This window comes from Homo sapiens, chromosome 2 (assembly GCF_000001405.40).
Source record: "Homo sapiens chromosome 2, GRCh38.p14 Primary Assembly".
Taxonomy (NCBI): domain Eukaryota; kingdom Metazoa; phylum Chordata; class Mammalia; order Primates; family Hominidae; genus Homo; species Homo sapiens.
The window spans coordinates 196,935,529-197,489,618 of NC_000002.12; the positions used below are offsets into that span (position 1 = coordinate 196,935,529).

General features: G+C 40.8%; 4 protein-coding genes, 4 long non-coding RNA genes, 2 other non-coding genes and 5 pseudogenes across 43 annotated transcripts in view, besides 37 other annotated features; 7 read left to right on the forward strand and 8 right to left on the reverse strand.

The window, feature by feature from the left end:
- Window positions 26,497-26,606: a silencer, noted in NCBI's record as "silent region_12207". NCBI's record gives its function as "represses an Ori minimal core promoter by ATAC-STARR-seq in GM12878 lymphoblastoid cells {active_cell/tissue: GM12878}" and the evidence as "EXISTENCE:reporter gene assay evidence [ECO:0000049][PMID:35858748]".
- On the reverse strand, window positions 31,486-375,252 carry ANKRD44 (ankyrin repeat domain 44). 20 transcript variants are annotated; one of them, NR_160034.1, is made up of 29 exons: window positions 375,050-375,252; window positions 251,495-251,578; window positions 211,499-211,577; window positions 201,064-201,134; window positions 190,309-190,509; window positions 189,853-189,940; window positions 187,122-187,264; window positions 185,804-186,016; window positions 175,238-175,316; window positions 164,288-164,402; window positions 154,422-154,504; window positions 153,183-153,246; window positions 151,152-151,220; window positions 147,841-147,981; window positions 146,117-146,197; window positions 143,175-143,286; window positions 134,302-134,437; window positions 89,668-89,739; window positions 77,983-78,184; window positions 73,416-73,503; window positions 72,278-72,395; window positions 70,166-70,382; window positions 66,225-66,312; window positions 64,891-64,974; window positions 63,379-63,524; window positions 62,809-62,891; window positions 59,851-59,933; window positions 58,055-58,146; window positions 51,134-54,121 (listed from the first exon to the last, which is right to left on the reverse strand). NR_160034.1 is itself a non-coding variant. In XM_047446285.1 (29 exons), the coding sequence occupies exons 1-29, from the start codon at window positions 375,074-375,076 to the stop codon at window positions 54,063-54,065; spliced, it is 3,018 nt and encodes a 1,005-aa protein (XP_047302241.1). In that variant the 5' UTR covers window positions 375,077-375,252; the 3' UTR covers window positions 51,134-54,062. The 20 variants fall into 20 exon arrangements, 18 of the variants coding, with proteins under 18 accessions (XP_047302243.1, XP_005247005.1, XP_047302241.1 ...); XM_047446285.1 differs by lacking the exon at window positions 134,302-134,437 and adding an exon at window positions 57,245-57,280; XM_047446284.1 differs by lacking the exon at window positions 134,302-134,437 and adding an exon at window positions 57,245-57,280 and having other exon boundaries at window positions 153,183-153,300.
- On the forward strand, window positions 79,446-80,505 carry HNRNPA3P15 (heterogeneous nuclear ribonucleoprotein A3 pseudogene 15; annotated as a pseudogene).
- RPL4P7 (ribosomal protein L4 pseudogene 7) lies at window positions 93,729-94,615 on the reverse strand (annotated as a pseudogene).
- Window positions 201,890-202,473: an enhancer, noted in NCBI's record as "NANOG hESC enhancer chr2:198002142-198002725 (GRCh37/hg19 assembly coordinates)". NCBI's record gives its function as "activates a minimal SCP1, AML or CMV promoter by ChIP-STARR-seq in naive H9 embryonic stem cells {active_cell/tissue: H9 hESC(naive)}" and the evidence as "EXISTENCE:reporter gene assay evidence [ECO:0000049][PMID:30033119]".
- Window positions 210,080-210,239: an enhancer, noted in NCBI's record as "active region_16916". NCBI's record gives its function as "activates an Ori minimal core promoter by ATAC-STARR-seq in GM12878 lymphoblastoid cells {active_cell/tissue: GM12878}" and the evidence as "EXISTENCE:reporter gene assay evidence [ECO:0000049][PMID:35858748]".
- Window positions 217,133-217,242: an enhancer, noted in NCBI's record as "active region_16917". NCBI's record gives its function as "activates an Ori minimal core promoter by ATAC-STARR-seq in GM12878 lymphoblastoid cells {active_cell/tissue: GM12878}" and the evidence as "EXISTENCE:reporter gene assay evidence [ECO:0000049][PMID:35858748]".
- Window positions 251,012-252,211: an enhancer, noted in NCBI's record as "CDK7 strongly-dependent group 2 enhancer chr2:198051264-198052463 (GRCh37/hg19 assembly coordinates)". NCBI's record gives its function as "activates an origin of replication core promoter dependent on BRD2, BRD4, P300/CBP, MED14 and CDK7 cofactors, with strong dependence on CDK7, by STARR-seq in HCT116 cells {active_cell/tissue: HCT116}" and the evidence as "EXISTENCE:reporter gene assay evidence [ECO:0000049][PMID:35650434]".
- ANKRD44-AS1 (ANKRD44 antisense RNA 1) lies at window positions 262,463-263,745 on the forward strand. The gene is made up of 2 exons (NR_135584.1): window positions 262,463-262,561; window positions 263,390-263,745. It is a non-coding gene; the product is annotated as an ANKRD44 antisense RNA 1 (long non-coding RNA).
- Window positions 263,509-263,578: an enhancer, noted in NCBI's record as "active region_16918". NCBI's record gives its function as "activates an Ori minimal core promoter by ATAC-STARR-seq in GM12878 lymphoblastoid cells {active_cell/tissue: GM12878}" and the evidence as "EXISTENCE:reporter gene assay evidence [ECO:0000049][PMID:35858748]".
- Window positions 270,211-270,400: an enhancer, noted in NCBI's record as "active region_16919". NCBI's record gives its function as "activates an Ori minimal core promoter by ATAC-STARR-seq in GM12878 lymphoblastoid cells {active_cell/tissue: GM12878}" and the evidence as "EXISTENCE:reporter gene assay evidence [ECO:0000049][PMID:35858748]".
- Window positions 277,264-277,503: an enhancer, noted in NCBI's record as "active region_16920". NCBI's record gives its function as "activates an Ori minimal core promoter by ATAC-STARR-seq in GM12878 lymphoblastoid cells {active_cell/tissue: GM12878}" and the evidence as "EXISTENCE:reporter gene assay evidence [ECO:0000049][PMID:35858748]".
- Window positions 280,475-280,524: a silencer, noted in NCBI's record as "silent region_12208". NCBI's record gives its function as "represses an Ori minimal core promoter by ATAC-STARR-seq in GM12878 lymphoblastoid cells {active_cell/tissue: GM12878}" and the evidence as "EXISTENCE:reporter gene assay evidence [ECO:0000049][PMID:35858748]".
- Window positions 304,132-304,181: an enhancer, noted in NCBI's record as "active region_16921". NCBI's record gives its function as "activates an Ori minimal core promoter by ATAC-STARR-seq in GM12878 lymphoblastoid cells {active_cell/tissue: GM12878}" and the evidence as "EXISTENCE:reporter gene assay evidence [ECO:0000049][PMID:35858748]".
- ANKRD44-IT1 (ANKRD44 intronic transcript 1) lies at window positions 315,330-366,991 on the reverse strand. Its single transcript, NR_046837.1, has 6 exons — window positions 366,705-366,991; window positions 365,435-365,885; window positions 363,954-364,007; window positions 360,998-361,044; window positions 360,777-360,871; window positions 315,330-315,464 (listed from the first exon to the last, which is right to left on the reverse strand). It is a non-coding gene; the product is annotated as an ANKRD44 intronic transcript 1 (long non-coding RNA).
- Window positions 320,411-321,067: an enhancer, noted in NCBI's record as "OCT4-NANOG-H3K4me1 hESC enhancer chr2:198120663-198121319 (GRCh37/hg19 assembly coordinates)". NCBI's record gives its function as "activates a minimal SCP1, AML or CMV promoter by ChIP-STARR-seq in naive H9 embryonic stem cells {active_cell/tissue: H9 hESC(naive)}" and the evidence as "EXISTENCE:reporter gene assay evidence [ECO:0000049][PMID:30033119]".
- Window positions 321,184-321,483: an enhancer, noted in NCBI's record as "active region_16922". NCBI's record gives its function as "activates an Ori minimal core promoter by ATAC-STARR-seq in GM12878 lymphoblastoid cells {active_cell/tissue: GM12878}" and the evidence as "EXISTENCE:reporter gene assay evidence [ECO:0000049][PMID:35858748]".
- On the forward strand, window positions 327,529-328,151 carry ATP5MC2P3 (ATP5MC2 pseudogene 3; annotated as a pseudogene).
- Window positions 338,879-339,018: an enhancer, noted in NCBI's record as "active region_16923". NCBI's record gives its function as "activates an Ori minimal core promoter by ATAC-STARR-seq in GM12878 lymphoblastoid cells {active_cell/tissue: GM12878}" and the evidence as "EXISTENCE:reporter gene assay evidence [ECO:0000049][PMID:35858748]".
- Window positions 361,892-361,941: an enhancer, noted in NCBI's record as "active region_16924". NCBI's record gives its function as "activates an Ori minimal core promoter by ATAC-STARR-seq in GM12878 lymphoblastoid cells {active_cell/tissue: GM12878}" and the evidence as "EXISTENCE:reporter gene assay evidence [ECO:0000049][PMID:35858748]".
- Window positions 362,252-362,311: an enhancer, noted in NCBI's record as "active region_16925". NCBI's record gives its function as "activates an Ori minimal core promoter by ATAC-STARR-seq in GM12878 lymphoblastoid cells {active_cell/tissue: GM12878}" and the evidence as "EXISTENCE:reporter gene assay evidence [ECO:0000049][PMID:35858748]".
- Window positions 363,202-363,251: a silencer, noted in NCBI's record as "silent region_12209". NCBI's record gives its function as "represses an Ori minimal core promoter by ATAC-STARR-seq in GM12878 lymphoblastoid cells {active_cell/tissue: GM12878}" and the evidence as "EXISTENCE:reporter gene assay evidence [ECO:0000049][PMID:35858748]".
- Window positions 366,399-366,688: an enhancer, noted in NCBI's record as "active region_16926". NCBI's record gives its function as "activates an Ori minimal core promoter by ATAC-STARR-seq in GM12878 lymphoblastoid cells {active_cell/tissue: GM12878}" and the evidence as "EXISTENCE:reporter gene assay evidence [ECO:0000049][PMID:35858748]".
- Window positions 369,267-369,396: an enhancer, noted in NCBI's record as "active region_16927". NCBI's record gives its function as "activates an Ori minimal core promoter by ATAC-STARR-seq in GM12878 lymphoblastoid cells {active_cell/tissue: GM12878}" and the evidence as "EXISTENCE:reporter gene assay evidence [ECO:0000049][PMID:35858748]".
- Window positions 371,862-371,911: an enhancer, noted in NCBI's record as "active region_16928". NCBI's record gives its function as "activates an Ori minimal core promoter by ATAC-STARR-seq in GM12878 lymphoblastoid cells {active_cell/tissue: GM12878}" and the evidence as "EXISTENCE:reporter gene assay evidence [ECO:0000049][PMID:35858748]".
- Window positions 371,952-372,031: an enhancer, noted in NCBI's record as "active region_16929". NCBI's record gives its function as "activates an Ori minimal core promoter by ATAC-STARR-seq in GM12878 lymphoblastoid cells {active_cell/tissue: GM12878}" and the evidence as "EXISTENCE:reporter gene assay evidence [ECO:0000049][PMID:35858748]".
- Window positions 372,612-372,661: an enhancer, noted in NCBI's record as "active region_16930". NCBI's record gives its function as "activates an Ori minimal core promoter by ATAC-STARR-seq in GM12878 lymphoblastoid cells {active_cell/tissue: GM12878}" and the evidence as "EXISTENCE:reporter gene assay evidence [ECO:0000049][PMID:35858748]".
- Window positions 373,592-373,651: an enhancer, noted in NCBI's record as "active region_16931". NCBI's record gives its function as "activates an Ori minimal core promoter by ATAC-STARR-seq in GM12878 lymphoblastoid cells {active_cell/tissue: GM12878}" and the evidence as "EXISTENCE:reporter gene assay evidence [ECO:0000049][PMID:35858748]".
- Window positions 374,103-374,604: an enhancer, noted in NCBI's record as "H3K4me1 hESC enhancer chr2:198174355-198174856 (GRCh37/hg19 assembly coordinates)". NCBI's record gives its function as "activates a minimal SCP1, AML or CMV promoter by ChIP-STARR-seq in primed H9 embryonic stem cells {active_cell/tissue: H9 hESC(primed)}" and the evidence as "EXISTENCE:reporter gene assay evidence [ECO:0000049][PMID:30033119]".
- Window positions 374,728-375,107: a silencer, noted in NCBI's record as "silent region_12210". NCBI's record gives its function as "represses an Ori minimal core promoter by ATAC-STARR-seq in GM12878 lymphoblastoid cells {active_cell/tissue: GM12878}" and the evidence as "EXISTENCE:reporter gene assay evidence [ECO:0000049][PMID:35858748]".
- Window positions 375,158-375,477: a silencer, noted in NCBI's record as "silent region_12211". NCBI's record gives its function as "represses an Ori minimal core promoter by ATAC-STARR-seq in GM12878 lymphoblastoid cells {active_cell/tissue: GM12878}" and the evidence as "EXISTENCE:reporter gene assay evidence [ECO:0000049][PMID:35858748]".
- Window positions 375,488-375,567: a silencer, noted in NCBI's record as "silent region_12212". NCBI's record gives its function as "represses an Ori minimal core promoter by ATAC-STARR-seq in GM12878 lymphoblastoid cells {active_cell/tissue: GM12878}" and the evidence as "EXISTENCE:reporter gene assay evidence [ECO:0000049][PMID:35858748]".
- Window positions 375,538-383,352, forward strand: ANKRD44-DT (ANKRD44 divergent transcript). 5 transcript variants are annotated; one of them, XR_923750.3, is made up of 4 exons: window positions 375,538-377,170; window positions 378,661-378,789; window positions 378,941-378,956; window positions 383,109-383,352. It is a non-coding gene; the product is annotated as an ANKRD44 divergent transcript (long non-coding RNA). The 5 variants fall into 5 exon arrangements; XR_001739847.2 differs by lacking the exon at window positions 383,109-383,352 and having other exon boundaries at window positions 375,538-376,079; window positions 376,976-377,170; window positions 378,941-379,135; XR_923749.3 differs by lacking the exon at window positions 378,941-378,956.
- NPM1P46 (nucleophosmin 1 pseudogene 46) lies at window positions 443,857-445,380 on the reverse strand (annotated as a pseudogene).
- Window positions 454,256-499,565, reverse strand: SF3B1 (splicing factor 3b subunit 1). 7 transcript variants are annotated; one of them, NM_012433.4, is made up of 25 exons: window positions 499,444-499,500; window positions 488,280-488,446; window positions 485,501-485,605; window positions 484,900-485,014; window positions 482,981-483,060; window positions 481,213-481,383; window positions 474,242-474,479; window positions 472,841-473,053; window positions 472,470-472,591; window positions 469,747-469,944; window positions 469,548-469,649; window positions 468,057-468,236; window positions 467,421-467,507; window positions 467,028-467,298; window positions 466,457-466,602; window positions 466,214-466,360; window positions 465,872-465,997; window positions 465,187-465,408; window positions 464,724-464,906; window positions 464,527-464,638; window positions 462,933-463,053; window positions 462,457-462,588; window positions 460,528-460,800; window positions 457,444-457,660; window positions 454,256-456,933 (listed from the first exon to the last, which is right to left on the reverse strand). In NM_012433.4, the coding sequence occupies exons 1-25, from the start codon at window positions 499,469-499,471 to the stop codon at window positions 456,775-456,777; spliced, it is 3,915 nt and encodes a 1,304-aa protein (NP_036565.2). In that variant the 5' UTR covers window positions 499,472-499,500; the 3' UTR covers window positions 454,256-456,774. The 7 variants fall into 7 exon arrangements, with proteins under 7 accessions (NP_036565.2, XP_047299794.1, XP_047299795.1 ...); XM_047443838.1 differs by lacking the exons at window positions 485,501-485,605; window positions 488,280-488,446; window positions 499,444-499,500 and having other exon boundaries at window positions 482,981-484,703; window positions 484,900-484,965; XM_047443839.1 differs by lacking the exons at window positions 484,900-485,014; window positions 485,501-485,605; window positions 488,280-488,446; window positions 499,444-499,500 and adding an exon at window positions 483,368-484,792.
- On the forward strand, window positions 469,190-469,326 carry LOC124900524 (small nucleolar RNA SNORA4). Its single transcript, XR_007088716.1, has one exon. It is a non-coding gene; the product is annotated as a small nucleolar RNA SNORA4 (small nucleolar RNA).
- Window positions 498,837-499,383: an enhancer, noted in NCBI's record as "NANOG-H3K27ac-H3K4me1 hESC enhancer chr2:198299089-198299635 (GRCh37/hg19 assembly coordinates)". NCBI's record gives its function as "activates a minimal SCP1, AML or CMV promoter by ChIP-STARR-seq in naive H9 embryonic stem cells {active_cell/tissue: H9 hESC(naive)}" and the evidence as "EXISTENCE:reporter gene assay evidence [ECO:0000049][PMID:30033119]".
- Window positions 498,837-500,327: a biological region, named in NCBI's record as "BRD4-independent group 4 enhancer GRCh37_chr2:198299380-198300579".
- Window positions 499,128-500,327: an enhancer, noted in NCBI's record as "BRD4-independent group 4 enhancer chr2:198299380-198300579 (GRCh37/hg19 assembly coordinates)". NCBI's record gives its function as "activates an origin of replication core promoter dependent on BRD2, P300/CBP, MED14 and CDK7 cofactors, and independent of BRD4, by STARR-seq in HCT116 cells {active_cell/tissue: HCT116}" and the evidence as "EXISTENCE:reporter gene assay evidence [ECO:0000049][PMID:35650434]".
- Window positions 499,569-499,878: an enhancer, noted in NCBI's record as "active region_16932". NCBI's record gives its function as "activates an Ori minimal core promoter by ATAC-STARR-seq in GM12878 lymphoblastoid cells {active_cell/tissue: GM12878}" and the evidence as "EXISTENCE:reporter gene assay evidence [ECO:0000049][PMID:35858748]".
- Window positions 499,899-499,948: an enhancer, noted in NCBI's record as "active region_16933". NCBI's record gives its function as "activates an Ori minimal core promoter by ATAC-STARR-seq in GM12878 lymphoblastoid cells {active_cell/tissue: GM12878}" and the evidence as "EXISTENCE:reporter gene assay evidence [ECO:0000049][PMID:35858748]".
- On the forward strand, window positions 512,217-512,323 carry RNU6-1029P (RNA, U6 small nuclear 1029, pseudogene; annotated as a pseudogene).
- Window positions 517,427-517,476: an enhancer, noted in NCBI's record as "active region_16934". NCBI's record gives its function as "activates an Ori minimal core promoter by ATAC-STARR-seq in GM12878 lymphoblastoid cells {active_cell/tissue: GM12878}" and the evidence as "EXISTENCE:reporter gene assay evidence [ECO:0000049][PMID:35858748]".
- Window positions 517,557-517,626: an enhancer, noted in NCBI's record as "active region_16935". NCBI's record gives its function as "activates an Ori minimal core promoter by ATAC-STARR-seq in GM12878 lymphoblastoid cells {active_cell/tissue: GM12878}" and the evidence as "EXISTENCE:reporter gene assay evidence [ECO:0000049][PMID:35858748]".
- Window positions 517,686-518,302: an enhancer, noted in NCBI's record as "H3K27ac hESC enhancer chr2:198317938-198318554 (GRCh37/hg19 assembly coordinates)". NCBI's record gives its function as "activates a minimal SCP1, AML or CMV promoter by ChIP-STARR-seq in naive H9 embryonic stem cells {active_cell/tissue: H9 hESC(naive)}" and the evidence as "EXISTENCE:reporter gene assay evidence [ECO:0000049][PMID:30033119]".
- Window positions 517,747-518,226: an enhancer, noted in NCBI's record as "active region_16936". NCBI's record gives its function as "activates an Ori minimal core promoter by ATAC-STARR-seq in GM12878 lymphoblastoid cells {active_cell/tissue: GM12878}" and the evidence as "EXISTENCE:reporter gene assay evidence [ECO:0000049][PMID:35858748]".
- On the forward strand, window positions 518,024-539,782 carry COQ10B (coenzyme Q10B). Of its 4 annotated transcripts, none has more exons than NM_025147.5 (5): window positions 518,024-518,136; window positions 524,404-524,553; window positions 527,011-527,203; window positions 534,542-534,643; window positions 538,229-539,782. In NM_025147.5, exons 1-5 carry the CDS (start codon window positions 518,033-518,035, stop codon window positions 538,394-538,396), a joined length of 717 nt encoding a protein of 238 aa, NP_079423.1. In that variant the 5' UTR covers window positions 518,024-518,032; the 3' UTR covers window positions 538,397-539,782. The 4 variants fall into 4 exon arrangements, with proteins under 4 accessions (NP_079423.1, NP_001307747.1, NP_001307749.1 ...); NM_001320820.2 differs by lacking the exon at window positions 518,024-518,136 and adding an exon at window positions 518,477-518,718; NM_001320819.2 differs by lacking the exon at window positions 518,024-518,136 and adding an exon at window positions 518,477-518,521.
- Window positions 518,247-518,296: an enhancer, noted in NCBI's record as "active region_16937". NCBI's record gives its function as "activates an Ori minimal core promoter by ATAC-STARR-seq in GM12878 lymphoblastoid cells {active_cell/tissue: GM12878}" and the evidence as "EXISTENCE:reporter gene assay evidence [ECO:0000049][PMID:35858748]".
- Window positions 518,497-518,546: an enhancer, noted in NCBI's record as "active region_16938". NCBI's record gives its function as "activates an Ori minimal core promoter by ATAC-STARR-seq in GM12878 lymphoblastoid cells {active_cell/tissue: GM12878}" and the evidence as "EXISTENCE:reporter gene assay evidence [ECO:0000049][PMID:35858748]".
- LOC124907951 (uncharacterized) lies at window positions 528,786-537,513 on the reverse strand. The gene is made up of 2 exons (XR_007087903.1): window positions 537,313-537,513; window positions 528,786-528,914 (listed from the first exon to the last, which is right to left on the reverse strand). It is a non-coding gene; the product is annotated as an uncharacterized LOC124907951 (long non-coding RNA).
- The window catches only part of HSPD1 (heat shock protein family D (Hsp60) member 1), a 13,691-nt gene continuing 10,656 nt past the window's right edge, over window positions 551,056-554,090 (reverse strand). For both annotated transcript variants that reach the window (NM_199440.2, NM_002156.5), the window contains exons 9-12: window positions 553,474-553,719; window positions 552,789-552,963; window positions 552,330-552,508; window positions 551,056-551,670 (exon numbers count right to left, since the gene is read on the reverse strand). In NM_199440.2, coding sequence (NP_955472.1) covers window positions 551,518-551,670; window positions 552,330-552,508; window positions 552,789-552,963; window positions 553,474-553,719 — 753 coding nt within the window. In that variant the 3' untranslated portion in view covers window positions 551,056-551,517. The remainder of the gene's footprint in view (window positions 551,671-552,329; window positions 552,509-552,788; window positions 552,964-553,473; window positions 553,720-554,090) is intronic.
- SNORA105B (small nucleolar RNA, H/ACA box 105B) lies at window positions 551,260-551,375 on the reverse strand. The gene has a single exon (NR_132788.1). It is a non-coding gene; the product is annotated as a small nucleolar RNA, H/ACA box 105B (small nucleolar RNA).

Genomic DNA, 554,090 nt, shown 5'->3' on the forward strand with positions numbered 1-554,090 from the left:
ATACAGAGTTCAATAATAAAACCTCACCTTTCCTTTGATGCTTCAAAGCTTAAAAAGAAAATAAGAAAATATAATGCTAGCAACTCTGTGGCTGCCAGCCCTGTTTCCAAGGAAACAGAGAGTAGATCATCAAAAACAAAATAAGAATTTTCGACCTGATTACCCTTTTTTCACCAGTTCAGTCTCCATTGCTATATAATGAAAGGCAATATAACGTCAGCCTTGCAATTCAGATTTTTAATTCTGTTTATGCTGTCTCCCACTGTTAAAACCAGCCAAAAAAATTAATCTCTTGGGTTGAATGCATGTTTGCTTGCAGAGAGCTAAACTCCTTCACAAGGATGAAGACTACCTTGTCAATATAAAGCACTATGTATATGTACTGAATAATCTAATATGTATTCATCTCTAAACTGTCAAATGTTTACATTATGGAATCTCAGATTTTATATTTCTTGGGAATAATATAAGAAAGCAGTGGGAATTTATAAGTAAAGGATAAAGACTTCTAAAATGAGGCCAAGCGCAGTGGCTCACACTTGTAATCCCAGCACTTTGGGAGGCCAAGGTGGGCAGATCACCTGAGGTCAGGAGTTTGAGACCAGCTTGGCCAACATGGTAAAACCCTGTCTCTACTAAAAATAAAAAAATTACCTGAGCATGGTGGCAGGTACCTGTAATCCCAGCTACATGGGAGGTTGAGGCAGGAGAATCACTTGAACCCAGGAGGCGAAGGTTGCAGCAGTGAGCCAAGATTGTGCCCTTGCACTCCAGCCTGGGTGACAAGAGCAAGACTCTGTCTCAAAAAAAAAAAAAGACTTCTAAAATGAAATATTTTTTTAAAGAGATAAAAAAAGGGTGGGGGACAGAATGCAAAAAGGATAGGAAAGAGCCAAGCAGAAATAATTGGATTTTCATTCAAAAGAGAAAAATACCACTATAACTTTGTTCTTTGTTCCACATATTTATACCTACTGTGTATAAAATTATGATCCTGAAAAACAACAGCTGCAGATAACAAAATCTTGACTTAGCATTATTATATTACCTAGTAATGTTATATGTTTCATAAGGGCAATATTCCTTTACTGGAAATTTTTAGTTAAAGCCAAAGGATTTTCTTTGGGGTGAAATGCTCAATCAAAATTTATTTTAATGGAAATACAGTTTAATAGGCTTTAGATGACATAATTTTATATAATGAATACAGAAATTCAGGTAATAGCTTTAAGGGGAAAGAATGATTAATTCTTCGGAATTAATTATTTGGAATTCTTTCTTACGTCTATTTTCTGTTTATATATCTATTTGCCCCCAAAGAATTCAAACTTTTCTTTTTTTTTTTTTTTTTTTTTTTGTGACGGAGTCTCGCTCTGTCCCCCAGGCTGGAGTGCAGTGGCGCAACCTCGGCTCACTGCAAGCTTTACCTCCCGGGTTCATGCCATTCTCCTGCCTCAGCCTCCCGAGTAGCTGGGACTACAGGCGCCCACCACCACACCGGCTAATTTTTGTATTTTTAGTAGAGACGGGGTTTCACCGTGTTAGCCAGGATGCTCTCGATTTCCTGACCTCGTGATCCGCCCGCCTCAGCCTCTCAAAGTACTGGGATTACAGGCATGAGCCACCACGCCCGGCCCGAATTCAAACTTTTCAAAGGCATAAGCTGTGCAAGGGTCTTGGTCACTTTTTATACCTAAACTCGGTGGAGGACCTTGTAATTGGAGGTACTTCATAATTATTTTTGAATCCTTTTTTAATAAAGGTTTTAGCTACATTTGGGCCTCTTGCTATGAAATACAAAATCTGTGATATTCAAATATATTTTAATTGTAAATACTAATAGCCAAGGTAGATTATTTACTTTAAACAACTCTTAATACATAAAGTTTTTGAAAAAGACTAGCAGAATAAAATATTACTGTGGAAAATTAGCTTAGCTAATGAAAAGGACCTAATGTTATAAGAGAATACCAATAATGCGGTTATGTTAAAAGCGGATACCAACAACATGTGGAAAAAGCATGTACTTGTCTTGAGAATGGTAAGGAAAAGATAGTGGGTTTGGGTTAAAGCACATATTCATATATTTAAGCAAAGAGTGGAACTTGATGAGACCTATGGAAATATTAGTGAAGCATCTGGAAATGTGTTTTTATCTATAGATAAGGAGGTTGGACTAAATCAAGAGTCAGCAAACTTTCTGTAAAGGGCCAGATAATAAATATTTTTGGCCTTGGGAGCCATAAGGTTTCTGTTGCAGCTAATCAACTCTGCCATTGAGGCATGAAAGGAGCTATAGACAATAGGTAAATGAATGATTATACCTGCAATTCTAATAAAATTTTATTTACAAAAACATGCTGTAGGCCAGATTTGGCCTGTTGGCGATGCTTCGTTGACCCTTGAAGTAAATGATATCTAATTCTGTATTCTACATTCAATAGTCTACATCTGTGAATGTTAGCATTACTCAACGTGGATTTTCTGATTTTCCAAACTCATTAGACATTGGTCAAGAAATGTGACTAATGGTGAAATTAGGAGACAAATTTAAGCATTAAATATAATTCAAATTTTAGTTAAATGTGTGTCAATTTAACTAGAGTTCTGTCTATTTAGTATCACTGTGCATATGTGAAATACGGTGACATTGCTTGATGTAGTGTTATGACTAATTTTATTAATAGATCCATTCTAAATAACTACCTAATATATTTTATGAAGCATACTCAAACACATATGGATATAGAAAATCTCTCTATGGAACTTTAAGGCAATATAAATGCTATTAATTTTTAAGAATCTTAGATTTCCTCTTACAGGGATGCGAACCAAAGTTATAGTCACTGAAATGTTAGCATGTTTATAGAACAGTATCAGAAAACTAAACTTGCACAAAATTCTACTTTTGCCATTCTTACCATATGAGTATATCATCTACAAAATTCTTAGTGTATTTCTTCCCTGGTCCTAAGGCTAGGCCACTGAGGAAAAAGATATGATTTTTTAGAACCTTTCTGTTAAAAACATGGTTAGTCAAGGGTTTCTATAATACTTGAGGGATGAATGCCTTTTTAAGACACAATCTCAGTAAAAATGGGATAATGATGGAAGCAAATTGACACTTGTAAGAAGGATGGTTGTGGGTATCTTGTTTTCATTGATTAGTTAGCTTTTTAATGCCAAATTACTTTTGACTTAGTAAGAAGCAGAGGGAGTTTTCAAGGAATTCAAACTCCAGAATAAACTCCTTCTAACTGATAGCATAACGTAAGGAAGACTGGTTCAGTTTTTACCTCTGACCCACTATTTTTATTATTTGGGAAGTTATTTAATTTTTCTGAGCCTCAGTTTTCTTATCTGCAAGATGGGAAGAATAATTCTATCCTAGGGGTTGTTGAAAAGATTACAGATATCTCTGTGAAGTGCCTGATATGTAATAAGCACTTAAAAAGCTACTATTACTATGAGCTTTATAGCACTTGCCTATTTATAGAAAAGCTAATACTTGCCCCAGTAAAGACTTTCCTGCTACCAAAACAGAAAGAAAAAGGAAAAACTAACAGTTCATTGAACACATGGACTGCTATCTTTCTGTTAAAGAGGCTAGCATGGTGCATTGCCCAAAGTTGACGTTCAGATATATTGACTTAATGAAAGAACGTAGAAAATCTTTAAGGGGAGATGAGTACATGTTATATACAGACAACTGAAAGATAGTGAAAGTTTCTCTTAGGGGTTAGGGAATCCCTCCAAGGAAAACACATTTCAATGAAGGGACAGAGTTTCTGTGGACAGTTGATTGTGAACCTGTTATACCTATGCCCTAAGGCAGCTGTCCGACACATTTCAGTTTGGCGGCTCTTCCTGAACTGTATGACTTTTTTCTCTCTGCTACTGCAAGGCCTGCTGCAAAACCTACTGCTGCTGTTGTACACTTCAGAGCTTCTTTTCTGGGCAGTTGGCTGCTGCTAAAGCTTTGCTTCAAAGCCCCTGAGAAATGAAACACATGGGAAGATTCCAGGCTTACATTGCCAGGTGCTACAGAGACTACATTCTGATGTGGGTACACAGAAGGGTTCCTAGCTCTGCTGTTCTCAAGCCCTCAAGTCAATGAGTCATATTATATAGGCTCCAAGAACTCCCCTTTGGCAGATTTTGCATGACTAATAACCATTTAGATCTTTAAGGAGACACAGAGCCAGAAGAAGTCTATCTGGGAAGAATTAGCCTGATTTTCAATGTATTTTTTCTCCTGTGTCTTGTGGGTGGGTTACATGGACATGGCCTTAGGCAGACAGGTATGTGCAGACACCCACGTCTGCTCAGTCTAGCCCAGCATTCCCTATCCTGGTGCTTCTGACTTGCCCTGATGTTTACCTAGATGGAGTGACCTTCCTTAGCTCCTTCTTTCTCATACTGATGCTGAGATGGGTTCCTTCAAGCAGTTAATGAAAATAATCCAAAAAATATAGGTCAGAAAAGGGTCAGATTCTGCGGACCTCACAGGATGCCAAAGTTTAGTTAGCAACGGCAGAGTGAAGAACAGAAAAAAGTCAGGAACCAAGTCAATAATCAGAGACACCAATTCTGAACAGAAGAGTAGGAGAGATCTAGAGTCTGAGAAACAAAATGAAGATGTTTGCTGGTAGGTTATGCCAGAGAGACAAGAGCAAAAGAACTGAAAATGTGCTTGTAATGAAGTTGGCTATAGGGCATTCCACAGAGGTCAGTTGCCAGCATCTCTTAAGGCTCCAGGTATGATCCTGTGGCCCTGCCTGTTACCCATTCTCATCCATATCTAACTCATCGTCCTAAAAATAGGGAGTCCCCAGGAGTCAATAGTGCTAATATGTTGTATAAAAGTGGGTGACAGCCAGCCGGGTGCGGTGGCTCATGCCTGTAATCCCAGCACTTTGGGAGGCCGAGACGGGCGGATCACGAGGTCAGGAGATCGCGACCATCCTGGCTAACATGGTGAAACCCTGTCTCTACTAAAAAAATACAAAAAATTAGCCGGGCGTGGTGGCAGGCACCTGTAGTCCCAGCTACTGGGGAGGCTGAGGCAGGAGAATGGCTTGAACCCGAGAGGTGGAGCTTGCAGTGAGCCGAGATCATGCCGCTGCACTCCAGCCTGGGCGACAGAGCGAGACTCTGTCTTGAAAAAAAAAAAAAAAGTGGGTGACAGCCCTCAAACAGATATATGTACATCTATGTTCATAGCAGCATTATTCACACTAACCAAAGGTAGAAGTAACCCAAGTGTCCATGGATAGATGAATGGATAAACAAAATGTGTTTTTTTTAGGGGTTAGGGAATCCCTCCAAGGGAAGTATGCATACACACATACATAACCCTCCCAACAAACTCACACACACACACACACACAATGCAATATTATTCAGCCTTACAAAAGAAAGAAATTCGGACACATGCTACAGCATGGATGAACCTTGAGGACATTATACTAAGTGAAAAAAGCCATCATGAGAAGACAAATACTGCATAATTCCACTCATATGAGGTACCTAGAGTAGTCATATTCATAGAGACAGTAAGTAGAATAGTGGTTGCCAAGGGTAGGGGTGGTGGGGGGAGAGTTATTGTTTAATGGATACAGAGTTTCAGCTTTGCAAAATGAAAATATTTGTGCAGATGGATGGTGGTGACAGTTGTACAACAATGAATATGTCACTGAACTGTACAACAAAAAATGGTTAAGATGGTAAATTTTATGTTGTGTATTTTACTACAATATTTTAAGTGGATGGTGGTCTTGGAAGATGATCACTTTTCATAGCAGTGGGTAACGTGTTAATTATACATGAATCCCATCCTCAAAGCATTTTCAGTTTAGTGAGAAATTCGGTGATACTTTCTCTCCAGAAACAGAAAGTATAAAAGATATTTTCATGAATTTTTAGGAATTGCTCTCAAGTGGAAGTGCCTTCTTTTTGACACTACCAAGAAGTCAATGCTTTTTTGCCAAACTGAGCGTTTTCTGAAGAGTAATTGGTAGCCCATCTTACTATGAGAGAGAGCAGGACAGGAAAAGGGAGTAGATTAAGACAGTGTGTCATACAGAGCACAGTGTGTTCAGGAAAAATCCAGAAATAGAAAGAGAAAAAAAGGAGGAAATGGAGAGAGCAAGGAATGAAAAGCAGAAAGCAATATAAAATCAGAGGCAAAAGAAGAAAATGTAGCAATAGCTCTTTGCTGATCTCTGTGAGCCCCCAGCAGCAAGTAGGGCTGTGAAACTTTAAGGTACAGTAATCTGTCAGCAGAAGAGCTCAACGGAGAAGGCATTATGGAACAAAACAGGACTAAAAAGAAACACTGAGGCATGATCCTCAGCCACTTCTGACCTGTGAGCTGTTATACCCCTCTGTAGGAGAAAGAAGGCCTAAACAACAACCACATACTCTGTCTAGAATCGCACTCCCTAAATTTTCGCATGCATCAGAATCACCTAGAGGGCTTGTTAACATAGAGATTAGTGTGCTCATACCTACAGAGTCTTCTTTAGTAGGCCTTGGGTGGATGGGAACTGAACATTTGCATTTCTAGGAAGTTTCCAGTTGATGCTGATGCTAGTGGTTTGGGGACCACACTATGAGAACCATAGCTCTAGACTTACAGAGATATAGGATTTAGTGATTGGATGTTTAAGTTTTCTGTTTTTTCCCCAAACGCCTAAAAAGGAGGCCCAAATCTAAGAACTGAAGTAAGGGACTATATTGAAAATATTTAAATATTTAAATCCAGGTGGACTTTGTCTACCAGTTGTCTCTTAATGCAGTGATTAAGGGTATGAACTCTAGAGTCAGACAGAACTGGGCAACATCACTTTGTAGCAGTATGCCTTTGGGCAAGTTATTTAACCTTTCCCCACCCTATTTTCTTCACATATAAAAATAGAATAATATAATACCAACCCAGTGGGGTAGTTGGGAAGAATAAATGATTGATGCATGTACAAGAAGTAGTACCATGGCACATGGTATATGTAACAGGCATTTCTTTTTGGCAACCCAGCATCCATCTCTACTACTTTTGTACCAGCCCTAATTAACTGTACTATTTTGTACAGCCTTTTGAAATTTGAATCTTAGGAACAAAGCCAAGATAATAACCTGCCATTCTGATCCTCCCAATTTACCATGGAAACCACTTCATCCTGTGACAGGTGATTTATAAGCAAAAGTAAAGGGATATATATTGCCTTTATGGAAATGTTTAATCCTTGAGTATTCCTTCCAGTGGTTACTAGAGAGGTAGAAAGATAACTCCAGGGGTTTCCTGAGTGAATTAATTAGCTTGCAATTGTAATATTATTCAATATCTTGTTTTCATAGCATTGCATAAGAAGTGTTACAAAGGAAGCAAAGAGTTTCTCTCCTTTAATTTGTGATAAAAAGCTGAGGCTAGCTGATAAGATGCAATGCACATTTTTTATTATTTGAAAACTGAATAAAGATAATTTGGGAGAAGAATAATATTCATTTCAATAAAACTGAAATACATGACCAGTTTCAGTTCTCTTCTGTCAAAGGATGTACCTATACTCGTTAAGAAATGATTGAGTTAATCATTTCCCCTAAATAGATCCAAAGGGAATGCTCTGGATCATGTCCTCAAGGCTAATCTGTATGGTGTAACCTCTTAGGAGAATGCAAACCTTGGCCCTCTGTACACCCTGCACACGTCCCTTAACCTCTAAGAAGACAAGCTCTGACATAGTTCCATTACAGAAGTGCACCCCCCAGGGACCCAAAGACACACAAATGGGCTCTGCACCCTTAAGGTTGGAGTTTTTGTTTTTTAAATGATTCCTTTTTTTGGTTGTGCTTTTTAAGTAGCTGCATGTAGCAGACACTTTTAGATGCTACCCATCATCCTCTCCTTTCCTTGTGAACTGAACTTTCTCATCCACATAGTGATGTGCTTTGTAAGAAGCTAGTCCCAGTTTCAGCTCTGTGAATGGAGGGTGGGGGTATTTCATGTCTTCGATTGGCATGTGACAAGGGCTTATGACACAATTCTGGCCATGATTGAAAAGAGGGGAAGTCTAATGGGGACATTTGGGAAACCTTTCCTCACTCTTACAAGGGGCACATAAGAAGGAGGTGGCCTCTTTTTCTGTTGGGTGTGTTTATGTCTGAATGTCAACTAGTTGCATGTCTCTTATAAGGTACAGCTATCTTACAACTAGGAAGGGAACTGAAGGACATTTATTTAGGTTATAAAAATCCTAAGACCTCGATGGTGTCATTGAGCTGCTGAATTCAGTGACCCTAGCTAGAAGCGTCTTCTCTCAGGATTCTGTTAAGTGAGATAACAAAATTTCCCTATTGTATGACTTATTTTAAGTTAAATTTTCCATTACTTGCAGACAACATTATCCTAACAGTCATATCGTATTATACCAATCCTTTGATTAGATGAAGTATTCAGAATTACAAAGAGATATGATAAATCTTTTGAGGGTGATAAATAACTTTATTATCTTGATTGTGGTGATGGTATCATGGGTGTTTAAATATGCTATGACTTATCAAATTATACACTTCATGTGTAGTTTGTTGTCTATCAACTATACAGTATGTCAAAGATGACTTTCTCTAACTACAATGAAATTAAATTAGAAATTAATAATAAAAACTAGGAAAATTCCATTTGGAAATTTAAAAACACTTCTAGAAATTCATGAGTGAAATTAAAAAATGATAAGTTTAGCAATTCTTTAGAATTGAACAATGAAAACCGTGTATAACAAAGGTTATTTGTGCTGCTAAAGTATTACTGAGAAGTAAACTTATTGTCTTATATGCTAAGACAAGAAAATGAGAGCTTGATATTATTAATCCAGGTTAGAAAAACAGAATTAATAATGAGGAAATGGAATGAAATAAAGAAATTATGAAATTGAAAACATACATTTAATAGGAAAGATCAACAAGCAAAAGCTGATTCCTTGAAATGACTAATTAGACAAACCTGAAATAACCAAATAAATAAATAAATAAAACAATTTTCAAGACACTGGACATCAGGGGACAAAGGGCATTAATCCCTATGAGATCTGTGAGATGGAAGACAAATGAAGAGAGCCCCAGTATTGCCCCAACTCATTATCTTCAGAGTTTCCAGGCGGTAGTGCAGGGAGGAGGTAGAGCCCAGCAGTTTCCCTGAGTTGCTAAGAAGTTGCTTTCCCCTGTGAATACAGAACTGAGAGTTCAGTGAGACCAAAGCAGCTAGAGTTTGCATGACAGAATACAGAACGAGAGGGCTGCACAGAGAACCTAAGACATCTGCACGTGAGTGTGAGGAAACTGCCTGAGGCCAGAGACGGGAACATCTGAAGGCATTAAGGGAAACAGCACCTGGGGTTCACAGAGGGCCAAGAATAGTGCCTGCTCCCACCAGCCAGTGTGGAAAACTCTTATAATTCATTAAGTTGAGTATGCTGAAGGGATTGCAGAGGAACATGAAAAAACTTTTGGGGGTGATGGATATGTTCAGTATCTTGATCAAATTGTATACTTTAAATATGTGCAATTTGTTGTTTGCCAACTATATCTTAATAAAGCTGTTGGCTGGGCATGGTGGCTCACACCTGTAATCCCAGCACTTTGGGAGGCTGAGGCGGGCGGATCACGAGGTCAGGTGTTTGAGACCAGCCTGACCAACATGGTGAAACCCTGTCTCTACTAAAAATATAAAAATTAGGCAGGCGTGGTGGCACGTGCCTGTAATCCCAGCTACTCAGGAGGCTGAGGCAGGAGAATCGGTTGAACCCGTGAGGTGGAGGTTGCAGTGAACCAAGATCACACCACTGCACTCCAGCCCGGGCGACACAGCGAGACTCCATCTCAAAAAAATAATAAATAAATAAATAAAAAATAAAGGTGTTAATTTTTTTTATTATTATACTTCAAGTTCTGGGGTACATGTGCACAACGTGCAGGTTTGTTACATAGGTATACATGTGCCATGTTGGTTTGCTGCACCCATCAACTCGTCATTTAACATTAGGTATTTTTCCTAATGCTATTCCTCCCCCCAGCCCCCCATCCCACTACAGGCCCTGGTGTGTGATGTTCCCCGCCCTGTGTCCAAGTGTTCTCATTGTTCAACTCCCCCAGTGTTCTCATTGTTCAACTCCCACCTATGAGGGAGAACACGTGGTGTTTGGTTTTCTGTCCTTGTGATAGTTTGCTGAGAATGATGGTTTCCAGCTTCATCCATGTCCCTGAAAAGGACATGAACTCATCCTTTTTTATGGCTGCATAGTATTACATGGTGTGTATGTGCCACATTTTCTTAATCCAGTCTATCATTGATGGACATTTGGGCTGGTTCCAAGTCTTTGCTATTGTGAATAGTGCCGCAATAAACATACATGTGTATGTGTCTTTACAGTAGCATGATTTATAATCCTCTGGGTATATACCCAGTAATGGGATCGCTGGGTCAAATGGTATTTCTAGTTCTAGATCCTTGAGGAATCACCACACTGTGTCCCACAATGGTTGAACTAATTTACACTCCTACCAAAGCATTCCTATTTTTAAAGCAGTTAAAACTAAAAACAAAACAAAACAAAAAAAATTTAAAAAGAAAAATAGCCTCTAGAACACAAATTTACAGTGCATAATATTCCTTCAAATATTTATTAGTTTATATGAACAACTTTATACAATAAATTTGAAAACCTGTGAAATAGATTAATTCCTAGAAAATTTTAATTTACAAAATTGACCTAAGAAGAATGGGGCAGGCCGAATTGTCCTATATCTAATAAAGAAATTAAAGCAGAATTTAAAAACCATTCTAAAAGAAAAACACTGTGCCCTAAAAACTTTTCAGGCACATTTTAGCAAATATTCAAGTGGAATAAATTTTAAAATGCTATATAAAAAGCTAGGAATAAATTCACATTACAATACTCACTATAAACATAAAACACACTAAACTCAGCAATTAAGAGAAAAAAAAGACAACCATAGTGGAAGAGTAACACAATTATCTCCATTGATAGATAAAGCAGACAGAATATCAATAAAGATAAAGATGACTTAAACAGCCTAATTTCAATTCTTACACAAATATTCCCAGAGAAGGGGAAAAAAAGGCTCCTTGGTTCATTTTATGAGGTTAAAATACCTTGATACAAAATTTAGTACAAAACAGGAAAACGTACAGATCAATCTCAATCATAAATATAGAAGCAAAAATCCTAAACAACAATAACAAGCCTATCAATGTATAAAAAAATACTTTATGACTGGTTAGGTTTTTTTCCCAGAACTATAAGATCGATTTAACATTAAAAATGTAAAAATGTTTTTAAGATGTTAAGAAGTATTTAAAAACATAGTACATTAACAGATTAGAAGGAAAAACTATGTGATTATCTCAACAGATGCAGAAATTTTTAAATAAAACTTAACATCCTATTCAGAAAAACTCTCAGCAAACTGTGACTATAAGGAACTTGCTTCATCTGATAAAACTTCTACAAAAAAAAAAACACAGGAGATTGTACATTTAATGGCAAAATGTTGAAAGTATCCCTTTTAAAATGAGGGATAAAATAAGGATGTTCACTACCATGACTTTTTATATTCTCTATTTTATGACAAGGACATTCACTCTCAAGACTATCCAACATTAAACTGGAGATCCTAGCCAGTGTATTAAGATAAGAAAAAGAACTAAAAGGCGTATGAATCCAAAAGGAAAAAAACAAAACTGTCATTTACAGATAATACAATTTCCTATGTGGAAAACCTCAAGAGATCTCCAGATAAACTGTTGGACTTAATGAATTTTATAAGGTTGCTGGATTCAAAAATCAATATATAAAAAATGAATTGCATTTTTAAATAACAAAAACATATTAGAAAAAAAAAATTTTAAGTATTATTTGTAATAGCAACAAGGCAGAGTACCTAGGAATAAATCTGGAAAACAAATGCGTAAGTCCTTATAGGAAAATTTTAAATTTTTATTGAAAGACCTTAAAGAAAATCTAAATAAAAATTGGATGATAATCTATGATGCTCGTGGATAAAAAGACTTAATGTCACAGAAGTGAAAACACAAATGGAATACAAATATATTTTAAACTACTCAATGTTTTTAGTAGTCAGAGAAATGTAACATAAAATCACAATGAAACACCATTAAACCTCTACCATATTAACAGAAATTAAGAACTCAGACAATACCAAATGTTGGAAAAGATGTGTAACAATGGAAACTGTCATGTAGTTCCAGTGGGAATGTAAATTGGTACAGCGGTTTGGTAGTACATGAAAAAGTTGAACATGCACAGACCATAACCCAGTATTTCTACTCCATATAATGGAAGCTCTTGTACATGTACTCAGGAGACACTGTACAAGGATGTTCATAGTAACATTGTTTGTAACTACAAAAAAAAAAAAAAAACAGAAAAAACCTAAATGTTCATCAACAGTAGAATGGCTACATAAAGAATAGTATATTTATACACGGTACCATGGTGAAAATGAATGAATTACTCTTAAATGTATCACCATAGAGAAATCTGAAAAACAACCTTGAGAAAGAAAAGAGAAAGCAAGTTAAATAAGAATATAAATAATTTATGTAAAATATAAAAAACAGGCAAAACTAAATGACATATTGTTTAGTGATACATACATATGCTAATACTATGATAAAAAATAAGGGAACAAGGAACACAAAATTCTGGTTGGGGTTACACCTGTGAGGGCGGAAGGGGTGTGGGCATATAAGGGGTTTCTAAGGCACTGGCTATGCTTTATTTTATAAGCTGAATGGTTGTTCATTTTATTCTTTTTTTTTTTTTTTTTTTTTTTGACACAGGGTCCTGCTCTGTTGCCCAGGTGGTACAATCACAGCTCACTGCAGCCTTGACCTCCTAGGCTCAAGCAATCCTTCCACCTTAGCCTCCAAGTAGCTGGGACTACAGGCACATGCCACCACATCCAGCTAATTTTTGAAATTTTTTGTAGAGGCGGGGTCTCATTATGTTACCCAGGCTGGTCTTAAACTCTTGGGCTCAAGCAATCCACCAGCCTCAGACTCCTAAAGTCCTGGGATTACAGGCATGAGCCACCACACCTGGCCTTGTTTTATCCTTTACACTACTCATTTACACTGTATTTTCTCTTCTGTAGATATGAAATATTTCACAACAAAATATCTTTTGAAAGCAAAAAAACAACAGAGATTGTTAATTATTGAGATACTTTAGCTGATATGATTGAGATAAGAGCTCAGTTCTATAAAAGAATTCACTCCCCAATGAACTGGGTGGCCCCAGTGCTCTTTATTTCTGAATAATTAAAATCTTTGGATTTTTTGAACCTGTGATGAGGGCTTGGGTGCAGGTAGTGAACTTCTGGGCTGATCACAGGGAGCAGGATTGTGAGACAGTAAAGCAGACTGATATAGGGAAGGAGAAAAGTCGATAACTTATGTATTATTTAGGTCATTTCTGTAGACAGTAGGGGCTCAATTCCACCAAAACCTCGGAGAAGCACAAAGAATGTCTCCTGAATTCATGTTGAAGAACAGGAGACTGTGCACTGACTGACTTTAGCCCCGACTGGTCGAGAGTTGCTCCCAGGGGTATTAACTCACTGACACTTCTGGGCTGCGCTTGCACTTGGACTAGGTACAAGGCTTCCAAAGAAACCTAGAGGCAGAAAAGGCATTATGCATACAATGGTACAGGAAATAGATCCTACCAGCATACATGGAACTGTCCACCACAGCTGCAGCTGCAGCTGCAACCAGAGGTAGGCCAAGGGTGCACCAAAGGATCTGCGACAACCAGCATGACAGAGCCAGGCATCACATTTGAAAAGCATACTCACAACGCACAGGTTGCTTGCTTTCCATCTCAAAATTGCTAAGAGAGTAAATTTCAAATGTCTCACCACAAAAAAAAAGTTAAATATTTGAGGTGATGGATATGTTAACTACCTTGATTTAATTATTTCACATTGTATTAATAAATCATAACATCACTTTGGACCTCATAAGTTCATACAATTATAAATTGTCAATTTACAATAAAAAAATTTTAAAAATCATTTGTGCAAATTCACCCCCTTGGAGATAAAAGTGGCAATGAAAAAATGTTTAATTATTCATCAGAACTATCAGAACTTATTTTTCCCACTCTTTTTTTTTTTTTTTTTTTTTTTTTGAGACAGAGTTTCGCTCTTGTCTCCCAGGCTGGAGTGAAATGGCACAATCTTGCCTCACTGCAACCTCTGCCTCCCAGGTTCAAGCAATTCTCCTGCCTCAGCCTCCCCAGTAGCTGGAATTACAGGTGCATGTCACCATGCCCGGCTAATTTTTGTATTTTTAGTACAGTTGGGGTTTCACCATGTTGGCCAGGCTGGTCTCGAACTCCTGACCCCAGATGATCTGCCCACCTTGGCCTCCAAAAGTGCTGGGATTACAGGCATGAGCCACCATGCCCGGCCTCCCACTCATCTTTTAAGATGCTGCTCAGGTTCTACATCTTCCAGAAACCTTCTCTGGCTCCCCCTGGCTAGATTAGATGTCGCATTTCAATGCCTCCATAACTCTTTGTGCACTTCTTTGCCACTGTACTTATCTGATTGCATTTTAACTAGCAATATATTTATCTATCTCTTCCACCAGACTGTTTTAGTCGTCTTGGAATGCTATGTTCTCATTTGGCACATAGGAGTTAACTAAATGTTTGTTAAATGGATGAATGAAGGAGTAGTGAGTGAACAACTGATTAAGGAAATAAGAATGTAACGCAAGCCAGGAAATAGTAGGAGGAGACAAAAATAGGGAGAAATGAAGGAATAAAGCACAGGAAATTCAGTCTGAAATTAGATTTTCCTCATTTTAATATATTTTTCTGAATTACCAATATGCTTTCAATGCATCTTACTTGAATATTTTTTTTCCTGTTTTTTTTTTCAGAGCACCACTGAAGAAAGGCATAGCAGGTGATATCCACTGGGACAAATACATACTACCTCCATTTTTCCTTGAGGTTTGAAGAGATAGGCTTGGGGTAAGACAGGTGGAGATCAACATATCATTTTGATTACTTGTAAAGCAGCTATTGGAAAATGCCACTTATGTCTGGGAAAAATACTACATCCCAGAATTAGACTGACATTCCCACTCAGGTGTGGACCACTGCTGGCGATCTGTGTGAGGTCTGGTCCTATAACACTGGCTTAGAGACAAGGGTGCTTCCTGTGGGTAACTGGTCCCAAGAGGAGGAGAGGAGGAAGCATGGGGCTCCCAAATTCAGCAGGTAGGTCACTCCCTTCCCTAGGGTAGAGTGTGTGGATGCAGAGGGTCAGGAGAGTTATACTAACTGATGTCCCTTCACACAGAAGAAAACCCCAGAAGTAGGGAATAAATATTACTGTGAAAGATACTCATTTTATGATTAAGACAAAACAAGTTACTCCCACCAGGATGTACTTATTTTTACAGAAAGGGGAAGCCAGCATGTAGAGTAATTTTTACAGTAAGCAGGTTCAAGTTCAACAGCAGGAGAAAGAGACCAGAAGTTAAAGAAACAATATATGTTCACTTTCACACTAGAGAAACGATCTAAATCTATAATTTAACACTTTTAACATTTTTTAAATAAAATAAACTTTTTTGGAGGAATAATTATCACATGGTACAAATTTCGAAAGGTAAAAAGTGTGAACAGTGAAAAGTCTCTCTTCTATCCTGACAACTACTTTCAGAAGTTATTTTTCTAATTATATGTCATCAGAGATATGTTTTATTTCATTTGCCTTTTCCTCTTGATTTGAAGAGTTCAAGGTCCTCAATTTACAAATGAATTTTTAGAGTATAATCTGCTTGCAAGTCATTTGGAATTCAGATTGCATCGCAAATTTCTGTTTCGGGTTTCTTAAGGTAGTTCACTAACAGTACCCCTAGGCATTGGAGGACACAGCACTCATGGGTCCTACAGCTCTAGCTTTGTTCTGAACTACTAGATTAGAGGGGGCAATGACTATTGTGCACATAAGTATCTTTAACTTATAGAGACAATCTATTAAAAAGTTGAAAATCTGTTTAATTACATACAATGGTACCTTCTCTCCTCTTGGTTGCAAATGATACAACTTGAAAAGGAAATATTTTTCACAGTCATTTTTTACTTCAAAGAAGTATGAATATTTCTTTTATAGTATGTTTCAAAACTAATTCACCATCATGATATGTGACAAATATTTTGACTGGGAAAACCAGAGTAGGGATATTTGAAAGATTCTTATCCCAGAAATTGAGACAGCCACCCATCAAGTAATTAAGCCAAATATTTTCTTTTCTCACTCACTCAATTTACTGACCAGATACATTAGGGCAAGGAGTATGCTTGGAGAGGAGTCAGACAGTCTTGAGGGATGAAGCAGATGTGGAAATGAGCAAGGTTCATGGAGTGATACAAAGAAGGAAGTAGTAAATTCTACCCGGAGCTGGGGATGAGGGTTGGAGAGAGGAGGGCACTCAAGAGGCCTCAGTGAGTGTGACCCTTGAAAGGAGACCTCCTTCTGTAGTTCCTACAAAAAGCATAGGCACAGAGCAATGAAACAACCTGCTGTGCCAGGGAACTGCAACTAGGCGGGGCTTTTCTGGCATAAGGAATATGGGGTGGAGTGTGGGAAGAGGTGAAGGTCTGGAGGCTTCTGACCTTCCAGGATTCATGTGGATGCCTTACATCTTAGCCCATCCATCACAATCCTCTGGAAAACTAAAATAAATTATTATTCTTTCTTCTATTACTAATTAGTTTTGTTTTAAGCATATCAACTTATTGTTAATCATTCATACAGGAGGTTACAAAAGGAAAAGTCAAAGCTGTTTTTGCCACTTCTATATCTAACCACCTAGTCCTACTCAGCTGTAGAATATGTTACAAAAACTCTCAGAAGTGCTTATAGGTATCAAGCATTATTTCTTCTGTCTGCTTATTATGTATTTATATAAGACTATTGACTTATTTATATTAATTTTGTATGCTACCTGTTTACCAAATTCTCTTATTATTTATATTAATTTCTCCATTTACTTTTGTTTTCTTTTTTCTCTCTTTTGAGACAAGGTCTTGCTCTATCACCCAGGCTGGAGTGCTGTGATGCAATCACTGCTCACTGCAGCCTCAACCTCCAGAGCTCAAGTAATCCTCCCACCTCAGCCTCCTGAGTAGCTCAGACAACAGGCAAGCTAATTTTTAAATTTTTTTGTAGAAACAGGGTCTCCCTATATTGATCTGGCTGGTCTTGAACTCCTGGGCTCAAGTGATCCCACCTCATCTCCCAAAGTGCTAGGATTACAAGAAATGTGGGCCACTGAGCCAGGCCTATTTTTTGTTTCCTAGATATGTAATCACATCATCTGGAAAGAGATAGTTTTTTATTTTCCTTCTGATTCTTGTGTAATTAAATGCTTTCTCCCAGCCAGGGCAACATGGCAAAACCTCATCTACAACAACAACAACAACAAAAATAGTCAGGCTTGATGGTACAACTGATGTCCCAGCTACGTGGGAGGCTGACGTGGGAGGATCACCTGAGCCAGGGCAGTGAGCCATGATTGCACCACTGCTCTCCAGCTTGGGTGACAAAGCAAGAGCTTGTCTCAAAAAAAAAAAAAAAAAAAAAAACTTTCTCATATAATTGTATTGGCTAATCCCTGTTTCCAAGGCTTAATAGTAATGGACATGGTGGTCATCTTTGTCTTCTTACTACTTTTAATAATGTTTTTCCAGCCAGGTGCAGTGGCTCATGCCTGTAATGCCAGCACTTTGGGAGGCCAAGGCAGGTGGATCACCTGAGGTCAGGAGTTTGAGATTAGCCTGGCCAACGTGGCAAAACCCCATCTCTACTAAAAACACAAAAATTAGCTGGGCGTGATGGTGCGTGCCTGTAATCCCAGCTACTCAGGAGGCTGAGACAGGAGAATCACTTGAACCCGGGAGGCAGAGGTTGCAGTGAGCCAAGATCGTTCCCAGCCTGGGCAACAGAGCAAGACTCCATCTCAGAAAAAAAAAAAAAAAAAAAAAAATTTTCCATTAGGTGGGAAGCTGGCTTTGGCTGAAATAGCCATCAATTTCTATTAATTGAGTATTTTTAACATAAATGCATGTTGAATTTTGTTTGCCAAATACCTTTTTGGCATTTATGGCAGCAGCAATCTGATTTTTTTCCTTAGCTTTATTAATATGATTAATTGTATTAATTGATGCTCTACTAAGGAACCACTCTTGTATTCTCGGAATACATTTTATAATAATACTTATATATTATTATTAAATACTGAAGAAGTGTCATTTTCTGGGGTAAATACCTGAGGTTCATTATCTCATGCCAAGGGAATTGAGGACGTGAACACACAAGAAGTGAGTTTAAGAGCAGAATTTTAATAGGCAAAAGAAAGAGAAAAGAGACTAGATCTCTCTCTTGCAGACCCCTAACTGGATCTTCCAGTTTCGTGGTGAAATGCATGAGGTTTCACAGAGGAGCTTGAGGATGTGGTGTCTGATTTACACAGGGCCCGAGAGAGATTGGTTGGACTAGGTGTGACGTTTGCATAGCACATGAGAAAGCTGGCCATACCACCCTAATCTTTTATTATGCAGATGGACTCTCCACATGGCTGGCGCCATGTTGTCTGTTCCTTACTGTACATATCGTTGACAAAGAAAGGGGAAGATGGAGCCTCCATATTGAACATGCTTGGCCCCCAGGTAGCCTTTTTCTTCTATTGGCACAGCTGCTGGTATTTACCTATGCAAGCTTTTAGCTTGCTTATCTATGCTTGCAGCTTGATTTTTCAGGCTGCTTTTTGTTAGGAAAAGAAAGGATTTGGGGGCTGCTTTTTATAAAAAAGAAAACCTTACCGAGGACTTTCTTACTTCACTATCTGCCTAAATAGATTCTTTTTAACTCCTATGTCAATATGCCATTGGTCCTCTTTGCTAATTTTTAAGATTTTTTATGCCTCATAAGTGAGATTAGTTTATGGTTTTCTTAAAAGATTTTTAGAAGTTTTCTTACTTTTCCAGTACTCTCAACTGGATAAAATAGCATTCCAATGATCTCATCTTTTATGGTTTGATAGAATTCCCCTGTGAATCTATCTTTTTAAAATAATGATTTCTCAGTTCTACCCCAGTTCTACAGAATGTGGAGGCCCAGAAATAAAAATATTTTAAAAGTCTTCGCCTGCCACCCCCATCTCAAACCCATCCCTCATCCATAGGGTCTGCATTTTAGAAACACCATAGGATACGGAAATCTATTTGGTGTTTTTAAGCGACTACAAAGTACACTAAAACTGTAGTGTTCAGGATGGATTAGGGAAGGAGACAAGATTGGGCGAGGAAAGAACATATAGAAAGCTGTTTGGAGTAATACAAAGTGAGAAATGGTGATATCACAAAACTAAGCTATAGCAGTAGTGATGGACAGGAGAGACATATGAGAAAGACATTACAATGACAGAAGCAATAGGTATGCCTACCGATTATATGTTGAAGAATAGAGGAAAATAAAGGACAAAGATGACTCTAGTATATGCACAAAGAGGAAACAATCCAAATGTCCATCAACTAGTAAGTAAATAAATGTGGTATAGACATACAATGGAACATTGTGCAGTAACTAAAAGGAAGTACTGATACATGCTACAACATGAATAAATCTTGAATACATTATGCTAAGTGAAAGAACCCAGTCACAAAAGATCACATGTTGTACGATTCCATTCATATAAAATTTTCAGACTAGGCACTCCATAGCTACAGAAAATAGATTTGTGATTGCCTAGGATTGAGGTAGAGGAGTAAAAAACGGGGAGTGACTGCTGATGGATATGGAGTCTCTTTTTGGGTTATGAAAGAAAATAAATCACTCAGCCAAAGGGAAAAGTCAAGCTGAGACTGCATCAGGCAAACCTGCTCCTGTTTTATTCCTAAATTAGATAGCTACAAAGATAAAAAAGCTATTAGGTTGGTGCGAAAGCAGTTGTGGTTTTTCCTATGTTTAAATGGCAAAAACCACAATTACTTTTGCACCAACATAATACATACCTCCCTCACACTTTGCCCACAAGAAAATTCCTTGTGAGACTCAAGATTTTTACCCTAAAACAGTTATGCTGTATTTTACCTTGGCAACGTAAATTGGTAGCTAATCTTCACAGGTGCTGGATAAAGGACTGATGTCACAGTCATTCCCCTGCTCACCTGAGACAAATGCATATCTGATTGCTTCCTCTGCCTTATTGTTTATGTACAAATCACTGAGCCAGACTAAGGCATAAGTGACTATTCTTCTACCCACCTCTCACGTGTAAATTGTGTATTCAGTGAAAGGCTAATCAGAGACTCAAAAGAATGCAACTCTTTGTCTCTTATTTACCTCTGATCCCTCCTGCCTTTCTGGAGTGAACCAATGTACATCTTACACATATTGATTGATCTCTTATATCTCCCTAACGTGTATAAAACCAAGCTGTGCCCTGACCCCCTTGGGCACATGTCATTGTAACTGCCCAGTGGGTTCACCTTGCCTGCTGCCTGGCCAGAGCCGATTTATCAAGACAGGGGAATTGCAATAGAGAAAGGGTAATTCATGCAGAGCCAGCTGTGCAGGGGATCGGAGCTTTATTATTACTCAAATCAGTCTCCCCGGTTAGGTGTCTTTCACTGTCTCAGTCATAATTTTCCAACGGCAGTGTCATCATCAGGACCTCCAGAGGCTTTATCATGGGCACGTCCTTAAACCTGGCAAAATAAACTTTCTAAATTGATTGAGACCTGTCTCAGATACTTTCTGGGTTCACAGGAGTGGTGAAAATGTTCTAAAATTAGATTGTGGTGATAGTTGCCAGTCCTGTGAATATACTAAAAACCACTGAATTGTAAACTTTAAAACAAAGGTGAACGGTATGGTATGTGAATAGTAATGTTACGTGAATTGTGCCTTATTAAAGCTGTTTGAGACAGAGTTTTGCTCTGTCGCCCAGGCTGTAGTACAATGGCGCGATCTCGGCTCCCTGCAACCTCTGCCTCCTGGGTTCAAGCGATTCTCCTGCCTCAGCCTCCTGAGTAGCTGGGATTACAGGTATGTGCCACCATGCCCAGCTAATTTTTGTATTTTTAGTAGAGATGGGGTTTCACCATGTTGGACAGGCTGCTCTTGTACTCCTGACCTCAGGTGATCCACCTGCCTCGGCCTCCCAAAGTGTTGGGATTAAAGGTGTGAGCCACCTCACCTGACCACTTTTTTTTTTTTTTTTTAAAGTAAAGAAAGAAGTTGGAAGGAAAGCTACTGAACTCAGCTTTAGAAAGGCTATAAATAGTAATTGGAACTATGGAAGGGGATAAAGTTACAAAAGATGAAGACAAGCATGGAAAGTTATAGAATCATGGGTACATTCACACTCTAGCACATTATCCTGAAATTCTATATTGAAATAAACTGAGCTCTTAAGTTTTTTAATACAAGCTGAAATTTCCCTTTGCTTTTCACTTTCTTGTTAAAAAGATACTTGATTTCTTTATCACAACCGATATTCAATGGATTGTTAATTTTAACAACTTAATTGTCATTCTCACATAGTAAAAGAATAACAAACTTTGTATATATATATAAATGCAACCCATTGTCTCTTATCTACCTGTGATCTCTCCTACCTTTCTGGAGTGAACCAATGTACATCTTACACATATTTGTCTCTAAATATATATATATATTTATATATAAATATATATATTGATTGACCTCTCATGTCTTTATATATTATATAATATATATTTATATATAAAGACATGAGAGGTCAATCAATATATTTATATATAAAAAATATATATATATTTAGAGACTCTATATATATGTATTTAGAGACAGAGTCTCATTGTTACCCGGGCTGGAGTGATCACAGCTCACTGTAACCTCAAACTCCTGGACTTAAGTGATCTTCCTGCCTCAGCCTGCCAAGTAGCTAGGACTACAGGCGTGCGCCACCATGCTGGCTAATTGTTTAATTTTTTTGTAGAGACCAGCCCAGGCTGGTGTCAAATTCCTTGCCTTGAACAATCCTCTCGCCTTGGCCTCCCAAAGCCCTGGGATTACAGGCCTGAGCCACCCTGCCTGGCCGTATTTTTAAAACCTTTATCTGGAAATGATGTTAAAAGAGTTACTTTCAAACACCAGTGAGAGGAAAACACTTCTCCTCTATGACTGGCTTCTCTCTGAAGGTTTATGAAAGTTTGACCTATTTGTAGGACATGGGGGTAATTGAATAGGGTGTACATTAAGATGAATGAGTTTAAAATTGTGAGGTTAACCCCAGCCTCACAATGAGTCAAACAATGGAGAATAGCTTGTTTCATGGAGCTGAAGCTTTTGTTATTTTTGTTGGTTAAAGATTCAAATTGATTACATGGAGGCTGCAAGCAGATTCTCTAGCAAATTGGCATCCTGGGGAGAGCCAGGTACTTTGAAAATTTCTAATTAGGAGAAGTTAAAGGTTATATAAGCCCAGCTGCCAAACTGACTGCCTGACCTTAAAATCCAAACAGAATCTACCTTCCTTTCCTTCCTTCTTCTCCTTAGCCAAGACCTTACCTAGAAATGAATTTTAAAATGCAAACAGGAACTTCTGTGATAAACCAAGTCTAAGAACTAGAAGGAAGCTTATTAGTTACAGTTGAACAGACTCTAATGGCTATTCAAAGTCTTTAAGCATTCACAGCCTTAAGTAGTCACACATTTGGCTTCAGTTTCAACTAATCCAGCTAGAGGACAAAAACATTCAGTAAATTATACCGTATCCATAGAATTTTTGTTCCTTAAGCATATTTACTGCATGTATTAGTCTGTTCTCACACTGCTATAAAGAACTACCTGAGACTGGGTAATTTATGAAGAAAAGAGGTTTAATTGACTCACAGTTCTGCAGGCTTAACAGGAAGCATGACTAGGAGGCCTCAGGAAACTTACAATCATGTTGGAAGGTAAAGGAGAAGCAAGCATCTTCCTCACATGGTGGCAGGAGAGAGAAGGAGCAAAGGGGGAAGTGCCACACACTTTTAAACCATCAGATCTCGTGAGAACTCACTATCATGAGACCAGCATGGGGGAAATCCACCCCCATGATCCAATCACTTCCCACCAAGTCCCTCTCGTAACACTGGGGATTACAACTCAACATGAGATTTGGGTGTGGACACAGAGCCAAACTTATCACTACATTTTTAGAAACAGGATAATTTAGGTATGGAGTTATAGATCCTATGGAAAAATCTAGTCAAGACCACGATGAATATGACTTAATTTTATAAATGATGTTTATACTCCTGCCAAAAAAAAAAAAGCCAAGTAGATCATTGATTTCTTACAAGTTATTTTACCAATTGTGGTTTAGAAAATATTTCTAATCCAATTGTCACCTATCTTTACCTGTAGAAACAAATGTGGTCACACACTTTACCTGTAGAAACAAATTTAGGTCACACATTGTATAAATTATAATGGGATTCAAATTTTATTTTCTTTAAACAGTAGCTATTTTTCTTCAAAATGGTCCTGGTTATTTCTGGGAGTCCCTGAACATATGCTTTCCTCATATTCACAAACCAATCTATCAGCTTTAATCACTACTAGAATCATCCACCCACTTAATTAATAGGTACTGAGTGCATACTATGTGAGAGGATACAACAGAGTCCTACAGAAATCTCTGTCCTGGCCCTCTTGGAGCATCCCTAGTATTTTTTCTTGTCTGCTCCAGTTCTCATCTGTCAACATGAAGTCCTGGCAAGCAGCTGGAAGAAATTTTTATCACTGCCTTCACTGAGGAAGTCCACTGCGAAACACTTGACCAAGAATGTGCTGAGAATACTGTCTCCCAATGTCTCCAAAGTCCCCATCACATGTGCCAGAACAATACTGGATTCCACAGGGAGGTGGGAAAAAATGGCCCTCTCCAACTCTGTGTCACTCTTTGACATCTGGGCCCCAAAGCAAGTCCTGTTCATGAAAAAAAATATTCTGTAGTTCTAGGGGCTCACAATCCACCCAATGGCCTCAGTGTCATGTTATCGTCTCCATTATCCTCATCACCCCTCTTCCCTGCCCCAAGCTATTACCAAACAAAAGCACCCAGCAATGTCAATGAGAGAAAATGTACAGTGGGTGCTGGTGGTTGTTTTTATACTAGGAGTGTCTGGACGCCAGCTGAAATGGCCTGTGACATTGTGTAGCATAATTCAAAAGTTTGGCCAGCAATCCTGCATACAAAATGCAACCACTTGAAGGTTTTGCCCAGAGCTATGGCAATAAAGTGCATAGCAGCAGTTCAGTGAACTTTCTCCATTCTTCAGCCTGCGCAAAGCACTGGCTGATGTAGCCAGATATTGTTGTCCATGGCTTTAATTATTTAGAAGTAGATATGAATAATAGGGAGCTTGAAGTTGTCTAGAGCTTGGTGTGGTGCTGGCTCAAAATAGCAACTAATTCCTATGTAAGTTTAAAAGAGCTTGGTATGGGTAACCTCTAGAAGATCCCAAGCCAAGTAGAAAATGTGGTCAGGAAAAGGATTCAGCCCTTGAATATTGAGAAATCATGTTGTCACAGAGAACACGTGACAACTTCCATGTGCAAACAAAACATAACAGATAACAGGCCATTCAGAAACTGTTACTGAGGGACTTGCTCTTGGAAGGCTGAGGATAAATTAAAATAAATCCAACCAACACCAAGTCTGACTTGACACGTAGGTGAGGCAGAAAGCTGAAAAAAAAAAAAAAAAAACTTCCAGAATTGGAGTCTTGGATAATTTTAAATGGTCTCATTCAAAAGTTCCTATTCTATAGTAAAAAAGAGTTCAACATAGGGCTATGATATTTCTAAAACAGGACTTGAATGTGGATCAGATGGCTGAAATTTTGATATTTCTAGTATTTTGCTCAGTTTTGTTCTTCCCATCATTTAAATGACCTCAAAGGAAATGTTTACGATCACTAAAGATTTCTAATGCCCAAGAATAGGTCAATTCTCAGCCCAGGGCTTGACAAATTAGCAATTAATTATTGTTTTTATTTTTAAAATATTTATTTAAAAGGCAATGCATATTTGTTTTAGATAATTTTTTTAAATACAGAAGTAAATACATAAGATCAAAAAGGTCTCTTCCAGCCATGTGTGGTGGCTCACGCCTGTAACTCCAGCATTTTGGGAGGCCGAGGTGGGTGGATCACCTAAAGTCAGGAATTCGAGGCCAGCCTGGCCAACATGGCGAAATCCCATCTCTACTAAAAATACAAACATTAGCCAGGCATGGTGGCAGGCACCTAAAATCCCAGTTGCTAGGGAGGCTGAGGTAGGAGAATCACTTGATCCCTGGAGGCGGAGGTTGCAGTGAGCCAAGATTGTGCCATTGCACTCCAGCATAGGTGACAGAATGAGACTTGATCTCAAAAAAAAAAAAAAAAAGTCTCTTCTACTCCTACCCCAATCCCTACTCCCCACAGGTAGCCACCACTACATTTGCAATATATCCTTCTTGTCTTACATCCTGATGCATTTACATCTTCTTTCTAGAATGTGGGTTCATGTTATGTGCAATTTAGCTTTTATCACTAAATAATTTAAATTGGATAGATCCCACTATATTGATTAACATTATTTATCCAATCCCCTTTTGATGGGCATCTGGATTATTTTCAAATTTTGATTATTAGAGATGGTGCTGCAACTAACATCCTTATACATTCATATTTATGCATTATGGAAGCATTCTGGGACATAAACCCCCAGGGGTTGAATTGCTTGGCCAGATGGTATATGCATTTAGAATTTTGATAAATACTCCCAAAATTACCTCCAAAATGTTGGCACCAATTTACACTCCCACCAATGATGACTAAGAGAGCCTGTTTCCCTACACGCTCCTCACACTTTGTATCAAGGCACTGACTAGTTAAATAAAGGAATGTGTCTCTCACTTCAGAAAGACATGGTGATAAAGATCTTGCCTCATTCTCTTATTTTCCTTTATTTTCTCTTTCCTTTTCATAAGTGCCACTTAATCCTAAGGGAAGAAAAAAGAAATACTTGTTTGGTTTTCAGAATGTTCCTCAAAGGTACATGAATTCTGCAAGTTATGAACACCAATCTTATAAACACCCATACCTTACAAATAAACTGCTCATTTATATGTAAAAATTAACTATCCTGAAAGTGGGAAGACAGTCCCTTTTAGATGCTGGAGATGGAAAAATATACTCCTCATATCTCCCTTTGACTAGTCATTGATTCATGCATTCACATATGTATGAGTCCACACATTAGTTCATGCTTGCATCCATGTATACACTTATCTAAGTCAGATAAGTTCTGGGTACCATGCTGATCATTATGGTTGTGGAAGTGAAATACAGTCTCTGCCTTCAAGAAGATCACAGTGTAACTTAGTGGAAAGACAGAACAGGAAACCAACAGTTATAGAGTGAGAAAGTGCTACTTTCAGGTTCATGCAGAGCTCCTGAAGAGCAACAGGGTAGGATTGGCACATATGTGAGAGTGGGCTGCAGACAATGCCAGAAATCTGGTTCTGGGAGGGACCAGGCAACTATCACATCTAACCCAGTTGGGGAGGAGGTGAGTAAAAGACCTCAGGACTGGGAACCCTGAAGGGTACTCTTTGGCTAGAAGTTATATGCAGCAGAAAGTTCCATTTTGTAAGTATTGTTTTGTTTTACTCTTAGTTTTTTAATGAAAATTCCTAAGTGAAGAAAATCTCAACCTTGTCTTTGGATAGGATTTTTATCCCATCTATTAAAACTGCCAGAGATTCAGTGCCTCTGTACCTGTGGGTTGGCAGCTGAACTATTTTACCTTGTTGACATAGAGGAGCCCCATGGAGATGAGGCAATCATGGAAGCTATAAGAAGCCAAGAGGGTGAGAAAAGAGTCAGCTCTAGAATTAACAGTCATCTCATTTCTTGGTATTTATCGTAAGTATGAAATTTATCCTGAGTCAGAGCGGTGGACAAATATTTGTCCTCAAAGATGTTTACTGAAAATGTACATGGGTCAAACTTGGAAACAATCTGAATGTCTGCCCAAAGGAGATAAATACATTATGGTAAGTCCATGAAATGGAATGATATACAGCCATGAAATGGAATAGTCCATGAAATGAAATAATATACAGCCATTAAAATCATATTTTCAAAAATTGGTAAGATAGGAAAATTTTTGTAGTGAAATATTAAGTCAAAAAAGAATGATAGAGTATGAACCTACCTTCATACCGATGATGAATTTTATATATGTGTATCTCTGTATACACATACATATATACATACAGTTTCATTTACATACAAATACTCACAAATATCTATGTATATTTTCTGTCAGGGTAAGGTAATTATGCTACATTAAAAACCTGATAATCTCTGCTGCTTACAACAACAAGGCTTATTTCTCCTTTATACTGCCTGTCCATCTTGAGTCATCAGGGTTGCTGTAATCTTCATAGATACTCAGGAATACATAAAGATGACAGACGCTTCATCTCAAGACAAGCTTCCATGATTGCAGAAATGAAGAACAGAGAACATGGAGACCCACGAGCAGGTTCTTAAAGCTTTGGCCCAGAAGTGACACTCATCAATCCTCCTCATGATTCATTGTTCACAGGAAGTCACATGGCCTCATCTGTGTTCAACAGGACAGGGAAGGGCACCAAGTATTTGTGAGCAATATTACAGTCTACAACATCTATATATCTAAATATTAAGGAGAGGGAGGTAGGGATGAGAAAGAAACTCACTAAAAGAAGTTATTATCACAGGGTGGTGAGCATACAAATAATTTAAATTTTTTCATATACTTCTCAATATTTCTGATTTTTATAAACAAACATGTATTACTTTTACTGCTTGTTTTCTTTATTTCTCTGAGCGATATGTTAATATAGTCTGTAAATAACTGAAACACTCTAGAAGTAAGTATAATGTAAAACAAAATACCCCCTTCGTATCATATCACCCGACTCTAATCCCAACCCCCCAATTCCCACCCCTAGAAGTAATCACTGACTATAGCCTGGTGTATATACTTCCAGATTGTCTTTGTATATGCATTCACAAACATGAATATGAATATACATGAATTTCTCTTAGGAGAGAAAAAATTAAAAACAGCATGAAAATTAATCAATATGCATGCTACTTTAAAAAACTATTTTCTTATAAAGAATGCGTAATTCATCCATACCAGTTCAGTGTTCTTAACAGCTCCCGCCCAACTCATGAACTCATCTGCAAGCAACCCATGCTGTCCACTTCTCTGTGCATTTCCTTTCCTTCTGGGAGTTTTTTCAGCTTTCTGCATCTGTCTTACCTGTTCTCCATTGCTGACTTTTCACTTCGGAGTCTCACTTCACATTGTTACCACCTTGGCTCCCTGACCCTGGCTGGGGGCCATGTTTTCCTGTGGCCCAATAACTTCTAGCCAGCACTGCCTGCTCACAGCCCTGGTGCCAATGTCACCAGCCCAGCTGCTCACCTACCTGGGAAAGGTGTGTGTGATGGGGGTTGTTGGCCTTACATGATAAGACTAGGAGCTATTTGGCACCTAAGCTTACTACACTTAAGGGAAGCTTGAAATAATGACTCATGTGGTGGGGTGTTGGAGTGCATGTGGTTTGAACAAACATATCCAGTATTATGATTTTCATTTGGAAAATAATAAATAAGCCTTCATTTTTGTAAAATTAAAGCTTGGAGACAAATTATAGCAATATCGTTAACAATAGGGGAAACTGGGTATGGGGTAATGGGAATTATCTGTGACTCTTACAATTTTTCTTTGTCTAAAACTATTCTAAAGTTAAAAGTTTATTACTAAAAATCTCTAAAGCTTGCAAAATCTTATTGACTGGTGGGGATACTCAGAAGTCACAGGGATTCCCAATCAGGGGTACAGCCTTTGACACTGTGTGTAGAAAACCCAAATATATAACTTTGTTGGCAACCATTACATGGACTAAAAATTCAGAAATAATCAGAAAAGTAATGTGAACTGGAATATACACTGCATAGAGGGAAATCCTCAGTGTGAACTAGCAAAGGAATGAAATTTAGATTTAGATGATAGGTTTCTATACTTTATTATTTATACCCATTTACTTTCAAAAGAGGTATGAAAATTGCTTACAACAAAACTTCATATTCAATGGAATAGTTAATAATATTGGGAAAAGGCAGAATAGCATTTTTCAACGTATGTTTCATAAAATAGAGATGTTACACGAAAAATAAAGTCTATGTTCAAATAAACTTGAGAAATGTTTAAACCAAATGAAAACAGTATTTCCTCCTTTCAGAATTTTGCTTCCAATGAACATGGTGAATAAACCAGAGAAGGAGGTGTATGCAATCCTCCCTGACTGCAGCATCCTTTCTGCAATGATGAAAATGTTGTATAAGCTGTTAGCCACATTTAGCTATTGAACATTTAAATCGTAGCTAGCGCAACTGCACAACTGATTATTAAATTTTAATGTAAATTTAAATAACCCCAGTGACTACAGTCAACAATAATTTATAGTACATTTTAAAATAACTAAAAGAGTATAATTGGAATGTTTGTAACACAAAGAGATGATAAACGCTCGAGGCGATGGATACTTCATTTACCCTGATGTAATTATTACACATTCAATTGTATGCCTGTATCAAGATATCTCATGTACCCCATAAGTATATACACCTACTATGTACCCATCAAAATTAAAAATTAAAAATAAACAAATACATAACCACATGTGGCTAGTTTAAATTACCCAATATGTTTGGATAGCACAGAAGGAGAGCACCCCAAGGGCCAGACTTTCAAAGAACACACTCTGGGAAGCATTTATATAGAGCAGCTGTTCTCAAACTTTTTGTTCCCAGGATTCTTTGACGCTCTTAAAAAATAACTGAGGATCCCAAAGAGCTTTTGTTCATGTAGGTTATATTTATTAATATTTATGATATTAGAAATTAAAACTGAGACATTTTTAAAAAATCATTAATTCATTTAAAAATACCGTGAGCTGTTTTCCTTGAAGTGACAGGCTCGCTTCATTTATTTTCAGGAAAATACCTGCCAGATACCCTAGTCTGAGTAACCATCCTTCATCTTATCTTTGTGTTTCAAGTGAAAAGGTGTTCCGTGAAAAAGCAGCCAATTCAGCTAGCAGCTCCAGCACTCCAGCAATCACACGGTGCTGGAACCATTGTACTTCAGTATGCAGCACAGGGCTTTGTGTGTGCTTTCATTTCTTCAAGGACTGAGGTTTAATAAAATTGATCATTTTTACTCCATCTTTTTTTTCCCTGCAAGTATGTGACAGTGTAGAATACAATGATAGCCAGTACAGTTCCAGTACACTGACATTTGTGCCAAGGCACCAGCAGATTTATCCACTATAAAACTTGCTTTGGCACCATCAGTGAAAAAGGCAATTCCTCTTAGAATTATAATGAAAATAGATTCTAACTTGTGGACCCTTTCAAAGGGTCTCTAGGACACAAAGGAAGGTGTGCAGACTACCTTTTGAGAAAAGCTAATATAGAAAGAGTGTGGGGGCTGGGGGAGGGGATAAGGACAAGAAGGCAATAAATTCCAGGAACCTGGGCCTTTAATGAGTTTGATAAGAAAACTGGTGAGAGTTCAAACTGTTTATTACACACACTTACCTTAGGAAGACATGGAAACGTTTAAATAGAATCGATCTTTGGAAGTGAGTAGTTGTAGCAAACAAAATGGGGGTACCAGTCTTATCCCCTGAAACGTGGCTAATTATAATAGTTACCCATTTAAGTACAACTTAATAGTATAAATTAATATAAATTGGCTAATATGGTTCCCAGGGCTAATTCTTTACAGATGAAATAAACTGGAAAATGAAATGAGAGAGAATGTCATTTTCCACAGTATTGGTCTATAAAGTGTGGTACTTTAATTTTCTATGGCTCAGAAGCCATTTCAAAATATGATCAAATTCCTTTCCACATTCATTCTTGAGTTTCCACTTCCTGACTTTCTTCCTGTCTTATAATTCAGGAGTTATAACTCCAGGATTTATTTTCCCTCCCACATTAGTGGACTTCAAATCCATTAGGCACCTCTCTTTGTCTCCACAACACACCTGGTTTCTCCTCTTCCTTTCAATGTGATCTTAGAGGCTCACATTTTGAATGATTTTCCTACCCTTATGTCCATCTTATCTCCTTTCGATTTTGTCCAGCAGAAAGTATACTATAATATGTAATGGGAAGTGGCAAGCAAAGGTAATTTAATCAGAGGCTGGTTTTGCCTATCTTTGACTCCCCCTTCACTACACGGCAAAGTTCTCTTGCTACTTAGTTACACAGTTACTTGTTATAGCATCCAGAGATTTTTAATTAAAAAGGCTTTACTTGGGGCGTTACCAATGATAGGAACACAATTTAACAATGAAAGAAATCATTTGTGTTCGTATAACACTTATCCTGAAAGAATTTCAAAGTGCTCTAGAAATATTACCCAGTTCTAATTTCCACAGCCAACACCCTTGCCTTCTGTTTTCTAAGGGAAAGAGGAATTTCCAGTATCTTGTTCCCAGTTGGAAAATAAAGGGTGCGTGCTTCCCAATCACAGACAGGCAAGGCGAATCCGGTTACTCCCTTTCCCTTCCCCAACCGCAGCTCCTGCAGAGTGTAACCCTTTGCGTTCTGTGGCTGGGATAAAGTGCATTCTGATTCATAATTGGTCCCTCAGGGTGCCTGTTTTGCAGCCAACCGATGTTCTTGGATCTTGAATGGTTAACAGCCTGAGTTGCCATTTAAAAAAAGAAAAGAAAAGAAAAAGTGTGCAATTATGTTAATTGTTGCATTTTTCGGTAAAAAAGAAAGTGCAATTATGTTAATTTTCTCAAAATGGGGGATGGGGAATGCTCAAGTAAGGAAAATATTTGCAGAAATATGATACCAATGCAAACCGGTACAAACTAGTTCTTTAAAAAACTAACTATACAAATAATCGTATGCAATAAACAATGTAGGACTCAATTTCATACAATGGCAACAAAAGCTGATCCTACATTAGGAAAGAAACTCAACTGATAGAAATGCTGTCATTAAGAATCTGAAAAACAATTCTCACAGGTTTATGCTATCTTCTCGATATAGTTTGGATATTTGTCCTTGCCCAAATCTCATGCTGAATTGTAATCCCCAATGCTGGAGGTGGGGTGGGAGGTGTCTGGGTCATTGGGGTGGATCCCTCATGGCTTGGCACTCTCTCTCTCTCTCTCTCTCTCTCTCTCACTTGCTCTTGCTCTGGCCATGTGACATGCCTGCTCTCCTTTTGCCTTCCACCATAACTGTAAGCTTCCTGAGGCTTCCCTAGAAGCTGAGCAGAGGCCAGCACCACACTTCCGGTAAAGCCTGCAGAACCATGAGCCAAATAAACCTCTTTTCTTTGTAAATTACCCAGCCTCAGATATTTCTTTATAGCAATGCAAGAACGGCCTAATACACTTCTATATCAAGTCCATAGCAACTTAAAAGATTTATTCCAAGAGGAAAATTAACTGTGAATTATCAGAAGAGACCAAATGTGGAAATGGAATTGGTTGACGGAAAATATTAGATTTCCTCAAGGATGTTACTGAAATTGGCTCCAGGAATGGTTCCACAAAGGGCCATTGGCAGGGAGAGTGTACCAAGGAGTTTATGTCTTACTTCACAGATAAATTTCACAGCATCATCATCATCTTTATTTATTTATTTAACCACAAGTTTGTGACAGTGTATAATACAGTGACTACCAGTATTGTTCCAGGATACTGACATGATTTGTGCCAGTTTTGCCCATTATAATACTTGCCTTGAACAGTCTGGACTGCCCTGCCTAGTGGGAGGAGGAGGATCAGAAAGGAGGATGATGCACAGCCTGACCCAGTGTTTTTAAACAGCTAAACATGCCCCAGTAGAAGACACATTCTGAAGAATTTCCTCTTCTCAGCTCTCTGAACATACCTCATTTATCTGGGACTTGTACATGGACATCATCCTTTGGACTCTCCTGGTCACTGATCTCACAGCTTGTTCTACTCTTAAGCCTTTGCCTTGTCTTTCTCTTGGCTGTCACATTAATAGCTATCATCTTAACTATTGCCACAATTGCATCACTTTTACTATTGTCTTTCCATTTTGAGCTTTCACGCAGGCCCCCCTGTCTATATTCAACCTGTAGGCAGTCCTCTCATCTGCTGGCCTGGCTTCAAGGACCATTAGTGCTTAAATATTCAGCAAAGTGACATCACCTGGAAATGTTGGTTAATACTGATTTTGAAACCTGGGAATTTTCTCAGAAGGAACCAGATACAACTTATTTATACATATGTGCCACTCATACATTCACTTATTGAATCATTCAGGCACTGTGTTAGGTACTGAAGAAATATGTGTGGAGTAGAAAGGGAGGCAACAGATACATGTAACCTAAATAAAACCTAGGACCCACATGGCTTAGTCTCTTTGTGGGAAACCCAGTTTAGTTTCCAAATGCTAATTTAAAATATACTTCAATATTTATTTAGCTTCTCAAAGAATATGAAAGGAGTCTCAATTCAATTTGTCATATTTAGAGACTTTGATTACCGAGAGGTTCTCATGTGCTAATCTTCCCAAACTCTTTCCCACCCTGGTGGCAAGACCCTTTCTCTGAGTTCTCCATTTGTTCATAGATTTGGCTGCTTTCACCAGACCCTTGCATTTTTCTTCTTCATTTTCATTCCTGTTTTTATACCACTTTTTATTCTTCCACTCCAGAAAAAAAAAATCCAGAATTTGACAAACAAACTGTCGTTTGGTATGTGGCAGGAAGGAGGTAGGGGATGAGGAGCATTGGCACAGAACATTTTATCTCTATCACACAGATGTAATCACATAATTACAACAGAAAGTGATATACCAGCTACATTGCTAGTGGCATCTACATTGCTAGTGATATACCATCTACATGGCTAATGGTAGATTTAATCAAATGACAGAATCATGGGCAATTTTAGTTCTGAATTTATGTTGGTTGTTTTTGCAATAAATATTTATTTTAAGACATTGGAATGCATAAATAAGGATTGGGAGGTAAATCAATCATTCTATTTAATGCTACGTTAATAGTGTTCAGAACCAGCTCTAAGCTCCGCAGCTAAGGAGTAATGAAGAAAATCTGGAGGTGCTCCAATAAGAACCATCAAAATATTAAGAATTTAAGAATATATCCTTTTAGGAACAATAAAAGGAACTGAACTTAGCTTAAAGGTTTCTTCAACTGTAAAACATGGAGATTTGACTCAGTAATTTTAAGATCCCCCTAATAGGGACTTCAAAATTTTAAAGTGGAGATAGGGGGACTTTAAAATCAGTCTTGTGTTAACTCTACATTTACTACATTTTTTCAGATAACTTTCCATGATCCTAAATTTGTCATGCTGCGGTTAAAGCCCGTTTACTCTCTTGCTCAGAGGAGAATGGGCACATCTCCTTAACCTCTTCTGTCTGGAAGAAATTCTTCTTATGATGGAAGGACTAAGATGCAGTCAGCCTTCAACCATGGTTATTCCTCAGCATCTTCATATGCTGAGTTCACTGTTTCAGATGCTGTGGGTAGTTGGCAGTTTCTCTGTTGACTAACGGATCTAGTCTCAGAACAAAAAAAATGTTAGAGCTGGAAGGATATGAGAAATTACTGAGTCAAATCTCCGTGTTTTACAGTTGAAGGAAGCTTTAAGCTGTTTGAGTTCAGTTCCTTTTACTCTTCCTAAAACTGTGTATTCTTAAATTCTTAATATTTTGATGGCTCTTATTGGAGCATCTCCAAGTTTTCTTCATTACTCTTTAGCTATGGAGCTTAGAACTGGTTCTACTGAACAGTATTAACATAGCATTAAGTAGAATGATTGACTTACCCACCCCCCCAATCCTTATTTATGCATTCCAGTCTCTTAAAAAAATCTTTATTGCAAAAACAACCAGCATAAATTCAGAACAAAAATTGCCTGAGATTCTGTCACTTGATTAAATCAATATTTCTTTTTGAGACATGGTCTCACTCTGTTGCCCAGGCTGGAGTGCAGTGGTGTGATCAGGGCTCACTGCAGCCTCTACCTCCTGGTCTCAAGTGGTCCTCTCACCTCAGCCTCCTGGGTAGCTGGGACTACAGGCATATGCCACCACACCTGGCTAATTTTTTGTATTCTTTGTAGAGACGGGGTTTTGCCATGTTGCTCACACTTGTCTCAAATGCCTGGGCTCAAGTGATCCTCCCGCCTCGGCCTCCCAAAGTCCTAGGATTACAGGCATAAGCCACCACGACTGGCCAATATTTTAATTTTTTCTATGTTATCTTATAGCCCTTGTCCATAGGCATATTCAATGTTTGCATATTTTTTTTGCATATAAACCAATTTTAATTCTACATTTTATATTTTCACTTAACATTATGTCATGCACATCTTCCCTTTAACTACAACTTTACCATTCCTTATACTTTCTTCCTATAACATTATAGAGTAGGTCCTGACATAACTTTGCTTGTGATCATACAAAATGACACCTATAAACAATATGTGAATTTTTCATTGATATCATTTGAGATTACAACCATAAACATTTAACTGCAACTTGCTTTTTCAAACCATACTTGATATTTCTTAACCACATTTATTATTATTTTTATTATTATTATTTGTTTGAGACGAGTCTCAGTCTCTCACCCAGGCTGGAGTGCAGTGGTGCGATCTCGGCTCACTGCAACCTTCCCCTCCTGGGTTCAAGTGATTCTCGTGCCTTAGTCTCCTGAGTAGCTGGGAGTACCGGCATGTGCCACCATGCCCCACATTAATTATTTTTAACAGCTGCATTTTTTTTCATAGTAGGGATATACTAGAATTACATTAAGATTTTCTTGAGTTTTTTCTACTACCAAAAAATGCAATAAACATTTTGGCATGCGTGTCTCTACTTTTCTAAAGGAGTAATATTTAACTCATACATACCAGAAGAGGATACTGGCTAGCAGTAAAACTCTTAGACCTGGGCCCCCTGCTAGTAAAACTCTTAGACCTGGGCCCCCTGCTAGAAGACAATTGCCCTGGCCCTCCTCCAGTTCAGGCTCTCCCCATGGGGCAAGGAGTCTGTGAGCCAAAGGGGATGCATCCAATTGTAGTCTGTGACCCCCTTTTTGACTAGTTTTATACCCAAGATGATGAAATAGCCTACTCAGAGGTCCTGAGCCCACTTACAGGCTTGCATGGATCTCTATCCCAGCTCTGTCCTCTTGAGGGAAGCCTGCGCCACCACTGCAAACACCTCTAGGCCTCAAGTGTAGCCAAGGAGTGTTTGAGGGTACAGACAGAGCTTGGTCATGCAGGCTGGGGGTTTGTATGACTACATGCAAGACTCCTCTCAGTGAGGGAGGAGGATAGGAGTAGGAAGACAATGAGGGTGAGTCATGAGCCACAGGTTGAAGATGGGAGGCTACCTTCCCAGTGCTACCATGGTCAGAGAAGGGCAATAATTTTATTTTATATTATTTTTTGAGACAGGATCTCGCTTTGTTACCCAGGCTGGAGTATGGTAGTGCAATCTCAGCTCACTGCAACCTCCACCTCCCAGGTTCAAGCAATTCGCATGCCTCAGCCACCTGAGCAGCTGGGACTACAAGCGTGTGCCACCACGCCCGGTTAATTTTTGTATTTTTAGTAGAGAGGATTTCCTTATGTTGGCCAGGCTGGTCTCGAACTCCTGGCCTCATGTGACCCACCCACCTTGTCCTCCCGAAGTGCTGGGATTATAGGTGTTAGCCACCATGCCTGGCCAGGGCAATAATTTTAAATTTGAATAGTTCTTGCAGGTTGTCATGAAGGGATGTTTGTCAAAATATGGTGATAGAACATATTTGATTTAACAGATTTTTAGCTTGAATTTACAGCAAAGTTTAAGTATATAATAGCTGATATGCAAGTCTATATTTGTAGCCTGCCCAGGACTTGAGAATGTTAGGGGCAGGCCTACTAGTCGGTGTCTCTTTTGATTAGGATTTTTTTCTGATTGGTAGGTATCTGCATCATACTAGTTGTTAAATATCTTAAATATCACCTTGCTTATTTCTCTTTCTCCAGCATAGATTCCCTAAAGTATGAGTGCTTGTTGAAAGGGTATGTATAATTCTAATGTTAATGGATATTGAAATCTTACCAGATTTTATCATTCACATTTAGCATCCCTGAAATTGGGATGCATCTTATAATTAAAGAGCAGAAAGCATTGTGTCATAGTTTAATTGGCAGTGTTTTTCTTCCTTAGATAAAATAAAGGTGCATCCTTCAATTGCTATCTTAGATTTGATGAAATAAAGTATTACCCCCATTGGAGCAATTCCTATACCCACTACCACTGTAGGAGAGTTCCTGTTTTTCAGCCAGCACCATTTATTATCACTGTTTTCAATATTTTGGGTGAAAAATAGTATGCCATTATCTTTGATTTGGATTTCCCTGACTATCATTGATGTTGAGATTATAAAATATACTTTTTGAATATTTAGATTTCTTTTTCTGTAAAGTATTAATTTATATCCTTTTCCTATTTTTAAAATTGTGTTTTCTGTGTTTTTCCTATCACTTTATACAATCTCTTAATATATTATAGATATTAAACTTTAAACTATCATTTTTATTAAAAATATTTCCCTTTCTATCATTTGACTTTAACTTTGCTTATGATGATATTACCATCCAAAATTTCACATTTTTATATAATCAAATATATCAATCTTTTAATTTATTACTTCTGCTTACAGTATCTCCCCACGCAAAGGATGCACATGAACCGGAGATTTAAAAAAATCTTTGAACAACATCAAAGGATATTCAGTGAAAATAAGTCTCCTTTTCATCCCTAACCCTGGTTTTCCCAGTTCTTCTCACTAGAGGAAACACTGGTAACAGTTTCCTTATTGCCTATAAGGGAATATTCTCTCTATATGTGTATCCCCCTCTCATGCTTGTTTATATTCACAAATGGCAGCAAACTATACTCACTGTCTATTCTTATTTGTTTACTTAATAACATATCTTTATATACAGACCATATCATTCCTTTTAAAACTTCCATGATTTCCTATTGCATTCTATTGCCATAATTTATTAAACTAGTCTCCACTGAGTTTCATGACGTTAAACATACATCTCTACACTGAGACCCACCATGGTTATTAGACTTTTATGTTATCTGTGAAGCCCTTTCTTAAGTTGACATTGAAATAAGCCTTGATAAACTTTAAAGTATTGAAATCATACAAAGTATATTCTCTTGCCATATGGAATGAAAGTAGAAATCAGTACGAGATGGAAATTTGGGAATTTCACAAATATGTGGAAATTAAACAACATACTCTCATACTCTTTTTTTTTTTTGAGACAGCCTCTTGCTCTGTTGCCCAGGCTAGAGTGCAGTGGCATGATCATGGCTCACTGCAGCCTCTATCTCCGAGGCTTAAGCAATCCTCCCTGCTCAGCCTCCTGAGTAGCTGGGACTACAGGGGTGCACCACCATGCCTGACTAATTTCTGTGTTTTTTGTAGAGACGGGGTTTTGCCATGTTGCCTAGGTTGGTCTTGAACTCCTGAGCTCAAGTGATCTGCCTGCCTCAGCCTCCCAAAGTGCTGGGATTACAGGTATGAGCCACTGAGCCTGGCCAAAACAACATATTCCTTAATGACCAGTGAGTCAAAGAAGAAGTTACAAAGGAAATTGGAAAATATTTTGAGAACAATGAAAATGAAAATGCAATATACCAAAACATCTGGGATGTAACTAAAGCAATGCTAGGAGGAAAATTTATAGCTGTAAACACCTATATTTAAAAAGAATATTTTATATTAAGATTCAATAACCTAACAACCTTAAGAAAATAAAAAAGGAGGACAGGTGCCGTGGCTCATGCCTGTAATCCCAGCACTTTGGTAGGCCAAGGCAGGCAGATCACCTGAGGTCAGGAGTTTGAGAGCAGCCTGGCCAACATGTTGAAACCCTGTCTCTACTAACAATACAAAAATTAGCTGGGCATGGTGACACACACTTGTAAGCCCAGCTACTTGGGAGGCTGAGGCAGGAGAATCTCTTAAATCCAGGAGGCAGAGGTTGCAGTGAGCTGAGGTCATGCCACTGCAATCCAGCCTAGGTGACAGAGTGAGACTCCATCTCAAAAAAAAAAAGAAAAAGAAAACGAAGAGTAAACTATACCCAAAGTAAGCAGAAGAAATAAAATAATAAAGATTAATTACAAATAACAAAAATAAATGAAATAGAGAACAGAAAAACAATAGAGAAAATTAACACAAGTTGGTTCTTTGAAAAATCAGCAAAAGTGACAAACTTCTACCACGACTAAAGAAGAAAAGGAGAAAAGACTCAAATTAGTCAAATCAGAAATGAAAGAGGGGACATTACTACTAACCTTACAGCAACATAAAGGATTAGGGAATACTATGAAAAATTGTATAGTACAACAAATTAGATCATCTGTGTGAATAGACAAATTCTTAGAAAGACACAAATTGCTGAAACTGACTCAAGAAGAAATAGATAATAGATCTCTAACAAGTAAAGAAATTGAGTTAGCAATAAAAACAAACAAAAAAACCCACAAAGAAAATCCCAACACCAGATGACTTCACTGGTAAATTCTATCAACTTTCAAACAGAATCAGAATGATAAAAATCTTTTTCAAAATAGAAGAGGAAGGAACATTTCTGAACTTATTCTTTGAGGCCAGCGTTACCATCACACCAAAACAAGAAAAATACGTCAAAAGGGGCTGGGTGCGGTGGCTCACGCCTGTGATCCCAGCACTTCGGGAGGCCGAGGTAGGTGGATCACGTGAGGCCAGGAGTTCAAAACCAGCCTAGCCAGCACGGTGTCACACTGTTTTTTTTTTTTAAAAAAAATACAAAAATTAGCCAGGTGTGGTGGCACACACCTGTAATCCCAGCTACTCAGGAGGCTAAGACATGACTGCTTGAACCTGGGAGCTGGAGGTTGCAGGGAGCCGAGATTGTGCAACTGCACTCCAGCCTGGGTGACAGAGCTAGTCTCTGTCTCAAAAAAAAAAAAGAAAAAGAAAAAAGAAAGAAAGAAAGAAAGAAAGAAAGAAAGAAGGAAAGAAGGAAAGAAAGAAAAGAGAAAGAAAGACACATCAAGAAAAGAAATTGATATCCCTTATGAATATAGTTACAAAAGTCCTCAACAAAATATTAGCATATAGAATCCAACAACATATAAAAATTATTATACACCATGATCAAGTAGGATTTATCCTATGTATACCAGCTGACTGAACATATAATTGAACCCCTTTTCTTAATAAAAACACTCGAGAAACTAGAAATAGAAAAAATTTCTTCAAACTGATCAGGGACATTTGTGAAAAACCCATGGTAAACAAAATATATTATATATATATTGAGATGGAGTCTCGCTCTGTCGCCCAGGTTGGAGTGCAGTGCAGTGGCGCAATCTTGGCTTACTGTAACCTCCGCCTCCCAGGTTCAAGCAATTCTCCTGCCTCAGCCTCCCGAGTAGCTGGGACTACAGGCACCAGCCACCACGCCTGGCTAATTTTTTGTATTTTTAGTAGAGACTGGGTTTTGCCAAAATTATATTTAATAGTGGGAGACTGGATTCTTTCCCCCTAAGATCAGGAACAGGGTAAGAATGTCACTCACACCACATCTATTCAACATTATAGTGGAGGTTCTAGCCAGGGAAATTAGTCAAAAAAAGTAATAAAAGCTATAAAAGTAATCATCCTATACAGATTGGAAAAGAAGTAAAACTATCCCTATTTGCAGATGACATGTAGAAAATTTTTCTTACATGTAGAAAATTTTAAGGAATCCAGCTGGGTGCAGTGGCTCATGCCTGTAATCCCAGCACTTTGGGAGGCCAAGACAGGTGGATTGCTTGAGCCCAGGAGTTAAGATCAGCCTGCACAACATGACAAAACCCTATCGCCACAAAAAAATACAAAAATTAGCAGGGCGTGGTGGTGCACGCCTGTAGTCCCAGCTACTTGGGTGGCTGAAGCCAGAAGGATCACCTGAGCCCAGGAAGTCGAGGCTAAAGTGAGCCATGATCATGCCACTGCACTCCAGCCTGGACAGCAGAGTGAGATCTTGTCTCAAAAGAAGGAAGGAAGGAAGGAAGGCAGGAAAGAAGAGAGGGAGGGAGGGAGGGCTCTAAGGAATAGTTTTTCCACTGAAAAACTATTAGTGTTCACAAGCTCAGCAAGGTTGCAGGATAAACGATCAATTTTTAAAAAACAATTGTACTTCTATATACTGGCAATGAACAATCTGAAAATAAAATTAAGAAAACAATTCCCTTAACAACAACATCAAACAGAATAAAATATTTAGGAATGAATTTAACAAAATAAGTGCAAAACTTGTATACTGAAAACTAGAAAGCACTGTTGAAAGAAAGACTTAAAATAAATGGAGAGACATCCCATGTTCATGGACCAGAAAACCTAATACTGTTAAAATGGCAATACTTCCCAAATTGATCTACAGATTCTAAGTATAAGAGCTAAATCTATAAAATTCTTAAAAGAAAACATAGGAGTAAATCTTCATGACTTTGAAGTAGACAGTGGTTTTCTAGATATGACACCAAAAATATGACTTCTGTGCCTCAAAGGATACTGTCGAGAAAAGGAAAAAACGACCCATGGAATGGGAGAAAATATTTGCAAATCCTGTATCTGATAAGGGACTTGTATTCAGAATATATAAATAATGCTTATAATTCACCAATAAAAACACAACGTGATTTAAAAATGGGCAAAGGATTTGAACATACATTTGTCCAAAGAAAATATACAAATGTCCAATAAGCACACAGAAAGGTGCTTGACATCATTAGTCAGCAGGAAAGTGCAAGTGAAAACCACAATGAGATATCACTTCACATCTACTAGGATGGCCATAATAAAAATAAATGAGGAATAAGAAGTACTGGCAAGGAGGTAGAGAAATTGGAACTCTTATACATTGCTGATGGGAATGTTTGGCAGCCTCTGCGGAACAGTTTGGCAGGTCCTCAAAATGATAAACATAGAGTTACCATTTCCACTCCTAGATATATACACAATTCCACTCCTAGGTATATACACAAGAAATCAAAACATATGTCCATAAAAAAGTCTGTACACAAATGTTTATAGCAGAGTTATTCATGATCGCTCAAAAGTAAAAAAACAAAAACAAAACCCAAATGTCCACCAACTGATGAATGAATAAACAAAATGTGGTATATCCATATAATTAAATATTATTTGACTATAAAAGGAAATGAAGCACCTCTATATGCTGATACAGTTTGGATGTTTGTTCCCTCCAAATCTCATGTTGCAATATTACTATAATCCCCAATGTTAGAGGGGGGCCTGGTGGGAGGTGTTTGGGTCATGGAGGCAGATCCCTCATAAATGGCTTGGTGCTGTCCTTAAAATAATGAGTGTGTTCTTGCTCTGAGTTCACAGGAGACCTGCTTGTTTAAAAGAGTGTGGCACCTCTCCCCTCTCTCTCCTGCTCCCCCTTCACCTTCCACCATGATTGGAAGCTTCCTGAGGCCCTCACCAGAAGCAGCTGCCAGCACCATGCTTCCTGTACAGCCTGCAGAATCATGAGCCAAAATAAACCACTTTTCTTTATAAATTACCCAATCTCAGGTATTCCTTTATAGCAATGCAAGAAGAGACTAACACATATATTAAGACATGTATGAACCCTGAAAACATTCTGCTTAGAAGCCAGTCACAAAGAGCCACATAGTGTATTATTTCATTTACATGAAATGTCTAGAATTGGCAAATTCATAGAAACAGAAAGTAATTATTGGTTGCCAGGGGATGGGGAGAGAGAGAGAATAGAGAATGACTGTTAATGGGGACAGTTTTTCTTTCTGGGGTGATGAATATATTCTGAAATTAGATAGTAGTGATGGTTACATAACTTTTTAAAATCACTAAAAACCATCAACGTGTATCCTTTAAAAGAGCGAATTTTATGTTATGTCAATTATATCTCAATGGAGCTTTTTTTTTTCTTTTTTAATGGCTGCTGATTTTGAACCATGGGCCATAGTTTACCAACTCTCTGTTGTAACCAATATTTACAGACCCTGAAGAAAGGCCATCCGATATTGTTTTAAAAAAAAAAAAGGCGACAAAAAAGAAAATAATAGTAACATCAAGCATTTTGTTTTCTTTCCAAAATAGATATAGCATAGTCGTAAAGATTATTAATTCTGGAGCCACTTGACTAGATTTGAATCCTAGATCTGGCACTAATTAGCCATGAGTTCTTGAGATAATAATAATATCTACCTTCTAGAGTAGATGTAAGAATGAATAGCATCTGCAGGCGCCAGGCACGGTGGCTCACGCCTGTAATCCCAGCACTTTGGGAGGCCGAGGCGGGCGGATCACGAGGTCAGGAGATTGAGACCATCCTGGCTAACACGGTGAAACCCCGTCTCTACTAAAAATATTTTAAAAAATTAGCCACCTGTAGTCCCAGCTACTCGGGAGGCTGAGGCAGGAGAATGGCGTGAACCCGGGAGGCGGAGCTTGCAGTGAGCCAAGATCGCGCCACTGCACTCCAGCCTAGGCGACAGAGCGAGACTCCGTCTCAAAAAAAAAAAAAAAAAAAAAAAAGAATGAATAGCATCTACTTTCTAGGGTTGTTTTAAGGATGTAAAGCACTCAGAACAGTGCTTGGCACATTGTAAGCACTCAGTGAGCATCAGCTATTTTTACTATTCACCCCAATTAAAAAGCAGCCTGAGTAATTTAATAAGATGACTTTTTTTTTTTTTTTTTTTTTTTTTTAAGACAGAGTTTGGCTCTTGTTGCCCAGGCTGGAGTGCAGTGATGCAATCTCGGCTCACCACAAACTCTGCCTCCCAATTCAAGTGATTCTCCTGCCTCAGCCTCCCGAGTAGCTGGGATTACAGGCATGTGCCACCACACCCGGCTAATTTTGTATTTTTAGTAGAGACAGGGTTTCTCCATGTTGGTCAGGCTGGTCTCGAACTCCCAACCTCAGGTGATCTGCCCACCTAGGCCTCCCAAAGTGCTGGGATTACAGGCATGAGCCACCGTGCCCGGCCAATAAGGTGATTTTTATTTGCAGTTTAAAGGTTTTTAAAGGTTTTTGTCACAACCAGCATCTTAGCAACACTGTCCCCTGCTCCACACCATCCAGGACACTCTCAGATCACCAGGCTGGCGGCAAGGAAAATGATCATTAATATACACTAGAAAATATGTTCTTATCTCTAGGAACTATTGTTAGCACTCTGAAAGGCTTTTCTTTTTCAATATCTGAATGACATTGCAGTAAATTAATTGGTTTTCTCAATCTAATTTCTAGTGTTAGCTGTAACATCACAATGCAAGCACCCAGATGGCACCAACCGAGCCCTTTATCATCATTTTTAGCACTGATGCCAAAAGGAAATGGGCTCAGCAGCCTAATCAAAATTTACATGCTAATGGGTAGACCCTTGTGAATGAAGTTAAGCAGAAAATCAATAAATTACCAGGTAACATTCTCCTAACAAAATTTTTTACAAGTTTTAAGTAATAATAAAACAGTAAGGAGTAAATTTCAGGCCTGAAGAAGAATGTGAAATAAAACATGGAATGGATAAATCATTTCTGAAAAAAAGAAATTCAAAAGGGAATTAGAAACCCGTTAGCTTTCTATTTATTTAGTTTAAAATTGAGATTTTTCAGGAAAAGTTAATGTTTTAAAGCAAATTTAATTTTCACCTAAACAGCAATATAGAATTCCAATAATTTCAGTCTTTTGTCCTCTGCAGAAGGCCCGCTGGGAAGTATTCAATTTTTCATTGTTATCACTAAGACGTTGTCTGAACCACACTCTCCTTTTGTTCATTCTGCAGCTCTTTGCCATCTGTCATGTTTTCTGGAGAGCCTCATAAACACATTTAGGTTAAACCATATGGTCATAAAACCTGTCATTCTGTCATAGCCAAGGTTTGGTTAGTTTTTTAATAGAAATGCACTTGACCATTTTTACTTTGTTAAAAGCTTCATCCTAATCCTGGAACCGAATTTCAGCCTGACAGTAAATCAGCTCTTAGTATCCATCTACTTAAAGTAAAATACCTGAATAATAGATGTTTTGAAGTAGTTAAATGTTCTCATTTATTTTGCTTCAATTCTATGATAAATAGCTTTTCCTATTTGTCATGTTGGCCTCCTCAGATTTTTACTTCTTCACATCCAATGCTTTTTTTTCTTCAGTCATTCTCAACCACCCACTCCCATGGTTATATCCTTTGCTTTGTCATCCTCAAAACTATACCACCTGTGAAATCTTTACTTTGGGCACTCCACATCAAGATCACCAACTCTGGGGCTACAATTCAATAATTCTGTCTTATCCTGACCCCCATTGACTACCACTTTTTCAGTATCCATCACCTCCCTCATGTTTTCACTTTCTTCCTTACCCAGTTTAGAATCCATGATCTACATAATCACATCCATTAAAAGCACCACAGTTCCATAACCCTCTCTCCCTTTGGACTTACCTAGCAAAGCTCTATACCAGGTTAAATTCCACTGTCTTCTTACTCTATGCCTACACCCAAACATCTGATGAAAAAATCCACCAGGATGACTGGTATCATTTTAGATTTATGATTATAAATCTTGAGTGTACTAAATCCTACTCAGTAACCCTCCTCTGTTACTCTAAAATGTTCTCTCCAGGCTGGGCGTGGTGGCCCACACCTATAATCCCAGCAGTGTGGGAGGCTGAGGCAGGTGGATCACCTGAGGTTGGGAGTTCGAGACCAGCCTGGCTAACATGGCAAAACCCCATCTCTACTAAAAATTTTTTTAAAAATCCGCCAAGTGTGGTGGTGTGTGCCTGTAGTCCCAGCTACTTGAGAGGCTGAGGCAGGAGAATCGCTTGACCCTGGAGGTGGAGGTTGCAGTGAGCTGAGATCGCACCATTGTACTCCAGCCTGGGCAACAAGAGTGAAACTCCATCTCAAAATAATAATAATAATAAAATAAATACATAAATGAACTCTATCTTGCCAAATCCATTGGTCAACTTCTCTGCATTTGACTTCCCAGAAGCAATTGAGACAATAGAAATCACTGACACTCCTTCTTCTATGACCCTTTATTTCCCAGGTTTCAGGGACATCTTGGTCTCTTGGTTTTCCTCCTGCCTCTGACCATTATGTCTTGTCTTCGCTGCTAGATCCTCCTCCTCCCCTTCCTAACCTCTAAATGCTGGAGTGTGCACAGTTCAGGGCTCTTCTATCATTTATTCCTGAGGGAATCTCTTCTCATTTGTCAATACTAAAAAAAATTATATATATATATATATATATGCAGAGACAAATCTCTAAGCAAGAGGATTTTATTTGAGAGTAATATACAGAAAGTAGGCTTGCAATAAGGACATGCACACAGAGACCAGGGCAGTTTCCAGTGTGTCCAAAGAACAAAGGAAAGGGCTGGAGTTTTATTGGGAAAGGAGAAAGAAGATGTAAGTTGTTTTCAAAGAAAGTTAATTGGCGATAGCAGAGTGGGCGCTGGTGAGCTCTGATTGGCAGGTGGCAGCAACTGCTAGGTAAAGTTCGCCTTGAAGTCATAGCAGGCTGTTTCCTTGGAGTAAACTTGCGAGACAGTTTTTGGAAGACGTTTGTGACCAGAGTGCTCTTTCCCAACAAAGGCTCCTTGACTCCATTTTCATTGGGTAGGACAGGAATGACTCCAAATCAACTTTCACATGTCTACAATTTCATATGATCCCAGCCCTGGCTTCTTCCCCAAACTCTACTGTTTACTTGACTCAAGCCATCAGCAAATTCAGTCAACTCTACCTTCAAGACATATCCAAAATGTGTCACAGTCTCTTCATTTCCCTTGTTGCCAGACAATCCAAGCCACTATATTTACTTGTCTAGGCTATTGCAGTGGCTACCTAATTGGTCACTAGGGTTTCTCTCTCTTGTCTCTCAACAGCAGCCAGAGTGATCTTTTAAAAATGAAATCACTGGATAAAGAAAATGTGGCACATATACACCATAGAATACTATGCAGCCATAAAAAAGAATGAGTTCATGTCATTTACAGGGACATGGATGAAGCTAGAAGCCATCATTCTCAGCAAACTAACACAGGAACAGAAAATCAAACACCACATGTTCTCACTCATAAGTGGGAGTTGAACAATGGGAACACATGGACACAGGGAGGGGTATATCACACACCAGGGCCTGTTGGTGGGTTGGGGTAAGGGGAGGGAGAGCATTAGGACAAATACCTAATGCATGCGGGGCCTAAAACCTAGATGACGGGTTGATAGGTGCAGCATACCACCATGGCACATGTATACCTATGTAACAATTCTGTATGTTCTGCACATGTACCCCAGAACTTAAAATAAAAATAAAAAATAAAAAATAAAAATGACAGAAAAAAAAAATCAGACCACAGCCATTTTTCTGCTTACATTTCTCCAGTGGCTTTTGTCACATTCAGAAAAATATAGAAACTCCTCCCAGCTCACAAAATTTTATGTCTGGGCTGAGATCGCTGTTAATCTTCTGCCACCCTCCCTTTCCCTTGAGTCTCCAGCCACACTGGCCCCATTTCTGTTCCTAGAACATAACAAACTCATTCCTGCCTTTGGGTATTGGCACTAGCCTTTTCCTCTCCCTAGAATGTTCTCTCCTCTGATCTTTGCATAGCTGGTAATTTCTTGTGGTTAGGATCTGAGTTTAAATGTTAGTAATTCTTAGGAACCCCAACTATAAAAAATATAAATAAAGTTCACGAATTTGCTGGGTACTTTCAACTCAATGCAAACACAGGTAAGCTTTTTGTGCTCTAAAAGTACTGCTTCAGTATTTTTACTTTTGAAAATTATAAAATTCTTCCAGAATGTAATACACAGTACTTCATTAAATTGACATTTAAAAGCAGAAAATAGTATCCTAGAAATTGTGTCCACCAGTGCCTAGAGAACCCTGTGAGGCTGAAGTACTGTGTTGTCAGAGCTTGCCATGTGACGGTGGGCCAAGTGCCCCACCTTTGTGAGCAGGAGTTCCCCCCACTGGGAAAGTAGATACAATCACCTCTTGCTTAAGACAAGAAATATACATGTGTATGGCCACATTTTGGTTTGATAACAAAGGAATTAAAGATGCCTTGATCTGTGCAAATCTTCTCCCCTGGAAAAATACATAACCAGGGCACATGTGCTCAGCATTGCCTTCCAAAGTTCTTTCTCAACCTTGTAAGTTCTCGTTCTGAGGGCATATAAAGTATGTTTATGCAATCCCTTGTGAAAATAGATGAGGCAATATGGCTAGTGTCATAAGCAATACATTGATGAAGAAATGATTCAGAAACAAGAGAAAGGCAAATAGGTGAGCAGTGGGGTAGAGGAGCATTGACATTCTAAGTGGCGCAGTTATTCCCTGGGTTGAGTGGCACATTTGGTCTCCCTGGCGCTTGGAACTATAAATACTCTAGTAGCAGCCCTGCCCACCCCCCAGCCATTGTGCCAACTACAAATGCCCACACATTTCCAATCACTCCCTAGAGTGCCTGAGAATTAATGAATGGCACAGCCATTATCTTGGTGCTTTATATTTTACAGCAAATGTACCTTCAGGATGAAATTTGCTAAAGAGACAATTCATATAGTACTTTTACCCACAATGTTTTTATGTTAATAGCCTTTTAGCTTAATGCTTTTGTGCTTTGCAAACTAATTCTGGAACACATTAAGTGTGTTAAGTGAGGGATACTTATACAGGGATCTAAACCTACCAAATGGAATTAGCGTGAAGGAACCTTTGACAAGCAGTTTGAAGACAAAGTGCCACATCAATGTTCAAAAATATAATTACCACAGTGGAGGCCATTATCACATTTCTCTGCTTATGAGAACACAATTAAAATTAGGGATCTCTACATTTTCCTTGAAAGGGTGAGTTCAGTCAGTCAAGCAAGCAATTTCCTTAGCAATGACTGGGAAGAAGGTGTATTAGTATGATGTTACAGCCTCAAAGGACACCGTGATAGACCAGGGTGGCGAGTAGCTTCCAAAAATGGCTCCTAGTAATTGCTGTTCCTGCTGTTCACACCCTTGGGGAATCCCTTGCCCTTGAGTATAGATTGGACTTAGTAACTTGCTTCTCATGAATAGAATATGAGAAAAATGATGAAATATCACTTCTGAAATTCAGTTGCAAAAATCTGTGACTCTGTCTTGCTCTTTGTCTCCCTGGCTTTTCTCAGCCTGCTCGCCCGCAAGGCAAGCTGCCATGTTGTGAGCTTCCCTATGGGAAGGCCCATCTGGCAAGGAACGGACGGCAGCCAACAGCCATCAAGGAACTGAGGCCCTCAGTGTAACAACCCATGAGAAGAATCCTGCCAACAACCATATGAGTGAACTTAGAAATGGATCGTTCCCAGGCCAACACCATGATTACAGGCTGTGAGAGACCCTGGAACAGAAGACCCAGCTAAACTAGGGCTGACTCATAGAAACTGTGGGTTAGGAAACATTTGTTGTTTTAAGCCACTAAGTTTTGGGGTAATTTGTTACACAGCAATAGATAACTAATATACCCAGTCTACTCTAAACAACAGGAAGCACTCACTTGTGGTGTGACTCCTGTTTTACATTCTTTAAGATTGAAAAGCACCCAGATTTGTATATTTGAATAAGAAGGGAGGCAGGGCTGAGTACAAAACCTCCCTTAACATTTCTGGCAGAAAAAAACAAAACATTATATGGCAAGATGGCATCGAAGAGAGAACATCTAGAGGCAGATGTGGTATCATCAGATCACTATCTTCAAAAATTCAAGTTGTATAACTTCTCTAGGATTCAGTTTCTTCCTGAAAGAGCTGGTGATGTGACTGGGCTGGACTGTAATAACTGCTAACATTCTATACTACTTGATTTGGGGAACTCAGGCAGGCACCACCCCCAAGTCTCTTCGTCAATAGCTGGAAACTCCATCATTAGGAATTTGTTCCTTAGTGCTTCCAGAGACTGTCCCTGAAGTTACTACTCAAGATGAAAAATTTTGGATGGTGAGATAGATGGGGAAGGAAATTCTATGGATACCTTTAAGGATAGTGCAGAGATGGAGGTTCTTGTGTTGTTATAAAGTCCCTGAAGGGTAATGGTGACAATACCAAAGTTAGGCATGGTTGATTTCACAATTTTGAGGACCTAATAAGCTTCCTCTTTTTTGATGTGGACTATATAACTGATCACATTTCTCCTCTTACCTTGGCTGCAAGGAAGCTGAGAGCAAACACAAGTTCAGTCACAGATACTGTTTTAAATTTTATGGTTCCTTTATCTGTTTGTATTCTTTTTCTCTGTTCTCATTTTTCTATTTCTAGTTTATCACGTCTTTTGTCATAACCCAGCTCAAATCCTTTATGGGCCAGCCTGGGCAATATAGTGAGACCCCATCTCTACAAAAAAACAAAATTAGCTAGGCATAGTGGTGCACATCTGTAGTCCCAGCTACTCGGGAGGCTGAGGTAGGAAGATTACTTCAGCCCAGGAGGTCGAGGCTGCAGTGAGCCGAGATCTCACAACTGCCCATCAGCCTGGACAACAGAGCAGAAAAAAACAAAACAAAACAAAACAAAACAAAACCCTTTATGGAAAAAAGTTGGAAGCATAAATACATATAATAAACACAAGCATATATGTTTGAATTTTTTCTCTAATTGTGATAACACAAACATAAATCGTGAATCTGGAGATACACTTTTATCTTGATTATTTTCTAAATTTAAAGTTAATTTGGCTTGAGGGGGTGCAAAGATTTAAATTAGCATAATTTAGAAAAAGCATAAATTGGAAAAATTAAAACACAAATTCCAACAATATTTGTACCGTTTTTATTTGTAAAAATAACCATCTGAATGCATTTCCATAGTATATTACAGTTAAGTACTTCATTACGTTATTAGAGCATTCAGTAGTTGCAAAAGTATTAAACTGTGCTTGAGAAGATTCAGATTGTTTCAAAGTCATTCACTGAACTAAAAGTCATTTTCCCCATTTTTACAGTCATGACATTTACCAGAGTCATTCAACTCCAATTTACATAAGAAAACATTATAGACAAAATCCCACTGAAATCATCAAACAATATTTTATGCTGTTACAAATATGTTATGCAAAATATAACACTGGCACCAGATTTGTATCATCGTGCTTTACAAAGATATATTGCACATGCTAGAGCATAAAATATGTAGACAAAACTACCAAATAAAAGATATTTGCATTGAATTTTTAGATCACATAAGAAACGCATAGAATTACATTTTATACAAACACTCAGATTGTCACTATCTTAAAATGCTTTTCCCCTATAATACTGACCTATGGTTTATAGTTTCGTAAGACGAAAGCATTTTAGCACTGCAAAATCAAACAATTCCTATAGAAAACTTAAGCATTTTCATATTCATTTCAATGCAAGTACAAGGGGAAATAGGAAAAAAGACACTTTATACATTCAAAGAAAAGTTGAAATGAAAACTCACTGGTATCATATTGCTCTGATAACACTCAAATGAAAAAATACAAAACATTCCACAGAACATTTTCAGAATATACAAATATAAAAAGGCACTCTAACTTCATATTACAAGACAATAAAACGGATGAGTTCTTCAACCAACACAACATATAAGCACACCAAGTTGCTCAACAGTACAAAGAATAACTAGTGCAGCAAATCCATTTGATGTTCTTGTTCTAATTTAATAACAAAATGATAAACCAAGCAGTGTTTACTGCCTAAAGTACCAAAACATACTATGGTGCCCTTTTAGTAGTGATAAATAGAAATACCCTGAGCTATTTACTGTAGAATCATAGCAGATTTTAGGCAATTTGGAGATAGTAATGTATTTAGCAAAGACAGGCAGACACTGGCAAATAAGTAAGTGCAATGAAACATGATCCTTGTAGTTGTGGTTAAAATACAGTCTAAAAATAACACAAATAAAAGCACTAAGCAACTAAGACTCAGTTAAAAACACATTTTTTTTTCTTAGAAAGCTATGGTGCAAACATAATTTTATTTCTAAGAGATGTAATTAAAATACAGAAATGATAGTTTTTAAAGTCATTTCTTTAAAAAAATTTTGCCTTGGGGTATGGGAGAAAGAGAAAGAGAGGAAGAGAGAGAGAGAGAGATCAGTTGATGTAATGAACAGTTCATTGTGAGCATGATTTCATTTCGTTCCTTTGTCCTCCTTCTATGAGTAAGAGAGTGGGAAAAGTCAAAACGCAGCTCCATGGAGATAACGTCTCATGGTGAGTCACTGCTTTGCTGAAATGATTCTTGTACTCTCTGCTACACGACAGGAAAAATGTTAACGCTGCTTTGCCATTAAAGCAAGCATTTCATTTCCTGCTTGAAATGCCAACTGAGCAAGATTTCCATTCACTTCTAGAAAAAGACACCGCAGCATATTGTGCTTCTTCAACACTGAACCTCTCTTAATTTTCAGTGTTTTGGTAAAGATAAGGTCATTATTGCTCATTAGCAATTTATCTGCTTTTTAAAAATTCATCTTCTCTAAACAAACGAAAAGGACAGAAGGTGGGAAGCACAACACCAAGAATTCAAAAAAACAATGGTGGTGGTGTGGAAAATTTTCAGTGAAATCAATACCAGTTCAATAAATCCTTTGAACAAGTTCTCATTTGTGAAGAACCCAACAGGAGTTTTAATTAAATCCAGGATATTAAGAGTAAGATTAAAGTTTTATAGCTAGATGAAAAATATAATACAGTTATCTGTCTTTGATCCAGATATGATAGAACATTATTTTTGAAATATCTCACATACACTATAAAATAGCAATTTCCAGGGTGGAAATGGAACTCATTATAAAACGTCAGAGAGTACTGCTCTAATTCGACACATTTCTTTTCTGTCTCTTCCTCAAGTAGAAAATAGCACTTGAGCTGGTGATTTTTATTTCTCCTTTTGGCACATGTGCCCACACACTGCCATCATTTCTCATCAGGTTACTGAGACTATGTGAGCTTTTCAGTGTACTTAGGGTAATTTCTAGATATTTCTTTGTGCTGCCTTTGTGTATATGATCCACTACACATCTGAGTTTTCATCTCGCAGAAGGGCATCCAGACTGCAATGTCTTCTAAGCTCTAAGCTGGCTACAGACTGTGGCTGAGCAGTAGAAGATGCGTAGCCCTCTCTAACCAACGCGGAAGAACCTGAGGGTCATCTGGAAACCTTAGCAGTGGAAATGCTAGGTTTGGCCCTTGGGCTTTTGGCTAGCCCAGGGTCAAGTGTTTTTTTTTTCACTTTTTTTTTGTTATTCTAAATAAGATACATAGCAATTAAAATAGAGAACAAATAATGGATGTTTCCTCACCATTTGTTTCATTTCAAATAAATATAAACACATTTACAGCAAAAGTATATGGACATTTTCTCTAGTTTGGCAAAAAAAAAAAAAAAGGTCAGCACATCATCAGTTACAAATGTTAAGTGGTCAACTAGAAATCTGTGTCCTAAGAAATATAAAATACAACAAAGACTGGTACACAGAAAGATTACATTTAACTCCATAAAAAAGCTACTTCAGTTCTCACTTGCATTTTGAAGGAAAAAAATGTGTATCTTCCATTTTAGACTGAAGCATTTTGGTCCTCATGTGTAGCTGGCTGATGAACTACACACACACACACATATATATATATATACACACGCACACATATATGTGTGCATGTGTATGTGCATAATTTTTAAAGAGTCTCATTCTTCTTTTTGTACAGCGGTTCCAGGTGTGGAACGGGGTCCATTTGACCTAGAAGCTTTGGCAGAGGGAGCAGACACAGTATTCACTATGTTGATTTCATCATCAAGCAACTGGCAATCGGTTTTACATGCTAAATCACCCATTTCTACTTTCTGCTTTCACTTTTTTTGTTCCTTTTTGCAGTCACACTTTTCACTGACTTGGTATGACCTTGACTGAGAAGCTCATTTTACTACTGATGAACAATGCTGATGATTCTGATGTTTTTTAAAAGTTAGTATTTTGATTTAAGAATAAATTAACAAAGGGTAGTTTCATACTATTTTTGCATATTGTGTCAAAGTTTTGGTGCAATATAATTTTCACCTGAAATGTTATTAGATAAATTTGGGTTCAATCACTTAAGTGAAAATTAGTCACAGGCTTGTTATAGGGAACACTGTGTTAAACAAAAAAAGCAAGTTCAATTTTTCAATTCATCTGGCAACTTTAACAGAGATCCTCAGAAAGAAGTTCTGGATATTCAAATGCTTACTATAGAGAGGATATAAATAGTTGGACTCTCTAAAAAGATTATTACAGGCATTATTTCTGAAGATGGACACCTTTACCTTTGGCTTCTAGTGAGGAAGTAAACATCAAAGTGAGAAGAAGTTTGAGGCATTTCCTATCTGCCTCTTCCCTTCCCTCCCAGGGGACATGAATGTCACACTGATATACTTCTGAGAACTCACTGCTAAATACATGAAAAGAAAAATTATTCATAGCGAACAGCTGCCTCTCTGCTGCATTATCCCCAAAGAACAGGAATTAAATACATCTTTTATTCTTTATTTAAAATGAGAGGTAGACTTTCACAGAAGTATCTTAGATTTAAAGAAAATGTGAAACAAAACAAAACTGGGGCCATCTGTGTGACTGTTCCACCCAACAGCCTCACTGCCCTCCCTCGATTAATTCCTTCTCTACTAGCTTCTGGAAGCCCAGGCCCCAAATAATACTTGAATACAACATAAACCTGGAATTCAAGCTTCTTTCCTTTCCTCCAACACAGGTGATCAAAGAAAAGCTTCTACAGTCCAAAGTCAAAACGTTTCCGAATCAGAATCATTTTCATTGTACCCATCCTCCGAGCCTACGTTGTTACTGCACAGGCTAACCATGCTACCCAGATTGGAGAGGGTCGTCCTGCTCAAATTGTCTTTTTTTAAACAAACGAAGTTGACAGCCATCATTGTACTGGAAGGAGAAAAAGGCATCATGGTAGCCAAAATGAGGGCCAGGCAGTCAGCCACGTCTTTGTTAGGAGCGCAAGCCAGGGCCGGGGTATGACCTGGGCGTAAATGCAGACAAGGCAGTGGTTAGTCCTGGGGAGCCTAGAGGAGGCACGAGCATTCCACAGTACATCTCGGATGATCTCACAGGCGGAGATGTATGTTGAGTTAGAAATCATGCCAGGTAAAACGAGGAGTTACTTCTCACAAGTCATGCTAGGGGTGAGGCTAGAGGGGGAGGGAGGGGGAGACATTTTATGGAGGGCTTTTTATTTTTGTTTTCAGCTCATATGACTATGACAAGCACAATATCATCCAAAGTTAGGCAGGATTCCAGCCTTCATTTAGTGAACACAAACACAAGGGGGTGGGTGTGGGACACAATTCCACAATAAACAGCAACAGGACAATCAGGAGGATGTTTCCGCCTGAGAGCACACACACACCATGAGCCTCAGGCCTGGGCCTGAGAAGGACTCTCATTCTGAGAACAATGACTTTCCATTGTTAGGTAATTGTGTGTCCAATTAGAAAAGATATTGAAAATTAGATGACTGCAAAAGTGAGTAATGAAGTTTTGTCACTTTATATATGCTTCATAGAAAATAGACACCAATAACTGGTTTTAGAAAAATGGAATCATTTCAGTAGATCAGAGACAGGAAAGCACAGGTTGTTTGTGATTAAAAATGTACAATCATTTAGGAGAAATTTAACAAATTTTTTTTTTGACAGAGTTTCACTCTGTCACCCAGGCTGGATTGTAGTGGCATGGGGCCTTGATTTTACTACAGCCTTGTCTTCCGGGCTCAAGCAATCCTCCCACCTCAGCCTCCCGAGTAGCTGGGACTATAGGTGTGTGCCACTACTACCGGCTGATTTTTTCTTTTTTTGGTTTTTTTTTTTTGAGTCAAGGTCTTGCTATGTTTCCCAGGCTGTTCTCAAACTCCTGGGCTCAAGCGATCCTCCCACCTTGGCTTCCCAAAGTCCTGGGATTAAAGGCGTGAGCCATCACACCTGGCCTAACAGAATATTTAAAAATGGCCACTCACCAATCAAAGTCTCAAATCTAAAATGTAATGGATGTGAGAAAATTACTATGCTTGTCATAATTAGAACCATGTTATTCTCATTTAGACTCAATGGATCCAATCCAGATAAGAAAACTGTCTTAACTCATAATATAGGTTCCTTGGGGAGGTAGATTAAGTCTTTGACTTGATTATTTCCTTATCCAACCTTTATCCTACTGGCCTGAAAAGGGTTAGCTGCCTTCTCAGCTGGCCAAAGTTTCCACTACACAGTGAGTAGGGCACTTGCTCAGTAATTCAGAGGAATGGCTCAATGAAACTTAACGTTTTGTTGTTTTGTTTATCATCACTCGACCTGCTCTCCCCACCCTGCCCTTTAGGACATCATTCCTTTTTCTGGTATGAAAACAAATAAGAATGAACAGGTAGTTTAACATTCCATTTCACGAAAGTCAGTGATGAGTAAAGGAATTATGGTTGTACTGCTATATAAAATTGCCCCAAACGTTCCCAGGCCTTTGGGATGCAGGTGCGCACCAACCCAGGGCTCTTGTTCCTAAGGTCACTATCAGCTGAACAAACCTTCAATGCAGCAGATTTACACCAGGAAAAGCAAAACTAATTTATTCTATTCTCTTTGACCATTTTGGAGAAAAACTGTGGGCCTCTGCAGGCCAACCCTAAGTCTACAGTAGTGTTAAGAGGGTGAGGGAAGGTGAGGCGGGAAAACCAAGGAAATGGAGTAATAGGGAACTTTCTGCACTTCCTAGATGAGTCAGGTGGGGGACACAGCAGGGTACATGCTAGGATACATGGGGCTGCAAAATCAAAACTAATAAGAGTTAGCTAATGATAATCAGTATGGCTGCTTACTTCTGAGAAATAGGCATGAGCTGCTAATTCCAATACCTGTAATAAGCAGTTAATTGAGTTACATTAATACATTATAATACTTTAATTAAATGCCACATTTTAAAAATTACATAATTCATAAACATCCAGAAGTTCCTTTTTTGCTCCCCAAGGTTAATAGGCATTGTGCTTAAAATGGCAGTTTAGTACAATTCTAGTAGCCATTCCTTTCAAAATTTCTTAGGAAGCAGAGTAGAAAGCTTCTGTTAAGAATTAGTTCATTAGGAAAGGAACATTAATACAGATCAGGGGAAGCTTCAAGCCTAGACGTTAATTAAGAAATTTTACTCTTGTTCCTCACATTTCCATACTGGGAATATGAGTTCTGATCTGTACTTAAAGAAAAAAAAAGTTTGATCTCAGAATGAACTTAAATACAATCAAAGATCCAGGTTTTTATTTGAGCCCTTGAGCATGCATTAATGACATGTGTAGTCCCTAACTCTTCAGCATTTGCAGTTAAAATTTTGAGTGTCAACTTGAAACTCTTAGTGTGTCTAAGATATTTTAACCACTGTGCTGAGGAGTTAGAGACCAGCTGCTGGCATTACATGCAAAATGGACAGCACTGGGTGGCCTACAGGTAGACTATGTGATTTACAAAAAGACAGACAGGACAAGTTATCCTTGCTTGATTTCTCACACACAGGACTTCCAAGGGGGACAGAATTCTTAAGTGCCTTTTATACTAGCTCCTATCTTTCTCATTTCCTCTGGCTTCAACTAGCTTATGGAAGGTACCTGCAGTCGCTGTTGACTTTTTCCACTTACCATTTTCATCTACAGCAAGTACACAGGCCCCTTTGGCCAGCAACTCCTCAACTACCACCTTTAAGCCATTGCGCGCAGCGACGTGGAGGGGTCTAAAAAACACAAGACCGAGCATCAGTTGTGATACATATTTGGGTGAGAATGTGGAATTTTTGTTAGCCCATGTCACTAAAAGGAAGAAGTACTTAGACTCTACAAATAGTACATGGATGTTTTTACTTAAGAAAAAAAAATGCTGACCAGATCTTTTCCAGGTGCTAATGGTCCAACTGTTGTTGTATGTTTGGCCCAGATCTTGCTGCAGATATTACAAATATTCTGCATCTCAAACAATCTCAATGACAGTAAATACGAAGACAGAGGAAGAACTCAAGCTTTGTTGTGTTTTGCAGAAGGCCCTTTACTGCTTGATTTCTAACACAGCATTTGAATCACTGTTTCACACAGTTCAACAATATGACTGGCATTAATATCAGTCATATATATGTATAATTTCAAACTTCCTTGTTACTACTAAATGCACACAGATGTTTTACTGAATTTATAATACCTTAAAGAATTATGTCAAACTCAGTATATTGTGCTATATACTGCTTAAGAATCTTTTTCTTTTTTTTTGAGACAGGGTCTCACTCTGTCACCCAGGCTGGAGTGCAGTGGCACGATCACAGCTCACTGCAGCCTTGACCTTCTGCTGGGCTCAAGTGATTCTCCTGCCTCAGTCTCCTGTGTAGCTGGGACTACAGGTGCAAACCACTGTGGCTGGCTAATTTTTTTATTTTTTGTAGAGAAGGGGTTTCATCATGTTGGCCAGGCTGGTCTCAAACTCCCGGGCTCAAGTGATCTACTTGCCTCAGCCTCCCAAAGTGCCGGGATTATAGGCATGAGCCACGACACCCAGCCAACAGTCTTCTTCTTCTTCTTCTTCTTTTCTTTTTTTTTTGTGGGGGGACAGTCTCGCTCTTGTTGCCCAGGCTGGAGTGGTGCAGTGGCACGATCTCAGCTCACAGCAACCTCCACCTCCCAGGTTCAAGTGATTCTCCTGCCTCAGCCTCCCAAGTAGCTGAGGTTACAGGCACCCACCATCATGCCCAGCTAATTTTGTTGTTGTTGTATTTTTAGTAGAGACGGGGTTTCACCATGTTGGCCAGGCGGGTCATGAACTCCTGGCCTCAAGTAATCCAACTGCCTCGGCCTCCCAAAGTGCTGGGATTAAAGGCATGAGCCACCACGCCCGGCTTAAGAATCTTAAATGAAAAAAATTCCTTTGCCTTTAAAACAAATGCATAAATAATTTCCTAAAGCGGAAAATGAAACAGCTTTTAGATCTTTCACACCAAGGGTTACACTGAATTATATTAAAATATAATCAAGACAAATAGCTTAGAAACTCTTCAAATGTATTCTGGGAAACTGATTTGCAAAACTGTCATTTTCCAGTCAGAATACATAATGCTAATACATAATACAAATAGTTTCCCCAAATATGTCAGTCCATAAAATTTTTCTAACAGCCCACTAAATTTATAATATTACCCCAGAAATATCAGCAAAGAAAAAGAGAGACTTCACAAAATTAAATGAAGACATATCAAAAGAAGGATTCTAACTAAAACTGCCCAGCTTGGTCAGCACTTGTAGGTATGTGACTGTCACCTTCATGCAGGGGAAGCCAGGACTGCATCTTTCACCACTGTGCTCCCCAGAGCTAGTCTGGCACACAGCAGGCTCTTAATACTTATTGAATAAATGACTATGACCCTGGGTTCAAGTCCAACTTTAGTAGTTACACTTACGTCTGCAGTGCATTATTTTTTTCATTAATAAGGCTCTCGTCTTGTATCTTGTCAAGTATTAACAAGGCACATTTTTCATGACCCTAATAAAGAAAAAGAATGATAAGAAATGCAAGATAGAGACACAGAAAAGTTACTGAGAAATTTCTTCATTATGATTTAAATTGAAAATGAATGTCGTCTGCCTAAGAACATTCTATAGGGCTATTTTCTGAGTAATTTTTTTTCTTCTCAACAACAAATGGGCTCCAGACACTCTAAGAGTCCTAATAAGGTCTATTAGAACTTGGTTAACATAAGTCTGATCTAAAATATTAATACTGCTAAGATAAATTTTAAAATTAATCCCCAGAGAGGTAAAGCAGATGCTAGTTCAGCTAGGTCAGCTGGTAACTAGGGAATAGAAATAGGAATACTGTCTGAATCCTATAACATTTAGCATACATCAAAAGTCCCACCTCCTATTTCAAGACGTCAGTTACTACTTCAATTATCCATTTATCCTTGGAATTCCCATTACATCTATTATCTATATCATTCATCATCATTAATTGCCTTATATTGTGAAGAAACCCTATTTCAGGAAAACTCATTGTTTTCTTCTTCAATCAGTGGAAGATATCTCTGTACCTTATGAAGATAGATGGTTAATAATTTTTGAAAATCAACTGATGAGTCAGAGACTCTTACAATTTCAGGCCTGGTACCCTTTTAAGGGGTTATGGCTTCCTAAGCCCTTGCTAATCAACATGTGGCGTGCAGACCAGTCACATTAGTATTACTGGGAGTTAGAACTGCTGAATCTCAAGCTCTGCCCCAGACCTAATATATCAGAATCTGTTTTTTTCACAGAACTCCCAGGTGATTCGTTTGCATGATAAAGTTTGAAAAGCATTGCACTTATATTCACCAAAATACTATACCTTGAAATAAACTTCATAAGGCTGAGCACTTTTTGTGGTTCCCATGGGCTTCCCAGAGCATGAAGTGAGAAAATGTAAGCAATGAAAGGAATGGCTGAGACTACTGGTACCATATAGGTAACACTGATAATATTTTAACTACATTGAAATAAATCACCGCCATGGGTGCCAACTGGCTTCATACTATAATGCCTTGTATGGGAGACCCTTAAATATAATTTTAGAAATGTCCATGGAGGTTTCATTCTGAGGCACTGCTGTTGGAAGGTAAACTGTTGTGACCTCGTAAGAGGGCAAGTTGGTCTAAAAATATTTATATCTGGCTGGGTGCAGTGGCTCATGCCTGTAATCCTAGCACTTTGGGATGCCAAGGCGGGCGGATCACGAGGTCAGGAGTTCGAGACCAGCCTAGCCAGCATGGTGAAACTCCATCTCTCCTAAAAAATACAAAAATTAGCCGGGCATGGTGGCGCATGCCTGTAGTCCCAGCTACTCGGGTGGCTGAGGCAGGAGAATCACTTGAACTTGGGAGGCGGAGGTTGCAGTGGGCCAAGATTGCGCCACTGCACTCCAGCCTGGGCAACAAGTAAGACTCTGCCTCAAAAAAAAAAAAAAAAAAAAAAATTATATCCTTAGACTCAATAATTCCACACTTAGGAATTTATCTTAAAGTAATGAGTAAGGATGTTTATAAAAGATTCCTCTGCAATAAGCATTATTTATACAGGTTGAGCATCCCAAATTCGAAAATCTGAAATAAAAAATGCTACAAAATCCAAAACTTTTTGAATATTGACATAACACTCAGATTTTTGGATTTGGGATAATCAACATGTATAATACAAATATTCCAAAATCCAAAAAATCCTAAATCTGAAACACTTCTAGTTCCAGGAATTTCAGGTAAGAGATACTGAACTTGTACTAACATATAACTGAAAACAAGTTATTTGTCTAATAATAGGAGATGGGTTGAATAAAAGATGGCCCATTCCTAAGCTGAAATACTACATATCTTCTAAAATACCATAAAACATGATGTTTAAAAGATATTAATATTATACGATTCAGCAACATAACGAAGTTTTGTAAAATCATATATATGATATAAAAGATAAATTATATATATATATAATTTTATATAATTTATCTTTTTTTTTTTTTTGAGATGGAGTTTCACTCTTGTTGTCCAGGCTGGAGTGCAATGGAGTGATCTCAGCTCACTGCAACCTCTGCCTCCCGGGTTCAAACGATTCTCCTGGCTCAGCCTCCTGAATAGCTGGGATTACAGGCATGCGCCACCATGCCCGGGTAATTTTGTATTTTTAGTAGAGACAGGGTTTCTCCATTATGGTCAGGCTGGTCTCGAACTCCCGACCTCAGGTAATCCACCTGCCTCGGCCTCCCAAAGTGTTGGGATTATAGGTATGAGCCACTGCTCCCGGCCTAAAATTTATCTTTTATGGAAGAAGGAATCTTGAGCAACATGTGAACACACCACTATTTGAAAAAAAAAATCACATTTTTTGCATTGAACTGTACACCAGAAAAAAGGGGGAAGGGTAGAAATACACATATATCTATTTATTTGCTTCACAGTAGAGTATTTTTTGGCTGTGTTACTACAATGTCTTCAAATGGAACAAAATGAAAACAAGTAAAACTGCTTATACTTTACAAGCCACATAACTAAGGTCCTCACTTTTATGTGGTACCAAAATGTGGTACAACAACCAGAGAGACAGATACGATGGCAGCATCAAGACAGACAGACTACAGCAAGAATGCAAGTGGCAAATGCCATGAAAAGCATGTCCTCAGTATTTGTGTTGATGAAGATATGCTTCTTCAACACGAATGCATTGTTGGGTCTGTCCTTTCCTTCTCATCCTTCCACTTTCAGTTGACAAGACCCTGGGAAAATGTACATCTTAATTAAGAGCCATGCTACACAGTTCCGAGGTAGAATTTCAGTGTTATTATTACTGTTATTATTATAACGTGAAGTAATAATATTTTAAATTCATTTACATACTTTACTACAAGCCAAATGTAAGGGTGTATTCAAGTCCTTATCCTTTACAGTCAGATCAGCCTGGGCACTGTTCACCAAAATATCTGTAGAAAAAGCCCAAAAGAGGGTTACTTAGATGAGATGCTAATTACATGCATTTTGAAGAAGTTACTACAAACACAATAACATATTTAAATTAGTACAGTTCACATAATCATATTTAATGTATTTAAAGAAAAAAGGGAGTAATTTATTCTCATATCTGTGCTATCCAAATCCAAGGTTAATAGGCACTAATTTTAACTGCTTTTACAGTTCATTATTCCCAGTTAAAATGATTCTGTTGTTACACTTGGTTTCTAAATGTTGATAATTTCATTGCAGAAGGGTTAGCTCTTTGACAAGGTCCACCAAGAATCAAAAAACAGGGAACTGAAAGACGCTTGAGCAGGTAGAATCAGGTGACTTAAGTAAAACTGCTAATGGCCCTTTTCCACGTGTATATACTATGAGAACAACTGATTTCTTGATTTGACATTATTTTGGTTTTTGCATGGGCATAAGGGCAAAGTCCATACAACAAGCACATACCCACAGCGCCTGCCTGCCCATTCTCAGCAGCCATCATCAGTGCTGTTTTCCCTGAATTATCTACTGCGTTCACTGGAGCACTGTGTCTCAGAAGAAGCTGCAAGCACTCCACATGATCAGCAAATGCTGCCGCATGAAGGGGTGTCCTAAAGATTTAAAACAAGTATCACTTTAGTTTCCTTTAAACTTTATTCTCGCTAGTTACTGCCCAAGAAACATGCACAAGGTGTTGTCTTAAGGATTTAAAACTTCTCAGTTTATAGACATAGTGATCAGGTCCCCTCCCTCTAAAGGTCATCCAGGATAGACACTGAAATATCACCTATGGGACTGGAACCCCCTAGATTTGGGAGGGGGGTGTGTGTTGGCCCTGATAATGAAATTAGTGTCTTTACTGACTCTTTAATCTTAAGTTCCAGTGAGTCTACTTTTATCTTTGAGATAGATACTTTAAAAATTAATGCTTAAGTCTGTAGATAATTGGCAGATTAAATAAAAATTTTAAAAACCCGTCACATCATCTATTTTGGTTGCTTAATTTCTTTTAGAGGATAATTTGGCATTATTTATCAAAATTTAAAAATATCAACCCTTTAACCAAGAAATCCACTTCTAGGTATTTATCTCTCAGATACACTTGGTCATGTGTACAGACACTTATTTATTTATTTATTTATTTATTTATTTATTTATTTATTTATTTTTGAGATAGAGTCTCACTCTGTTGCCCAGGCTGGAGTGCAGTGGCACAATCTCGGCTCACTGCAACCTCTGCCTCATGGGTTCACGCCATTCTCCTGCCTCAGCCTCCTGAGTAGCTGGGACTACAGGCGCCTGCCACCACACCCGGCTAATTTTTTATATTTTTAGTAGAGATGGGGTTTCACCATGTTAGCTAGGACGGTCTCTATCTCCTGGCCTCATGATCCACCCGCCTCGGCCTCCCAAAGTGCTGGGATTACAGGCGTGAGCCACTGTACCCTGCCCAGACACACATATGAGAATGTTCACCACACCACACTTTGAAACAGCAAAATATTGGAAACAATCTAAATGTTCTTCAATAGAGGGCAGGATGAGCAAATTATAGCATATCCATTCAATGAAATAATATGTAGCTTCAAAAAGAATATGGTAAATCTGTATGTTTTGGTATGGAAGGATCTCCAAGATATACTAAAAGCAGAGCATTGTTACAGAATGCTACCATGTGCAAAAAAGAATATATGGATATATACATATATGTGTATATATGTTTGTAGATATGCATAAAAATATTTAGGAGAAAATAAAATTTGTAAATAACAGTGTATAGTAGCTTTCTCTGTGGAAGAGGCTAGGGATTCTAGGCTTAGAGGGAAATTTATTTTAATTATACACCCTCTGTAATATTAAAAACCATGCTTATCCATTATTCTTTCAATTAAAAACATAGATGTTTGGCTACTCTGCAACTGCAAAGCAGAGGGTAAGATTCATCAAGAAAAAAGCATGCTGTTTTAGATTACTTACCTGCCTTTGTCATCTCTACAACTGACGATACTGGAATCTATGGCCCCAAGCAGCAATGATGCACAATTCCCATGATCATTGATTCTAAAATGAAAATGGGTTTTAATGTAACAATCTCACTCTTTTAAATTATATCACCTCCTAACCCATCTTCCTATGTACTGTATATTTGACAATCTGAAGCATTTAAAAAATCGAACGTAAATATTTGTGGTATATGTTTCAATGGCATACATTTTGTAACCCCTAGCATTACTTCAGAACCTCTATATCCAGGTAGAAGTTTATTGCACTTATGCAAGGCACCATGTTAGGCGTTTTGGAGACATCAAAGTGGAATAGACATGCTTCCTTCAGATTTAAAATCTTTCTGACCTTTGGGAGGCTGAGGCAGGTGGATCATGAGGTCAGGAGTTCAAGACCAGCCTGGCCAATATGGTGAAACCCAGTCCCTACTAAAACTACAAAAATTAGCCAGGCGTGGTGGCGCGCACCTGTAGTCCCAGCTGCTTGGGAAGCTGAGGCAGGAGAATTGCTTGAACCCGGGAGCCAGAGGTTGCAGTGAGCCGAGATTGTGCCACTGCTCTCCAGCCTAGGCGACAGAGCGAGACTCCGTCTCAAAAAACAAAATATAAACAAAATAAAATCTTTCTGACTCTTTTTTACTTATACTTTCTTTATTGATCTACTTTATGCCTCCAATATCTTTCCAATCAAATGACTCAGTTTCATATAAAGGCCAGAGACAATGTAAAGACAAAGAATCCTCAGGTCTTGGGCCCCCAGGCTAACTATGGAAGCCCAGTTGAAAACAGACTCCCAGGCTGACTATGGAAGTCTGACTTAAAGTCACTGTATCCTCTGAACTATGATTCACTATTGAGACTGGAGCAAAAATTAAATTTATCAGACAAGAGCTTACAACATATGAAAGATGAAGAATTTCAATATATGAAAAGTTGTCCCAGTGTGAAATGCCTTTCTAACCATCTGTAGGCATACTGTTGTCAACGCTGACTTATTTTTAGAATTTGGCAGACAAATGTGAGTTATACCTGAAGAGTTCTTCACATGGGTAATGCACCTCTCACTCTACCCCTTCACGAGATTTCCCGAGGGTGGCATCTTTGCCACTTTGGAACTGTGGCACTCCACAAAAATCTCCGGGAAAATCATTAATATTTTGCTATCAGATCTACTTGTCTTTAGCAGCAAAAATGGAATATTTCAGTCTTATCTGTAATCTAAAAGACTTTTTTCCCTACAAAGCAACTTTTCTATGTGTAGTTAAAATCATTAAAGCAACATCATTAACTCTCAGCGTTTCTACTTACATTGCACAGTGCAGTGGAGTAAAGGGATTACCGATAAATTTGCGAAAACATTTTTGCTCCAAAAGTACCTCTATACAGTTTTCATTACCTGCAAGAAATAAAAATAATTTAGGGAGTTTCCAAGAAAGAAATTTTGTTCAACCCAATCTGCTTTTTCATTAAGTATTGAGTTTTTGGTTTATGAATTTTCCTGAATTGGCTGAACATTCATTCTCCATGAAATAATATTAACAAAATGCCAAAATGTTATTAACATGTTCACAGGTGTTCTGAGACTTAATGAACAAATAAAACAATGAAGGTCATATGGTCTGGTGAAGAGAGACAGAGAAGATGACTCATTTGCAAGCAGAATATATTCTGTTTTATTCTCAGCTCTTGAAAGATAGATGCCTCACACAGGCATGCTTCAATTTGTCCACATTTATAAGAGGAAATGTACCTTTCACCCATACAAATACTTCCACTTACATTATGCATTCTAGTGGAGAGGCGAAACTGTGATTAGGAGAAAACAGTATTTGAGATAATGCATGTGAAAATTGACTATAAAATACTATATGTGTTTTAACTGCCCCCAAGAACAGTTCTTGGCACATCATGGGCATTCAGTAAGCACTATTCAAATAAGTAGATGAATGAATATGTGAAATTATTTTCAACAAAATGGTAGGTAGTTTCCAAATCAACTGAATTCAAGTTAAGTAAGGTCCTAGCTGTCAGCTTACTTGTTATGTGATCTGAGGCAATTTACTTGGGATCTCTGAGCCTCAGTTTCTCACATATTCAAAACTGGACTAGGAATACCTGCCCTACCTATGTCACAGGATGGTGAGAACTTTACTCAATAAAGGGCCTCAGTGTGGTTTGTGACGTTCTATACAATTGTAAGACAGATCTTGCTGCCTGGTATTGTCTCCCAGGAAGAAGGGTGATGGTTCCCCAGCCTGACTAAGCATTCCCTCATTACAGACCTGGTTAAAACAAAAAACAAAAAACAACGACAAAGTCTCTGTGGTTCTCAATTCTAATGTGGGAAGGCATTGCCATTTTGCTTTGCAACACAGATTGTCCTGAAACCTCTTCTTGGTTGAACTCAGTGCTAAGTTAGTGAAAGTTCCCTTATGATCTACCTCAGAATGATGTAGATGGGACAATTTGAAATATTAAAATACAAATCAAACTTTTCTTATATCTAAAAAGAGAATAGGCAATATTGCTTTTAGACAGATTAAAAAGCTTATGAAGTAATAAATATAAAAAACTGGCAGTGGCTGGGCATGGTGGCTCATGCCTGTAATCCCAGCATTTTGGGAGGTCGAGGCGGGCGAATTACTTGAGGTCAGGAGTTCAAGACCAGCCTGGCCAACATGGCGAAACCCCATCTCTCCTAAAAATACCAAAAAAAAAAAAAGATGTGTGGTGGTGCCTGTCTGTAGTTCCAGCTACTCGGGAGGCTGAGGCAGGAGAATCGCTTGAACCCAGGAGGCAAAGGTTGTGGTGAGCCGAAATCACGCCACAAGCCTGGGTGACAGAGTAAGACTCCATACACCCCTAGAAAAAAAAAAGCCAGCAGCTCTAGGAAAGTTGTATGATTTAGCCTTCCAACTAACTACATGGAACCGTCATTGAAATAGTCCCAGACACCTCAAGTCTTCCAAAGGATCTAGCTTAGGGTAGCATCCACACATAGCATTCCTTAAGTGGGGACTATATGAATCCCAATTTAAGAGTCTGTACAGGTAGGACTGGAGATGACTGAGCTCCTTTCAATATTTCAAAGTGCCTAGTAAAAAGGAGTCTGGGAAGATGGGAGCTTGAAACTCAGTCCTGGACAAAGGCTGCACTGAAAGGGTGAACGGCTTAGGAGGAGACTGCTCCTCCTCCCCTGCCTGTACCTGGAGAGGCTAGGAACACAGACACCTCTCACCCTGAGCCCTGAAGAGAGGATCTGGTCTGTGTCAGGTTTGCGGCCCGCCATTATAATCAGCACTCTCACTGCATCCTTCTCCTCTTGTAGGTTCTCCAGTGCCAGAGAGCTCCCACAGCTTGACCCAGATGGGGGTCACCCATTAGTAGGTTAAAAAAAAAAATCACAATCCTCCAATGGCAGGAAGGGAACAAAACCAAGTTGAGGAAATAGAAAATTTGGCTCTTACTGAGCAGAATGAATGAAAAAAGAGGACCGTAGTGAAAACACAGTAAGAGGTCTTAAATTGATATAATTAGAACACACACACACACACACAAACGCCTTTTGTGGAACTATTAATGGTTTCTAAATTAAAATTTTAATTGACTAATTGAAAATGTAAAAAGAAAATTATAGAAGCAAAGTAAAAAATACATGGGAAAATATCCATATAATCTTAGGGGTAGGAGACCTTTTGAAGAGAGACTGGAAACCTGGAAACCATACAAAATCTGATAGGATCTTGGTTTTGTTCATTGACATATTTCAAGTATCTAAACAGTAGCTGCCATTGTAGTTATTCAATACATATTTGTTGAAAATATAATAGAAATGTATCTCTGTAACTGATTCAAGTACATAAAAGCTCAAAATCTCTAAGTGGAAAAAAACATCCTAAACAAGGAACAAAAATATTCATATTTCTAAGACATTCATATCATTAAACATTCATTCATATCACATTCTTATCACCAAGACAAGGTGCTCCCACAAGCATACGAGAAAAGATAAATAGCTCAATAGGAAAAAAGTGAACAGTGGATGGAAAAAGTAATTTCTAGAAGAAGAAATACAAATAGCCAGGGTACTATTAGATAGGGAAATGCAAATTGAAACAAGAAGATACCTTTTGCCTCTCAAATCGACAAAAATTTAAAAAGGTGTTATTCTGGGTTGGCAAGCATGAGGAAAAACACTAACTTTTATACAAATGTTTGGTGAAATAATAAATTTTGATATCCTTTTTGCAAAATAATATGGTATAATTTATTAAAATTAAAAAATACACAAACCCCCTTACTCAATAATTTTATTTCTGGAAACTTATCTGAGAGAATTTATGGTACCATAATATGGACATGCACATTGCTGCATTGCTTGTAATAGGAAAAAAGAAATCTGAATGTCAATCCACAGAAACCTGGTTGAATAAATAATAAGTTCTGGTATACATATTGCTATGAAATAATATACAACCATTATAAGATCAATCCATATTGATACATATTGACTTGTAAGAATATCTGCAATACAATTTAAACACCAACAAAAAATTATAGAATGGCTGCTATTTGTTCTATAATTCCAGTTTCAAAAAATATACACATTAATTTATAATTATTTATATTTTCAAAGGAAAAATTATGAAAGATGCACACAAAATTACATTAGAAAGTAGGTTTAGAAATGGAAACAATTTTACTTCAGATATTTCTGTACTTTGGAATTGGTATAATTAGGATGCATTTTTAAATTAAGTGAAATACAAATTTAAAAATCTCCCAAATAATAAGTACAACAAAATAAATAAGGAATATGAAACACAACAAACACCAAAAGATGAACCATGCATCTACTAGTAATCAATTGTGACAGGTTATTAAATTATATACATATATTTGGTATTAGTTTTATTATTTTAATCCCTTGTGGGATCCTGGTTATATTATATAGATCAGAAACCCTGAATAAAATTGGTCATTTAAGCTTATCGGTTCTGATTACGGTTAAGTGTTAATGATTAACTAAAAGGGGAAAGTGAACTTTTACTCAGTTAAGGCATCACAGCAGCTGTGGAGGGGTGAGAACTATTAAAAAAACAAACAAAATACACAAAAAAGATATCTTGGATGCAGAAAGATTAGAAACCATGGTTTGCAGAATTACATAAGGCTCTCACCTCCACTGAGCTCACAGTGGTCCTGGGGTAGGAAGTCTAGTGGAATCAGTCAAATGATAAGCAACTCACCATTGTAACAAGCCCAGTGCAGCGGCGTGTAGCCTTGGTTATCTTTGAAACAACAGTCCTCCTCAGAAAGAGCCATTTGGAGCAGCTCGCTCAGCCACGTGGCGTGGCCACGAGCAGCTGCATAGTGCAAGGGCGTCCTCCCTCTGGAATCTTTACAGAGAATTGACACTTCTTGTTCCAGCAGCATTTGCACACATTCCTCGTGTCCTGTCATAATCTGATGCATTGTAATTAAAAACACAAAACAAACCTCAGAAGACTAAGGAAGCAAAGCAGTTGGCTAAGTGAGGCTGGGCTTAGAGCAAGTGGACATATGCCTGGGTCTTTAAGGAAGGCAGACTCTGTCCTATTTCAAGGGCAGAAGGCAGGACAACCTCAGCAAAATTCATAACAGAAAAATCTGTGAACATCAGCATTTTCGAAATATCTCTTGCCTCTCCTGACAACTGTGAAAGATATCATGATGCGGCCGGGCGTGGTGGCTCACGCCTGTAATCCCAGCACTTTGGGAGGCCGAGGCAGGAGGATCACTAGGTCAGGAGATCGAGACCATCCTGGCTAACATGGTGAAACCCCATCTCTACTAAAAAAAATACGAAAAATTAGCCTGGCATGGTCGTGGGTCCCTGTAGTCCCAGCTACTTGGGAGGCTGAGGCAGGAGAATGGCGTGAACCTGGGAGGCAGAGCTTGCAGTGAGCCCACATTGCGCCACTGCACTACGGCCTGGGCGACAGAGCAAGACTCCATCTCAAAAAGAAAGAAAGAAAGATATCATGATGCAGCAGTAAACATGAGTTTTAGAATCAGGAAGATCTAAGTGAAATCTTGGCACCCCTGTGACAGGTCAGTTCGCCTCTCCATCCCTCACTCTATTCACCTATATATAAGAATAGTAATAACAACTTCAGAGGACGTTGTGAGGACTGAGATAACAGATGCAAAGGCTCTCAGCTTGTTGTACAGCACACAGGAAGCAACTGAGAAATAAAAACTATGACTGTGACAATGATCACATAGCGTTCCTCTTCTCTTCATTTATCAGTGTACTTGGTACCAGCCCAAAATAGCAATTTTATGATTTCTGCTTGTGTTTACTTAGTTTATTTGGCATGCTTTAAAAAACAGTTCAGAGGGTGCAAGTGGCTAATGCCTGTAATCCCAGCACTTTGTGAGGTGGAGGCAGGAGGATCACTTGAGCCCAGCAGTTTGAGACCTGCCTGGGCAACATGGCAAAACCCCATCTCAACAGAAAATACAAAAATTAGCTGGGCATGCTGGCATGCACCTGTGGTCCCAGTTACTGGGGGGAGTTGAGGTGGGAGGATCATTGAGCCTGGGAGGTGGAGGTTGCAGTGAGCTGAGATTGTGCCACTACACTCCAGCCTGGGTGATAAGAGTGAGATTAAAAAAAAAAAACCAAACACTTCAACAGATGTGTGCAAATAATTGCCCACAGGATACATATTTTGGCATTATTTGTAAGGACAAACAATTAGAAATTGCATAACTACTGAAAACCAGGTAATCATTGAAATAAACTATGACACTTGAACACAATGAGGCATTAAAAATCATGATGCAGAAAAAAATGAAATGAAAAAAGATCCTTGATATACTAAGAGAAAAAAGCAGAATCCAAATGATATCTTCAGTATTCTCTTTTTAAAATCTAAAACAAATCTATATATAGAAAAAAGATTGGAGATAATATACATCAAATAGTGGTTATCTCCAGGAGGTATGATTACTGGTGATTGTGATTTTCTTCTCTGGGCTTTAAAAAAAAATATTCTGCAAATTTTCTATGATATACTTGTATTTTGTAGTCAGAAAGCAGAACCAATTTCACCAGCAGTAGGTGTTCATGCATCTATTATCACAATCTAACATGAAATCTTAAGAGCAAAACCTTCCATTATTTTGCCTTTGCCAAGGATTTTGTAATTTCTTTTGGACTGAATAAGGTTAATTGGTTGTATTAGGAAACAATTTTTGCTAAACATTTTTTGCTAAAAATCCAATCAAAGTAGGCCCTTTGTAATTGTTTGCTAAAAAAGAAAACAAGCTCATTAAAAAAATTGCTTGACTAGAGCTGAGAAAGATGTACATACCCCTCTGTGTAAAGCTGTGCATCCTAGGATGTCAACAGTGTCTACGTTGGCTTCCTTTTCAAGTAACAATGAAACAGCGTCAATATGTCCATATGCTACTGCAAGCATCAGTGGTGTTCTAGGCAGAGAGATAAAGCAGGCTTTTAAAAAGGAGATTTAAAAAAATATTCATCACTACCAGTAGGAAGACATTCTCTTTCTCCCATTCTCTTCCCCTCTCCTTTTGACAATTTCTTAATATTTTCTAAGTGTCCCCAGTTTGCTATACAATATGCAGAACAAGCTATCTGCCTCTGCTCTAATGGCCACATGGAATGTTGTTAGTGGAATGATCCCTAGGGATGAGGCAGGGGAAGCTTCCTTTTCAAAATATTCATGTTAATCCCATCATTTTCAGATCCATGTAGCATTTACTAGATATCAAGGGCGGGGAGTATGTGTATGCAGAAGCCCCTCTTGCTTCCATCAGAGCAGCTCTACTTTGTAGTATTCTATGTTGGACTTCTGCTAAAGATTTCATTTACACAAAGCTTCTTTCCCTAAAGAAAAGTCTGTCAAGTCTCCGGGAAAGAATGAAGTGTTGTGATGCAAGAGGGAGGTGAGATTCTGACTATCACACTGATTCACATGCCTGGGGCTAGTCACTGCTGACTTTTGCTCTGCATTTCCTATTTGTAAGAGAAGATTAGGTGGGGAATATGCCAACAGAAGGAAATTACTTTGAAAAAGCAAAGTTGAGGAAGAAAAGGCATCTGAAGGATTTTAATAATAGAGATAACCTCATGAGGTCTGTCCTATTTATTAATTAGAAAATGGCAATGGTGTAGCAGCTTCAGAAGAAGGTAAAAATGGGCGGAAAGAGGGAACAAAGGAGAGAATATAAATAAGAGCCGGGAAACATGGCCACAGCCCTTAAAAAGGTGATCCTTTCATCAAGACATGTGCACACCCACTCCTTCATGCTTTTCTTGGATATACGCACTGTGACTTAAAGCCACCTCATTGTGTATTGGTCCTGGTCCAAATATATTCCTCCAATTTCTCGGTTCCGCAGTCAGCCTTGTAATGATTTAAGAAACCAACCAGGTAGCTGCTGTGATTGAAATGTCAACCCAAGGCCACGTGTGAGCGCACTTACTGTCCTTTGGCATCTTTCACATCGACCGCCTCCGGGTTGTCTGCAATTTCTAGCAACAGCCGTAAACACAGTGTGTGACCATTAATTACTGAAAAAGAAAACAGTGGACAGTCTTTTAACAGAACAACACTACACATATCTCTTCCAAATGACTTTTTCTTTTTTTTGAGATGGAGTCTTGCTCTGTCGCCAGGCTGGAGTGCAGTGGGGCGATGTCATCTCATTGCAATCTCCACCTCCCAGGTTCAAGCTATTCTCCTGCCTCAGCCTCCTGAGTAGCTGGGATTACAGGCATGCACCACCATGCCTGGCTAATTTTTGCATTTTTAGTAGAGACAGGGTCTCACCATCTTGGCCAGGCTGGTCTCGAATTCCTAGCCCCAGGTGATCCGCCAGCCTCGGCCTCCCAAAGTGCTGGGATTACAGGCATGAGCCACCAAGTGACCTTCTGAGACAGAATCTCACTCTGTCGTCCAGGCTGGAGTGCAATGATATGATCTTGGCTCACTGCAACCTCCGCCTCCCGAGTTCAAGTGATTATTCTGCCTCCCGAGTAGCTGGGATTATAGGCATGCACCACCACACCCGCTAATTTTTGCATTTTTAGTAGAGATGGGGTTTCACCATGTTGCCTAGGCTGGTCTTGAACTTCTGGGCTCAAGCAATCTGACTGCCTTGGCCTCCCAAAGTGCTGGGATTACAGGCATGAGCCACCGTGCCTGGCCCCAAGTGACATTTATTTGGACTTCAAATCAGTGGTTTTCCATTGTTGCCGCTGGATCCCCCTCGGCTTCCAGCTCAAGGTAGTTTCCAGGCAGAGTGCCTCTGTGTTAATCTGTCTTCCCCCTTCTTCCTAGCAGGGTGCATTGATCCCCACCTTCCTTTTCTAGTTCCTGTGTTGAGGGTTTTTTCTTACACTTGGGGTCCTTTCTTATCTCCTGTCATGGGACTAATAATCTCTCCCCACTAGTCAGCTCCCCTTTTTGTTCCTCTGAGTCACCCAATTCCATATAATCATACTGTATCTACCCTGCCTCCAACCCCTTTAAAAAGAAGGAAGAAGGGAGAGAAGGGAGTGGAAGTGTGAGGGGAGCAGGAGCAGGATGGAGGAGGAGGAGGAAGGCGAGGAAGGAAGGAGAGAAGTGGAGGGGAGAGGGGAGACGGTCAGAAGGGAAGGGAGTAGGGACCTGGGGCCGCCTCTTCTCCCAGGTCGTTTTACATTCTGAGGTAGATATTCAGAAGAGGTATTCCTGCAATAGCTCTGACTGATGGGTGGTGGCAGAAAACAAAACCTCACGCCGGCTGGGTGTGCACGCTCCATCCGCTCACTGTTGAGTGACGGTCCCTCAGCCCCACGGTCACCGAGCCACAGGCGGCGCTTTCTCTGACTTCCCAGGCATCCTCGTGCCTGGCCGAGGTGTGACTGGGCTCCCTGGGAGCCCTTTCCTAGGCCAGACTGGGCCTCCCCCTGCCCCTCCTCGCCCAGCGGACCGAGTGGGGGCCAATGTGGGCAGGAAATGCGGCCCCCATGCGGGGCAGGCCTGGACCGGCTGGGGCGGGAGCACTGGATGCACTCCTGTGCACACCAATTCCAGGCAGCTTTAGAAGGCTGTAGTGGTCCCACAGGGGCTGGGAAGCAAACCTGTGATGATAACCTCAGGGTAAGCTGCTTTCTGCCAGGCTATTGAACGCAAACCAAAGCCTTATGATAGGCATGACTTCCCACTCAGGGAGTAAGATGAGAGCAACCGTGGTTAAAATTCCAAATGTGACCTTCTCTCCTCTCTAACAATGAGAAGGCCACAAAGTACATTGTATTTGCCACATTATGGATGTGGAGAGAGAAGGGAATAGACGCCGCTATGTGAGGTTGATAAAGGCTCTCCTAAGAGCTGCATTTTACAGACCTTTTATTTGCTTGCCAGCCACGAGAGAATGCTAATTTAACAATGACACATTTTTTCAGGGACAATACATACATACTGGAATTAGCTTGCATTCATCAACAGCACTCAAATGAACTACAGGAATAATGTGCACATTTTGTAGACCATTGCATTCAGCTAATTCTCAGCAACATTCCATTTATGTATCTCGGGAGGAAATTCTGTGGATTGGAGTACAGGTAATATGTCGTTGCTGCTGCTGTTATGTTTTTTGTTCTTACAATTACACTAAATCTGCTACCATTGGTGAAGTAGGCAAGAAGTTTAATGTATGGCTAAAAGGAAATGACTGGCAAAGGACTGACAGCTGAATACTGCAGATGGCAGGTTCATGAACATGGAAAAACAGCATATTTTGACTGGTTCCTCTTTCTGTAGCAACTTAATACTCTAAATAGTCATAATCATAATAGTTCAAGTGACATTTGATATTTGGCTAAACATAAGAAGAAAAAAATTATCTAACTTCATATAACTCACCCAATGTGTTAGATAGCAAAACAGTTTCTACAGTTGTGCTTTTGTTTTGTTTTGTTTTGTTTTTTGGTACAGTAGCTTTTTGAACTTAGCTAATAGCCCTCAGGTATTTTTTTTTTTTTTTGAGGTAGAGTCTAGCTCTGTTGCCCAGGCTGGAGTGCAGTGGCGTGAACTCGGCTCACTGCAACCTCTGCCTCCTGGGTTCAAGCGATTCTCCTGCTTCAGCCTCCCGAGTAGCTGGGACTACAGATGCACACTACCATGCCCAGCTAAGTTTTGTATTTTTAGAAGAGATGGGGTTTCACCTTGTTGGCCAGGCTGGTCTCGAACTCCTGACCTCAGGTGATCTGCCCTCCTCGGCCTTCCAAAGTGCTGGGATTACAGGCATGAACCACTGCGCCCAGCCCCTCAGGTAAATCTAAGTTCCCCTGAAGTTGGTAGCCAAACTTAAATTCTCTTTGGCTTCCTACACACTACATTTCTTTTTCCCCAAATTGCCTTCTAGCAAAAAGATGCTAACATCTTTAGCTCTGCTGCCAAGTTCAGCTTTGTCTCAGACCAGCTCAGCCTCTTCCTATGAGTGACAACCATTTTTCACACGACTCAAAGACTACAAACTGTCACTCCAACTATCTGTGCCAAAACCTCTCATACTCGTCCTGGCTCTTGCTCCTCATAGTGCTCTGAGGATTTGAAACTCAAAATATTGGCCTCTCAAAAAAGTTGAAAAAGATTTTGGGTAAGCAGATCCTCAAAGCACACGCTAAAGCTTCTGCACAGTAGACATTTTGTGAACAGTCCAGTGACAGTGTCTTTTTAGTGAATGACAGGAGGAAAATCCAAGCTGACTGAGTCTTCTTGACCACTAGGGGGCTTCACTGGACCACAACCCATATCACACTGGCAAATGAGTGAAAATGATTGTTCTTCATTGTTTACCTGTTTATAAGGGCGATTTTCCACAATCAAAGTAGGCCCTTTGTAATTGTCAGGAATTATATAATAACAAAAATAGGATGCTTCTCTTAAAAATAGCAACTAATCTTTTAAAAAGGAGGACAAAATTTGAATTTTATAATAATAACAAGAATGGCTGGGGAGAAAAAAGACTAAATGTGATGAGAAATGAGAATTTATAATTCAACCACACCAACTATTACTAACCTTATGGCTAACGTTTTTTTTTTTTCCAGCAACAATCATTTCCAAGTAAGTAGGCAACAATTAGGTTTTTTCAACCTCTGTATTGTTTTTCTTCAGTGGCTTGGAAATTCAGGGACATAGATGGAAATAGTTTTTTACAAGGTCTATCATTCTGGGAAAATTTTCCCAAGTAACAAGAATCATAAAGTCTTTTGAAAAAGTATCTTCACTTATTTGCTTCCTCAATACACCCATTTCACCAAGTAAGACAGTTATTTATCGTTACAAAATGTTATCTACTACCCTAATCAAAGGCTGATATCACTGGATTTCCTGAGCCAAAGATATCTATGCCTTAGCTGAGCTAGAGACTCTTCCATATTACCCTTATGTCTGTGTATATATCTAGAAGTGTCTTGACACAGGTTTTCATGGGCATGGAAGAAAAATCCCAGAAAAGGCAAATGACTTTCTTTTTGATATATACATGTACTTTTAAAGCGTCTTGATTTTTACATCGATGTGTAAAAAAGCTAAGAAACATCATTTAGGCTGGCAGAATGATGTACTGATTGCTGCCTTATGATTCCTTATGCGAAATAGCCCTGAATACATTAATATGAATATGAAATAGCCATAAAACCTGCTATTGGTTTTATGCTTTCAAATACTGTTTGATTTTGATGTATTTTGTTCTATGTAACTTGTTCTGAAGATTGCATTACACCTTGCCCTTTGTTCAGAATGTTTTGTGGTAGCTTTTAGCCAAAAGTTCTGAACTCTCTTTTGAGTTAACAAGGCCAGAGCACCTGGCCAGAGAACACCAATCACCTCCAAGAGGATAGCAGGCCAAAAGCATTTTGGAAGTGTGGAAGTGCATCTGATGTGGAAAGAAAATTGATATTTAAAAAACTGGGATGAAAGAAGATGCTGCTTTCCTTCTATTAAAACTTACGAACAAGCCACAAAACTAGGGTAATCAGGCCCTTGACAAGACCTACCTGAGGCATGAAGTGGGGTTCTTTTGGTTACATTGTCTTTCACAAAGATGGATGCGCCCTGATTGATAAGCGCTTCCACACATTCTGTGTGTCCTTTAAAGGCAGCCAGATCCAGAGCAGTGCGGCCTTTCTCATCCCTGATGTCCAGGTCCACCAACGACTGCAGAAGGACTTCCAAGGCTTGATGGTGCCCATTGTAGGCCTGCAAAGAAGAAACCAATGGCTCCCATGCTTGCTCGCTCACCTCAAATCCCGCCACAGTCCACAGGAGGGGCTGGGCTTCCTGGGCCATGGATAGAGACCACTCCCAAGAGCACGTCAGAAAAACACTTGGAATATTTATTAAAACTCAGGCAAGCTGGAGAGTTAGACTGAAACACTACAATGCACAAACCTCACAGTTCCATATGAGTTTCGTGTTCTTTCTCTTTTGTCACATAATTTGCTCCAAAGACACTGAATGTATTAATGTATTCTTATATTTATATCTACTGATCTAATCATCTAATATAAACTAACAGCTGAATGAATTACCATATTCTTTTATCTGTCAGTTCAGTCCTAAACATATTGGCATAATCAGAATTTTTTTCCAGGAGTCTTTTCTGATAACAAACCTGGGGGAAAAATTACTAAAAACATTGTGGACTTTGAGATACAACAGAGGCATGTAGATGTTCTGTTATAGGCCAATTCTATACTAATTTCTAACTGTGTGACCTTAGGTGAGTTTCTTAATTTCACTTAGAGTTTGTTTCTTCATGTATAAGATGAGAGCAATCAAAGCTGCCTCCTAGGGTTGCTGTGAAGATGAAATTGCATAGGCTTTGCAAAATATCTTGCATGTAGCTAGTGCCTCTTTTCTCCTTTATTTCTTCCCCTGATTACAATGAAAAACATTTCATTATAGAAACAATTATGGAAATACACTCCATGTAGCAGCACTAAGTTCAGACCTTTTATGAGGTCCTAAGCTATGTTAAGATTAAGAGGCTTGTCAGACACGGTGGCTCACACCTATAATCCCAGCACTTTGGGAGGCCGAGACGGGTGGATCACTTGAGGTCAGGCATTCGAGACCAGTCTGGCCAAAATAGTGAAACCTCGTCCCTACTAAAAATACAAAAATTAGCAGGCATGGTGGCGGTGCCTGTAATCCCAGCTACTCGGGAGGCTGAGGCAGGAGAATTGCTTGAACCCAAGGCGGAGGTTGCAGTGAGCTATTATCACGACTCTGCACTCCAGCTTGAGTGACAGAGCAAGACTCTGTCTCCAAAAAAAAAAACAACAAAAAATGATGCTTTGTACCATCAAAAAACAAAACTAAAAGTCTGAAAGATAATTTTTATTGAGTCTATAAGTTAAAAAATGTATTAGCTGCCCCCCACCCCACCTCTCCACACACAGGCAAAGGACACTGAAAATAAGAGAAGGGAGCTCAGGTTATATGGGGTGAAATGGGTATGGGGGACATGGTCAAGAGCAGTTGAGAAAATTGTTTATTGGTGGCCTGACTCTGAAACTACAGATGATACTTTAAGAGAACATTTTGAGAAATGGGGCACATTCACAGGTTGTGTGGTAATAAAAGACCCCCGAACAAAATGTTCCAGGGGCTTTGGTTTTGTGACCTACTCTTGTGTTGAAGAGGTAGATGCTTGACCACATAGCATTGATGAGCATGTAGAGGAACCAGAGAGCTGTTTCTAGGGAAGATTCTGCAAAGCCTGCTGCCCATCTAACAGCGAAGAAAATATTTGTTGGTGGTATTAAAGAAGATATAGAGGAATAGAATTTGAGAGACCATTTTAAAAGGTATGGCAAGATTACAACCACAGAAGTTATGGAAGACAGGCAGATTGGAAAAAAAGAGAGGATTTGCTTTTGTAACTTTTGATGATCATGCTACAGTTGATAAAACTGTCATTCAGAAACACCACAATATTAATAGGCATAACTTGGAAGTGAAAGAGACCCATTCTATACAAGAGATGCAGTCTGCTGGATTGCAGAGAGGTCGTGGAGGTGGATCTGGCAATTTTATGGGTGGTAGAGGAAACTTTGGAGATGGAGGAAGTAATTTTGGCTGTGGTAGAAACTTTGGTGGAAGAAGAGGCTATGGTGGTGAAGGTGGTGGCAGCAGAGGTAGTTATGGAGGAGGTGATGGTGGGTGTAATGGATTTGGAGGTGATGGTGGCACCTATGATGGTGGTCCTGGTTCTAGTGGTAGAGGGGGCTATGGTGGTGGTGGACCAGGATATAGAAACCAAGGGGGTAGATATGGTGGTGGGGGATATGGTGGTTACAATGAAGGAGGAAACTTTGGTGGTGGTACCTGTGGTGGTGGTGGGAACAATAATGATTCTGGAAATTATAGTGGGCGACAGCAATCAAATTTTGGATCCATGAAAGGGGGTAGTTTTGGTGGAAGAAGCTCAGACAGTCCCTATGGTGGTGGTTGGGTCTGGTGGTGGAAGTGGTGGATATGGTAGCAGAAGTTTCTAAAAACAGCAGAAAAGGGCTAGAGTTCTTAGCAGGAGAGAGCGATGAGTTGTCAGGAGAGCTGCAGGTTACTTTGAGACAATTGTCCCAAATGCATTAGAGGAATGGTAAAAATCTGCCACAGGAATGATCATCCATAGTCAGAAAAGTTACCGCAGCTTAAGCAGGAAATCCTTCTTGTGCAGGACTGTCACAGCCACCGTTTGCAAAACGTCCAGCTATTAATTAATGCAATGTAATGCCATTTAGATGTACATTCCTGAGGTATTTTATCTGTCGTAGCTTTATCTTTTTCTTTTTCTTTTCATTACGTCAGGTATATTGTCTTGTAAATTGGGGTAGTGGTATGAGGATTAAAAAATTAAGGCATTTTTAACTTTCAATATTTGTGTAATTCCATTTTTCTACATTTTAATACAGAAACTAACAAAATGCAGTTTTGAAGGTGTTTCCTTGTGAGTTAACAATAAAGAAGATCACTATTAATTACTATTTTGTATGAATTTTATTAAAGTTAACTGTAAAGAAACAACTGCTGACTTACAGTTTAAAGGGAATCTATTCTCCCCATTTCCAAACCATGATCTGAATGGGCACTGACAAGTGGAGAGAATGGATATCTGTATGTTTGCAATGTGTGTTTTAGATAAATAGGACTGGAAATTAGCATATTTGTGAATTTAATAGCATTAAGATTACCTTCAAATGAAAAACAAAAACTCAGAATTCACAAAAAAAAGAAAAGAAAAGCCTGATTCCAGTGTCTTCAGCAACCAAGTCTCCTCTTATGTCACTCGCACTTTTTATTTTTTTACTGCAGCTATTACTCAAGATACAATTTGTTTGAAAAAAGGCTCAGCACAGACAAAAGACTAATTTCCTTAATATATAAAGAACTCTTGGAAACCATTTTAAAAACTAGGAAAATACGCAAAAGGCATGAAAAGGCAACTCACAGAAAAAGAAATAAAAAAGGTCAATAAATATGAGAATATGTGAAGAAATAAGTAAAATTTTAAAGTATGATTTTTCACCTACCAGATTGGCAATGATTAAAGTTTGGTCATGCCCAGTATTAGATAAGACACTGAAAAAAGCAATCATACACTCTGTTGGTGAGAGTATAGATTGGTGTGACATTTGTCGAGGGTGGTTTAACAAAATCTATCAAACTTTTTAAAAAGAGAAAAGAAGTTGCAAACAGTACTTAAAGCATGATCTCATTTATATACAAAGCAAATATATCTCATATATATAGGCTTCTATATTCATAGAAGATTTGTAGAAAGATACAAAAGAAGCTATCAATGGTACTTACTCTAGAACTAGGAAGTAGAGTAATAAATGCATGGACTTATTTTACCTTATCTTTTAAAATATGGTTTGAATGTTTCTTCCTGAGTGTGTGTTAACAATGACAATAACAAAAACTACATTGAAAAGGAGACAGAGGAATTAAGAGTACAGATACATTAAATATTTTTTTCTCATTACATTATGTTTGTGAATGATTTTGATTATGTTACATATTAAACCTATATATCATTTATAATAGGTAGTATAACAACTCATGCTGATGAATCCCAAAAGTATATCCCAGTCCCACTTCTCCCTTGACTTCTCAACTTGTATGTCCAGCTGCCTATTGATGTTCCCACTTGAATGTGTAATAGGCATCTCAAACTGAAATCTCCCTCCCAAAACTTGCTCCATCTGCAGCCTTTACCATCTCAGTAAATGGCAACTTTATTCTTCTAGTTGTTCAGGCCCCAAACCTTACAGTTGTCTTTGTCTTCCCTCCTGTTAAACCCAGGGCTATTGCCCTGAACAAGGAAGGGCTCTGGATAATAGAGCCAGTGGGTGTTGAAAAATAGCCCTTCCCCTCCTTGCTGCCCTAGTACAGGGAAGTGTCTGCTGAAAGCAAGGGACACATTTGCTAACTCACATGGAGATGTCATTAGGGTCTCAGGTATCTGGCAGGAATCTGGCCTAATTCTCACAAAGTGCTGTATCAATGCCACTTTCAGGGCTCATCATTTCTATTCTTTCTTTAAAATACGTCCAGAATCTGTCTTCTTCTCACCGCATCACCAACCTGTTTTGCCAGGATTACAGCAAAAGCTTCCCTTCCTATCCTTGTCCCACTGCAATCTGTTATTAATGCAACCATTGGGTGAAATCTTTTAAACTCGAGTTGGGTCACATCATTCCTTGCTTAAAACTAGCCTATGACGTCTTCCCTCACTGATACCAATATCCAAAACTTTCCATGACCAATCAGGCCCCCAGAATCTGGCCTTCCTCTACCCTCAGTTTCAGCATGTCCCCTCACTCACTCTGTTCCAGCTGCACCAGCCTCCCTCTATAGTTAAATAGCTGCATGTCCCCCTCTGGGCCACTGCATCTGTACTTTCTGCTCCCTCTGTCTGGAAAGCTCTCCCAGTAATTCTGCTCAAATATCACCTTATCAGGGGGGCTTCCCAGAGCAGCCCATGTAACATATAAAATAGGCTCTGCCCTCCACCTCACACATACTCCCAGATACTCTCCACCCCACTAATCCTGCTTTCTTCTGCTTCATAGCACAAAACTGATATCAATGGATATCTGTTATGTATCTATTGATTTGCTTATTGTTTGTGATTGAAGGGACTTAATGTGGGTTGTTCCTGCTGTATTCTAGAATCATGCCTGGCACACAGTAGACACTCAATACTTACTTGATGAATAAATGAATGAATATAATGACTACTATATTTATTACTATTTTTGGTAGAAATATGTTTTTTAAACAGCAATTATTTTTTGAGGGTTTTTTATGTGCTGGGCACTATTTCAAACATTTTAGCATAAATCCCAAACATCTTTTCTTATAGATGAAAAAACCAAAACAAGCAATGTTAATTAACTTGTCCAAGATCACTTAGTTAGTAAGTGACAAAATCAGGATTCTGAACCCAGAATCTGTCACTACTAAATCTCACGCTTTTAGGTGCCATCTTACAATTTTCCCCAGTAATTCCATTTAGTTGACTTCCAGACAAAATTCTCTTGTCTCTATGTGGAATAGAGACAAAATAATGGTGACAGAATTGAATAACAAATATTGAATCAGAAACCTAAACCCTTTCTATAGAAGACTCAACACAGAAATGCAGTGGCTTGAGCGGAGCTATGAAGCGAGAAGGTACACTTCTGGGACTAACCTTTAGACTCTTGCTCTTCTACTACACACAATGCCTGGCTTGAGACAGGAGAATGCATTTCTAAAATAAATTGCTAATAGATATGTCTAACTTTCTGATCTGTGCTTGTTATGCAAACCATAGCTGCACAGGATAGTAAGTCTCTATTCTAACCTAAACTCTGAAGCAATAGCTAACTTTTATGGAGCACTTGCTGTATGTCAGGCAGTATTGGGCATGCATTGCCTCACTGAATTCTCACAACAACCTATGCTCTGCTCCTGTTATTCCCATTTTGCCCAGGATGACACAGAAGGGCAGAGATGATAACCAGCTCTCCCATGGTTACACAGCCTAATGTGGAGGAGCTGGGTTTCAAAGGTGGACCAGGCTGACTCCCAGAGCCCAAGCTGTGAGGCTTTTCACTAGTGAATATGGAAAGGGCGCAACATGACCATAAGTTATATGTTCCCGTAACCTTTTATTATAGGAAATTCCAAACATAAACAAATAATAGAGGATGGTATAATGAATTGCCGTATACCTTTCACGCAGTTTGAGTCATGAACAGCTCAGGGAATAGGCGATTTCTTTTTTTTTCTTTCTTTTTTTTTTTTGAGCTGGAGTCTCATTCCGTCGCCCAGGCTGGAGTGCAGTGGTGCCATCTTGGCTCACTGCAGCCTCCACCTCCCGGGTTCAAGTAATTCTCCTGCCTCAGCCTCCCCAGTAGATGAGATTACAGGTGCACGCCACCATGCCCAGCTAATTTTTGTATTTTTATTTTTATTTTGTATTTTTAGTAGAGATGGGGTTTCACCATGTTGGCCAGGCTGGTCTCAAACTCCTGGACTCAAGTGATCCACCTGCCTTGCCCTCCCAAAGTGCTGAGATTACAGGCGTGAGCCACCACATCCGGCCACACAAGTGATTTTAAGCCAACTCAGGAGCACTTCATGTAAAACTTGAGATAAAAGGAGTGCCTACATCAGTGTGTACATCAGGCTATGACACTTGACTCCAGGCTTAGTCTGTCGCTTAAACTTGGACTTAACTTGCTTAAGTTAAAGAGACCTAATACTAAAATCAAATGGAGTGAACCATGCTGGCAATTAGGAAAGCTTTAAAATTTCAACCCATACTTTCTTCTATACCAGGCACTTGAAAACCCTCTTAAAGACAGAATGGTTGAGAGGCCAGATTTATCTATAGCAGGGGTGTCCAATCTTTTGGCTTCCCTGGGCCACGTTGGAAGAATTGTTTTGGGCAACACATAAAATACACTAACACTAATGATAGCCGATGAGCTTAAATAAAAAAAATTGCAAAAGGAATCTCATCATGTTTTAAGAAAGTTTACAAATTTATGTTGGGCCACAATCAAAGCCATCCTGGGCACATGCAACCCTTCAGCCAGGGGTTGGACAAGCATAATCTATAAAATTCGCTTTGTTTCTTTATCTAGTTTGTAGCTCCTGAATTTTACTATGCATAAAGTAAAGCCTTCACTAGAAGTATTAAACATTTTAAATTGTTTTAAGCAACACCTTTAAAAAGCCTTATTAGGTAACAATTATTTCTTTTTTTTTATAATTATATATGGAGTTTTTTATTATTATTATACTTTAAGTTCTAGGGTACATGTGCACAATGTGCAGGTTTGTTACATATGTAAATATGTGCCATGTTGGTGTGCTGCACCCATTAACTCTTCATTTACATTAGGTATTTCTCTCAATGTTATCCCTCCTCCCTCCCCCCATCCCACGACAGGCCCAGTGTGTGATGTTCCCTGCCCTGTGTCCAAGTGTTTTCATTGTTCAGTTTTCACCTATGAGTGAGAACATGCAGTGTTTGGTTTTCTGTCCTTGTGATAGTTTGCTCAGAATGATGGTTTTCATCTTCATCCATGTCACTACAAAGGACATGAACTCATCCTTTTTTATGGCTGCATAGTAGTCCACGGTGTATATGTGCCACATTTGCTTAATCCAGCCTATCATTGATGGACATTTGGGTTGGTTCCAAGTCTTTGCTATTGTAAATAGTGCCACAATAAACATACATGTGCATGTGTCTTTCTAGTAGCATGATTTATAATCCTTTGGGATTTACAATCCCAGTAATGGGATGGCTGGGTCAAATGGTATTTCTAGTTCTAGATCCTTGAGGAATTGCCACAGTGCCTTCCACAATGGTTGAACTAGTTTACACTCCCACCAGCAGTGTAAAAGCGTTCCTATTTCTCCACATCCTCTCCAGCACCTGCTGTTTCCTGACTTTTTAATGATCGCCATTCTAACTGGTGTGAGATGGTATCTCATTGCGGTTTTGATTTGCATTTCTCTGATGACCAGGGATGATGAGCATTTTTCATGTGTCTATTGGGTACATAAATGTCTTCTTTTGAAAAGTGTCTGTTCATATCCTTTGCCCACTTTTAGATGGGGTTTTTTGATTTTTAAACTAATTTCTCTCAGGAACTGACCAAACAACCAAACCAAATGTTAAGTAAGTTTACAGAATATGTGAGCTGCACAATGAGAAAAATTTCTCTAACTGCCGTATAAAACACTATGTCTAGCAACTACGAAAGACAACTTTTTATAAACAATTATCTCTTAAACGTGATTAATTTCTCCAGACCTTTTAAGATAGGAACTAAGGACAATGAGGGGAAAGAATTGGGATCTCAACAGAATCCATGAGAACAATGGATCTGTCTGGAAATCTTGACAGCTAGAGCCTTTCATTTGCATAACATTGTTTCTTAATTTAATCTTTTCAAGAGGATGAAATGCTTATGAAATTCACTGGGCCAATAACCCTGGAGATTTGAATCATTCAGCCAGGAAATAGTAACTCAAGGCAGGTCAGGTTTCTTGTAGCAGTCAAGGTTTGGGGGCATCTGGTTCCATTACACTGCTAGATGGCTTCCACCTAAGAAATTATGTGCCTTGGGTTTTATCAAGTTAATTGCTACTGAGGCCCCTAGAGAGGGTGATGGGCATACCTTTTGGGTCCTTAAAGCAAATAATTTGTATTTAGAGAGAAAGAATAAAATGACTTTAGAAGGAATCCACCGTAATCACCCTGGTCAAAGTCATGGTCATCATCTCTTGCCTGGTTTGCTTTGCTTCTGCTTTCGTTCCCTTGCAATTTTGACTCAACATAGAAACTAAAGTGATCCTTTTAAAACAAAAGTCACATCATATCAATCTGTTTCCTCAAGACCCTCCTAATAGTTTCCTATTTTGTTCAGAGTAAAAGTCCCCATGAGATCTGTGGTGGCCCCCCAAACTCCTGGCTCCCTCCACAACATGTGAGGCATTGCCCCCAGCTACTCTCCTCACCACTCTGCTCCAGCCACAGTGGCCCCTTTCCTGTTCTGTGGACAGTTCATGAGTTCCCCCAGGGACTTTGCACTTCTGCCCAAAACACTCCTTCATCAGATGTCAACATGCATAGCTCTTAAGGTCTCTGTACAAATATGAGATTCTATGCTACGTAAAATAGCACCCTGGCCAGGTGCAGCAGCTCATGCCTGCAATTACAGCTACTCAGGAGGTTAAGACAGGAGGATCACTTGAGCCCGGGAGTTTGAGACCAGCCTGGGCAACACAGTGAGACCCCACCTCTTAAATAAATAAATAAGCACCCTGTCTGCCATCTCAATACTTTCTATCTCCCTGATCCCATTTCATTTTCTCTGTAGCACCTGCAGCACTTATTGCCATCTGTCATTTGAGATATTTCCTCGCCTGTTTGTCTCCCCTAGACTGGATACTCTGCAAGGGCAGAGGTGGGGTTTTGTTCACTGCAATATCTCCAGCTACTCAAACAGTGCTTGGCACTATTCACAGTCAGTGTATGTTGGATGAAAGGATGATGTTAATAATGATGTTATATGATGTTAGTAATGATGACGATGAAGCTAGCTCATGGCACATATGTGTGCCAGGCACTGTTCTAATTGTGTTACATCCATTAACTCATGCCATCTCCACAATGGCCCTACGTTGAGGTACTGCTATTCTCATATCATGGGTAGGGACACTGAGACATAAGAGGTGAGGTATTTGGGTTAATATCACACAATAAACAATTCAATAAATTAACAAGTTGGAAAGGGTCTTTGAGATGCTTAACTAACAGATTCCCTTTAACTTACAGGTGGGGAAACCATGCACAGGTGAGTTGCTAATGAAAAGAATGGCAGCTAGGACCTCCACTTGATGTACCTTTCCTGGGTCTCTGTCAGCTGCAGAACTACCAAAGCCCACCTCTTTTAAATGATATCACCACCCTATCTTTACGCAGCCAGCAACCCATAGAGTTTAGCAGAGTACACAATAAGCATTCAACAAATACACTGTGGAAAAAAAAAAGAAGAACGAGAGATGATCAAGTCTTTGGAAGCCAAGAAACTCTTCTCAGATTAGTAGCAGGCTTGGCAATGCAGTCAAACCCACTTTCTTGGGGCCTGAGAATTGTATCTGAGATAACCCTCCACATAAGACTCTCTAGGGGCAGTTAGTGCTATGTTTGTGAGTGCTCAGCTTTGGGGTAACTTCCCCAGGCACAGCAGATGGTTGGGCAGGGATTCTAGCAAGCAACCTGTACTAAGGGCCAACTGGCATGAAGATTTATATGTATAAATATCCCACTATTCATCCACATTTTCCACAGTAAGTCCATCTCCGGGAACACAGACTGATGCACACTTTACCCTGATTTCACTGGACTCAAAATGCATGTGTGTATGAGCGTGTAGTGGGTGTGTTGGTGGGTGTCAGAGGACGTGTGAGTGGGTGTCAGCAGGTGTGCTGTGAGTATGTGGGGAGACAGGCAGTGAAAGGAAAGCTCCACACATATGGTCAGTTCTGGATACTCCCAATCCTTGTGTGATGGCCTTGTCTCCGCTCTCTTGCCTGAACACCTCTGCATGTCAATTAATAAAACACTCCTCTCTTCTCTCCAAAATTTCCAGGTCAATTTTTCATCAGAATGACACTGAAGGAGTGCTTATGTACACATAGTATTAAGTGAAAAGTCATAAACACAGTTAAACAAAGAAACCCAGCCCCTTCCCATTCTTCCTGGTGTCCTGCCCCTGGGTTTTACTAAGCAAAGAAGCATCCAAACACCATCTTTGTGGCCTTGAACCAAGTGCTCACAATTCAGCAGCACCAAGGGCACGTGAGTGCCTCGGGAAGGTGAGCTGGCTGTTGCTGGGTGTGGCTGCCAGTCAGCAGGGTTCCTAGGGAGCAGCTGCTGATGGCCAACTCTTAGCAACTCACAATCTGAGACAGAGTGGTGGGTGCACTTCCCACCTTGGTCACTCCCATGAAGAGTTTGGGGATCATCACTCTGAGCTGTTGCATTTGCCTTCAATTACTGGGATGTGGAGAGGAAGCGTTACTGGTGATAAAATAACTCTTCTTCCCTCACCTCCCAGATCTCACCCAGTACAAGAATCAGAGCCTCAGACTTCGTTGAAGACCCTGATTTCAAGTCCAGGCAGAAGGTCGCAGCTGCAGCTCTGCATGTGCTCATCTTGCTCTCATCAGTTTGTGCTGAAACATCCTGCCAGTTTTTAACTGTGGTATTCAATTAGCCATAGGTTTTCCACTTGTATATTGTTATCGCTAATCAAATCTCTTAAACTGAAATGTATCCTTTGAATTTTAAAGACGGTTAAACTCTACAAGAATAAAGGTTAAGGGCTTTGGGTGCATTATCTCTTTTCATTTGCCCTCATTTCGCAGATGGGGAAACTGAGGCTCAAGACAGGGTAAGTCATGTGTCTAAGATCACCAGCAGATGAAGCTGGGAATGAAGGCGAGGCAGTCTGTCTCCACAGCCTGTGCCTTTTACCACGGACTACTTTCACTACCACTCATCACTGTGTTACTACATTTACATTTTAAGAGCAATCTAGTTTTAGGAATGCTTAGGTTGTTTTTGTAACAGGTGAAGCTGCTCATGGCATCTCACTTACAGCTAAGTGGAGTGGACTCTTAGTAGCACCAGAATCTGATTCTTCAAATCCACTGTTTGTTCTTTCCAAAAGCTGTGGAGACAAAAAGCAAACAATAGTACGTGAGTCCAAATTTTGCAAAATGTTGGTGTAAATGAGAAAAGAGGTTTCAGAAACTTGAGAAGTTATGCAATTTATCAGTAATATAAAAATATGATATAACATATCTAAAACAAATATGCTAACAGAATATTTAAACTTCTAGATCACCTCAGCACTTGAATCCAGAAAAATAATTCATCTTACATCCATTTTCACCTGGCAAACAGATAATAACGAAAAAAATAAGACCCAGTATTGATTCTACTATCAAACACACATTTACTGCAGATAGTGTGGATAGTGTTGAAAAAGACAAGACTCCTGCTCTCATGAAGCTTACATTTTGGAAAAACGAAGCATAGATAAATAAATATAAAAATAAGAAAACATTTGGAAATGATCTGTGCTGTAATGAGAATAAAATACGGGGATGTGATATGGAGTGACTGACAGGCTGCTTTACAGCAGATGGCCAGGCAAGGCCTTCTCCAAGGAAGTGACATTTCAAGTGAATCCTAAATAAGAAGAATTAAACCAGATAAAGGTGTGGCAGGAGAGTATTCAGGAAGAGGAAATAGTCAATGATATGCATCAAGAGAGGACAAACATGGTAAGATCAAGGAATGGAAAGACCAATGTGACTAGGGCATCGTGTTAGTGAGGGTGGCAGGAAAATGACATTCTCGTAGACCCTTGGTGGAAGAACAAATTGTTAAAACCTTTCTGGTTCCCTAGCAAGTAGACTCAGAGAAGGGGGAGATAAAAAGAAACAAAAAAAAAAAAAACACCTTTCTGGGCAATTTGTGCATATCTTTTGAATCTAGGGATTCAATCCTAATAAATAGATGAGTGCACAATAGTGCATATTGTAAGGAAATGCATTCATACAATAAATACTCAGTGAATGATTACCATGTGCCCTGACACTGTTCCCTGCACTGATAATTCCATAATAGACCAAGTATCAAAAATCTGTTTTCCTATTGCAGAGGTGGACCTACTATAAAAGAAAGAAGTTTCATAGTTTATTAGAAAGTGCAAGGTGCTATGGTAGAGAAGGAAGGTTCAAAGAACTCGAGGGGAGATTAGTTTGTAACTTTATGTAGGGTGATTAGGGAAAGCCTCACTGAGCAGGTGATGGCCCAGTAAAGTCTCCAGGGAGATGAGGGAGCCTTGTGAATATCTTGGAGAAGAGCATTCTAAGCAGAGGGGCCAACAGCTGCCAAGACCCTTACAGACAGGTGTGCTTAATAACATCAGGAGGCTGGAGCCAAGTGAGCGAGGGTGAGAATGGCAGGACAGAAATCAGAGAGATGGTGGCTGTGGGGGTGGGCATGTCAAAGAAAGCCGTGTAGGCTGTTGTCAGAATTTTGACTTTTATCCCAAGTGAGGTGGAAATTCAGTGGAGTGTTTTGAGCAGAGGAGTTACATGATCTGTTAGGCTCTAAGGAGACAAAGGTGGGAGCACAGAGACAATTTAGGAGCTGGGGCAATAGTCCAAGAGAAAAATAACAGTGGCTTGGACCAGCAAGAAGCAGTGGAGATGAGAGAAACAGTTGGATTGTGGATATTTTTGGAGGTAAAATCAACAGGATATGCTGATGGGCTGAATATGAATGTAAGAGAAAGAGAGAGGCCAAGGATGACGCCCAGTTTTTGTCCTAAGCAAACGGAAACATGAAGGTACCATGACCTGAGATGAAGAAGGCTGTGAGTGGGATATATATAGTGGAAACAAGCAGAAGTTCAGTTTTGGACATGTGAAATTTGAGATGTTTATAAAGCATCTAAAAGTACATCTGGGCCAGGTGCGGTGGCTCATGTCTGTAATCCCAGCACTTTGGGAGACCGAAGTGGGAAGATCACTTGAGCTCAGGAGTTCAAGACCAGGCTGGGCAAGATGGCGAAACCCCATCTTTACCAAAAAATACAAAAATTAACCAAGTGTGGTGGTGCACACCTGTAGTCCCAGATACTTAGGAGGCTGAGGTGGGAGGACGGCTTTAGCCCGGGAGGTGGAGGTGGCCGTGAGCTGAGATTGTACCACTGCATTCCAGCCTGGGCAACAGAGCCAGACTCTGTCTCAAGAAAAAAAGACATATTATCCAGGAAGTTGCTGGATACATGGTTTTGGAGCTCAGGGTATTTAAAGCCATAAGATTGGATGAGATGAACAGAGTACACAAAGAAGAGACGGGGTCCCAGGACTGATGCCTGGGGCACCCACCACTAAAAGCTGGAGAGATGAGGAGGAACCAGCAGGAAGACTCAGACTGAGCAGGTGAGCTAGAAGGAAAACAAGGAGAACATGAGGTTCTGGAACCAAGTGAAGAAGGAGTTTTATGAAGAGAATGAGCAGTCATGTCAAGTGTCATGACAGATCAAGGAAAATAATGCCTGAGAATTTTTTTTTTTTTTTTTTTTTTAAGAGACAGGGTCTCACTCTGTCACCCAGGCTGGAGTGCAGTGATGTGATTTCAGCCTACAGCAGCCTCAACCTCCCAGGCTTAACGGATTCTCCCACTCTTCCCAAGTAACTGGGACTACAGGCACGTGCCACCATGCCTGGCTAACTTTTAAAAAAAATTTTTTTGGTAGAGACAGGATCTCACTACGTTTCCCAGGCTGGTCTCAAACTCTTGGGCTCAAGCAATACTGCCAGCTTGGCCTCCCAAACCGCTGAGATTACACAGGCATGAGCCACCGTGCCCAGCCAGGTCTGAGAATTGATCACTGAGTTTAGCAACATGAGGCCTGAGAACTGACCACTGTGTTTAGCAAAATGGAGGAAGCTATTAGTGACTCTGATAAAAGCCATTTATTAAGACATTGTTTATGTGAAAAAATAGAAAAAATAATAACTAGCAATAGTATAGGTTAAATATAGTGGTATATATTACACTTTCAGATAAATTGTTCCCCTTTATCTTACTTTGAAGCTCTTTATTTTTATTTTTTAAAATAGAGACAGGGTCTCACTCTGCCACCCTGACTGAAGTGTGGTGGTGTGAACATAGCTCACTGCAGCCTTGAACTCCTGGGCTCAAGTGATCCTCCCACCTCAGCCTCCAGAGTAGCTGGGACTACAGGCACAAGTCACCACGCCTGGCTCTTGAAGCTTTTCTTTGTATAGTGACACATCCAAAAGGAATGCAAATCCTGTATCCAAAGCCTCGATATGTGCTATGATGGTCGTCAACATCCAACTCCAGCTTCCTGATTGGTGGGCTTGGGCTGCCCTACATTACAGAGGCTGGACAACTAAACACCACATTTCCTAGACTCCCTTGAGCTACAGCTCCAGAGGTGATTTCAGCTCTTCCAGTTAGACGCATGAACTTTTCTTTTTCTTCACTGCCTCTTTGATAAGGTCTTTATTAAAAATAAGGTGTCCAAAATGATTTGATCTTTATGGAATAAACTCATTTAAAAGCTTATGCAGCAGGATTATTTTCCTCTGTGGTAGCTTTCTTTTCTGCTGGTTTCTTTTAAGCTGCTGTTTTCTCGGTAGTGCTGCCTTTTTTCCCACCAGAGGTTTCCTCTGCTTCTTAACACCAACTGTCATTTTTTTCCTCTCTTTCCTACCACAGGCGTCTTCCTACAACCCCTTCTCATGTGATTTAGTCTCTAGTGCTAGTGCTGCTGCTGCTACCTTATCCCCCAGAGTTTGTGATTATTTTTCTTTTTTTTTTTAGGATATTTTTATTATTATTATTATCATACTTTAAGTTCTAGGGTACATGTGCACAACGTGCAGGTTTCTTACATATGTATACATGTGCCATGTTGGTGTGCTGCACCCATTAACTCGTCATTTACATTAGGTATATCTCCTAATGCTATCCCTACCCCTTCCCCCCACCCCACAACAGGCCCTGGTGTGTGATGTTCCCCTTCCCATGTCCAAGTGTTCTCATTGTTCAATTCCCACCTATGAGTGGGAACATGCGGCATTTGGTTTTCTGTCCTTCTGACAGTTTGAGCTTGTGATTCTTGGCCTGGCAAAGAATGGTGTCCTGACACATGGTGTTTGCATATGGGTTTAGCTTCAACATGAGTTTCAGATTTTTCATGGCTTCTTTGGGACTCTGCAATGAATCTGCTTGCCTGCTGCTTGAAGGGCTCTTTGGAGCTCTAGGCTTTTCAAGATTTTGCTAAGGTCTGTGTTGCTTATCTTATGCATGGGAAGATTTTCTAGAGGGAAGCAGCTTTATGCCTAGTGCCATATAATTCATCTAACTTCCAGAAAGCACTTTCAGTCCAATGCAGAAACATCCCACATGCCCACCAAGAGCAAGTTTCAAACTGTTCAGTTTTCTTACATTAAATGCAGAGTCACTCCAGGGATGTTTCTGAAGGCCTTCATGGTACCATTATCCTCATTACAGGCAATGCAGGGTATCCTGTGTCAGATACGATGATGGTTTCTCATTTTGTCCTTGCCAGTTCTTATTTGCTGAGAGGCATAGATCTTTTTGATATCACTCCAGGTTTTAAGTTTCTTATGCAGCAAAACAGCCTCCTGGGTCTTCTTGTAGCCTTCAACTTTACCTTCAACCACCGAAGGAAGTTCAGGAACTTCCTCAATACAATGACCTTTAGACATGACCAGCATTGGTAAGGCTGAGGCAGCTGGGGCAGAGCAAGTGGCATATCATTTTTGGGTTGTGTTCATTCTACAGTGCCAATGGCACCAGGTTTTTGTTGGTGCAAACAAGCAGTCTTCACCACCCATATTTCCAAAGGCATCCTAGCCAGAACGATGAGTCCCATCACCTCAGACTCTGGGTATTGGAGCCACAGCTCAACCAGTACCCTAAAACTTCTCATCCTACCATGGCATGTGTTCATCCACTGATTGCAGTAGACTCCAAAAAGGGAGAGTTATCTGGCAAAAACGTCATTTTGCCTGCTGTGTTCAAGCCTGCCTTTCAACTAGATATTGTGAACTTTGTTCACACCAACTTGTATAAAAAAACAAAGAGCCCTATGCTGCCTGTGAATTAGCAGGTCATGAGAACAGTGCCTTTAGAAGACGGAAGTGAGGCAGAGAAAATCTGTGATTTCCAATGGTGAGCACAGTCATGAAGACTGTCTTTTAGCTTCCAGTGTAGAGGCCATGAGTTTAGTGAGGATAGAGAAGCAAGACACAGGGATGCAGGACATTCATTTTTTTGGCCGTGTGGATCAAGCCAAAAAGTGGTGTGACTCTTGAGGCAATATTAGTGGGGGTGACAAGACTGTCCCCGAACATCAGCTAGGGTGATGCGTCTATGGAATCAGTCATTCCAGTGGCTGCTTTCTGATTCCTTATCTTCCTGATCATGGGGCAGAGGCAGCCCCCTGACAGTCCAGTTCATCAGTTCAGGCTTATTTCTGGAGGCCCACCTAAAGGCCACTCTTTTAGATCTTCCAATAATCTTGTAAACACTGATTTTTAAAAATAAAACTTTTTTTTTTTGCTTAAAAGAGCTAGAGTGGTTTCTGAATCCTGCAAATGAAGCCTGACTGATTCAAAGAGCAATACAAGTGCTTTTGTTGTTGGTGGTGGTGTTGTTTTTTACTTATTATTTTTATTTTTGTAGAGATGCGGTCTCACTATGTTGCCCAGGCTGGTCTCAAACTCTAGGCTCAAGCAGTCCTCCTACCTCAACCTCCCAAAGTGCTAGGACTACAAGTGTGAGCCACCATACCTAGCCCATAATATTAATACAAGTTTGTATAGATGTTTTCCTAATGGGGATGGAGAAGAGGAAATTATAGTACCCACAACACTGGAAAGCAAAACTTTCTAAAAATCTACTTTACCTCTTTTTCTCCCTGTAAATCCAAAGCTTGTCAAGCGGAAAACACATTTTAAAACCATAAGTGTTGAATGACACTATTTTCTTTTTTTTTTTTTATAAAGCAGTATTGACATGACTATATATACAGGAAAACAAAAAGCCTAGACATAGAAATACATACCTTACAAAGTTTAACACAATAACCTAAAAGTGATGTTATAGAAGATTTTTATTTTCTTCTTTATATTTCCAGTGAATGTGTATTGTTTTGTTTGTGTGTGTGTTTTGTCTTAAGAGACAGGGTCTTGCTACATTACCTAGGCTGGAGTGCAGAGCACAGGTACAATGATAGCACAGTAGAGCCCCAAACTTCTGGGCTAAAGCAATCCTCTTGCCTCACCCTCCTGAGTAGCTGAGACTATGGGGCATACCACCATGCCCAGCTATGTATTGTTTTGTAATCAGAAAAACACTAAAGCGATTTCTATTTGGAAAAAAGCTATAACCTTTCATCTAATTTAATAATGTCCACAGACTCTCAGATAGATTCAGAACTCCTTTCTAGTCAATACATGTGGAACAAAATGCTATGATGTTAGGATTTTTTGGTAAATCAAATAATGGTGTAAAAATTACCACCTAAAAGCATGTAATTTCAAATTTGCAAATAATACAATACTATAATTATATTGGTAGTATGAGACACTTTGTGTTTGTTTCTTATTAGTGTGAAAACAGAATCTGGAACTTAAATAATCTAGTATCTGTTAGAAAAATGAGAGTAAATGTAATTTTAACTTCAAAGCAAATAACTTCAAAACCAATCTCTGTTACATACTTGAAATAAAAGTAGCCCTAACTGCTTGATAAGGCTAGAAAACAGCTGTTCTTTGCTTTGTTTTGCAACATTATCACCTGCAAGACTTCCTGGAATTGACAGTGTGTACCAACCCCAAATCCTGTCCTAGAATAAACTTTTAGTCAAAGGAACACAGAATCATTTCCCCCACTATCACAGATATGACAAACAGGGACTAGAAGACAATATACTATTACATTTTTGAGAGTGTTCCAGGACAATAGTTATAAACCAGGTCATTATCAGAAGAGACATGATCATGATCAGATTCTTGAGTTTTATAAAATCCACTCTGGCTGCCGTGTGGAAAATGAACTACAATGGTGCTGGGGGTGGGCACTGCTACCCTAGAAGCAGGAGGCATATTAGGATATTTCAACTGCGGGATTTCTAAACTGTGAATTAATAAGTCAGTGAGAACTCATAGTGGCCTGAACTACAGAAGAGGTTATAGAAATGGAAGTGTCACTTTTTTTTTTTTTTTTGAGATGAAGTCTCGCTCTGTTGCCCAGGCTGGAGTGCAGTGGTGCAATCTCAGCTCACTGCAACTTCCGCCTCCCGGGTTCATGTGATTCTCCTGCCTCAGCCTCCTGAGTAGCTGGGACTACAGGCACCCGCCACCACGCCTGGCTAGTTTTTTGTATTTTTAGTAGAGATGGGGTTTCACCATGTTAGCCAGGATAGTCTCGATCTCCTGACCTTCTGATCCACCCACCTTGGCATCCCAAAATGTTGGGATTACAGGCGTGAGCCATGGCACCCAGCTGGAAGTGTCACTCTTTTATTCATTAATTTCAATAATTATTCATTGATCCCCATGCCAGGCACTGAGATTACAACTCTAATATGGCCCCTAAATAGAGCTTAGAGACACAGAGCTTATAGTTTAGAAGGTGGAATGAACACAGATCATTAACTGAACATTGGAGGTGGGGAAAGAGGAGAGTCAAGGATGACTCTGAATTGTCTAGCTTTAGTAATGGAGTGAATGGTGATGCCTTCTTCATAAGAAACAAAGAGAAGAAGCAAGATCAAAGTAGAGAGAGATGCGTTGAGTCTCAGTTTTAATGCTGCTGGGACATTCAAGGGGAGGTGTCTAGTGGACGGCTGGATATAAGGTGGTAGGCTTTAGAAGAGAGATCTGGGATAGAGTTATGGATTTGGGAATCATCATCAATAGCTGATGCATGAAGCCCCCACAGTGAATGAGGCCACTGAGAGTGAATGTCTAATGGGAGATGGGAAAAGGCCTAAGATATAAACCTCAGGAACCTCAATTTTAAGGGTTTGGAAGAGGAAAAGAGTCTGCAGAGAGGATTAAAGAGTAGACAGAGAGGCTGAAGGAAAACTAGGAGAGTGAAATGGTGATGATGATGATGGTGGTGGTGGTGATGGTAATGATTACCATGATGATGAAGGTGATGGTGGTGGTGATAAATAATGATGAAGATTTTCACTGATAAAAGCCGAAAGTTAGTAAGCATTTGCTACGAGTCAAGCACTCTCCTAGGGGCCTTACATGAATCATCTCAATAAATCCTTGAGTAATCCATTAAGTAACTTGCTCAGATTCACACAGCCAGTAAAGGACAGACTAGGGAATTGAACCTATATCTAACCTAAAACCCATGTTCTTTACACAGCAATGCCTTCCAATCAACTGATAAGCTGAACTTTCCCCTGATATTTCACAAACAGCACAGGGATGGGGGCAGGAAACAAAGAGAATTATGTGTTGTTGTTGCTTTTTTTTTTTTTAAGTATTTGGGTCTGTTTATGTCTCTAACAATTTTCTTTAATCTTTGAGATTTTCTTCTTTGTTTTCTAAGGAGTGGTTAGTACTCATCTTAGTTATGCAGCAATCACTGGAGATGTTGACTGGAATCTAGCTGCTCTAAGTAGTCCCCTTCCTTTAGTGATTCTTCTTTGTTAATTAAGAAGACAATGTAAAAAAGTGGAGAGAAAAGCAATTTGCAAGTCATTTAAAACTGGCATTTACAATTTGAATTAACTTTTCTCTCTAATTTAAGATTTGGTCCTAAACATTGAATCCAAGGGATGATGCAGATATTCAGCATGGCTCAGATACTCTAGTCTCATAAATGTCTCAGGGGAGGCATATGAGGGCTAGAGAGAGAGAGAGAGAGAGAGAGAGAGAGAGAGAGCTCATACTATGCCTTGCTATACAAACTCGTAATTCAGCTTGTGGTCTGTATTATTGGAAAACAACATTGCTCTACAGAGATCAACCTCAACCTATCTTGTCAAAATCCAGAAACAGAATGGCTCTTTTAAAACACAGTTATAGCTAAGAATACATGGCCAAAGAACCAGCATTATAAAAAGCAATGAGTTCTGCACATAGAGCTTGTAGTTATACATCAGAGAGTACAATTTTATGCCCAATATAACAAAACTAGTCATAACTTTCTTGTAAGAATACTCCCATTTAATACATCTTCATGGTTACCGACATTTACACAATCCATGCATTCACATGCTAGTTCTCATGCTCAACTACATTCATAAATCCAACGTGCATATCTAGTATGTCACCATGGACTTCTATTGGCACAATAAACTTTGCACTCATTCCAAGGACTGACTTGGTCCTCTGCCTAAAAAAAAAAAAATCTATTAAAATGTCTGCCTTAATAATAAGGCCTTCATCCGGACTACCTAATCTTATTTTTTAAGCCCAAATTACTTCTTTTCTCAACTGATTAATCATTCACGAAGGTTCTACGTAGAGTCCAGCACTGCTTGACCCCACTTCTTCTCCATAGCCTCCACCAACCACCATGTGTTTGCCAGGATTCTGTTTGGGTGAAAAATAATCAGATTTGAGGTTGAAATATCAACCTCAAACTCCTACTGAGAAGTGAAGATAGGTGCCTGAAGAGAATATGGAGAGAAAGAAGGCAGTACAACAGTGCAAGCCAACTTTTCAGCTGCCTTATTTGTAAGTCATGAACTCTCTGGTTCACTTGGGGGAATGGCTGAGATGCACAATGGAGTTTTTGGTCCAAGAATATTATTGTATTTGAAATTACAATAATTCATAGGACAGTTTCTCAATCTGGAGGCATTTCCACAGGATTGGAGGACTCACATGAACAGCATTTCAATGCTTTGGATTTAAAAGCAGCAAAGGCAATAGAAGGTTAAATTTAAGCCTCTTCTACAAAGTGAATCTGTGATAAGAAAATCAAGAACAAACAGGAGCTCAATGGTAAGCCAACTGGCTGCTGAGTTAACAAAACAGTAATCTTATCATCCAAATTTGTGAGGGAACACATAAATATAACACTTGAGCTGGGAAGCCAAGCTTTATAAATAGTATAGATTATGACAGACTACATGAAAACATGGCAGGGAAAAATCCAGGGGCCCCGAGAGACCTCAAGCTAATCTACACCAGTTTTAAAATTTAAGAAAATAGAAAGTGAGTATGACTCAGGCTGCCAAAAGAGAAAAGTATAGCTGGTGTGTCTGAGGTAAGCCTCTTTCATGTTGCTTCTAAACTACACACTGGTTTACACAAATTAGAAGGGATGGGAGAAGCTAGAAAACCAATCAGAAAATATCCCTGGGGATCACATCAAGGAGGTTCTCTGAGAAGAGGTTAAAAATGGATTTCTTTATCTTTTAGCAGTGAAGACTGAGAGGACATTTATGGATCTTCAAGTCTATGAAGGGGTGGAAGCAGGCCAGGGCCCCTGGAAAGTTGGTGCCTGTGTCACAAAGTCTCTCTCCCATTCTGCTTGTCTATGCTGAAGAATGAAAAGCTATTCAGGCAACCTCAGGGCCACTTCTGTGTCAACTGTGCAGCCAGTACTCGTCAAGCTATGACCTGGCCTCGGCTCAGCCCAGAACGGGGGGCTGAGTCTGCAGAAGTTCCAGACCACCCAGGCCGTGTCAATCTCCTCCCTTCAGAGGATCCCAGGGGACTGGTTTGAGGTTGGGAGATCCCATAGGCCTTTTGGTCTCAGAACTGATATGATGTGCCAAACCACGCTGGACCCCAGTGGACCCCCAGTCTTTCTGCATATCCACAAAGAACCTCAGGCTCAGCCCCAAATCAACTCTCATTCCAAGGTGGCATATCTGTAGCAGCAGTGACCATCTCTTTCTCATGATTCCACTCACATCCTTCACAGCTATTAGAAGAATCTGTGTTCCCAGAAATTGTTATTAACAACAATTACCAGAAACTCGGTAGTTTGTATGAATGTATGTATGAATCAAACCTAATTTAGTTTCTGTCTCCCCCGACTCCAATTCCATAAGCAAGGAGACATTACCTTTCTATAGTTGCGTAAGTCAAGGTCTATGCAACTTTATTTATTTATTTAGAGACAGAGTCTCACTCTGTCACCCAGACTGGAGTGCAGTGGCATGATCTCAGCTCACTGCAACCTCCACCTCCCAGGTTCAAGTGATTCTCCTGCCTCACCCTCCCGAGTAGCTGAGATTACAAGCGCCCACCATCATGCCCAGCTAATTTTTGTATTTTTAGTAGAGATGGGATTTTACCATGTTGGCCAGGCTGGTCTCGAACTCCTGACCTCAAATGATCCACCTCAGCCTCCCAAAGTGCTGGGATTATAGGCGGTCTATGCAACTTTTAAAGGCAATAACACAAATTAAGGAGGGTGCTACTGAAAGCTTAGCTACATTAAGTTTCCGTTTCTTCTTGGGAGCAGATTTTGATGACTCTGATTATCTCCACCCTCCAGTGTGTATTCAGTTCCTGATGATTTCCTTGCCAATTAAAAGGCAGAAGAGCCTGTAGTATGTGTAAGGAAAGGCTAATGAAATCCACTGTGAAAATAGATCCGAATGCAACATGCAAAATGCATGGTATTTCAAACTACCTTGCAAGAGCCCTAAAAATGTTCATATACTTTTGACCTAGTAAACCTACTTCAGAGACTCTATCCTGATAAAGTTTTAAGCCCAAAGCCATTTAATAGTGAAACATTATGAACAACCTAAATTGTAGAAGAGCTAAGTTATGGTTGAGCTAATAATTGAATATTATTTAGTGATTAAAAATGTTTATCAAGAGTTTTTAATGACATTGGGAAAGGATTATGTCATGATATGTTATGAAAAAAATCAGCATACAGAATTACACCTTCAATGTTACTTAACAGATGTAAAAAATAAAATATATGGATAAGGAAACCTGAAGGAAATACACCAAAACGTTCATATGAGCGGAGGTAGTGAAACTACGGGTGTTTTGATTTCTTGTTTCTACTTTTTTGCATATTCTAAACTTCCTACAACAAATAAACATTACTAGAGAATAAGATAAATTTCTATTGAAAAGTGAAATGGTTGAATCAGATGATTTCCAAGGTCCCTTTAGCTATATTCTGCACCATATCCAATAATAATGTAAGGGGTTGATGTTTTTATGACTAGTATAGCTTTATTAAAACAATAACACATTCTGGCCAGTATTACTGTTGGTTGAGTATATTACTTCATGGCCATTAAACTGCAAATTCCTTAGGGGCAGGGACTACCCATACTATGTAGTAGGCATTCAATAAATGTTTATAGAACTGAATTTAAATCTGGTAAGTGAATGAGACAGCATTAGTGGAATTAATTATTGGATGATAACACATTTGCTTGCTTGCTTTGACACTGCAGAATTACCAAAATCATTGCTGGTTATTTTATATTTTGGATAGATTTTCCCTTTATAAAAACAATCTGAAGCTGGATGCAGTGGCTTATGCCTGTAATCTCAGCACTTTGAGAGGCCAACGTGGGAGGATCACTTGAGCCCACGAGTTTGAGACCAGCCTTGGCAACATAGTGAGAACCTGTCTCTACAAACAATGACAAAAAACAATTAGCCAAATATAGTGGTCGTGCCTATAGTCCCAGCTACTCAGGAGGCTGAGGTGGGAGGGTCGCTTGAGCCCAGGAGGTTGAGGCTGTAGTGGGCCATGATCACACCACTGTACTCCAGCCTGGGCAACAGGGTAAGACCTTGTCTTAAAAAAAAATGGAAAGAATAGTCATTGCTACATTTTAAAAACCAGGGGTTGGAGGTTGGGAGGAGGGATGAGTAGGCAGAGCACAGAAGACAGAGCAGTGAACACACTCTGAATGACAGTATGATGATGAACAAATACCTGGCATTATACATTTTTCCAAACCCACAGAATGTATAACACCAAGAGTGGACCTTGAGGTAAACTCTGGGACTTTGGGTGATTTTGATGTGTCACTGTAGGTCCATCACTTGTAACAAATGTACCCTCTGGTGGAGGATGATGATAATGGAGGAGGCTGTGCATGGGGCGGGAGGGGAGCAAGGAGTATATGGGAAATTTCTGAGCCTTCTTCTATCCAATTTGCTGTAAATCTAAAACTGCGCTTAGAAAAATAAAAGTCTTATAATAACAAAAACACCAACCAACCAATCAATCAGCAAAACAAGCAAACAAATAAACAAACCTGACCTTTCATAGAACATAGTCTTATAACTGAAAAATGGTCTAGGGTTAGTATGACTTTCTAAACCACAGTGTCAGTTTACTGCTACAAGGTGATGAAATCACTTATCATGAGGTGACCCTTGGGTTGTCTACATTTCAGGGGTCATAAGGAAGTAAAGAAGATTCATCAAAATTAAGTTTTTATATTTAATTGATGGACCAATACTATAAAAAGGTGAGACACCAGTAAAAGAATTCCAAACATGTTTTCTGGTTGTAGAATACCTAAACCAGTCCAGAAAATGCCAGATCATGTGTTTTTGAAATAATAAGACAGTGTGATTCCTTTCATCTTGCTGTAGGTGTTCCAGATGAGAAATAGTGTTAAGATTAACTCATACAAAATAAAGCCACTATTATTAGGGATAAGGCATCGTGGTTGCTAAAAACATAAGGAGTCATCCAAGGCTGAAAGAAACCAAAAGTGATTGCAGAAGCGAAAAGGGTTTTAACTTACTTGAAAGTAATGCAAAGAATTGCTGCAGAAGCCATTCCAAATGTGAAAAAAAAATAATCAAAGTGTTCCCATATTATTTTGGAGGTCCCACAGCAGCTTTGGGTTAAAATGATTTAAGTAGTGGGAGAATTCCCAAATTCAATTTTTCCCAAGCAAAATAAAAATATAAAATTACTCTATCTGGGTTAAGCAGAATCATACTTCACCTTAATAAAGAAATATTCTATCTGGTGCCAATACTTTCCTATAACTGAATTTAGTTTCATTCTTTTGTGTGGGTAGTGAACCAAAAGAGGGGAGGAATGTTTACATCTTGGAGACAGGATAGAGAAGAGAGATAGCTGGAAAAGGTGCCAGAGAAAATCTCTGAGGGAACAGCCACCAGCAAATTCCAGAAGCACCAACTTCAGATACAAAGTGAATGCCCTGGCTGCTGATGCCAGCAAAATATGCCTTGGATGCATTCTTAATATCTCTCCTTGGGATATGATTATGAGTGCTGCAAGTTCATTTGGATCTGGCAGTAATCGTTGCAAGGAAATGTCAGTACAATGAGATACTTCGGCTACTCCCTTGATATTCATATTAAGGGAATGGCCTAGACCATACCTATTTAACTTCTAATTTTGCAGAGTATTTCAAAGGTTAAGTCACCCTTCTATATTAGCAGTAAGTTGGATATATTGTGTTCTATCAGTGGAAGAGGCATCTGATTTTCTTTCATGCTCTTTTTGGATTCCTGCATTACATGTGTGTGGTGGTGATTGTGTGTGTGTGCGTGTGTGTGTGTGTGTGTGTGTGTGTGTGTGTGTGTGTGTGTGTGAAGGGGCAGGGGAGAGGAGGACAAAAATGAAAGGTCTATGTTAATCAGCCCTTATCATATCACTCATGGGTAGCATAAGTTTAGGATGCAAGAGAGTAAGAAGGGTAAATAGGTTATTGATAGATTCCCTATTGTTAAGATAAATGATCCTAAACTTGTAAAAATAGGCAAAGAGGATAATTTCATGTCCTTTCAAAAGCATCATTTAACAGGCCCACCCAGGCCAGGCGCAGTGGCTCATGCCTATAATCCCAGCACTTTGGGAGGCCGAGGCGGGCAGATCACGAAGTCAGGAGTTTGAGGCCAGCCTGGCCAATATGGTGAAACCCCATCTCTACTAAAAATACAACTAAAAATACAGAAATTAGCCAGGTGTGGTGGTGTGCACCTATAGTCTCAGCTACTCAGGAGGCTGAGGCAGGAGAATCACTTGAACCCAGGAGGTAGAGGTTGCATTGAGCTGAGATCACGTCACTGACTCCAGCCTGGGCAACAGAGCGAGGCGAGACACCATCTCAACAAAAAAACAAAACAAAACAAAAAAACAGGCCCACCCAAAAATTAATTTTTTTAGTATAATGTTAATTAAGGGCAATTTCTCTGTGAAAATTACACGTTAACTTTCAGATTTGTTTCCAGTGGAGGTAAGCCTTTTTTTTTTTTTTTTTTGAGACAGACTGTCACTCTGTCACCCAGGCTGGAGTGCAGTGGCGCCATCTCAGCTCACTGCAACTTCCGCTTCCCGGGCTCAAGTGATTATCCTGCCTCAGCCTCCCGAGCAGCTGGGACTACAGGCATGCACCACCACACCTGGATAATTTTTGTATTTTTAGTAGAGATGGGGTTTCACCATGTTGGCCAAGCTGGTCTCGAACTCCTGACCTCAAGTGATCTGCCCTCCTTGGCCTCCCAAGGTGCTGGAATTATAGGCATGAGCCACTGTGCCCGGCCTGTTTCCAGCAGGGATAAAAGTTTTGCTGTCTGGTAGGAAAAAATAAAATAAAATAAAATAAAAGCCTCCAGAGGTCATAGCTTATTGCCCTGTAGGACATGAACCAGTTTTGTATCTAAACTAGTAATCTCATTCTACTATTACTATATTAAAGTGCCTACACATGCTCTGTTCCTCAGATGCTCCTTGGAAAGCTTTAGCATCTTACTGGTTCCCTCATTACTTAATGAGATTTTTCAAAAATTGTTTAACACATTTCACTCTTCTCTTATTATGACAGTCATGTTTTTAATTTTTTGAAAAGTAAACTTTGACACCACTCATCAGCTTTAATGCTAACAGAAGCCTTCAAAAGTCTTACTATCCTTTGGAAATGCCTATAAAAGTCTCCTCCCCTCAGTACTGTTCCACAACTAACTCTTTTCATAAAAACATTGAGAGAATTTAAGAAGGTGCCTTTCCCTTCTTCCAAAGGCACTTGTTGGACAAGAGACAGAGTAGACAGAGCTATGATGTCCCAAGAGCAGAAAATCCATCCCACTGGATTTCCAATGAACTCTTCTTAGGCTCCGAGACTGAGAAATCATAGGCTCCTCTCACCTCTTCAAGGGTCTACTTTATCCAAAAGGTCATGGTAACGGCCAAGGATTTTCATATGGGCTACCCTCTCCTGGTTCCCATTGGTTTGTCCCTGCAGTAGCCAGTAACACAGGCTCCCGCTTCCTGGGCATCTGTCTCTCTCTCTCTCTGGGCATACCCTATAGGCCTTGGCTCAAGCATCAACTATGGTCTTCAAGCCACCTCAAGACTGTATGGCCAGCACTTGCTCATTTTTCTCACTGGAACCAACAGGAGTTGCCTAATGCCAGCAATTGCCTCTCTTCTCTCCCCATTCTAAGAGAAAAGGTCAGCCTTTAGAGTGTTGAATTCATTCAGCACACTTCAGTAGGAATTCACAATGCATCTTCCTGTCTCTTTTTCTGGCCTCCTTCCTGCTTAGAATTTTTAGCAGAACTACAGGGAACCTCACTCCAGCAGGATACCTATAGATCTCAGATCTCAGATCACCTGCAGCCCAACAGGCAGACCCCTCTCTCCTTCTCCATCTTACCTCTCTTCAAAAATAAATCTCACCACAGAAGAAAATGAAATACACAATAAAGAACAGATTATTTACAACAGAAAGCAAGAGCACATGAATCTAATCTAAGCTAAACATGATAATTCAAAGAATTGTTTTCTCCAAAGTTCATACAATTTCATTTCATTAAATCAGGTTTTCATTTAGGTAAGATATCTATTGTACCACAGCTATTTAATGGGTACATTAATGAAAAAAAAACATAAGAAAAATATGTTTTAGATTTTAAGAAGACAAAAGCCTATATAAAAATCATAATATAACTTTATCTTCTTTTAATGTAATAAAACTATGATACCCCCAAGCCTGATTTTGTGTGTGTGTCAATTTAAAAAATGGTTCCTACTTTGAGTCTTTCCACTGCGGGGTCCACCTTAGCCACACACTATCCTCCTGATAATTATGCCTCTTTTTATTTGAAGGGGTTCCTGGTAGCCAGCTTGCAGGCCTGCATTTGGCAAATCTAGCCTTCTTGGATTCACTTTCTGTGAGCTTTTAGACCATATCCCAGTCCTACTCCTGTTACCTTGTCCTTTGGCTATTATTGAATAGGAAATATCTACCATTTCCTTCACAAGTGGCCAACATTGTTAGGAGAAAAGGAAGAATACTGTCCATAAGACTCAATTCCTATTGCTTCCAATTGTATCTTCTCATTCCACATCTGCCCCCTCCACTACTAAAAAAAAAAAAAAAAAAAATCCAAATTTCTTTCCTCCAGGCCTCCATATTTAAAGAACTACCTGTCTCTCGGGGAAGACAGGCATTCTGCTTCCTACCCTCTCTCCCCCAATGTCAAATATAAATCACTGTCACAAATCCAGAAAGCCCAGGAATAACATATGAATTTTAAGAAGTCTTAAAATCAGGTCCTAAACTGTTTATTTTTATTTATTTATTTTTTAGTTTTACAACCTCAGCTGAGAACTGACTAAACCTTTTCAGGCATCCAGCAATTCTGAAAGTGAATCATGTTCAGCCAGTGAGGCATTTTCAGTAAATGCAAGGCATTTTCAGTAAAGGCAAGAATGAGGCATTTTCGGTAAACAGTGTCCATCATATAAAACTCACTGCAGTTTATGAATTTGGGCCACCAGGATGCAAATGCAGCCGTTTCACTCCCTGGATTCAGAGGCTTTTGCACCAATGTGGGTGTGTCTATGGCTCCTTTTCCATCTGTTGTTTGTGTTTTGTTTCTAGCTGTTAATTAGCTTGTTGAACAGCAGGTGTGAGAGAAAGGGATATTTAATTTAGTAATATGTACCACAAACGTCCTCACGATTCTCACCCTAACCAGTTTCACTGTTTGCTGATAGCTTCAATAAACGGGTTTAAGAAGAGAGGTGAAACTGTTGACTAAAATTAAGTTTTTGTAGTACCTGGACTTATCCTACTACCTCAATCCCTAGTAATGAAAGAAAACCTAAAATGTAGTGTAATTCTATATCATTCAGAAGAGCAATTTAATATAATAGAAATCTATACTTGTAAAGTTCCTTTCTTATTGTTCCCCATTATCTATTAGAATGACTTTGCTCTAGTTTTGACAAGGCTTTTTAAAAATTTTTTGTAGAGATGGGGGTCTCACTATGTTGCCCAGGATGGTCTCAAACTCCTGCCCTAAAGTGATCCTCCCACCTCAGCCTCCCAAAGCACTGAGATGACAAGCATGAGCCACCCTGACGAGGCTTTATTTTGAAAGTCATGTTAAAAAATACTTTCTTACACCCTAAAAATTATGGAAAATTAAATATTGACAAAGTTTTGTTTTTAATTTTTAAAAATGTGGGGCATCAAATATGTTAAGCATGCAGATGAAAGGCAGGTGAAAAAAAATTCAGTGTTCCATTTAAAAAACAGGTAGTGATGCTATTAGCTTGACACGGGGGAGACTAAACTACCTTTATTTGCTGGACAACAGCATGGTTGTCAAAACTGGACCCTGGTTTTTTTTTTCCCTTTCAGGACACATACTGTATCATGGGTTCTTTAATTTAGTGTATGGATTAGGTAGGGACATATTTGAAAGCACTAATTCACTCTTGATTGCCAAATTCATAAAGTGAACTGCTTAAGGTTAGATAAGAATGATCTATTTATAAAATCTAGTGCCAAAAATTAAAGTAATTATACTAGAAGTGTGATTTTTATTTCTGATCTTTTTAAAGTCAAGGGATCAGTGATCAAACAATTAAAATGAAGAGTCCATATCTTAAAATAACAAATTCAATTTGTAGGATATTTTCTTTTTTGTTTACTTACTGTATTTCTTGGAATTTTATTTATTAAGCAATAAAAATGGAAGTGAACACAACTGCATAAAAATTTTGGAATACTTCTCTGTATGTTATCATAGTCAAAAGATGTTTTTCAGAATTTGTCTTATGATGCCAAATTATTCCAAAATTTCCTAAATGGTTGATAAACAGAGTAAGAACTGGATTATACATCAGCTCCTGCAGTTTCCAACTGCACATTCCAGTTTTAAAGTATAACCATAATGTATGCTTTCCTCAGAAGGGTGCCTGGCATTTATTTATGATGGTCAATTTTTTTTGTTGTTGTTGAGATGGAGTCTCATTCTGTTGCCCAGGCTGGAGTACAGCGGCGCGATCTCGGCTCACTGCAACCTCTGCTTCCTGGGTTCAAGCAATTCCTGCCTCAGCCTCCTGAGCTGGGATTACAGGTGCCTACCACACATACAGCTAATTTTTGTATCTTTAGTAGAGACAGGGTTTCACCATGTTGGCCAGGCTGGTCTCAAACTCCTGACCTCAGGTGATGCCCGCCTCGGCCTTCCAAAATGCTGGGATTACAGGTGTGAGCCACCGCACCCAGACTATGATGGTCAGTTTTTAAGTATATGCCTGAAAAGTGACATGATCTCGATGAATGCCCTTTTAATTCTAACAACACACCAAGCACAAACTGAGATCTCACTTGGTCCTAAAATAATAAAGCAAGCCCTCTATTTGTAAATAGTTTATACACACAAATTCCTAGCAATTCCATAAAAGAGCTATAAAAAGGAAGTTTTATGCCTAAGCAAAAAAAAAAATTAGTAGAGCTTAATTTCCGCATTTATTCATTGTAACAGCTTTGAAAAAAGTTTCCAAGTTTGTGCTCAGAGAGGGTGCTGAATTTGGAAAGAATAACTAGAATTATTAAAATTAAATATTAACGGTGGATTTTATTAAAATGCCAAAGAATTATCAAAGGTTCTGGTGGTTTCTATAATTGCACAGTTTAAACCATAAGCTGGATTTCTTTCTTCTTTTTTTTTTTTCCTTTTCTATTTTGGTAAGAGGGAAGCAGTTGGGCTATACAAGCTTGTCCTATGATACTTTCATGGCTGTCTTGTCTTTGCTGAACAGACAGGAGCTCTTCTTTTTATCCTTTCTACCTGAGCTGATAATTCTGTCTCCATTTTACTTCCCTTCCTCAACTGCAATAAGGAAGTTGTATTGTTACAACTTCCCTACAATAATGAGGTCAGGTTGCCATGGTCTCAACTGCTCTGAAGGCATTTTATTTTTAACAGGACCAACCACTAACAGTAGAGACTTAAAGTCCTCTGCCTTAACTCTGAGATACAATCCCACCTGTAGTGTCATTTTATTTCCACCTGTGTTATTCATTCATAGCCTAAAAGCTCCTAAATTTCCACCCCTGTTATTCATTCATAGCCTAAAAGCTCCTAAATTTCCACCCCTGTTATTCACTCATAGCCTAAAAGCTCCTAAATTACCAGGAAGAAAGCAAGAGAGTCTGAAAGCTCAGGTCCCTGTTACTCCTCCTCTGTCTAAAGACAGGCTTGGAATCTCACTCTTCTAAACACCACTGGTCACTCTGATAAGCTTAACTTTCCTTTAAAATGAACTTTTAAGTGCTGACAAATGTTTTCTTTTCCATTGACTTTTTATATAACTTCTAAATAACATGTACTCAAGAAGGCATGCATTATTTAACAAGGTACCTGACTCTAGACCAGTATCTGACCCAGAGAAGATACTCAATAAATTTGTTTTGATGCATAAATTTGAAAAAAAATGAAAGAATTGTAAACTGTCTTTAAAATACAGACAAGAAAAGAAAAAGGAAATAACATGGCCCATAACCCATAATGGCAGCAGCCAGAGATAACCAACCGACATTTCAGTATGTACTCTACTAGTCATATAACATCCTAGAAACATACGTAAATCATGATGCATGCATTATTTTTGTGTGTGCTTAATATGTAGTGAATATTTTTCCCATCTACTAAATATTCTTTTGCAATGTCATTTTATGGCCACATAGCATTCCAATAAATCAGTGCAATAGTGTGCTGGTAATTTAACTTTCTTCCCTATTCTTGACCTTTTAGGTTGTCCCCTTTTTGGTATTATTATTATTATTGGTACTGTCAGCTATAAACATTTGTGTGGCTGAATCTTTATGAATATTCACGATGATTTCCTGATGCTAAATTCCAAGAAGCAGAATATTAAGGCTTTTGATTCGTAATCGGCAAAATCTTTCTAGTAATTTAAATCAAATATTAATCTTTCTAGTAATTTAAATCAAATTTTAGGGTAGCTTTAGGTGTGGTGCACGCAGAAATGCTTTACTGGGTCTTAGTTTGTCATTTCCAGTATTATTCACTCCTATCTCTGAATTTACACCTTTGAGGCTCATTGAAGCAGTCATTCTCCCAGGAGCCTGTTGTTACAGAACCCTCAGAGAGCAAGAAACTCTTTCATTAAAAAGAGCTCCATAAGCTTGCAGTGAGATGAGATCGTGCCACTGCACTCCAGCCTGGGCGACAGAGCGAGACTGGCAAAAAAAAAAAAAGCTCCATAGTTATTTGCACCTGTTCTTTCATGACCAGCTGGAGTAGTATACATGTCTCTCAATTCTTTTTCTAATAGCAAGCATATTTTAAAAAGTAAATCTTGTTTTCTTAAGACTTTGTAAATCTTTACTGTACTCATCCTTAATAGGTAAAGTAAAATATGAGTTGAGCCATGTTTACACCACAACAAACAGACACAACCTGGGTTTTCCCATGAATAGAAATTAATTTCAACTTGTGAGAAAGAAACGAATAAAAAGTTAGCCTTAAAAAGCATTTATAGCTATCTATGAATAACTGTCTTTAGAAGACTATTAAATTTTTCTTTAAACGTTTATCACCATTTGGTAAATAAGGTAACAGAATTACTTTTTTTTTTTGAGATGGAGTTTTGCTCTTGTCACACACGCTAGAGTGCAATGGCGCAATCTCGGCTCACTACAAGCTCCGCCTCCTGGGTTCAAGCGATTCTCCTGCCTCAGCCTACCAAGTAGATGGGATTACAAGCACACACCACAATGCCCAGCTAATTTTTTATATTTTCAGTAGAGACGAGGTTTCTCAATGTTGGCCAGACTGGTCTCTAACTCCTGACCTCAAGTGATCCACCCGCCTCGGCCTCCCAAAGTGCTGAGATGACAGGCGTGAGCCACTGCATCCAGCCCAGAATTACTATTTTAAGATGACTAACGAAATGCAATCCTCTACAAATGTAAGTGGACACGAAATACCATGGCTTCTAATTATTCTTGGAAAATATACACATTGGGTTTAAAATGATCACTTGAGTAATGAAACGGTTTGTCCATTTCACTAATAACCACTATAAATTAATGAAGAAAGAATTTATCATCTTGAAGGACTAGTGCCACAATGTCTTACTAATAAGAGATACTCAATATGCTTTATAGGAACTTAGAGAAAGATTTGCAGCATTTTCCAAAACAGAGAGGGGGAATTTAAGAGTGTTGGTGGGCTGGGTGCGGTGGCTCACGCCTGTAATCCCAACACTTTGGGAGGCCGAGGCAGGTGGATCACGAACTCAGGAGATCAAGACCATCCTGGCCAACATGTTGAAACCCCATCTCTACTAAAAATACAAAAATTAGCTGGGCATGGTGGTGTGTGCCTGTACTCCCAGCTACTCAGGAGGCTGAGGCAGGAGAATTGCTTGAACTCAGGAGGCGGAGGTTGCAGTGAGCCAAGATTGTGCCATTGCACTCTAGCCTGGGCAACACAGTGAGACTCCGCAAAAAGAAAAAAAAAAAAAAGTGTTGGTGGATTTTTTGAATACCTATAACAAATGCCCTCTGGAACTAAAAGTATCTGATTCTAAGAGAAAAACAAAGACAAAAACCCACCATACATCTACAATTTCTTTGTTGAAATAGTTTTTGAGACTCCTTTAATAACTTACATCTTAACCCTTATTTTTAACTATATGAATAAATATTTTATGTGAAATTTTGGCAAATTATGAAAAAATTTATTTTTACATTGTGTTTTTCTAAATAGACCTATTTTTAATGTATTCATTGTATTTTTTTATTATACTTTAAGTTCTAGGGTACATGTGCACCACGTGCAGGTTTGATACATAGCTATACATATGCCATGTTGGTTTGCTGCAACCATCAACTCGTCATTTACATTAGGTATTTCTCCTAATGCTATCCCTCCCCCTGCCCCCCACTCCCTGACAGGCCCCAGTGTGTGATGTTCCCTGCCCTGTGTCCAAGTGTTCTCATTGTTCAATTCCCACCTATGAGTGAGAACATGCGGTGTTTGGTTTTCTGTCCTTGCAATAGTTTGCTGAGAATGACGGTTTCCAGCTTCATCCATGTCCCTGCAAAGGACATGAACTCATCCTTTTTTATGGCTGCATAGTATTCCATGGTGTATATGTGCCACATTTTCTTAATCCAGCCTATCATTGATGGGCATTTGGGTTGGTTCCAAGTCTTTGCTATTGTGAATAGTGCCGCAATAAACATACACGTGCATGTGTCTTTATGACAGCATGATTTATAATCCTTTGGCTATATACTCAGTAATGGGATTGCTGGGTCAAATGGTATTTCTAGTTCTAGATCCTTGAGGAATGCCACACTGTCTTCCACATGGTTGAACTAATTTACACTCCCAACAGTGTAAAAGCGTTCCTATTTCTCCACATCCTCTCCAGCATCTGTTCTTTCCTGACTTTTTAATGATTGCCATTCTAACTGGAGTGGGATGGTATCTCATTGTGGTTTTGATTTGCATTTCTCTGATGACCAGTGATGATGAGCATTTTTTAATGTGTCTGTTGGCTGCATAAATGTCTTCTTTGGAGAAGTGTCTGTTCATATCCTTTAGCCACTTTTTGATGGGGTTTTTTTTTCTTGCAAATCTGTTGATGTTCTTTGTAGATTCTGGATATTAGCCCTTTGTCAGATGGGTAGATTGCAAAAATTTTCTCCCATTCTGTAGGTTGCCTGTTCACTCTGATGGTAGTTTCTTTTGCCGTGCAGAAGCTCTTTAGTTTAATTAGACCCCATTTGTCTATTTTGGCTTTTCTTGCCATGCTTGTGGTGTTTTAGACATGAAGTCCTTGTTCATGCCTATGTCCTGAATGGTATTGCCTAGGTTTTCTTCTAGGGTTTTTATGGTTTTAGGAATAGACCTATTTTCATATAAACTTTCATTAAAAATTTGCCATCTTCTAATAATTTGTGTGCAAAGGATTTTTCCATAACATTTACAAGTTCCCAGGATACCACAATGGAGGGTAACTGGAGACTTCTGAATATATACACGGTAGCAAGAAATCCTTGTTTTACCCTCCAATAACACCTACACAATCAGACACTAATATTTAAGATCTATACTGTGGAGGAAACACATTCTCATTACTCAACTTTCACATTTTCACAGCAAATATGCCTCATATTTTCATGTTTTGTATATTATTTAGGATAACCAGATGGTTTTCTGAATCTCTACTGTATGATTTTTTTTTTTAATTTTAGAAACAGGGTCTTGATATATTGCCCAGGCTGGACTTGAACTCCTGGACTGAAGTGACCCTCCAGTCTCAGCCTCCTGAGAATCTAGGATTTACAGGCATGAATCACCATGCCCAGCTCTACCTTAAGAATTTGACCTTATCAGTGATTTTAATTAAAGGAAGAAAGAAGATTCCTGGGGTACCTTTTCAGTTTTAACACATATTACTCTTCCTTCTAAGCTAATCCAATGATCTCTCTTTTTAATCTTGGCCAAGACACCCCTTGGCCACTGTATTAGTCCATTCTCACACTGCTATCAAGAAATACCTAAGACTGGGTAATTTATAAAGAAAATGGCTTTAACTGGCTCGAAGTTCCACAGGCTGTACAAGAAGCATGAGGCTGGCATCTGCTCAGCTTCTGGGGTGGCTTCAGGAACTTACAATCATGGCAGAAGGAAAAGGGGGCACCAGAACTTCATACGGCTGGAGCAGGAGAAAGAGAGAAGGGGGATAGGCTACACACCTTTAAATGACCAGCTCTCATAAGAACACCCTCACTATCACAATGACAACACCAAGGGGGATAGTGCTAAACCATTCATGAGAAACTGCTCTCATGATCCAATCGCCTCCCACCAGGCCCCACCTCCAACACTGACCATTACAATTGAACACGAGATTTGAGTGGGGACACATATCCAAATCACATCAACCATCAATAACGAAGCATTCTACTTCTTCCCTATTTCAAATTCACAATATCATTGTTTTTTGTTTTTGCTTTTTTTTTTTTGAGGCAGAGTCTCATTCTGCCACCCAGGCTGGAGTGCAGGGGTGTGATCTCGGCTCACTGCAGCCTCCACCTCCTGGGTTCAAGCAATTCTCCTGCCTCAGCCTCCTGAGTAGCCAGGATTACAGGTGCCCACTATCACGCTCAGCTAATTCTTGTATTTTCAGTGGAGACAGGGTTTCATCATATTGTCCAGGCTGGTCTTGAACTCCTGACCTCAAGTGATCCACCCACCTTGGCCTCCCAAAGCGCTGGCATTACAGGTGTGAGCCATCACGCCTGGCCTAAAATTCACAATATCTTTTATTGCAATCAAAACTTTCCCCCTCAGAAAATTAGTTATTGGGCTAATTAAATTATATTACTGTTACCTTCTGTTGGTAAGCCGTCAGGTTATTTTTTGAAAGTTTTACTTACAGAGCATATAAATTACCCTTGGTTATTCTCAGCTGTGATTGAGTTCTGTGAAAGCATAGTACCCTAGTACCCTGGGATATCTCTACATGTGAAATTATTCAAATGTCTCCCTTACTTTTTTTTTTTTTTTTTGAGACAGGCTCTGTTGCCCATGCTGCAGTGCAGTGGCACAATTATGGCTCATTTCAGCCTTGACCTCCTGGGCTCAAGTGATCCTCCCACCTCAGCCTCCCAGGTAGCTGGGACTACAGGCACACACCACCATGTCCAGCTAATTTTTGTATTTTTTAGAGACGGGGTTTCGCCGTGTTGCCCAGGCTGGTCTCGAACTCCATGGCTCAAGGGATCTGCCTGCCTTGGCCTCCCAAAATGCTGGAATTACAGGCATGAGCCACCATGCCTGGCTATCCTTTCTTATCACTTTTAAGGTGCTGATGACTCACACACAATAGAGCCCAACCTTCTCAAAACTGTAATTCTCTACCAAATACAGTCACTAGGAGGTACCAGCTTGGTTAAATCAGAATACATCTTCATTTACTCATTCATTTATTTTAGAGAGAGGGTCTTGTTCTGTCACCCAGGCTGGAGTGCAGTGGCACAATCATAGCTCACTGCACTCTCAAACTCCTGGGCTCAAACAATCCTCCTGCTTCAGCCTCCTGAGTAGCTAGGACTATAGGTGTTACAGGTGCACAACACACACCCAGCTTATTTTTTAATTTTTATTTTTTGCTCTCCACATGTGCCTTCTGAATCACTTAATAGTAACTTTGTTGAAGAGATAAATTAACAGTACTAGCTTAGAGTCCCAGCTGTATCTCACTTATAAATAAGGGTCTGCTTTATCTTATTGTCACCACTGAGATGCTAATACTATTCTCTAGGGCAGAGATTCTCAACCAGGGCATTGTAACCCCTAGGGGACATTTGGCAGTGTCTGGAGTAAAAACGTTAAGTGGGGTGCTGGTTGTTAGTAGCACCTAGTGGGTAGAGGCCAGCATGTTATTAAGCCTCCTATAATGCCAAGATAGCCCCCCACAACAAAGAATTATCCTGTTCAAGATGTTAATAGTACCAAGGTTGAGAAATCCTGCTTTAAGGAAATAAAAGTAGATTGAAAAATTATTCCCGTTTAAACTTCGGGGTTACCATCCGGGCAGTGCAGAGCTCTGACTTTGAGCTTCATAATAGGAAGATAAGTTGCCAAGCAGAAGCCCTGTGATGGGAGTACCCCAATATATTCTCATAAAGGAATTTAGTCAACATGGACCCACTGGTGTGTAGACCAGGTTCCAGGGAATAGTGTAACCATCAACTTGATAGTGTTCATAGCTAGTGAGAAACCCATCCTTCACGTTTAATTTGACTGCATAGAAAATTTGTGAGTTGAATGGAGAATAAAATAGACAACAGATGTTAACCAAACCATCTAAATAACTTTACGAATAGCCTTTCTTGATCGATTTTTAAAATCTCTTCTTGTTGGGGAAGTGTTGGGCTTGGAGGATGAAGTGCAATAAATACCTTCCGTGTTGTGACATATAAGAAAACCTCTAGCCATTTTTAGATTTTAATCATCTTACCCACATTACAGATGTAGGCTGTTTGGCAGAGGCTCAGAGGAAAGAGTGTTATCAGTCCTCAGCCATCTAATTACTTACCTTAGAGAAAATTAGGCAATGTTCCAAGTCTACAGAAGACTCATGTTCTGTTGGGAGTTACTAATTACAAGCAGACCTAAGAAGCATTAATTTGTTTTGGTAATCATGCCAGGGTGTATATAGCTCTGCCAAATAATACGGGAAGTAAAGACTGGGGAGAAGGTGAGCTGCTCGCCTCAGCTGGTAAAAGAGGGATTAAAACCAGATGGCCTCAATTCGTCTCTTTTAGCCAAGCTCTAAACAAAATATTCCTTGTGCTGAAGTTTAAATTAAATTGATGCCTGACTGCCCCACTCCTAATAATCTAAAATAATTCTGTCTTTTAAAAATAATTTCCTGTTTTGCTGTTTTTTTTAAGAACTTGAGATAGGCTGGGTGTGGTGGCTCATGCCTCTAATCCCAGCACTTTGGGAGGCCAAGGTGGGCAGATCACCTGAGGTCAGGAGTTTGAGACCAGCCTGGCCAAAACAGTGAAACCCCCACCTCTACTAAAAATACAAAAATTAGCCAGGCATAGTGGTGCGTGCCTGTAGTTCCAGCTACTCAGGAGGCTGAGGCAGGAGAATTGCTTGAACCCAGGAGGTGGAGGCTGTGGTGAGCCGAGATCGCACCACTGCACTCCAGCCTTGGCAACAGAGCGAGATTCTGTCTCAAAAAACAAAACAAAAAAAGAACTTGAGATAGTTAAAAGTTACTCTGACACACACCCACACCCACATCCATTTGCGTACACAAGAAAAAAGACTGTGAGAAAATAAACCAGAATGGAAACAGTAGTTATGTCTGGATGGTGGGATCATAGGGGATTTCTATTTTCTTTTTATATTTCTATGATGTTTCCACAATTTTTACAATTAAGCACAGATAATTTTTATAATCAGAAAACAACCTGAAATAGGGCAGTTATTTATACCCATTCTGTCTTTCTATCCCATTCTCTAATTATAATTCACTTCTACCTACACTGATATCCTTCTAAAAAAAAATGGACTTTTGCTCTTGTTGCCCAGGTTGGAGTGCAATGGTATGATCTCGGCTCTTTGTAACCTCTGTCTCCTGGGTTCAAGTGATTCTCCTGCCTCAGCCTCCCGAGTAGCTGGGATTACAGGTGCCCACCACCATGCCCATCTAATTTTGTATTTTTAGTAGAAACAGGGTTTCACCATGTTGGCCAGGCTGGTCATGAACTCCTCACCTCAGGTGATCCACCCTCCTTGGCCTCCCAAAGTGCTGGGATTACAGGCCGGAGCCACTGTGCCTGGCCCACTGATCTCCTTTAAATATTGATATGGCTATTTATGCTGGAAAAGGTAAATAACCAGCCATAATACTAATCAAATCAAAATCTCACCCATTATTACCTACTTATATAATTGGCTGTGTTGCATGTTGCTAATGGGTAACATGTTAACCTTTTATTCAAGAACTAATTTATCAAAGGACTTCTCACATTGTATCTCTAAGGATAAGTACACATATTCTTATATTCTGGCAAGGTACAGTTCAAAGAAAAAGACAAAGGAGGAGAATAGATATCAGGTCACAACCTGGCCGGTTATAGGACATATTGAAGATACAAGGCTCAAACCTTGAAAAATATCTGAAATATAATTACATTTATGCTCAATGTCTAAACTTATATGTAATGTAAACACTTAATGAAATTCTTAGGTTGGTAATATAGAATACTTGATGTTGGCCCATGTGAAGCACAAATATTTCTATAGTATGTGAAATAACATAAGCTTACCTAAATTTATGATCAACAAAGAACTGAGAGAAACGGTTTGTTTTGCTATAATACTAAGAAAACTCAAGCAACTGAACTTATGCATATGAAAGCAGGAGTTGATAACTCAACTTCCAAGAAAAAAAAAATCATCAACTATTTTAGGTTCAAAGGCAGAGCCATACCATACATTTACAGATGTCACAATTGAAAGGAAACATGTCCCCTTAAAATTAAAGTCTATATAGTTAAACAAAAGACAATAAAGTGCCTGTAGAAGCACAAAATAAAGAAATTCCCTGTACATACCACTCAGCTAGTGAGGCTGTCTTGATATTAGCCAGTAAGTGAGAAATAACTTATGCTCACAGTGATCCTGGTAGCAGGTAAGTGATCTCGTCCACTAGCTATTTCCAGTTCCAACTTGTTAACCACTGGGGAATTCCTGTTTGATTTATGACACTTTTCTGATGAGTATAAGGCCATGAGAATATTTGCAGGGTTCTTTTAGAATAATAATCCTAGTAACTCTTTGGCTAAAGCACCATTTGCAGACTAGTTTCTGTATGGATGCCATGGTAGTGAATGTTTAGAGGCCATAGAATATGGGAGAGATATGGTCCCAGGTGGCATTAGCCCAAGGTAAATTGAGGAAAAGAGGCAGTTATTTGGACCAATAGGCTCTCATCCATTCCATGCTCTTACACTGGCCTGTAGCTGCTCAAATCTCCCTCACAGAGCAAAACTTACCTGTTCTATTTCTCATTCTCTAAAGCCCTTTGCTCTCCCTGAGCTGAGACCTGTGATGGATTTCTAACCTATAACACTGTAAGATAATGAATTTGTGTTCTTTTAACCTGCTCAATTTATGGCAATTTATTATGGCAGCAATGGAACACTAACACACACATTGTAGTTCTAATTTGCATTTCCTTGATGACTATTAAAGCTGAATACTTTTTTCACATGTTTATAAATACTTGGACATCCTCTTGTGAAGTGCCTGTTCAAGTTTTTTGCCCATTTTTCTATTGGGTTATCTATTTTTTTCTTATTGGCTTTTAAGGTTTCTTTATATGTTCTGTAGGAGTTCTTCATATATTCTGGATACAAGACCTTTTTCATATATATGTATTGCACTCTGAAGCTTGCCTTTGTTCTCTCTTAATGGTGCCTTTTAATGGACAAAGCTTTTAACGTTAATAGAGTCCAATATATCCAGTTATTCCTTTTGGTTCATTAATTTTGCATCTTATTAAAAAATCTTTTTCTGTGAGTCATGAAGATGTTCTCTTACGCTTACTTCTAAAAACATTATTGTTGTACCTTTCACGTATAGATCTGCAATCCATCTTGAATTCAGTTTTGTATATGGTAAAAGAATATTCATTTTCCTCCATATACATATTTATTAACCTAGCACTATTTGGTGAAAAGATAATTTTCTCTACTGAACTACTATGCACCTTTATCATTAATCAGGATACCACATATGTGTGGATCCATTTTTCAACTCCCTATTCTGTTCTTTTGATTAGTTCATCTATGTTTGCCCTAATACCATACTGTTTTTCTCAACTCTTTATTCTGTTCTTTTGATGAGTTCATCTATCTTTGCTCTAATACCATACTGTTTTCATTACTATAGCTTTTTTGTTGTTGGGACAGGGTCTTGCTATGTCACCAGGCTGGAGTACAGGAGTGCTATCATAGCTCACTGTAACCTCTAACTCCTGGGCTCAAGTGATCCTCTCACCTCAGCTCCAGAGTAAGTAGGACTACAGATGTGCCACCATGCCTGGCTAATTTTAAATTCTTTTCTAGAGACAGGGTCTCACTGTATTGCCCAGGCTGGCCTCAATTGATACTCCTGCCTCAGCCTCCCAAAGTGCTGGGACATTACTATAGTTTTGTAACAGATTTTTTATATCTGGAAGTCTAAGTCCCCAGGTTGTTCTTTTTCAAGATTGCCTCATATATTCTTTACCCTTTGCATGTCTGTATAAAATTTAAAATCAGCTTTTCAATTTACACACAAAAAAAAAACCCTGCTGGGATTTTGATGAATCTGTAAATGAGTTTCAGAAGAGTTGTTATTTTCACAATCTTTCAATTTATAGAAATAATTATGTTTTTCTACGTATTGAAACAGAGTTACTTTTTCTCCATAATGTATTATAGTTTTATGGTAAGGGCATTTAATACTTTTTATGCTGTTGAAAATTGTAATTTTTTGTAAGTGATATCTTTTTAAAATTTCATTTTCTATTTGATGTTGCTGGGATGTAGAAAATTGATTTTTAGAATATTAACCTTGTATATGCAAAGGGCAAAGTCATTTATTTAGGACATCTTTAATTTTTCTCAATAATGTTTTATAGTTTTAATGGAAATAACATTTTATATAATATTTTAGATGCTAGTAAAAATGATAATATTTTGTAAATGGTATTTTAAAAATTTTTAGTTAAATTTGTTTTTCTTGCTGGTATATAAAATATAGTTGCCTTTTGTATAATGACCTTATACCCTTATCAATCCATCTTGAATTGAGTTTTGTGTAAGATATGAAGTAGAAGGAAAGATTTATTTCTCCTATATGCATATTAAATTAACCTACCACCTATCTTAACATCTGTAACTTAATTACATCTGCAAAATCTCTTCTGCCATGTAAGGTAACATATTCACAGGTTCTAGAGTGTGGACATTATTGGCGGGCCATTCTGTCCACCACACTTTTATTTTTGTCTTCCTCTATTGCACCAGCTAGGACTCTCAGTCCAATACTGAAGAGAAAGGAAGATGGCAGGCATATTTGTCTTGTTCCTACTATAAGGAAAAAAAGCTTTTAATATTTTACCATTTAGTATAATGTTTGCCACAGATATTTTGCAGATGTTCTTTATCAGATTAATGATGTTCCTTTCTACTCCTAGTTAGCTAAGAATTTATCACAAATAGGTATTGAGCTTTACTAAATACTTGCATTGATTGAAATGTTTATCTGATCTTTTTCTATTAATATGGTAAAATACCTTAATTTTCTAATACTGAGCTACCCTTGCATTCCCACTTAGCTGTTACGTATTATCTTTTTGAAGATATATTGTTGCACTTAATTTGCCAATATTTGGTTTAGAATTGTCAGTACTTTTTCATGGAAGTTTTCAGTCTAAAATACATACTTTTTTTTGCTTCTACCTTGGGGAATATAAGCACTGTTTTTGAATTTTTTTTTAAATTAAGAGATCTTTATTCTCCAGAACGTTATAATCTTCTGAAACTTGTCCATATTGATCCAACCATATAACAGCTCTTTTTGCTTCTACCTAAAATTTTCTGACCAGGTATGGTGGCTCTTATCTGTAATCTCAGCACTTTGGGAAGCCAAGGCCAGGAGTTTGAGACAAGCCTGGGCAATACAGCAAGATCCTGTCACTACACAAAATTTTTAAAAGTTAGCCAGGCATGGCGGCACATGCCTGTAATCCCAGATACTCTGGAGGCTGAGGTGGGAGGATCGCTTGAATCCAGGGTTCAAAGGCTGCAGTGAGCTATGATTGCTCTACTGCACTCTAGCCTGGGTGATAGAGTCAGACTCTGTCTCAAAAATCATAAAAAATAAAAATTAAGAAATTAAAAATAAAATAATTTTTTGATGATTTCTTTGTCTGAATAATGGAAATATGTCTAGGGGTTGGCAGTCTTATAGAACACACACATTTCCAACAGAATAATCCATTTTCATTTATTTCCTGCATTTCTGCCAGCTCACAGTATATGCTAAATCTGTCAAGATAGGGCTGGATCTATTTTATAGTAAGCAATACCCGGTATACTGTATGTTCTTAATAAATACACAATAACATTAAAAATGAAACCACCAGATGGTGCCACTGTAGGTAATAGTCAGCTTGTTAATTCCAACAGTAAAGAATGTTTTCTTTTAAGCACTATGTGAAAAAAATTTATTGAGATTGCCATTACTGCACATACTAATAATCATCTACTGCTTCACTCCATGCCTGACACCGCAGGTCCCCAAAGTCACCAAATGTTCAAATCAATATTGCTTGAAGTTAGAAAAGCACTGGAGTTGAATTGGAGGATTCACAGAGGTGTTCTCCCCGCATTTAGGCTGTGAATCTTTTTTTTTTTTTTTTAGCAGTGACTTGTTACTGCTCTGTGTTCCACGAATTAAAGCCTTTTTAAATAGAGAAGGGACGTTATACAAGATGAGGAAAAAATAATAGATAAGTTTAAGAAGATCAGAAACTTATAGTTGATGTCAGCTGTCCTAATTTTTCACCTTCCAGAGCATTATGAGTTCACTGAAACAATGTGAATGGTATCTATAAGAGCTTTGACTATTAGAGTCTTGATATAAGTCTGAGGCCTAATCACTACTACAAGTCTGTATCCAAGATAAAAAGGAAGCAGGTCTCCTGCATTTCATTCTATTTAAAATGCATTTAGTCTCCTGCCCATTATCCACATTTGTTAATAACAGTTCTCATCTGAGGGCTAACTCAGTTGAAGTCCTGCACTGCAAAATACTTGACTGCATTATGTGACAGGCACATTGGAATGGTGACAAGCAGCCAACCCTATAAAATACTCCAGAATGATGGGTGTTACATCTGATCAATTCCACTTGCTAAGCATATACAGTTCTTGCACATTATCAGGAAAAACTATAATACTGGCCTCACGTTTCCATGGTGACTTGTGAGAGCTATTCTTAAATTTAAGAGTTACCTCTTTTAATCAACAATAATTTTCATCTAGATGATATTCCCAGGCTACCCTGAATTATATTATCATGGTGGTAATTTACTTTCTGTCTCAGCTCAAGGTAAAATTTATTTGCCTAGGGCCAGAGAGAGTAGAGGGGTAGGGGTGGGTTGGAAGGGCATGTAGCAGCTGAGGGACATGGGAATGATAAAAATTGCTTAAAAAGGAAACAAAGCAGGTAACAGATTTGAATACAAAAAAGTATTAACTTTTCAATAATTTTAAAAAATTTGCAATGGAAAAAGTACATTTTTCTTACCTGCTCTTTGTCCTCACAAAAGCTGTACAAATCAACATAAATATGCTTTGGGACAGCATTTTTAATGTTAAATTACAGCATAAATTTCTCACTTTAAGCATCAATTAACATTTTAGTGATTCTAGCCCAGTCAATAAAATATATAACTTTAAAGAAAATTCCTTCTGATCCAATGACAGCTAATCTTGTTGGGATTCTGAAACACTAGCTAAAGACCACAAAGACTACTTCTGGCTAGTGGACATTAAAAGAAGCAGCACAGATTCAAGTAAGTAGGTAAAGAAAGCTGTTATTATTTTAAGCAAAATTAAAACAGATGGGAGAGACAGACACACATGTATTCAGATATGCGCCTGCCTCACATTTAATCTTTTATGAATGGCTGCTCCCAGATGGTGATGTGATTCAGCAATGCAATTTTAGATACACCATCTATTTTCCTTACTTCAATGTACTGTGTCAATTACAACTTTTCCACTTAGTGGCTGATGCAACTATCATCAAAAGAAAAATAAACCATCATGAAAACAGGTTCTCTGATATTTTGAAAACAAGGTGATATTCAACTTGTCAAACCAAGTCCAGACATTTCTCTACACTCTCCATCCTTCAATTCGTTACAGGTTTGGTACTTCTATTCCACATTCACACAAATGGTGAGGTAATGAAACAAGAGACCAACATAACAAACACATTATGCTGATGAGTGTTTGTGAATCTCTCACTAACTGACCCCAGAATGGGACATGCTGTCCCCTAAAGTCTCACAGCGTGTCACCTGTACCTCTTCTAGGACATCATGTTTTATCTTGGATAATGATAAGAATAATAGAAATACAGAATTCTAACAGAGCAACTACTGTATCTTGTCATAGTTATTAACATGCCAACTCCCACTGAGATAGTAAGCTCCCAGATATAGCAGCTTCTTCATCTTTTTAGATCTGGCACATAGCAGTATCCAGCAGATAGAGAAATCAATTAAGATACATTAAATGAATACATAATAACAGTTGCCACTTGTACCTATCATATGCCAGGCACTGTGCTAGATACTTTACTTACATTCCTTTCCTTCCCAGTTTTATTGAGGAGTAACTGACAAGAAAAAATTGCATGTATTTAAGGTGTACAATGTGAGGCTTTGATATATGTGTACATTGTGAAATGATTACCACAAACAAACTAATTAATATCCTAATATCCGTCACCTCAGATAGTTACCTTGTGTGTGTGCGGTGAGAACACTTTCTACTCTCAGCAAATTTCAAGAATACAATGCAGTATTATTAACTATAGTCCTCATGCTGTACGTTAGATCTTCAGAACTTATTCATTCTGCAAACGGAAACTTCATATTCTTTGACCAACATCTCCCCATTTCCCCCTAGACCTCAGCTCCTGGCAACCCCCATTCTACTCTCTGTTTTTATGAGTTCAACTTTTTTAGATTCCACAGGTAAAGTCAGTTCATGCAGTATTTGTCTGACTGGCTTATTTCACTTAGTGTAACGTCTTCCAGGTCGTACATGTTGTTATAAATGGCAGGATTCCCTTCTGTTTTAAAGCTGAATGACTTCCCAGTCTCTGTGTGTCTCTGTGTGTGTACCGCAGTATCCATCTATCAATGAACACTTAGGTTGCTTCTACAGCTTGGCTATTGTGAATAGTGCTGCAGTGAACATGAGAGTGTAGATACGTCTTTGAGATACTGATTTCATTTCCTTTAGATATATATCTGGAAGATATGTATCTGGACTATATGGTAGTCCTATTTTTAATTTTTTAGGATTTACTTACATTCTTCCACTAATGCTATAAACAACCTAACCCCCGTTTGACAGATTAGACAAGCTATGAAGGCTCATGGAAGTGAAGTAAAATGCTTACAGATCTTGTAGCTAGGTAATTGTGGGGCTGGCATTCCAAACCAGACCTGTATAATGTGGAAGTCTTTGAGCTTTCAAGCATATCACACAGCCCCTCCTCTGGCCGAACTCCCATAAGCTCAGGTCTGAGTTGTCGGGTGGGGACTGCAGGAGGTGGTAGAGTGCAGACCCCATACCCGGGCAGTGACACTGGCAGCCCCTGCACTGTCATGAGTGGGCAGCGATTGGAGCAGTGTCTTTACTGGACACCTGTGACCAAACAGCCTTTGGGGTGTAAACAGTAATGGAAGATACCACTACAGAAAGTAAAAACAGGAGAAGAAGAAAATAGTGGGTGTCCTGTGTTCACCATGAGAAGTGCGTAGAGCTCATGGGAAACATGCTGAAAGCCCTTCCGAAGGAATTGGAGCAGAGCCAGAGCTCCTGCAGAATATGGGGGCAGGGCCAAAGAAATAACTGGGGAGTAGTTATTATAATCCTGTTATTGCCCTATGGAGAACTAGGAAATGTGGGTGATAAGTCAATATTAATGTGGCATATTTTTTACCTCCCAAACTAGGTTATAATCTCCTTGAAAGTAATATCCATGCCTTTTTTTTTTTTTCTGAGGCAGAGTCTCACTCTATTGTCCAGGCTGGAGTGCAATGGTACAATCTTGGCTCACTGCAACCTCTGCCTTCCAGATTCAAGCAATTCTCCTGCCTCAGCTTCCCAAGTAGCTGGGATTACAGGCATGCGCCACCACTCCCAGCTAATTTTTGTATTTTTAGTAGAGATGGGGTTTCACCATGTTGGTCAGGCTGGTCTTGAACACCTGACCTCGGGTGATCCACCCGCCTCGGCCTCCCAAAGTGCTTGGATTATAGGCGTGAGCCACCACACCCTCCCATGCCTAATATTATTTCTGTGTCAGCCATGGTTCCTAGCACATTTCCCTATAATCCACTCTGTAACTTCAGAAAGCAGCCATCCTAAATTAGGTAGCTAATGTAAGAGAAGCCACACCTTGGAAGTTGTCCTAATGGTCTGCCAGGTCAGTTTTAATGGAGCCTAGGAAAAACAGCACCAGTGGTTAGGGTTTCTCTAGCCCTATCCAGAGGACAGGACTCCTGGATGGGTCACCAAAGGTATTCTGATTGGTATGGCACTGGGTATTGAATAAGAGAGGATACATGAGGTTATCAGAGCTTAAGCGCATTGATTTTTACTCAATTTCTTTGATTTTAATTCTATACTCAGGAAGACAACATCCGATCTTTATTCAGTTTATAAAATTGGATACCCTACTTAGAAGGGACAGTGGGTGCAGCCCACAGAGCATGAGCCCAAGCAGGGCGAGGCATCGCCTCACCCGGGAAGCGCAAGGGGTCAGGGAATTCCCTTTCCTACCCAAGGGAAGCACCTGGAAAATCGGGTCACTCCCACCCTAATACTGCACTTTTCCAACAGTCTTAGCAAATGGCACACCAGGAGATTATATCCTGCACCTGGCTCAGAAGACCCCATGCCCACAAAGCCTCACTCATTGCTAGCATAGCAGTCTAAGATTGAACTGCAAGGTGGCAGCAAGGCTGGGGGAGGGGCGCCTGCCATTACTGAGGCTTGAGTAGGTAAACAAAACAGCCAGGAAGCTCGAACTGGGTGGAGCCCACCACAGCTCAAGGAGGCCTGCCTGCCTCTGTAGACTCCACCTCTGGGGGCAGGGCAAAGCCAAACAAAAGGCAGCAGAAACCTCTGCAGACTTAAATGTCCCTGTCTGACAGCTTTGAAGAGAGTAGTGGTTCTCCCAGCACACAGCTGGAGATCTGAGAATGGACAGACTGCCTCCTCAAGTGGGTCCCTGACCCCCGAGTAGCCTAACTGGGAGGCACCCTCCAGTAGGGGCCGACTGACACCTCATGCGCCTGGGTATCCCTCTGAGACGAAGCTTCCAGAGGAACAATCAGGCAGCAACATTTGCTGTTCAGCAATATTCACTGTTCTGCAGCCCAGGCAAACAGGGGCTGGAGTGGACCTCCAGCAAACTCCAACAGACCTGCAGCTGAAGGTCCTGACTGTTAGAAGGAAAACTAACAAACAGAAAGGACATCCACACCAAAACCCCATCTGTACGTCACCATCATCAAAGACTAAAGGTAGATAAAACCACAAAGATGGGGAAAAAACAGAGCAGAAAAGCTGAAAATTCTAAAAATCAGAGCGTCTCTCCCCCTCCAAAGGAACGCAGCTCCTCGCCAGCAACAGAACAAAGCTGGACGGAGAACGACTTTGACGAGTTGAGAGAAGAAGGCTTCAGATGATCAAACTTCTCCCAGCTAAAGGAGGAAGTTCGAACCCATCGCAAAGAAGCTAAAAACCTTGAAAAAAGATTAGACGAACGGCTAACTGGAAAAACCAGTGTAGAGAAGTCTTTAAATGACCTGATGGAGCTGAAAACCATGGCACAAGAACTACGTGATGAATGCACAAGCTTCAGTAGCCGATTCGATCAACTGGAAGAAACAGTATCAGCGATTGAAGATCAAATGAATGAAATGAAACAAGAAGAGAAGTTTAGAGAAAAAAGAGTAAAAAGAAACGAACAAAGCCTCCAAGAAATATGGGACTATGTGAAAAGACCAAATCTACGTCTGATTGGTGTACCTGAAAGTGACAGGGAGAATGGAACCAAGTTGGAAAACACTGCAGGATATTATCCAGGAGAACTTCCCCAATCTAGCAAGGCAGGCCAACATTCAAATTCAGGAAATACAGAGAACGCCACAAAGATACTCCTCGAGAAGAGCAACTCCAAGACACATAATTGTCAGATTCACCAAAGATGAAATGAAGGAAAAAATGTTAAGGGCAGTCAGAGAGAAACGTCGGGTTACCCTCAAAGGGAAGCCCATCAGACTAACAGCTGATCTCTTGGCAGAAACTCTACAAGCCAGAAGAAAGTGGGGACCAATATTCAACATTCTTAAAGAAAAGAATCTTCAACCCAGAACTTCATATCCAGCCAAACTAAGCTTCATAAGTGAAGGAGAAATAAAATCCTTTACAGACAAGCAAATGCTGAGAGATTTTGTCACCACCAGGCCTGCCCTACAAGAGCTCCTGAAGGAAGCACTAAACATGGAAAGGAACAACCGGTACCAGCCACTGCAAAAACATGACAAATTGTAAAGACCATCAATGCTAGGAAGAAACTGCATCGACTAACGAGCAAAATAACCAGCTAACATCATAATGACAGGATCAAATTCACACATAACAATATTAAGCTTAAACGTAAATGGGCTAAATGCTCCAATTAAAAGACAGAGACTGGCAAATTGGATAAAGAGTCAAGATCCATCAGGGTGCTGTATTCAGGAGACTCATCTCATGTGCAGAGACACACACAGGCTCAAAATAAAGGGATGGAGGAAGATCTACCAAGAAAATGGAAAACAAAAAAAAGGCAGGGGTTGCAATCCTAGTCTTGGATAAAACAGACTTTAAACCAACAAAGATCAAAAGAGACAAAGAAGGCCATTACATAATGGTAAAGGGATCAATTCAACAAGAAGAGCTAACTATCCTAAATATATATGCACCCAATACAGGAGCACCCAGATTCACAAAGCAAGTCCTTAGAGATCTGCAAAGAGACTTAGACTCCCACACAACAATAATGGGAGACTTTAACACCCCACTGTTAACATTAGACAGATCAACGAGACAGAAAGTTAAAAAGGATATCCAGGAATTGAACTCAGCTCTGCACCAAGCAGACCTAATAGACATCTACAGAACTCTCCACCCCAAATCAACAGAATATACATTTTTCTCAGCACCACATCGCACTTATTCCAAAATTGACCACATAGTTGGAAGTAAAGCACTCCTCAGCAAATGTAAAAGAACAGAAATTCCATCAAACTGTCTCTCAGACCATAATGCAATCAAACTAGGACTCAGGATTAAGAAACCCACTCAAAACCACTCAACTACATGGAAACTGAACAACCTGCTCCTGAATGACTACTGGGTACATAACGAAATGAAGGCAGAAATAAAGATGTTCTTTGAAACCAATGAGAACAAAGACACAACATACCAGAATCTCTGGGACACATTTAAAGCAGTGTGTAGAGGGAAATTTATAGCACTAAATACCCACAAGAGAAAGCAGGAAAGATCTAAAATTGACTAACATCACAGTTAAAAGAACTAGAGAAGCAAGAGCAAACACATTCAAAAGCTAGCAGAAGGCAAGAAATAACTAAGATCAGAGCAGAACTGAAGGAGATAGAGACATAAAAAATCCCTTCAAAAAATCAATGAATCCAGGAGCTGGTTTTTTGAAAAGATAACACAATTGATAGACCGCTAGCAAGACTAATAAAGAAGAAAAGAGAGAAGAATCAAATAGATGAAATAAAAAATGATAAAGGGGATATCACCACCAATCCCACAGAAATACAAACTATCATCAGAGAACACTATAAACACCTCTACGCAAATAAACTAGAAAATCTAGAAGAAATGGATAAATTCCTGGACATATACACCCTCCCAAGACTAAACCAGGAAGAAGTTGAATCCATGACTGAACTCTGAAATCAAGGCAACAATTAATAGCCTACCAACCAAAAAAAGTCCAGGACCAGATGGATTCACAGCTGAATTCTACCAGAGGTACAAGGAGGAGCTGGTACCATTCCTTCTGAAACTGTTCCAATCAACAGAAAAAGAAGGAATCCTCCCTAACTCATTTTACGAGGCCAGCATCATCCTGATACCAAAGCCTGGCAGAGACACAACAAAAAAAGAGAATTTTAGACCAATATCCCTGACAAACATCAATGTAAAAATCCTCAATAAAACACTGGCAAACCGAATCCAGCAGCACATCAAAAAGCTTATTCACGATGATCAAGTGGGCTTCATCCCTGGGATGCAAGGCTGGTTCAGTATACACAAATCAATAAACATAATCCAGCATATAAACAGAACTAAAGACAAAAACCACATGATTATCTCAATAGATGCAGAAATGGCCTTTGACAAAATTCAACAGACCTTCATGCTAAAAACTCTCAATAAATTAGGTATTGATGGGACATATCTCAAAATATTAAGAGCTATTTATGACAAACCCACAGCCAATATCATACTGAATGGGCAAAAACTGGAAGTATTCCCTTTGAAAACTGGCACAAGACAGGGATGCCCTCTCTCACCACTCCTATTCAACACAGTGTTGGAAGTTCTGGCCAGGGCAATCAGGCAGGAGAAAGAAATAAAGGGTATTCAATTAGGAAAACAGGAAGTCAAATTGTCTCTGTTTGCAGATAACATGATTGTATATTTAGAAAACCCCATCGTCTCAGCCCAAACTCTCCTTAAGCTGATAAGCAACTTCAGCAAAGTCTCAGGATACAACATCAATGTGCAAAAATCACAAGCATTCTTATACACCAATAACAGACAAACAGAGAGCCAAATCATGACTGAACTCCCATTCACAATTGGAGAATAAAACACCTAGGAATCCAACTTACAAGGGATGTGAAGGACCTCTTCAAGCAGAACTACAAACCACTGCTCAATGAAATAAAAAAGGACACAAACAAATGGAAGAACATTCCATGCTCATGGGTAGGAAGAATCAATATCGTGAAAATGGCCATAATGCCCAAGGTAATTTATAGATTCAATGCCATCCCCATCAAGCTACCAATGACTTTCTTCACAGAATTGGTAAAAACTACTTTAAAGTTCACATGGAACCAAAAAAGAGCCCGCGTTGCCAAGACAATCCTAAGCCAAAAGAACAAAGCTGGAGGCATCATGCTACCTGACTTCAAACTATACTACAAGGCTACAGTAACCAAAACAGCATGGTACTGGTACCAAAACAGAGATACAGACCAATGGAACAGAACAGAGCCCTCAGAAATAATACCACACATCTACAACTATCTGATCTTTGACAAACCTGACAAAAACAAGCAATGGGGAAAGGATTCCCTATTTAATAAATGGTGCTGGGAAAACTGGCTAGCCATATGTAGAAAGCTGAAACTGGATCCCTTCCTTACATCTTATACAAAAATTAATTCAAGATGGATTAAAGACTTAAATGTTAGACCTAACACCTAAAAACCCTAGAAGAAAACCTAGGCAATGCCATTCAGGACATAGGCCTGGGCAAGGACTTCATGTCTAAAACACCAAAAGCACCATCAGAGTGAACAGGCAACCTACAACATGGGAGAAAATTTTCGCAACCTACTCATCTGACAAAGGGCTAATATCCAGAATCTACAATGAACTCAAACAAATTTACAAGAAAAAAACAAACAACCCCATCAAAAAGTGGGCGAAGGACATGAACAGACACTTCTCAAAAGAAGACATTTATGCAGCCAAAAAACACATGAAGAAATGCTCATCATCACTGGCCATCAGAGAAATGCAAATCAAAACCACTATGAGATATCATCTCACACCAGTTAGAATGGCAATCATTAAAAAGTCAGGAAACAACAGGTGCTGGAGAGGATGTGGAGAAATAGGAACACTTTTACACTGTTGGTGGGACTGTAAACTAGTTCAACCATTGTGGAAGTCAGTGTGGCGATTCCTCAGGGATCTAGAACTAGAAATACCATTTGACCCAGCCATCCCATTACTGGGTATATACCCAAAGGACTATAAATCATGCTGCTATAAAGACACATGCACACGTATGTTTATTGTGGCACTATTCACAACAGCAAAGACTTGGAACCAACCCAAATGTCCGACAATGATAGACTGGATTAAGAAAATGTGGCACATATACACCATGGAATACTATGCAGCCATAAAAAATGATGAGTTCATATCCTTTGTAGGGACATGGATGAAATTGGAAACCATCATTCTCAGTAAACTATCGCAAGAACAAAAAACCAAACACCGCATATTCTCACTCATAGGTGGGAATTGAACAATGAGATCACATGGACACAGGAAGGGGAATATCACACTCTGGGGACTGTGGTGGGGTCGGGGGAGGGGGGAGGGATAGCATTGGGAGATATACCTAATGCTAGATGACACATTAGTGGGTGCAGCGCACCAGCATGGCACATGTATACATATGTAACTAACCTGCACAATGTGCACATGTACCCTAAAACTTAGAGTATAATAAAAAAAATAAAAAAAAGAAAAAAATAAAAAAAAAATAAAAATAAAATAAAAAAAAATAAAACACCAAAAGCAATGGCAACAAAAGCCAAAATTGACAAATGGGATCTAATTAAACTAAAGAGCTTCTGCACAGCAAAAGAAACTACCATCAGAGTGAACAGGCAACCTACAGAATGGGAGAAAAATTTTGCAATCTATTCATCTAAGGGCTAATATCCAGAATCTACAAAGAACTTAAACAAATTTACAAGAAAAAAACAAACAACCCCATCAAAAAGTGGGCAAAGGATATGAACAGACAGAAAACATTTATGCAGCCAACAGACATGTGAAAAAATGCTCATCATCACTGGCCATCAGAGAAATGCAAATCAAAACCACAATGAGATACCATCTCACACCAGTTAGAATGGCAGTCATTAAAGTCAGGAAACAACAGGTGCTGGAGAGGATGTGGAGAAATAAGAACACTTTTACACTGTTGGTGGGACTGTAAACTAGTTCAACCATTGTGGAAGACAGTGTGGCGATTCCTCGAGGATCTAGAACTAAAAATACCATTTGACCCAGCCATCCCATTACTGGGTATATACCCAAAGGATTATAAATCATGCTGCTATAAAGACACATGCACACATATGTTTATTGTGGCACTATGCACAACAGCAAAGACTTGGAACCAATCCAAATGTCCATCAATGATAGACTGGATTCAGAAAATGTGGCACACATACACCATGGAATACTATGCAGCCATAAAAAAGGATGAGTTCATGTCCTTTGTAGGGACATGGATGAAGCTGGAAACCATCATTCTCCACAAACTATCACAAGGAGAAAAAAACCAAACACTGCATGTTCTCACTCATAGGTGGGAATTGAACAATGAGAAAACTTGGACACAGGAAGGGGAACATCACACACCGGGGCCTGTTGTGGGGTGGGGGGAGTGGGGAGGGATAGCATTAGGAGATATACCTAATGTAAATGATGAGTTAATGGGTACAGCATACCAACTTGGCACATGTATACATATGTAACAAACCTGCACGTTGTGCACATGTACCCTAGAACTTAAAGTATAATAAAAAAAAATTGACCTTCTCTTTGCTGAATTGCTTTTCCACCTTTGTTAAAAATCAGTTGGGCATATTTTTGTGGGTATATGTCTAAGCTGTCTATTCTGTTCCATTGTGCCTATCACTCTGCCAATACTTCAGTCTTGATTACTGGGTAAGATATTAACAAGATTGTCAGGTATTGACACAGTAGTATAAAATATATATTATATATTCAAGCTATATAATAATTCTTGAAATTAGGTAGACTGATTTTTCCCACATTGTTCTTTTTCAGAATTGTGTTAGCTTTCTAGTTCTTTTGCTATTCCATATAAATTTTAGAAAAATCTTTCATTCGTCTATGAAAACCTTGCTAGAATTTTGATAAGAATTGTGTTAAACCTACAGATTAATTTGGCATCTTCATTATGTTGAGTCTTCTAATCCACGCATACAGAATGTCTCTCCTTTTTTTTTTTTTAGATCTCTGATTTCTTTCATCAGCATTTTGTGGTTTCAACACACGTCTTTTGGATCTAGGACTAAGCACAGAGTTATTGACAGCAATTTTTTGGGGCAGTTGAAAATAATATTGTACTTTTAATTTTGGTATCTACATATTCATTCCTAGTACACAGAAATGCAATTGATTTTTATACGTTTATCTCATATCTTGTGACCTTGATGAACTCACTTATGACTTCTAGGATTTTTTGGTTGATTACTGGGGATTTTCTATGTAGACAATGATGTCATCTGCAAATAGGAACAGTTTTGTTTATTCCTTTCTGATCTGTACACTTTTTATTTCCTTTTCTTCCCTAATTGTTCTGGCTAGAACTTTCAGCACAATGTTGAATAGGAGTGGTATAAGAAGACATCCTTGACTTAGTCTTTTACCGTTAAGTAAATTAGCTGTTCTTTATCAAGTTGTTACATGCTCTTTATCAAGTTGAGGAAGTTCCCCTCTATCTAATATTTCTAGGAGAGTTTTTTGTTGTTGTTGTTGTTGCTTGCTTGTTTTATTGTCTTGAAGTGCTCAATGTTATCAAAAGTGTTTTCTGCATTGGTTGATATAAATCTGATTTTTCTTCTTTAGCCTGTTAATACAGTGAATTACACTGACTGATTTTCAAATATTGAAACAGGCTTGCATCCCTGTAATAAATTCCATTAGTCATGGTATATAATTCTCTGCATGTATCACTGAATTCTATTTGGTAATTTGTAAAGATTTTTGCATTCATGTTCATGAAAGACATTGTGCTCGCTCTCGCTCTCTGTGTGTGTGTGTGTGTCTTTGGTACTTAATATCAAGGTATTACCTTCATAAATGAATTGGAAAGTATTCTCTTGTATTCTATTTTCCAGAAAAGACTGTGTAGAATTATGTTAATTCTTTAAGTATTTGGTAGAATTCTCCAGTGAAATCATCCATGCCTGGAAATTTCTTTAGGGGAAGTTTTAAAATTTAATTTTCTGAATAGTTAAAGGGCTATTCAAATGATCTACTTCATACTGGGTAAATGGTGGTAGTTTGTGTTTTTCAATGAATGAGTCTATTTTATCAAGTTGTCAATGTATGCAGAGTTATTCATAATATTCCTTTATCCTTTTAATATCTGTAAGGTATATGGGGATATCCCCTATTTCATTCCTGATATTGTTAATTTATGTTTCCTCTCTCTTTTTCTTAGCTACACGTTTGTCAATGTTACTGATTTTTCAAAGAACCAGATTTTTGTTTCATTGAATTTCTTCACTGGTTTTCAATTTCATTTATTTCTGCCTCCATCTTTATATCAATTTTCTGCTTATTTTGAGTTTAATTTGCTCTCTCCAGATTCTTGAGGTAGAAGCTTAGATTACTGACTTGAGACTTTCCTCTTTTCTGATGTAACCATTTTGTGCTAAAAATTTCTTTCTCAGCATAATTTAGCTGAGTCCCCAAATTTCACTTTGTTGTACTTTCATTTTCATTCAGTCCAAGATATTTTTTGAATTTCTCTTGAGGCTTTCCTTTTAACTCATGAATTATTTACAAGTCTGGTTTTAATTTCCTAGTGTTGGAGATTTTCCTGGTATCTTTCTGTTATTGATTTCTAGTTTTATCCCATTATGGCTAGAAAACACGCTCTATATGATTTCAATTCTTTTATGTTTTTTGAATTTTGTTTTATGGTTCAAGATATTGCTTATCTTTGTGAATGTTCATGGGCACTTGAACTAAATATGTATTCTCATGTTGCTGGGTAGAGTGTTCTTATTGTTGATCAGATCCTCTTGGTTGATTATGTTATTGAGTTTTTCTATATACTTGACAATTTTCAGTCTCATTGTTCTACCAATTGTTGAGAGAGAGGTGCTAAAGTCTCCCACTATAATTGTGTATTTCTGTTTATCTTTTCAATTCTAACAGTTTTTGCTTCACATATATTGTAGCTCTGTTGTTTGGGGCATACATATTTAGGACACTCTCCTTGAGTGGGGTTCCAACCCTTACTAGGCTGCCTTCCTGACTTCCCTCCTGCGGCCTCAGTGCCAACTGGGCTGCCTTCCTGCTCTGCTCAGGCTTCCCTAGTGGGTTTGTGACTGAGAGGGAGGGAGGGATGGAGGGAGGAAAGAAGGAAGGAAGGAAGGAAGGAAGGAAGGAAGGAAGGAAGGAAGGAAGGAAGGAAAAGGAAGAAAGGAGGAGGGAGGGTAGGGGGAGGAAAGGAGGGTGGGCCAGATTAACTTATTTTTTTGGTTGACTTGTAAACTGCCTTCTCTTTAAAACAAAAAATCTTCCTTTTTCTGACATCACTGAGTCCTTAGAAGTTTCCACATCAGAAGCAATAATTCCTATTCCTTGAACCTCTTAGTGCTCCCTATCCATCTGGAAGAAATTACAGAGAAATGTGTGCACATATGTGTATGTGTGTGTATGTGATGTCTTTATACCAGTTTGACATGTTAGTATAGGTTTTTATTGAAGAAGAAAACATGGAGGACCAGTTGCAATAAAATGAGCTGGTATTGGAAAGTAATCAAATCTAAAGAAAAGTCCAGGCCACAGAAAGGCAAATTTTCATTTCTTTTCTCACCTGCCATCTTCTATGAAATACCTTCCTAACAAACAGGACAGTTGCTATATACTTAAAAATTAGCATTGATGTTTTATCACTAAATAAAGCTTAGTCACTCACAGTGTATTTCACTTGTTCAACAACTTTTGGCACCTGATAAGTGCCTGACAGTATTAGAACCTAATGCCTTATAAGTTGATATTTAAATCCGCAAATGTTTAAAGGATAATAGTTTATTTTTCCTTAGAGCTCAGCATTAATTTTTTCCTGAAACAATGACTAAGTGTTTAGCTATTTACTGAACCAGCGAGTCATGGATATAATCAAATAATACATTTATTCTCTTTTTCCCTATACTAGGTCCGATCTCCTTTATGAGGTTACTTCTTTTCCTGCCACTTCATGCAAAATCTCCAACAAATAATAAAGAGTTCTCTAGGCACTTTAGTTTAAAACATAACTTCATGTCAGCAATCAATACATCTGTTCCAGTATGACAATCACAGACTCCTAACATTGTTAAACTTATTAAAACTCCTTCCCGCCTTCCCCTAAAGACTGAGTGGGTAACGAGACATGGCTGACTTCTCTGTTCCCCAACCTAGGGCTTCTCCTCCTCCTCATCTGCCTCTGCCTCCTCCAGTTCTAAAGGGGATAGGCAAAGGAAGACACATTAGGAGCAGGGACAATGGTCTGACTGGCACCCTTCTGGCAGTGATGTCTTCTGACCAGGCCAGATGTTTACAATTGTCCCTCTCTTAGATGCTGAATTAGGTTCTCCACCATCACTGGGGTGTCTCACCTGCAGTGCCTCTGCCTGGGTGAATGGACCTTCCTGCTGGTAACTTATATTCCCCTCTCCACACTAGGAATCCTGGGTCTCCTGACTCTTCCACGCAGCCTTCCCGAGTGGGATCAAGGAGAACCCCAGGCTAGCTCTGGCCCTTGGCTCACATTTGGACATTGGGAAATATATACTTTGACCCATCATTTCTGAGAGTGGAGTGATTTCCCAAACACAGCCTTCTTCTTATTTAGCTGCCTGGCCAGCAAGTTCTGGTCAGAGCCATTTAGTCTTCAGATTTATCATATACCAGTCTGGCATGCTCCCTAAATTGTGTGGGACACAAATAAGATATCTAAGCAATCTCCCTGAAGCTTCCCTCCCTTAAGGTTGGGGTCAAGAGAAGGCATTCTATCTCCTCCACTATGAGGGGTGGTAGAATTCACAGCAGAGCTAGCTCCAAAGAAGCCTTCTCTCTAATCTCTAACTTCTTGTTCTTTCCAACTGTGACTTTAGAAATGGGGAAGGGGGCCATGAGTTGAAGCACCAGTATCTCACTTTGAAATGTGGAGGCAATGCCCCAGTGTCCTAGGCCCTCAACTGAAGGCAAAACTGAAATGTTCTATTTTAACACATCCTGTTGAATTGTTCTTTCATCAGCTGCCAAATTCATTCATGGTAAAGCCCCCAAAATTTTTTCTGCCACATTACAAAAAAAATGGAACATCTTATCATAAAAAATTGTCTATTCCACTGTTTTGGATATAGATTTACATCCAAATTCTAACTCAAAATTTGTGAACTTATATTCACATCTGAGAGGATGCCAGTGGTATCAAAATATCCATGCTCACCCCCACCCTCGCCCTTAATGAGAGTTCCTCATAGGATTTTATGTTTCTCTCCAACTGAATTAAATAGAAGAAAACACAAGACCAGCATTGTTGAGGTTTCCAGAGAACACTGCCCCTTGGCAGGCTGCCTGCTGGGAGGTCAGGCACAACCCAAGTCCTTCTCTTAGCAGGACCTCTGAGGAGAGAAAACAATCATCAGAGACTTGTTTGGAGCTGGGGTTCAAATTTACTGATTTTTCATTTTCTTGTCCTTAGATGACCACCCAGTAGTTTTCCTTTTTTAAATGCTTTTCTCTACCTGCTTTCTTAGTCTTGAGAGGCGTAATGACACATTGCCAATGTAAGTCCATATTATTTTTCTAAGAGATGGGGTCTTGTTCTGTCACCCAGGCTGTACTGCAGTGGTGCAATCATAGGTCACTGAAACCTCAAACTCCTGGGCTCAAGCAATCTTCATGCCTCCGCCTCCTGAGTAGCTAGGACTACAGGTGCACATCACATCACCATACCTGGCTAATTTTAAAAATACTTTTGTAGAGACAAGGTCTTGCTATGTTGCCCAGGTTGGTCTTGAATTCCTGGACTCAAGCAATCCTCCCACCTCAGCCTCCCAAAGTGATGGGATTATAAGCTGTGAGCCACTGCACCTGGCCATAAGTCTGTCTTATACAGACACATATAGTTATTCAGAGCCGGGTGGTAATGGTTTTCTAAAGTCCGGTGATAAACACAAGAAACAACCTAAAACATTGAGTCGTTTATTTGAAAGCAGCATAATTTTAGTGTTGAGTTGCCCAAGACACAGTTGCTTTCAGTCTTTCTTCAGAGAATCCCAGAAGCTCCTAGAATATGTAAGTAGGGGCATTTGTCACCCCTACTTATTCTCACAGTTGAAGTTCAAGTTCATTCCTATCATTGAACAGGGGAGAAGATTCAGAGAAGCAGCCAAATTCCAAGTGATTTGGCATGAAAAAATCTCAGCCTGAAAGTAATCAGAGGCCTAGAGTTTTCAATCTCTCTAAGTTTTGTAGACAATTTACATAATTACATTGGCACACACATTTTTCCATTTCAATAAAAAAGCCTCAAAGATCTTTATGTTCATGGACAAATCTTTAATATTGTAAAAAATATAAAATAAACCAATATAAACTCAAAAATTCCAAATAGGGGCATGATTCCTTGATTTTTCTTTTCAGAGCCAGTAAGAATACATTTCAGATAGAGGAAAAGGGAGGTCTGGAACTTTCCTTTGCCAATACCCTTCCTCCACTCAAACATACACAAGAAGCTTTATTAGCCAAGTCTCCCCCACTTTGCTTTGATATTTTGAGCCCAATTGAATATGACTGATCACAGCTCTCAGTACATGTTTGTGGGCAGATTTTTGCTTGCACACATAGTACGAACGTCTTTGATCAAGACCAGCTGAGAATACTGGCCTAAATAGGTAGACTTGGCAGAATTCTCAACCTTGGCTATTTCTATCAAGGCTAAGGGGTTCATACTACCTTTTAGAAGTCTTTTTTCCTCATGGAACTAATTAAATATAAGTCTGTATAATAGAAGTAAAGTTAAAACAACTATAATAATTTCTGTTTATTTTTGATTACAGCAAAACGGACTGAACACAAAGTGGTTTATAAATTCCATGCTTACGATCACAGACAGGAGCCACAAACCATGAATGCCAAAGTAAACGCAGACCAAGCTGAGTGTCAGAGTCAAAGAAAATATACATCAAATTTAATGATACATATTTAATGATATGTATAATCACTGTAATTGCTTGAGTAGACAGGAGGAGGCGCCAAAGACACATTTCATCAGCCTCACAAATCAGCTGGTCCAGATGGCCCCCCATCTTCTTCAATCCTACTCCAGCGCCCAGAGGACAAAGTCCCTGGACCGGTAGTGAAGGCCAGAGGACCACACATACTCATTTACTCTCTCCATTCCCTCCACAGGCCAGAAGCATAGGCTGGGATGGTGGAGTCAAAAATGATCTCCTTGCACAATTCCTGCTCAGAAGCTCAAATAACCTATGAAGAGCTACCAGATGTGTGTCTCTTTGTCAACATAACTCTAGCACAAAGCACAGAGTCAGGGACAATTTGTTAAAAGGATGACCCCTGCGAAGACGGCTATTTGTGTTGGGAGATGAGGAAGAAGATTGGCATGGCAATGTGAAAGTCTTAGAAATTCACCTCCTAGTGCATGTAAGTTAATTGGTTTGCTTTCCTAACATCTAATACCCAAGGAAATTGGAGTTTTAAAGACTGTTAAGATATTGGGTTCCTACAGAAAGAGGGAAAATATATGAGAAAAAGCATCCCCCTCAAAACCCCACTTCTTCATTTAATACTTGTTTTGGGGTTTTTAAAAAAACTTTTAGGTTCAGGGGTACATGTGCAGGTTTGCTATATAGGTAAATTTGTGTCATGGGGGTTTGCTGTACAGATCATTTTGCCACCCAGGTACTAAGCCTTTTACCAAATAGTTATTTTTTCTTATTTTCTCCCTCCTCCCACCCTCCACCCTTAAGTAGGCCCCAGTGTCTGTAGTTCCCCTCTTTGTGTCCATGTGTTCTCATCATTTAGCTCCCCCTTATAAGTGAGAACATGCAGTATTTGGTTTCTTGCTCCTGTGTTTGTTTGCTAAAGATTATGTCCTCCAGCTGTATCCATGTTCCTACAAAGGACATGATCTAGTTCTTTTTTATGGCTGCATAGTATTCCATGGTATCTATGTACCATACTGTCTTTATCCAGTCTACTGTTGATGGGAATTTAGGTTGATTCCATGTCTTTGCTATTGTAAATAACGCTGCAATGAACATACATATGCATGTATCTTTATGGTTAGAATGATTTATATTCCTTTGGGTATACACCCAGTGGTGGGATTGCTGGGTTGAATGATAGTTTTGCTTTTAGGTCTTTGAGGAATTGCCACAGTGCCTTCCACAATGGTTAAACTAATTTACACTCCCACCAACAATGTATAAACATTCCCTCTTCTCCACAACCTGGCCAGCATCTGTTATTTTTTGACTTTTTATTAATAGCCATTCTGACTGGTATGAGATGGTACCTCATTATGGTTTTGATTTGCATTTCTCTAATGATCAGTGATGCTGAGCTTTTTTTCATACGCTTATGGCCACACATATGTTTTCTTTTGAAATTCACTTAACACTTGTATCAAAGACAGGCCCTATTCCCTTTTCCCTCCTTTCAGAACCCTTTCCTCCTGTCTTATCTCCTGTTCTAATCCATCCACAGTTAGGTGAGCCAGCAGTGGGGATAAGATACCTGCAAAGGCCTGATTTGTGGTTCCACTCCTAGGGGAAAGTCCAGGATTGTTTTCAGGGTTGTGTTTTGTTTTGATTGGGAGGGGTTGGGGCATAAGAATGTTTTTAGCCTACTTAGGATCTTTGCTTTGTACGAACTACACCCCAGAGGAATTTTGGGATGCATTCCAAAATAGGAATACATAAAACTTTCTGTCCCACTAAAACCATTCAGGAAAGTGAGAGGAGAACTTTCATCCTGTGTTACAAACGGCTGACTGAGGTTTCTTTCCTGAAAGCAAACAACAGTAACACTTCTACCAATTATATTGATAATCCGGTCTGTTCGACTGACAGTGTAAATTAAGATCAATTAACACCTCCTCCTAACCGTTTTTGAATGTTTTATAATTGTCACAAATAGTCATCTCTTTGTAAATTACACAGGGCAAATGTTGATCTAATCAAAGGGGGGTAATTTCATTTTCAGACAAAATTTGTGAAACCTTCTTATGGACAGGAAAAACTCTTACTTGAATAACAGAAATAATGGTACCAAAATGGTCTTCCTGAAAAAATGAAGATATTGCATGCGATATGTTATTTCTATACAAAGAAGGTGTTAGGATAATTATCCTGAGTTTCTAGACTATGAAGGATTAAAGATAACTCACAAAAGTACTATAGAACAGCACACATTATTAAGACTATAATAACAAACTGTATAATAAAAGTTTGTTTTATCATGACAATTATGACATGGTTTTCATAGAGAAAACCAATTAAAGACAGCTGTGTCTTAAGTATATTTTGGAAGGCAGGCTCATAATATGTAGTGACAGTAGAAAGCCTTCACTCTGCCACTGATTACCACACACACACACACACACACACACACACACACACACGCATACACATTTTGTGAGGAGCATTTCTTATATGGGATCTAAACACAAAGCCATATTTGCTAATAGGTCTATACCAACTTCCATGGCAATGCTGGTGTTAGGAGGCAGAAATGGTACTGCCTTATATCGATGACTACCATGCTTTTGTGCTGTGCTTAAAAGCCTTGGGTGGTGGTGGGGCTCTAACCTGCAATGGAAGGCAGCATGGTGCAGTAGAAAAAACACTTTTTGAAATCAGAATTCATGAAATCCTGATTCATGGACCCACTTTTTACACAAGCCAGAGCTACAACTCTGGAAAAAAACAGTTAATGCCTCTGTGATTTGGGGTATGTGTGTGTGTGTGTGTTAGAGAAAACAAAACAAAACAACTCACCAATTCCAGACACTGCCTGTGCCCATAGGCGGCAGCATAATGTATGCTATTGTAACCTTCCTTGTCCCGGATAGATGGATTTGCATCATTTTGAAGCAGAAACTCTAGACATCTGTAAGTATAAAGATGAAGTGTTATTTTAGAAAACATCTCTGGACTGAAAAAGATAATTTATGTAAATCCTCCTATTACGAACGTTCCATGAAGTACTTTATGAGTTTGTTTCTTTAAAAATCCTACAGCAATGAAGTTTTATGTGTTGAAAATTGTGTGTGTGTGTGTGTGTGTGTGTGTGTATGTTTTCTGTAGCTATCTTTATTTGAGCTTAATATAGCCATTCTAGAATTCAGGAAAAGCTTTAGGAAAAAGAGGGTAATTACGATTTTTTTCTCCTCATCTTCAGGTAAGAACATCTGTTATCAAGATTACTGAATAGCAAGTTTTGGAGCTCCATGTTCAACAAAGTCTCAATAAAGAAGTGGTCAGTATCAGGGCAAGTAACAGGGCAACCTCAATAGGGAGGGGTTTACTCTTAACCTCACCATAAAATCAAAGGTTAGAAAATGAAAGTTAAAAAGAGTAAGAAAAAAAAATAAGAATAGCCTAAACAATAAAAAGATTAAAGGAATGGGTAAGCATTTTTAAAGAATGAAGAATTAACTTCATAACCACATATGAATAAAGAGGCTTAAATTTCACCATTAGGAATATAGACCTGAAAAATCAATGTTTAAAGCCTTTTCAGGCAGAGTTGTAATTTTTCTGAAAAAGCCACAGTCTTTGGAATGCTTAGAGGAAGGAGCACGGCTCCACCTTCACTGAAGAGCCCAAAACTCTGGTTCACAAGTACCCAGGAATGTAATAAGTTCTGCTCAGGGCCTACTGCAAACGGTCCAGTCCTGCTGGGAAAGAGGGAGTCACTAGTCAGGAAGCGCTGCTTCATAGCATCAGCATTATCCCTGTGGCAGTGGGACAAACATGTCTTTTACAAGACCAAGCTGATTCAATTTCATACTCAAATCAAAATGTTAAGATTCTAAATATCAACCCATACATTAAATAAGACCTTCCAATAGAAAATTTCTATAGTTTACCCAAAAACTATAAATAGCATTTACCTATCTTTTGGTATAAGGCAAAACGAAAAAAGTCAATTACACATAGGGACAATTAAAACAGACACTTCAATTTCTAGAAAAACTGATGAAAGCCATACATTTTAAAAAAACCAAATACCCACATGTCAATAATAAATCAAACTATTCTTAGAGTCTTGCTATTATTCTCTCTTCGGTCATTTGCACCTTATAAGGAAGGAAGTTCTTTTTTATTTTGGTAATTAAATGCCCATGGAAAGGATCCCAGGTATGACTCACTGTAAATTGAATTTGACTCTTTAAATGAAATCACTCAATAGGAATAACATGCTAGTGGACACACAATTCCCAATTTCTGAATGGATTATATCCTAAAAATCAGTTAATAAATTGAATTTGTAATATAGCCAAACTATATATACTAACAACAGTATTATTATAATAAAAGTAATGTAGAATTTGCATATTCTCCACATTGCTTGTAAGGAAAACATGCATTCCGTGTTTTCACTGGGAATGCCTAGTTTTTTTCTCTTCCCAGAGCCTAGTAATTTTGGCAATTAAGATGCAAAGCCAACAGATGCACATGACGTCAGAGGCGTATCTGGATACAGGGAGTGGCCTCCCTTTGCATAGAAGAACTCTCAGGCAGCTGGTTCCCCCTGCCCCCCTACCTTTCTTGTCCCCTCCCTCTCTATCAGCTTGTCTGGCTCAGGGCAAGCTTGCAGTTCACTGTAAAAGGAAGCGTTTGCTGCAGTGGCTTAAGATGCTAGTCTTTTAATATTGTTATTTTAAATTTGGGGGTATTAAAGCAAAACTCTGGTCATTCTATTTTATTCACTGCTGCATTTCCTGTCCTCATCCCAATTACCATCGAAGTTAGGTCCCACAACCTGCATTGGAGCCACACTCTCTAACTTCCTTTCCACAACAGTCTGGGCATGGGAGGAGCACAGTGGAAAACCCTGGAGTAGACACAGGCATTCGGGCCACAGAAAAACTGGCTCCTCTAACAATGGAAGAATAAATAAGTTAACAACGATGTGCCTGCAGACTCATAGAGCACCATATCCACTGGATTCCACAGGGGTGAGGCACAAGGAGTGGGTACCAATTCGTTTGTTTGTTCATTTACTCAACAGTTATTGAATATTGACTATGTGCTAGGCACTGCACTGAGCACTGTAAGCTTCTCACTGTGACCTGTGGTGCAGAAAAGACTCAGAGGACGAAGCTGTAGAGGTTCCCGTGCATCTACAGCCCTGAGTGATGGCAGGCACTCCCACCCCTGCCACAGCAAAGAGCTACGTCTCTGTTAGAAGCCAGGGAGAGGCAGGTGGGATGAGGGGCCCAGGAGCATCCTTTTGCAGGAGCAGGAGGCTCTTCCTAAATTGATGTGCATGTGGGCTGGGGGTGAGGGGAAAGCACAAATGGTTATTTCACACCGAAGTATTAAGACCTTTTAAAATAGAATCTGCTAAATAGATGTCCCCAGGTCATAAGAGCAGAACCTAAGCCTCTGAGAGGAGTCTTTGTTTGTCTTCCTTGGTACATGATGCATCGCAGTTAGAATGATATTTAGGACACCAGGTCCTAAAAACTGCTGACCAATCACAGTGGTGGCTGAAGCAAAGCGTACAATTTTAGAAAGTTCCCTGTGTGAAAATAGCAGAATTGAAGGCTGTATTAAAAGAATAGTTTCTTCCCCATTAAAGGCAAGCCCATATCACTTCCTCAAGATCCCAAGTGAAACCCCAAAATAGTAAGGCAGGCAACGTGGCAACTCAGAAAAGCAGAAGAAGCGTCAGAAATGGCACCTTGTTCTTAAGCTGAGAAGAAACTTACAGTGTGGCTTCCTTTTCCTTCAGCTCCCTGGCTCTTTCAAGTTCTTCTGAATTATCATGGGCATTTCCTAAGATAGTCTTACTTCTCAGCATAAAGGATAGAAAAAAAAATTGCAATTAATTTTTTAAATGGCAAAGCTGTTAATGGTTTTGGTGCAATTTATATCTCAATGATTTTTACCCCAACCCAAAAGAAGTAAGCACCACTGATTTTCATTGAAGATATACATGGTTCTCTCCAAAGCCATCCAGTAAATCTATTCTCTCCCAAGGATCCAACTGGAATATGATTTCTTAAAACTTCCACTTAAGTATCAGCAATTAAGGTAACAATCAAGTTGCCCACCCTTCTATAAACATCCTAAACTTCCCAAGTAAAGAAGTGAGTTAGCTAAAACTTCTCTGACTCCTACCACATTCCCCACTGCCTCCTTGCCAGCTCAGCATCTCATTTGTCCAGAAATGGGGTCCTATTCACCCTTCGTCTGCCAGAACAATTCTTCATCATCCAGAATTCCTTTTCCAGCTCTTGACAGATGAAGTATATTGTTTCCCCATCCTTTTCACCACCCCCAATCTATTCCAATGAATTGCCTGGAGCTTGGCACATAGTAGATGCTCAATAAATGTTTGTTAAGCAATGTCTGTTTATAACCTGCATGCCTAAGGGATCAGAATGCTACATCTGATATTATTATTTTGATTTATTATATAACTATGAAGAGGAAACAAGCAGTATTTTTCAAACTATGGATCATAAGCCATTACTGAATTGTGAAATCGACTTAATGGGTTGTAGTCAGCAAGATTTTTTATCTAATGAAACAGAGAAAATGTCAGAATGCATCACACATGGTAAAAGTAAATATGATTTTATGAAAACTTTATTTCCATTTTACATACTATATGAACTATATATATGTGAATGTGCATATGGGGTCATGACTGTAAGATGTTACTTCTCACTGTGGGTCACCATCTAAAAGCCATTGCTCTACAAGAGAAGCAATTACCACTGACCCAGAATCAATTCCACAGCACAAGGCAGCAAATAATTCAATAGTTCTTCAAACAAGGTCATCAAAAAGTATTCCTATGAAGGAAGCCCTTCCTTAAGCTTCTAAGAACAATTTCATCAACTGTGGGCATCTCTCCAACCTTTTTCCCTTTAACTAGTTCACTTATTTCTGTTTTCTATTCCTACGCACCTAGAATCCAAACATGCCCTGAGCAACCAACTTCCTCTCCTCTAGCTCCTGAAAGGGCATTCATACCCAGGTTTGGAGCAATGGTGCCTAGTTTACATGTACTAATGCTGAATTTAAAGGCTGTTGGGATTATGCATGGGTGGATGTTTTTGACATATGACATATATATTAGCAAATGTAAGTTTTATAGCAAATGAAGCATTTAAGTGGTGACGATGAAAACTACGGTATATGTCAAAATAAATTAAAACAGATTTTGAATGAACCATAAACCTGAGCTTGACAGCTCCACTTGGGATTCAACCCAAAGAACAGAGAAGTTATTGTGCAGTGACATGTAATAATCAAACATAAATTGACCAGAACAGGAAAGCCCAGGTTTGGAATTAAGCAAATCTAACTCTTTTGGGTTAGTCTAACTCTTTTTCCATGAGGCGGTATGAAGAAAACTTAGCAATCCTTCCCCACCACTCCCCAACCCTGTTCCCAGAGGAAGCATGAGCAAGGCTGTTTTTACTTTCTATCCATGTCTGATGCAGCGGCGTAATGCAAAGCTGTGCGTCCCCAGTCATCTGTTTCATTAACGTTGGCCCCTGTGGTCACTAATGTCTCAATACAGTGGAAATGACAATTCGCAGCTGCATAGTGCAAAGGGGTCCTGAAAAACAAACAGCAATTTATTACTCCATTCAGTCTAGAAAACAGGCCTGTTGTTGGCACTAGCACTGGCAGCAGTATGCCTAGGGCATGGAAAGCTCTTGGACTCTCAGAGTGTGTGGAGGCCAAAGTCATGCCTTCCTTCAACTATACAAGTTAGGTATCCCTTATCTGAAATGCTTGGAACTAGAAGTGTTCTGGATGGTTGAGCATCTTTTATTCAAAAATCCAAAATTCAAAATGTTCCAATGTGCATTTCCTTCGAACATTTTGTCAGTGTCCCAAACGTTGCAGATTTTGGAGCATTTCAGAGTTTGGATTTTCAGATGAGGGGTGCTTAACCTGTATAAACTGGAAGTGAGGCTACAAAGACAGTGGCTTCAAACAAGGCCATCTACCATGGATCTGTCCTTTCTTTTCCTTCCTAGAGCCTACCCTAGTTCAGGTCTATGTTATTGCTTTTTTGGATCATTGCAAGCCCATCCTATTGGCTTCCTTAGCGCTAATCAAGTGTCCATAATTTCTAGTTAATGTAAATGAAGAATTTTTTTTAAGGTGCAATACCCACATATAACAATCATGTTCTAAAACCTTTGGTTCTCTCTACTAACCAATACTTGATTCCTCAGCCTAGAATTGAAGACTTTCCAAAACTGGTCCCAATCTCCTTTGATGGGGTATCTCTCTCCCCTAGATGTACCCAATAGGATAACCAAACTGGATGACTTGAGGCTTTCTGGATCATGTCCCTACATCCCCCCTACCTTTGTCCAGGTTGGTTTAGCCCCAGGAGTGCCCATTCACGAATCACTTCCACCCATCAAAACCCCACTCATCGTCTTGTCCCAGGGGCTAGTTCTCTTTAGTTTGTCTAAGATGGCTTATCTACTCTCTGGGTCTGTCTTGAGTTCTCATCACATATTGCCTTGATTTTAGCACTGGTGTATTGTCTCATCCTCCCCACTGAACTGCAAGCTCCTTGAGGGTAGGGATGTTGGTTAATGGGAAGAACAATGCAGAATCCGAATCCAAATCCAAATCAGAAGCCCTGGGTTCTGGCATTGGCAGATGTGCAAGCTGGCCTAAATCACATCCCCTCTCTGGGTCTTGACTTCTTCACCCTTATTTCAACAAGAACTTTTAAGCTACTGTGCCCTACCTAAGGTCCTTCTAGGTCTAAAATTCTGTGTATATGTGTAAATCATTTAGTTTCTCTCTCATTAGTTGACTTTTCTCCTCTTTAGTTAAAAAAAAAGAAATTTTAAATATTTTACCTATTGGATTGCATATGTTTTAATTAGACTGAAAATTATCAGGTAACAACCTCATGACAGAGCCCAAAGATAAAGGCTGTAAGGTCCTTCTAGGTCTAAAATTCTGTGTACATGTATAAATCATTTAGTTTCTTTGGACTCAGCTTTCTCATCTATTAAAAGGGGTAACAGCATCCCCACATACCTCATAGTGTTAGTATCAGAAAACACAAGCACCTCGTAAAGGGCAAGACTACAGAAATATAAAGTAATTTGCTGTACATTACTTATTTTTAGCTCTCGATTGTTCAGCAGTTTTTCTGGTATGACCAGCTGATAGTCAAAGAATAATAAACAAATGATCAGTTTTCAAGTATAATTATTTCATATTTTATAGTCAACTTATGGGCTCTCTCACTAGTTGATTTTTCTCCTCTTTGGTTCAAAAGAAATTTTAAATACTTTACATATTAGATTGCATATGTTTTAATTAGACTGAAAATTACTAGGTAAGAACCTCACGACGGGGCCCAAAGATAGGGAGAAAATGATACCCAGTTCTTGTCCTGAGGAGGCTCACAGTCAGGTGGGGATGTCAGAGACATGTGAACCAGAGCAACTCCATCTTGAATAAGGGCTGGGTAAAATGAGGCTGAGACCTACTGGGCTGCATTCCCAGATGCTTAGGCATTCTAAGTCATAACATAAGACAGGAGGTCGGCACAAGATACCGGTCATGAAGACCTTGCTGATGAAACAGGTCACAGTAAAGAAGCCGGTCAAAACCCACCAAAACCAAGAAGGCAACAGGAATGACCTCTGGTCATCCTCACTGCTACACTCCCACCAGCCCCATGACAGTTTACAAATGCCATGGCAACATCAGGAAGTTACCCTATATGGTCTAAAAAGGGGAGGAATGAATAATCCACCCCTTGTTTAGCATATAATCAAGAAATAACCGTAAAAATGGGCCACCAGCAGCCCTTGGAGCTACTCTGTCTATGGAGTAGCCATTCTTTTACTTCTTTACTTTCTCAATAAACTTGCTTTCACTTTACTCTATGGACTCGCCCTGAATTGTTTCTTGCGCAAGATACAAGAACCCTCTCTTGGGGTCTGGATGGGGACCCCTTTCCCATAACAGGGAGAGACACAAGGAGTGAGAGTCCATAAGAATAGTGTGAGGTACTCTGCAGTCATGAAGGATTAGGGTGCTAGGGGAGCAGAGAAGAGGGGCATGCCATCGGTGCACAAGGAGGTGTCACTGACATGAATCTGAAAGGGCGGGTAGGAGTTGCCTTAGACAAGTTGGTAAGAAGAGAAATTTGTGGCAACCCCAGAGAAGGAGGGTACATGTAGAAAGGAAGGGTAAAGAGATGCAATGGGAAAAAAAATTATATATATACATGAAAAATATATATCCATGTACCAGCTAGCATCATGGCATCATTTACTTACATAAAGGACCATTAAGGTAAGAAGAGTTCTATGACCCATTGGTGGTGTGTGTGCACTTAATGTTTTAAACATGTCTGAAAATTCATCCCAAGATGAAATGTTCAATACATATAATAAAATATTCTAGATCTTAAGACTAGGATTTATGTGTTCCACTCTGCTAGAAACAGAATTTTCCAAACTATATCCATGTAGGAGTTTTGTTTTGTCTTTTAACTGAAAAAAAAAAGGGAGACAATTGGCACATCTAAACAGCAGCTGTGAGTGGAGATGCTTTCTTTGTGACTTGTTATTTGCTTTGTTGGCAACCTCTATGAGAAGGGACTTCCTTCCGAGGAGGATGGAATCCCCCCAGCTAACTTCCCGGTTTACCATTTCAACCTAACTTGATTACTACATAGACCACTCCCAGTTCCTCTTATTTAAGCACTTGAAGCACAACTCTCTGATTACATACCTCCCACACTTGTCCTTTTTATGGAAATCTGCTCCGCTGCTCTGCAAGAGTTTTATACATTCCACATTACTAGAAAGACAGGGAAAACATCATTAAGATGGAAGAGATCAATTACTGGCCTATCTTCAGCAAGAGCTATTTTCTGCAGAGTACAGGACCAGATGAAAAGATAGCTCCTGGTCTAAATTCCGCTAATAAAAACCTGAACATACTAGAGTAATGACATATTGTAAGGATCTAAAGTTCCTATGATTCCTTTTTCAAAGCTAATAAATCAATAGATTAAAGAGCTTGGTGGAATATTTTTAATTCCATGACTAAGAAATTTAATGATTATTACATGATTAAACCCTCCAGTGATGGTTTCATCATTTATCCTAAAATTCTTTTTCCAAAACCGTCAAGAGTTTATGAAACAACCACTTAAACCTATAATAATTTCATGTCACCTTTAAACAATGAGCCAGAGTGGATGGGCGTTACCTTCTATCACAGCAGAATGAATTCACCATGATAACCACTTTCAACCCAGATACTCCTTAATAGAAAATAAAACAACTGTATTTCCCTGTCTTTGTAATTTATGCAAATAAATGTGCAGAACCAAGGCTGAAAATGATGTCATGGAGCACAGTGATCTTCCATAGCTTCTTTATCATTTGCAGAAGCAATAAATCATATTTAGTAGAGAGAAAAGGACCCATCAAAGTGATTTTTCCTATTAAAGGGCATGTAGCTAAATAGTAATTCTAATAGGAATTTCAGACATGAATCTGGAATTGTATGTTGTCACTTTCTGTACAGGTCTGATATTTTTTAAATGTGAGCATACAAAAGAGACAATTGTCCATCATTGTTCTAAACTTAGGATGCTAGAAGTGGCCTGGAATTATTACTATAACTTAAATAAGAAAAATGATCTCAATGATAAACCTGAGCAGGGCTCTCCTCACCCCACACCCACCCTTTATAGCCACCTTCTCAGAGAAATAGCTCTTTCAATCATAACATGTAAGAACTTTTTAAAATAAGTATGTGTTGGTGTAGCATGCCAGCTGATATAAAGCACCTGTCTCTTACTGAATGATGCCAAAGGATCAAGGGTAGTGGCAGATCCAACTTGTGTGGCTCATGAAGCTCATACAATTTGGGGGCTGAGGTAGGGGGAAGGGGTCTTTTTTAAAAATAATACAAAATTATGAATACAAATTTAGTTATAAGAATTCAGAAGGGACTCATGTAAATAAGGAGCCCTAAAGTGTCACCATTTATCCACCTCTGATAAATAGGTAATGCCTTTGGTAATATACAAATGACAAATGGAGAAGCATTACTGTTCCTTAAGGACCAGGAAACTGATTAAGAACCAACATCTTCCCCAAACAAGGTCATCCAAGAGATGCCATGTTTAGTCAATGTGTGGTCACATATATCAATGACATTGATCAGAGCTTCAATCTTACCACTGGTAAGTGAAAAGAAAGTAGCTGATGAAAAATTCTCTTTACAACTTTAAAAAAAGGTAAGGATTAAATCACTTCTTGCCTGTCTTTTGGGTTTTCTTGACCTATGTTCACATTTAATCATTAAAAGACTAAAAATTAGATTTGAAACAAGGACAAAAATGTCTGTAAATGAACATAAATTAATTCAATCTTTGATTCTCTTGATTATCACCCACATAACAGCAACAAAAGAGGAAAAACCTAGGAACAAATTTCAAATTATTGTCTTTTGGTGTATGGGGTAACTGATATGTATTCTATAGCCTGAAAATCTATAATTTAAAAAAAGAAAAGAGAAAGAAGAAAACAAAAGAAGAACTATTTGCTATTTGAAATGGGCTAATAATTTTTCTTTGGTGAAACAAAATGCTTGTGATGTGGAAATATAACATAGTGATATTTGATAATTAGTAGAAATGATTCTTATTTTACTAAGGAAATTGCCTTTGATTCACAGACAACTTAAGTCAAGTCAATAAAGATGAATTAGTAACTCATAAATTAACTAGAATTGGTAACTACTCACCCTCCTGCAGCAGCAGCATGAAGGCACGTTCTTCCAAATTTATCTGGGGTGTCTATTTCAAAGCCTGCAGACAGCACGTGCTCATTACTAAACAAGGATACTATGCTATACTTTTGTCCTAGTTAAACCACAAGAAACATTGCAGAGACAGAAAAATCAGTTAGTAGAAAAACCAGAATGCAAGCAATTGTAGTCAGAAAGAGGTTGTCATGGAAACGAATGGGAACTGCTCAAGCTTGGCAATTTTATAGGAAGAACCGTGAAGTCAAGAAGGATTTATTTTCACATTCAGCCCTGGGTGAACCACAGTCCCATTTTTTAATCCCAGGATAGAAATTTATGAAACCAATTTGAGATAAGTAGGGCAATCGACAGGCAGATAGAACTCATGGACAAAACATAGAAGCAAAGGAATAATCTTAGCATGCTGGAACAGATTTTTTTCTGAAGTGTATTTCAACCTTTCAGTTGGTTTAAGAGTTGGGAAACATGCTTGCATGCAGGGATTATTTTTTAAACATGCCAACAGCAGTGAAAGCAGAATCAGCCATAGGTAAAGTACTTAAAGGAAAAAAAAATGCCTCTGGGATATCTCATGAATTAATTCATAAACAATCTTTGCCTTGCAGACCTCTACCATTTTTGAAAGCCCAGGAATTTCTTAATATATGACAGTTGGCAGAGGTAGTGATAAGAAAGATTAGCAAAGCTCCAAACCAGAAACAATCTCTTGGCTCCAAATAGTCTCATATTTTAAAAATTGAAATTAAACCTAGTTGGAGGAAATCAGCCATAGTGATTTTTCAGTGCCCAGGGAGTGGGAAAGTAACATGACATTCTCTACCACCAGATGTAGGGTATTTGGCCTTTTTCCTTTGTTGAAAAATATTAAATGCTAAACCATCATTTTAAACCTCAAAGACTTTTCCTTCTTCTGTGATGTAACCTTTCTGTAAACTCTGGCCATCCCTGCCATGTTTCACCCTGGAACACCCAAGCTTTTACTTGAAAAACAGGCAAGACTCTCATTCTGGGGCAGGAATAATGACATTCAAACAGCTTTAACACCAAGGATTGTTGGGAGCTGTCACATGCAGTTAGCTGAGAAATACAACTCATCCTGACGAGTCAGGTAATGACATGAAGCACAGGCAGCCACTCACTCTGACCAGACACCTGAAGCCATTGACTCATGTACAGGACACATTAAGCCTCATCTCTGCTAACAGATTTACTTACCCGATGATAACAACTTTCTGCAGCAGTCAGAGTGAGCATTTAGGGCAGCTAAATGTAAAGGGAACATGCTATGGATTCCACACCTGAGGAGTAAGAAAACAGAGCAACTCACGGCAACAGATCTCAAGATACATGCGGAAGGACAATTACCTTTCTAGATTCTCTGATGAAAATTAACAACACCTTGTGTAGGGAGTCTTGGCTGAAATAATTTGGTAATTCTTCCATTCAATAAATAATTATGCAATCAGTTTCTACCTTAAAATAATAAATGCCTGAATCAAAACCATAATTAAAAGCCCATTACCATAGGAATGTATATTTTTAAGAAAATCTGTTTCACATAAAGCATGACTCCTTAAATGTAAAATTAATTTCCCTGTCATTTTCTTTCAGCTTGGTGATTGTATGTCTCATTCTCTCATTCATCTATTCAACACTTTCTAAGCATCATAGACTATGCTAAGGGCTGGATATAACAATACTGAGCAAGACAAACTCAAGTTTGAAAAGCAACCTGTTTCCTTTCTTTTTTTTCTTTTCACTTTTTTTTTTTTTTTTGAGACAGAGTCTCACCTGTCACCCAGGCTGGAGTGCAGTGGTGCTGATACAATGATAGAGGCAGGGGGCAGAGAAATTCTAGGCAGAAAAGGGCAGGTTCTGAGCAAAACCCCACTCTCAAGCTGAAAAGCCTGAAACTGTGCCCCAAAGTGAGAACTTATATCCCTGTTTTCCCACTCAAATGTTGCCTTTTCCTAAACTACCCATGGCCCTCCCCCACCAAATCCTGTGCCTATAAAAATCCCAGACTCAGCTAGTAGACAGGACTATGGCTGAACGTCAGAGAGAAGCAGCTTGATTTGAGAGAGACAGTTTGATGGCATAACTTCAGAGGAGAATCTGGCCAGAGACAGCTGGACTTCAGGGGAAGATTATCTACCCATCCCATCCCCTTTTCAGCTCCCCTTCCTGCTGAGAGCCACTTTCATTGGCAATAAAATCCCCTGTGTTTACCATCCTTCAATTTGTTCATGAGACCTCATTTTTCCTGGATGCCAAGCAAGAGCTCAGGAACCACAAGTGCAGATATAAAAGGCTGTCACGCTGGCCCTTTGCCCTCGCTGGCGGAGGGCAGCTGCCTTATGCAAAAAGGCAAAGGGCCCACTGAGCTGTTAACATTTAAGCCAACCGTGGACGGCAGACATCAAAGCGCACTGTAACATGCCCTCAGGGGGCTTTGGGAGTTGCAGGCACCCCCGCCTGGATGCTGCTGCAGAGCCTGCACAGAGTTCACTCCTGCCCGTGCCAAAGCAGCCAGCTGGTTCCAGCACTCACTCACCCCAGTTCCCATGCTCATTTGCTCAGGCGTTCCTTCCAGCAAGGAGTTGAGAGTGGCAGGCTGAGTAAACAAGGTACCCCTGTCTCAAGTCCCACAAAGGGGTCAGGGAAATATCCTGCTTCAGTGTAATCACAGTACACTGCAGCTTTGACCTCCTTGGGCTCAGGTGATCCTCCCACTTCAGCCTCCTGAGTAGCTCGGACCACCACAGGCGCACATCACTATACCCAGCTAATTTTTTGGTGTATTTTGTAGAGACAGGGTTTTGCCATGTTGTCCAGGCTGGTCTCAAACTCCTGGGCTCAAGCAATCCACCTACCTTGGCCTCCCAAAGTGCTATGATTACAAGCATGAGCCACCACGCTCAGTCCTTGTTTTATTTCTTGATTTGATAAACAAATATTATTGTGGTATTATGTCCCAAGCACTTTGCTAGGAGTTAATAATGGCTATATTGTTGAAAATAAAGTTTTGGATAAGAATAAAAACTAATGTTTGCCTTTTGCTGATCAAACTTCATCTTCCTAATAGATTTTTACATTGCACATTAACCCACATCACAATACCAGTCACAAAAACACAATTGGAGGTAATAAACATTACTTTGCATATATTTCATAAATCTAGTAGTATTTAAGAGAAAATCTAGAAAAGGACTTTATAGACCGACCCCCACTAAGACACAGTCACCAGGATGACCCCTTAAGGGACAGACGTCTTCTGTCGGCAGCACTTTTTGCCTTCGGGATTAAATGCTCCTCCTCTTCCCTACTACATCTTCTTCAGCAAGGACCCAAAGCCATGTGCTGAATTGTGGCTCATAATAAACAGCATCACCAGGTGGCTCCTGTGTACTTGTAAGCATCTATAATGTTAGTGACCACTTCTCATAACATCTTATTTTAATCAAATAATACATTTCAGCCTTTTAAAATCTTCTGCATAATACAAGCAAGTATGGGACTATATCTGTTTACACCCTACAGCATTAATTACCTAAGTCTCCTCTCTGGCACAAAGTGGCCCGTTTTCAGACTCCATGCTTCATAAAGAAACACATATGATTTGAATTTGTTAAGCTTTGGGTACATACATTTTATTTACCATCTCAAAAGTTATTATGATGATGTGTGTGTGACTGTGAAAAAGGATATACACATTCACAGACATTTCATGGTATTCAGGGTTTTGCAAAATTCAATTCTGACAGCAATTAACCACTGTTTTCTCTTTCCATAATAGCTTCTTCCTATTTAACGGTGGTTTTATTCGGTCTTCCCTCTGTTTGTTTTCCTTTCCCTATATGGAGATTCCAGCCCAGTGTGTATAACAGCTGGCATCCATCAAGTGATGCAATTTGCTCATCTTCCAGGCAGCATCATGTGGAGGAGAACTGCTTGTAATTGCCTCGCTCATCATTTACCAAAAAAAAATTCTGAAATGCAATTGCATCAGTGATGACCTTGATGCTCTTGAACGGGCAGAGGGAGTTGGGGGATAGGAGAGAAGCTTTTCTGCTTATGCTATTATTTATATTGTTCCCTCTTGATTCAAGAGAAACATTCTTTTTTTTCAATGCATAACATGTTTTAAAACCTCCTTATAAAATGGCACTTAAAGCTAATGTGATTTTACCTAATCATTTTATTTGTTTTGGGAATTTAAGGCAAAACTATGTGATTAAATATATCTGGACATTTAGAAGAGGAAAATGGATAGAATATTTTCATTCCTGAAAGAATATGCCTGGAATCAAGGACTGGATTTCTCAAGATTTCTTTGAGCCTCCCTCATTCTTTAAATACATACAAACACACACACACACACACACACACATATGTTCATATACACGCATAAATAAAAATATATATACACATAATATATATACAATATAGTTTATAAAGTTCCATATGTATCTTTATGTAAAATAATACAAGCAAATGAATTTGAGGAAATAGCATCAAACTCTATAAGAAACCAATTGGGAAAAACAAAAAGTATAAGTGGTAGTATAACAGCAACAATATGATATATTCCATAAACCTCATTATCAATATTTCCAATCAATCTTGCCACTTAAAACCCATCTTTGTATAATTCATCAAACTCTACATTCGCTGATTTTTTTTCACTGCTCCTTACAAACCTGAGAAGATGAAAGAGATAGAACTACTCTGATTTAAAAGGTCTAGTAAAATTTGTTTGATATATATTTTTTACTCCACAGTGAATAAAAAGTTACTACTTCAGTGCAGGATTTGAAAACAGATTCGCATAGACTCAAATACTATTGGCATTTGCGCTTGCATATGAAACTATGGTTCAAATAGTAAAACTAAGTTTCAAGTCAAGATTGGAAATAAAAGAAAAGCAGAATTCAGTGTCTCTGAATCAATTCAGGAATGATTTATGTATTTCAAAATAAAATTACTACCTTATTTTATAAAATAAGACTGCTCACAAAGGAAGGATTATAAAACCTTTAGCAGGAAAATTAGGACTTGGCTGTCTTAGCCAATTAAGAAGCATCACTCTTACTTCATCAGGTATACATCAAGGAAGATCAATAATGAAGGTGCCAAATCACACTAAACTTAACAATGCATAAGTTACAGGAAAGAGGAGACCAATTTCGTTAAATTGCCACATTTATTTGACCAGTCATTGAATTAATGGAACACATTTATATTAGCTAGTTCTAATTTAGCTGTTAGTTGGCATCTCCTACCCAGTTATTTCAGAATAAATGAGGTCTGCAGGCCTGTCTTGCAGAGAGCTATTAGAAATGAAGAAAGAGCCTTCACACGATTAGAATTTGGGGTCTTTGAAGCTTTCCCCTTGGCATCAGAGAGATGTGGCTGCCCTCCCTACATCCAGTCTTTTCTGAGCCTTCTCTTTAGGCCATGTGGGTAAAGAATACATGATTAAAGTGACAGAGTCAGAAACTTGGGGTTTAAGTCCTCATTTTGCCACTTGCTATCTACTTCACCTTTGGCAAGTGCATAACGGTTCCCTCCTCAGGAAAATAAGACAATTACAGTGACTCTATCATGGAGCAACTGTAAGGACCCATTGAGATAATGTTCATGTAGTGCTAAAATGGAGCATCACGCACATGGAAATCCTTTACCATACATGTTAGTATGATTGTTGCCCTTGCAATTCATATAAGGTTAATTGGTAATCAGCAGTACATGAGTTTTGAAGTTGTAATCAGGTTGTACTTCCTTAAAATCAGTTGTATGATTCCTTAAAAGCCAAGAATGAATCATGATCGGTTAACATTTCTGTTATCTTTCTGTGTGTCTAAATTCTTTATAATATTTACCTCACAAGTGTCCCAGCAAAGTGGGATTGGTTTAGCTTTGCTCACTGAGAGGATGAGACAAAAACATTTCTTAAATTTAGAATAGGATGATTTTATGATGTTTTACCCAAATGATCAATCCAAGTAAACAAACCAATTTCTTATGAATTTTATCTATGCAATTCCAAGTATTTATTATGCACCCTTAAGTGACAGCCATGAGACCTGGTCCTTGTTATTTGCAACGAACAGATGTTTTCAGTGGTTCCTTTTGAATCAAGTTTAAACACGCTAAAGTGGTTCAAGAGGCCCCTTCTCGATCTGGCTGTTGTCTAATCTGAATATTCTAGAATCTCAATAAACTTGTTTCCATTCCTCTAAGTGCCAGGCTCTGTCCTGCCCCCAGGCCTTTGCACATACCAGTCCCTCCACCTGAAACTCTCTTATCTTTCTCTCCTGTTTCTCCCATTATTTCTCCAACTAATCAGTGCATCTCCGAAGTACTGGAAATATCTTTGGGATCTCAAGAGTTCTCTGTGAGAATTTTTAACCTGTCTTTTCCTTTCTATGATAATCTAAAACAACTGGCATAAAAGCATTTTTTTTGACTCATCGGAGTGGCCCTTTATCACCACATACCTCTGCCTAATTTCAGTGTCCATGTTTGTACTGAGGATCACATTGGTGTTTGTGTAGTACTGGCATGGGCCAGTGAGAAAAGAATAAAGATGGGCTCAATGGACAAGTGATAAGGCTGAACCTAGGGAGGGCCAATGATAATCCAGTACCTGAGCCTTCCATATAAACAAAATTTGGCAGTAGCTTGAAGAAGGGGCTCTGTGCTGCATGCCAAGTCCACTGTTCCACCACTTTAAGCCACTGCAAAACCTCCATTCTTGCAGTGTATATTGAACTCTAAAGAGCCTGCACCTCAGCCACCAGGACCATAATCCTACACAAATGGTGACTTCACTTTGGCAAAATGTGAACCATCACATCATCTGCTATGTAGAGGCAGCAAGCCACTTGCTCAGGAGCTGAGGGTCCAGATCCAGTAGACTGAAGATGAGTCCCATTTCTATCCCTTACTGGCTTTGTGACTTTGAGCAGGTAACTGAACCTCTCCGTGCCTCACTTACTTCACCTGCAAGATGGGAATAATCATAGCACTTACCTCATGAGGTTATGGTGAAAGTTAAATGTAACCCCTCAGAGCAGTGCCCAGAGGGAAGCACTCATAATGTTTGCTACTACTAAATTGTGCAGTTAACATGAATGGTGTTGGTTTCTGTTTGCATGTATTTTGTAATTTTTTAAAATATTAATTTGCTAGCGTCAAAAGCCTAAGGAGTTCATCTAGTTTATGTTTATACATATTCATGTATCATTATGATAAAAATAAGTATATACTGAGGATCTAAAAGACTCTTGCTACCATGAGCTAACTGCTAGTCATCCTTCAGTCTTGGTTAAACCTTTACATCTTGCTTCTCTAGTCTTGTGAGACTGGGTTCCACATCTTAGATATTTTTCACACATCCCAGTGGCACCCAGCAATCGCTCTGGCATCACACTTAGCATGCATGATTGTATTGCTTGTTTAAATCTTGCTCCCAGGGGATCATAAATTCCTCAAGGGCAGGGACCTCTATAATCCCAGAACCTGGCATCATAGGTACCACTTAGGCCCTCAACCAATATTTAATGAATGAATGAATGTCAGAGCCAGTTATTCATAAACTATAATACCCCTAATTCTGCTGTTGAGGCAGAAAAAGAATGCATAATTGGTAAGGAAATAGGCAAATTAAAATCCTCGAGACAATCCGCAAACTAACAAAATTAAAGAAGATAAACCAAAGGGCTTTGACATCACGTAAAGTTGCATGAGCACTGAATCAAACCGTAGGAAGCTGCTCTGACTTAAAGTTCAGAGAAGCAAAAAGAATAACAAAGAACATTCTAATCAAGGGCTGACATTTATTTCAGATTCAAATAAATTCGTAAGAAAGTAATAATGATAAAACTTGTCATATAGAGTTAATTTAAATACATTTGGCTATATTGCTTATGAATGAAAATGGGTTCTTTTCACAAATGCTATTTGTTTTTTCACTTATCTATGAAAGGCCTATTTTTCTCCTCTTTAATAATCCTATAAGGAACCCAGATAACAGTGATTTTCTGAGAGGCTTTTGGCAAATTTAATCTTCTCCAATTACTCTTCCCTTCACTTTGATATTTTGCCCTAGGGTCGTTTCCATTCTCCCACACACACAAACACACAAAGGCACTTACACACACACATACAATCACTGCCCTAAGGAACCATTGTCACTGAAGGTAGCATGTCGCATCCCCAGATAGTTGTGACAAAGAAAGCAGACATGGCTCTTTCAGGCTGAGACAATGTTTCCCTCATCTGTGTCCCTAAGACATAGCAGAGACAATGGAAGAAAATGCTACTTGAACAACAATGCTATTTTTAAGGCACTTTTGCTACATGGTCTGTGTTTCCATAAATTGAAAGCAAAATAATTACATGGAAATAAATTTCCATCATATTGAATTAAATGGTTTTTAGGGAAAAATTTTAAGTAACCATTGGGTCCAGCTTATTTTTATTCCTAAAATGGATTCAAGTCTGGAAGAAAATCAGAAATTCATGATTGTTTGGCTAAAATTTCCCAAGTAACCCAAAGCTGAAAAAAAATACCACTGAAAATATTAACACATTACAGGTAAAGTCAGTTGGTGCCTAAATATTTATTTTTCTGCTTAATTAACACTGAGCATTTATTATCTCTATCTTTGGGCATCTACGATCTGGTTCAGAACTCCAGAACCTGGTAAGAGCGTACTGAATCTTAGTGTAGAGCTCTTTCCACAAAACTGAGAGGCTTATTTTAACTTACGACATCCCAATTAAAAAGTTCTTTTGGCTCACAGCAGATTCCCCTCTCTTCTGTAAAAAGACATCCCACTGCTAATACTATTTGTCAGCATTCTCCTCTTCTGTCATCCCTCAGCCTCATCTTTAGCCCAAGACCTCATCTTTTCTTCCCTGGACATTTGCAAGAGGCTGCCAAGTGTTTGTAGCCTGGACTGCCTCCAGTACGTCTGGACCGCCTGCAGTATGTCTGGACTGCTATCAGAGCGAACTTTCTTACACACAAATGGGATCATTAGACACAACCTGTTCTACGCCCACTTAGAATTCTTTAACAGCTTCCGAATGACTCAGAGTGGAATGTAATTCTTTAGCAGGACTTGCGAAGCCCTTTGAGATGTGGCTCTTCCAGCCTTTCCTCCTCATTTCTTTCCACTCCACCCACCAAACATCCAATGACCCAGCTTTAGAAATGTGCTTTTAACAGGTTCACATGTTTATGTCTTTATAACGACTGTTCCCTCTTCTTGGGATATCCTTCCTTTCTCCCATTTCTCTTTCTACCCCATAATTATGTCCATCTAGCAAACTCCTATATATCCTTCCTTTTGTTACAATGTCATCTTTTCTGGGGGATCCAGAAAATTAGTATCTCTCTCACTCTGTTCCCACAGCCTGGTCCAAACATCCATCTTAACAAATTTCACAATACTCAGTAATTTGTGCTTGTTCTTATCTCTACCACTAGACTGGGAGGTGTTTGGAACCCAGTTCAACTTAAGATGTTGGACAGATGAAGATAAACCATTATATCCTACCAATCTACCAGAGTGCTTCACAAAATTCATTTTAAGTCCAGAACACCTGCCCTCTGTGAATCTGATTTCATGATCCCACTGCGTCTTCCCCAGGCCATTTCAATTTTAGCTCATTCTCATACAAGACTTTCAATGATGTTGCAGAAAATTAACAAATAAAATTCCTAAGATACACTGCTTTCATAAGGTTTTTCTTCTAAAAATTTAGTTATTGTTACAGACTCTGATCAAGGCTAAACTCTTTATTCAGGCATTGAAGGCCCTCTTTAATTTAGTTCTACTACCTATTATTAAATAATAAAATAATAGTTAACATATATTGATAGCTCACTACGTGCCAGGCACTGTTCAAAGAGCTTTTAACATGCGTTATCTTTTTAATAACCTTAGGAGGTGTATTTATAGAACTCATATAGATCTTACCAGATACCAAAGAGCTTTACTAGTAATTAAGTCACTTAATCCTCATAACAAACCTACAGATAAGTACTAGTATTACTAGTATTACTACAATATTTCCAATTAGGCAAGGGGCTCAAAGTCACATAGCTCACAAGGGAAGCAGCTTGGATTGGCATCAAGGGAGCACCCACCAAAGCCTGGGCTCCCAACCACCCTGGGTCCTGCCCCTCGGTGGTGCACAGCATCATCACATTCTCTACTCTGTCAGGCCAAGCTCTTCCCTGGTGTGGAGTCTTTGCCTCTTTTGTTCCCGCTTTCCTCCCTGCTTGGGATGGTTGCCACCCTCTGCTGTACTCAGATAATTCTCAGCCCCTAAAGCCTAGCTAAAATTCATCTTCTCCTTGAAGCCTTTTCAGAAAACACTGGCCACCTTTGAGCTCTCTCCTCCCTGTCTATATTCTGTGACACAGATTGTCTACACCAAACATTTGCCACTTAAGTCTGTTTCATTTAGAACTTTATGATATATGATCTTGCATGGTTCTTTGACTTAAGTGGGTCTTGGGCCCTGAACAAAATTATGAGCGCCTTGAAACTAGGTAACTTACATCTTCTGAAATCTCCCATAGCACCCAGCATAGATGCTTTATGTATTTTTGTGGAATTGAAGTTCAAAATGAAGTCAGGTTCCCCCTTCCCTACATAGCAGATTGACTCAATTGTACTCTATAACCATATCATTAAAGCTGAGCAAGCAATCTGAATACATTCTAAATTGGCTCAGTTAGGTTTTATTTTTCCTGTTTAATATGAAGCATTGGGAAGGACAGAAGAATATTAGAAAGAAAAGTTACGAATAAAGTTCAAGTTTCCTTAATTAAAACCACTGAAATAGACCTCATTTGGATGAAGCTAAAAAATAAAATTGGTTCTTCTTTGCCTCTGTCATTAAAAGGCACTTAATTTATTTAAAATTTAATTTGTATTTAGTATAATGGTATAGATCCACCTTAACCTGGATAAATGGGAACTATCTACTGCACGGAAGAATCTTTTTGGCAGTATTCCCACTTGAGGCAATTATTCCACCGTATTTTTGCGGTAACCTACTTGGCTGTGTCAGCTCCGCTGGTTATTAAGGTGTTAATCAAAAGCTCATGACCGTATCTTGCAGCCACATGGAGAGGAGTGTTGCCGTCCTTATCCACACAGTCAATTTCACCTCCTGAAAGAGATATTTTAATACAGGATAACGCAAGGATTCAGGTTGATTCAGGTCCTATGTTCTCTGCTAGTCTCTCGTATCAACCAAATGTTGATTTCTTTCCTATTCCAGTTGTGCATCTTTGCTCCGAAATACAAGAATGCTTTTAAAGGGGACAAGTCACCATCTGAAGCAGTAGTAGTAGTATATCTGCGTAGACAGAAGTCTATTAGAGATGCTTTTGAGGCCGGGCGTGGTGGCTAACGCCTGTAATCCCAGCACTTTGGGAGGCTGAGGCGGGCAGATCACGAGGTCAGGAGTTTCAGACCAGCCTGACCAACATGGTGAAACCTCATCTCTACCAAAAATAAAAAAATTAGCTGGGTGTGGTGGTGCATGCCTGTAATCCCAGCTACTCAGGAGGCTGAGGCAGGAGAATCGCTTGGACCTGGGAGGCAGAGATTGCAGTGAGCCAAGATCGCACCACTGCACTCCAGCCTGGGCGACAGAGCGAGACTCCGTCTCAAAAAAAAAGAAAAAGAAAAAGAAAAAGAAAAATGCTTTTGAGAAATCTTTCCATATTGTCTTAGTTAAGAATCCAAAATCTCACAACTAAATGCCTGCTCTGAATGAAGAATGTATTCAAATCCCATAAAGTGTAATTCTGAAGACATGTTCAATTTTAATTTTCCCTGCTGAATTAAAAACCTATGTAAACCTTGTGCTAAAACATAAGAACCAAAGGGGATGGACAGTTCAGGAAATGATTTCATGTAATTTGATGATCTAGCTTATAGTATTTTAATATTATGACTAAAATGAGTAAAAGCATAGACAATAAACTGAAAATGCCTATATTTATAAAAACTATGACAATAATCATCCATACTTCTTTTAATAATATAGTATTGTCATTATGTTTTATTTTGCCTTCTCTTCCCCCAGTTTTTATTTCACTAAATTTCTTTTTTTCTCTCCCTTTTTCGTGTGTGTGTATATATACAATTGGTCTATTCATTCATTTATCTGAGGAACCATTTAAAAAGTTAGCTATCATAACATTTTACCGCTAAGTATGTTTTTCCTAAGAACAAAGACATTTTCGCACATAACCACAATTCCATCATTTTACCCAAGAAATTTAACATTCATAAAATAATTTTATGTAATATTAGTGCATATTCCAATTTCTCAGACTGTCCCCAAACTGTGCTTTATAATAGTTATCTTGTTGTTTTAATCCAGGATCCAATCAAATATCCTGATAGCACTTGGTTGTCATGTCTCTTTAGTTTCTGTTAATCCAAAACAATCCTCCTGGCTTTTTTTTTTTAAGTTTCTCATGTCGTTGATATTATTGGAGCCCAAATCACGAGTTGTGTTGGACGCTCTACATTCTGGAGTTGTCTTTTGGTTTCTTCATTATTAGATTCAGGCTAAACATTTTGGCAACAATTCCCAGAGCAGATGCGTGCTTCCCGCTCCATTTTCTTAGCGCACACAGTTATTCCATTACCAGGTGATGCAAAGTTTGACTACTTGCAATGGGTACCAACTTTCAGTTTGGGAAAAGAAACAGCCCTGAAAATGGATGGCAGTGATGGTTGTACAACAGTAGGAATGCACTGGATGCCACTGAACTGTACACTTAAAAATGGCTAAAACGGTAAATTTTATGTTATGTATATTTTACCACAATAAAAAAAAAGGCTTGATTATGTGGTTAAGGTGGTGTCTGTCAGTACACTTACTGCAAAAATATCTTCTCCTCTTTGTAATTAACAGGCAATCTGTGCGGTGATACAGGCAATCAGAGTGTACAGATATCTGATTTCCCAACAGACTTTTTCCACAATAATTTTTAGCATATGTGGGGAGTACTTTGTTCAAAATTTACCTGAATTTTTTACTGTGTGCTTATATTATCTATATAAGTTAGGTTCATTTGATTCTGTTTGCTTTCAAATATTTTTACTGGGTTTTATTTTATTTTAATAATATGTAAAATACATGTTTCAAAAGTCAAAAGTCATATTTTTGAAAAGGCTTACTCATTCTTATCCCTTCCTCTTCATCCTCATACACAACCTACAGCAAGCATTTTCATTAGTTTTAGTTTATGCTTCTGTGTTTCGCTTTGCAAAAAAAAACAAAAAACAAAAACAAAAACAAAAAAAAATCCCCCTACTTAACAGTATTTCCTAGAACTCACTTCTAAAGATGACTTCTTGGAGATCTTCCTGATTTTTGTACAGTTTTATTGTTTTCCATTGCACAGTTGTACTAGTTTAGTACACTCGTCTCCTATGGGTAAGCATTTAGGTTGTAAATAACATTTTGCTATTATCTGGAATGCCACAGTGAATAATCTCATATGTATGTTGCTTCATATTTGTTAGATGTATCTTCAAGGTAAATTTTCAGAAGGGAGATATCTAGGTCAAAGGGAAAATTAATATGTGGTTTTGTCAGATTTTGCCAGATTTCTCTCTGTAGGCACGGTGCAATTTTACACTCTAACCAGCACAGTATGAGAGGCACTTTTCCTTATAGCCTTGTCAAGCTTTTGAATATCTGCTATCTGATGGGTGAGAGCTGGTATCTCTCTGCAGCTTTCATTTGCATTTCTCTTATTATGAGGGAAGTTGAACATCTTTTCATATGTTATAGAAGGACCATTTGTTTATCTTTTTCTGTAAACTATTTTTCATGACTTTTGCTCATTTTTCTAAGTTTGTGTGTATGTCCTTAAACATATACACAATACTGATATCTAAACCATATACACATATGTATATATGCTAGTATAAGTAATATAAAACCCCAAGAAATAGAAATATGTGAATGGCTTAAATGTCCTCAAACATACAAACAAACTTAGAAAAATGAGCAAAAGTGATTTTCAATAACTTTTAAAATGAGTAAGCTCTATTTGGGAGATTACTCATTTATCAGCAATACATGTTACAATTATTTTTCTCCCAGGTTTTGTTTTTAATTTTTGATGTTTTTTTCCCTGTCAAAAAAATTTGGGGGGTGGCGGGGCGTGGTGGCTCATGCCTGTAATCCCAGCACTCTGGGAGGCCAAGGTGGGCAGATCACAAGGTCAGGAGATCAAGACCATCCTGGCAAACACGGTGAAACCCCATCTCTACCAAAAACACAAAAAATTAGCCGGCATGGTGGCAGACACCTGTAGTTCCAGTTACTTGGGAGGCTGAGGCAGGAGAATGGTGTGAACCCGGGAGGCAGAGCTTGCAGTGAGCCAAGATTACGCCACTGCGCTCCAGCCTGGGCGACAGAGTGAGACTCCATCTCAAAAAAAAAAAAAAAAAAAATTGGGGGAGGAATGTATTAGTCTTTTATCATGTTTGGGTTTGTTGTTAGGGAGTCTTTCCCTATACCCTGGTAACAAAGAAATTGACACATGTTTTCTATACGTGAAAGGTTTTCTTTTTCAGATATAGATATCTGATCCTTTTGGAGTTTATCTTGGTGGTGTGTTTGTTGACTGACTAAATAAATGTTCCCTGAATGCCTAAAAGACTGAAAATTCAAGAAAACAGCCTGAACAAATTCACAGAGGCAGAAACTAGATTAGTGGTTGCCAGGGGCTGGGGACAAATGGGGAGTGATGACTAACGGGTATGAGGTTTCTTTTTGTACTGATGTCTAAACCATATACATACCTATATATGCTAGGATAAGTAATATAAATATGAATGACTTCAATCTAGAAAGGTGTGATACATTTCTTTTAAGTACCTTATTTCTGATTGAGAAAGTATTTTCTTATTGTAGAAAATTTAGAAGATGTAGTAAAATAGAAATACAAAGAAGAAAACAGAAGTCATCTATAAATTCACTGACTATCCAAGATAGTCAGTACTAGTATTTTGGAATATTTCCTCCCAGTTGTATGTATGTGTGCATGCGTGTGTAGAATTTTCCCATGGTTGAGTTCCCGGTGTAGAAAAAGTTTTTTAGTCCTACGTTCTCCTTTAATGTTACATTACAATCCTTCCCATGTCATTAATCTTTTTCATTAATATAATTGTAAATGACTATATAATATCAGTATCTAGAGAATTTACTTAGCAAGTCCCCAATTAATAGGCATTGAGGGCATACCCAAATCTTTGCTATTAAGAAAAACACAGGAATGAACATATTTACAAATAGTCTTTACATTTCAGATGATTTCCTTTAGTAACTTTTTTCTTTTTCCTGAGACAAAGTCTTGCTTTGTCACCCAGGCTGGAGTGCAGTGACACAGTCTCGGCTCACTGCAACCTCCCCTTCTCAGATTCAAACAATTCTCCTGCCTCAGCCTCCCAAGGAGCTGGGATTACAGGTGCTTGCCACCATGCCTGGCTAATTTTTGTATTTTTAGTACAGATGTGGTTTTGCCATGTTGGCCAGGCTGGTCTCGAACTCCTGACCTCAAGTGATCTACTTGTCTCGGCCTCCCAAAGTGCTGGAATTATAGGGGTGACCCACCACACCCAGGCAGCAACATTTTTAAAAGTAGGACTATTGGACTAAAAGTATGGAGACCCTTGATACACACCAGCAAAAAACTTTTGAGAAAGGCTCTGCCCATTAGCATTCCCATTAGCAGTATACTTGAGCATTATACCAAAAAGAAGCCATTGAGAGTCTTCTCAGCTCTGGGGAAAGGGCATTATCTTCCAGGCCAGGACACTGTCCCTTGTAATAAGATCGTCCATAAGGTCCTCATCAGATCTATATGTCCTTCATTCCAATGAATCCTACTATTGGCCATTATAACTAACAACTCCCCAACATTTATTTTCAGCAAACAACGCTTTTTCTAGCCAAGTGTACTGGCAAAACGCAGGGCTAGAGTATAAAAATATTTGCTACAAAGTGAAATGATTAACAAAAATGTGTGCACTTTGTGAAGGGGACAATTGTTTCAAAAACTCCAATTAGCACACACAGGATTTTGGATGCTTCCCTCTACTCTCAAGACTTCTGTGTGTAGAATTTTGTTTGAAAATCAACTTGCTGCCAGTAAGTTTACCCATTTGGGGGTCTGCAACTTAATAGCTGTTTACGAAAAGGGAATCCCTTTTTAACTGACTGGGACAGAGAAATGTAAATGGGAACTTGAATAGAAATACTGATCTTTCTTCAAATCTTTGTTTCTGTGTTACAGTGGGGTTCTTTTGTTGTTGTTATTTTGGGGTTTTTTTTTGAGATGGACTCTCGCTTTTGTTGCCCAGGCTGGAGTTCAGTGGTGTAATCTCGGCTCACTGCAACCTCTGCCTCCCGGGTTCAAGTGATTCTCCTGTCTCATCCTCCCGAGTAGCTGGGATTATAAGCACATGCCATCATGCTCAGCTAATTTTTGTATTTTTAGTGGAGATGAGGTTTTGCCATGTTGGCCAGGCTAGTCTCTAATGCTGACCTCAAGCAATCCACCTGCCTCAGCCTCCCAAAGTGCTGGGATTACAAGCGTGAGCCACTGTATCTGGCTTTATTTTTAAAATGAATTGTCCAGATAATAGAGTATGATCACTTCTGTAAAGTAATAATTAAATATCTTTACATATATTCTTAAATACATAGAAAAATCCAGAAGTGTCACCAAACTGCCAATAAAAATTATTGGGATAGGGCTGAGGAGACACATTGGTGGAGATCACGGAATCTCTTTCATGACTTAATTTTAGTTTACGGTGAGCATGTACTAATTTTATAATCAGGAAAAATAATAAAGTTAGTTATTGTGATCGTCTAGGGACTCAACAGACAGTTAACTATGATCTGAATTTAGAAGTGTCCAATTGAGATCAATTCATTTTATGACTTGATGGTAGCTTTGGAGACAGGCAGCCACCTCGTCCCCACAGATACCTCAGAGCAATCCAGTGTGCACGTATCCATATCAGAGCTGCCCACGGTGGTCTGCCTGAAAGCCCCAGCTGTCGAGCTGATCCAGGGAGATGTGGGACAGAGATCCCCAGACTGCAGAGAAGTCTGCCCTGGACAAACACTCCATCAATCCACATCCTTCCCAGCCAAGAGTCACCAAATCATTCTTAAAAAGTGTTAGAGCCTCCAGGTTTACCAGTCTCAAATATGCCAAAAATTGGGTAGAGAAAGGGAAGAGTGAAAACTATCAGGAAGGATGGAGTAGGGGTCTGAGCTGATAAAAGTTTTTTCTTGTAGTTGTTGCTTTCATTTTACAAGTCAGCTTAAAACTGTAAAAATATAGATAACTGGCCAGGCACGGTGACTCACGCCTGTAATCCCAGCACTTTGCAAGGCCAAGGTGGGCAGATCACCTGAGGCCAGGAGTTCAAGAACAGCCTGGCCAATATGGCGAAACCCCATCTCTACTAAAAATACAAAAATTAGCCAGGTGTGGTGGCAAGCTACCTGAGTAGTCCTAGCTACTTGAGAGGCTGAGGCAGGGGAATTTCTTCAACCCGGGAGGCAGAGATAGCAGTGAGCCGAGATCGCACCACTGCAGTCCAGCCTGGGCTACACAGCGAGATTTCATCCCAAAAAAAGAAAGATAATTATTGTCCATATGTGCTTTTGTTATCATTTAAAATATATTTCAGGAGGCCAGTCGCAGTGGCTCACGCCTGTAATCCCAGCACTTTGGGAGGCCGAGGCAGGCAGATCACGAGGTCAGGAGATTGAGACCATCCTGGCTAACATGGTGAAAGCCCATCTCTATTAAAAAACACAAAAAATTAGCTGGGCGTGGTGGCAGGCGCATGTAGTCCCAGCTACTCGGGAGGCTGAGGCAGGAGAATGGAGTGAACCCGGGAGGCAAAGCTTGCAGTGAGCTGAGATGGTGCCACTGCACTCCAGCCTGGGTGACAGAGCAAGACTCCGTCTCAAATATATATATATATATTTTTTTTTTTTTTTCAGGAAAACATAACTTAGTGGAAAAATAAAAGACAGACTCTCTATTTGTTATCTGAAAACATGTTTTCTATATAAACAGCACCTCTAGATAAGTGCATTTCTATCTTACAATTACTCCACAAACCTTGCCATTTTCATTTGAAAATTTTTAAAACTTGCTTGGAATGCAAATGAAATCTCTTTACCGTTTGTCATTTGAAGGTTGCAAGTTAAATATTGGAGATTGATCATTGACAACCAGTGAGGAAAATAAACATTTGCCAGTTTAGAAGTATGCAGAGCATGTCAGAAAGGATAATTAATTAGTATCCTCTAAGCATTCATCTGAAATTAGTTTTTCATTGCACAAACAAGAATGATCAGCTTATTAAGTTGCCTTGGAAGGATTGTGAGCCAAAGGGTCAAAAATCTCACATTGACTCATCCTAACCTACAACTTGACTCTTCCTTTTCAAACTCTATTTATTTTTAAAGCTTCTGTGAAGAAAACATCATTTTTGAACTTGTGTAACCTGCTGGACGGCATCTGAGGGGGGTGCCTAGGGCCAATGGTGAGGTCAAATGCCTTCAGACACCAGATGCTGTCTTTGGTCAGTTGCTTTCCCTCTATTGCTGTGACAACACAGCTTCAGACAACAAACAATGTGATTGGATAGCAGAGGTAGTCTTTGCTTACTAACTAAAAAAGAGTGGGGTTTTTTTTTTCATTATTGTCTTACTAAAGCTGGATGATTCTGGAAAAACAAAGTTATGAAAACTAGTAATCCTGACTGGAGAGCAGTCAGAGAAGCAGAGAAAACTATTCAAAGTCCAAACACCAATGCAATTTAACAAAACAAATAAATACAAAGAACATTCCTCAGTAGCATGTTTAGTTGCTTCAGGGAGCCAAATGCTGTGCCCATGTGGTCCTGGAGGACAGAGGGGCTCCTGCTAGGTGATGTCCCACTCTGGGGGGACTGACACCAGGCCCTAGGGGCATGAGCTTCTGGAGAGGGAGTGTCCCAGCAACAGCCCAAGATTCTTCCCAGAAGGAAGCCAACAAACAGGAGGTAAAAAAAGAACTTCCTTTTCTTCTCCCCAAGGGCATTTTAAAAAATGTCAAATGGAAGAATTCACAGTTCTCACATGTGTTATGAATGCAAAAAAATTGTCAGTTGAGATAAGAGAATACCAAAGCATCCTTTTACAGGGAAAACTCTATTTCAAATATAAGTGACTCTCAGAGTAAACAGAATTCAATTTTAAAAGGAATTTTTTTAAAACACCATTGGTTTCTGGAGGTCATGTTTATAAGCGTGGTGGTTGAGAGTTCAGTCTCTGATGTCAGACTTCCTGTGTTCAGATCCCTATTCCTCAACATACTGGCCATTTATCCAGACACAAGTGACAACCTCTCTGCCTCAGCTTCCTCATCTTTGAAATGGAGATAATCATAGTACCTTTTTCTCATAGGGTGGTTGAAAGGCTTTATAAGTGGTGTTTAGCCAAGTGCCTGGCACACTATGAACACTTGGCTTTATCATTATCACTTAGCTTTATCATTATATATAATAGGCTACATATTATAGCCACTATATCCTTATCAATTCAGGCCCCTGGACCCCACCCAATCCATAAGCAAGATGCCAGGACAACCAAGAATGAGAGAGGTTCTGAAACAAAGATCCCCTGACCACAGAGGATAAGAGACAGGGTCTCTTTTAGGTCTCCCCCAACTCAAAAGTCTAGCAACAGCAGGGCACGGTGGCTCACACCTGTTAGCCCAGCATTTTGGGAGGCCAAGGTGGACAGATCATTTGAGGCCAGGAGTTGAGACCAGCCTGGTCAACACATGGCAAAACCCCATCTCTAGTAAAAATACAAAAATTAGCTGGGCATGGTGGCACACCTGTAGTCCCAGCTACTTGGGAGGCTGAGGCACAAGAATCGCTTGAACCCGAGAGGCAGATGTTGCAGTGAGCTGAGATCACCCCATTTCACTCCAGCCTGAGCAACAGAGTGAGAAAGTGTCTTAAAAAACAACAACAACAACAACAACAACAACAACAAAAACACAAATAAACAAAAAAAGTCTAGCAAGAATATCCAGGCAGGACATGGAATTCTTCCAGCCCACATGGCTCTTGCAGAGGCCAAAGCTGCCAGCAGTCCCCTGGGACTGTTGTAAGCATGCCAGCAGGACAGAGAGGAGATGCGTCATAGAGATGACCAGCATGGCCTGACGCACAGGGATGAACCTGCGGGGAAGGCAGTGCTTAGAAGGAGAAAAGTTGTTTTCCCTCCAACCTTGTCTCTGGAGCTTGAAGTTGCTCTAAAAGGGAACCAAGCTGTTTAAGTTTTGTTTGTTTCTAAAAGTTTTGTTTGTTTTTAAAGGGGGGTGGACATTATTTCTGAAAAACAGTTGAGAAATACAGTGGCATAAGAGACGTGCTCGAAAGAGACTAGGGTCACTCCCCCCGACCCCCTTTATTTACATTCAGCAAAATAAAACACGGTGGCCTTTTCAATAAAATGAATGTCAAAGGCATAGCACATATTTCAAATTAGAAATAATGGGTATTGCACGGTTAATTTCTGTTTTACCTTCCTTGGCTCACTGGAAACTTGTTAGGATTTCTTTTCCCTATAGCTTCACTGGAATGCATATAAATTTCCTTTGCTTTGCTGCAGATATTTTGCTTGCTAAGCATAATTCCACTGGCTGGTCTTCCATCCAAATGTCAAATGACTTCTTTGTTTTATGTCTTAAGTGACTAAGACATAACTCAGTGCCACTAATAATTCAAGTGTATGTGGTCCGAAATTCTTATAGATGAGAAAAATACAGGTCCAAGGAAACTGACTAATATCAGAATTTTGAGAAGTAGAAGTATGGGTCAACTAAAAATAGGAACTGCCAGATTGACCTGGAATATCAGCTTAAAATCTGAACTAAACCTGGTTTTTGTCTTTTTTAAATACTCTCTAAGATTTACTAATAGAAGTGATGCTGCTGGCCATGACCCCCTATTAGTAACATGAACCAGGATGTAAAATGATACTCCCTAGTACTTTGACTTCAGTGACAACCTGATGGTTCAAGCATACCTTTGTCGTAAGCCCAGAAAGTTACTATATTACTGTGACTTTCCCAGGTCTTCTCTGTCAAGCCTGTGAATTTTTTTTTTTTTAAGACAAAGTCTCGCTCTGTCACCCAGGCTAGAGTGCAATGGCACAATCTTGGCTCAGTGCAACTTCCTCCTCCCGAGTTCAAGCGATTCTCCTGCCTCAGCCTCCTGAGTAGCTGGGATTATAGGCACCTGCCACCACTCCTGGCTAATTTTTGTATTTTTAGTAAAGACAGAGTTTCACCATGTTGGCCAGGCTGGTCTCGAACTCCTGACCTCAGGTGATCTGCCCACCTCGGCCTCCCAAAGTGCCTGGGATTACAGACGTGAGCCACCACGCCCACCTAAGCCTGTGATTTTATGATCCTTTATATCACATCCTTACCTGCTTTTCCTCTAAGTCATCTCATTTTTCCTAATTTTGCCCAACTAGCTTAATAAGTTTTAACTTAGGAAATTATAGTGAACTCTAAAATTTAAAAATAATTCAGATTTGTTGCTGGAAAATGAATGCTACTTACCTTTATTAGTTTCAGAGTGAGATGCACAGGATCTTGAGCCTACATAAATACATCATTTCCAATTTCAAAGCTCATGCTCTGTGCCTGACTCCAAATTGACTGTGAAACTGTGGCTTTATGTTTTTACTATTAAGGTGGATGTTGATGACATGTCTGATGAACAGTTTTTAGCAAAGTACATCAAAGAATTATGTAATTGCATGCTTACTAAAACTCCAAAACAGGGCATCGACTTTCATATGCAGGTGACTGACAGCCAAATTCACAACAAGAAACTATCGAAATAATGACACTACTGAAGCATCTCTCTTACCATTCTGAATGAGGGTCTGTGACCGTGTGAACCTTCCATGGACAGCTGTCATGTGCAGTGGACTTTTGCCATCTTTACTCTAAAAAAAAGAGAGGGAGAGAAAAACAATGGAGGTGCTCATGAGCCAGTGACACCCATCTGAAATACCCCTATGGACACTCCTAATAATGCCCTGAAAACATTCATTTATTTATTTATTTTTTAAGTATGATCAACATGAGGCTGCAGTGAGCTAGGATTTTACCACTGTACTCCAGCCTGGGTGACAGAATGACATTCTTCTAAATAAAATAAAATAAAAGTATGATCAACAATTACAAGAGGCAAAGATAATTTTGAAAGGAAAAGATAAAATGTACCTGACCTCTCAAGTTATTGCATAACATCACATGTTTTAAAAGCTTAGAGAAACAGTTATCTGAAACCTTTATTCCTCTCCTGTGATCTACTGGAGAAGGAAGTTTCCTTCAAGGTGTTTTTTTCAACCTTTGTCTATAGTACACAAAAAAGACAAATGTGTTACCTTGCATGGTATTCTTTAAGCTGAAGCTGACCAAATGGCTCTGAATCACTGCAACTCTTAAAACTGACCTGAGGCCGGTCGTGGTGGCTCACACCTGTAATCCCAGCACTTTGGGAGGCCAAGGCAGGTGGATCGTTTGAGATAGTTCAAGAACAGCCCGGCCAACATGGTGAAACCCCATCTCTACCAAAAATACAAAAATTAGCCAGGCATGGTGGCGCATGCCTGTAATCCCAGCTACTGGGGATGCTAAGGTGGGAGAATTGCTTGAATCCAGGAGGCGGAGGTTGCAGTGAGCCAAGATCGTGCCACTGCACTCCAGCCTGGGTGACAGAGTGAGACTCTGTCTCAAAAAAAAAAAAGAAAAGAAAACTGATCTGGAACCCTCTACTATTCCCTCCATTATAATTCCATTTAAAAAAAAAATCACTTTTAAAATAAAATAAAACAAAAAAGAAAAAATTTAAACAAAAGAATAAAGAAAAAGAAAAAAACAGAAAAAAACAAAACCATAATTTTTTATTGTTCCAAAAGAGAATCTCTTACTTTACTTAACTCATTAGAAGTCACAGGACTAAGGCATGCAACTGTTTAGGAAACTGCCTTTTGAATGACCAGCTGGGAATGTGTGCTGAATTCATATATTTGTTACTATTCATGATCGAAATTATGAAATTTCCTGACACAGATTAAGCCAAAACACAGAAAATGTACAACAGCTATATACCAATCATCATTATACTAAATACCAAGATACCATATGTAACTAAGAAATAGTAATTTACAGAATTTCTTCTGAAAATAGGCCCAAAAGAAAATATTACTGTTATTTTAGAATAAAAGTATCCCCAATAGAGAGAATGTATTTTCATCCAAGTATTGTTATCAAAAAAATCTATGTAACACTTATTTTTATAAGTCTCAGAGGAAAAATTTCTCTAAGTCTGAGATTAAAATACGAGGTTTTAAAAATGCATGTTCATTTTGTGATGAAATCCAAATGCCTGTATTTTAAAATGACTGTTTTAAAAACTCCATCTTGGAAAACAAATAATAATTTAGGTAAGTATTTCTTAGAGTGGACCAAGGACTGCCCACGTCTGAATCACCCAGGATTCTTGTTAGAAATATGAATTCTGGGCCAGGCGCAGTGGCTCACGCCTGTAATCCCAGCACTTTGGGAGGCCGAGGCGGGAGGATCAAGAGGTCAGGAGATAGAGCCCATCTTGGCTAGCACGGTGAAACCCCGTCTCTACTAAAAATACAAAAAATTAGCCAGGTGTGGTGGCGGGGCCTGTAGTCCTAGCTGCTTGGGAGGCTGAGGCAGGAGAATGGCGTGAACCCGGGAGGCGGAGTTTGCAGTGAGCCGAAATCGTGCCACTGCACTCCAGCCTGGGCGACAGAGCGAGACTCCGTCTCAAAAAAAAAAAAAAAGAAAAAAAGAAAAGAAAAAAAAAGAAAGAAAGAAAAAGAAATATGAATTCTGTACCTTAACCCTGAACTACAGAATTGGGGTAAGAGGGTCCCATTTTTAACCCCTGCTTTGGACTGTGGGCTAAAATAGGTTATAAAACCAAGGTTTTAACACAAGCATTTTATTATATTCTATAAGTCTATTCCTTAGAAATAAAAAAGGAATTACACATAGTCTGTGCCAAGAAAAAAAAGTTAATTAGAACGGTAAGTTCATCTTAATTGAAAAAAAAAAACATGTATCATTATAATTCAATATTCTCAGGTAGATGTGGGAAGAAAAGAAATAATAGGATCTTTTCTCCATCTTCTATGAGTATAATCTGAATCAGAACAGACTGAGAAAGGAGAGCTGAAGCTTGATAATACTTTTAGAGGAAAAACTGGAGCAATCAAGAGAATGAGATACAAAACCATCGCTGACCATGAGACATACTGGGAAGGAGAGCTCCTAAAAGTTATCTGATTCCAGAGCTAGGCCTTAGTTGTCGGGACTGCACACAGTTCCAAGGACTGAAACACCTGGGAACTACTTTGGAATAAGGATTTAAAACACCCCCTTCCAATTAAAAAGTGATGACACTTCAAAATAACTAAGGCGAGAGAAGGCAGAAATTGTGGAGTTGGCATTAACTTGTCCCTAGGTGGTGCTATTTCTTTAAATTTTGCTCCAGTGTTTTCTCTTAATATGAAACCATAAGTAATTATTAATTAAATATATCTAAAGCTATAAATACTTCAGCATTTAGAAAATATCTTCACAATATTCAGCTAAGCAATTTTCCATGTCTATAAAAGAGCTTAAAGGCCTTACCAAGGAGTAACCACCAACTTGGTGGTAGCTATCTAAGTTGCAGGCAGAGAGACAAAGCAGAAGTGATCTCTGAAGTGTGTGGTGGGCAAAGCCAGGCCCATTTCAGGGATAGCAAACACCACAACCTTCTTTTCTCTGAGAGTGCTTGTGCACTTGTAAAGGGACAAGTAAATGGAGATGACCAAAGTTAGGTAAAATGCAAAGAACAGCCATATGATCAGTGGTGACAATTGCTTTGCATCCATCTTTGCAGATCTTTGCCTGGGTTCATCTATAGCCTGAGTCCAGGCTATAGCTGATATTTTTTTCTTCACATAGGGAAACAGGTAGATAAGGTGGGGAAATTGGGACAGAAAGCATTAAGAGTATCATGGCAGCCATTTTGGGACAACTTTGTTCACATGGTATGGGTGTAAAGGGAGCTCATTATTTCAAAAAGCTATAGAAAACCAATGAAACTCAAAAGGATAATACTTTTTATATAATTCTTAAAAGTTAGAACTCAGAACATTAAAGTTGAGACTAGGGAACCCTACTGAGTTTCATGATCTGAGAAATTGAAATTTATCATGCAGGGGTACTGGCTGTTGCTACTATTCCTAGAATTGCACAAAAAGATAAAACATTCCTTGCGTTCTCAAAAGAGAGAATATGTGCAATTCTTCCATCTATTCAAAGCTTTTATGAAAATTTTTTTCTTAATTTCTAGTCTCCCTCCAATTTTCTAGCTACATTTTCCCATAGAATTTAGGGCTTTGAAATTATTGTTATTTTGATAATCCATTTAATTAAGCAAGAAGCACTTCTATTGAGTTAGGCATAATCAAGCCCTAAGTCATAAAGGAAAAATACTGAGGATTAAAATATTTACAACAAATATTAGTACTCTTTCAGGGCAGAACTCAGCATTGCCTAAGGAAGATTAATCTTTGAACTAAAAGCAGTGTTTATATTTTCTTGACCACCAGTCTCCTCAGAAATCCATTCACTTTTTCTTTTATTCCTAATGCCTTCTTTCCTCATCTTCCAATATCCCATATACGTTCCCTAAATTTACAGACATTGTTGTTCCCCAGGGTCTTGAAAGCATAATGTTCTCTGTGGCATGGTACACCCCTGGGGTCACAGAGCTCAGTGGCCCTACTACAGAGCAATAAAAGCTCTATGGGATAACATTAAGTCCAACCTGCGGTTAGGGGTGGGGTCAAATAAGGTGAGAAACCCAATAAGTCTTCCTAATTCAATGCAAGAGCCTCCTAAAATACTGGTGTGAAAAAGCCACACATTGTCCAATTTATTTTGTTTTGTTTTGTATGGTTCTAAGGGCAAGAGAGATGGAACGTGGTTGGCTCACTCATTCCTCTCCTTTCCCTTACTTCTCCAACGTTCTAAGTACCGTCCCTATCACTGCCTACTCTTGCCCATTCCAGTTTCCACCTTCAACTTCTCCAACACAACCTATTCCATAATTTGGTCCTGGTACATATAGAGAAGGGAACTGGTCCACTTCAAGCAGACATGTTTCAACTCCCATCTCTTAGAGCTAAATGATCTAAGAGCCTGCAGACAGAAAAGAATTGAGACCATGCACAGGCTAAATGTCAGTGAACAGGAGGTAGACAACCTGGCAATGGCAATTTCTGAGTCTGTCTTTCTAAGTTGTATCCAGCACAGCTCTATGTCTAGTGCCTTCTTTAACGCTTACTTTGAATGCTTGCTAAAAGAGCCTTGAGATGCTACAGAAATTACAATGTAGTCTCTAATGGAAAAGAAAAAATATTTTATACTTTCTCATGTTCTACCTATTTACAAATTATAAGTAAACCATCAATTGATTATTGTATCAGTAAAGTATATCTTTATTTTATCACAATTAAACTCATATCATGAAGTCAAAAAACAGGACCAGAGTCAATCAATGTAAGCAAAATGAGGAACTGTGAAATGCAGGCTGAACACACATCCCTCCTCCTCTTCCCATCCATCTTTTAGTTGCTCATGAAGACATCACTTTTACTATTTTGTGAGAATAGAGGAAAACAAAGTGAACATGTGGATAGGTAATGGCTGCATTTCAATATGCTACTTCCCTCAACTTTTGGAAAATCTAAACAAATACAAATTGTCTTGCAATCTACAAACACTTTCAAAATCCAAGGAGCAATGTGGTACAGAGAGATAACAACTTTAATTAGACAGCTACCTCCAGAGTCAGACAGGATGGCTCTATGGAAATGTTAGATGATCCGTGCATCCAGAGTGAATCTGGAATAACTAAGGAGGATTCAAAGAGATTTAGGAAATCGGAGGATACAGACAGAATAGATGAAGGGAGACTGAGAATGAAGGCTAGATTTGATTCAAAATCCTATTTACACAGAGTCAATCATAATAAACTCAAATCTCAGAGTTTTAAAATGGCATTTCTTATATTCTAGTTATGATCAGCAGTCCACAGGAAAAAAATAAATATTAAAATTAAGGAATTATGCTTTTCAGCTCCATTTGTGGAAGGGAAGAAGGGGCTGCAAAAACCAATGTATCACAGAAGCTGAAGTCCCTTATCCAATCTGAACTGACCACTGGTCAGTTAACTGGGAGCAGTAGGCCGGTGTGCCAGAGAGTAGCCTTCTAGCCTCTGGTATGGGGCACACTGAGAGCATTGGTGGCATGTTTTACAGATAAAATGAAGTGCATCAGACAACTCTGTGAATTAATTAAGTGGAGGTTGGTAAAGAGAGCGCCTTTATTAAATTCCAATAATTTCCCTTCCTTTGAAGGATTCACAGGATGTCCTTCAGATACCAGGATGGCAAGACAGATGTCTACAGTTTTGGGAACGCTGGCAGTTTGACCACCCACGTGCTTCCTGCCCCCTCAACACCACGCTCTGCGACTTCAGCCTCACGCAAAGATTCCTTACCAACCTCAGACGACAGTTCCTTGGTCTCTTTGATGCCCCCATTCTTTTTTGTCTGCTTTCCATCTTCATGAAAACACGACACTCCTTCCTGTCTCCTCTAACTCCTTTTATCATCCCTTTCTCTGGCTCTTTCTCCTCCTCCTGTTCCTAAGAGTAAAGGGCTGTTTCACTTTCTGTACTCATGCTATTACATACTCTCTCCTTGGGCGGTCTCGTCCCTTTCTCCTGGTTTCAACAATCACCTTTACATGAATGAAGCAATCTACATTTTTTCTTCTGTTCTCTACCAGTCTGCCATGCTAGAACACCACATTTGACACTATTGGGCTTCTCAGACTGGCTATACCAAAACCTAAAAATCAGCTTGTCAAAAACTAAATATATTGGTTTAACTCCCTAAGCCTACTCTTCCTCCTGACGTCTTTCTTAATGAACATCAATAATAACATCTATTTTTCTAGTGCTTATCATGTGGCAGATATTATTCTACATGATTTATGTATGATAAAGCTGTTTAATATTCACAGCAGTTCCATGGAGAAGACACTATTGTTTCCCTAATTTTACAGATAAACTGAGACACACAAAGAGCTTGTTTATGATTATATAGATACTAAAAGTCAAGGCTAGGATTGGAATTTAGGCGGTCTGGCCCCAGAACGGAACACTTAACTACTCTGCTGCACCACCTTTCTTTGCCGGATTTCTTTCTTCCTTCCTACCTTCCTTCCTTCCTTTATTATTTATTTATTTATTTTTTTGACAGAGTCTTGCTCTGTTGCCCAGGCTGGAGTGCAGTGGTGGGATCTCAACTCACTGCAACCTACGCCTCTCAGATTCAAGCAATTCTCCTGCCTCAGCCTCCTGTGTCGCTGGGATTACAGGCATGCGCCACCACACCCAGCTAATTTTTGTATTTTTAGTGGAGACTGGCTTTTACCATGTTGGTCAGGCTGGTCTCGAATTCCTCACCTCGTGATCTGCCTGCCTTGGCCTCCCAAAGTGCTCGGATTACAGGCGTGAGCCACCGCGCCTGGCCAATTTTTGTATCTTTGGAGACAGGGTTTCACCATATTGGTCAGACTGGTCTTGAACTCCTGACCTCAGGTGATCCACCCACCTCGGCCTCCCAAAGTGCTGGATTACAGGCATGAGCCACCACGCCTGGCCTCTTTGCCACATTTCAATCCTTACATTAGTCTTCAACTCCTCCAGTTCATGTCCCACCAAGTCTTGCTGATTTTCTTTCTGCAAAGCCTCTCCCTTCAGTCCCGTTCCCCTGTTCTCTTATTACCTCTTACCAATGCCAGTTTTATTGATTTCTAGTTATCCACTAATCAGCTCTTCTCTAGGTCCACTATACCTGGGTTTTCTTTTTTTCAAAAGTGAAAATAGCTTTTTTGGTTTTCTGGATATAAAAATAACATGCTCTGCCAGGTGCAGTGGCTCATGCCTGTAATCCCAGCACTTTGGGAGGCTAAGGCAGGCAGATCACTTGAGCTCGGGAGTTGGAGGCCAGCCTGGGCAACATGGCAAAACCCCGTCTCTACAAAAAAATACAAAAATTAGCAGGGCGTGGTGGCGTACACCTGTAATCCCAGCTACTCGGGAGGCTGAGGCCAGAGGATGGCTTGAGCCTGGGAGGCAGAGGTTGCAGTGAGCCAAGATCCCACCACTGCACTCCAACCTAGGCAGCAGAGCCAGATCCTGTCTCAATAAAAAAATAATAATAATAAAAATAATTTTTTAAAATTCTCATTGTATCACAATCAGAAGACTAAAGCAAATACACAAAAAAGAAACTAAAGTCTGGGCGTGGTGGCTCACACCTGTAATCCCAGCACTTTGGGAGGCTGAGGTGGGTGGATTGCTTGAGCTCAGGAGTTAAGAGACCAGCCTGGCCAACATGGCAAAAACCCCTCTCTACAAAAAAATACAAAAATTAGCTGGGCATGGTGGCAGGTGCCTGTAATCCCAGCTTCTCGGGAGGCTGAGGCAGGAGAATCACTTGAACTCAGGAGGCAGAAGTTGCAGTGAGCCAAGATCCTGCCATTGCACTCTAGCCTGAATGACAAGAGCAACATTCTATCTCAAAAACAAAAGAAAGAGAGAAAGAAAGAGAGAGAGAGAGAGAGAGAGAGAAAGAAAGAAAGAAAGAAAGAAAGAAAGAAAGAAAGAAAAACCTAAATCATAATTTTGTCTCTCTGCAGTGATAATTGTTGCTAGCATATTGGTACATACTCCAGAGAATTTTCTCTGTTTTTGCATCATCTACACACATAACCATAACATTTTAGCATTAAAAAAGAGATCATATTTCTTTATTGCATTTCAATGTTTTCATTGATAATACTAGGTGTTATTAGCCATTTTGATATTTGCCGTTCTTTAACACAAATGTACGTTTTTGTATTAGTTTGTATTTTTCTAATTACCAGTAATACTAGTTTTTCACAGGCTTAATGTATTTTTTATTCTCTCTTGTGATCTGACTTTTGCTCCATGTTTTCTAGTAATGATCACTTTTTCTTATTGATTTGTATGAGCTCTTTTTATATCAAGCATATTAACTATTTGCTTATCATGTATATTGAAGAAAATTTTCCCTAAGTTGCTCTTATTTTAATTTCATGTTAGAGGTTTTATTGTTGTTGTTTTGTTTTATAAATGTTTAAGACTTTTTTGTAGTCATATATATGATTATTTTCCTTTTTTTTTCCTGCCTTTGGTGTTCTGTGACCGGATTACTGTTTTTAATGCTCAGGTCTGATCATATGACCCCTAGAATGATTCGTGGCCTGCAGAGCCTGGAGAGGCCCAAGCTCCTTGGGCTCAAAATCATCCAGTAGATGAGTCCTCTTCCTTGGTCAAATCACATTTCAGCTCATTTCTGGCTCCTTTCTGTCATACAATTAAAAATAAAAAAGCTTTTTACAGACAGGATCTCACTAGGTTGCTCAGGCTGATCTTAAACTCCTGGGCTCAAGGAATCCTACACCTCAGGCTCCCAAGGAGCTGGGATTACAGGCCGAGCCACCACACTTGGCATGTTCATAAAATTATACTCTATTTGATACAATCAATTGCTATTCTGAAAATTTGTCACATCTTTCACCACTATTAGAAATTGTGAAAAAATATAAGATTTTAATAGTGAATAGAGAAGGTTATTAAAATAGACTGATGTGATATTCTTGAAATTACACCTTAGAAATCATTTTTCAAAACCAGAGACAGAATACACTGGGACCTTGCTTCAGGATCCCTGTGTGCTGGGAAGAAGGGAAGCCTGGGTTGAATAAAAGGTCTCCTAGCACAGCTAAGGATATTCTGCTACAATCTAAATGCATTCAAGTGATGTCGCCCAAATTATGAATGCTGCGTGATAAGCTCCCCTTGGTTAGCTGTCACATGGCAAGCTGACAAGTTACCTAGAGGTTTTCCTATCCAGAATTCCCACCCCTCTTTGCTCATGCTGTTCTATCTGGAACACTCTCTCTCAAATTATCTCTATCCCTCCTCAACTCAACTACATTAATCTTCCAAGTCTCCCCTCAAAATCGATCTCCATTTTTTATTCCCAAGCAAAAAACAAGTCAACAATTGCTTCTTAGAGTTTGCAATGCTTTATGACTCTTCTCATCATATCTTCTCTTGCTCATGATTACCTGAGTGCATGCTACCTCCCTACTACACTGTAAGTTCCTTAAAGGCAGAGACTGAATCTCATCTTAGAGCACTCTTTCAGTACCAAACAGAGGGCACTGGGTAGTCCTTAGTAAATTTGCTGAATAAAGGAATGATTGTGATGACCAGCTCAGTGCTACATCACTGAAGCCACTATCTGGGGTTTGCTTTAAGAAGGTATTGGCTGGGCACAGTGGCTCACACCTGTAATCCCAGCACTTTGGGAGGCTGAGGCAGGTGGATCACTTGAGGCCAAGAGTTTGAGACCAGCCTGGCCAACATGGTGAAACACCATCTCTACTAATAATACAAAAAATTAGCTGGGCATGGTGGTGCATGTCTGTAATCCCAGCTACTGGGGAGGCTGAGGCAGGAGAATCGCTTGAACCTGGGAGGCAGAGGTTGCAGTAAGCTGAGATCACGCCATTGCATTCCAGCCTGGGTGACAAGAGCAAAACTCCATCTCAAAAAAAAAAAGAAAGAAAAGAAAGAAGGTATCTGAGAAGCTCTAAACCCACACTGGAGTTGGAAACAGGCCTACAATCATTATTAGGCCTTCCTTTGAATTCTTAGCAACACTGCCCTATCAGCTCAACATTCACCTCAGTATTAGCTTCTGGGCAAGTCAATATCCTAGAGATCCAGTATTTGTCCTGACACATTCACTAAGCTAACAAGAACACACGGCTGGAGCCTTGGTACCTTTCAGCTGATACCACCACTCCTGAAGAAAAATAACACAACTTTTTTTTTTTTGTTTTTGAGACGGAGTCTTGCTCTGTTGCCCAGGTTAGAGTGCAGTTGCACAATCTCAGCTCACTGCAACCTCTGTCTCCCGGGTTTAAGCAATTCTCTGCCTCAGCCTCCCGAGTAGCTGAGATTGCAGGCACCCGCCACCACGCCTGGCTAATTTTTGCATTTTTAGTAGAGATGGTGTTTCACCATCTTCGTCAGGCTGGTCTTGAACTCCTAACCTCATGATCTACCTGCCTCAGCCTCCAGACAACTTTTCTTATAGCCTCCAAATCCAGGACAAGGCTGTGAGGTTCCAACTCACTAAAACATGGCATAATTTGCAGCAGTTGATTTTGCTCAAACAGAAGCTCAATGCAAAGGCATTCAACACAGAGACTAAGAGTGTCATACCTGAATGTTAACATCTGCCCCGTTGTTTACTAACAATTCAAGACACAAAGCACCATGAGTGGAGGCAGCAGCAAAATGCAAAGGGGTGAACCCATTATTGTTTGGCTGGTTCACGTTAGCACCGTAGTCAATCAACTCGTTAACCACAGCATCCTGTCCATTGTAGCAGGCGATGTGAAGCGCTGTATTTCCATAGACATTGATTTCATCAATCTGCAAAAGAGTCCAACACAGGGTGATTAAAGTCATTAGAGCCAGTTTACTCCATTTTCCACAAAAAGCATAACGGCTGTGGCTAGAGAAAGGAAATAGCCATCCGCCAATATAATTGTTCAGAGCTTACTCTTGCCCCAGTGTGGTCATCTTGGGAATGCTTGTCACCCCATGGTAAAGATCAGCAAAAAGTCAATGTGGCAAAAAATGAACTGGAGACAGAGAAGTTTCATCCTGGGGAGAGGTATTTTTCAGCTAACAAAGGAATAAAAGGTGAAGGGCAAAGCTGCTTTCAAAACACCAAAAGAGAAGTAAATCAGAGGAGAATGAAAAGAGTCCCACACTCTAGGATTGGGGCACAGAAAACCTCAAGAAATGGTGGGGGATGGCAGAGGAAGTGGCTGCGGAGATGGCAGGGGAGGTGGCTGTGGAGTCTAAACATGGAAGGCGGGTCAGAATCCACTCTCTGTTTTGCTCTGGAGTCCGACACCTCACCAGGTTGCATTTTAGTAGCAGAGCAGTGGTGCCGTCAGGAGGTGTGTTTCGTCCACGGCTCCCTATTGCTTTCTGAGACCTGCCCTGGATGCCTGGTTTCCTCATTATGGTTTTCCATAATGATGCAACTTGGTTTTCCTTTCTTGGGGGACAGGATGTTCCAGCCTCACCACTGCTCCTGTTCTACCAGCAGAAAGAGAAGGCAGCAGTCTGCCTTTTCCAGCTCAAGAGTAGACATTGCTGCTGTTTGTCTCTGCCATTTATTCATTCATTTCTGCTGTAAGTCATGACTTAGAAGGCTACATTTGGAAGGTGGGATGCAGAACCTTGGCCAGTCTTTAAGAACAACTGGTTAATATATATTACATAGAATCTTTATGTCTATATATTTATCTATGTTGATATAGAAAGTTATTCAGTTTCCAGTTTTCCTCTGCTTAGTGTATGCCCCCACTGCCCTTCATCAGTTGCCCACAAAAACTCAAAAAGACAGGATGCTAGAAAACAATTCCCCTGCCCTTGAATTAAAGTGCAAACAGGATTTAACTTTAGAATAACAGAAATCTTACAAATACACTGGCCATGCATTGATGCATTCATCATAGCTCACCTCCACCCCCAGGTTCAGGAGATGCTTGACAACATTAATCTGTCCATTGGAGGCTGCAGCATGCAGAGGGGTATAACCCTTCTTATCCTTACAGGTCACTTCTGCGCCATGGTTAATGAGCAATGCTACAACATCCAAGTGGCCTTTACAAACAAAGCAGCAGAAAACATCGTTAACCTTTATAGGACAATTTGCTGATTCATTTCACCTAAATTATCAACTATTAGCTTTCATCGCCACCAGTATTTTGCTGAGTTATTTGTAAAAAGCTGGTTCATGGCAACTATTCAACAAATATTTATTGAGTACCTCCTATAGTCAGGCATAATGTAAAAGCTGTGGGGAGAAAAAAGATGATTCATATGTGAGCCTTCTCTTCAAGGAGATCTAGGTGATGCTTGTTACCACACTAATGAATAATGGTGAGGTTTTGCCAAGATATTAGTAGAGAGCCTTTAAAAATGTTGTATTAAAATGAAAGCAATGCTTTTGAAAACAATTGCCATTCCTCACTGAAAAGTTTAACAATGACAATTCAGTTAGGAAAAACTGATAAAAGAAAAAAAAACAATTAATGAGAATGACCCCAGATTATTGTTTAATCATATAAAATTACTGCTGCTCAACTGTATTTGGACCCACAAAAATGGCAATTACATATGCCTCAACTTAAAAGTATCCTCATGAATTAGAGGCCAAACAGAAAACCCTTCTAGTTTTAGCTCCTGTTAGCATTTTTTTCTACAATATTTTACTCTGTTCCATAATTCACTATATATAGAATAAGCCTGTACAACATGGTGAAACCCCATCTCTACTAAAAATACAAAACTTAGTTGGGCATGGTGGCACATGCCTGTAGTCCCAGCTGCTCAGGAGGCTGAGGCATGAGAATCACTTGAACCTGGGAGGCAGAGGCTGCAGTGAGCCGACATCACACCACTGCACTCCTGCCTGGGCAACAGAGCGAGACCTTGTCTCAAAAAATAAATAAATAAATAAACAAAGAAACAAGCATATTTGACCTTTATTTCGGGACTGAAGATTGTTCAATGCTTCAGGATCATTGCTCTAAATATGGCTGAAAATTGAAGGGTAGAAGACAAGTACTGACTCCAGGACTTTGTGTGTGTGTTGGGGTGGGGGGAAAGTATTGGCTTGTTTTATTAAAATTTGACTCTTTTCTCTCCAAGACTTTATATAGAAAAAATTTTTTTCGATTATTAGTGCTGCTATCTTAAGCTATTTGCCCTGGTTTTGCCTATTATTCCTATTTGTATCCTGACAGCACACAAAACAATGATTTGATTTCTTTAGAGTCATTTATCCAAATGCTTTAACTGTATATACATCAGCAGAGAGCAATCGTGAAACTTTGCATTCTTTGAGTCCTATCCACACTAGCTTAGTGTGTGTTCGGCCTACACAGCTGTCTCCCACAGTCACTGGCTCCAGTCCTGCAGGTGCCACGCAGTCATTTCATATGCTTCAGCCAACTCAAAAATCCATGTCAACTTTTTTTTTTAAATGCTAATGCTTGTAAAAGTTTAAGATTCTGTTTTTTTAAGCCCAAGGATTCACTCAGACCCACCTTTAGCCACATAATTTATTTCATCCCTGCCCCAACCTACTCTTTCTCCCTACAATTAATGTTAATTTTTAAAGTGATGATAAAAGGCACATATGCTTGTTAAAAAGGATTCAGAAAGGCAAAAAGGTATTAAAAGAAAACCAAAATCATCCACAATCATAAATCCCCAAAGACAATCAATTAAAATTTTAGCATATAATATTTTCCAAGTTTGTTATTGTACAGATTTTTCAATGAAAATGAGAATTATATTATTTATACTGTTTTATAATATGCTTTCATTTAACATATCACAGACTCTGTGTTAATAAACACTCATGGACTCATCACTGTAGTTACTGCAAAGTGTCCCCTTGTGTGGATCTTCCAGAATTTACCAAAACAATCTCCTGTGGATGGGCATTCAGGTTGTTTACAACTTGGTGCTGATAGAATCCTGTCTATTTTTCTAATGGCAGGATGTTCTCCAATTAGAAACACAAAGGGAATATCTTAGTTCTTCATTTCCCACAAGTCTACACTTAGAATAAACTCTGTGAGATCTCTCATTTGTCAGTGGGATTTGCCAACAAAAGTGAAAAGGAAAAACGTAGAAATGTGAACTCTCCCAAGCGGGTAGAAATGAGGGCTGCAGGCTTCAGTTTTGTCGTCAGTGGACTATCAGGATAATCACCAGCGCCTCTGGTGCCCTCCATCTATAAAATAGCCAGAGGTTTGTCTTTTCTTCCTTTCTTTTTGTTTCTTTCAAAAATATTTATAAATTTAAAAAGACGAATGGAATTTGTGTCCTTGCTTTCCGAGCCAGTGCTCTTTCTTTTTAAAACACCTTATTTTACTGCCATGACAAGTTAAAATAAGCACAATCTGTGCAGCTTTCCAATCCAGACTGAAGCACATTCAAAGAGGCCCAAGCCATGATTCATTCCTCCTCTTCTTTGTAGGATAAATAAATATCTGACAAAGCAACTGCCCGACTGGAGTGCACTATGCATGCCAGTAAAACCAACCAAATCTTCATTCAATTGCAACCCAAGCTTGAAAAGAAGTCAGACTGGAGAAAACCTACATGGTCAATGAGAGACCCATGGCTTATTTAGTTAAGGTTATCTGTACTTTGCTTTCCATGCATGGAATCCTTACCCATGTATGCTGCCCAGTGCAGAGCACGCCGGTCCTTCTTGTCAAATGCATTGATATTTGCCCCTTTGGCCAAGAGTAAATTGACCATCTGAAAGATAACCAACAATGAAATCAAGCATACATTCTGTAATGGTGAGGCCTCCTCACTGCCTGCAGATGATCTGAGCCAAATTAACATGAAATCTAAAGGCAGGTCAGAGATCTGGAGTTCTGACAAAGTAGAAATATGATGTCAGAGCAGGACATGTGTCATGTGTGTCAGAGGAAAAGACTGAAGTGACAGCCTACTTTTTCAATTCATTGTGGCTCTAAAGTTGAGAATGATATAGATGCTGAAGGTTTGGTGTACAAATATTTTCATCACATTCTTTAAAATCTCAGCAAGAAGATCAGTTTCCACTTGTGGCTGAAAGTCCTGGAGGGAGCGTTCCAATTCTGAATGATAAAAATACCCACCTCCACGTGGCCGTTCAGAGCCGCATGGTGCAAGGCTGTGCGCCCCCCTCGGTCGGAGACATTGACACTGCTCAGCAGGGGAATGATCACTTCTGCACATTTGACAGCCTTGTTGGCTGCTGCCACATGAAGAGGGGTCTGCCAGTTCTTGTCCCTTGCATTGACATCAGCTGAGTGCTTAATCAAAACCTGTACTGCTTCCTACAACAAAAGCAGAGTTTGCAGAGGTCACTGACAGACGTTCAATCAATACTTACTGGTGTAAGATGCTTCACCAAACCCTGGAACTATGGAGAGAAAGGCTCCCCAACCCTACAGGCTGGCTCCAGACAAGCCAGGTAATATTTGGTAAAGATCAAAAGAGTGGCAAAGATAAAGACAGAATCACTTTACCTTTCTTTGTCAAGCCAAGAGCCCCGGCACATCTCTAAAATCAAATAAACCTTCTAAGTATATGATGATGTCCTTACAATGTAGAAGGCACTCTTAGGCCAAATGAGAACACCCATGTGCAAGTGTGCATACCAGGGTAAAATAACCATAGACAAAAAGACCTCAGACATTCTTGGATCAGTTTATAAATCTTTGGTTCTCTCTGCCAACATCTTAACCCTCAGCATCGTGTGATCAATAAGTGGTCAAGACGGGAAGTAACATCTCTGTTACCATCTCAACTTAAAGCTATGAGTTGTTTCCATCTTTTCCATGTTATAATGGGTCACTTCTTTTGCCATTGTTGAGTTCCTTCACCTTCATTGGGCCTCCCACATTTTTTCTTCTATTGGCCCAGTCAGCTCCCTAACCTCTTGATCTATGACTTTCAACCCTGGCTATGCAATGGAGTCATCCATGCAGCTCTTAAAAGCACAGAAGCCAAGCATGGGCAACATAACAAAACCCCATCTCTAACGAAGAAAAAAAAAATCGACAAACATATATACAGGTGCAAAAGTAATTGCATTGCTTTTAATGGCAAAAACCGCAATTACTTTTGCACCAACCGGGAGTGGTGTTGTGGACCTCTCTAAATCCTAGCTACTCAGGCGGCTGAAGTGGGAGCATCACTTGAGCTCAGGAGTTTGACGTGATCACAATGAGCTGTGATCATGACACTGCACTCCGGCCTGGGCAACAGAGCAAGACCCTGTCTCAAAAAAAAAAATACAGTAGTTTAAAATGATTATGGAATTAAATTCACAGACATATGGAATATTAGAAATGGAGAAAGCCCTAAGGTTCATCTGAGCTGACCCCTTCATTTCATAGGCAGCTTTATTTTATAGGCAAGATGACAGAAGTCCAGGGCAATGACCTGTCAGCCTGGCTGACTTATGGGCTCTTGCATTTTCTAACAGGCCATTTTCTACTAGGCTTACTCAGTGAGTAGTCTCAGTCAAGCATCCTGACATAAATAGATTCAACAGTTAATTCTCCTTAGTTATTTACATTTTTAAATCCTAAAGTTTTAGTCTGCTACACTGGCTTAATACATATAATAGAAATTTAATATAATATTTTGGCAAAAACAAAGCTTTGATTAAAAACAGATAACTACCTTTTTAAAAACTGCATTTCTCTTTTAAAAGTTTTAAGCTTGGAAGCTCTTTAACTTGGTTTTACAAGGGAGTAATTTGATGGCTATTTAGGGAATTAATTTTTTTTTAATTAAAGAAGTCTGCCTTCTCCTGTATCACATATTGGCTAAAAATTAATACCCAGGAGCTTGCTCTGGCAGAAATATACAAGGTAAAAAAGAAACTAATGTGGGGGAAGGGAAGCTGAACACTTCCTGAATCAAGAAAAGATTATTTTTCTTCTGTTAAATTTTTTTTAATCAACTTTTATTTTAAGTTCCAGGGTACATGTGCAGAATGTACAGGTTATATAGGTAAATGCATGTATGGTGGTTTGCTGCACAGATCAACCCATTGCCTAGGTATTAAGTCCAGCATCTGTTAGCTATTCTTCCTGGTGCTCTCCCTCCCTTCTCCCCACTGACAGGCCCCAGTGTGTGTCGTTCCTTCTCACATGTCCCTCTGTTCTCATCGTTCAGCTCCCACTTGTAAGTGAGGACGTGCGGTGTTTGGTTTTCTGTTTCTGAGTTAGTTTGCTAAGGACAACAGCTTCCAGCTCCATTCGTGTTCCTGGAAAGGACATGATATTGTTCCTTTTTATGGCTGCATAGTATTCCATGGTGTATAGGTACCACATTTTCTTTATCCAGTCTATCATTGATGGACATGTGGGTTGATTCTGTCTTTGCTATTGTGAATAGTGCTGCAATGAACATAAACATGCATGTATCTTTCTAATAGAATGATTTATAATTGGATTGCTGGGTCAAATGGTATTTCTGCTTCTAGATCTTTAAGAAGTCACCACACTGTCTTCCACAATGGTTGAACTAATTTATTCCCACCAACAGTGCAAAAGCTTTCCTTTTTCTCTGCAACCTCACCAGCATCTCTTGTTTCTTGACATTCTAATAACTGCCATTCTGACTGGTGTGAGATGGTATCTCATTGTGGTTTTGATTTGCATTTCTCTACTGATCAGTGATATCGAGCTTTTTTTCATGTTTGTTGGCTGCATGAATGTCTTCTTTTGAGAACTGCCTGTTCATGTACTTTGCCCACTTTTTAAAGGGGTTTTTTATTTCTTGATAAATTTGTGTAAGTTCCTTGTAGACTCTGGATATTAGACCTTTGTCTGATGGATAGACTGTAAAAATATTCTCCCATTCTGTAGGTTGCCTGTTCACTCTGATGATAGTTTCTTTTGCTGTCCAGAAGCTCTTTAGTTTAATTAGATCTCATTTGTCAATTTTTGCTTTTGCTGCAATTGCTTTTGGTGTTTTCATCATGAAATCTTTGCCCATGCCTGTGTCCTGAATGGCACTGCCTAGATTTTATTCTACAGTTTTTATAGTTTTGAGTTTTACATTTAAGTCTTTAATCCATCAAGAAAAGTTTCTTTAACAGTGTTTTTCAAACTGTCTGTGGTAAAGAACCAGTTTTCTAAAAATAGTTATTATTTCAAATCCATCACTTTTGAGCCAATACTTTTGTAAAATACAATAAAAAGTAATCAGTAGAATAATAAAATGAAATAAAAATGAGATAAAAACTATAAATGTAATTATTTTATTATTAAAGTTAATGGGCATGAAATTATCAAATTGCCCTAAAAGTTTCTGACCACCTACTCTTTTCACAACAGATAAGATAAAAGCTCACAGTCCAGCCCCAGTGCTCAGGCATGCTGTGAATCATGCTCCTTCAAAGCCTTTGTTTGTTTCTTTTTCTTTTTTTTTTTTTTGAGATAGAGTCTTGCTCTTTCGCCCAGCCTGGAGTGCAGTGGTACCAACCCGGCTCACTGCAACCTGTGCCTCAGTTCAAGCGATTCTCCTGCCTCAGCCTCCTGAGTAGCTGGGATTATAGGCATGCGCCACCACGTCCAGCTAATTTTTTTGTATTTTTAGTAGAGACAAGGTTTCACCATGTTGGCCAGGCTGATCTTGAACTCCTGACCTCAGTGATCCGCCTGCCTCAGCCTCCCAAAGTGCTGGGGTTACAGGCATGAGCCACCGCGCCTGGACCTTTGTTTCTTTCTTAATGAACGAACACCTGTGAGGATTCTGGTATTTCCCCCAAATGGAGGCATCAGCCCAGTTAACGTTCTGTTTTAGGATTGTAGGCCTTGTTGGATGACACCCTGTAGCAGGCTGTCCTATATAAGATGCAGAAATAATAGAAAGGAGGAGCTGTCATGGGATGTCATATGGGAGGTAACTGGACATGCCATTTGCGAGTCAGTCAATTTCTACTTTTTACAACTCTTTTTATTTAACAAAAGGCCACTTCAACCTTGAAATAAGAAGTAGAAACATACACTGTGGCACATGGAAAAGATGAGAATAGGAGGCATGTGTCTTAGAAACTATCATCCTTAATATTTGTTTCTTTACTCTCAAATGTGCATTGCATTTCAGTGGTCATAAATTACTCATGGAAAAGTAACTGTTTATGACTACACATAGTCCCTGCAGCCATAAGCAATGTCAAGTTTTATAAATTACAAGTTGCTTTAGATAGGGGTCAAAATGTTATACAACTGTCTGTACTCTCCACAAAGCCTGGCAGTTGCTTTGCACATAGTGTATATTCAATAAATTTGGGTAGAATAAATACATTGCTGTAATCATCAGCAAAGTCTGTAAGTAATAATCTGTAAGTGTTAATTTTACATTACTCTGGGCTGATGTCCCTGAGGCTGCTCTTAAGTCCTGCAGGCTTATGCTATATTACTGTAATCATAGCAATTTCATATTTTGTAAGAATTGTATAAATTGATGTCCAACCAATTTGCTCAATTAATGGGATTGTTCCTCTAAAAGTACCAAAGTACCAAGCACCAAAAAAACTCACCCATTATTTTAATTATTATTACAGCACAATTATTCTAAGAACTAGGAGTGCAAAGGCAGTTCACTGGAGACTTTGGGATATGAAAGAATTCTAAGCGAACTATTTAAGAAGTGCTGACTTTAACCATTAGGAACGGCAGACACTAAAGTATGACCAGTGTTTAATCTCAGTTCTCGAAGTGTGGCATGTAGACGACATGTATCAGAATCTTCTTTTGAAAAGGCAAATTTCTGGGCCTAACCACAGGCTTCATTCAGAATCACTAGGGGTGAGGTTTTAGAACAGGAAGTTTCAACAAACACCCCAGAGAGTTTAAATGCACTAAAGCTGGGTACCGCTTGTCTACATTCTAATAGATTATAAAATGCTTACTTTCTTCCTATTCCAGATATGACCTATATTCTACACATGAACAACTTTTTATAATCACGAAGATAATTTAAAGAAAACAATAACATTCTACTCTTCCATATAATGTTTCCAATTCTCCTGTCTACTAGCATTAAGCCCACAATAATGATCATGTTTTTTAGAGGAAAGGGTAGAACATAAGTTTTTAAAATTTCAACTGTAAAATAAAATGCTTATCCTGCTCAGCTCTGGGAAAGATCTGTATACCAGTTGGGTCTTCTGTCTGCACAGAAGCCAAAAATAGATGTGCTTTATTGGCTAGAACAGGCTCCATAAGGGTGCTAATGGGAATTGAAGAAAGCAGCACAGAATGGTGGTTAAGCAGGCAGCTTCTCTAGTCACACTTTCCTCCACTTTCTGGCTGTGACATCAACTTCGTTGGCTCCCTACTAACTTTCTGAGATTACATTTCCTAAACTAGTATTGCCAATAGCATCCGTCTCGAAGGGTGGATCAGAGGTTAAAAGAGAATAATATACAGAAAGTCCTTAGCATACTGCCTAGCAGATAGTAAGTACTTTTTTTTTTTTTTTTTGAGACGGAGTCTCGCTCTGTCGCCCAGGCTGGAGTGCAGTGGCGCGATCTCGGCTCACTGCAAGCTCCGCCTCCCGGGTTCACGCCATTCTCCTGCCTCAGCCTCCCGAGTAGCTGGGACTACAGGCGCCCGCTACCACGCCCGGCTAATTTTTTGTATTTTTAGTAGAGACGGGGTTTCACCATGTTAGCCAGGATGGTCTCGATCTCCTGACCTCGTGATCCGCCCGCCTCGGCCTCCCAAAGTGCTGGGATTACAGGCGTGAGCCACCGCGCCCGGCGATAGTAAGTACTTAATAAACACTCGTAACTACAACACCTACATGGACACAGTGTCCTCACTCCTACACTCTAAAGATAAGATACAACCATTTTTAACTTTTCTAACCAAAAGACAGTCTCTAGAATGGAGAAGTGAAAAGTTCAGCAATTCTCCTCTGATGCTCCTCTCAACTGGTTATAGCAGAAAGGGCACCTGGGACGGGCCAGCCACGTCTGCACATAGGCCACAGCAGCCTGCATGCCTGGTTATCTCCCCAAATACTGTATACTAAAACTAAAAGCCACACTTTGTACACACTTTAGGCCTCCTGTAGCACACTTAACAATGCCTTCTACCAAGTGGGCTTCCATAAACGTGCGTTAGACTTTCTGGGTTTGTGTACATTTCGTTCCTTTCCCCTACAGTTGCTCTTTTCCAAGAAAGAAAAGCAAAAAAAGCAAGAACAAGCTGAACACAGGAAATAATATGAAATAGGCTTCACATGAACACTTCAGAATATTCCCACTGGCAGCCCCAATTCTTGCTTATCTATGTTAGCTGGCACTATAAAAGATGTTTCTCTAATATTTTAGTAAGAGCCTCTCTTCATTTCTTCACAGCCTAGGGAGTACACAGAAAAAAAAAGGAGAATGAGTTCAGAGAAGCCCTTAGGGAGCCAAAAAGGAGACAGTGCTGTTGGGCTCCAAGCTGTTTCCAACCTGGGAATCCCAGATGTGCCAGATGTGGGGAGCAGGTTGGGGGTAGGAAAGGGTCGTGGAATTGTGTCTAGAAGGGAAAACACAAGACAGCCTGGTCAGCATCACATAAGTCTTCAAGACTTATCTCTAGAGCTCAGTTATATTTTAGGAGATTTTCAAGAGGTGTGATTATGTCTTGATCTACTTTCTTGTCTATGGAGGACATAATGTCAGGCATGGATTCATATTTAATCAATATTATGATCTGACACCCTTATTGCTTAACATACTCAGGAAATGAACTTAGCAATGCACCTTATTTTTCCAGACACAGAAATCTGAACATAAATCTTGCCTGGATGAAAACAAGGCTCCAAAATTTTGACTTAGACTGATATCTGTGTTATATGCAATTGCAAAACCAGCCTTGATTTTGCAGGTTTCAGTGGCTTAGTTGGCTTTTAGTGTACACATTCCCATAAACATGCTTCAACTCTGTTCACCCTGCATGCATAAAAGATTATTACCATCAACATTCTGATATGGTGTATACCAGTTCTATCTTACCAGTTGTACACAGAAAATTATTATAGCTTAAATTGAAAACCCAGTCTTTAATGAATAACTCAAAAAAAAAACAATTCTTTTCTAACTAGGCAAGATGCTAGAAATACAACGGCAAGCAATAGGCATGGCATACATTTCAAGGAGCTTACTGTCTAGAAGATCTTTTTAATTCAAATAGAACAACAATTTCTATGGTAGTTTTGTATTGTGCCAAGTTGGCTGAGTTGAACTAAATTTCCCAGAATTCCTTTCCCTGTAGTACTCCCTTTAGGGTTGGCCACAAGAGATATCTGATGAGTTTTGGAAGGCATAAGTGAAACTACAGCCTAACTGGTATGCTGTTGGGCACCAGGTAGTGTTGCAGCTTCACATGATGACACTAATCGGCTGGATCACCACGTTGGCAAGGGGCAGTGCCTGGCTTGATGCTTCTTCAGATCCTGCTGCATCTCCTTCAGTTTCTCCAATTCTTGGGCCAGGTGCATGCACAACTCCTTCTGCAAGTCACCCATGTCCATGATGTTGGAGGCAGTGTTAGACAGACCTCAGTTCCAGTTTGTCCTTGATCTCCCCCATTTTACATCCAGCTTTTCCACTGTAGACTCTGCTGACCTACAGTGACTTCAGGGCCTCACAGAATCCAAGGTGATAGCCTCACACAGACCACAGCAGCCCTACACACTTGTGTAAGATCTAATTCCTATAATAAATATCTTGCTCTGTATCTCTCATGGTGGTTCTGCTTCCCTGGTTGAACCTCAAACCCTGAGAGATCAATTATCTACATTTTATAAGCAAATAGGCTTTGAGGACAGACAGTATAGAGTTTATAAACTTTTCAATGAAGAAATGGTTTCAAACACATGAACATGTAATATCAGTGCTTACCAATCTAAAGAACAGACCTGTGCCAGCTCTCAGCTGAAACCATATATCCATCTTGACAAGTGCTAACAGTTAAATTCCAAAATACCAGTCCAAACCTTCTCTTTTCTTCCCCTCAAATCTACTTTCTTTTCCCCAACTATTAGTTAGGAGAGGCATAAAATAATGGCAATAAGACTAAATTCCAAAGAAGAAGGAAATCTGAATTTAGGACTTCCACAGGACAGCAATGTGCTTGGAGTTAAGATGTCTTCTCCACCGTCAGCTCTCACAATGGTTACAGAGACTCCAATTTTCTTTTCCTTTCTTTTCTTTTCTTTTTCTTTCTTTTTTTTTTTTTTTTTTTTTTTGAGATGGAGTTTCACTCTTTTTGCCTAGGCTGGAGTGCAATGGCGTGATCTTGGCTCACCGCAACCTCTGCCTCCCAGGTTCAAGTGATTCTCCTGTCTCAGCCTCCCGAGTAGCTGGGGTTACAGGCATGCGCCACCATGCCCAGCTAATTTTGTATTTTTAGCAGAGACGGGGTTTCTCCATGTTGGTCAGGCTGGTCTCGAACTCCTGACCTCATGATCCACCCACCTTGTCCTCCCAAAGTGCTGGGATTACAGGCATGAGCCACTGCGCCCAGCCGAGACTCCAATTTTCATAAGAAACTGTCCAACTTGCTGTGACAGATACTAATATGAAGACATCATGAGCTCATATGTGACCCAATTATTTACAGTTCAGGGTTTGTTTGCATTTAATTCCTATCTGGCTAGTGATTCTTTTTTCCTCCCTGCAAACCTACAGAGGGAGCTGGTTACTTGGAGAAGCAACAAAAGCCTTTCTCAGATTGGAAGGTCAGTCCATCATTAGGCTGACTGGATTCAAACACACTAAAGATACTTACAGAATGCAGACTGGTTGTTGATGGAAAATGGATGTTTTGAGGATTGAAGTCTTTGAAGCTAGTTGAGCTAACAAAGATAGAGATCACTTGGGAAAGGTCACAGAGTAATGAAATCATCTTTTTTGTGTCTTTCTTTTCCACTAGACTACACACTTCCTAAGGGCAGAGACCATCGGTCTTAGTTTTTTTTTGTAGCTCCATGAGCTACAAAGAAAAGGTGCCTGGCATATGGGAGGTACATATTGAATTATTTTCCCAACTAAAAAGACCTGGTTCTTGTTGAAGAGGAAACAAATCCATACATATTTTTAAAGAGACACTTAAATTTACTAAAGACCAAGTGGTCTTAAAAGGCCAGGAAATACTCCTCTATGAAGGGGTTGGTCTCATGAAGCTGGTAATACCCACTCAGTCAGCTCACTGCCCTCGTTTTCCCAGACAAAATGGAAATAAAATGTGGGACCATGAGAAGATTCTGAATTCTCCAGGGTCTGAGCCAGGCAATTTAGGATTATTGACCTCTCTCATTCCATGCGGGATATTTGGAAGGAGAACACAACCAACCCCTTTTAAAACCTACTAAAATCACAAAGCGCAGCAAGAAAAACCATGACTACTAAGCTGTCACCTAGCAAGTATATATTAAAATTTCCAGATAGTTGCCAAAGAGGAAAAGCTGACACCAATAACGGCCAAAGACACCTGCAACTTCTGTATATTAATTCTCAGCAAGACCTTTTGCTCCTAGGTGTACCTGGAGAACATCACCTTCTCCAGTAGCAGAGGAGAAGCTGCATTTGGTAAATTCAGCTATGGAGGTCAGTCATCCAGCACCAAGTGCATGCAAGGTTTGAACCTCTTGTATCCCTGGATAATGGGCATCTCCTCTGACCAGGCTTCAAGGCTGACATTCACCAGGGTTCCCTGCCACCCCTGCCTTCACATTGATCTTCTCATCCTTTATACTTCCCCTGAGCTACCTGATGCATTTACCATGGTTTGATGATCATCCTCCCTGTCCCTGAGTGCTAGACTTGTATAAATAATTATAGATAATCTATCAGTCATCTTCACCCGAATTTCCAGCATTCAACAACAAATTATTTCTTGGATGCCTAGACTGTACCAGGCTTGGGATACATCCAGGAACAAAGTACAGATCCCTGTCCTCATGGAGCTCCCACTCCAACGACATGTTTGCTGAACTCAGCGTTAGCAAACAGGACCCACCAGCCTCCCGGCCCCTGCTCCCCTGCTCTGTGCCTCTTCTGTTAACAGCATCGCCATTTACCTACCAGCTTCTTTCCCACCTCACCCCTACTAGGTACTAAATCCTGCCAGGTTTACCTCTAATGAGCTCTCAAATCATGGACTCAGCTTTATGCCCTCATCCCAGCTGCTTCAGGCCTCTTTTGGTCTCTTACTGGCGCTCCTCCCTGAGACCTCTCCCCCTCAGCCCATTCACATGCTGCCACCACAAAGGTTCTCTGAAACACAGATCTGAGCATACCACTCCCCTGCTGTGACCATTCTCCATTGCTCAGAGGATTCCAAGCCCTCTGCCATCTGGCCCAACCTCCACTATCAGATTTACCTTCTACTATAGCCTGAGTTCCAGTTATACCTCACTGAGGCCCCCATTCACTCACTTCCTTGCCTCAGTCCTCCCTCCTTCTCCTGGCCTGCTAAGTCCTTACTCAACCTTTAAGGACCAGATCAACTGACATCTCTTCTTGGAAGATTTCCTCTATTCAAGCAGGCAGTTAGTTGCTTTCTCCCGCAAGTCAATGATGATATTGTAATGATATGCTTTCTGCTTTGCCTCCTCCCCAGGCTGAGAACTCATTGAAATTCAGGATCATGCTGTCCATGTTGAACTACCCCAGATACTCCCCAGCCCCACTCAGCACTATGTCTGGCACACAGGAGATACTCAAATAAAAGCTGTTCATTTTGGGTAACCCTCTTACATTAGAGGTAAAAGCCTTCTGCTTACCAGTAAGGATTCTTAATTCGCTAGCAAGACTTTTTCTTTTTCTAGGCACAGTAGGTATTAGATTAAATATGGTAATCACTCACTTCACTTCTGGAAGCAACAGCCCGGTGCAGTGGAGTCAGCCACATGTTGTCCTTGGCATTTACACGAGCTCCTGGAATCAAACAGCACAAGTTAGAGGCATAATGGGGTCAAGGGAAGCCCTGCCGACGTTAAATCAAATGCTGTATCTTGCTCCCATTTGCCTGACATAACCACCACCTCTTCTTTTCTTTGTATTAGTCATGTGCTGACAAGATTTGATCAAGGCTGAGGGGACCAGAAGAAATCTGCTTTACCTAAAAATCTGGGACTAGCCAGATATTTTGGTAAAAAGAAGTCAGTTTCCATGAGGCTTTTGGATAGATAGGACATCAGGCCTATAAATTGCTCACTACTTTCTCAAACTATGGGGTAGGCAGATAGGCTCAAGCATGAGCCAAAACCAGCTCACACTCAGAAGAGTGCCCATGCTCAGCTCTATGAAGCCATGCCATCATCATGGAACAGAAGCTCCCTGCAAATGAATTCACAGGAAGCAGAGTTCACCCGCCTTCCATGACACCCTCGCCATTCTCCATGATCACCAGCCCACCAAGTCCATGTCTGAACAGCTAAGACATCTGATATAAGCTTCCTTTTAGGGGGTTCAGGGTTTTGATTAGTCTTCTGGTCAGAGATGGGATGTTTTATAAAAGGGCTACGAAAGGAGAGGAGGAGAAAATATGTGTATCTTTGTAGAAGCAGCAAGAGAAGTCAATTCTAGCCTTAGGATGATGAGGAAGGGAGCTCATGAGGACAGAGAGTGGAGAAACAAATCAAAGAAACTAGAAAGTAAGGCAGAGAAAAGGAAACACAGAGGTGGCGCCTCAGGACAAGGGCTGAGAAAGTGAGTCAAGGGGAAGCAGGAGCTGACTAATCTCCAAGAGGCTAAGGCCAGCTGATAGCTGGAAAATAGAAACTTTTTTAAAAGGCAGTGGACTTCCATGCGTAAACGTGAACTAGAGGTTTAGTTTAAGGCACTGGCTAAAAGTAAATAACAAATCATAGAGCTTACACTATTCTTTTCTTTAACTGAAGAAGAACAAATGCCATCAACAGCATTAATCACAGAAAACAAGAACATAATCCCTAAAACAAAGACAGCTGGAATGCCTCCCATCCAACCTCCACTTTGATTTCATTGGTTTCAGATGGAGTCAGGTACAAGGGTTATCATACTATGCTGTCAAAGTTGAGAGCCACTGATGAATTGTTGCTTAATTTATCCAGGTTAAAATTATTTAAATCCTAATTCCACTAACACCAGCTTGCCTGAAGGAGTTCAAGCTCCTTACGTCAGTAAGGACCACAGTAAAATCAGTTTGGGTGTGCAAAAATCAATAGGCATCTCTGGCCTCAGTAACAGGAAGCTGTGGGCTAAATGCTGTGGCATGAAATGAATGCGGTTTTGGAAGGACAGTGGGATTCATGGTCAGAAGATGTAGATTTGAGTTCTGATTTCAGCACCTGCTGGCCCAATGACCAAGAGCCACTAATCTGCACAGCGAGGCTAACAACAACAGTAATAATACTTCTCTACCCATTTCACCAGGTGCTAAGGAGAATTAAGTGAATAGGAAAGTGCTTTGTAAATTGCAAGGCACTAGAAAAACATTAGCAGTTCTTATTTCCAAATCACCTCCAATGTCTCATTCACCTCTAAATCTATGACTCAGATTTCCAAAGGAAGTGAAAGGCATGATCTTTGCCCTACAAAGGAAGAAGTCAAATAGGAACTTTAAGAACACAAAGAACCATCACCTAGAGACTGTAGAAATACATATCTTTTTAAGAGCAAGAGAGACTCAAGTGCTAGAGAATGCTAGGGAGAAGAAAATCCAGATGTGATTAAGAACAGCAAAATTGGTTAATTTTAAAATAAAATTACCACTACCAAAACCAAACTTCAGATTTCTTCTTCTAAATATTAGTTCCAACACAGTGTCAGGTGATGGTCACAAAGTCTACCTTTCTGGTTTAGCAACACAGCATTTATCCCTTCAGATCTTCCAACACTCTGGATTCAAACCTTTTAAAATTACCCGCCTTTACGTCAGGACTTTTCTTGCATCATAAATAAATATATGTATGACCACATTGTGTGGTAGATTTGACCACACTGTGTTTCTGTCTAGTAAGCCGAGTGCACATGTATTTCTTATTTTGGGGCTGTTTCTTTGGCACCCATGTCACAAACATCACTCAGACCATATGCAGTCCTAGAGAGCTGGAATTATTTTTATTATAGTCTTTGGCAGAGTAAATTTTGTGCTTTAAATTTTTTGTAAATTCAAAAAATGAATGCAAGTAGAAACCCAAATGTCAAGACACATATGGAAAGGTACTTCTCAAAATTCGTCAGGGAGAAGCAAATGAAAGCAGCATTTACATACCATTTCACATCCATCAAATAGGTAAAAATGATAAAGTGTGACGAGGCCAAGATTTGGCAAGGGTATGGAGCAACAGGAAAACTTAACATACAGCTGGCAAGAGTGTGAATTGGTACAACCTCCTTTGGGAAACAATGTGGCATTATCTAGTAAAATTGATGACATGCATGCCCAACCACCTAGCAATTCCACCCCAATCATATACCCTAGAGAAACTCTCACACATGTACATGAAGGTGCACCGCAACATGTTTATGTCAACAAGAAACTGGAATCCTAAATGTCAATCAAGAGGAAAATGGATAACGACGTTGTGGTATACCCGTACAATGGAATTCTACACTGTCATGGAAAGGAACAGACTGAAGTTCTGTATATATAAACAGATGTACTTTTAAAATCATAACACCAAATGAACAAATCAAGCTGCAGAATTATACCTATGGCATAATACCAGCTGTATTTCTATATGTTGTTTATGGATGCATAGATATAAAATAAAAGTTTAAAATATGGCTAAGGAGTATAAATACTAATTCTGGATAGTGACTGCGTCTAGGGAAAGAGGAATGTGAAAAGGAATGAAGTAAGAGTACCCATACAGCTGCAACTGTATTTTCAATGTTTTATTTCCTTAAAAATATATAGATATAGATATAGATATAGATATATATATAGCAAATATGGCAAAATATTAAGAGTTCCTAAAACTTAGTGGAAGGTATATGGATATTCACTATATTATTCTCCATAGTTTTCTGTATGTTTGAAATATTTTCTAACAAAATATTTTCAAGAAAGCTAGTGCATTTGAAGTTTTATGTTTCTTAATGAAAATAATGGGGGAGGGGGGACTAAGCTGCTTTTGTGTGTGTGTGTGTGTGTGTGTGTGTGTGTGTGTGTGTGTGTGTGTGTGAAACGGAGTCTTGCTCTGTCACCCAGGCTGGAGTGCAGTGGTGCGATCTCGGCTCACTGCAACATCTGCCTCCCCAGTTCAAGCGATTCTCCCGCCTCAGCCTCCCAAGTAGCTGGGATTACAGGTACCTGCCATCATGCCCACCTAATTTTTTTTATTTTTTAGTAGAGACAAGGTTTTGCCATTTTGGCCAGGGTGGTCTTGAACTCCTGACCTCAGGTGATCTACCTGCCTCAGGTGCAAGTATTTGTCTAGGATAAATAATTTAAAATGGACTTTATGTGTCATAGATAATACACACTTTCAGTTTCAAAAGGTCCTGTAAAGCCTCTAAAGTGTGCCGGTTCACACCCTCAGAATGTATAAGATTGCTTAGTTTCCCCACATCCTCATCAACACTTGATGTTATCAGGCATTAAAATATATTGTTTAAATTTTTTAGAGACAGGGTCTCACTCTGTCACTCAGGCTGGAGTGTAGTGGCATTATAGCTCACTGCAGCCTCAGACTCCTGGGCTCAAGCAATCCTCCTGCCTCAGCCTCCAGAGTAGCTAGGACTGCCAGCACATGCCACCATGCCCAGCTAATTTTTAAAAATTTTTTGTAGAGATGGGGTCTTGCTATGTTTCTCACGCTGGTCTCAAACTTCTGCCCTCAAGTGATCCTCCTATTTCAGCCTTCTAATGTTCTGGGATTACAGATGTGAGCCACCATGCCCAGCTAGACATTTTAAATATTGCAAATCTGAGTCAATAATACTGTATTATGCACTTAAACATTTGTTAAGAGGGTAGATCTCATGTTAAGTGTTCTCACCACACACACATCCCAAAAAACCCCAAAATAACAAGAACAAAGGGACACGAGGAAACTTTTGGAGGTGACAGAGATAGACATCTCTGTCTATTACCTTGATTGTGGTGATAATTTCATGGGTGTTTGTATATGTCCAAACTCATCAGGTTGTAGACATTAAATATATGCAGCTTATTGTATATCAATTATACTTCAATAAAGCTGCTTTAAAAATCAATAGGCCGAGCGCGGTGGCTCATGCCTGTAATCCCAGCACTTTTGGGAGGTCGAGGTGGGCAGAACACCTGAGGTCAGGAGTTCGAGGCCAACCTGGCCAACATGGTGAAACCCCGTCTCCACTAAAGATACAAAAATTAGCTGGGCATGATGGCAGGCGCCTGTAATCCCAGCTACTCAAAAGGCTGAGGCAGGAGAATCGCTTGAACCTGGGAGGTGGAGGTTGCAGTGAGCCGAGATCATGCCACTGCCCTCCAGCCTGGGCGACAGAGCAAGACTCTATCTCAAATACATACATACATACATACAAATCTGATTGAAAAAAAGAGCATCTCTTTGTTTTAGTTTCTGGTCTAACAATAAGGTTAGACATCTTCTAATATGTTTGATTACTAGCCATTTGTAATTCATTTTCTGAGAATTACTTGTTCATATTCTTTACATATTTCTCCCATTTTTCTGTTGTTTTTTCTTATTTATATTTACACACTTTTATCATTATTATTATTATACCGCATTCTGAAAATTTTTAGTTTTATGCAGATCCAAATTTGGCTTTCAATATTAAAACTCTTTCAAGGAGAAAAATGATCCCACGCATGCTGAACCTCATACAGTGACCCACACCCGGGGTGTAACGACACCAGCATTGTTCGCGTGTAGCTTCAGAGTCCCTTGAGAAATTTCAAGGTGATTAGAAATGTAGGCAATGGCTTCTTTCAGTCAGTGTTTAAGTCCTCCATTCCTCCATTTCTCTTTTTCATGGAGGTTGAATAGGCAGCTGCCAGGAAAACCTCCTCTCCCCCATAACAAAAATTATTATAACAAAACCAGAGTTATCTGAATGGAGACGCAAGAAGCATTTCATCAGTGTCATCTCTTGCTGCCAGCTTCCTCATCCTCTTCCTCTGAACACTTTCAAGAGTCTTGTTTACATGTCAGAGGGAGATGTCAGATGGTTTTGGCTATGAATTGAATATTTATAGCTGATTTTTTCTAAAGGAAGCTTCACATTATTTACCTGCCTGTCAGGCACCATTGTGCACTGAAGGACACAGTCTGCATGTCTAATGATTTAAAGGCAAATGCTTTTGTACCCAAGGACATGTTAAAGCTTAAACATGAAAATAAGCACTAGGGTATATTGATTCTTCAGAAACAAAGGCCCAATCCATCAGACATGATCTGTAATTACAAACTAAGGATGTTCTTCATCTTATCCCTGTTACCTCTTAATTTTATTTTCATAGAGATCAGGGGTGAAGTGAACTCTGGGCATCTTTTCCAGAGGCAATATTTCTGTTCTGTAAGCCATGTCATCTAGAAAGAAGTAGAATAAAGAAAACGGAAGTGGTGTGATAAGGGTGGACTGAGTGTGACTGAAAAATCTCACAAGCCAAAGAGAATAATTTCTTCCCAAGCTTAACTTATCTAAAGTTTGGCTTTTAATTGTTGAAGTAAACATGAAAAGTCATAAAAATATGATTATAATATAACAAAATCAGCTTGCTATTGATTTTTTTAACAAACCAAATCATACAGCACAGGAGCGCTTCAAAACAATTACCATAGAAGAGGGTATGATAATTCCATGAACGTGACAATTGCTCAAAACATTTAACAAACTCTCCTTGGAGTTGCCTTTATGGCCAATTTACACACCCACCAGAAAATGGCTTATTACTTTATAATTGCACCACATTTGTAGGCCAAAATCAGCATTGCCTGGTTTAATCACCCCTCTTTCACCAGATAAAAAATATCAAATTCATCCTCAAAGGACGAATATTTGTTATGCATAAGGAATCAAAAGAATGATGTGCCCCCAGCTCTGGAAATAATTTGCATTGAGAGTAAGAAGCACATTTTGAAAATTTTTGGGAATAATTTTGCAGGACTACCACTTGTTGGGTTGCATAAATTCTATGGCCAGATGTGGTGGCTCATGCCTGTAATCCCAGCACTTCAAGAGGCCAAGATGGGAGGATCACTTGAGGCCAGAAGTTCGAGACCAGCCTGATCAACCTAGCAAGACCCCATCTTAAAAAAGAAAAAAAAAAAAGTAAATTAAATTAAAATTTAAAAAATAAATTCTAATAAATTTTACTTAGTAGTTATGCCTCACAAACACTCCCGCATTAGAGAGTACTTCCAGTTTTCTTCTTTCAACCCAGAACCCTATAATCCTTACTTGTCCTCAGAGTTTTCTCTGTAGGATCTTTTTTTTTTTTTTGAGATGGAGTCTTTTTTTTATTTTTTATTTATTTTTTTATTTTATTATTATTATACTTTAAGTTTTAGGGTACATGTGCACAATGTGCAGGTTAGTTACATATGTATACATGTGCCATGCTGGTGTGCGACACCCATTAACTCGTCATTTAGCATTAGATATATCTCCTAATGCTATCCCTCCCCCCTCCCCCCACCCCACAACAGTCCCCAGAGTGTGATGTTCCCCTTCCTGTGTCCATGTGTTCTCACTGTTCAATTCCCACCTATGAGTCAGAACATGCGGTGTTTGGTTTTTTGTTCTTGCAATAGTTTACTGAGAATGATGATTTCCAATTTCATCCATGTCCCTACAAAGGACATGAACACGTCATTTTTTATGGCTGCATAGTATTCCATGGTGTATATGTGCCACATTTTCTTAATCCAGTCTATCATTGTTGGACATTTGGGTTGGTTCCAAGTCTTTGCTATTGTGAATAGTGGAGATGGAGTCTTACTCTGTCACCCAGGCTGGAGTACAGTGGTGCGATCTCAGCTCACTGCAACCTCTGCCTCCCAGGCTCAAGTGATTCTCCTGCCTCAGCCTCCTGAGTAGCTGGGATTACAGGCACCCACCACCACATTCAGCTAATTTTTGTAATTTTAGTAGAGATGGGTTTCATCATGTTGGCCAGGCTGGTCTTGAACTCCTGACCTCAAGTGATCCTCCCACCTCAGCCTCCCAAAGTGTTGGGATTATAGGCTTAAGCCACCACACCTAGCCTTTGTAAGATATTTCTACTGTGGTCCTTTTTCTGTGCACTCTGCTTTCTATATCTCAACCCCAGTATCTTAACTCTTAGCCACTGATTGGTTCTCACTGATCTCTCTGACTTAATCCAGATTCGACCAGTTCCCAAACAGAAGCTAGAGTCAGGAGGGAAATAAAGCCAGACCCTGGACTGGCAGTTGTAAGAAAGTGAAATTTCCAAGGGCTGAATTCTTCGCCAAGACCTTGTCTTCCCTGTCTGCTCAGAGGCATTCAGGGTTCTATCCACCTGGCTAACAGGAGATAATGCCAGCAGGAATTTAGCAAGCTTGGGTTACACCATGCTCTGTAGGTTAATACAACAATGGAGAACACAGCTATAATGGGCTGTTCTGGCAAGGCCGAATTATTTGTCCAACATGGTAATCATTAGCACCTCATTCATTATTAAATTAGGAAACAGTTTGGTTGGATTCCCTAAAGGCTCAGCTGCCAGACACAAGCTCAGAGATAAAATCATCATGCTCTTGCAATATTATGAACTTAATATATAAATTGAGTAAAGGACTTTTTGGGAAAATAAAAGTCAAGTGAATTCCAAGAGTTTGCCTCAGCTTCCACAGGTAAATAAAATTGCTAAAAAAGAAAACTTTCCCAATGCTCCCCATGCCCTAAGTCTTCTTAATTTGATGAGAGGGAGGAGGAAATTTTCCATAGCACATTGAACCAAAATTATGCTAAAGAGATTAAGAGCTCAGAAATTCCAAGACCAAACAAGTGAATAGATTAAAATATATGCAACAGCTTCTCCCAGCTCTACTAAATCAGCCAGAGTTGAAGAGAGGCTGGTGGATTCTATGCCCTTGTGAAGGTGATGTGAAACCATGTTTGTCAAACAATCACTGGCCCCAGATACAAGAAAAAAAAGAGACTGGTTGACTTCATGCTGCAGAATTAAAATCTCCCCTTTCAGATGTAGAAACAACAACAACAACACAAAGTTGGCATATAAGACAAAGTTCTGAATTTGTACATTCATGAAACATTCCTCTGAGACTCTGAGAGGTCTATTAATACAACATTTAAGAGGTGGGTGGGCTGGGCACGGTGGCTCACACCTGTAATCCCAGCACTTTGGGAGGCCAAGGCAGGCGGATCACAAGGTCAGGAGATCGAGACTATCCTGGCTAACATGGTGAAACCCCATCTCTACTAAAAATACAAAAAATTAGCCAGGCGTGGTGGCACGCGCCTGTGGTCCCAGCTACTCGGAAGGCTGAGGCAGAAGAATCGCTTGAACCCAAGAGGCAGAGGTTGCAGTGAGCTGAGATCACGCCACTGCACTCCAGCCTGGGCTACAGAGCAAGACTCCGTCTCAAAAATAAATAAATAAATAAATAAAATAAAATACAAAATAAAAAAGAGGCGGGTATAGCTGATGGGGACCAATAGATGTCATACCACAAAGTTCTTTATTTTATACCTCCACTGATTCTGCCTACAATTTTCCACGGGCCAAATTGCAATTGCCAGGGCAACCAGCCAGGTGTGCATTGGCCCTTAGTCTGTGCCAACACCAAACAATACACATTTGTTTGGAACATGGCCCTGGGACATCTTTAGATTTGTTGGAAGAAAGGCCTATTCTCAAAAGCACAAGAAATGCCATGTGAAATCTAACCTAAGCTCCATGTGACCATCAGGAGCGTGGGGCACACGTGTTTTGAGGCACAGAACACTTGTTTCCTGGGGAAACCCACCTCAAGAACATGAACACAACAAAATAAGGGCCGTGTTGCTTATGCATCACAGCACAATTCTTGTTTCTTGTCCACAGTGTTCACCACATCTGCTTGAATGCATGTCTCAGCTCCTACCTCTGCAGAGCTTACTTTAAGATGCTACAGTTCCCCTTTCCTTACTGCAAACAAAGGCGAAAACTTACTATAGGCCTTTTGACTAGTCTGTAGGCAGTGGCACTTCCTCTAGATGTTAATCTCCCAAACATAAAAGAGGAAGAAGAAAGACAGCTTGTCTGTGAATAATCTACAGTGAGACATCTGCACATGCTCAATTCATTCCAGGATTTGTCTAGTAAACACTCAAGGGAGAAAGCATATAATGGTTTTGGAAACCTGTTTGGTGAGATATACTGAGCATACAGGTTTCCAAAAATTAAACCACTGGCATTTTTAAATCTGATGAAATATTTAAAATACATTGAAAAATAAAGACAATAGCATCACAAAGACCAGTATAAACACAAATCAGATTTAAATGTTTGCTATACTCCCTTCTAAATTTTTAAACATAAAATATTTTACAGAGAGTTGTAGTAGTTCTTTTATAGCCTTCCCTGAAGACATTTTTTACTTAACCTGCCTACTTAGAGGTAACCACTAACCAGAAATCAATATGGTTCCTTGCCTTCCATGTTTTTATGCTTTCATCACATAGTCACAGTCATGTATCCATAAGTATAACAGTATTGTTTTGCAGCCCAACTTAAATATATATAAATATACAAACACATTTAGTTGGCATATAAATCTAGGGTGTGCATATATATATGGCATATATACAGTGTGCATATATAATAGCATATATAGTGTATACATGCTATACATAGTGTTTATATAGCATGTATATATAGAGAGAGAGTATATAGTGTATACATGCTATACATAGTGTTTATGTAGCATGTTTATGTAGTGTGTATATATACTCACTATACATAGTGTGTATATATACTCACTATACATAGTGTGTATAGGTGTATGTTCATGTAGACTTTAAACTAGTTTTATTTCCTTTTGTATAATAAAAAAATCAAAATATATCCAAATGTACTGAATTCATCTACAATGCTGGGCCTGACTAGACAGCCAGGAATCAGACTTTCAAAGCAAGATAAAAATGTTACTGGAGAAGTCATTTTTCAATAAGAACAACTTCTTGCATTTTTCTTTGTGTAATGATAAAATCGCCTATCACATAAACTTCCATGAACATAACAAAGGAATTTTGCTTGGGTTCACTGTAGTAGTCAATCTAGTAAATTGGTTATTTAAATTTTTATTTGCAATTGACTTTTGAGTATAGCAGTTATTTACCTGACAAAATCAGGAGTTCAATGATCTCTGCATCTCCCAGAAATGCGGCCACATGAAGAGGGGTTCGTTTCTCAGAATCCTGAAATACACAACGTCAAAGACATACAACAGGTCAGTGGCAGCTGGAGGTCCCTTTTGTAGACATAGTAAGACGTGTCACTCACTCTGTGGTTAATGCATGTGGAAGAGTGTGAACACCAAACATTCGAGTAACTTCTGGTTATGCATTTTCTCTCAACATACCCTATAGTTACACATAACAAAGCATTCCATTTTCTGTGTCTGTGCTTGGTATTTGCCCACTTGCTGCTTTTACTGAAGCCCAGCTGAGGTCATAGATGGATCATTATGCCCTGGATGATGAATTTCAACTTACAGTATTTCCAAACCTTCAGGATGGTTAAAAAAAAAAAAAAAAAATCTAACCTACCATAGCAATATAGTTCAAAGCTTTCAATGACTTATTTTCTTTCTAAGGAAACATAGTGGAATGGTTCACAAGGACATTAAACATTAAACATAACTGTGGTCATTTTCTCCTTTCTATGCTTGTTAATTGTTGTTTGGACCACTGCCCATTCATGAAATACTTACTGAATGCTTACTCTATGCCAGAAACCATATTCTGGGGACAGAGGGATGACTACAACAGGCCTGGTCCCTGCCCTCATGAAACTCACATTCAAGTGGGAAGGCTGACAATAGTATACTAGACAATAGTATACTAGATACACATGAGATTATTTCAGATAAAACACCGTATGGGATTAAGTGATTCAGGAGATGGGAATAAGAGTGGTCAGTGAGGCCTTTCTGAGAATGTTGACATTAAGGCTGAGAGCTAAGGTTGATATTATCTCTGTTTTATAGATAAGAAGACTGTAGCTCAAATTTTAAAATTTCCTCAAGATTCCACAGGTATATAGCACAGTCAAGATCTGACCTTCACCCAGCAGACTTCAGTCTGTATCTTTGGCAAGGCATTGAACAGATTGTGCTGAAAGGCAGCATGGTAACATGCAAGGGAAAAAAGCGTTGCTTCCTCATCTGTAAATTGGCGATAATAAAATCTACCTTAGAGGACTGATAAGAGGACTAAAGATCATATAAGTAAATAAAGCCCTAGGCAAGCAGGAGATAAGTGCACAGCAGTGCTCCATACGAAGCCCATTATTGTCATTGGCATAGAGAGTTGTGTGATATCTTTCCTCCAAAGACTGAAAACTTCCTGGAGTAAAGAACCGGCCTCACTCTTCTTTATCCCCATAGTAGCAGCATACTTGGTGCTCAGCATAAATTGGCTGAACTAACTAGTCTACACGTATGGTTTCTTCCACTAACTTCTATTGACTCCTCCATAGCAATGGTAACCAAAGCCCATCTGCTATGTCTTTAAGGTTTCTCCTAAAACTAGCATGTATGTTAGTTTCAAGTTTCTTGGATTCGCTGTTGATTTTAATCATTATTCCTTTCATAATTTGATTATATAATACATCTAACAACCCTTGATTAGCCCAAGGATATTATTCCATTTTCTGACAGTCCAGACCCTCTGCTCTTCCTCTGTCTCTCACAGATTATTGCTTTTAGACATTTCATGACTCACTAATATCTAAAACAGATGGCAGGCAGGGGACACAACAAGAATTGATCTTCAAACCAGTCTATTTTTTAGAAAGTCTGGTAAGTAGGTTTTATAAAGAATGCACTACCATTAAGTAGACAAAAAGGAGTTTGGATTCACTGGAAACTCATGTTGTCTATGTATGGCTGCAGGCAATTACTATGGAAAAGTGAAAATAGGGCAGTCATGCAACTATAAAATAATGGCATGCATTGGAAAATTCAGTACGATATATGACTACAATCAACCTTGTTATAGATATATCACCCTATCTTTGAAAATAAAGATTCAGTATTTGAAATCATGTTAGCTTATTTGAGAATCAAGTGTATTAATTTGTGCAATGAACTATATAAGCTGAGAACAGATTTTCACAAATGTTTTCTATTTCTATTGATAACCCTAGATGCATTTTCCATTTTAGCCTCATGTTCCCTTTGAATCCTCGCTATATCTACTTAAAATTTTCTACTGGGATTTTTGGATAAAAGCTATGTAATTACATGTTCTTTTGTGAACTGAATTGGTTTCAGGGTTTGGTTCAACAAATTAAACCCTGCCTAAGTGATTTAAACAGGGACTATTCCAACCCAAATTATGACTTCATTTGACCTGAAGCAAAGGCAACTCTATTTGAGATCTTGGCCTCAAATAAAAAGCTAAGAAAACTCCAACATCCCTCCCTACCTTGCAAATCTGGTTGGCCTGTCATGATATGACTGGTTTTGCTGATTCTGTGGCCCCTTTTATGGCACAGCTTGTTCAAACCAAAGTTTCTATAACATAAAAAGGGTGTGTTGCATGAATACTGTAAAAATTCTTGATGATGAATCCCAGTGTTCCTGTTAATATGTGCTTAAAGGTTTCTGGTAGTTTCCAGAATAACTATGCGAATTGATACTCTCCTTTAGTGACATGGCACAGACAGGTAACTGCAGAGAAGACTTGTATTCAGGCAGTACTCCTTTAGTTCTCCAAAGCAGCAGAACCACAGAAACAATCACAAGTGCTATTAAGACCTTAACCAACATAATAGTGCATTTCCACTATTGACCAAGGGTTGCTAACGTCTTCTCTTCTAACAAGGAACACCTGATCATGAGTCAAAGCGTGAATGACCGAGCCACAGTAATCACCATGCTGGATAGAGAGAAATCAGCCAGGAGGTAGCACTATGTCCTCTGCCTAGGTAGAAGGCCACTCTACTTTGCCATAAGCTAAACTAATGGAATAGGAGATGGAATAGAAGGAGGGCGAAGGTTCTGGAGAAAAGAGAATAGTAGTAATAATACTGGTTAAAATGGGTTCTAGCCCAATGACATCCTTAGGGTGTCTAGAAGAAGAAACAAATCTAGCTGGTTATTATGAAGTGCTTTTATTTTTATTTTTTCCAAATATCTGCTCAACTATTCTACTACTCCATCTCAAAACATTCCTATCAGAGGAGTCACACCTTTTACAACTGTGTTCTTCAGTCTTATTATCACCATTTAAAAGATAAAGAATCTGAGCCTAGGACAGTTTGTATGACTTAACCCAACGCAGCAAACTGATGCCAAAGAATTAGGTGTCCTGGCTCCCAACCTGAAACTTTTTTCTTTATAAAAATGAAAGTGGGCTGGGCACGGTGGCTCACACCTGTAATCCCAGCACTTTGGGAGGCTGAGGTGGGCGGATCACAAGTTCAGGAGATTGAGACCATCCTGGCTAACACGGTGAAACCCCATTTCTACAAAAAAATACAAAAAATTAGCCGGGCATGGTGGAGGGCGCCTGTAGTCCCAGCTACTTGGGAGGCTGAGGCAGGAGAATGGCATGAACCCGGGAGGCGGAGCTTGCAGTGAGCCAAGATCGCGCCACTGCACTCTAGCCTGGGTGACAGAGCGAGACTCCATCTCAAAAAAAAGAAAAAAAATGAAAGCAAGAGCATCTTAGAAGTTCATGTGATAGTCTAAAAACCCTTCTACTATGATCCCTAAGAAATCAGGAGGAAAATGTGACGAACATACGGTAAACATCATTTTAAATGAACTGAGAAGAAATTAAATAGAAAGGGGTCAGAAATGGAGGGTAAATAGAGAACCAAAGCCGCAGGCACATGAACTTAGAGTGCAGGGATAGGTCAATACACCAGGGGCTTGGGGCTTAACACTTGCAGGCAGTGAGAGATAAGGCAGAGAACTAGAACTGCGACCTCCAAGCAAAGAAAGACCCTTGAAGTGGCCTTGAAGAAAGACTCCTGAGGTGAAATAGTGGACTTGGAAAAAAACAATGACAAACACTCACGTAGGCAGATGGCAAAGAGATGCCTTGTCCCGGGTTCTTGGTAGGGGAATAAAAATGTTTCCACTGAGCATTCACATCCCCAGAGTCTGCCCTCATGTGGTTTAGAGCTTTGAATTCACATTGCCTGTATAGTCTGGGAATTTACTTTTTTTTTTTTAATCCAGGAACTTTCAAGTTGAAAATATGCAAAAAAAAAAAAAAAAATGGGTTTTAGACCAATGATACCCCTAAGGTCCCTAGAAGAAGAAACAAAACCTAGCTGGATAGATATGCCCTCAATCCAGTCAACCTGGGACACCCACAGATTAAATCTCCATTGAAAATGAACTCACAAGCCTAAGCCATAAGACTCACGTGGAAACGTTCACCATAAGCAAGAGTCAGCAGACTGAAGAACCAGCAAGAATTTGAGATCACAGAAGAATGAGATGGAGAACAGGGATGACATTTAAAATAACTTAAGACACAAAGGACAAAGCATAAGGGGGAACACCCCCACTATTTTTGAAAAACAAACAAAATTTGGAGGAAGAGATAATGAAGCAAGTATTATGGAAAGCAGTACCAAAACATGATGCTAGACAGCATCTAAAATTTTGGTCTAAGAGGGATCAAACTCAAAGAATAAAAAAAGAAAGGGGAGGAGAAAGGAAAAATAAGCACAGGAACTTTGGGCTACGTTTTACAATCATTTATTCAGCCATATTATCTAGACATAGATATTTATTTAGAATCTATTATATGCCAGACATTGTGGTACACATTAGGGATACAAAATTTAAAATATCTAGCCCTCTAACCCTAAAGAAACTTGCAGTCCACTGATCAGTTTCTAAATGTAGGATATTAGAATAAAAACAATAGCAGGGAAGTGGCAAATAGTGATATCCATGATGTTAAATGATTTGTGAACGTATCAAATGCAATAAGACAAAAATATCTTGGTGAATACTTCCCCCAAACCCATCCATATCCGAACTGGCCTGTGCAGTAAGTCTCAACTGCCAAGAAAAAAAAAAATCTCTTCTGAATTGGGAATTAAACACATCTTGCCCAGGACTCCCTAAAGGTCCTATTGGCTCCAGCTTATCTGGGAATCTTGGAAGCCCTCAAGGGCCAGCCTTCTGGGTCAGTTAGTGAGCCTAGCCTCTATCTTACAGGCTGGCTCAGGGGTAGTTCCTGGATCAAAATTGGAATCCAGTACCAGGACAGGACCAGAGCAGCATTAACCTATAGTGGCCGAGCTAAGTGCATTATTTGCATTCATTTCCATCTTTTGCCCAAGTGGACTCTCTGTGATGACCAATAGTTGAATAGTTACATAGGCTTTTATAACACCCATGAATATAAGTGGGGAAAATAACCCAAAAGCAGGTGCAGCAAGATTAACACACACTGAAATGGCTCATCAGCATAGTTTTTAAAGATTGTCCAAACATCACAAAAAGGAAGGTCTTTTTTCATCACCCAGTAGCTCTAATTCCACATAGTCCTTTGCAGACAGATTCAGATGCATGAGAAATGAGAAGACCCAGGTTCCTCCAGAAGGAAGGATGGTAAACCCTCCCATTCTACGAATAGCCAAAGATACACACAGCCAGCAGGGGTCTGAGCTAAATTTGCAGTATGTCTCAGAGAGATCAGGCAGAGGAAGTTGAGCTGTCTGTTTACCAAAGAAGAAGCAGATAAAAGAAAATAGGGAACTTGAAGTAGGTACATGCAAAGTGAGTTTGACATGGGCAGAGAGGCCATTCTGGTAGCTAAAAATACTGTGTAGACAGGCAGACTGAGGGGCACCCTACGCCTGTTTTGAAGATTAAGAATTGTTACATGCTTTGGAAATTCTCAGCTAGAAGTACATGATCTAATCTGCATTCTAAGTAACTGTCATACACCAAAACAAACATTCCACCCTGTATATGAATATCTTACATACCAAGACAGAAAGATGGAGCAATATTAAGAAAACAAGCCTATGAAATACAGAAGTTAAGTTTGGGCCGGACGTGGTGGCTCATGCATGCAATCCCTGCACTTCGGGAGGCTGAGGCAGATGGATGGCTTAAGCCCAGGAAATTGAGACCAGGAGACCTCGTCTCTATTAAAAGTAATTTTTTTAAATCAGCTGGGCGTGGTAGCATGTGCCTGTGGTCCCAGATACTTGGGAGGCTGAGGTGGGAGGATTGCTTGAGCCCAGAAGGTCAAGAGGTCAAGGCTGCAGTGAACTGTGATCACACCATTGCACTCCACTGCACCATCTTGCTCTGGGTGACAGAGCAAGACCCTGCCAAAAAAAAAAAAAAAAAAAAAAGAAGAAACAAGAAGAAGAGGAAGAAGAGGAAGAGGAAGAAGGAGGAGGAGGAGGAGGGTTCCAATTATCAATCCAAACTTCCAAATTCCCACTAAAATTAAAGAAGCTGGGAGATAACTGACAACCTAGGCCCAACTACCTTAATGTGATATTGAACAGAGATCACTAGAGGCAAGAAGATGTCTAAAGAAACTCTGAACACATACACACAACAGGTACCTCGGAAGTATTTCAAATTACATGAGGACAGGAGCCAAACGACACAAAATGGGAAGAATGCTTGGCCTTAAGGTGGGGAATTAAAAGAAGGTTAAAGAAGAAAGGAAAGAGAAAGACAGAAAACAAATGCCATGCTTCTTTTGAAATTTTTCATGTTTACTTTCAATTTTTAACATCTCATAAATACACAGAAATACAGAAAGTAATAGTCCCATATGTGCCCACCAGCAAAAACAAACATGTTAACATTTTTCTATGTCTCCTTCAGAACTCTAGTTTAAAAAAATACTTTTAGGGATAAAAGTGCCATCTTCAGAAATGCAAATGGTTCTGAAAATAATTTGAAGTATGTGTTTGCATGTGTGTGTTTGTGTGTATAAGAGAGAAAGGTGGGGAAGGGAGAGAGAGAGAGAAAGTGGGAAGGAGGAAAGGGATTAGGTTGTTTTTAATTCTTCAAACCACTATTAAAAATGGTGTTGCAGTGTACACCTTTGTACATGTCTGTCTGTGCATACATGTGAGAATTTCTCTGAAGTAGATACCCAAAAAAGGAAGCACTGGATTAGGGTACACACACACATTCAATTGTATTAGGTATCCCTAAATAACTTCCAAAGTATTAATAGTTTTACTAATTTACACTCCCACCAGTTACATTTTAGTTCCTTTTCCTAACATCCTCGCCAATATCTGATGCTATCGGCTTTCTTTTTTTTTTTTTTTTTTTTTTTGAGACGGAGTCTCGCTCTGTCGCCCAGGCTGGAGTGCAGTGGCGCGATCTCGGCTCACTGCAAGCTCCGCCTCCCGGGTTCACGCCATTCTCCTGCCTCAGCCTCCCAAGTAGCTGGGACTACAGGCGCCCGCTACCACGCCCGGCTAATTTTTTGTATTTTTAGTAGAGACGGGGTTTCACCATGTTAGCCAGGATGGTCTCGATCTCCTGACCTCGTGATCCGCCCGCCTCGGCCTCCCAAAGTGCTGGGATTACAGGCGTGAGCCACCGCGCCCGGCCACTATCGGCTTTCTTACTCCTTGCCAGTATGTTATGCCTGACATGGTACATTCTGGTTTTTTCAACTGCGAACTGCCTATATGTATCTTTACCTATTGTTAAATTTGGTTATTAGTCTTTTCCTTGTGTGTGGAGTTTTTTATATTGTTTAATTCAACTTTCAATGAAAATTCAAGTTATGTATTCACCTAGACACAACAGAAATGAATCAATGTTTTCCCCAAGTTACCATAAGAGAAAAATTTAGATTTACAGTCCTTATTCATCCCTAATGCATGCATTGTCTCATAAAGCTGAATTTTCCTTGTGTGGAGCCTCCCATGCCTCAAAGGTGACAGCAAATCTCTGTCCCAACATGCTCCCACCACCACACAATTGTATTCAACCATCACACTCTGCTGGTATTGTAACCCATTCATTTGAATGTAACATGGATATATATTTCTCATATAGAAAATATAGATATATTTTCTATCTCTAAACATGTTCAAATTATGTTATACTCTCAATATGATATCTAACTCCTGAAACGAAGAATCACGCACAAGAATTAAAATGATGATAAAATAAGAAAAATAAGAATGCCAAAGACATTTTTATTTTATCTCCCTTACATAACTAGACACTGGATATTTTATTGCACTAATTTCTAAAAATCAAATAATGTATATTGAGCAAAACTTGTATCAGAGAGTTTATATTTTCAAATTTGATCCTTAAAACAATACTGTGAAGTAAATATGAGCATCCCCATTTCACTGTTGAGGAACCTGAGATTTTGAGGTGATGAGTAACTTGTCCAGAGTCACAAAGCTAGTAAGTGGTAAAACCAAGATTCAAAACCAGATCTGATTCCATTGTTCACGCTCTTGCTGGCTTTTGGATGGTTACAAGCCTTGGTAAATACAATGAAAGTTATTCTCCATTATAATTAGCATGCTTGCCCTAAATACTCTAGACCCAAGGGCAAAAGGCTTGTATGTAAAAAAGTACAAGCAGGCAAGAAGAATAAAATTGGAGAACTAACATTACCTGATTTCAGAGCTTATTATAAAGTTACAGTAATCAAAACAATATGGTATTGGTGCAAAGAAAACTCTGGTGAAAGAATAGCCTTGTCAACAAATGGTCCTAGAACAATGAGATATTAAACTTTGGGCCATACCTTGAACCCTAAACAAAAATTAAATCAAAATGGATCACAGAACTAAATGTAAAACTTAAAATTATAAAATATCTAAAGGAAACATAGGCAAGATCTTTTCACCTTGGGTTAAGCAAAGATTTCTTAGATATGACATCAGAGCAAAACCCATAAAAGGATAAATTGGTAAATGGAATTTTATCAAAATGAATAATGTCCACTCTTTGAAACACACTGGTAAGAGAATGAAGATAAGCCACAGACTGGGGGAACATATTTGTAAAGCATATATTGGATAAAGGACTTCTATCTAGAACCTACAAAACAACTCTCAATAACTATGAAAGCAAACAATCCAATTAAAAAGTAGGCAAAAGATTTGAACAGATATTTCACCAAAGATATACAGATAGCAAATAAGCATATAAAACAATGCTCACCGGGCCGGGCGTGGTGGCTCACACCTGTAATCCCATCACTTTGGGAGGCCAAGGCGGGCGGATCACGAGGTCAGGAGATCAAGATCATCCTGGCTAACATGGTGAAACCCCGTCTCTACCAAAAATACAAAAAATTAGCCGGGCGTGGTGTCAGGCACCTGTAGTCCCAGCTACTCAGGAGGCTGAGGCAGGAGAATGGAGTGAACCCGGGAGGCGGAGCTTGCAGCGAGTGGAGATTGCACCACTGCACTCCATCCTGGGCGACAGAGCGAGACTCCGTCTCAAAAAAAAAAAAACAGTGCCCACCGTCATTAGTCATTAGAGAAAGGCAAATTAAAGCCATATTACATACTTATTAAAATTGCTAAAATTAAAAGGACTAATGATACCAAGTGTTGGTGAAGATGTGGAGGAACTATAACATTCAGGCACTGCTAGTAGGAGTGGGAAATGATATAGTCACTTTGAAAAACAGTTTGGCAATTTCTTAAAAACTTAAACATACAACTACCATATAAGCTAGGTATCGTACCCTTGGGTATTTACTGGAAAGAAATGAAAGCATATGTCCATACAGAGACTTGCACATGAGTATTCCTAACAGCTTTATTTGTAATACCAAAAACTAGAAGTAATCCAAGTTTCCATCAAAAGATGAATGGACAAACTTATTTCCACATAATGGAACACTACTCAGCAATTAAAAGGAATGAACTATGGATATATGTCACAACATGGATGAATCAAAATAATTGTGTGAGTGAAACAAGTCGGGCAAAAAAAAAGTACATATTGTATAAATCCACGTACATAAAATTCTAGAAAATGCAAACTAATACACAGTGACAGAAAGCAGATCAGCAGTTGCCTGACGGGCCTAAGGGAGAGACTGGGAGGGGTAGCAGGGAGGGATTTGAAAGGGGAACAAGGAAGCTTTTGGAGCACTGTATATGTTCATTATCTCAATCATGGTAATGGTTTCATATGTCAAAACTTCGCAAACTGTACACTTTAAATATGGGTAGTTTATTGTATGTCAATTATATTTCAATTAAGCGGTTTCATAAATACATAAGCAGGCAAATAAAACACATTCTCACTCTTACGTAAAGTAAAAAAAGGCATATTTAAAAGTTAAAAATACCCCTAAGCAACAAAATTTATTCAGTTAATAGAAGAAAAGAAATAGCAAAATCGAATTAACCAATAGTGGGTTAATTTAGAGGCAGCTCATGTTATGCCCTGGTTATGTGTGGATGTAAAAGTGAAGTTCTTACAAAAGAATGGCCTGTTGGCTTAAAATCTACAGGCTTTAAAAATAGGCACAACCAGCCAGGCGCAGTGGCTCACGCCTGTAATCCCAGCATTTTGGGAGGCCAAGGTAGGTGGATCACCTGAGGTCAGGAGTTCGAGACCAGCCTGGCCAACATGGTGAAACTCCCTCTCTACTAAAAATACAAAAAAAACTAGCCTGGCGTGGTGGCACACACCTGTAATCCCAGCTACTCAGGAGGCTGAGGCAGGAGAATTGCTTGAGCCCAAGAGGCAGAGGTTGCAGTGAGCTGAGATCGTGCCACTGCACTCCAGCCTGGCCGACAGAGTGAGACTCTGTCAAAAAAAAAAAAAAAAAAAAAAGGTACAACCAAGATTCCTCTTCAAAATCTCTTAGGTTATTTTGTTTCCTAAATGAAACCTTTGACAAATGTGTACTGAGTAAGGATGTAGAAAATAAATCTAGAAAATTAAGTACAAGTGGGAAGGTAAATGGTTTATGCCTAACCTTTGAATACACTGCAACATGGCAGCACTGGATTGACATAGAACCCTTGGGATCTTACCACTGTGCCCAGACATTCCCAAGTGACAGAAGCCCTTTTAAAGGGTCTCTGCTGGGGAAAGTTGATAAAGTACCAACTATTTGTAAGGCCCTGATATCACTTGGCCAGGAATATTTCTTGAGAGCCAGTGGAAACAGAACATGGGAAAGGGTTCTGGTCCTTAAGTCCCACAGAATGAAAAACTGGCCAAGACGCTGTGCTTTGGTGCCAGCGAAACAGGAATATACAACCACCCACTGCCAAGATAATCATCAGGAGCTTCTGATGAAAACCGAAGCAGGTCTTCGGAGTACCACCTTCCCCGACAGCCTAAAAGCTAATAAAGTTCACAATTGTTCTATGCATGACCCCAAGCATATTAAGAAGGAGTGTCTTTAAACTTAACGCATTTGTTGAAAAGTTTTCCATTCCGTTCTTGAACACATGGTGGGAATGTTTTACTGCTAAGTGTATTTAAGGAAACCCACAGATTGGAACTGCTCTAACCAGTGAGGCGAGAAGTCTAGTTTCAGTTACGGCCCCACCACAGGCTCACTGTCTCTTTTAATTAATTCATTAACCAATTTATTAAACAAACATAGATTAATGAGAGGCAGATAACTAAAAGAATAACATAATCATCTGGGAAACTATCTCCTATTGATGAAAGGGTAAAAAGAAGGCAGCTGCTAGTTTTTCACCACTGTAAGGGGCTAGCAATGGTGAAAGTTTGTCATCAGATAAATGAACACACAGTGTCAGGATCAAAATCACAGGAGAGGAAGCTAGAATTACAAAATATTTAAACTTAACCTGGAAGGGCATCAGAGACATCCGGAGAGTTTAATCGATTGGCTGAAGGTCACACAGCTCTTGATGGCAATGGTGGAATCTTTCATTCATACAATAGACAAAAACATTTACTGGGGATCCACCATACGCCAAGCACCGTGCTCAGACCTGAAGATGCAGCAGCCTTCAAGGGACAGGGTCCCTGCCTTTATGACGCCTGAAAGAATCTTGCTTTCTTGACTCCAGGCAGGGGACATTCTATTACAGTAGACTAATGCTAGATTAAACACACCCATCAGCAAAGAGCAAACAAACACACACACACACACACACACATACACACACATACACACGGTATTAGAAAAAGTTAAACAGAAAGAAACTGTGCAATGAAAGGAGATGCTCAAAGGCATCTGCTCTGGATATAACAATAACTCCTAGCTATGGGGTTCCCCCTTCTTCCTTTCCACTCCCTGGAATTAAAAGCAAAAGCTTATATATAGAACAGTTTCTGTGGTCCACAGAAAACCATTTTAACAGAAATGATTAGTAGTTCTTTCCAAGTTTTTTTCAACCTCCAGGTGGATATTTTAGAAACAGAGCTTATGTGTAATACTCACAATAAAAATCAACAATGCAGTTTTCTGGCCGAAGATATCAGATCAGCACAAGACACTAAGATGTTAACACTAATTATCTCTGGGTGAATAATTTTATGGGCATTCCTCACTTTCTACTTTGTTTGACTGTGTTTCAAGACTTGCAGTTTACAAACAAGAAAATAAAATTCCTCTTGTAAATAATAAAAGACTTTCCTATTAAAAAAATACAGGTCTGCTCTAGCAAAAGCTTTTCTTAAGTAATCACAAATAGTAAAGCACTGGACATTATTTCCTGTCCAAAGACTTCAATACCTTGTAGTAGGTTCTGAATAATTGATATGTGAGTGTGTTTCTTTGAAAACGACAAAACATTACATTTATGATTAAACATGGCAAAATTGTAATTTGTCTAATGATTCATAAAGTTGCCAAGTACTGTTCTATACAGTGCATCAGCTGATTCTTAAGAAAATCCAGACAGACTGATCAAGTATGTATTATTGTCCTCATTTTACAGGACAGGAATTAAGGTTGACTCAGAGTTAAGTGACTCACCCAAAGTCACACACCAATATTTGGTGACCCTGGATTTCCTGACTCCACATCCGCTGCTCTCTCAACACCACTAGGTAAGGCATTAACTAACCATTAAGAATTCCTCTCTAAGAAAGAACCTGCTTCATCCTCCTCACAGCATTTTGGAGGCCTTTGGTTCTACCCAAATCTTCCTTTCTTATCTAATCTTTCTTATCAGGTGGCCTATATGATAGACACACACACACACATACACACATGCACACGCACACACATACGCATGCACTTTCATTATAAAAAAACAAACTCTGGAGTCAGAATGACCCAACTTTGAATCCCTCCTCTGCCACGTATGAGCTGTGTGACTTTGAGTAAATAAATCAACCTGATTACTCATTTTTCTTTTTCATTCTAAAATGAAAAATAGGATTACCTACATGCAGGCACAGATTAGATGTCCAATAAATATTAGCTCCTCTTACTACTATTATCAATGACATCTCTGTGGCTTATCCCAATTTTTTTAGTTCTCCTTGATGACTATAGAGGAAAATAAGGAGATGCAGACAGATCCTGGGGGGAACAAGTTTACTGGCAAGAAGTTATATTTGTTTACAAGTAGAAGCATTTACTCTGCCCACAGCCAGCCAATAGCAGTGCTTGCCTGCCTCCTCTCCCCTCCATGAAGTAGTCAACCATTGCATCTTGTATCCTGGCCATTGTAGCCTGTCCTATCCCAACCCAAAGGTAACTGAAGCCTCTCTCATACTCTAGAGTCGGGCCTTCCATTCTTTATCCTTAATCTCATAGGACCTGCAGCAGTCTCTTCCCCTGGTAGAATCCCCTAAAACACCTATATATCAGCGACTCTCACTCCCTGCTCAGAATATATCCCTGCTGCCCTGAAGGCCTCCTTTCCCATCCAGTCTCAATATCTGAGCAGAGTCAGATCTGGTTAAAACTGGACAGATGGGAGCTTCCCTGGGGGTTTGGATGTTGTACCCTTTCTCTCCTCACCCAAAGCTGAAAACCTTCAAATAAGTCAACCCCAAGCCAGAACATCCTCACCAAATCTTTCTGACACTTGTCAGGAAAATTCTGCAGGCCAAGACTCCTATGTTATCAATAGAAGCCCCTTCTTAGTAACTTAATTAGAAGTAAATCCACCACAGACTCATTACAGGTCCTCAGGCAGATAACCAGGGGGTCGCTTTCTGTATCAACAAAAAAAAGGAAGTATTCTTCTATGCCCTTTCTAAATTGAGCCAGTGGGACAGAAAACCGAACACACTACAAAGATTCCTAATGGAGTATTCTGCTTAGTGAGGCTAGACCTCAAAATGGCAGGCTTCGAAGCCCCTTCATTACAGATTGACACGAGTGCTCCCAGAATTGGGAGATGGCTACGTAACAGCACTTTTCGAAGATAAGGCATATGGGAGATGCATCTCTACCTCCAGGGCAATGTCAAATAAACCTACACATACTTGAGCACACCCAGCAAAAAAACGGTCACTAGGGATGCATTTAGCCTTCATAAACTTGGGCTGTAGGGGGTGTTTTTCCCTTTTAAAGGGAAAAATTTAAAGTTTAAAGCAACTTTAAATTGCTTTGTATTTCAGGACTAACTAGTATTTTTTCACATGGGCTAAGAGGCCCTAGAATCCACACTTGAAAAACCTTGCCTCTGAGAGAATCAAGAATGCAAGAATAGAGTCTTCTCCTACAAAAATCTCAAATACTCATATACTCAACACCAGAGAGGACACAGGGATATTGCATTCCATGGATGGATTAAACACTAATATATATTTGGATGGTTTGCTTGCTTGCAATTACTATCTTTTCTCTGTTGTGTTTATGTGTTCATGGAAGTGAATAATTTTTAATTTAAATGTATCTTGCTTACCATATGTATTTCTGAAAGTGGTCTACATATCAAATTGTGAAAAACTGATTATTTTTTCCATTGAATTATAAAATAATGACTAGAGGACACGGGGTTCAATCAGCTGAGGATCCTGGGGCATCACCTCATGTCTACTCTAGATTGGAAATCTTTGTGTCTCTCTCTGGGCAATCTGACCTCAAGATGGAACAGATCCAGGCATATCTCTCTAGCACATCAGACTTCCACTTCCTCTAGATAGGGAAAGTTAGCTCACACCATGCTACGGTCTCGTGACTTGGAGGGTCTGCTCCTCTATCACCTACCTTCTTTCCACCAGCCCCTAGTCACTGGCGTGCTTCATACTCAGTCTTGAAATCCCCAGAAGACCCCATTACTATTCGTGATCCATCTGGCTAAATGCCTTAGCCCACAGTGTGTTCTGGTATGTGGCATTTTCCTCTCTATAGTCCTCAAGTCAATGCTAATCTTAGATCACTCCCCAACTTCACCCCCAAGATGATATGCTTATGTTTTAAGCACAGCTGTTCCAACATGATTTTCTCTTCCCACCCTAAATGTGACAAGACATTGAGGCTTCATTCCCTGAATGCCACTGAACAAAGCCAACAGAGCTCTATGACCTTTGGTCTACCTCTTATGAACCGTTTTATTTCTAAGAATTGGTATTTCCTCCTCTATGAACCTGATGAGCTCCTTCTACCTTCTTCCCACCAAAGCCAAGACTGCTGGCAGTGGTGCATTCCTGTCCAAAAGGCGAGTCTCAGACGGAAATGTAGAAGTGTGATGCTTTGAAATACGGCACAAAACAACTCCCTCTTGAGAACCAAGGACATTAGACATAAGGACAATGTTTTATTTTAAAGCCACAAAACAGGGAGCCTCTAATTTAAGATTTTTGGGTCACTCGAAAGTCTTTTCACACTGAGCTCAAGTGTCCTTTCCTCTGAAACCTCTTCTGGTTCTCCACCCTGCATCCCCTCCTCCATGCTATAGGCTTCTGGACAGTACCATCACATCTAACTGCCTGCTTTCCTTTTTCTGCCTGCCCCTAACTGGGCTATGGGTACAGGGCAGAAACAGTCTTATTCATCTCTGTATCAACCTAACAACACATCTGGCATACAGTCAGTGCTCAATATATGTCTTGCAGGAATAGAAAGAAGTCTTAATGCATCTTAAACTTTTTATCAAAGCCTATGCCACAATAAGAAAAGGGTCTGCCTATATGAGGGCGGCCTGCAGGTTTCTGTGGTGAGACAGAGAACCGGTTGTCTACTAGGGTCTGGATGGAATCAATGGCTTGGTTTTTTTTGTGGTTCTCATCTATCCCTAACCTTGAGTGAAGATAGCAACCACCTCAGTCCATCACAGGCAGGGCTTGGCCTTGTTTCAAAGCTGTTTGACCATCTCAGAACCCTCAGCCCTTCAGGCTTCCTATCAATTCTGTTGTTCTAAATTAGAGCCATGACTTGAACCTGACTTACCCAGTGGGTGAGAAAAACAGGCTTGCTAAGGTGGTACCTAGAAGCTATGAGGCTGGGTTAGCATTCCACAGCAACGATGCTCACCTGTGTCCCCTCCTATGAGGGCTGCCTGCTGTGCAGTTCTGGTTTCTGTGAGACCTCAACCTGCAATAATCCTTAGAGAGTGACACTATGTCCACAACCAGTCCCACAGTGCCAGTTCCTGGGAGGCCAAGTGGCTTGTTGAATAGGAAACCAGCACTGAGTTTTTTAAAGATGTGGGACATTTACTTAGTAGTCTCTGGCTAGCCCCAACATGCGCATGAAAAAATTAGAGGCTCCCATTAGAATGAAACTACTGGTGTGGAACATTTCCAGGCGTAGGAAATCTAGATGTTGGAACAGTCATGGAAAGTGGAAGAAGTGGGCTGGTGATCTTTAACAGGCCAGGGCAGGCCCAGTGCTGGGAGGGAGGACTGGGGAGCAGAAGGTTAACACCAGGCTGGAGTGCAGTGGCTCACTGCAACCTCCACCTCCTGGGTTCAAGCGATTCTCCTACCTCAGGCTCCCGAGTAGCTGGGACTACAAGCGCACGACACCACGTCCAGCTAATTTTTGTATATTCAGTACAGACGGGTTTTCACCATGCTGGGCAGGCTAGCCTGGAACTCCTGACTTCAGGTAATCCGCCCGCCTCGGCCCTCCAAAGTGCTAGAATTACAGGCATGAAGCTCCGCGCCCGGCCACCACTATTTCTTAAAAGGTGAGGGTTTAAGAGATTACAGTGGGGGAGTGGATCCATCCGAGTGCTTCAGAAAGTACAAAAAGAAAAGGAAGCCGGGTCACGTGGAGTCCTTACTCTTCTCAATCCCTCAAGAATTTCCCAGAAGGATGGACTTTCCTAAGAGGCTGCGGTGTGCTGCAGGCCCAGTCCTGGTCCAGCCCTGTCGCTGGGCTAGAACCAGAGTTGGTGGGGAAGTTCCATTCCCGGGGAGCGAGGCTCCTTTATTCCCACCTGGCTGAGTGGGGGCTTTCTACATTCCTCGGGTCCCGGGAGGCCTGGCCTCTGACACCGCCGGCTGCGTCTGGGTAGCAAGACCCCTTGGTGCCTGCGGTTCTTGACCCCTCTCTGGCAGCACAAGGTCAAAGGTGTGGGGAGGGGCGGGAGGCGCAGCTGCGGGGTCCCTGGAGTTCCCTGGCGGGGCCTGGTAGCGGAAGACCTTTCCCTCTGAGGCGCCCCTCTGTTCTCTGGGGGCGGCCACACTGTGGGGTCGGGCAGGTCGCACCCTTCCCCCAGCTGAAGAGCAGCGCTCAGAAGAGCCCTTCCCCCACCGCAGCGGCTCCTGGGTGGGAAAGAAACAAAGGCCGGCTTCGCGGCCGCTCGGAGCCGGGAGCATGCGCGGTGAGCCCCCTCCCCTGCTGCTGCGGGGTTCCCGCGCCCCAACCCCTGCCCCGGACCTCAGGTCGCTGGCCCCTCCTGCCCCGGACGTCCGCTTTCTCGCCACCAGGCCTCCGCTCATTTGGGCCTGCCGCCTCCTCATCTTCTGCAGCCCAACCCTCAGCCTCCTCCATGCATTCCCAGCAATGCCTCTCAGAAGTAGTTGTCCCTTCCTCTGTGTTCCCTGGGTTTTGAGGGTTTTTTTTTTCCATTTAGTTTATTCTACCTTGGTTTTTAGCCATCTCTGAGGATGGCAGTACATCCTAGTGGGCCCTGGAGGCGGAAGAACTGGGTTCAAACCCTGCCCCCTGCCACTTGGAGCCATATAACCTTAGGCAAGTTACTAGATCCTCCTCTAAACTACTGTTTATTTGTCTGTAAAATGGGGCTAATAGAATCATTCTCCCTACCTCCTGAAGATGTGTGAGATGGAATGAAATGATGCTTAGAAAGCATTTGGCACAGTTCCTATCACATGGTTAGCACTCAGCAAATGTTGCCGGTTAGGATTTAACCCATGTTTTCACCCTTTCCTCAACACGCCCCTTCTGGCTGGCTGGCTGAATTCGAAAGACTGAGCAAATTCCAGAGTAAACAAGATGGCACCATCGGAACAAGAGGAAGGAGAATATGTCCAAGGGCCAGGTAAACATGCTCTCTAACAGGTCCCATGACTGGAGATGCTCAGGATCAGAGGAACAAAATGGAACGTGCCAGACTCCGTGGGAGGTGTCACCTGACAGAGGAGCTGACCGGACAAGCCTTCATCTTTAGTGAACAAAATCTAATCCTTGGCACAGCCACTTGTAATTTCTGGGGTGACAGAAAGGTCGAGTGAGCACGACCACAGTGAGTGGGTCACAAGAAGTGTCTCTGATCTCAGGTTACCTGTGATCAAGTACCTGTAAGCAGCTAGGAATAGTGATTGGGAACCAGAAGGCCAAATGTAAGAGGCACTCAGCACTAGAGATGCTCAGAAAATGCTGTTCCATGTCTAGAAGATGATGGATAAGTTAGTCAACTGCTGGAGTTTTCCTGGGAGCAAACACCATAAAATACAATTTGTGGAAGCATTACTGATGAGATATGATGCTGGCATATATAGCATCAGGAACCATTTACCCTAAGACCTAAGCAATGAAAGAAATGTTTAATAGTAACTATGAGCATCTATTGGTACGTGATAGCTTTTAAACTTGGACTTCTTTTAGTTCAAAATCATTTATATAGTGATAATGTAAATGATTTGACTCATTTTATGACATGAACAGAAGGATTTTCTAATAATTTTTACAATGAACATAGAGATTCCAGGCAAGTTTAGACAAAAAGACATGACACTGTTCTTGCCTTAAGTTCATACTTTAGTAGAGGGAACAAACATAACTTTGTAAGTTCCAATATCCTGTTTTAATCTATACCAAAGCTTAAAAGTTGAACCCTAAATCTGCCTGCAGATTTTGCTTGACTGTTACAGAGGTTTGTAAAATCTAAAGTGGAATATCTTTATTGGGGTATGAATGGTCCAGTTCAGTACAACCCCCACCACTCCCTAACACCTTCTTTACACAATGGCACTGCCTCCTGGATTCTGAAAGCTTTTGAGTTGGCAAGCAGGATCTGTACTTTTCTTTCTAAGTATGCTTATGCCTTTGGCCAAAAGCAACACAATTTGGACCCAATAAACTGCAATCCAAAGACGTGCTCTGAAGGACATGTAATGCCATAAACTGTTATGGGCAGCTTTTGAGAGCCAAGCATTGTGATAGGTTCTAGGGATACAAAGATGAATGAGTAAGGATCCCTGTTCTATAAGCACTTAAGATACTTAAATGACAAAGGCACCAAATGAAAGCGAGGAATATTGAAAAGAGGATGTTATGTGATAAGGATATGGCTACAGAATTTAAAGTTTGCTGATTCTAGACAAAAAGTAAATTCTTTAGAAAGAAATATTCCTAGAACAGAGAAGAAGAATCACTGACAATGATTGTTTTAAACATATGCCAGAACCTGCTATAAGCATTTTTCATGGATTATGCTCAGAATGGGATATCCCCATTTTACAGATGAGGAAATAGAGGCACGGAGAGATTAATTACCTAACCCAAGGTCATATAACAGCTGGTAGACAGCAGAGCCACACTTGGAACCAGGCACTCTGGCCACCAATGCTCACACTCTTAGCCACTATTCTATGCTGTATCCTAGAATAACCTATCGCTAGGCTATATTGACTTCTTGCAAATACCATTTAGGAACCAAATATTTTCTTTTCAAGATAAATCAAGTCAATTCTTATGTGATATATAGTGTCCTGAGAGAAATTACTTTGTCCAAGAATAAAAGCATAACATCATAAGTGACAGGTCTAGTTTTTAAGCTAATAGAAATTAATATATGTGGTATTTTTGTTTATAAATCAGTCTGAGTTTATACTGTGTGAATCATTTTCCCAAATTCCAGTCACTCTTGCACTGTGCTGAGAAAAATCAAGCCTCCTCAGGTGATGTGTATGCACATCAAAGTTTGAAAAGCATTAGCTATAAGGTAGAAATAAGACATTTGCCTTTCAGCAGCGCCTGCCACCAATCAGCCAAAAGAAAAAAAAAAAGTCTTTTTGAACACATACATTTTTATTCTTTCATAAACTTCATATACATGCCACTATATTATCATATTTAATATGCAATAAGATACACATAAAATATACATTTTAATTTTTTAAAAACAGATTGAAGTAGATATTTCATTGCCCCCAGTGGATCATCTGGCACACTTCCTAAGATGCCTATATTCCCCTTTTTGGAATCTACATACCTTACATCAAGGATCTTATCTAAGAGCTAGACCATCTATCTTAGATGGGTATCTTCCAATCATCGAAGACTTCCCAGAACCCAAATCAAGAATAATTTCTACAGTTAAAGAAAATACTGTGTATTGTTACTTTGTCAATGAAGCCCACCAGAATGCATCTAAGAGCAGGGGTTTTGGGAAATCTACATCCAGGTGATGTTTTTAAATAGTTCAAGACCATTCTTCTATGTCTTAATTTACAAACATTCTCTAATAAGCATGAACTATACTTGGTTGCTTCACCTCCCGTGGCTGGGCATGTGGAAGAAACTGAAAAAATACTTGTTAACTGCATGACTGTCTTCCAGCCAAAGTGATGATCTTTGTCATCTGGTTTCATGCAAAACATGCAGATTTTCCCCTTTACCATACTCTTCTTCCCTAAGAGTGAGACTATCCCAGAGGCAGCATGTTGAGCAGAGCCATCTCTTTTTATCTAGCATTCTATTGGGCAGAACATGAATTTAGCTACCTGTAACATATAATTCAGAGATTCAAGAGTTTTGCAAAAATGACTTGTCTTTGGAGCCTTGAGCCGCCCTGTCACAAGTTCAACAACCTTGTGGCTGCCTTGCTGAACTGAAGCCCTGGCCACATGGAAAGGCCACATAGAAGTGTTCAGGCTGACAGCCAGCATCAGCCACCGGACATGTGAGTGAAGTCACCTCTAGATGATTCCAGCCCCCATCTGTCAAGTCACCCCAGCTGACAAGTCTTTCCACAGAACAGAGAAAAGCTATCCCACTGTGCCTGTTGGAATTCTTAACCCACAAAATCCATGAGCATCATCAATTGGCTGTTTTATGCCACTAAACTTTGGGGTGGTTTTTATACTGCAATAGTAAAAGTCTCTGTGAGATTCTGAAGTGCTCTCTGAATTATTATAGAAAGACAACATTATGTTTAGTGTTAAATGGCCTTATTTATTTTCAAACTCAGGGTAACCAGGCAGTCATTGATTATTAAAATATACAGGGGACTCTAACAACAAGATTTATTAAACCCCATCATCATTTCCTTTGTGTACCAGCAAACAGCCAATTACTACATGTGCAGAATAATGGTGGCAATTGTCACTTTGCTGTCCCCTGCGAAGCAACTCTTTAGTTCTGTCTCCTCTCTCAGAAATGAATTGCTCCTTCTCCTCCTCTAGCTCTTCCCCTTCTTCTCCCTATTGCTCAGGCTGGGAACTCAGGACTCATTTTTAGATGCTCTCTCTTCCTTGCCCCTCACATTGAATCCATCATCAAATCCTGAGTGGTCTACCTTCATGACACACTTGGAAGCAATCTGCAGCTCTCCCCATGTAGAGGTTAGAAGTACCGTAATCCATGTGAGTGGCGCCCCCTAGAGCTCATGAGTACATGGCGTCATGGCCACTGCAAACACCCTACTTCAGGCACATCATTTCTGCCCTGACCCCAACTATGGTCTTCCTGCTGCTCTCACAGCTTCTACTCTCCCTGTCACAATCTGTAATTCACACAACACCCAGAGTGACTTTCCAAAATATTCTCCAGAACATTGTGCACCTAAGTGGAATCCAAACTCCTCGCTCAGCTCTGATGACCGGCCCCTTTCTTGTCTCCTCTCCAACTTCCTTTTCTACCACCTTCCCCCTCCTTCACTCTCCTTCAGCCACACTGGCCTTAATTTTCTTCTGGGAAGTTGCACTCTCTCCCCTAACCCTCCTTGGGGCCTTTGCTCCTGTCTTTATCCAGCCTGAAACATTCCCCCCAATCTTCTCATGGCCCCCAATTTCTCATGGCCAGTCTCAGCTTAAATGTCACTGCCACCTCAAGAGACCTTTCCTAACTACCTTTTGTTAGTATCATAGCACACTTGGCTTTCTTCATAGCAGTCTTCTCAGTTTATAAGTACCTATTCATTCATTTCCTTTACCTGTTTACTTCCTTTCTCTCCAATACACTGTAAACTCCTGATGCAAGGACCAGGCCTGTGTCCACCACTAATACAACCCCAGCACCTGTCATGGTGCCTGACACATAGCAGATTCTGTCAGTATATGTTGAGTGAATAAATTTACTTGCATACTATGTAGCAGTGGATTGTGATACCCTACTCCACTCCCACCTCCAGAACATCTGTTTTCCTCCCAGTTGACCACGGACCAATGGTTCTCAAAGTGCAGTCCCCAACCAGCAGCATCAGCATCACCGGAACTTACTAGAAATGCAGATTCTCAGGCCCCACCCTGGACCTCCCAAATCAGAAGCTCTGAGGGTAAAGCCCATCAATCTGTATTTTAACAAGCCTTCCAGGATTCTGATACACACTCAAGTTAGAGAACCACTGCCACAGACTATTCCAGAGACTCTAATTCTAGAGCAGTATGTCTCGAGGTATATTCCACTGGCTCTGAGGGATCATCCCAGCTGTTAAAAATTTTTTAAAAAAAAGAGGGAGGAGGCCAGGTACGTGGTTCATGCCTGTAATCCAAGCACTTTGGCAGGCCATGGCTGATGGATCTCTTGAGTCCAGGAGTTCAAGACTAGCCTGGGCAACATGGCAAAACCCCATCTCTACAAAAAATACAAAAATTAGCTGGGCATGGTGGTGTGTGCCTGTAGTCCCAGCTACCTGGGGGGCTGAGGTGAGAGGTTTGTAGGAACCGAGGAAGTTGAGGCTGCAGTGAGCCATGATTATTCCACTGCACTCCAGCCTGGGCGATAGAACAAGACCCTGTTTCCAAAAAAAAAAAAAAAAAAAAAAAACTGGGAGGCATTCAAAGCCAAATGACATTGAGAAACACGGTGTTCAAGAAAGTTAAACAGATTCCCTTATGGCAGGAATTCTCAGAACCTTTAATATGACAGTTACCTTGTAAATCACTAAAATACAAGGAAATTTGTGGTAGAAGTGCTTCCCAAGTTTACTTGGCCACAAAACTCCCTTTCTTTCCCTCCTAAACACTTGTCAGACTTGTTCTGGACTCTGAGAAACACACTTTGGAAAATGCTGTCATAATGTAGTCTTCCCTAGAGAAAATCTTTCTAACACCATTCCAATTCATTGTGCCTAGAGCAATATTAATAATGACTGAGTCACTGGCAGCAACTTCTTTAAGCTTTGTGCATCTTTATCTTTCTTAGACTTGAAAATAAATGCTTAATGCTAAACACATTTTCATATGTCTTTTTAATATCAGTAAAAAGATCAGATTTTTGTTAAAGTCTGAAATGTTCATGAAGGCAAATATGGAAGGGTAGAAACTGGTGGCAATTTCAAGTTGAATTAAAATGAGATGCAGAGTTTAGAGTCTCTTTCCTGTATTAGAGTAGGCAGCAGTGAGATTCTCTATTTAAATTGTGAAAGTTTCTTTAATGAGCATCAGAGAAGCGGCTTCATGTTTGGGGCACTGGAAGAGCCTTAGTTTTCTCCCCTAGTTGATGGGGCCGGGGGTGGTGGAGATTCCCTGATGATGGAGTGGCAAACTGTGCAGGTAAATTATTGGTCCCAGCTGACAATCAGTACTTGAGAAGGCTGAGGCAGCTTAGAAATAGGAAGTTAAAATATTCATGCCAAGCATCCAGCGTTTGTTTAATCAGGGCTAATGATTAGTTTCTTAATGAAATTTTACAAGCTCAGTTGAACACAGAAAACATTTGCTTCTCTAAAAGCAAACAGGTCTGTTTCTATTATAATCAGACATCTGAACCACAGAAGACCCCCAGCCCTTAGGAGTACAGAGGTGAATCTGTTCAGGAACTTCCGAGTTTTCTTTGAAGATGATAGTGGCCAAAGAGTGATGGGAGAAGGAAGCTGGCGATCAACAAGATTTGAAACTGCAGGATCTAATGCCACAGACCCTGACATAAACTTTGGGCAGTTGTGCTAAACACAGCAGCTCTCAAGTAGAGGGACAGATGATCAAAGGAGCTAATATAGTCAGTGGTTATGCTAGAATGTCTGTTTGGGAGGGCTTTGGAGTGACAGTCTAACTGGAACTACTTTTACATTTCTGGCAGGCTGTTCTTACTTAGGTTATATGAGAAAATTAAATAAAATGAAATTTAAAATTCAGTGAAACAGGAGAAGGAAGGATGATTAGGGAGAACAAAAGGGATTTTTAGATCAGTGAAACTATTCTGTATGATATTATAATGGTGGATGTAAGATATGCACTTGTCAAAACCCACAGACTGTACAACACCAAGACAGAATTCTCATGTAAACTATGGACTTTGGGTGATCGTCAAGTGTCGGTTTGTCATGATGATGTTCATCGATTGTAACAAATGTGCCACTCTTGGGTGGGATGTTAATAGCGGGAGGAAGCCAACCATGTGTAGGGGCAGGTGGTATAGGGGAAGTCTCTTAACTCTGCTTAATTTTGCTGTGAACCTAAAACTGCTATAAAAACTTTAAGCCTTCTTTTAGAAATTCAATTAAAAGGTTTCAAAAGATGTTTTAAGTCATATTTAGTATAAGATGGAGAAAACAATTGCCTAAGTCAAAAATTACTCCCATTATTATTACCATGTCCGTTATTTTTCTTCTTTTTTTTTTTTTTTTTTGAGATAATGTCTCACTCTTGTCTCCCAGGCTGGAGTGCAGTGGCATGATCTTGGCTCACTGCAACCTCCACCTCCCAGCGTCAAGTAATTCTCCTGCCTCAGCCTTCCAAATAGCTGGGATTACAGGTGCCCACCACCACACTCGACTAACTTTTGCATTTTTAGTAGAGAGGGGGGCTTCACCATATTGGCCAGGCTGGTCTAGAACTCCTGACCTCAAGTGATCCACCCAACTTGGCCTCCCAAAGTGTTGGGATTACAGGTGTGAGCCACCACGCCCGGCCCCATTATTATTCTTAATAGCTTGAAGAAAGTGGTTGATAAAGGTGGTAGGTAAGCTGAAAAGCTCTCCCGCCACCACCAAATCCCCCTACCCATGTACTTCCTGACACTGTTGAGTGTAGGAGTCTAGTGCTGTAAGAGCCCTGGCTACACCAGGAACGTGCAGTGATGGAACATTTCTACCTCTATTGCAGTACTGACGTTTCCTCTGTGATCTTGGCTTACATGTCTGTCTCACTCACCTGATTGTATGATCCAGCAGGGCAGGAACCCTGTCCTATTCATCTTATTTTGTTTGTTTGAGACAGAATCTCACTCTGTCGCCCAGGCTGGGGTGCAGTCACAACCTCCATCTCCCAAGGTCAAGCAATTCTTATGCCTCAGCCTCCCAAGTAACTGGGGTTACAGGTGCCCACGACCACACCCAGCTAATTTTTTGTATTTTTAGTAGAGACAGGGTTTCACCATGTTGCTTAGGCTGGTTTCACACTCCTCAGCTCAAGTGATCCGCCCACCTTGGCCTCCCAAACTGTTGGGATTACAGGCTTGAGCCACCACACCTGACCAACTGTCCTATTCATCTTATAGTCCCAACCCCTAGCACAGCACCAGGAACACGGTAGATGCTCAATAACTGTCTGCTGATTGAATAGAAGTGAAACAGCCAAGGTTAAATAGATAATTTAGCTGTCTGCCCTATATGTTTTAAAATTGTTTTTCCATACTCAAGTTTAATAAAGTTTGAGGAAATATGCTAACCAAATTTATTAGTTTGCATTAAAAAGACCTGTTTTGAAATTGTTAAATGGCTAAAGTCTGACTGTATCTTTAGAAACAAGATATTCATAGTACAGCCCCAACAATTTCTATAAGCAAAATGCAAAACAGGATCAATCATGTGATCTTTCTAGAAAAGTTTCACACTGAGCCCTAGACTACTAAGTCATTATTCAAAATTATGGGTGGTAAAATCTTCCTTAACTTTTTCAGTGACACCTACAATTATATCACAAAATATTCAAAACCCTTTCTAAATAAAACTTTGTCCTCTAGCAAGTATTCTTTTAATAGGAAGCTCACAAAGAGGATATTTAAATGTGTCCTAAAGAAAACCCAGGCACTGCAGTAATTCTGTACCTATATTTGAAGTCGAGTTGTCATGTTATAGCAAAAACAGACTTCCCTGACATTTAGAATCTTGTCAAAAGCCAAGTTCTGAATATTACTTTAGGGCACCTTGACACATTTGTTCTCTAGTTTCCCTGCTTGAGAGAAAAACTATCAAGGTTTTCTAATATGGGAGACCTATATATTGAAATGTATCATTTCTGAGGGAAATCTATTTTTAAGGTACCGAGAACAAAGTCAAAAGTCCTTGAAAAAGAGATTTTTATAATTAAATGGATTCAATGGTGCCAAGTAAAATTCATTCCCTAAAAATACAACTTACAGCCCGGGTGTGGTGGCTCACACCTGTAATCCAAACACTTTGGGAAGCCGAGGTGGGTGGATCACCTGAGGTCAGGAGTTCAAGACCAGCCTGGCCAACATGGTGAAACCCCATCTCTACTAACAATACAAAAATTAGCCGGGCATGGTAGCACATGTCTGTAATCTCAGCTACTCGGGAGGCTGAGGCAGGAGAATCACTTGAACTCAGGAGGCAGAGGTTGCAGTGAGCTGAGATTGCGCTACTGCACTCCAGCCTGGGTGACAGAGTGAGACTTAGTCTCAAAAATAAATAAATAAATAAACAAACAAACAACTTACAATGGTGTTATTTTTACAAACAGTACAGTCCTTATGAAAATTCTTACATGGTTCTCTTGCTATCCCATTTTTCTAAGGTATATGACTTAATAAGTTTTTAAATTTTTTTAATGGTGGTAAAATACACATAACATAAAATTTACCATCTTAATCATTTTTTCTAACTCATGTTTATTATTTGTACAATCGTTAGCACAGGTCAGAATCAGAGAGCCTAGGACAAAAGGAGGTTGATAGAGCCATGATTAAAAAGCTGTAACTAAGAATGGATCCACTGTGATAAAAGCCTACAAGGAATATCATAGGAATATGAAATATATGAAGTAAATGCTCATGTATCCACATAGATGAATCTGGAACATATAATGTTGAGTGAGAAAAAGCAAGTTACAGACCATACAAACTGTTCACATATGTAACGTTTTTAAAGATACACAACACTGTTTATTGTTCTAGCATTTATGTATATATGTGCACATAAAGGTATTGATAAAATTAGAGTATATAAAGACAAGGATAAAACTTCAGGACAGTGGTTCCCCCTGGGGAGAGAGGCGGGGAGGGAGGTGATGTGTCAGGGAGATTAAAAGAGGCTTCAGCTCTGTTCATGCGTTCCTAGCCAGTGCTGGCACCACTGTAGGTGCAGGTGACTCAACCATAAGCAAAGCCATGATGAGCTCATGGAGCTGAACAGTTAGTGGAGAAAGACAGAAGACAAACAAATAAATTCACTACATATGTCAGGTGGTGAGAAGTGCTAGGAAGGAGAAGTTAGAGGTTGATTAAGGGTTGCTATTTTACATGGGAAGATCAGGGGAGGTGTCCCAGATAAGGAGGCATTCATGCAAAAACATGAATGACACAAGGGTGTGAGTCTATGTTTACATATGGAACAAACCTTTAAGTCTATAAAATTTTATGATGGTTCTTTTAAAGTAAATATGGCAAAGTGTTAACATTTATTCTTAGTGGTGGGCTCTTGTTGTTTTTTGAAAGTTTGAAAATTTTCATAATAAAAAAAGATTTTTTTAAACGCACTGTCTATTACTGAAAGATGAGGAGGCAGGATGTCAGACATCTCTGGATCTTTTCCAAATGAAATATCTTGAGCCTGTGACTGGAGGTCCTATTTCTTTAAGTGTTCTTACATATTGGGACTTCCTGAGAAAAGCCGGTAATGGGCAATACTTCCCAACCATTAGGTTATGCATGCTTGTTTGCCTATCTGTCCATCTTTGCTTCCCAAATAAAACGCATGCCTGCTCAAACATGGAGTGTCCCCTGCTTGAAAGAGACAAGGTCAGAAGATGAAGAGTCAATCCTGCATGTGTGTTTTCAGTAGGAGAAAAGGCATATATGAAAAGCAAGTGAGGATGCAAGGTATAAATCAACATGAAGCACTGATGACAAAAGACAGATGCTGGAGGGAAAAACACACAGTGTCGGTACCACTGAGCTGAAGAGCCACCATTTAGTATGTACTAGTGTCACCCTTCTCCCTCCCTCCCCCAAAGAAAGGGACATGGTATCATGTTCTGTTCCCAGGTGCTCAAAGCAGAAAAAAGTTGCAGCAATGTGATTCCTTCAATGCTTTTTGGAGTTAACATAAATTGACCAAGAAAGTACACAATGAAGTATTCAGGGTGTCAGCTCTAGTGCTACATCTGTAAGAAGTATTTTAAAAATATTTGGTGAATGAATGAATGTAACTGAGGTTATTCATGACAGTATTACATAAATGATACATATTTCTGTACTCAGAGCATTTCCTAGGTCACAAAAGGCTATTACATACCATGGCAGAGACTGCTGTTTTACCCCAACATCTCTCTTGCTTTCATAATAGGAACCCTGATTTTTAGGTTCCTAAAAGTACATCACCACCTAATGCAGTTCCGGACAATATATAAGCAATTGTGTCCTTAGTGGAAGTGTCCTTAAAGAGGGAGGGCATACCCTTCTTCTGCCTTCTTCCTTCCCACTAGTTGGAATTTGGATGTGATGGCTGGGGCTCAAGTGGCCATTTTGAGCAAGGAGATAGAAGCCATCTACCAAGGATGGCAGCACAAAAGGAAACAAAGATTGGACTGTGACACCATGGAGTGTCATGCTAGTCCTGGACAGCCTATCTCTGGACTTGCACATGGGAAATAAATAAACTTCTATCTTATTCAAAACTTCGAAATTTTAGTAAACTACATGTCTACTTTACTGAAAACTACGGTTTTGCTGTTTTTGTTGTTTCTCTGTTGAATGCAGCCAAATCTTACCCTAACTGATATACATACATCATCTCATCTCCCTAACCACACCTTATAAAGTTTATTATGATGCCCACATTATAGAACTGAGGCCAGAGGAGGTTAATTGGCTTGCTCAAGGACCCATAGAACCCAAGACTTCTATCTTCAAGCCAAGCCCAGTGCTCTCTATACTCATAGTTGTATTTTGGTGTGACTGATATGGATTATTTACCAATAAATGAAATATATTAAGTGAGGACATAGCAGCTTGGCTGTAAAGGAATTATATCAGCAACTCTGGACATGAGCTTGTAGGAGTAGGGAAAACCAGAAAGAGGTTTAGAAAGGGGAACTGAGAGATTAGGAAAAGACAGCCTGTGTTACATGCAGAAAGACTTTAGAAAGTACAAAGTGAGAAACCCATTTATACTATCCTACACTGCCAGAAATAGCCTTCTGAGCAGACAGTTGGCAAGTGACCCGGGTATAACCAGCTATGCAACCTCCTGGTAAAAAATCTTACCTACCTCTCCAACCCCCTAGGCTTCTTACCCTAACTGAATACCATATACACATTTCAGGTCTTTTAAAGTCAGTGTTTCAAGGGTATAATAATAATAATAATAATACATCTACAAACTTACAGTTGGAAGGCCCTCTGGCTGTCATAATCATATAGTTATTTAACATTTGAAACCTAAAGCAATAGGTCCTTGGTAAAAATCAGGGCCGGCACAATTAGTTGATCTAAAATATACTTTATATCCTTTTCATTTAAACATGTCTTTTAAGAATAATCTGGGTATGTGGTTACCTCTGCCCATTCACTTTTGAAACGTAAGAGTTATTACTTTTCCAAAAAGCTTCTTAAAATTTTTCTGATTACGTTTTTTCATTGTAAAAGAAATTGGAAAGTAAAAGGTATCTGAAAAGTTTTAATTGATTTTTAGCTTGAGCAAAACTAATAATCCATTTTCCATAATTTATTATATAAAATGTGATGATGGTAGAAGAAAGAAAAGAATTCTACTAAGATGGCAACAGGTCCCACCAACACCACTTCCTCAGGGTCCAGCTAATCCCATGAGAAGAGCCCTTGCAATATGTAAAAGATGGGAGCGCCATTATGCTTGTCACCGTGAGTAGTAAGTACCACGCCACTGAAATGTGCTCTACACTTATTCAAACTGACAAATACAATGAACACATTTTAAAAGTCAAATCTTTATAGTAAAGCAATTTGGGAAGCTAGTTTGCTTTCTCGTGAGTTTGTGTGTGTGTTTGTGTGTGTGTGTGTATATATTTATATAAATTTTTTACCATTTCTAAATATAATACATGGTCAGTGTAAAAAAACTTTAATAATACATAAAGAAATAAAGAAAAAGGCAAAAATCCCACCACCAAGATTCAGCTATAATTAATGTTTTGGAGAATATTCTTCTAGATTTCTTCTTCTATACCCACAAATACACATGATATCTGCTGTTTAACAACTGTTTCACTCAAAAATATATCTTGAAGAGCTTACCTTTCAATATGTAATAAATACATATGCAGATAAATACAAAGCACACTTTTTAAAGATAACATGATACAACCTCATGTGGATGTTCTGCAATAAATTTAAGAAATAACCTATTGGTTGTTTGCAATTTCTGGTTATTATAAACCAGATAGCAACAAACATCTTTTTGTATATATAGTTAACCAATTATTTCTCTTAGGGTGAATCCCCCACAGTTAGAATGTTGATGCATACTGCCAAACTGCCCTCCAAAGGGTAGTACAAATTACTCTCCCCAAAAAGGCATCAGAGTGGTTGGGATTTGATTTTCATCTTTGCCAACTGGAGGGTCAAGAATGACACCACGCTGAGCACAGTGGCTCACACCTATAATTCCAGCACTTTCTTTGGGAGGCCAAAACAGGAGGATAACTTGAGGCCAGAAGTTTGAGACGAGCCTGGGCAACACAGCGAGAACTTGTCTCTACAAAAAGTTAAAAAATTAGCAGGGCATGGTGGCACACTCCTGTAGTCCCAGCTACTTGGGAAGCTGAGGCAGGAGGACTGCTTGAGACCAGGAGTTCAAGGCTGCAGTGAGCTATGGTCATGCCACTGCACTCCAGCCTGGGAAACAGAGTGAAACCCTGTCTCTAAAAAAAAAAAATTTTAACTAAAAAAAAAGAATGACAGTATATCATTGTTTTATTTGAATCCTTAGATGCCATGTGAGGTTGAGAAAAAGATAAATAACCAAATAAAGAAATGGGCAAAGGACATGCAGAGGCCACTCACCAAAGAAAAAATGCAAATAGCCAAAAAATATATTAGATGTTTACTTGATTGACAAAGGTAACCACCTTTTCCATTATTTTTATCTTTTCTATTATGCTTAGAAAGTCCTTCCCCATACCAAGATTGCAGAAATATTTTCCCCTTTTTGTATTCCGCTGTTTTCATCTTTTTATTTTCTACATCTTGAATTTACCTTGGTATAAGAAATTAGGTAAGGATTCAGCTTTACATATTTACATCTATCTAGCAGTTGTCTCAATGCCATTTATTAAATAATCCATTCCAGCCCCAGTGATTTAAAATGCTTCCTTTGGCTGAGTGCAGTGGCTCACGCCTGTAATCCCAAAACTTTGGGAGGCTGAGGCAGGAGGATCACTTGAGCCCAGGAGTTTGAGGCTGCAGTGAGCTATAACCACACCACCGCACTCCAATCTGAGTGACAGAGAGAGACCCTGACTCTTAAAAAAAAAATGCATCCTTTATCCTATACCAAATGTCCATATATAGTTGCTTCTAATCCTGGACTTTCTAGTCTGTTCTACTACTTTGTCTATTCCTGTGCCATTAACATACTGTTTTGATTGCTATCGTTTTGTAATTTGTTTTAATATATTTTATGAAACCCTCCCCTCATCAGTTTTCTTTTTCAAGAGTTTCCTAGCTAGTCTCACATGTTTATTCTTCTAGATAAAGTTTAGAATTATTTTGTCAAGTTTCCCCACTCAACTCCTACCACCAAATCGCCCTGAATTTATACATTAATTTCAAACAATTACCATCTTAAGTATTGTCTTCTTTCTACCTAATAATGTGCCTTATTTATTCACAATTACATCCTCTGTCCAAATGCGTATCTAATATGAAGAAAGGGCCATATCCTTTATGTTTACATGCTCAAACTACTTACAAAGTACATTTTTAATTCTTATATTTTTCTTTGTACTACAAAAATGTCCAGTAATTGCAAAATAATACTAATGCCATACACTTGAAATGTTTCTCCATAGCTCCAAAACATCCATCTCTAGTATGTGAGGGTACAAATCATATACCATTATAAGATTTGTCTCTCTTTTGGAGGCTGGGTGTCTGGCCTCCATGTCCAGTGCTGGAGAGCTCAGGCCTCAAGCTGCTGAGCATCCTCCATAGGATAATTAGTGATGATGCAAACCAGACCTGCCTTTGCACATTTTAAATGGCCGTGAAGCCACATCTTTGAAGCCTGCTCAGTGCTGCCTGGAGTTCATAAATCATTCTTTACAGGGTATAGGTCAGGGCTTCCAAACTACAGCCCCACATCCTGGGCAGGGGTCCAACAAGGGGGGCGTGGATGAGAGTGGATGGGGAGTGTGACAATATTGTCAGGCATGTGCTGAGAGATGGGCACCTACCCTCAAGACAAAAAGCACCATTCTCAGATCTGTGAAAAAACCATCAGCTTTCCTCCACCTCCCCCACCCCGGCCCCTAATCAGCGAGCCAGAAACAGTGTCAACGTTTAAAGTGCAGGCCACTGCTCTTCCCAGAACACTGGGGCCCTTGGCTTCGCAACCATGGCATTTACTTTCCAGATGCATGTGGCCAGAGAAACCTTCATCACTGAATATTTGCTGATCTCATCCACAGTTAGCAAAACGGTGACCTGCAGGCCGGATTTGGCCCACGGATGTGTTTTCTTTGGCCTGCACATTGTTAGGTCATCTTTTGGAACCGACATTTAACAATTTAGAGATTTCCTGTATTTTCTCTTAAAAGTCTGAAAAGCCTGGGCCACACTGCACCTGCATTCCTGCAGGGTGCTTGATGAGAGCTGAGCCATTCATCACTCGTGATCACTGTGCACTTCTATCATTTATGGGACCTGAGTGTGCCACCGCCATTCCCTGCAGCCTCCTTACTCCCAGTGGTTTCTGATTCAGGTCTTGTTTAGAAGGTGCCCAAGTCTCTAAGCCGGCAAAACATCTCAGTCCTTCATCTTCATATCAAATTATTTATTAAAAAGAAAAAAAATCAAGTAGGATATATGTAGGTGAGAAAAATACATAAAAATCTAGAAGTTTAAAAAGCTGGGCTACATAGTTTGTATTTCTAATGTTTAAGAGTCTTAGACATAATATAATCAAGCAGAGAAAAACTTAGAGAAAAACTTAAAGAAGATATTAAATTGATCATCCCAAGTTCTTTGAGTGGAGCCATATTGAGTCCTTCTGGGTGGATTTTTAAAATATACTCTATTTTAAAAGAAATAGTGCAACACTTCAACATACACATACACATGCATACATATTACAAGCTTGCTATTGTAAATGTGCCTTATTTCTTTGAAAAGTCCCCTCATCATATAGTGTCTATTTTTTTTCTCACTTGGCTCTTGAGATTCAATAATTAATCCATCTGAATTAATTCCTGTAGTCAAGAATGGCAGCTGTAATAGGTTTCTCTCTTGTTTACTATACATTCCTTAGCAACATAAGCTTAGCTTGCACCTCCAGATTTATTCCATTGTATTCACAAAGCATCCCATTTTGGAACTGGAGAGAGTAAGCAAAATACACCAATCTACTTGGGTCAAATCCTATTAGAGCAAATAATAAGTGTTAACAGCTTTACAAAAAAAATTTTTTATAAAGTAGATGGATTAAAATGATCAACTTGGGGACAATTCAACTGAAAAAAGGATATTTTTGAAACTACTGAAAACAAAATAAAATGGAGGATGCACTGGATATTAAATGATATTGAGGCATCGTTGTTAATTCTATTTGGTATGATAATGTGTGTTTCTATTAATGATACTTTAAAAAACGAAATAAACATCATGGATTTGCTATCATGTGAGACTCACAACCCTTGGGACTATAATCTTTCACAGTTGTAAGAGACTTTAAACATTACCTCGTCCAGGCATGGAGAGGAAGTTTCAATTTACGTGCACTTCAATTTCATAGTACTATCCTGAGAAGAAATTTTAGTCTCTAAGACTCAAAGGAAAAAAAGTGCCATGAACCATTAGCAATGTTGGCCAGGGTCACAAGATAGGAGAATGGGGCCATATGTGCTACCATATTAGTCACCTTTCAAACTTCCAGTCTAGCGGTCTTTCAGGGAGCTTACTTCTTGCCAATTCGACTCATTGCTTCTCTAGACAGCTCTGTCTATTAAGTTAATTCTTATCTTTTGAGCTAACATCTTATTTTCTATAGCTTACAACCACATGACATAATGACAAGCCTAGTCTAGTTCCGTTTTAATTTGACAGTGTTAACTTAAACTATTTGGGGCCATTCTCTTGTCCTCTCCAAGTGTGAAACATCACCAGTTTCTTCAACCACTCTTCACATAGCATGGTTCCCTCCCCATCATCATCATTCACCACTGACAGGCGTCACTTTGTCTCTGTCCCTGTTCCAGTAGGACACAGTAAAAGTGTCCTCTTGACATCACATTGTCATAACATAATCCTCAAAATGCCTTTATTGAATTCAAATTTTGGTTTATAAAATCTCTGCCTTCCAAATTTTGAAATCAGATGCTATTCTCCATCTTGAGCTCAGTTTGGTTAGTCAGGTGGAGGCTTCTAAAATCTTTCTAGCTATCTGCCAAATCTGCGTCGATTTAAATAGATTTCTCAGAGTGTACAATGATCATCCCATATTTCCAGGCCCTGGTATGCCATTAACCACAGAAACCATAAAAAGACTCAGTGTGCCCCTCCTGACCCTTCAGTGGCTCCTCAATTCAATCTACAGATTTTCAATCTTACAAGGAGAATTTCCAGTCTTACAAATGATACCTGAGGGAAACTAACTAAGCTGGATGCTTCCTCTATTCAACAATTTATCCTCATTGGGAGAAATGAACTATAAGCTACCAAAAACTGGCTCAGCATAAGCAATAAAGTAGGGTTGAGTCATTCAGTCAAATGTGCTGCAAGGACTGGACTAGGCGATTGAGCAGATGACAGTGAATAAGATAGTGACCATGTCATCAAGCATATACAGTTTTCCCTCAGTATATGTGGGACATTGGTTCCAGGACCCCCACATACACTACAATCTGCACATATTCAAGTCCCTGAGTTGGGCCTGCAGATCCCAAATATATGAAAAGTCAGCCCTCCCTGTATGCAGGTTTCAGATCCCACGAATGTTGTATTTTCATCCTGCCTTTGGTTGGAAAAAAATCTGCATATAAGTGACCTGCCAAGTTCAAAGCTGTGTTGTTCAAGGGTCAGCTACAGTTTTAAGCAGTAGTCAACAGTGATTAATGCAGTACAAAGAGCTGTGGGAGTTGAGGGTAGAAGTAGGTTTCTTTGGCTGGGTTGAGAAGGTGGTAGAGAAGAGAGCAGAAAGGAAGTGAGAAGTAGGACAACTTAATGGAGGAAGTAGTAGGTATGGAAGGACACATGGAATTGGAAGGGTGGAGAAGTGAGAAAAGGGTGAGAGAATAGAATAAATCTCAATGAGTCAAGTCATGTGGTTAGTGGGGCACAGAGTTTATAAATACTATTGGGGGAAATAAAGTCTGGAAAAACACAGAGGCCAAGCTGAATAAGATGGCTTTCTATATCAGGATCAGTTAATGAATGGGTGATTTACACCAGAGAACATGTGACCCATCAAAAAGCGTGGAGAGGTGAGGGCAGGGAAAGGTGAAAAACTCAGAACCTAGGACAGAAAAGCATAATTAAGTGAATAAATGAGGGGAAAGAAAGAAAAGCAAGGGGTAAGAAGACAAATATGGCCTTCCAAGTTAGTGAGTAGTGGCTCCTGCACTATTTATTTTCCTTCCTTGACATTTAAATACATGGTTATCAGCCCCTTTTCCCCTTTGAAATGCACCTCCAGGCTTAGCTCTCCAATCCTTATGTGTCCTCCATCTGTCTATGCCTTTTCTTAACAACCACTTCTCTTAAACTACCTAATCCACCCCCAGCAAAAATAGTCACTATGACTCATCCCCAAGGGCATTGGCAAAAGAAAACCATGACAAGAGGACATGCTGGATAAGTGTGGGGTCAAATGATCTTTGTACACACCTGAAGGAGCAGAAAGGGGGAGTTAAAGGGAGAGTCTAAAGAGGGGTGAGTAGAACAAAAGGGCCTGTGGATCCCAAAAAGTGGTAACATCAACCTAAGAACTCAGGCCCTCCTTGTGTTCTTTATCCATTCATTCATTCATTCATTCAACCACTCTTGTGTTCATTTCTCTCCCTCCCTCCATCCCCTGCTTATCTGTTGCCACACACCCAACAGCCCACAAAGGCAAAGCAAATTCCTATATATCTCTCAAGCCTCAGGTTACACATCACTTTATCAGGTCCTCATGATTAACCTTCTCCCTACATAGCATCCCGGATTTTTTCTTTCAAAACTGCATCACAGTGTAATTTCTCATTTGTTGACTTCTCTGCTATGTTGTAAGCTCTATCATGGAAAGGGTGCCATCTCACTGCTGTGTCCCTAGCACTGAGCACACAGTCTCAACTCAATACATAACTATGGATGAATAAGACATCTCCCAGACAAATAAGTGGCATCACTAGAATTCTCTAAGACCAAAAATTGGTGTGGCCAAGATTGCTAACTACTCACTAAAATCCATGCCGTCTCTTTGGGGGCACACAGATACACTAATTCCTTACTCTCCCTCGTAGCTAGGTATGGCCATGGCTAAATTCTGGTCCATGGAATATAAGTGGAAGTGATGTATGCTAATTCCAAGCTGACCCATAAAAATCCTTCCATGGTGGCCGGGCGCAGTAGCTCACGCCTGTAATCTCAGCACTTTGGGAGGCCGAGGCAGGCAGATCACCTGAGGTGAGGAGTTCAAGACCAGCCTGGCCAACATGGTGAAACCCTGTCTCTACTAAAATATAAAAATTAGCTGGGCATGATGGCGGGTGCCTGTAATCCCAGCTACTTGGGAGGCTGAGACAGGAGAATCGCTTGACCCGGGAGATGGTGGTTGCAGTGAGCCGAGATCACGCCACTGCACTCCAGCCTGGGCAGCTGAGCGAGACTCCATCTCAAAAAAAAAAAAAAAAAAAAAAATCCTTCCATGCTTTTCCTCCATGCTCTTTTTCCCTTTGGGGTGGCAGGACTGCACACAACCCCTGTGGTGATCTTAGAGGCCACATGTTGCTACCTGGGATCCTGTTTGGAAAAGGACCACCCCTCTAATATGTTCATAAAGAGACCTAAACTTCATACATCATACATCCATCATACATTTAGGGGTCTATGTGTAACAGTAGTTAACCTATCTAATTCAGTGATAAGTTACAACTGAAGTTAGGCTCCCCTAACCTTTACCAGCTAGCAACTGTTTTGTCACTTTCCCAAAAAGAAATGAAGGCCATTCAGGGGCCAGTACAAACTTTTTTGGTATGTATGACAGAACAAAAGTTCCATTTGCTCATGATCATTAGGAAAATATAGTAACCATGGCTTGGGCTTCCCTGGGCTTGGGCCACAGCCACAAAACAGGCTGGGTGGATTCCCGTGATGTCAGAACACTGGAAAGGGAGCTTGCTGGCCTGGCCTTGGCTCAGAAGCACAGGTCGCAACCCGCAGGCCCTGGACAAATGCCCAACTGCCTTCTGGAGTAGCCTGTCCCTGGCCTCATCTGTGCTTACCTTGCAAAAATGTCACAAACCATTGTCCTGTTGTGCTTAGTGCCAGCTGGGGAGAAGCTGCCAAAAGCTTTTGCAAAAGCCACACCAACCTGCACTGCCATGGAACAATGGCTACACCAAATGACTCGCCTTCTGAATAAAGCATTCAGCCGACCAGACAGACGTAATCCACCTCCCTGTGGCAAAGCTCCTCTTACACTGAAGATGTAGTTGACAACTTCTGTTTCTACTTAACACTAGAGACTTTAAAGAGAACTCCTCTCCCTGGTGGACTTCAGTATTTCACAATTGAATTACATTAAGAGAATTAGTAGCATGTACTGTACATAATTGCTTGTTCAACTCAAATCTAGGAAACTACTAAAAGGGTAAATCATTGACTAAATCATTTTACCTTTCTTTATTGAAGGTTTGTTTTTTTGTGTCAGGACCTTCCAGATACAGTGATTCTTAATCTTTTGGGAGTCAGATACCTTTTTAAGAACTTGATGAAATAGTTTGATTCATTTCACACAAAATATGTATATAGTGCACATATCTACTGCCTGTGACTTCAGAGGGCACACAGGATGCCTAGTTCACCCACTGATCCCAGACCCAGAGTCATGAACCTTTTAGGGCAAGGGTCAGCAAACTTTCCCTAAAAAAACAGATAGTAAATATCTTTGGCTTTGTGAGCCACTTATAGTCTGTTTCACAACTACCCAATTCTGCTGTTGCAGTGCAAAAGTAGCCACAGATAATACATAAATGAATGAGTATGGCCGTGTTCCAACAAAACTGTATTTATGAACACCAAATTTGAATTTCAGGTCATTTTCATGTGTCACAAAATATTATTCTTCTCTTGATTTTTTTCTCAACACTTGAAAAATAAAAACCATTTTTAGCAGGAGGCCTGCAGAAAAAAATGTATGATGTACCATAGGTTGCCAACCACTGCTGCAGGGCATGGGTTCCAGGGGTTCATCACCTTGGAAAAAAAATTGCACCTCTATTATCACTGACTTCTGATTGGAATTTAGCATTTCCTTCCACTATGAATGTAGGCCATAAACCACAGTAGCAACATCAGTAACTGTAATGCTGTCACCAGCAGAAATCACAGGTATGTTCATATAACATTAGAGTTGTTGCACACAACTCAAAATACTGATTATGCTCATCACTATATTTAAATTATGCTCACTCTTAGATCTTCTGCTGTATCTGGTTATTTAACCAGATTTTTTTTTTGAGGTAGGGTCTTACTCTGTCAACCAGGCTAGAGTGCAGTGGCGTGATCAAAGTTCACTGCAGCCTCGAACTCCTGGGCTCAGGCAATCCTCCCACCTGTGCCTCCATCACTATGCCCGGCTAATTTTTCTTTTTTTTTTTTTTTTTTTTTTTTTTTTTTTTTTTAGAGACAGAGTTTCACCATGTTGCCCAGGTCTCAAACTCCTGGGCTCAAGTGATCTGCCCAACTCAGCCTCCCAAAATTCTGGGATTATAGGCATGAACCACTGCGCCCAGCCTAAATGTGTTATTTTTTTTAAAAGCACATATATTACCATATTACAAAGTATATTTTTAATATTTGGGTAACTGTATCTCAATAACTGATTTCCATTGTAACCCTAGATATTTTATTTCTTATATAGGGTTTAAGAACAGTGTCCTGAGAAACAGTCTGGAGCTTTCACCAGATATCAAGAGTCCATGGTATATAAAAGGTTAAGAGTCCTTTCCTGCTCCAGGCTAACAGGGCCTGAGTAGCAAAACCACAGTATCTCTTACCAGAGTATTCACATCTTCAGTTTTATGGATGAGCATCCGGATCTCCTCTGGATCACCGCTGAAGATTGCCTGAACCAATGGTGGCTGCAAACACAAGAGAATGGGAATCAGAACTAAAATTAATACATCTGATCACATACAGATGCAGATGGTGAGAAGATTTGTTCCTTAAAAGTTTATTGAACCATTATCAGTTGGCAGACAAAGATGAATAAGACTCAGACCAACCCTTACAAGAAGTCCAGTGGGGGAGATATTTACATAAAGAAATAACTATTATACAATCTGAAAGCCAGGCCAGATAGTCTCTAACCTGAACTATGAACTACAGTGAATGTACCATGAACACCACCCATCACTGAAACTTTGATAGGCCCTTAAATCCCTGACAAGGAAACTACTAAATCTGTGGTTTTGTGCATACAATCCCTGTTATGAATTGAATTGTATCCCCACCAACATTGATATGTTGCAAGCCCTAACCCCCAAAGCGACTGTATTTGGAGACAGGGCCTTTAAGGAGATAATTCAGATTAAAAGAGGTCGTAAGGGTGTGGCCCTGATCCAATAGGACCGGTGTCTTCATAAGAAGAGGAAGAGACACCAGAGCTCACGTTCTCATTCTCTCTCTCTCTCTCTCTCTCTCTCTCTCTCTCCCTCTTCTTCTCCCTCTCTCTCTTTCTTCTCTCTCACACAGGAGGAAAGGCCATGTGAAGACACAGTGAAAACGTGGCCGTTGGTAAGCCAGGAAGAGAGGCCTCACCAGAAACTAACCCTGATTTTGGACTTCCAACCTCCAGAACTGGGAGAACAAAAATTTCTGTTGCTTAAGCCATCCAGTCTATAGTATTTTGTTATGGCAGCCTGAGCAAACTAAGACAGTTCCCTATGATTCCTCTACTTCTTGTTAGACAATGTTCCTTGTTATCCTCAAATAATTCCATTCCTAGAGGATGCTAATGGCCATGTTTCTGGCCACCGGAACACTTTTGTGTCGGTATTTGGAAAACCCTTGAAATCATTCCCAAATGCCTCCCATAGCTTTAGCCAACAAGTACTGTCTTAAACATGATTACATCTACTGCTTATTAAAAGTAAGTGGCACGATGGCAGTTTAGGGAAGAAGAGGGGGGTGTTACCAAGCTCTTATTATTGAACTCATCTACATTAAACAAGACCCCAGCATGCAGTAGAAGGATCTATATAGTGTGATGGAAACACAACCAAAAGAACAGCTAGCTCCACTTGGGTAGGAGGCTGGGTGAAGACAAGGGTGTATCCAAAAAAGCTTAAGGAAGGCACCTTAATGAATAAATATGATTTGCTGACAGGGAAGGAAGACAGAGGAGGTACAGGTGTGCAAAGGTGTGGATGTGCAAAGAACCTGATATGTTACTGACCAGAGTGTGGGGTAAAAGAGGAACAGTGGCAGGCTTTAGGGTTGATGTTGGGCTTGCCTGCATGGCAAAAAATGCTATTCAAAGCCAGTCTCACACTTGCTAGCCACATGCAAAGCCCATTTCTACATGCAACTTGGGGGTGAGCATGATCATCGCTGCCTAACCTCCTCATGGGATTGTTATTAGGATCAAATGAGGTAGTACATGAGAAAATGTCCTCTAACCAGACAACCCTACATAGATGTTTTCATTAAGAAATGTTTCACGATGACAAGATGGAGTAGTTGATAATTTTCTTTTAACCTTAAGATCCTTGGTAATTATGCACACACACACATTCACCCAAAATTCTAGAAATATCTTAGTCCTAGTAGTCGATTAGATGACAGCAGTTTCCCCAATGTGTCTGACCATAAGAATCACCGGAGATGCCTATTAAAAAAAATAGTCCCAGATCCCTTTCCTAAGGATATAATACATTCAGGGTGGGGACCTGCAAATCTAGATTTTAACAAGTACCTATCAATTCTTAGGAACTGGTGGCAAGCACTGGCCTCAGGTGAAATCACTAGTGTCACATACCTTGACCTCACCCTGTGATCTGCTGTTGGGAATGTGAGTTGTCATTTTCCCTATAAACCCTCTTTTCTCTTTTTATCCTCCTGTTGGCTTTCTTACAGGTTATGTTGCTGTTTATTGCTAGTTTGGGGGACCAATATAAGTACTATCAGTAAGACAGAGTAAGATTCCTTGAGGAAACACTATGTAAAAATGTCAAGGTGCAGAATGGATATTTCAATATGCCAGGAATTTGTCCATGGGTTTCTCCTCTGCCATAAAAATTCCCAGCAAATGAACATATATCTCTTTTTCTTTCTCGAAAACACCCTCTCAATTCTGCTTCTTGACAAGGTGTATGGATAGTTTCTGAAATTGCCAACAATTAAGTAGCAGGAAAGAAGTCTTGAAAAGAATACAAGTTTACTGCTAGTTCAGTCTTAGCTACTTACTCTGCTTAAAGACAGGCAGATCCTTCCACACTCCCCCTAACTACCTGCTAACCAAGTCTCCGTTCGGGTTACATCTGCCCCGTGGCAAGGACCACATTTCACACAAGACACAGAGCCAGACACAAATTCAGGGTTTCGACAAAAAAAAATATTGAATCTTGTTTATCTGCTCCATAATTCTCCATCTGCTGTGCTCATGGCCAAATGCTCATGTGTGCATTTCTGCCTTTTTGGACCTTAAAAGAAAACAAGCAACAAACCTCCACAACCAGAGAACGATAAGTAGAGGCAGTGTCTGACAAGATTTTCATGTTAAATCAGGAGTAGTCAATCAACAGCTGAACAGTTAAGATTCCGGGGAACAAACCCAACACAGTAGTTAATGCACCACTACTTAGTCACTTTAAGGGAACATAATGAGGTGAGCAGAGTCTCCCAGTTGCGAGTGTACGGAATACATACATTCTGTTGCATTCACTCCGTCCTCACACTTCTGAAGAAAGGCAAGCATTCCAAGCTATGGCTGGAATGTTACCAAGGAGAGGCATCCCAAAAAAGCTTCCAGAGAAGGGCGCCAGCACAGTCCTCAGCAGGGAGTGGTGCCTCTGGGACTAATGCTGCTAAAAGCTACTTTATAGAGAATTGTCAAGGCACAGAATCCCCAGGAGCCATTAGGAAGAAGAGGCTGAGCTATCATTATAACTCTTCCAATACTGAAGTCACATATATGCATACATATGCACCTAGGTACATATGCATACCTATCTACACTCAGGCATGCATGCATAGAGACACATGTTGAGTCATACACAAACCCCTTCTACTTCCCGTGGAATAAAAAAGCAGCTGTTCTCCACATCCCAAAGCCTTGCTATATGGACATCTCTAGCTCAACTGTGCCATGTGGCTACTGAGACATCGCCTTCACAATTATGAATTTAAGCATCATGGGATTTCAAACTAGAACTTCACAGATAACGTGCTTTGCTTCAACTGAAGCTGTGTGTTTGTATGGATATAATTACTGAATGGAATGCATAATGATTCTTGAGCAAGTAATATTTATTTTTTAAATATTATGACTGCTTCTTCTTTTTTTCTCTCCACACTCCCAAAAACATTCCCAGAGAGCACTTTGGCACTCCTTTTTGTTGGAATTTTAATGAGATCCTGCTGTTTTATTTTTCCCCAGGTAAACACTTAACCTAAGAAAAAATATTGGGGAAAAGATATATCTAAATACTATATTATATGATGTTTAAGGCAAAGAATATTCTAATTACAATATTCTTGCTCATAAGTATTAAGGACATATATTCTGTTGTTCATTAATTTGGCAACCATCATAACTTTTGCAGCTTTTGTCTTAACTTAAATAAGGCTTAGAAGCAAAGTCCTACCTGCACAAGAGCAGAGTCCCAAGCCTTGGCATATACAGATATTTCTTTTTAAAGTTTCACACATTTTAGCACTAGCATATATAACACGAGTGCTTTGTGTACAGTAGGGTACAGAGTTGAATAAATACAAAATTGTAACAAGGGTCAAAATTGAGAAAAACAAATAGTGGTAGGAAAAAAGGAGATTCAGATACCATGAAATCATTGATCATCATCCCCTAAAGAAATTTAAATTCCTAAGAGAGGTATGCAGTCTTTTTAGCTTCAATTGCTAGAATTTTCTTAGCATGCTTAGCAGCTGCAAAATGATTGTCAGTGCTGCAGATATTGGTGCAGTGCCTCTGGTAGATTCAGAAGACAGAAGGACACTTCCTGGGCCAAATTTACCAAAAGCACAAGTGGGATTTGTTGTTCAGATGGGACCTGTCCTTGCCTTCAAAATCACCAACAACTAGCCCCCTACTACCTTTCCAGGAGTGTTGACGGCTGCCTTCTAGAGGTGAATGTCTGCCAAGCTGATGACACTTGACCCCTCTAAGATAGAAATGGGGAACAGAAAGACCCCTTGATCTTATAAATTTTGTAGCTGAACTTGCTAACCCTTGGAACTGAAATCTAATCAGCCGAAAGCCACTTTCTCTACCCACATCCCCTATCGGCACATCCAATAAAATATTCTGTTTTTATTCTCACCCTGAAAACAAACTGGGAAAATACCAGACTTCCAAAAATAAAATGCTAAATCAAATATGTACTAGGGATAGTTATTCTCAAACTTTGAAGTAGAGTCAAAATTCCACTAGGGGGAGCAAGATGGTAATTTGTTACCTGGGAGGTAAAAGCAAAGGTTCAGGATGTGTAATTAAGGAAGTAAGGTAATTGAAAAATCCACTTCATTAAAAACATAAAAGAACTCAAGCTTCTGAAAGAGTTCTTAGTCATAAGTAAACATGCACACCATGCACATACTAAAACAAACAAACAAAAAAACACCAAACACAAAAAATTCCTATTGATCCCTGAGGATCCAGGTTTTAGAAATAAGAATAAAACTATCTAAAACCTACGTGCTAAGGTATCATTTTCATCATCTGTGAAATCCAATTCAATTATTATGTCAATTCCATGAAAAAAATATGCTACTGATGTCATCAGACACACCCTCCATTTAAGAATGAAGCCCATCATGGGTTCTACAAAGAGAGCCAAGCTAGTTTAGAGTATCCACTCCATCCGGCTATGAAGTCATCAATGCCCTCCCACATCCCGCAAAATCCCCTAATGAAACCACCATTTTGATTTTTGCTAAAACCACTGTATAGTATATTTCACTTTCCCTTTGCCAGAGTTGCATGCTCTGTACTAATGAATTGGCTTTGGAAGATAGGCAGAGTGACAGAGGCTGTCATTGAGCATTGGTAACTACAGTCAATGGTAATAAGCCCAAGCAGCATCCAGGGATGCTCCAGCATTTCATTCTAGATCCTGGTGTGTTGCTTGTGTTTTTCTGATTAGATCGGGAAAATAAAGACTCCAAGTCTAAAAGAAAAACATTTTGCATTCCAATCAGAAATGGGTGTTGGGAATCAATCAATAGCCAAGAAGGAAAATTTGATATTCCTAAACATCTGTCCCTCCTTGAGCATTCTGAGTACATATGTCATTAAAGTAAGATGGGAGTGTGTTATCAGTAGCTGATAGCTGATACAGCAATAATCTAGCCATATGAAGCCATCAACTTATATGAACAAGCTGAAACACTTCGTTAGGTAACAACTGTTTTTTGTAGGAGCCAGTGCTTGCACTTTTGTGAAAGGATAATAAAAATTTGTTCAAGTCACTAGATTTAATGAACAAAACCTGCTAACTGAATTCATGTGAGTTCTGCTGTATGATCTCCTGCAAGGATTTCATTGAGTTCTTCCTGAATATAGATCACCCTTTACTTGAGAAGTTCACTCCATCCCAGAAAGATAATGATTATCATAAAATCAAAATCTGTTCCTCTTAAGTACCATAAGGACAATACAAAAATATACTGAGTCCTTATAAATACATTTTTTAAAAAATCAGGGAGTGAGGCAGGACTGCATGTCTGAAAATGTCTCCTACAGGCTATGCTGCAGAGTAAATATATATAATATTTTCCATTACTATTAAAAACAGAAAAAACATAAAATTCCATGTTATAGTCATGCCCTCCAAGTAGCATATTTGTTAACTCTATATTTAACATTATGAAAAAAGAATTACATCTAATTAGAAAATGGAGAAAATTAATTTATTACCTAATCTTTTCCCAATGAAAATAACACATGGGTACTGACTATGAAATAGTTACTCAAGGACCAACTACCCCAATTACCCAATTTTTGGAACATTTAATCCTTTGTTGCTCCTTCCTTTCCTGAGATTCTCTTTGGGTGTTTCTCTGCTCTTTAATACCACTAGTTATCACCCTCACCCGATGGCCAACCCAAAGTAAAACAAAATTCAACTTTGTTACCAGTTACAGACAAAAAGTTGGGCCAAAGGAAGTGATGGAATAACAGTATCAGTTAAATTGAAATCTGGAGGCAATGTTAATTTTTATTGATTAAAATGTTAATTTTTATTGACCTCCTTTTTTTCCATAGTAGAAAGATTAATGCTATGGTATCAGACTGACCAATTATTAAATCCAATCCATTTCCGTTTCAGTTTTCTCATCTCTAAGATGGGGTTACAATAGCCATTTTATAGATGTGTTTAAAAAATAACGTAACGGCCAGGCGCGGTGGCTCACACCTGTAATCCCAGCACTTTGGGAGGCCGAGGAGGGTGGATCACGAGGTCAGGAGATCGAGACCATCCTGGCTAACACGGTGAAACCCCGTCTCTACTAAAAATACAAAAAAAACTTAGCCGGGCCTGGTGGCGGTCGCCCGTAGTCCCAGCTGCTCAGGAGGCTGAGGCAGGAGAATGGCGTGAACCCGGGAGGCAGAGCTTGCAGTGAGCCGAGATCGCGCCACTGCACTCCAGCCTGGGCAACAGAGAGGGACTCCATCTCAAAAAATAAATAAATACATAAATAAATAATAAAAAATAACACAACATATGCAACACCCCCAGCACGGGGCCAGATGCCTGGTGTGCACGCAATAAAAACAGGGATGATTGTTTACCTTAACAAGCTCAAAAACCTTCATAGACAAGTACCTTTATGTGCATCCTAAAAAAGGAAAAATAAGAGATCTTGAAAGATTTCCTAAAATACTACAGAGTAAATAAATTGAGTTAGGATTATAACCCACTCAACACCACCTCTAAAGCAGAGGGGCCCATCATATTGGGAGAGAAGCTTTTACAGGCCTGGGAGCAAAAATCAAACTGAGCATGACTTGGCCTTTGTTACACTCAGCAACCTCGAAATTGTCACACAGTCCCTCTGTACTCAGAAGTCTAATCTATAAAGCCAATAACTCACTGAACTAATACATCATTTCTTCTTGACTAATCAAAAGGTAACTGCATATATTCATGCCAGCTTAATGGGACCTGAGATTGTAATTTTACTACTTAAGGTTGTCATAAATACATGTAGTTACACCTTTCTTTTGTGATCTCCTGATAGACACAAAGGAAATGAATTCCCTGTTTGGAGCTGTGACGAAGTCTAATGATTTGCCTGTTAGTGACAAAGTTGAGACTAGAACTTAGTTTTCCTGATTCTCGCAGCTTGGTACTTTCTCTCACATGTAATATAATATATATATAATTCATGATCAGAATTCAGCTTCAGTTTCAACATACCTCCTATGGAGAAATATTATACACTAAGGAAAAAGCTGCCATATATGAGATACATTCTCTCTATACGTATGCATATATATTTACACAAATAGTGGCCAAATGCATATACATAGATAGATAGATAGATATAGATATAATTCCTTGCAACAAAATGGCTAACAATAAAATAATCTTACCAAAAGACAGAAAACAAAGGGCTACAGTCTTTCAAAGTTGAGGGGGCTCCGCATGGGTCTGAGTTATAAAGATGAAGAAGGTAGGCACTAAGCAGAATTTTGAAGGATGAGACTGGGGACTGGAGAGTAAATCTTTCATGTTGGAAAATAATAGAAGATGAAGTTAGAAAAATGAATAACTGGGTGGGGGGAGCATCACATCAGCATAAGAAGCTTTAACCTAATCTTTTTGGTGCAATCATATAGCTCATTACCACCTCAAACTCTTGGGCTCAAGCGATGCTCCCACCTCAGCCTCCCAAGTAATTCAGACTATGGGCACAGGCCACTGTTAAACCTGGTGAATTTTTAATATTTTTTTGTGGAGACAGGGTCTCGCTATGTTGCCCAGGCTGCTCTTGAACCCCTGGCCTCAAGCAATTCTTCTGCCTCAGCCTCCCAAAGAGCTGGGATTACAGTCATGAGCACTGTACCCAGCCTTTACCTAATCTTATGGACAAACAGGAATGGGGGTCATGAGCAGGAGAAAGGAATAGAGTTTTCCCAAGAATTTAATCTGGCCAAAGTGTACACTGAGTACTGGAGAAGGAGAGATTGGAGTTAGAGGCCCAGTTAGAAGGCTGTTGCTACAATCCAAGCCATCACAGGAAAGAACTTTCCCATCTTTTTTTTAATCACAGTCTCCCCAGGTGCTACTTACAGGGATACGGTGAAAACAACAGATATAGTTTTTGGTTCTTTAATGTCTGCTCTATTCCTGGATGCAATTTTGGCCCAGCATCTTGGCCACTTTCCTTCACTCTTTATATATAGCCCAAATCCCTTGCCTCCGAAACACTAATGTTTCCAGGTGAAACTGAGGTTACTTCCTTTAGTTCTGGAACATTTCCATTTTTTCCCCCACAGAACCTCTGCGGATGTAAGCTCTGTTTTGTCAGACTTGTCACTTGATCGCTGAATTTAAATCATAACATTTCAAAAATAGGCCACATCCATAAAGAGAAAGGCAAATCAAAACAAGGCAGACAGCCTTTGCCAAGTGCCATATTTCTATCAGGATCTGCTGCCAACTACCCACAGATTTTTTCACTCTGTCTAGTTTCAAATGGCTTGAGATCAAACCTAAACTTTAGCTAAGATAATTAAATTGTGTTGGGGAGTTAACTTTTAAAGAAAGCTAATTTGGGCAAAAAGGACAATGGATCCAGGAGGTTAGTTCATACAGAACATTTAAATCCATGTAATTTTAGTGAAACAAAAAGAACAACTATATATACTTCTGCAACAGTTTCCTGTTTTGAAAAATTGGTATAGAGGTTTTATTTCTCATCTTGGCTTGGGTTACATTCTTTGTATAACTGTATCTTACTGCATATTGAATTCATGTAGTTGCAAACATGAGAGGTGGATTTAATAATGTTAATCAATATAAACCACTTTAGTGATCTTTGTGGGGAAAAAAGAAAAATGGCCAGAAGATGATTTTCAGGGTTGTAGGTATATTCAGTATAATTTATTTGTCTGTTCAAATAGAGACAGCAGTTCAGTTTTAGGGTGCACTGGAAAACATGACTTTTTATTACTACCTGGTATGTGCATCACTTATAAAAAAGACAACAATAAAAAAGTATTCCTTATAAAAAATAGCAGAAAATGATCCATAACTACAGAAGTATCTTCTTGTGGTCATGAGTAATTTTAATTTTTGAGAATCTCACAAATTGGAAGCTAAATAAAGCAATTCAAGTGTCCTTTAAAAACAACAACAAAATCAGCATGTAGAAATGAAAGGTACTCTCAGAAAGGTGGCAATCTCCTGCTACATTTGAGGAGGCTGGAACTACTGTATACAAGATATATGGATTAACTCAGTCACATTAAATCATTCATGATTTAGGCAACTCCAGATTGGGTTTGTCTAAAATCTGTTAGCACCTGGGTTCTTTCCAAACACCAGCAAGCAATTTTTACACAATCAGGTCTTTCCAAAGCCCATGACAATTTTCCTTTAAACCCTCTCCTTCCCTTCTACTGTTCTTTTCTTTGAATTCCACGTGCATTCTTGGAAAGACAGCAAGCAGTTAAACTCTCACCACCTCTCCACAGGTGAGGGACTAGGGACATGTGTAAAACGGAGTCACCTTCCTGTTCTGGCCATTGTCAATTTTTTTTTTCCTAAGGCATCTTGTTATAGCAACCATTCTAAAATTGTTATAGCAACCATTCTAAAATTTAAGGCAGTGGGTTGATCAGGACCTGAATTAGTTTCTGCCTGAGATGACTGGAAGGTCCCCTACTCCCTCCCCAGCCAGAAAAAGTCACATGGAATGAAAATCTATTAGAGAATCCCCTCAGTGTAGTCTTTCAGGAAGCATCTTCTCATTTCCCCATCCAAAATCATGGTAAGGACATCCAGTGACAGATGTCAAAGGGAAAGGATAAGGCAGCAGGAAGAGAGAGGAGCCTAAGAGACTGGAAAACATTCGATAATATAAAATGGGAAAATGGGAAATTCTGCAAAAAAAAAGAAGTCATATCATATTTCCTTTCACAGACACCAACCCAGTGCGTAGCTCCTTTATTTCTTTACACACTACCCCCTCCAACAGGGGATAAAAGATATGTTTTCTAAAACTTAATTTGGTACATTTCAGATAACCACATTCAATTCAACAAAGATGTATTAAGCATAAGACATTTACTGAGCATAAGAAATTCAGACACTGGAGGCCGGGCGCAGTAGCTCATGCTTGTAATCCCAACACTTTGGGAGACCAAGGCAGGCGGATCACTTGAATCCAGGAGTTCCAGACCAGCCTAGACACATGGTGAAACCACATCTCCACTAAAAATGCAAAAATTAGCTGGGCACGGTGGCGCACACCTGTAGTCCCAGCGACTCGGGAGGCTGAGGTGGGAGAACCAACTGAGCCCAGGAAATTGAGGCTGCAGTGAGCCATGCTCACACCATTGCACTCCAGCCTGGGTGACAGAGTGAAATCCTGTCTCAAAAAAAAAAAAAAAAAAAAAGAAAGAAAGAAACACAGAAAAAGAAAAAGAAAGAAAGAAATTCAGACACTGGAATGTCAGAGTCAGTCTCTCCCTTGATGAGGTTACCAAGGTGTAACAGGAAGTATACAAATACGCACAGCTAGAATGTAAGGCACAGGCCGCAGGAGAAGTGCATGGAGAAGGGAGAGAAATTGTACCTGGCCTCCTGAAAGACGCAGCCTCTGAAATGAATATTGAAGACTGGGGAGGATTTAAACAGGTAGAGACGGATGGAATGGTAAGGGACTTTCCCTTCTTCATATTCAGAAGGCTGTGAGCAGAAGCTAGGGAGCCTGAACATACACAGGGAACAGTTTCATTTGGCTGGAGGAGGGGAGAAGTGAGGTAAGCTGAGTAGTAGACAGGGATCCTATCATGGAAGGTCTTGAATACCAAGCTAAGAAATTTGAGCTCTCTTCTGTGGAACTGGGGGAGCAGTGGGTGGTTTTTGAGCAGGGGAGTGACCTAAGATTTGTGCTTTAGAACAATCACTCTAAAAATGGATTGTATGATGACCTGGAGGAAAAGGCTGGAGTGTCATAACAAGTTAGGAAACTGCAATAATAGTCTGCACAAAGGGCTCTGGGGATGGAGTACCGCTCAGTTGTCAGAGGAAGCATTCTTCTGGTGGTAATATGTGAATCTAAAAGGTAAATTTGACCGGGCATGGTGGCTCACGTCTGTAATCCCAGCACTTTGGGAGGCCGAGGCAGGTGGATCACCTGAGGCCAGGAGTTTGAGACCAGCCTGGCCAACATGGTGAAACCCCGTCTCTACTAAAAATACAAAAAATTAGCCAGGCATGGTGGCGTGCCCCTGTAATCCCAGCTACTCGGGAGGCTGAAGCAGGTGAATCGCTTGAGCCCGGGAGGTGGAGGTTGCAGTGAGCTGAAATCGTGCTACTGCACTCCAGCCTGGGCGACAGCAAGACTCCATCTCGAAAAATAAAAAATAAAATAAAATAAAATAAAATGTAAATCTAGCTCCACCTTTAATGTAGCAAGGGCTAGCCTCCTCAGGAGTGGCTGCCTACATTCAAAACGATTCTCACCAACTTCTTCCACAGGACACAGGGCTCGGGAGCAGCGCCAGCCCGACATCGGCGGAGGAGCACCGGAAGTTCTGCAGCACTGGCTTTCTTTGCTCTTCCACCTATGCAAGCTCCTTCTCTCTTGTGGCTTGCCGAGCCTGGTTAGCTCTGAGACCGGAAGTTCTGAAGTCAGCTGGCATCCTACATCTGTGCAACCTACTTCTCTCCCCATCCCACCACAGAAACCAGAGCCTCGAGGCTTTTGGCTTGGGTGCTGCCTTCACAGTTTAGGTTTTGGTAAGAAGAAAGCTTATCTTCATGTCATGAGAAAGAAAAAAAAATGTATCTTTACGTAACGAGCTGAAAGAACAAAACAAGTATACCTAAGCCAAGTACATGCTATCTTTATTTCTTTATTTCCACACTGAAATTTAGTCAGGGATAAAACTTACTTTTTTAATCACACGAAGTTTGAAAAATAGGAAGTACTATGGGAAACACCTAATGCATCAAAACCCCTGTGCATTTTATCTTTGTCTTATGTTTGCTGGATTTTAATCTTAGTAGGTTTCCTGTTGCAACAATACAAAAACAGATAAAGAAAAAACTTAATAACCTTTCCTACCACAAATGTGAACAGCCCGTGTTCTTGTTGGTAGGTACAGATACAGATATATGAGATTATCGTTATTTATTATCAGAAAATGGGATTTTACTATTTCCCACACACACACTTTTTTTGAGATGGGGGTCTTGCTATATTGTCCAGGGTGGTCTCAAATTCTTGGGTTCAAGCGATCCTCCCACCCAAGTATCTGTAATCCAAGTAGTCTGGATTACAGATGCATACCACCATGCCTGGCTTATTTCCCTCTCTTACAATTTGCAAAAATAATGATGTACTGAGGACATCCCCCAGGTCGATAGCTACAGGATTAAATCATTTCTCTTAATAACTATATATAATACTATTCCATTGTATGGATATGCCATAACATATTCAATTATTCCCCTTCGAATGGGCATTTGGGTTGTTTCTAGTTTGTACCACAACAAACAAGCCTCTATCAGTGCTTATCCACATTGCACAGAGAAGTGCTACCAGAGCCAAAAGCATTTTCTGAGTACCTACAATATGCTATTTTTATGAAATATACAAAAGAAATGTGTGACATAGTCCTTTCCTAAAAGACTGCCAAATATAGTTGGGGAAATAAGCCTAACCCACACAAAACACTTAAACTGTGTAAGACAGTACTGAACCATGTTCTACAGACCTCATGCAAATGGATGCCAAGTTGTCCTTCTGCACAATGACAGATTGGAGAGGTAATCTGGAGGTGCCTTTAGCCATAATATTCTAGGAGCCTTCTTGATTCAGAAAAGGGGAAGCATGAAAGGCTAAGAAGCCAGAGTGGTGTCTCTGGAGGAGGCAGGACTTGAACAAGGCCTGAACATGGTTTAGATGGAGGAAGGAAAAAAATGTATTTTGGAATGACAAATGAGGCAGGGCACAGCACTGACTTTAGACATGTATATGCTCAGGAGAATGTCCTGAGTTACAGCATTTCTAAACACCCTCTTCTCATACTCCTCCCACCACCACCACTCGCCAGACTCTGCTTAAAGATATAAAAAATTCCCAAGCTTGGCTGCTGCAGAACATCACACTAACACTAATTTAAAATGCACTACTTCCAGACAGCACGAGCTTGAAATTACCTCCAAATCTCTTCCTTCCCTGTCCTTCTCATGCCCTATGCTACCCCCTGCCAAAACACATACAACGCTTGCTGTGCCCTTCAAACAACAGTAGTCATTTAAGCTGCTCCTGCCCATCTGGAAAATAATATGAATAACATGAAAGAAAGCAATAATGAAGTGACTGGAATTTAGCAACCAAAAAGACCTCAGTTCTTTTGATAATCAAAAACTTTGTTAAAATGTTTACATCGACAGTCACTACAGTGTTGGTCTTTCACTCTATGTTGCAATAGTATGTTTGCAACTTCTCCAAATCCATTTAAATGAAAATATTTAATAACAAGTTTTAAATTTTATCAATTGTTAAATATGATTTGAAAGTTTAGTGTATGTCCTGATATATAGTATGCCTTGAGACTGAATATAAGTAGCTCTATGGGAAAATTCTGAAAATGAATTAGGAATAAGTAGATTAATGTGCTTTTAGTCTCAAAGACTAGAGATTAAAAAGGCATGGGTAATTTTTAACTGAGAGGTGGTGCCACAGAGAAGTCTATGATTCTCTCTTTTTCATTACCCATCCCAGTTTAAAATTAGCTTGCAGCATGTTTTTTAAACATTAGGAAAACAAGATGCACTCCCAGAATGTTCATGTGAAGGGCACGTGTGAAGACATAATCTTGACAGTCATATTACAGAAAATAAGGGAGTGAGTTACTGAGTTTTTAACAAGGAGAGTAAGTTACTGAGTTTAAATAAAACCTAATTTGCTGTGTGTTTTTATTTAGCAGAATTTTGAATGCCCGTTGCCTCCGTGGCACTAGGCAACCACAAAGGCAACTGAGGTCTGAGACAAGGCATCAGGGAGATAGGATCCTTTGGCCTCCTCTGGCCCAACTGACATAACTGAGGTTGGTTCCTTTCCTGGTATCCACACTCCCCTCTCCTCACCAACAATCCCCCTGACGTTGGCTCTGAATGATGTGGAGACCCTGTTAGTGTCGTCGCATGTTAAATCTAGATTTGGGAATCTGCACTGCACACCTTATGTCAAAACTCAGAGCTGTTGTTTTTATATTTTGTTTTTGTGTTTTGTGTTTTTATTTCAGATGCAGGGGATACATGTGCAGGTTTGTTACACAGGTATACTGTGTGATGCTAAGGTTTGGGCTTCTAATGATCCCATCGCCCAAGTAGTGAACATAGTGCCCCATAGGTAGTTTTTAATCTCTTGCCCTCCTCCCATCCTGCCCCCTTTTGGGATTCACAGTGTTTACTATTCCCATCTTTGTGTCCTTGTGTACCCAATGCTCAGCTCCCACTTGTAAGAACATTCATAGCCACTGTTACCTCATCACCATGTAACATTCCAAGGGTTTAAAATGCACAATACAATCATAGTTCTTTTGAGATCATGGTTGACTGTCCTGACAAAGGAGAACTTTTAGCTGCCCCTCCTCCACCCAGGGATAGAAGTGGACTTGGTGAAAGGCAGGTGGCCTGTGACAGCAGTGGCCTGCCCAGGCACGCAGAGGCTTGCTCTCACTTTTAGAGTACTTGGTACATTTGGCACTGTGCAGCAACTTTTTGCTTCTTGAATTGTGACCAATCAAAAATGATGAAACAAGGCCATTGAAGGGAGTGGAAAGAAATTAACTGATGCGCCAGGAGTCCTGGTCTACCCTTGATCAGTAGGTGTTACATAACGGAGGGCAAGTCACAGAGCAGGCAGAAACCTCTGTTTTCTTACCAGAAAAGATAGGTCCAAAATGATCGACTCCTCCAAGAACAATAAGGGAAAAGATGAGATTTCAGATGGAAAAAAAAAAAACCCAATAAGGGGTGGTCTAGGTGACTATAATCTCACTCTGCCAGAAGAGCTAGACGACCAAGCTTGATGCACACAGCAGGGGAAGTAGCAGGACCAAGCTGCTCAGAACTGGTCAGAGTAGTGGACAATTTCGTGCAGATCTTACAGGCCTCTTTTTTGTTTTTTGTTTGTTTTAAGATAGGGTCTTGCTCTGTCCCCCAGGCTGGAGTGCAGTGGCATAACCACAGTTCACTGCAAGCTCGACCTCCCTGGGGTCAGGTGAGCCTCCCCCATCAGCCTCCCAAATAGCTGGGACTACAGGTGTGCACCACCACACCCAGCTAATTTTTCTAAAAAATTTTTGTAGAGAGGGGGTCTCGTCATGTTGGACAGGCTGGTCTTGAACTCCTGGGCTCAAGTGATCCACCCGCCTTAGCCTCCTAAAGTGCTGGGATTACAGGTGTGAGCCACCACGCCTGGCCTTTTTTTTTTTTAAGACCTAAATGGATGCAGAAGAAATTTGGCTGATGTTTTTTGGCTGGATTGCATATCAAAATCCCCTGGGAAACTAGGTCCCACCCCAATAAGCCTGAGGTAGTGTTAGGGATGCAAATCCTAGCACAAGCGCTTGCAAAGGCTCTCCAGGTGACTCATACAGCTTCAACATACATGCAGCACTGAATCTGATTCTTCATCTCAATACCTTCGAAATCCTACTCCTTTGACCCCACAGTCCCTCTTCAGGGAGGCTGTCCTATAGAAATAATGAGATATACAGACAATTTTTGTATAAAGATGTTCATAACAACACTATTTATGACAGGAAAAATTAAAAGGGAACCAATGTCAAAGCTAGGGAAATTATTGAGCAAGTTATAATATATAAACCAAAAAAGATATACAAATGGCCAAAAAGCACATGAAAAGATGCTTAACATCAGTCTTTAGAGAATATAAATCTCTAAGAACTACTTCACCATTTCTGGTGTGTGTGAGATACCATTTCACACACACTAGATGGCTAAAACAAAACAAACAAACGAAACCCAGAAAACAGTGTTGGGAAGAATGTGAAGAAATTGGAACATTGCTGATTGGAATGTATAATAGTGCAGCTGCTGTGGAATTTTATTTAGCTATTTAGCTTGGTAGTTCCTCAATAAGTTAAACATGGAATTACCATATAATTCAGAAATTCCACTGCTATGTGTATATCCCAAAGAACTGAAAATAGGTGTTGAAGCAAAAACGTGTACCTAAATGTCCACAGCAGTACTATTCACAACAGTCAAAAGGTAGAAACAACCCAAGTGTCCACCAACCGGCATCAACTGATGAATGGATAAACCAAATGTGGTACAGCCGTAGAGTAAAATATTACTCAGCCATGAAAAGGAACAGCGTATAATGATAGATGCTACAACATGGATGAACCTTGGAAACATTATGCTAAGTGCAAGAAGCCAGACACAAAAGGCCACAGGCTGTATGATTCCATTTATATGAAATAGCCACACATAGAAACAGAAAGCTGATTAGCAGTTACCAGGGATCGGGAGGGAACGGGAAGTGACTGCTTCATGGATACAGAGTTTCATTTGGGGTGGTGAAAATGTTCTGGAATTAGTAATAATGGCTGCACAACACTGTGAATGTACCTTTTAAAATGGTTAAAATGGTAAATATCATGTTAGGTGTATTTTGCCACAATAAAAAAAATTATGATACATAAAACAGAATATTTTACTTATTAAAATTGGCCTTTTGAGGGAGTTTAATGAGATGAGGAAAATGTGGAAAAAAAGCAGTCTATGAAACTATATACAGTTTGATCTCAGCTTCATAGCATATAAATATGCACAGAAAAACAAGGACTAGAAGAAAATTTATAAAAATGCTAAACAGGGTTATTGGCAGATACACTTTCTTTTTTTGTAATTTCCAAATTTTCTATAATATTATGTTTATTATTATTGTTAACTATCATTTTTGTAAACATAAAAAGAAAAATTTTCTTTAAAGATGGGACCACTGACACTTTGCATCACAGCTAGGAAAAGAAAATGAGAATAACGAAGGGTCTGGAAACATGTGACATAATGATTCAGGTAGGGGGCTAGACAAGAGCATAGAGTGGTGAAGGCTGCAACAATCTGGAGAATTTATGTCCTGTCCAAAGATAAAATTGTGGCTCCAGATCTTTTGAGTTTTCAAGAGATGCCAGAGCTCCAGACGTTTCAGTGAAATGCCCTGATTTTTAAATGTTGGCAACTTATTCAATATTTTTCAAACACCACAGGCCAAACAAAACACATCTGTGGACCGGATGTAGCCCGCAGGCTCCAGTTAGCAAATTCTAGTTTATAAGAACAGGAATGTTTAGGCTGGAAAAGAAAAACCTTTGAAGGGATATAGTACTAGTAACATCAAGTATCTGAAAAATGACTATGTGGAAGATGGTGTAGGTTAATTCATGTGTCTCTAGAAGGCAGAACCCGATCTAAAGGCTGGGTGTTATCAGAGAAGCAGAATGGGGCACAGTCTATAAGGGAGAGGTCTCTATTAGAGCAGCTGTCCAGCAAGAAACAGCTTCAAAATGCAGCGAGCTGCCCATCCCTGATGTGCTCCAGCAAAGGCTACATAACCAGGATTCCTGCTTTGGGTCAGAAGTTGGACTAGGTCAAAAGCTCCCAATTGTGGCTGCACATTAGAAACTTGAAACAAAGCATACAGACTCCTGGACCCTGTCCCAGAACCACAGAGTAAGGTCCAGGAGTGTGTATTTTTAAAAAGCATCCCCTTTGGGTATATACCCAGTAATAGTATTGCTGGGTCAAATGTTATTTCTGGTTCTAGATGATTTAGAACCACTTAATCTTTGACTGTAACACTGGAATTCTAGTATTCTGATCCATGGTTTTACCCACCTGGCCAGTAAGGAAGGGAAGGAGGGATTGAGGAAAGGAAGAACAATGTACCAGAGCTCATTATGGAGCAGGCCCTGTGCTGCTTTCCTTATGTCATCTCACTGTATTTTTCAGAACAACCTGGTGAGTTGCGAAGTGATGTCCTCCACCCCATTTCCCTGAGAAAGAAACTGGGGCTTGGGGAGTTTGGGGATGGCCCAAGGTGACTGCCAGTCACTGGGAAGATCTTTCCAGCTCCAGATCCCATGCTAGTTCAACTATGCCATATTGCCCTCTTCTTGCCCACTCAACAATCATTTCTCCAAGTGCCGATGGTGGGCCAGGCAATGCATTAGGTGGCAAGGATTCTGCAATGATCAAGATACAGTCCCAGGCTCAAGAAGCTTCGAATCTAGAGAGGAGGAAGAAAAGTAAACAGTGACATCACGGTGGAAGCAACAGGGTCATATGGGAGGGACACCCAACCCAGCCTTGTGTCATCAGGGAAGGCTTCAGAGAGGAGGTGACAGCTAAGCTGGGGAAAAGAGATTCCTAGGTGAAGGTGTAACATCTACAGAGACCCAAAGATCAGAGGGAGCCTAAGCCTACCAGGTGTGGGGAAATGTGACTAGTTCAGAGGCTGGAGTGTGGGATGCAAGGAGTGAAATTGTAAGGTGGGGCTGGCCACGCTGAGACTTTGTCACTAACCTCAGAGAAACAGGAAGCAAGTAAGACTGAACAGAAGGGGGTGACATATGCAGATGCACATTTTAGTAGCTCAGACTGGCTGCGGAGAGGAGAATGGATTGGCGGAGAGAACACAAGGGAGGCTGTGGCAGTCATTCAGCTAAGAGGGGATGACAAGCCACACAAAAGTGGTGGCACGACAGAAGATGTGCAGCATAGAGATGATGTTTTTTCACTCATTCTTTCAGTAAATAATATTACAGAGCCCTTCTTATGTGCTGGCCATTCTGCCTAGGCTGGACATACAAGCATGGGTGAAAACAAACATAGTCTCTGCTGCCGTGAAGTTCACACTGTTAGCGCTCTGCTAGGGAAAAGATGTTTAGGGAAGTAATTTCAAAAGTATTAAATAAGGCAAGGCGTAGTGGCTCGTGCCTGTAATCCCAGCACTTTGGGAGGTAGAGGTGGGCGGATCACCTGAGGTCAGGAGTTTGAGACCAGCCTGGCCAATATGGCAAAACCCATCTCTACTAAAAATACAAAAATCGGCCAGGCATGGTGGCACACGCCTGTAATCCCAGCTACTCGGGAGGCTGAGGTAGGAGAATGGCTTGAACCTGGGAGGCAGAGGTAGGAGAATGGCTTGAACCTGGGAGGCAGAGATTGCAGTGAGCCGACATGGCGCCACTACACTCCAGCCTGAGCGACAGAGCGAGACTCCTCCGTCTCAAAACAAACAAACAAAAAGCATTTTGGTTGATTATGTTATCAATAATAACATAGTAGGGAAAGGATGTACAGGACTGGCTCCTCCATCATCAATTGTCAAAGAGTCATTAAGCATAGGAGTCACATAAGATAAATCTAAAGAGTTATTGCAAGGCCAGTACTCTTTAGAATTACGTCCCTCATGTTCATACATAACAGTGTCAATCAGACTGTCTGCTCTCAGTGTATTTCATTCAAGGAAAGTAAGAAAAATTTACCTACATTTTAATTCATCATTCTTTGAAGAGAAGTGATGGATTTAAAAATCGTGATAAGATTTTAAGCTAATAAATTAGGAACATTCTCAAAAACTTACTAAATGTGGCCGTGCACTAAATTAAATTAAAACTCTTCTTGTGGCATTTGAGATTGTTGCTAGGTGCTGAAGAAGCAAGTTTGGATCTACCCCAAAATTGGCCACAGAGCAAGCAACTGGAAAATCATGGCATGGAGGGAAGGGGGCAGGTGTCTGAAAACTGTGCTATCAATTTATTCAATAACTCCATTCAGGTTGCAGTCCTAGTTCACCAATGAGGCCAGGACGTTCTTACCAGAGTCCTCATTGTTTAAATCACAGCCACAACATTCTTTTAATTCTTTTAGTCTATCCCAGTGTAATAATCACCCATGATTAAACAGCTGTGCCTGCGGATGGCACATTAAGCTGCTTCTCTTTTAGAGGTGATTTTTATTTTTTGCCACCTCTCAGATGACCCCTCTGATTTTTATCATTCTGGCATCTCAAAGGCCAGCAGAGAAAAACATATATTAGAAAATGAAAATGTTCCCTTCCCTTTCTGTTTTTCTCTTGAAACACTACTCTTAACACCAGCTCACCACTGATCTCAAATCACTGAGAAAGATCCTCTTCTCGTTTCTTCCTTTGCCATGGTGCTCTTTCATGAGATTATGATAGACCTTTCCCCAGTCCACCAGGAAAAGGGAGCACACACCCCAGATTGGTAGCACTGAGTCAAAATCTGCTTGCCCAGAAATGTTATAGAAAAAAGGAAATCATGCCCCATATGGGTTGAATAATCCCAACCTTAACATTTGGCAACTCAAAGAAAAACAGAAATGAGGAAGACACATACGAGTTCTTACAAGCCAGCCTCTAACACAACCAGCTTTTTAAAAATGTACTGGATTCCTAAAAGTAAAATTCTAAAGTCTTCCTCCCCCTTCTATAAATTGTACAGCCAGGAAAGAAGAGGCGACACCAAATGGTGACAGGGAGTTTTGTTGCTATTATTGGGCTGTTGGTTTTATCGTAGTATTACATAGTATTGATGAACTTTTAAAAAATCACTTTCCTCGAACTTTCTAAATATGTTACTGTCAATGCTCAAAGAGAGGTCTGAGATTTGTTACGTATTTTAGACATCTTCTAAGTAACTCCACAGAAGACTCTCAAAACAAAAGCGTGACCTCAACCTGCCTATAGGTGCCCTAGTGGAGAATGCTTGATACCAGGTGACAACCCCCACGCGCCCCAATAGTGCAAGAACAAAGTGGAGGCCAGAGAAGGGGCTGGTAGTTTCTTCTTAGTTCTCAGAAGGCTTATATGATGATCCACTCACCTCTCCTTCCACCTTAAGGGAAGAATGGAAGATAATAAGCAAAACTTCTAGAAAGAGCAATTAGCCCTTCAACTTCTAATATCCAGGTGGTTCAGTTCCCAGTGAGAGAGGTAAGTGGGCAATGGTAAGCTGTGCCACACACCAGGTATCTTATTTTTCAAGAATAGCTTTCTTGGCCAGAAGCAGTGTGGCTCACACCTGTAATCCCAATCCCAGCACTTTGGGAGGCCGAGGAGGGCAGATCACGAGGTCAGGAGATTGAGACCATTCTGGCTAACATGGTGAAACCCCGTCTCTACTAAAAATACAAAAAATTAGCCGAGCGTGGTGGTGGGCGCCTATAGTCCCAGCTACTCGGGAGGCTGAGGCAGGAGAATGGTGTGAACCTGGGAGGCAGAGCTTGCAGTGAGCCGAGATTGTACCACTGCACTGCAGGCTGGGCGACAGAGCGAGACTCTGTCTCAAAAAAATAAAAAATAAAAAATAAAAAAAAGAATAGCTTTCTCTTTAATGCTTTCACATGGGTTCTAATGGTAAGCTTGGAGAAGAATAACCTGAAATCCCATGTAAGTGCCCCATTTTCTCCAGGCTATTTGTCTGCCTCTCTCAGAACATAGTGTGATTCATCCATTAGGCTATCTGGAAAATAGGCATTTAGAATAAAGGCAAAGGGGATATAACAGGCAAGACTATTAGAGGTAGCTCTAAGCTTTGCTTTGTGCCGCTCAAGTGATTCATGAATGCAATTCATTTCCTTGCCTACAGTTCACATTCTCATGGCTGTTCAGAGATGAAAAGACAAGACGTTCTGAGTAGTTTCTTCGAATAGACCAAATCCTGATGCTGTTTATGAGCCTTGAGATAAAAAAACTCTGACTTCATAGCAACTCTTAATTATGTGAATGTACACCAAGAATAGGATAAATATAAAATCTATAGATAATCATGAAAAACAAGTTTTAGTTGGCATCCTGCTTCAGCCCTGCTAAATCATTTACCAGAGTAAACCTGGCTTGAAAACACTTTCAATTCCCCAACTGCTCTCAAGTGGGAGTGCAAATGAACAGAGAAATGGTGGGATGGGAGTCGGAGAAAGGCCTGACAAATATGTAGTCAGAGCTGCCACATCCATTCCTGTGCCTTTAGCAGACATCACTAATCAAGCATGATACTCTTTTCCATCTTGAATAAGCACAACCTTAGACTCTTCCTCAGCACTCAAGCAGTCCAGGCAATCATTACCAGTCAATAACAGCTGGCCCATTTGCCGTTCCAGTTTAGGAGAAATCTGGATGATCCACCAGTTATGTCATCAGTTAACTTTTAATTTCATCAAGAATTAAACATTGGTTGATTGGTCTTTCATTTAACTACTTCATTTTCCTCTAAGAACTAGGATAGTTTATGGAAATTGTCATGAAAAGCTAAAGCACATTGCTTCTAAGTTCTCTAAGATGGACAGATAAGCATGCTGTATCAGCACACAGCACAAGATTGTCTTGTGAGTCAGGGGAGCAAAGAATCAGATGAGGGTTTAGCCTAACAGGGAGTGAAGATATGACTGCGGCTAGAAGTTGAGGGCTGCTGGGGACTGGGTACTTGGAGACCTCACTTGGGGGAATATGGGCAAAGCCAGGAACCGCACAGAGACCACAGGAATCCACTCCTACTACCTAAGAGACGTCTTACAGAAATTCCTTTGAGTTAAAGTTTCCCCTGTTGAAATCACCTCTGAGTGAGTGAGGAGACTATCTTTCAGTCACACCTTAGTGGAGAATGTTTACTTAGGTTGTTTTTTCTTGACTCCTAAAAAAAGAACAGCAGCAAGAGGAAGTTGGGTGTTTCGAATGGAGACAAAGAAAGAAAACAAATGTGATTTGAGGCCTCCTAAGAAGGACTGTCTTGAATCCAATGCTGGGCTTGAGATGTGTTGAGAAGCACTTATTGAGCTACTACTGTATGGCAAGCACTTTTCATACATTATATTGCTTCCTCTTCACCCCTAACAGTGAGTTACGATTAACATCTTCCGTTTACAGATGAGAAAACCAAGGCTCAGTAATGTAAGTAACCTGACTGATGTTATAAAGCTAGTGAGGGGCTGAGGTCCCATCCAGACCAAGATTTCTCTGACGCCAAAGCTTGTTCTGTTCCCATTACACTGAGCTGGTTCCTCTGGGAAAGCATCAAAGACACACTTGGTACACTCAGAAATAAATGTTCCTTAAGGCCAATGCCTATCTGACTCTAACACCTTCTTCCAGAGATTAGGAAGGAAGCAAATTGTCCTCATGCAAGGCAGGCCTTAAGAGAGAAGGATCACCCCCACCTGTTGGAACATCTTGTCTTGGAGAGATTAGGGGGCCACGGGTTGTGGACTGGAATGGCATGTGTCATCCTCCTTCGGCTCAGATATCATTCCTCCCTTATGGAGAGAGGCAGCTTCAAAGGGGGTCAGAAACAGAAACTGAGCACAGTGAATGAGAGGCTGGAGAGGCAAATGTCCTCCTGCCACCTTTGATGGGGCAGAGGCATCCATGTGGGGCAGGATGTGCTCTGTTTGGTGGTATTGGAGAGGGGGTGTCTAGAAGCTAGTCCTGTCCTGCTCCATCAGTGGGGTTTACCTGGGGATCACACACTCCCTCATAGTATGTAGACGCCACTGTGCACCTGCATGCCGAGAAAAGGCAGCGGGCCAGGAGGACCCCCTGCCTCTTCTCTAATCATATCCCACCCACCCCTATGCCATGACCTAGGCTGCAGCTGCTCTCTAAGGACTCCTTGGTCCTGCACCCTCAATATTCTGGGAGATCACAGGAGTTGCCCTTTGGGCAGATCCAAGGACACCCAGGAGCAGCATCACCAGCACACGTGGGCAGGGAAGGCATAGTTCCTGCCACAGAAGCAGTGACACAGGGAGCAGGATACCTCCAGGGTGAGAGACAACCCAGGGATGTTGTGGGGAAATGGGGAGCAGGAAGAGATGGCAAGTAACACACACTCAGTGTTTTCTGCATATCCCAGTGAATCCTCCAACTATCCCCATTCTGCAGAAAATTTCAATAACTTAGCCAAGGAGCCAGGATCAACCAGGTACTTCCACCAAAGTACCTGTAACAGAAGACAAGAGTGAACGTCTTTCCCTACATGTCTGCCTGAAAAATACGTTTTTAACTTAACATTCACATGAATTTTACAGTCTAGTGCTGCCTTAAGATATCCATGTTCATTTCAATGGAAAAATAATGTCTTTAGTTAACTAACTTAAAAAAATTAACCATCTGTGAAATCACGCTAATCCCATGAGTACATTTCTCAGGGGTACCACCTCGAGGGGCACAAGAATCTTGGGCCAAGTCAGGGCCACACCATCCTGCTGCCCCAGGCACCATGAGATGCTCCTTCTTTTCCCAACTTGGAGGTTCCAGGTGTTCATTAGGAGATGCAGCAGGTTATAAACCATAACTCAGAGAAGAGGAATAGTGGGGGGCAGCAAGCAGGAGACGACGCAGCACAAAGAAGCCCCAAGAAAGGTGATCGACAGATCCAGACCAACAGAGCCAAAGGAACACAAGCACCTCGGGACTCCAATCACTTTGCCCTCCTCAGGTTTGTGACCAACACTCCGGTGATGAAGGGCTAGTAATCAACAGTAAGCTCATGCACGGGAATTCCCTTCACTGAGCCTCTCTCTCTCTCTCAGTCTCTCTCTCTCTCACACACACACACACACACACACCCCACAGCACCACTTTGGGGGAAGGAGAGGAGATATTGCAGAGCTAGAGTTTTGGAACTGGAACAAGGAGGGACTTTCTGGTGGATCAAAGTATGCTAGAGATCAGGCAGTACTAGAGCCAAGAGTTTGCAACCAGGCAGATAGGGATCCAGTGGGAGCACACTGGCACCAAACACGAAAGTCATCTGGCCTCTGAAACTGGCTTTTATGAGCCAGTAAGTGTGTGAGCTTAGATCATGGATAATTTTCAAAGAAACCACTTGTATCACACAGTCCCTATTCGAGAACCCAAAATGCTTCTGCACTAAATATTTGAACCCCTATGTATTTAATGGTTATCTAGTCAGTCCATTGTTGCCTAGACAAAGGCAAATTCTCAGGAATCTACCAAGACCATAAGTTTTAGAAGGGCAGGGATTCGGTCACTGTGGTCACCACTATATCCCTAACTGCTAGCACATAGTAGGCCCTCAATAAATCTCTGCTCATGATTCATTCACATTCATTCAAAATAACACATTTGTTCACCCTGCCTCTTCCACTCTCCTTTTATAGGGAGTATTAACCAAAAAGGTTATTGCAGGCTCTCACAGAAGAACTTCTACATGAGTAAAAATTCTGCATCACAGCAACTGCAGTGGTGTCATGTCAGACATGTTTTTGCTCAAAAGAATTCAGTTAACACCCACAAGGAAGGGAGGTGGACACGTACACACACAAACACACACTTCAATCAGGAACTCGGTGATCACATGCCCACGGTGAGAGAGAAAAAAGGAAACACGACCCCACAGCTTCCTCTGCATCTCATTCCAGAAAGCTTTTCACAGTGTGAACATCTCACAGAGCTGACTGGGATTCTAGTGTTTAAAGAAACATATTTTTCATACAAGTTGGCCCCTAAATGCAAGCCAACTTCTTATCTGGTGCTCAAAGAAACAGCAATGCGGCTCCAACTCTGCAGGCCAAAGTGGCTGTGTTGGCCTCCACAAGGGATAGTATACAGGCCTCCATGGTGGCACCTTCCAAAGAGATTTTCAAGAGTAATTTTGACTCTACAAGACTTCTACCTCACACATATAGGGGCTTAGCCACCCAGCGAGCTATGACCCCTCTAACACAGTCTGGTATATCACCCAAACAAGGTTAGCCTGAAGGAAGGAGAAGTTCTCAAAGGAGAGCATTATACATCTTGTTACACAAGCGGTCTATAAAGTAAGTCTGTTTAATGTAGACAATGTTATTTTTGGCATATCATCTTCCAACCAGTTTTCTGGTTTTCAAAATAATATCTACGAGGTGATTACTCCAGAGAGCCCACTTGGAATTTTTCTGATTTTTTTTCTAATTTATTTCAGCACATGTTATTTCAAGATCTCTATGAAACATATTAAACACATTTAACCTTACCTAAAATAAAACCAACTCATTAGATGATATAAAAAACATCTCATTAGCAAAGCACTGATAAATATTTTCTCTCTTCCAGCTAAGCATTGCTCATTATACACTTGAGCACTGTGCAGTCTTATCATGCCACAATTATCAGCCTCATACGCTGAGCCTAAGCATAAAACTATTATTGAGCAAATAATGGAATTGGACCTGTACACTGCTAAGCTCCTGTAGACTGGCTCATACAATCTGGCCGATTTATATAGCCAGTTTGAACCAACTGCACGTTTTCATAAACAGGCAATTCTCACACTTTTAATGATCTGATTTATTAGACCTTCTAAGTAAACAAGCTTAGAACTCTTTCTCTTTTTAAAAAGGTACATACAGCAACTTTAAGATATTATATGTGTATGTATCTTGGCAATACTACAGCACCTTTAAGAGGGTATATGTATCTTTGGGAAGATAGACTGTTTTCTAAAGCATAGTCTAGGTTTCTCTAATGCTATGTGAATTTTAGAATCACTTTAAGGCAATCAAGTCACTTTGGAGACAAAGAAAGAATAAGATGAAGGTAGCAACTGAAAAGCAACCTCAGATAAGCTATAGCTATTTTCATATTCTTTACCCCCATAATTTTTGTGGGAAATTACTATAAGGAAATGATCAGAGATGAGCACAAAGATTTATGTTCAGGGTGTATATTAGGGTGTTGGTTATTATAGAAAAAAAACCAAAAGCTTCTTAATTGTCCAATCTCAGGGACATAATAAAATATGGCACATCAAAATGATGGGATATTATGCAGCTATTAAAAATGTCATTTCAAATAATTTTTAAAGACTTGGAGAAATATTTATCATATAGCATTAAGTGACAATTTAAAAAAAACAGTAAACAAAACTATATCCAAGGCCTAGCCTAGTGTCTGGCACCTGGCAAACATGCAAAAAGAATTTTGTTGCATTAAGTAACATATACAATGAGATAGCAAGTCTATATTTTAAGTAAATATGTACATACATACATAAAGAGGAAGAGTAAGAGAAAAAAGACCAAGTCAGTAGTATTTATGTCTTAGTGATTAGATTACAAGTTATTTTCTCCTTTTTTCTTTTGCTCATCTGTATATACCACATCTTACAGTTAATACCTATCACTGATATAGTTGGGAAAGAAAAGAAATGCTATAAAAACTAAATGTGAAAACACACATTTACATGAAATTGCATTTTAAATGGAATTTTAAAAGAGTAATTAGAACACAGAAGCCTGCCAATCCCAGCAGCAACAACAGAAGCAAAGTCTTGAATTGGAAGGTCACATATGCCTGTTCCCAAATAGATGCTCCAAGGCAGGCCAAACTGGAATTCTGGGACTAGAAGAACAGCTGGATTTTTTTGTTTTTGTTTTGTTTTTTTTGAGACAGAGTCTCACTCTGTCACCCAGGCTAGAATGCAGTGGCACAATTTCCACTCACTACAACCTCTGCCTCCAGGGTTCAAGTGATTCTCATGCCTCAGCCTCCCGAGTAGCTGGGATTATACGCACACCACCATACCTGGCTAGTATTTGTATTTTTAGTAGAGACAGGGTTTTGCCATGTTGGCCAGGCTGGTCTCGAACTCCTGGCCTCACATGATCCTCCCGGCTCAGCCTCCCAAAGTGCTGGGATTACAGGAGTCAGCCACCATGCCAGGCCAGAACAGCTGTATTTTTAAAGCAAGTATATGCTTCATTTTTCACTTTGCATCAGAATCTTCTGTGTTGAGATGATGTATAAAATCTAAGCCAAATTGAACTAGTTTTAATTCATACTGTTTACTGAACAACATTAGCCCAATTTTTCAACTGAAGATTTTTCTTGCTTTTGGTAGAGAAAAGGCTATTTTGCATGTCATTGGCTAGGCTTCAGAAACCAAAGGTTTTGGCCGCATGAGGTTCTCTCAGTGCAGGGGGTTAGAAGGTACCAATGCCTCAGTGTAACATTTGAAGTGGGAGAGTGTGAGGTAGTAAATCCATGTGTTTCCAATTTTCCCATCCCTGAAACCACAGATTAGAGAAAATCTCCGCAAATAATTTTTGATGACCTCAAATGGCTTCAATTAAATGAAATCAAATCAAATATTTCTAGTTGAATACTATGTATTGTTAATAAGGATGAAATGTGTTCTTGATCGACCGAGTATCTGAAAAAAAACTATCTGGCTCTTTAAATGATATATATTTAAGCCCTGTCACTAAGTAGCCATTTAATTAAAGTAAATGTCTCAGCATAAATCCTGCTGGCACAGGGTCATGTAGGTTTAAAAATCAACCTGCAATTAGGACTTTCGGCCTAATTATGTGGCAACAAACTTAGCTAGGAGCAGTGACATATTGAGGGTCTTTAAAAGCTTTACACTTTTGTGCCAAAATTTATGATGCTGTTTCCTCCTCCTTTCCTTCTCAATTTGTATGCAACTTCACAACCTTGATTAACAGCAGCATCTGGCAGTTCTCTTCCAAGCAGCTGTGATGTAGAGGAAAGAACACAAAATTTAAAGTCAAACCAATCGGGGTTCAAGGACTTGCTCTGCCCCTTGCTGGCTCCAACTATGCCCTGGATGCCTGTCTTAGTAAAACCAAGAAGACATCACCTACCTCTTCTGGAGGCTTGTGAGGATCAAAAGAGTAACTCATGTGAAGATACTGGGTACAAAGTCGTCATTCAAAATGCAGTCTGGTATAGTTTTCAAATATTAGTGTCCTAATGTGGAAGTAATATGTAAGAATGGTGCTTCCATTCAACAGAGGAAATGAGTCATTTCACCCTAAAGGTCTCTCACTTAGGAAGAGCAGCAATATTTCCTCCATAATTCATGCTATCCAGTAATCCACAAATTTCTTTGGAGTTTCTTCTGTGAACTAATTAATACCCACCAAAGGATCAATGTCATTGCAGGGAAAATCTGTGGCTTCTTAGTCTGTCCTACCTCCCTCCATTTTAGGAGCTGTCCCTCCTAAATCCTTGTGATCCAGATGAAACTGTTCATCGAGACATTTCCCTCCGCTGTTCTCATCAGCAGGGCTGGGTGCATTATCCAGGCTGACCAGAGTGCTTTTTCAGAAATTGATTTGGATTGTGGGAGGAGAGCAAGGGTGGCCCGTTTCTAAGATACTGAGTTCAAAGTGCATGTCATCATTTCTCACTTCCCCTTCTATAACTGGAAGACAGTAGACTTTCCATTTTGCACTAACATCAGCCCACACATAACTACCTTTTCTGGACTTTTTCCAGCAGAAAAACATTTCCAACCTCACAAGCATCAGCGTCCAGGAAGCACTACTTTATGCCATGAAATCTAAGGCAGCCAGAAGGCAGGGTCTGGCTTTGTCAGCAAGCACATTGGTTAAACACACACACACACACACACACACACACACACTCCAAAAACAAAAACACACAGAAAATCACTCCTCTGGGGGAAAAGAAAAAAAAAGGACTCAGTGACCATCAAAAACGAAAAGGCAGAGCTGGCTGATCTGCAAAAGCTCCCAGACAAAATCACCAGCACTCTAAGAGGACTCTGAAGATGAAAAAGGTTTGACTATTTTCTCATCACTGTTTGCCAACTGAGTCTGGTTTTGCTGATGAAAACAGATAATTTCATTTACTTTCCACTTTTTTTTCATGGTCCAATGATCTCTCACATTACTAGGTTATCTAAATAATCACAATTGTCTCCTATTTACTGATGCATTGTGTTTTTCAATCCATCAAAACCAGTAAAGAAGCAAATAAATATCCAGGGTGTCAAATATAACATAAATGCTACCAGGATGTCATTCAAAATAGAGCCATCTTTTAAGGCTCAAAAACCATCCAGTGATTTGGATTTTCACTAAGGTTGGATAGCTCCCAAAATGGATTTTGATGGGGGAACATATCCATATTCTTTAATATGGAAAATGTTGGGATCCTCATAGCCCACCAAAATTCAAGTGATTGAACTAGAGAAAGAGCAGTATTTGCTTGAATGACATAATAGACTCTCCTGCAGAGGCAGCAAAAATAGCACATTCAATTGGGTATCTGAAAAACACTTGAAATTGTTGTATAAAACAACTGAGAAATTAAACAACAGGAAAATGTCTGGGCAACAAGTCCAGAAGAGGTGACTTTCCCCCTTTTGTGCAGAGCTATAACGGTTCTGAGCCACTCATCTGCTCTTTCTCAAGGAACACCCTTGAGATTTTTATCCTTTGAGGTAATAAAAGTATGAGAGCCTCATTTAACAACTGTGGGATCCAGGTTTTCTCATCCGTTAAATGAATGAGTTGGAAGGTATGTATTTTTGTAGGTTCTTTCCAGATCTAAAAAGTCTGTGGTTCAGCACAGAATACACAACTCTCACAGAGTTTCCAAAAACATTGGAGCAATTGGCCCCCAAGGAAAGAACATTCAGCCACAAAGCCCTTCACTCCTGTACTGAAACATTTGTTCCCTCTGCTTCCTATTGATGGATAGAATAAGATGGGCAATAGTGCTAGTATTTACATAAGAGTTTTTACTAATGAAAATCAAGATGAAAATACTAGAATAAAATAAAAGAAAAGAATAATGGTCAAGATCAGGACACCAAAACAGATGGATTCTCATTTGCCTGGGATACTTTAAGAGAGGTCTTCCTCTCCTAAAATGTCAGAGAGATGGGAAGACTATCCTGTACCTGAAAGGATAAAAAAGATATTCCAATAGAAGGAATGAAAGATGTCTACTGAGATTATTCTTCTCCAACATTTTTCCCCTTCCAAATTCCCAGGAGCAGGTGTCTCTGCCTTCTTTAAGACAGCAACTACTGATCCTCACCTACACCCCTCCATTCTCCAGGGATGTCTGAAATACCAGTGGGACTTCCTGCTATTCCCTGCTACCTTTCTGGATCTTAGCTGTACCACTCCCCTTCACCCAGTGAACATGGCATTCTGCAGCCAAAGTGAACCATTTACCTGGGTTTTCCCAGCTTCACATCTTGGCTCAAGCTCTTCTTTTAATTGCTCCCAAACCAATAACTACAGTTGAAGGGCCACTTTCTCCATAAAGCCACCCATGACACATCCTACAGCCCACTTTGTACCTCCCGCATATTTCTGCCATGGACTGATGAAAACCTGTACTTTTGGAGTTTAAGAAAGGGATGGTGAGAAATTAAATATTGACTGCCCAAGGGATAGAGAAAAAAACACAGTTGCCTGATGCCACTTTAGACTTCCTGGTATGGGAGGGTAAAGTCCCTTTTTTTTTTTTTTTTTTTTTTTTTTGAGATGGAGTCTTGCTCTGTCACCCAGGCTGGAGTACAGTGACACAATCTTGGCCCACTACAATCTCCGCCTCCTGGGTTCAAGCAATTCTCCTGCCTCAGCCTCCCAAGTAGCTGGTATTACAGGCACCCACCACCACGCCCAGCTAATTTTTGTATTTTTAGTAGAGACAGGGTTTCTCCATGTTGGCCAGGCTGATCTTGAATTCCTGACATCAGTGACCCACCTGCCTTAGCCTCCCAAAGTGCTGGGTGGGATTACAAGTGTGAGCCACCATGCCTGGCTAAAGTTCCTTTTTTTTTTTTTTTTTTGAGATGGAGTCTTGCTCTGTCGCCAGGCTGGAGTGCAGTGGTGCGATCTCAGCTCGCTGCAACCTCTGCCTCCCAGGTTCAAGCGATTCTTCTGCCTCAGCCTCCCGAGTATCTGGGACTACAGGCATATGCCACCACATCCCGCTAATTTTTGTATTTTTAGTAGAGATGGGGTTTCACCATGTTGGCCAGGATGGTCTTGATCTCCTGACCTCGTGATCTGCCCACCTCAGCCTCCTAAAGTGCTGGGATTACAGACATGAGCCACTGCGCCTGGCCCTAAAGTCACTTTTTTAAAACCATTTTCAAGTGGATAGTTCTGTGGCATTAGGCACACTAACATTGTTATATGACATCACTATTGACCACTTCCAGAACATAAAGTCGCTTTTGCTTAAACTAGTTTGGTGGGATTTCTGTTACTTGCGTCCAAAAAAAAATTCCTGACTAATAAATGCATCATATACATTAGTAAAGGTAAGAAATTCAGAAGGGCTTTGAGAGCTGTTTTAAAAATGATAAATAAAGCAAAATTTTCTGGCACCATGAAAGCAGACGGGACCCCAATGAAAGGTTCCCGAGGACAATCATGGTCTGCAAAGTGCAGGAAAAATAATTCACCAGATGGATCATGTGGTGTAAATCACTGATTTTTTTTTTAATTTTTATATTTGTAATAGGAGAACGCACCAGGATGCAAAGGAAGCTCAAATCTCACCTCCCAAGGGAAAAAGACATTCTACAGAGAAAATTAGAATTGTGCCAAGAGGGCAAATCTCCAAAGGCAGGGAGAGGCCTTAGAGAATACGAAGGAAGTAACAAGAGTGAGTGAATGCCTTCTAACAAAAATTTCCCTTTATTTTAACAAGCTATAGAAGGCTGTTCTTCATATTAACCTTACATATAAAAATAATTTATTAAAAGTTTAATTGAAGAATAATCAAGATCAATTTTTTCATGTCAGCAGAAAACTCTATGCAAATTACTTTGAAAGTAATCTAAAAAACTTACACAAGAATGAAAGTGTACAATATTTTTAAATGTAGAAACAAAGATAGCAGTCATATCCTAATCCTTTCTTTGTGGCAGGCCTTAATTCCCTCACAGCTTTTATTTCTTCTTTACCATGTATTTAAATTTGAATAACATTATATCCAATTTTCTCCAGGAAAGAAATTCCTGTCATTAATATGGATAAATATTTTATTATAAATTCTACAGTGTTATGATCCAATAAGGAGTTAGACTAGCCACTATGATGTTCTTGGTATCATAGTTGTTAGCCTAGAAAATGGGTTCTCCATATAACGGAAAGGTTTTTCTTATTTCTCTGCTTTTTTCTCCACTTATCAAAGTATTGTCATTGTGTATTTCAAGATGAGAAATATGATGTAAAGAAGGAAATGCAACAGAGAGTTGTCATAGGTAGACATTGGTCATTTGCTTGGTAGCCAGACTCAATCACAAATACTCTTTACCTTTGTGGGGAGGCTCCACAGCTAGACAATGAATGCTTCAATTAATTCCTATGTCTGGCTGATTATATTTCTGGGGGAAAAAAAATGGGTTATAAGCACACTCTCAGCTAAAGCATTTAGTTTGCCCACAGCAATCAGTCTCAGAAGGACTTTAAAATTTTAAAATGCTGACTTTAAATCAGCATTAAAACCTCTGAGACATTTAACAGCCTTTATTAAAGGGGCATTCAGGAATCTACTTTATGTTGACTCACAGGTAGGCTTAGAACTGATAATTTGCTATCCCAGTGGGTTTTTAAGATCATGTTATATAATGTCAAAGTCATTTTTACAAAAACAACTTGGAGAACATACTCTCCTAAGTTAACATTATTTGAATTATTGTAAAAATAGCTGCTAGAGGTCGGGCACAGTGGCTCACGCCTGTAATCCCAGCACTTTGGGAGGCCAAGACGGGCAGATCACCTGAGGTCAGGAGTTCGAGGTCAGCCTGGCCAATGTGGTGAAACCCCGTCTCTACTAAAAAATACAAAAACTAGCCAAGTGTGGTGGTGCACACCTGTAATCTCAGCTACTTGGGAAGCTGAGGCAGGAGAATCACTGGAACCTGGGAGGTGGAGGTTGCAGTGAGCCGAGATCATGGCACTGCACTCCAGCCTGGGTGACAAAGTGAGACTCCATCTCAAAAAAAAAAAAAATAGCTGCTAGATAAGGTAATTTTTTTTTTCAGAGACAGAGTCTTACTCTGTTGCCCAGGCTTGAGTGCAGTGGAGTGATCATAGCTAACTGTAGCCTCAAACTCCTGGACACAAGTGATCCTCCCACCTCAGCCTCCTGAGTAGCTGAGACTACAGGCACATACCACCATGCCCAGCTAATTTTTTATTTTTTTGAAGAAATGTCATCTCACTATGTTGCTTAGGCTGGAAATCTTTTTTAATGTAATATTTTAGTTACTCTTTGACTAGTAAGCCTGACCGCAGACTTCTGTCACAGCCTCTACAACACGGAATAAAGTCCTTCCTAAAGCATAACTTAGATTGCCTCAACTTTTCATCTCTTCCAGGGAAAATTCCCTAAGAATATGAATGCATTATCTTCACCACCCTCGGCCATCTTTCACTCATCCAGAAGGTCGTTGGTAATGGGACAGCATATGTTATACTGTGTCTCTTTTCACTGGAGATAACCTAAAGAAGCCCCAGAGTGTAAAGTGATAGACAGGGGAAGAAATTACATTCGATCAGCCAAAGCTGAGGACTAGAAAGCACAAAAAGTCAGAGAGGCAACCTGGAGTCACAGAAAGCACCCAGTGTTAAGGGTGGGAAGGCTGGGCTCTGGGCTCTTCCCCCTCTTGGGTCAGGCTACTTTAACATCAGAATCTCACTTCTGCCATCTATAAAATGTTCTACTGCACTCCATGGCTAAGATCTCATCCTACACCAAAATCCTAACATTAAAATGCTTCAATGACTCAAATACTCTCTTCTGTGATTCTGCTATAGCTAAGAACAGCACCTGGAGGAAAAGGAGAAATAAATAAAGGTTCAACCAAGAGACTGGTGTCCTAAGGCAGATAATGTGAGACTGTGATAACTGCCCTGTGTCCTGGGGTTGCCCACTAGGATCTGCTTTGTACTTTTATTTTTCTTTATCCCCCATGGTACCTGCTGGTGCCTTGTAAGCAGACTCAAGAAGAGGAGGAGGAGGGTAGGGAAGGAGGCTTCTAAACTTCTTGAGCCATAGCTGAAAACACAAAGGCAGGAGACAAAACAAAACTACCAAGAATAGTGTGTAATGGGAACTAAATATTCTCTTTAAAGATCAAAAACTTCAAAGAAGATGGAAGTTTTATTTAAGCCTTCAGATCCCCATCACTTGTGGATCACGCAGCTTTAAAAAACATTCTCTGCCCTCATTCTTCTGGAAGATTGAGACCTTCCTCTCGCCCAAGGACACATCCTCTCTTCTCTGTTTTCCCCTTGTTGGTTTTTCAGTGGGTGTGACAGTCACAAAATAAGGGTTCTGGAGAAGTTTGGGAGAAAGGGCATCATCCTCATCACCTAGGGCTGTGCTCATTCTGTTGGAGTTTGCTTTCAACAGGTTTCTTTAGGCAATCCGATCACTTCATGTTCCTCCATCAGATTTCCTTCTCTTAATCCTAATTTTTTGTTTGCTGCTATTATTTTGATAAAACTACAACAGAGTTTCAAGGTAGTTGATTTATTTATTTTATTTATTTTTTATTTATTTATTTTTTTTTTGAGACGGATTCTCACTCTGTCGCCCAGGCTGAAGTACAGTGGCATGATCTTGGCTCCCTGCAACCTCCACCTCTCAGGTTCAAGTGATTCTCCTGCCTCAGCCTCCCAAGTAGCTGGGATTATAGGTGTGTGCCACCATGCCTGGCTACTTTTTGTATTTTCAGTTGAGATAGGGTTTCACCATGTTGGCCAGGCTGGTCTCGAACTCCTGACCTCAAGTAATCTACCCACCTCGGCCTCCCAAAGTGCTGGGATTAAAGGTGTGAGCCACCAGACCCAGCTGATTTCTTTTTTATTATTAAACTATGAAATAGTTGAAGCATACAAAACAGTTTAGATAATAATGTTACAGGCACCCATATACCTACTGCTCAGATCAAGAAATGAAACATTAAAGATCCAAGCAAAGCCCTGGCCCCATTACCTACCCTTCCACTTCACAGTAAACCACTATCCTGACATCAGTAGTTATCAATCCCATGTAGGTTTTTAAATATTTTCTGGATGGGCTTATGACCATAAATAATGTAGTTTTTTAAAGGTTTACATAAATGGATTTAGAGGGCATATATATCCTTCTGAAACTCACCTTTTCCATTCAACATTATTATGTTTTGGGGATTTATTCATGTTGATACACGCATTGCTAGTTCATTCATTTTCACCCTCATATAGTATTCCATTGCACGCAAAATACTACAAGTTATTTCTCCATGTCAGTATGTGTGTTTCCTTTTTGTTTGTTTCCATGACAAACAATGTTATGATGAGCACTCTTGCATTAATTTCCTTTTACACAGATGCAAAGTTTTTCCCAGGGGATAAAACCAGAAGGGAAATCACAACCTAGAATTGTGGGGTGTGCACAGCTTCAACCTATCTCCAAATAACTGCAAATAGTTATAACAACTTACACTCCCAGGAGCACTGTATGAGGGATCCTGTTTAACTATATCTTCACTACATTTGTCACTTTCAGATTTTAATGTTTGTAATTTGATGGCTATATCTATTTGTTGTGTGCTTTCACCTATCACTTACATAATGGAAAAGTTTTTACAAGACAAAACAACTTTTAAGATATTTACTGGATGTGAATAATAAAAAGACGATTCCACGAAGGTATAAACAAACCCCGAAAAGTAGTAGATACATGTCCGTATGTGTTATAGAATGCATTTTTAAAAAGAAATTTCCATCTGTATTTATGAAATGTTGGTTTCTGAGGGGCTGGTTACATCTATGGAAAGGATCTTGGTCCCTTAAACTGTTCCCTGAAGACATTCTGCATTCTGGAAGGTAAATCGAGTCCTGGACTTCATCAGGCAGTGTGCAAGAAGCACCACCACCACATGGCACTGATGGAAGTGGCCCTCCATGGCTCAAATTGTGACCATAGTTTGAAGACACTCAGATTAAAAAAGTTAAATGGAAGAAAGAGCAGAAACAGGGAAATCAGCTTTGATCAACTGTATCCACAATTGGCTTTTTCCTCCCTGTAAATATAATAATTTTAATGATACAGCATTTAAAATTATGTAATCTTTTAGGGATCATTATTAAGACCAAATACAGCTTTTCTGAGCTTATCCCAATGGGTAAGCCTGAATAAGGGGTAGAAGGAGATGGTCTTAAGAGATGCTCTTCAAAAATCTAAGATTGTCCTTGTGTATTTTCATAGCAATCTCTCCATTAAAAGCAGATATCTAGAGAATTGTCTTTTTTCCCCTTTTTGTATATTTAAATTTCTAATGCTTACATGATTATCTGGGTGATGAATTTAAGGTCATTTTTGTTTTATTCATTATGCTTTTTGGTTTGTTGCGCTTTTCTATACAGCATAACTAACACCCAATATATCTATTTTTTAAGCCCCATAGGATTTAAAATACAAATGACTCAATTTTCTTTCCTTTTCTAGGAAAAAAGGTGAAGGGTTGGTAATGATGATAAACATTGGTTGTTTCTAAAGCACCTCTTTTCTAATTATATCTGTGTATACCTGACACAGCATGAGATCATTTATTATCCACATTTCCTAGTTGAATTATAGAATTGTTATAGATCATAGGCTCTAAAAATCAAAACACATTTGAAGTTCCTCATGGATACAGATGGTGACTTCCTGTTAGGAAGAACACAACAGTTCAGAATCTTGTCTAGATTCTTCTGACACAAAAGAGGATTATATTGCCAAAGCTTTTAATGTGTGTGATGGGGAGGGAGAAAAGGGAAGAGGAGGGAGATGACCTTGAGCTTTGGATTTACTATGACCCACTTCTAGGTGGATGACAACTGCCTTTGTGGATCTGAGAGACCAAAGATTTGAAAAGAAAGGACTTATGTGGAAAGCTTTGGTACCAGATTTATGCCACATATCCCAGTTTTCTTTTGCTATTCGAGCGTAAACCAAAAAATAATTTAGCCTAATTCCTGTAGGTTTAATAATTTGAAACTAAGTAAATAAGAACATTAAATTAATCTTATGTTTCTACATTGCATGACTTTTTCTTTTTGTTGTTGTTGTTGTTGAGACTGAGTCTCGCTCTGTCACCCAGGCTGGAGTGCAGTGGCGCAATCTCAGCTTACTGCAACCTCCACCTCCCAGGTTCAAGGGATTCTCCTGCCTCAGCCTTCTAAGTAGCTGGGATTACAGGTTCCAACCACCACACCCAGCTAATTTTTGTATTTTTAGTAGAGAAAGGGTTTCACCATGATGGCCAGGCTGGTTTTGAACTCCTGACCTCAAGTGATCTACCCGCCTCAGCCTGCCAAAGTGCTGGGATTATAGGCGTGAGCCACCACGCCTGGCCAATCTGCACTGCATTACATTTAAACATAAATCAGGTTTTGGGAAATCTGATTCCCAAGGAAGAATAATTTACTTTTAGAAGGACTGGAATTTTAACCCAGAAACAGACCTAATAATTTGGCATTCAACAAAATATAACTTTTTCCCATTGGACTTAAAAGGTGATATGGGGTGGAAATTGCTGTTTACCTTAAAAATAGTTTGCAAGCCAAACGTTCTCTTCTAGGCCTATGAACAAATTCTCCTAGCATAAACTTCTGAGAGAAAACACTTCCAATTATCTAAAAACAAATAATTCCTCTTTTCTGGCTATATTAAACTCTCTATGCATCTTTCTCCCAAACTTCAATGTCTCACTAAAAACAGGCTTTTATGGCTTTCCCTGGAGAATTATCTTACAAATCAATGGCATAGCTTCAATAACTCTTTAATAACTTTCCTGTCTTCCAAGACAAAAATGATCAGTGCTCTTCATTACAGTAAACCCATTTACAAGCTGCTGTGTCATCTATAAATCCCTTGGTTAGAGACCAACTATATATATTTTAAAATAGAATGTTAGAACTGAGTGTGTCTTAGAGTTGATCCTACTCAGGCTGCATAATCAAATCCCCTGGACAGGCTTTGGGAATACTGATGCCAGGGTGTATCCACACCAATTAACTCAGAGCCAATTAATCACCAATTACATTCATTTAAATCAGATAGGGCCCAGTCACCAATATTTCTTAAGAGTTTCCCGACCAGGCACGGTGGCTCACGCCTGTAATCCTAGTACTTTGAGAGACTGAGGCGGGTGGATCATGAGGTCAGGAGATTGAGATCATCCTGGCCAACACAGTAAAACCCCATCTCTACCAAAATACAAAAAATTAGCCAGGTGTGGTGGTGCACGCCTGTAGTCCCAGCTACTCGGGAGGCTGAGGCAGATGAATCACTTGAACCAGGGAGGCAGAGGTTGCAGTGAGCTCAGATCGACCACTGCACTCCAGCCTGGCGACAAGAGCAGACTCCGTCTCAAAAAAAAAAGTTTCCCTGGTGATTCTGATGTATAGTGAGGGTCAGGTACCACTAATCCAGTCCAACCACCTCATTCCACAGGTAAGGAAGCTGAGGCCCAGAGGTATTAAGTGACATTCCTGAAGTCACATAGGTAATTAGGCATGTTGCCAGGATTAGAACCCACATCTTCAGATTCTTTCTTCTCTATTACATTACCTTCTTTCATAACTCTATTTCTCCTTCTGAGATTACATCTCAGAATTTGATTCCAAAAAGGGACCACAATATGGACCCAATTCCCTGGGAGCTCCCAGAGACCTGCTATCTAACAGCCAGTCTGACTGCTGCTTTTACCCTAGGAGTTCACTGCTGTCAGGACAACCATATCACCCTGTGGGCTGGAACACACCTCCCTCCTGCCATCCTCAGCAGAAAACAGCATCTTAATTCTCAATCTATATTAATGGTTTTCTTTATTGCTTCTACCAACCCCTGTCCTCTGATACCTCTCTTTAAAGGAAATAATAACAACCTCTTCTAAAAAACTTCATTCGGTGGTAAACTGAATTTCCAGTGTAGTGATGAACTAAAAGCCTTCATATAAAGAAATGGCTTCAGGGCAACTTCTTGAGGAAGGAATAATTTGCTGACAGGTGGTCTGAAGCTTTGCTTTCAGCAATAGCTGGACCGAGGACTGCAGAATTAGAGCAGGGACCTGGAAGCAGGTGAGGCTCCTAAGTATTGGGTGTCCCATTGCATCGCTGGCCCCTTCCCAGATTCTGGAAAGAATAAACATAATTGACAAACTAGGGTTTAGTGAACACCTCCTGGTAAACACGACTGAAGGTGTGAAAACTCCTCAAGGGCCATCTCCTTTGCATATTCTGCCCTATCCTATGTGCACATCCCAATTCTACTAAACTATTTTAAAATAACCCAAAAAGTGTTTGTTTTACCAAAAAAAACAAAAATCCTTTGGGGGCAAGAAGAAAAAGACAGCTGACTTGTGAGAATAAGGCATCAGAACAACGGGAGAGTTGAATGATCACTGGACCAGGAATCTGAAGACATCCATTCCAGCCTTGCTGTTGCCACTCATGGCTGTGTGTGTTGGGAAAAGTCCATGTCTCTGGGCTTCATTTTCCTCATAGGTAAAGCTCAGATAATACCTAACCTGACTGCCCCATGGGCTGGGTTATGAAGATCAAATAAAGAGACAATTAAATGTAGAGATAATTTATATAAAAGCATATTTATAATAAGCTGCACATTAAGAAAGAACAAAGAAGATGAAGTCTGTATCACCAGATAAATTAAAACATTCAGCACTAAATTCCAAAACAAAAGAGCTGATTATAGAATGATTCAGCAATATAATAGCATGCTTAACATCCCAACTGTAAGTCAGACAGACCCGGAATCAAATCTTAGCTGTGTCAGTTTCCCTCTCTGAGCCTCAGTCTTCTCATCTGTACAATGGAAATTATGGTGGGATTTACCTTGGATATTTGACAAGGTTGACATTAGATAATTACATAAAGAGCTTAGCTTAGTGGCTGGCATATAGTAAGTGCTCAGCAAATGTTAGCTGCTGGTTATTGCTATCATCATAGCTGTTATTGTCATTACTTCCCCTACCTCACAGGGTGGTGGTGAACAGTTAGGAACAGATTTTTAAAGCAGTGACAAATAGAAATCATTCAAGAGATGGTCATCATTACTCTACCTGAGTCACGAGCTCTCCCTCCTGACAGAGGCAGAAATATTACTAAAGGCACATTTTCAAACTCTTCGCTTTCTCACCAAGAGATTTCCTTTTGACCTGGTCCAATTCTTTATTGACTTTGAGTAAGATCAGGTAGACTGTGAGAGTTCTAGTTAACCACCCTCACATTTCTGTCACAGGCACAGCAATCATCCATCTCTAGGGGCCCCAGATGCTAAGTGTATTTCTCAAGGCAGAAGCAGGAGTTGGTCCCCTTGGTATTAGCTCTGTGTCCTACAACTAAATTAGGGTGGCCGGCAGGGATCCAGCTGATTAGCAGAATTATCAGACACCACAGGCAAAGGAAAGAAACAAAGGATCGAAGTTATCTGAAGAGCAGTTACAGCCTGGCGCGGAGGCTCACGCCTGTAATCCCAGCACTTTGGGAGGCCGAGGCAAGTGGATCACCTGAGGTCAGGAGTTTGAGATCAGCTTGACCAACATGGTGAAACCCTGTCTCTACTAAAAATACAAAATTAGCTAGGCATGGTGGTGCATGCCTGTAATCCCAGCTACTTGGGAGGCTGAGGCAGCAGAATCACTTGAACCTGGGAGGCAAAGGTTACAGTGAGCAGAGATTGTGCCATTGCACTCCAGCCTGGGCAACAAGAGTAAAAATCTATCACACACACACAAAAAGAGCTGTTACCTGAAATGTGGAGTTATGTGCTGTGTCTGTGCATGACAAATCACTGATCCTACTGATGTGTTCACTTGAACAGAGAAAACACAGGAGGAAAGAATCACAAAAAGTTAAGGCATAAAACACTTGATGTGAAGTTTCACACAAAACACATGCAAATATAATATGAATAATATTCTCTGAAAGTGCTAGAAATGTTAGTTGAGTTCTTTGCTCTGTTAAAGTTCTATAAGTAATGTGTATAGAGACTTATTAAATCCAAATGAGGAAAAAATGAAAATGAATTAAGATCATTCATAATCAAACCTCCCAGAGATGATGCTGTTAACATTTTGATATACTTTCATACATGTTCCTATCTGTGTATGTGTAAAAATAGAAATTTTCCCCAAAAGGAGTTATAATAACTCTAGTTAATTAAGTCCTTTAAAAGCACAGGGGAAGATAGAAGACTTAATGAATTAAATAACAATAACTAGTTTCTCATTTTGATTATCATGTAAGTAAAATATATGAAAACATAGTGTTTGTCCTTTAGCAATATTGACAGATAATATTTATAAGCACTTATATTGTGCCAGGCACTTCCCTAAAGTCTATATACAAATTAACTCCTTTGGTTTTCACAACTGCTCTAGGAAGTAGGTACTGTTCTTGTTCCTGAAGACAAGGCACAGTAAGATTAAGTAACTTTCCCCAAAGTCACACAGTAGATACAATGCTAAACTAGGGCTAGAGCCCATGCAGTAGGGCTCCAGTGTCCATGTGCTTAACCACCTTCCTATGATGCTTCTTGACAGAGGTCCAACATCGATGCAGAATTGGAAAGGAGTAACTCCCTTGTGCTTATCCATATCTTGGGAGTGAATAATATAGAGTGATTGCTGAGCTAACCATAAAACTGTCAAACATGTTGAAAATCACAACGCACCCAGATCATCTAGGAAATAAATACTGATTAAAATAAACAGAACTTGCATTTCACAAGCAAAGACGGAATGATGGTTGTCTTGGAAGGTGGGATAGAGGTGTGCAATGCAGCCAACACGAGCTTTTTTCAGGGATGCACTGTCTGTGTTTAGGTTTATGACTTAAAGGTTAGACTGCCAAGAATTTTTTTAAAGGTTGACACATCTGTGGCTGCATTTCCCCAGAGCACCATAAACCACAGTCTTGCCAAAATTAAATAAAAGGATTGACTGTTCTTCTTCCTCTGCCTTAAGAATGTCACCATTTGAACTGTGTGGGGAATACAGCTACTATGAACTCAACATTCAGGAATCATTTTCTGCTTGGGTTGTAACCAGAACTCCTTATTCTGTGACTGTGGTCCTACTAGTCCCAAAGGGCCAGATGAAAGGAGATTCAAACACTCATCCCTTCCAATAAAGATTTGGAAAAGACAAACCATGTGGAGCTAGGAAGGCACATAATTCTATCACAGGAACTGCCTATGATGGGGTCTACCTAAGGTTATGCCATGTGTAGGTCACCAGAGTGACCAAAGAAAAGTAAAATTAAAAAGTATTTTTATGGCATGTTATCAGTACCCAATGGGAAAAGGGAGCAGGAGAGAGTATCTTAATCAGGAAAGCTAACAACTACACCAAATTTCCCCTTCATCTCCGTAGTATCCCACAGTAACAGTTTCTTTCTTTCTCATGTTACAGTGGGAAGCAAACTGGCACTGGTGGAGGGCTGTGCTCCACGTAGTCATTCGGGGCCTCGGGTCTCTTCTTCCAGTGGCTCTACCATCTCCCGGGACCCCAGGATCCTCTGCTAGATCCGGTGGACAAACCAGCAGAGGCAGAGGAAAGAATCACATGAGAGATTTCATGAAGGCAAGGCCAGAAAATGGCTGCATCACCCCTGCCTATATTCCATTGGCCAGAACTCAGTCTTCTGGCTCTACCCACCTGAAAGAATGGCTGAAAAATGGGCCCAGAAGAAAAGAATACAGGAAAGACAGCATTATTTCTGCCAAGAGGAGGGGAATGAAATCAATCCAAATTTTGACAAAACAAACAGATGAGCCTTTACCTAAGTCACTGGCAGATGCGGTGCTTCTTACGGATAAATCAATCTGAGGGCTGGGCGTGATGGCTTATGTCTATAATCCTAGCACTTTGAGAGGCTGAAGCAGGAGGATCGCTTAAGCCTAGGAGTTTCAGACCAGCCTGGGCAACATAGCAAGACCCCGTCTCTAAAAAAATTAAAAATTTAAAAAGTTAGCCAAGTGTGGTGGTGTGTATCTATAGTGCCAGCTAATTAAGAGGCTGAGGTAAGAAGTTCATTGAGCCCAAGAATTCAAGGCTGCAGTGAGCTATGATCGTGCCACTGTACTCCAGCCTGAGCAACAGAGTGAGTCCTTAACTCTTTAAAAAAAAAAATTGAGCTAAGGCTGAATTATCAATCAATTAAGAATGTCCTACCCTGCATATCTTTCCATGGCTCTGCCCAACATGATATGATGGTCCTATGTTCCTCTAGGCCAGTGCTTCTCGACAGGGCAGTTTGCCTTGGCAAGGGACACTTAGCAATGTCTAAAGATATCTTTGATTGTTAGCTTAAGGGAGGGGTGCAACAGCCATCTAGTAGGCAGAGGCCCGGGATGCTGCTAAGCATCCTATGATGCACAGGGCAGCCCCCACAGCAAAGAATTATCTGGCCCATAATGTCAGCAGTGCCAAGGCTAGGAAACTCTGCTCAAAGTCTTGAATGTAGGGCCTTGTTCATGCATCTGTCATGACACTTCCATTCATGGGCCATTTTTGAGTACCTGCTATGTGCCAGGTGCTTCACTTATCACATGGTCATTGAATAGTTATTTTCATATTTCTTCTTCCCCTCCCCCACAAGACTGCAAGGGACAGGGTAAGAACAGGATTGGTCTTAGCACATAATACATGTCGAATAAGTGGATGGATGGATGGAAGGATGACTTTGTCTCCTGAACCACTGCATCCCATGCTCTGACCCTTTGAGTATATGAAGGAATTTGGTTATCAAGACTTGCTATTCTGAATGCCTAACAGAACAAGAAGGTGATAATCTAGTTTGTTCTTAAGAAACCCAATGTTCAAAGGAGCACATGACCTAAGAGGCTGGTAATGAAGCACAAAGCTTCACCTTAGTAAGTGAGCTGATCACAAAACTTCACGCAGACCCAAAGATATAGGAAGTTGTATGTACCTATGTGGCAGTGGCTTGGTGAACTCCATTTGATCCGAGCCCTGTATAAGCATCTACTATTCCAGCTCCAATAACATGGCACCTGAGGATAGGCACAATCCCAAAAGTGCTTGTCATTTGAGGTCTGTCCATTCAAGAGAAGAAGAGCCCCTTAATGTCATGTCTAAAATAGAAATGTTCTATCTATTTGGAAATTTTATAATATAACTTCAGTTTCAACTCAGCAATGCCAGGTAGAAATGGGAGAAATAAGCACCACATATTTACAAGGATGTTGAGGAAAATCAATCTCTGAAAAGGACTATGTGTCAAGGATCTGTGACCATAATTAACAATTGTTTTTGAAAATCTCTTTTTAATCACTTGTGCAAGTGCTGGTTTTGTGGGAGATGACTGTCAGCTACCCCAGCTCTGGCCTGGGGCTACCTTTCAGCCCATCCCTCCTAGAAAAAAGGTTCTCTTAATGGCAGGGAGTCCATTTGATCAAAATGTAAGTTCACGAGGCTCCTTGCCTGGCTTTGTCCCCTTCTCGCCTCATTTATTCCACTGCATCTGTTTTCCCACATAAGAGAGCAGAACTCTCACGCACTTCTCACAAGCATACCAAGAAGAGATGGAAGGCATTGATACATGCATGATAATCAAAACACAACCTCATATTTGTAAAATATTTTGCAAGACAGTTCTATTATATTTGTTATTTTATTTGATCCTCATCTTTAGGCCTATAGTTCTCTCATTACACCTTTCAATGATTTGAGGCTTTATTGGAATAAAACTGGTAACTGTACAAAATATGGTCCCAATACATTCTACTCCGGGGAAGCTCTGCTACGTTGCACACCCTCGTGCTGGGTAGGAAGAGAACTAAATTTGAAATTGGAGAGCCTGGCTCCATCCAATTCTGACCCTGTCACTTAATAGTTCTATAACTCTATTTATGTCATTAATTTTCTCTAGGACTGCTTACTCCTGTGTTGAGCAGCAATTATGCTGCCTGTCTTACTTCCCCATCACTCTTAAAAGGATTCAATGGAATAAAATATGCAAGAGCGTTTGGTAGTGTGGTGCCACAATTTCTTCCCAGAAATGATCAATGTGCCTCTCAGATACTGAATGTCTCTAACCCGGGTAGACCTGCTAGAAAATACTACAAATAAATTTAATTATATAAATAATATTATTAAGCAAATTAAATGCTGCATTTTTCTTCAGCCAATATCTGAAGATTTCAAAATTAACAAAGGGACAAAGGAGAATGAATAGAAACTGCTATATTCTATTTCATATCATGGCTTTTTTAAGAGACTGTGGTCTCACTATGTTGTGTCCAGGCTCATATCAAACTCCTGGGCTCAAGCAATACTTCCACTTTGGCCTCACAAGTAGCTGGGACTACAGGCATGTAACAGCACACTGGTCACAGCTTCTTGTTGTTCAGCAATAGCTCAAGTTTAACCTCAGTCACCTTTTGCCAAGAAAAAACAATGCAAGTAAGCATTTTAAAACTACACACTTCAACTGTTCTAGCAGTTTTCTCTCACAAGACACCACAAAGCTGGGATGATGGAGGGATATCTATGGACCATTTGCTGTATTTTTCCTCTTTTTCAAATAGCCAAATAATACCTAAATATATTTTCAATCTATAGGCATAAGGTTTCAGTTACACAAGATGAATAGGCTCTAGAGCTCTGCTGTGCAGCATTTTGCCTATAGTTAACAATACTGCATTGCACACTTAAAAATATGGGTGTATATCTCGTTAACTGTTCTTAACAAAAAACTTAAATAAATTTTTTAAAGTTTCAAATAATTCAAAATTATACAGAGTAAACCAGAAAGCCTCCATAGCCCCACCCATCTTTCCTTCCCCAAAGTAACCCACTGTTTATATCCTGCCAGACTTCTTTCTGCAGATTAACTGTATGTGCAGTCATAAGTCATAGATTTTTTTTTTTTTTTTGAGACAGGGACTTACTTAGTCGCCCAGGCTGGGCAGTGGCGTGATCTCAGCTCACACTGCCTCCTCAACCTCCTGTGCTCAATTGATCCTCCCACCTCAGCCTCCATAGTAGCCGGGATCACAGGCACATGCCGCCATGCCTGGCTAATTTTTGTATTTTTTGTAGAGATGAGGTTTTGCCATGTTGCCCAGGCTGGTCTTGAACTCCTGGGCTCAAGCAATCCACCCATCTCGGCCTCACACAGTGCTGGGATTACAGGCGTGAGCCACCACGCCCAGCCCAGCCACAGGCATCTCTTATTTTGTTTTGTTAAATAATTGGGATCATGCTTTACGAATTGTTCTACAATTTGTTTTTTAAAATTTTCTAGATTTTTCCATGTTGTACATGCCCATCCACCTCATTCTTTTTAATAACAAGGTTTTCTGTTAGGTAAACACCCCCAATTTTACTTATCCCTATTGATAACAATTTGGTGGTTCCCAATTTCCACGATCACAGAGCTTTGCTAAACTTTTAAAGTTAGGTTGCTAATAGACTCCACTTTATTACCTTTCTCGGGATTCTACCTGATAACAACTTGAGCAAAGTTCTTTCCAGTATCCCCTTCCTGCCCCAGTTGCCTAATGGATAAGGCACTGGCCTCTTAATATTCCCTTCCCCACTAGTGATAAGCATGAAAACAGGGCGAACTCAATGGAGCCTTTTAAGAAGAGGCTGAAGAGAGGGTTAACAGGCTAGACTCAATGCTAAGTCTTTCAAACTACACCCTTATTCAGTGTTAACAGCAGGTGTTCAATCAGCCCTATGTTTCACTCACAGAGAGAACGGGCCTTTACCTACAGACTTTCCATGTTAAACTAAGCTTCAACACTTCTCACTCCCCTCTCTCAGACAGTGGTAAGACCAAAGGAAGAAGACAAGCATGTGAAAATCCTGGTGTGCCATAAGGAATCATCTACACATTTAAGCTAGGTCTTGGGTTCTATAAAAGAACTAAATAGATTGATATTGCTAGAGTCTTCTAAAAGAGCAAAACTATTTTCACTTGAAATTTCCGAATTCAAACATTTGTTGATTATCTACTGTGTGCTGAGAGGGGCTCAAAAGTAGTGTAAGATCCAGCCAGGCACGGTGGCTCACGCCTGTAATACCAGCACTGTGGGAGGCTGAGGGGGCAGATCACTTGAGGCCAGGAGTTTGAGACCAGCCTGGCCAACATGGCAAAACCCCATCTCTACTAAAAATACAAAAATTAGTTGGGCATGGTGGCGGGCGCCTGTAATCCCAGCTACTTGGGAGGCTGAGGCAGGAGGATTGCTTGAATCCAGGAGGCAGAGGTTGCAGTGAGCCGAGATTGTTGCACTGCACTCCAGCCTGGGTGATAGAGTGAGACTCTGTCTAAAAAAAAAAAAAAAAAAAGTAGTGTAAGATCCAACCTCTGCCTTCTAGAAACTATAAAAACAGCTGGGGAGATATATAAATAATACAATACAAATATTATACAATACAAATAATACAATACAAATATTATATACAAAGATATATAAATAATACAATAAACTAACAATGCAAAGTAGTCCATGATTAGGTACAAAAATGAATGGTGCAGACAATAAGTGCTCTAGAAGGAATTCTCAGTAGCAGTAAATTAAGGGAAGTAATAGCAAACAAGTCATTGTGATTAGGGCCCTCAGCATTGCGGTGAGGGCTTGAAGTGCAGAATTAGTTGATGAGTGCTATTTGTTATATAGTCATAAAACAGTAAATTCTGACTTTAAGAGACACCTGGACAAATGAATCTAAGCATAACTGCACACTTGATGGGAACAGGACCAGAGGAAATCGTGCTCCAAGAGATGAAAACCGGATAAATGCCACATAAAGATTCAACAAATGCCCAGGATCCCTCAACCCTACTCCTTCTGCAGGGCAAACAGGCTGCAAGGGACTTCTCTTCAAAGCCTTCTCAGAGGGATCAGAATTTAAGTTGAAAGCACTTCTCCTCTCCTGCAGCCTGACTGTGTGTAAGATACAGTCAAAAACTATCACAAAGCCCCTACTATGCCCTAGCTTCTAGTTAGAAGATAGGTAAAGAAGACACGACCTGCCCCAAAATCATCCACAAGTATCTGAACCACCCACTCAAACTGAGGCTGCCACTCACAGGTGTCCTGAACCCCAATTAGCAAATGGTAGAGCCCGGACTCATTTTAAAAAAAGGAGCAGCAGGAGAACATATGCACAGTGTATTTCTGTAGGCCAATAAAAAAGAGGGTGTTATGAAAGATTTCTTGTTTTTAACTTACTGCTATTATGTTGAAGCCTGCTCTGGTCTATGGGGCCTACTAGTTGCCTACTAGTTTCTTCTAATTCTATGGCTGGAGTGTTGCCTATAGATGCCTATTATAGAACTAGTTTCCATTTTCTTTCTCCATTTAATGCAAAAATAGTCTCAATCTAAGCCCAAAACTACTCATCTCTCCCTGCAACAAACTACTCAAAAAAAAAAAAAAAGAATAAAAGAAAGGAAGGAAGGATAGGAGAAAAAGAGAAATTTGACAGTAGCTACTGAGAAAAAGAGAATCCCCGTGCCACTTCAGTCCTGAGTTTGTATAATGAGAGCACACAGTGAGGGAGAAGGTCTGAAGGCTACTGTTTTTAGCTTACTCCCACAGAAGTGGCAAAGGCATATCTGCCTCCAGAAATATTAGAGGAAAAATGGGGAGAAGCAAGACACTGAGGTTTGTCTCTCACTAGAAGTCAAGAAAATAGGAGGAACAAAGTGTTCTTTGATGCCCTGGCAGCGGGGAGAGATGGCAATGGTGTAGAACGGAGCTGATGAGAGGCAGCATAGACTCGTTTTTAGAGCAAACTCGACTCCTTTAAGTCCTTTGCCGTCAACTGTCGATCTTGTATAATAGCCGACTGTATTATTTCTTTCCCTTAAGAATAGACCTTTGTTCTATAGAGTATTGCACCCTTGAATGTTTCAGTACTAGTTACTATAATTAAAAGAAAGGCACAAAATACTATATATGTTCAAAACAAAGATGAATCAATTATTAAATCATCTTTTCTAAGAACTCACCCATCTATAAATAAAACATGTTTGGAAAACAAATATTTTCCTGCCTCTGCTGTTTTTACTTTCAGTAGCATTAACTTAAAAGATACTACTTCAGCAATACTTTTCTCAAGAAATAAAACTCGCCAACCCTCTTGCTTTTAAGCTACACTGCTGAACTCCTTCTGTGGGATTGGACTCTGCTCAAGGGAACATGTGCTCATTAAAAATATTTCATGCCATTAACATTTTCACTAGAAGATTCGGAGTGTGTGATGTCTGTAATGCCGGCTCCATTCACACCCATTGTCCACCCCATAAACGTCTAAATGACAGCTAATATACAACATGTAAATCACTACAAAAGAGAATCGCGCACAGAAAACTGGCACCTAATTACATGTCCCAGAGCATCACTCCCTAAAATACAAAAGGTCTGATTGTTTTATTTATTTTGTGATAGATTTGGAATGAAATCAGCTCCTCTAAAATAATTTTGTCATGAAAGGGAATGTTTAACGCCTTACAAAAGTGACATCCTTGACAAGTCAGCTTGGTTATTTCCATGACTTTCCTTTCCATGCAGTGCACCAGTGCAACTTCCGGATGCCCTTCCACTCCTGAAAATGCTGCAGCCCCTCCCTTCTCAGAGCTTTGGTCCAGACAATTCCCTCTATCTAGAACATCCTACCCACCCTCACCTGATTAAATCCAATTCACCTTTCACATCTCAATTCAAAAGCTACTTGTGCAAGACAGCTTTCCTGACTAGCCCTCCTACCCCAAGTCTAGATGAGATTCTTCCGTTGTATGTGTTCTGGTAGCTTCCTGTGCTCATGTCACAGTTTGTACAGTCATTATATAACTGTGTGGTCCTTTCATTAATATCCATCTTCTACACCAAACTGTAAGCTGTGTCAAGACACAGACTATGCCTGTTTGGCTCACACTGGATTCCCAGAGCCTAACACAATGGCTGGCCTATAGTAGGCACTCATTACATTTGCTGAATGAATAAACAAACCATATCACATCCTGACACTCTACCGTAAAAAAAAATGGTCAGGTCAAATAAAGGCACAGTGAGGAAGATATTTAATAGAAAGTCTGTTCTGAACATTGCCTAGTCAACTGGCTCTACATACTATCAGCACTAGTAAATTGATTGTTCTCAGGTGAATCTGGTTGTATCTTGATCTGTGCTATGATGACAACCTTGACAAAAAAATCAGTCTAACCTAAGGGTAGCATAATACCATAGAAGGATTAGGTTCAGCATCATGTTACAGAAAACCCAAAATAACAGTGGCTTAATCAAGAAAGATATATATATATTTCTCCCTCGTTGTAAACAAGGTCTATAGAAGTTACCCAGGACTGGTATGGTGCTCGATGGTGATAAGGACCCAGGTTCCATCTATCTTTTTTTTTTTAATTTATTTTTTAGATGGAGTCTCACTCTGTCACCCAGGCTGAAGTGCAGTGGTACGATCTCAGCTCACTGCAACCTCAGCCTCCCAGGTTCAAGCAATTCTCCTGCCTCAGCCTCCCGGGTAGCTGGGATTATAGGCATGTACCACCACGCCTGGCAAATTTTTGTATTTTCAGTAGAGACGGGGTTTCGCCATGTTGGCCAGGCTGGTCTTGAACTCCTGACCTCAGGTGATCTGCTCGTCCTGGCCCCCCAACCCGCCTGCCCTGTACCCCTCGGCTGGGAGTACAGGCGTGAACCACCGTGGCTAGCCCAGGTTCCATCTGTCTTGCTGCTCCATTCTCTGTAGCATCTGCTTCTACTTCATGATCCACAATGGCTGCTCAAGTCCAGCAATCTCACCCAATTCCAGGCATCAGGAAGAAAGAATGGGATAAACAAGGGTAATGATCCCCATTTTGTGAAATTTCCACATAAATCCTCTTGCCAGAATACAGTCACAAAGGCATAACTGGCCAAAAGGTAAGCTAGAAAAAATTGTCCTTTTTTCTCTTTGAGACATGGTCTCAGTCACCCAGGCTAGAGAGCATGGCTCACTGAAGCCTTGGCCACCCGGGCTCAAGCAATCCTCCAACCTCAGCCTTCCAAGTAGCTGGGACTACAGGCATGAGCCACCATGCCCAGCTAGTATTTTATTTTTTGTAGACATGGGGTTTCACTATGTTACCCAGGATGGTCTCAAACTCCTGGGCTCAGCCATCTGCCCACTTTGGCCTCCCAAAGTGCTGGGACTGCAGGTGTGAGGCACTGTGCCCGGCCAAAAAAACAGTCTTTAATCCAGGAGAAACATAAATAACTTATAAAGAAAGGAAGATGATATTGGGGAACAGTCAGCAGTTTCTTCCACAGATTACTCAATGCAAGATAACCAACTGTCACTGAGTTCTGCAACGTGTCTTGGTTTTACTTTTGTTTTCTATCTTGATAAATTTTTGCAACATTTACACTGTCCCAAAGGCAGACTTAACATTTCACATTTTATAGACCTGCCAGTTCTATTGCATACCTTTCTTGCTTTAGTAACTAGTTTTTGGGAGTTTCACTATCTCAATGGATTTCATACTCTGAAAAACATAAAAATATGACCAGGTGAACACCTATGTAAAAACTAATGCAACCAATCTGCTTCTTCTCAAATGTCTTCAACGTAGATTTTCAATCAGATGAAGGGCCTTGCATTTTTCTGCAAATCTCTCTAATATATTCCCTTATAATATATGCATTTTTGGTCATATAATTTCTACATTTCCTAAAATAAGAATAGTTGAATTAATGTTTATAGAAGAAAATCTAGATATAAATATATATATATTCAAGAGGTAAACCAGGCATGATGGCTCACGCCTGTAATCTTAGCATTTTGGGAGCCAGAGGCAGGTGAATCGCCTGAGGTCAGGAGTTGGAGAGCAGCCTAGCCAACACGGTGAAACCCTGTCTCTACTAAAAATACGAAAATGAGCTGGGCGTGGTGGTGTGTGCCTGTAATCCCAGCTACTCAGGAGGCTGAGGCACGAGAATCACTTGAGCCCAGGAGGCAGAGGTTGCAGTGAGCCAAGATCGCACCACTGCACTCTAGTCTGGGTGACAGAGCAAGGCTCCAGCTCAAAAAAAAAAAAAAAAAAGAGCCAAGCCAAGACCTTCTTTTAAAAAAAACAAAAAGTTGTTCAGACTTCTACCACTAAGCTCTTGGCATTTCAAAAATTAAGAGAAAGAGCTGGGTAGGAAGCAAGATGGAAATCCCTAAAACTGTTCTAAAAACAGCAATCTAGTGACACTAGCAACAGTTGCTAGAAGCTTAAAGAAAACCTCCACAAAATTGCTAGAGATGCTTCCTCACTTGTTTCTAGCAAGTCTCTCTCTGTGGGTGACAATGTTGGTGCCCAGTTTAGATTCAGTGTCTCTACAGCAGTCTTGAAGCAAGTTTTTTTTTTATTAGCCACAACATGTAAGATTTTACTGTGAACAAAAGTCATCTCAGAAAGCCAGATCCAAGGACATGGCATACTAGATAATAACCAAATCTCACAGTTCGATAGCTACCTCCCCACTTCCCCACACCCCCAACACCCTCTCTTAAAAGTAATTGTCTGCTCTTTGCAATCAGGAAGTTCTACAACAACCCAGCCTATGATCAAAGGCCTCTCCATCAGCTTTCCCCAAATGCATAATCCACAGCTGGCAAAGTCTCAGAAGCATCTTACTGAACATGAATAAATTTGATTTTTGGACTGGGGGTATGCAAAATCTTGTAATGCAGCCCACAGTAATCATGCATTTTAAGTCTATTCCTCCTTTCCAGGGCACATCTTCTCTCTTTTTGGCTCTGCATCCTCTTTCTGAGGCCTACCAAGAGATCGGCCCTGAAAAATTAAAGGGGAATGTCCTATAACCAGAATAGACTCCCAGAAAAGCTAACATCTTAAAAGAAGAAAAGGAAAATAGAATTAAATTTGTCAAAGTATGAGGATGCTAATAAATTCTACACACACATACATACACAGAGGACTTAGTCGTCAAATAAGCTTAGGAAACACTGATTAAATAATGCAAAGGGTTTCTTTCTTGCAGACCTTCTCAGAGCCTTTAATACTGCCACTATGCATCATGGATCTCCAAGAGGGGCACAGTAAATAGATTTTCTACTTGAACTCTTGTTCACCAGAACATCTTATATTAGGCAAGCACTCTGTAGAATACTCATGGAAAAATGCTGGACTGGTAAGAAATATATCAAAATTAAATAGCAACTATCTTGGGTCCAGAAGTTTATGGTAATTTTAATTATTCTATTTCCAAGTTCTCTATAATGAACTTGTATTGCTTTTGCAATCTGGAAAAAGTTATGTAAAATTTAAAAAAAACATTTGAATCTATATTAACATTTTTAAAAATAAGAAGTTTCAGAAGGTAAGATTTTTCTTTTTTCTAAGAAGTAGAGGTACTTATTGTTCTTTAAGATTTATTATATGCCTCCATTGTGCCAGGTTTTGATAGTAACATGAGAATAAAAAGGAAGAATCATTTCAATGATTCACTACATAGTGCTGGTGGCCTGAAAGAGGAAAAGAAACTCTTTAAAGAGTTCCTCCTCTGCTAATAAATAAGCCAAAAACCTTCAAACATAATAAAAATACTTGTACAATATTAATCTTAAAAATACATATTACTGTGCTTTTCTTCCCAAACCATTTAAAAAAATCTCCCTTTAGGTTTAATGTCTTGATTAATCTTTTTTAAAATAGTCTATATATAAAAACTTGCTAGGGTGCATTATAAGTAAAACTTTATCAGTAGATCCTTGTTAAACTTTATTACTTATTATTTCATCAATTTATTGAATGCCTTTTATGTGCCAGGAAATGCACTATTATTGAAAAATTCAATGAAAACAGGTCCTTCCTCATGACTAGTTTATTTTAGTAGCTGATTATCTAAATAAATTTAATACCATTTACTAATTGATAAACAGTACAGAAAAGTTATAACAGATCTATGTAGCAAATATTTTATAATATAATGGTATTTTATAATATAATGGTACTTCATTTCAGTTTGATAATCACAGCAACTTGGACAATCTAGAAAAGCAAAATCAAATTTTAATTCTGGCCAAAGGAAAACCACGTTCAATATGCTTGATCCTAAGGCTCCCCACATTTCCAGTTATACCAGGTTTCTCAAAAGAGACAGGAGGAGCCAGACATCAAAGTCCATCTCCAGCCAACCTACAAACCACTTTCTTGCTAAAACATTTCTATCCCCAATTATAACCACAATGACTAGATTAAACTGGTATGGCCACCTCTCTAGGTTCACCTTAAAAAAAGGGCTCATCTTCTAACCTTACCAGGCTGTTCCCCCTATGGAATATTCTTAGGCAATGCTGGAATGGTCCCCGTCTTTCCAGCTGAGACGAAAGTCAAGAATGGTTAACAGGACACTCTAGTCTAGGAGAGTTGGGACTTGACTCACCTATCAAGAGAGGCAAAGGACATGCTTTTATTTACCTGGGCCTCAACACTCAAGATGAGACCAGAAAGCCTCAGAGTCATCTCTCTACAGCCCAAAGGGGAGAAACAGGGGAATTAAGTCAGGAAAAGCTCAACTGTCAGACCTGTCAGTCCGCCAGGCTAACCACAACCAGATGTAAGGGCCACAAATAGGCACAAGTTCCTTTGCTTCCAGACCTGGATAAAGAGATCACATTCTGTGACTAGCAACTTAATCGCTTAGGAAAATTATGTTGCCCTGCCTAATTACAGCTCTGCTGGAACTCAGTTTCTAGAAAGTGTTGAGATTTCCTCCAATTTCACTGAGCAAGTGCTCTAATGATTGCAGTAGATACACAGAATAATATTAGAAAAGCTCTTTATTTAGAGGAGTTTCCATGAATCAAATCAAAACAAAACAAAGTCCACCATTTTGAAGCATTTACTATACATATATGGTGACTGCATATGTAATATGTTTCTAGTTCATACTGCTGAATGTCTTAAGAAGTCACTATTCCAGCCAACAGCAGGAAGAAAGACTTTAAAAAAATAAAATAAATAAAACCCTTAAAGAACCTAAGAAACAAGGAATCCAATGTCACAGGAATACAGCTTTAGGACAAAAAAAAAAATGTCTTAAAGAGAAACTTGGGCCTGAACTCTACATTTTGTATGTGTTAACTGAATCCATGCTAATAAATTCAAGTGAGTTGGGCCTTCCTAAAACTAACATAATTAAAATATAACTGAAAACTCAGAAAACCTGTAGAGGACTATCTTAGTCCACTTGAGTTGCTATAACAAAATACCTTAGACTGGATATAAGGTTAACTTATAAACAACAGAGATTTATTGCTCACAGTTCTGGAGACTGGCAAGTCCAAGATCAAGGTGCCAGCAGATTTGATATCTGGTGAAGGCCTGTTCCTCACGGATGGCACCTTCTTGCTGTGCCCTCATGTGGCAGAGGGGGCAAACAAGCTCCCTTGGGCCTCTTTCATAAGGGCACAAATCCCATTCATGAGGCCTGAGCCTTCATGACCTAATCACTCCCAAAGGCTCCACCTCCTAACATGATCACACTGGGGATTAAGTTTCAACATATGAATTTTGGTGGGGACACAAACATTCAAACATTCAAACCATAGCAAGGAAGGACATAGGACATATGTGTGGGCTCCAATCAGGGGAGTTAAGAAATCGTATAGTATTATGAATAGACATTGAACTATTATTCTTCCACCCAGGAATGCAAACATAAGATGACATATGGATAAAAGTTAGCGAACACTCATCGCTGTCATCCAAAACAAAAGTATCAAAACCAAATACTCCTCACAACTGGGAGACCCATCTCAAAGCACAAAGAAATTCAACCCAACTTAGGTAGCTATAACTGGCAGAGGAAGCAGCTGCTACTAAAGTTTCAACTTTCTTAATAGCTCATGTCAGCAGCAACACAAAAGGTACAGTGATTTTTTAAATGCTTGGACAAGACTCTATTAAGCAACTACGTATAGTGTAATGGGAAAATTGAGTTAAATTTGTGCATCACAGAATACAATGGCAATAGAAGAAAGCCACTTCCCACCTTCTTATTAATTTAGCAAAGAAGAATGTGTCATCAGCCTCCAGACTGGTCAGTATATAAGCAGCAGGCAGTATTTTTTGTTTACCTTCCTGTCTTTCTGAATGATCACCCAAACATCCATTTACAGTGTTCCTAATATTATTTGCTAATATCATGTCTATTTATGGTCACCAACCACATGTTGGGATAGAATTGGTACAAAATACCATGTGTTTCATGTGTCAGAACTCATCTACCAGTTGAAACTGTTGCAGGGGAGATAGAAAAATGGAAGATGGGAAAAATCACAACATTTACAAAGACAGCTCAGCTTACGATTATTCACCTTCTACCCTATCAAATCTAACTAATGCCAGGCTGTGGTTTGACAATCTTTTAAAGAGAGCTGACTCTACATCTCAAGCAGTGATGCTAATTTTCTGTTTAGCTATGTATCTCCGTGTTCTAGCAAAATGACCTATCATATTCCATACATAGTAAAAGCATGTGTATAAGTGGGTGACCCTGTGGGTAGCCAATTTTGAATTTACAGTTGGCCCTCCATATGATGGGTTCTGCATCTGCCATTGGTTTAATTCAACCAACCGCAAATCTAAAATATTTAGGGAAAAAAATAAAAAATAATAATACAATAATAAAGGCCGGGTGTGGTAGCTCATGCCTGTAAATCCAGCACTTTGGGAGGCCAAGGTGGGTCCGGATTTTGAGACCAACCTGGCCAACATGGTAAGACCCATCTCTACTAAAAATACAAAAATTAGCCAGGAATGGTGGTGCAGTCCTGTAATCCCAGCTCCTGGGGAGGCTGAGAGAGGAGAATCACTTGAACCCAGGAGGTGAACATTGCAGTGAGCCGAGATTGTGCCACTGCACTCCAGCCTGGGCAACAGAGCAAGACTCCATCTCAATAATAATAATAATACAAATAAAAAGATATAGTATAACAACGGTTTACATAGCATTTACATTGTATTAGGTATTATAAGCAATCTAGAGATGATTTACAGTATATGGGAGAAAGTACATAGGTTATGTGCAAATACGACACCATTTTATGTCAGGGACTTGAGCATCCCTGGATTTGGATATCTACAATAGTCCTGGAACCAATACCCCATGGATACCAAGGGACAGCAGTATACATACTCAACTTAGTTTAAGAAAACATATGAATATTCTGATTTACAAAGCAGATAAAATTGAGGGTACTCATTTACCTTACATAATAAAAAGGCCATTTGCTATAGTCTTTTCCCACCTAAAGGGGAAGGGAGAAACTTAACAGCAAAGCTGTTTGTAGGGTTATTTTTCCTAACAGTGGTACAAACTGCCTGTCCCACGGAATTACCATGAGGCCACATTCCTTATCTCTATGTATTACTCTATTACTCTAAAACCTCTCGCATTTAGGGAAAATTAGAAGGCCAGGAAAGTGAATCAAGACTGATCAAATAAAAGCTCAACCTAAATTCTTTCAGAAACATTCCAAAAACTAAGAAGGAAGAGAAATAAAATATATTCCCTAATACAGTTCTCAGCTATCATGTAAACCCTTTTACCAAATTGAGAGTAGAAAACAGATAACAGGAAAAGGGAGGGGTGAATAAGCAGTTGAACTCTATCCCAGTGCTTCATCCCTAATGACCTGCTGTGTCCCCAAACCAGAAAATGACATCAGAGACATGAGCACAACATGGCCACATGAGTCCTGATGAAGACCAGGCTTTGAAGAATGAAATGTAAGGAAGACATGGGGTGACAGAGGAGAGTCCTCCTATAATCCCATGAATGACTGTGCCCTGCCTACCTAACTCCTAGATTTTTATTTTTATTTATTTTATTTATTTATTTAGACAGTGATCTCACTCTGTCACCCAGGCTGGAGTACAATGGCAGCAACATAGCTCACTGCAGCCTGGAATTCCTGGGCTCAAGTGATACTCCCGTCTCAGCCTCCCATGTAGCTAGGACTACAAGTATGCACCACTACATCTGGCTTTTTTTTTTTTTTTTTTTTTTTTTAGAGATGGGGTATCGCTGTGTTGCCCAGGCTGGTCTTGAACTCCTGACCTCAAGCAAATCATCCTGCCTCAGCCTCCCAAAGCACTGGGATTACAGGCATGAGCCACCTCACCCAGCCCCATAACCCCTGGATTCTTAAATCATTCTGCCCAGCCATCCCTACAATGGGACCTTGAATTCCCAGGTCCCTGATGCTGCCAACCATCTCGCTTACACTCAACAGTCTTCCCAACCCCCTATGCAATCTTTTCCCATTGTAGCCACCTTACCCTGTGTTGCTGCTAGATTTATCTTCCTGACACACATTTTCTACACTTAAAACACCTACAGTCATTCCCCAGGATCAGTCACTACTCGGAGTGACGTTCATGCATTCCCTCATTTCATCCTCACTATAACACTATGAGGTACGTACAATATTATTGTTCTTTCCATTTTAGAGATGAGGAAACTGAGGTACAGCATGGTTGGCAACTTATCCAAGATGACACAGCAAGGAAGCAGCAGAGCCAGAATTGGAACCCAGGTGACCCAACTTCAAGCCCAATATTCACACTCCCCATGTTCTAATGTCAACAAAATAAAATCCAAACATTCGAGCCTGGCAACCAGGTATCTCTGTATCTTTCCAGTCTCGTTTCTCTTTCTTCCCCTTTGTTCCTTCCTTACTACCTAGGGTGATGCTGTCCATGTGGTTAATATGGGTTGACTGAATGAATGTCCAGGCTAATGAACGAGCAGTCAGTTTTTATTTCATTCAAGCATGGTCCTTATTTGCAATGTCATAGAAAAAAATTGTTTCAGCTTCTGCTCAGGAAGTCTCATCTCTGAACATGACGCCAGGCAGCAAAGAGATCGCACGAGAACTTATTAGGTTAATTATTCATCTGCTCACTGTCAGTAAGGGCTTCCAAGCAAGGCAGCGCTAACAGATCTGCATCCCAGATGTGTAACAAGTCACATTGGGTGGGGTAGCTGGGCATAGGTTGCTGAAATATGGCTTCCCAGTCCAGGAAACAGATTCCTTACAATGTACCCTTTTGTTCCCTGAAAGAAAATTTAGCAACCCTGTCATAGGGAAATCACATTGACAGAAGTCCTGGGTACTTAGAGAGCAAAACCAATTCTTCTATATAAATTAGGCTTTGTCCAGTGGCAAGAAGTGGGATAAAATCAAAACCCAAACTTAATTTGTATCGTGCATGAGAGGACACAAACCATTTACACAAAACTTCTCACATAATTCCCATAGCAATGGACTGAGGCCATATTATTCCCATTTGGCTGATGAGGAAACTGAGGTTTAAAGATGATGGGAACACCCAAAACCACACAATGGAGGCAAGACAAGAACCCAAGGCTCTCTCCAAATCAGGCCCAAGGGTCCCAGCTGTGAAGAGTGGTCACTTTCTACAGTCTCTTCCCCACACATACAGACTCTGTCATGATAGAGGAAAGTTCTGCTCAGTTCAGACCAAGAGTCCAAACTAGGCTGGCTGAGGAATGGAGGAGCCCAAGGTGAAGCGGGAAATGGCTGGGGACAGGGCTCCCCGTTGGACTTAAAGACACTCACTCCAACAAGTGTGTGCAGCAACTAATCACTAGGGACACGGCCTCCCTCCTCATCATTCCCCTTCCCACCTCCACCCTCCATCCCAAAAAACTACCCAAGCAGCACAGAAGCAGAGAAAAAGAAAGTAGCAATATCCACACTTGTCCCTCCTGGCTGCCTGCCTACTGCTGCTGCAGGGACAGAGTGCAAAACGCAATTATCTTTAACCTGGTTCGCTTTATGTGTCAAATTGGAGAGGGGTTCTGGATAAGATTAAATTTAAATGAATGAACTTTGGGTGAAACAGGTTGCCCTTTATAAGGTCGGTGAGACTCATCCAATCAGTTAAAAACCTGAATAGAAAAAAAAAGACTGGCCATCCCAAGCAAGACGGACTTCTCCAGCAGACTGCCTTGGGAGTGGAACAGCATCATCAGCTCTCTGGGGACTAGAGCCTGCTGGCCCACACTACAGATTTGAGATTTCCTAGCCTCCATGATCATGTAAGCCAGTTCCTTACAATTAAAAAAATTATATATATATATTCCTTATAGTTCCTCCGTGATCATGTAAGTTGATTCCTTATAATTTAAATACATACTTATATATATTATACATATATGTATATGTGTGTGTGTGTGTGTGTGTGTGTATATATATATATAAAGAGAGAGATTGAGAGAGAGAGGAGAAAGACATAGAGACATAGATATAGCTCCTATTGGTTCTGTATCTGTGGAGAACTCTGTCTAATGCAGGGACCAACTTGCTATGGAGGACTGCTGTGGGAACTAATCCTTGCTGCAAACATAGGAGGCTCTCTGGGGAGACGAGGGGGAGGAAGTCAAAGCAGGGGTAGCATGCGGTGTCCATGTGGCAGGAGATACTGAAGTATGTGTAGTTCAGGAAGTGGTGATGGTGGGGGTGCTGGAATTGAGTAAAAGTTTTGTTTAGGGAGAACTAATAGTTTTAGCTATGCATGAAGAAAGACTCTTGAAAATTCTGTAATATATAAGAAAAGTGTGGTATACAGCTGATCTTGGTTATGAAAATCCCACTAGCTGGCCGAGTGAGGTGGCTCATACCTGTAATCCCACACTTTGAAGGCTGAGATGGGAAGATGGCTTGAGGCCAGGAGTTTGTGACCAGCCTGGGAAACACAGTGAGACCCCATCTCTACAAAAAAAATACAGTAATTAGCTGAGCATGGTGGTGCACACCTGAAGACCCAACTACTTGAGAGGCTGAGGCTGGAGGATCGCTTGAGCCCAGGAATTCCAGGCCAGAGCAAGCTATGATTGTGCCACTGCACTCCAGCCTGGGCAACAGAGTGAGACCTTGTCTCAAAAAATGTACAGAAATAAAAAAAGAAATTTTTAAAAGAAAATCCCACTAGAAAACACATTTGACAAGTAATTTTTATCAAGTCACTAAACCTTCTTGAAATAGGGCAAGATCGGTATTATTAAAGAGGAAGAGCTTCCCAGTTTTGCTCTACATGTGGGAGAATGTGGTGGCCACCAACATACTTTTATTCAAACAGTACACTGGGAAGCAAAAAGTTTTTGTAACACAGACAAGAAAATACACAACATCTTATTTATTTTAGAGATGTAATTTCAGCAAACACACTCAATAAAACACATAATCTCCTCATCAGCTGCACTAAAGTTTATTTTTAAACAGAAATTCAAAATATTTAAGCCATAATCCTATCACAGCTGCAGGAGGATCGTCAATGTAGAGTTATAGGTTTACATTCACTCTCACCAAAATGTCTTTCATTACAGCATTTATTTTGAGAATATTTATCATGTTGATAATTAAAGCAAAAAAGTCCATCTACATTTTACTTTCATTATCAAAGTAGTTTTCAAAGAAGCGTCTAGGTTTAAAATACATAAGACAGTTATTAAGATTAAAATTTAAAAGCATGTAATGAAAATCTTAACATGGAAAGTGAAAGGCTAATAGAAGAGTGCTGACTTATTCCAGAAATCATAATCTACTCATGAAATTCTTTGTGGTGGCATAATTTTAAAATTGCATTAGACAATGACAGTCTTATCAGGCAGGGTGTTTTCAACTGCAAATAACAGAATAGCCAACTAAAATTTGCTTAAGCAATTTGGACATTTGATTTATCTCTCTTAACAAAATCTCTAGAGGTAGGTGGTCCTAGGCTCAGTAGGTCAGTGACCAGGTAGTTCAGTGGCTTGGTGATGTCATCGTAGGTCCAGGCTCTGACCATCTTCTCGCTCTGCCAGCCTTGGTTGTTGGCAGCCATCTCCTTGTGATTGCAAGATAGCTGCAGTAACAACACATCATCACACAAGGATGTCCAAAGCAGGAAAGCTGGGGCCAGGGAGAGGTAATGGGTACATATCTCCCTGCACCTGTTTCTTATAAGGGAGGAATATCTTTCCCAGAAGACCCCAGTTGACTTCCATGAAGTCTCATAGACCAGAACAAAGGCACACGCTCACTTCCAACCAACTTGTGGCAAATGGGAATAGGACTGCCACTAGCAGAGAAGCCTTCATTCATTCATCCCGAGGCTGGCCACACCGCAGCTGAATGCCTGAATAAAACTGTGGTCTGTTAGCAAGGAAGAAAGTGTGATGGGCAGTTAAGAGTGCCTCCCAAATGTAGGTGAGGAATAATAGTTTATATTGTTGAGCACATCTAGTACCAGGCACCTTACTATACACCTTATGTGCATTCTCTCATTTAATTCTCACTAGCTAGAGGCCATTATTATCTCTATTTCTCAGATGAGGAAACTGAGGCACAGAGTAGTGATACAGTTTCTCCAAGGTCTACACCCAGATAAGTGGTAGAAATAGGATTTAAATCCAGACAGTCTGACCCCAGAGCCAGCTAAGAATTTACATGGGTAACTGCAAAAATGTAGAAGCAGAAAAGACAGGTGACAAAGGCTACAGAATTCATTTTGGGTGGTAAGTTAGTTAAAGGATGGTAAGTTAGTTAAAGGAGAAGAGTTGTAAAGCCCTTCAAATTTCAGATGAAACACATCTCTCTTCACCCATCTTCACTGCATTATGCTAAGAAAGAAGAAAAACTCTTGTTAACAAGCTTTATACTTTTTCTTTTAAAATGTATTTTATTTATTAACAATATATTTTTAAATGTTTTTTAAATTCACATATATTGCTAAAACCATAACAAAGATGTTTATTTCTTGATAGGTCTTTTATGTATTTTATTATAATACACGTATTTACATTTTACTATGCTTTTTTCCAAACCTTTTTATTGGTTTACACTGTCTTTCTGAATATGTTTCTGAGTAGCTTAAAAACATTCCATATTTTGTCTGTTGTTGTCTATCCAAATTCTTTCTCATTTATCATCATCGAAATAACAGCACAATAAATATCTTTGTTCTTACAGCTTTTTTTTCCTTTAGAATAAATTCCAGGGAGTGGGTTACTAGGTCAAAGAGTCTGGACAATTGTGTGACTTCTTACATCCACTGCTAATGTGTTCTCCAAAAGAACTGAACTAATTAACATTGCTGCCAGAAATGTAAGAATATACTCGTTTTCTGATATCACATCAGCTTTGTTTTATTTATATTTATATTAGTTTAATAGCCATAAAATGGTTTCTCATTATTTTCTTCCTTCCATTTCTTTGATTTGGAGTGGAGTGTTTTTCTATAGGCATGCTTGCAAGTATTTCCTCCTTTGAAAAATCTGTTCTTACTCTTTGCCCATTAATCTTTCTGGATCTTGGTGCTGTTGTGATTCACATATTTCAAAACAAAGTTGGCTTAATTTTATTTCTGCAAACTGAATGCAGACTGAATGACTGGTTCGTCTAGACTTACACTTGGGCGGACCCAAATTCCAGCTTGTTTCCTCAACCTCCTAAATTTCAACAACTGAGGCATAAATGTCAATCTTAGCTATAAAAATATGAAAACGAAGGTTTCCACTACTTATTTTTTTTCTTCAAAAGACATACTAGGACTGCTATATTTGAAAATTCTAAGAGTAATATTAACGTTTATGCATCAGTCCTTGTTTTCATAAGCAACTACACTCTCTAAATGAAGAATTATTCTTTCAGTATGGGAACAATAGCCATGATAAAATATCTTTTGTGTCTTTATCCTAAAATTGCTAAGTACAAAATCAGAGGGGGAATAAAGCAGTATCTTCAGATTTTGTTTTGCTTAAATAGGAAAAAAACTCCTTAAAATAACACATACACTAAAACTATTTAATCTTTCAGCAAAAAAAAGAACAGGCATTGGTATACAAACACTTTTGGACTCCACCACTCTGCCTGTTATCTATTTCTGTTACCTAAATATTTTTTCCCAAACCAGAATCCCTAAGAGAAACTTAAAATACAGATTCCTGCTCCCCGCTACCCGCCCCGCCCCGCCCCGCCAAAGGTCTAACAAATCAAAATCCTTAGGGTTGCATCCTGAATATATATATATGTAATTTTTTTTTTCTTTTTTTAGACGGAGTCGGAGTCTCTGTCGCCCAGGCTGGAGCGCAGTAGCGCGATCTCGGCTCACTGCAAGCTCCGCCTCCCGGGTTCACGCCACTCTCCTGCCTCAGCCTCCCGAGTAGCTGGGACTACAGGCGCCCGCCACCACGCCCGGCTAATTTTTTGCGTTTTTAGTAGAGACGGGGTTTCACCGTGTATAACCAGGATAGTCTTGATCTCCTGACCTCATGATCCGCCCACCTCAGCCTGTCTCACGCCAGGCATAAGCCACTATATTTTTTAAATATTCCCCCAAGTGTTCAAATATTTTAGCTGCAAAATTCTCTTTTTAAACTAAATCTTTATAAGAACCATAAGACTAATATTTATATTGATTTTTAAATGCTGCTAGGCAAAAGACCTGTATTTACTCTTGCAGTGCTTTGAAAAGAGTTTCTGAAAGATAATTTACACCCTTAATTAATCCTTTACCTAAAAAAGAGTAGAGGCCAGAAACAAATATTTTTGACTTTTTATAGTACCTGACTGCTTTAAAAGCTCTTTGTAAGCTGACCGTAGGCACAGATCACGTGGCATCCACTATCAATACTCATAAGTCTAATTTATCCTCAGGATGTTCCCTGAAGTATTCAGGAATTCTTAGTCCTATTACAAAGATTTTGTTGCTGTGATAGTGGTTTTGTTTGTTTATTCAGAAAAATAAAAGTCAAAAAAACAGCTCCTGTATAACGATGGTACAACCATGAGTAATTTTATTTTTTCAAGCTTTTCTTTAACGTCTTGAGGAAATGATTTTTATACTTCAGGGAAAATTAAAAGGGGGTCATTAAAAAACCTGGTGGCATTCCCAATTTATCTACTGATGGCTTTTGAATTCTTCTCACTGTCAGTTAGGAGACTGACATTATCTCAGTCATTAAGATTATTAGAATCTTATTCTAGGATATCAATAAACATAGTGGATAGTTTATTAATGTATTCAATAATGTCAATGTCCACATTATCCTACTGCTATATATTATCTACACACACACGTACATATTCCACATACGTCAATAAAAATAGTAGGTGGTTTAATAATGTCTTCAATAATGTTGATTTCTGCATTATTCTACTAATATGAATTATGCTATATATATTTATTGCATATATATGTAGAATATACATATAAAAAGAAACCTGTAAGAACTTGAGACCAGAAAGATATTAATGTAGACATCTCCATATGTCAATTCTTTCCTAACTCTCCAAGATATTCCCATGTAGGTGTTTAAATCACAGAAAAGTACTTCTGCTGGAATCTCACCTAGGTAAAGAGAAAGCTCTGCAGTTAGTTTTGTCTTCTTTCTGTGGCCCAGAAAAACAAAGTCATACTATGTGAAGTGGGCTATGAGGAGATACAGACAGGCGACTCTATGTGGGCTGCAAGTGAAAGAGTTAACTATTTACAAGCCCACTGATGCCTCCAACACTGGCTAAATCTCATTATTCTGCCTTATTCCAGAAACACACTCATAATCCGCACAGGGTTCTTGAAAGATTACACTAACGTTTCTTAGCCCAGCCACCCACAATGGGAGTATTCTGTACACAATTCTGTAATACACAAGCAGTGAATCTTCTGGCCTCACGTAACTAAAACAAGAAAAATACTCAATAACTCAACATGGTATCATGCTAAACTTCCAACTCCAAGACGAGGCACGGTGGCTCACGCCTATAATCCCAGCACTTTGGGAGGCCAAGGCGGGCAGATCACCTGAGGTCAGGAGTTTGAGACCAGCCCGACCAACATGGCGAAACCCTATCTCTACTAAAAATACAAAAATTAGCCGGGCGTGGCGGTGGGTGCCTGTAATCCCAGCTGCTCGGGAGGCTGAGGCAGGAGAACCTGGGAGGCGGAGGCTGCAGTGAGCTGAGAAAGCGCCACTACACTCCAGCCTGAGCAATAGAGCAAGGCTCCATCTTAAAAAACAACAACAACAAAAAAAACTTCCAACTCCAGCCTGTAATTGGCCAGAAATGTCAGTACTTTCTGAACTATCCTACCAAAGTGTCCTAACAGCGGAGGAGCATCTCTTAAATACAAAATTAATTATTCTCCCTTATGGTTATCTTTAAAATTCTTGCAAATGTTCTACCTTAGTGTGTGTGTATATGTGTATAGACACACATACATGCATACACACACACACACACACACACACACACACACATATATATATTTGCTTTAATATTAAAATCATGTTTCCTCTAAAAGTAGGGGGGAAATTGATACTGTAGGAGTATGTTCCACCTTACTGTGTGTGTATATGTGTGTATAGACACACATACATACACACACACACACATATATATATATTTGCTTTAACATCAAAATCATGTTTCTTCTAAAACTAAAGGGGAAATTGATACTCTAGGCGTATGTACTAGTTGTACTGTGGCACTTCATCATGTCCCCAGAGGGGTGCACACCTATCAGATTAACTGCCTTTTCCAAAATGCTCTCCTTCCATCCGTGAAACACATCTACAAATCAAGTTCCTAAGAGTTATTTGTCCAAGGTGCTGCCCTGAGGCCCAAGGCAATAGTTAACTGAACCAGAGAAGTATTCAGCTCAGGGCAGCCAAGGAGATTCCCTGTCCAGAGAATGTGAGAAGGAGATGAAGAGTGAGGGTCAGTCTCTCTTTGGCTGAACCTGTAGCCATATGTTCCACAACTATGGTCCAAGAAGTTGGAAAGGCGGTCTTTAGAAAAGGAAGGAATGAAGAAGACACTCAGAGAGAAGCAGACACCAGAGGTAGGATGGGAATGCTGCCTGTTCCTCACAGAGCCCTGTCTATGGGGTTACGCTTCCTGGGGCTGGGCTCCCATCATTTGGAAGCTCAGCTTCCTGAGTAGTCACCTCAGCATACACAGAACACTCATGTGAGAAACACAAGCTAAGTGACAAAAAAAGGCAGGCACAATAGAGCAGCCTGGGGCCTTATTCACCAAGAGATAAATCACTTGCTGTGGGCACACCCCAACTCTGAAAGAAAAACCAAATTAACAACCGTGCAAGCTCCTATTTGGATATAAGCTAGGTATCCCTTCTTTTCTAGCAAGAAGGAATAAACCTAACATGACTTGCATTAAACATCATAGTTTTGGAATTGAGAATCTGTAAATTGTAAGTTATGGCCCCAAAACAAAAGAAGAACTACAGGCCTGCCTGTGAACTTCCTTTTTTCTAGGCTGTTACATGCTTTGCTGTTGCCACTGACAGTGTGGTAAGAGGCGGCCCCCTGGGTTTCCCCAGCCAGGCTGCCCCATCGAAGGCAGCTACACAGCGGCCAGGACAAGCCAGCCAGAGCCAGTAGGGCTGGAGCCCTGACAAAGGCAACGACGCTCCTGGAGTCAGATAATGAAAGCCAGAGCAGGAAGGACCCTGCGCTTCATGTAAGACGTTCACCAAATAAAGAAATGTTTAATCACGCATCTGTGCTGTACATTGCAGGAGCCTTTGAAAAGCGTAATGCCTGGGTGCAGTTTAAAAATAAGGAATCTTAATCTATCTGGTCTAACTTTAGAAAATTGTTTGGAGGGGATTCTTAAGATACTCTGAATTTATACTTTCTTAACAGGGGCTGTCTTTTGTATATGTGGTTTGTGAGAAAATGTGTGATTGATCTGTAATTTGAGCCTCTTTTCAAAGCTTATAGTATCATTGGATTCAAACCATTTTCATTTAATGCTCTAGATGGCAGAACACTAAGACCTAAGCAATTAAAAAGGGAAAGATTTCAGATAATGAACTAGTTTCTAGTGACTGTCCAACAGTGGACCAGGCTCATTTCTAAATCACTAGGTGTCTAAACTTGACAACAGTTAAAACTAGATCCCTAACTGTCAGGAGCATGAGTACAAAAGATTCCTGCTGTTCTATGATGTGTTTCTGACTATGTGTCTTTGAAAGGCCTTTCAACTTTAATGCTCCAAAATTTAGATGTTCTCCATATACCAACGGCTTTATAAAAAGTAAATGTAAGCACACAGAGCCAAAAGACAACTTGAACACAAGTTATCTACATCAAAGTAACAAAACCAAAGTGCATTTGTCTTTACACCAGGAAATAAATCAAATTGAGACAGATGAACAGGAAAAAAAATATGTCATGAACCTGAAGTTAAACATCTACTTTTCAGGCTTGAATTTTTAAAAAATACACTTCTAAGATTCTTTCCCAAGAAGGCTTCATGTATATACAAATACATTAATCCCCCTTAGAATAGATTTAAAACAAAGGCCTTGGTGTTTCAGAAAATGGCATACAAAAGGGGAGGATGTAAGGCCCTGTGTATAAACAAGTCAAGAGGCTCGTATCCTAAGCTAATCGCTCCTGTGCAATGGGAGGCAGCCACATCACCCTAGTCCAGGACTTCCATGTACTCCCAGTAAATTGTAAACTGTCCTGTAAGGGGGCTTCAGCCTTCTCATAGATCACAGATCAAAGACCAAGTCTATAAAGAGAGAGGAAGAAGAAAAAAACTGTATTCATGCTTTGGGTGCCTCAGGAGGTACAGAAAAGAGAGAAGTCAGTTGATGTCTCCAAACCTCTACAAGCAGCTCATCTTCAAAAAAAAAATGGAAGAATAGGTGAAAACACCAATCCAATCCCCAAGAAGAAAGCACTCTCCTTGCACAGGTTTAGTGTTTAAAATTTCAGGTGCCTGAGCTTAAGCAGATTCCAGGACTCTCTTGGAGGTGGCAGCTATCACTGTGTAGGATTTCTTTATAGTAAAGGTGATTAGCTCTCTTTCAGATCATTTTGCAAAGGAAGTCAGTTGGACAAATGTGAGTACCATGTAGACCCACCTGGGAAAGCTAAATATTTACCAGTTCAGTTTGGTATGACAGTAGTTTTTAAGAGGTATTCTTTAAAAAACAAATTAAAAGCACACAGAAACACAGAAGTTTTTTTTTTTTTTACTTGATTAAAAGAATCAACAGGCAGTAACAGTCAGCTTTTTAGTGATTATTATAAAACTTCGGGGAAAAAAACAATCATGACTTTCTTCAGTTCCTTTTTCTTTTATTTAGTATCTTAAAACAATTCAATATTTTTGGACAAATTTTTTATTGTGTAAAGTATACATAAAATTTACCATTTTATAACTAAAAGAGTATAATTGGATTATTTGTAACACAAAGGATAAATGCTTGAGGGGATGGATGCCCCATTCTCCATGATGTACTTATTTCACATTGCATGCATGTATCAAAACATTTCATGTACCCCACAAATATATACACCTACTATGTACCCACAAAAAGTAAAAATTTTTTAATTTACCATTTTAACCATCTTTAAGTGTACAGTTCACTGGGATTAAGTACATTCACATTATTATACAACCATTACCATCATTCATCTCCAGAAATTTTTCCCTAGCCCATACTGAAACTCCGTGCCAATTAAACAATAACTTCCCATTGCCTCCCCCCTTTATCCCTGGTAACCACTATTCTACTTCCTGTCTCTCTGAATTTGACTACTCTAGGTACCTTATATAAATGAAAATCATACAATAGTTGTTCTTGCATCTGGCTTATTTCACTTAGCATAATATCTTCAAGTTCAGCTATGTTGCAGCATGTGTCAGAATTCCCTTCCTTTTTATTTTTTCTTTTTATTTATTTATTTATTCATTTATTTATTTTTGAGATGGAGTCTTGCTCTGTCACCCAGGCTGGAGTACAGTGGTGTGATCTTGGCTTCCTGCAACCACTGCCCCAGGTTCAAGCAGTTCTCTTGCCTCAGCCTCCCAAGTAGCTGTGATTACAGGCATGTGCCGCCACACTTGGCTAATCCTTTTTTTTTTTTTTTTTTTTTTTTTGTATTTTTAGTAGAGACAGGTTTCACCATGCTGGCCAGGCTGGTCTCGAACTCCTGACCTCAAGTGATCCACCCACCTTGGCCTCCTGAAGTGCTGGGATTACTTTGGGAATTCTTTACTAGGCCAGAATTTCCTTCCTTTTTAAGGCTGAATAATATTCACATATATCACATTTTGTTTATCAATTCATACGTCATTGGACGTTTGAGTTGTTTCCATCTTTTGGTTATTGTGGATAATGCTGCTATGAACATGAATGTACTAATATCTGTTCACCTCTCTGCTTTCAATTCTTTTGGATATATACCCAGACGTAGGATTGCTAGATCAAATGGTATTTCTATATATAACTTTTTGAGAAACCACCACACGGTTTTTCATGGCAGCTGCACCATTTTACATTCCCAACAGCAAAGCACAAGGTCTTCAATTTCCCCACATCCTCACCAAGATTTGCTATTTCTGGTTTTCAGATAGTCACACTGATGAGTATGAAGTGGTATCTCATTTGTGGTTTTGACTGGCATTTCCCTAATGATCAGTGATTGCTCCATTTTCTTCTAAATGGTGTTGCAAAATGTGTCTTCTTGTTTTGTTTCAGTATCTCTTTCTGTAGGATAGAAATGTAATGCTTGCTCTGAGTAGATATTCATGAAGTGCTCTGGGAGTTCTGAAGAACTTCCAACACACTAAAACTAAGAAGCCAGGGATTCCGTTATTCAGGTCTCAACCACCTACCAAATCTTGCAGCCTAGACAGAAAGACATTGCCAAGTTTCCTTCTAGGCTCTTAAAGACTAGGTAAAGCAGCCTTAAGCACAGTCCTCCTACAAAGGCAATAATGTAAGTTTTTATTGTCTAGGAAGATTAATGAACTGGGTGAGTAAACATGAAAAGCAGGATGGTCCCAGGACTCTAGACCCAGGGATGCAAATTTGGGCCATTGAGTCCAGCATTGCAGCTCCTACCAGAGGCCTCCCCTGAGTAGCTCCTGCTTACTTATATACATCTGTGTCCCCCTCCCAGAGCTAAACACTAAGAACACAACATAGCAACAGACTCAACCTTAAGAATAACTTTGTAAACCTAAGAAACAAAAACAAAGTTACTTGGAAGATATGGGAGTTAAAAATCCAGTTTTGAGACAGGTCCTTGTTAAATTCCCCCGATCTAGGTTCCTCTTGTCTAGCCCACCATGATTTCCCAGACTTCTGCAGATAATCTCTTTCCCTTCTGCATCTAAGCTGATCCAACACTCCTTAGGCTGCCTGAGAAAACTTCACTTTCAAATCTTTTCTCCTTTTTGTTAAACTGTCGTCCTCCAACTCATAGTCATTAATTCAACAGCCAACAAGCATATGCCGCAGACTCCAACGTGCCAGGTGCTGAGCTTGGCACTAGAGACACCATGATGAATAAGACCAGGCCCCAGCAGGAAGGACTTGCTGTAGAGGGAGCCTGCCTTCTCTAGGTTCTTACTTTATCTAAAATGCTAATGTATCTCCTGGGGCATATAACCACCTTTTGGTCATCTATAGAGTCACTTGCTATAACTCATTGAAAAGAATATGGTTGAGGAGTTTCACATTTGTGTGGGATTCCCATGAGTGTGACTGTTAATTTGAGGGGGGAAAAAAAAAGAAAGAAAGAAAAGAATGTGGTCCAATAAAGAACACAGGCTATACTATCTTATATGACCTTGAGCAAAATCACTCATCAGTGGCCTTGCCTGAAAAACGGTAAGACTACTTTTCCTAGAAACAGAGACCTAAACCAAACAATATTTTTAAAATTTTATTATTATTATACTTTAAGTTTTAGGGTACATGTGCACAACGTGCAGGTTTGTTACATATGTATACGTGTGCCATGTTGGTGTGCTGCACCCATTAACTCGTCATTTAGCATTAGGTATATCTCCTAATGCTATCCTCCCCACTCCCCCCACTCCACAACAGTCCCCGGTGTGTGATGTTCCCCTTCCTGTGTCCATGTGTTCTCATTGTTCAATTCCCACCTATGAGTGAGAACATGTGGTGTTTGGTTTTTTGTCCTTGTGATATTTTGCTGAGAAGGATGGTTTCCAGTTTCATCCATGTCCCTACAAAGGACATGAATCATCATTTTTTATGGCTGCATAGTATTCCATGGTGTATATGTGCCACATTTTCTGAATCCAGTCTATCGTTGTTGGACATTTAGGTTGGTTCCAAGTCTTTGCTATTGTGAATAGTGCCGCTATAAACATACGTGTGCATGTGTCTTTATAGCAGCATGATTTATAATCCTTTGGGTATATGCCCAGTAATGGGATGGCTGGGTGAAATGGTATTTCTAGTTCTAGATCCCTGAGGAATCTCCACACTGACTTCCACAACGGTTGAACTAGTTTACAGTCCCACCAACAATGTAAAAGTGTTCCTATTTCTCCACATCCTCTCCAGCACCTACTGTTTCCTGACTTTTTAATGATCGCCATTTTAACTGGTGTGAGATGGTATCTCATTGTGGTTTTGATTTGCATTTCTCTGATGGCCAGTGATGATGAGCATTTTTTCATGTGTTTTTTGGCTGCATAAATGTCTGAGAAGTGTCTGTTCATGTCCTTTGCCCACTTTTTGATGGGGTTGTTTGTTTTTTTCTTGTAAATTTGTTTGAGTTCATTGTAGATTCTGGATATTAGCCCTTTGTCAGATCAGTAGGTTGCAAAAATTTTCTCCCATTCTGTAGGTTGCCTGTTCACTCTGATGGTAGTTTCTTTTGCTGTGCAGAAGCTCTTTAGTTTAATTAGATTCCATTTGTCAACTTTGGCTTTTGTTGCCATTGCTTTTGGTGTTTTAGACATGAAGTCCTTGCCCATGCCTATGTCCTGAATGGTATTGCCTAGGTTTTCTTCTAGGGTTTTTATGGTTTTAGGTCTAACATTTAAGTCTTTAATCCATCTTGAATTAATTTTTGTATAAGGTGTAAGGAAGGGATCCAGTTTCAGCTTTCTACATATGGCTAGCCAGTTTTCCCAGCACCATTTATTAAACAGGGAATCCTTTCCCCATTGCTTGTTTTTGTCAGGTTTGTCAAAGACCAGATAGTTGTAGATATGTGGAATTATTTCTGAGGGCTCTGTTCTGTTCCATTGGTCTATATATCTGTTTTGGTACCAGTACCATGCTGTAACCAAACAATTTTTAAAGGGAAGTTCATCAAATGCTTTTTTGCCAACCAAAAAAAAAAAAAGAAGTAAAAAAGATAGACAATCTTTTCTTAAAAAAAAAAAATGTTTCTTTTCTAATTGTTTTCTTTTCTAAAAACATAAGTCTATATGCCAAAGATAAAGCTTTGATGACTGTACACACCCTGTCTTCTTCCATAGTAGCTGTTATTACTGCTGAGCCTTCTGAAAAGTGTTTAAGGAGTGATAACAAGGGACCCTAGAGAATCTGAGACTTTTCGTTGCTAAACAAAAAATCAGAACCACGCTTGAGATGTTATACTACTAAGACAACAGGAACATTTGTCACATATCAAACAAGAGACAGGGTCTGCTAACTGCAGCGATGGCCAGAAGAGACAGCCTGCAAGTCTAGTTCATCCTTATGAAGAAAACAGGATCTGAAAAAAACTCACACCTCGAAATCATCTCTTCTGTGTGACGGGACAAGAGAAAAACCGAGGGCAAAATGCAAATTCACATGCAACTAGAAATCACAACTAAAAATCTGTAATGTATGATATGTGCTAGGCTTTACAATAAGAGTCTATGAGAAACAGCTTACTTCCTACCAGCCAGGACAAAATATTCGCACACTGTTATACAAACAAATCTTCCTAGCCATACGGTAGTTCCCTCTGATACAGCACTCTGGGCAGAGAGCAATAAACAAAATCCAGACAGGAAGTAGCCAGAAAGAATAAATGGCAGAGCTTTCTGGCAGTATCTTCCTGTAGAGAAACAAGAGACAGCTTTTTATTTTAATAAAATTATCTTAGAACCCAGGCCCTAAAATTACTTATTAATATGATTCCCCACAGAGGTGGGGAAGTTATAAATGAGGTTGTAGTGTTTTGGCTCCACTCCTAGAGTCAACATCATGAAGTGAACTCTATTTACTGGCCACTGACAACTCCAGAATCAAATTCCCATCCAGAATGAACAATTTTGACCTACCCCCTAGTGGGTGCCCTTTCTGAAGCCTTTTCTCATTTTAAGGCATATGGATTTGTGCTAACGGAAATTCCACGTAAAAATTTCAACCTACCAAAATGAGTGCATTCTTTCCACAGAAGAATGTTTGAAGAAACTACAGTTGCTTTTAAGTTAAGATTGACAGGTCAGGCATGGTGGCTCATGCCTGTAATCCCAGCACTTTGGAAGACCGAGGCGGGTGGATCACTTGAGGCCAGGAGTTCAAGACTAATCTGCCCAATATGGTGAAACCCTGTCTCTAATAAAAATATTAAAAATTAGCCAGGCATGGTGGAGCACACCTGTAATTCCAGTTACTTGGGAGGCTGAGACAGGAGAATCGCTTTAACCCAGGAGGCAGAGGTTGCAGTAAGCCGAGATCACGCCACTGCACTCCAGCCTGGGAAACACAGTGAGATTCTTTTAAAAAAACAAAAACAAAAACAAAAAACGTTAGCAATACATTCAAAATTTACTTTCCTAACATGGATATCTAAACAATACATTAAGCAAGATATCATATTGCATGATATGCTCTGGTGCTGTCTGTGAATAATAATGCCTCTTTAAAAGGTGTTGTGTCTTCCCTGCACTGGGCCCAGCTCTCCTGCCACAGCCCCTCACCCCCTGAAAATGTACACCTGCTCCAAGTTCGTCTCCACTCCCTCCTTGGTCAAGAGCGCCTCACAGCTGCTAAGCCATCTGCTACCTGCAGTGGTGCTGAAATGACCAGAGACACTGACAGGTGAGAACCTCAGCAGCTTGGTAGTCTCACGTCCCCTTACCTCACTTGTCCCTGGCCGCAGCTTGGAAAGCAGCGCCATTTCAAGGGACATCGACACAACAGCCAAGTTCATTGGGGCTGGGGCGCCACAGTTGGGGTGGCGGGCTCTGGGGCTGGGATTGCGACTGTGTTTGGGAGCCTCATCATTGATTATGCCAGGAACCCTTCTCTGAAACAACAGCTCTTCTCCTACACCATTCTAGGCTTTACCCTCTAGGAAACCATGGGGCTCTTTTGCCTGATGGTGGCCTTTCTCATCCTCTTCCCCATGTGAAGCAGCTGTCTCCACCTCCCATATTTCTTTCTCCCATGTCTTGTCAGCCCTGTATGTTTCTTTTCCTGCACCTCCCCAGATGGCCTGGGGAACATGGTTGGCTCAGGGTTTGATAGAGGAAAGACAAATACTGTATTAATAAGAAAAAGAAAAAAAAAGGTGTCAAGTTTGAATTTGCCTGAAAGCCACAGCAGTACAGGAACACTGAAGGGCAAATGTCACTATTCCGGTGTAGCAGAGGCTCCTAGCTGTCTCCCCAGGATCCATCTTCTCTCTCCTCTATAGTAACAGAAGCCTTAGCTAGGCACATGGCTGCCTCCCTAAAGATTACATTTCCCAGCCTGCCTTGTAGAAAATTAATTATGTGATTGATTCTGGCTAACGGAATAAGATGTTTTCAACTTCCAGGTCATGTTCTTAAAAGAAAGGAGGCCAGAAGCCCGGTACAGTGGTATGCATCTGTAGTCCCAGCTACACCTGAGGCTGAGGCAGGAGGATCACTCGAGCCTAGGAGCTTGAGACCAGCCTGGGCAACATAGTGAGATCATGTTTCTTATTTTAAAAAGAAAAGAAAAAGGAAAAGGAAAAGAAAGGAGCCTGCCCTCCTCTTTCCTACTTCCTTTTCCCATAGTGATAGAAGATGGAGCAACTATCTTAGCTGAAAGATAGAAGCTATGTGGTAGAGATGGCATAGTAATAAAAGAAAACTTTATCCCCAACATCATGGAGTCATCTTCTCAGTCTTGGTTTGTTTATGCTCAGACCATTATAGATGAGAGTAAAATAAACTTCTGTGTTCTAATTTTGACCAAATAAGTATCCCGACTAATACCTCTCTTGAAGCACTTTGAATTCAACCGCTATCTTTTGTTTTGATAGCCATTCCTTACGCAGAAAGCATCCTGGATTTCTTGAAAGGAATTTCCCAGCATGTTTTCAGCAGGCACTGTCAGAGTTTGATGATAGCATCAACGTTTTTGAGTTTTTAGTATCATTTTTCACAATCCTTGAAGTCAGAGCTGCAACAAATAGTTCATAACATGGGGTGGATTTCCTCCCTTTCCCTCAGGGCATCCTCACAGAAGGAGAAAGTCTTCGGCTCTAGCACCCATCCAGTAAAGGGCTAGTCTTGTCTTCCCCATCTCTGTCTCTAGCCAGAGATGGCAGGATGCTCCTGGGCACTAGAATCCTTCACATCATTTATAATATGGGAACCTTTCTTTAACCTTTTCCAGACTCCTGAGGGTGATTAGAAAATAACATTTCCCAAGTTCAAGAAATCAAAACCCATGACTCTATATCCCTGACAAAATGGACAAAATACTTAGGTCAAAGTTACCAGGTCAGCTTTTATAGGCTCCTTAAAAATTATATGGTTTTCTTTTAAAAGACACTAAAAGTTCTCAATTTTTTAATGGTCATTGCCATTTACAAAATAAAAACGATAGTTGGCTCAATGACAAGGACAGTAAAAGAGTCAGCAGCATCTTGGGCACACTGAGAAAACCCAGTAAACCTCCCACAGAATTCCGTCCTCATAGAAATATTCTGTCCAACATCAACCCTGAATCCCACTCTAGCCAAAAATTCAAATAAGTGCAAAGACATCATGAGCCCATTCCACATGCCAGGTAGCTTTTTCTTATTTTAGACAGAGAAATGCTAACGTACTTCCTTAAGTAACAGCACTTTTTTTCTTTTTTTTTTTTTTTGGTGGGGAGGGGGTGGGGAGACAGAGTCTTCCTCTGTCAGCCAGGCTGAAGTGCAGTGGCATGATCTCAGCTCACTGCAACCTCTGCCTCCTGGGTTCAAGTGATTCTCCTGCCTCAGCCTCCCGAATAGCTGGGACTATAGGGGTGCGTCACAGCACCAGCTAATTTTTTGAATTTTTAGTAGAGACAGGGTTTCACCATGTTGGCCAGGCTGGTCTCGAACTCTTGACCTCAAGTGATCTGCCTGTCTCAGCCTCCCAAAGTGCTGGGATTACAGGTGTGAGCCACCATGCCCGGCCAGTAACAGCTTTTTAAAAATGAAGTTGTGGGCTACCTCTTTTTTTTCTTTACTGTCTCTGCCTTGTCTAATAAAAATGACAGAACATTTTGTTTCATGATTCTCTATCTCCTAAGTGTAGAGTTTCTCATATGCAGAGATCATTATAATTGAGACCATTTATGAACAAAGCATATTAAATGTTACCATGAAAATACTGCAAACCAATGGGTATCACTTTCCTTTAACACTTGAAAAAGCACATAATTCCATGATGTTAAAAAGAGAGACAAAAAGGAACGTTTTTAATAATATTTCAACCCTTTGGCTTTATTAGCAGTATGACATAAGAGTTCTAATCCGAAAAACCTATGTTTTCACAAATTGAAATCGAGTAGTAAAAGCCTTTTGTCACATCCTCCAAGGGCTAAAATGTAAAGCATATGACATAGCCCTATATAAAAATGACCTTCAGTAAAAATAATAAATCAAATGCTCACTCTCCAAGCAGAACGTCACAAACTGAATACCAGGTAAAAGGAAAGCTGTACATGAAGGCGTTGTGCTTTCGTGGGAAAATGATTGCTCATGCAAGCAGAACCTATTGGAGGAGAGGTAGCCGCCTGGCCAGGCTGGAACTCATAGTCTTTCAGGGGTTCAGCTGGAGGTGAAGACTATCTAAAGAATTCGCCACCAAGAACCATCATTTTCAGTCCTTTCTGATTAAGGACCAAAATAAAAGCTCAGTAGCTACTTCATTTTGATAATTTTTAGAAAGCCTCAAATAACAGCTAAGAACTTTCTATAAGGATGCCAGAGGAAAGGGGGAAAAATGGAAAATTACAGTTGAAATTACATCCTTAAGAGAGCCAGTTAAGCCACTAATATACAAACAGATCTCAAGTCTGCTGTCTGACCCAGAAAACCACAGATGAGGAATTCATTTTAGGACTAATTACACAAACATTAAATCACTCAATTTTTCACCCTTTATATTTAAAATTTTGGCATTTTCCTCCCTTTTTCTTTACACGAACTGAATGACAGTCCCTAACCAAAAGACTTGACCTTGGAAATGAGAAATCATCTAGTATGGGCATGCAAGAGTGTCACTAAACTCTGTATAACCTCAGGCAAGTCATTGCACCTTTCTATTCTGCCATTTCCCCACCAGCAAAAAACAAACCGCACTTCCTACTACCTGTTGCGATGAAAAATGAAATACTCTAAGTAAGTCAAGCACCTCAGAGGCTTTCAATGTGTTTTATGACATTCATAGAGTCAGTTTTGAGCATCTGAGAAATAATCTCTTCCATTTAATCTTCTATTCACAATATAGAAAAATGTCCTATACGGTCTGTTAAAAATAATAAAGGCAAAAAGCTTGACCGTCTCAGGTCATGGAGAATTACTTTCTCTGAAAAGCCCAGTCTTCTAGATTAATATCCAAAAGGACAGGGATTTTGTCTGTTTTGCTCTGTAACATATTCTCAGCACCTAGAACAATGCCACATCAAGGCATTCATTAAATATTAGATGAATGAATGAATAAAGGGAATAAAGGTTTAGCCTGAATAAACATGGAAATCTTTTTATTCTAGCTATTTTAGGTAGACATCTTAAAATGTATAGTAGCATTCTTCCTTACCATCTTGAGAAAATTATAAGGACATTTTGCAGATGACTAAGGGTCGCCATCATGCACATTCTGTATTTCAAGGATGCTCTCAGTGTCTTTTAAAATGCTAAAATCACTCCAGAATCTTTAATGTAATTTTTCAGCTCCTTTATGCATTTATCATTTTTCCCATCCTCCTCCACCTTTCTAATAGGTTGTCATTTCTCCCTATTGTGAACAATTGGCTGTTGCTAATTTATTGTGCACGTAAAAGCCAATTAGCCATGTGTCTAAAGTAAGAGTACCTGCCTCTGAGGGCCTAAGGCCTTCTCCTAAGAGGAAAAAATATGATCCTTAGACTTTGCCACATCTATGTTTGGCTCCATTTTTTAATGTTTCTTGATTCTCCACCACGTTCTAGATAGGTAAAAGGCCAGATAGCCAAGTTCCAAATAAGTGTACCCAATCAATTCATGCTGAAATGACATGCTGTGGTACTAAGAGGCACTTGCTCCATGAGACAGGGTATCTGAAAACAATGGCTCCAGATAATGCTGGTTATCTAAGTAAGCAGCTGTTTCAATGCTAGAGTAGGGTTGTCCAAGACAAAGCACCAGGAGTGGAGGGAAGACTGTCTCTCCGTGCTGACTGTCCAAGGGAAGAAGCCATTCCAGAGGAGCTGGGGTCGGGGTAAGACACCAAGGCAGGAACTGAGAAAGTCACCAGAATCAGGGTCAAGGTAGAAATCACAACTTGGGAACAAAGCCAAAGCCCAGTCTCCCAACAAGGGACACAAAGGCAAGGCCAGACCTGACTTGACACAGAGTTTCAGGGTCAGGCTGGAGCTCCTTAAATCCTTGGATCCAGAATGGGATCTCCAGGAAGGAGCCAAATGTCTTAGATTGTGGCAAGGCTGAGGAACTCAGCACAGGTTTTACAATAGAAAAAGAAGGGCACAGCATGGCCAACTACCTCCTTCACCATGGCCCAAGGGCATCACAATGGGAAGGATAAGGTGAGGGATACCCCAGAAGCTGTGGAGCTGATCTATGAAGCCCTTCTATGCCCAGCTTCAGCACATGTGCCATGAAAATCTATCAGTCTTGTTAATAGCAAAGGTAGAAAGAGTGGTTCAGGAAGATAAATCTGGAGAAAGAAGCATCTGAGATGCACTGGGGCACGGGAAATAGGAGGCAAAGAGATGACAAGTTATCCAAGAACAATGTGATGAAGGCTCTGACAATTTCCAACTTTGGGTAAGAAAAGAGAGAAACTATCATTTTTTGTGACTTTCTGTGAACCAAGCACAATGCTGGCATTCTTCACATTCGTTATCTCATTTATTCCTCACTTTAAGTCTGCAAGAGAAGTATACTGTTCCCATTTTATAGGTGAGGAAATTAAAATCCAGAGAGGAAAGGAATTGTAGTCACATGGCGTGGATGACAGAGATGCGATTCACTCTGGAATGATCTGATTCCAAAAGCTGATTCCACTTGCACCAGCCGATACCCAGGTGACTTTTTTAAAATGGAAGAATGCGGTGAATGGGATAAGGAGGGGGTCTGTATGTCTGCATGCATCTGCTTTTCATGGGCTTAAGGAATCAGCCTGGACTGAGACCTTCCTCATATGCCCTGCCTTCACTCCGCAGAACTGGGAATCCATCAGACTGGAGGCTTTCATCCCTAAGATGCCTCCCTAACACTGGGGAAATCATGTTTTAAAATGTTTTTTTAAATTGTAATGATCTAAAGCTACCTATCTAATCTGTGTGTTGATTGCTCAGCGTTCTTAAATCAGGATGTATCTCGTGGAACCTTAGATTACAGCTGGTTTGGGGAAAAATATGACTCAGATAAAATAAGAAATGCATACTCAAAAAAAGTCCAACATTTCCATGAAAAGCCATTAAGCTTTGGGGTGCTGGTAATGTGTTTTTGTTTTTGTTTTTGATCTGGTTGCTACTCATAGAGTGTATTCATGAAGATATATACTTATTAAATGTGCTCTCTTCCACATGTATAGTATGCTTCAAAAAAGTTTTTTAACTGCCAGAGCAGAGTAACATTTTATCCCTGCCCTGTTCCAGTGTAAACTGGCCTTTTATAAATAAGCAATAAAGCAGGGAAAGTTTGAATATGGAGATAGGAGCAGTAAGGCTCCTCTCTCCTAATGGAGATCCACTAAGAGAAGCACTCTACTCATAACCAGAAGGCTGTTGCCTTGGAAACGGGAGCTGTAACTACTGCAATCACACCTCAGGAGCAAAGATGGCCAAGATCTATTTCAATTCTTAGATATCTCGAGGAACCGCAGATGACTGTAACTATGGAAGATAGCCAATCTGTAGTAATGAAGAAGCGCATGCTGGAGTTAGAAAGGCTGCAATTGAGAAAGGAAAAGAGGGGGCAGGGGAAGAAGGAGAAGATAGAATTGAAGTATAACAAGGAAAGCCTAATCCAAGAACTGCAGAGCTGAGGGGCTCTTGGTGGCATTTCTTTAAGCCATGCCACCCTCTAGTTTATTGCCCACCTACTACCTGCCAAACCATGCTAGGTACTGGGAGGACAAAGCCAGGAAAATACACACTCAAAGTGGCCCATGGGAGGTATAAGTACCCTGGGACCAATTAACCTCAGTGTGCAAAATGGGTACAGGAGGCTTCGGAGAGACAGTGGCATTTTTAAGCTGGAACTCAAAGAACATGTAGGAATTTCCCAGGCAGAGAAGACTGAGGAGAGACATCTCAGACAAAGGGAGGTGCAAAGGGCAGAGGCATGAAACAGCATGTTCTGTTTTTCAGCAGGGTGGCTACCTGCAATTCTGGATAGGACACTTCCATGTCTGGTAGATTGTCCCACACACTGCAGGACATTTGCTGTCTCAGACCCCACCCACTCATTGCTGGCAGCAACTCCCAGTCATGACAACAGCTAAAGTAATGCCCCTCCCACATTTCCAAATGTCCTCAAGGATGGGGGGATGCTATTGTTCCCAGTTAAGAAGCCTGAGAACCTAGGGGAACAGATGTGTGGCTGGAGCAGGGATTGGGGGACAGGGGTGGGAGGTGAGGATGAGAGTGCAGGTAAAGATCAGAGTTAAGGCCTTGCACATGCCACTCGGGAGTCAGACTCTGTGCCAGATGTGGAGGAGAGAGAACAGACTCTAAAGCAATTATGGAGGAGGTCAAACTTATAAGACTTGGCAACTCATGAGATCTGAGGAGGTGGGGAAGAAGAAAGAATGAAAGAATAAAGAATAATCCCCACAGTTTCCAGCTTGAACAACTGAGTAAACATTCATGGCACCAAGCAAAGTGACAAATATAGGAGTAAGAGCAGCTTTGGACGGGGATGGAAAGGTAAGGTGGAAAATGAGTCTGAAGCCCTTCAGGGACATCCAGGTGGAATTTCTAAGAAGTAATAAACAGCAGACTAAACGCAGAGGAGAGACATCTGGGTCAAAGGTAAAAGAAACCTTAGCATTTAATTGTAGGCAGTGTCTGAGCCATTTCCCAAGGGCCTCCAGTCTCACTAGGAAAGTCAGGGAAAGGGAGAGCTGGAGACGAGGAAGCTGTAGCACTGGAGCTGGGCATAACAAACAGGAGCCAATATGGCAGAAAGTGGGTACCGGCAGGCAGGAATGGAGGGAGCGGAGCCAGCTGGCAAGGTGCAGATGAGCAGACCAAGGAAGAGTGGCTGAAAGCTCATGGTACCCCACACTGGTGTCCACAACCAGCCTTTCTGTGGATCTTGGCACACATCACTACAGTGGCTTTAGAAAATAATCTTCCATCTCAACCCAGGTCATACACATATATACACACACCAGGGCTGGCTCCATGAGCAAGCAGACCGTGCAGCTGCCCAGGGACCTGTGCTGGGAAGAGCCGCATTCTTGGTTAAATGCTCTGCTACTGCCATCTTGAAATTCTTAAAGATTTTTTAACAAGGAGTCTTGCATTTTCATGTTGCACTAGATCCCACAAATTGAGGCTGGTCTGGACACACAAAAACATAGCCTTAACAAAAGTTTCATGAAACCATATCTATCTGCTATGGTCTGAATGTTTGTGTGCACCCTCAAAATCCATATGTTAAAACCGAATTCCCAATAATATTAAGAGGTGAGGCCTTTAGGATGGGATTAGTGCCCTTATAAAACAGGCCTGAGGGAGCTTGTTCCTTCTACCATGTGAGGACTGTGCAAGAAGGCACCATCTACAATGCAGAGAGTGGGCCCTCAGCAGACACTGAATCTGCTGGTGCCATGATCTTGAACTTTCCAACTTACAGAACTGTGAGCAATAAATTTCTGTTGTTTATAAATTACCCAGTCTAAGCTATTGTGCTATAGAATCCTTAACAGACTGACATTATCTTACTAAATGTGATATAAAATTATATTCTCTGTTCTATTTTTTAATGTAGCCATAGCCCATTAAATTCACAATCCACTAATGCATTGCAAATCAGGTTTTTTTGTTGTTTGTTGGTTGCTTTGTTTTTGAGACAGGGTCTCGCTCTGTTGCCCAGGCTGGAGTGCAGCCTCAACCTCCTGGGCTCAAGTGATCCTTCTACCTCAACCTCCCTAGTAGCTGAGACTACAGGTGCATACCACCATTTTTTAAATTTTTTGTAGAGATGGAGTTTCACCATGTTGCCCAGGCTGGTCATGAACTCCTGGGCTCAAGCGATCTGCCTGCCTTGGCCTCCCAAAGTGCTGGGATTACAGGCATGAGCCAGCACGCCCAGCCCAAGGTTTTAAAACTGTCTTAGAGGGCTGCTATTGCCTGAATGTTTGTCCCCAACAAAATTCATATGTTGAAATTATATCGCCAAAGTGATAGTATTAGAAGTTGGAGCCTTTGGGAGGGAATTAGAGATTACGACCCTTATAAAAGAAACTGCAGAGAGCTGGCTAGCTCCTTCCATCATGTGAGATCGAGATCACAACAAGAAGTCTGCAGCCTGCAACTAGAAGAGCACCCTTATCAGAACCTTACTAGGCTGGCACCCCGATCTGGGAATTCCTAGCCTCCTGAACTGGGAGAAATAAATTTCTATTGTTTTATTTGTTTGTTTGGTATTTTGTTTTTGTTTTTGTTTTTTGAGATGGAGTCTCACTCTGTCACCCAGGCTGGAGTGCAGTGACACGATCTCAGCTCACTGCAACCTCCGCCTCCCGGGTTCAAGCAATTTCCTGCCTCAGCCTCCTAAGTAGCTGGGACTACAGGCACGTGCCACCACGCCCAGCTAATTTTTGTACTTTTAGTAGAGATAGGGTTTCACCATGTTGGTCAGGCTGGTCTTGAACTCCTGACCTTGTGATCCGCCCGCCTTGGCCTCCCAAAGTGCTGGGATTACAGGCGTGAGCCAATGCGCCTGGCCAATTTCTATCGTTTATAAGCCACCCAGTTGATATTTTGTTTTAGCAGCCCAAATGGACTAATACAATGGGGTAAGCCAAGACTAAAAAGTTTGTTTTGTTTTGTTTGGAGAGTGGAGCCCTTAAAGTGGAATTGCTGCCATTATGAAATAGACCCAGAGAGCTCCCTCACCCCTTCCATCATGTGAGGACGCAGCAGGAAGACAGACATCTATGAACCAGGAATTGGACCCTCACCAGACACCAAATCTGGTCAGCGCCTTGACAGCAGCCTCCAGAACTGTGAGAAATAAATTCCTGTTGTTTATGGGCCACCCAGTCCACGGTATTCTGTTGGAAGCACCAAAGCAGACTAAGACACCCTCCTCCCACACAAAAAATAAACTAACTTTAATTTGGGTTATAAATAACTATATATTAAGTTGACTTATAAATGATTAGTTGACATCAAGTTAGGTCTTATAGGTATTTGATTGATTAAATACACATTAACTTAGATTTTGCTATTTTCTTTCAGTATTCAAAGAAGCCAATACAAACTTTTTTTTCTAATTTCAGACATATTTTGGGGCCATTGAAAAGCTCAAAGGCCCGAGGCCCAAGGTTCCTAATTCCTCAGTATTCACCAGGCCTGCATCCTCTGGGACTGAAGGAAAGAAGTCGCAGAGTGAAAGAGACTGAAGAAAGATGAGGAGAAATTTGTCAGGACATTTAAGAAGCCATGGATTCTGATAGACAACAAGCTCCTACAAACTGGTCAGAAGAGGATAGTTAACCCGATTTTTTTAACATCAAATTAAATGAATAAGCAATTCAAAGAAAAGAAAGATGCAAAAGGTCAATGAGCATATTAAAAAGGTGTCTGGGAAATATCCATTTTCACATAGCAGATTGGCAAAAACAGTCATTCCCATTTGATGTGCTAAAAAGCCAAAATTATTCTAACACACAGTCGCCAAAATGCTTTGCCTTTGATTAAAGATAGCACTTCCCAGTGGGGGATCTAGAAATGGTTTGAACCCTTTTTCAATAGGCCACTGAGAGCCTAAGCTGAAGCTGCCCAGGAAAAAGAGAGGAAGAGGGCGCAGGGCCTAGGAGCCAGGCCAGCACCTGCGGCCTGGGCTTCCTGGAGTACATATCAGATTCCCGAGGCAGCTGCCAGCTGGCTGGTTCACCCACAAACACCAGTTGGCTGGAGCCTGGGAAGTGATACCTTGAAGGCCTAAGGCCCTAAATCAAATGTCCTTGTCTATGCTAGGAACAACCTATAAGGAAAATCTTATCACAAAACAAGCAGCTCTCAGGCATGTCAAGGATTTTAAAAATTAATTCCTTAAGCTGATCCAGTGATAAAAGCTGTGAATAAAAGGATTCAGATGTTTCCACCTCATCATGCTAATCTACCTGTAAGCTAGTCAACCAACCACAAAAAAAAAAAAAAAAAAAAATATATATATATATATATATATATATATATATATATATATATATATATGAATCAGACAGGCTTTTGAGCAGCTCAGTTGCCCCACTGCAGCATGGAGTATGTCACTTCACACCAACCAACCAAATGACTGAATGAATGAATGAGAACTGTCAAGTCCATGTGGACATCACTAAGGGGACCTGGCACTTAGAAGTCATGTTCCTGTTCTCACTGAGACACTAACTAGTTAGGTAATTAAATCAGGGAAGTTAGTGAAAATTCTCTCAGCCTCAGTTTCCTCATCTATAAAATGGGAATGATAACTATACCCACCTCTTAGGGTTGCTCTGAGGCACAGTGAGGGTCTCTATGAAAGCCTATGGCAGACTGAAATGACCTCTCTTCAGATAAAGGCTTGCCGCCCAGCTGTGCAGAGTGTGGTCAGCACATGGCCTCCAGCTGCCAGCTCCTTCAGGGTCTGCCCCTGCTGCAGAGAGCCACCTCACCTGAGATCACACCATTCCTGTGACAACCTGCCTGTAACTGAGAGGTAAGGATATAAAGGCCCACGATGGCCCAAAGCAGGACACGGTGACTGCACTCACTCACTCCAGGGCTTCCTGCCAGGTGTGCTGAGGCCTTTTCAACTTTTCCCTCGGCCCAGTCCTGCGTCCTTCCCTTCCTACATGTTGGTCCCTAACGAGCATCTCACACCCCAGATTCCATCTTAGCATCTTCTTCTAGAGAACCCAACCTGCACCAAAGCCCTTTTTCAGTTTTAAGTACTTTAGGGTTTCTTTAATGGGACAAAGAACAGAGGCCAATTCTGGTTTAGAAAAAAAATCACACTCAGTCTGGCATGGTGGCTTACACCTTGTAATCCTAGCACTTTGGGAGGCCAAGGTGTGAGGATTGCTTAAGGCCAGGAGTTCAGGATCAGCCTGGGCAATATAGAGAAACCCCATCTCTATGAAAAAAAAACAAAAACAAAAATTAGCCAGGTGTGGTGGCATGCACCTGTAGTCCCAGCTACTTGGGAGGCTGTGGTAGGAGGACTGCTTGAATCTGACATTTTGAATTTTGAGGCTACAGTGAGCTGTGATTGTACCATGACACTCCAGCCTGGGTGACAGACTGGGACTTTGTCTCTTTTCTCTTTTTTTTTTGGAGACAGACTCTCGCTCTGTCACCCAGGCTGGAGTGCAGTGGTAGTGGTGTAATCACAGCTCATTGCAGCCTCAACCTCGCGGGCTCAAGCAGTCCTCCCACCTCAGCCTCCTAAGTATCTGAGACTACAGGCACATGCCACTACACCCAACTAATATGTGGATTTTTTGTTGAGACAAGGTCTCACTATGTTGCCCAGGCTGGTCTTGAACTCCTGGGCTCAAGAGATCCTCCCACTTCAGCCTCCCAAAGTGCTGCGATTACAGGCATAAGCCACTGTGCCCAGGTGACCCAGTCTCTTCAAAAAAAAAAAAAAAAAAAAAATACAACACGCACTCATAAAATTTTAGAAGGGGGGATCCATGCCATTTACTTCAAGTATTCAAAGACTGGTAGTTCATTCATTTACTTATTTAACAAATATGTACAGAGCACCATGTTGGGGGGGTGGGCAACCTGCTGGGACCACAAGGGCTCTGTACTGATGATCATTTAGGGCTATTGCACTTTCTATGTCCACAGCAGTGGTTCTCAGCGGGGTAGCACTGCCCCTACAGGCTTTGGAACCGGGTTGGGGGCTTTTGGTCGTTACAATGATTACAGGGCTCTGCTGGCATATGGGGGGTGGGAGCAGGAACGCTACAGTCCTACAGTGCTCTAGAAAATTTCTTTTCATGGTGGATTGGCCCACATCCCACATGATTTTCATAAAAGAGGGGGAAAGAGTTTATATAATTATCTAAGTCTAGATCTTAACTATGCATTTCATAAAATATTGTTTAGTTTTAAATACACTAAATTCTCTAGGAATTTGATTACCCTATAAATTGAGGGAAGGATGTAATGTATTTTGTTCAGAACTTTACTAGCCGGGCGCAGTGGCTCACGCCTGTAATCCCAGCACTTTGGGAGGCCAAGGTGGGCAAATCACCTGAGGTCAGGAGTTCGAGACCAGCCTGGCCAACATGGTGAAACCCTGTCTCTAGTAAAAATAAAAAATTAGCCAGGCATGGTGGCACGCACCTGTAATCCCAGCTACTTGGGAGGCTGAAGCAGGAGAATCACTTGAACCTGGGAGGTAGAAGTTGCAGGGGGCTGAAATCATGCCACCGCACTCCAGCATGAGCAAAAAGAGCGAAACTTGGTCTCAAAAAAAAAAAAAAAAAAAGGAAAATTAAAAAAAGAACTTTGCTAAGAGTTTTTTACACCATCTCTAAAAATGATGACTCTTACAGAAATGACATTCATGATTAATGAGACATCTCTATAACACACCTGTATTGCTCTATATTTATAGTTGTCATATTCTTAGTGATAAACAAGAAAAGACTTTTTTGCCCTTATTTCTAGGGTTATATATAAGAGTACTAATATATAACTAAAACTATTCAGCTGAATATTTCTTAAATACAAACTGATTTATGAGCAAAAATGTAACTATTTCATTAGGTCTTCAATATAGCTGTCCCCATATTGAAATACATGCTACTTTATTATAAATTATTTTCATGTTGTTTCTCCTTTATATTATAATTAGAGTATTACATTGATTTATTTTTAAATATTGTGTGTGAGTTCTATTATCTGTGAGTTTCCATTTCAGGAAGAGGATGTTACAAAATATATAAAAGAGGATGCTGGGTTTGATAAGGTTGGAAACCACTGCCTTATAGAACTGATTCTAAAACTGGGGTCTGAGGCCCACCCACAGCACAAATACCTGTGGCATTCATAAAAAATCCAGGTGCCTAGGCTCCAGCCTGTCTCATAAGGATGCTCTCTGGGGCTAGAACCCAGGAATTTTTTTTTTTTTTTTTTTGAGATGGAGTCTCGCTCTGTTGCCCAGGCTGGAGTACAGCGGCGCAATCTCGGCTCACTGCAAGCTCTGCCTCCCACGTTCACGCCATTCTCCTGCCTCAGCCTCCCAAGTAGCTGGGACTACAGGTGCCTGCCACCAAGGCCAGCTAATTTTTTGTATTTTTAGTAGAGACGGGGTTTTACTGCATTAGCCAGGATGGTCTCAATCTCCTGACCTTGTGATTGGCCCACCTCGGCCTCCCAAAGGAATCTATTTTTCAAAGCTCCTCAAGTGATATTGATCCTCTTCTCGGTTTGGTACCCACAAGTATAGAGGACACGGAGTGCACCAAGCCCTTCCCTAGCCTAGAGGTGCTCAGAGTCTCAAAGGGAAGGTAAAATTTTAACCATCATGTCAGGCACATAACTGTTAAGTGCTAGAAAGAAATACCAGTGAAGTGCTATGGGAATTCAAGAAAGGAACAGCTGGGCTGGAGGAGGTGTCTTGCAAAGGGTGCATTCCAGTGAGGATCTGGAAGACAGGGAGTAAGAGCCTCATCTCTGGAGACCGTGACTGCAGAGGCCTTTACATACATTATCTCCATCCAAATTCAAAGCTACTGTCTGGGATAAATACCACTCCTATCCAGTCTTTCAGAATAATGAGGCCTAAAGAAGCAGAATAATTTCACTCAAGGTTTTAAACTTAGGCCCTGCAGTCCCAGATGATAGAGCTTAACCACGCAGCTAATACTCAAGCCTTGACCAGAGGGAAACAGGTAGGGGTGGTATGGAAGAGGTCCCAAGGAGTTTCAAGACATAGAATTTCTATCCAAAGCTTCACTTCCATCTTGCTATTAGCGCTGTCACCAGCATTCAGGAGGACAAGAGGAAATTATCATAATTAGAAGGGACTCTGAGCATGTATCATTCACATATGGCTGGAAAGACTCAAGGATGAGAATAGGCAGTTAGGAGTCACTGACGCTAATGAGCCACAAATCATAGAAAAGTAACTTAATTGAGACAACAGCAAAATGAGAGGAGGCTCAGAATTAGGAGCTCTCACACTGCTTCGACAGTTCTAGTAACAGCGTAAAGCAGTTTCTGCTTAATCAATTCCCACCTAATCAGAGAGCCATCTTAACGCAGCATCTCCCAAGGCAGCAAATTAGCTAATAGTGAGTGACTGCAGCAATCAGGACAGTATCAGTGGGGACGGGAGGGATGGAAATATGCTAGGAAGAAAGGCAATTGGCTGGTGCTAAGGGGTTAAGGGGTGTTTAACTGGCTGTTAAATTGCAAAGTGCTAAGCTTCTGTGTTCTAATGCAGAAAGAGTTAACAATGAATAGAAATAAAGATGAAATCCATCTTTTTTTCTGTTTTTTTTATTCTGCATCCTAAATGTGCATCCAGGTAGTTACAAAACTTACTTTTTGTTTGTTTTGTTTTGACAGAGTCTTGCTCTGTCGCCCAGGCTGGAGTGCAGTGGTGTGATCTCGGCTCACTGCAACCTCCACCTCCCGGGTTCAAGCAATTCTCCTGCCTCAGCCTCCCGAGTAGCTGGGACTACAGGCACGCACCACCACGCCCGGTTAATTTTTGTATTTTTAGTAGAGACGGGGTTTCACCATGCTGGTCTCAAACTGCTGGCCTCAACCTCAGCCTCCCAAAGTTCTGGGATTTCAGGCATGGGCCACTGCGCCCATCCACAAAACTCACTTTTATCCCTACAAAGGTAAAGATGGAGGCTCTTTACACCCATGTTACAGGCCACAAGGTCTTATTGGACAGTAAGACCAAAAGACCTCCCTACCCACTTTCTCTTCCCCACCACCCCTTTCCTTTCTCTCATTGCGACACGTAGGTCGCCAGCAAGCAAGTGCCTCAAATCTCTGAGGCAGAGACTTTTCGCTTTGGAAACATTTGGAGCAGAAACAGGCGGTGTGGTCTGGAGCAAACATGCAAGAGAAGAAAATACCAAGAAGTCAGAGAAGAATCCCTCCACGTGGAATTCTCATTTGCATTTTGTGCAGTCAGCAGTTCTCCAGTTTTTCCACATCCTTTCAAAGGTTGGGCTCTCATGTGTTGTGAGAAGGTCAGACTAAGCGGGTTTTTCTTATGGTTTCAGGCTGGATAATATTTCATAACCACATGATTGCAGGGCTAAGCTTAGCAGTGCTGTATTTAAGAGTGGATCGCATATCCATCATTCAGTCCACATTTCAAAGACTGATAAAATATTGCCCCTGAAGATTTAAGAGATGCTGGTGATAGAACATTTCCCTCTCCTAACTAATAAAACTGTGAGGGTCAGTTCCTAATACAATACCAGGGAGCCTACCTGTATACAATAAAACGTCATTTGTCCTTGGAAGATGGCCTGAGAAACAGCATCACGCAGTCCAGGCAGTAAACAAGCCATTGAGTCTCTATATACATCATGGTTAGATTATTCATCCTAAAACACCACTTGGCACACATCACAACCTCTGATCAAAAGTCGTCATGGCTCCCCACGGTCACAAGATAAACCCCAAACTCCTTAGCGGGTTTTCACAAACTGGAACTCCACAAACTGGCACTGTCCATTCTCTCCCATCCAATCTCCCACTGTTGCCCATACACACCCTCTGCTCCAGCCAAGCTGCTCGCTTCACTGTTCCTGGAAGCCCTTTGCAAGGCTTCCTTTTTCTCTCTTCCCTTGCTGACCTCTGCTCCCAAATGCACCCTTCCTCCTTCTTCCTAGTTTGTCCTACTACGAGACATTTAAAAACCAACTCAAATCCCATGTCCTCCATAAAGCCACCTTTCAGAAAGCTTCCTGCCTGGATGTGCTCACTCTCCTGCACTCCAATGAGAGCCATCAGCTGGCACCCTAAACACAGACCGCCCTGCATTGGGATTGATTTATTTCCATGCTTCCCACCCCACCCAGTTGGACCATAAAGTTCCTGGGTACAGTGTCTTGTCCTGGCTTCCCAGAATCTCACCTCTTCGCCTCACAGCAGATGCTCTGCAAAGCTTTGTTGTCATCATTTTTGAGCCACCACTACTATAAGAATTTCGTCCTCCCTAGTATTAATGGTTTATGAGACACTTCTGCCTTTAAACCACCTTATCTCTCTCTTTCTGTCCAATCTCTCTTTGAGCTCGGCGTGTGACAGGACTGCCAGTTCATTCTGTCCCTACTGCTGTCACATACACCTAAGAGTGTTTAACAGAAAAATCCTAAGAGGTGATTGCAAGGTCGGAAAATCACCTTAAGCCCCCCGGGGCCATGTGCAGTCTACAGACAGGAAATAGGCAACAGGAGAATGAAATTAGCATAAAGAAAAAAGGGGCTATGGCTCCTCTCCACCCAAGTCAGCAACACCTACCAGAAACAACAAAGAAAGCATCTGGATAAAGCATTGGCAAGCATTGCTGAGGTCGGGAAACTGCTCGTAACAAAAGCACAAAGGGTTTGCAAAAGGCAGCTCCCCTTCCCTTCCCAAATTACCAAAAGCTCAACAAGAAAACGAGCAGAGTTTTTGCTCTAAAAACATCTGTTTTCAGTTACCTGTGCCTGAACCACAAACTTAACAGAGAAACACAGAGATCCCAAGCTGACTCCGTGGTCTAAGATCTGTCAGGACAAATTATGTGGAGATGGAGGAGCCAAGTGTGGGATGCTTGAGCAACCGCTGTACAATAGCCACGGTCTTGATAAGCCTCGCGGATGAGATTTTGGCGGACTAGGGATTGTACTACTGAACTTGATTGCTGAAAATGTAAAAGCCCATCAAAGAGTATTATTACCCCTTGATAAACCAGCTACCCACAGTGGTCAATTACTAATGAACAGACCTCTTTCACCAATTAAAGTCACATGTTACCACTCAATTCCCAACATATTTAGTCTTTTTCTCCCAGTAGTCCATCTCACTACTGTCTAGCTAAACCTCTCCAACTAAGATGTTGTTTGTCTTTACTTAAAAAACAGTCTTTCTGGAGTCTGGTCAGTGGGGCCCAAAAAAGAAAATAAAATAAAAATAATTTTTAAAATAAACAGTCTTTCACTAGAATGTTCTTTATATTAAAATCTTAAGCTCTGCTTTTTTTTTTTGAGATATGTCTTGCTCTGTTAACCTGCCAGAGTCCTGACTGACCTTCATTTGTTCATTCTCCTTGTGCAGTTCTTCAATGTTCTTTGCAAATGGATTTCACTAAAGTGAGTTCTGTCTATTAATGTCAGTAGGTATAAATGCCTGTCCATCTTTGGAGGGACTTTGGGAGATGATCTTATACCAAATGAACATGTTACATGCCTGTTGATAGGAGGCCTGATGCTTTATTTTCTCTAGAAAAAATAGATATTTCAATATTGTAAATTCCATTAAGGCATCCTGCTCCCCACCTCCTGATCCTCCATCCCCCACCCCCCATCACCAACAAGCTTTAGTTTCCCTAACCTCTCAATCTGGCAAAGAAACAACATCCCAGACCTTTTTGGTAGGTAGTTGTCCAACTCTCTGTCCATTTTCTTCTTGGCAAAATGGGAGTAACTTAGCTTAAACTGAAAAAACATCGTCAGTCCTTGTATAAGGCATAAGTCCCTGAGTAATTTACATCATATCTCCTTTTTGGGCCTGGTAATTTACAAAATCAGCAACAGGGAGTAAAGTACCTCTTTTGATGAATCTATCAGCAGATGTGTTTGGAAAATGAGGAAATGATGTTGCTAACTTGCCAACTGTATTTTGGCAGATAATGTAATAAGGTGACGTTTACTGCATTTCCTCTATTAAAGGAATACAGGCAAATTTTTTCCTTGGAATTAAAAATCTATATATTACCCTAAAATCCTCCCAGAAATTTAAAACTGCTCCTTTCTTGCTTATAACTTTCCCTCATTTTCTTCCCAGCAGTGGAAGAGAAGTTTAAATCTTGTTTAAATCCACAGTGAACTTTTTATATTGTGAGGCTGGTTGGTAGGTGTTAATGTAAAATTAGTGTTCTGTCTGAAGCCACGTAAGATGATTCTGGTATAAATATGGTAACTGCAGGACAGCCGTGGTGGCTCACACCTGTAATCCCAGCACTTTGGGAGGCCGAGGCGGGCAGATCACGAGGTCAGGAGATAGAGACCATCCTGGCTAACAAGGTGAAACCCCGTCTCTACTAAAAATACAGAAAATTAACCAGGCATGGTGGTGGGCACCTGTAGTCCCAGCTACTCGGGAGGCTGAGGCAAGAGAATGGCGTGAACCTGGGAGGCAGAGCCTGCAGTGAGCGGAGATCATGCCACTACACTCCAGCCTGGGTGACACAGCAAGACTCTGTCTCAAAAAAATATATATATATAGTAACTACAGTGTCTACTGTGTTTTGCCATTATGTTTTCTTTTTTTTTTTCTTGGAGTCTTTGGAGAAAGATTAAAAGGCTTGGTGGCGTATGTATGTCTTGAATGCCAGACTGAGAAGTTTATAGTAACAGGCTGGTCTGAGAGGCGGTGTGTGTTTAAGTGTTTGAAGATGAGCCTGGCATTTGGATATAAGGTACTTTAGAGAGCTCCAGTTGGGGCTGTTGGAATGGTTTTGATGTGGTGTGATGAGGACTTAGGAGTCTATGGCAGATCTGAGGGCCACCCTGGGATGTTGAGAGGTGAAACAGAGAAGATGCTTGAAGTTGGGGATTTTATTTTATTTTTTTGAGACAGGGTCTTTCCATACTACAGTGTTCTTTATACTAAAAACTTTAATCCCTCCAGGCCGGGTGTGGTGGCTCACACTTGTAATCCCAGAACTTTGGGAGGCCAAGACGAGCAGATCACCTGAGGCCAGGAGTTCGGGACCAGCCTGGCCAACATGGCGAAACCCCATCTCTACTAAAAATACAAAAATTGGCCAGCATAATGACATGTGCCTGTAATCCCGGGTACTCAGGAGGCTGAGGCAGGAGGATCATTTGAATCCGGGAGGTGTCCTCTCTACCTTAGTAGGCACAGAGTACACTGTTATGAATTTAAAATATACCAGCCTGTGGATTATTACTTGGCCAGTGAACTAATGGTATTCTATATCTGTTCAGAAACTTGTATTTTAAATTCCTTTAGAAGAGTCTCTGGAAGAGTTTTTAAGAGAAGAGAACATCATAGGAATGCTTTTATAGATATGTATGTTTGTATAAGCTTCTAAGCCTCACTTAGATTCTCACTGACCCACAGGATAGGTTAGTTTCTCTCACCAGGATGTGGAGGCTGGAGAGAGAAGTTGATGTCTCTGAGTTTGGTTACCCTTGTCCAGCACAAGACAAGTGACACCATACTGTACTGGTTATATTTTATTATAGCAAAACCTATTAAATTTTTTAAAGCCCATTATGATAAAATCCCCTAGGGACAAACAAAATGGAATGTAATTCATTTTTCAACCAATAAATATTTATTGAGTTCTATTAACCTTCATGCCAGTCTCTCGGCAGAGCCCCTGGATACATCTTTTAATACCTGCTCTACTGAAATCTCAGTATGAATCTCCATATAAAGCAATTTCCATATAAAGCAATTCCATAAGTTTCTATATAAAGCAATTCAAGTAAAAAATAGTGAAACAAATGCCAGCATGTCTCTTTAATTATGGTAAATATTTAATGTTTCCTTATAAAATAATTACAGCCTTAATAGAAACAAAACTGTTGAAAGTGTACCTGGATGACAATAATGGTTAAATATACACTTCAATAATTTAAAGTGATGAGTTGTTTTTTTTTCACAAAAGTTTAAGGTGGTAATGAAATCATTGGAATCCCTTTTACCAAAGTGAATTTTAAAAATTACATTTTCCCTCTTGCAATCATGTTTGTAGCATAAAGAAGCAATAAATGGGGGCAGGGAGTAAAGCTTGGGAACTATTCTATGTTAGGCTTGAGTAGTCTAGCGCAATGTCTGATAAAGGAGGGGTTTGAATTTTGGTATGGAAGGCTTTCTAACACTGCATTATTTTAAAGAATAGCTCAGTGATATCAGTATTCAGTTACTTAACTAGGCACGAGGTACCAGATACAGAGAGATTGTGTAGAAGAATGAACACTGTTAACTACTGTCTCCTCTCCCCGTTTGCTGGATCTATCTATGAATAGGGTGCTGACCTCTAATTTACTGAAATAAAAGGAACATTGTTCCTGGAAATATTTATGAGGCATATTGCATCTTCTCCACGTTATGGATAAGATGGAAAGACATCTATACCTATTGACATTAATAGACAGAACTCACTTTAGTGAAATCCACTTGCAAAGAACATTGAAGAACTGCACAAGGAGATGAAGAAATGAGGGTCACTCCCGCCTCTGGCAGGCTAACAGGATTTCTCTGGGTATTCGCTGCATTCCCTATCATCCCTCAGGACATTCATGTTCTATGACCAGGTCCAAGTTGCCTCACCATGAAAATCAAACAATGGAGGCCTTTTCCCAATTCTTAGAAGGAAAAAAACTACTTAAATGTGACATATACTCTTTTTCCCATTAATTTCTCCAAACCCTAGCACATACCACCACATGGTCAAACAAGAACTCACGGCAACAGAGAGTCAAACACACACACACACACACACACACACACACACACACACATAATTTGTGTGTTTAAACAAAATTCTAGAAATATGACTCATTAAAATTTTTACATTATTAGAGCCAGGCGTGGTGGCTCATGCCTATAATCCCAAAACTCTGGAAGGCCTAGGTGGGTGGATCACTTGAGGCCAGGAGTTCGAGACCAGCCTGGCCAACATGGTGAAACCCCGTCTCTACTAAAAATACAAAAATTAGCCAGGTGTGGTGGTGTGCACCTGTAATCCTAGCTACTGGGGAGGCTGAGGCACAAGAATTGCCTTAACCCGGGAGGCAGAGGTTACAGTGGGCCGAGATTACACCACTGTACCCCAGCCTGGGCAACAGAGCAAGACTCCATCTCAAAAAAAAAAAAATTAAATTTTTTTTTACATTATTCAATGTTAAGATACGAAGAGCTTCACTACTTACAATAGAAATATATCTTCTGCTTGTTAAGATAATAGAAAGAGTGATAGCCCTCTCTCAGATGGCAGAAACAGTCATAGCCCAATTTTGTGGCACTCTAGAAGGCTCCCTAAAAGATGTTCCCTTTGAGCAAGTTTAAGTATCACCCACTAGTCTCTACTTGAATCCCTCAGCCCACCCACATCACATTCTGCAGGAAGTGATGAAAAGTCAGGGAGTTTAGGTTATGTAAGGCCTGTGGACCCATTGAGCCAAACTGCAAAATGTGCATCAGTGAGCTCCACAACCTCCCCAGCCCCAACCCACTGCAGGAAAGTGTCTGGGGATGGGGCAGCCAAGAGTTAGTCACTGGAACATGTCTGATGCTATAAAATGCTACCTGTGATACCCAGATCCCAGGTTCTTTTCTTCTGGGTTCTGATCAAAACACAGTAGCCTGCCTGCGATGGAGCAACTAGAGGAAACAGGTTCCAGGTGTGGGAAGCCATGGGTTAAAAGGCAACTTGCCAAACTATGGGAAATATTCTAGTTGACGCTGAAGCCTTAATGCTTGACTCTAATGGAGGAGTCACTCCATTTTCTCATAAAAATGCTAAGTAGATTTCTGCTTTCTCAAGAAGCTAAATCCTTTTGTGGCTTTATGACTTACTCCTACAACCAAGAGCTTCTTAAGCTATTAACAGCCAAGTGTCACAGCCTTAAAGATTTGCACCGTTTGCTCATCTCAGGCATGCCCCCAGTCACAAATTCCTGCAAAATAAACCTTGGTTGGACAGATTGCAGAAAAACAAAAAGGAAAGAAAACATAAAACCTCATTATGGTTGACAAAGAACCTGTACAAAGCTTAAAGAGATCAATAAAATGATATAGGGTCAGATTCTGAAAAAAAAGAACAGATTTCACTATATGGTCACCTCTGGGAACCCTCTGACAAAATCAGAATCAGGCCTTCCAGTTTGATTGCTAAGTGCCCAGTGGCAGTAATTCAACCATTCCATCTCTCACACAAAATGCCTGAGCCCCAGAGCTAACTCTGGGTGAGTCTGACAATGGTACCACCCAATTTATAAAGTAAAGAGACAAGCTGGCCAATTTGGCACAAGGAAGAAAGCCTTTCCATTTGACCATTGCAGCTGGTGGGCCAGTGTAGTCATTTGCTGCTCTATAAGGGTCCCCCATGACACTATTAAGGCATATTACCCTTTCCAAACATCTTTTGCTTCAAAAGATTCCAGTCCCACTCTGCAATAAAACTGAGCATATTTCTATTTAAATTAACTGTCTCAATTTGAAAGCAATTTGGTTTTATTTAATTCAAAGATTTCCCTAAATGCTATCAAAATAGCAACCAAAATTGGCTTTCAAATTCTTTAAAGAGTATCTAAGGACAGAAAGAATTTTTTACCTACTTCTTCTACTTTTTTTTTTCTTTTTTTTTTAAGAGACAGGGCTTTGCCCTGTCACCCAGGCTGAAGTGCAGTAGCAAGATCATATCTCACTGCAGCCTCAATCTCCTGGGCCCAATTGATCCTCCTGTCTCAGCCTCCCCAGTAGCTAGGACTACAAGGACGCCACAATGTCTGGCTAATTTTTTTTTTAATTTTTTGTAGAGATGGGGGTCTCGCTATGTTGTCCAGGCTGGTCCTGAACTCATGACCTCAAGTGATCCTCTCACCTGGGCCTCCCAAATACCTTTTTAAATGCTTCTCTTTACTTCTCCCAGGAATATTAACTTAATTTTTAATGTAATTTTTTTTTGCTTATGAAACTGTACGAATTGGTTTCTATTCAAACTGTCGAAAAATATGTACCTTTGGTAAGCATGAAAAAAGGCCACAGAATGAAAAATCTCTAAGATCCCTTACAGTTTCAAAATTCCTTTATCCTGCTAGATCCCTTTTTAAAAGAATTTATCCAACGGTATAACATTCTGGAAAAGATAAAACTACGGAGATAGAAAAAGGATCAGTGGTTGCCAGGGGTTAGGGGGTAAGCAGGCATGAGCAGGCAGAGCATGCAGGATTTTCAGGGCAGTGAAACTACTCCGTATGGCCCTATAATGGTGGATACATGTCATTATACATTTGTCAAAACCCACAGAACGTACAACACCAAGAGTGAACCCTGTCAACTATGGACTTTGGGTGATGATGTGTCAATGCAGGTTCATCGATGGTAACAAATGTACCACTCTAGTGGGGATGGTGACAGTGGGAGAGGCTGGTTGTGGGGACAGGGGTATATGGAACTCTCTGTACTTTCTGCTCAATTTTGCTGTGAACATAAAATTGCCCTAAAAATTAAAGTCTATTTTTTAAAAAAGTATACCTTCTAGATGTTCTAAATAATATCATGTATCCTCCAACTGATTAAAAAAAATGGGTAAAAGTATGAAGGAAGAGATTAATTCTCCTGCAGCCAGAAAAGAAAAGTGTAAGAAAAAGCTGCTGCACTGTAGGAGCTGCCTTGTGACGTCACAGAATACTTGGCAGAGAGGACGTGTGTTTCTGTTTGTTCTAGAGATGAGCAAGAGAGGAACAAGCAACACTAGTCATCAGACTAGTATTCTCTCCAAAGAACCGTTTTTAATGCTGTTGAACACTACACAGAAAAGCCAAACAAATCCATTCAACACACAGACAACCACACATCATTGTGAAGTTTATATCTAGATCTTTTACCCTGTTTTTTGTAAAGTAACTGCTGAGATATAATACCTATTTTCTATTTAGGAGATCTGGGGACTTCTTAGCTAATTCAGGAATTAGCAAACCAAAGTAGACACGCGCTGGGTACGGTAGCTCACGCCTGTAATCCTAGCACTTTGGGAGGCCGAGGCGGGCATATCACTTGAGGTCAGGAGTTCAAGACCAGCCTGGCCAACATGGTGAAACCCTGTCCCTCCTAAAAATACAAAAATTAGCCCGGTGTGGTGGCACACACCTGTAGTCCCAGCCACTTGGGAGGCTGAGGCCAGAGAACCACTTGAACCCGGGAGGCAGAGGTTGCAGTGGGCCGAGATCACATCATTGCACTCCAGCCTGGGTGACAGAGTGAGACTCAGTCTCAAAAAAAAAAAAAAAAAGAAAAAGAAAGAAAAGAAAAAAAGATATCTGATGTACTCCCTCAAGACCAAAAATTTAGGGTTTGCCCAAAAATCAGTTATAAAAGGAGGATCTGGGTCTTTAGATATGAGAAATTAGCTTTCAAATACCATGATATTCTAAGCAAATGTTCAAATCCAATGAGAAACACTGTTACTTACATCCAGCTATTCAACCAGTTGCACAGAGTGGAATATAAGGAAAAGCACATAGAAACTTCATTCACTACATCTGAGAGGAAACTTCATGGGCGGTATATAAAGTTTCACAGATGCTGGTGAGGATGCAGAGAAAAGGAAACTCTTATATGCTGTTGTTGGGAATGTATACAACCTCCATACAACCACTATGGAGAACAGCATGGCAATCTCTCAAAGAAAAAAACACATATAAATAACTTCTATATGACCTAGCAATCCCACTGTTGGGCATCAGTCCAAAGGAAAAGAAACCACTATGTAAAAGGGATAGCTGCACATGCAAGTTTATCACAGCACTATTCACAAGAGCAAAGTTATGGAATCTAAGTGTCCATCAACAGATGAATGGATAAAGAAAATGTGATATATATATATACACATACACACGTGATATATATATATACACATATACACACACATATACACATACACACACACACACCATGGAATACTATTCAGCCGTAAAAAACAATGAAATCATGTCACTTGCAGCAACATGGATAAAACTGGAGGTCATAATGTTAAGTAAAATAAGCCAGGCACAGAAAGACAAATACCATATGTTCTCATTCACATATGGGAGCTAAAAAACTTGAAATCATGGACCCAGAGGATAGAATAACAGATACCAGAGGCTGAGAAGGATAAGTGGGTGGGAGGAGGATATGAAGAGAGGTTGGTTAATGGGTACTAACATACAGTTTAGGTAGAAGAAATAAATTGTAAGTCTGGTAGCAGACTAGGGTAATTATACCTAGCAACAATATTTTGTATATTTCAAAGTAACTAGAAGAGAGGCTCTAAGTGATACCAACGTATAGAAATGATAAATACTCAAAGTGATGAATACCCCCAAATACACTGGTTTGGTCATTACACATCCTATGTATGTCTCACTCATATAGACTCCATAAATATGTAAAATATTATGTATCAGTAAAGAAAAAATACCAAAAAACTCACAAACATTACTACATAAATATTAGTATAGCTAAAATTTAAAAGACTGCTAATTCCAAGTGTTGACAAGGATGTGGAGAAACTAACCCATATGTATTGTTGGGGGAGTGTGAAATGGTACGACCACTTTGAAAAACAGTTTGTCAGTTTCTTATAAACATGCACTTATCAGGTATTATACAAGAGAAATTTCTTTATGTTTAAAGAAAAGACTTGCACATAATTATTCATAATAGATAAATGTGGGTACAACCCAAATTTCCATCAACAGATGAATGGATGAAAAATTATGGTATAGCCAGACATTGGAACACTATTTAGCAATAAGAAAGATTTTATCTCCTTATACACAAAACATGAACGAATCTCAAAATCCTTATGCTGAGCAAAAGAAGCCAGAAACTAAAGAGGACAAACTGTATGATTCCATTTGTGTGAAATTCATCTGTAGTAACAGACAGCAGATCAGTATTTGCCTAGGATGTAAAGTAGGGAAGACAAAGAAGCAGAATAGAACTCTTTGGGGGTGATAGAATCATTCCATATCTTGATTATGGGGGTGATTACACAGGTAACTTTTGTCAAAACACATCTACATGTCATTAAAGTGGATGCATGCCATTTCATGTAAACTATCCACAATATGGTCAATTTTTCTCTTTTTTTTTTTTTTGAGACGGAGTCTCTATCACCCAGGCTGAGTGCAGTGGCGTGATCTCGGCTCACTGCAACCTCCTGGGTTCAAGCAATTCTCCTAACCTCAGCCTCCCAAGTAGCTGAGATTACAGGTGCCCGCCACCACGCCTGGCTAATATTTGTATTTTAGGAGAGACGGGGTTTCACTATGTTGGCCAGGCTGGTCTCGAACTCCTGACTTCAAGTGATCTGCCCGCCTCAGCCTCCCAATAGTCTATTTTTCAAAAAGAAAAAATAAAATGAATAGGTGGGGCACTGTGGCTCATGCCTATAATCCCAGGTTGTACTAATTTACATTCCCACCAACAGTGTAAAAGTGTTTCCTTTTCACCACATCCACACCAACATCTATTGTGTTGCAACTTTTTAATTACGGCTATTCTTGCAGGAGTAAGGTGGTATCTCATTGTGGTTTTAATTTGCATTTCCCTGATGGTTAGTGATGTTGAGCATTTTTTCATATGTTTGTGGGCTGTTTGTATATCTTCTTTTGAGAAATGTCTATTCACTTCTTGATGGGATTATTTTTTTTTATTGCTGATTCACTTGAGTTTCCTGGTGTCAAAGAAAAGACCAGTTGAAAACCAGGAGATTCGAAGTCAGAACTTTTAACTCCCTCTGTATCATCCCAGCAATAAGCCATGTTCTTCACAAATACACAAACTCATTTTAAAAAGAAAGAGCCTCATCAACAGATCAAGAAATTCATTCCAAATAAGCATGCTTTACTTTGCATGTATTATTACTAATTTATCAAATTTTATATTTGTTTTGATACATTGTTAATAATCATTGGAAACTCAATCCAGAAATTTATTTAACTCTTAGCATCTCAGGATCACATTTCTATTACAAAGCATTGTAAGATAATCAGTTTTTTTGTTTGTTTGTTTTTTGTTTTTTGTTTTTGTTTTTGTTTTTGAGATGGAGTCTCAGTCCAGCCCAGGCTGGAGTGCAGTGGTGAGATCTCAGCTCACTGCAACCTCTGCAGTTTTTTTTTAATGTAGTACATTTGTGCCAGGCACAGCAGCTCGCACCTGTAATCCCAACACTTTGGGAGGCCAAGGAGGGAGGATCCCTTGAGGCCAGGAGTTTCAGACTAGCGTGGGCAACATAGGGAGACCCTGTCTGTACAAAAAAAACAAAGATTTGCCAGGCATGCTGGTGTGTACCTGTAACCCTAGCTACTTAGGAGGCTGATGTGACAGGATCACTTGAGCCCAGGAGTTCCAGGCTGCTGTAAGCTATAATCACACCACTGCACTCTAGGCTGGGTAACAGAGTGAGACCCTGTCCCTAAAAAATAAATAAGATGTGGCCAGGCGCGGTGGCTCATGCCTGTAATCCGAGCACTTTGGGAGGCCAAGGCAGGTGGATCACCTGAGGTCAGCAGTTCAAGACCAGCCTGGCCAACATGGTGAAATCCCGTCTCTGTTAAAAACACAAAAATTAGCTGGGCATGGTGGTGGGCCCCTGTAATTCCAGCTACTTGGGAGGCTGAGGCAGGAGGATCACTTGAACCCAGGAGGCGGAGGCTGCAGTGAGCTGGGATCATGCCATTGCACTCCAGCCTGGGCAACAGAGCAAGACTCCATCTCAAAAAAATAAATAATGTATAATATTTGGATAAAAGTGCGGTAATTTACAGGCATGAGCCACCACACCCAGCCAAATTCTGCATGAGAAAGTGGAATAGAAGTATAAGCTCAAGGAGAAAAAGGAACAATGTAAAATTTCCAACTATCGAATAATGCTTGCTCATGTATTTTTTTTAAATTATACTTTAAGTTCTAGGGTACATGTGCACAATGTGCAGGTTTGATACATATGTATACATGTGCCATGTTGGCTTGCTGCACCCATTAACTCGTCATTTACATTAGGTATTTCTCCAAATGCTATCCCTCCCCCATCCCACCACCCCACGACAGGCCCCAGTGTGTGATGTTCCCTGCTCTGTGTCCAAGTGATCTCATTGTTCAATTCCCACCTATGAGTGAGAACATGCAGTGTTTGCTCTTCTGTCCCTGTGATAGTTTGCTGAGGATGATGGTTTCCACCTCCATCCATGTCCCTGCAAAGGACATGAACTCATCCCTTTTTTATGGCTGCATAGTATTCTACTGTGTATATGTGCCACATTTTCTTAATCCAGTCTATCAGTGATGGACATTTGAATTGGTTCCAAGTCTTTGCTATTGTGAATAGTGCCACAATAAACATATGTGTGCATGTGTCTTTATAGTAGAATGATTCATAATCCTTTGGATATATACCCAGTAATGGGATTGCTGGGTCAAATAGTATTTCTAGTTCTAGATTCTTGAGAGATCGCCACACTGTCTTCCACAATGGTTGAACTAACTTACACTCCCACCAACAGTGTAAAAGCATTCCTATTTATCCACATCCTCTCCAGCACCTGCGGTTTCCTGACTTTTTAATGATCGCCATTCTAACTGGCATGAGATGGTGTCTCATTGTGGTTTTGATTTGCATTTATCTGATGACCAGTGATGATGTTGCTCATGTATTTTTTAAGTGAAGGTGGGACACTCAAATCACAATAGTGTTTAAATTCCATTCAACACATTTTAAACAGTGATATAATGTTTCCATTTTAAAAGTCAACATTTGTATTATGCCAGGAATTACATCCTTTGTATCTTTCCAACTTTGTGATGAAAAACTTTAGATGTCAACCCCCCAAAAAATGTGCAAGGGAATACATAGCGTATAAAAATCTTTTGGTGGTAGGGGTTGGGGATAAAAAATGTTGCCATGAGCTACTTGTAAGCATCAGTAGATGGCCCAGCATGGCCATCCTCTCAGTCCACCCAGGATCGGTGATGGAAATCACACTCTGCCTCCTTTGGGCCCTACTTAGCAAGATGCTTTAAACCAAGAGTGCACATTAACAGTGACTTCCTGTGCAAGTCTTTAAAGAGCTGTCCCAGTTAAAGCCTGTCCAAAATCTCCACAGTACAAAAAAATGGTGAGTAAAACATTTCTTCCCATACTGTTTCCTTGACTGGAGAAGTTGTCCCAGATCTGTTCATGTCATGACACACTAAGCCATCAGCCACACATTCTTGACTATACATATTTATCAAGACACCAAGAAGAAAAAATCCACCAAACAAATATTAGCAATATTTTATATCACCAATCTTTTTACTAGGGTTATTTACATAACCAAAAATTAATCACTTCCTGTCCTTCCTCTGTTCATGGTAAAGATCCCAAGAGGAGAAAAAGAAGGTAGATAAAGTAGATAAAAGAAGGGAAGGATGGTGAAGGAAAAAACACAGCAGCAGAGACTGGCACTACATCATTCACTTATTCAATAGTCACTGCTAATCTACTACTACTGAGTTAACCAGAGTCTTAGATACTAAAAAGTTGGGGTACAAACATTTTCCCCCAGAAGTGAAGAGAAATTCAGTGGCTTAGCTCCAACCTTCCCAAGACACACACTAATCAAGGGGCTAAAAATGGACTGAAACCAGAAGTGAGAGCCTCAATGAAGAAACTTTCCCCACTCCATGTAAGCAGGAAAATGAAAGAGTTCATTAAACATATCTGCATTTACACACATCTAAAGATTAGGCAGTGCTGTGACAAATGTTCCCTTCAGATGGCCAATCTTAAATACATCTCACAAAATTCTAAAAAAAGAAAACAAAGCATATTAGAGAGGAATTTTGGGGATGAGGGCATGGGAAAGCCTTAGTATTTCAGGATTATTACCAGTCACAAGTGTTTTCAAATAAGAATGAAGTTCCACGGTCTTCTGTGTATCACAAAGATCTTTACCCACAGGGGAACGATGAGGCAATATCCTTATGGCCTTGCACACAATGGGCTCCTTCTTCTAGACCAGCTTAGAAGTGGGTGATACATTCTAATCTGGATAATGCAGATGATACGATACTAGAACCACATGATAATTACCCAGGCGGCAGCCTTCAGCATTCTATCACAGGGTGTTTATACAGCATTTTAGGCTGTATCCTAAATATAACTGCAGAAATGACACGTGATTTTATAAGTGCTGTTTAAGAACAGGATAGGCAAATGAAATGCACCTCAGACTGAGCCAGAAAAAATAAGAGCTCTACCTCCACTAACAATCAACAAGCAAAGTAACAGCCACTGGCCTCGGTTTCTCCCTATGAAAAATGGGGATTCTAATGCTCATCTCCTGTCTTCACCAGACAATTTATAATATTGTTCAGAAAATGCTGGAGGTCCCAGACAGCTTAGGTACTCGGTCACTGTCCATGTTTTCTAAAGTTGTACACTACATTAATTTCTTTACAAATCTTTTAAACAAGTTTCTTTAGTCTTAATTCTCTCTGAAGGATAGAGAAAAGGAGGTCAGTCAACACGTGTCATCTTTCATATAGAAGTTAGTTTCACTTCTGAGAAAAGTGAACCTTTATATGAAAGATGACATGTTGACTGACCTCCTTTCTGGCCTCGCTAACCAGTTCAAGGTGCCCATCTTCATCCAAGATCAAACAGAACTCCAGGCCTAGGAGGAGTTTCATAATAACTCAAATGACTCTGGAAGTACAAGAGCAAGAGTCAGATGCTCTTTATAATTCTAATGAAATGAACACTGGAAACCACACACACACATATTTTCATTCTCTCTCTGTCTCTCTGCACCACCCCTCCGCCCCAACACACACACAAACTTATAACCCACACAGAAATTACCAGACTTAGCTTCAGAGAGAACCTTCTAGAATAATGAGCAACATTAGATTAGTAGACAGCTTTAAGATTTATTTTTAATTGTATAATTTCCATTTGTAATACTTGACCTTTAAACTGTGTTTGCTTAAAATTAGCCTCCTACAAAATTAAGGCTATTTCCATCCCCATATTAATCTAGAGTCTCTACTTGGGGAATAGAAAATATTAAGATTTCTGTTTTGCTCTCATATATAAGAAGTAAAGATCTCTCTTCCCCCATCTTGGCTCTTTGAGTGCATCAAAAGTACATATTAACTGTTTCTGAGTCCACATCTGGAGTTTAAAAATCCTATAGAAAAGGCAAGTGATTTAAAATATAAACATATGGCTTCCTTCTCTACAGTGATTCCTAGGCAGAGGGAAAAAAAAGTTGAGTACAAACAAAACTATTGTTTTAAGGAGGATTGTTTCTAATTGAAAGCATACCAAAAAAGCTAACTAAGCTTCTACTTTCTCCTGGAGAAAATAATAAAAGCAAGAATTCCCACCTCAATCTAATTAAATCTAGATCAAAGTGCAACTTAGGTAACACTAGGACTGTAAGAGTGTAGCACTCGATTTCTGAAGAGGATGGCCCCAAGTCTGCCCTTGAGTTAGAGCAAGAGGTTGGCAAATTTTTTCCTGTAAAAGGCCAGATAATAAATATTTTCAGCTTTGCTGACCCTATAGTCTTTGCCACAACTACTCAACTCTGCTGTTGTAGCGCCCATAGACAAGACGTAAACAAATAATACAACTTTATTTATGGACAAAGAAATTAGAATTTTGTTTAATTTTTATGTGTTGCAAAGTATTATCCTTTTGATCCTTTTCAATCACTTAATATAAAAACTATCCTTGGCTCACGGGCCATTTAAAGCAGGCAGCAGGCCATATGTGTCCTGTGGATAGTAGTCTGCAACCCCTGGGTTAAAACTATAGAAGACTGGAGCAGCTGCAAGAATAAACTCTAAAACAATGTCCTCATTTCTTAAAGAAAACTGAGGCCCAAGGAGGTATAATGACTGGCCAGGATCTCACAGCCAATTCATGGCAGGAATGGAGTTAAGAAAAATACTATTCAGCCTCTGGAAGAGCTGGTTGAAAAGGTAAAAGCAAGGCTGGGCACGGTGGTTTGCTCTTTCCTATAATCCCAGCACTTTGGGAGGCTGAGGTGGGCAGATCCCTTGAGTTCAGGAGTTCAAGACCAGACTGGGCAACATGGTGAAACCCTGTCCCTACAAAAAGTGAGCCAGGTGGCATGGAGGTACATGCCTGTAGTCCCAGCTACTCAGGAGGCTGAAGCGGGAGGATCACCTGAGCCCAGGAGGTCGAGCTATGATGGCACCACTGCACTCCAGCCTAGGTGGCAGATTGAGACCCTGTCTCAAAAAAATAAAAAAGAAAAGAAGAAGAAATAAAAAGAAAAGGTAAAGCAGTAATGAAGAAATGTCCTGCTTGAGTTCAACTCACCAGGACAGGCAGTGGGGTGCTTAAAACCAGAGTTGTTGCAGGAACCTAGTCACTAGTCATAGAAGCTCCTAATACCTGACTTCCCACTGTGTAAAATAATTTGTTACCTGCCTGTCACCTACACTCATTCTGAAGGTCCTATATCAGCCACTAGGACCTTTTGAGGGGCCAAATTACCTGTCAGCCTGATTCTTTTCAGCCTTCTGAGTGACACAGCTCTGGTTGTTTCTTTTGCAGTGTAAGTAACAACCTCCACTTTTGTTAGTCCAATCCTAGAACTCCCAAGATATAAGTGTCAATGTGGCTGAACAGCAAGGATCAATGTCAATTATTTCAAAGAACAAAGGACAGCAGGTGACCAATTAAGCTTAAAGTTCAACAGCATCTCCAACACTCACCTAAGAAACTAACAGTCAATCTCCTTCCCGCTCCTAATTCCTTCCCTCTAAAAGAATAAATAAATAAGTTTCTTAATGGTTTTCTCTTATTTTTCCTTATTCCACCTTTTCTTATACCAATTCTCATTTTCATTTCCTGTGACCCTTTTTACTTTGCCCTACATCTCAACCAAGAATCACCTCAAATTGAAATGCTTTGTTAGAATTAAGATACATACACATATCCAATGATGTTTAAATTATCTGCTCTTTAAGTAGCATTCTATAGTTTTAAAAGGGAAAAAACCCCAAATTAAAGTAACTTTTTACAATGTATCTTTCATCTAACTTTTTAAGTCACATTTTATCAGAGAAGTTTGTTTTCTACCGTTATAAATTAATTCGAGACTTGAAATTTTACACCAATGTTTTTTAGACATTCTGCTGTGATGATTTTTTATGAAGATTACTCTATCAACTTTTGTTTTTACACACTTCCTCAAAAAGACACAGTTTTATATTTCTGTGAAGAGGAAGTGGCATTCTTATAAGTAATTTTCAAAGTTCTTTTTGACAACTTAAATAAAAAATGACTGCAAACTCCTGAGAATCTTTTCAACACAAATTGATCCTCCTAGATCTATCTAAACATAAGATTCTTTGGTCAAATAAACTAAGTCAATTGATTTGATAAAACCAAAATGAAAGAAAAATGTAATTCCTAAAGCTGTAGGAACCAAACACTACAATTCATACCGAAGTATGGAAATTCCATACAAAAATAAAACAAACAAACTCTTTCTACCAATGTTGTTTAAGTGAGAGAGAGAAAGAAGACTAGTTAAAAGGTCATAAATATAAAACAAAAACAAACTCAAATCATATTTTCATAGAGCTGAAATTGACCTGAGAAAACTGGTCTCTTTAATGTGACAAATGAGGAACCAGCCCAAGATTCAGAGACTATTTATTATAGAGTGCCAACCAAGGACCACCTGCTATACAAAGACTTTTCCCACTTGATTATCACAACTTCCCCGTAAAGCAAGTATTATTTTACCCATCTTACAGTCAAGGAAAGTTGTGTCACAGGAAGATGGACACAGCTTGTTAGGAGTAGCGCTGTGCACATAGCCCAGGTCTCCAGACATCAACTTTAGTATTCTAAATATACAACTCACACGGAGCATTTTTGGAAATTGTTCGGTTAGATGCCACAATATTTTAAAATATTATACATAAAATACAGTACCCTGAAACCTTGATAGAAGACTCCTTGCTACAAAGCAGAGCTACTTAAAAAGATTGTTTCTTCTTGGCTGCTACGAAAAGGAGCATTAGCAACTAAACATTGCACTCATCTCATGAGCCCCAAGACCTAATTATACTAAGGCTCCAAAGTACAAAACCCTTAGTCACATGGCTTCTAAATTACTCATGACAGTATCATTTACTCAAGTCACAGCTGGCCACTTCTTATGCTTATGGTCTATTCTTAAATCTGGACTCCGTTAAGAAGGATATAGAAAGATTTTTACACTTGTAGAAATAAAGGAAGATATTTCAGCATGTCTGAAGCAATGGTGAAACCACTCAAGGCAACAACAAACACCTACTTCCTGTTCAGGTAAGAAGAGAGGCATGGCAGCCAGGCCCATTAGAATTGAGACCTTGTAACTGTTTGCTGCCTTTAAGAACTACACGGTATAATTAAAAGCATAGTTTAAAAGTCAATGTAAGAAAGCGATTTTTGGCAACTCTAGTATCTAAATTCCCTTCCAAATATCTTACACTGGACAAGCCAAATCCAGGTCTTCCTAAAAGCACACAAGATGGGATTCTAAGACCAATGCTCAAGTATTTGACTCAAGTTATGGAGCCACTTAAACTAAGTCAATAGATGTGTGGACCACACAACTAGCTCAGAAGCATATTTCCTTGGGCAGCAAAACCAGAAAAATCATGTGCTTTTATGGACAAACAGAAAGGATTCTAACAACTTTACTGAAGGCATTCTATCAAGCGAGAGTGGAGGCCTTAAGAGGGGCACAAAGGTGGCAGGAAGAAGTAAAAAGAAAAATAGTTTCCAAAAAGAATGTATCACTTAAATAGGTGCCCTGAGAAAATGCTAAAGTAGGCCAAGCATGGTGGCTCATGCCTGTAATCTCAGCACTTTGGAAAGCCAAGCAGATCACTTGATTCCAGGAGTTCGAGACCAGCCTGGGCAACATGGTGAAACTCATCTCTACTAAAAATACAAAAACTAGCCAGGTGTAGTGGCACGCACCTGTAGTCCCAGGTACTCAGGAGGCTGAGGTGGGAGACTCAACTGAGCCCCGGAAGTCAAGGCTGCAGTGAGCTGTGATCGCACCATTACACTCTAGCATGGGTGACAGAGTGAGATCCTGTTTCAAAAAAAAAAAAGAAAGAGAGAGAAAATGCTAGAGTTTTATAGTTTCTAGTTTTGTAAAAGGACTCTCTTTTTAAACATAACCACAATATCCTATTCACACTTTAAATCATCAAATATCCAGTCAGTATTCAAATTTCCCCAATTATCTCAAAGAAGTGTGCTTTTTTAAGTTTGTTTAAATCAGAATCCAAATCTATTCACTGCAACTAGTCTGAATGTATCTTAATTCTCTTTTAATTTATGGATTTATATTTCCTCTCCATCTTTTTTTTTTCCTCTTACAATTGATTTTTTAAATAAATGAGGTCTGTTTTTTCTGTAGGCATCCCATAGTCTGGATTTTGTAATTTCTTATTTAACAAATATGTATAAGATTAAAAACAAGTCATCTCTAGATCCGGCAATCCCACTCCTGGGTATCTACCCAGAGGAAAAGAAGTCATAAGAAAAAGGTACTTGCACATGCATGTTTACAGCAGCACAATTCACAATTGCAAAAATATGGAACCAGCTCAAATGCCCATCAATCAATGAGTGGATAAAGAAAGTGTGGTAGATACATACCATGGAATACTACTCAGCCATAAAAAGGAATGAAATAATGGCATTTGCAGCAACCTGGATGGAATTGGAGACGATTATTCTAACTGAAATAACTCAGAAATGGAAAAACAAACATCATATGTTCTCACTCATTAGTAGGAGCTAAGCTATGAAGACACGAAGGCATAAGAATGATATAATGAGCTTTGGGGAATCAGGGAAATGGTGAGAAAGGAGTGAGGGATAAAAGACTACACATTGGGTACAGTTCTTTAGTGGTGACAGGTGCACCAAAATCTCAGAAATCACCACTAAAGAACTTATTCATGTAATCAAACACCACCCATTCCCCAAAAACCTATGGAAATAATTTTTTAAGAAGGAAAAAAAAGTCATCTTTAAACATACTACATTATTCCATCAATGGCCTACATCACCAAACCATCTAGATCCTTTCAATGAAGTCCTTGCTACTCCAAAATACATGTTTGTTCACAAAATGTTGCCATGGTACCTCATGCAACATTCTATCCAAGCCAGGGGTATCATGGACACAGAAGGGCCCATAAGGCAACACCTTACTTTAATGCTTCAATACTTTTTGGAACAAAGTAAATACAAATTAATTTGTAAAAAGTCATGTGCAACAAATGGAAACAATGAGTTTTGCTTAGGCACAAATTCATCAATTCAAGTTTTCAGGCAGAGGGCATGTAGTACCTATCAAAGAACTCAACTGAGAAAAATGTGTTAATATGCAAACACCTCTCCTATCCAGTTTGCAAATTGGATATTTCCTTACCTCTTCTTCCTACCTAACATGAACCCTATGACTCAGTAAATTTAGTCACCAGGTTACCTGAAAGGGACACAACACGTCACTCACCTGGGTTCTACCCACATCTGCTGCCTGAATCATTCCCTTCCTCAAGTACCGCTTAGACTCCCTCCAGCTCCCTTCTTAATGACTTTGCCCATCTCTGGACTCCTGAAGTCCCTAATCAATACCCCTAAGCATAGTCTAAACCTGCACTATATGTGGATTGATAACTGTTTCATATGCCACATGAACTCAATAAACTTTAAAGAGGGCCTTTCATGTGCAAGGCATTCAGTATCATCTAACTAGACTGTGAGCTCCATGGGGAAAAAGGCCTCTTGTGATACTGCACCTATTTCAAGAATCCTAATGTGTGATGGCTAAGAATGTGCACCTTGGAGTTGAGCTTGCCCAGATGTGACTCCCAGAGTCATGCGACCCTGAAAAAAATTACTCGACCTCTCAGTTTTCATTTTCCTTTTTTTTTTTTTTTTTTTTTTGAGACAGAGTTTCACTCTTGTCGCCCAGGCTGGAGTGCAATGGCACAATCTCGGCTCACTGCAACCTCGTCCTCCCAGGTTCAAGCAATTCTCCTGCCTCAGCCTCCCAAGTAGCTGGGATTACAAGTGCTTGCCACCACACCTGACTAATTTTTGTATTTTTAGTAGAAATGGGGTTTCACCATCTCTAGCCATCTCTGGCCATCTCTCTGGCCAGGCTGGTCTCGAACTCCTGACCTCAGGTGAGCCATCTTCCTCGGCCTTCCAAAGTGCTGGGATTACAGGCATGAGCCACCGCACCCGGCTTCATTTTCCTCATCTTTAAAATGAAATGATGATAGCCATCCTCTCATAAAAATATTAGGATTAAATCACGTAAAGCATGATTCTTGTCTTGTCTCCTTGTTCCCAATTCTTTCTGTCTGGTTTCTATTTTATTGTGCCTGTTCTTACCTGTCCTTCCCTTTTGTGGAGAAGGGGAGAGCAGAGAGCCCCAGCAGAGCTATGCTGTATCATTGCTATGTAGATGGAGCTCATTAAACACCCCTCGATTGCTTGAATACATGGGAGATCCACTCTTAGAACATTTAGGGACAATATTTCCTGTCCCCTCATGTCACCTTGATACTTCCCCTGAAAAGAAATGGAACTGAGAATTACCTACGACTGAGAATTACCTACAGTGCTAACCATCCTCACAACCAAAAGCACAGTTTAAAAAGAGGGAAAATATAACCAGAAAATAGGACAATATGTGATCTTTTATCTTTTCATAGGGCAGAAAACTTTCTCTTAATTTTGTTTGAATGGAAATTTGACATCCCAGTGTAAAATGAAAGCTGTTTATAGAAGTGTTTCTCTTTTCTTTGTTTGAGTACTTCATGAGTAAAAAACATTTGAACATGTACATATACAGATACATATACATATTTATATTCAATCACTTAACAAATATTTATTGAGCATTTACTATGCACCTTACCCTGTTTTAAGTGCTAAAGACACAGCAGTGAATGAACCAAACTAACAAAATAATCTTTGTCCTGTTATCTATATCTTAGCCACATGTAAGTTTTGGTTTTTAAAATGGGGGGAGTCAAATATATGGTATGAGGGATTTACACTGTGGAGGAAAATAAAGAAAGGCAGACAGGAAATGTGGAGTGGGCATTTTAAATAGTGTGGTCAGAAAGGGACTCACTGAGAAGGTAACATCTGAGGAAAGACCCGAAAGAGGTAAAGGTGAGCCATGCAGATATCTAGGGAGGAGCTGCACAGGGAGCAGGAACAGCAAGGGTCCCGAGGCAGGAGCGCAGCTGGTGTGTTCACTAAATAGGAGGAGGCCAGTGGGGCTGGAGCCAAGGAGCCAGGAAGAGGTGGACAGCAGACAAGGCTGGACAGTTGAGTGGATGAGCTGAGTGCAGAGGTCACTCTAATGACCTTAGCTTTCACCTGGGTGAAACTGGAAGTTTTTGAGCAGGAGTGACAAGTTCTGAGTTCCATCACTCTGAGAGCTACGTTGAGAGTAGAGTGCAGGGGCCAAGGTCAGACGGAAGGAGACCAGTCAGAGGCTGCTGTTATAACCCAAGTGGTGATTTGGCCAGGTGGCAGCCAGTGAAAAATACAGCCAAAAAGATGACACAGTACTAGCAAATAAGATGTACTAAAACTACATAAAAATTAAAAGTTTAAAAGAATGATTTAAAGAAATATGAATTCCAATATTCTCTTTCCCAAACTCCAACTCAATAAAGTATTGTGTTCATCCTTGGGGTGTAGGCCACACCTACTTTTGGAGGCCATTGTTTCACAATAATTGGTTGGTTGATTTGTCCCGGCTGACCTGAATGTCTGCCTGGCTTTCTGTCTTTAGACTTCTCTTATGCTCACTTTCCTTTTTCCTGATCTTGCCAGTCTTAGACACCAAAACAAGTCTCCTCCACAGAGACTAACCATACAGAGGCTGGTGATTACATGTAGGAATTTTCTTCCTTTCTTGAGAAAGTCTGTGGTCACCATGTCAACTGCACCCAACTCTGGGCCAACCCTTCAGAAATAAACTTGTTAGATGCACATGTTATTTGGGTTCAATAAAATAGGATTTTGCCTGGGAGGACCCAAGGTATTTGCTAAAGCAACACCTCTGAAGAAGGCTAAGGTGGGCCCCAGCTCACAAGAGACAAGCATGGCCTTTGTAAGGATTGCTCCCTTTATCCTGTAAGAAGTTCAAGAGGATTCTCAAAGAACCACACTGAGAACAGCCCCAGGGGTTCTGTGTCCCCACAGCCAGGCTCCTGGAGATGCCAGAAGACAAACTTCTTGGAGAAAGGACTCCTCACCCTTAGACAAAACTCAGGATGTGTTTACCAAACCTGGGAAACTTTAAAGCTGCCACAAACACACTTGGGAGAAAATCAGAAGTTCATAAAAGGCAGATACTTTTTGAACTGAGATTCCACAAGATGAGAAAAGACTGACATTGAAATATGTGAGGAGCTATCTTAGAATGTTAGAGCTTGGAAGAATTTAGAGAATTTTCTACCTGTTCCCATTTTGACAGACAAAGAAACGAAGGCCAGGACTTACCCCAAACCATACAACAGTTAGAAGAACCATGAGTAGAATCCACGTCTTCTGATTCCCAATCTAGTGTTATTTTTAAAACAAACTAAAGCAAAACAAAATTTTTTAAATAAAAAAAGCAAAACTTTTAGAGACAGGTTAGAATTGTAATTAATTTCCATGTCTAGGCTCAAACAGATGTTTCCACAAGTCTCCCTAATTTTACTAAAAGCTCTGAAAGCTTTCTTAGGGGAAAATGGTCTTCTGGTATAAAAGATATCCTAGAAAGCTATGCTTGGATGCTTAAGACTCCCCAGGATGGGAGCAAGGGGACTCTAAGCAAACAAAAACCAAGAAATGCAAACAATTATCGACTTAGTAATCCCTGAAACAGCCCAAAGTGGACTATATATTTATTTGCTTAGCTCACTTTATAGAATATAAATTTTAAGTTTTCAAAAGAGGAGGCAAGTGAAAAGATCCTTAAAAATTATGAATATCATAATTACAAGCTGGATTCATGAATCATTAATTTCAACCTCTTAGGCTACCAACATATTTACAAACATAAACACTGATAAGGGCAAATACCTGCATTCCCGACCTCTGAAAGCAGCCAAAGCCAAATAATATATTGGTTAAAAGGTTAAAAAGGAGTAATCTATAAAGAGGGCAATCTTAGGCCAGGTGTGGTGGCTTACCCCTGTAATCCCAGCACTTTGGGAGGCTGAGGCAGGCAGATCACATGAGGCCAGGAGTTTGAGACCAGCCTGGCCGACATGGTGAAACCTCATCTCTACTAAAAATACAAAAATTAGCTGGGCGTAGTGGTGCAAGCCTGTAATCCCAGCTACCCGGGAGTCTGAGGCTCAAGAATCACTTGAACCCCAGGAGGGGGTCGGCGGGGGTTGCAATGAGCCAAGATTGCACCACTATACTCCAGCCTGGGAAACAGAGCGAGACTCTGTCCCAAAAAAATAAAAATACAGAATAAATAAAATGGGTAATCTTAGATTATCTATGAATTGAAGTAGGGTGGAGAATAGGAATTAGTCCTAAGTCATTGACATGGGTTAAAATCCTTCTCTGGAACTTGAAGCTGTTTGACTTTGTTACCTGGAAAGCCTTATTAGAGCTCATCTGCAAATACACCCTTCATAGGCACATTTGTAAGAAATGCTATAACACAAACCATGTGAAGAGCATCGGTCTCCATTACAGGCACCAAGTCACAGAAGGGAGAGGGCAGAGCTGAGGCACCATAAAGGCATCCAGTCCAACCTCTTCATTTTACAAAGAGAAACCTGAAGCCTACAGAGGTTAACATGTCTTGCCAAGGGTTGGCTAATGTACAACATATGTCACTTCTCCCTTCCCGTGTACCCATAGCAAACACTGGTAATCAATCACACTTTCTCGGATCCTTGACTGCAAGAGTCAGAATGTTTCTATCACATTACACCTGCAAGTCCTGGACCGATCAGAACTCATGTGTGACATGGAAGCTGTTTCCCAACTCTGCACAAGGTCATAAAACAATCTTTGTAATACCTGCACCACTGTAGACCTGACTCAAAAGAGACAGAGTAGTCTGCTAGTCAAACTAGTTTACTGTCACTGTCAAGCCTGTGGTGAGCAAACATGGAGTCTATGTGAATATATGATGACCACATATCCAGGTTTACCCAGGACAGTCCTGGCTCACGTCTATTTGTGGCTTCATATTGAGTAGTATCACCTATGATTCTCAAACGGATAAAAATGATATAGTCATCCTAGTTCTGTGTAGTTCCTAATCATTCACAAACATTTATAAATGTTGTTTCATACATGATGTGTCAGGAAAAAAAACAAAAACAACAACAAAAAACACTTAACCAATCACCAGGAGTTTTCTCATACAAAGGGGCTTTCAAATAATACTAAACCCAACCAGTTTTCAAGAGGGACTCAGGGACCACTGTCCAAGCCAATCTTTTTTATATATTGAGCTTCAATATGAAATTTCTTCGGGGGAAAAAAGGAGTGTCATAGCTTAAACAAATTTGGAAATCACAAAATTATCAGATCTCTGTAGCTCTGCCTGTTTTTAAATTATTTCGTGCTATACTTTAGCCTATAAAAATTCACATTATCTTGTAGAAATACAAATCTTTTTAAAGAATCTTTCATTTCTGTTTCTGGTACAAACAATTTGTGCCTTTTTGAGTTCGTATTTGCTCTCTGTTTACAGCAAAAGAGGAAGTAAAAAGTTGAAATCTTAAAAAAGAAAGAAAGAAAGAAAAGAAAAAGAAAAAAGTTAGTTCCATTAATCCAGAGCTAGAGCTTATGTGCTGGCGTTGGCTAAAGAGCCAATCATATATGTAAGAGAAGAATAAGTTTATTTGGAAAAGTCATTGGTGTAGAGAACACAGATATCAGCTATGTGCACAAGTGAAAGGTAATGATATTATCACACGAAAAGTTTAAAAATTTTAACTGGCTACCCAGACAGAAGACTAGAAGGAAACATATCAAAATGTCAAGAATAGTTATCTCTTGAGTATACAGGCTTCAGATGGTTTTAAAATTTTTTGGTTTGCTCATCTAGCTTTCTGCTTTTCCTATAATGACCGCAGTTCGTTTTATATATATATATATATATATATATGAAAAAAATCACTGAACTACCAACACATCATTCACCGGGGTGAGGAAATGGAGAGGCTAATGGGAAAAGCCAGGTATAAGCCAGGCAGGGGCAGAGGCCTCAGAGCAGCTCCTTACTATGTACAGAAATGGGTCTGGCCCAAGAGGCAGAAGGAGTTCAGGGAACGCTGTTCATCCAATGGCTTCTCTGTAAACAAGATCAGACACCCATTAATCCCATGGCTGCACTGCCCTTTCAACTATGAAAAGTATAGCCTTGTGGTCAGAGCCCCACCTGTGCAATCAGACTGCCAGGGTAGGACAGTGTGCTAGATCACTTACTGGGCGTATGACCCTAAACCGGTCAATTAGCCTCTCTATTCCTGTTTTCTCATCCATAAAATAGAAATCACACCACCACCTACCTCCTAGTGTGGCTATGAGGATTAAGACATGATTCACTGCAAAGGCCCAGTATACAATAAGAGCACAATAAATGTGTGACATTATTAGGTCTCTGCCATGAAACACCAGCCTCAAGTGCACTCTCAAAACCATGTGATTGGGTCCTGAAACAACCAGAAAAGGTTCTAAATAAAGCCTTTCTTTTCCCTTCTTCTATGCTGAAGACAGGACTACAGCATACTGTTTGCTTTAACACCAGTGCTCTAGGGAGCCATGGAAGAACAAGGGCAGCCCAGTAAAATATGTAACACGTCCCAAGGCCCCACACTATGGGCTAGAAATCCTGCTCCCAAAGTTACACAGGATTTCTAGTCTCTTGCCACTGCCACCGCTGCCAGCCACTGCCTTTGGCAAGAAGGTAGGTGACTCAAGTGTGAACTAGGACTTGGCAAGGGAACACCAAACCAGAAGGCCTCCAGGCAGGAAGCTCCAAAAAGGCCACCTGCTGAAACAGTTTGTCTGCAGGCAGCCTCCGAGATGAAAGTAGTGTTCTGCCATCATTAACAAATGCAGGTAAGAATAGTGGACACTTTAAACATGCAACAGAACTTACCATCCTAGCTTCATAACTCTGAAAATAAATTTCGGGTAGAGATCCAGGCTGAAGATACGACCACACACTTAAAATGACTACAGTGCCTTTAACTATATGACATAAAGAACACCCTAAAACAGTCAATATCAAATCAATTTTCAAAAAGGTTTCATGGCTATCTTTGAGTCAAATGCCTTAGATCTGTATTTAACAAAATTTTCTTTCCCAAACTTAAAATTATCTCACTTTACCAAAAAATATAAAACTCCTAATGTCCACATACAAGGAACTAATTACATTATTATATTAATGACATAGTTGAGGATGTTCTATGTTACACAGGGTAACCAGTTCCTCCCAGTTTGCCTGGAATTTTCCCGGTTTTAGCCCCATATGCTGGGACACCAGTCAATCTGCACAAACCAGGATGGTTAGTGCCCCCTAAGGCTGCAATAAAAATTATGTGTGCCCTGTGAAGAGGAAAACAGAAGGGACACTGTTACAAAAGTTACAAATGCAGAAGTGCTAAATGCCAAGTTTGTTTGTTTGTAGTGATAGCTCCCAGTTCCTTTTTTACAGTGAAAAAAAAAAAAAAAAGACTAAAAATTACACTGGTCTCTCCCTTTTTCTTTTTACTCTCCTGAAAAAAAAAGAGTTAGGAAAAAACATTTTCCTTCTCTTACAAGATTGAGAGGTCACTACAGGACTGACTGCTGAAGTAGTGTCTGCTTCACCTAGCAAGCTCCTGCACCCAGCTTTAGCTGGAGAGAAAATGTCATCATCTGTCACCCCTGACTTTTGCCACATTTAAAGACAAATCCAGACAATTTGTGTTTCAGGTTATCAACAGTAAAAAATCCAAGAGGCCTAGCAAAAATCAAGATTCACTTCACAAATAGGGCATTCAACAGATGAGGTGCCAGGCACAGTGGCTCATGCCTGTAATCCCAGCACTTTGGGAGGCTGAGGCAGGTGGACTGTTTGAGCCCAAGAGTTTGAGACCAGCCTGGGCAACATGGCGAAACTCTGTGTCTACAAAAAATACAAAAATTAGCCAGGTGTGGTGGCACACGCGCCCATAGTCCCAGCTACTGGGGAGGCTGAAGTGGGAGGATGTTTGAGCCTGGCAGGCCAAGGCTGTAGTGAGCCATGATCATACTATCGAGTCAGAGTGAGACCCTGACACACACACACACACACACAAAAAAAAAAAAGGAGGGAGAAATTAAGAAGTGGTTGTTTTACTAGAAGCTGAATGGAGAGCAAGGTACTCCTGTACAAACTCTAAGGCAGGGATTCCAAGCAGGCGGGCGGCTCCCTGCCCACAATGATGGAGCAAAACTCTTCTAGTAGTGGTCTAAGCAAATGGTTTTAAAAGTTAATCTGTGAGGTTAAGAACTGACTTCTAAGAATTGAGTCTCAAACAGAAAAGGTAAGACTATATAAGGCAAGAAAGACCACACACTTACTTCCTGGACCTAAAGCTACACAGAAACCATCGTTGTTCACCACCCCACCCCACCCAGGCCACTTCCCCACCCCATCTCCTTCTGACTTTGTCCCAAGATAGACTGGACATTTTCAGAAGTTCTTGAATCTTAAAACGCCTTAGGTTCTTTTTACGTATCTGGAGATGGAACCAAATAAACGTTGTGTGACTCTTCCTTTCTCTCCATACTCATACTAGTTTATTGGGGGAAGGAAGGAAATATACTTGGAAACATCTTAAAAGGCAACATCTTTGAAATTCCTGCTCTGATAAGCCCTGAAGAATAACTTCCTCTCTTTGTAAGACCAAGTAATACACTTCTCACTAGGGTTGATCTTGATCTAGGAAGAGATGTTTTCTTGTAACCCTTACAACACATCCAATGAGATGATGGAGCTATCCTATACCAACTGTAGCAGAAAGTACAAGCACCTGGAAGGCAGAAGACAAGAGCTAGTCCCAGTCCTGCAGGCCTATAGCTGGCATTCTTTGAGGAAGACTTGCTTCACTTCTCCAGATCTGTTTTGTCATTTAGAAAATGAAGGGTTTGGGCTAGATCATCCTTAGAGTCCTTACAACTCTAAACTTCTATGTGATGTTCTTTCTTATATGTGATAACAATACCTATTAGAACCATTCTTTGTACTTTGAAGATCTAGGGATTAACAGACAAGTACAGCAACGTGTACTAGCAAAGATGACAGGCCCAAGACACGCTAAAACTGTAGGATTTAAAATACGCAAATGTCTAACAGTTGGCAAAGTATGTGACCAAAAGGTGAAGGAAATCCTGATATCAACTTACACTTTTAAATGCTCTGGAACCAATGAGAACAAATACATTCATCACAAGTACCAGCTGCTCTTCTTACTAAATTTAACAATAACATGAATTTTAACTCAGTGATTTCCCCATCACCAACCCCGCCAAACACCTGTAAATATTTAGGAAAAACAAGCTAAAAAAATTGAATCTAAAAGGCAGGAGAACAAATCATTGCAAATCATTGTGGTGACGGACTGCACTTCAGTTGCAAGATGTTCTGGCTGGATACTAACTGGAGAACGCAAGGCAGCAGATGCAACCCATGGACAAGTTTGAGGTATTTAATACCAAGGGCTGGCAAGTCTGACCCTGTAGTCAAAGTCAAGATTGCCTCTCTGCCTACCAGGACCCCAAAACAAAGTTCCTTTCACTACCCACGAATAAACGGGGGTGGGGGTAGCAAGCCGTTTCCTTTTTTCGTGGAAAGAGCTGCAAAGAGTTTTGTCATGCAACTTGGTTTGGTGCCTGTTAGTGTCAATGTAAGAGCAGCAGAGTCCGCGAAGGTGGCTGTTACCATTCCACAGACCTGCGGCGAGGACTGTCAATCCGATTCAGCAAATAACCCCACCTCTCCAAGCCAGGACTCCAGAGCTGCCCTGTGTGGTGTCTCAGCAAGGAAAGCCAACAAAGCTGGTAGACACAGGCAGACCGTAGCCCACCGCCTGTGAGTGGAGGCTCCGAGCCGACTTCACCTCCTCCTCAGAGGGACCGGCCCGATCCGAAAGGGCGGTCTCCAGGGGTCCCCATCCCGCACCACGCACACAGCCTGGCGCAACTAAAGAGGAAGTCGGATGTCACATCCAACGGATAAATAAAGACAGCCCGGCCACACAAGAGCCGCATTCTGGGCAGGACTCCTGCTAGGTTTGGGGAGGGGTCCCAGTCTGCGATCCTTTCTCCCTCTTCGTGCAGCGTCCTCCTCCCCGGGGCCCGGGCCGGCGGCGCCCACGCAACGCGGCGCGGTGCGAGTCCCGAGAGCACCTCGAGCCCCCGGCCCCCTCCCCAGCCCCGCCGGGCCCGCGGCCGCCGCACTCCCGCACGCCGGCTGCCCAGCGCCCACGGGCCCTGCCCCAGACTCGGGCGCGCAGTTCCGACGGCCCAGGGCGGGGACGGCGCGGCGGAGGGGAGCTGCCGCCGCGGGCTCTCGGAGGCACCGGCGGCCGCACACAGTCCTCCCCTTCGCCGCGAGTAAACAGCTCGCGGGCGCGCTCCAGCCGCGCCCCCATCCCCCCGCCGGGCTCCGCGCCGCCCCGCGCCCGCGCGTCCCGCCCGCCGGCGCCGCCGCCCGCTACCTGGTCGGTGAGTTTGAGCACTGCCATTCTTCCGCTCCTTCGCGCGCACACACATGCAGGTCCCCGGCCCGCAGATGTCACGCCGGGAGCCGGGGAAGCGGAAGGGATTGCCAGGAGAAGGGAAAAAATCTGGCTCCCGAATTTGACAGCCCTCCCCCTGCTCCTCCTCCGCCGCCGCCTCCTCCCGCCGAGAGGCTGACACTGGCTAGTGGGGTTTGCAGCCGAGCCCGCCCGCCTTTCCACAGGAAGTACCGGCTGCTGCCAGCCGGGCCGCCACTGACATCACCGCGCGCTGGCTCGCTCGCCGCCCGCCGCCTGGGCCGACGCTGCCTCCTGCCGCCCGCAGCCGAGCCGCGCAGCCCGGCCCCCGGCGCTGCCCCCGCGCCCGCACCGGGCCGCCGCCTGCCTTCCGCACCTGCACGCGGCGCCCGGCCGGGCCGGCCCCGGGCCCTGGGCGGATCGCGGGCCTCCCTGACGGGTCTCACACATATGGGTGGGGAAGCCCGCGGGGACACACCCCGAGGGGGCAGGAAAGGCTCTCACTCACATGCCGTCCACTTTAACCGGGGAGATGGGGTTACGCCCCCTTCCCCTAACCCAGAATCAGGTGGTGGCAGCGCCCCGAAGATCCCAGGGACCGCAATTATGATGCTCCCTTTGTTTAATGCCAGGAGGCAGCGGACACATTGTGATTCTTTACAGGGTGTTTGCCAAACATTTATGGGTGGAGGGAACAGAAGCTCTGGCCCTTCCACCTTGTTCTCCAGCCACTTTCCAGCTAAACACACACACACATATGCACACACACATACTATTGTTAAATTCAAACACCCTGGGTTTGGTTTTTGCTGGTGGGGGTGGAGTGGAGTTCCTGGAGAAGCAAAGCAGTCCTAAATCACCGAGTTGATGGGTCTTTTGGGTGTTCCCACCAGTCCTTACTGATCTCTACAAAATCCCAAGTTACCAAGCTCTTCAACAAATAGAAGACAGCTGTCAAACACCATGGGCTACAGATACAACGGGCATATTCGTAAGCATAGTAGCTGTTGATAGTTCTGGAATTTGGAGCAAACACTTATTCATTGAACAGCTATGTACTGAGTCCCTACCTTGTCAGGCACTGGCTAGGCACGGGAATAAACGGAGAGCATAAATAAGATAACCTGCTCTCAGAAGATGCCAACATAAACCGCATAGTCTCTGCTAATGAATGTAATTACAAACTGAGATAAGGGATCTCAAGGGAAAACATGCTTCTGAAGTGAACCCACAACAAAGGAATCAGACCAGACTGGTGGGTGAGGGCAGGCTTCCCTGAGAAAGTGACAGGAGTTGAGATCTGGAGAAGGGAGAATTAAGTAAGCAAGTGGAGAGGAAGTGCTCCCAGGCAGCCCCATGTGCCCCTGGCAGGCCATAGAGCAAACCTGTAGGGCAGCATTGAACAGCTTTGAAGAGCAAACTAGAGCTACAGAATTCTTTGGTCAAGACCAAACATCTGCCTCTACTGTATATTCACAAACCAAATGTCCATTCTTCCTCCCTACTCTTAGAACCTCCCCCAAAGATTCCACATGAGACAGGAGAGAAAGGAGCATTAATATCCTCACATTTACCATCCAGCCACTCTGGTTGTCGAAGCAGCTAAATCTCAAATTTACCTTTATTAGTCTTATAGATTATAATTCAGATCATGCAGACAAGAAGAACCAAGGAACTTTGTTCCTGGCTTCCACTCCTCTGTTATCAATGTTGCATGGAAACAAACAAACAAAAAATTCTAAGGCCTTTCTCAGACATACAACAGATTGTTTATGTTGCATCTATGAGTCAGTTCTTCACTGCTGTTATTGGTATGTCTATTTACTGAACACCCTGCATGGCTTTGTAAGTAAACTGAATAGGACCCTGCATTCTCTACTTAAATAGAGCCATCTTTCAGAAGAGTGATAACAAATGACTTAATTTGGAAGATTCACTCAAGATCCAATTTGATTCATCGCGGACATGCCTGCACCTAAGTTCCTGGGGCCAAAGTGAGGAGGCAGCAGTTCTCCACCCAATCAGACCATCATCCTCTTTTTGTAACTAGTATCTTTAACACTCCCCTTACTATCCTGAAAGGTAATTTGTGGATAATATTACCTACCAATACAAATTTCAAAAAAAAAAAAACCAGCAACAATATATTGTCCTAATTGTACAATAAAGGAAAAATTAAAGGAGAGTAATTTATAATGAATATGTATTTCAGTAGGTAAGTGGTAAAACACAACTCTCTTTGTCTTCTGACAAAACAAAGCAGTAAGATGCTTCCACCTATATGGAGAGGCTTTGTGAATGAGAGAATTACAAATGCAGACAGATGTGAACATATAGTGTTAGGAATTCAAATATCAAGATTGGTGTTGTCATAGGTGACCTGACTTTGTGAAAGGTTGAACAACTCGTGGCCAAGTTCCAAATAAAATAGGGAGCAGAAGATTTGGCAAAATTTATTGATAAGACTACACTTATCAGAAGGTCTGCTTTTAATGTGTTAGCCAGTACTTTGACAGTGATTCAAACACTTTGTTTACTTCATTAAATGAGACTCAGACTCAGCAGTTGACTATATTCGGTGAGCTTGAGAAGCCAGAATGCCCCTGGTATAATGTAGAGAAAGAAATCCAAAGATTTGTGGAGATGGGAATGTTGGAATAATTTTATCATGTATAATCTGTACAGCCAACCCCTACATATTCCTGGAGAGCCAGATGATGATCTTTATACTGAAGCATTGAAAAATACAGGCCAGGCACCATGGCTTATGCCTATAATCCCAGCACTTTGGGAGGCTGAAGCAGGTGGATCACCTGAGGTCAGGAGTTCCAGACCAGCCTGGCTAACATGGTGAAACCCCGTCTCTACTAAAAATACAAAAAATTAGCCAGGCGTGGTGGCATGCACCTGTAGTTCCAGCTACTTGGGAGGCTGAGTCACGAGAGTCGCTTGAACCCAGGAGGCAGAGGTTGCACTGAGCCAATGACGCGCCATTGCACTCCAGCCTGGGCAACAAAGCAAGACTCTGTCAAAAAGAAAAAAAAAGAAAAGGAAAGAAAAATACATTCGAGAGAGAACGTCAGAAAAACTCTCTAGTAGCTGGATATGATGGTGGGAGATGCTTTCGTTGAGATGGCTCCTTGATTTTTATATTAGTGGGATCCTGCGACAGCAATGGCCAAGTGGCAGCACTTAGCTGGCAGAGACAAGGTGGACACATTTACTGTAATGGACAGCAGAGACAAAGTAGTACTTAAAGGTCTTAACCTACAGGTATATCTGGCAGTGCCCTAGGTTGTCCTAGGAATGAAATAGACGGGCAGACTTTGGAAATAGCCATTGATCTTTATAACAGACAAAACTCTACATCTGCCACCTGAAAGCTCCCTTGAGCCATCAAAATGAAATTATCTTTCATTCAGTTTCCGTACCTAAATGAGTTCACAGACACAGAGCTCCTTGATTAAAAGGGAAGCTGGTCCCCTTCAGGAGGGTCTTGCAGCATTGTCATAAATATATACTACAAATCCTCATCCAAGCCTTATCCAAAGGAACCTGATGTATTTTTCTAGGCTGAGCGAGTACTGGGAAAAAGGAAATACCCAGACATTTGAGGGATCACTGACACTGCTTCTGAATTAATGCTAATTCCTGAGGATTGCAAACACCACTGGATCCACCAATCAAAATGGGGATCTATGGTAGGTGATAAATGAAATTTTTAACTAAGTATAAATCAGTGTGGATCCAGTAGCTCTGCAGACCCAAACTATAGTTATCTCCTCAACTGTTAGTTAGAATAGACATACTCAGTAACTAACAGAATCCTAACATCATTTCTCTGACCCACAGAGTGAAGTTTATTATGGTAAGACAGGCCAAATGGAAGCCTCTGGAATTTCCTCTTGATACCAGAATAGAAAACCAACAACAATGCTCAATCCCTGGAAATATGTAGAAATTGGTACCACCAGAAAAGACGTAGAAGATACAGGAATGATAATACTGTCACATCTCCATTTAACTCACCTGTTGGGCCTATGCAAAAGATCTTAGAGAATAACTATGATTTGTTATTAAGTTGTAAACTTAATCAAATGGTAATGTCAGTTGCAGCTGCTATTCTATATATGCTGTCTTTACCGCAACAAAGCAACTCAGCCCTAGGCACCTGGTGTGCACTATTGATATGGCAAATGCTTTTTATCTATTTCAATTTTCACCAAAAGTTGTTTTCTTTTATATGGCAAGATCAACAGTACACCTTTACAGTCTTCTCTAGGGGATGTAAACACTCCCACTCTCTGGCATAATCTCATCTGCACAGGTCTTGATCACTATGTTAAAGACATCGAGCTGACTGGCCCTGATAAACAGGAAGTAACAAATATTTTAGCTGCCTTAACAACACACATGTGAGCCAGAGATTGGGTATAAACCCCAAGAAAATTCATCACCTTAGTGAAGTTTCTGGAGGTCCAGTGGTCTAGAAAACACCAGGATATTCTCCCCAACGTAAAAGACAAATTACTTCACCTTGTACCATCTACCACTAAGAAAAGAGACACAATACTTTCTGGGTATCCTTGGATTTTAGAGGCAATATGTATCACATCTGAGTGTGATGCTGTGACCCATTTATAGAGCAACCCATAAGGCTGGAATTTTTTATTAGGAATAAGGGGAGAAGAAATATCTGTAGCAGGACTTGATGACCCAGAGGAATCCAATGATACTTAAAGTGTCTGTGGCAAATAAGGATGCTATATAGAGCCTCTGGTGAGCCCTGATTAGATCTACAATGCAGAATTCCTTAGTTGTAGAGCAAGTCATGCCCTCTTCTGCAGATAACAATTTTCTATTTGAGGAATGGTCCCTAGCTTGCTAAGTGAATTTGAATGACTGGCCATGAGACAATCAAGTGACTGCAAGCTCAGCTGCCCATTATGAACTGAGTGTAATCTAATCTACCAATCCATAAGACCAGACATACACAAGAGGAATTCCTCATCAAATGGAAATGGTATGTAAGAGACTGAGCTTAAGCAGGTCCAGAAAGCACAAGTTGCCTTAGCAGGTAGCTCAGATTCCTTTGATACTTACTCCTGGTGCCTCCTTATCTTCAACTTCATGGGGAATTTCTTAAGACCAGTTAACTGATTTACAGACAGTTCTCCTAAATATACTGGCACAAGCTGGAAGTGGTCTATTCCAGCATCACAGTCTCAATAAGGAATGCCCCCGATGACAGTACTGAAGGGAAATTTTCTCAGTGCAAGAAATTTCCAGCAGCGCACCTAGGGTCTACTTTGTCTGGATTGAGAGAGACGGTCAAAGGTATAGATCTACACTCATTCACAGGCAATTATTGATGGTTTTGCTGAATGGTCAGCAACTTGGAAAGATGAGGTGGTCCGGGAAAGAGGTTTGTGGGTGCACCTTTCAGAATAGGCACAAAGTGTGAGGAATTTGTGTGCCATGTGAATGCTCACCACAGAGCATCTACTCTGAGAAGGCTTTTAGTAATTAGGTGAATGACACATTCGGTGGAGTGGGCCTCTTTCTCCACCTATTGCAGTGCTTGCTCAAAGTAGCCATGGAGTCAGGAATAAAGACTATGTTTGGGCTTCAAATCTTAGGCTTCTCTGCAGTAAGGCTGATATCTGACAACATCAGAAATCACACATTGAGAGGCACCATTTCCAAGGGAGACTAGTCAGCCATGTGGTAGCAAATTGATTATTTTGGAACCCTTCCTTCATGGAGGGAACAGTTACTTGTCTTCACTAGAGTAGACACATATTGTGGATATGAATTTGTTTTCTTTTCCTTTCTTGTTTTTTTTTTTTTTTTCAGGTAGGGTCTTGCTCTGTTGCCCAGGCTGGAGTGCAGTGGCGTGATCTCAGCTCACTGCAATCACTGCCTCCCAGATTCAAGCGATTCTCGCACCTCAGCATCCTGCATAGCTGGGATCACAGGAGTGTGCCACTACGCCCAGCTAATTTTTGTACTTTTAGTAGAGACAGGGTTTCATCATGTTGACTAGGCTGGTCTCAACCCCTGGCCTCAAGTGATCCACCCATCTCAGCCTCCCAAAGTGCTAGGATTATAGGTGTAAGCCTCCATGCCCAGCTGATATGGATTTGTGCCCAGCGAGTGTTTCTTTTCTTTTTGGAGATGGAGTCTGGCTCTGTTGCCCAGGCTGGAGTGCAGTAGCATGATCTCGGCTCATTGCAACCTCCACCTCCGGGGTTCAAGTGATTCTCCTGCCTCAGCCTCCAAAGTAGCTGGAACTACAGGCATGCGCCACCACACCTGGCTAATTTTTACATTTTTAGTAGAGATGGGGTTTCACCATGTTGACCAGGCTGGTCTCAGAACTCCTCACCTTAGGTAATCTGCCTGCTCCGCCTCCCAAAGTGCGGGAATTACAGGCATAAGCCACCATGCCCGGCCCAGAGAGTGTTTCTGACAGAACTACCATCCATGACTTATGTTGTATCTTACTCACTGTTATATAGTCTACACAATATTACTTCTTTCTGAGGAACTCATCTCATGGCAAAAGAAATGCAGCAAAGGACTCATGTAAATGGAATTTACCAGTCTTATCAATACCTCATCAGCCAGAAGCAGCTCACCTGGAAGGATGATGGAGTTCTACTGAAGACTGAGTTCCAGCACCAGCTGGGAAACACCACACTAACATAGTGAAGTTACCTCTTGGAGGACACAGAAAATGCTTTGAGTCAGGAGTCAGTACATAGTACTGCTTCCCCCAAAATACAAGGTCCAAGAATCAAGGGTGGGGCTGGGAGGGAGAAGGGAGTGGTGGTTGTAGTAGAAGTGGTTCTTTTCATCATTACACCCAATAATCCACTCATACAGTTTTTGCTTCCAGTGCCTGTTTTGCTTTGAGCTCTGCTGGTTTGGGGGTGTTGCTTCCCAAGGGAGGGTTCCCACCAGGGATCACAATTATGGTTTCATTGAATTAGAAGCTAAGACTGGGATGTGTCCACTTTCGGTTCCACATGCTATGGAAACAACAGGAAAAGCAGGGGTTACCTTTCTGGGTGGGGTTACTGATTCCCATTATCAAGAGGAAATTGGTTTGCTACAACACAGTGGGAACAGGGAGGACGATGGGGACAGGGAGGACGATTGGGACAGGAAGGACTATGTTCTGGATTTTCTGTGGTACCCCTTAGCACTTCCATATCCTATAATAAAAGTTGATGGAAGCTACTATAATTTTTTAAAAGGATTAAAAAATGGATTCAGACCCTTCAGGAGTGAAGATATGAAGAGAAGAAAAGGGCCTCTCTTCCAAGCTTTTCGTTCTAATAACTAACCTTTTCCCATTGTTCCCAGCCCTACTGGTGGTAGCTGCTTCTTAAAGTTACTATCTCTGTGTTCCCTTTTTGTTTTTTCAGTCCTCTAACACCTATTTAAACAATTCCCCATATTAAACAGGACTATTTAAGCAATTCCTCATATTAACCCTTTTCTTGTTTAGAAACAAAAGTATAGCTGACTGGGCATGGTGGCTCATTCTTGTAATCCCAGCATTTTAGGAGGCCGAGGCGGGTGGACCACTTGGGGTCAGGAGTTCAAGACCAGCCTGGCTAACATGGTGAAACCCCATGTCTACTAAAAATACAAAAAAAAAAAAAAAAAAAAAAAATTAGCTGGGCGTGGTGGTATGCACCTGTAATCCCAGTTACTAGGGAAGCTGAGGCGGGAGAATCGTTTGAATCCAGGAGGCAGAGGTTGTGGTGAGCCGAGATCGCACCATTGCACTCTGGCCTGGGCAACAAGGGCAAAACTCCATCTCAACAACAACAACAAAACAAACAAACAAAAAAAAAAAAGTATAGCTCACTGCCTGCACTCATTTGATTTTACATAAACACGCCCTTTGAGGTTGAAGCAAATCTGATTTTCAATGTGAAAATAAAATCTAAAAACTGTTCTTGGAGTTATTTCTAAACAGAACTAACATCAAAATCATCTATTTCAGAAAAATCAGATTCATCAAGTGACTCTTCAGTCAACAACTGTTCAAGAACGCTGTTAACATCACGTGTAGGAATGCTACGTTTTCTAGAATTTGACATTTTCAGCAATCGAGAATTACTATATTTTGTAAACAGAAATGCCACTACTAGAAACAGAATGCTATAAATAGAATGACGTCTTTTGTTTTCAAGGTCAATATGTCAGAGCGATGCAAAAATAATAAAAGTGAGATATTTCATGGCAAAGTTATCTCAGGGTAAACATTGCATCCACAAGCGCTGCTGGCGCATATTCTCGGGGCAAACGGGAAAGGGTTATTTCTGTTAAAATAATGTAGGTTGAGCCAGGTGCAGTGCTCACACTTGTAATCCCAGCACTTTGGGAGGCTGAGGCTGGCGGATCACTTGAGGTCAAGAGTTCAAGACCAGCCTGGTCAACATGGTGAAACCCCATCTCTACTAAAAATACAAAAATTAGCTCCGTGTGGTGGTGGGCACCTGTAATCCCAGCTACTTGGGAGGCTGAGGCAGGAGAATCGTTTGAACCTGGGAGGTGGAGGTTGCGGTGAGCAGAGATCATGACATTGCACTCCAGCCTGGGTAACAGAGCAAGACTCCATCTCAAAAAATAATAATAATGTAGATTGTTTTCCTGACTAGATCCTGACTGATACCACAACACAGTTACATTCCTAGAATGAAAAAAATCTAAACTAAACTAAAACATTGTGTTTATATGTAAAACGGGTTAAGTTCCAGGCTAAGATAATTGCAGACAGATTTTTACCTACATGAATATCCAGTGGGACATTTGAAAGACCACTTTCCAGGACAGCTAGCATCTTTAATTTCCAATCAATAGATGCTTGGGCATTCCATTCTTTGTGACAACCAAATATGTTCTCTCAAATTTCAAAAACATTCCCTAAAGAGCAAGGCCGAGAACTGTGTACTGTAGTGACCATAGCCTATGACTTTACTAAATCTACCCAATATACCATATCACATTTCGCTATGGTTGTTTTATTTACTTGATGTATGCTTTTTTAAATTTTATAAATATAAATGTGCACGTAAATGTGTGTGTATATCTGTATATCTGTGTTTGTATTTTATATGTTTATATAAAACATATGTATTAGTCCATTCTCATGCTGCTATAAAGGACTGCCCGTGACTGGGTAGTTTATAAAGAAAAGAGATTTAATTGACTCACAGTTCCACATGGCTGGGGAGTCCTCACAATCATGGCAGAAGACAAAAGAGGAGCAAAGTCATGTTTTACATGGTGGCAGGGAAGAGAGCTTGTGTAGGGCAACTCCCCTTTATAAAACCATCAGCTCTCATGAGACATATTATCCACTATCATGAGAACAGCATGGGAAAGACCCACCCCCATGATTGAATTACCTCCCACCAGGTCCCTCCCACGATAAGAGGAAATTATAAGAGCTACAATTTAAGATGAGATTTTGGTGGGGACACACCCAAACCATATCAACATATAAACTTATGAATACACAGTATTTCACTGTCGTGGATGCTGTAGTGTGCCACCCAGTTCCCACATTCAGGACCAAAGGCTTTATGCCCCCAACTGCAGAGAGTGTTGCCTGCTGATAGCTTGAAGCTGATTCTTCCTTCAGGAATTACCCTCAGTCAGAAGCAACCACCTCACCTCATTACAGTCCCTCCCTTGAAACTATTCATATCCAGTGAATTTGAGAGTACAAAGGCCCAGCCCCTTTTGCCTCAACTAAGGACATCTCCGAAAGCACATCTTAGCTCCAACACTCCCTCTGGGATCTGCTGGGGCCTGTGCTGCAAATGCATCACAGATCAACTTCTCCTTCTACCCAGTCCTGCTCTCCTCATCCCCACCAGGGTTGTGCCTGAAAACATTCCCCAGTAAATAACCTGCATACAATTCTCCATCTCAGAGACTGTTGCCTGGAGAACCCAACCCAATATAATTATATATTTTGGCTTCACACTAGTGGCTTAGATAGTTCATCCTGTTTGTAAATAAATCAGAGCCATCTCCCTGACCTGGGTGCAAACCACAAGTAGAGGCAGATAATGATGATTGCTGCATGAGGTTAAATCCTGATGAGGCTCTGCACTCTCTTCACACGGAGACTTTTCTATTTTGAAATATTGTGCCCCTTGACTGAATGGCTAAGTTACAGAAGATCCACAGATGTCTTAGGGGTATCAAATGACCTTCACAAAACAAAACCAAGGGCCTATCAATCTAGGCTAAGGAAATTAGAACATTTCCTCAATGTAATTTTTATTAACGTATATCTGTAAGCACTGTTTATTTCTGCACCTACAATGGTTCCTGGATTCTAAACAGTCATGGAGTTTAAGTTTGTAAAATTGGTTTAAAAACAACTTTTCAGAGAGCAGAAGATGAAATTTTTCACTCCATGAAATATCCCATATTCTATGAGCCAGCACATGTAAAGCACACATAACGGAACCTGGTACAAAGTAAATGCAAGATGAAATACACCATACTCTGTGAGTCAGCACATGTAAAGCGCATGTAACAGAACCTGGTACAAAGTAAGTGCAAGATGAATGTTAGCTATTATATCTATGATATTAAAATGTGAAAAGATGACACCTTAGAATTGAAGAAATACGGTTTTTTAAATCAATATTATAAAGTTACTTTTAGTGTTGATTTGTTGAAATTTATTATCTTTATCCCAGGGAATGCCTTCCTTGGCTCTTGATCCTTATTTTCCTTGACCTGCTAACAAACTTATAAACAGTATCATTCGATTAAATATTTCATTGTTTTATTTGCTATTGATCATCTATTCTCTTTGTTTTATGGGTGTTAGCCTTCCATAATTTCACATGCTTTGTTTTTTATATGTGTTGTTTTTCTCATTATAAACTTCTAATGGGTACTAGACATGCCTTACACTTCTTTGCATGAATTCGATAAATAATGACAAACTGCTTGATTTTAAAAGCATGCAATTGGAGGCAATATTAGCTGGCAATTCTATTCAATATATACTAAGTTTTTCTGTGAATGCCTACTTGTAATCTCACCTCCTACAGAAAGTATAAAAACCAACAACAGAAAAAACAATTGAGAAATAGAACAAGTAGAAGGAGTAAGTTAGCCAGGCACAGTGGCTCACATTTGTAATCCCAGCACTTTGGGAGGCTAAGGTGGGAGGATCACTTGAGCTCAGGAACTTGAGACCAGCCTGGGCAACATGGTGAGACTCCATCTTTACCAAAAATACAAAACTTAGCAGGGCTTGGTGCAGTCCCAGCTACTTGGGAGGCTGAGGTGGGAGGATGGTTTGAGCCCAATAGGTGGAGGCTGCAGTGAACTATGATCATGCCATTGCACTCCAGCCTGGGCAACAGAACCAGACCCTGCCTCAAAAAAGAAAAAAAAAAAAAAAGAAGTAAGTTATTACAGTGCCTCCTCTGAGGCATTGCTGAAATGAATATTGTGTTTGTTCTGTATTAAAACTTCTGCATTTTACTGTGGTTTTAAAAATGTTATTCCATTTATTTTTAACTTCTTCAGACAGCTGTCCTGGAAAAAATAAAACAGTGGAAGGTGAGAAAGTAAGATTCACCATAGAATACAAAGGGATAAAGGAGGGAGGAAAGAAGAGAAGCTGCAAAGAAATGTAGATGGAAGCACCAAGCTCCTTTAAAAGAGAGAAAAACCCTGACTGGGCATTTTAGCATGCAATTATGGTCCTTAAACTTCACCAGGACACTGTAGAGTCTCAGCAACCATTCTCAACCTTCCTGCAGAAAATTGATAGCCCAAATTCACATTTTTTTATTTTATTTTATTTTTGAGACGAAGTCTCACTCTTGTCGCCCAGGCTGGAGTGCAGTGGTACAATCTTGGCTCACTGCAACCTCCGCCTTCTGGGTTCAAGTGATTCTCCTGCCTCAGCTTCCCAAGTAGCTGGGTTTATAGGTGTGCACCACCATGCCCAGCTAATTTTTGTATTTTTGGTAGAGACAGGGTTTCACCATGTTGGCCAGGCTGGTCTCAAATTTCTGTCCTCAAGTGATCTGCCCACCTCGGCCTCCCAAAGTGCTTGGATTATAGGCATGACCCACCGCACCAGGCCCAAATTCACAAAATTTAAATGCCCCTCTTTCTTCTCCTTCACAGCCAAACTTCTCAAAATAAATGTCTCTTTTTTTCTGATCTCCACTTCCTCACCTCCTCCGCCACTCCACAGGGTGCCCCTGAGCCCACTGTCCTGAAACCACAATGACTCTGATCAGTTCCACACAGGTCCATGCTGACAACACTCTGTCTTAGACCCTCATTGTTTCTCCCGACCTCCAGTCCCACCAAGCTGCCTGCTTCTCTCTCGGATGTCTCAAAATCACCTCATACTCAGCATGTCCAAAACAAAAATTAATAATCTTCCTCCTCCAGTGTTCCCCCCTCCTCGGTAAATGACACCACCCTGGACCCAGTGTTGATCTAAGAACAAATGCTGGGGCTCACACTTGGTATCTCCGTTTCCCTCTCATCTCTCACATCCTGCCAGTTACCGAGTCTTGTCAATCCACGTTCTTTAAATCTCTTGAATCTGTCCCTAACTCTGATCTTCCTGGACCTCACTCCAGGCCAGTCTCATGTTTATCTACTGATTGGAAGGCTGATAAGCATTGGTTTCTTCTGATCTATTCTCCACCCCACAGGCAGAACAATCTTCTGAAAGACAAGCCTAATCAAGCCACAACCCCTCCAATGGCTTTCCATTGCCTTCAGCCTGTTTACAAACACCTCAGCATGCATGATGTTCAGAGTCCTCACATTCCCCACCCATCATTCTTCTTGCAGAGAAGCCACATTGCTCAACTCTGGGGGATGCCATTCCCAGCCTAGTCTGTGAATGATAACTGCTGGAGTAGTGCAGTGCACAATCTGTGTGCCTAAACAGGGCAACCTTGCCTCCGTGTCACACTTTATACACTGTGCTGAAAGCAGCTCCCCGATGCATATTTCTTCTCTCTCTGAGCCTTTGCATATTGCTGTTTCCTGTTTATACTTTTACCCACCTCGATATCATTTTCTTCTGGTTAATCTTGTACTTCAGATCTCAGTTTAGATATCACTAACCCCATGAATTTTCCCTTACTCACTTCACCTCCCAAGTTTGGATTAGGAGTATCCCTAAGGTTTATGTTTAGTGCCCTCTGCTTAACCCCTATTATTGTATTTATCCCTTCATCCTATAATTGCCGGATTACTTTTCTGTCTCCCTCTTTTAGGGCATGGACTGTGTTTAATCCACCTTGATGTTTCTAGTTCATTGTATAGTATCTGGCACATAGTAGATACAGAGCAAATACTTTTGAATGAATGTAACTTTGAGTAAATAATTTAATCTCATCAAACCTTAGTTTACTACTAGTCAAATGAGGCTAAGGATGCCTGTCCTCAATACCGTGGAGAATCATATAATAAAATGTATATGAAAATGCTTTGAAAAATGGAAAGAAATACGTAAATGAGAGAGAAGGAGACTGAACAATTGGTATGGCATTATGATAATGAGAAAGTGACAAGGAATGAGATGATTTTCTGCAGAGAGAAGCAAGAGAGACACATTTCCACCCTATCATGTATAAGAACTAATGCCTGTGCTGCTGAAGTGAGTGCAAATTCTGCATCTTATTTCTGAACTAGGATGAGAAGCCAGAATGTTTCAAAAGGTGGGAAATGAGGAATGTAGTAATCAAGCTACAACTTCCGCTTATTAATTGGTCACACAACCAGTGCTGTATATTGATTTATATGTCATATACATAATATATATCAATTTTGTCACACATATTAAGATATATATGTTATTAAGATCAAGTTTCTGATATTTGTTCATTTATTTAATTAATTAATTTTTGTAAAAAAGACCAAGTTGCTGAAAATGGTGAACGAGGGGCTCAGATAGTCAAAGAATAAACACAGCCCTTCTTCCTTGGGCATCAGTTGGATTTAATGATTCGGGGAATTAAGTCACTTAACTTGGTAGGTAACTTGAAGCAGTATTTTCATATTTACATAAGCAAACAGATATAGTATGGCATGGAGTGTAACATTTGCATACATCTTTTAAATCAACCTGAGACCCCACGCATTTTGTGTTTGCAATGGACCTCTCCACACTATCTCCCTCCAATCCACCCCTCACCAAACCTTCACACTCCCAAGCTCTAGGAATAAGTCTTTATTCACTTATGCTCTTTGAGGGCCTAGGAAAAGTTTAATAAGTGTTGCTTTTAGAAGTTTGGTGACCTTCTATGCTGCTGAAATGAAACAAAAACAGAAACCTGGCTCAGGAACTCTCACAAATGTGGCTGGTACACTTATATCCAGGGTCAAGTTTATAGTTGATTATTAATTTGTGGGTCTGCTTTCTGTTCCTAGCTTACCCATTAAACTGTTGAACAATTTTGTAAATATTGGTCACTGGTCCCCAGAAGAATCAAAAATTTCTAAATATAGAGGAATTAGTGCTAACTGTCCACAAGAAAATAATTCCTTTTGTTTTGTTTTGTTTTGTTGAGACAGGGTCTCACTCTGTCACCCAGGCTGGAGTGCAGTGGTGCAATCTCAGCTCACTGCAACCTCCACCTCCCATATTCAAGCAATTCTCCTGACTCAGCCTCCCAAGTAGCTGAGACTACACTACAGGAGCCCGCATCAAGCCTGGCCATCAAGACTAATTTTTGTAGTTTTTTGTAGAGATGGGGTTTCACCATGTTGGCCAGGCTGGTCTTGAACTCTTGACCTCAAGTGATCCACCTGCCTTGGCATCCCAAAGTGCTGGGATTACAGGCATGAGCCACCCCACCTGGCCAGAAAGGAATGCTAAATTCATAATTCCTTGCTGTTAGGACACAGTGGCATCATAATCTTTGTATATAACGGTCAACACATTATATCTAAAGGAAGGAGAGGGGCCGGGCGCAGTGGCTCACGCCTGTAATCCCAGCACTTTGGGAAGCTGAGTTGGGCGGATCACGAGGTCAGGAGATCGAGACCATCCTGGATAACACGGTGAAACCCCGTCTCTACTAAAAATACAAAAAAATAGCCGGGCGTGGTGGCAGCTGCCTGTAGTCCCAGCTACTCAGGAGGCTGAGGCAGGAGAATGGCGTGAACCCGGGAGATGGAGTTTGCAGTGAGCCGAGATCATGCCACTGCACTCCAGCCTGGGCGACAGAGCGAGACTCCGTCTCAAAAAAATAAATAAATAAATAAAGGAAGGAGAGAAGGGAACTAACATTTATTGAGTCTCTACTATGTGCCATCCACAGTGCTAGGTGCTGTAAATTCCTCACCATCTCTCCCTCACCACCCCAGACACAGTTAATCCTTTGTACAATGTCTATACCTGATATAAGCACTTCTATTGGACTTTCCACTTTAAACAACAATGAGTTGTCTGTTTCCCACTCTAGTGTAGACTCTTCGAGGGCCAGGCTCATTTTAAATTCACCTTTTTATCCCAAACATACACCATACCTGATCACATAATACATCTTCAGTTAAAATTTTTATTAGCTAAACAAAAGTTACCTCTTCCAATGTTTAGGACATTGTGAAGAAGCTAGTGCATTCTTCATTCTCCAAAAGTCAGCTGCTCATTCTAAATCATCTTATACAGTTCTGTCCATTAAGGAAATGTAGAACATAGCATTATGTCAGTTTTTTGCTGTTTTCAGGTCTTGGAATATTTCCAAGTCTCTCTCCTGACCCCCAGCCAAAAAAAAAAAAAAAAAAATCATAGACTCAATCTATAACATACACTGCCATTGTTTGAATGTGTCTCCTTCAAACTTCATGTTGAAACTTAATTCCCATTGTAGTGGTATTAAGAGGTGGGGCATTTTAGGAAGTGATTAAGTTGTGTGGGCTGTACCCTCATGAATGGATTGGTGCCTTGTAAAAGAGCTGGAAGGAGCTAGTTTAGGTCTTTTCTTGCCCTTCAGCCTTCTGCCATGTGAGGACATGGTATCGCCCCATCTGCCATGGGAGAATGCAGCAAGAAGGCCCTTACCAAACAACAAATGGCTGCATCTTGCCCTTGGACTCCCCAACTTCCAGAACTGTAAGAAATCAATTTCTATTGTTTACACATTACCCCATGCAAACAGCTAAAATGTGTACCATACACACTTTTTGTTTTCTTTACAAAGCACCTTTTTCAATAACATAATAGGTACTCTGTGAAATACATTTTTTTTTTTGAGACCGAATCTCTCTCTGTTGCCCAGGCTGGAGTGCAATGGTGCGATCTCAGCTCACTGCAACCTCTGCCTCCTGGGTTCAAGCAATTCTCTTGTCTCAGCCTCCCAAGCAGCTGAGACTACAGGTGCACGTCACCACGCCCGGCTAATTTTTGTATTTTTAGTAGAGACAGGGTTTCACCATATTGATCAGGCTGGTCTCGAACTCCTGACGTTAGGTGATCCACCTGCTTCAGCCTCCCAAAGTGTTGGGATTACAGACGTGAGCCACTGTGCTCAGCCAAAATAAGTCTCTAAAGTAAATTATTAAGTGTAAATGTCCCCAGTTTCAGTGGCTTTAACCAATGACAGACAACAAGACTGAAATCACACTGCTTATAGAGGATTAAATATCCTCTGATTCTGAAATACCAAGTCTGAACTTCTGAGTCTGTAACCACAAGATGATTTTTCTTCCTCCCCAAATTTAAAGTAATCAAAACATGGAAATTTCTTCCTCTCATCATTGCACTTTAGAGTGTATGAGAAGTGTGTACCATATACATACACATACACACACATGAGCATAGAAGAGGAAAAATAATTAGAAAGTAGGGGACTAGTCAACACTCTGATTTAGAACCAGCTCAACTTTATGATTTCAAAAGTTTTGAACCTAATCCAACTCCTCTGAAATTCAAAGTTACTTGACATTTGGTATATTGTGACTTCCTGTTTTTGTAAAAGAACATTTTCAAAAATGGTTCAATGAGCTCTTTGGACAGTCTCTAACTCCTATAATGCAAGATTTGGAACATTTGGTGGTAAGTAAATAAGGAACATATGCAATATATTTTTTAAGATGTGCATATTTTCCAAAACTCAGGGGGAAAAATACTTGGCCAAGTCTATCTGTGGTTTCATTGAATACTTGAAAATTAGTTAATGACATTCAGAGACACAAAGATACAGCTGGGTTTTTCCATCCAGTCTGTGGAACATGTAGCTGTCAACCAGCAATGATAGAACCCATAGGAAAGCACCCTCAATTTCTGTAGAAACAGGAAAGAATTAAGATTTACTGTCTGGCACTTTGGTGGTTGGATGTAGCATTTGCAAGGAAATTAAGAACAAAGCAAAAGAGTCCCGAAATGTGCTTGCATGTTTCACATTTACTCTTTCTCTGCTGTGTAACTGCCAGTGCATGGCCCATGGTGAAAAATAAGCTGGCAAATATAAAATCCACCAAATAGTCTCTGGTAAGTCTTTAGGAGTACTGCAAGGTCTACAATAGATCTTACTGACATGCAAAAACTTTAAGTGAAAAAACTCTTAGAATGCTGCAGGTAGGGATATGGAGCCCTAATTCCTCAAGCCCCAAGAGCCTAAGGTTACATTAACAATTAAACCCAAATATGTTCCTGGCTATGAGCTCCCTACCTCCACTCCAGACCCTAAGTGATGCTAGAAAGTCATAAGGGTGTCTCACAAGTGTTGAGGAATAAATCAACACTAGGAACTGCTACTCTCCCTCAGGGATTTGCTGGGAACCTACTGAGTCTGCTGAGCCCCTGCAACCCCTTGCCATCCCGTTGTCTTGCCACTGTTCTGCTGAAGCTCAGAGAAAAGATATTCTCTTCATAATAGTCATCAGTGCTGCCAAACCTGTAAAAATCTTTGATATGCTGAGTGACATTGCTAACCCTTCAGGCCACATAGGGCCAATGCTATGCGCTGGTCCATGCAGAAATGTGGATACCATAGTCTCTCTAGAGAATTCATACCTACTGCATGGGTCTGAAGCGATGGAGACCAAGCAGTATACTGTCCTCGCACTTCCCTCTCTCTCATCTCTGAATGTAGGAACGATCTTGCAGACTTTCCTGTGGTGTACTGTGAATTGACACCACTTAACCAGTTTCAGCTCAGACACAGTCAGAAACATCCTCTATAGTTATTGTCAAGAAGTTCATTTTAATTTGATAACTTTATGTGGTTAAATAGATGTCAAATTGCCAAAGCATGGAAGAGAAAGGAAATTAGAAAACCAGAAGAAAAATACAAATAGATATTATTCGTTCTAATGATTTTTCATACTATAATACACAATGGTCAAAGAATCAAAAGAAAAACATGCGATCCAATAGGTGTTCGATAGGTATCAAAAAAGCATTTGATAAACTCAGCATTCATTGATAATTAAGAAACAACTTTTAAAGGTAAATGTAGAAAAATAGAGAACAACTTCCTTAATTTGATATTTGGTATTTACCAAAAATTGAAAGCAAACCTGTTACTTCATGGTGAAAAGTTAGAAGCATTTTCTTTAAAGTCAGGAACAAAGCTAGGAGGCCAGCTTTCACTACATTTTTTTTTTTTTTTTTTTTGAAGCAGAGTTTCACTCTTGTTGCCTAAGCTGGAGTGTAATGGCGCCATCTTGGCTCACTGCAACCTCTGCCTCCTGGGTTCAAGCAATTCTCCTGCCTCAGCCTCCCAAGTAGCTGGGATTACAGGCGCATGCCACCACACCCACCTAATTTTTTTTTTTTTTTGAATTTTTAGTAGAAACAGGGTTTCACCATGTTAGCCAGGCTGGTCTCAAACTCTTGAGCTTAGGTGATGTGCCCTCCTCGGCCTCCCAAAGTGCTGGGATTACAGGTGTGAGCCACCATGTCTGGTCTGCTATCACTACTTCTACTCAACATTCCTCAAAAGAAGTAAGCTAGCATAAGGTCTGGAAAGGAAAAAACAAAAGTGTCATTAATCATAGACAATATAATAGTTTACAAAACAATCTAAGAGAATTAACATATAAGTCATTAGCACTAGTAAGACAGTTCAGCCAGGTTGCTCAATATAAAACACATATACAAAAATTAGTAGTGCTCCCATACACCAGGTGGCAGCCTTTTTTTTTTTTAACTATAAAGAGCCAAAGAGCAAATATTTTAGATTTTGCAGGCCACATGATCTCTATCTTAACTATTCAACTCTGCCATTGTAGTGCAAAAGCAGCCACTGACAATATGTAAACAAATGGGCATGGCTGTGTTTCAATAACATCGGGAGCAGGCTAGATTTTGCCCATAGTTTGCCATAGTTTGCAACTCCTGTTATACGTCATTGATGAAAAACTAGATAACATAATTTTTTTGCTTTTTATAATTTTTTATTGACTTATGCTAACCACTAAGGTTAGGGGATAGGAAACATACTTGAAAAAGAAAAGATACCATTTACTATAGCAACCCAAACTAGAAGGTACCTATGAATAAATCTAACAAAATTTATACAAAACCTATCTGGAGGAAATTATAAAACTTTACTGCAAGACATTTAAAGAGATCTCAATAAGTAGAGATGGCTGAGCATGGTGGCTCATGCCCATAATCCCAGCACTTTGGGAAGCTGAGGTGGGTGCATCATCTGAGGTCAGGAGTTCAAGACCAGCCTGACCAACATGAAAAACCCCATCTCTACTAAAAATACAAAAATTAGCCAGGCATGGTGGCACACACCTCTAATTTCAGCTACTCGGGATGCTGATGCAGGAGAATCGCTTGAACCTGGGAGGCAGAGGCCTCAGTAAGGCGAGATCATGCCACTGCACTTGAGCTGGGCATCAGAGCAAGACTCTGTCTCAAAAACAAAAACAAAACAAAAAAACAAAAAACAAGTAGAGAGGTATACCATCTTAGTGGATGAGAAAAGTCAAAGTTTTAAACATTTCAGTATTCCCAAATCAATCTGTTAATCAATGTAATTCTAATAAAAATACCAATGGAGTTTTTCATGAAACTTGATAGACTGATTTCAAAATTTATGGACGCTAAGAATAACCAAGACAATTATGAAGAAGAACAAGGCAGAGAGACATACCATACCAGGTGCCAAGATTTATTATAAAAGATTAGCAACTAAGGCGATACAGCAATTAGCAGAATAGAATAGAGGCCTCAGGAACAGACCTATTGTATTAGTCCGTTTTCACATTGCTATAAAGAAATACACAAGACTTGGTAATTTATAAAGGAAAGAGGTTTAGTTGACTCACAGTTCCACATGGCTGGGGAGACCTCAGGAAACTTACAATCATGGCAGAAGGCAAAGAGAAAGCAAGGACCTTCTTCACATGGCGGCAGGAGAGAGAAGTGGAAGCAGAGGAAATGCCAGATGTTTATAAAACCATTGGATCTCGTGATAACTCACTCACTATCACAGGAACAGCATGGGGGAAACTGTCCCCATGATCCAATCACCTCCCATAGCTCCCTCCCTCGACACGTAGGCATTATGGGGATTACAATTCAAGATGAGATTTGGGTGGGGACACAGCCAAACCATATCACCTACTCATATATGGGAACATGATATTTGACAAAGGTAGCATTGCAGATCAGTGGGAGTAAAGACTGACTATTCAATAAATGATGCTGGAATAGTTGGTTTCATATATTGTCATATCATATGGTTCCATATCACATCATATGGTATTAAATGAAGTTATATCCCTACCTCAAAACACACACAAAAATTCATGTCAGCTTGATTAAATATCTAAGTAGAAAATCAAAACTTTAAAACAGGCCAGGCACAGTGACTCACGCCTGTAATCCCAGCACTTTGGGAGGCCAAGACGGTGGATCACCTGAGGTCAAGAGATTGAGACAAGTCTGGCCAACATGGTGAAACCCTGTCTCTACCAGAAATGCAAAAATCAGCTGGGCATGGTGGTGCACACCTGTAATCCCAGCTACTCAGGAGGCTGAGGCAGGAGAATTGCTTGAACCTGGGAGGCAGAGGTTGCAGTGAGCCAAGATTGCGCCACTGCACTCCAGCCTGGGTGAGAAGAGTGAGACTCCATCTCAAAAAAAAAAAAAAACTTTAAAACAAATCAGTGGACAATATAGGAAAATATCTTTAAGACTGTGAGAAAAGGAAGGATTTCTAAAACAAGACACAAGAAGCCCAAAACACAAAGGGAAAAAATTAAAATATTTAACTACATTAAAACTGAAAATTTCAATCCATCAAAATATCATGAATAATGTCAAAAGATAAGCTATGTTAGTAAAAATATTTGCAAAGCATATCACCAACAAAGCCTTAGTATCTAAAATAAAATACAAAAATAAGAAAAGAAATATAATCCAATAAAACAGTTTTTCTAAAAGTGTAGTTGACCCATTAGGAGATCCTGAAATCAATTTCATGGATTGTGGACTAGCATTTAATAAGATAAAACAGAATAGAATAGAAAATATCTGAATGCATTCCACATATTAAAGATAAATGTTACTTTGTGGAATTTTTATTTTAGGTATGTATCTATATGTTTGCATGCCTGTGTACATGCTGGATCACAGTATGAAATAAAGTTCTTACGGTGGGTAACAATTTTAAACACATTGAAATAGAAAATTAATAAGATATATAGGTTGTGCAACAGTATGGATGTGCTTAATGGCACTGAATTGTACACTTAAGAATAGCTTAAATTGTAAATTTTATGTATATTTTATCAAAATTTAAAAAAATATTTTACCACAATTTAAAAATCATATAAACAGGTGATTAATGAAAGAGAAAAGTTTGGCCAATAAACTCACAAAAAAGACACTTGATCTCAGCAATCATCAGAGAAATGCAATTTAAAATCCCATGAAGGCCAGGCGCAGTGGCTTATGCTTGCAATCCAGCACGCACTTTGGGAGACCAAGGCAGGAGGATCTCTTGAGAACAGGAGTTCAAGACCAGCCTGGGCAAAATGGTGAAACCCCATCTCTACAAAAAAAATCAAAAAATTAGCCAGGTGTGGTGATGCGCACCTGTAGACCCAGCTACTCAGGAGGCTGCAGTGGGAAAATCACTTGAGCCCAGGAGGTTGAGGCTTCAGTGAACCACGATCATGCCACTGCATTCCAGTCTGGTGATAGATCAAGACCCTATCTCAAAAATAAATAAATAAAAATAAGAATAATATCCCATGAGTTCCTCTTCATGCCAATTAGATGAGCAATAATTTAAAAGTCTGACATGCCAAATGCTGGTTGTGAACAGAAACTGCCTTGCTTGCATTTGGGATTATAAACAACTATAATTAGGTAACACCTACTAAAGTTACCCAACAATTCCACTCCCACAGATGAATAAGGAGAAATATTCATTGCAGCACTGTTTATAATAAAGAAAGAATGGACAATCTCAATGTTCATCCACAAGAGAATGGATAAATATAAACAACTACTGTACAACAGTGAAAATGAATGAATGAGTGTCATGTACTAACATGAATAAATCTCCAAAACAACATTATGCCAACAAAGCTGTAAAAGAATACGGTGTGGTATCTTTTATATGAAGTTTGAAATGTTCAAAAGAGTACCCCATAGTATTAAAAATATAAATACTTTCATTGAAATGATAAATATCAAATCAAGCACAATTGCCTTTGGGAAAGGAGGGAGATGGCATCGTGGAGAATACACACAGTCTTGAATTTTATCTTCTAAAATTTTACTTCTTTTTTCTTTTTTTTTTTTTGAGATGGAGTTTCACTCTTGTTGCCCAGACTGGAGTGCAAGGGCGCAGTCTCGACTCACAGCAACCTCCACCTCCCAAGTTCAAGCGATTCTCCTGTCTCAGCCTCCTGAGTAGCTGGGATTAGAGGCATGTGCCACCACACCCAGCTAATTTTGTATTTTTAGTAGAGACAGGGTTTCTCCACGTTGGTCAGGCTGTTCTCGAACTCCCAACCTCAGATGATCCACCCACCTTGGCCTCCCAAAGTGCTGGGATTACATTCATGAGCCACCGTGCCCAGGCAAATTTTATTCTTAAGCTGGGTGACAGGTACACAGATCATGATTTGTTATTCTTCAATCTTTTTCTCCTTGCATTGTTGTAATGTTTCATTAAGAAAAAAAAGAAAATCAGTCAACAAGAGATCTCTAACAGCCAATTCTATGTGAAGCACTATGCTAGGCAGACACAAAATTCCAGGAAAATAGAATGCCCAACAATGGGCACTCAATATATACTCAGTTCACTCATGAAATTCATAACTATAAGATCAGACACAGTCAATTCCTCATTGTAGAAATTAGAATTATAGGCATGAGCCAGATAAAGAAATGCACAGGATTCTCTGTGGCCACTGAGACAGCGATGCAGAAAAAGGAGCAGGTTTGGGGGATGGAGATGCTGAGCTCAGCTGAGTATGGAGTGCATTTGGGACCGCCAAATCTGAAAATATGTACATGGATTTGAACATGAGAGAAGATTCAGATTTGAGATGTGTCAGCATATGGTTGCTAATGAAAGCCAGGGGAGTAAAAGAGATCATGAAAGGAACAGGAAGAGATTTGAAAGAGAGGAGACCCTGAGGAAAGTTCACAGTTAAAGAGTGTAGAACAAGCTGGCAGAAAGAAACTCAGCCCCAAATTCCAGCTCCTTGAAGGACAACACTAAAGTGAATCTTACCTTAAATGCTACCAAAGAACAAAAGTTTTTAATGTTTTATTGTAGTGAATTTCAAATACTAAAATAGAACAGTAAAATGAACTCCCCACTTACCCATTACCTGGCTTCAATGATTATCAACCCATGGCTAATTTTATTTCTTCCATACCACCATCCATTTCATTACCCCTTATATTCTGAAGCAATCCTGGACATCCTATCATTTCGTCCACACATTTCATATATTGTTCCCTAAAAGGCAATGACTCTCTTTTTTAACCATAACCACAATACCAGTCCAGGTGCAGTGGCTCACACTTGTAAATCCAGCACTTTGGGAGGCCAAGGTCGGTGGATCACTTGAGGACAGGAGTTCAAGACCAGCCTGGCTAACATGGAGAAACCCTGTCTTTACTAAAAATACAAAAATTAACTGGGCATGGTGGCGAATGCCTGTAATCCCAGCCACTTGGTAGGCTGAGGCAGGAGAATCGCTTGAACCCGGGAGGGGCAGGTTGCAGTGAGCTGAGATCGTGCCACTACACTCCAGCCTGGGCGACAGGGCGAGACTCCATCTCAAAAAAATAAAAATAAAAAAATAACCACAATACCATCATCACACTTGAAAAAAATCAACAGTAATTCTTTAGTATTACCAAATATTCAGTAGCTGTTAAAATATCCAGTCATTTCATAAAGGCCATAAGTTTATTTTACAATGTGTTTATTTGATCAAAGTCCACATATTGTGATTGAGTGCTATGTCTTTCAAAACTGGGTCAGGGGTGATGGCTCAAACCTATAATCCCAGCAGTTTGGGAGGCCCAGGTGGGAGGTTCGCTTGAGCCCAGGAGTTTAATACCAGCTTGGACAGCATGATGAAAGTCCCTCTCTACAAAAAATACAGAAATTAGCCAGGTGTGGTGGTGTGTGCCTGTAGTCCCAGTTAATCGCTTGAGCCTGGGACGGGAGGTCAAGGGTGCAGGGAACCATAATTTTGCCACTGCACTCCAGCCTGGGCTACAGAGAAAAACCCTGAAGAAAAAAAAAAAAGAAAGAAAGAAAGAAAGAAAAGAAAACTACAAGTTTCCCCTACTGCATCTTTTTTTTTTTTTTTGCCTTGCAATTATTATTATTATTATTTTTTTTTTGAGATAGAGTCTCGTTTTGCCTCCCAGACTGGACTGCAGTGCCACGATCTCAGCTCACTGCAACCTCCGCCTCCTGGGTTGAAGCGATTCTCGTGCTTCAGCCTCCTGAGCAGCTAGGACTATAGGCGCGTGCCACCACACCTGGCTAATCTTTGTATTTTTAGTAGAGACAGAGTTTCACCACGTTGGCCAGGCTGGTCTCAAACTCTTGACCTCAGCTGATCCACCCACCTCAGCCTCCCAAAGTGCTGGGATTACAGGTAGGAGCCACTGCACCCGGCCTTCCTTGCAATTTTAAACTATAATTTTAAAGTTTAAAGGAAATAGATAAGGACAATAAAGAGGTCACCCAAGTATTTCCTGGAGAGCCATTTTGGTGGAAGACGCTGAGGAAAGGTAGCTAAGCTCTTTTTTTTTTTTTTTTTTTTTTTTTTAAGATGGAGTTTTGCTCTTGTTGCGGATGGAGCGCAATGGCGCCATCTCGGCTCACTGCAACCTCCGCCTCCCATATTCAAGCGTTTCTCCTGTCTCAGCCTCCTGAGTAGCTGAGATTACAGGCGTGCGCCACCACACCAGCTAATCTTGTATATTTAGTAGAGACAGGGTTTCTCCATGTTGGTCAGGCTGGTCTCGAAATCCCAACCTCACCCAGCCGGCTCTTTTTATTTTTATTTTTTAAGAGACAGAGTCACCCTGTCGCCCAGGCTGGAAAGTGGAATGCAGTGGCACAATCATAGCTCACTGCAGTATGGATCTAACTGAGCTCAAACGATAAAAGGATGAAAGCCTCAGCCTCCCAAGTAGCTACGACTGCAGGCTTTGCTTGGGATAAGCTCATTTTTGAACTGTAATTGGAACTCAGGTTTGTTCAGACTGTGGTTGCACAGAACACCATCTTGCATTAAATCATAGTTTTAATTGCATTAGACTATCATGAAAATGCTCTGTGATAACTTCTGTCACTGTAAGTAAAGTTGAAATAAGGACCAACATAAAGCTCATCTTTAAAGAACGAAAGGGATTGGCTTTTGAGCTGCCCCTTTTATACTGACATATTTCCTGAGGACTTATGTTTCTAAATGAAGCAATAATAAATTGATTTAACTGTAATGTAGGCAGTTGCCCTCAGTAAAAACAATTAACCTAACAATAAACTTAGAGACATTTCAAATTACTTGCTAAAACTATGGACAGAAGTCTAGCCCCATGTAGTAGTTCTTAACACACGTTTAATATTCTTGGCTTTTTAAGGCAATAATTAAATTTTACTTTACCCATTTTGTACATTTTTTTTTAAGATGTTAAACATATGTTCATGTTAGCAAGTTTCCACGAAACCTTGCAAATGTTACCACACAACTACCATGGGTTTCCTCACAGGTTCTGAATTCCAGTTTTTTGCTCATGGAGTCAATGTCTTTAAACTTCTTGTTGTTTAAAATTGGATTTCTATCTCAGGCACCATTTTCGTATTAAACTATGAGCTTTTTCTTCTTGTGGCTATGAGGGATTTCCATGTTGCTGCACAATGAACCCACCTTACCTTCTCATCTTTGGCAGCTGCTTTGGGTTTATAATAGAATCTAAACTGAGATGATAGAGTAGCGTGCTATGATTTGAATGTGTCCTTTCTAAAATGCAGGTGTTAGGGGCGAGCACAGTGGCTCACACCTGTAATCCCAGCACTTTGGGAGGCCAAAACGGGTGGATCAACTGAGGTCAGGCGTTCAAGACCAGCCTGGCCAACATGGTGAAACCCTGTCTGTACTAAAAAATACAAACGTTAGTTGGGCGTGGTGGTGCACGCCTGTAATCCCAGCTTCTAGGGAGGCTGAGGCAGGAGAATTGCTTGAACCCAGGAGGCGGAGAGTACAGTGAGCCAAGATCACGCCACTACACTCCAGCCTGGGCGACAGAGCAGGACTCCACCTCAAAAAAAAAAAAAAAAAAAAAGAGAGATAAATAAATAAAATGCAAGTGTTGAAACTTAATGGCTAATGTAATGGTTTTAAGAGGTGATTGGTCATGAGGGCTCCTCCCCTTGTGAATGGAATGAAGGCCCTCATAAAAGAGGCTTCATTCAGCCTTTGGTTTGCTTGCTGGCCTGCCCCTCCCTTCCGCCATGTGAGGACACAGTGTTCCTCCCCTACAGGGGATGCAGCAACAAGATGCCATCTTGGAAGCAGAGAGCATCCCTCACCAGATAACTGAACCTGCCAACACCTTGATCTTAAATTTCCCAGCCTCCAGAACTGTGAGAAATACATTCCTGTTCTTCATAAATGGCCCAGTCTCTGGTATTCTGTTATAGCAGCACAAACAGACTAAGACAGCTGATCAGTCCTCATGGAGCACCCAGGCAGCTTGGACAGTGATGAGTCCCTCCCTCAAGTGACTAATGGGTAGGAGACACCAACCAGAGACTGGAGCTGAAGGGTATGAGAGGCCTTGTCAGCAGCATATATGTGTGAGACACCTGGAGAAATACCTGAGGTGGGGAAGAGGATAGTGCCAGGGTACTATGATGATGAGATGGGGGTAATATGCTATCAATACCCAAAGATTTTTGAGGGCTTTATCTCTCTCTCTCTCTTTTTTTTTTTTTTTTTTTTTTTGACAGGGTCTCACTCTGTCGCCCAGGCTGGAGTGCAGTGGTGCAATCTCGGCTTACTGCAACCTCCGCCTTCCAGGTGCAAGCGATTCTCCTGCCTCAGCCTCTGGAGTAGCTGAGATTACAAACACAGGCCACCATGCCTGGCTAATTTTTTGTTTGTTTGTTTGTTTGTTGTTGTTGTTGTTGTTGTATTTTTAGTAGAGACGGGGCTTCACCATGTTGCCCAGGCTGGTCTCGAACTCCTGACCTCAGGTGATCTGCCCACCTTAGCCTCCCAAAGTACTGGGATTACAGGCATGAGCCACCGTGTCCAGCCAAGGCCTATATCTATTTTTTTTTTTTTTTTTGAGACAGTGTCTCGCTTTGTTGCCCAGGCTGGAGTGCAGTAGCACTATCTCGGCTCACTGCAACCTCTGCCTCCTGGGTTGAAGTGACTCTCCTGCCTCAGCCTCCCAAGTAGCTGGGACTACAGGTGTGTGCCACCATGCCCAGCTAATTTTTATGTATTTTTAGTAGAGACAGGGTTTCACCATGTTGGCCAGACTGGTCTCGAACTCCCGACCTCAAGTGATCCACCCGCCTCAACCTCCCAAAGTGCTGGGATTACAGGCGTGAGCCACCATGCCCTGCCAAGTGCTCTATGGATCAAGACTTCCTTGGGTGCAAGTCCAAGTGACAAGCATCAAACTCAAACTGGCCTAAGCAAAAAAAGGCAAATTATTGAGTCACTTCATTTAAAAAGTCAAGGGGTTCAAACAATGTCACCAGGTCTTGTTTTTCTCCCTCTGTTTTCTGCCTGGTATTTTCTGGTTTTTACTTATTTTTAGCCCAACTTCCTACAGGTCCCAGAACTCCAGCCTTGCATCAGCCTGATTCTGTCAATCCCTGCTAAAAGGGATACCTTTATTTCTACTTAGTTTAATTAAATAAAGGTCCCAGGGTGGAAACTCATTGGCTGCAGTTGTGCCACTTGCTAGTGCATGAGCCAGTGAGAATGGAAGAGCAGCCGGGCCTGGAACACGAAGGATGGGATCCCTCTGTTCACACAACATGAACTGAGAGGAAAGCAGAGCATTCCTCCTCGGAGATCAAAACACTGTTACCACACAAAGAGCGAATCAGTGATGAGCAGAAAAAGAAACATATGTGCGTGAACAGCGGTGTGCAAAATCGCATGTTTTTTAAACTCCTGACAAATGGTCAAGCAGAATATAGACAAGAGTGGAAGACTCGAGCTCTAGCCAGAAGCAGATGGGGCTGATTTCTAGAGTAAGAAGGAGAAGGAATGTGTGGGAGAGCAGAGAGCAGAAATGGTGAGATCTGGAGGTATTAACAAGGCCACTCTGACAGCCTATCAACTAGAAATGAGTTGCAGGACAGAGAGCAGAGAGGGACAAAGGCAGATTTGGAGAGCATATAAGACAGTGTGCTTTTGGTTGCACGTGACAGGACACACAAATGATAACATTTCATTATTCCATTTGGCAGTTCTAGGGTTGGTTGATGCAGTGCCATGTGACATGGGGTCTCTGGGATGGAAGAGACGCCCGGCTTTCACCCCATAGTTTCGAGATGGTTGCCACAGCTCTGGGCAATACATTCTCACACATCAATGTTCAAAGGCAGGAAGAAAGTGAGGGGGTGGCCTTTCTTCCTGCTTTTTTCTCTCTTATCAGGGAAAAAAATCATTTCCAGATACTCAACAGGTTTCCTTTTATATCTCACTGACCTGTTTGAGTCACATGTCCAGGTTCTCATTGCAAGAGAGGCTAAAACATAAAATCCAGCATTCAGCCCCTTTGGTGGAAAGAAGGCTCTGCCAACAAGGAGACCAGCTATACCAAAATGGGAGTCAGCGTCCAGGGATCAACTGGGGACAAGCTGCTGAGGACAAGTGGCAGGATTCCATCTGAGAAGAGGTGCTGACAGTGGCTCTCTACCTTCCTCTGTCTTCCATGGTCCTCACACTCTGAATTGTTCATGAGAGCAATAGGCTTTGTTGTCCTAAATTATCATTTACAGTCACACGTCGCTTAATGACTGGGATACATTCTTAGAAACATGTTGTTAGGTGATTCTGTCATTGTGCCAACATCACAGAGGATACTTGCACAAACCTAGATGGTACAGCCTACTGCACACCTAGGCTATATGGTGTAGCCTATTGCTCCTAGACTACAAACCTGTACAGCATGTTACTGTAGGCAATTGTAACACAGTAGGCAATTGTAACACAATGGTATTTGTGTATCTAAATATATCTAAACATAGAAAAGGTGTAGTAAAAATATGGCATTATAATCTTTTTTTTTTTTTCTTGAGATGGAATCTTGCTCTGTCACCAGGCTGGAGTGCAATGGAGCGATCTCTGCTCACTGCAACCTCCACCTCCAGGGTTCAAGTGATTCTCCTGCCTCAGCCTCCCAAGTACCTGGGACTACAGGCATGCGCCACCACGCCCGGCTAATTTTTGTATTTTTACTAGAGACAGGTTTTCACCATGTTGGCCAGGATGGTCTCGATCTCTTGACCTCGTGATCCGCCCACCTTGGCCTCCCTAAGTGCTGGAATTACAGGCATGAGCCACCACACCCGGCTGGCATTATAATCTTCTGAGACCACCATCATCTATGCACTCCATTGTTGACTGAAATGTCATTATGCAGCACACGGCTGCATTTGCTTTTAAATGATATTTACACTTTCACAAACTATAAAATATCTAGGCATAGGAATATATTTATGAAAAATTTGCATTGCATAATTTTTAAATGCAAATCCAAGTTGAAAGGATGCAGAGATTTACATAAATGCAGAAACATTATATTTTTAGATTTAAAAATGAGTATAGTGAGGATGTCAATTTATCACTGCTATGGTTTCGATGTTTGTGAGCCCTCCAAAATCCATGTTGAAACATAATCCCTAGTGCAATAGTACTAAAAGGTGGTGCCTTTGGAAGGTGACTAGACCATGAGGGCTCTGCCCCATAGGCGGGACTATCACCCTTATAAAAGAGCCTGAGGAAGAGTTTGTCCCTTTGTCCTTCTGTATTTTGTCATGTGAGAACACAGTGTTCATCCTCCCAAGGTTGGGGCAACAAGGCACAGTCTTGGAAGGAGAAAGCAGGCCTCATTAAACACAGAACTTGCCAATGCCTTCATCTGGGACTTCCCAACCTCCAGAATTGTGAGAAATAAATTTCTTTTTTTTTTTTTTTTTTGAGACAGAGTCTCGCTCTTGTCGCCCAAGCTGGAGTGCAATGGCGTGATCTCGTCTCACTGCAACCTCCACCTCCCAGATTCAAGCAATTATCCTGCCTCAGCCTCCCGAGTAGCTAAGATTATGGGTGCCTGCCACCACGCCTGGCTAATTTTTGTATTTTTAGTAGAGACGGGGTTTCACCATGTTGGCAAGGCTGGTCTCGAACTCTCAACCTCAGGTAATCCACCTGCCTCGGCCTCCCAAAGTGCTGGGATTACAGGCGTGAGCCACCATACCCGACTGAGAAATAAGTTTCTAATGTTTATAAATTACCCAGTCTGTGGTATTTTGTTATAGCAGCACAAACAAAGACAATCAGAAATAAATTTATAAGTTTAACATACTACTGTTTTATTAATCTTATGGAATTTTTTGAGGGATAACGACAGGATTCAAAAATGTATCTAGAAAAATTATTGAAAATGTGGGCCAGGTGCGGTGGCTCACGCCTATAATCCCAACACTTTGGGAGGCTAAGGCAGGCGGATCACCTGAGGTCTGGAGTTCGAGACCAGCCTGGCCAACATAGTAAAACCCCATCTCTACTAAAAATAGAAAAATTAGTTGGGTGTGGTGGCACTTGCCTGTAGTACCAGCTACTCAGGAGGCTGAGGCAAGAGAATTGCTTGAACCTGCGTGGTGGAGGTTGCAGTGAGCCGAGACCGTGCCATTGAACTCCAGCCTGGGTGACAGAGCGATACTCCATCTCAAAAAAAGAAAGAAAGAGAGAGAGAAGGAAGGAAGGAAGGAAAAGAGAGAGAGAGAAAGAAAGGAAAGAAAGAAAGAGAGAGAGAGAGAAAGAAAGAAAGAAAGAAAGAAAGAAAGAAAGAAAGAAAGAAAGAAAGAAAGAAAGAAAGAAAGAAAAAAGAAAGAAAATGCCAAAGATAATTCATTAAATAATTTGGCCATGGTAGGTGCCCATAGTACTGGCCACTTAAGACGCTGAGGCAGGAGGCTCTCTTGAGCCCAGTAGTTTGAGGCCAGCCAGGGAACATAGAGAGACCCCCCATCTCCAAAAAAAAAAAGTTTTAAAAATAAAATTTTTTAAATTTGAGGGTGTTCCTACTGGAAATTGTTTCCTTTTGTGGTGATTAGTCTTTTCTGAAGTTCAGCAATTCCTTAAGTTTTACTAAAACTTTTTCTTCTGATAAATTCAAGTAAAATTAAACTCAGTATTTTTAGTGGAAAAAGATACAGTATCATCTCATTCGTAGAAAACAGCTTGATCTCTCAATTTATTGAGCAAGCCTGTGGATCGTGCTGTGTGCCACTGTGTTCCAGATGTGAGGATAAGCAGGCAACTGGACAAAAGTAAATCTCTGCCCTGTCCCTCCAGCCATCTACCCAACTATCTTCCGTCTGCTTCTGTGTACTAATAGATGTGTTCGAATGGTAGGATTGAGTTTGATTCTTCTTTTCTCTGTTATATTTCCCTGAACTACTTCACAGTAACAATAACTGTCAGGTATGTCCTCCAGAAGCAGATGCCAAGATGAAGATGAGGGTGGCGAAACTGGGGAGGTGTGGTCAAAGGGTATGAAATTTCAGTTAGGAGGAATAAGTTCAAGAGATCTATTCATGGCCGGGCGCGGTGGCTCACGCCTGTAATCCCAGCACTTTGCGGGGCCGAGGTGGGCGGATTACGAAATCAGGAGATTGAGACCATCCTGGCTCGACCACCCGGGCAGAGTGGCAGGCACCTGTAGTCCCAGCTACTTGGGAGGCTGAGGCAGGAGAATGGTGTGAACCCGGGAGGAGGAGCTTGCAGTGAGCCAAGATCGTGTCACTGCACTCTAGCCTGGGTGACAGAGCAAGATTCCGTCTCAAAAAAAAAAAAAAAAAAAAAAAGAGATCTATTCATTCTAGTTAATAACAATATACTGTCTACTTGAAAATTGTTAAGACAGCAGATTTTAAGTGTTCTAACCACAACAAAATAAGTACGTGAGATAATGTCTATGTTAATTAGCTTGATTTAGCCTCCTATTTTTTTTTTTCTTTTGAGACAGAATCTCACTCTGTCACTCAGTGTGCAATGACACAATCTCGGCTCACCGTAACCTGTGCCTCTCAGGCTCAAGCCATCCTCCCACCTCAGTCTCCTGAGTAGTTAGGACCACAGACGTGTGCCACCATCCCTGCCTAAATTTTTTTTTCCTGTTTCTCCATGTTGCCCAGGCTAGTCTTGAACTCCTGGACTCAAGTGATCCTCCCACCTTGGCCTCCCAAAGTGCTGGGATTACAGGCGTGAGCCACCACACCCAGTCAGGTTGTACTATTTTGTACACACACACACACACACACACAATTGTGAATTTTTTTAATAAGTAAATTTACAAAATTTTTAAGATGAAGATAAAGGTGTCGGAGGTTGGCTGAGGGTAGTTCCTGTGAAAAGTGAAGAGGAGAGAGAGCAGGATGAGGCAGGAAAAAGCCTTCAGATTGTAATATCTGTCTGACAACTGTGAAAGAAGAGTGGGAGGGAAGGAGGCTTGGGTAGGAAGAGTTCCAGACTGCAGTGCAGCTCTGAGGACATTTCACTTCATCAAACAGGGGCTCCACACACAGATTTCTCACAGAGGAGTCCTGTGTTAGGCAAAGATGGCCAGGACCTAGTACCCTTGCCACGCTCAGTTGTTGAGCAGGAGTTGCCTGGGAAGAGAGTGGTCTCCATTCCCATATGCCATGGCAGACCCTGAAGGTTTTGCATCTACAGGCAGTCAGTGCATTGCACTCCTCACAGCTGAAATGTGAGCTCCTTCTCAAAGTGAGATCTGAGCAGGGCCTGCATGTCTGCCACAGCAGCCACGTGAGATTTCCATTTTTAAAAGCCAGTTCCTGGCAGAGCACAGTGGCTCACGCCGGTAATCCTAGCACTTTGGGAGGCCAAGGTGGGTGGATCACTTGAGGTCAGGAGTTTGAGACCAGCCTGGCCAACATGGTAAAACCCCGTCTGTACTAAAAATACAAAAATTAGCTAGGTGTGATGCCACATGCCTGGCGTTCCAGTTACTCAGGAGGCTGAGGCAGGAGAATCACTTGAGCCCAGGAGGTGGAGGTTGCAGTGAGCCAAAAGCATACCACTGCACTCCAGCCTGGGTGAAGGGAGTGAAACCCTGCCTCAAAAAAAAAAAAAAGCCAGTTTCTTTAAAAAAATGTTGCTTGTAATCAACATATAGAGGCAAAAGAGTGGAAATTAGGTCTGTGTTATTTTCTGCTAAATTAAAGGCAAGCATCCACACTGAGGAAAACATTTGAAATAAACATGATAGGCAAATTAACAAGTTTTTAGCTAGGGAGGATTTTATATATATTGGTTTTGTTAAAAAAAAAATGGAAGGCCCAATATAGGTAAAAGATATTATTAGAAAATTCTCCAAAAAGAAAATACAAAACAAGTAGAATTGGAACAGCCTCAACCTCATCAGTAATTAAAAATAAGTAATGTTAAATAATTTTTTTCTGAAGAAATTAATAAAGGTTTAAAAAATGTTTGATACTTAGTACTTGTAAGGGTATGATGAAATAAGTTATTCTTATACATTTCTGGAGTTGGTGTAAATTGGCGATAATTTTGGACCTATTATTTTTCCGTAGAAGAATATATTCTAGGCACGGTGGCTCCAGTCTGTAAATCCCAGCACTTTGGGAGGCCAAAGGAGGGTCACTTGAGCCCAGGGGTTCCCGATCAGCTTGGGCAACATGGTGAGACTCCATCTCTACAAAAAATAAATTTAAAAAATTAGCCAGGCGCGGTGGTGCATACCTGTAGTCCCAACTACTCAGGAGGCTGAGGTCAGAGGATCGCTTGAGCCCAGGAGGTTGAGGCTTCAGCGAGCCATCATCACACCACTGTACTCCAGCCTGGGTAACAAAAAGTAGAAAAAAGCTTGGGACACAAAGATGTTATTTTAGTCAGGATTCTTGATTATGAGAAACCCAACTCAAGTGGCTTAAGCTAAAAAGGGTAAATTACATGTCACATAAGCAAACCATGGAAAGTCGGGTTTAGAACAGGCCTTGGGTTAGACTGGATGCAGAAACTCCACAGAATTAACTCATTTCCTCTCTCTCTCTCTCACACACACAAATGCACACACGCTCACACACACATTAATTTCCTCACTCTCTGAGGTGTATTGACCTTGTTCTCTCAGGACCAGAAGAAAACAAAAACAAAAGCAATGGCACCTTAACTATTAGGTACTGAAAGATTGTCATTCCAGACAATAATCCAAGTGTTTAAAAGGAGCTCATGGCCGGGCACAATGGCTCATGTCTGTAATCCCAGCACTTTGGGAGGCTGAGGTGGAAGGATCACTTGAGCTCAGGAGTTTGAGACCAGCCTGGGCAACATGGTGAAATCCCATCTCTACAAAAAATTCAAAAAATTAGCCAGGCATGGTGGTGCATGCCTGTAGTCCCAACTACTTGGGAGGCTGAGGTGGGAGGATCACCTGAGCCCAGGGGTTGAGGGTTCAGTGAGCCATCATCACACCACTGCACATCAGCCTGGGTGACAGAGTGAGATCCTGTCTCAAAAAAAAAAAAGAGCTTGCATATAGTCTCTCATATGGTGGAGAATAAGGCAAAGAAGGCAGCCATTAACTGTGAGGCCGTGCGCTTATAGCTTGTGATCCAAAGGGAATGAGACTGCTCTACTCAGCCTGAGTCACACGCACCTCACTGGCTTGTCATCATGGCCAGCTTTTCCTTGTTTGGTCTGGGTTAAATCTGTCCCCTCCTTTCAGTAACCGCTGCCTCCCAGTCTGATTTCAGATCCTCACACTGTGTACTCTCACCTGGACTGTCTATACTGGCTCCTAACAGGTCTCACAATTTCCAGAACAACCCCCACCCCCAGCCCCACATGCTATACATAGCCCCATTCATCCATCCTGCACACTGAGACCAGGGACATTCTTTTGCATCAAGTTTTTGCCGACTCCCCATTGCTTTCAGGATGAGGCCAGTATTCTTTGTCTCAGCCTACATAGCAGCACAGTCTCATTCAGATTCTCCTCCCACTATGCTCTCCTTCACATCTACAGTCCCAGCAGACACGCTGCCATCTCCCAAGCCGTCTGCGTTTTTGCACACATCATGTTTTACATGCCACTGCTGGGGCAGCCAGTTCTGGGCAGCCTGCAACCGGCTCTGAGCAAATACAACCCGAGGCCACCTTGTCCCTGTTCCACACCAGGGGCCTCCAGCCTCGTGCTCTGTGGCTTCTCTGACACCCAGAGGGTGGGATGTCCGTGAGAACCTGCTCCACTCTTAGGCAGGCACAAGTCAAAAGCCCAGGACTATTAAAGCCTACTAGACCACCCTTGACCGATAGAAGATTAGAGCTGATGGATAAATGCATTCCCCTTTTGTCCCCTGAGAGGATAGTTTTGAGACGTATTTCATAAAGCTCCTCAGAAGTCCCCCAGGACTGAACACCAGTCACCCATACCAGTGCTGGTCTCAGTGGCGAAGTCCATGTATTAGCAGCTTCTTTCCTTCTCTGCCTGACTTCCCCTGGGATTGCATTCCCAAATCATCTACCTGTTCTCAAATCTTTGCCTCAGGATCTGGTCTGGGGAGAACCCAGGCTAAGAAACTGAGATATATTCAAGCCAAAGGCTCCCCCAAAGGTCATAAACTAACCACATCGTTAAAGAAGATCCTAAGGCTGAAGAAAGAAGAAAGACCATTCAGTGAGGAAGCAACTGCCTTACTCCAATATTTATCTCTCGCTCAGATATAACTGGAGACCCAAGTAGCCAAATCTCAGAGCAGGTTTGCAGTCAAAGAAACAGGCCAGCAACCCAACTCAAACCTATTAAAATCATTGCTATCATCTTTCTTGAAAAGCATCAAGGCCAGGAAAGTGTATTTTTAACTCAAAACAAAACAATATTATAAAAATACCCTCTTTAACCTCCACCACTTCAAATATCCTCCATATGGAAAAGAACTTGCTCCCAAATCCACATTTTCTCTCCTTGACCTTCAGCTCTCAAATATAAAATTCTTTAGAAAGAAACAAACCCCTCATAGCTCTAGACTTTCCTCTCCTTTCATTTCCCCCTTTCTTCTCTCTTGTGAGTAAATCTTGGCCTTTTTTCATGAAAATACTCCAACTCATCTCTTCTTCTATGTTCTATCTATTGTCTACCATTGTTCCAAATCTGTATCAGGAAAGCCCAGAAAGCAACCTAGCAAAGGCAGAATCCACCTCAGCTCTTAGGAGAAAAGGAAAAGTGGGAGTTGCTAGACTCAGAATTCTCTTAGGGGCGGAGGGGAAGTGCAGTGGCTCACGCCTGTAATCCCAGCATTTTGGGAGGCTGAAACAGGAGGATCACTTGAGCCCAGGAGTTCGAGACTAGGCAACATAGTGAGACTCCCATCTCTATTTAAAAAAATTAAAAATTAACCAGGCATGGTGGCACACACCTGTGGTCCCAGCTACTCGGGAGGCTGAAGTGGAGGAGGACTGCCTGAGTCCAGTTGAGGCTGCAGTAAGCCATGATTGCACCACTGCACACTCCAGCCTAGGCGACAGAGCGAGACTCTGTCTCAAAAGAGAGAGAGAGAGAGAGAGAGAGAGAGAGAGAAAATTCTCTTTAGAGGGTAAAAGAGAGCTATGAACATTCAACTTTAATCCTTTTGTTCTCAGTCACCCAATACACTCAGTAGCACCCTAGGAAGCACTGGGTCAGTCAAGCACAGAGGCAAGTGTATCTAAGGTTTCCTCATTTCTCTACAAGGAAAAGGATAAAAGATGAGTGATGTGAACTGACTTTAAAGACTGAAGTTAACCCAGCAATTCCCATAGTCCATGTGCAATATAACTACCTATACTTTTGGAGTATGTGTTATACAATATTTTTTATATTTGTTAAATCTTTTAACATAACTTTGTGCCTGAAGAACTGACTGGTGGTTCAGATATTCCCAAGAATGCTGGGAGTGGCATTATGTTATGGAGCAATATTCCATGACACTAAATGGTGGGTGGGGGGAAATTATTAGAGGTTTACCTGGATCACAGTGCTGCCAGCACTGGAAATCAAATTATTATCACATGTGGCCGGGCACAATGGCTCATGCCTATAATCCCAACAGTTTGGGAGGTTGAGGTGGGCATATCACTTGAGGTCAGGAGTTCGAGACCAGCCTGCCCAACATAGTGAAACCCCGTCTCTACTAAAAATACAAAAATTAGCCGGGCATGGTGACACATACCTGTAGTCACAGCTACTCAGGAGGCTGAGGCAGGAGAATTGCTTGAACCTGGGAGGCAGAGGTTGCAGTGAGCCAAGATTGTGCAGTGGCCTAGATGACAGAGCGAGACACCATCTTTAAAAAAAAAATCATAATCACGTTATTTGGTGAGACTGAATTCAGGGCCACGGGAGCTGAAGGCATAATGGAGCTGTGACCACCTGACACTTCCAACTCCTCAGCAGGCTTCACCTGCCACTTGAGTTGGGTGGGGGTGTTGCCAGGCCAGGGTGCATGCTGTGCAGGAGAGAGCTTCCAGGGTCTGTTTCTCCTACGGTTTGAATGTGGTTTGTTGTCCTCACCAAAGCTGATGCTGAAATTGGACCCCTACTGTGGCAGTGTTGGCAGGCGAGGCCTGGTGGAAGTGTTTGGGTCATGGGGATGGATCCTTCATAGACAGCTTGGTGCTGTTCTCATGGTAGTAAGTTCTCACTCTCTGGAGAGTAGATTAGTTATTGCAGTAATGAATTAGTTCCCTTGAGAGCAAGGGTTACAATGCAAGTTTCCTCCTTCTGTTTGGCTCTCTGCACATGTCCACTTCCCCTTTGACCTTCTCTGCCACGTTGTGCAGCACAAAAGCCTTTGCCAGAAGCCAGGGCCATGCTCTTGAGCTTCCCAGCCTACCTAACTATGTGCTAAATAAAACTCTTAAAAAAAAAATTACCCAGTCTCAGGTATTCTTTTATGGCAACACAAAATGGACTAAGACAGTCTTTCTCTCCCTTTTCCAAGACTGAGCAAATCTCCTTCTACCTGGCTCTTTTTTTGGCTAGATTAATATCGTTGGTCAAGGTAGGCCCTATCATGGGATGGAAGTAGACAGTAGAGAAATGGCTTGGGCATCTGAAATGGACTGGGTGTTTGTGGTTCCCCAAAATTCACCTGTTGAAATCCTAACAACCAATTTGAGTGTATTAGGAGGTGTGGCCTCTGGTAGGAGAATAAGCCATGAGGATAGAGCCCTGGTGAATGAGATTAGTGCCCTTGTAAAAGATACCCTAGACAACTCTCTCACCCTCTTTCTACCAGGTGAGGAGACAACCAGAAGTCTGCAGTCTGCAACCCAGAAGAGAAGACCTTCATCCGAACCCAACCATACTGGCAATCTGATCTTAGACTTCCAGCATCCAAAACTGTGAGAAATAAATTTATATTGTTTATAGCCACCCAGTTTAGGGTACTTTGTTACCAAAGTCCAAACTGACTAAGACAACATCTCTTTCACAAAGGGCCTCTGTTATAGCAGGCTACCCAGAGAGCCAAGAGATACAATAATGCAATTGAAGAATGACATGCATCGTACACATTTATGCTTGAACTCCAATAACAGTCCACATTGCCTGGGTGCACTATGAAAGACTAATTTCACAAATCCCATAATTATCTTGTAACACAATTATATTGTAGTATGTGTTATATATTAGTGTTAATTACCTCAATGTAAACATTTAGAATAGCACAATTTTAAAAGTCTGTTTTGTGGGCCAGGCGCAGTGGCTCACGCCTGTAATCCCAGCACTTTGGAAGGCCGAGGTGGGCAGATCACAAGGTCAGGAGATCAAGACCATCCTGGTTAACACAGTGAAACCCCATCTGTACAAAAAACACAGAAAGTTATCTGGGCATGGTGGCGGGCACCTGTAGTCCCAGCTACTCGGGAGGCTGAGGGAGGAGAATGGCGTGAAACCGGGAGGCGGAGCTTGCAGTGAGCTGAGATTGTGCCACTGGGCGACAGAGTAAGATTCCATCTCAAAAAAAAAAAAAAAAAAAGTCTGTTTTGCATGTCTTCTTTTCCTTCAATAAGTAGGAATAACTGAGGCCTCTCAAATTCTGAGCAGTCCTGGATCAAGTAGCTCTTGTTTGAACATTATCTCTCTAAAAATGGGAATTTGCAGGTCTTTACCCTGTTCAGTTATGTGTTAGCTAATTAGCAAGTGAGAGAAAATTAAACAACTGTTAGCTGAGTGCCTACTCTTTGTAAGGCACTCGGCAAAGGTGAAAAAATAATGGACATAGTTCCTGCCCTCAACGAGTTTACATTCCAGAGTAGGAGATGGAAACTAATCATTGAATCACATAACTAATCTAAAATTACAATCATAGAGGTGCCAAGACAAAAAAATAAAATAAAACTACAATCATTATGAGTCATAATAGGGGAATTTGACCTTTCTTACTGGGAATCAGGAAGGGTATTCATGAAGTTAAACAGATATCTGAGAGGAAAACAAGTAGAATAGAAGGGAGTGGCAGAGGCCGGGAGCAGTGGCTCATGCCTGTAATCCCAGCACTTTGGGAGGCCAAGGCAGGTGGATCACTTGAGATCAGGAGGTCAAGACCAGCCAACATGGTGAAACCCCACCTCTACTAAAAAAATACAAAATTTAGCCGAGCATGTTGACTCATGCCTGTAATCCTAGCTACTTGAGAGTCTGAGGCAGGAGAATCACTTGAACCCTGGAGGCTGAGGTTGCAGTGAGCCGAGATTGTGCCACTGCACTGCAGCCTGGGCAAGAGAGTGAGACACCGAGACTCCATCTCAAGAAAAAAAAAAAGAAAGGAAAAGAAAGTGGCAGAGACACAAAGGGGGTCACAGGCAGAGGGAAGAGCATGTCCAAAATCCCTGTAGTGTGAGGGAGCTGCACAGATTTGAGACATTGAAAGATGTCTGAGCCTCTGGAGCACAGAAAGCCAGAGAGAACAGGATCGAGATGAGTCCAGTTGGGAAATATGACTTTGAGTCTCCAGGTTTTGAGTGCTGGTGGTTGAGGGAATGGGGAATCACCTTGCTGTTGCCCACACACACCACCTTCAAATCCTACCCAGAGTACCACTGCCCCCAATATCCACATCTGAAATCATCTTTCAGAGCCTAACTTGAGCCTGGGCTTGCCAGAAATAACTCTATTAATCACTTACTGCCCTTGATGCAGGACTTTGTGCTTCAGATTTTGAACAGCAATGAAACAGAGAGAGAACAAATCCAGAATGGGGTGAAGTGTTGCCTTAAGGAAGACAATTCAAGCAATAATATTAAATTACTTTAGAAAAGTGGATGGAAAATAAGGAAATACACCCACACAGCAAAACTTTTAAAGTTTTTCCAGATAGAGGGACTTTCATTCATTCACAGCAACAGCTTTGAGTTATTAGGAGATTTTTTTTTCACATGCAAATATTGCAATGTATGTGAAGGGATATGGTGTAAAGATGGGTTACAAAGAAGCTAAGTTAGAGGGAATCAGCAGAGCCAAACTTTGGCTCTTTTCAAAGACTAAAATAAAAGAGCCAAAACCGGCAAATTCATAAAGAAATAAAAAAAGAAAGCACAAATAAACAATATTAGCAGTAAAAAGTGAACATTATAGATACAATGAAGACTTTCTTAAAGAAAGAAAACTAAGAACAACTTTTTGGCAACAAATCTGAAAACAAATTCCAATAGACTAAATGTTTGTGTTCCCCCCAATACACACACAAATTTATAGTTTAAAACCTAATCCCCAGCCGGGCGCCTTGGCTCATGCCTATAATCCCAGCACTTTGGGAGGCCGAGACGGGCAGATCACCTGAGGTCAGGAGTTAGAGACCAGCCTGGCCAACATGATGAAACCCTGTCTCTACTAAAAATACGAAAAATTACGCCAGGCACAGTTGGCAGGCGCCTGTAATCCCTGCTACTTGGGAGGCTGAAGCAGGAGAATCGCTTGAACCGGGGAGGCGGAGGTTGCAGTGAGCCGAGATCGCGCCATTGCACTCCAGCCTGAACAACAAGAGCGAAACTCCGTTTCCAAAAAAAAAAAACCTAATCCCCAATGCAATGGTATTTGGAAGTGGGGCATTTGGGAGGTGTTTAGGTCATGAGGGTAGAACACTCACAAATGCGATTAGTGGGTTTATAAAAGAGACCTCAGAGAGTTCCCTCACCCATTCATCATGTGAGGACACAGTAGAAAGATGGTCATCTGTGAACCAAGAAGCAAGCTCTCGCCACACACAGAATCTGCCAGCACCTCAGTCTTGGACTTCCCAGCTTTCAGAACTGTGAGAAATAAATTTCTGTTGTTTGTAAGTCACCCAGTCTATGGTATTCTGTTGTAGCAGCACAAAAGGACTAAGACACAGATTAAGTGGATAATTGACTAGAAAAAAATATAACTCATCAAAGCAATTCAATAAGAAAGTAAGTAGGTTAGAGTATACATAATGGATTTAGGCAGAGAAAATAGACTTAACCTCAAATAATTAAGTGCCAGTTCAAGGCAAGTGACAGAAAAGGCATTCTGGAATTCCTTTTGCAGCAAGCCAAGTGCAGTAAAAATGGGCCTTTTCCCCAGTGGTTGTACCAATTGCCTACCCATAATGTTCAAAGTGAAGACTTAACTGTCATTATCAATGACTGAGCCAGATTTTTTTCTCACATTGATGTCTTGTTGACCTGCAAGTTTTCCTGAAACTTCTGCCAATAATATTACCTTTATGGGCCTCTACTTTAAGCATTCTGTGCACTGTAACTGGCCTAAAGCATTAGGCCAGCAGTTCTGAACATTTGGGTCTGCAGGATACCTTTGAATACTAGTGGTACACTTGAAAGAAAGTCTTCAGACAATACTAAACAAATCAGCAATAATTACGATACAATCCTACTATAATATAACAACATAGCTCTGACTGTAAAAGCAGCCACACTTGCGATTGTCACTCTCTAGCAGCATGTTACTATTTAGGCAGATCCTATTACTGCCTAACTGTACCCTAGTATACACTTTTAAGGTCATAACCTTACATCTCACATCCAACCAACAGAAGACCTTTCTAGGTACCAGCTTAAACTTTTCCTTATACCTTTTATGTGTTACCCACAGCAAGTTCTATGCTACTGTACTATGCTATTGTGTCATATAATCCCCTCTGCCTATTCCAGTTGATAGACATCATGTAAATACCTGTATACTGAATCCCAGAACGAATTACTGTTACACATGAGTCAAAAATTGACAACACCCTCCCACCCTCCTGTGAAGAGCTTACCTTACACTTTGTACATAGCTGAGAACTGCCAGGCACCATTAGCAAGCCAACAGGCAACAAAGATTTCCCAAAGCATTGTGTACATCTTATTGAGTTTCACTGAGATGATTGTAGACAGATGATTTTTTATTTCCAAGTTATGCAGGTATTTGTGATATGTATTAGGAGGAAACGCAACCAGCATCTCAAACATGGGTTTTCACAGATATTATGGCTTAAATAATTTAAATGGATTTAGCTAGTGATTTCTACATTTAAATAATAAATTTAAGTAATAATATTAAATAAAAATAATTCAATATAATATAAAAATATAAAATTAATATTAAATAATAAATATATTTACCTTGTCATATCATTGAAATATGAATGTTAAATTGATAATAATATATGTAGTATGAGGATATGGTAAAAATCATGAAGGTAGCATATGAGCGATTGAAGTTTAGGGTACTGGTTTATCTAATTCACTCCTTAAGACCAATATCACTCAGCAGAAGGCAAGGATCAAAGTGAAGGTGGCACTTTATAAGAATGCGCGTTATTATAAATGGTCTCATGTGATCTTCCCTATACAGTTGTATGGTGGATGCACCCAAAAGCAGTAACTTAAGCACACCCTGAGAATGACCTGTGGCCTCAGAAGAGTGTGTGTTCAGAGTCCTGCAGTAAGGAACCGGGGAGTGGCCAGTCCAGAGTTTCTTTCCTTATCTATGAAGGATGTCTGAACCTCTGACCCATCCCTTGGAATGCAGGTTGTATAGGGGATTGAGGCCCTTTGTTATGGGCTAGATGGAGGGTGCAAAGTAAAAATGCTAGGTAAACTGCATGCTTTTTACAAACAGTAGGTGTTCCGTCCAGCTCACCAACACTGGACAGTCCCTGTAGGTACATTCCCCCAATAAACCCTATATATCATTCACTGTCTCCAAGTCTCTTCTTTGGCCTCTTGGACACAGTGCCATCCCTATTGGAATCAACAGGGGTCCAGCAAGACAATAGTGAGATGGGAAAAGGAAATGTGGTTATGCCAACTGAGACTTAGGAAGGCTAAATAACATGTGCAATGTCACTTAGGCCATGACATGATTTCCCAGTTCCCAACATGGCACGAAGATCAAGGCTGCCTGAAGACCTTAATGGTGAGCATACCCAGTCCATCTTCCACTTGGTCCAGCTCTTTCCACCATGCCACATTTTCCCCCAAGGAAGACAAGGAGGCAACAGGGGGCCTTGAGAACACAAAAGCATGATCAGAGGGTAGAGGGGCTACAAGAAGATCCCCAGAAATAACCCTAGAAAAGGTTATTTCTTTTTTAGAAAGAAAAGAAAACCCTCATAATACTGCTTCAGGCTGGTAAAGTTTGGAAAAAATGCCCTTCCTATACAGGATTATGATGCATTAAAAAACAAACCGGGGCCGGGCGCGGTGGCTCACGCCTGTAATCCCAACACTTTGGGAGGCCGAGGCAGACGGATCATGAGGTCAGGAGTTTGAGACCACCTGGCCAACATGGCAAAACCCCATCTCTACTAAAAATACAAAAAAATTAGCCAGGTGTGGTGGTGGGTGCCTGTAATCCCAGCTACTGGGGAGGCTGAGGCAGGAGAATTGCTTGAACCCAGGAGGCAGAGATTGCAGAGAGCCGAGATCACACCACTGCACTCCAGTCTGGGTGACAGAGTGAGACTCCGTCTCAAAAGAAAAACAAAAACAAAAACAGAAACAAAAACAAAACAAAACAAAAAAAACAGGCATTAGTGGCAAGTGCCTGTAATCCCAACAACTTGGGGCTGAGGTGGGAGGTTCACTTGAGCCCAGGAGTTTGAGGCTACAGTGAGCTATGATCTCACCTCTGCCTGGTGAGCACAGTGAGACACTGTCTCAAAAAAAAAAAAAAAAAAAAAAGGCCGGGCACGGTGGCTCATGCCTGTAATCCCAGCACTTTGGGAGGCCAAGGCAGGTGGATCACCTGAGGTCAGGAGTTGGAGACCAGCCTGACCAACATGGTGAAACCCCGTCTCTCCTAAAAATACAAAAAAGTTAGCTGGACGTGGTGGTGGGTGCCGGGCACCTGTTGTCCCAGCTACTCGGGAGGCTGAGACAGGAGAATCACTTGAATCCGAGAGGCGGAGGTTTCATTGAGATGAGATCATACCACAGCACTCCAGTCTGGGTGATGGAGCGAGACTCCATCTCAAAACAAAACGAAAAAAAGTCTAAAATCAGCTGTCTCTTAAATTTAGCCTATTTCCCCAGAAAAAGTTTCTGTGGGCAACACCACAGCAGTACAAACCTGGAGTGTTTTTTTTTCAGTGAATATTCTTTCTGGATACATTAGTTTGTTTTCACACTGCTATAAAGAAATACCCAAGACTGGGTAATTTATGAAGGAAAGAGGTTTAATTGACTCACAGTTCCACGTGGCTCAGGAAACTTACAATCATGGCAGAAAGTGAAGGGGAAGCCGGCACATCTTGCATGGCAGCAGGCGAGAGAGAGCGAGAGCAGAGAAAGCTCCCTTTTAAAACCATCAGATCTCACGAGAACAGATCTCACTATCACAAGAACAGCATGGAGGAAACCACCCCCAAGATCCAATCACCCACCACTAGGTCTCTCCCTCAGTACCTGGGGATTAAATTCAAGTTGAGATTTGAGCAGGGAGGGCACAAAGACTAGCCATTTCCTTTTTTCCCTCTAGTGGTACAAGCAAGTAAGGATCAAATTCTAAGATGAAGACAGAATTCTGATGCGGCTCTTCTACAATGCCTTGCCTGAGTCAGAGATGTTCATTGCCCCCTCCCCAAGAAATAAATGAAAGTTTCTAGGGAACCCCAGATAAGAGATGAAGGGATTTGGTTTCTGTGCGGAAAGAAAAGTGTGAGGGTCTTGAGGATTCTGAGTATTGTAAGGAAGAATAATTTAAATATAAATGAGATTTGAATTTATCACACAAAATGGAGGGAATTTTCCTCCTTGAAACCAGATTTGTTCTGTATCTTAACTCAGAAATATATCAGCCCCAGAGCAAAGGGCATGGCAGCACAAGAAACAGAACTGGGTTTCGAGGCACATTTCCCCAGCCGACTCTTTGACCTTGAGTAAGTCTCTTCCTTTCTCTGGATGGCCAGATGACCTTTCAGCACTCTTCCCATTTCAACACTGTATGATTCCAATCAAAATTTTTATAAAAAGAAAACAGAAGGAAAATCCAGACTTTACTAATCCCAAATGCAGAGCTGAGGGACACCACCTCTAGAATAATCTAGATTTGAGTCTGAAGAGTGACAAGAATGAAAACAGGATTCCTAGTGGCAGTTTCAGAGAGCCTCCAGCCCAGCAACTGATGTTGAATATGGCAGAGATTATCACTAGGACCAGGAGTCCACAGGGGTCTCACTTGGGGTCCAGAGGGGATAGGATTTAATAAGAGCTAAAGGTCCTAGAACTTTTTTACTTTTTTTTTTTTTTTTTTTTTTTTTTTTTTTTTTTTTGACACAGAGTCTCACTCTGTTGCCCAGGCTGGAGTGCAATGGAGTGATCTCGGCTCACTGCAATCTCTGCCTCCTGGGTTCAAGCGATTCTCCTGCCTCAGCATCCCAAGTAGCTGGGATTACAGGTGCACGCCACCACACCCAGCTAATTTTGTATTTTTAGTAGAGACAGGGTTTCACCATGTTGGCCAGGCTGGTCTCGAACCCCTGACCTCAGGCGATCTACCTGCCTCAGCCTCCCAAAATGCTGGGATTACAGGAGTGAGCCCCTGCACCCAGCCGGTCCTAGAACTTGAAGGTGAAAGTCGAATTACTCAGTCAAACTGTAACAGAGACTCAGAATTAGAAGACTTCCCCAAGGACTGGAAGTGATGAAGGTAAGTGCTTCAATCAACATAGTTAGTGGGACTGAGCATGGTGGCTCACGCCTGTAATCCCAACACTTTGGGAGGCCGAGACAGGAGGATCACTTGAGCTCAGGAGTTCAAGACCAGCCTGGGTAATATAGTGAGACTCCATCTCTACAAAATATATATTTTTTAATTAGCCAGCCATGGTGGCACATGCCTGTAGTCCCAGCTACTTGAAAGGCTGAGGTGGGAGGATCGCTTTCGCCTAGGATGTCGAGGCTGCCGTGAGCTGTGATCAAGCTACCGCCCTCCAACCTGGGAAACAGAGCAAGACTCTGTCTCAAAAACAAACAAACAAACATCATCAATGGGCATTACTGTGCTATTCATAACGCTGCCTTATTCACCAGTTTCTTCATTGTCTTGGGTCAGGTTTCTCAGAAGCTGATAGATGAGAACATGTGTGCAAGTGATTTGTTAAGAAAGGGCTCCCAGGAGAAAGCAGTAAGAGAGTTGGGGAAGCAGAATAGGGAAAGGGAGGAAGCCAGAAGGCAGGCTGAAGTCCTAGCCTCAGCCTGATCCAGGAGGGTCAGTTACACCACACAATTTGTCCTGCCTCAAGGCAGAAGAGCTCGGCTTTCCTGCTCCTTCACTCCTCAGCTATCACCTTGGGCTGCCCTGAAGGCATGAAAACTCCTGAGTAGTTTTCACTCTTGAGAACATCCAGGGTAAGCTGCTTCTGTAGCCCAAGGGCAGTTCTCTGAAGAAGGTTATAGGTTTCAGCTATTAGGATAGGAGGTAAGCCCATGGAAGCTGCAGATGAGAACACAGAACTGCTCAGTATTTCCACAGGGACAAGGTGAGACACCAATACCAACAGTGTCCATAAATATTTGACTTTTCTCCCTACATGAATTATCAACTTGTTATGGGACGAAGCATGGGTTTCAGATTCAGACAGACCTGGAATTGGGTTCCAGCTCCACCGATTACAAGGCCTGCGACTTTAAACAAAATGATTAACTACACTGAGTCTCAGTTTTTGCATCTGCAAAATTCAGTTGATTCACCTCAAATAAACAAAGTGCATTTAACTCCATTCTAAAACACACTCTTTTCAAATTTAAAAATCTTCCAAATCAGGATACATCTCGTAATCATTGTTGGCCAGGCAGTAATCACAAGCTTGTCTCTGCCTGTGCTCAAAAGAACTTGGTTGCAGCTGCTGACAATATTGTCACAATTGAGTTATATGCACTGTTGATAATATAGGTGTTTCAATCCCTGTTTTAAATGTCTTCAAAATGATTACACTAGCATTCAATGTCAATAGGAAAAGTTTCCATAGAGATAGCACAGCAGAGAATGAAAACAACAGTCGAATGTGGATTTGGTGTGAGAGACATAAAAATTCTTAGAAGGAATGACCACATTTACCTACGTTTAGCAAAGCAATAAAATCAAACACAGCCTTTCTAGAACCTAAGAAAGGAAGATACCCACAAGAAGATGAATCTGTGTTGCATTTTGCTACTGAGAAGTGTGCACAAGGATTGCCCATCCTGGCAACTGAAGGCAGAGGAAATTGCTGAGCCCTTCAGAATAGATGAAAGGAATTTCAAAGCAACAAGATGCTGGTGTGAGTGATTCATATAAGACACATCACTATCATTGTGTCGTGGTTTCAGTAGTAGTATTTTCATTCCTGGTCCATAAAATAATGGTGCATCTGGCAGTCAATTATGTCTTAGATCAAATGAAATTCCCCCAAATTGCAAATGCCCCAAGATTTAGCTATACCCTGGAGCTGACAGTACTGAGCTGGATGTGAGAAAGTGAGGCCCCCCAGGAATGATGAGGCAACATAGAAAGGCCAGGCTTCTCTTGTGGGATTCTGGGTGGCACCAAAAAGTGAACATGGGATCAACTTATAACTGGTATGGCAGGAAACCTTTAACATATGAAATACAGTAGCTAGAGATGAAAAATAACAAAGCTGTCACTTGGAGAAGTGATCTCTCCTCTGCCCTAGGCTCACTAGAGACCTTCTCTACTCGGGGGGTGTGCTAGTCCATTTTGCATTGCTATGAAGAAATACCTGAGGCAGAGTAATTCATAAAGAAAAGATGTTTATTTGGCTCATGTTTCTGCAGGCTGTACAAGCATGGCACCAACATCTGCTCAGCTTCTTGTGAGGCCTCAGGAAGCTTCTACTCATGGTGGAAGGCAAAGGGAGAGTGAGTCCCATGTCAAGAGAGGGAACAAGAGAGGGAGGAGGGAGGTCCCAGACTCTTTTTAATAATCAGATCCTGCATGAACTCATTACAGGGCACTAAGCCATTCATGAGAGATCAGTACCCATGACCCAAACACCTCCCAGCAGGCCCCACTTCCAATATTGGGGATCACGTTTCAACATAATTGGAGGGGAGGAACATCTAAACCATACCATGGGGGATATGCAGAAACTTAATGACCCTCACATTAGGGAAACAGCAGGCCCCAGAAGGGCCCCTAGGGGCCCCTGCTGGGCCAGGTGTGGCCCTCTAGTGGCTGTGAGAGGCTGTCCAGGGATCCCAGAGGAGGGCAGCAGAAGAGAGGCTAAGGGCAGCAGCCAGGCACCAGTTAGTGTGGAAATATTCTAATATTTAGAAAATCACTGTGGTCACATTGGTGTTTACTGGTCAAATATCAGCCCTGCTGTCCTGTATACTGTGAAAGTGAAAAGCCAAATTGTGGAAGTCTGGGCACAGTGGCTCACATCTGTAATCCCGGCACTTTGGGAGGCGGAGGCAGGTGGATCACTTCAGGTCAGGAGTTCGAGACCAGCCTGGACAACATAGTGAAACCCTGTCTCTACAAAAAAAATACAAAAATTGGCCAGGTGTGGTGGCAGGCACCAGCTATCCCAGCTACTCGGGAGGATAAAGCAAGAAAATCCCTTGAGCCCAGGAGGCAGAGGTTGCAGTGAGCTGAGATTGCATCACTGCACCCCAGCCTGGGTGACAGAGTGAGACCCTGCCTCCAAAAAAAAAAAGCCAGGCTGTGGAGTCAGACACAGGCCTGAATCCCTACCGGATGACCTTAACTCAGTCATTTAACTTCTTATAGTCTCATTTGTTTTTTTCATTTTTGTAATGGGGAAAATATTTGATTCTACAGGTTTCTTAGAATTAAATGAGGTAAGATAGGTATAATACTTCAGCATGGGGCCCAGCACATAGAAAGTACTCCACAAACCAAAGCTGCTAGCACTTCTCATGCACAAGGAGCCAGGTAATTTGTCCAGTCATTAGTGGATGACTCACTTTGGACTGTCTATGTTGAAGATGTGGGGTTAGGGTTTGACTGTTGATAGCCATTAAAAGACAACCACAATGAGAACATCTGGTTTCCATTGAAATTCTAGTCTGTCTCTGTGTTATTTGAGTCAGCTTAGGATTTCTTCCCCCTACCTCCAAAACAACTGAAAGCTTTGTACTACATTTACCATTGCTAAGTGGGTTGAAATTGTTCTTTATTAAAAAACAGGCCCCAGGGCAGTATGAGAGACAGCTATCTATTTTGGCAAGTTGTCTCTCCATTAAGTACCTATTACACAGTCAACTCACCATGGTAAAGCAGTTGAGACATTTCTCACTGACCTTTCTAGCCCCAATTATTTAATGCTTAGCAAATCCTGTATGGATAATATCATCAAAATTTGCAGTTAATGGGTGAATTTAGCACTGTCTGTGCCTTTAAAATATGCTTTCTCATCCTAATTAATGCTTATTTTGTACTTTTTTCACATTATACATACTATTACAGTTAATACGCTTGTAGTTACATCTTTGTGCCTTTGTCTAATTATTTTCTTAGAAATTCTTAGAAACAGAGTGCCTAGAAAAAGTGGCATACAGATATTTTTAATGAACATATATTGCCCTCCAGAAAGTTTTTACCAATTTATAATTTTAGCAATAGTGTATGAAGGTATATTTCCCCATACCCTCAACATTTAAATCTTTACTAATCTGGTAGGCAAAAATGTGAACTTACTGCTTATTGCTTCAATTTGCATTTCTTCAGTTACTTATTAAGCATCTTCATGTTTGCTTATAAAATGGATTTCTTACTCTGAAATTTCTCTTTGAAACTTTTGCTGATTTTTCCAGACTGCTGATATTTTTACTCAGTTATAAGCATTCTTTAAAATGTACATAATAAATTTAAATACAGGCCAGGCATAGTGGCTCATACCTATAATCCCAGTGCCTTGGGAGGCCAACTCAGGAGGATCACTTGAGCCCAGGAGTTCAAGGCTGCAATGAGCTATGCTCCTGCCACTGCACTCCATCCTGGGCAACAGAACTGTCTCTAAAAATAAAATAAAATAATATAAATATAAACACAAATGAAGAACTCATAGAATCATGACTTTGTCAAAATCTAATTACTTCCCAAAGGCCCTGCTATGGTCTGATTGTGTCCCGCCAAAATTCAAATGTTGAAATTTAATTGCAATGTGATAGTGTTAAGAGGTGGAGGTGATTACATCATGAAGGTAGAGGCCTCATAAGTGAGAATAATGACCTTATCAAAGAGGTGCAGATCTTGCTCTGTCACCCAGGCTGGAGTGCAGTGGTGCCTTCATGGCTCACTGCAGCCTCAACCTCCCAGGCTCAAGTGATTCTCCCACCTCAGCCTCCCAAGTAGCTGAGACTACAGGCTTGCACCACCATTCCCAGCCAATTTTTTGTATTTTTTGTAAAGATGGGGTTTGACCATGTTGCCCAGGTTGGTCTCGAACTCCTGGGTTCAAGATATCTGCCAGACTCAGCCTCCCAAAGGGCTGGGATTACAGGCATAAGCCACTGCACACAGCCTTTAGGATTCTTAATATTTAGCAAAGTTTTAACTACATAATAAATACTCAAAAACCTATCATATCTATGTATCATACAACCTGCTAATAATGTAACAGAATTTTTAAGATTAAGTAATATTAAGTATATTAAGTAATATTAATATTACTTAATATTAAGTACTTAGTACTTACTACTTATTAATATTACTTAATATTACTTAATATTTAATATAATATTAAGTATTATTTAATATATTTAATATTTATGTATTTAATATACTTGATATTTAATATTTTAATTACTTAATAATATTAAACAATATTTAAAACTTAATATTAAGTATATTATTAATGAACTGTTATTTAGTTTCTAGATTTGTAAAATGGGAAGGTAGAAAGGAGGAAAGATAGGAAGGCAAATGGAAAAGTAAGGTATTCTTTTTAGGTCATAGAATTTTTCAATTAAAAGAAGTCTTAAACATTATTAATCTAATACCTTTATTTTACAGAAGAAAATGAGACTCAGAAAGGAGTGATTAATCTGTTTTCTTTCTTTTTTAAAAAATAAGACCATGAATATTGTTTTTTAGCATGTTTATGTTTCATTTATAAAACATGAGCAACTCCTCACATCTTTAGATTGTCTTCGATAGCATCATTTTTAATGACTGTGTGATATTTTAGTATAAGAATATGTGTCAATTTATTTAACCAATCCTGAAGAAGCATTTTAACCTAGAATATAAATATTACTGATTCTAAGTAGTAAAAAGAAAAACTAAAAAACTATAAAGCATGGGGCCTGGTTTTCAAGAAGTGCATATTTTGTTACTTTGGTATAAAAACTTAAAACTCTAGGCCAGGTGCGGTGGCTCACACCTATAATCCCAGCACTTTGGGAGGCCAAGGTGCGTGGATCACCTGAGGTCAGGAGTTCAAGACCAGCCTGACCAATATGGTGAAACCCCATCTCTACTAAAAATACAAAAATTATCCAGGCATGGTGGTGCACACCTATAATCCCAGCTACTCGGGAGGCTGCAGGAGAATCTCTTGAACCTGGGAGGCGGAGGTTGCAGTGAGCCAAGATCACGCCACTGCACTCCAGCCAGCCTGGGCGACAAAGCGAGACTCCATCTCAAAAAAAAAAAAAAAAAAAATCTCCGTCCCCTAGTGTTACCTGGCAGAGACTTTGGCAGCAGATGATCAGCATCTTAGGAGATGATTATGTGAATATAAAAGGAAACCACCTATAATTCCAGTGCTTTGAGAGGCCAAAGCAGGAGAATCTCTTGAGGCCAGGAGTTCAAGACCAGCCTGGGCAACATAGTGGGACCCTTCCCCCATCTCTAATAAAAAAATAAAATAAAATAAAATAAAAATGAATTTTAAAAAATATTCTGTGAGAAAAATTCATCCTCCCCCATTAATAGAATTTATACTCATTCTAAATCAATAAGCCAGAATAATGGGGTTTTACTTTATTTCACAGAATCAGAGGGTCTTACAGTAGGAAGGAAATTTCAAAGCTACTTAATCCAAAACACCCATTCAATAGCTAGATCCCGTCCATCAGCCTCTCCATGAAGTTCTGCAGCAAGACCGACGTAACAGAGACAGCCTCACTTTCTGAAGGCAGTTAGAAAGTGCTTCGATATGCTGATACAGGATCTATTTCCTCGTAACTTCCTCCCACTTGTTTACCAAACAATACTTTTGGGACCAAACAGAACGAATTGAATTCCCCTGCCACATGGCAGCACTTGTAGTGTTTGGAGACAGTTCTGATGGCCTCTCCCAACATACGCCATCCCCACCCTCTTCCTGTCCCACCTTCTCTAGACTAACATCTCCAGCTCCTCATATGGTGGCCATTGTTCTTGTCCCTTGACATCTGCGTTGTTTTTTCCTGAATATGATCCAGTTTGTCCACATTCCTCAAAGGGTGGGCCTACAGTAGTCTTGATAAGGGGTTGCAAATTCAGATACCTCCAGAGATTAGACCCTAACTAGAGATAAACATGAGGTCCCTGGGGTAGCTCACACCTGTAATCCCAGCACTTTGGGAGGTAGAGACGGGTGGATCACGAGGTTAGGAGTTTGAGACTATCCTAGCCAACTCAGCGAAAGCCTGTCTCTACTAAAAATAAAAATACAAAAATTAGCCAGGCATGGTGGTGCACACCTGTAGTCCCAGCTACTCAGGAGACTGAGGCAGGAGAATTGCTTGAACCCAGGAGGCAGAGGTTGCAGTGAGCCGAGATCGTGCCATTGCACTCCAGCCTGGGTGACAGAGCAAGACTCTGTCTCAAAAAAAAAGATAAACATGCAATTGTGGCCCAGTATAGAGACATGAGGAATGGTGGGAGCTGGACTTAGCCCTGATTTAAGGCTTTCATATTCAAAACTTTAAACTCAGGTGCTGGTCAAAGAGTATTGGGGCATGGAGTCATATTTGCCCTTCTGGGCCACTGGTTATCTGTTCAAGGTAAAGCTGTCCCCTCCCTGATACTAAAAGGCAGTTGTCACTATATTAGCTATGATGTGTACAATCAGCTCCCCTCTTTGAATATGTCCTCTTATCAACTCAGTTTTGCCTTTGGTGGGGTAGCTCATTACTTTAGTCTGGTCAAGACATTTTAGGATTCTGATTCTATAGTATTACTGAGACAAATGGTTCCCTATCGTGTGTGTGTGTGTGTGTGTGTGTGTGTGTGTATATGCATGTGTATGTATACATGTGTATATATATACACAAAATTTGTATATTATGCATTATATAATTTATACGTTATATAAATGTTGAATTTTACTTAAGCCCTGTCATCCTGGAAAAGAGTAAAGACTGAGAAATCCCCCCACCCTTTGGTTGTAGAGAATGGCTTCCTGAAAAGAACCACCTTTCCCATATGACATACGTAAGACCTATACATGCCCCCCCAACTTGTTAACAAGGCCAGACCCTACTGCTTCTCTACACTGATCGATCAGAACAAAATGCTTGTTCAGCACACCTTGGTTCAGCTGCCCTCCTTCCCCCAAGCTCCTAAATGCTGTCCTGCCTCAGCCTACGCCAGCACACAGCCCCTCCCGAGAACAGACTGGCCTCAAGGTCAAACATTCTCTCATCTACTGTCCCATCACATCGCCTTTCATCCCACTTCTCCATACCTGGTTCTCTTCGCGTTTACTCCTCTCTATACAAGAAAACCTCGGCCGGGTGAGGTGGCTTATACCTGTAATCCCAGCACTTTGGGAGGCCGAGGCGGGCGGATCACGAAGTCAAGAGATCGAGACCATCGTGGCCAACATGGTGAAACCCCGTTTCTACCCAAAATACAAAAATTAGCTGGGCATGGTGGTGCATGCCTGTAGTCTCAGCTACTGGGGAGGCTGAGGCAGGAGAATCGCTTGAACCCGGGAGGTGGAGGTTGCAGTGAGCCGAGATCGAGCCACTGTACTCCAGCCTGGCAACAGAGCGAGACTTCATCTTAAAAAAAAAAAAAAAAAGAAAACCTCTTTTTGCCGAACCGTAGGAAGCTTGCAGATCTTATGGTCAATGCATTCTCCCTATTGCAACAGTCCCTCTCTCTTACTGCAAGAGTCTATTTCTCCTCCTTGCAATAATCCTTTTGAATAAAATCTCTTCTTACTGGTCCAGATTTACTTGACAATATACATTATAATAATCTGTTAATATTATTATATTAGCTCACCTAAGTTTGCTTTTTTAAGAAAAAAAAAGGAGACGGGCTCACTGTCATCCAGAGACACTGCTGGAGTGCAATGAGGCAGTCATAGCTCACTGCAGCCCTGAATTCCTGGGTACTAGTGATTCTCCCACCACAGCTTCCCAAATAACTAGGACGACAGCTGTGCACCACCATACCCAGCTAATTTTTGAACTTTTCTGTAGAGACAAGGTCTTGCTATGTTGCCCAGGCTGGTCTCAAATACCTGAGCTCAAGTGATCCTCCCACCTCAGTTTCCCAAAGTGTTGGGAATACAAGCGTGAGCCACCACACCTAGCTAGTTTGAATTTATTTTAGCACTATTGAATCACAGTGATTGTCATCCTAAATCTTTTTCCCATATGCTGCTGTTAAACCTCAGCTCCCCTCTTCAAGCATGTCCTCTTATCAATTGATTTTTTTTCCTTTGATGGAGCATCTCATTACTTCAGCCTGGTCAAGGCATTTTAGGATTCTGATTCCTATAATATTACTGAGGCAAAGTGGTTCTCTATCATTTACTGAATTGGTCAAATAGGCTCTTATAGCTTCATTTATGTCATCAATAAAACATGTTTACAATACAGGACCAAAAGTTGAGTCTTCAGGAATGTTTAGAAACCTTTCTCCCAATCCCTTTTATTAATAGTTAATGTAGAGTAGTCAACTCTATAATGTAGAGGTAACACATTAAATATGAAAAATCATTGGCATTTCCTTAAGGCAGAGACACTTCATAAATATTTGTTAAATGAATGGTTCAAGAAAGAGCCACAACTACATTTCAATTTAATATTGTTTGATTTAATTGAGCATTTATATTAAGTTCTATTCTTACAAATTAAAAAAAAAATACCAGTATACTCCAGGGAAGAAAAAGAAAGAAAAGGGCCAGGCATGGTGGCTCAAGCCTGTAATCCCAGCACTTTCGGAGGCCGAGGCGGGTGGGTCACTTGAGGTCAGGAGTTCGAGATCAGCCTCACCAACATGGTGAAACGCTGTCTCTAATAAAAATACAAAAATTAGCCAGGCGTGGTGGTGCATGCCTGTAATCTCAGTTACTCAGGAGGTTGAAGCAGGAGAATTGCTTGAACTCAGGAGGCAGAGGTTGCAGTGAGCTGAGATGACACCACTGCACTCCAGCCTGGGTGACAGAGCAAGACTCTGTCTCAAAAAAAAAAAGAAAAGAAAAGAAAAAGAAAGAAAGGCCGGGCGCAATGGCTCATGCCTGTAATCCCAGCACTTTGGGAAGCCAAGATGGAAAGGATTGCTTCAGCCCAGAAGTTTGAGACCAGCCTCCACAACATGGCAAAACCTCGTCTACAAAAAAATACAAAAATTAGCCAGATGTGGTAGCATGCACCTGTAGCCCCAGCTACTTGGGAGGCTGAAGTGGGGGAATCACTCGAGCCCAGGAGTTCTAGGCCGCAGTGTGCTATGATTGCACCACTACATTCCAGCCTGGGCAACAGAGCAAGACCCTATAAAAAGAAAGAAAAAGACAGACAGACAGAAAGAAGAAAGAAAGAAAGAGAAGAAGAAAAAGAGAGAGAAGGAAATTAACTGGCTCTGAATCATGTATTCATCTTCTGAATATGTGAATATCATAGTAGAAACCAATTTTTACAATTTTCATTCATTTATTCAACAAATATTTATTAATATTTATTGTATACCTACTGGTACCAGAACACTATTCTAGGCACCAAAGATAAAGAAGTAAACAAAACAGAGTTCCTACCCTTGTTGAGCTCACATTCTAGTAGCGAACATACAGTAAGCAAGTAAGCCAATCCATGGATAATATAACGTCAGCTTATAATAAGGGCCATGTAGAAAAATAGAGCAGGGGCCAGGCACAGTGGCTCACACCTAATCCCAGTACTTTGGGAGGCCGAGGTGGGTGGATCACCTGAGGTCAGGAGTTTGAGACCAGCCTGGCCAACATGGCGAGACCCCCGTCTCTGCTAAAAATACAAGAATTAGCCGGGCGTGGTGGTGCATGCCTGTGGTCCCAGCTACTTGGGAGGCTGAGGCAGGAGAATCGCTTGAACCTGGGAGGCGGAGGTTGTGGTGAGCCGAGATCGCGCCACTGCACTCCAGCCTGGGTGCAATGAGACAGAGTGAGACCTGTCTCAAAAAAATACATTAAATAAATAAATAATAATAATAATAATAAAAGTTAAACTTTAAAATAGAGCAGGGTTGGGGATAGAGAAGGATGGGGCAGAGTGACACTTCAGACAGAGTTGTCAGGAAAAGGCCCTTGGAAAGTGAATAAAGGTGGAGAAGCCAGGCAAACACCTGACAGTAGAACATCCCAGGCCAAGAGAAAGGCAAGGGCAAAGGTCTCTCATGGAAACACGGCTAGTTTCTTTGAGGGACAAAAAGGAAAGCCAGCGTGGCCACAGCAGAATAAGAAGGAGGTAGAAAATGTAATGTGAGCTGGGCAGGAACCAGGTCATGTACAGCCTGGAAAGCCATGTAAGGACCTTAGATTTCGTCCAATGTGGCTGGAAGCCATTGGAGGACAGAACAGGAGCGTGACGTGGTCTACTTTTTATTTTGAGAGATCGCTTTGGCTGTTGGGTAAGAAATACACTGAACTTAGAAGGGACAAGAGGAACTTGATCTTTTTTTTCTCTGTGTCTTTCTTACATCTTTTTTACAACTCTGGTAAGGACCTATTTAGAGTTTTTACATATTTCAGCACCAATGAAATGGACGGGATTAGTGTAGTGCCCATTCAAAGATGTATAAGCTTTAGAATAGTTGCTTTAAAAGTTATTGTAAAGTTCACCTATCCATGAAATGTGAAATGCTTAGGTTGAAAATTACTTCCAACTTTTCTTGAAGATATGTGTACCAAGTAACTAACGTAGCTCTGCACGTATCAGAACCCTAGAGGCAAATAGCTAAGGTTAGTCTCAACAATGCTTCTTTTAAGAAAGTAGATGCCAATGCCCTTTCAAAGAAAATTGTACAGAAACTGTAAGGCTATCAAAGCAGAGGTAAAGAAGCAAGAGGAAATACTGAAGTAAAAAGCTCTGCGTTTTCAATATGCTGTGTGTGCTATTAACCGTAAAAACTGCACGTATAAATGTATTCAATCGAAGCTCCATTATATGATATGCACTGCTAGTGATTACTCAAAATCCACCACCATCCTCTAACTTTTACCTTGTGAACTAAACCCCAATTTGATTCAGAACAGTGGTGTGCCTGGTCTTGGGTGAATCAAAATTGGTCTAAACTGTTCAATGATAACCCTTCCGTGCCTTTCCACCTTCCTTTGAAAGTGGAGGTGGCCAAATGACCCAGTTCCAGCCAATGAGACACAAGCAGAAATCTGCTTGGGGGTGTGGTCTGGGGGTGTGAATATGATAGTAGAACCTTCTTTTCTTTTTTTGGTGGCATCTGTGAACAATTCACTTTCTAATTGTGGATCACACAGTCTTTTCATGGCTCATGTTACTGTCTTACAACTTCCAGCCCCTCTTTCCACCCCCACTCTTAAATGAAAGATAAAACAAAAAAGGAGGCCAGTTGGAATTTATTTTCCTCCCTCTGTAGCAGATGTTAAAGCTTTAACTTTACTGACAAAAATTGTCTTGACACAGCTGGCTTCCCCTTCCTCCTCTCTTCCTGCCTTGTTTGTGGGCGTGTGGGCTACTACTCAGGCATGCTGCAACAATGGGGAAAAAGCCAAGAGATTTACCAGGATGCTGGTCCTAATGTCATTAGCCACCAAACCAACACTGTTAGCGGTGGAAGTTATCCGGGTCATAAGGCACCAAAATATGTTACTGTTCACGAATCTGCATAGGTCTGCAGCAACCTCAGTTCTTGCCTCCTCAGAAGAAAGAATTCGACCAAGGGGCATAAGGCAGAAGACACTGAGGCAAGTTTTAGAGCAGGAGTGAAAGTTTATTAAAAAGCTTTAGAGCAGGAGCAAAAGGAAGTAAAGTACACTTGGAAGTAGGCCAAGCGGGAGACGAGAGAGCCAAGTGTGTGGTTTGACCTTTTGACTTGGGGTTTTATATGTTGGCATACTTCTGGGGTCTGTATCTCTTCCCCAGATTCTTCCTCAGGGTGGGTTTCCGCATGCACAGTGGCCTGCCAGCACTTGGGAGGTGAGCATGCCCAGTGTGTTTACTGGAATTGTATGCATGCTCACTGGAGGCATTCTCCCTTACCAGACCAATGTCCCCAGGAGGTCGTATACCATTAAACTCCACCATTTTGCCTTAATGTGCATGTGTGAGCTCACTTGCCCAACTCCTGAGATCTTATTGAGAGGTGACAGCATGCTGGCAGCCCTCGCTCACTCTCGGCGCCTCCTCTGCCTGGGCTCCCACTTTGGCGGCACTTGAGAAGTCCTTCAGCCCATCGCTGCACTGTGGGAGCCCCTTTCTGGGCTGGCCAAGGCCGGAGCTGGCTCCCTCAGCTTGCAGGGAGGTGTGGAGGGAGAGGCGCGAGCGGGAACCAGGGCTGCACACGACGCTTGCGGGCCAGCTGGAGTTCCGGGTGGGCGTGGGCTTGGCGGCCCCGCACTCGGAGCGGCCAGCCGGCCCTGCCGGCCTGGGCAATGAGGGGCTAAGCACCCCGGCCAGCGGCTGCGGAGGGTGTACTGGGTCCCCCAGCAGTGCCGGCCCACCGGCGCTGCACTCGATTTCTCGCCGGGCCTTAGCCACCTTCCCGGGGGGCAGGGCTCGGGACCTGCAGCCCGCCATGCCTGAGCCTCCCCGACTCCGTGGACTCCTGTGCGGCCCGAGCCTCCCCGACGAGCACCGCCCCCGCTCCACGGCGCCCAGTCCCATCTACCACCCAAGGGCTGAGGAGTGCAGGCACAGGGCGCGGGACTGACAGGCAGCTCCACCTGCGGCCCGGTGCCGTATCCACTGGGTGAAGCCAGCTGGGCTCCTGAGTCTCGTGGGGACTTGGAGAACCTTTATGTCTAGCTAAGGGATTCTAAATACACCAATCGGCACTCTGTATCTAGCTCAAGGTTTGTAAACACACCAATCAGCACCCTGTGTCTAGCTCAGGGTTTGTGAATGCACCAATCCACACTCTGTATCTAGCTACTCTGGTGGGGACTTGGAGAACCTTTGTGTCTAGCTCAGGGATTGTAATCAGCGCCCTGTCAAAACAGACCACTCGGCTCTCTGTAAAATGCACCAATCAGCAGGATGTGGGTGGGGCCAGATAAGAGAATAAAAGGAGGATGCCTGAGCCAGCAGTGGCAACCCGCTCGGGTCCCTTTCCACGCTTTGGAAGTTTTGTTCTTTCCCTCATTGCAATAAATCTTGCTGCTGCTCGCTCTTTGGGTTCACACTGCCCTTATGAGCTGTAACACTCACCGCGAAGGTCTGCATCTTTACTCCTGAAGCCAGGGAGACCACGAACCCACCAGGAGGAACGAACAACTCCAGACGCGCCGCCTCGAGAGCTGTAACACTCACCGCGAAGGTCCGCAACTTCACTCCTGAGCCAGCGAGACCGGGAACTCACCAGAAGGAAGAAACTCCGAACACATCCGAACATCAGAAGGAACAAACTCCCGACATGCCGCCTTTAAGAATTGTAACACTCACCACGAGGGTCCGTGGCTTCATTCTTGAAGTCAGTGAGACCAAGAACCCACCAATTCCGGACACATTATCAGGAAACCTCTGATCACCAGTTTCAGGTTTTTCCTATCTATAGGTAGACTGCCCTTTCCTGGTACTTGCTGCGACCAATTATTATTTTAGAGAGACAGTTAACAACCACCTGACCATCCATCATCCAATGGTCGCCTGAAATTCCTGGTTGGTGGTGGGGGAACCCTCTCCTGCCCTGTTCTTTTCTGACTAGTACTGTAACAACATCATCAGCACTTACTTCCAGACTTCTTGTTAAGAACTAGAAACTTTTGTATATTTAAGTCTCTGTAAATTGGGTTTTCTGTTACTTATAGCCAAACCCTTTTTTTTTTTTTTTTGGAGCGACAGTCTTGCTCTGTCGCCCAGGCTGCAGGGCAATGCCTGGGCTCACTGCACCTGTGCCTCCCAGATTCAGGCGATTCTCCTGCTTCAGCCTCCCAAGTAGCTGGGATTACAGGCATGTGCCACCAAGCCCGGCTAGTTTTGTATTTTTAGTAAAGACTGGGTTTCACCATGTTGGTCAGGCTGGTATCAAACTCCTGACCTCTAGTGATCCACCTGCCTCAGCCTCCCAAAGTGCTGGGATTACAGATGTGAAACACTGCACCCGGCCAGGAGCTACACTCTTGATTCAAGACTTTTTCCCCATTTCTTTTCTTTCCTTTTAATGGCATCTGTGAACCATTCACTTTCTAATTGCGGGTCACAAAGTATTCTCATGGCTCATGATACTGTCTTATAACTTCCAGCCCCTCTTTCTACCCCAACTCTAAATGAGATAAAAAAGGAGGCCATTGGAATTTATTTTCCTCCCTGTGTAGCAGATGTTAAATTCAAACTTTTTTAATGAGAGCATATTAAAAGCAGCATCTTTTTATCCCAGAGCCACTGCCCCCCGCATTTGAAGCCCCAGCCCTCAGGAGGAAACCTCAGGGATCTTTTCATCCAGGGTGTGGAGGGAGGGCTCTGAAGCTGGGTGCTGCCTCTCCCTCCACCACTTCCCCACCGTGGGACTTGGGCAAGATTTTGAATCACTCTGGGTCACAGTTTACTCATCCGAGGGGGGTTGGATTAAAGAATCTTGGAAGTTTTTCTAGTTCCTGAGTCAATAAGTTGCCTCAAAAAATTGAATGTAAAACCACTGGCCACTTTTAGAAAAAAGTTACTTTCCCAATTTTTTTTTTTTTTTTTTTTGAGAGACAGGGTCTTGCATTGTCACCCAGGCTAGAGTGTTGTGGCACCATCATAGCTCATAACTGCGAGCCAGGTTCAGGCAAGCCTCCCGCCTCACCCTCCAGAGTAGCTGAGACTACAGGTGCACACCACTGCACCTGGCTCAGTTTTGTATTTTTTTTGTAGCGACGGGGGTCTCTGCGCCCGGCCACTTTCCCTCTTTATTCTACTTTTCTCAATAACCAGAGATCATCTCATTAATTTGGTTTTATGAGAGTTTATTGCTAATCTTAGTCATTTGGGGTGAAGATTCTCAGTTAAGGTAAATGTTTGAGAAGCTGCCCCTTTAATTCAGATCCATATTTTTAATCTGTTTAGAGTTTCACAGGACAAATAATAGTACTTCTCTGCTCTGCTTCAGTATTTTTTTTTTTTTTTTTTTTTGAGACAGAGTCTCACTCTGCCACCCAGGCTAGAGTGCAATGGCATCATCTTGGCTCACTGCAACCTCTGCCTCCCAGGTTGAAGCAATTCTCCTACCTCAGCCTCCTGATTAACTGAGATTACAGGCACGGGCTACCATGCCTGGCCAATTTTGTATTTTTATTAGAGATGGGGTTTCACCATGTTGGTCGGGCTGGTCTCGAACTCCTGACCTCAAGTGATCCACCCGCCTTGGCCTCCCAAAGTGCTGGGATTACAGGCATGAGCCACCACGCCCAACTGCTTTAGTACTTTCCCCCCGCCCCCCGAGACAGAGTTCTCACTCTGTCTCGCAGGCTGAAGTGCAGTGGTGCAATCTCGGCTCAGTGCACCCTCTGCCTCCCGGGTTCAAGCGATTCTCCTGCCTCGGCCTCCCCAGTAGCTGGGATTACAGGCACGCGCCACTATGCCTGGCTAATTTTTGTAATTTTAGTAGAGACGGGGTTTCACCAAGTTGGCCAGGTTGTTTATAAACTCCTGACCTCAGGTGATCCGCCCACCTCAGCCTCCCAAAGTGCTGGGATTACAAGGGTGAGCCACTGCACCTGGCCTGTGCTTCAGTACTTTTGATGTGAGAGGTATTTATTGTTCATGCCTGACCATAACACCTGTATGTTATTAAATTATCTCTCTCTCTCTCTCTCTCTCTCTCTCTCTCTTTCTCTTTCTCTCTCTCTCTCTCTCTCTCTCTCTCTCTCTCTCTCTCTCTCTCTCTCTCTCCTCTCTCTCTCTCTCTCTCTCTCTCTCATCCTTCCGGCTAAATCAGTTTTCCGCATCTTTTGACTTTTGTCCGGAATAGCAGCTGCACCTGATTCACAAGTGTCCAGCCTTGTTTTCTCATTCACACTCTGATACTCACAGTCACCTCACAGCCCTCTGACTATAGATCTTATGGGTGTCAACTTCTCCAGGGTGCCTTTCTAGATACCCAGGCCGGATTCTTTGTAAAGCAATGGGTTAAAGAGAAAATGAAGGGTGAAAAAGGAACTTTCCTTGCCACCGTAACAGAAATACAAGCTCTTACTCAAGTAGAGAAAGAAAAAGCAAAATCCAAGCTCACACAATTCCACCTCTGATTTAACTCCATAAAACGCCTGAGGCCAATTCACTTAAGACTTATTTACATTTTATAGCTCATTTTTACTACAGCATCGTGAGCCTGTTATTCTGCCCAATTTTGTCATATTTCAACAAATGAAATGGGATTTTGCTGTTCAGCTGCCTAAAGAACAGAAACATTTGCTGAAGAGAAATACAAGAAGCCAAGGAACATAGACCTGGTTATTATTTCTCATCGTTATCACCCAAGAACATCTAGCACGCCTTTTTCTTCTTCCTTGTGAGGAAGCTGGAAGCTTTAAGGCCCAAATCTGAGCCACATGCTTTTCACTTCCTGGCCTCCTCCCTGGGCCTCCACAGCACCCGCTGCACACACAAAGGCTCCATCTTCTGCTTGCAGACTCGGGCACCACCACTTCTACATTTTTTTTCAGAAGTAAATGAGGCATAAAAAGTCAATACTCTGCATACATATCAGCCCCAAAAAATAAATGGCTGCCTGCTGGCCCCATCCATTCCCTTGATTTGTACTGACCCTTGTGTGGCTCCAAACCGTCTCAGCTTTATGAAGCGCTTTCATGTTCATTAAACTCAGAGTCCTCTCCCTAAACCTGAGAGAAGAGTATCCTTCTCTTTGTGTTACAGAACAGAAAATGGCTGAGCAGAGGGGAGGTAACTGGCCAAGGTCACACAGGTCAGTGGCAGACCCAGAACTCTAACCCCCAGTCCAGAGTTTATTTTTCTATAACCTGTACAAGGTTCTCCCTTGAGTCGAGACATACATAAATCAGAGCCTTACTGGGCAATGTTGGGTTCCAGAAAAAATAGTCTCAGAAGCCAGTCACGGTGGCTTATACCTGTAATCCCATCACTTTGTGAGGCTGAGGTGGGTGGATAGCTTGAGTCCAGGAGTTCGAGACCTGCCCCGGCAATATGGCAAAACCCTGTCTTTGCAAAAAAAAAAAAAACACACAAAAAATGAGCTGAGCGTGATGGCACACCTCTGTAGTCCCAGCCACTCAGGAGGCTGAGGTGAGAGCATCACCTGAGCCCAGGCAATTGAGGCTGCGCTGAGCTGAGATCGTGCCACTGTACTTCAGCCTAAGTGACAGAGTGAGACCCTGTCTCAAGAGAAAAAAAAAAGAAAGTCTCAGAAGATGCAGAATGAAGTAGTGCTAAGAACTCAGGCTGTGGAGCCAGAGAACCAAGGTGTAGATCTGAACTCTACCTGCTAATAACTGTATGATGCTGGTAATTTCGGGAGACTTCATTCATGCGAAGCTTCATGTGAGTTGCTCCCCCATGTGAATGACACCTAAGGTTTTCGGTGTAGGTGTCTTGGGAATTACATGACTTCCCTGTGACTCAGTAGTTCCATCGGAGAAAGGGGCATAATGATAACTATTTCCAAGGCTGTCATGGCAACTGAATAAAACAAAGCCTACAAAGAGCAGATAAAGCCTGGCCCAATCACAGATGCCCCAGATGCCCTGTCTCCTTTGAGGACTATTTCCCACATCCCCACCCTGCTGGGTATTATCCCTTGCTGTGGAAATGCTTGCCGCTAGTGAACGGCTTCCCCTCCATGCCCTCGGCTCCTCCCACAGCTGGGACATCCCATAATCCACACTGTGTCAGGCACTGCACTAAGCCAAAGCATGCGTGCTCTTCCTCGATCCCCATGTTTCAGGATCTCCCGTACCTTTCACTAATCCAGACCCTCACTGAAGAATGAGCACCCCAAGGTGCTCCAGCAGCACCTGGATAAGGGGATTCTCTTCTCAGTACTGCCATTAACACTCTAGGTGACCCGCAGGCCCGGGATGTCCCTGCTCTGAGTCTCAACTAATTCATCTACCAGGAAAGGTGTCTTAATACCTGTCCTGTCCCTTAAGAGATTCCTGTCTGTATAAGCAGGATGAATCATGTGAAGCCATAAATGAGAGTAGGGAGGAAGGTGAATTGAATGTAAGAGGCTCTGAGTTATTGTTGAAAGAAATGGCCAGGCTCTTACTAACTGCCAAGAACCCCATTTTAAAATCTACCTCTGGGTCAAGCGTTGTGGTTCGTGCCTATAATCCCAGTACTTTGGGAGCCTGAGGAGGGAGGATCAGTTGAGCTCAGAAGTTCAAGACCAGCCTGGGCAACATAGTGAAACCTTGTCTCTATAAAAAAAAATTAAAAATTAGCTGGGCATGGTGGTGTGTGCCTGTAGTCCCAGCTACTCAGGAGGCTGAGACGGAAGGATCACTTAAGCCCAAGAGGTCAAGTCTGTAGTGAGCCATGATCACGTTGTGCCTGTATACTCCAGCCTGGGCGACAGAGCAAGACACTGTCTCAAAAAATAAAGATAAAAATCTACCTCTGAGGGCCGGGTGTGGTGGCTCACGCCTGTAATCCCAGCACTTTGGGAGGCTGAGGCAGGCGGATCACTGGAGGTCAGGAGTTTGACATGGGCTGACCAACATGGTGAAACCCTGTCTCTACTAAAAATACAAAAATTAGCCGGGCATGGTGGCACAGGCCTGTAATCCCAGCTACTTGGGAGGCTGAGGCAGGAGAATCACTTGAACCTGGGAAGTGGAGGTTGCAGTGATCCGAGATGGCACCATTTCACTCCAACCTGGGCGACAAAAGCATAACTCTGACTCAAAAAAAAAAAAAAAAAATCTTCCTCTGAGAAGTACAAACAGAACCTGACAGTATTGGAGGCAGAAATCTAAACACAAACATAGTAAGAAAATAGGAAGCTTCATGTAATGTGCTATGCAATGCTAGAAAGGAGAACATGAGGGAATTCCTGCTGAACTATACTAGGACTCCTAGACTAAGGCAGAGACAGACATCAGAGAACCTTAGGATACCCTGCAGACCTCTTCTGTATTCCTGGTTTCAAGGTGACCATGTGGACTGAGGGCCAAATTACTGCCAATCAGATCTAGCCCACCTGTGTGTCTCTTACCTGTGCAAACCCATGGGCAAGCATATGGACTCCTCCCTCTTTTCTTTCCCCTGCTCTCCTTTGCATAGTTTTAAAGAATGGAAAAGTAGCAGATTCCCTGAAGTTAGTTGTGGGATATAGTACGTGCCTAAGGTGATCATGTTTCTGAATGCAAATTCCCCATGGAGTGTATTTATGGGACAATTGGGTGTCATATATGACTTAGAAACTCCCCTAGAGAACTAAGATGTGAACAGGCCAGAGATGTTCCTTCAATTCCATGTGCGTGTGCCAAGCACCTGCTGCCACACACCAGGCCTGCTGGGCACTGGACGTAGGGACAGAAAGCATGAGCCTGGGCCCCCAAGGGTTCATGCCATAATGGGTGGGGCAAGGAGGATTTCGGTTCTGGCTATTTGCTTTCATTATTATCTCAACTGCTTTCATTGCTTTTTGGTTTTTTTGTTTTGGTTTGGTTTGAGATGGAGTCTCGCTCACGGCTCACTGCAACCTCTGCCTCCTGGGTTGATGTGATTCTTGTGCCTCAGCCTCCTGTAGCTGGGATTACAGGCCCGTGCTACCACGCCCGGCTAATTTTTGTATTTTTAGTACAGACGGGGTTTCATCATGTTGGGCAGACTGCTCTTGAACTCCTGACCTCAAATGATCTGCCTGCCTCAGCCTCCCAAAGTGCTGGGATTACAGGAGTGAGCCACCATGCCTGGCCTAGGTTTATTAAAAATTATTATTATTTACTAAGTCTTTTTTTTTCCAGGATGATGGGGATGAGGAGACAATAGCCCCAGCATCTGGTCATAATTTGTAAATCTCGACATTCTCCCTAACACCAGCTGGAAATATTTCATGCTCTAGCATCGTTTTACAAGTTGCTGGCAAAAAATAAGCATCCATCTTATTTAAAGACTGTAATAAAATGAGAAAGATGGTTATTTGCCTTATTTTTTGTCTTTTTTTTTTCCTTTTATAAAAACAGTTAGTTGTTTGCGGTGCCTTCAAAGAATGTTAAGTTAATAAAAGCCAGCCTTTACCTTACAATCTTTATTCAACAGTAAGGTTTGTCAGATACCAAGGGCTGGTTTCTCCCAAAAATCATTAAAGGTCTGGCTCCAAAGGTGTGCAAGCCACCAGTTAACCGGGGCCAGCCTTTGTTTTCCTAGGCTCTGCTGCCCCCTGTCAGAAGCTAAGAATGTTACAGGAAATAGAATATTTTGAACAAAGGTTTTCACAGAACAGCAGTTTTACGCTCTGTCAGGTGATGAAATAGAATACTCTCCCACCTTGTGAATGAAGACCATTGAATTATTTGCTTAAAAATATGCCTACTTGCTTGGCTGCCTAGAAGTTCTTGCACAACTCCCAGCAGTAATAACCTGTCTGAAATAATTCAGGCGGCGGCTGTCATTCACTGAGTCCGTCTGCACATGTACAGGGAGCGGCAGATGGGTGCTGGGGGCGTGAGTTGTGTATCCATTCACAGACCATCGGGGAAGACGACTGAACAGATGACTTCCACGTCGTAGAGCAAGGGAGAAGTGTGTGCACCCCAGGTGCTGGGGGAGCACGTCAATGCAGCACTTTCGCCAGGGGGGTCCTAATGAAGTCGAAGGAGTCCATTCTCAAAGAACTAGCGGGGACCAGCCAGCTGAAGGGGAAGCAAAGGGCTTTTCTGGATAGTAGCAACTGCATGTGCCAAGGCAGAGGCCCCTGGAAGAGGGTGGTAAGTTCTGGCAATAGCAAGAGGGGACTGAATTATACTCTGAGCACCCCAGCTGCTACTCCGCTGCCTGGCAACTGCTGGTCCCCGGGCCACTTCATCTCCCATTGCCTCAGTGTATGGCCAGGTCAGAGGCCAAGACAAAGGCAAGCAAAAGGGCCCTGGAGGGGTATCCAAGGCACACTAAAGTGCTGGCGGTTGCCTTGTGTTCTGCATGCATTCTTTTTTTTTTTTTTTTTGCTTTATTAAAATACTGAGTTTTATTTCACATGTATATTTTTGTCTCCCCACCATTTCCACGTCTGACCACCGCTACTACTATGTCCTATCATAACATTCCATACATACTTAAAACCAAGCAAAGGGTGGAGTTCCATCTTTAAAAACTAAGCAGGCATTTTGGACAACACATTCTTGGCAATGGAACCTGGACAACATTTATCAAACATGGTAGGGAAAGTTCTCACTCTGCATTATAAAAAGGACAGCCAGATATCAACTGTTACAGAAATGAAATAAGATGGAAATTTTTTAACAAATTGTTTAAACTGTTTTCTTAAAGAGACTTCCTCCACTGCCAGAAATCTTGAATAGCCTCCTGCTCAGTCATCCAGAAGCAATTCTTCACATAACTGATGAACTTGGCTTCCACTTTGGGAAGAGAACCACATTTTTCTATACTTGCTTGCATTTTTGCTTTAATGTCTTCTACAGAACTAGGTCCTTTTAGGTGTTTTAGGAGTTTTTTCCTGTTTTTTGAAGGATTCTTGTCCTTTTGATCTTGGTGTTGATGATGGTTTTGAGTCTTTTCCATTCTGATTTGACTTTTGTGCATTTTTGGCTCGAGTATCTTGAATAGATTTCTTCACTGGCGCTTTTTCTTCAGCTTCCTCATCATCAAAGTCATCATCATCATCTTCATCATCGTGATCTTCGTCATCATCTTCTTCATCAGCAGCAAGTTTTACTTTTTTCTGTGGAATCTTGCTACCACCTCAGACCACTTTCCTGATATACGTAAGAGTTTCACATCCTCCTCCTCTCATCTTCTGACTTTGCATCTTCCTCCACAGCTACTAAGTGCTGTCCACTAATATGCACTGGCCCTGAATCACACTTGAACCTTAACACCACTGGTGATGTTATTTCAAAGCCCCCAAGGGAAACCGTTGGCTGTACAGACATTTTCTTTTTTTTCTTTTCTTTTTTTTTTTTTTTTTTTTGAGATGGAGTCTCGCTCTGTTGCGCAGTCTGGAGTGCAGTGGCGCAATCTCGGCTCACTGCAAGCTCCATCTCCCGGGTTCACGCCATTCTCCCGCCTCAGCCTCCCGAGTAGCTGGGACTACAGGCGCCCGCCACCATGCCTGGCTAATTTTTTTTGTATTTTTAGTAGAGACAGGGTTTCACCATGTTAGCCAGGATGGTCTCGATCTCCTGACCTTGTGATCTGCCTGCCTCGGCTCGGCCTCCCAGAGTGCTGGGATTACAGGCGTGAGCCACCACAGACATTTTCAAAGTTGCCAGTGTTACTTTAATTGGACTGCCTTCATCATTCATGGCCTCTGCTTCAACAATGTGCAGTTCATCCCTTGCACCAGCCCCTAAACTGACCGTTCTTAAAGATAACTGGTCTCATCTTCATCATTATCCACCTTAAAGTGATCATCTTTGTCGGCCTTTAGTTCACAACCGAAAAGATAGTTCTGGGGCCTCAGGGGGCTCATGTCCATGTCCATTGAATCTTCCATCAGATGGTGGCACGCACTTAGGTGGGAGAGAAGGAGGACGGAGATAAACGAACGCTGCTCCAGAGAACAGCCACGCAGGACGGAATCACACCAGGGATGTTCTGTATGCATTCTATCCACATCCACAAGAGTTCAAATATTTTGCTATCTGGCCGTGCACAGTGGCTTACGCCTGTAATCCCAGCACTTTAGGTGGCTGAGGTAGGTGGATCACTTGAGCCCAGGAGTTCGAGACCAGCCTGGCCAACATGGCAAAACCCATCTCTAAAAAAACACAAAAATTACCCGGGCATTGTGCTATGTGCCTGTAGTCCCACCTACTCAGGAGGCTGAGGTGGGAGGATCACCCGACCAAGCCCAGGAGGTCGAGGCTGCAGTGAGCCAAGATCACGCCACCGCACTCCGGCCTGAGCGACAGAGCAAGAACTTGTCTCAAAATATATACGTGTGTGTGTGTGTGCTATCTACTGAGGACTCTATCTCAAAGAGAAAGGGGACCACTAAACAGCCAACAGAGATTTGTACATAGTCAGAACTACTGTTCACAAAATGACACAAGGAAACACCAAGCGGGGAGTAAACAGTGATCATCTGTGGGATCTGAAAACTCTACCTCCAGGAAACACCTAAATTGATTGCTCATAAAACTATTTCCTCTGCCCGGCTGCCCACCATCTGGGAAGTGAGAAGCACCTCTGCCCGGCCGCTGTGCAACCCTCCAAGTGTGAAGTGACAGCCTTGTGTGTGATATTTCTGCCCTCCCCAAGTTTGCATTTTCAACATTAAAGTTTACTTTTTAATTAAAAGTTTTAAATTGGAGAATATTAAAAAACTATTTCCCCTCAGTGCTGAACTTGTTTCACCTCATGAAACCAGTTAACTAAGTGACAAAAGAAAGTTTTGTCTTTATCAGAGTACACACACATGCCAAGACATTAATTATTTACAGTTTTCCATTATTCATCTCATTTCCATTTAGTGCCTCATCTTTCAGTGAGCCATACGTTTTCCCTTTGAACAGGGTTTTGGCAAAATTTTTCCATTTTTTATGTCCCTGTAATTCATTCTCTATCAAACATTAAATATTCATTTATTTCTGTACTCTATAATAATGTTTTCCATCCTCCTGGTCTCCTGGTGACTTTGACTTTATCAGTCCTAATGGATTTTGGTAAGGAAATGATACTCCTCAAAAAAATCATACACTTCTCATTAGTTCAGAACAACAGTGTTAAAAACTAATTTTGATAGTTAAAATAGCTGAAAATACCTGAGTGCAGTGGCTCACGCTTGTAATCCCAGCACTTTGGGAGGCCGAGGCAGGCAGATCACGAGGTCAGGAGATCGAGACCATCCTGGCTAACATGGTGAAACCCCGTCTCTACTAAAAATACGAAAAAAAATTAGCTGGGCATGGTGGCGGGTGCCTGTAGGCCCAGCTATTCGGGAGGCTGAGGCAGGAGAATGGCGTGAACCCGGGAGGCGGAGCTTTCAGTGAGCCAAGATCGTGCCACTGCACTCCAGCCTGGGTGACAGAGCGAGACTCCGTCTCAAAAAAAAAAAAAAAGCTGAAAATAACGGAGAATACATGCATCAGCGGCAAGAGCATCAGCTTGGAGTCAGATCAGCCATGCTTAAAATAACCGCACCATCAGTTAACCTCTCTGAGCCTTAATTTTCTTGTCTGTGCAGTTGGCATAAGAAGTGTCTACTTCTTAAAGGTGCTGTGAGAAATAAGTGAGTGAATGAATGCTAATGCATTTGGAAATTATAAAGCACTAACAGATGTAAAGCGTGTTCTTAAATTACTTATTGAATGAATGTAGGTTTTATAATTTTTCCTTTGAACACAAAGTTTCTAATCATGATGACATTCTTTTTTAGACATTGTCTATTTGCACACATCTCACCAAAATCAGGAATGATTTTCTTCTTTGCTAGGCCCCAGTTAATTGATTCTTGTTAAAATTAACAAGATATGCCAAGCATGGTGGCTCATACCTGTAATCCCAAGACTTTGGGAGGCTGAGGCAGGCGGATCCCTTGAGCCCAGGAGCTCAAGACCAGCCTGGGCAACACGGTGAAACCCCGTCTCTACTAAAAATACAAAAATTAGCTGGGTGCAGTGGCATGCACCTGTAGTCCCAGCTACTTGGGAGGCTGAGGTGGGAGGATCACTTGAGCTTCGGAGGTGAAGGGTACAGTGAGCCATGATTGTACCACTGGACTCCAGTTTGGGTGATAGAGCGAGACCCTATCTCCAAACAAAAACAAAAAGCTATCAAGACAAAAATTTTAGGCTGGGCATGGTGGCTCACACCTGTAATCCCAGCACTTTGGAAGACCAAGGTGGAAGGATAGCTTGAGTCCAGGAGTTTGAGATCGCCTGGGCAACATACAGAGACCACCATCTCTACAAATAATAATTTAAAAAATACCCAGGCACGGTACATGCCTGTAGTCCCAGCTACTTGGGACGCTGAGGTGCAAGAATCACTTGAATCTGAGAGGCTGGGGCTGCAGAGAGCTGTGATCACGCCACTGCACTTTAGCCTGGGCAAAAGAGTGAGACGTTGTCTCAAAAAATGAAATAAGTAAGTAAATTTCAGCACACAAGAAAACAGCACTGCATTCAAAAAGGATTTTCCTTCTTGTTCTTTTTTCTCCAAGACAATATTAAGTAATAGCTGTCATGCATCCCTTTTCAGAGCATTGCCTGCTTGTTTCCCTGCTTTGTCACATGTATCATGATCCATTGGGGTGGCTGGACAGAGTGCTGCAGCTCCAGGCTCCAGAAACAACATGAACAGCTCACCTGCCCAACTCCTCATGTGGAAAATGTCCACCTGCCCTTTGTCTGCAAATCCAATTAGCCAGGATCATTTGGAAGATTTTCTATAAATCATTTTCCCTGGAAAATATGGAATATCCTAGATCCCTTTGTGGTATAAAAAAGCTATTTTTCTGACTAACACCCTCTAGACCTCTAAAGTAAACTTTTAAGGAAAGAAGCAAACAAGCAAGTAATCCGAAGAACACAAAACTAGTTTGATACCGTTCCCTTCCACAATTGTCCCAGCTCTTGGGCAGTGGTTGTCTAGCTTTGAGGCAGCGACCAGCAGGGGCCACAGTATCACAGTTAAGGAGGTGGGAGGAAAGCAGCTGGGTGGGGACCATGACTTAGTCTGAGCATCTTTGAACTAATTCAGCTCTGAGAACATTTGCTGTATAAGCTCTTTATGTATCTATGATCTGGATCAAGGAAATGAACTAGAGATATTGATCTTCCTGCAAGCACGGTTCAATTCATGCCACTTCCCTACTTTAAAATCTTCAATAAATACTTGTGGAATAAGTGAATGTTGAATAGTCAGTGGTTACCCATTGCCTATAAGATAAAGTTTAAGAATGGCCTTTAGAGAGTAATGATATAGTTTGGATCTGTGCCCCCACCCAAATCTCATGTATAACTGAATCCCCAGTGTTAGAGGTAAAGCCTGGTGAGAAGTGATTGGATCACAGGGGTGAATTTCTCCCTAATGGTTTAGCCGCATCATCTTCTTGGTGCTGTTCTCATGATAGTGAGTTCGTTCCTGCCAGATCTGGTTGTTTAAAAGTGTGTGGCACCTCCCTCCTCTCTCTCTCTTGCTCCTGCTCTGGCCGTGTGACTGTGTCTGCTCCCCCTTTGCCTTCTGCCATGATTATGTTTCCTGAGGCCTCCCCAGAACCCAAACAGATGCTAGCATCATGCTTCCTGCACAGCCTGCAAAACCGTGGGCCAATTAAACCTCTTTTCTTTATAAATTACCTAGTCTCAAGTATTTCTTTATAGCAATGTAAGAACAGACTAATACAGAGACATTCCGTAATCTGAATCCAAAATACCATTCATCCATTCATTTGTTCAATACATACATATTGGGTGCCTAGGAAGGGAAGTATGGTACTGGGTGCTAGAAGTTCAGATTTGAACAGACATAGCAGATACTGGCCCTGAATTCTTGGGGCTACATCTGATCTTCCATTATTTCTCATCATTTGGGCTGTCCCCCCACCCTATTTTCTTAGACACAACCCAAGCTTTCCCAGTTCCACTATTTTGCCAAGGCTCTTCATTGTCCCTTTCAATACCATATATGCAATTCTAACTTTTCCCTAAAAAGTACACCCTTCTCCTGAAGCTCCCACCTAATCTCACTTTCCCTCCTCCCACATGAAGGAAGCTCCCAGGTGAAGGAAGTTTTTCCAGCATCTTACAGGGAAGGACCTTTTCAACTATGTTTATAGTATTAATAGTTAGCAAATGCCTTGTAGATAGCTGGCACTTAGTAAATATTTGCCAAATAAATGAATGAAGTCCTCATGATTTAAATTGTAGATAACTGTGTTTACACCCCTGAGAGACATTTCTCAAACCTCCTCAAAAGTTATCATCTCACGAACTCAAAATCCAAGTAGATCATTTGTTCATGATTACTTAATGCAATTAAAATATATGGCTGGGCACAGTGGCTCACACCTGTAATCCTAGCACTTTGGGAAACTGAGACAAGAGGATCACTTAAGCCTAGGAGTTCAAGACCAGCCTGGGCAACATAGCAAAACCCCGGCTCTATAAATAAATAAATAGACCAGGCACAGTGGCTCATGCCTGTAATCCCAGCACTTTGGGAGGCCGAGGCGGGCAGACCACTTGAGCTCAGGAGTTTCAAGACCAGCCTGGGCAACATGGCAAAACCCCGTCTCTACAAAAAAATACAAAACTTAGCCTGGTGTGGTGGCATGCACCTGTAGTCCCAGCTACTTTAGAGGCTGAGGTGGGAGGATCGCTTGAACCTAGGAAGCAGAGGTTACAGTGAGCTTAGATTATGCCATTGTGCCCCAGCCTGGACGACACAGCAAGACACTGTCTCAAATAAATTAATTAAAGAAAAAAATGTAAAAATCCCCATTAGAAAATGAAAATGTATTGAACTATATATCTCATTTGTTTAGCATTCGGGGTAGAATCATGTCACTATTCCCAGAGAAATAAAACTTGAGGGATGTGCTTCTCAGGTGCTTCTAACCACTGAATGACACTAGTTCCATCTAAAATGATTTGAAGATTTAAAGAGCAAATCTATACTTTTTTTTTGAGACGGAGTCTTGCTCTGTCACCCAGGCTGGAGTGCAGTGGCGTCATCTTGGCTCACTGCAGCCTCTGCCTCCCGAGTTCAAGTGATTCTCTTGCCTCAGACTCCCGATTAGCTGGGACTACAGGCGTGCGCCACCATGCCCAGCTAATTTTTTTGCCTTTTTAGTAGAGACAGGGTTTCACCATGTTGGTCAGGCTGGTCTTAAACTCCTAATCTCAAATGATCCACCCACCTTGGCTTCCCAAAGTGCTGGGAATACAGGTGTAAGCCACCATGCCCGGCCCAAATCTATGCTTTTAAGTCTTCAAGTGAACTCACACCAATCCCCTAATTCTCTCTTTCCTTCTGCTGCACCTGCAGATCAGTCCAACCAAATACCTTCTCTAGCCAGCTGGACTGTTGAGCAATACTAAAGAATACCTTGCAATCCCTTGGGATTCCCAGACAATCTAAACATCCCTGATGAGTGCCTTCTATTTCCTCAAGAGTTATTTCCAAAGTGCTTGCTCCTCAAGCCACCTGCCAATCTCCATCCCTTCTAATGTCAGCAATAACAGAGGTCTTTTCCCTCATGATAACAGGCCAGGAGTGATGGCTCACACTTGCGAATCCCAGCACTTTGGGAGGCCAAGGTAGGAGGATTTGCTTGAACCTAGGAGTTTGAGACAAGCCTGGGCAATATAGTGAGATCCCATCTCTATAATAATAGTAAAATAACTATATCAACAGCAGCAGCCATTACATTTATTAAGTGCTGTGCTTAGGCACTTTGCTTTATATACATTATTTTAGCTAATCTTTACAAGGACCACCACCTACTGAGGTAGGTACTATTATTATCCCCATTTTACAAATTAAAAAGCTGAAGGATAGAAAGGTTAAAAAACTTGCCCAAGGTCACATCACCAGTTAGTGGCATAGCCAGGTTACAAATCCAGGACTAACTGCAGAGCCAACTCCTAAACCTATACTGTGTTGCCTTCCTGTTCCACTCTTCTGTCAGGGCACAGTAAGGGCAGAGCCAGGATTCCCAAAGGCTACCTGGCTCCCCCAGGTGACCTCATACCAGTGTCAAGACAGTGAGCTCTCCTTTTCCATTCCAAGCCTCTCCAACAACCAATGTCAGTCAACTAGTAAGCAGCAGAAGCAATACGGAGATACACCTATGAGGTTTATTAACTACATTACGCTGACCTGCTTTATTGGAAAAAGCAATGGATTTTATTAAAATAAAAAAGGCTTCCTGCACCCTCTCTTTTAATTTCACCCAGGTTCCAGCAAAGTACCTTCCTGGAAGTGTTTTGATAACCTCTTGGCTGTGTCTAAGGCCCACTTGCTTCCACACCCAAATAGGCACTTCAATTGTTTTTTTACTGTGTTATTGCCACATTGAGAATGGAGTGGTGTCCCAGTCTAGTGCTTCTCAATTTCAATGGCATATGAATCACTTGGGTATCTTATAAAAATGCAGTTTTTTGGGTTTTTTTTTTTTTTTGAGACGGAGTTTCATCCGTTACACAGGCTGGAGCGCAATGGCGCGATCTCGGCTCACCACAACCTCCGCCTCCCGGGTTCAAGCAATTCTCCAGCCTCAGCCTCCCGAGTAGCTGGGATTACAGGCATGCACCACCACACCCGGCTAATTTTGTATTTTTAGTAGAAATGGGGTTTCTCCATGTTGGTCAGGCAGGTCTTTAACTCCTGACCTCAGGTCATCCGCCTGCCTCACCCTCTCAAAGTGCTGGGATTACAGGCGAAGCCACCAAGCCCAGCCCAAAGATGCAGCTTCTTATTCAGGTTCCGGATGGAGCCTACAAGCATGTTTCTAAAATCCCCATGTGACATTGATGCCAATCTCCAGACCACGCTTGAGTAACAATGGCCTAGATATGTGGCATGTGAACAGTTCTTCCTTGGTGATCATCTTGGTGCTAAGTGCTTTTCTTCCCAAATGTATAAATTATATTCTGCTTCTGTGATCAAAACTATGTAAAGCATCGGTTTACACATTACACATTATACATACTATAGACACCAGAGTGTCTGAGTGTTAAACTTCACCAGCTTTTTTGCATGAATTTTTTACACAAGTCTCATTTTCCTCACTATGTCTACTTGTTTCTAAAGCACCAAGAAAACTGTTTTGAAATTCTGACATGCCATAGATGAACTTTTCATGCCTATAACCCACCATATCTTTTTCCTTATGTACTCAGGGAAAGATGCTGCTCCTCCTCTTCAGGAAAACCCTTCCATCTGTGCTTGATTTCCACACTTCTCTGCCTCATTATTCATTCATTCAAGCAGTCGCCCACTTTGTTTAGCTCATTAGCTTCCTCCTCTATTTTATCTAGTCCAAACTTCTCTTCAGCAATACTGCTTGAAAATTGTCTCAAGAAATTCACTATTTAAAATAAATACACAAAAGCAAAATAGCAAAATTTTAATTGTTGAATTTAAGTGGAAAATATACAGTTGCTCATTTAATAGTCTTTCAACTTTTTTCAAAGTTTGGGCAGTTATAGAAACAATTTCTTCTATTTACAAGTTTTTTCCTAGCACAAACCTATTTAGATTAAATCCCCTCGCCAGCCTCTCAGCTAACATGTTAAAATTTCCTTCCAGAACTTCATTAATCAGCCAGGCTATAAAAAAGTAACTGTCCAAGGCCCAAGCATGTCCTTTCAAAATCTTTTTAGAATCCACAAAATAAATTTTAAAACTTAGTTATTCTAGCAAGAACACTAGAGATGTCACTGACTACACTCACTCTGGTTTACTTACTTATTCCCTCCTGCCTACAAATCTTGACTGCCTTGCAAACCTAAATTCTCTATCAAGTCACATTAAATTCCCTCCATGGCTTCCTATCCAAATTTTTTAAAAGGGGAGGAAGGGGTTTCTGTGCCCTGCCTGCCCTCCTCTTCCAGCCGTACCATATAACCCACCTATCGCCAGCTCACAGGTGAGAACACAATGCTTGAAGACCAGCATCCCAAGTGGAGCACCAAGCCACCTCCAGCACTCCTGCCCGAGCTGCCAACATGGCTCCCAACTGTCACAAGATGCTCTGAGGATCAGTGCGGGGTCATCTTACACATTTTCACAGCTTACTCTCCCCAGGACTTATGCGGAGCTTTACCCCAAGGTAGACATTTAAGTATTTGCTAAGTTGTATTTCTAGTTACTTCCTAGACAACTGCTGCCTAAAATCAAATGCTTTATATATCATGCTTTAATTTTATTAAACATGTAAGTCCTGCTTAAACAATGGTCTCAGTGGTTCTCACCCTAGGGAGATTTTGCTCTCCAAGGGACATGAGACAATGTCTGGAGGCATTTTTGGTTATTACACTGGGATGGGGGTGTGCTGCTGGCATCTCAATAGGTAGAGGTCAGGAACACTGCTCAAGATTCTGCAAGGCACAGGACAGCACCCCCACAATAATGAATTATTTGATTCAAGATGTCAATAATGCCAAGGTTGAGAAACCCTAGGGTAGCTGTAGTGTTTTCTTTTAACCTTAGGGGATTTGAGAGCCACTGGAAACCAAAGAGCCAAACTGAACCTATGTGGCTGCAACTTTTTTAGTTTCTTATTAAAGAAAAAGTTCTCTGGTTTTTCAACACTAAGTTCCCTTATTTCGAAAACAACCGAAAGAGCTCAATTTTGCAAAAATGGCACAACCACAACAGAGTGCAGTGTGATAACAATACAGAGTCAACTAAGATTAAAAATTGGTCTACTAAGACTTTAGATATAATACGTTTTATTCATCTAGTGGTACTTGGTGCTCACAGGGCACTGTACAACAAATTTTAAAAATACAATATGAAAAAAATCAAACAGCCAGAGATCAATTCCATTAGAGGGCGATGGCCCACAGAAAAACCAACAAAGGCCCACAGAAAAACCCACCCTGTCTCCTTAAGAACATTTCTTTGTTTGGCTTTAAGAAACACCAAAAGAAAATACAAAAGAAAAGGTCTTTGAGAAGATAGGTAAAACTTCACATAGCGTCTTCCACATATCACAAAATGCTTTCCTTATTTAATAATAAGCACATAAAATAATCCAAATATCTGTGAGCCTCTATTTGGTCCCAATGTTTTAGGTCATAGCTTTCACTACTTCCCTCCTCTCTATCCTCAAATTATTTGCATCAGTAAAAAAAGTTAATTAAGGTGTAACAGTCTCCTTTGCTCCACAATGCCACTACAAAGCCTATTTTCCATAAAGAACCAGAGGCCAAGCAAACGTAGGCTACTAAGTACTTGAATTGAAAATACAACTAAAATTTCCTGAGTCATTTAACATCAAATTTTGGCTTTGTAATCTATTTGTATTCAATTCTCAGTCATTACTGAAGGTCATTTGACATCAACCATAGAGAGCAGTGAGATTTAAAGTTGCATGGAAGTACCGCTGAAAACTTCTAACAACAGAAAGATGAGTTTGGAGTGTTTAATTTTACTACATAGTGACATATATTCAGAAAGTTGTCATACAAGGAATGATGAGGAGTTACAAATCCAACTTGGAAACCCTTAATGCTCACTATCAATTTGTTGAAAGTCAATTTTTTTTTTTTTTTTGAGACGGAGTCTCTGTCGCCCAGGCTGGAGTGTAGCAGCGCTATCTCGGCTCACTGCAAGCTCCGCCTCCCGGGTTCAAGCCATTCTCCTGCCTCAGCCTCCCTAGTAGCTGGGACTACAGGCGCCCGCCACCACGCCTGGCTAATTTTTGTATTTTTAGTAGACGGGACTTCACCGCGTTAGCCAGGATGGTCTCGATCTCCTGACCTCGTGATCCGCCCGCCTCAGCCTCCCAAAGTGCTGGGATTACAGGCATGAGCCACCACACCCGGCCACAAGCTGTTTCTTAACTAAGCTTCTGAAGCAGGAACTCCTAAAGTGTCAATAGGCAGTTTTACTTACAGTAGTAGTTATATACTAATGCTGCTTGCAGAATTTTTTTTCCCTTTAGAGTTCACAGAAGTACTACCACATGGAGACAAAACAAAACAGTAAAAATAGTATAGGTAGTAAAAAGGCCAAAACTAAGAAATTTGGGGCCATAACATTAGAAAAGTTTGAAAATATACTTTACATATTTGCTTAAAAAATTAAGTGTAGTACTGCCTTAATGCTTGGTTCCTCTACCATTAAATGGCATTTCATTCAGTTTATGCTGAACTCTTAGATCAACTTATTATTACTGAATACAAAGCTAAGCAAACCTAGACATTTTAGCTGCTGCCACTGTGTATTATCACAGTACATAAGGAATCTGTCACAAGGTTTGTCTCCCCTTCTCCATTATACTGTTCTTAAAGGTAGAGGGCAGGTCTCATGCACCTTTGCATCCCCTGCATATAAGCACAGTGGCTGGCATACAGTGGGTGAATAGGTATTTACTGATGCATTGCTGAGTAGTGGCTTATAACATGGAGAAAAGCCCAACATTGTCCTGTTCTATCAGCATTACTTAGGTATCCTCACTCCTAATAGGCAGAAAGCAGTTTTGAAGTAAAGTTAAATTCCTCACTTGCTAAACACAGCAGACCTGTCAAGTGTTGGACAAGACTTAAACCACTTTCTTTAAATGTGTTCATAAAGCATTTTGAGAAATCAAGAGATGAAAGGCGCTATGTAAGTACAAAATATTCAAGACAGTTTAGCAAAAGTGCTACTTTTCTACGATGATGGAATGGTTGTGCTAGTTTGAGGGGAACATCCCCTGAGGCTACTCTTCTTGCTGTCATTATTAACACAACAATGGAATTTTGACAAAGATGCCATCACTTTATATAGTTTTTATTCAGCTAACTACTTTCTATAAACCATGTGACAGAAAATGAAATTAAGCCACTTATTCCACATAAACCAATACTTTATCAAAGTTCCGCATTTTACAAGTCATGTTCAAAAAACACACACAAATTAGCATTTTGTACACAAATGTTTATTTCTCAATTAAACATTCCCTTTAAACACAAGGAATGAGTTCTAAATCTTCATAAAGATGAATTAAAAATGAAATCCCTCCAGTATAGTGTATATAATCACTGTGTTCTTGGTCACTACTGGCATTTACTGTTTAACATCAAAAACAAAGACAGGTTATTTAAAAATCATGCTACTGGATTTCTAGCTCTTCCTCTATGACCAGTTCTACACTGATCTGCAATGTTTAAAAGTTTACATCACCAAATCAAAGCAAGTTTAAGGTGTGAAGTAGCTGTGCATTAAACACAAAATAAACAATAAAATTATAAGATATAGTCAAGTTCATAACGAATATAGGTGTTCTTATCATCGTTGTAGATTCTTGGGTAATGTGCTATGAGAGCGTCCTGGGAACCAATGTAGATGGAGTTGTAAATTTTCCAATATACATCTCTGACTTTCCGGGCTGGGTGAAACAGACCCTAAAATAATTGAACGGTTACATTATTTCAATTTTTAAGAACATACATAACCTTAACAAAATTAAGAAAACATAAAGATATGATTCAAAATTATTTCCCTTGGGGAGTTGGGGGGGGGGGAACCTACTAATTACACTGCTCTTAAGCTGCAATGGAAGAGACAAAACTCACTCCCCTGTCACCACACAATTGTTCTACCATATGGCACAATATACCCTAATGATAATCAGGAAAAGTAACTTAATTCAATACACTACTTTTCTTGCTAAGTAATCTTTTAAAAATCTTTAACTTACAGGCAGTGGGGGGAAAGGGGAGGGAGAGCATTAGGACAAATACCTAATGCATGCAGGGCTTAAAACCTAGATGACAGGTTGATAGGTGCAGCAAACCACCATGGCACATATATACCTATGTAACAAACCTGCACGTTCAGCACAAGTATCCCAGAACTTAAAGTATTATTTAAAAAAAAAAAATCACCGATTAAAAAAAAAATCTTTAACTTACCTGTAAACAATATTGCAACATTCTACATGGTCCAATAGCAACTCTCAGGCCCTCTAGGGCTCCCATAACTGCCTGAATTACATGAGGAGATGTCTCAAATACATTGGGCCATACATAGTTCAACAAGTGATTCAGCGAATCTTCACAACCAAATCCATAAACCCCAAGTGACATGTGCTGTACCACTGCACTAGCCGTCTGTCTGTGTACAAGGTCTCTACAACGGAAGGGAAAAAAGTCCTTTAAGATGCGGTCTTATAAGAAAGGGGGAAAAATCCTTAAAGATACAGTCTTAGTTTTACAGGAAATATTCACCGGCCCATTAGAAACTAAATTACTAATTCAGTGCACTGAATAGATGTGAAGTCATCTAACATTTCATATATCTAATATATCCTTTAGAATAGCTTCCACTTGAGGACTTTTGCTTTAATTACTCAAGATTCACTATGGCTCAACAATTAAGCCATATTTTCTAATTAACTTTTTTTTTTTTTTTGAGACGGAGTCTTACTCTGTCACCCAGACTGGAGTGCAGTGGTGTGATCTTGGCTCACTGCAACCTCTGCCTCCCAGGTTCAAGCAATTCGCCTGCCTCAGCCTCCTGAGTAGCTGGAATTACAGGTGTGTGCCACCACGCCTGCCTAATTTTTGTATTTTTAGTAGAGACAGGGTTTCACCATGTTGGCCAGGATGGTCTCGATCTCTTGACCTTGTGATCTGCCCGCCTCAGCCTCCCAAAGTACAGGGATTACAGGCGTGAGCCACCGTGCCTGGCCATCTAATTAACTTTTAAAAGGAATATGAGCAGGAGGGCTCTGTGAAGTCTTGGCTTTATTATGCTACTAAAGAGGAGGCATGTGGTTCTAACATATGAATAATAAACAGTAATATTTTAAACTTTTTTCTCTTTTTTAAAATTATTTTTCAGGCCGGACATGGTGGCTCATGTCTGTAATCCTAGCGCTTTGGGAGGCCGAGGCAGATGGATCACCTGAGGTCAGGAGGTCAAGACCAGCCTGGCCAGCGTGGTGAAACCCCGTCTCTACTAAACATACAAAAATTAGTAGGGCATTTTGGCACACGCCTGTAATCCCAGCTACTCAGGAGGCTGAGGCAGGAGAATCACTTGAACCTGGGGGGTGGAGGTTGCAGTGAGTCGAGATTGTGCCACTGCACTCCAGCCTAGGCAACAAGAGTGAAACTCTGTCTCAAAAAAAAAAGAAAAATTATTTTTCTTTTTTATTGTTATTGTTAGAGATAGGGAAGGCCTCGCTATGTTGCCCAAGCTGGTCTTGAGCTCCTGGGGTCAAGCGATCCTCCCACCTTGGCCTCCCAAATCATTTTAAACTCTTGATTATAAACTTAAATCTTTACTAGTACTTCAGATACTGGTATATAATAGGTAACTAAATTAAAGTTAAATTCCCTTCTCACGTAAAGTTTAAGTTTCATTCAATAACTCAATTTGGGGAGAGGAACAAAAGATCAATAATTTTTTCAAACCTACAGAAATAACTATCATCTCCTATGTTAACTGAATTTATGTTCATGAAAAATCAATGAGTTATTCATTCCACAATTATTCAACCAAGTATGAGCTCGCTGGCTAACACAATGGGATTTGCAATGGGTATGAAAATGAGTTTCCAGGCCGGGCACGGTGGCTCACGCCTGTAATCCCAGCACTTTGGGATGCCAAGGCGGGTAGATCACGAGGTCAGGAGATGGAGACCATCCTGGCTAACACGGTGAAACCCTATCTTTGCCAAAAATACAAAAAATTAGCCGGCCATGGTGGCACACGCCTGTAGTCCCAGCTACTTGGGAGGCTGAGGCAGAAGAATCACTTGAACCTGGGAGGCAGAGGTTGCAGTATGCCGAGATCATGCCACTGCACTCCAGACTGGGTGACACAGCAAAACTCCGTCCAAAAAAAAAAATGAGTTTCCACACTTTGCTCCAAAGATAGTAACACAGACCATATCAAAGAGAAAAGAGAAAAATACTTGTATTTACTAATATTCTTGTTTTTCCTATTTATTTTAATAATGTCATTCAGCATAAGAATGAAGCAGTATTCCTCATTAATAAAATTTCCAACTGAAGTATTCTTTTCATTTAGTAATTTTCAATGGAATTACTCCCTTAACTTCTTAGTACACAGAAAAAAGTTTTTAACTGCAGGTGACATACATTAATGACTGCACTATGGTGCTCAGGCACTTCTCACTAAGGAATACAGAGCAAGGGTGATTTACCCTCATTTTTTTTAGCCCTGGGCAGCCAGGCTTTTACAGAGCACAATTCTTACTTTGTCTCCATGTCTTGCATATATACGTTCTGGTAACTTGTCGAGTCCAGTTAAGTCTCCCTTTCAGAAGGTTATTAATGAATAACTTAAATCTGTACACAAAAGTATTTGAATGGGCTCTGATTTGAGTAACTTATCTCTCCTGAAAAATAAAGAGCCAGTGAAACAGTTCTTTCCCTTACTACGCTTGCACTTTCCTTTGCACTTTCTTCAGTTACTTCTGTGTTTAAGGCTGTACGTCAGTCTAGATGGTAAAAGGTATTAGCAATCTGTCAAATAACTTGAACAGTACTCTACTGGTGGTCACCATCTGAAACACCAGGGACCTGCAACAGGAAGAGTGTAGTTCTGGCAGGCTATTGTTCAGTAATTCAAAGGCTTAAGAGAAACCTGTCCTTTACCTGCAACAAAAAGCTAAAAAGATCAGGTCTCTGCCCATTAGCTTCTGCTCATCATGTCCTCTAACTATATTTGACCAATTTTGAAAACAAAAGATTATCAATCAACCCTTTTCAAAATTTATTTAATTCAATAGATAAGAAAAGAGATTTAAAGGGGATGGGAGAACTTGAAAGAAAGTCTGGGGAATCACTACAGCGTGCACATTATTTTAAAATAATAAGTCATATTTACAATGTCCTAAGACTCCAGGCTAGCAATTTTTTCTTTAACTATGTTACAGTAAAAAGTCATCTAATAACTATTTCACGATGTTCTAAAATGAAGGAAGAGTTATAATTATTTTCTTGTATTTAGTTCAAGTCACTTACCTATCCATTAAAGCATCTTCAAGTAACGGTGTTACGGCATAAATGTAGTCTTTTCCCATTTCACCAATATATTCAAACAAGAAGGAAAGCGATTTTAACACTCCATTTTGAACATTCAGTTCAGGAACTCTGTATTCATTCATTAAGGCAGGGAGTACTGTAAAGGGTGAACATGTTTCTGCAACAATAGCTATTGCTACAGTGGTACAAACTCTGTTCTGCCTTTCTTGAACTTTGAGGTTGTTCAGAAGTGTAGCCAATACATCATGAGGGCTGAAAAAAACAAATGGGTCAACAAGCTGTTACATTATAAGTCAAAAATTTATGGAAGAAAAAAATGCATAAAGATGAAAACTTTTAAGTATTAATAATTACAGGGAACTCAGTAATTTTATAAAATGCAATACTTTCAAGTCACTGGCATTGTTGTTTCTATATAAAAATTTCATATAAATTAAAAGGTCAGTTTAAAAAAGTTGACTCTGAGAAGATCAGAGGTCATAGCTGTACAAATTCTAAACATTTTAAGTTAACTCAATTTTCAAATGTAATTTTCAGTTCTTAAACTTTCTGAAATATAAAGAAATTTAACTAAATGTTTAAAGTGAGTAATTCTCTGAGTTGTCAAAATGGGCACTAGAACTAGGTAGGAGTGGTGAGGGGAATATCCGAATTGTAGTCTCCCATTATAAACCATATAAAATCTCTTTTCCTTTTATCTTTCCTCCACACAATTTGCTGCATCTATTTGCCTCTTCTTTGACATAAACTTAGAGGGACATTGGGGCTAAAAGCTTGCACAAAAGCTATTCTTGCAAATGTCTTGACTCCATCACCACTGAAATAAATATTATGCTACCAAAATAGGAGAGGAATGAGTATGTGTTAGGGGAGGGGGTGTTGTCTGGTATAATTCTACCTAATTAATCAGACATTCACATGTCATATTCCTTGAAAACATTTTCTTAAGCCACATGGACATGTGGTGTCTCGTTTTCTACAATGACTGTTTTTTCCTATTTTAGTTGTGATGGAGTGGAAGCAAACCACCACAGATTATCTCACAAAGCAGCTATAATTCAGTTAAATCCGTGGAGTAATGTTAGAATAGCATTTTTGTTGTTTTTTTTAGAGACAGGGTCTCGCCCTGTCGCCCAGGTGCCCAGATGCCCAGGTTGGAGTGCAGTGGCACAATCACAGCTCACTGTAACCTTGAACTCCTGGGCTCAAACAATCCATAATAAGATTTTTAAAACATATAAAGCATTAATATGAGACTTAAATGATGTTGTGAGACTAAAAACTTGCCTTAATAGTTTAAGCAATATCCTAGAAGACCAGCACACATTTTAAATTTTTCTGAAAATGGTACTGTTTCCCTCCCTGAAAACACCTAAAGTGTAATTAAAGTAAGTCTTAAACCCTTCCATCTATTTTAATTAAGAATTTAAGACTACAGGCTGTGCGCAGTGGCTCACGCCTGTAATCTCAGCACTTTTGGAGGCCAAGATAGGTGGCTCACTTGAGGCCAGGAGTTCGAGAACAGCCTGGCCCACATGGTGAAACCTCATCTCTACTAAAAAATACAAAAATTACCTAGGCGTGATGGTGCATGCCTGTAGTCCCAGCTACTGGGGAGGCTGAGGCAGGAGAATCGCCTGCACCTGGGAGGCGGTGGTTGCAGTGAGCCGAGATTGAATCACTGCATTCCAGCCAGGGTGACAGAGCGAGACTCCGTCTCAAAAAAAAAAAAAAAGAATTTAACAATACATTCCAATAATCAGAAGGTCAGTGGTTAAATGAAGAGCTTTCTCAACTGCATTATTCAGACCATGCCTCAAAAGAGATTTCTACATGGAAGTATTTTCCAATACCACAATGCATTTATTATAAAGTAATTTTTTTTTAATGGAAGTAAATAACACTCACCCAATGGCCTTTGCAATATAACCAAATGTGTTGACTGTGGCTCTACGAATAGCCTTTTTGTGGGCTTTTAAGAGCTCTAAAAGCTCAAAGCAAATCCTCATCCACTCTCTTGCAGATACATATTCAGCTCCCCTAATTTAAAAAATACACATATTAATTATTGTGACATTAAGAAAAGTTTTAAGGATAAATTTGCAAATTCAGTTCTAAAAACATGATTAACTCATTTTAAGCATTAAATAAAACTTACTACTCTTCAGAAAGGCTGAAGAGTTAGTCTTACAGGTTTAGTCCTAAAATTACATTGCCACCCCCATTACCATCCAAATTGAAATTTGACTGAAAATATTAATACTGGATAGCCTAATCTTTTACACTTATATTAGTGACATTAAGGAAATTTTGCTAATTGAATACAAAGTGGCCAAATTTGAAAATTGATACTGCTTATAAAAATGTGTGGGTAATCTGCTTACCTGTCAGCAATACGACCAACAAGATCAATACAATTCTCTTGTACTTTTTCATGTCTGTTCTTTAAGATGGGGGTGAGTCTAGGCAGCAGATCTTTAATTGGTGGAGTCATCTTATGCATACCTATTTAATAGAAGTCAATAAACTATCAACATTTGAATTGCAACTTTTGTTCACTTTCCTTTTACTTAGCAATGTCATATATGACTATGTATAAATATAAACTTACAGCTGCCTAGGGAAAGAGAAAGCCCCAGATTCTGACCAGACTCAGAATCGTTTTTAACTTTTATTAACAATTTTTGATTATGTATAGAAATGAAAGAAATCAGTGAAGTGATTTAAAGGATGATGGATACTCAATAACAAAAAAGTTTTGTTTGATTCTGAAATATATTTGTGCACTGACATTTAAATATGGGGACAGCTTATGTTCCGGCCATACACAACAATATAAGCCAGAGGTAAACATGTAAATAAAGCAAAAATTTCCAGAAAGGGCCCCCTTACCCTTTAACTGCAAAACAAACAGATCTCCAGTCTCCCTGCAATGCAGGGCATACTTGGATGGTATTTACACCTACGAAGAGAGAAAAAAGGAGGCAGCTGGCAGGGGCTCTTGCTCTAACTAGAATCACTTGCTCTGATTCTCTCTCCATTGCTCTTCCCATGCCTCTCTGACAAACAATATGGTTTAAAACTCCCTGCAAACCAGAGCCCTACAAGTGGCCATGTAAATGATTTCTGGCAAGTAGCTATCTTCAAGTATAGAGGATAGGGTTGCATTGGAGATTATATGCAAATACAATAGTTTAAACATGTGTATCGCATAAATACCTCTTACAAAATGAGGAAAAACAAACAGTGGCTCTCTCACAGTCAGCTATTTTGACTTCTGCTAGGTTATCAGAGCCTCTAAACTCTGCAGGAGTTACATTTGGCAACAGTTATAATCAATTTAAAAAAAAGATTAAATATAAGAAACCATTTGTTTTCTTCATACTGCCCTAATGGAATAAAAACTTTGCTCTCCATATCCAAGACCATTTGTAATATAGCTGTATTACGGGTTAGAAAACTGAATGGACAGTATTTAAAACTTGGGTATGTAAATAAAGACAATAATTTGATCAGTTCACTTTTCTCTGATTATATTCCTTGAAACTGATCACAAGCAAAAAACCTGTCATAATCGCTAATTCAAGGTTTAAATATATATATATTGTTCTAAAACTAAATTAAAACTTTAGGATTGCCTTTTCACCCCGCAGCAGAACATGGCAGAATATATTTCACCTGACACACTATTTCTACTAGGGTCCTGTATTCCATGACTTCAAAGCTTTTTGAGCTGTGACTACTCCCACCTCTCATGTAGGTCCTAAACTTACCCTTTTTTTCTCTTTAAAGTAAAATATAAATGGGTTTTGGGAAACAAGACTTTTGTGACATCCCCCGACTTAACTACAATCTTGAAGTGCTTTTAAAAAGCTAACAAAAACCTCCCAACTCCTAAATAAGATTTTACTTACGAAAAAAAAAAGAAAAAGAAAGTTAAAACAAGAAAAAGTCTTATGTAACCAGCAAATTCCATACCTATGACATTTACAATGGCCTTCAGTGCTCCAAGAATGCTGCCCAATACTTCAGGGTACTCTTCACCCAAATACTCATACAATACAACACCCAAGTGTCCCATCAATTTTTCCTATAATAAAACAAATAATGTTAAAATGTTACTATTTACATTAAACTATTTGGGGAAGAAGTAAGAATTTGATGCAAAAGTTTACCTCTTGACAAGTCTTCATGACAACAGCAGTTCGAGAAATCAAGTCAGCTGCCTGTTGCCTAACTTTAGCAGATTTGTTATTTAAACGCCACAAAACTGTACCACAGATCTGAGGCAAGTATGGTTTGACTCGTTTGCCAAGAGCATTAACCACTGTGCCAAAGCCGTTCAACATTACTGAGTCCTAAAAAATAAATTTAAAAAAAAGACATATTCATTTGGTTTATGACTGCACAGTTGAAATACACTAAGAGTCAACCTTTTCTAACCACCCAAACATCTGTTGCTGTTTTTTTACATCAAATCTTAAAACTTGAGGTAGAATAATATCGTTTGGTAACCCCCTGAGCATTTTAAAAATTACTTCAAATTCAATTGCATTCTAGAAAAATTTGCTTGACAACTAATATGCTTTTCTACAAATATTAAAGTTAGTAGCAATGTGCCATAATAGTTTTCATTACCTCTGTAGTCTGTTCTTGGAAAGCATAAAGAATACCATCAATCAGTTGTTCTTCAAGTTTATGATCAATATCTGCTGCTCCCAAATTACCCATAATTTTCTCAATTGTCTCCATCACCATTTTTCTGTACTGTTCGGCTTCATCTTTCAGATCATCCACAATCCTGGATATAATTTCTGCTGCACCTACTTTGTTTGCCAACTCCACAGTAGTATCAACTAACTAAAAAGAACAGAAAAACAAAAAACCTTTTAGACTGCTTTTCCAAGGAAATAAAGCAACATCATGAAAACCAAATACTCTAAATATACTACTTATTTAGCTAATAAACATGGTAAGAATGATTCATTGCTACTTATTAAAGTTGAAGAGAAAAGTGACCAAACATCGAAAAATGAGTATAAGTTAACATGATTCAAGGTAAAACTGTGTCCATGTTTCATCTAGCCAGATAAAGCACTGAATGTACCAGACAAAAACATCAATTCACAGTTAAGTATTAATCCTCGAATCCAAAATCAAAATGGAAGTTAACTGGCTGACTAAAATCCATCTCCTTTCATAATCAAGCACATATAAACTGTGAGATAATCAAGGCAAAAAATAATATACAACATGCATTCAAGTTGACTAAAGAATGAGTTGAAAGGACTTTTGAGAATATTCTTTTACAATAAAAGCTTACCTGTCGGTAATTTCTTCTATCCAAAGCCATCCTGTGCTGCCAGAAGTGTTTAAAAAAGGGAGGAAGAATCTCTGTTTTAATGTAGTTTGCTTCTACACCATCTGTCCCACAACACTGTTTTACCACCTAAAAGGTTAAGAAATAGTAATAATAAATCAACTGACCTGAAATGAAGAGAATACTCATTGCTGATTACGTGATTTTAAAAAATAAAATTTAAAAACAAATCAAACAGTATTCGTGTAACATACAGTTTTTTTTGTTGATTTTTAAAAACACTTTAAAATTCTGTTAGAACCATGAAACATATCCAGTTTACATTAACAAATCTGGAATAATTACCTTCAGCACAATTTTTTTCATTTCCTCATCAGGAGACTGGAATTCTCGAATAAGGATTAACATCACTTCTCTAGTATAGTAGTTGGCATATTCTGCATCCATAAGAGGAATAAGATACCCAATAGCCTTCAAGAAAGCAGCCAAACCCTATTTTTAAATAAAAAATATATGTACTTTAGTAATTTAGATTTATGTCGCCTTAACTTTAATGAAGATAAATCAAAAGGTAATTGGTGGATTTACCTTTCCTCTGTGTTGGCGGATACCCTTCCATAAAGGCTTTAACACAGAATCAAAAGATTCGATACCATAAGGAGTTGCTGCTTCAGCCAAGGCAGCAATGGCCAAAGCACTGATGGTCCGAACTTTCTGCTGCTCATCCACAAGACCTACAAAACCAAACACAGGTTTTAACTATGCCCCAACATTACCTAAGTTACACAATATCATCCAGATTCTCTCAATATATCAACTATTCAGCCAAACTGCAGAATATGTTCACATTAAACAAAATTAGGTAAAAGCAAAACATGAACCATAGCCTGTCAGCAGATAATATAACAAACCCATCATAAAATCTATAGTTTGTAGAGCTATGCCTTTCCATTTATCTCCCCAAATCAGTAGCCCAAATTTTAGGACAGCTGTCCTATTAAACATGGACAGGCTGTGTGTGTACCTCTAGTCCCAACTACTAAGGAGGCTGAGCAGGAGGATCACTTGAGCCCAAAGGTTTGAGTCCAGTCTGGGCAACATAGTAAGACCCTGTCTCCTAAAGAAAAAAAAAAAAAGACAAAGTTACATTACAACTTACCATGTTCAATGATTTCAACTAAACTTCTAAGATGTGGCAAGATGGCACAGCCCATAAGAATAGCTATCTGTTGTACAATCTTAATACCAGTGTGTCTCGCTTGCCAGGACTTCTTGCTTTTGCACACAGCTTTTAAGAAGGGCAATAAAGAAGGAATGCCCAGGGCAGAGGCTACAACAGCAAAAGCTCTAGCTGTTGTGTTACGGACATACTCATCCATGTTATCTATATCAGGTCTCATGGTAGAGATCATAGTAGCCAGACCAGCAGCCTAAAATGTAAACAAAGAAAGGACAGTCATGAGTTGGTAATATTAATCTTCAACCATTTCTTTCCATAATCAATTCCATAAACAGATATAAATTTTCTTCTCTAGAAATTAAATGTAAATACCTTTGCCAAATTAGAAATGATCTCTCGGCCTTCCACTCTAGCATAGTAATCTTCATCAATCAATAGCGGTTCAATGACCACGAGGATCTGAAAAAGAGAAAAGAGAAGAAGCTACACTTTCACATCAATTACTGATGAAATGCTCATGTACAGAATTAAACATACATAAGAAATTTAGAATTATCAGGACTTTTGTTAATCAAGGGACGAACTGTTTAAGAATTTTAATTATACAAGTTCAAACTCCAGACAGAGATGAAAATTTAAGAGAGCTATTAGTGACACACTAATATTCAATATTTTTTAAAGAAATAACTTATACACCCTATGAACATACTGCACCATAATTACCATCGGTGAAAAAACTGGTTCTTAATACTAACTGGCGTTAGTTCTCATATGTTCTCATCCTAATCTAATTTTAATAAAAGCAAATGAAAAAATTAAATAATATGAACCTCTTACGGCAAAGATGACAAAAACTAACATCTGTACATCTGTATAAAACTGTATTTGTACATGTATGGTGTGTACTTGTGCAAAGGAAAAGGTCTAGGAGAATATGTAAATTTAACATTGATTAACTGAAAAAGTTAAAACTTTAAACTATCAGAAACACTATTAAGGAGAACAAACCTTATGCACATATGGACGAACTAAGTCATCAAGTTTGTACAGTATCCTATCAATAACTTTCACAAGTAAATGACGCTCTTGATCCTCAAGTGTAGGAGACATCAGCAGAGGAAGAATCTGATTAAACAAAGGACCAGCTCCAAATTCACGAGCTTTATCAGTAATCTGACGCAATGCAGCCTGGGAAAAAGAGCAGAGTAATAGGTGTGGTTTCTTTATAATCAAACATTTTGAATGAGCAAATTACTCAAAGAAGATTTTCCATACTTTAATATTTTAGTGTTTACTTTTACACACATTTTACATAGACAGCATGAGTTCATTTCCATCCAAATTACTCTGGAATTTCAATTCCTGTGATAGAAATTTTATGTTAACTCAAAAGAGTAATTTAATAGAACGAACCACAGAGGTATGTACTAAATGCCTTCATTTCCCTGAAGTATCTTCCATTTCCAAGGCACATATAGTGTTAACATAATCCCTCACATAATTTCACTAATTATCTTCAAGCTTTAAGCATATTTTAAAGGCCTTAAGAACAAAAAGGAGAATCTCATTTTTCAGCATTTTTATTAGCTTTTTTAACCAAAGAATTTTGTGCTAACTCCAGCTGGGCACGGTGGCTCACACCTGTAATCCCAACACTTTCGGAGACTGAGGCAGGAGGATCTCTTGAGCCCAGGAGTATTTAAATAATAATAAAAACAAACGGCTGGGCATGGTGGTTCACACCTGTAATCCCAGCACTTTGGGAGACCGAGGCAGGTTAATCATTTGAGGCCAGGAGTTCAAGACCAGCTTGGCCAACATGGTGAAACCCCGTTTCTACTAAAAATACAGAAATTAGCAGGGCGTGGTGGTGCACGCCTGTAGTCCCAGCTACTTGGAAGGCTGAGGCACAATTGCTTGAACCCAAGAGGCGGAGGTTGCAGTGAGCCAAGACTACACCACTGCACTCCAGCCTGGGCAAGAGAGCAAGACCCTGTCTCAAAAATATATATATAATATTAATAATAAAAACAAGCAAAAAAGTTAAATCCTTCACACTACATAAATTTTTTCCCCTCATGCTATGTCCTTGATAAAGATGAAGACAGTAATTATAAATTCCTAAACACAAAAATATAACACTACCAAAAGTTAATTTTTTATGGGGAAGGCTTTCTAAATAACCTTTACCAATTTGGGCTATTTGGGAGAGTAAAGGAAAGACCACACTCCACAGCGGGCTATACCAATAGTTCACTACTATTTTGTGGTCTACATTTCCTGGTGAAAAAATTAAAAACATTTTTAAAAATATAAACATGGCCAGGTGCAGAGCCTCACACCTGTAATCCCAGCACTTTGGGAGGTAGGCCAAAGCAGGAGGATCACTTGAGACCAGCCTGGGCAACATGGCAAAACCCTGTCTCTACAAAAACTACAAATTTTTTTTAATTAAATAAATAAGCAACAAACATGACAATTTAACAAACTGGGACTTACCTTTCTCATTGGTGGTGTTCCATTCTTAATTTTTAAAAGCAACTTCATTATTTTTCTCTCTTTTTGCTCTTCTGGACTAAGTGTTGATTCATCAACATCAACCTATAGTAAAAAGAAAAAAATGTTAAGGGAAGTTGAAATGTTATGATTTATAATTCTGGAACACAATTAATAGTTTATTTCTGCTAGTATCACTTACCAATAGTTTATCAAAGTATTGAATATCATCAGGTTTTAAAAATGGAAGATTTCCAGATGGCTGGTCATTAACACTTTTCATAGTTCGATCTTCAGTTTGCATGTGGAAACCAGTCATACCACCCAAAGGTGTTGGAGTAGCTGTCAGCTTTCGAGCTGGAGTTCGAATAGGAACATAACCAGCTGGAGGAGGAAGTACCTAATAAAAGTTATAAGACAGTTTAGGATTTTCTTAACTTAAAAAACAGCATAATGAACAATATTTGCACTTAAAATATTTTAGTTTATTAGCTAATAAGGTTTTTATTTGCTTGGAGACAACATCTATCTTGCTTTTCTATCTTAATTAGAAACTTAAAATATATACTTCTCATCCACTAACTGATTATATCCGTGGTGTAGGGAACTGAGGAAACACAAGAGAAGAGCTTAGAAAATACTAATCACATTCAAACATGTTGTGGGTCAAAATGTCAAATTATTAAAAATTTGAAAATTATAAAATCTGAGTCAGCAATTCCAAAAAATGCTGTAGTCGAGCAAATAATGTTTCATAAGATTTATATAAAATGGAAATAAGCTCATATGGGGCATAAAACATAAAAAATTATATTTTAGTATTAAAATGTCACATAAATTCTTGCACTACAAAATCTTTTAAGTGTAAAACTCTACAAAAATTAGTTAAATGCATAAAAACTAAAACCAAAATGTTTGCCAAAGCCCTATAAAATACACACCACCTGATCAAACCTTTTGCAAAACGAGTAAAATTTCAAAAAATGCAGGCTGAAAATCACAAAGAAATTTTTTTTTTTTTTTTTAAAGCTGGTAACAGACTTCAAAAAAAAAAAACAACTTCTGGACAGGCCAGGATTACAGCACTTTGGGAGGCTGAGATGGGAGGAACGCTTGAGCCCAGGAGTTTGAGACCAGCCTTGGCAACATGGCAAGACCCCATCTCTATTTTATATAATTTAATATATAGTAAAAGAAAAAAAATACAACTTCTTGGAGAGGTCAATAAACCTATACACGTCTTCTCCAGTGAGCCTAAAATTGTTTTGTCTATTAAAGATTAAATTATGTTAAATTTATATTGATGCTATCTGTACTTTGCACAGATATTTTTTGTTGCTAGTTAACGTCTGCACCAGCACAGACCACTAAGCATTTTGGATAAAGTGGATACTCTAAAGATGTGAGGCCTAGAGAAATCAATGTCAAGTCCACAGGCATCACTTGCCATTAAGGATTTAAAGGTCTACTATATTTTTATATTCACTAGTAAGGACGTTGCTTATTAGTAGGATTCACTAAGGGAGACTTTTCCTCCTAGTGACACTAAGGAAATCAATGACTACGACTGAGAAAGACATGCAGGCAGTCAACAGTAAGTTCTGTCTATCTATACCCACAGTTCTATCTATACCCACAGCATTATGTGGAGGCTACAAAAAGCTTTAAGGCAAAACTTCATGCAAACTTGAAACAAATACTCTAACACAAATAACAGGGGATCAAAAACAAAACAAGGCTGGACACAGTGGCTCATGCCTATAATCCCCAGCAGTGTGGGAGGCCAATGTGGGTACTTTGAGCCTAGGAGTTTGAGACCAGCCTGGCAACACAGTGAGACTCCCGTATCTACAAAAAATAAAAAAATTAGCCAGGTATGGTAGTGCATGCCTGTAGCCCCAGCTACTCAGGAGGCTGAGGCAGGAGGATCACTTGAGCCCAGGAGTCCAAGGCTGCAGTGAGCTATGTCAGCGCCACTGCTCTCCAGTACGGGCAACACAGTGAGACCCTGTCTCTAAAACAAAACAAAACAACAAAAAACATACTCATGAACTGTTAAAAATCAATAGTCATTAACAGAAAAAGCTCTGTAAAGGCCATCAGATGACTTACAAAGTTATCTGGTTCCCCCTGGTTATGATGTCAGCTATACGACCACAGACTATCTTCAGACTAACAAATACTCCCTGAGTACCAGGTACCTAGAAAATTTTATAGTTCAAAATAAATTTTAGGTTGATATGATAAAAAGGCCAGGCACGGTAACTCACGCCTGTAATCCCAGCACTTTGGGAGGCTGAGAGGGACGGATCACTTGAGGTCAGGAGTTCAAGATCAGCCTGGCCAGCATGGCGAAACCCTGTCTCTACTAGAAATACAAAGATGAGCCGGGCATGGTGGTGGACACCTGTAATCCCAGGTACCTGGGAAACTCAGGCAAGAGAATCGCTTAAACCTGGGAGGCGGAGGTTGCAATGAGCCGAAATCACGCCACTGCACTTCAGCCTGGGCAACAGAGTGAGACTCCATCTTTTAAAAAAAAAAAAAAAAAAAAATTCTTTGTGTCCACTGACAATCCATAAACTTAAGTATATAAAATCTTGGTGAAGCACCAAGTAAAATAACCACAATCTCAACGAGCTTATTCCTGGGACTGCTAGAAAACTGAAGCACCAGCAGTTCTCAAAGTATAACCGATAGACCCATACACAAGTCTTTGAGATGTCTTTCAAAAAGTAATAAAAGTTTCATGTTGTTCATTTCTTTTCATCTCTATATGGAACTGAAATATACCTGGAAATAGCTAAGAGAATGGAATGACAATAGTAAATTTGGGCAAAGCCAATGCAAGCTTAATCAATTTTTTTCACTATTTAAAATAAATGTATATCCTAAATACCACCTCATTCAAATTTGATGTACTACCTTATATCCTTCTGGGAACATAGCATCTAATTCCTCATCAGAAAGTGGGCGATTTCTCTCATCAATTTCTCTTTCCCACCGCCAAGCCTGAAGCTGTTCAGGAGTCATACTCATTATGTGACCTACCAAGAAAAGCAAATTTTTATATAATCTATAGTACAAGACTGTATTATTACATACATTGAGATAAAAGACAGTTAAGATCAATCCTATTATTTGCTTTTATATTATAAACGCAAACCAAGACTTAAATTTGTATATCTCCTTATTCTTACTAGAAGTTGACATTAATAGTACACAGAATACCACAAAGGAAAAAATTAAATAATTTATGGAGAAAAAAACAATTATGTCCAATGAGACAGTTCTACCTGGAGTAGGGGTAGCCATGTTCATGGCTGGTGTGCCAATTGGTGTCTTTCCAGGGGTCAGAACTGGAGTGCTTCCACCCATCTGACTAGCTGGTGTTTCATCCCACCGTGATTTTCTTTTACTGGCTCCAGGAGTCGGTGTTTCACCAATAGAATCTCCACCTCGATCTGTTCGAGGAGTCTCAGCCCATCCACTTCCATGCCCAGGAGTATCTTTAAAAAGAAAGAGTGAGTAAAACCACAATTTTAATCACTGTTAAAATAATATTCTTTATTCTCAAACAGTTATACTCAAAACTATCAAGTTCTAAAATAGAATATTCCTAAAATGGTGACCCATTTAAAGTTGTTTGAGACCAGCCTGATCAACATGATGAAACTCTGTCTCTACTAAAAATACAAAAAGTAGCCAGGTGTGGTGGTGGGCGCTTGTAATCCCAGCTACTCAGGAGGCTGAAGCAAAAGAATCACTTGAACTGGGGAGGCAGAGGTTGCAGTCAGCCGAGAGCGCACCACTGCACTCTAGCTTGGGTGACAGAGCAAGACTCCATCTCAACAACAACAACAAAAAAAGTAAATTTGATGTTATGTACATTTTTCCATAATAAAAAACAAAGGGTAAGTCAGGCACAGTGGTTCATGCCTGTAATTCCAACACTTTGGCAGATCACTTGAAACCAGGAGTTCAACACCAGGCTGGGCAATGAAGCAAGACATTGTCTCTACAAAAAATTTAAAAATTAGCCAGGGGCCGGAAGCGGTGGCTCATGCCTGTAATCCCAGCATTTCAGAAGGCCGAGGGGGGCAGATCATCTGAGGTCGGGAGTTCGAGACCCGCCTGACCAGCATAGAGAAACCCCGTCTCTACTAAAAATACAAAATTAGCCGGGCTTGGTGGCGCATGCCTGTAATCCCAGCTACTCAGGAAGGCTGAGGCAGGAGAATCGCCTGAATCCGGGAGGTGGAGGTTGCAGTGAGCTGAGATCGCGCCATTGCATTCCAGTCTGGACAACAAGAGCAAAACTCCATCTCAAAAAAAAAAAATTAGCCAGGCATGGTGGCATGCCCCTATAGTCTCAGCTACTAAGAAGGCTGAGGTGGGAAGATCACTTGAGCCTAGGATGTCAAGGCTACAGTGAGCAAGACCCTATCTCTAAAGAAACACACAAAATCAAAGGTTACAGCCTACTAACTTTACTTTTACCTAAGGTTCTTCCTTAAATCTTAAACCACTTCAAGAAGTGGAAAAAATTAGGCATATGAACTGTTCTATTCTTAATCTGTCCCCCAAAAGCAGCTGGTTATTTATACGTGTCCACCCAGGAATAAACAGAACACATTTCAGTCTGTAAACATATCACTCAACATTTCACCCACACACCCATACTCCACTAGAAGTACCTCTCTCTGTTTTGGGGGTTTCATCCCATCTGTTTTTACGAGCACTGGAAGTTGCGCCTCCATGGCCTGGTGTCGCATGGCCTGGTGTATCACCTCGTCCAGGAGTAGCAGCTCCCGCTGGTGTGTGGCTAGGTGTAGGATCCCATATTTTTGAGCCTGGGGTTGCTCCAGGAGTCTCGCTTCCCTTTGCACGACCTGGTGTCTCATCCCATCTTAAGGAAGGAGTATGCCCAGGGGTCTTAAAAAAGCAAAAAAATTTTATTTCACACACCCACACAGAAATAATTAGAAAATTTCCATAAAATAAAAAACTTTAAACGAAAAATGTTTTAGTTCTATGCACTATAATTAATGAAAAGTTAGAAGACACTACCTCTACTTATAGGAAAAGATACCTACTTTCTAGCAAATGTTTATGATTAAAAACAATGTAAAGTTTCAATCCGAAGCACTGACAAAAGTCCCAGCTTAAAAAAACAAAATATTATCGATATGAATCTTTGATATGCCATTAATAGCTCTGTGACTGGGGGAAATCACTGAGGTTTCTCTATCTAGATCAGTAATCGAAGGCTTTCAGCTCTAATTACATTAGTACTTCTCAAAGTGGGGCTTAGAGACACATATTTAGGGGAGAAGGAATTCGTGTGTTCTAAGAAAATAGTCCTGTTGATGTTTTGTTTAATTGTGTGTGTTTAATTAATATAAACATGCTTTAGATCACCTATGTAATTTTTTTTTTTTTTTTTTTTTTGAGACAGAGTCTCGCTCTGTCACCCAGGCTGGAGTGCCGGGGCATGATCTTGGCTCACAGCAACCTCTGCCTCCCGGGTTCAAGTGATTCTCCAGCCTCAGCCTCCTGAGTAGCTGGGGTTACAGGTGCCTGCCACCACGCCGGGCTAATTTTTGTATTTTTAGTAGAAACAGGGTTTCTCCACGTTGGTCAGGCTGGTCTCGAACTCCTGACCTCGTGATCCACCCACCTTGGCCTCCCAAAGTGCTGGGATTACAGGCGTGAGCCACCGCACCAGGCCCCACCTATGTAATTATAACCAGATACCGTCACATGATTTCAATCTTGAGATCAGTTTGTATGTACAGTTACATGTGTACCAAATAATATTACCCTAGCTGATGCTGGCAAGATTAATGAAAAAAGATGAGAGGTGGATTTTCATTTGTTTTTTGACACAGGGTCTCACTCTGTCGCCCAGGTTGAGTGCAGTGGCACAATCACGGCTCACTGCAGTCTCCACCTACCAAGCTCAAGTGATCCTCCCATGTCAGCCTCCTGAGTAGCTGAGACTACATACAGGCGCACACCACCACACCCAGTTAATTTTTTATTTCTTGGAGAGATAAGAGTCTTACTATGCTGCCCAGGCTGAGAGGTGGGTTTAAGTAACATCAAGGGTTCCACAGTAGTTCAAACAGAGAGTAATAGTTGGACAACTGACTGCATGTAATAGCAAAAGAATCTCCACCAATAAAGATAGTATCATATCAAAGTAGCATAGAGTTGAGTGTAAAGAAAACAAAATTTGTACTTATATACTGCCTCGTAAGTATTCCACAGGATGTGTAATGTACTTTATATATTTGTTTTAAAGTTGGGAGCTCTTGGCCGGGTGCGGTGGCTCACACCCGTAATCCCAGCACTTTGAGAGGCCGAGGCGGGCGGATCACAAGGTCAGGAGATAGAGACCATCCTGGCTAACATGGTGAAACCCCGTCTCTACTAATACAAAAAAAATCAGCCAGGCGTTGTAGCGGGTGCCTGTAGTCCCAGCTACTCGGGAGGCTGAGGCAGGAGAATGGTGTGAACCCGGGAGGCAGAGTTTGCAGTGAGCCGAGATAGCACCACTGCACTCCAGGCTGAGCGACAGAGTGAGACCCCGTCTCAAAAAAAAAAAGAAAAAAAGTTGGGAAAGTTGGGAGCTCTTATAGACACAAGGACTTCATCTACCTTTATGTTTGCAAATTTGCATGGTACCATTAAACAAGTTTAAGACTCAATAGTTTTTCCCTTAAAAACATACTACTCAGGGCTGGGCATGGTGGTTCATGCCTGTAATCCCAGCACTTTGGGAGGCCAGGCAGGCAGATCAATTGAGGCCAGGAGTTGAGACCAGCCTGGCCAACATGGCAAAAGCCCATCTCTACTAAAAATAAAAAATAAAAATAAATAAAAATAGCTGGGTGTGGTGGTGCACACCTGTAATTCCAGCTACTCAGGAGGGTGAGGCATGAGAATTGCCTAAACCCAGGAGGCGGAGGTTGCAACAAGCCAAGATCACGCCACTGCACTCCAGCCTGGGTGAGAGTGAGACTCTGTCTCAAAAAAAAAAAAAAAAAAAGATTTTACTATTACTCAGGGTTGAAAAATTCTGGATTAGGTAAATAAAGCACACAAATTGTTTAAAATCTCCATTCTGGCATCTGTCCCTCCTGCTGAATTATAAGGAAAGGTGGGAAATGAATTCTATTATCTATTGTAATTCCTACAATTATGACTAGGGTACAGTTGTATTAAATGAACAGAATTTTTAAAAAAGTCTGAGTCTCTGATTTAATTTATTTATTTATTTATTTATTTATTTATTTGAGACAGAGTCTCACTCTGTCACCCAGGCCAGAGTCCAATGGCGCAGTCTCGGCTCCCTGCAACCTCTGTCTCCCGGGTTCAAGCGATTCTCCTGCCTCAGCCTCCTGAGTAGCTGGGATTACAGGTGCCTGCCACCACACCTGGCTAATTTTTTGTATTTTTAGTAGAGACGGGGTTTCACCATGTTGGCCAGGATGGTCTCAACCTCTCGACCTCAGGTGATCTGCCCGCTTGGCCTCCCAAAGTGCTGGGATTACAGGCGTGAGCCACCGCGTCTGGCCGAGTCTCTGTAGTTTTTATAAGAAAGATATCAGCATATCAGCTCTCATGCCAGGCGCAGTGGCTCACACGTGTAATCCCAGCACCTTGGGAGGCCAAGGCGGGTGGGTCACCTGAGGTTGGGAGTTTGACACCAGCCTGGCCAACACTGCGAAACCCTGTCTCTACTAAAAGTTAGCCAGGCGTGGTGGCAGGCACCTGTAATCCCAGCTACTTGGGAGGGTGAGGCAGGAGAATCACTTGAACCTGGGAGGTGGAGGTTGCAGGGGACCAAAATCATCACTCTAGTCTGGGTGACAGAGCAAGACTGTTGTCTCAAAAAAAAAAAAAAAAAAAAAAAAAGATATCAGCTCTTGTGTCTAGTTATGTGCATACAGTTAAACAATTAACAGGAGGACAAACTTCTTTCTCTTTCTCAAACTTAGTACTGAATGTCATCCATAGAATTAAAGTTACTAGTTACTTGGCTGGACATGGTGGCTCATAACTGTAATCCCACCACTTTGGGAGGCCAAGGTGGGGGGATCACTTGAGGCCAGGGGTTCAAGACCAGCCTGGCCAACATGGAGAAACCCTGTCTCTACTAAAAATACAAAAATTAGCTGGGCGTGATGGCACATGCCTGTAATCCCAGCTACTTGGGAGGCTGAGGCACAAGAGTCACTTGAGTCTGGGAGGCGGAGATTGCAATGAGCTGAGATTGCACCAATGCACTCCAGCTACCCATGGGTGACAGAGCAAGACTCTGTCTCAAAAATTAAAATTAAAATTAAAAATAAAGCTAGTAGTTACTTATATTGAACAGAACCAAATCCCTCCTACATATAACCAAGCAAATGAGAAGTCCTCACCTTAAACTAAATTGTTTAGAAATTATGTATTAGGTTTTATATATCCCTGTTCTGGGTTTGGGGAAATACTGCATGATCTGATAGGTTTTTTCTTGGTTTATAAATTAAATCTATAGCAGTCTAGGCTAGAGCTAATAGTGATTTAGACTAGGATGGTAGAGGCAGAGATCATGAAAAGTGGCTAGCTCTTTAATATATTTAAAGGTGATGCCAAGAAAATGTATATGGGTAGGATATGGGGTAAGAGAATAAGGAGTATAGGATGACTCCCTAAATGTTTTTTTGTTATTGTTGTTCTTGTTTTGTTTTGTTTTTTTTTTTGAGACAGAGTCTCGCTGTGTCGCAAGACTGAAGTGCAGTGGCACGATCTCCTCTCACTGCAACCTCCACCTCCCGGGTTCAAGTGATTCTCCTGCCTCAGCCTCCCAAGTAGCTGGGATTACAGGTGCCCGCCAACATGCCGGGCTAATTTTTGTATTTTAACTAGAGTCGGGGTTTTCACCATGTTGGCCAAGCTGGTCTTGAACGCCTGACCTCAAATGATCCACCCACCTTGGCCTCCCAAAGTGCTGGGATTACAGGCCTGAGCCACTCTGCCCAGCCCTTAATGTTTTGCTTGAGCCAAACAGACACAGGAAAGACCAGGGGAGCAGGACTGAGAAGACATGTATGCGAAGAAAATCAATAATTTTCTTTTAGAAATACTGATTTTGAAATGCCCATTGAACAGCCAAATAAATACGTCAAGCTGAACAAATACGCAAGTCTGCGGAACAGAAGCAGAGGACAGATTTGTAAGTTTGGCAGCTATCTTATACAAACGGTACATAAAGACAAGAATGAGATCCTAGGGATTGAGCACAGATGGAAAAGAATCCAAAAGACTCAGCACTACTATAACACCCCAAAGTTCAGAGGTAAGAAGAATGAGGATCCAGCAAACAAGACTAAGGAGTAGTAGCCACTGAGATTTTGAGGGGAAGCAAGAAAGACTAAAACCCAGAGACTGAGAGAGAAAAGGGTATGAAGAAATGTCAAATATTCTTGGTATGCTAAATCATGTGAGAAATGAAAATACACTTTTTAAATTTATCAATTAGGGGCCAAGTGACCTTGACAAGAGATTTTAGGTGGAATAGACTAGAACTACATAAAAAGACTAGAAATTACATAAGACTAGAACTATGTAAGCAGGGAAAGCAAGTACAAACAACTCATTCAAGGCATCTGTGGCTCATGCCTGTAATCCCAGCACTTTGCAAGGCTGAGGCAGATGGACTGCTTAAGCCCAGGAGTTTGAGATCAGCCTGGACAACATGGTGAGACCCGTTTCTACAAAAAAATAAAAAACTAGCCAGGCATGGTGGTACGTGTCTATAGTCCCATCTACTTGGGGGGTTGAGGTGGGAAGATCATTTGAGCCCAGGAGGTGGAGGCTGCAGTGAGCTATTATTGCGCCCCTGCACTCCAACCTTGGCAACAGAATGAGACCCTACCTCAAGAAAAAAACAAAGAACAAAGCACTTTGTTCTAAAAAGATATAGAAACAGGATTGTAGCTGAATGCGGATGTGAATGGGGTTAAGAGATGTTTTCTGCAGGTTTTTTGTTGCTGTTATTAAGACAAAGCACGATAAAACATGTTTGCTGGTGCTGATAATCTAGTATGGAGAAAAAAATTAATGGTACATGATGAGAGTCTCCAAGAGGGGAAGGGAAATGGTGCATAAGCAAAAGAGTAGCTTTAATTATTTATTTATTTATTTTGAGACAAAGTCTCACTCTGTTGCCCAAGCTGGAACACATTGGCGTAATCTCAGCTCACTACAACCTCCACCTCCCAGGTTCAAGTGATTCTCCTGTCTCAGCCTCCCAAGTAGCTGGTACTACAGGCACACGCCACCATGCCCAGCTAATTTTTTTTGTATTTTTAGTAGAGACAGGGTTTCACTACGTTGGCCAGGCTGGTCTTGAACTCCTGACCTCAAGATCCGCCTGCCTTGGCCTCCCAAAATGCTGGGATTACAAGCGTGAGCCACCGCACCCAGCCGCTTTATTTTTCTAGCAATGATTAAATATTTTCAAGTGCTTTCTAAAAAATCAATTTTAAAGACCTTTCTATTCAGGATAATGACAAACATAATAAAGGCACATATGACAGTTTAACATAATTAGCTACTTTTATGCAGCACTTATATCTTTTAGTCTGCAAGTATATTATTAAATGATAGAAAACATCTAATACAACCATTTCTACAGAACTAGGAAATACATTTCTAAGAAAGATTTTACAGATGCCATCGTTTTGTTTTTTTGAGACAGGGTCTTACTCTGTCACCAGGCTGGAATGCAGCGGCATGATCATAGCTCACTGCAACCTCTACCTCCGGGGATCAAGGGATCCTCCCACCTCAGCCCCCACCACCCCCCATACCCCAGTAGCTGGGACTACAGGCATGCACCACTATGCCCAGCTAATTTTTTTTTTTTTTTTTGTAAAGACAGGGTCTCCCTCTGTTGCCCAAGCTGGTCTCAAACTCCTTGAGCTCAACCAATCCTCCCACCTGGACCCCCAAAGTGCTGAGATTATAGGCATGAGCCAATGCATTCAGCCTCCAAAACAAATGTTTAAAAAAAAAAAAAGGTAGGAGAGTAGACTGGCCAAGAGAAAGGAGTAGCATTGACTATTTGCTGCCAGTAGTGAGGGGCTTAAGTTATCTATCCAGAAGATAAGGAAGACCACTATATCATACTCAACCTCCACAATGTAACATACCTACAGGTCTGTATTTAATATTCTAAAAAGAACTTTCCTTATTCCATAATATGGACTAAATTGCATGCCCCTCAAAATCTGTATGTTGAAGTCCTAACCCCCAGTGTGACTGTATTTGGAGACTGGGCCTTTAGGGAGGTAAATTAAGGTCAAATGGGGTCATGAGGGTGGGGCCCTAATCTAGTAAGACTGATGTCCTCATAGGAAGAGCATGGACAACAGAGCTTGCTGGCACAGAGAAAGGCCATGTGAGGACACAGCAAGAAAGCCCTCAACAAACACCAACCCTGTTGGCACTCTGATCTTGGATTTCAAGCCTCCAGAACTGCGAAAAAAATCAATGTCTGTTGTTTAAGGCACCCAGTCTGTGGTATCTTGCTATGGCAACCCAAGCAGACTAATACAGTCCATAACAGAAAAAAATTTTTTAACAGTAATAACAAAAAACAAAAAGAAATTACCTCTGCCTGATCCCAACTTGATAGTTTTTTGGGAGTGGCACCAGGAGTCTGATCAGCTGTTTGATCCCAACGCCGTTTTCGTTTTGATGGAGGCTGGGACGCTGCTGCTCCATTGACGACTTTTAGTTCTCCAGCTTTAGCTTTTTCTGCTAGCTGTTGCCTAATTTCTCGCTGAAAAAAACAGTGAGTATTTACCTTTAAAATGCTTTCAATGTATTTTTCTACCATTAGCGCAATCACTTCCACTTAACATCCTATTTTATACTTTGCTCATTCTCTTTTCTATGTACTGGTGATCTCCTTTCTACGCTCGCTGGTTCCATAGTCTGTGCGTCTTTATTTCGTTTTACATAATGCCTTTCTAAACAAAAGATAAGCAAGTTCAGAATTCGTAACATAGCACACTGTAGTTTATATACTGGAGGTGAAGTAAAATCTTCAGTCAACAATGGAGAACCATAATGCTTCCACTGAAAAATAGGGTTTTCTTCAAAACTCATATAAATAGCAATTAAGACTATGGAACAAGATAGAAAAATGGTAAAAGATAAAAATAATAAAATTGTTTTATTTATACTGACAAATTATGTAAATATGCATAGTGATAATGGATGCACATTTAATTCACTCTGTACTGTTAAAATGGGGTTTTACCATCCCATTTAACTCATTCAACATATAAAATCTATTATATATTCATAATAGTAATGGAGGAGGCTGGGTACGGTGGCTCACACCTGTAATCCCAGCACTTTGAGAGGTTAAGGCGGGCAGATCACCTGAGGTCAGGAGTTCGAGACCAGCCTGGCCAACATAACGAAACCCCACCTCTACTAAAAAAAAAAAAAAAAAAAAGAAATATGAAAATTAGCCAGGCATGGCGGTGCACACCTGCAATCCCAGAAACTCGGGAGGCTGTGGCAGGAGAATCGCTTGGACCCAGGAGGCAGAGGGTGCGGTAAGCTGAAATCGCACCACTGCACTTCAGCCTGGGCAACAAAGGAAGACTCCACTCAAAACAAACAAACAAAAAGTAGGCAGTTATTAGACAAAATGGCATAATCTCTGTAGGCCAAAAGGAATTATTCAAAATTCTCCACTTACATCCAAACCGAAACTTACAGAATCTCACACTGAACTCTGACTTTTCCCTAACATACTGAGTTCAGATACACACCATCAACCTTCTCCACACAGAAACCACCCCTGTAATGGCCAGGCACAGTGGCTCACACCTGTAATCCCAGCACTTTGGCAGGCCGAGACAGGCAGATCACCTGAGGTCAGGAGTTTGAGACCAGCCTGGCCAACATGGTGAAACCCCATCTCTACTAAAAATACAAAAATTAGCTAGGCATGGTGACACACACTTGTGTTCCCAGCTACTCGGGAGGCTGAAGTGGGAGGATAACTTGAACCTGGGAAGCAGAGATTGCAGTGAGATGAGATCACGCCACTGCACTCTAGCCTGGATGACAGAGTGAGACTGTGTCCAAAAAAAAAAAAAAAAAAAAAAAAAAAAAATCCCTTGTGAGACACATACATACAAACATATACAGCCAAGGGGCCCAGGACTAGAAAAGGATATAGAAATGAAAAGTTTTACTTGGAAGGTGGTATAATTTGGGGGTAAGATTCTTTCTCAGTTAATTTTTATTAATACTATTATTTGTGCAGCAAATAGCAAAAAAGAAACCTAACAGTCTCTCAATCACAACTGTATTTATATTCTTTCACAACCATTAAAACAGGAGACAGGTTTACATACTTCTTCTTTAGTCAAGTGTTGTTCTCGCATTACATCCATGTAAGTCCTAGCATTCATTTTAGGATCAGGGGTTTTCCCTCCTGCAGAAAAGAACAGCAACAGGAAAAAGAGTACAATAAATAAAAAATAAGCAGGTTCAACTGATTTATCTGCCCTGCTCTAAATATTATGTTATTCCATAATCATTTAAATTATTTTTTGATGGAAAACTTTAATAATTATACATCTTACTTTTTATTGAGTTTGCTGATCAATTTAACCTGTTTGAACACAAACATCTACAGCAGTTTAAAACAAATATTTTAATGCATATAAAAACAAAATGACAGCACAGTTTAGAGTCTTCAGAAGTGATGGGTTCCTGGGTTGCTAATCCGGAATACGTACACTTTCGTGCCTTTGTCTCCATCAGCAGTTCTGACTTCAAGCAGCAGAATAGAAGCCTAGAAAATTATCTCTTTACCATTAGTAACACTTTGGAAAGATATTTATATTCAAAACATTACCTGTTGCAAGCTGTTAAAATCCTGACTACAAATAACTATGACTAGATAAGTTCTTCATACAGTGTTCTAAAACAATTGTAGTTTAGAAAATCTGATTTTAAAAATATACCTATAATCTTATTCTGATGTCACGTTACTAAAAAGGGCTTCATGCTTTAAGTTTTGTTGACCCAGAAAACATATTTTTATTTCTTAGAAAGCATAAATTAAAACTGGAAACATATTACTTTAAATATATTACTTCTACCAGTTATTATGATGCACACAGAAGCAACGTGGTGTACAAAGAGATGTGTCAGTCTCTTGGTTAAAGTTTCAGTATTTGCTTTTCAAACTTCAAAATATCTTACAGAAGCCCAAACAGTATATAACAAGATTCACAGAGGCACACTATGCTTTAGAAATGTGGTAACTAGCTATACAAGTAGTATAGCATCACAATTTAGGAAAAAATAATAAAATTCTAAGACATTTCCTATGCTGAAGATCATGCCCAATTGGTAGTGTCATTCTTTCTGACACTAGCTCTGATAAGACTTCCTTTGGAATACTTTTTCACCATAATCTAGAGAGGATGTGTTGAACTGCACCCTTAAGAATGCAGACAGGACTGGCATATAGCAGTACTGCTGTAGGAAAGAAATTAAGGACAGTTAGTATGGGCCTGTGAATTCTGGCATACATGTTTAAATCAATTACAATTATGCAAGTAAAAAAAGAATATCCCTACTAATTCATGCAGGCTGAAAAGTCTAGTATGTAAACCTGCAGCAGAATCTAATTTTAAGAAACAGGCACCTAATTTTGATTGTGAAACTCACTCACCTGAGGAAAGCTTCCATCAGGCTCACTATGCCCCTTGTGCTGACTTGCACACTAAAATTAGCAAAACAGACTCCAACTATTAAAAATATCAAACTCTTCGTATACATACTTTTGTTTTAACTTTAAGTATGCTTAGAGCAAAGTAGGTGCCTTTACTAAGCTATATTTAGAGCACTATGGGGGGAGCTCTAGTGTGAGAAACAGTTTCTCAAGGGTAACAATCCTAAAAATCTAGGATTTGGAATGAAAACTTTCAATAATTTGAAAGTATTTTGAGCAGAAAAATACATTTGATCCAAGTATAGAAAGCGTACCCAAAACAAAAGTAAAAGTAAAACCTTTAACCCTTTGCGTTTCTATGGCATTGGCTCATTTTTTTCTTGTCCTTCTACCTGGAAAGAAAACTTGCATTATAAAGATGAAGAATATGGCATCTGTGACTTCAACCACATCTATACAAATCTATAGTAAGGGGGATTTTTAAAAAGAAAAGCAAATTCAGAAGCATGCCAAAAAAAATCAAAGGGCTAAAGACAACTTAATACAAATAAATTTCTGAATACTTATAGAAAAGTGGGAAAGAATTACCATCTGCAAAAGGATCAAGACGCTCTGGGGAAATTATCATGGTCCGCCTATGCTTTTTGTATTCATCTTCCCGGTCTGCAATCTTTGGAGGTCTGTGCTCAGCAAATGGATCATACTGAAAAGAGGTATGTCTCACTTAATATCCACTTTATTAAAATAACAAAACAGAATATCATAAACAAAAATCAGAACACCATAAAGCACAAATGTTTAATACATGCCTACTAATATTCTGTACCGTTTCACAGATAAATGTTAAATATAAAAAAATAAGGCACATGGAAACAAGGTAATATACATATCCACATTTCCATAGTTCAATGCTTCATTAAATGATTACAGCCAGGCATGACAGCCTGTGTGTATAATCTCAACTACTTGGGAGGTTGAGACAGGAGGAATCCTTGAGCCCAGGAGTTTGGGATCAGCCTGAGCAAGACAGCAAAACCTTGTGTCAAAAAGAAAAAGATTACACCTTTACAAAATAAGTTATTATTTATAATTATCCTTAAAGCATCCTAAAATTTATGGATTTCTATGGGAACTCAGACATTCACTTTTCTTTAGCTGAATAAACTATGCTTTTAAAATGAAAGATCACCTGTTCTGTTGACTGTGGTATATCATTAAGCAATGCCACAGGGGCATGATATCCTGGCTTCTTCTGACCAAGCAAACTCGTAGATGATGAATAGTCATCGTCATCCTGCAATGAAAACCCCCCAAAAAGCCATAAACAAAATGTTAGAACTTAAAAATTAGAAAGAATATGCAAAGATTCAAAATGAAATCAAAAGATCTATTGACAGTGTGATGTCTAAGCCCTCCTTCATAAAACTTAGAAACACAATTGGTCTTCTTTCACTTCAAAAATCTATTAAATTCAATTCAGTAAAGTTATCTTTACTTTTAAAATGATTAAGCAAGGAATATTTTCTATAGACGTCAATTAAGATAAAGTAGGTATGGACTAGAAAAACCTGTGCATTTAATTTTTTCACAGAAGACAAAATGTTTTTTCAATTTGATAACTACAGCTTATTTTAGAACTTTCTACTTTCTTTTTTTAACTCATGTTTTTTAACACAATTTAACAACCATAGAAACAAATATTTAATTTTAAATTTATTTGCCCCTAGTAGTATGTTTAAACAGAACAATGTTATACTGTTACTTTTCTAGTATAAAAAGTACAACTGTTTGGGAGGCCAAGGTGGGAGAATGGCTTGAGTGTAGGAGTTTTGAGACTAGCCTAGGCAACAGAGACCCAGCTGGGCAAGGTGGCTCACATCTATAATCCCAACACTTTGGGAGGCCGAGGCAAGGGACTAATTGAGCCCAGGAGTTCAAGACCAGCCTGGGCAACATGGTGAAACTCTGTCTCTACCAAAAAAAATACAAAAATTAGCCAGGCGTGGTGGTGTGCATACGTAGTCCCAGCTACTCAGGAGGCTGAGGTGGGAAAATTGCTTGATCTCGGGAGGCGAAGGCTATAGTGAGGCATGATCTGGCCACTGCCTTTGGTCTGGGCAACAGAGCAAGACTTTGTCTCCAAAAAACAAAACCACATACATAGTGAGATCTCATCTCTATTGTAATAAAAATAAATAAAAAATAAAAAGTGCAACACGGGGTAATTCTCCAGATCTTAACACCTCACTTATTTTATTTAAAGATAAAGTGACAATTTCCCCCTCAGCTTCTGAAACCTATAGCTATCACTTTCTTTTACAATTAGGGTATGAGACCCCCAAATAAAGTGCTAACTAGTCCATGACTGGCTTCTAGAAATTTCACCTTTTGGGATTTTTAAATTTCTCTCAAGAAAAAAAAAAGAGGAAGAGAGCCAACTATAAAATGTGACTTGAATTTCTTAAAAATAACCAGTTGGCACCGCATGTTCTCACTCCTAGGTGGGAACTGAACAATAAGAACACCTGGACACAGGATGGGGAACATCACACACCGGGGCTTGTCATGGGGTGGGGGTAGGGGGGAGGGATAGCATTGGGAGATATACCTAACGTAAATGACAAGTTAATGGGTGCAGCACACCAGTATGGCACATGTATACATACGTAACCTGCACATTGTGCACATGGACCCTAGAATTTAAAGTATAATAATAATAAAAAAAGAAATATACATCACCTATCCAAAAATTAAAAAAAAATAAAAAATAACCAGGCGCGGTGGCTCACGCCTGTAATCCCAGCACTCTGGGAGGCTGAGGCAGGTGGATCACGAGCTCAGGAGATCGAGACCATCCTGGCTAACACGGTGAAACCCCGTCTCTACTAAAAATACAAAAAATTAGCCGGACTTGGTGGCAGGCATCTGTAGTCCCAGCTACTCGGGAGGCTGAGGCAGGAGAATGCTATGAACCCTGGAGGCGGAGCATGCAGTAAGCCAAGATTGCACCACTGCATTCCAGCCTGGGCAACAGAGTGAGACGAAAAAAAAAAACCAGTTTGATAATCTATATACATAAAATAAAATTTATCTGTAACTGAATCACCAAATTTGGAGTTTGGAATGGTCTGATAAAATATAAGCTACCTGGAATACATAAAAAATGCTTTGAGGGAACAGATTTCAAAATGAAAGGCAGTCCTCCTCCATAGGAATTCAAACAGACATGAAAAGCTCATCAATATCAGTACTAAGAAAAATTCCAGGCTGGGCGCAGTGGCTCAAGCCTGTAATCGCAGCACTTTGGGAGGCCAAGGCAGGTGGATCACCTGAAGGCATGAGTTCCAGACCAGCCTGGCCAACATGGCAAAACCCCATCTCTACTAAAAATACAAAAATTAGCCAGGCATGGTAGCAGGCGCCTGTAATCCCAGCTATTTGGGAGGCTGAGGCAGGAGAATCACTTGAAACCGGGAGGCGGAGGTTGCAGTCCACTGCACTCAAGCCTGGATGACAGGTGAGACTGTCTCAAAAAAAAAAAAAAAAAGATAAGAAAAGAAAATCCATTCACATTAAGATACCAAGAGGAGAAAAACAGTATCAAGTACAAGTCAGTAATCAAATCACAAGGACAGATGGCTATTTACAATTAAGTCACTTCTCACACAGGCTACTCTAGATAGAGCTGATAAGTAATGGTAGGGATTTACTTTACTCTTAACTTTATAAAGGTAATGGCTGGCAGGTGCTTCACTGGATAAACAAACTAGTCTTTACCATAAATTCTCAGAACAAAGCATTTCCAGTGAAGTTTCTGAACCTTAGAGAGGATACCTCCAGTAGTTTTATCCTCTAAAAGATCCCAAAAATGTTTCTCCAGATTAAACCAGATGGCTGCAACAAAAGTTATTCATATTTCTTGCTCTCTCAAAAAAATAACTGCCTCTTGTACATAATTTGTAACTTACATCTTCAAGTTCAGTTGCAGCAATTGATGTCACGTATCCAGCAAATCTGCTGTCACTTCCACCATAAATTTCCTGGTCATAATAACCTGTAGAATCGAGGCCCACTCCTTGAGCTTCATCAAGAGCTGCCTTCTTGCCTTGAATTTCTCGAATCTGTGCTTCAATATCTATAAAAAGATAACACAGACTTTCTTAATTTCACTTTCCAAAAGAACTCCCAACACAATGCATTTCTTTACTAGGTAATTATCAAAATACTCTCTTAAATACAGAAAATGTACAATAATTGCACCATATAAGAGACTAGTAATCACAACAGCGTAAGCAAGCTCTAGAAATTAAACCATGATAGGCTGGGCATGTGGCTCACGCCTACAATCCCAACACTTTGGGAGGATGAGGTGGGCAGATCTGGGTGCTGTGGCTCACGCCTATAATCCCAACACTTTGGGAGGAGGAGGTGGGCGATCACTTGAGGTCAGGAGTTCGAGACCAACCTGGCCAACATATAGCGAAACCCCGTCTCTACTAAAAAATACAAAAAGTAGCTGGGCGTGGGGGCATGCACCTGTAGTCCCAGGTATTTGGGAAGTTGAGGCAGGAGAATCACTTTAACCCGGGAGGCGGAGGTTGCAGATCACACCACTGCACTCCAACCTGGGTGACAGAGCAAGACTCTATCTCTCAAAAAAAAAAAAAAAAACCGTGACAAAATATCATCTAACAAACATATAACCTAGCTTAAAATGTCCCCAGTTGCCCTAGTAACAGCTTCTATAGATTCTTTTTTAACCCATGATCCAATCAAGCACCATACACTGCATTTAGTTGTCACTCTTTGCTCTTCTTTAAATACAGACTAGTCTTCCATTTTGTAGTCTTTCCTGACACCAGGTTAATTTTGCAAAGTAATGTTTTGTTTTAATAATCTAAATAATACATAGATGTATAAAGAAATAGTTTCGATTGCAAAAGATTTCCATGGCCTGACAAATAGCTGTTTAAATTCTTGCCAGCCCATGCTGAATTAAGCCCTTTGACACCAGGCACTTTTAAAAAGCTTACTTGCTGGCCGGGCGCGGTGGTCCACGCCTATAATCCCAGCACTTTGGGAGGCCAAGGCGGGCGGATCACCTGAAGTCAGGCATTCGAGACCAGCCTAGCCAAGATGGTGAAACCTCCTCTCCAGTAAAAATACAAAGTTAGCCAGGTGTAATGGCGCACGCCTCTAGTCCCAGCTACTCAGGAGGCTGAGGCAGAACTGCTTGAACCCGGGAGGCCAAGGCTGCAGTGAGCCGAGATCACGTGCCACTGCACTTTAGCCTGGGCAAAGAGCAAAACTCATCTCAAATAAATAAATAAATGAATAAAAATTAGGCCGGGCGCAGTGGCTCACACCTGCAATCCCAGCACTTCGGGAGGCCGAGGTGGGCAGATCACCTGAGGTCAGGAGTTCAAGACCAGCCTGGCCAATGTGCTAAAACCCCGTCTCTACTAAAAATACAAAAATTAGCCGGGCATGGTGGCAGGCGCCTGTAATCCCAGCTACTCGGGAGGCTGAGGCAGGAGAATCACATGAACCCGGAAGGTGGAGGTTGCAGTAAGTCGAGATCACGCCATTGCACTCCAGCCTGGGCGACAAGAGCGAAACTCCGTCTCAAAAAATAAATAGATAAATAAATCAAATAAAAAATAAAAAAGCTCAATTGCTAGCTGCATGAATCAAAAGATAAAGATTCAAATAGCATCCTGTATTTGCAAAACCTCCCACCCCCCCAGCTAAGGGAGAAAGCCCTCTATAGTTCCTCAAGATAGATGTGCAGGATAACAAAATGTCCTTATCTAGTCTAAGGCACGGCTGGGTCACATTTCCACATAAGAAAGGAACAGGAGCACGTCTCACAAACTGGAGGCAGACGCGGTAGCTCACGCATGTCATCCAAACACTTTGGAAGGCTGAGGTGGGCGGATCACTTGAGCCCAGGAGTTCAAAACCAGCCTGGGCGACATGGCAAAACCCTATCTCTACAAAAAATACTAAAATTAGCCAGGTATGGTGGCAAACCTATAGTCCCCTGCCACTTAGGGGGCTCAGGTGGGAGGACTGTTTGAGCCCAGGAGGTCAAGGCTGCAGTAAGCCACGATTGCTGCCACTGCACTCCAGCCTGGATGAGAGAGAGACTGTCTCAGAAACAAACAGAAAGAAAGAAACTCAAAATGATAGAATAGTTTTAATGCTGAGTTTAGCAGCCCCAGTTGTGATCGGATCTCAAAATTATTATAGTGTGTTGTGTTACACAGCACCACTACATGCACAGATGTTACTTTGTCCCCAAACCATTATAGCAGCCCAGGCAGCCAGAAATATCCTCACATGAGCAGGGTGGTTCTTTTTACTATGATCTCTACTTTTGTTTCTGTTTGTAGTTTCATATTTTGAAAAATTTAATCTACATTTGCCCCACTCCCACCCCCTTCGGGCATCTTCTTTTCTTTTCTTTTTTTGAGGCGGAGTTTTGCTCTTGTTGCCCAGGCTGGAGTGCAGTGGCTGGATCTCGGCTCACTGCAACCTCCGCCTCCCAGGTTCAAGCCATTCTCCTGCCTCAGCCTCCCAAATAGTTGGGATTATAGATGCCCACCACCACGCCCAGCTTCAGGCTTTTTTTTTAAACCACAGGTGCATTTATCACTTTTACCTAAATAGGTTTTTGTAAAAGGACCACAAATGCTACTTCCATGAGGATTTAGGTAAGAAACAAATGGATGAATCAGGAGAAATAGTCTGCAATCTCCTCTACAGCATTAGTCTAGTATAAGGACCACCTACAAAGAAATGACCTGGTGCACCTGTTACAAAGGTAGAACCTTAGGTCTTGGATACACTAACTCTGAAACTCCAACTCAGGCTGTGAAGCCCAGGATTCTGCATCATTAACAAACACCCTAGGAAACTATTTTACCTGGCCCTTCACCCCTCCCATTTCCAACCCCAGCCCACCCCTACCAAATTTTCCAATTTAGAGCATCATTTTATACTTTTCTCTACCTCATACACAACTAAAAAACAGGAAAGGGGTGCTGTTTTATAAAAACTGCACACTACACATATTGTGCAACTTGCTTTTTCCCCCTTATCAGGCATCTCTCTTATTTTCCATCTAAACAACTTTTCCATCCTGAAGTTTCAGCAACTAGTTTCTCATTTGGATAACACTTATTCTGGAACTAATTTCAGCTACTGAATTTTAACTATTGATTTTATGTACCTGCTGATTAGCATCAGAGTTTTCCAATTACAAAGGTTCATAAAGTACTGAAATAGTGTTGGTATGAAATCTATGTAAATCATGACTAGGTTCTTATTAAAATTTAGTAACAAAATTACCCAGCCCAAAATCTCCTGGGGCTAGGCAGCTGTTTGTAGTTAATTAATCCTAAGGTGAGTATATTACTGAACTTCTTATAGGCAGTACAATTAAATGTTTATATGCAAATCAGGCATTGTTTTCTGTCTGCTGGAAACTATAGATATAAAGTCCAAACAGCTTAATGGGCTTTGTTAACACACTGCAAACTGCAGCACATTTACACATACACCATGTGATCCATAAAATTAAGCCGTCAGATTCCATAAAACTCAGCAGCTTATTATGCAATTCAGAGAACTAAAAACTCAGAAATTTCTTAATAAACTATGTGCTAAAATACCAAATATAACATACCCAAATATTTATGAGCAAACAAATTATTACCATGACATTCATAAATAAGGTAACTTTGTGTCTGAGGTTTCGTTTTCAAAATAAATAAAAAGGTGGGAAAAAATACGGCAGAAAATGAAGAACTGATAAAGCTGAGCAGTGGGTTAGTGTTCATTATATTTTGTCCTATTCTCTTCTGCATGTTAAAATATTTCATAAAAGGTAATCTGGGCCGGGCATGGTGGCTCACGCCTGTAATCCCAGCACTTTGGGAGGCCGAGGCGGGTGGATCACGAGGTCAGGAGTTCAGGATCAGCCTGGCCAAGATGGTGAAACCCCATCTCTACTAAAAATATAAAAATTAGCCAGGTGTGGTGGTGGGTGCCTGGAATCCCAGCTACTCAGGAGGCTGAGTCAGAGAATTGCTTGAACCCAAGAGGCAGAGGATGCAGTGAGCCGAGATCGCACCACTGCACTCCAACCTAGGCGACAGAGCAAGACTCCGTCTCAAATTAATTAATTAATTAATTAATTAATTAAAAGGTAATGAGGCTGGGCACTTTGGGATGCCCAGGCAGGCAGATCACTTGAGTTCACAAGTTCAAGGCCAGCCTAAGCAACATGATGAAACCCTGTCTCTACAAAAATTAGACAAAAATACAAAAATTAGTCACTACAGGTGCACACCTGTAGTCCCAGATACTCAGGAGGCTGAGGTCAGAGGATGGCTTGAGCCCAGGAGGCGGAGGTTGCAGTGAGCTGAGATCACACCACTGCACTCTAGCCTGGGTGTTAGAGCCAGGCCTTGCCTCTAAATAAGTAAGTAAATAAATAAATAGGTAATCTGTAGAAGTAATTAAAAGTAATTTTCCAAATTTTTCTCTCCCCTATCCATGCCAGCCAAGGTTTGTAAAATTCCACTTCAAATTTTTTATCTCTGGGAATAACAATGTTGTCTCTAACTCCGTATTTTCAAAACCAACACTAAGTTACAGCCTGGTGTGTAAGTATTCCTATAATTTCTTAAATATAAACTGACTAAAAATATGCAAATAGATCATTTCTGACAACAAATGATCAATGCATAAAACTGCTTGGCAACTGGCTGAGCGCGGTGGCTCACGCCTGTAATCCCAGCACTTTGGGAAGTCAAGACAGTTGAATCACTTGAGATCAGGAGTTCAAAGCCGGCCTGGCCAACATGGTGAAACCCTGTCTTCACTAAAAATACAAAAATTAGCCAGACATGGTGGTGGCACGCCTGTAATCCCAGCTACTTGGAAGGCTGAGGCATGAGAATCGCTTGAACCTGGGAGGTGGAGGTTGCAGTGAGCCGAGATCACAGCACTGCACTCTGGCCTGGGCAACAAGAGAATCGCTTGAGTCTGGGAGGCAGAGGTTGCAGTGAGCCAAGATCACGCCACTGCACTCCAGCCCGGACGACACAGTGAAACTCCATCTCAAAAAAAAAAGGCGGGGGTTGGCAACTATGAAAATAAAAAATGAGAGAACATACCAAAATGAGTAACCAGAGGTCAAAAACAATGAAGACTTGAGGCAAAGAAACGTCTATGCTAATAATCTCTTCCAACTTCAATTATGACCAAAATGAACAAATCCTGTTCCAGCCTAATCCCTTCCCAGTTTGGACTCATAGTTCAATACATTCAGATGTGAAGACAAAGAAAAAAGGGATACTGTCTGCTAGTGACTGAGCAAGAAGAGACTAGGACTTCCTATTGGCCACACAAAACTGCCAAAAGCTGGCACTCTTTAACCCATTTAAACCCTTAAATATTCCAATTTCCACACTGTTGTGCACATCAATAGTTTCTGCCTTTTTATTACTGGGTAGTATTCCATTGTACTACAGTGTGTTTATCCATTCTCTAGCTGAAGTACATCGAGCTGTTTGCAGTGATTACAAGTAAGGCTACTGTAAACATTTGTTTAGAGGTTTTTGTGTCAAGACAGGTTTTAATAACACTAAGGCAGGCCGGCACGGTGGCTCACGCCTGTAATCCCAGCACTTTGGGAGGCCGATGTGGATGGATCACCTGAGGTCAGGAGTTCGAGACCAGTCTGGCCAATGTGGTGAAACCCCATCTCTACTAAAAATACAAAAATTAGCTGGGTGTGATGGCGCGCGTCTGTAGTCCCAGCTACTCGGGAGGCTGAGGCAGAAGTATCGCTTGAACCCGGGAGGCGGAGCTTGCAGTGAGCCGACATTGTGCGACTGCACTCCAGCCTGGACAACAGAGCAAGACTCTGTCTCAAAAAAAAAAAAAAAAATTTCCTTCCCATGACTAGCACAATCTAAACCTGAAGTATGATTTCAGAACTATGCTCATACTTAGAGCCAATAATTTTCTGGGTGCTTCCATTGCTTGTAGGCCCCCTAACATCTTGATTGCAGCAGTAATGGGAAGGAGGGAACCAGTTTAGACAGCCACTTTCCCCAATTCCTCCAGACTGTGCGAAACCACAGGACAAAGGTTCTGCAACAAATGAAGTGCAAGGAAAAAGAAAGAGACAGGAGGAACCTATGAACTGAAAAAGATTTAAGAGATAAATCATTAAATCACAATGTACTGTGAAATGAAAAAGATATAAGAGAAACCAACCAATCAAAATGTTATCAGTTTTCTTGGAAGCCTGACTGAAACTGAAAAACAAAGTTTAAAAGAATGGGTAAAACAGAACAGTGACTAGATATTTTATTATTTTAATTTTAGGTGTAATCATGGTATTATCTTTTTAAGTCCCTACACAGAAATACATACTGAAATATTTATGGATAAAGTGGTATGTCTAAGATCTGCTTCAAAATAATGGGAAGAGTAGAAGTGACCAGTGTACAAATTAAACAAAGCTGGCCTAAGCTTGTAACTGTTGAAGCTAGGTGATGAGTATATGAGGGGTTCATTTTACTACTCACGGTAGTTTTTTTTGTTATTTTGTTTTGAGACAAAGTCTCACTCTGTTGCCCAAACTGAAGTGCAGTGGCACGATCTCGGCTCACTGCAACCTCCACCTCCTGGTTCAAGAGATTCTCCTGCCTGAGGCTCCCAAGCAGGTGGGATTACAGGCACGCACCACCAAACCCAGCTAATTTTTTTATTTTTAGTAGAGATAGGGTTTCACCATGTTGATCAAGCTGGTCTCAAACTCCTGACCTCTGGTGATCCATCCACATCAGCCTCCCAAAGTGCTGGGATTACAGGCGTAAGCCACCGTGCCCAGCCTACCCTAGTGTTATTAAAACCTGTCTTCACACACTGTGCCCGGCCTGTTGTTTTGTTTTTCTGAGACAGAGTCCTGCTCTGTTGCCCAGGCTGGAGTATAGCGCCAGCCGCTCTCTACTTTTCTGTATGTTTGCAGTCTCAAGCAATCCTCCTGTCTTGACTTCCCAAAATGCTGGGATTACATGCGTGAGCAACCCCTGGCCTCCTGTATTTTAAAACTCAGACCTACATATCAAGCTCTTGAGAAAAACAATTCATATCACTGATAGCAGAAGGTCACATCTGATAAAACTATTTAACTGCTCCCCACCAATTCTGTCCCTCTGATTTCCCCTCCTGTGCCTTTTCTTCTTTTTTTTTTTTTTTTTTTTTTTTTTGAGACAGAGTTTCACTCAGTCGCCCAGGCTGGAGTGCAGTGGCGTGGCGTGATCTCAGCTCACTGCAACCTTCGCCTCCTGGGTTCAAGCGATTCTCCTGCAACAGCCTCCCGAGGAGCTGGGATCACAGGCTCACGCCACCATGCCCGGTTAATTTTTTTGTACTTTTAGTAGAGAGGGGGTTTCACCACGTTGGCCAGGCTGGTCTGGAACTCCTAACCTTGGGTGATCTGCCCACCTCAGCCTCCCAAAGTGCTGGGATTATAGGTGTGAGACACCATGCCCAGCCCTTTTCTTCTTTCTAAGCCTTAGATCCTGCTAAACCCAACTTGTAGCACTTCTTCCTCCTTGATTTTTATTTTTCATTTTTCGTCTGAATTATTTTCAGTGTTCTAATCACTGCTCATTACATGTTACACAGATACTGCCCTCAGATGTTAATGTCTCACCTACACCTTTCAGTCTGGTCCCTAAGTGATATCTACTCTCCTTCAGCCAGATATAACCGGTGAACAACTATTTCCAAAATACAAGGCTTCTAAAAGACATCACAGAAAAACAGGAAGTATATTCTGAATCCCAACCCTCAGCTTTTTCATTAAACAAAACTCCAATAGGACAACTAACTATAATATAAATCATTTTACTGAACACTACAAACAATACTGATAAATTGATTCCTAAATGATTAATTCTATTAAAAAAAATTTCAAGGCCAGGCATCGTGGCTCACACCTGTAATCCTAGCACGGTGGGAGGCCAAGGCAGGACTGCTTGAGCCCAGGAGTTCGAGATCAGCCTGGGTAACATAGCGAGACCCCATCTCTAAAAAAAAATTGTAAAAATTAGCCAGGCATGGTAGCACACGCCTGTAGTTGTAGCTACTCAGGAGGCTGAAATGGGAGGATCACTTGAGCCCAGCAGTTGTAGGTTAAGTGAGCTATGATCACGCCACTGCACTCCAACCTGGGCAACAGGGCAAGACCCGGTCTCAAAAATAAACACAGGAAAAAATATATAGATCAGCAAGATACACAATAACAAAACTATAACTATTCCAGCCATTTATCAAGCAAAGAATTAGGGAAAAAACTTTTTCAGCTTTGTGATGTCCCAAAAAATCTAATTCAAAGGATTAGTGGCAAAACAAGCTGATATGTAGGATTTTTGGTTAAACCATTTTCCCCTTACAAAACAGAGAATAATGTGTGTTCCCTGTTTGTATGCCAAAGTCAGCAGTATCTGAAGAACTGCTGGATGGCAAGATTATGCATATTCATAACCATACACCTGACATAATACGTGGAAAGATCTAAAAGATTTTATCTGATTTGAGTAATTCCAGTTCTTTTTATATTTCAATCCTGGAAAGCATAAGCCACATTGGCCAGGGTAAAATATAATCAGATTGGTTAAAGAGGATGTGAGGCCTGATCCTAATAGAAATGTTTGAAAGGGTTCAGGCATGGTGGCTCATGCCAGTAATCCCAGCACTTTGGGAGGCCAAGGTGGGAGGATCACTTGTGGTCAGGAGTTTGAGACCAGCCTGGCCAACATGGCGAAACCCTGTCTCTAAAAATACAAAAATTAGTCGGGTGTGGTGGCACATGCCTGCGATACTAGTACTCAGGAGGCTGAAGCAGGACAATCGCTTGAACCTAAAAGGCGGAGGTTGCTGTGAGCCGAGATTGCACCACTGCACTTCTGCCTGGGCAACAGAAAAAGACCCTATCTCAAAAAAAAATAAAAAATAAAAAAAGAAATGTTTGAAAGGAATATGACAGCAAAATAAATAAATAGTTATCAGTTTATCTCAATCTTGGAGCTAAGGAGAAGAGAAAATCTTAACACAACAGACTATTCTAAGCAATATAACATTTATACTGAGTACTATAGCAGCACTGCCCCAAAAAGCATTAATTCTGCTTCAGTTTATCAAAAATGGCTTAACAAGAGAAAACAGTGATGGACCATGAAGAACTAGAGTTCCATTAGGAAGGAAGCAACAAGCTATGTCAGTATTATGTGTATTTCTACTAAACATTTATCATCCCCTGACATATCCCATAGGGATGGGCACAGACAGTGCTCAAGTATTGAATGTTCTGCTATTTTCTTATGGTATCACTTAATTCACATTGATAGAATAATCTCAAAAATAACAAGTTTGGCCAATGAATAGCAATAGACCAAAGTTTTTAGCTGGGTTTCTAAAAAATTCAGGAAAACTGATCAGAATTCTGATTTTCCTGTCTGAGGGCATCTTATACTGAAGTTACCAATAAATAAGTATCAAAGCTATACTATCAATATCCCCAAATGAATAACATCCTGAATGAACAAAAACAGCACAACTTTATATTTTCTACTTACTTTGCAAAAGGTTATATTTGAGATAGTCTAAAGACAAAATAATAAAGCCTAGGAATACTAAGAGAGCATTTAAATCCTAAATACCTAAAATGGTATACTAATATTAAAGTCATTGACAATTCATTAGCATGTTTGATAAATAGCAGAAAGCTGGACTTCAGGTCCTCTGGGTGACCCAACTATTCAAAGCCATTCACATTCTGGTCCTAATCCAACCTTTCCAGATTCATTTATTTCTTCTCTACTTGCACCCTCTGTTCCTGCTACAGTGGACTACTACTCAAACACACCTTTCACGATTCAATACCTTGTTACAAGATGTTCTCAGGCTCAGATGTCCTTCCCGATTTAAAACTGACTGATCCTTTTAAAACACGGTCATGTAACCTCCTCAGTGAAACAACCCTAAACATAATCATTCCGTTACCCAGGTTCCCAGAACATGCTGCTTTTTCTTCTACTTAAGCATGCATCTGGCCTCATGAGAGAATGAGAACATACACATCTGTTTCTCCTATCAGACTGTAAAATTTTGGATGGCCTCAGTCTCTTACCTCTCACAGACTAATACCGAGCCAAATACCCAGAAAGAACATATGAAACAAAAGTGACTTAGAAGTCTCGTTCTCAGTGAAAATCTCGGATTCCAAGTCAGAAATCAAAGAATGCAGTTCCAACTTCTCATGCCTCGTCTTTTCTGAAAAGTGATCCCATTTTCTGTCATCTCTGGATACTTCCTAATGAACTCCAGTCTATTCCCAACGTTTTCCTAATTTGCACACTCTGTATTCCATAAAACGATCAACTAGCTTGAAAGCTTCGGCCATTAATGAAAGTAATTTATGTTTTCCTCTTCCATCTGCTCCTCCAATAACCAGTCTCCAAAGAAAAAGATCAATATTATACTAAAAGTGACTAAGGGAGGGAAAACAACTACCAGATTTTATCCCCAAATCGTTTCGTGCAAGAAAAATAAACAAGTAACTGACGCTTGAAGACACACAAGGGTAGGAGTAACGGAATCTCGGTTTAACCAAATTCGATTCAGTCTGCCGGAAAAGCGGCTGCCGTATTTCAGTGCTTTTCTGACCCTCTTCTGCACAAACTATGGGGACGACAGTGTCGAGAGGCGAGTGAGACCTTCTCCCCACGCCCGCTTCCCCGATCCCTTGCCCACGAATCCTACTGAGGAAGCCGCTTAAACGAGGCCCTCTGGTCAGAGAAGAGAAGCTACTCTGAAGTAGCAGGTCCCAAACACTGAACAAAGCGCCTGTCGGGGGTGTAAGAGGAGGACGCCATTACGCGGGGCAGTGGCCTGCGCCGCTGGCGCGGAGGAGACGACCCTTGGCCCCGAAACGCGGGCTCAGCTCCTACGAAAGAAACCATAGAAAAAGGCAGAATCCTAGGAAAAAAGGCTTTTATTAGGCTAGCAACGAAGAAAACACGTAAGCAGGGAAAGACCGCTTACCTTCGTGAGTCTTGGCGATCTTCGCCATTTTGTCCACTCGAACACACAGACGGAACTGGCGCTCCCAAGAACTTCCGCTCGTCGCCGCCGCCACGGAGAAAAATAGCTGGGGGCTGCACTCTGCGCGTGCGCCAAACGGGAGCGCGCTCCGTCGGGTGACACGTGACAGAACTGCCACCTAGAGGGAACCGCGAGGTGCATTGTGGGTGGGGGAGGAGACACGGTTGGGCCCTGAAGTCGCCTGCGTGGTGACCCAGGAAATCCCCGAGCCGAGCCGTAAGGTCCTTAAGTGAGTAACTTTGCCCTGGAGGAAAGTGGATTCTACGAAGGGAGTTAAGAACAGACACTGAGTCCCAGCAACTCTGGAGGCTGAGGCGGGAGCATCGCTTGAGCCCAGGAGTTCGAGGCAGCCGTGAGCCGTAATCGTGTCGCGCCACTGTACTCAAGCCTCCAGACCGGGCGACAGAGCAAGACCCCGAGACCCCTCCCATTAAAAAAAAATGAACACTGTACGAAACGCTGCGGTTTCAGAGCTGGAAGAGACCTCAGACATTCAATCCCTTTTCCCAAAATTCACTGGAAGAGCTCGAGGAAAACTTTCCCTTGCAGCTGTCTCAGTCTTTACAGTGCTTAGTTACGAAGACAGTCTTAACAGTCCCATCTTTCGCCCTGTAATTCAAGGTCATTTTTCATTCTTTCTGTTTAATAATTGCAAATAATTTGGGTAGGAATTTCGTTGAGCCTCACAAATCGTTGCTGAGTTGCACAGTGACAATCTTGCCACCCTTTTAAAGCCTTTTACTTTATGGGTTCCTAGAAAACCACTCATCGTCATTATTAACATTCATTAGATGTTTCTCTTAAATCCTAGACGGTATTCCTAAATCAGGAATTTTAATAGATCAGAATACGGCAGTCTGTTTTCCTGGGCATCAATTATAATATAACCTTGTACTGTCACACTGGTCTTTGACTTCGACGATGAAAAAGAAAGAAAGGCTCAGAAAGATGGGTCCCGGAAGCAGCCGAGGAAAACAGGTAGTTATCAAGGTTAGAGCCATCACAAAGAGAGGAGTACCTCGCTATGTGATAAACCTGCAACCCAAATACTAACCATACCATGGGTCAGTATGGTCGTTTGAAGGGAGGGAAATGGTATGGGTGTATTCCTCTTGCAGGAAGACCCCATATCTACTTTGGGTAAAGTGAGGAGCCATTTTCCTGAGGCTAGCGGTAGGTGGGAGATATATGGACAATGGCACTGGACTGAGAGCTTAGATAACCTGTCCCTGGTGACTCCTGACCTGCAGCCTTGCTCCCTCTTTCCCTCTCACCAGACTCCCTCCCTTCTTCAGATCAGGTGACACAAACGATTTTTTTTCTGTTTTTTTGACACACAGTCTTGGTTTGTTGCCCAAGCTGGAGGGCAGTGGTGCGATCACAGCTGACCCTAACTTCGACCTTAAGGTTCAAGAGACTCTCCTGCCTCAGTCTCCAGAGTAGCTAGTACCACCAACATGGGCCACCATACCCAGCTAATTTTTATTTTTTGTAGAATGAGATCTTACTATATTCCCCAGGCTGGTCTCAAACTCTTGGCCTCAAGCAGTCCTCCTGCCTCAGACTCCTAAAGTGCTGGGATTATAGGCGTGAGCCACCACAGATTTTTATTAGCATCAGTAAAGGAATAAATTTGATAAATTAAAATTTTTGGCCAGGCGTGGTGGCTCATGCCTGTAATCCCAGCACTTTGGGAGGCTGAGGCAGGCGGATCACAAGGTCAGGAGTTCAAAACTAGCCTGACCAACACAGTGAAACCCCATCTCTACTAAAAATACAAAAATTAGCCGGGCATGGTGGCACCTGCCTATAATCCCAGCTACTCAGGAGGCTGAGGCAAGAGAATCGCTTGAACCCAGGAGGCGGAGTTTGCAGTGAGCGGAGATAGTGCCACTGCACTCCAGCCTGGGCAACAGAGCGAGACTCCGTCTCAAAAAAAAAAAAGAAAAAAAGATGTGATGGTTAATTTTAAGTGTCAACTTGACTGGATTAAGGAATACCTAGAAACCTGGTAAAGCTATTTTGTGGTGTGTCTGTATGGGTGTTTCCAGAGATTAGCGTGTGAGTACAAGTGGGCTAGGTGGGGAAGATCGGCCCTCCGTGTGGCCAGGTACCATCCAGTCTGCTGGGGACCCCAGGAAGAACAGAAGCAGAGAAAAGGTGAAAATGTCAATTTATGTGCGAAGGCTGGCTACATCCAATCTTCCTCTATTGTTGTTTTTGGACAACGACCCCAAGCTGCTCAGCCTTTGGAATCCTGGATTTACACCAGCAGCACCCTATCCCCACCCCTTCCTCCTGGTTCTCAGGCCTTTGTCCTTGGACTGAGTTACATCATTGTCTTCGCTGATTCTAAACCTTGGGACTTGGACTGAGCTACCAGCATCTCAGGGCCTCTAGTTTGCAGATGGCCTGTCAAGGGACTTAGTCTCCAAAATTGCAGGAGCCAGTTTCCCTAATAAATCCCAATGTGATAGTTCTTATCCCACAGGCCCACTTTAGTTCAGTTTAGTTTTGCTTTGTTTTTAGAAATGGGGTCTTGCTCTGTTGCCCCAGCTGTAGTGCAGTGGCTCACTCCAGCCTCAAACTCCTGGGCTCTGGCGATCCTCCCAACTCAGCCTCCTGAGTAGCTAGGATTACAGGTGCACACCACCATGCCCAGCTACTTTTTAATTTTTTTTTTTTGAGACAGAGTCTTACTCTTTCACCCAAGCTGGAGTGCAGTGGCGTAATCTCAGCTCACTGTAACCTCTGCCTCCCTAGTAGCTGGGACCACAGATGTGTGCCACTACACCCAGCTAATTTTTTATTTTCAGTAGAGACAGGGCTTTGCCATGTTGGCCAAGCTGGTCTTGAACTCCTGGCCTCAAGTGACCCACCCACATCGACCTCCCAAAGTGCTGGGATTACAGGCGTGAGCCATCTCACCTGCCTACTTTTTAAATTTTTTGTAGAGACAGGGTCTTGCTATATTGCCCAGGCTAATCTCGAACACCTAGCCTCAAGCGATCTTCCCATCTGGGCCTCTCAAAGTGCTGGGATTACAGGCAGGAGCCCCTTAACCAACTTCGAGAACTTGGGAAATAAGATGTGGTGGGTTCTTGCCACCGTGAGCCAAACCTGGGTCAGAACTTCATGTGTGATCTGGCCCCTACATACACCCACTCTGATAGGATATTATGACACTTTGGATAACAATGTCGATTTGGACCTTGTGTCCCACAGGTCTTAAAATATTTGGTTATTCCACTTTTCCCAGTGTATAGTTACCAGAGCAAATGATAGTTCCCTTTGGAGAAGTATTAAGGGATCATTAACAAATACTAACAAAAAAAAGGAAAACAAAACAAACACTGTGGTGTTACACAGTCCTTCCTGGGGACCTAGCTTCTGCTTCAATTAGATGACCTGAACTCATTTCTAGATCTGAAAACTACCTTAGGTCTGGAAACTAGCTGAAGATCACTTTTTTTTTTAAATTGGGACAAGTGCCTTCAGCCTCCTAATGATTCATGTTTTATTTCTCTTGGTTGCACAGATTGAGCAGTACCCTTGTAGGCTGCCCATCAATCTTGCCTCTAAGGATACCCAGTTGTATGAATCATATATTTCTGCAGGTCAACCATTCTGACCTTATGCTAATTGTGACAATTGTGCCCACCTTGCTGCTGACAGTTAAGCATCACTAAAGTAGGAAATAGGGTCCAAACCGACACTACTTAAGGAGGGCAAGTAGTGATGGGACCTCATCATCCCATTGCTATCATGGAGCTCATCACTGTCACTGCATCTGCTGCTTTCACCTAAGGTCTGTAAAAGACAGCCACATTGGTGACAGTACCAAGCTGAGCTGTATCAGTGAAGTCAGAGGCAAACGGAAAAAGCAGTAATAGTGATTCTTTTTTTTCTGTTGTGTTTTTTGTTTTTTTTTTTTGAGACGGAGTCTTGCTCTGTTCCCCAGGCTAGAGTGCAGTGGCACGACCTTGGCTCGCTGCAACCTCTGCCTCCTGGGTTCAAGTGATTCTCCTGCCTCAGCCTCCCAAGTAGCTGGGACTACAGGCACATGCCACCACGCCCGGCTAATTTTTGTATTTTTAGTAGAGACGGGGTTTCACCATATTGGCCAGGCTGGTCTTGAACTCCTGACTTCGTGATTCAACCACCTCGGCCTCCTGAAGTGCTGGGATTACAGGCATGAGCCACTGCGCCCAGCCTAGGGCCATGCTACTCTTAATACTAATTCCTAGGTGGAGTGTGGTGGCTCACATCTATAATCCCAACAATTTGGGAGGCTGAGGTGCAGGGATTGCTTGAGACCAGGAGTTGGAGACCAACCTGGGCAACATAATGAGACTTTGTCTCAATTAAAATAAAAATCAGTCCTGGAGCTGTGGCTCACGCCTGTAATCCCAGCACTTTGGGAGGCCGAGGCGGGTGGATCACCTGAGGTCGGGAGTTTGAGACCAGCCTGACCAACATGGAGAAACCCCATCTCTACTAAAGATACAAAATTAGCCGGGTATGGTGGCACATGCCTGTAATCCCAGCTACTCGGGAGGCTGAGGCAGGAGAATTGCTTAAACCTGAGAGGCAGACGTTGCAGTGAGCCAAGATGGTACCATTGCACTCCAGCCTGGGCAACAAGAGCAAAACTCCATCTCAAAAAAATAAAATAATAAAATAAAATAAAAATCAGGTCAGGCGCGGTGGCTCACACCTGTAATCCCAGCACTTTGGGAGGCCAAGGTGGGTGGATCACTTGAGGTCAGGAGTTCAAGACCAGCCTGGCCAACATGGTGAAACTGTGTCTCTACTAAAAATGTAAAAATTAGCCAGGCATGGTGGCAGGCACCTGTAATCCCAGCTACTCGGGAGATTGAGGCACAAGAATTGCTTGAACCCGGGAGGCGGAGGTTGCAGTGAGCCGGGAGCATGCCACTGCACTCCAGCCTGGGCGAGCGAGACTCAGTCTCAAAACAAATAAATTAATTAATTAAATTAAAAATAAAAAATTTAAACAATATTTGAATTAGGGACAGTGTCTCATTATGTTGCCCAGGTTGGTCTTGAACTCCTGGGCTCAAGCGATCCACCTGCATCAGCCTCCCAAAGTCCTGGGATTACAAGTGTGAGCTACTATGCCCAGCAAATTATTTTTAAAGGAATCAAATATATATATGTGTGTGTGTGTGTGTGTGTGTGTGTGTGTGTTAAGTCCTTGTCCTGACCCTCAGCTTTTTCTACTCTCTGACAGCCAGAGATGAGACTCTTTATATACTGCCAAGGATGCCCTTCAGCTTTCACATTTAACCTACACTGGGGATTAATCACTCTCAACCTTTCGTTTTCTTTCTCCAGTATCTCTGTAGAAGCTATTAATGTTTCACCTACCACCAGTGAGAGAGTCCTCGTTGCTGGCTAGATAGCAGGTAATCCAGATCTAAAAATCACATTTTTGAATCTCCTTGGATAACTCTTGGATCCCAGTTGTCACAGGTTGGGTTGCCTTTGAAGCCAACTCTGAGATGAAGATCTGCATGCAAGAAGTTTGCAAGGATCTAGCCAAGCATGGTGGCTCATGCCTGTAATCCCAGCACATTGGAAGGCCGAGGCAGGAGGATCGCTTGAGCCTAGGAGTTTGAGACCAGCCTGGGCAACATAGTGAGACCCCTGTCTCTCTTAAAAACAAACAAAAAAAAAGTTTTTTAAAAAAAGAAGTTTGCAGCCAGGTGCAGTGGCTCACGCCTATAATCCAAGCACTTTAGGAGGCCGAGGCAGGCAGATCACTTGAGGTCAGGAGTTTTGAGAACAGCCTGGCCTACATGGCGAAACCCCGTTTCTACTAAAAATAAAAAAATTAGCTGGATGTGGCGGCGGGCACCTGTAATCCCAGCTACTGGGGAGGCTGAGGCAGGAGAATCACTTGAACCCAGGAGGCGGAGGTTGCAGTGAGCCGAGATCATGCCATTGCACTCCAGCCTGCACGACAAGGGTGAAACTCCCTCTGAAAAAAAGAAAAAAAAAGCTGGGCGTGGTGGCTCACGCCTGTAATCCCAGCACTTTGGGAGTACAAGGAGGGCAGATTATGAGGTCAGGAGATCGAGACCATCCAGGCTAACACAGTGAAACCCTGTCTTTGCTAAAAATACAAAAAATTAGCTGGGTGTGGTGGCGGGCGCCTGTAGTACCAGCTACTCAGGAGGCTGAGGCAGGAGAATGGCGTGAACCCCGGAGGCAGAGCTTGCATTGAACTGAGATCGCGCCACTACACTCCAGCCTGGGCGACAGAGCAAGACTCTGTCTCAAAAAAAAAAAAAAAGAAGTTTGCATGCAAGATTCCTGTGAGGATCCACACCTGTGGGAGAGTAAAGGCAGCAGGTTGGGCAAAGGAGGAAGTTGAACTGCCACTCAGTTACAACAAAGACCTAAACCAATGATGGAGGAACTCTGGTGATGAGATGTCCCTTCAGAGTTGTCATGAATTGAGGTAAAGGGGTTGGAACTTTATACTCCCATATCAACAAGAATTTGGATCTTGGCTTCCACAGGAGGAGGGAAGAGGCAGCTCTCTTTTAGCCACAAGCAATCCCCAGAGAGGGATGCATTGGAGAGCTGTTACCCACAGAACTCCCAACAGCTCTAGTATTACGGGAAGGGGAAGGAATCCGGGCAGCCCACCATAGCATCCTCTACAGGTGTCCAAAAGTGCCTTCCATGAGATGGACAATGATACAGAAATAGAGTAGATGGTGACACTGTGCCCTAGGGATCTAAACCTTAAAGAAGTTTGGGTTTTCTGGCTGGGCGCAGTGGCTTATGCCTGTAATCCCAGCACTTTGGGAAGCCAAGGCGGGCGGTTCACAAGGTCAGGAGATCGAGACCATCATGGCCAACATGGTGAAACCCCGTCTGTACTAAAAATACAAAAATTAGCCAGGCGTGTGATGGCATGCGGCTGTAGTCCCAGCAACTCAGGAGGCTGAGGCAGGAGAGTTGCTTGAACCTGGGAGGTGGAGGCTGCAGTGAGTCGAGGTCGCACCACTGTACTCCAGCCTGGGTGACAGAGCGAGACTGTCTCAAAAAAAAAAAAAAAGTTTTGGTAAGGTGGGTATATTATGATCCAAGAGAAGTAGTGAAGAGTGAAGGAGACATTAGTCCTGTTCTCTTGGCCTTGAAGTACTTGGGTAGCAAGGGTTATCAAACACCCCCTTTTTTAATTTTTTTGAGATGGAGTCTTACTCTGTCTCCCAGGCTAGAGTGCAGTAGCACGACCTTGGCTCACTGCAACCTCTGCCTCCCGGGTTCAAGCAATTCTCCTGCCTCAGCCTCCTGAGTAGCTGGGACTATAAGCCAGCACCACCACACCCAGCTAATTTTTGTATTTTTAGTGGAGATGAGGTTTCACCATGTTGGCCAGGATGGTCTCGATTTCCTGACCTCTTGAGCCACTGGGATTACAGACATAGGCCACTGTGCCTGGCCAAACACCCCTTTCTTTCTTGGAATGGTGATTAATTGAAAATAATTTTGAATGTACTGTTTTCTTTATGGCAGTTTATCAATGGCTATGCTTCTCCAGGAGCCTCTAAGTGTGAAAGTGGGGTTGGAGGAAGAGTGCAGCATGCTGTGTGTGTGTGTGTGTGTGTGTGTGTGTGTGTGTGTGTGAACCTCCTTTCCCTCCCACTAACGCAGTGATTCTCAAACTCTAAGGGCATCCCCTGAAGAGCTTCTTAAAATTATAGGTTGTGGGCCCAAACTCCAGAGATTGATTGAGTAGGTTTGAAGTGGAGCCCAAGTGCTGATAATTCTCTACAGGTGGCCAACTTTGAGAAGTGTGCGATCTCAAAGCCTCTTTTCTCAGCTATGTTTGAATTCTGGGAGAAGGCAGACAGGTCTCCAGTGTTCTATGGTCAGAAGAAAGAAACGTATCCAAATATTCAACAGCATGTGTGATCTGTCACCCCCGCTACTCACCCCAGTGTGAAAATGTGCCTATGGTTGAGAAAGAATAAGCAGCCTCGTATGAGAGAGGAAGCACAGGGCAGCTTCACAGGGTGCCACGAGTCAGCCAAGGAAATTGTTCTGAACCCTGTAAGACACATGACCCCCTCCACTCTCCTGAAATAAAATTCATAGAGAATAGAATCTGATCACACAGGTAATTTTGAAAAATATCAATTAATGCCCCAACTGAAATATAAAAGGAGAAATCAGAGGGAAAAAAATGCTTATAACAAAAGATGTATTTTGAGGATTTGGGAAGTTTATAAATCACAGATTAGGGGTTCCAGAAGGCACAAAGGGAAGGTTTGAGAGAAAAAAGTTAGTGGAAAGGAAGCAGTGAGCTGTATAGTAATGAGGATAAACAGGAGAATGACTATTGGAGGGGCTTTTAATTTAGATGGCAAGAATAACAAGTGGGGATATCTGGCTATTAGATTATCATTAACATATGTGGTCTCAGGAATTCTCAGGTGAGTGCAGAAAGAGGTAAGTGAACACCCGGGCCATAATCTATAATGCGACAGCAATCTCCAACCCATGGGCTATAGCTGGCTGCCACACCTCCCTTTTCGTGTGGTAAAATATATATAATATAAAATATGCATTTTAAATATTTTAAGTGTACAATTCAGTGGCATTAATTACATTCAAACTGTTAATACGACTATCACCACTACCTCTATCCAAATTTTTTTTTTATCACCCCAACCGAAACTCTGGGATCATTAAGCAATAACTTCCCATTTTCCCCTTTTCACTTAACTCCTTGTAACCTCTAATCTACTCCTGCAGTGAGATTTCCTGGATAGGGTAACACCAGATCAGTCTTATAGATGAGGTAAAAATGATGAAGGAGATGGGGGCAAGAATAGGACACAGGACCCTCTAGAAAAAGAGGACAATGTAGGCAACAGACACCATAGTGTCTGTAGGGGACCTCAAAGCAGTTCTTTGTGGCTAAGTGCCATAGTATGTGGCAGGAAGCTGCAAAAGAGGAATTCTAGGATTGGCTCAGAGGCTGGTTATATAAACAGGAAGAATCTGTTTCCTTGATCTACTCTGAGTTCCCTGAAATAAGAATTTCTGAATCCCAGCACTTTGGGAGGCCGAGGTGGGCAGATCACGAGGTCAGGAGATTGAGACCATCCTGGCTAACACGGTGAAACCCCGTCTCTACTAAAAAAATACAAAAAAAAAAATAGCCGGGTGTGGTGGTGGGCACCTGTAGTCCCAGCTACTCCGGAGGCTGAGGCACGAGAATGGCGTGAACCCGGGAAGCGGAGCTTGCAGTGAGCCAAGATCGCGCCACTGCACTCCAGCCTGGGTGACAGAGCCTGGGTGACGTCTCAAAAAAAAAAAAAAAAAAAAGAATTTCTGTATCTGGAAAGCTAAGTATGTTGTCATCCTTTGTGGCCCTGCCTAGATAATTATCTTATTTTCTGCTGAAATTTCTAGTTTTGGCTTACTTAAATTGAATTATTTTATTTTATTTTTATTTTCTTTGAGGTGGAGTCTGGCTGTGTCAACCAGGCTGGAGTGCAGTGGCACGATCTCAGCTCACTGCAACCTCCACCTCCCAGGTTCAAGCGATTCTCCTGCCTCAGCCTCCTGAGTAGCTGAGATTACAGGCGCCCACCACCAAGCCTGGGTAATTTTTGTATTTTTAGTAGAGATGGGGTTTCACCATGTTGGCTAGGCTGTTCTCAAACTCCTGACCTCAGGTGATCTGCCTGCCGCAGCCTCCCAAAGTGCTGGGATTACAGGTGTGAGCCACCACACCTGACCTGAATTGAATTTTTTTTTTTTCTCGAAATGGAGTCTTGCTCTGTCGCCAGGCTGGAGTGCAGTGGCACGATCTTGGCTCACTGCAACCTCTGCCTCCCAGGTTCAAGTGATTCTCCTGCCTCAGCCTCTCAAGTAGCTGGGACTACAGGCGCATGCCACCATGCCCAGCTAATTTTTTGTATTTTTAATAGAGATGGGGTTTCACCGTGTTAGCCAGGATGGTCTTGATCTCCTGACCTGGTGATCCGCCTGTCTCGGCCTCCCAAAGTGCTGGGATTACAGGCTTGAGCCACCGCGCCCAGCTTGAATTGAATTGTTTTTAAAAAATAATTCTAATATGATAGTATTACAAGGTTGCTGCTACATTTTTCAAGAAGTCATATAAATTATAAAAGCATCCTGACTCAGATTCAGAAGATGTGGATTTTCTTGCTGGCTCTGCTGCTTTCTAGTTTGTGCAAGTTACTTAATATCCCTAAAGCTCAGTTGCCTAAGGTCTTAGTAAATGTGTACTGAAGGATTTAAATAAAACAAGGCTTCATCACACCTTCCCAGATGCACCAATACCAGCCAGTGCTTCCTCCGCAGAAATCTGAGTACCAGGTTTGTGGTGCTTGGGGATAGAGGGTTTGTCTCTTCTATGCTTCCTAGACACTAGCATCAGCCAAGCAATGTCCTCGCCTCAAAGATCTGGGTTCTAGCATTGTGAGAATCTGCCACCAAGTTTCTAATGATAACTCCCAACTTCTTCCTTTTGTTCCCCTGCCCCTAGAGGTATGTGCAGAAAAGTGTTAGGCCTGACTGCTGTCCTTTGAAAGACCTCCTTATAGGTTTGTCCTTGGCTGGCATTTGGTAACTGGGTTTTCAGAAGGGTTCCCGTCATTCACAGAACTGATGAGTGTGTCTCACTGTGCCTATGCACAGTGTATTGTTTGCATAAACCATATGGTTTCTGCTGAACACCATTTTGGAGTCTGGAATTTGGGTACATACCAGGCAGAGAGGATGCTTATGTGAGCAGGCCCCCATAAAAACCTTGAGCCTTGAGTCTCTAAGGAGCTACTGTGGTTGGCAATATTTCACATGTGTTGTCACAACTCCTTGCTGGACTAATTAAGCATTTCCTCTGTGACTCCATGACTTCACTGGGAGAGGACCCTTGAAAGATTGCTCATGGCTTCCTCCAGATTCCTAACATGGACCTTTATCCTTGCTAATTTTGCTTTCTATACTTTTCCTGTCATAAATCATAGCTGTGAGTATAAATATATGCTGAGTCCTGTGAGTCCTTTTAGCAAATCATTGTACCCGGGAATGATCTTGGGGACACAAGGTGATACCTACTTCTTGAAGTTAACTGTTTTCTTATCTCAGTATTCCCTTTTATGTTTTTGTATTGTGGGGTTTTAAAAATTTATTTATTTTTTGTTTTTTATTTTTTTTGAGACAGGGAGTCTTGCTCTGTCACCCAGGCTGGAATACAGTGGTGCAATCTTGGCTCACTGCAACCTCCGCCTCCCAGGTTTGAGCAATTCCCTGCCTCAGCCTCCAGACTAGCTGGGATTACAGGCGCCCGCCACCAGGCCCAGCTAATTTTTGTATTTTTAGTAGAGACGGGGTTTCACCATCTTGGCCAGGCTGGTCTTGAACTCCTGACCTCGTGGTCCACCCACCTCGGCCTCCCAAGTGCTGGGACTACAGGTGTGAGCCACTGCACCTGGCCTTGTTTTTGTATTGTTTTTGTTGTTTTGACACAGGGTCTCACTCTGTGACCCAGGCTGGAGTGCAGTGGTGTGATGTTGACTTACTGCAACCTATACCTCCTGGGTTCAAGTGATTCTCCCACCTCAGCCTCCCAAGTAGCTGGGACTACAGGTGCACATTACCATGCCTTGCTAATTTTTGTATTTGTAGAGATGAGGTCTCACAATGTTGCCCACGCTGGTCTCGAACTCCTGGGCTCAAGTGATCCACCTGAGTCAGCCTCCCAAAGTGCTAGGATTACAGGCATGAGCCACCATGTCCAACCTCTCCTTTTTTGGGGGGGGGGGTCAACTTAATTCCACAAACCCTTTTAAACAATATCCCTATGTTTTCTGTTTAATTGGTATAATTTCTGTTTTCCTGATGCTCCCTAAGCAGCATCACCAGTCAGTAAGGGCAAAATGCCTAGTTAATGTCCTTTGCTATTCCCCTGTTTATCAGAAACTAACATATGTAATAGGGCTAATCTCTTGTAACTCAGTTGCAAGAGGTGTTCAAGGAAGTTGCTCTTTAACAAGGAAGGTGGTGTTTAAACCAAACACTTCCCACAGACAGTCTCTATTTTTGTTTTGTTTTTGAAATGGAATCTCACTGATTGCCCAGGCTGGTCTTGAACTCCTGGCCTAAAGTGATTCTCCCTCCTAGGTCTTCCAAAGTGCTGGCATTACAGGCGTGAGCCACCACACCCATTAAATATGGTAGAGAAGCCAAGGCGCAGTGGCTTACGCCTGTAATCCCACCACTTTGGGAGGCCGAGGGGGGCGGATCACCTGAGGTCGGGAGTTTGGGACCAGCCTGACCAACATAGAGAAACCCCGTCTCTACTAAAAATACAAAATTAGCTGGGCGTGGTGGCGCATGCCTGTAATCCCAGCTACTCGGGAGGCTGAGGTAGGAGAATCACTTGAATCTGGGAGGTAGAGGTTGTGGTCAGCCAAGATCGCGCCATTGCACTCCAGCCTGGGCAACAAGAGCAAAACTCGAAAAAAAAAAAAAAAAGTAGACAGAAAAGGTGCCAGTAATACGATTATGTTAACTTTTAAAACTAACTTTATTTCAGGAAAAAAATATATATGATGTTTAGGTAAAGATCTTGTTCTGTGGTTAAAATTCATCCTGTATTTGTTTTGATTGGAGGAGTGACTAAAAGTGCTGTTACTGTGCTCGCCTCAGCAGCACATATACTAAAATTGGAACAATACAGAGGAGATTAGCATGGCCCCTCTGCAAGGATGACATGCAAATCTGTGAAGTGTTCCATATTTTTATAAAAATAACAGAAAAAAGAAAACAATGCTGTTACTACTAGAAATCATTGCCATCTCTATCTACTCGAAGACTTTCTGGTTCTGTTCAGTCTATAGGGTTCCGAAGAGTGAGCAAAATCTATAATAAACAGTATGATTCTAAGTGGAAATCAATCAGGAGGATTTCATTTGGAAAAATCACATAAAGGCAGAAATAAAAAGGTACAGAAAAAATGTTTTATTATGGAAGATTTCAAACATCCACAAAAATTAGATATGACTATGAAGAACTCCCCATGTACCCATCATTCAGTTCACTGATTATCAATATAAGCTTAATTTTGTTTCATCCACTGTATTCCCCCAACCCCTTTTGGGTTATTTTAAAGCAAAGCACAGACATCATATTTCATCTGTAAATACTTCTGTATGAATATCTGAGATAAAGATTCATTTAAATAAGGTAAATACACCTACAATTTTTTAAAAATTTAAAACTTTTTTTTTTTTTGAGACAAGAGTGTCACATTCTCGCCCAGGCTGGAGTGCAGTGGCGCCATCTCGGCTCACTGCAAGCTCCGCCTCCCGGGTTCACGCCATTCTCCTGCCTCAGCCTCCCGAGTAGCTGGGACTACAGGCGCCCGCCACCATGCCCGGTAATTTTTTTTTTTTTTTGTATTTTTAGTAGAGAGAGGGTTTCACTATGTTAGCCAGGATGGTCTCGATCTCCTGACCTCATGATCCGCCCACCTCAGCCTCCCAAAGTGCTGGGATTACAGGTATGAGCCACCATGCTCAGCCTAAAAAATGAAAAACTTTTATTTATTTATTTTTTTAGGGACAGTATCTCACTCTGTCGCCCAGGCTAGAGTGCAGTGGTGCTATCCTAGGTCACTGCAGACTCCAACTCCTGGATTCAAGTGATCCTCACATCTCGGTCTCCCAAAGTGCTGGGATTACAGGCATGAGCCAACTGCACCCAGCCTTAATAATTTTTTTTTTTTGAGACAGGGTCTCGCTGTGTCACCCAAGCTGGAGTGCACAATCCCGGCTCACTGCAACCTCTGCCTTCCGGGTTCAAGCATTCCTCCTGCCTCAGCCTCCTGAGTAGCTGGGATTACAGACACGAGCCACCACCCCCAACTAATTTTTGTATTTTTAGTAGAGATGGGGTCTTACCATGTTGGCCAGGCTGGTCTCGAACTCTTGACCTCATGATCCACCTGCCTTGGCCTCCCAAAGTGTGGGATTACAGGTGTGAGCCACCGTGCCCAGCCTCTCTACCATAGAGCTTAACTTTTAGCACATTCAAGAAGTATTCACAAAATAAAGTATATACAATTTAAAATTTAGTTGCTCAAAAAAGATGTCATCGCCGGGCGTGGTGGCTCATGCCTGTAATCTTAGCACTTTGGGAGGCCGAGGCAGGCAGATCACCTGAGGTCAGGAGTTTGAGACCAGCCTCAACATGGAGAAACCCCGTCTCTACTAAAAATATAAAATTAGCCAGTCATGGTTGTGCATGCCTGTAATCCCAGCTACTCGGGAGGCTGAGGCAGGAGAATTGCTTGAACTAGGGAGGCGGAGGTTGCGGTGAGCCGAGATTGCGCCATTGCACTCCAGCCTGGGCAACAAGAGTGAGACTCGGTCTCAAAAAAAAAAAAAGGCATCATATAGACAGTAGGGCAAAGTACCCACGTAAAAAGATTAGTTCTATGATTACAGTGAATTTGACATCAACCAGTAAATGTGTTTATAATCGTAACACAGTCCTTACTAACAATGTAATCAAGGCTTTTTTTTTTTTTTGAGACCGCGTTTTGCTCTTGTTACCCAGATTGGAGTGCAATGGCACGATCTCAGCTCACCGCAACCTCCACCTCCCGGGTTCAAGTGATTCTCCTGCCTCAGCCTCCCGAGTAGCTGGGATTACAGGCATGCGCCACCACACCTGGCTAATTTTTGTATTTTTAGTAGAGACAGGGTTTCTCCATGTTGGTCAGGCTGGTCTCAAACTCCTGACCTCTTGATCCACTCGCCTCTGCCTCCCAAAGTGTTGGGATTACAGGCATGAGCCACTGCACCCGGCCAAAAATTTCTTAAAATCATCTAGTATCCAGCTTTCAAATTTCTTAGTCTCATATACCTTTTTTTAATATTTAGTTTGTGCAAAAGAAAATCAAAATAAAGCCTTTTACATCTTTTAAATCTACAACTGTCTCCCCCTTCCCTTCCTTTTTTACTTGATATTTACTCACTGAAGAAACTGGGTGACTTGTCTTATAGAATTTCCTGCATTCTGGAGTTGGCAGATAGTGTCCCCTTGGTGTCATTTAACATGTTCTTTTCTTTTTGGTTTGAATCAAGGTCTCACTCTGTCACCCAGGCTGGAATGCAGTGGAATGATCACAGCTCATTGCAATCTCAAACTTCTGGGCTCAAGTGATCCTCTTGCTCAGCCTCCCCAGTAGCTGGGACTACAGGCGTGTACCACCATGCCCAGCTAATTTAAAACATTTTTTTTGTAGAGATGGGGTCTCGCCATGTTGCCAAGGCTGGTCTCAAACTCCTGGCCTCAAGCGACCCTCCTGCCTCAGCATTCCAAAGTGTTGCGATTTCAGGCATGAGCTACTGTCCCTGGCCTGAAAATGTGCTTTAAAGAAGACCTTACTGGAATACTGGAAATATTTAAGATTTAAAGAAGAGCAAGTGAGAGGTGACAACGTGCTGGCAGCCCTCGCTTGCTCTTGGCGCCGCCTCAGCGTCCGCTCTGGCCACACTCCAGGAGCCCTTCAGCCTGCCGCTGCGCTATAAGGGCCCCTCCCTGGGGCTGGCCGAGGCAGGAGCCGGCTCTCTCTGCTCGCCGGGAGGTGTGGAGGGAGAGGCACAGGTGGGAGCCAGGGCTGCGCGTGGTGCTCGTGGGCTGGCACGGGTTCTGGGTGGGCATGGGGTCGGCCGGCCCCGCACTCGGCGCGGCCGGCGCCTTCTGGGCTTGATCCAGGGACGAGCTCCCTCTGGGCTGCCAGAGTGCCTAGGCTAGGTGCTGCAGAGACCCCGGGAGTACCAGTGAGAGGTGAAGCCGGCTGGACTTCCGGGATGGGTGGGGACTTGGAGAACTTTTCTGTCTAGCTAAAGGTTTGTAAACGCACCAATCAGCACTTTGTGTCTAGCTAAAGGATTGTAAATGCACCAATTAGCACTCTGTGTCTAGCTCAAGGTTTGTAAACGCACCACTCAGAACCCTGTGAAAACGGACCAATCAGCTCTCTGTAAAATGGACCAATCAGCAGGCTGTGGGTGGGGTCCGCTAAGGGAATAAAAGCAGGCTGCCTGAGCTAGCAGCAGCAACTCTCTGGGTTCACCTTGCATGTTGTGGAAGGTTTGTTCTTTTGCTCTTTGCAATAAATCTTGCTGCTGCTCACTCATTGAGTCTGTGCCACCTTTAAGACCTGTAAGAGTCACCACGAAGGTCTGCAGCTTCACTCCTGAAGCCTGGGAGACCACAAACCCACCGGGAGGGATAAACAACTCCAGATGCGCTGCCTTTAAGAGCTGTAATGCTGCAAAGGTCTGCAGCTTCACTCCTGAAGTCAGTGAGACCACAAACCCACCAGAAGGAAGAAACTCCAGACACGTCTGAAAGTCAGAAGGAGTGAACTTGGGACACACCATCTTTAAAAACTGTAACACTCACAAGTGAGGGTCCGTGGCTTCATTCTTGAAGTCAGCAAGACCAAGAACCCACCAATTCCGGACATACAAGGATTGTGTATTTGAAAGTAGTTGATACAGAATTGTCCATGCAGCTACAGAACCACCTCAATCTACAAGTACATCATGTGTTGTACTGCAAAATGTTTGACAAACCTTGTAGCTGATGATTTCAATGTATCTAGTAAGGGGTGACTGCAATAAACCAAGCAAGAGGAGAAAATAATCATAGGCACAACAGCTGGAATATTGCTTTAAATGTAAATCAGATCAAGTAACTGTTCTGCACTCAAACTCTAATGGCTTTCCTTCACGCTTAGAATACAATAAAAAATTGGTAGCATACTATGGCTTCCGTGGCACTAAGCTCTGCCTACCTCGCTGACCTTATTTCCTACCACTTTCCTCCTCTCACTGTGCTCCAAACTCCTTGCTCTTCCTAAAGCATGCCAAGATTGTTCCTGCCTGGGGCCTCTGCACTTGCTGTTCCATACACCTGAAAGTCATTTTCTTTTTCTTTTTTCTTTTTTTTTTTTTTTTTTTTTTTTTGAGACGGAGTCTCGCTGTCGCCCAGGCTGGAGTGCAGTGGCGCAATCTCGGCTCACTGCAGGCTCCGCCCCCTGGGGTTCACGCCATTCTCCTGCCTCAGCCTCCTGAGTAGCTGGGACTACAGGCGCCCGCCACCTCGCCCGGCTAATTTTTTGTATTTTTAGTAGAGACGGGGTTTCACCGTGTTAGCCAGGATGGTCTCGATCTCCTGACCTCGTGATCCGCCCGCCTCGGCCTCCCAAAGTGCTGGGATTACAGGCGTGAGCCACCGCGCCCGGCCCATTTTCTCCCAAGTAATCAGAGTTCACTTCCTCACTTCATTTTAGGCCTTTGTTCAGTGTCATCCTCTTAGAGCCCCTCCTAACCACCCTATATAAAACAGCACCCTACCATATTCCTCCCTCTTCATCTCCTTACCCTGCTGTACTGTTTAGTCTATGGGACATATAACAAGCTGCCATTGCACTATATACTAATTGGTTTCTTTCCCCCACTAGGATATAAGCTCTGTGACAGTGAAGACTTTTGCTCACTTCTCCAGCATCTAGTAGGTGCCACACAAATATCTGACTACATTTAATCAACAATCTCATTTACACCCAAACTATATTAAATAGGTAGTATTGTCATCCTCACTTTACAGTTTGCAGGAAAACTATTGGTGCACAAACCTTAAGTAAAGACCTGAAAACAAACTGAGGGAACAAGAAGTCTGGACTTGATGACTGATCACCAAAACAAGTAAATCAAAGCGAAGTCGTCTGATTAGTATGGAATAAGGGAAACCCAAATCATACGAGAACACCAATTAAAATGTGGGACACGCAGGAAGAAGGCAGACGGAACTGCTGCTGGATAACTGAGTCTTTCCTAATGACAGGACCTTATGTTGCCCTCACAATTACCCCGTGAGATAGGCAAGGCAGGCATTGTATTAGACAATCATTAACAAGCAGGACGCTGACAGCCAGGCTTCGCAGCCAGGAGTGGTGGCCTGTCTGGCTCCGCACTCACGGGTTCGGACAGTTACAGAATTAACACTCAAGCCCTGGGGCTTCCCGCAGCCCCCGGGGGGGTGGGGCTCACTGACTAGCCTCCCGGAAGCGGACCCCAGGAGAACCAGGCAGTTGGTTAATCCAGGAACAGCTCCTGCGCGGGGCGTGGACTGAGCAGTCACTGAGTATTACGCAAATTGCGCGAGCGCACGGGAAAAGCGATTGGTCGGTCAGGAGAGAGAGGTGTGTCCTGGCGGGCCCGCAGCTCCGATTGGCCGACAGGCTGACGGGAACGTTTACGGTCAGCGTGTGTCAGCGACGTGCAACCCGGAAGGGAAGAAGGGGCGTGTCAGGCTGCGCAGGCGGCCAGTCCATTGGCTGGAAGAGACCGGAGCCGGGCTCCGGGCCCGACCAGAGGAGGGCGGTGCTGCAGGGCTGGTCCGGGAGGTGACGACCGGCTTCGGAGAGTCTATCATGGCAGCTCGGACTGGTCATACGGCCTTGAGAAGGGTAGTCTCGGGATGCCGTCCGAAGTCGGCGACAGCGGCCGGGGCGCAGGCGCCCGTGCGGAATGGCAGGTAATCAACAGCGGGGGCGCTGAGACGAGAGTAGTTTTCGATTTTGGCTGCCGAGTTGGGGGACCGGAAGGATTTGGGGGTGAGGCAGAGCCGGACTCGGTGCATTTCCGTGTCTTTAGAGGAGAAGGCTTTTTTTTGCGTTTGGCATCTGAGGGACTCAAGAGCGGCGCGCATCACCTTGGGCCCAAGGCTGTGTTCGTGGCTCGTTTGCCTCGTGAGAGGCGGTGAATCATCGGCGAAGCGACTTTGGAAGCAATTTGGCCATTGGTGCCTTTGGGCTCTTCCGGTCTCCTCCCCTATGGCTTGTTGCTACTGCTGTTGGAAAGTTTTAACTTTGCGCAGAAGGGTTGCCGGCTGCTGGCTGTATGGGAGTTTGTGTTTGGCGGTGAGCCCCCTTCTCCGGTTCCTTCTACCTGCCAGATGGTCAGATGCGTTTTCCCAATTTCTGAAAGAGTGCTTTGCCCTCGCCATTTAGTGTTTACAAAACTAAATACAGCCAGCATAAGGGACTTGGATTTTTTCACTCTGCTGTAACTTACAGGTCCTGTAACCTTGAAGCATAGTCAGCTTTCGATTTTCCTGGTTGGTTCATTTTTTGGTAGGTGGGGGTGGAGATGGAGGTCGGGACACGGATACCATACTTGTACGACTTAGTTTCCTTTTACTAATAACATTGTAATATTCTTGAAAATTAAAGTTAGTGTGTTTAAAATGAATTCAGGTGTACAAAATACGAGGTGGGGAGAGAAAACACAAATCTAGTTGAGCCCCAGGACATTTAGATTAAATGAAGATCCGACCCTACTGGAAACAAGGAAATAATTTTTTTAAAAAAAGATTCAATGAAGAATTTTTAAAAACACCAACAACCTTACCAAATCCAAATCCCTTTAGACAAATGTTGGATGAGACAAACAAAATCATAAAATTACTCCTGCTTTAGGAAATAACCTCAAAAAGTAGTTTCAAGCAGAATAACGCCATCATACTTGAGATCTGTTTGTATTACTCTTATAAAATGTTGTCTTGCAAATAACACTTACTTTTGAGAAAAATACAGTTGCTTTAATGATCAAATTGAGGCTTCAGTTCCAAGATAAATACTGTTTATGATAATGAGGGCGGCAGTTTGCGTTCATTTCCAATGTTAAGCATCAGATTCTGACCTTTATTATACTTAAGTATATGAGAGAGTGGTACTGGAAGACGAGTGACAAAAAAGCTGTTCTCCATGTGGTCCAGTTGTCCAGTATTCATTTCATGGTTTAACTGTATATATGAATGTGTGTATCTTCATATCGTAGTTTAAGACATAGTATTCCTGGCAGTGCATGAAAATAGATGTGCTGTCCAGGCCACTGTAACTATAGCATGCAGATTGATCAGAAAATGTCCTGTTAGTTTGCTTTAAACACTGGTGTTTTCCTTAGGCTTGTAATCAGATTGTGTAAGGGTATTTTTTTGGGTAGGCTGGGAGGCAATACATGAACCTGGTACAAAGGTTCATGTATTGCCTCCCAGTAAATACATGAACCTTTATATATAGTAAAAAGTCAACCAGATACCCAATTCACCTCTTTAGAAGCAAAGGTCTCATCTTTTTTCAAGTAAAGGTTTCAGCACTGTTCACAGTAGTTAAGATACAGAATCAACGTAGGTGTCCAACAACAGATGAATGGTACTGGGCGCAGTGGCTTATGCCTGTAATTCCAACACTTTGGGAGGCTGAGGCGGGAGGATTGCCTGAGCTCATGAAACCAGCGTGGACAACATGGCAAAACCTTGTCTCTACCAAAAAAAAGAAAAAAAAATGTGTGTGTGTGTATACACATACACATATACAGAAAAATTAGCTGGCTATGTGTTAGTGCAAGCTTGTGGTTCTAGCTGCTCAGGAGGCTGAGATGGGAGGATCACTTGAACCCAGGAGGTTGAGGCTGCAGTGAGCCTTGTTTGGGCCACTGCACTCATTCCTGGGCAACAGAACCAGACCCTGTCTCAAAAAATAAACAAGGCCGGACACAGTGACTCACACCTGTAATCCCAACACTTTGGGAGGCTGAGGCAGGAGGATCACTTGAAATCAGGAGTTTGAGACCAGCTTGGGCAACATAGCAAGACCTTGTTTCTACAAATAAGTAAAAAATTGGCAGGGCTTGGTGGCGCATGCCTGTGGTCCCAGCTCATTGGGACTTGGGGTGGGAGAATCACCTGAGCCCAGGCAGTGGAGGCTGCGGTGTGTCATGACTATACCACTGCACTCCAGCGTGGGTGATGGAGTGAGACCCTGACTCAAACACAACAACAACAATAAAACAGAAGAATGGATAAAGAAAATGTGGTGTATATATTAATACACGATGGGAATACTATTCAGCCATAAAAAAGAATGAAATTCTGTCATTTGCAGCAACGTGGATGGACTTGGAGGGCATTATGTTAAATGAAATAAGCCAGGAACAGAAAGTTACACATGACGAGTCCTCTCTCATATGTGGAAGCTAAAAAAAGTTGATCTTGGCCAGGCACGGTGGCTTATGCCTGTAATCCCAGCACTTTGGGAGGCCAAGGTGGGCGGATCACAAGGTCAAGAGATCAAGACCATCCTGGCCAACATGGTGAAACCCCCATCTCTACTAAAAATACAAAAATTACCTGGGTGTGGTGGCGGGCGCCTGTAGTGCCAGCTACTCGGGAGGCTGAGGCAGGAGAATCGCTTGAACTGGAAGGCAGAGGTTGCAGTGAGCCGAGATAGCACCGCTGCACTCCAGCCTGGCGGCAGAGCGAGACTCCATCTCAAAAAAAAAAAAGTTGATCTTGCTGGGCGCAGTGGCTCACGCTTGTAATCCCAGCACTTTGGGAGGCTGAGGTGGGCGGATCACAAGGTCAGGAGATCGAGACCATCCTGGCTAACACAGTGAAACCCCATCTCAACTAAAAATACAAAAAAATTAGCAGGGCGTGGTGGCGGGCACCTGTAGTCCCAGCTACTCGGGAGGCTGAGGCAGGAGAATGGCGTGAACCCGGGAGGCAGAGCTTGCAGTGAGCCTAGATCACACCACTGCACTCGAGCCTGGGTGATAGAGCAAGACTCCATCTCAAAAAAATAAATAAGTAAAAAATAAATTAAAAAAAAATTGATCTTAGAACAGAGGATACTAAAGATTGGGAAAGCTGGGAGAAAGGAAGGGATAGGGAGAGATTTGTTGAAGGATACAAAATTAATGCTAGATAGGAGGAATACATTTCTAATGGTCTGTACCCGCGATTTCCCAACCTTTTTGGCACCAGAGAACAGTTTTGTGGAAGACAGTTTCTCTACAAATGGGGGTGGTGGGGTGGGGGATGGCTTCAGGATGAAACTGTTGCACCTCAGATCATCAGGCATTAGTTAGATTCTCATAAGGAGCAAACAACCTAGATTCCTCGCATGTGCAGTTCACAATAGAGTTCTGGCTCCTATGAGAATCTGATGCCACCGCTGATCTGACAGGAGGCAGAACTCAGGCGGTAATACTCACCTCCTGCTGTGCAGCCTGGTTCCTAACAGGCCACGGACAGGTACCAGTCCATGGCCTGGGCGTTGGGGATCCGTCTTCTATACCACTGTAGGATGACTATAGTTAGCAATAATATATAGTTTCAAATAGGTAGAAAGAGTATATTGAATGTTCCTAGTGCAAATAAATGTTGAATGTTTGAGATGATGGATGTGTTAATTACCCTGATGTGATCACTATGCATTGTATGTATCGAAACATAGAATTATGCTCTTACCACTATTATAAAATCAACTACTACTTGTGATGTCCCAGAAAATTTAGAATTCACAAAGCCATCTTGCTTTTTTATATTTTCATTCATGAAGTGTTATTTATAGCTGAATATATAGGAATCTTAAAATCTTAAAAGGTCCTAATAAGTTTACCCATATACAGTTTATGTGTCTTTTCAATTACTTTTTTTTTTTTTTGAGACGGGGAGTCTTGCTCTGTTGCCCAGGCTGGAGTGCAATGGTGCCGTCTCGGCTCACTGCAACCTCCGCGTCCCAGGTTCAAGCATTTTCCCTGCCTCAGCCTCCCGAGTAGCTGGGATTACAGGCACGTGCCACCACACCCGGCTAATTTTTGTATTTTTAGTAAAGGCAGGGTTTCGCCATGTTGGCCAGGCTGGTCTTGAACTCCTGACCTCAGTTGATCCGCCTACCTCAGCCTCCCAAAGTGCTGAAATTACAGGCGTGAGCCACCGCACCCGGCCTCCATTACATTTTAACAGATAGTCATGTAGTATTTACCTTAAGCAAATTCACTGACCTCTGTTTCATTTTCTCTGTAATAAGTGTGTTCAATTTTTATAAACAGCTCTAAAGTTCTTCATTGTATTATAGAGCCCAAATTTGTCTCTCTCTAATTGGGGTTGTGTTTTACACTTTGGGGTCATATTTTCTTTTTCTTTTTTTTTTTTCTTCTTTTGAGACGGAGAATCACTGTCGCCCAGGCTGGAGTGCAGTGGTGCGATCCACTCCATTTACATATATATGTATGTACATATGTATATGTATTCATATATATAAATAAATGGAATGAGGTATTAAATGCTACTAATGCCTATGTGTATTAGTATATACATACACACGCACACACACAGTTATTATATATGTACACACTTCTTTTCTCTCTTTGCATGGCTAACTCCTTGTCCACTATGTCTCAGCTAAAATCTTTTAAGGGATTCCTAGGTCACCCTGTCTAAAGGAGGTCCTAATTACACCTCCCTCTTCCCTGCATCTCTTCTTCAGCACTTTTTTGAATCAATCTTCAACTAGAATATAATCTTCATAAGGCTTATGTTTGTTCTATTCACCATTATATCCTTAGTACTTAGCACAGTCTTAACTTAGAATAGGAGCTCAGTAAATATGTGGATAATTTAAATTGAATTATCCTGGCCAGCAATGACTAAATGACTAGTAGTGTCAAATAGTCAAATAGTTACGTAATAATCTTTTTTCTTTTCTCTTTTTTTTTTTTTTTTGAGACGGAGTCTCATTCTGTTACCCAGGCTAGAGTGTGGTTGCACAACTTCGGCTTACTGCAACCTCCGCCTCCCGGGTTCAAGTGATTCTCCTGCCTCAGCCTCCTGAGTAGCTGGGACTACAGGCGCCTGCCACCACACTCAGCTAATTTTTTGCATTTTTAGTAGAGATGGGGTTTCACCATGTTAGTCAGGCTGGTCTTGAATTCCTGACCTCGTGATCCACCCGCCTCGGCCTCCCAAAGTGCTGGGATTACAGGCATGAGCCACCTCACCCAGTCACTTATGTAATAATCTTATTAAGGAAAGTTGAAAATATTTAGGTGAACAAGCATATAGCAGACATTTGTACATAGAAGTACCTCAAACAATAAGTTTCTGGTTAACTAGACATGTTTTTACATATATGCATTGAAATGGAGACTGCAAGGTAAAGGAGAACGCAGCAACAGTTGGTTTTTATTTGTTTTGTTTTTGCTTTTGTTGAGATAGAGTCTCGCCCTGTCACCCAGGCTGCAGTGCCCGTGGTGTGTTCATAGCTCATTGCAACCTCGAAGTGCTGTATTCAAGCGATCCTGCTGCCTCAGATTCCTGAGTAACGGGAACTACAGGCACATGCCACCATGGCCGGCTAATTTTTAAATTTTTTTGTAGAGACAGGGTCGCTATGTTGCCCAGGCTGGTCACAAACTCCTGGCCTCAAGGGATTCTCATGCATCAGCCTCCCAAACCACTGGGATTACAGGTTTGAGCCACCATGCTTGGCATCAGTACTCACCATCTGGTAGGTGGTCCTACCAGATGTCTGCCAAGAGATTTGAGACCTAATTTTAAGTCTCACTGGAGTGGATCAAGAATTAAGAAACACCTGTGGATCCAGCTAGGAAAACAACGTGGGTAGACAACACAAATCAGAAAATAGATTTGTGTATCTAGCAAAGCTTATGGTAAGAGTAAGTTGTAACATGTGACTACAGAGTGAAAGCCAACTTTCTGGGAGAGATGCCTTTTATGCCAGAAGCTTCTAACCTAACTAAGCTGTTATTTTTGTTTTTTTTTTTTACAGTGTTTAAGAAGCTGTGCTTTTTCTGTGCCCGTGTGTGTGTATTTTTTCAGAAACATTCTGAAGTTGCAAAGCCTTACAAAGTGGATAATTACTTTATAGTTTCTATAATTTGTGCTTCCTTTTAATTTTTACTGTCACTCTAAATCAGGTGATTTTTGTCTTTTCAGATATTTAGCTTCCTGTGGTATACTGATGAGCAGAACTCTTCCACTACATACCTCAATTTTGCCTAAGGAGATATGTGCACGAACTTTCTTCAAAATCACTGCACCATTAATAAACAAAAGGAAAGAATATTCAGAGAGAAGAATTTTAGGGTTCGTATATGATAAGAATTCTACTAAAAGAGCATGTTCACAATTTTCCGTGGGGTATCGTGTTGTGCCTCTTTCTCTCTGGATTATCTTCTTACAGACTAAGCTCTCTTTTCTAGGTTGGCCTTTTTCTTTTTTTTTTTTTTTTCTTTTGAGATGGAGTCTCACACTTGAGTGCAGTGGCGCAATCTTGGCTCACTGTAACCTTCGCCTCTCAGATTCAAGAGATTCTCCTGCCTTAGCCTCCCGAGTAGCAGGCACATGCCACCATGCCTAGCTAATTTTTGTATTTTTAGTAGAAACAGGGTTTCACTGTGTTGGCCAGGCTGGTCTCAACCTCCTGACCTCATGATCCACCTGCCTTGGCCTCCCAAAGTGCTGGGATTACAGTCATGAGCCACTGCTCCTGACCTAGCCATTGCTATTTTATAAATATTTGTTGAATGAATATAATTATATGGTAACTCTTTAGTATAGACTTAAATCTTTGACATGTAAAGAAAATTATTTATGACTTACATTTTTTGTACATTGTTCTTTTCTGTATTAGCAACATTACTGATACATTGGGCCATATGTTTACATAGCTTCCTCATGTATAGATATACATAGATAAGTACATACATACTAAGGCTCCTCATCTAGAGCCTTTGGTAAACATTTTCTGTGAAGGGACAGATAGTAACTATATTAGGTTTTGTGGGCCATAGGGACTGCTCAGCTCCTTCATTGTAGTCCGAAGGCAGACATAGATAATATTTAAATAAACGGGTGTGGCCACATTCCAGTAAAACTTTATTTACAAAAACAGGCGATGGGCCAGGTGTGGCCCCTGATCTAGGGGTAAATAGAGCAGATGGTAAAGACACTACAGTTCTGCTAAACCGGAAATACACCATCCCTCCATAGGGGAATTTCTACAAATGGCTCTTAATTCCTAACTGGCCATGAAGCTTTGTGAAAGTGCATTTCGTTAATTTTACTCATTTGCTTTTGTTCTCCCTATTTTTCTGTAGTAAAAGACTTAACAGCATTGTTCACTAAGTTCACCTTTATTACTAGCTAGTCTCTGTATTAGTTAAGGTAATGCTAACAGCCCTATAGATAATACCCAAGAGTTTATTTTTTTTTCTCATGTAGAGTTCAAATGGGTGTGCCGTCTACTGTAGTCCAAGTAGTGACTCAGAAACCCAGGCTACATCCAACTTTTGACCTCTGTAATTACTTAGTCTTCAGAATGTTGATCACATTGGTCTGGAGGTGACACACAACACCTCCTCCCAGATATTACTGGCAACAGCTAATTGTGACCCCATCTAAACGCAGTGGAAATGAGGACTGGGAATTGTTGCTCCTGATGGGCAGGTACTTCCTAGCAACAGCACCACGTAAAAAGAGTGCAAATCTTTGGATAGACATCATTGTCACAGGTGTTACCTGTTAAAAAGAGAAATGGCAACTAAAAAAATACTGATTTAGTCTGTGTGTGTGTGTGTGTGTGTGTGTGTGTGTGTGTGAGGGAGGGAGAGGGAGAGGTGTACAGGGTCTCAGAGAGAGAGAGAGAGAGAGAGAGAGAGAGAGAGAGAGGTGTACAGGGTCTCACTCTATAGCCCAGGCTGTGGCATGATCTTCACTCACTGCAACCTCTGTCTCTTGGGTTCAAGCAAATCTCATGTCTCAGCCTCCCGAGTAGCTGGGATTACAAGCGTGTGCCACCACACCTGGCTAATTTTTGTATTTTTAGTAGAGACCGGGTTTTACCATGTCGGCCAGGCTGGTCTCAAACTCCTGACCTCAGGTGATCTACCCACCTCAGCTTCCCAAAGTGCTGGGATTACAGGCCACCACTCCTGGCCATACTCTCAATTTTTAAATGCTGGCTACTAAAAATTTAAAAACTACCTCTTTAGGCCGGGCGCGGTGGCTCATGCCTGTAATCCCAGCACTTTGGGAGGCCGAGGTGGGCGGATCACCAGGTCAGGAGATCGAGACCGTTCTGGCTAACACAGTGAAACCCCATCTCTATTAAAAGTACAAAAAATTAGCTGACTGTGGTGGCACGTGCCTGGAGTCCCAGCTACTCGGGAGACTGAGGCAGGAGAATCGCTTGAACCCGGGAGGTGGAGGTTGCAGTGAGCCGAGATCGTACCACTGCACTCTAGCCTGGGTAACAGAATGAGACTCCATCTCAAAAAAAAAAAAAAAAATTACCTCTTTATGTCAGATTCAACCTGTGAGATGCCAAATTGTGATCTCTGCCATATCATGTATGTGTTTATTTAGAGACCTTTTATTTTCTGTGTTGCTTTGAGGTCATTGATTCCAGAATGTGGTTTAATATATGTGCTGAATGATTTATTTATCATACACAGTAAGTTTTATACATATTCACTTTAAAGTATGCATATATTATATAACTAGATGGAGTTAACACCTCTTTTTTATTTTTATTTTTTAAAGATATTCAATGCAGGAAATGTATGATGTAGTATCGGGAGTGGAGGATTACAAGCATTTTGTTCCTTGGTGCAAAAAATCAGATGTTATATCAAAGAGATCTGGATATTGTAAAACAAGATTAGAAATTGGATTTCCACCTGTGTTGGAGCGATATACATCAGTAGTAACCTTGGTGAAACCTCATTTAGTAAAGGTAACAGTTTTGTTTTTTGTTGTTTTTAAATATTCTTCCATATATTAACTTTGTCAAATGAGTTAAAATGTAATAGCCTAAAAAAACTTATTTAACCTAACAGGAGGAGGGTAAAAAATTTATTATATCTCCTAACTGTGTTACTTTATACAATGTTAGCATTATTCTTTCCAAATAGAAATTTGAATATAATATGGGAATGGGAAACTTTTCCCTTTTTTTTCCCTTCTATTGAGGACTACTGACCCACAGGACAGATCACTTGCGCCACCCAAGTGGGAAATGTTTTAATTTAATTTTTCAACTGTTTTAAAATATGAATTAAATACTTTTATTATTGGGGGAAGAGTAAATTTGTTTACTAAATATATAGTTTTTTAAGTTAAAGAAGGAATGGTGGGGAAGAAGGAAGGAAAAAAATTAAAGTGGTGAGAGGATAAAGAAAGGTAGAAAAGATATAGGCATAGCGCTGTGGCTCACGCCTTTAATCCCAGCACTTTGGGAGGCCAAGGCGAGCGGATTACGAGGTCAGGAGTTCAAGACCAGCCTGACCAACATGGTGAAACCCCGTCTCTACTAAAAATACAAAAATTAGCCGGGCGTAGTGGTGCTTGCCTGTAATCCCAGCTACTCAGGTGGCTGAGGCAGGAGAATCACGTGAACCCGGAGGCAGAGGTTGCAGTGTGCCGAGATAGTGCCGCTGCACTGCAGCCTGGGCAACACAGTGAGACTCTGTCTCAAAATTAAAAAAAAAAAAAAAAGATATAAATATGTCATGTCAGGCAGCTGAGATGGGAACCCAAGAAGTTGAGGCTAGAGAGAGCTGTGATTAAGCCACTACACTTCAGCCTGGGCAACAGAGTGAGACAGTGTCTCAAAAAAAATTAAATAAAAATGAAAAGAAAAAATATAAAAATATTGGGGGGCAAAGTGGCTCACGCCTGTAATCCCAGCACTTTGGGAGACTAAGGTGGGTGGGTCACCCGAGGTCAGGAGCTTGAGATTAGCCTGGCCAACATGGTGAAACACCGTCTCTACTAAAAATACGAAAAAATTAGCCAATATGGTGGCAAGTACCTGTAATTTCAGCTACTCAAGAGGCTGAGGCAGGAGACTCACTTGAACCCAGGAGGCAGAGGTTGCAGTGAGCTGAGATCGCGCCAGTGCACTCCAGCCTGGGCAACAAGAATGAAACTCTGTCTCAAAAAAAAAAAAAAAAAAAAAAAAAAAAAAATATATATATATATATATATATATATATATATACACACACACACACACACACACACACACACATACATACACACACATATATATATACGTATATATATATATACACACACACACACATATATATATATACATATATATGTATAAACATTGTTGAGATTATCCTGCCAAGTACCAGGTACTGAAATGCCAACTGCTCTTACATTATATTAATCATCTTATGCTTGTCAGAGGAGGATACACATGTAGAAAAGGGTACCGACCTTAAAAACAAAAAGGCAGAATTCCATGGGATAATGCATATTTCTTTTGCATTCCCATTTTGGAGTGGCCAAAGATTTTTAAAACTGAGTTATTTTTTGCCCACAGGATTTAATGATGATATAATTTCTTGGTAAGTGGCCAGAGCCAAATACCTTAGTCAGCTCTTTGTTAGGCATTGAAGGGGGTGCAGCTCTCAGATGTGCTCTTTCTGGTGCAGCTAGAAAGAAAGAGAACACTGTCACTGTCCAGTGAAGCTAAGACCCTATCTGCCCTATTCTTACCCTTAAAACTTCAATTCCACTTAAAATGCTGTGGACTAGGATTTTGCTATTATTACAAATGCTTTCACCTGCTTGCCTCATTGTTTTAGAGTTTTTAAACTACTTTCTGTCGTAATAGCTAACATTTACTGAGCCCATTTTACTGCTTTACTTGAATTACTCAAATTTTCACAAAAGCCCTTTGAGGTTCAAGAGTTATTATTTATTTTAGAGTTGAGGAAACTAAGGCTTAGAAGAGATAGAAAACTTGCCCAAGGTCACAGAGCCAAGACTCCAGCTGTCTGACACCAGTGAATATTTCTATAATCTTAATTTTTTTTTTCTATTTCCTGAGCTCAATTTACCATTCAGTCCCTTAGAACTTAAATCTTTTTTTTTTTTTTTTGAGATGGAGTCTCACTCTGTCGCCCATGCTGGAGTGCAGTGGCGCTTCCAGTGGCGTGATCTTGGCTCACTGCAAGCTCCGCCTCCTGGGTTCACATCATTCTCCTGCCTCAGCCTCCCGAGTAGCGGGGGCTACAGGCTCCCACCGCCAAGCCTGGCTAATTTTTTATATTTTTAGTAGAGACAGGGTTTCACCGTGTTAACCAGGATGGTCTCGATCTCCTGACCTCATGGTCTGCCTGCCTCAGCCTCCCAAAGTGCTGGGATTACAGGTGTGAACCACCGCACCCATCCAGAACTTAAATCTTAGTATATATATTATGCTGCTTCTAACTAAAAGAACTCTAAATAAACCTCATTTTTTCCTCACTGTCTACCTTTCTTCTGTTCCCTGCCGCCTTTTTTTTTTTTTCCTTTGAGACAGAGTCTTGCTCTGTTGCCCAGGCTGCAGTACAGTAGCACAAGCACAGCTCACTGCAACCTCTGCCTCCCGGATTCAAGTGATTCTCCTGCCTCAGCCTCCCAAGTAGCTGGGATTATAGCCATGTGCCACCACGCTCGGCTATTTTTTTTGTATTTTTAGTAGAGACGGGGTTTCTCCATATTGGCCACGCTGGTCTTGAACTCCTGACCTCAGGTGATCTGTCTGCCTTGGCCTCCCAAAGTGCTGGGATTACAGCCATAAGCCACCAGGCCCAGCCTCTCTCCCCTGCCTTCTTAAAACCTACAGGATAAGCTAGGTTTGGTAGCATGCACCTGTAATCCCAGCTACTCAGGAGGCTGAAGCGGAAGGATCGCTTGAGCCCAGGAGGTTGAGGTTGTAATGTACAGTGATCATGCCTGTGAATAGCTACTGCATTCCAGCCTGGGCAACATAGCAAGTAAGACTCCATCTCTAAAAAACAAACAAACAGGCTGGATGTGGTGGCTAACACCTGTAATCCCAGCACTTTGGGAGGCTGAGGCCGAGATGGCTGCATCACCTTAAGTCAGGAGTTTGAGACCAGCCTGGCCAACACGGTGAAACCCCATCTCTACTAAAAATACAAAACTTAGCCAGGCGTGGTGGTGAGTGCCTATAATCCCAGCTACTCGGGAGGCTGAGGCAGAAGAATCACTTGAACCCAGGAGGCAGAGGTTGCAGTGAGCCGAGATCGCGCCATTGCACTCCAGCCTGGACAATGAGTGAAATTCCGTCTCAAAACAAACAAACACAAAACAAAAACAAAACCACACAGGATAAAGTAAATCTCTTTATCATTGCACATTGACCCATTTACTTCCCTGCTCCCTCCTCCCACGTAATACTATACTTGATGTTCAGCTAATACCGAATGTCTTAAAAGTTCCACGAATGCACAGTACAGCACTATTCCACAGCCGTGTGCCTTTGCATATTGCTTATTCTTCTATCTGTAATGCACTTACCTTCTTGATATTCCTTCAAATTCTGACCATCTGGGGTCATTTTCTCTCTTTCCTTTCATATTGATAAGTAGCACTACCTTGGTGATTCTCCTGTGCTTTATTCATGCTTTCTTTTATCACTCTGTAATATATTTCTTCAACAGGATTTCTCCTTGACAAGACTGTGGTACTTGAGGGAAGGAGCCCCTGTCTTTTTCATCTCTGTAACCTCAACAGCAATACTATAATGATGGGAGTCATGAAGCCTCCTTACTTATGAAGCTTTCACTACCTGTATTTTTGGATTATTGCAGATTCAGAGACATTCATAATAATCTTAGAGTAAACTTTCAGCACTGCTAAGGGAGGGATAAACTGTATTAGAAAAAAAGTAATCTTCATAATAACCTGCATTAGATGATCATAGCTATCTCAATTTTATGAAGCTTAAGGAGATTAAGAACCTTGGGCAAATTCACACTTGCATGTGTCTGACTCCAAAACTATTTTTTCTTTTTTTTTTTCCTACTCTCCTTCCCCCTATTTTTTCATTATAAGTTGCCTCACATAATAATGCTAGTTTGTTTTTTAAAGACATACTTGAGAATATATGCTCAACTTTCAGTTGTTCCTGGGTTCAGTTTCCAGATTTTTTTTTTTTTTTTGAGACCAAGTTTCACTCTTGTTGCCCAGGCTGGAGTGCAATGGCATGATCTACGGCTCACCGCTTCCTTTGCCTCCTGGGTTCAAGCGATTCTCCTGCCTCAGCCTCCTGAGTAGCTGGGATTATAGGCACGTGCCACCACACTGAGCTAATTTTTGTATTTTTAGTAGAAACGAGGTTTCACCATGTTGGCCAGGCTGGTCTCAAACTCCTGACCTCAGGTGATCTGCCTGCCTCGGCATCCCAAAACACTGGGATTACAGGAATGAGCCACCATGCCTGGCCTGGGTTCTGGATTTTATTTATTTATTTATTTATTTATTTATTTAGATGGAGTTTCGCTCTTGTTACCCAGGTTCTGGATTTGATTGATTGATTGATTGAGATGGAGTTTCACTCTTGTTGCCCGGGTTCTGGATTTGATTGATTGATTAAGATGGAGTTTCGCTCTTGTTTTCCAGGCTGGAGTGCAATGGCGCAATCTCAGCTCAGCACAACCTCTGCCTCCTAGGTTCAAGCGATTCTCCTGCCTCAGCCTCCTGTGTAGCTGGGATTAAAGGCATGCGCCACCACGCCCAGCTAATTTTGTATTTTTAGTAGAGACGGGGTTTCTCCCTGTTGGTCAGGCTGGTCTCGAACTCCCGAACTCAGGTGATCCGCCCGCCTTGGCCTCCCAAAGTGCTGGGATTACAGGCATGAGCCACCATGCCCGGCCAGGTTCTGGATTTTAATACCCAATAGACAACACAGTAAAAATTATTATTTTTTACCCAATACAGTAAAAATTATTATAAGGGAAGAACAGAAGCCATGTGACAGTTCTGTGAATTATTAGCTGACCAAAACATGCCTGTCACTTAATATGTCAGTAATTCTAGTCTACACTAATCTTTAATGGCCAGAAGCCCTTGAACATTTTCAGAGAGGCAACAGTTCAATGACTTTTACTGCCTGCTTCATGATAGAAACATTTTGTATGGATTAGTTTATATAATGGTCTAAATCAGTTCACTCAGAACAGTCAGTAGTAGGTCATCATTATGACAGCTTCTACTATTCAGTATCTCTGCTCTTAGAAATGAGGTCTTTGGCAAACTCTTCGTGTCAAAACATAACAGTAAAAATCCGTGCGTCCTTGGGCTAGATAATTGGAGTGAGTGAAATACTGCCAGATTTTGTATAAAAGTAGTCAGAGGAGGCCGGGTGTGGTGGCTCACACCTGTAATCCCAGCACTTTGGAAGGCCGAGGCGGGGGGATCAGGAGGTCAGGAGATCGAGACCATCCTGGCTAACATGGTGAAACCCCATATCTAGTAAAAATACGAAAAAAAATTAGCCGAGCATGGTGGCGGGCATCTGTAGTCCCAGCTATTTGAGAGGCTGAGGCAGGAGAATGGTGTGGATCCAGGAGGCGGAGCTTGCAGTGAGTCGAGATCGCGCCACTGCACTCCAGCCTGGGTGACAGAGTGAGACTCCGTCTCAAAAAAAAAAAAAAAAAAAAGTAGTCAGAGGAAGGTGCTATGTTACAGTGAATACTCCCAAAACCTGTTTATCCTTTAATGTTAAATTTCCTATAAGCTTCTTAAATGATTGTAAAGAAGGGCAGAATGTATTATCCTAAAGTTGGGCAACTGAAATAACAAGATTTTATTATAGACTCTTGATGCTCTTAGAAATTACCTGTGCACTTTAGGAATGCTCTAGATTATTTGTGTGGATGAGGTGGTTCACGCCTGCTGTAATCCCAGCACTTTGGGAGGCCAAGGCAGGAGGTTCACTTGAGCCCAGGAGTTCATTACCAGCCTGGGCAACTTAGGGAGAACACAACTCTACAAAAAATGAAATAATTAGCTGGGCATAGTGTCACACACCTGTGGTCCCAGCTACTTGGGAGGCTGAGGTGGGAAAAAATAAAAATAAAAATAAAAATAAAATGCTGAGCATCTCTCAGGGTCATAACGAGCATAATCAGTCCTAACAATGAACTAGTAACTATGGTTCTGGTTACCATTTTCAGATTGCAGATGGCATCTCTTTCATGGATCTCAATAAATTTTTTTATTTTTTATTTTTATTTTTATTTTATTTTTTCAGACAGTGTCTGGCTCTGTCACCCAGGCTGGAGTTCAGTGGCGTAATTATAGCTCACTGCTGCCTCAGTCTCCTGGGCTCAAGCAGTCCCCTCACCTCAGCCTCCTGGGTACTTGGGACTACTGGCATGCATCACTAAACCTGGCTAATTTTTAAATTTTTTTCGAAGAGACAGGGAATCTCGTTCTGTTGCCCAGGCTGGAGTGCAGTGGCATAATCATAGCTTACTGCAGCCTCGAACTCCTGGGCTCAAGTGATCCCCCAACCTTGGCCTCCCAAAGTGATGGGATTACAAGTGTGAGCCACCACATCCAGCCACAATAAGTATTTTTTTTATGATACAAAATAGGAACTACCAAGATGCCCTGCACATAGTATGGTTAAGTATTGTGATTGTGTGCATACTGAATATAAAGTATACATGTGCATTGAAAAAATCAGAAAGAAATGGATCAGGGCTAAGGGCCAGGACTACACAGTTAGGAAAACTAGATAGAGGCCTCTAGGAATAAGGAGCAAAGAGTGAAGGAAAGACTATACGTGATTAATAAGAGAACAGTCTTTGAGTAGGAGATAAATGTGTACCAGGTACCTTATTAACATTTCAGTGATCTCATGATATAAAGTAGGTATTATTTTACAGATTAAGGAAATAGGGTATGGGGATTTAACTTGTTCACGATCACTTATATGTGGCAGAGCTAGAAATAAGCTTCCAAGAAGCTCCCTCTTTTGCTTCTAGAGGAAGGAAAGCTAAGTAGCAAAGCAGGTGTTAGCAATGGAAGAGAAAACACCTGGCAATCTTAGGGATCCCTGCAGGAAAAAAAAAAAAGGCTAATATTGGCAAGACATTACTTCCTAGTACCAAGCTAAAAATTAGATATCTTTATCTCCTATGGTCTGACCTATAAAAATTATTACTTATGAAAGAAATCAGCCTCAGTCATAGTAGATTCTTAGATTATGTCCAGTAGCAAAGGTATTTAACTGTGGTTTTATTTTTTCATTTTGTTGTAGGCATCTTGTACTGATGGGAGACTTTTCAATCATTTGGAGACTATTTGGCGTTTTAGCCCAGGTCTTCCTGGCTACCCAAGAACTTGTACCTTGGATTTTTCAGTAAGTCTCATAAAGCCCTTGATTTGTTCCACTTATGAGGTAAAATTGGTAAAAAGTAATCATTTTTTAGAACACAGAGGCCATAATTATATTGAATACCTTTTTCTGCATAAATGCTAATGAACATTTCTTTTTTATTCTATTTCTTGCAACCTTGAATATTCCTTCATTCTGTTTTTTACAAATCTGTAGATTGTAAGATACATGCCATGACTTTACAACCAGCTTAATAACAGTTTTAAACTTAATAATAGTTTTAAATTAACACCAAATGAAAGAACACATTGCATATAAGATGCAGAAACAGGCTAGGTGCAGTAGCCCATGCCTGGAATCCCAGCACTTTGGGAGGCTGAGTCAGGTGGATCACTTGAGGCCAGGAGTTTGAGACCAGCCTGGGGAACATAGCAAGACTTTGTCTCTAGTGAAAATAAAATTATCGGCTGGATGGGGTGGCTCACACCTATAACCCTAGCACTTTGGGAGGCTGAGGCGGGCAGATCACCTGAGGTCAGGAGTTCGAGACCAGCCTGACCAATATCATGAAACCCCGTCTCTAGTAAAAATACAAAAATTAGCCGGGCGTGGTGGCATGTGCCTGTAATCCCAGCTACTCAGGAGGCTGAGACAGGAGAATCACTTGAACCCGGGAGGCGGAGGTTGCAGTGAGCCGAGATCGTGCCATTGCACTCCAGCCTGGGCAACAAGAGCAAAACTGTCTCAAAACAAATAAAAATAAAAATAAAATTATCCTTGTGTAGTGGTGCCCACCAGTAGTCCTAGCTGCTGAGAAGGCTGACGAGCAGATCACTTGAGTCCAAGGGTTCGAGCTTGCAGTGAACTATGATCACATCACTGTACTCCATCCTGGGCAACAGAGTGAGACCCTGTCTCAAAAAATTTAAAAATAAAACATGCAGAAATAAGGTAATATATTTTTTTCATTTTTTTGCATCTAGAGTCTGGTAACTTTCTTTTTTTATTTTTTTGAGATGGGGCGCTACTTTGTCACCCAGATTGGAGTGCAGTGCTGTGATATTGACTCAGTGTAACCTCTGCTTCCCTGGCTCAAGTGATCCTCACACCTCAGCCTCCCGAGTAGCTGGGACTACAGGAATGCACCACCACACAGGCTTATTTTTGTATTCTATGTAGGGATGGGGTTTTGCCATGTTTCCCAGGCTGGTCTCGAACTTCTGGGCTCAGGAGATCTGCCTACCTTGGCCTCCCAAAGTGCTGGGATTACAGGCGTGAGCCACCGCACCCAGCCTAGTAACTTTCTTTTTCATATAATCGTAGTTATAGAAAACTTAAAGCAATTTGTGGCTTTTTCTTTGCCAACAGGTAATATGGGAGTTGTTCTCTGTACAGGCAACTTGGGCATTGAATTTTAAGAAATGGTGGCAATTTTGACTAAATTATCGTGTGCTGTTCTCAGCTCTTGAGTAATTTTCATTAAAGCATTATAGACATTAATAGGACAATTGGGGCCAAGCACAGTGGCTCACGCCTGTAATCCCAGCAATTTGGGAGGCCGAGGCGGGCAGATCACTTGAGGTCAGGAGTTTGAGACCAGCCTGGCCAACATGGCGAAACCCCATCTCTACTAAAAATACAAAAATTAGCCGGGTGTGGTGGTGCATGCCTGTAGTCCTAGCTACTTGAAAGGCTGAACCAGGAGAATCACTTGAACCCAGGAAGTGGACGTTGCAGTGATCTGAGATCGTACCACTGCACTCCAACCTGGGTGACAGAGTGAGACACTGTCTCAAAAAAAAAAAAAAAGGACAATTGGGAAAATTTGAATAAGGTCTATATAAATTAGATAATAGCATTATTATCTAGTAGTAGTAACTCCCTCTGTTAATTTCCTGATTTTGATAATTGCAGTATGGTTATTGAAGACATTAAAATAGGGAAATATGGGTAATGGGTACATGGGAATTCTTTGTATTATTTTGTAGTTTTTTTTTTTTACAAAAATGAAATTATTTCGTAATGAAAGATAAACATTTTAATATTTAGAGGATATTTGGTCCTTAAAACACAGTTCTCAAACCAGTTGTCTTGAATTCTATATGGAACAATGAGAGGGTATAAATAAAGTTCTGAAAGGGTATCCAAGGGAGAGAATACAGTCATGGGTTCTTAGTTTCTGTTTCTGGTTGGGCCAGTAAAGCCTCTTCCTCATCCCTCTTTTCCACTTAACCACTAGAGACAGAAACTAAAACCCATGGCTTCAGGCTGTTAAAAGCCTAAAACAAAACAAAACAAAACAACAACAACTACAAAATAAGGTGGATTGGACAAGCTTGTCCACATCATTGGCTACTTTAAGATTGAACCACGTGGCCGGGCGCAGTGGCTCATGCCTGTAATCCCAACACTTCGCAAGGCCTAGGTGGGTGGATTACCTGAGGTCAGGAGTTTGAGACCAGCCTGGCCAACATGGTGAAACCCCGTCTCTACTGAAAATACAAAAATTAACTGGACGTGGTGGCAGGTGCCTGTGGTCCCAGCTACTCTGGAGGCTGAGGCAGGAGAATCGCTTGAACCTAGAAGTCAGAGGTTGCATTTGAGCCGAGGTTGGGCCATTTCCAGCCTGGGCGACAGAGCAAGGCTCCATCTCAAAAAAAAAAAAAAAAAAAAAGAAAGATTAAACCACTTACACCATCTGCCCTGTGGGTTAGGCACACATGTGCATGCACACTTCCAGCCTCCTCTTCCTGCTGGTGCTTCTCAGTGATACCTATGAGAAGGATCACTTTCCTTCCTTATTTCCTTTTGTGGGATAGGATGGATCTAAAAGGGACACATTAATAAGAAGGCATAGTGATTAATGTATTCAGCAAAGGTTTTTTCCAGTCTTCTCTTATTAAGAAACAGACTTTTTCCCTTGAAATGAGATTTCATTGGCCTTCTTTATGTAAGCTTATTGTGCCAGCAATTGTGCTTGTTGCAGTAAAAGAAGATTCCCTCTTTTGTGGGGGTGCTAAAAATCCCACCTACATACATCCACACAATTCTACCTTAGATACCCAGTTCATAGTGTGAACACCACTGTCCTAAGTGGAGATTTAGTTTAAAAAAAATCTTTCTGGCTGGGCACAGTGGCTCATGCCCATAATCCCAACACTTTGGGAGGCTGAAGTGGGCAGAATTGCATTAGCCCAGGAGTTTGAGATCAGCCTGGGCAACATGGCAAAACCCCTTCTCTACGCCCCCCCCCACAAAAAAAAAAAAAATATATATATATATATATATATATATACACATATATACATATATATATATGTATATATACACGTATATATATGTATATACGTATATATATACGTATATATATACACACACACACACACAAATTAGCCACATGTGGTGGCATATGCCTGTAGTACCAGCTACTTGGGAGACAGAGGTGGGAGGATTGCTTGAGTCCAGGAGGTTGAGGCTGCAGTGAGCCGCAATTGTGCCACTGCACTCCAACCTGGGCAACAAAGCGAGAGTCCCTCTCCAGGAAAACCAAAAAAAAAAAAAAAGCAAAAAATAATTTTTTCTAAAATAATTTTCAATATTTTCCTACAGATTTCTTTTGAATTTCGATCACTTCTACATTCCCAGCTTGCCACACTCTTTTTTGATGAAGTTGTGAAGCAGATGGTAGCTGCCTTTGAAAGAAGAGCATGTAAGCTGTATGGTCCAGAAACAAATATACCTCGGGAGTTAATGCTTCATGAAGTCCATCACACATAAAGGCAAAAAAGAACTGGTGCCACCTGCTTCTGACTTTAGTTTGTTCACTTTTAGGAAGTATTTTCATGACATGTTTTCAGAAGCCAGAAAGCATTTGTTAAACGCAGCTTTGGTTATAAACCTGCACCATTGAAAATTTGCACATAGAATATAGACTCACTTGTACATAGAATTATTTCTTCAAGTATAATTCAAAATAATATGGACATTATCATGTTCTGCATTACAATAATGGGATGTCATCACCATTGCTAGAATACTGGCATGATTCTTCTGAGCAGAAGTTGAAACTGTAAATTTAAACCTTTTAATTATCACCTTACCTGAAAGAGGTTAGTTAAGATATTCACACAGTATGTATTATATTAACCATATCACACTTAAGTTATTAAATTCAGACTATTTGTAACTTATTGTTATAGGGCCTGCCGTATGGCTTAGGATATTTGAGTAATCATATATTTAAAGTAAAAACTTTGGGCTGGGCACAGTGGCTCACACCTGTAATCCCAGCACTTGGGGAAGCTGAGGTGGGCAGATCAGTTGAGGTCAGGAGTTCTAGACCAGCCTGGTCAACATGGCGAAACCCCATCTCTACTAAAAATACAAAAATTAGCTGGGCGTGGTGGCACACACCTGTAATCCCAGTTACTTGGGAGGCTGAGGCACAAGAATCGCTTGAACCCGGGAGGCGGAGGTTGCAGTTAGCCAAGATCGCCCTGCTGCACTCCAGCCTGGGCAACAGAGGGAGACTCTGTCTCCAAAAACAAAAACAAAAACTGTTAGTGAAGGTTCCCTGGGACTTTTGATATTTTAAAAATTGTTCTTATGACTAGTAGATAAATTCATTGCCATAATGAGGCTAGCTCCCAGATAAACAGTGTATTTTCTTCTTTTTTTTTTTTTTTTTGGTGAGTGGTCCAGAGCTTTAAGCTACTTTTCCAGTAGTTTGCCACTTTCTCCGAGGTAGTTTGGCTGCTCTTTCAGTAATGCTAATTGTGTGTCAAATTTTGTCTACAACAGTAGGCAACAGATGAAGATAAGTTGGTTGAATGTCTCCAGCACTATGCATCCCTATTTTCTATTTATTGTGTACACTCACTTTCAGTAATGTGTTTCAAACTGGTATTTTTTAAAAAACAAATCAATGTAAGGACTGAAGTTGAAGTAGCAATGTAATAAAGTTAATTTGTTTATTTTTTGTACAGTTAGTTTGGTTATTGAAATCTTCCTATATTGTTTAAATGTGTATTTGCATAGACATAGTAAAGTGTTACAGCATTTCATGTCTTAAAAATATCTATGAAGATATCTAAAATATCTATTTCTATGAAGAAACAGACTTTAACAAATATAAGCAAAATTCAGTTTTCTTTTAACCAGTCATTGATCTCCTGTCCTCCTTTCACTACATACCAACAACCCTCTGGCATTAAACTTCCAGTGATAGTGCTATTAACTTTGTTTCCTCAGGTCAACAAGGGACCTCAGTAATTAGTTCTCTACATAAGTATATATATGGGTATTAATTTGTTTAATAAATCTGTTTTGAGCACCTGCTTTCAATCAGACACTGGGTATAGAGTGATGAAGGATTCATATCAGCCTCTACTCATGAGGAGCCAGGTTGTGCTCTCACACAAGGTAAGCAGTATCTTTCCACTTACAGATGAGGTATTTGCCAAGAGCATAAGTAGTTTGTATATAGTTATATACCTTTTTTTTTTTTCTTTTCTTGAGACGGAGTTTCGCTTTTGTTGCCCAGGCTGGAGTGCAATGACGCGATCTCAGCTCACCGCATCCTCTGCCTCCCACGTTCAAGCAATTCTCCTGCCTCAGCCTCCTGAGTAGCTGGGATTACAGGCATGCACCACCACACCTGGCTAATTTTGTATTTTTAGTAGAAACGGGGTTTCTCCGTGTTGATGAGGCTGGCCTCAAACTCCCAACCTCAGGTGATCTGCCTGCCTCAGCCTTCCTAAGTGCTGGCATTACAGGCGTGAGCCACTGTCCCTGGCCAGTGTACCAATGTAGCTTTTTAAATAACAAAGTTTTTTTTTTTTTTTTGGCTGGGCACGCTGGCTCATGCCTGCAATCCCAGCACTTTGGGAGGCTGAGGCAGGCAGATCACGGGGTCAAGAGATTGAGACCATCCTGGCCAACATGGTGAAACCCTGTCTCTACTAAAAATACAAAAATTAGCTGGGTGTGGTGGCGTGCGCCTGTAGTCCCAGCTACTCGGGAGGCTGAGGCAGGAGAATCACTTGAACCCAGGAGGCGGAGGTTGCAGTGAGCAGACATCACATCACTGTATTCCAGCCTGGCGACAGAGGAAGATTCCACCTCAAAAAAAAAACAAAAAACAAAAAACTTTTTTTTGTTGTTTCGTTTTGTTTTTTGTTTTTTTGAGACAGAGTCTCAACTCTGTTGTCCAGGCTGGAGTGCAGTGGCACAATCTCGGCTCACTGCAACCTCCGCCTCCCAGGTTCAAGTGATTCTCCTGCTTCAGCCTCTCAAGTAGCTGGAGAGTATCAGCGCGCACCACCACATCGGCTAATTTTTGTATTTTTTAGTGGAGACGGTTTCACCATGTTTCCCAGGCTGGTCTTGAACTCCTGACCTTAAATGATCTGCCGGCCTTGGCCTCCCAGGGTGTTGGGATTATAGGCGTGAGCTACTGCACCCGGCCACAAAGTTTTTTTAAAATGGCAAAGTCATTTAAAGCTTTTTAAAAATAAGACTCAGACATTTTATTATCTCCATGTACTGTATTCTCTTTTTTAAAAAATTATTTATTTATTTATTTATTTTTAGAGACAGAGCTCCCTTTGTTGCCCAGGCTGGTCTCAAACTTCTGGGCTCGAGCACTCCTCCTGCCTCAGCCTCCCAAAGTGTTGGGATTGCAGGCCTTAGCCACCATGTCATGCCTGTATTCTCTTTTGATGGAAATAGGAACCCATACTTTATCACTCCTTTTACAAATGCCAGCCAGGTACAGTGGCTCACACCTGTATTCCCAGCACTTTAGGAGGCTGAAGTGGGTGGATTGCTTGAGCCCAGGAATTTGAGACCAGACTGGCAACATGATGAAGCCCCATCTCTACAAAAAATACAAAAACTCATTTCCCCTTTGCGAGGGTGCTCATTGGTTTATGTTAAATTTTAAGGAAGTTGTAAACTTGGGGCTAAACTCAGTTGCCTATGTCTCTCAAATTCTAGAAATTAGTACTAAAATTATCCAGGTGTGGTGGTATGTGCCTATAGTCCCCGCTACTCAGGAGGCTGAGGCAGGAGGATAGCTTGAGCCTAGGAGGTCGAGGCTGCAGCGACCCGTGATCATGCCACTGCGTCTCAGCCTGGGCAACAGAATGAGACTTTATCTCCAAAAAGAGACAAAAATGGTTCTAGTAGTGTTCTAATAGTTAACTCCAGTGTTCCCTTTATACAACAAACACAGTGATCATTTGAGTGTTAACAAATGGATCTTGGGTCTTTGCAGGTACTTAAGGCCAAGTTTAGAGTGTCAGAGTTTATATATCTGGAGTCCATCTGATTCTGCGTAACAGCATTCTAAGCTCAGACCTTCCAAGAAGGAGATAGACCTGGTCAGGAGTTTTTCTGAGGGCAATTTTACGATACTCTCCTTTTATTTTTCCTCCCCTGTTTATAAGAGAAAGAGTTCATAAGATCGTGATATATAGACCTCTGGAATTTCATGGGACTGACCACCTCAGTTTTCAAGGCTCAAGTTTTTAGGCATTTAACAAAATTATTTTGTTTTGCACACTTACATAGCACTAGATGCCAGGCAGTTTAAAATGCCTTGTAAACATTTAATCATAACTTTTTGAGGTAGATACTATTATCCTCATTTTACATAGAAAAAGTTTTATAAAGAGAGGTTAAGTAACTTTTCTAAGGTCACAGTGACTGGTAAAGACAGGATGAAAACCCCACACATTCTGGCTCTAATATCTATGCTCTCTTGTTTGCTTTATCTAGCCCAACAGTCTTGAGGCCATGACTTCTGATTCTGTGGTGGGCAGGTCTATGCAAACCTAGCCACAAAAGCTGAGGAAACTGAGAGGCAGAAGAAAGGTGGACAAATCCAGTTTCTCAGAAAGAAACATTTAATAGGGACCTACACACAGGAGCAGAAGCCATGTTTCGGGGCGGCTGCAAGATAAGATGGTGGATCCCCTGATGGATCATCATGGTCCCAGGGCTTATATACCTTAGGCAACTAAGGGGCGGGATTTGTAGTATGTGTTACAAAGCAACATCAAGCTTGTTTTGACCTAAGGGCAAGATTTGCAGTGAACAGTAGATAAAGTAGAACTCTTAGAGGCATTGTAGACTTAAAACTTGGCATCTATGCTTTACATATAATAAGGGGGAAAACAATATCATGTCTATAAACTTTTTGAAAATGGCATCTGGCCAGTGGAATCTGAGTGGAAGACTGGTGGGATGGGGCTGTTAGATAAGATTTTTCTCTTTGTGGGAGGATCCTTCGAAGAGAAATTCTCCTTATTTTTACCTGATTTGAGAACATGAAGTTTGTAGCTACATCTGCCATCTTTTCGCTATGAGGAAGAGCCAAGGTAATTCAGAGAAGCCAACTCAGAGTTCTAACATCATTAAGGGTGAATGAACCAACCCTGTAGTTGCCAACTTTGCACTTTTGGTTATGTGAGATAACAGACATCTAGTGTTGAATTCACTTTTAGTCTGGTATCAGTGGTTACTTGCAGCCGCCCTTCTGCCCCAGTCTGAACTGGTTGCTCTCCAGGATGTTGCACAGCTATAATTGCAGGGCTTCCTTGCAATCATCCTGGGACTTCCCTTCCTCTTTCCTCTTTGGGACCTGCTATTTCCTGAATTTTTGGCTTCCTCTTATTTTGATGTGCTCTCTCAAAATGCTGGGGCAAATCCACTAGTGGCTTCCTGAGAAAGGGCTAGTGAGAGTAAATTTTTTTTTTTTTTTTGAGACAGAGTCTCACTCTGTCACCCAGGCTGGAGTGCAGTGGCGCAATCTCGGCTCACTGCAGCCTCCGCCTCGCGGGTTCAAGCGATTCTCCTGCCTCACCAGTAGCTGGGATTACAGGTGCCCACCACCATGCCCAGCTAATTTTTTTGTATTTTTAATAGAGATGGGGTTTCACCACGTTGGTCAGGCTGGTCTTGAACTCCTGACCTTGTGATCCGCCCACTCAGCCTCCCAAAGTGCTGGGATTACAGGTGTGAGCCACAGCACCCGGACTCAAGTTTTTATTTTTATACTTTCTTTTTTTGTATTAAGAAAAGCATGGGCAGACACGGTGGCTCACACCCATAATCCCAGCACTTTGGGAGGCTGCAGTAGGCGGATCACCTGAGGTCATGAGTTTGAGACCAGTCTGGCCAACATGGTGAAACCCCATCTCGACTAAAAATACAAAAATAGCCAGGCATGGTGGTGGGGGCCTGTAATCCTAGCTACTCAGGAGGCTGAGGCAGGAGAATCACTTGAACCCGGGAGGCGGAGGTTGCAGTGAGCCGAGATTGTGCCACTGCACTCCAGCCTGGGCGACAAAGAACAAGACTCCGTCTCAAAAAAAAAAAAAAAAAAAAAAAAGAAAGAAAGAAAAGCATAATTACTACAAATTACAAAGGATTAAAGCCAGACTGGAATAATGAATGAATCACATCAGCCCAGAAAGCAGATACTCTCAATAATATTAATATTATAATACAAGCTTGTTCAAGTATTTTACATTTTTTGTGTGTGGCCTTTTTAAGTGTGATATCCTGGCACATAGTAAAGATAATGTACTATGAACGTAAGCCAGATGGCCAGTTTCACTCTCCAGTGAGAAACAGGCTGTAAGTTCTTACCTTCTCTGCCATCAACATGGCTGAAGGTAGAGACGGGTGGGGGCTGGGGAAAATCCAGGGACCCTTTCACACAGGAGGAACTCTAGGGTTCCATCCAGGAGGGTGCCAGATAATCCAGATTACTCTACTTAGGCTGTTGGCAAAAAACAACCCTCATCCTCCCTAACTAGTCACTGATGATCCTTGCCCCTACTCCTCACTTCCAGGGCCTTCTGAGCTGCCTACTTTCTTTTGTAAATTCAATCATCAGGAAAGGGAAAAGAGCTATAATTGAACAAAACTTAAGACGTGTAATAACTGTGATGGGCTCAGCACCTCTATCTGAGCTGGGGCAGGGGCGGATGGCCCTTCTCTATTAGTGCATTTGCTTGTCACAAATACATTGGTCCTATATTCATGTGTCTTCAGAAAGTGAAGAGGTAAACTTTGCAACATTAACTCCTAACATGTTACGAAAAGTCATTTGCCAGGCAGAGTGGTGCATGTCTGTGGTTCCAGCTACTCAGGAGGCTGAGGTGGGAGGATTGCTTGATACCATGAGGTCAAGGTTGCAGGGAGCCAAGATCGCACCACTGCACTCCAGCCCGGGCAACAGAGTGAGACCCTGTCTCAAAAAAAAAAACAAAAACAAAAACAAAAAGTCCACGCCCCCACCATCACCAGCCTCTGTTGAAATGAAGTCCTCACTTATGTGCCCCAAAAGAAATTCCTCTTGCAGGGGTATCTGTGAAGAGAATGGCAGCCCCCGGCCTGTGGGTAAACTCTAGATAAGAGCGGCCTTTTTCCAGACCCCAAGGCTTCCTTGTGTACCCAAACCCAGCAGAGGACAAACACTTAGGTTTTTTTTTGGTGCTGGATACAGCACTGGGCTAAGTGAGCTGAAGGAAAGGGGTAACAAAGGGAAGGAGGAGGGGGTCCGGGAGTTCAGTGTCTGGTGCAGTGTAGGGCAGTCACCAGACTGGGTGAGGAAAGGCCTCAGATCCCACCGTCATGGCAGAGACTAGACCCTCATCCTTGGTTTGAGACGAATTGAGATGGGCTTCCCACATACCAACCACTGGGAGGGCAAAGGTGGAGAAAGGGCACAGGTTGAAAGCAATGAGGTGCCCAAGATAAAGGCCAAGCCCTTGTCAGCATGGGATATTGTCTCCTACTCCCAACCTTTGAGCCCAGCAGAGGAACCAGTTGAAAAGCAGAGCCCAAGACATTTCAGTAAGTCAGCAACAAGACCACAAACTTCTCTGTCTTGCCCAGTACTGAGAGTCGTGACCGTATCCGATACACATCCTACCTAGTCTGTGTAGCTCAGCCCTTCATCACTGATAGCTTCTGATGGCAGTCGACTCCAGCTATTTCATTGTCATTCACATGCAGTCAGTGGCTGAAGAAAGGTATACTCTTATGTCGACATAGACCTTGCTGCCACAGGGCTTCACCAACTGACAGGATTCCACCCAGCCCCCAAGTCCTCCTCACCCCTCATTCCCAGGTGGGCAGAGGTAGATGGCTTGCAGAGCGGGGGGATGCAAGATGGGGAGACTCCACCAGACCCTAGGAGGAGAATTAATGTTGCCTTTCTAGGGTCGTTATTATACCTTTCTGGTCATTCAGGACATTAACTAGACTCAAGAAGAGGCACCATCTTAATCCAACTACAGTTGCAGGATCTGGGTTACTGTTAATGTGTAACCTGGTTGGTTGCACAGGTCAGTGTGATGCTGAGCCTTTACCCTTAGGATGAGTCCCTTTTTTGTTTGTTTTTTATAACAAAGCTTTACTTGTTACGTTATGAGGTTCTTAGGTCCTTTGTGTTTCAGAGATGTTAATGTTTAGAGAATTGATACCTTTCCTGGAAATGAAGTACTCTTTTAATTTGTTAGGTACCTAACTCTTATTTATGGTATATTGACCTGATTTGTCTATTAACATAGATATGTTTCATAAGTAGAAACTATTTACAAGACAAAATGCTGAAAATTATATAGAAAGTTATGTCTATCTCATGAATTTATTAATATTCATGAGTTCCTCTCAAAAATTTAGTTCCCTGGAAAGTTCAGTATTTCTGGAGAATTTGGATAACCTCTGCCCCCTGGGTTCAAGCGATTCTCCTGCCTCAGCCTCCTGAGTAGCTGGGACTATAAGCACGCACCACCATGCCCCACTAATTTTTGTATTTTTAGTAGAGATGGGGTTTCACCATGTTGGCCAGGCTGGTCCTGAACTCCTGACCTCAGGTGATCTGCCCGCCTCAGCCTCCCAAAGTGCTGGGATTACAGGTGTGAGCCACTGCACCTGGCCATGACTCTTACCAGTTTTATTTCACTCCTTCCTGTTTACACATATAGAAACAAGAATATAATCTATGCTTTATCAGCAGACATATGTGTCAGCACTCCTGCTTATTTTATTTATTTATTTTTAGACAGAGTTTTGCTCTTGTTGCCCAGGCTGGAGTGCAAAGGCATGATCTCGGCTCACCGCAACGTCTGCCTCCCAGGTTCAAGTGATTCTCCTGCCTCGGCCTCCCAAGTAGCTGGGATTACAGGCATGCACCACCATTCCCTGCTAATTTTGTATTTTTAGTAGAGACGGGGGTTTCTCCATGTTGGTCAGGCTGGTCTCGACTCCCGACCTCAGGTGATCTGCCTGCCTTGGCCTCCCAAAGTGCTGGGATTACAGGTGTGAGCCACCACGCCTAGCAACACTCCTGCTTATTAGAAACATAATATTCACCAGTTTATATTAGAACTTTTTCTGTTCTTTATATTCACTTTCCTCTTTTAAGTATCATTATGAACACTTTGCTTTGTTCTAAGTAACCATAATGATTTGTTATTGATACTCAAAACGTACTAACTTTGCCCAGTAAACCCCTTGGGCAGGCTCTTCTTTTTTGGGGGTGAGGGGGCCAGAATCTCATTCTGTCGCCCAGGCTGGAGTGCAGTGGTGCTATCTCGGCTCACTGCAACCTCCACCCCCACAGGTTCAAGCAATTCTCCTGCCTCAGCCTCCTGAGTAGCTGGGACTACAGGCGCGAGCCACCATGCCCTGCTAATTTTTGTATTTTTAGTAGAGACGGGGTTTCACCATATTGGTCAGACTGGTCTCGAACTCTTGACCTCAGGTAATTGCAAAAAGCTGGGCGTAGTGGCTCACATCTGTAATCCCAGCACTTTGGGAGGCCCAGGTGGGTGGATCACTTGAGGTCAGGAGTTCAAGACCAGCCTGGCCAACATGGTGAAACCTCGTCTCTACTAAAAATACAAAAATTAGCTGGGCATGGTGGCGGGCGCCTGTAGTCCCAGCTATTCTGGAGGCTGAGGCAGGAGAATCGCTTGAACTGGGGAGGCAGAGGTTGCAGTGAGCCGAGATCAAGCCACTGCACTCCAGCCTGGGCAACAGAGACTCCGTCTCGAAACAAAACAAAACCAAAAGTGAAGTAGAGGTTCCTCTTCAAAGAGACTTTCCTCCCTGTCTAATTAAGAAGAAATACCAACTTCTCCTAGGAGCAAAATTTATTCAAAGACCTGTGCTAACATTCTTAAATATCTGCTAGCCATAATAAAGAAATCAATATACTTTGTGTTCTTAGCTCCCACAATTTAGCCTAAATATTTGCCCTGGCATGCTTATACTGGTCCAAGCAAACATTAGGTCATAGCCTGTTCCTCTTCCTTATTTGGAGGTGTTTTTTTTTTTACCTTTCTCAGCATCCCGCAAGTTACTTCCTCCTGCCTGTATTCTCCTTGCCTTTGCCTCTTTTGAAAAGTTCTAAGTTGCTAGCCAATGGGGACAAATAGAGAATGTGAGGTCCCATTCCAGTGAATGGAAACCAGGCACAGCAGTAGGGTGGATGCACCAGGTTATAAATGACCCTGTCTCTTTTGTTCGGTGTACTCTCGTGGCAAAACTGCTGGTGAGTGTACCCTTTCTGCAGAAAGTAAAAATGGCCTTGCTGAGAAAATTAAATATATGTTCAAGTGCTATTTCTTTATAGCACCGGGGAACAAGCATTTCTAACATCCACCCACCTCAGCCTCCCAAAGTGCTGGGATTACAGGTGTGAGCCACGGCACCCAGCCATGCTGGCTCTTGTCTTTAAAACTTCTCTGTGGCTGGGCAAGGTGGTTCACGCCTGTAATCCCAGCACTTTGGGAGGCCAAGGCCAGCAGATCACTTGAGGTCAGGAATTTGAAACGAGCCTGACCAGTATGGCAAAACCATCTCTACTAAAAATACAAAAATTAGCCAGGCATGGTGGTGTGCACCGGTAGTCCTAGCTACTTAGGAGCCTAAGGCAGGAGAATCACTTGAACCCAGGAGGTGGAGATTGCAATGAGCCGAGATCGCCCCACTGTCTGCACTCCAGCCTGGATGACAGAGTAAGACTCTGTCTCAAAAAAAAAAAAAAAAAAAAAAAAAAAGCTCTGGGTGTTTTTGAAAGTATTCTCATTGCCAGGCAGGAACAGGGTGTTGCAGATCCATCCTGACATTTTTCCTGCCTCAAGACATGGATTCAACTGCTACTCAAGGAATCCTGTTTCCTTTTAGTGGAGTATTAAATATCTAGGTGCTGGAGATGTACGTAAGAATTGTTGATGGGCAGCTGGTGGCGGTGGTTCACACCTGTAATTCCAGCACTTTCAGAAGCCGAGGTGGGTGGATCATGAGGTCAGGAGTTTGAGACCAGCCTGACCAACATGGTAAAACCCCATCTCTACTAAAAATATGAAAATTAGCCAGGCATGGTGGTGCACACCTGTAATCCCAGCTACTTAGGAGGGTGAGGCAGAAGAATTGCTTGAACCCAGGTGGAGGTTACAGTGAGCTGAGATTGCACCACTGCACTCCAGCCTGGCAATAGGGTGAAACTCCATCTCCAAAAAAAAAAAAAAAAAAAAAAAAAAGAATTATTGATGGGCACAAGTGCTACTGTTGCTGCTACTACTATTAGACCTTTTTTTTAGTGACAAAGTCAAAGATTTCATTTAAGGTTACTAAATTCAAACTATTCAGACTGAGTATTTTCAGTATGACAAACTACACTGTACTTTTCTTACTCCAACATTGATGGTCCACATTTAACTGTTTGAAAATCAGACTGGGCCAGGGGTGGTGGCTCACGCCTGTAATCCCAGCACTTTGGGTGGCTGAGGATCACGAGATTGCGCCACTGTGCTCCAGCGGGTGATGGTGAGACTCCATCTCAAAAAGTCTTAAGTAACTTCCACAGTCTCAGAGCTGTTAAGTGGTAGACCCAAATTTGAACCAGTGTTTCATTTAAACACTTAAGATCTCAACCTAAGAACAAGCTAAGCAGGGTCTAGGCAATTGTTGCAAGAAACCTGAAAGCTGCAGCCAGAGGAATTGGGAAATTCCGTTTTCCTTTCTTAGCTTGAGAAGGAAAGCACCCAAGGTTACACTTATTGGTGAAACCAGAACTAGACCACAAACCTGAATTCCTAAGTCCTATCACCGTTTTTTTCTTTTCTCACTGCAACCTCTGCCTCCCGGGTTCAAGCGATTCTCCTGCCTCAGCCTCCCAAGTAGCTGGGATTACAGGTGCCTGCCACCATGCCCAGCTAATTTTTTGTATTTTTAGTAGAGTCGGGGTTTCACCATGTTGGTCAGGCTGGTCTTGAACTTCTGACCTCAGGTGATCTGCCCGCCTCAGCTTCCCAAAGTGCTGGGATTACAAGCATGAGCCACTGGGCCCGGCTGGCAGTTAGACCTTCAGAGTCTCAGTTTATATAAATGTAGCATAGGCTTAATAGTCCCAAACCTAACATTGAGGGTTAAAATTACCTATCCTGATGTCTAATGCATAGCAAACACTTGGTTAGTTTTTCCTCTCCTATTAATCTCTAGTCTTCTGTCACTCTCCCTGCTCTAATACGAACTAAGTCCAGGTGTTTCTTATTCCTTGTTCTTCTAATAAACTAGTTGGCCTCTTAAGATGTAAATTATCTCCCTAGATTTCTTTTACTTGAGTTTGCTTGCTTGCCACTTTTACAGCCCAAACTACATTCTAGACAAGATTTCTTCAGTTAACATGCCTTTTATTCAATCCCCTCTCATTTGCTGACCAATCCTCCTTTTTTAAATTTCTTTGGGTACCTAGCAGGTGTATTTATTTCTGGGGTACAAGAGATGTTTTGATGTAGGCATGCAGTGTGAAATAATTATATCATGGAGAATCATATCATGGAGAATCATATCATGGAAATGGAGGGGTGATCATCATCACCCCTCAACCATTTATCCTTTGTTACAATCCAATTACATTCTTTTATTTTTAAATGTACAATTATTATTGACTATAGTCACCCCGTTGTGCTATCAAATAGATCCTTTTTTTTGTACCCCAAACACAACGAAATTACCAAAGCCAAAGGTATTCTAGGTACAGGATTTCAAGTGACTGACTTTTCATGTGATGATGGACTTTATTTCTCCCCTCTACTTCTGTCCAAGGTAAGGACAGCAAAAATATTTGCCTCAATGCCTTGCTTGCAGCAGCAGCCCAAAGGCCATGCTGAGGAGCTGGAGTTCCCTCCAACCTCCCAGATTTTACAGCTCCAAGAGAGATTACATCCTTGCACCGGGGAAAATAGAAACTGTCTTTCCCCATTATCAATGGAATAATGTAGTTCAGTCTGCAACAAAGAGAAACATGAAAATATCATAGATAGGATAATGTTTTACACACATGCCAGCCTGCCCTTCAACTGGCTTTCAATTTTCAGTATCTTCTAATCATGGAAATGCTAACACAATTATTAACTTTAAACAAATTTTTATTACACAAAGGTTGTCACATAATTGGATACTTCTCTACTTTGTACACAATTATTCTCACTCTCCACAGAAAGGCTGCTTAACTTCTCATCTGGTGGTGGCAAGCACTAAAATCCTGATTTTAACAGAATAGTAGTAAAAATGCCTCAGTGATTTAAGTTGAAAGCAGTACACTGGTACATGGCTCTTGTACCCAGTATCAGGAATGTACAAATGTTTTTTATTCAAAAATACAAAATAAATTATCTGTAGGCATGGACAATGACAGCAGTAAACCATTATATATTTTGTCAACTGAAACCAGTAACTGATGGTTATAGTGATTTTCAGCCAGCCTTTTTCTTCATTTTCTCCAACTGACTTCTCTGAAGTTATTGGTGAGGAACACTGCCTTGGGCTTCCTGTCACAGTTCATTAATAAAGGTAAAGCACTAGTCTAGGAGTTAGAACATGCCACCTCCCATACCACCTCCCATTCCACCCATTGCACCCATTCCAGGGTCCTTCTCTTCTTTAGGAATTTCTGTGACTACAACTTCTGCTGTAGTTAACAGAGAGGCCACACCAGCAGCATCCAATAAAGCAGTTCTCACAACCTAGAAAAAAATTTAATTAATTAGTTTTCCCTTAGTAAAATATGAGCAAGACTTATTGAAAATTTCTGTCTGGGCATGGTGGCTCACACCTGTAATCCAGCACTTTGGGAGGCTGAGGCAGGTAGATGACTTGAGGTTAGGAGTTCAAGACCAGCCTGGCCAACATGATGAGACCCCGTCTCTACTAAAAATACAAAAATTAGCCAGGCATGGTGGTGCATGCCTGTAATCCCAGCTACTCAGGAGCCTGAGGCAGGAGAATCGCTTGAACCCAGGAGGTGGAGGTTGTCACTGCCTGCACTCCAGCCTGGGCGACACAGCGACTCTGTCTTCAAAACAAAACAAAACCCTGTTCTGCGTATCTTGGAAAGTATTCTTACTGCCAGGCAGGAACAGGGTGTTCCAGATCCATCCTGATTTTTTCCTGCCTCCAGGCATGGACTCAACTGCTACTCAAGGGATCCTGCTTCCTTTTAGTGGAGTATTAAATATCTAGGTGCTGGAAATGTACATGAGAATTGTTGATGGGCACAAGAGCTATTGCTGTTGCTACTGCTATTAGACTATTTTTCTGGTGACAAAATCAAAGATTTGGGATGTGAGGATACATTAACAAAATGAACAACAAAAGAATTTTTAGAAAGTGTTCAACCATTTACCTTTGTTGGGTCAATGATTCCTTTTTCCACCATATTCACAAAATCTCCAGCCATAGCATCATAACCAACTTCTGAGGAACTTTGCATAATTTTCTCAACTATCAAAGATCCTTCAACACCTGCATTCTTAGCAATGGTCATTGCTGGAATTTTGAGTGTTCTTTTAATAATTTCTATACCTACAGAGAAATTTCAGCAAAATTTTAATACTTTCATTTGTAAATATTGTAACACATTTATAAGTTGTGAGGATATTGATGTAGGGAAATCCCAATCCTACTACAGATCAAATCATTTCCTCTGAAAAAGATGTGATGCATGTTTAGCTCTGACATTAGCACTATTCTACTTCTGTTATTCAGGAAATGAATGTGCTATTCCATTTAGGGGACTGCAACATTATTATTCTAAGAAAAACTAAAATCAGGCCACAAACTCATTTAAAAGGTAACTTTTTACCAATTTTTTGATCTTCATTAGCTGGAGTCAATGAGTCCAAGGCTGGAATGCATCGAAGGAGGGCACAACCCCCTCCCAAAACAATGCCTTCTTCAACAGCAGCTCTTGTAGCATTAAGGGCATCTGTAACTCTGTCTTTCTTTTCATTCACTTCAACATCACTTGTCCCACCAACCTAAAGACGAAAAGAATTCCAGTTAGTATGGCCTCTTCATTCAAGATGCTAATTGCCAAGTCATTTAAAAGCAGTTTACTTAAAAAGCAATCCTGAGGTGGGCGTGGTGGCTCACACCTGTAATCCTAGCACTTTGGGAGGCTGAGGTGAGTGGATCACTTGAGGTCAGGAGTTTGAGACCAGCCTGACCAACATGGTGAAGCCCTGTCTCCACTAAAAATACAAAATTAGCCAGGCATGGTGGCAAGTGCCTGTAATCCCAGCTACTCGGGAGGCCAAGGCAGGAGATTCGCTTGAACCCAAGAGGCGGAGGTTGCAGTGCGCCGAGATCGCACCACTGCATCCCAGCCTGGGTGACGAAGAGCTCAAAACAAAACAAACAAAATTCCACTATGAAGTTAATTCCTCAAGTATTCGTTTAGTTCTATGGTACTACTGGGGAATACTACAGAAGCAAAATCATTCTTGGACTCAGAACCCAAGAAACTTATTCATAATAATGAATGTTACCTTCAGCACAGCCACTCCATCTGAAAGTTTTGCAAGCCGTTCATTCAGTTTTTCCTTTTCATATTCACTAGTTGTGACATCTAACTGCTCAATGATTTCTTGAATACGTTTTTCAATTTGAGCCTTGTCACCTTTTCCTTTTAAGAGCATGGCATCGTCTTTGGTCACAATGACCTCTCCAACTTTTCCTAAGTCATGAGGCTGAACGTCTTCAAGATTCAGGGTCAATCCCTCTTCTCCAAACACCTACAAAAAGAGTTAAACGTAAACCTGTTGTAGGTTACAGTTTCTGCCATTATACCAAGTTTATTAATACACCATGCAAGAGAATCATCAAAATACTTTATTTCTTTGAAATGAGAGATTTTAAGATCACTGTTAGTCCAGAACAAGACTTGAGTATAGTCTCTTTCACTGCATTTCCAAATTCTCAATTCTCACAACTGTGGTAATTATTACCAGCCTTACTTGAGAAAAAAACATCGAAGGTCACACTTACTGGTAGAGCCAGGACAAGACCATAGGCCTTGACTCTCAAGTCCTACATCCCTTGTAGCATACACTTCTACCTTTCAAAACTGAGCTCGGTAGCTCATGCCTGTAATCCCAGGACTTTG

Coding starts and splice junctions, on each gene's coding strand:
- SF3B1 (NM_012433.4), bottom strand. CDS start 499,471: ATGGCGAAGATCGCCAAGACTCACGAAG. Junction 467,508..468,056: donor TTCGTCCATATGTGCATAAG/GTTTGTTCTCCT, acceptor TCTCTTTTTCAG/ATCCTCGTGGTCATTGAACC. Junction 465,409..465,871: donor ATAGAAGAAATTACCGACAG/GTAAGCTTTTAT, acceptor TGTTCTTTTTAG/TTAGTTGATACTACTGTGGA.
- ANKRD44 (NM_001367495.1), bottom strand. CDS start 375,076: ATGGCAGTGCTCAAACTCACCGACCAG. Junction 147,982..151,151: donor AAAAAGGACAAGTGTGGGAG/GTATGTAATCAG, acceptor TTTGTTTTTCAG/GACCCCTTTGCACTATGCAG. Junction 58,147..59,850: donor AAAAATAATGCACTGCAGAC/GTAAGTGTAACT, acceptor TGTGTTTTTTAG/ACCCCTCCACGTCGCTGCGC.
- COQ10B (NM_025147.5), top strand. CDS start 518,033: ATGGCAGCTCGGACTGGTCATACGGCCTTGAGAAGGGTAGTCTCGGGA. Junction 518,137..524,403: donor GCGCCCGTGCGGAATGGCAG/GTAATCAACAGC, acceptor TTGTCTTTTCAG/ATATTTAGCTTCCTGTGGTA. Junction 534,644..538,228: donor CTTGTACCTTGGATTTTTCA/GTAAGTCTCATA, acceptor ATTTTCCTACAG/ATTTCTTTTGAATTTCGATC.